The sequence below is a fragment of the Neofelis nebulosa genome, chromosome 2, assembly GCF_028018385.1.
Source record: "Neofelis nebulosa isolate mNeoNeb1 chromosome 2, mNeoNeb1.pri, whole genome shotgun sequence".
Classification (NCBI taxonomy): Eukaryota; Metazoa; Chordata; class Mammalia; order Carnivora; family Felidae; genus Neofelis; species Neofelis nebulosa.
The window spans coordinates 179,318,313-179,895,028 of NC_080783.1; the positions used below are offsets into that span (position 1 = coordinate 179,318,313).

The 576,716-nt window shown below is 42.3% G+C and overlaps 10 protein-coding genes, 1 long non-coding RNA gene, 1 other non-coding gene and 3 pseudogenes across 34 annotated transcripts; 8 read left to right on the top strand and 7 right to left on the bottom strand.

Moving 5' to 3' along the window:
- Positions 1–2,108: 2,108 nt before the first annotated feature.
- Positions 2,109–26,890, bottom strand: CPT2 (carnitine palmitoyltransferase 2). Of its 5 annotated transcripts, none has more exons than XM_058717339.1 (5): positions 26,439–26,890; positions 21,722–21,809; positions 9,965–10,045; positions 3,720–5,024; positions 2,109–2,745 (listed from the first exon to the last, which is right to left on the bottom strand). In XM_058717339.1, the coding sequence occupies exons 3-5, from the start codon at positions 9,978–9,980 to the stop codon at positions 2,414–2,416; spliced, it is 1,653 nt and encodes a 550-aa protein (XP_058573322.1). In that variant the 5' UTR covers positions 9,981–10,045; positions 21,722–21,809; positions 26,439–26,890; the 3' UTR covers positions 2,109–2,413. The 5 variants fall into 5 exon arrangements, with proteins under 5 accessions (XP_058573322.1, XP_058573320.1, XP_058573321.1 ...); XM_058717337.1 differs by lacking the exons at positions 21,722–21,809; positions 26,439–26,890 and adding exons at positions 8,359–8,465; positions 18,642–18,908; XM_058717338.1 differs by lacking the exons at positions 21,722–21,809; positions 26,439–26,890 and adding an exon at positions 18,642–18,908 and having other exon boundaries at positions 9,965–10,056.
- Positions 26,891–60,574: 33,684 nt separating this feature from the next.
- Positions 60,575–106,048, top strand: SLC1A7 (solute carrier family 1 member 7). Of its 9 annotated transcripts, none has more exons than XM_058717345.1 (12): positions 60,577–61,002; positions 65,958–66,062; positions 66,814–66,893; positions 85,632–85,847; positions 93,534–93,576; positions 95,794–96,016; positions 99,636–99,735; positions 100,443–100,676; positions 102,635–102,829; positions 103,638–103,772; positions 104,218–104,320; positions 104,866–104,972. In XM_058717345.1, the coding sequence occupies exons 1-12, from the start codon at positions 60,826–60,828 to the stop codon at positions 104,899–104,901; spliced, it is 1,647 nt and encodes a 548-aa protein (XP_058573328.1). In that variant the 5' UTR covers positions 60,577–60,825; the 3' UTR covers positions 104,902–104,972. The 9 variants fall into 9 exon arrangements, with proteins under 9 accessions (XP_058573330.1, XP_058573332.1, XP_058573328.1 ...); XM_058717341.1 differs by having other exon boundaries at positions 60,579–61,002; positions 104,885–106,048; XM_058717348.1 differs by lacking the exon at positions 104,218–104,320 and having other exon boundaries at positions 60,578–61,002; positions 104,885–104,992.
- On the bottom strand, positions 98,838–130,982 carry PODN (podocan). Of its 4 annotated transcripts, none has more exons than XM_058717333.1 (11): positions 130,681–130,982; positions 123,407–123,720; positions 122,108–122,201; positions 120,487–120,551; positions 118,800–118,909; positions 117,514–117,670; positions 117,097–117,212; positions 115,897–116,554; positions 112,493–112,641; positions 111,134–111,344; positions 98,838–107,019 (listed from the first exon to the last, which is right to left on the bottom strand). In XM_058717333.1, the coding sequence occupies exons 1-10, from the start codon at positions 130,865–130,867 to the stop codon at positions 111,161–111,163; spliced, it is 2,034 nt and encodes a 677-aa protein (XP_058573316.1). In that variant the 5' UTR covers positions 130,868–130,982; the 3' UTR covers positions 98,838–107,019; positions 111,134–111,160. The 4 variants fall into 4 exon arrangements, with proteins under 4 accessions (XP_058573316.1, XP_058573315.1, XP_058573317.1 ...); XM_058717332.1 differs by lacking the exon at positions 98,838–107,019 and adding an exon at positions 107,760–108,757 and having other exon boundaries at positions 130,681–130,979; XM_058717334.1 differs by lacking the exon at positions 98,838–107,019 and adding an exon at positions 107,760–108,757 and having other exon boundaries at positions 123,407–123,748; positions 130,681–130,786.
- Positions 129,680–146,918, top strand: LOC131504719 (uncharacterized). The gene is made up of 3 exons (XR_009258130.1): positions 129,680–129,886; positions 131,806–131,898; positions 146,714–146,918. It is a non-coding gene; the product is annotated as an uncharacterized LOC131504719 (long non-coding RNA).
- Positions 141,185–269,106, bottom strand: SCP2 (sterol carrier protein 2). Its single transcript, XM_058717355.1, is given in 16 exon segments — positions 141,185–142,206; positions 145,645–145,724; positions 157,441–157,570; positions 163,121–163,214; positions 180,006–180,159; positions 208,444–208,551; positions 218,876–219,023; positions 220,638–220,788; positions 222,404–222,490; positions 227,971–228,034; positions 240,509–240,662; positions 254,650–254,714; positions 257,393–257,524; positions 261,046–261,117; positions 261,742–261,799; positions 269,004–269,106. Coding segments are annotated over 16 exon segments (1,662 nt in total). The 5' UTR covers positions 269,073–269,106; the 3' UTR covers positions 141,185–142,110.
- LOC131505723 (U2 spliceosomal RNA) lies at positions 175,394–175,543 on the top strand (annotated as a pseudogene).
- Positions 232,473–233,767, top strand: LOC131504718 (heterogeneous nuclear ribonucleoprotein A1-like; annotated as a pseudogene).
- Positions 269,107–273,185: 4,079 nt separating the features above from the next.
- ECHDC2 (enoyl-CoA hydratase domain containing 2) lies at positions 273,186–291,406 on the top strand. Of its 7 annotated transcripts, none has more exons than XM_058717358.1 (10): positions 273,191–273,431; positions 278,793–278,860; positions 278,941–279,028; positions 281,958–282,044; positions 282,877–282,969; positions 284,408–284,467; positions 284,715–284,872; positions 288,586–288,636; positions 290,148–290,195; positions 291,072–291,406. In XM_058717358.1, the coding sequence occupies exons 1-10, from the start codon at positions 273,299–273,301 to the stop codon at positions 291,147–291,149; spliced, it is 864 nt and encodes a 287-aa protein (XP_058573341.1). In that variant the 5' UTR covers positions 273,191–273,298; the 3' UTR covers positions 291,150–291,406. The 7 variants fall into 7 exon arrangements, with proteins under 7 accessions (XP_058573344.1, XP_058573341.1, XP_058573339.1 ...); XM_058717356.1 differs by having other exon boundaries at positions 273,192–273,431; positions 284,685–284,872; XM_058717357.1 differs by having other exon boundaries at positions 273,192–273,431; positions 284,411–284,467; positions 284,685–284,872.
- Positions 291,407–293,674: 2,268 nt separating this feature from the next.
- ZYG11A (zyg-11 family member A, cell cycle regulator) lies at positions 293,675–366,037 on the bottom strand. The gene is made up of 14 exons (XM_058717364.1): positions 365,791–366,037; positions 354,382–354,547; positions 337,769–338,520; positions 324,016–324,156; positions 321,271–321,447; positions 318,848–318,912; positions 312,652–312,751; positions 312,502–312,555; positions 307,631–307,792; positions 307,511–307,555; positions 302,345–302,539; positions 298,789–298,850; positions 298,295–298,392; positions 293,675–294,373 (listed from the first exon to the last, which is right to left on the bottom strand). Exons 1-14 carry the CDS (start codon positions 365,878–365,880, stop codon positions 294,210–294,212), a joined length of 2,271 nt encoding a protein of 756 aa, XP_058573347.1. The 5' UTR covers positions 365,881–366,037; the 3' UTR covers positions 293,675–294,209.
- Positions 337,064–337,170, top strand: LOC131505808 (U6 spliceosomal RNA). Its single transcript, XR_009258580.1, has one exon. It is a non-coding gene; the product is annotated as a U6 spliceosomal RNA (small nuclear RNA).
- Positions 366,038–375,561: 9,524 nt separating the features above from the next.
- Positions 375,562–466,517, bottom strand: ZYG11B (zyg-11 family member B, cell cycle regulator). Its single transcript, XM_058717365.1, has 14 exons — positions 466,293–466,517; positions 443,816–443,981; positions 432,616–433,370; positions 423,829–423,969; positions 420,499–420,675; positions 418,347–418,411; positions 413,959–414,058; positions 413,646–413,696; positions 411,009–411,170; positions 410,856–410,903; positions 406,985–407,182; positions 406,799–406,851; positions 399,831–399,928; positions 375,562–380,296 (listed from the first exon to the last, which is right to left on the bottom strand). Exons 1-14 carry the CDS (start codon positions 466,293–466,295, stop codon positions 380,106–380,108), a joined length of 2,208 nt encoding a protein of 735 aa, XP_058573348.1. The 5' UTR covers positions 466,296–466,517; the 3' UTR covers positions 375,562–380,105.
- A 29,200-nt stretch (positions 466,518–495,717) lies between these two features.
- Positions 495,718–513,476, top strand: LOC131504723 (cytochrome c oxidase assembly factor 7). Its single transcript, XM_058717366.1, has 3 exons — positions 495,718–495,903; positions 499,322–499,462; positions 512,201–513,476. Exons 1-3 carry the CDS (start codon positions 495,798–495,800, stop codon positions 512,647–512,649), a joined length of 696 nt encoding a protein of 231 aa, XP_058573349.1. The 5' UTR covers positions 495,718–495,797; the 3' UTR covers positions 512,650–513,476.
- On the top strand, positions 503,988–505,899 carry LOC131502990 (importin subunit alpha-1-like; annotated as a pseudogene).
- A 24,843-nt stretch (positions 513,477–538,319) lies between the features above and the next one.
- Positions 538,320–554,768, bottom strand: SHISAL2A (shisa like 2A). 2 transcript variants are annotated; one of them, XM_058717367.1, is made up of 3 exons: positions 554,248–554,768; positions 548,723–548,862; positions 538,320–538,613 (listed from the first exon to the last, which is right to left on the bottom strand). In XM_058717367.1, the coding sequence occupies exons 1-3, from the start codon at positions 554,427–554,429 to the stop codon at positions 538,345–538,347; spliced, it is 591 nt and encodes a 196-aa protein (XP_058573350.1). In that variant the 5' UTR covers positions 554,430–554,768; the 3' UTR covers positions 538,320–538,344. The 2 variants fall into 2 exon arrangements, with proteins under 2 accessions (XP_058573350.1, XP_058573351.1); XM_058717368.1 differs by having other exon boundaries at positions 538,320–538,598; positions 554,248–554,759.
- Positions 554,769–567,098: 12,330 nt separating this feature from the next.
- GPX7 (glutathione peroxidase 7) lies at positions 567,099–574,444 on the bottom strand. The gene is made up of 3 exons (XM_058717370.1): positions 574,239–574,444; positions 569,294–569,555; positions 567,099–567,748 (listed from the first exon to the last, which is right to left on the bottom strand). The coding sequence occupies exons 1-3, from the start codon at positions 574,371–574,373 to the stop codon at positions 567,585–567,587; spliced, it is 561 nt and encodes a 186-aa protein (XP_058573353.1). The 5' UTR covers positions 574,374–574,444; the 3' UTR covers positions 567,099–567,584.
- Between the last annotated feature and the right edge of the window lie 2,272 nt (positions 574,445–576,716).

Consider the following 576,716-nt stretch of genomic DNA (forward strand, 5'->3'; position numbering starts at 1 on the left):
AAATAATCTCCAGAGAGGCTGGTATGGCTGTGAACCTGGAGATGAGCCACATCGTTCCAGAGTTATGAACAGAGAAAGCCACCTGGACAAAACTTGCTGACTTCCCAAAGCCTACTCCTCACACAGGAAATTCCACATGGGAGCGGCTTTAGGGTCAGGAAGAGCAGGGATTAATTTAACAAAGTTCAGCATTCTCCTGAGTCTGGAGGTCAATTAGTTTCAGATGTTGAATGAAAGAATTCAAGCATGAACCCAAGACCAGAAGGAAGGGTCGGGTAAGTTGTAAATAGGAATGCCGAACACTGTACTACCCAAGGATCCATTCACCCTGAACATATGCATGAAACAGGCATCTCAGCCCTGCAAGTTCCAATCAAAGCTTCGGTCTTAAGAGCTTATGCTGTGGGGAACTCACTATGCAAGTGACTGGAACCAACTCGCTTTGATAAGGAATGGAACAGCAGAGACCTCACAGCAGCAAGAGAACACAGATTTAGCTTCAACTATATGCCAGATGCTTTACCTCTATCATTACATCCAGTCATTACATCCAGTCCTCATTACATCCCCGTGCTATAGGAACTGTCCTCATTCTACGAAGAGAAATTCACACAGCAGACAGAAGAACTCGCCTTTGGTCACATAGTGAGGACACGGTAGAACCAGGATACCAGGAGTTCAGGTGTTTGGGGGGCGGGGGTGGGGGGGCGGTGTCACTATTTGTTTATGACAAATAGTACACATCCAGGATCTTCTCCAGTTAGAAGTTCTTTGAGACGAGGCCCTCGTTCTTGGTTAGTCGGAGAAATGGAGTCGTCTGACTCACCCACCCTGCAAATGGCCCCACAGATAGCACAGGTTTTAAACTTGCTTTTGAACTTGCCTGTCATCCTGTCAACCGTTTCTGCTGTCCGTACAGGTGCACGAACCCACCGGCGTAGTTCCGTGGTCGAAAGCAAACAGTGGCCGCCACCACGCAGAGGAAGCACCAGAGCAGAGGGCGGGCAGGGCGGGGCCGCGACAAGTGCTTCCGGGTTGGCACAGGCACGGAGAGGCTCTAGTTCAGGTTTTCTTGATAGTTCCCAAGTGAGAGCAACATCATGTTCACGTGCGCTGGCAGCCTTCAGATGGCCCTCTCTAATCAAACCACAGAATACAGGGGACCTGGTACCTGTTGGGTCATCACTAAATGATTACTGAGTGAAGGGTGGAATCGACTAAGAAGGGGTGCAGGCATGTTTATGTGAACTGTAAGAAGAATTAAGTGAGATGATGCTTTGGAAGTGCTTGGTGACTGGCCAGTCCCGGAATTCAAATCCCAGCTGTCCACTGAGTCACTGGGGGATCCACTGGGAATGCAGCTGAAATTAAACACAAACAAAAACACTTCTTTTTCAAAACACAAGATAGAACAGAACACCCTTCATATTACAGTGGTGTTATAACAATAGATTAACATAAAATTCTGTGTTCACTCAAAACCAGAGATTTCCAGTGCAAAATGTACTGAGTGATCATGTGTACATTAGGCCACAGATAGCACGCTAGATTCAACTGGTTAAAATAAATACACCACCAATTATAAATCTTGATTTGGCTGGAATAGTCAAATAGCACTCCCCAAATCCATTGGAATATCCTTCACTGCTGCAGGACTATCAGAATGAAGCACCAGCAGAACACTTACTAGAAAAATGAAGAGGACTTTCAAAGAGAAGATGTCTTTAAATCTTCCGGTGGTGCCCAGGTGGCTCAGTCGGTTGAGCTTCCAACTTCGGCTCAGGTCACGATCTCCCAGTTCATGAGTTCGAGCCCTGCATCAGGCTCTGTGCTGACAGAGTCTGGAACCTGCTTCAGATTCTGTGTCTCCCTCTCTCTCTGCCCCTTCCCTGCTCGCACTCTCTCAACAATAAATAAATGTTTAAAAAAAAAAAAAAAAATCAAAGAAGATGTCCCCAGGAGAGACAGACAAGTTCATAGGGAGGATGAAACAGTGCTTCCCACCTCACCTGAAGAGCCAGGAGCCATGGGAACTTACTGTTACCTGAACTTAATGTTCTTTGTGGGGATTAGGAAATTAGGTTAAACAACAACTCAAAGATACCATCTCCAAGCAACAATTAAATTTTATTTCTGCTTCAACAATAAATACACCTGAGAGTTATTTTTCCAAATCCCACCTTCTGATCAAATATCCTTAAAATTGAAATCTCACATTACCCTTAATTGTGATCTAGTCCCACTTGGAAATTATATGTTTAGCTTTAAAACCATGACCTTAAAGCTCAAGTCTTACAGCACTGGCTGCTTAGGCACCTCATGATTAGTTTCGTTCTTATACTAGCACCTACTGGCTATTAGGCTCCAATTTTCATGTCCAGGAAGTGATGGAAGTTTTTCACCCACTCAGAAGCTAAGTTTTGATGCATTTGCCTTCTATGGCATCAAATATGTCTTCTAAGGCCTTCTCTACACACTGGAGAAACTCCCGGGCATTGCGGCCTGGGTAGGAGGAGACGTTGCAGCCTATCCAGTTGTCATGAACAGCATACCCAATGCCAAAGCCATCAGGGACCACAGGGGCAAAGCCACCAATGTTCACTACTGGGCTGTTCAGAGTGCTCGTGGACAGGATGTTGTGGTTTATCTGCCCATATGCAGGGTCCAGGTATAGCTCAGGCAGAGCAATCCCCTTGGCTGCTGCCAGGTAACGCAGAGCAAATAAGTGTCGGTCAAAGCCCTGGCCTGTCAAAGACAAAATAGGAAACCAGAGTCTCAGAATCCCGGAATTAAGAGACCTTAGTAAAACCTCCCACCCATAGTAGGAGTCCCCTTCACGGCATCTTTGAGAGTGGAAGAAGGGTCTATCTGCCTCCACATGTGCACCTCCAACTCACTAACCTCTGCAGCAGGGCCTAAAATTAAAGTATGATTTTTTAAATTCTGAAACTGAGTTAGTTTAGTCAAACAGTCAAGAAAAGTGCATGAAGAGAGCTATGAATTCAAAAACCAAAATAAAACCCGAAGTCCAAGTCAAGTGTAAAAGACAAGATTGAGTCACTGGAATAAAATATAAAGGGTATTTGACCAGAGTTCTAATCTCAGCTTTACTGCTAATTTGTTGTGCAATGCTGAGCCAGTGGCCTCAGTTTCCTACCCCTAAAATGGAGAAGGATGAGACCAGAATGTCTTGGGAGATCCCTTTCACTTCCAGGACTTTTGGCTGCATGAAAAGGACAGGACTATATGGTCCTCCAAATTCTTTCCGGGTCTCCAATTTTACCACCAAGAGGCAAAGGAAGGAGGACACTTAGATTTGGGAAGACCTTCGGAGAAGGCCTATTGATAGGGAGCCAACACACAAGTGAGGTGAAGCAAGAGAGGCCGCAGACTCAGAAATCCTGAACTGTTAGAAGTTAGATGGCCAATAAATAATAATAAATAATAGAAAGACAATCAGCTGAAAGTGACCCTAAGTGAGGATGAAGTTAGATGCATTTCTCCATCCCTGCTTAGGAGGAAAAGAACATTCTGATCCCTAGTGCTAGTCTGGCTGTTTAGACTGCTAGGGTAGAAAATAATAATCATCTGGGAGTTGGCAGATGGATTAAACTGGGAAAGTGGTGGAAATCAGACTTGGAGTAGAAGAATATTACTGAGGCTTACCCCAGAGCTGAGGGCAACACGACCCAAGGGCATGCTCCCCAACCCCATCTCACCCATTGCTGCTTCTTTGGTCAGCTGGCTGTGGTACGTGGAGCACTCGGTCATCATCTGCTGAAGCTCTCCAGCACTGTGCTTGGAGGGCTCCCTGACAAAGGCCTGGGAACACCTCTTGGTGAAGATGGAGGCCGGGCGGATGGTCTCGGTGCGGCCGTGCTTGAATGCTGCAGTGCTACAGGACTCATAGGTGGCCACCGTCTGCCCATACTGCCGCAAGAAGGCCATCTGGAAGGCCAGCTGAGCCACCGAGTCAGGGCTCAGCTTCTGCTTCTTCAAGAACTCTTTGCCTCCTCTCTGAAACTGGATGAGGTCGACGGTGAGGGTTTTCACGGTGGCATCGAACTTTTCCTTAGCGGTGCTGATGCCAGTCTTTAAGGCATCGTTCAGCTTGAAGTTAAGCTTCTGCACGGCGACAGAAGAGTCCGTGCGGGCTGGCTGGCTCTGTGGGGTGACAGCAGGGGCCTGAGTGCTGTCTTTGAACACTTCGTTAAGAAACCTGAGCACCGCCACCCCATCGCCCCAAGCATGCTCAAAGTGGATAGCAGCAGTGCCATCCTTGGCTATAATGAGGTTAAAGGACTTATCAAACCAGCGGTTTGTGCCGTCACCATGCAGCATGTTGTGAGACAAGTGGACGAGGTCCTTAATGGGGAAGTCATCTAGGCAGAGACAGAACACAGCAGAGTCCACTTTCCTCAGGGATTCCTCATTGCCACCACTCGCCAGCTTCTGCCTGAGCTCTGCCCAGACGTCTCGGTTCTCGGTGGTCAGATATGCCAGGGGAAACTCGGGGGCAGGGCTACTGTCTGAGAGAATGTATTTCAGATGAGCCTGGATTTCAGAGGCACCCACAATGTTTCCGTCTTGATCTAGGACATCAAAAACATAGAAATGTCCTTTTCTTAGGACCAGGAGGTGCCTAGCCTTCTCATTAGTAAAGAGTTCATCCCGAATGGGTTTGGGTAAACGGGTTGAATTGAAAAGCCGAAAATACTGGGACATATCCAGGGGATAAGCATTGACCAAGTAGGCCCCATACCAGGACAGAGAAGAAGGCACAAAGCGTATGAGTCTCTTGAAGGTATCAGTGTCACTTTTCGCAGGGTTCAAGTGGAAAACCTCTGGCTCCAAAAGACCAGCCCGAAGTGTCTTCAGAAACCGGATGGCAGAAACAGTCATGTTGGTTGCCCTGGTGAGCTGGTCATTATACTCAGACTTTGGGTCAGGGATGAATGCCACAAATGGATTAAAATTCAAGACAATGGAGTCTCGAGCAGACAGGTACATATCAAACCAGGGGCCTAAAAAGTAAAAGTAAAAAAGAACAACATAAAAAGTTAATGTAGTCCCTAAAAATAAAATTTGAGAGAGAAAAACAAGCATATGCAGAAAAAAATGACATCAGCTTCCAGAGGGTGGAATTCCCTAATTATTTTTTCTATCTGCAATAATTCACGACCTGTACACCATCTTTTGCATGTGGCTTCTATCACTTACTATGTTTCTGAGGTTCAGCTATGTTGTAACGTGTATCAGTTCTTCGTTCTTTTTATTGCTGAGTAATGTTCCATTATACCACATTTTGTTTGTCCATTCATTGGTTGACTGACCTTTGATTGCTTCCGCTTTTTGGTTATTACGAGCAATGCTGGTGTGTACAAGTTTTTGTGTGGATGGATATTCTCAATTCTCCTAGGGGCAACAGCTAGGAATGAAATTGTTAGGTCACGTAGTTAAGTCTGTGTTTAATCTTTTGAGGAACTGCCAGGTTGTCTTCCAAAGTGGCTGCACCATTTTCACCATGCACGAGGGTTCCAATTTCTCCATGTCCTGGGCAACATTAATTATTGTCTGTCGTTTTGACTACAGCCATTCTGGTGGGTATATCATTGTGGTTTTGATTTGCATTTCCCTAGGTTTACTGCTTGTTCTTTCTCATTCTATTTCCTTTCTTGACTCTCAGAGAAATACAGTAACATCTCACCTGTATTCACGCTCAAACAGAACAGGTGTTAGTTCCCACCCATTTCCTTGGATTTCTCTTGTTTTATCTCCTTTCAGGGACAACATTCACACTTGGCTGTCAACCTAACATGGGGGAAAGTATTCACCATCAGTCTGGGTACACTGTACATTTGTGTACTCCCTCTTTTAAGAAATGCTCAAAAAGCATTTAGAAATAATAGTCAGTGTGTGTGGATCATCCAAACTAGCCTTCTACATTCCTGTGGATATTTCACCTGTAAAAATTCCAGAAGCAATATTTTATCAGAAAATGTGTCTACCACGGGCGCCTGGGTGGCTCAGTCGGTTAAGCGTCCATCTCTCGAAATTGGCTCAGGTCATGATCTCACGGTGAGTTCGAGCCCTATGCTGCACTCTGCATTGACAATAAGGAACCTTCTTGGGATTCTCTCTCTCTCAAAATAAATAAATAAATAAATAAACATTAAAAAAAAAAAGCCAACCTTAAGCCAGTGGCAGAGAAAGCCAAGAGATAACATGATTTACACAGCAGAACCCCCAGAATGCGTAGTATTTGGCAGACTCAAGTTTTCTTCTCTGGAGAAAGTAAAACTAGAGACAGAAGTCATAGGTGAGATCTCAAGCCTTCTTCCCTTACTCTACTCCTACAACAGTAGCAACCGGGGAACATACCATTTGGCAGTTTAATGGAAAAGCCTTTCTTGGGAGTCTAACCCAGAGACATTAGTACAAGGGCACCCCAAGGAAATGGTTTAGCCGGGTCACATTACAGTGAAGTTCTGATGGACCAGCCCCACCCTCATCCACAGAGCTTTTCAATATCTCACTCAAATCTAAGACAACAGAGAAGGATTATGAAGGATCTGAAGAAAGAAAATCGGGCAAAACAAATATAGAAAAAAGCAACTTGGAGACAGACTACGAAGGAAGATGAGAAAAAAACTTCCCCAATAAATTATTAAGCATAGAGAAAACGAAACAAAATAAAGTAGAAGACCATTATTAAGAGGAAAAAAGTTCACACAGGAACAGGAAAAACAATCTCAGTACGCTCCACGACTCAGTTGACAATAGGGTATATGTGGTCCTTAGTATAAACACTACGTATCGAACAAACCAAAATGACAAACAACCACACTGCAATAATCAGGGAATGGGACGTGTGCATGTACACTCTTATGTGTCGTGGGGACATGAGCGACTGCTTGGTTCTGGTCTTCCACAGTGAGACGTCAGCAGATAATGCCTACAACTGAAAAAGTTAAGAAGCAGTGATAACGGGCATGTGATGTGCAGAATGGCGGTAGACAGCAGAAGAATGAGCAGCTGGAAGTAAGAAGCGGGAAACTAGGGGACGGTCAGGAAATTGCCATTTTTCCAAACAAGACTGGTAGAACCATTTGATTCTGTAAACTATGTGCATGTATAACCTTATGAAAATATAAACTAAATTAAAAGAAGTTCTGTGAGAACAGAGGCAGAAAAAACAAACTCTGAAAGGAGAGGGAGGAGAACTGAAAGGTTTCCTGGAAAAATCATCCCACCTGGATGTTGTTTGTCTTTTCTCTTTAAAATTGAGATATAAATGACGTAACACACTGTGTTACTTTCAGGTGTACAACCCAACGATTCGGTATTTGTATATGTCGCACAATGATCCCCACAGTAAGTCTAATTAACACCCATCACCACACACTGTTATAAAAGCTTCTTGTCTTGTGATGACACTTCTCAAGATCTGCACTCTTATCACCTTTCAAATATACAATAGTATTAACTATAGTCACGATGCTGTACATTATATCCCATGACATATTTCTTTTATAACTGGAAGTCTGCACCTTTTGACCCCCTTTGACCATTTTGCCTGTCCCCCCGCCGCCACCCCCGGCCATCAATGGCAACCACATACTTGGGTCTTAAAGAAAGAATTCGACAGGTTAAAAAATGGTAGTGGGAACAACACTGATAAAGACACAGAAGAATGAAAGACTAAATAAACAGTGAGTTGTTGAGTTTTGTTGAGGCATGAGACTGTCATGGAGAAGAGTAAGGGATGAGGCTGGAGAGGGCAGTTAGGCCAGAGTGTGAAGGGTCTAGGCTGATATATGCAGGACACAGGACTTAATGCTGCATCCTTTTCAAACAGAACCAATGATCAGGCTCTGTCTTGGTCCTACCTACAGAGCAGGCAAGACATTGCTCCTCAGCACTGACTCCAGGTGAGATCTTAGTGGAGGAGGAATTCACTCGGCCTTCATGTTTACCTCAGAAAGAGAGGATGAGGGGCGCTTGGGTGGCTCAGTTGGTTGAGCGTCTGACTTCGGCTCAGGTCATGATCTCACGGTCTGTGAGTTCAAGCCCCGTGTCGGGCTCTGTGCTGACAGCTCAGAGCCTGGAGCCTGCTTCCGAACCCTCTTTCTCTGCCCCTCCCCCACTCTCGCTTTGTCTCACTCTGTCTCTCAAAAATAAATAAATGTAAAAAAAAATTAAAAAAAAAAAAAAAAGAAAAAGAAAGAGAAGATGAGACATTACTCTGGTGGGCTGGTCTCCCCCAAAATATTCTGAGACCAAAACAGGACAGAAGATGCCTTACTTTCCACTGTGGAGGGCTTGGGGAATAGCGTGCCCACAGCCCAGCCCACCTACCTGAAATGTAGCTCGTATGTTTATTCTGCTTGTCCTGAGCAACTAGCTGCTCATGCAGTTCTTTTCCAATCCCATTTTCAAAGCTCTTGCAAAGCTGTTCTGTCTTCCTGAAATGTTCAAGAAAAGATAGAATCAAACCATGGCAGGAAATACATGATTTCCAGACTCAGGGCCAAGAACTCTTACACAGAGCTGTGGGGCCCCTGTAGCATATCCCTAGAACCTGGGACTGAAATCAGGAAGTCCCTCTGAGCAAGAAGAATAGCCACCAATCCCAAACAGATAAATTTAGGATATCTTCTTAAAATAACTGATCAGGAAGATCAATCGACATCTCACACAACAATCTGTAATCTAGGAGGCAGCTTGGTATGGAGAAAAGGACATAAGCTTTGGAGTCAAGAAGAGCTGAGTTTTAATTCGAGCTTTGTCACTGTCAAACTATGGGACCCTGGATATGTGACTTGATCTAAGTCTTGGTCTCTTAATGTGTAAAACAGAATATACCACCTTACAAAATTAAAAAAAGTATTTTTAAAGCTAAGGATTCAGGATAGTTTTAAACCTAATACTTAGTAACTGGTAGCTATTAAATCATTACTATGTCAAGAGAAGCTTCAAGTGACTAATATGGAATATTTAAAAGCAGAGGACTAGATTATGAACAATTCATCTACATTTTCCATCACTGTTCAGTGAAGGACTCTGTGATTCTAATGCCAGTGCCAGTTATCTGCACAAAACCTTCCATTATGGAAAAGTGGGATAGAAGAACTTAATGCAACCCACTTTTGACAATATCCAATATTATTTTCCAACTCCATGCTGAACTAGTTTCCTAGGACTGCCATCACAAAATGCCACAAATTGGATGGCTTAAAACAATAGAAATGTATTCTCTTATAGTTCTTTGAAGTACAAAGTCAAGGTGTTGACAGCGTCGTATTCTCTTTCTGTTCCATGCCTTTCTCTTCGTTTCTGGTGTTACCAGCTATTCTTGGCATTCTTTGGCTTATTGGTGCATTCCAATCTGCCTTCATCATCACATGGCTGTCTCTGTGTCTCTTCTCCTCTTCTTATAAGGATGCCAGTCATACGAAATTAAAGACCCACCCTACTCCAGTATGAACTCAACTAATTACACCTGCAACAGTCCTATTCCCAAATAAAGTCACATACTAAGGTTCCCAGAAGGGAATGAACTGGGGTGGGGGGAAGGCAGCATCCTATCCAGCTCAGTACACATGCTCAACAAGCAAACTGCTGGTCTGCCATGTGCTCTCCTCAACAAACTCCCTACCAACAGCACATGCCCTCTGCCAATGACCATTACCAGCTAGCCTCCAGGTCCACCTGACAAGATACAGTATAAATTTGGCATTCTGGCTTATAAACCATTGCCTGTTGAGTCTGGTTAGACACAATGTCACTTCAGGGCTTGCTCAGCCCCTCCTGAGTGAAGATCTATTTCCTAAACTTGAAAATGTAAGGACGAGGTCCCAGATTTCTGGAGACCCAACTGGATCACAGACACTTCATGAAACTACTACTTGCCAGCCTCTCTTGAACCACCCAACCATGGTCATTCAGGGTTCTCTGCATTTACCTGAACTGGCCATCATCCAAGAGAGGCTTCTGTGCACGGAGGTATCTCTTAATGGTGTCTTCAAGTTTAGGAATAGGCAGCCTGGAAAGAAACTAAGTATAAATGTGACAATATGTGGAAGGGGTCAATTAGCTTCATAACCCAAACTAATAACTAATTACCAGATAATTAATTTCCTTCCAAAAACAAAAACCAAAACCAATAATGGGAATCCACAAACAAATCAGAATAGAAGGATTTACTAATGTAAGTATCAATAGTAACTTTTTTTTAAGGTAAAATAAGAACTTTCTAATGTCTTAATGGTGAATTTCATAGGTGAAATAAATATTCAAATAACAGACTCAAAATGGGGAAGTGGAAGCCGCCTGAAGCATTCCTGTTTCCTAGTCACAATTACAATACCTGTGTTAACCCTGTATTGGTACTGATTTTAATCCTACTCTTAATTGGAACAACTGCACTTTTCTTCCCCAAGATGAAAACAGAAAGTTCTATTTTTTAACTTTCCTTGTGCATTTTATGAGAGAAAATCATACAGAAATGAAGCACAGTCCTGTCCGAGGGCCAGCCAAATATGGGATTGACCGTCAAGCTACGCCCAGCCACCAAGAGTCCTTTGAGGAGAACCAGATCTTCCTGTGTGTGTACTTACTCATCATTCTCTACCAGCACAATCCCAATGATGGCTATGGTGATAAAGTTACTGGTCCACAGTGGAATGAAAACACATGGACAGCAGAGTGAGGTGTACTTTCTTTCATGTCAGTAATTTTATTAAATGACATATCCTATAATACCAAAACTTAATCGTGGTTTGCGAAGTTACCTCTGTCAGCTCAAAATCAGCACTAATATATTCAAAATATCTAAATATAGCAGCCATTTTGGAAAACTGTGAAGTTATCCATAAAACACAGTTTAAAAGCCTACTATATGTAAGACATACTGTGATTCTTCAGTTTATTTTTCAATGCATGTTTACCAAAAACATGATGTCAAAATTAATCTGAATTATTTACAGCCAGTATGGACTTAGCTGCACTGAGTAACCACTCATAACACTTTAATGCCATCAATTATTGTCCTTATATTCGTGGACCTACACAGAAAATCCCAAATACTACCTCAGCTACCTCATAATTATCTACTCATAGTTATCTACCTAATTTTCTCGACTTTGTTTTAATACAATAGGGACATTAACAAAAGTTCTTTTTAATTTTTTTTAAATGTTTATTTATTTTTGAGAGAGCGCGAGCAGGGGAGGGGTAGAGAGAGGGGGAGACACAGAATCCAAAGCAGGCTCTAGGCTACAAGCTGTCAGCACAGAGCCCAACGTGGGGCTCGAGCCCACAGACTGCAAGATCATGACCTGAGCTGAAGTCAGCACTTAACCAACTGAGCCACCCAGGCGCCCCCAAAAGTTCTTTTAAACAAAATTCTAAATTAGAGGCAACAGCAGTTTTAGAAAAATAGTCCTTATTAGGGGCGCCTGGGTGGCTCAGTCAGTTGAGCATTCTACTTCGGCTCGGGTCATGATCTCATGGTTCATGAGTTCGAGTCCCGCATCAGGCTCCACGCTATCACGCGGATTCTTTCTCTCTCCCTCTGCCCCTCCCTCGCACGCACACTTTCTCTAAATAAACAAACTTAAAAAAAAAAAAAAAAATCTGACTATTCTAAAACACCATTTGCTTTCAGATTTCTCTCCAAAGAAAGCCGCCCCTCAACTTCTAGGAAGGACCAGCACCCTCCTTACCCCCATCGCCTGCATTAAACAAGTCTCTTTCCTCTCAAAGCCAAGTATACCACCTTCTCCCCATCCTCAGCTGTTTGCTACTCTAAAGGGGGGTGGGTTAGTAAACCAGCTCCCGGGTGGGAAGGGGTGAAGCCCTGATTTTTAGTATTTACCAATTTCTGTAACTCTCCTACCAGGCAAATTTCAAGCTACCAACACAATGCCACTGAATGTGGAGCTGGGAAGAACTGCAGAGTTGGCTCTCGTGGTTACAGTGATGCACAGAGAGGGAAGCTTGCCACTCATCAGGATCCTTCCTTGAAACTTCTAACCTCCACCAGCACATGGGCTGCCAGAGAACAGGCACTGATTACTCCTTCCCTTCCTCCCCCAGCCCTGATTCTTCTCCATCACATTTAGTGGGCTATGTACTGTGTCCTCTCCCCCATAAGACTGCAAACTGTGAGATCCTTAAGGACATCAAAAATGGAGTTAGAAATTCTCTCCTCCCACCCTGCTAGTGTTTTTTCCATCATCTTCTTCTGAGTCTCTTTTCCCTATGTCCTCTTTCTCTAAAAGTGCATGTTTTCTCAAGACCCGGTCCTCTGCCCTCCCCTGTCTACTCTTCATTAAGCCTTTCTGCTCTGATACTTTCATGTCTGACACACAGGCTCCTCCAAGCAGGTACTGAGATGCAAAATGGAATGTATGCAAGGGAGCATGACCCTGCCGACTGCAGATTTATTCTGTCTAGGGACAGTGTGGTATGCTGGAAAAGCATAAGCATTGAAGCCAGACAAACCTTAGTTATAAACAAGTCACTTTTCAGAAGATAGACCAGTGGTTACCAGGGATGGGAGGGGGGCAGGGAGTGACTGCTAATGAGTATGGGTGTTTTTTGTGGGGGACAGAAGGGAATGAAAATGAACTGAACAGTGGTGATGGTCGCACAACTCTTGTGATACACAAAAAATCTCTGTGTACACTTTTAAAAAGTGAACAATATCTCAACAAAGCTGTTAAAAATTTTTTAAAACAAGTCCCTTTTCACCTCTGGTGATCAGTTTTGTAACTTCAGGAGTCACATTGATTCTTCCCCTTACAAGCCAGCATAGCTTCAGTGGCTAATCTGGTTTCATTATTCACAGCTATGTGACTTTGGGCACACCACTCCTGCTATACCTGATTTTCCTCATCTATAAAATGGGGATAATATTAGTACATGCCTCCTAGGGGCACCTGCGTGGCTCAGTTAAGCATCTGACTTCGGCTCAGGTCATGATCTCACAGTGAGTTTGAGCCCTACATCGGGCTCTGTGCTGTCAGTGTAGAGCCTGCTTCGGACCCTCTGTCCCCCTCACTCTCTGCCCCTCCCCCACTCATACACACTCTTGTGTCCATGCGCATGCCCGCTCTCTCAAAAATAAACATTAAAAAATTTTTTTGATATTAATATGTACCTCCTAGGGTTCTGTGCAGATTAAATGAGGCAATGCATGTCACTGACTTAGAATAGTGCCTGGCACCTAGTAAGCACTCAATTAAATACGAGGTTTTTTTTTTTTTTTTTTTAAATCTACTCGGTCCTTAAGTCCTATAGATCCAAATTCTGCCATTAGACTGTTCACATCCCTAGGGAACTAGCTCAACACCTCTTCCTCAGTGCCCAGCACAACGTTTCACCATTTCTATTGTTTTGCCTGCCTTCCATGTATTCTCTCTTCTTCTGGTAACAGCACCCCTCCTACTCGAGTCCCTCTGGTTCAGGTGGAGCTGACTCCAACCCAAATCCATGGAGTGGGCTTACAGCTTACTGGTTCAGACCCAATGAGACTCAGGGTGAACCTATAAAACTTAATTACAGGATTTTTTTTGCACAGTTAGGAGGGGCAAATCTCTACTAGCTGAGGTCACAAAAAGGTTGGGGTCTCTTAAGTGGTGGCTGCCACTTTGTCACCATAAGGAGAGAGCCTGGCTAAGAATGGAATCACACAAATGAATAGCTTCGAGTGGAAAGGCAAAAGAGTCTTGATGACATCATTTGAGCCCTTAATCCAACCTGGATTTTGCAGGTCTGTGAGTCCCTATACTTGTTTGCTTAGGCCAGTTTAGTTCGGTAACTTGCTACCACAAAGGCCAGTAAGTGTTCACTTACAGGCAACATTGACTGTCTTATCTTTAGAAATCAAGTCACAAGGTCACCCCCAGACTCTTGGCAGCTCCTTAAAGAATACCAAAAGGGGTTTCATTTGCACACCTGTAGTTTCTTGTGCTGCCTGTGATGTAATTCATCAGGTGCCTTGAAAGAGGTAGAGTTAGGGACTTGAGAGATGCCTAGCAGTTCCATCTTAACCACGTGGGTTCTCCTTCCCCACCCGCAATCTAGAGAATCCCCATCTAACATTATCTGTTATAAAAGTAAACACCAAGCAGATATATCTCACTAATTATCCCTTGTGTAAGTGACTCTGTGTAAGTGACCTGCTATCATTACCCAGCTTCCAAGCAGCAGGCACTTCACTGTTCTTCCTGCCAAGAACACAGCTAAAAAACCTTTGTAATTTTTACACAATCTAGTTATCACTGGAATAAAGCCGATCTATTTTAAGGACATGCCCCTGGGGCCTACCCAGAACCTTACTGTTTCTACCTGTTATCCTCCATACCTTGGACATTCTGGCCTCACCTCCCTCCCTGTCTGAATTCTAGAGAACCTGCCCATTCTGTCTTGAACATCAACTATCATCTAAAATGATTAGGGATTAAAAGACAAAATAATATTGACATTTATTGTGAATCAACTATACAACTTAAATGGTGACTGATATTATTTTTTTTAAAGACACAATGGGTCTCTCCCAATCCCTACCCCAATGCATGTGCGCGCGCACGTGCGCGTGCACACGCGCGCGCGCGCGCACGCACACACACACACACACACACACACACACACACACACACACCCCTAGCCCAATTCAATAACTTAGGGCCCAAATGGTGCTTCTTTACTTTGGGCTGGGCTCTCCATAAACTTCTCAACATTTCTGAACATGTCATGCATTTTCAGGCTTCTGTTCCTGGGCACTAGCTGCTCTATCCTTCCCTCACTTCTCTCACTTGGTGATCGTCAAATTCTGCAAACATCACCTTCTCTGTGAAGCTTCCCTTACTCGCCCAGGCACCATCACTCCTACCTCCACACTGACGCAATAGCTGTCGCCAAGCACATCCTATACATGCAACACATGTGTGCCTAATGCAGCTATAGTACTTATGATTATCTACTAAGTACTTACCAGATTTGTATTAAAGGAACTATATGAGGGTATTTAATTCTAACAATCCCAAGAGAAAGGTAACATTATCATCCCAAGTTTAAGGTTAGATGACTTTTGCTTATACCCGTGCAGTTAGTATGAAGTTGAGCTGGATTAAGAATAACATATGGGATGCCTGGGTGGCTCAGTCAGTTAAACATCTGACTTCTGCACCGGTCACAATCTCACGGTTCACAGGTTCGAGCCCCACCTCAGGCTCTCTGCTGTCAGCCCAGAGCCCACTTCGGACCCTCTGTCCCCTTCTCTCTCTCTGCCCTCCCCCTATTTTCATGCTCTCTTTCTCTCTCTCAAAAGAAAGAAATAAACTTAAAAAAATATTTGAAAACAATAATGAGATCTAACTCCTGCCTCATGATCTTGTGAAAAACTGACAGGACTAGAGCCATTTTAAAATGGAGTTGAAGCAGCCATTGTAGAGAAACTGCCTTACTTGCTTTTGTTTGAACTGGCCAAAACCTTCTGGACAAAATGGTAATTGTTTTTAAACAATTGTTTGAGAAGTCAACAGGAGAACAAACATCATGATCACAAGACTGATGGCTATGGACATTCCAGAAAAAAAAGAAAAGTCAGCAGTTAATATATACCCTGGAGTAGTTTGGCTTGTAAGCATGTGTAGGAAACCTTTGTTCCCCCTTTTAATTCAACTCATATAACTGCCCCCTATCTCTTCCTCATATAAACCTGTTGCTTTCACCCTACAAGTGGGAATCTTATTTGGGTATGTACTTGAATCTGTGCTCCCCACACTGCAATTCTTTATTCCCAAATAAATGCTCATCTGCCTCTCATTGCAGCTCTTTATTTTCAGGTTGACAATCTTAACCACGGTGAAATGTTGCTTCCCATTTATCACATTATATCTTAACTATCTGTCAAATCTCCCCCCCCCCGCCCCCTCCCCATATGTACACTCCTCACCATGACTGATTGGTCTCCAAATCCATACCAATGAATGTGTCTCAAATTAATAATGTGAATGAGTTGGTCAGGTTGATCTACCCTTTGTCCCCTCAGGGCTTGCAGTTTTATATTCTGAGGCTAACTGTTCAGTGTATATAAATAGAGCCCTTAAAAAATAACACCTAATTGAACTATACATCTAAAAATGGTTAAAAAGCTAAATTTTATGCAATGTATACTGACCACACTAAAGAAGAGCCAAGAAAAAAAAACCATAACACCTAAAAAACAAATGACGGTGCAAGGGTTCTTAGAGGAAAGTGAGTCCAAGGCCACTGGGTCATGAGGCGGCAGTGATATGACAGGAAGAGGGAGGGAATGGGATCCAATTGGACCACCACAAAGGGACTAGTCCTTCCCCAGGCCAATGACTTAAAATAGTTCCCTATTTTGGGCATCTTACCTCACTCTATCCTCACATTAGCTCTATGAAGTATGTGTTCCATTCCTATCTTGCAGGGAAGAACCGTGGCTCAAAGAAATTAGCGGAACTGCCTGAAGTTACAAAAGCATCGGATCTAGCATGAGGCCAAGTTCTACCACACTTCAAAGCCAGGGCTCTTCACCAAGTGGGACATCAAAATGAGTGTCACAGATAATACATTTTGCCAGCCTAGAATCTCAGAGATAAAAGGAATCTCATCTTATCTAACCACAAGTTTACAACTGAGGTAACAGAGGCCTGGGTGTCCTTCTGAAAGTTATGCATTGATGTTGATGACTCCACAGCTCATTTACAGCTCAATTCCGACAGGTTTTTCTGCTGTAGGTTGGAGGAAATGATCTGGAGTATTACTCTCAGCTTTCTAATTCTAATGGAGAAAATCCCTCTGATCTTAAACCGGGCTGGAGCCCAGGCCTGCCTGAAAGTCAGATGCAACTAGGCTTGGCAAGTGAAGGGAGCTTCTGTCATTCTTCACCTTTCCCCCACATACGGGCTCAGCTTACACAGGATTCACCTACAGGCACAAAGGCCACTTTTTCTTTCTCTCTCTCCCTTCCTCCTGCCAAACTTTAAGCACTGGGGTTGGGGCTAGATAATCTCATTTTAGTCTGCTTTAGATGTCTGCACAGTTATTTCACCTCAAATGATATTCCTGAGAGGGCGGGGGTGGGCAGCAGGGATAACAATGGGTTAAACAGCTGCTGGATGTGGAGAAAAATAGCAACCTAGTAGTTAGGGATGATACCTGTGATACAATCTATGTTCTGTTCATGGGATGGGGAAGCCTGGCCTCCAGCTCCTGGACTGGGAGATCCCCGATGGCAGTTTGGTGAGAGAGGAAGCGAGAACGGTCTTTGAGACAAATTTGGGACTTGGCACCAGGAACTAACCGGTGAGCGAGTAGAGAAGTTAAAGTCTGGTTTCAGAAGGTAAAAGAACTTCAGGAAGTCTCTAACATTGAAAAAGGAGCCCTGGCAGCTGAGATTAAGGCTGGGAGTTGAAAGGCTGGGGAAACCCAAAGTTTTTTTTTATATTAAAGAAAATACCAGGTGAGGGGCGCTTGAGTGGCTCAGTCGGTTTAGTATCCGACTCTTGGTTTTGGTTCAGGTCATGATCTCATAGTTCCTGAGATGAAGCCTTGCATAGGGTTCTGTGCCGACAGCAAGGAACCTGCTTGGGATTCTCTCTCTCTCCGTCTCTCTGCCCCTCCCTCATGCATTCTAATAAATAAATAAATAAATAAGAAAAAAGAAAAGAAAATACTGAGTAAAAAAAAATACTGGGTGAGAGAAAGGGAGAGGAAGATTTATTGGGTTTTCATAGGGAAGTGCACTCGGTGAAGCATTTTAGAAGGTGGAGAGGGTAGTTAAGGTGAGGAGGAATACAGAAGAACAGAAGAACAGAAGAATTGGGGTAGGTTCTGGATCTAAGCTGAGTAAGACTTTGAGAGGAGCACTGAGGGTGGTGTCTAGAATTCTATGAGGGGGCTGGAGTTGAAGAGGGTGATGTGGGTTAGAAAGGATATTTTAGGGGGAGAAACCTAGGGGTAGTTGAGGAAGGTCTGGAAGGGATGAAGAGTGCTGATGTTGGGGGAGGGTAAGGTGAACACTCGAGGAGTGTGCTGGGTATTGGATGAGCCGCTGTAAGAGCAGAGTACTGGAGGCACAGGGAGTGGGGCTGAGCAACAGGCTTGAGGGCAGAGTGCTGGGAAAAGTTGAGGGAGGGTAACTATTATGTATCAGGAACTGGCCTGTCCATATTCTGGGCAGGAACGCGGGGCAGTCATGAAAGTACTTCAGGGGACACCCTAGCTGGAGGGGGTAAGGGTGGTGTTGGAGATATGAAGGTTGGGCATTTTTCAGGAAGAAATATGAGGGACTCTTCGGTATCAGGATGGAATCTGGGTTACGGGAGAGAGAATTCGAGAAGGGTTCAAGATGGAGAATCCGAGCGAGCAATGGGAGGTGGGGCGGGGGGGCGGGGTGGTTCTGGTAGAGAATTTGAACGTACTAAGGTTCCTCTACCAGGAGACTCTCAAAGTGACAGGATTTCCAGATTGCGTGTCACGACAGCGTCCCAGGGAGGGGGTTCTGGTGGAAGCGGGTCCAGTAGAAGAGTCGTGAGTGACTGACGGGAGTGAAGGTTGGGGCCGGTCCTGGAGGGCAGCGGGGACCGGGAAGCCGGGCTCACCTGGGCAGGCTGTCCTGGTAGTGCATGGTGGGCACGATGCTGCGCTGCAGGTACTCGCCGGACCCCGAGCCCGCGCTAAGGGGCCGACACAGGGGCCCCGGGCCAACTGCAGGGCCCCGGGGCCAGGCGCGCAGCAGCAGGCGGGCCACCATCGTCCCGGACGGCGAGAAGGCAGGGGATGGGGACTCGAGGGGACAGAGACAAGGCCGCCACCCCGAGGTCCCCGGGTCACCGGATCAGCGCCGCCGGTCCGGCCAGCGTCGGTCCGCCGAGCTACTTCCGGCCTTCCAGCTCCGCCCACGAAAGGGCCAGCCGCCGTCCCCGCCCACGAACGGCCCCGCCCGCCAGCGGGCCCCGCCCGTGGGCGCATCATTGGCTTCAGGGTTTCGGCCCGCTGCTGGGCTGGTGGCGCCGCTGCCTCTTTGCTCAACTGGTCTCCCTGCTGTTCTCCCTGCTGTTCTCCCTGCTGTTCTCCCTGCTGCTCCGGAGGCGGCAGGAAACGGAACTCCGATGCCACTCCCTTCTGTTTTGGAGCAATACAGAAACTGGAGCGGAAGGAAAAGAAAAGCCGAAGAAAGCGCTGAGAATCTGATAAGCCATGCTCTGTCGACTACAGGAGGCTGCCTCTTCTCACAAATCACCTCCAGCTTTCCTTCCAACCCTGACTCTAAGATGATACAACTGGAACAGAGACCTGTTGTCCCTCACAAAACAAATAACTCCAACCACAGTCTAATCCCTGCTCTCAGCTGCAGCTGAAGGATTAAGTAGGCTCTGCTCCCATTTCACAAGAAAGGAAGGTATCAAAAGACATAAAACCGTGTTGGCTGGCTTGAGGGACAGAATTCCATTCTGGGAACTTGTCCTTTTCTTAGCTCCAGCTGTCAGTCACGGCCCTGTGTGTTTGAAGTAGCCAGGTACATTTGGTCTGCCCCATAGTTGTCTATAAACAGTGGCAGTGGCCGGAGCACATCAGAAAGAGCACTAGACTGGGAGTCAAAAGACCTGAGTTTTTGTCTCAGCCCTGTCTTTAATCTGGTTAGGTACCCCATACCCCTGGTTGAAAAGGAAGATCACTAACCAGCTCTAACACTCATTCATTCGGTGGTGACTACAAATCCTTAAGAACTGAACATGAAACTCAAAGATACTGAATATCTAATCCTCCTTCCCTGAAAGGAGAACAGACAGAGCTGACCCAAACCTAAAACATCACTGCCATTTGCCTACAGTGTATAGAGCCAGAGAGAGAATATAAATTCTTTTCTAAATTAGAACATTCCATCAAATCCAGACAGTTTTGAAAGCCTTGAAACCTGAAGCAAACATTAGGAGCTGTGTAGAGCTAAGGAGATCAGAGAACCCAGAAGAAACAGCAGACCCAGTAGAAGGACAGTGGCTTACTTCTAGTGACAGAGGGCTGGTGAGCCTGGGTGGCTCAGCCAGTTAAGTGTCTGACTCTGGATTTTGGCTCAGGTCATGGTCTCACAGTTCATGGGATTGAGCCCCACATCTGGCTCTGCGCTGAGAGTGCGGCACCTGTTTGAGAGAATCCCTCTCTCTCTCTGCCCCTCCCCTGCTTGCGTGTGTGTGCGTGCACTCTCTCAAAATAAACATTTTAGAGACAGAGAGCTAAGGAATAGTGCTCATCCAATATAACAGCTGAAAGAGGGGCTCAAAAGCCTTCTGTGGGTGCATGGCTGATCGGAACAAATCTAACCCCTCACACCAATAGCCAAGGCCTTCTAATTCTGGTCCCCACCTGCTTCTCCAATCCCCATAGTAGGGTCAAAGGCAGGCTGCCCCAAGATGGAGCACTCTGGCATGAAGATTATTTTGAGCTGAAGGCATTTGAGACCCTGCAGACTCAAGAGTAACTTTTACCTCTCCTTTAACTACATAAAAGAATCTAAATTGGCGGGGGGCAGGGAGGGTCCCAGAACAAGGGTTATTAGCAGAGATAAATTTTATCTGAGTGACCCATCTGTAAGGGCAAACGTCGAATTTAGCCAACATCTGTTCTTCTTCTTATCGTCCTGTGAAGTGTATTTCTTTCCTCTGAAGCCCCAGACTCCTAGGCCCCTTCTCCTTAGTTCAGGATGATGTACATACCTCATTTCGCCTGACTGCCTTTGGAATATCCATGTCTGCGTGGATTCCCCATATGTACACTACTGAATCTGATTTACTCCTGTTACTGTCTCATATCAATTTGATTCTTAGTCCAGCTAGAAGGACCTTGAAGGGGAGAAGAATTTTTGCTTCTTAACTCCATCGGGTCACCCCAAGGACCCTATGCCATAGTAACACTGAATGACTCAGCATTCCCAGAACTTGTCCTTACTCCATGGCCTTTTGTTTAACTGTGCCTCCTTCTAGAATATTCTTTCATGCATCTCTGCCTAGTACACCTCAACATCCTTCAAACGCCACTTCAAAACGCACAACCTCTATGAAGTCCTTCTCAAGCCTCATCCTTCCTCCTCCCACAAGAACACATCCCTCCCTCTATGGCCCCACAGCACTTTTCATCCTCCTTTACTGTCATCGATGTGAAACCTGACTCATTTAATTAATAGTTCATCTCTCACAGTAAACTTTTTGAGGTCCTCCAAGGCAGGGATCTTGTTTTTGTTTATGTACCCACGTGCTGAACGCAGGCATATCATGGAGATATGCTTTTCTTCAGGATGGCCTTGGTGCCTGTATCACATCAAGGGTACCCCTGAGCTGGAAGACTGGAAACACCAACTTGTGCTGTGTAGGAGTCAAGAAAGTTCCTCTACTTAGAGAAAAATCCTGAAGAATAAATTGTTTGCATTGAAGTAATCCCAGAGTTCTGCTTTGCTTCAAATTAATATGAAAAGGCAGAACTTGGCCAGGTTAAAGTAATATTCTTTTTTTTTTTAAGTAATATTCTTACTCAAAATCAAAATTCTTAAGGACAATGAATTTTAAATAAGCATCAGAAGATTTCACATTTCAATGGAAAAGAGATCTAGGTGTTGAAAGAAATGACAGGAACTAGCAACTCGAGTTGGCCTGGCGGTCCCAAGTTCTTCAGTTCTGCTGGCTCTTACCTGGACCAAATGTTGCCTGAAATAAGGAAAGTCACAGGCCAGCCCTCAAAAATTCACTCAGCGGGATTTGTCATCACGAGCTCCAAACCTTTAAAGAGAAACAGTATGTGAGAAAGTATTTAAGTACAAAAAATTGAAACCCAAGTATAAAAAATACACTCCCTGCTCCGCTGTGATGGCTAATGTTATGCACCAACTTGACTGGGCTAAGGGATGCTCAGGTAGCTTGTAAAACATTACTTCTGGTGTGTCTGTGAAGGGGTTTCTGGAAGAGATTAGCATTTGAATCAGCAGACTGAGTAAAGAAGATTGCCCTCGCCAGGGCAGGTGGGCGACATCCAATCCAATGACAGTCTGGACAGAACAAAAAGGCAGAGGGAGGGTACGTTTGTTATCCGCCTGAACTGGATTTCCATCTTCTCCTGCCCAAGAACATCGGTACCCCTGGTTCTCAGGCCTTCAGGTTTGGACTGGAGCTACATCATCAGCTTTCCTGGGCTTCCAGCCTCCATAATCTTGTGGGCCAATACCTCATAATAAATCTCTTTCTGTATATCTATATATATTCTTTTGCTTCTGTTTCTCTAGAGAACCCTGAATAATACACTCATGAAAACAAACAAAAAAAAAACTTTTTAAACTCATATGAGGGAGCACCTGGGTGGCTCAGTCGGCTAAGCATCCAACTCTTGGTTTCAGCTCAGGTCATGATCTCATGAACAGTTGGTGAGTTGGAGCCCTGCATTGGGCTCTGCGCGGACAGTATGGAACCTACTTCCGATTCTCTCTCTCCTCTCTCTGCCCCTCCCCCGCTCTCTCCTCTCTCTCTCAAAATAAATAAATAAACTTAAAAAACAAGCAAAAAGGGACTTCTGGGTGGCTCAGTTAAAGGTCTGACTTTGGCTCAGGCCATGATCTCATGGTTTGTGAATTCGAGCCCCACACTGGGCTCTCTGCTCTCTTCCCCTGCCCCCAATAATAAATATTTAAAAACAAACAAACTCATATGTGAGTACACTAGATATTTGATTAAACCAGTGAGTGAGGAATCGTGGTATGTGAAAAAAAAACCTGTTCCTTTTAACTTATAACTAACCTGACATTCACTTTTTGAAGCATTGCCCAGAACTACTGGAGGAAAAAACAGAGGGCCAGAGCGTAAAGACCTTGCAGAGTCTTCAGGTAATAGAAGGTGCACCTTTTGCAGGGTCCAGAGGACCAAGTTCATGCATCTGAGACATGGGTTCTGGTCATCTGAGCTGGCAGGCCTCCGGGTCCTTGGCTACAAGCATACAATGGAGAATGTGGCTACGAAGGGGCCAGAGTTGGGCTGGGGCGAGGTGGAGCGTTCACCCACAGCTGAGAGTACCTCCTGAGGAAGTCCTGCCCATCTCTGGACCCTGTGGCAATAGTTCCTGACTTCTGCTTCACTCCTGTGTGCACTCAGCTCTTCCAAAGTGAGGAAGATTAAGCTCGACTTCAGCATCCTCCAGCCGTGGCCATTTTCACTCATGGACTTCCCTGGTAGGAGCAGGCCTCTCCGCCCATAGCCCCAAGTCAGCACTGGGCAGAAAGAGGGAAGGTGAGTCTCAAGGCACAAAAATAATGGCTTTGTCCTATCTCCTCGATATGATGGGATTATTATAAAAGACCATTTTCCAATGGAAATCTTTGTCCTCACTGAGTCCTCAGGCCTTGTTCTCTTGTGCCCCTTTGACAATTTCAACGGACAAGAACTTTAATGGGAGTGTGTGTGTGTGCTCTGGGTTAGTAAAAACTTCACAGAATTCAACCACACAGAAACCTCAGTCAGATTTTTTTTTAAGATTATACGAGAAAAGAACAAACTGACAAAGAGCCGATGTCAAGAATTTAGCATTTTATTTTATTTTTTTTTTAATTTTTTTTCCAACGTTTTTTATTTATTTTTGGGACAGAGAGAGACAGAGCATGAACGGGGGAGGGGCAGAGAGAGAGGGAGACACAGAATCGGAAACAGGCTCCAGGCTCCGAGCCATCAGCCCAGAGCCTGATGCGGGGCTCGAACTCACGGACCGCGAGATCGTGACCTGGCTGAAGTCGGACGCTTAACCGACTGCGCCACCCAGGCGCCCCAAGAATTTAGCATTTTAAAAATCACACACAGGGGCGCCTGGGTGGCTCAGTCAGTTAAGTGTCCGACTTTGGCTCAGGTCGTTATCTCATGGTTTGTGAGTTGGAGCCCCACATCGGGCTCTGTACTGACAGCTCAGAGCCTGGAGCCTGCTTCGGATTCTGGGTCTCCCGATTTCTCTCCCCCTCCCCTGCTCACCCTCTGTCTCTCTCTCAAAAAAATAAATGTTAAAAATGTTTTTCAAATAAAAATCACACACAATTTCCAGCTCTACAGTGAGATCAGTGCTTTCTAACGGTGACCCAGAGGAAATGCAAAGATGCCTGTCCAGGATAATGAGTATCTCTAGACAGGCCAATAAAATGATGGCATTTGGAACAATTTAGATTTGAAATGAAAGAGCGGGCCAATATTCACATTCTAATTATTCATAGTTAACAGTTAACAATGTTATCTGAGAAAGGGTAAAGGGACAGACCCCTGGGTGCAGAGAGCTGTTGGGATAGGTAGGTGAATGACTGACAGGTGGAGAGAGATATGATATAGACAGATAGTAATGACACATTGAAGGTAAATGGTGGAGGCATAGGGTAGACAGATCTCCAGGTGAGTCATAGATACATTAGTCTCTGAGAAACACTGGTCTCTTCCATTGGACCAGTACCACCTACCTCATTCTAACCAGGAACGTTTGTCAATGACATTTGTACATTTGTCACTTTGTCATTTACAAAGCACATTTCAACTAGTAAAAGGAAAAAAAAACAAAAAGTATTGACTGCACCCTATGCCATGCACTGTATCTATATGTGATTCCCAACAAGTGTTCCCAGAACTCTAAGAGTTTGACCAGTGAAATCCATCCAGGATGGGCTCCCAAATGAGATTTATTTAATGTTTTTGTTTTTGAGAGAGAGAGAAAGAAGGAGGAGGAGGAGGAGGAGGAGGAGGAATGGGGGAGGGGCAGAGAGAGAGGGAGAGAGAGAATCACAAGCAGGCTCCGTGCTGTCAGCACAGAGCCCTATGTGGGGCTCGATCCCATGAACCATGAGATCATGACTTGAGCTGAAATCAAGAGTCAGACACTTAACCAACAGAGCCACCCAAGTGCCCCAAATGAGATTTATTTAAAGACAGCTGACTGAGCCAGAGCAAGCTTGTGACTGTGAAGAAAGTCACGTGATAACATATACCTTCCTGAAGGGTCACCATATTGTCTGACACGTTCTTTTTGGCCCAGAAATCCCAAGGTTCTTTGGTTCAATTTCAGAGTGCTTCTCTAAGTTAATTTGTTACCATATTTTTGAGGACCTGCCAGATGGGGTGCAGCCAAGGCCTCTCTAATGCACCTAACGTCAGATTATCAGAATTCTCATCTATTTCACATAGCTTCTTTAATCAGTTGAACACGCAAGAGGAGCAATTTTGAACCGTGATCTACAGGTCACCCATGTTGTACTTTACAGGCTCCTTGATAATAGTGTAATATGAGATAATAATAAAGCCTGACTTTATGTATACAACTTTAAAATAATGCAACTCACTGGAATTAAAAAACAAATGTTAATCAGGGGGCACCTGGGTGGCTCAGTCGGTTGAGCCTCTGACTCTTGATTTCCGCTCAGGTCATGATCCCAGAACAGTGGGATTGAGCCCTGAGTTGGGCTCCACACTGAGTGTGGAGACTGCTTGGGATTCTTTCTATCTCTCTCCCCGTCCCTCTCCCTGACTCTCTCTCTCTCTCTCTCTCTCTCTCAAAAAAAAAAAAAAAAACACAATAAATAAATTTAATTTAATTAAAAAAACTTAGGACACAATTTCAAAGCAGGCCTATATTGTGACTGGTGTTTACATTCCTGCCACACGGTGGCGCCACATTAGCCAGTAAACGGAAATCCTCGCTGGGTCCTATCAGTATTGTCTGAACCAGGCTGTGGTTTACAGAATTTCTTCCAGTAATTGTGGTGGCTTTTATTTCGTTTTTGTGCCTTCAAATCTCTTTAAATATCTTATAACAGTGTCATCCAGACATTCCATAAGCAGTAGTGCTACTGAATTGATTACAATAAAGGGGATTAGCTGTGTAACACCCAGCGATATCCTCTGCTGTTCATTAGCAGAGACCACACCATAAAATATTCGAGATAATACTGAGATATTGTAAAGCAAAAGTATTCTCCAGAGGGCTGTTGACTGATGTTTTCCTAGAATGCATTTCCCTAAGAAGCATTCTTCAGGGAAAATGAGCAGTGAGTGATGGGGGCACTTGGGATCCCTGTCCTGAATAGAAAGGGTTTATCTCACATTCTCGGCCATATGCTGGGAGATCTCTAGTAACCAGACTATGACCCAGCTGCTGGTTCATTTAGCAGTTAGGCCCATGGACCATGGAGTGAGACAACCTGGGTTCAAATCCTGTTCCCACCACTTCCCAGCAGTGTGATTTTGGGCAACTCATGAACTCTCTGCATCTTACCAGAAAAATGCACGCCCGGCAGTGCCTGGTTCACAGGGCTGCTGTCTGAGAGCTAAATGGCAGCGATCAAGTAGGGGCTTATCACAGTCCCCGGAACAGAGTAAGTGCTCGTTCAATGTTAGCCTCACTTCTCCTCCTCAGCAATGCCACGGGGCTGTGCCAGATCCCCGGGAGATGGAGACTTCCCATCACAGAGAGAATTCTTTCCTCTTCATCTCTATTCATATCTGACATGAAACTAACCATGTCTTCTCGGAAAATCAGCATGTTATTCTGTTCCTTGCCAATCTTATTTTGAAATCCATGAGAAAACTTGAATTTTCCTGAAATCGTAGGAAAGTCTCTTATAGCCCCATGAATCAAGGCTGGCAAGACATTGGCAGAGTCTTCAGGGACCTGTCCCTCTCCTTTGCCATGTCTATGTCTCCTCTGGGCTTCTCTGACCACCTCCTCACATCCCTGGACACAGCACCCCATGAGCCAGGCCCAGAGTTCACCCCACCCCTCCATCAAATCTCAGGGAGCTGCACTCCATTAGAGACTTCTCTGGAGGCTCTCTTGCCGTCTCCAGGGAACAGGATATTTTAAGGATGAGTAAAAGGGTGAGAAAGGAAATAAGGTTACAGGGACATTTCTCCCTCTCCTCAGAGCAGCATTTAAGTGGAAAGATTTAACGGAGCCAGTTTGAGGGCTGGGGGGTGGAGGTTGCTTCTGATTGGGAGACTCTGACCCGGGACCCGCTAACACAGCAGTTCAGGCCCAGAAGAGGGAGGGCAGGAGGGACTTCCTGGAGGTCTGTCTCTGCCCGCCTTCAAAACCTTTCTGTTTTTTCCCCATAGACCTAAAAGGTTTTGGCTACCAAATTGCGTTTTTATTTTTACTTATTTTTTAGAGAGAGAGTGAGTGCAGGAGCGGGGGAGAGGGGCAGAGGGAAAGAGACTCTTAAGCAGGCTCCATGCTTAACACAGATTCCAATGCAGGGCTTGATCCCACAAACCATGAGATTATGACCTGAGCCGAAATCAAGAGTCAGATGTTCAACCGATTAAGCCATCCAGACACCCCACAAACTGCATTTTTAAAAGAGTTTATTAATTTACTTTTCTCTCTCTCTCTCTCTCTCTCTCTCTCTCTCACACACACACACACACACACACGCGCGCGCGCGCACAGACCCCTGGGTATATAAACAAAAGAGGAGCCTCAGGGAGGATTGTCGGGGTGATAGAACAGCAATACGAGCCTCTCAGTGGTCTAGGATTCAGAGGTCCTGGCTTTGATGAAGCTCTAGAAAGAGCCCTGGAGACCTGGACAGTTGCCCTTAACTTAGTCACTAATTTGCTGTATGACCTTGGGCAAGTCACTTTTTGTAGCCTTATTCTGGAAAGTGAGGGGGGTCTGACAGCACGATCTCTCCAGCACCTGAGAGACACCCAGTCTTTGTCTCTTCCATAGCTCCTTGCACGGCACCCAGCACGAAGTAGATACATGGTATATTAGGTGTTCAATGAATGAATAATAAAAACAGCAGCAGTGGCTGGACATCTCCCATATGTCAAGTACCGAGCCAGGGACCTATGTGGACATTATGTATAATTCTGACAACACTTCGAGGTAGAGGTTTCTTTTCTTTTCTTTTTTTTAATTAATTTTTTCATGTTTATTTATTTTTAAGAGAGAGAGACAGAACACGAGTGGGGGAGGGGCAGAGAGCGAGGGAGACACAGAATCCGAAGCAGGCTCCAAGCTGTCAGCACAGCGCCTGATGAGGAGCTCTAACTCGTGAACCGTGAGATCATGACCTGAGGCGAAGCTGGACTGATCCACCCAGGCGCGCTGGTAGGGATTTCTTTCTTTTTTTTTTTTTTTTTCAATATATGAAGTTTATTGTCAAATTGGTTTCCATACAACAGCCAGTGCTCATCCCAAAAGGTGCCCTCCTCAATACGCATCACCCACCCTCCCCTCCCTCCCACCCCCCATCAACCCTCAGTTTGTTCTCAGTTTTTAAGAGGTAGGGATTTCTTTTTAATCTGATGCAGGAAGCTGAATCGATGGTGCCTCTCGGTGAGTAGCCCATTGTTGTCATTGGTCTGTGCGATGCTCTTTTCTGGTTTGATCCCCTAACCCCCTTCACTAATGGCCACCCCTCTTCATCTCCTCTCATAGACATCTAGTCTCACGTCTTTGATATCTCTATACATACGCAGGTATTCTTGTGAAATATGTCCTCTTGTTTTGTGCATGCTTGTGTTTTGTATTTCTCTCCATGGTATTGTGATACATATGTTCCACCTCTTACATTTTTTCCCAACACTGTTTTGAAGAGTCACGTTGCTGTATGTGTGTCTAGTCCACTGCCTCACCTGCTGTCTAAACCGCACAGTTGCTGGCCCCACAGCTTACTTGTCCATCCCTCTGGCAGGGAAAACCTTCAGTACCTCTTCTGTCCGTTACCACAGACACCGTCACGATGAATATCCTCCTAGACATCCCCTTCTGTATCTCTTGTAAGAGAACTTCCGTGGGAAATAAAGGGCGGACTTGCTGGGTCACAGGGCGCGTGCAAAGTAGAGATTATAGTCCCACTTTTAGAGCTGAAAAACCATGCTCACAATTACACAAACAGAAATTGGGGATCTAGGATTCATTTCCAGTATTTCTGCCTCCAGATCCTGGTCCAGTTCCAAGGCGCCTCTATAAATAACTAAATCTGGTCCAATCAACTCAACAAGCAGTTTCTCTGTTATGCGGATCTCAGTAATGAACTCAGATAAACTGACTGGGTTGTCTAGACATCTTGGCATTTGCTGTTAAGGGCGTGCTCGCCGTGGTGGGTACGTCGCCCTGAGACTGTGGCTTGAGGAACTCTGGCTTCTTTGAATTACTGACAATCCCTTGCACGTTACAGCAAAAAACAGTCAAAAGCATGTCCCACATGTATCGTCTTACTTCTCATAACAACCCTGTGAGGTAGGAACAGTCATCATTTCCACTTTATGGTGAAGGAAACTGAGGTTCAGCATCATTTCTCTGTAAAGTGGCAGGGCTGAGAACTAACCCCAGGCCTCTGGGCCCAAGTCTAGTGTAATTTCCACCCCCACCCCCACCTCCACCCCTCTGGAGCTGGTAGCCTAGGAAAACAAGCCTGCCCCCCACAGTCAGGCATTTGGATGAGATCACAAAAGTTCAGAACCTTGAGCAGTTGTTTGCAAATCCTGTCTGCAGATGTCTGGCATTCAGCGGGGCCAGCTCCAGCCAGGAGAGACCCCAGCTGGCACACAGAAGGGGGAGGAACCTGGCGCCAAGGAGTGTTTCTTGCCAGGGCGGTTCCCGAAGCTGCAGAATTCCACACCGTTTTGGCTGGTGGTGGCAAGGTGCGGTGACCTGAACCAATGAGGGGGCGATCTGGTTTCTCTCTCCTGGGCCTCCCCCAGCCAGTGAGAAATGTCAGTGATGGCAGAAAAGAACAACAAATGGACTCTGCTTTTGAAGTCTTTCCTGAAACATACGTCTAGTTTACTTTATTCCGTTCCATTCAGCTTGCAAAGCCGTGCACTTGGAAAGACGTACTGTAGTTCCGTTTAACAAACATTTACTAACTACCTACCGTGTCCCAGAAAGGGTGCTCAGCCCTGGGGCCTCAAATGATTAAGCTCCCGAACCACGAGCCACTGAGCAAGGAATGTAACCCCTGTGAGCGGAGGGCAATACGCCAGTACCTGCTGCACAGGGCGGTTGCTGGGCCAGCAGCGTCTCAGCACAGAGTAAGCTCAACGAGCAGTTGAGTATGAGTACTCAACGTGGGAAGTGAGGAAGGTGGTAAATACGAAATGTTAGGGAGCCCAGGAGAGAGAGAGTGGATGGTCCCTGGAGAGAGCAGTGAGGCCACAGCAGGCTCTTCTGAGCAGAGATGATACGTAACTGATACGGAGCTGTGGAACAAGTTCCCTGGGCAAGAGGCACAGGCAGCAGAGGGAAGCGTGGGTGACACTATGATGTCCCTGCCTTCTGTGAAGTGCCCGTACTCCGTGCTGCTTTGCCTCCATCTGTAGCCTGTGCGGGCCCCTCTCGGGCCCTGGCAGCCTGAGGTTGCACCTACATGCTCCCAGGCCCATCTCTCCCCCAGACTAGAGTGCCTGAGGCCTACAACTGCGTGGTCAGCTCTTAGCACAGGGTCATACACAAGGGCAGTCCTCATTAGAAATTTGTGAGGTGACTGAAAAACACAGAGGCATAAAAGAGCGTGAACCACATGAGCAGTGGTGAAGGGATCTGCCAGCTGGCGTGGGGAGAAAACATTGGGACCGGCAGGGATCAAAGCTGGAAGCCAGCAGTGTTTAGGATGTCAAGGGCCCTGTGTAACGGGCAGGGGATTTGTCTGGATGGCTTGGATTAGGGTGGTAGCAAGAGGAGAGATGAAATGCAGGAAAAAGAAAGGATCGGTTGCTAAATGGATTTGCATGGGGTGAGGGGTTTGTGGAAGGAGTTGGGGATGGCATTCTGCTGCATCCTGAACTGGCTTCCTGCTTGGATAGTTACCATGTTTGCACAAGAGTCGACAAATATTTATTCAAATGGGACTTCTGACATTCTGCTGTGGTTGATTGGTTCCTATCTTGACTTCTTAGCCTGGAAGGTACTTGTATTGGTCAGGGTTCTACAGAGAAACAGAACCAATATGTATATGTATGTGTGTGTAGGGGTCGGGGGGGGGGCGGTGTATGAAGGGAAGGGGAGAGAGAGACAGAGAGATAGATTTGTTTTAAGGAACTGACTCATATGATTATGGAGGTGCAAGTCCAAAGATCTACAGGGTAGGCCAGCAGCCAGAGACCCAGGCAAGAGTCACAGTTCAAGTCCAAAGGCCATCTGCTGATAGAATTCTTTCTTTTTCAGGGGAGATCAGTTTTTGTTCTATCTAGGCCTTCAGCTTATTAGATGAAGCTCACTCACATTATGGAGAGCAATCTGCTTTACCCAAAGTCCACCAATTTAAATGTTAATCTCATGCAAAAACACCCTCACAGAAACATCCAGGATAATATTTGATCAAATATCTGGGCACCATGGCCCAGCCAAATTGATGCATTAAATTAGCCATCACAGTACTCTAAGAAATCAGCCTCATTCCTGACATGGGCAGTCCCTCTGCAATAGAGATTTTCTCTCTCTCTCTCTCTCTCTCTCTCTCTCTCTCTCTCTCCCTCCCTCTGTTATTTTCACACTCCAACAGGGTCACTTTGGGAAAAATTTCAGGGAATGTGTCCAGCCCTGTATTGCCCACATAGGCCATGCCATCCATTGTCCTCTTATCCCAGGGCCAGGACATATTCATAGGAAGAAGTTTCTTTTGTCCTAGCTTCAAGTTCACTTATCCTTTCTTCTGCCAGCTCTAATCTGACTTTGAATTCCTCTAGTGATTTTTTTTCATTTGTTACTGCTTTTTTCAGCTCCAGAATTTCTTTTTGATTTTTAAGTTTTCTTTCTCCTTACTGCCATTTTCACTTCATACATCATTTTCTTGACTTTCTTCACATCTTCCTTTAGTTCTTTGAACATCTTTATGATGGGTGCTTTAAAGTCTTTGTCCAGCATACTTGCCGTTAGGTCTTTTTCAGGCTCACTTCTGTTGATTTATTTTTTCCCTTTGAGGGCCATACCTTCCTGTTTCTTTGTATGTCTTACGATTTTGTTGTTGTTGTTGCTGAAAACTGGACAATTGAATCTAATAATCTGGTAACTCTGGAAATCAGATTCTCCTCCTTCCCCAGGGTGTGCTGGGTTTTGTTATTGTTTTTATTTACTGTTTTTGTTGTTTTGATTGTTGTAGGCTGCCTTTGTGGTGAGGTTCAGCTAGAGGCATAAACTTCACACCTTCTCAGGTCTTTTCTGGGTCTGTGTATGCATTGTCTAATTTCCCTTGAAAGTTGTTTTTTTCAGTTGTTTTTGAACAAGCCGGTCATTAATGTCTGTCTCCCAAAAGGGAAAGAAGAGAAAAATGAACAGGGGTGGGCAGCAATGCATAAAATTCCCAGCAAATCACTTCAGCTGGAGGGGGAGGGACTTGCAACAGTGGGGGGAAGTGTAACAGCAATGGCAGCCACCTCTTTGCACCTTCTGTGATAAGAAGCAGCAGTCAGTATCAGAGCACAGATATTTGGGGGACAGGACACTTTTTGCATGATTTGGCTCTTGCAAGTTGTGTGCAGTCTCCTCCAGAAACACAGGCACAGCTGCCTGCCATGTGGCTGGGGATGGGGGGGGGGTTGGTTGGGGTGGGCAGCTGCTACTGTGCTAAGAGCTAAAATTGATTAAAATGCACTACAGTTTACTGTCCAAGTCTTCCCCTGGAATCTGCAAGCCTTGAACAGAGCCAGAGTTCCAAAATAGTTACATCAGACAGATTCTTCCAGTGCAATTGTTGTCTCAGTGGGGAGACAGATTCCTCATGCTTCTTACTGCTGCATCTTCCCAGAACCCCCTCTTTTCTGTTTAGTCTTAAAGAATTGTTTGGTTCATGGGGTGGACTGAAAGAAGAGGGTGTGCCAGGCAGTGGGAATAGCATGTGCAAAGACTGACAAGAACAGGTAGAAGCGTGCCAGGGAAATGAAGAGAATTTTAGTACACATGTGGGACAATGGGAAGAGGGAGAAGGGGAGGGAAAGTAAGGAGAGATGGTGACAAGAACATTCTCTGGATTTTATGGTAAATAAATTCTCATGTCAGAATTCCTGCTGATGTGAAAGTCAGAATTGTATTCAAGACTCAGAATATATAGTGACCAACCAAAGGCCCTGCATTCTAAACACAGCTATAAACAAAGCTAAACAGAGCTTGAAAAGGATGTTTTGAATATTTTTTAAAAAGAGTCAGAAAACTTTTTGCTGTTTTCAGAGAAATTGTCTTCTCTATGCTTTGGAAATGGTGCCTACCACCTTGCATAGTTAATAGAAGTGGAGGGTCCTGTGGCCCCAGCATCTCATGGGCACAACAGCCTCTCAGAAGTCTTTTCTGAGGCCCCTCCCTGCAGGTCCTCTGCCTTTCTCACCTCTGCTGCCTCCAACCTTAGTCCTCAGTAACAGCCTGACAGCCTATTTACCCAGAATCTAAATAACCAAGAGAATCAAGGAATGAGAATGAAAGCAGTTTGCATTCCATTCCATTGGCAATAAATAATAAAAAAACAAACTCCAGTTGGGGAGTTAGTTCAACAATAGCCCCCAATGTGGGTGTAGCCCCACAGCCAGCACCATCCAACTTCTGCCCATTCTGTGTGGCACTTGAGACTTTCACAGCACCATTTATGAAATGATAACATGACATCTGCATCTTTAAGAAGGATTAAGGTCTTTTCAATGAGGAGCATATTTAAGGGCATTTAGACTCTCTGACTGAGTCAACCAGAAAGTTCTATTAACTAAAAATTTCCATTTTCAAAGAATTCAGAATAACTGAGAGTTCATTGGAATCTCCCTAAAATGAAGTAAAATAAGTTTACTCTCTTAAACTTAATCTAAGAACGTGGAGTTGCAGCAATGCAGTTCACCTTAACTTAGAGGGCTATTCATTAACTTAATAATTTATTAGCGTCCACTATGTGCCAAGCACTGTACTGGTTTAGTGGTTAAACATTCTAGGCAATGCTCATAACCAAGGGGTAGGAACCTAAGTGCACTCAATTGAGCAGAATGGAGAGATTCCCCAATGGAAATAAACAAAGACCCAAATGAGAACAGAGGCTATCATTTTAGAGCTTACTGTACCTAAGGAGTCAGCCCCCATCATTTGCATTTGGTAGAGATTCAAAGGCAGGGACCGAGCAGGAAAGTTTTATGGTAAAATAAAAAGGAGACCTTCAAATGTGCTCCACCTGGAGGCTATTGAAGGGAAGCAGGGCATCTGCATGTGATTGGCTTGGGGATGTCTTTGGCTTTCTCTGGCTAACCTGAGTTGGAAGTAGGGGCAAAGAATAGGAAAGATGACTGTCATTGACCAAGCTTGACTGTTCTGGGCTGGTTACTGTAGAGGTTTGTGGTTTTCCTTACCAAGCTTTTTGCTGCTGGGGTTGTACGTCAGACTTCCATTGTCATTATGGTCTGGCCATTATCTGTTTATATATTCAGTCTCTCAGTACACACACATCCCCGATTTTCATTTTCATTTTCAGACTATTTGAGATGTTCATCAAACAGGACACAAGCCAGAGGCAACACTGGGTTAAGAAGTGAGGAGTGGAGTTGAACACAACGATGGACAGACAGCAGACACTGGAGTCCATGGTTCTATTACTGAGGCTGGGAGACAAGTCCAGAATATCAGACTTCTGTTATGGCTCACCCTCAATTCCTTTCTATTCATTCTGTTCACCCAACAAATATTTCTATTTGTTATTTCTGTGTGAAAAGTTGTCTTGTGTTTCCTCCATGACGCTTCCTCCAATACCCACCATCTGTTCTGATGTTTCAGCTGGCTTTCTTCCTCCAAGTTTCTGAATATTCCTTCCTCCAGTTTCTGAATCCTCTTAAATGGGTTGAATGGTACTCTCTCCCCTCCTCCCCACCAAAAAAGGTTTGTCTACATCCTAATCCCTGGAAGCTGTGACTGTGACCTTATTTGGTAAAAGGGTCGTTGCAGATATAGTTATGTTATCTTAAGATAGGATCATTCTCAATTACCTAGACAGGCCCTATATCCAATGCCAAGTGTCCTTGTAAGAGTGAGTCAGAGGGAGACCACACAGACACAGAGGAGAAAGCAATGTGAAGATGGGGGCAGATATTGGAGGCACATGGCCACAGACCAAAGAGCGCCAAGGATTGTCAGCAGTCACCAGAAGCTGGGAGGGAGGCATGGAATGGATTCTCCCACAGAGCCTCTGGAGGGAGCATGGCCCTGCTGACATCCTGATTTAGAACTTCTAGCCTCCAGAACTATAAGCTAGATTTCTGTTGTTTTAAGCCACCGTGTTTTGTGGCCATTTATTACAACAGCCACAGGAAATGAGTTCAGTCAGCCTTAGGAAGGAGTTACTTTTGTTCAGGTCAAATAATTGTGTGATTTTTGATACTGTGTTTATATAAATACTGTTAAAATCACCTAACATATTTTTTTTTTCAAAAGAAACAGACAAAATACCCATGATTCTCACCATTTTGGTTATTTCTATTTCTTCATGTTCTCTTGTGTTTGTTATACTTTTAAGTATTGTAAACCTAGTATTTGCCACGCTTCCCTTTCAGTCATTTCTACAATGGAGATATTGTCCCCTGCGGTTTCATTGTCTTCACCATGACAGTCACGGTTGTGGTTCTTAGAGTGGGATGGCAAGCTTTGATTATTTAATCGCTATTGTTAGGTAGCTAGGCTATTTTCACACTTTTTAAACTTTTTGTTACAGATAATGTTATAGTGAAAAAAATCATAGAAATAAGAACTATTTGTGGTGTGTCCATGATGCCTCATGCTCACACACTTCACTTTATAAGATTGTAGTTAAGCCTCTCAATAAAGAATTATTTGAAGCAGAAAGAGAAAAAGGAAGAAAGAAAGGAAGAAAGAAAGAAAGAAAGAAAGAGAGAAAGAAAGAAAGAAAAGAAGAAGGGAAGGAAAAGAAAACTTCTTTCATGGGGAGACAGGTATTACTGATGAAGAAAATGGGGCTTTGAGAGGTCAATCCACATGCCCCCAAATCCCATAAAGCTAAGAAATAGGAGAGTCTGGTCTGCAGTTTGACCTTTTTGCCTCCCAAACCCACACTTTGTCATTAAGCCATACTGCCTCCCAAAGTTAGTACAAATAAAAATTTTAAGTTGCATCATCTTCAAACTACATTCCCAGGAGTGAGAGGACAAAGTTGAGAGTTAAACACCTATCATGTTCTAAAAAAGTATGTTGTAACCTCCTGGACTGGGTATTTTCTATTGTGCCACCCCAGCTGCGTCCTCTCTGCATCCTTCTCTGCCCTGCTCTGTGATCTGGGAGGCTGAACCCTATAAACCCATCATCACCCAAGTGCCTTGTCCTCTGGCTTCAGATTGGGTGGGAGGAGAGAGTGGCCAGTTATTTCTTGCTCTGTCTGCAGTTTGGACAGTGGCTGTGTCCCTCCCCCTCTGACCTACTGCTGCTGACTTCAGTCCTCTCTGGTTTCAGCAATGACAGCTTCCTGCCTCTCCGCCTTCAGGCCCATGTGTGGGTGGGACTGGTTCTCCTGGTTCTGGTCCCAGAGTGCTTCACCATCCCTGGTTGGCTCCCTTAACTCTGCCTTTTCCTCCCTAGACACCCTCATGCTCTCCCTTGAGTTAATCTTCTGAGTACATGGTCTCCTTCCTGCAGAATGGTTGTACTGTTCAAAGGTTTCTCGACAGAGAATGATCCCATTGAAACCTGAAATCTGGAAGTGCAAGAAAGAGTTGCCGGGCAGGTGTGGGATCCCTTTGGATGCAGACCTTTCCAAATCTTTCTGTTATGTCCTTCAGCCGTGACTTCTACATGAGGAGTGTGGGCTCAGCTACACTGTCCTCTTTCCCCAGATAGATACCTCTTCTAGGTAGAGACATCTTCTCCCAGGAATTTGGGATTGGGACCCAGAAACCGCTCTTCCTCATGATGGTGCTGAAACTGAGAGGTCAGCTACTGCTGGGTGTGGGACAAGTGGTCCACCATGGCATGTTGGAAGACAGATACTTGATCTGTACAGAGAGAGAGAGAGAGAGAGAGAGAGAAGACTGAGGGGATGCAACAAGAGAAGAAGGTATGAGAGAGGAGATCACTCTAGAGGGATAGAGAAGGAATCTGAACTCCTGACTTTTCAGTTCTTGGTTCTAGACCCTTGTGAAGCCCAAGTGGCCTTATCTTCAGGCCCTTTAAGTGCTCTCCATTTCCCTTCTCACAAATCACCCCCTTTAGTTTCAGCTAGTTTGAGAATATTTCTGTTTAGCCAAATTTTCTCTGGCAAAGACCATTTGCCACATGACACACACTTGACCTCGTGGGGAAAGCCCCACCCAAGAATCCCATGACAGGTAAGCAGGCGTGAGGCCTTATCAGCTTCTATTACAGGAGCCCTTTGGTGCTCACCCCTAGGAGGTGCAGGGATGCCTGGACATCATGGTGTTCTCTGGCCTTGAGGGGTGGGGCCTGTGCAGCAGCCTGCTCAGGCTTAGGCTACTGCCTGGGCATAGGAGGGAGGGAGGCTGGTGGTAACAAGGGCCCAGCAGTATGTACGGAAGGCCTGAACACAGCGCACACTCTTTTATCTGAAGGTAATAATCAGTCAGGCATGCGAAGATGCTATTCATGAGTATTTCTTCCAGCACTATATATAATAGCAAAACATTAAGAAATAAACCAAATTTCCAACTATCAGGGACTAGTCAACTAAATTGCGGGACAGTGATAAGGCACTAAAAAAAAGCCTTTTGTTTTAAAAAAGGGAAAATTTTGTTATTCATAGGAAAAGATGTTCATAATATATTAAGAAGCAGTATCTACAATAGTTACAACATAGAAGCAACCCAACTGTCTACTGGCAGATGAATGGATAAGCAAAATGTGGTATATACTTACAGTGGATATTCAAGGAAAGAAGGAAATTCTGCCATATGCTACAACATGGGTGAACCTTGATGACATTACACTAAGTGAAATGAACCAGTCACAGAAAGACAAATACTGTATGGTTCCACTTGCCTGAGGTTCCTAGAGTAGTCAGATTCATAGACAGAAAGCAGCATGGTGGCTGCTGGGGGCTGGAGGAGGGGGACGGGGAGTCACTGTTTAATGGGTAAAATGTTTCAGTTTTTGCAAGATGAAAAGAGTTCTGGAGAGGAATGGTAGTGATATTTGCACAAGAAGATGAATGTACTTCATACCACTCACTGTATACTTAAAAATGATTACGAGGGAAATTTTTATAAAAAGAAATGGAAAAAAGAAAACAGCAATATGTATGTGATCCAGCAATTTCACTTCTACATATATACTCAAAAGAATTGAAAGCAGAAACTCAAACAGATACCCGCACACCCATGTTCATAGCAGTATTATTCACAACAGCCAAGAGATGGAAACAACCCAAGTGTCGGTGGATAGATGAATGGATAAGCAAAATGTGGCATAAACATGCAATGGGATATTATTCAGCCTTTCTCTATCCTTTTGCTCATATGATAAGTTGTCTCTCCCTTCCTCGCTTTCACCAGAAGACAACATCTGTTCGTCAACAAGACTAAGCTCAGCTGATACCTCCTCCAAGAAGGGGTTTGGAGCACCTGTGTTTGGAGATCCTTTTTAGTCTCCCAAGACCCCTCTACGTAGCTTATGTCACACAGATCGTGAGCCCCTTGAAGCAGTGTCAGGTCTCATCGGTGCCCAGCCCAGTGCCCAGCCAGGGTAAAAGCTTGGGTTAGCTGAGCTGAACAGAACTCATCTCTTACCTGAGGTGAAGCTGGTTTCTTGATGGAGAATACCCAGTCTTGCAGTGAGGTGTGCAGCTGAGTTTCCACCCCATTTGGAAAATGATGCCAAATTTCTATTGTCCTAAAAAAGGGAGAAGGATCCTAAGTCTAGGTGGTTTTTTTTTTTTTTTCCATCTTGTATCTTTATTTAATTATGTCATGGTTAGAGCAGAAAGGTTCTGATGGAGGCTGTGTTCTCACAGGGAAATAAAGCTGTGGTGTGGTGGAAGGCACACAACCTGAGAGTCAGATCCATGGGGGGAGGGTGGGGATAATCCTAAAAGAATGACTTCACTCCTCTGCGATTTAAGTTCCTCATTAAATTGCAGTGATAATCCCTGACCAGACTACTTCGTAGGCTTATTGTGGGAGAAAGTGAAATAATGGATAATGAAAAGACGGAAGGAAGGAAAGAAGGGAGGGCGGGAGGGAAAAGGATGAACAGATGGAAAGAGGTTGGGGCGTGAGACAGGAGGGAAGCAAAAGGAGATAAAGGTTGAGAGAGGGAAGGGACACGGACAATGCTAGGTGACTAGCTTTTTAGAGAGCCAAGTCCAGGGCATAGCAATACCAGAAAAAATGAAAACAAAAGGCTGGAAGTCTACAGTCCTTGCCTGGACTCTCCAGAAGCCCTCATAGGGGAAACACTGGTAGAAATCAGGCTGATCAAACACATTAAACTTCACTGTCTCTGCTGGATCCCAGTGAGCCTACCCTAGCAACAGAAGAATATTGTAGCAGGACATTCTATCAAATTGCATTTTGTCTTGGGTTTTCATCACACAACTTTTCCAGACTCCAGATCTTCCTGTTTCAGGCATCCAGTTTCACCACTGAAAATACAAACTCAATGAGATAATTAGCATTTGAAACTGACTTGACTCCATTTTTAGCCTTTATTGAAAATCAATTATTGTGATGGGGAAATGTAACTTTCTTGGCCAGTGACATGTCTGTGTATATCCTGTATTTGAATTTTATTTGTCAGTGTTTTTCACCTGAACTCGAGCTACTCAAGAGCAGAGAACCCATCATATGCCCATATAGTAGGTCATCATCTCTATGCCAATTAACTAACCAATTAACAGACCCCAGGGGTACTGAAAGCTGATAATGGATGATGAATGCCTCTATTGCTATATTCTTTCGATATTTCATATACTTCTGCTACATGCCAGGCATTGTTCTGGGTGATGGGGGTACAGCAGGGCACAAATATTACAAAATGTAACTCCATCTTCCCTCCCCCCACCAAAAAACCCTTACAAAATCTTACCAGAAGCTGCACCCATAGGTTTGCCTATTTGAAAAGAAAGAAGAAAGAAAGAATGAAAGAAAGAAAGAAAACAAGGAAAGACTGCACTGCCTTACAATGCAGATGAGGGCACAGAAGAGGAATAGAAAGGTTCATTTTGAGCCTTCTAGCTGTGTGACCTTGGAAAAGTCACTTGACCTCTCTCTGCCTCAATTTCTTATCTGTAAAATAGGGATAATGAAAATATCTCAAAAAATTGTTGTGAGGATTAAATTAATTAAGACATGTAAAGTGCTTAGAATAATGCGTGGCATGTGTTGAATACGCAACAAATGCTAGCTATTTACTGTTGCTGCTAATATTAACAACCCCCGGGAGGTCAGAGCGCAGGGGTGAATGGTAACATCTGCCTCAAGGGTGAAGTTCAAGTGAGAGAAGTGGAACCACTTTATAAACTGGGGGGTTTAAAGCAGGGCCCAGAAGCCTGTAGTGGCTGGCTATTCAGGGCGACACGGGGTGGTGAGGTGGAAGGAGGTGAAGAGTCACAGGAACTGTGAGCAGAAAAGAAGCCAACGCCGAGCGCCAGCGATTGCGGTCATGCAGATGTTTCCAATGAAGCCACAAATCCAGATTTTTATGTAGGATCTCTAGTTACTAAGTGTTGGCAATTAAGTCAGATCTTTGTTAAACACTTTGAGAGCCAATCAAAACAAGGGTGCAGGCTGCCAATGTGACTTATAAACTTTTACAACTCTTACTTAATAAACCAAGATAGGGGGCAGAACTATGAAAACAGCTGATGCAATAAACCAGCTGAAAAGCCAGGAAATAATTAACGTTAACTGGGTGCCAGGGTCGTGCGCATTATAGCATTTGATTCTCCCAGCCATCCCAAGAGATAGGCATAAGAATCTACAGTTGGGGAAACTGAGGGCTAGAGATGCCTAAGGTCACAGACCTGGTGAGTGGCTGGTGACATTGGATGCCATGTGTCTGTGACTTCCAAACCCAACCTCTTTTCGCGCTTTCACAGTGTGGCAAGATTGCAGCACGGTGTCACCTGAGCCCACGGGTCCCCTGGCTTCACTGCGGAACTAAAACGTCAAGGGGGAAACCTACATGGAGACTGTTAAAGTTAACTGTGTTCCAACATTCAATGCCTGAATTGGTCCTCACCTAAAAGAGGGTCTTGGGCATTAGGGTGTCCTCTCAGTGAGGCATCTGGAGCTGGACCTAGCATACCCTAAGAGAACTGAGCAGATACTTACTTCATTTACCCAACAACTATTTCTTGAGAACCTGCTCTGTGCCAGACATAATGTTAGTGTTGGAAATAGAGTGAGCAATGAAAAAGCAACACCCTTACCCTAGTCTAGTGAGGGGAGAGAGAAAAGCAAGTAAACAACATAACATCAATTTAGGTATAATGATCATTGTTAGAAAAGTAAAACAGGTTAAAAGGATAGAAAGTGATAGGTTATTTTATTGAACACATCTTAAAATAAAGACTTTGACTAAGTAATACATTCACATCTTTTAAAAAGTTGCAATGACTTTAGAAGATATACCTGGAAGAGCCTTGCTCCAGCCTCTGTCTATCCCATTTTCTGGCCCAGTGGGTCTCAAATTCCGAACTTGTGATTGGCAACCTGGGAACTTGCTAGAAGGAGTTTTGGGCTCCTTCCCAGGCCTACTGATTCAGAAGCACGGCGAGTGGGAGCCAGTACTCTGTGTTTAACAAGCCTTCCAGGTGATGCTGGTTGAGACGTTTAAGAACTGCTGCTCTAGTCTAATTACTAAACATTTCTCTCGATTTCTCATGTATCCTTCCAGCGCCTCTGTTGTAAATACTCATAACACAAATACTCATTTTTGTTTTCCCCCTTCTTACACAATGACCATTCTGCATCTTAATTTTGTTACTTAATATATGCCAGAAATCGTTCCATTCAAGTGCAAAGTTCTTTATGTTCTTATACATCCTCACCGCTCTGTTGTGTGGATGCACCACAGAATATCTAACCAGCTCCCACCTGACGACAGTACATTATTTCTATCTTTTGCTATTACTGTTTGCTATGCTGCAGTCAAATAATCCTGTGCACGTGCCATTTCACATTGGTGCCAGACAGAGGATGCATCCCTAGAGGTAAGATGTAACATGAGAGGGTAGATGAACTTGGAAATTTCATAGGTGGTGTTTGCTGCTCAGAGGTTTTTGCTGTCTCATCTGCAGTGGATGAGGATGTTTTGTGTCACCACAAATTTCCAACAAAATGTGTCTGACTGTTGCCAATCTGTCAGGTAAAACATTGTAGCCTGGTATAGTTTTAATCTGTATTTCTCCTACTTTGAATGAAATTGACCATCTTTACATATGTTTAAGGATCATCTGTGAACTACCTATTCTTACCTCTTGCCCATCTTTTTCTATTAGATTGATGGTCTTTTTCTCCTCCATTTCTAGAAGCTTTGTATATACTGGGGGGGGGGGCGGAATTCATCCTTTCTGATATGAACTGCAAATAGTTTTTCTCAGTTTGTCACTTACCTTTTGACTTTATGGAGATTTTATTGCTTGTTTGTTTTACTTTCATTTCTAATTTTAAAAATTAAACCTAACATTTAGTTTCTGAAAATCCGACTTTTGTAACTCATCCAAAATCAATTACAAAACTCACTGGGGCCTGTCAGAAGCAAGTGACCAAATCCTGATGAAGAAAAATGAGACCCAAAAAAGTTAGACTTTCATCTACCATATTTGTATATAAACATTTATGTACTATCTACTATGTGTCAAGAACAAAGTGGTTTATTTTTTTTTTGAGCTGTATATTTTTTCCTACAATATTTCATTACAAATATTTGCCACTATATATATCCAATGGATTAAATATTTTTCCATGGATGGGGCCAGGAATACAACATAGAGTGTGGGTATAACTTTTTTACTCCCCCAAAGAACAAATTATTGTAAGAACTAAGCACTGATTTACCACTGAAACTCTGGAATGCAGCCCATCCCCAGGTTCCATATAAGTGGTTTGGTACTTGTTATGTCTACAACTCAGTGGTAAGTTCTGTAAAGGCAGAGACCAACCAGGTCCCCCACAGTGTTCACTAAATACTTCTAGAACAAATTACTAATTGATTGGTTATGGAGAAGGTGGCCTTAGTGCATCTGATCTGTAAGTGCCCACACCTGTGCCCATGCTGTTCTCATGGTCTGGGGTCCTTCTATGTACCTATTCTCCAAAGCCTGGGCCTTGAAAAGCAGGGCCCTTGTCACTTCTGGGTCACAACCCCCCTGCACTGTTGGGCCTGGGAGGGACCAGTTCCTGCAGATGAGAAGCAGATGATTGGCCAGAGCCCGAGAACCAGTCTTGGAGTGCAGAGTTCCTCATGCCCCGGGCCATCCAGCCCAGCCTCTATAGCTCGGAGACCTGCTGTGACCACAAAACCCTCTGGGAGATCAAGATAACCCTTCTTTGGGGATGCCTAGTGGCTCAGGCAGTTAAGCATCTGACTCTTGGTTTCTTGGTCATGATCCTGCAGGTTTCGAGCCCTGCTCTGGGCTCTGTGCTGACAGTGCAGGGCCTGCTTGGGATTCTCTCTCCCTCTCTCTCTGCCCCTCACTTACTTTTGCTCTCTCTCTCTCTCTGTCTCAAAAATAAATAAATAAACCTTAAGAAAAAAAAAAGATAACCCCTTTCTCTCTCTCTCAAGCCTCTAGAAGGAGAAAGAGGAAGAAAAGAGAAAATAAACTAATATTTACTTTTTACATATTGGATCTTCAAAACCATCCCACGGAGGTTGGGGTATCATGAATTCACACTGGTAGCCTGAGGGAACTAAAACTCAGAAAGGTCTATGGTCACAGAATTAATAGAGAGAGACCTGGCTTAGAATAATAACAGTAAGAGTATCAGTAACAGCTAACAATTATTGAAAGTTTGCCACAGGCTCAAAACCGCCAACCTGTTCTAAGAATGTGCATGCTGTATATGGTCCAGTAAAGTCCATGTAGCCACAGCAGGAGGAAACGAGAACACGGCTTGAAAGAAAGATGTTCATTATGCTCACAGATCCCAGAGAGGGGGCCACTGCATGGCGCAGGGCAGGGCCACTGGGAAAGAACCAGTGTTGGTCGGGAGACAGGAGTGAGGGAAAAGTCTAGGCCTTTATATTGGGATTTCTTCAGGAAAGACAGGCAGGGTAAGCAGTTTGAATAATTCTAGCAGGCTCTGGGCTATAAGGGTGGTCTCTAGTTGCCTGGGACCCAGCCCCAGGATGATTTAGGGCTTGGTGTGTGAGGGTTAGATAAGGAGGTGGGTAATGGAGAATAGACTCAGGACTCACTGGTTTGCTTATAAAAGGCAAGCTTATGGGTAGGTTGACATCGTCTTTAGGAATTAGCTAGCTCTGGGACAAGCGGTGTCTTCCTACATCTGTAAAGCCCCCAAATGCTGGAGCATCAAGAATACAAGAAACTGTAGTTAATCTAGTCGGCCCTGTGATGAATGGATGCCCAATAGACAAATACAGCATCTAAGGAAACATAGAACACAGTGCTTTCGTGCACAGTGCTGTCTAATGCTCATAAGCACCCTCTGAACCAGGAACTGTTATTAATCCTACTGTTATTGTATTAACTGTAACCCTCATCTTACTGATGAGGAAACTGGGCTCCTGAGAAGTTAAGTGACTCACCCAGTGTCATCCAGCTGATAGGGGGTAGGGTGGTGGAGCAGGATTTACATCTATCTTCCCATCACTCCCAGCCCACTGTGCCACTTTGATGTCCCTTGTACCTGTACCAAGCACCTGGCTCAGAAGGAAGTAGGAGGGAAGGTGGCCACACCTCCATCCCCTCCCCAGTCTGCCCTCCTGGCTGTTCCTTGTCGATTGAAAACTCTTCTCTGCAGAAGCCAGGTGCTCTGGTTTCTCCTTCAAACAGGAAGGTAAGAAGTGCTGGGATCGAAACCCTGGCTGACTAGGGTTTGCTGACTAGGGTCAGCTTACTAGCTGACTACTCATTGGAAGGTTGATTTACACAGGTTTAAGTGTTCTCATTTGTGAAATAATGATAATAATATCTTCCTCACAGGGGTGCTGTATAGACTGGAGGAAATCATGTATGCCTAGGACACATCACAGAATGAGTGCTGAATAAGTGGGTTTTCTACTGGTGTTTTGGTTGAGACCAAGGCCTTCATCCACATTAGGAAATTTTATTTCTCTCAGAGTACAGATGTCTCCTCTCAACCCCAAGAAAGTTATTCAGCCTCCACCAGTGAGGAGAAGGAGGTGCTCTTTCCTTAGGTATGTGAGGGATGACGTCTGGGTAGGGAGAAAGCCTCACTCCCATTTGCCTGACCTGTCCGACTGCCTCAGAGTCTGTTAAATATGACGGCCCATGCCTTTCTGTTGAGTTCAGGTTGGATTGCAGGAAAAGCTGGCTGGGCCATCAGTTTCTGTGCTTTATGTTCTACATATGTGGAGATATTGTGCCATACACAAGGAATCTAGAATCTAAAATGTTTCACCTTCCTTTAGGACATATGCCTACCTCTATTGGCATACTGAAGTTTTCTAGTTCTGTCTGGCTTCAAAAGACAGAACCTTCTTTCTCTGTCATGTTTGGCTTCCTTATACCAAACAACAAATGACTTGAATGACCTTTTAAAATTGTTAGTGTTCTCTGGCATCCCAAGGGAAAGATGCTGCCTTTTCAATGAAGATGCCCCTAGATTAGTAGAAGGATGTGAGCCTGGCTGGGAGGGAGGGAGGGAGGAAAGGTGTTGTGCAGAGAAGCTAACTATGTTTTAGGCAGTATTTATTATCTCACCAGTCAAAGCTTCCAAGTGTACAGTCCCTGGACTTTCTCCCTGAAAGATACCAATATCAGACAAAATAGAATTTAAAGCAAACAAATATTGCCAGAGATAAAAAGGGTCATCAATCACCTAATGACAAAACGATCAGATTACAAGTTAATGAAAGTTAATAATACAGCCTTAAAATCTATAAATTACAATTTTTTTCATTTTATTTTAGAGAGAGAGTGTGTGTGAGCAGAGAAGAGGGGCAGAGGGAGAGAGGGAGGGAGGGAAAGAGAGAGAGAGAGAGAGAGAGAGAGAGAATCCCAAGCAGGCTCCATACCCAGTGCAGAGTCTGATGCAGGGCTCAATCCCACCACCCTGGGATCATGACTTGAGCCAAAATCAAGAGTTGGACACTCAACCAACTGAGCCAGCCAGGCACTCCTTATAAATTACAAATTGAAAGGACAAGAAGAAAAAGACAAACCTGGTATCACATCAGTAGATTTTAACATGCCTCAATCAGTAACTGATAGATCAAACAGACACAAAAAAGAAGTACAGATATAGAAGATTTGAACTAACGGATTGTCAAGTTTGATTTCGTAGATGTACATATAACACGGCACCACCATTTGCACGATAGGCATCCTTCCCAAATACATGAAAATGTGAACATGAAAATCAAACAGGTCATAAAGCACATCTCTACAAACCTCAAAGGCTTACTGTCATAACTCTCTATTCTCTGTTCACAAGAGTTATTAAAAATCAATAATAAGCTTTTCAACAAATGGTGCTGGAACAATTGGATATCTACATTCAAAAAGATGAGTTTAGACCCTTCACCACATCACACACAAAAATCAATTCAAAATGGAGCAGACAAGATTTAAGGCTAACACTATAAAGCTTTTAGAAGAAAACATAGGAGAAAATCTTCCTGACCTTGGATTAGGCAAAGAGTGCTTGGATGTAACACTAAAAGAAGATTCATAAAAGGAGGAATTGATAAATCAAACTTAATAAAATAAATGTTTATACTTTAAAAGACACTATTAAAAGGATAAAAAGATAAGCCAAGCTTGGGAGAAAATATTTGCAATTCATTATTCTGATAAAGGTCTTAGATCCAGAATATACAGAACTTAACTGAGTTCAAGAAGAAGACAACCCAATTTTTCAAATAGGCAAAGAATTTGAATACACATTTCACCAAAGAAGATATATAAATAGCTAATAAGCATGTTAAAAAGGTGGTCAACATCATTAGCCATTAGGAAAATGCAAATGAAAACCACAAGGAGATGCCATTTCAAAACCACCAGGTTGACTATAATCAAAAAGACAGGAGCACCTGGGTTGTTAAGAGTCGGTTAAGCATCAGACTTGATTTTTGGCTCAGGTCACGATCTCATGGTTTGTGATTTTAAGCCCCACATCAGGCTCTGCACTGATAGCATGGAGCCTGCTTAGCATTCTCTCTCTCTCTCTCTCTCTCTCTCTCTCTCTCTCTCTCTCTCTCAAAACAAGTAAACTTAAAAAAAAAGACAATAATAGCTGTGAGAGTGGATGTGAAGAAACTGGAACCCTCATACATTGCTGGCAGGAATTAAAAATGGTACATCCACTTTAGAAAATAGTTTAGCAGTTTCTTGAAAGTTAAACATAAATTTATTTTTAACAACCTAGTCATTTGACTCGTAGATGTCTATTAAAGATAAATGAAAACATGTGTCCACAGGGAGACTTGTACATGAGAGTTCATAGCAACATTAATTCGAAAAACAAAATGTATGCTGTCCATACAAATAATACTACTCACCACTGAGAGGAATGATCTACTGATATGAATGAACTACTACATGATAACATGCTCCAAACATGGATGAACTTCAAAAATATTACCCTAAATGAAAGAAGTCAAATGAAAAAAAGACCACCTACTGTATGATTCCACTTATATAAAATGCGCAGAAAAGGCAAATCTATGGAGACAGGAAGCACATTAGTATCTGCCTGGGGCTGGATATGGGAATGAGGATTGATGAAAGATGGCATGACGGGTGTTTTGGGGATGATGGAAATGTTCTAAAATTGGATTGTGCTGATGATTGCACAACTTAGTACATTTACTAAAAACCATTGAATTGTATGTTTAAAGGGGGTGAATCATGCAGTATGTAAATTATACCTAAGTAAGGTTTTTCAAAAAAATAACAAAAGATAAATAGGAAAACCTTATGCTGGGAAGTTAAGAAACATGCATGTAAAAAATCCAAAAACCAGAAACCCTTTTAGCAAACTAAGAATAAAAGAGAACTCCCTTAATCTGATGAAGAGGACCGATAACAATAATACTTAACACCAAAATGTTGAAAATATTTCTCTTTAAGATCAGGAACAAGACACGGATGCCTGCAAGTCATGAGTTTTCATTCAGCTTTGTACTAGAGGTCTTAACCACGGCAGTAGACAAAAAATAAAAAAATAAAAATAAAATAAAATAGATACAAAATGTATAAGGACTGAATGGAAGAAGCAAAGCTATCATTATTTGCTCATAATATGCCTGTGTACACAGAACATCTTAAAGTATAAGAGAATTTAGTAAGTCAACAGGATACAAAATCCAGGTATAAAAATCAATTTATTTCTATCCACCATAAACAGAAAACGCAATAAAACAGGAAACTATTTACAATAGTATCAAAAACTATAAAATTTATAGGACTAGATCTAAAAAACAGATATTCAACACTTATGGAGAAAAATGATAAAGACAATTGAAACAATATCTAAATAAATGCAAAGGCTCATGAATTGGAAGATTCAGTATCATGAAGATGCCAAGTTTATCAAATTGATCAATAATTTCCATGCAATTATAATAAAAATCAGAATTTCTTTTTCTGGAACTTGACAAGTTTTTGTCTAAATTTTTCATGACTTTTTTGAAGACCTATACATTCCTGAAGAGGAAGAAAAAGACAAAGAGACTTGCTTGGCAAATAATCAAGAATTATTATAAACTTACAGTAGTTAAGACAGAGTGGTATTGACAAAGGTATCACAGACTCAAATATATAAAGAACTTGATTTTTTATTACAGAGAAGGCATTTTAGTTCAAGGTGAAAGGATAGATTTTTCAATATGCAGTAATGGGATAATTTGCTACCCTAAGGAAAACATAATTTTTGACTCTTACATTAGTCTTTAACCAGGTTGGTCAGATATATATGAGAAAAGTAAAAATACATAACTCTTAGAAATTTACATTGAAAAGTAAATTTATTAGGATAGGGAAGATTTTTAAAAGACAAATCATAAAGAAAAAGGTTGATATATTAGATTATGTTAAAAATTATACCTAAAGATATAGATAAGCCATAAACAGGAAACAGATATAAATGATGGGTTAATAAATATTCAGATTGTATGAAGAACATGTGAAAAGACAAGCAACCCAATTAAAAATGGGCAAAAGAAATGAGCAGAAATTTCACTGAAGAGGAAACACAGATGGCTCACAAACGCATTAAAATATATTTAATTTCAGTAATCAGGGAAATGCAAATATACACCCTAATGTAATACTATTTCACACCTACCAGATTAGCAATAGTTAAAAATTAATCAATACCAAATGTTGGAGATCATGTATAGCAATGGGAACTTTCACACATTGTGGATGAATGCATCAATTGGTAAAAGTCATTTGGAAAACAGGTGGTATTACCCAGTAAAGTTGAACACCTGCCTAACCTATGACCTAATAATTCCATTGCTATGTATGTAACCTAGAGAGAGTCTTGCACATGTGCATATAAACATTCAAGAATGTTGATCGTGACATTGTTCATAGTAATCAAAAACTGGAAAAAACATAAATGTCCATCAACAAGTCTTGATAAACAAATAATACTCCATTCATTACACAGAATGCTTTATAGCAAATTAAAAAATAAATTACAGCTATACTCGACGGCATTGAATCTTGAGAGCATGACAACACGGGGCTCCAACTCACAAACTGCAAGATGGGCCGAAGTCAGATGCTTGATCGACTGAGTCACCCAGGCACCACAAGACCTCTGTTTTTAATTGTGGCATCCTTAGATTTTATTGATTATAGCTTGGGGCTAAGGGAAACACAACATCCCTTTGCTAGAGCAAAATTGCCCTGACTCAGAACCCTCCTAAGAGTTTGGATGCTATCAGTGGTCAGAGAGTCAAGCCAGCCTTACTCACCCCAGCAGGAGTCAATCCCTGATCTTGACCTCTTGATCATTAAGCTAATGACTAATAGCTCTTAGCACTGTTGCCCATATTGTCATCCTCAAGTGCCACATTCACCATCAATCAACCAATCAAGGCATTAACAAGCTCTGGACTTAACAATGAGATAAAACGAGATTTAATTAAAAGTCAGAGCCAGTTTACTTTTTTTTATGTTTGTTTATTTATTTTGAGAGAGATAGCATATGGGTAAGCAGGGGAGGGGCAGAGAGAGGGAGAGAGAGAATCCCAAGCAGCCTCCATGTTGTCAGCATGGAGCCTGACGTGGGACTCGAACTCACGAACTGTGAGATCATGACCTGAGCTGAAATCAAGAGTCAGATGTTTAACCAACTGAGCCACCCAGATGCCCCAAGAGCCAGTTTACTTTTAACCTTAGGTAAGTCCCTTTCCTTTGCTGGCATCTCTTCCCCCCTCTATAAAATATTACTTAGTCTAGATCAGAGTACTTGACCATTTTGAACACATACCTTCTTCAGAGGAACAGAAAAATTTCACATTTCCCAGAGATAATGATGTGAACCTTACAGGGGAATATTCTCCTCTCCCCCAACCTTGGGAATTTTCATGGCTGGTGGGGTTAGGTAGAAACAGCCTCACTAGTCAAGAACATTTTGTTGAACTCTGTTGTTCAGGTAGTAAAAAAAAGAGAGGATTTGTGTTTATTTTCCAAAAATAAAATTAGGATATTGACTATGGTTTTTTTTTCATTTATTTTGAGAGAGAGAGAGAGAGAGAGAGAGAGAGAGAAAGAGAGAGAGTGCACACTCAGGGGAGGGGCAGAGAGAAAGGGAGACAGAGAATCCTAAGCAGCCTCCCCGCTATCAGTGTAGAGTCCCACATGGCTCAAACCCACCAACTGCGAGTTCATGACCTGAGCTGAAATCAAAGAGTCCGAAGCTTAACTGACTAAGTCACCCAGGCTTCCCTTGACCATGCTTTTTAAAGCAAAACTTCCTCAGACACTCTGCCATGCCCCCCAACGGGTTGTGCTTCATCCCCTCGCTCCTAGAGGATCACTTAATCAGATGACTGGTCTGTGGTTGTGCCCAGCTCTGGAGACTGGTCTAGGTGGGTGAGGTCTGGGAGGGAAGGTTAATGGGCTGTTCTCCTGAGCTCTTCACTCCTGCCCTTGCAAAGGCCCATCTCTGGTCTGAAGATTCTCCATGATTACTGCAGATCCCTCTTTAGCCAGGCTCTGACTGAAGGGTTCTGGGCCAGCTGTCTGCACCATGTTTTCTTGTAGGATCAGCCCCCACCCTCAGCTCTGAGAAGGGGAAATCATCTGAACACAAACATTCCTGATGGTGTGGAGGGATCTGTTAATCATGGGCTTTCCTGGGGACCAGTTCTCAGCAGGATTTTTCTTAGCATTCCCCACATGAGACTTTTCAGTGGTCACTGCCCACTATGGGAGAGAGGGTCTGGAAAAGATCGTTGAGGGCCTATAGCCCAGTGCCTTCCTCCCCTCACCCTGATCCCATCAGTTGCTTGAAGCCCTTCTGCTATGTGCCCCCAAGATGTCATCTAGCTTTTGTTTGTTTTTCTCTGGGAACAAGGAGTTTACTACTTCTAGAGGGAGACCATTGCATCTTCAAACATTTATGGTTGTCAGATTCCAAAATGCTGAGGAGTTAGGCCTTAGAAACAGTGATGTGGCAGGAAGGAGGGAAGGTAGAAAAGCTTTTGAATAAATTGTTCTTTCTGCTTGGGTTTTCCTAATTGAGGTCTCTATATCTTGCAACCATTTATTGAGCAGTTACTACATACCAAGCTCATGAATTATTTTTCATGTAAGATTCTAAACTTCCCCCAAACCCTATGAGTTAGGTATAATTAATATTCTCATTTCATGGACAAGGAAGTAGAGATTCAGAGCAGTGAGGCAACATGCCTAAAAGTTGCACAGGTAGTTAATGGTGGGGCTAGGAATTAAATCCCAGTCTGTCTGACACCAAAGCCCTTGCTTTCACCATGGTGTTTGCCTGTTCTGCAGCACTTTATAGCCTCTTGAAGGAAGGAGTCATCTTTGAGTTGAAAAAGCAAAAGCTCAAGGAGGTCAAGTGACTTACTGAGAGCATTCCTCAGTGTCAGAACATGCACCCTCTGCCCAGAGCCTCCGTGCATTGCTCGCTTTTATTTTGACTTTTTTGAGAAACCAAAGCTCACTCCATTTCTTGTTCAATTCCTTAATCTGATTCCCTAACATCTGTGGTCCCATCTGCCCAAGATCATCCTTTCCCCAGTCACCGGCCACTATGGCTCCGCAGACAGCTATCCTGTGTCCCCCATCCTGCCTCTCCCATTCAGCAACTGCTAACCTCAGCACCTTCCCAAAGGACATGATCATCTGGCCGCCAGAGGCAGCAGAGAGCAAGAGCCTTGATCAGGCTGTACAGGAAGTGCTGGTAGTGGAGGCTGTTGCTCCCCAAGAGGCTCTACTCAGTTACTGCCATGCAGCCTCCTAGGTGGAGGCAATTCTGCACCATAAAGGCTGAAAAATGACAGGATTCTTTGAGAAGTGTTTCTGGGTTTACGGAGAACTGAGTAGAAAGGGGGAGACTCCAGTTCTGTTCCTGACTTGGCACCTGATTTCCAAGTAGCCCTGCCTAGTCTTCTTTCCTTCTCTGAGCACCAGAGAGTGGAGCAGAATATCTCTGGGGCTCCCTGTGGGCTTTAAGCCTGGGTTTTGAACCCTCGATCCCTGATTTTGCTGGCTGTATGGGCCCAAACAAGTGAGAAGGAGTGGGCTGGAAAGCAGTGAGAAATCACCTGGACCAGCTGTGGTCTGCAGTCTCTTCTATGCCTGCTGTGAGGCAGGATGGGTCATGCAGGGGAAGGGTAGACATCAGAGAAGGCAGAGCAATGGTGAACCTTGGGCAGCTGGTCCCAAGCTCTGGAGCAGCCTTACAGGAGAAGTTGAGCATTTTATACAAGAAAGAAAAGAAACCCAAGGTTAAGCATGATATGCCAAGAGGTGAGTGACTAGCATGATGTACTAGATATTTTGCTGTGTCTGCACAGTATATCCACTTCTCTAACTGCTCCCACACACAGCTACAGGGTTACCATAGAAATGGCGATTTTAAACAATGTGACCCTACCCCCTGCCCCTATTGGCCACAGGTGATTGGTCCAGACTGAGCCAATCAGAATCTTCCCTGGGAGTTTTGGATTTGGAGTGAAACAGAGCTGCTGGTAGCCATGTTTCCTCCACGAGGATCAGCACAGTAGCAGAAATGCTCCATCTCTCCATTAGAGAAAGAACAATCTAGCACAAATATCATCACCAAAATGTAGGCTCAATGAGAGCAGAGATTGTTGTCTATTTCTGTTTGTTGCTTTACCCCTTGAATATGTGTGGCATGTAATAGTAGTGATAATAAAAGGACCATGTATATAGTGCTTATGATCAGACAAGTGTCCTAAGTGCTTCTCCCATGTAATTCATTTAATTCACATAACAATCCTAGAAGATAGGACGTTATTATCCCCATATTCCTTGAGAAAACTGAGACACAGGGTATCTTGTCTAAAGTCACACAGATAGTTGGTCTGGGAGCCAGGATTCAAACACAAGTCATCTAGTTCCAGAGGCTGTGCTCTTAATCACTATTTTATACCACCTCTTAATAAACATGCTGATGAGGAATGAATGAATGGATCAGTCATGCAGAAAGGAGAGAGAGAATTCTGTCAACAATTGAGAACCGAGTTCATATGGTCTTTGCAGCCCAACTCTGCTCTTGCCCTTGAGTTCTGTGAAGGCCTCACCATCCAGTCTTATAAATGGGATCAGTTCCATGGGCATCTGAAGGGTCCTGTGCTTGGTTTAATGCTCTGCTGTCACCATCTCTGAATTCTTAATAATTTATCTTTGAATTTGTGTTTTATAAGCAAAGTTGGACAGGCCAGTGGAGCATGATGTGAGCAGAGAAGATGTGTGCAGTATAAATGAACCCGCCCAGTTTCTTGCCCCTCTGCTTGTGTTAGTGTATGTGGTGTCCCATGAGCTCAGAATTCTGGTAAGCTGGCCACACACGGACGTTCAGCAAGACTCAAAGCAAGTCCAAGGAAAGCATGTTATGTCTATAGCAGAGTAAGCAGGGGTGCTGTCAGCCATGAAAACCCATGCTTTCCTCAAACCAGAACTTGCTTTGAACACAGAAAGGAGACAGTGGTGTTATAAGAAAGGCAAACGGTCGGGGCACCTGGGTGGCTCAGTCAGTTGGGCGGCCGACTTCGGCTCAGGTCAGGATCTCGCGGTCCGTGAGTTCGAGCCCCGCGTCGGGCTCTGTGCTGACAGCTCAGAGCCTGGAGCCTGTTTCAGATTCTGTCTCCCTCTCTCTGACCCTCCCCTGTTCATGCTCTGTCTCTCTCTGTCTCATAAATAAATAAATGTTAAAAAAAAAAAAAAAAAAAAGGCAAATGGTCAAGGAACCTTATCATATCCCTTCTTACTGGTGTAACTTCCCTGTTCTGGCCAACCACTGATACTGAAAATGATATAGAAGAGAAAGGGATACCCATATAGTTCCTTTGCTTTTCAGTCCTTCCCCACCCGTAAGCCAAAGGTAGAGAATGTACTGACTGGTAGAATGTTTATGTGTCAAGAGACAAAGACAGTTGAATTCGTTTTGTATGGTGTTTCCACTGCTCCGGTTAAGAACAAAATATATATACATGTATGGGCTTCTAAATAAAAATTGTGCCCTTTTGGTGACTCTGCATACAAGATAAATGCTCCTCTATTTGCATTTAAGAGTGGAGCTGCAAATATAAAGGTGAACAGGAAAATTCATGTTAATTTAAATTTTTAATTTTTATTATTTCAGAATGACATTAAATAGCAAACACAACAAACAAAAAAACAAAAACAAAAAAACAAAAAATAAAAAACAAGCCAAAAAAATCTACCATAATAATTTGAGAGAGAGACTGTGGAAGAAAGAAAATGCTTCATATTTTAGTACATTTAATGCACTTTTTTCCTGCTTTTTGAACAAAAATCTCCACATGTTCCCTTTGCACTGGGCTTCACAAACCATGTCATCAGCCTGCATATAAATTTCCTTTTTACCTAAGCCAGTTTGATTTAATTTCCTGTTATTTTCTTAAAAAAATTTTTTTTAACGTTTATTTATTTTTGAGACAGAGAGAGACAGAGCATGAACAGGGGAGGGTCAGAGAGAGAGGGAGACACAGAATCCGAAGCAGGCTCCAGGCTCTGAGCTGTCAGCACAGAGCCCGACGCAGGGCTCAAATTCTTGGACCGTGAGATCACAACCTGAGCCGAAGTCAGACGCTTAACCGACTGAGCCACCCAGGTGTCCCAGTTTCCTGTTATTTTCTAACCAGAGTCCTAATTAATTTGGAATTGGAATTTGAACTTGCTGAGGGTTTTAACTTTACGCTTTGCTCCAGCTATTATATTCAAATGAATGGAAGTATAATGCAATGTATAGGTATTGGAGAGGTTTACAAATTTGGGCAAAGTCACATAGCTTCCAAGGGAATGACCTGAGATTTGAATCTGGCTCATTGTGACTCCAGAAAGTTCAAAAGAATTTTCTGTGATAATGGGGCGCCTGGGTGGCGCAGTCGGTTAAGCGTCCGACTTCAGCCAGGTCACGATCTCGCGGTCCGTGAGTTCGAGCCCCGCGTCAGGCTCTGGGCTGATGGCTCGGAGCCTGGAGCCTGTTTCCGATTCTGTGTCTCCCTCTCTCTCTGCCCCTCCCCCGTTCATGCTCTGTCTCTCTCTGTCCCAAAAATAAATAAAAAATGTTGAAAAAAAAAAAATTTAAAAAAAAAAAAAAAAAAAAAGAATTTTCTGTGATAATGCAAATGTTCTATAACTGCTCAATATGGTGGCCACTAGCCACATGTGGCTATTGAGCCCTTGAAATGTGGCTACTACAACCAAAGAACTGAATTTTAAACCATCTAATTTTCATTAATTTGAATGTATATAGTGTGATCACGCAGATCCAGAATTTGTGCCCTTACCCTGTAACCCCAATATCTGACTGATTCAGCGAGTGTTTGTAGCGGGACTGAGTTGCTCACTGGTTCCCTCTGGTTCATGGCTCTTTGATAGAACCTGGCACATAGTAGGTGCTCAACAAACAGCAGCTAAGTGGTTTCATGGGTGCTCAGGCCCAATTTCTATAGATGAACAGTCTAGAAAGGAGTGGCTGTAAAGGGAAGAAGGACAGCAACATAAGAGTCACTTTAACCCACTGTCTGAGGCAAACATGGGAAAGGACCAGCCTCAGCAGAGGTCAGGACAGCCTCTCAGTGACTAACGCTCACAGGAATCCACACCAAGATGGGCAAGTTGTCCACAGAAAACCTTCCCGGAAGGACCCAGCCTAGACTAGGCTGGGAAGGCTTCTCAGGGAGGAGATTAAGGCACCTCTGGTATGTCTCTGAAAAGCAGCCAACAAGCCCAGAGCTGTCATCACCATAACCCAGCTAGGAGCTCAGACAGCTCAACCCAAACTCATTTCGATACATGGAGGAAGGGGTGAGGCCCCAGGCCCGCTGGCCACCCCAGCACACTGCTCCCCTGCAGGTTCCAGAGCCAGCTCTTGCACCTCCCGCCTGGGCTCCTCTTTCAGAACAGGCTCTCCTCTTGTCTCCCTCTTGACCAGCACCCCCTTCCTTGGGTTAACTTGTGGTTTACTCAGGCCTCTGGCTAAATGACCCTTCTTCCAGGAAGCCTTTTCACCCCCACCACCCCGGGCTGAACTGACCCCTCTGCTGCCACTGGAGAATCATCACTCACTAACAAATAAATCCACCTTGGTGCCTGCCACCACGCCCGACGCAGAGTTGTTACAGTGGCAACGGCTTGCCTGCAAACTCCCTTCTGCGGAGCAGAGCAGCTGTACTTGAGTACGGCTCACATGGGCTGCATTTTTCTTTACGCTGCATTACACTTCCACTCAACTGGATTGGGCTCGTTTTTCACAACATTCTTTATCTTCCCTGCCCAGAGCATCTTAATCTGTGCAGCTCAAGTCTCCCAGGAAGCATCTCTCAGGCTTCTCGCTGCCCATCAGTTTCAGCTGCTCTGGAGGGCAACTCCTTGCTCCTTGGGGTGCCCCTTGAGCCCCCAGTCTAAGCCTTCAACTTTGAAGGTGAACCCTCAAGGTGTTTTCAAGTGACATGGTAACAGAAACTTCACTCCATTCTCATTTATTTCCTTGTCTGAGCCACTTAAAAGGGAACCAGGGTTCCTGCTCAGGTGGTGACGGCAGAAGGGCCTGAATAGGAGGAAAGAAGGAATGTTGTATCTGGGATAATTAGGGAAGGCTTCAAGGAAGATGGGGCATTGGACCTGCGTCTTCGGAGTCAGAGGAAAGAACACTCCAGGCGGAGGAAATAGCATGAGCACAGGGGTAGAGGCCTAAGACAAATGCAGGGCTAAGGGACTTGAAGTGGTTGGTGTTATAGAAGCTCCAGGTCTCTCGAGCAGGAGGAGGGGGTGTCCTGAAGAGGTGAACCAATGCAAGCCCCTGGGGCCCTCAAACCCTTCCGTAAGAAGCAAGGACTTCATCCGGGAGACTGGGATGTTCCGAAGTTGTGTTCCCCAAACACCAGACCCATGGACTTCTCTGCTGCAGAAGAGGGCTAAGATGCTGCATCCCTACTCAGTGACTTCCTCCAACATATATTAGTATTGTAAAACTTAATAGTGTAACTAATACTAACTGCCTGTGAGTGTCTACAAGGCAGCAGGTGATGCTCTGAGCACTTAGCATGCATCACCATATTTGACCCACATCACAACTCTATGAACTAGGCACTATTGTATGTATCATTCCTATTTTGTAGAGAAGTCAAGAAGTTTGCCCAAGATCACACAGTTAGTAAATAGACCTAAAGTTTGAACTTGAACAGTCTGACTTTGAGCTGTCCTAAAGAACTTAACTTTGTTCCATCCAGCATTTCCCAACTTGTTTTTAATTATGGAAAACATTTGCATATCTAGTAACATTGTAAGGCAATTGATTCTGTGGGCAACAGGGAGCTATTAAAGCATTCTTGGGGCACCTGGGTGGCTCAGTTAAGCGCCCAGACTCTTGATTTCAGCTTAGGTCATGATCTCAGGGTTCATGAGATCGAGCCCTGCATGGGAGGGAGCCTGCTTGGGATTCTCTCTCTCTCTCTCTCTCTCTCTCTCTCTCTCTCTCTGTCTCTCTCAAAATAAATAGATAAACTTTAAAAAAAATAAAAAATAATAAAGCGTTCTCATCCTGGACTCTGGATTTGATTTGCAAATATCCTTAGTAAGCTCATTATTAGTCACTTACACTTTAGTGTGAATTAGTTCTTTCTTAGAGTTCCCTAAATTTTCTTACAAGCTTCCTGAAGGTAAATACTGTGTCAACTCATTGCTGTGTCCCCAGTACCTAAGAGAGGTGGCATGAGACGTTGCTATAAAAACATTTGCTTGAATGAATTATAATTTCACCTATTGAAGACAGTGGGAAGAATGGAAAGAAAGGCCTAGAGTCTGGGAGGCAGGTCGTGGTACTGTCAGAATGGAGGGACAGGAAGCAGGAGCAGTTGTGAGGGCTCCAAGGGAATCAGTCTTAGAGCTGGAGTGGAGAGCACTTCACACGCTTCAGCACGCTTTATTTTTTATTTTTTTAAGTCTATTTATTTATTTTGAGAGAGAGAGAATCCTGAGCAGGCTCCCATGCAGGGCTCGATCTCACGAACCCTGAGATCAAGATTCACCTACATCAGTGGCTTGGCTACAGGCCAGGCCAGGACACTGACTGAAACACAAATCCAAATCTCTACTCCAAATATTTTCTCTTTTCAACAGTAACTGTACCGTCTGGTTAATTGGAAAATGAGACATTCATTGGAGTTGAAGGTTTATCGGGAAATTCCTGGTTTTAAGAATCACAGTTGGAGAAAAAACACCTCTCAGACTGGTAGCCACCTCACTCTCACCGCCCGAAGCTATTGGCAAAGAGAGGCCCTTCAGAAGATGTTTCTCTCCTTTTTTTTTTTTTTGAGACTTTTAATTTTTTTTTTTTAAGTAGGCTCTGTGCCCAAAGTGGGGCTCAAATTCACAACCCCTGAGATCAAGAGTCACATGCTCCACCGACTGAACCAAACAGGCACCGCACCCCTAACAGCCCTCACCCCAACCCCCCTGCCATTTCTCTCATTCTAAGGAGGGCAAGACTGAGGCCCAAAAAAGGCAAGGTCGCAGAGCTGGTTAAGTTGGGAGCAACATCCAGGGGTCCCCCTCCCGGTCGGGAGCTCTGTGCACAGCTTCAGGGCCTGCACCCCAGCCCCCTCTGCCTGGACCCCCCAGCCCTCCCTGCCATTCCTCGCCCTCTCCTCTCCATCTTCCTCCTTCCCCCCTTCGTCAGGGGAGGACCCCTTGTGCACACGCATGCTCTCCCTGCTGCCGCCTGACTGCCCCTAATGAGATTACAGACTCCTGGTGAGACAGACTAGAGTTAATTCTCTGTAGCTTTAAAGGGCAGGCCAGGCCACAAAAAAAGAGCAAAAAGAAAACTTTGCTCACAAAAATGGCTAAATGTGGACGATGATCCTAACAGCACTTTGCCCTGCTCGGCACAGTGCAGTTCACCCCTGCTTTCACAAATAATCTCTGCATGGGAAGTCACACCAGCGCTAATGATGCTATTATTATGTTTGTTTTTCAAATGGGGAAACTGAGGCACCCTGAGCTTATATGGCTTGCCCCGGGGCCACACAGCTAGTAAACGGCAGAGCTGGGAATTGAATAGGTTCCTTGGGCTGTGTCATTTTAAAAAATGATAGGCTATGAGAGCTGACAGGGTTCCCAGCTTCAGGCTTAAAGCAACCTGAGGGATACACATCACAGAGAATGGCCGGCCCCAAGTCTGAACCCAGATCCACTGGGTTCAAATCCTGTAGCCCCCATAATACGGCTGAGCACTTTTGAAGCCATCTGTCTATTCGTGTGGTGGAAATCAAACCAACATAGGCCTGAATTCCACTCTGCTACTGCTGCCTCTGTGAAAATGACCAAGGGACTCTCACTCCTGGGATCTCCATTTCAGTAAAATGAAGGTTGGAGTCTTAGGGTTGTTGGGTGATTCCGTATGATTCACATAAGTCAAGCAACTAGAACAGGCCGGCACACAACACATGTCCTTTGCCTCAGTTTCCTCATCCGTAAAATGATACGTATCAGTACTTACATCTCAGAATCGGTATTAAGATTAAATGCGCTAATGCAAGTAACGTGCTTCTAGAATAGCACCTGCTATGTGATAAATGCTTAATGTTAGTGATTGCTAGTATCCTCTTGCTTTGCCTTCAGTTCTTTCTGGAATGAAGTGGGGGTAAAAATCAAACCAACCGAGCAAGTGTCCCTCTGTTCCTCCTTCAAGTCTCTGGGCCCCTCCCTTGTTTAAGAGGTGCACTTGGCTTTGAGGTCCAAACCCCCAGGCCACGTGGCCTGCTCTAATTTCCCAGGCCCTGATCTGTTCCTGGCTCCTAATGACGCAGCCGGTAATAGGATTGTGGCTTCCCTCTGGGGCAGACACACAGGCCATGGCCGTGGGGCTGGCGACTGGTGCTTAGCAACCCTGACCACCTGCCTGCTGAGCAGCCAGTGCCCCTGGCTGGGACGCCGAGCCCCCGGCTGGCCTCACGTGCATGGAATGGTGCTGTGCCTTGTGCCAGCAGACTGGGCTCACCATGGTGCCAGGCGCTGTCCTGGCACGAGGGAGGGATGTGTGCAAGCGGAACGGACTGCTCATCCTGTCTGTGCTATCTGTCACCGTGGGCTGCCTTCTCGGCTTCTTCCTGAGGACCCGTCGCCTATCACCACAGGTCAGCCACCCAGAGCTTCACCGGGTCCCCATCGAGGTGGGGTATGTGGGCCTGAGAGATCTGGGAATCACAGTCCCACACCCCGACTCCCTGGTGACATGACAGTGGGTGAGGCACTCTGCCTCTCTGGGTCCCAGTTTTCTCATCTGTAGCACGGGTGTGATAAAACACTGCAGGACTGGAGTGAGGTCCAATAAAATGGTGCAGGAAGTGGTTACAAATGGCATCACCGGGTGAGTGAGAGGCAAGGACATCTCCTTAGAAGAACCACAGGGCCAAGAGGCATGGGAACAGGAAGAATGAGGACATGTAAGAATGCAAGGCAGGCATCAGAGAACACCTCTTACAGCAGCTCAGATGAACAGAGAGCCAGGAAGGGTACGCCAGGCAGAAGTAACAGCAGGAGTGAGACGCGGGGCCATGAAAGATTTGGGCATATATGGAGCAGGCTGTTCATGGCAGCTGGAACGTACACTATGAGGCAGGGGCTGGAGCTCAGGGGCCATCGGGCCTCTGGATCCCATCACCAAGCACAGGCCTGGGACAACTATGAGTAGTTTGGGGCAGGAGAGTGAAATGGTCAGATCTCAGCTTGGAGAGATCATTCTGGTGCTGAGTGCAAGCTGAGGCAGTGATACAGGCAGGGGACCAAATGAGAGGGTGGCTGCAGGGGTGAGACCTACAGCACGATGAACAGGGCACTTGTGAGACCTGTTTCCAAAAGAGGAGCCCTCAGGATGTGGTGGCAGATTGGATGCAGGGCAGGAAATCAGGGCAGGCCCCCAGGTTTCCGGCCTGTGTGACGGCCTGAGCAAGGGCCCCTTTCCCTCTCGGCACCCATCTCCCACGGGACAGGGAAGGACACTCATACGGCATTAAAGAAAAGATTATTCTGACACTTGTTGTAACAGTAAGGGAGACTTTATTCAGGACTATTCAGGACCATGGGAATAGGAGAGAGAGATCAGGCTTAAGTCCGAACACAACAAAGACAGCTGAGGATTTAGAGCCAATGAGCATGGTAAGGGGCCAACAGATAGAAAATTGCTAAGAGGAAACATGGAGGGTGAAGGGATTCCTGCTAAATCAACTTAGCAGGATTCTTGCTGAAGGTAAAGAGGGGGCATTCTCCCTAAACTGACTTGGCAGGATTTTTGCTATAACTGGGCTAGGCAGGCCGAAGACAAGGCTAAGGATGAGGCCTGGCCGAAAAAGGGCTTAAAGTAGCTCGTCTCGCGTTTGTGCAAGGAGTCTTTGCTAATGGGCTCTTGGAAGAGCCCCTATTTCATAAATTTCCTCTTCCTGCAGCTCACGGATACCAGGTGTCAATACACCTGGGGCTCAAGGCATCAGATTTGGTCCTCCATGAAAAGGGAAACACCCCGTCCCTGAGAACTGAGTCCCTATTACAGCAGTAACACTGTTAAGCCACTCTCGGCTATTTAGGGAGAAGCATGGACTCTGGGAGCAGTGGTGGCTCCCAGACCCCGGACTCTGACTCTACTAGCAAATGGCTGTGAGGCCCTAGGCAAAATGCTGTCTCCTTTCCGGGCTTTGTTTTCCTCATCTGGAGTGGGGGGCACTGTATGTCCACCAGGATTGTTTTGAGAATAAACAAGGATTCATACAGCATGTGGAAGAATGAATGAATTACAGTGGTGCTGAGTGGCTGGTCCTTCACTCCCCTCTCCCTTATCTACCTGTCCAAGTCCGACCTATGTCCAGGAACCATCTCATATTCCATATATTATAAAAGTTCTTCCAGACCTGCCTCACTCTGAACTAATACTCTGCTCCCACACTCATGTCACGCTCAGCCTTCTGCTGTCACCAGCTGCCAGCTGTCTTGCTTCGGAGCCCTTTGTGCAGGTGTCTATCCCTCCCATCAGAATTTAACTTGATGAATATCACATGGGCTTTCAAGAGCCAAAATGTGAGTCTAGTTCAGTGCTTGTCACAGAGACAACCCTTGACTCTTTGCCGAATTAAACTGGCAATGGCACAAACAATCTGCAATCTACTTTCTTTAATTTCCCTGAGCAACAAAAAATACATTTCCTGCAGGAAGATTATTTTGTGAAAACAAATTGGAATGCTTCTCATTAAAAGCCAAGCTCCTCCGGGGCTTCCTTTGCCAAAGCGGCCTGCCCCATCTGCTTGGAAATGCAAATGTGTTCCGGTCTGGATTAACCTGCCAGATAAATTGAAGAAAGGATGTGAAGTCTTAGAACAATTATTTGGCAGGAATTGGCTTTCTCAGCATCTTACTTTGAAATCCAGGAGTTGTTTCTGTGATCTCTGCCAGTGACTCAGAAACTAAACCCTTATTTTGTAAGCTTATGCAACAGTCAAAAGTCATAAACAATTTGCACAATGGAAGAATGTCCTACTTGTGAAAAGAACTTAGAAAATCACAGATTTTCTCTTTGGAAATAGTATCTCATTAAAAAAATACAGATTATTTTGAGAGTTCTGGTGAAACCACGGTGAATTTACAATTGCATCCATCTTCCTTTCCTTCCTGGAATCCCACTAAAATTATAGTAATGGAATTGTTTAAAGAAATAAACTCCCAGGAGAATATGAAAGGATATAGTGGAGAAAAGAAGTCGAGCGAGTACCATAAATTAGGCAAGAAGAGAAGTGGATAGAGTTGAATGATCGCACTTAGTAGGAGCACAGAAAACTAAAACCTGTGTCTGTAGAAGTAGATGCCACATCACTTTGGCTTAGAGGACTCTAGAAAGGTTCTACACTTGAAAGTGCACAGAGCTGCAGGAAGCCACGTGAAGTATGGAGGTGAAATCAGGGGCATTGGTTGGAATTTTGTTAACCAGAGCAGTTGGGCCCCTAAGTCCCCTCCAGTTCATGTAATGGGGAGACTCCTTTCCACCCATCTCTACTGTCCTGCCTGTCCCAAAGAGCCAGAGAAGCTTGATTTAGGGATATCAGGCCCACCTGTGTGTGTTGGGAGAGGGGAGGTGATGAGGCACATGCGTCCCACCAATTAGCGGGATCCCCAAAGATTGCTGTCACCTGGGCTTAGACACACCCTCATCCCCTAGTTGGAGTTAGGAAGAGGCTTCTAACTGAAGCCTCAGAGAAAACATCTCCAAATTCTGCTCTCAAGGGGATTCCTCCCCATCCCATCCTATCCCCAGTACAAAAGTCAGACTGTCACCTGGTTACCTTCCTTTGAGGAGCCATCACTTGACAAGCTTCACTCATGCACACAGAAGTTTAGTGCCTCACACTTACATATGAGCAGAAGCCAAGGTCAAAGCATCTAACAGAAAGAGACCAAACAAACAGAAAAGAGGGTCTCTATGAAGCAGAGACAATGCAGGAAATAGAAAAAAACATTTAAATCTTTTCTTAAGTTTTTTGGACATGTGAGAGAAGATATCGTGACTGTAAAACAGAACAAGATGCAAAAAGAAAGAACAATCTAAAAACACAAAAGATGTTTTGAAATTCAAGATCTATGAGCCAAGATAAAAATGTCAGTAGCTAGCATAAAGTTGCAGGGATCTCCCAGAACGTAAAACAAGAAGAGATGAAAATAAAAGAAAATATAAGGAAGTCAGAGGTGTCCAACATCCAACTCCCTAATAAGAGTTTTAGAGAGAGCTAGCAGAACATATGGAGAGAAAAATTTCACAGAGAATATAAGACATTTTCTCAGAAGCAAAAAATATGCACACCACTATGAATTTAAAAAAAAAAAAAAAAGAAGAAGAAAATCAGAAAATCTCGTCCTGTGGTACATCACCTCATGAAAATCACAGAAAACTGGAAATTGACAGATATTCCTTCAATGGATCTGAGGGAATAGAACAAGTCTCAGCTAAGGGATAGGAAGAATGGTTCCAAACATCATAAGCAACTCTAGAATCTAGAAGACAAGGTGGGGGCGCCTGGGTGGCGCAGTCGGTTGAGCATCCGACTTCAGCCAGGTCACGATCTCGCAGTCCGTGAGTTCGAGCCCCGCGTCAGGCTCTGGGCTGATGGCTCGGAGCCTGGAGCCTGTTTCCGATTCTGTGTCTCCCTCTCTCTCTGCCCCTCCCCCGTTCATGCTCTGTCTCTCTCTGTCCCAAAAATAAATAAAAAACGTTGAAAAAAACATTTTAGAAGACAAGGGGGAAGGAAATTCTTTCACACTAAGAATTTTATATTTGGCCAGACTACTATCGGACATAAGGGTACAATAAAGCATTTTTGTTCATGCTCATGGGACTCAGAAGTTTCTCTCCCATTCACCCTTATTTTTTAAAGACTTTCTGGCTCATTGGAAACCACAGTAGAACGGGACAAGGAGACTTGATTTCTGGTCCTGCACAGTCACTGCTAAGTCCCCTCCCTCTCTTGGCTCAGCTGAACTAGATCTTTAAAACCCCTTTCTCAGCACCAAAATTCTATGAGTTGGGGCTTTTCAAAGTATCAGACTATTAACCAAGTGTTATGTTTTTAAAAAAAAAATGGTTCCAAGTACAAAAATTTAACTTGGATGGTGCTTGAAAGTCCCTGTACCGGCCTCACCCACAACCTTACCCTCAGGAAGGTGGCCTCAAGCATGGTTTGCTAGAAATAGCAAAACAATTAAATTGAATTTAGAAACTTAAAAACACAACACTCAGTTAAATTTGAATTTCAAGTGAACAACAAAAATTATTTGTTGTTGGGGCGCCTGGGTGGCTCAGTTGGTTAAGGGTCTGACTTTGGCTCAGGTCATGATCTCACAGTTTGTGAGTTCCAGCCTGGAATCAGGTTCTGTGCTGACAGCTCAGAGCCCACTTTGGATCTTCTGTATCCCTCTCTCTGCCCCTCCCCCAGTAGCACACTCTCTCACTCACTCTCTTTCCCTCAAAAATAAATAAAAATTTAAAAAAATTATTTGTTGTTCATACGAAATTCATATGAAATTCAACTGGGCTTAGTGACCCCTTCTACTTCAGCTGTCAGGTTCTGGACATGTGACTCTGGAGACAGCTGACAGGCGAGGAGACCTAATCCAAGGCCCCAAGGGTAGGCTAGACCCAGCGGCCTGTGAGGAAGCCAATGTAAGAACTCTGCTCGGTAGGGTCTCTTTATACTGGATGGTGTCCCACCAACCCGATTCTCTCTCCTTTGCCAGGAGGCTGGCAAGAACCCATGATGATGCCAGGATGGGTTGGGGGTGGGGAGGCACCAGAGAATGGGCCCAATGCAGAAGAAGAAACTGACTCAAGAATGTCATGCTCTGTGGATGAGTCAGTCTCCCCATAAACTAGACTGAGAATTCTGTTGCAGGAACTGTGCCTAATTCATTCTGGGGTACCCAGCACGATGCTTGGCCATATGGGCTGAATGAACGTGTGAACAGTATATGGCCCTGTCCTCTTGCCACTTACCATCTGCTACATGAATTATACCATGAATGGGCAGATGAATGGTGCAGAGGTGGAGGAGAGCTGTCATTTACTGTGATTACTGAACATTTACTCTCATCCAGGCACTCTGCCAGGTGCTTTATGTACCTCCTCTCATTTAAGCCTCCAAATGATCCTATGAAGTAGTTGTTACCCTTGTTACAGATGAGAAAAACTCAGAGAGATCGAGTAACTAGCTTAAGGCCACACAGCTAGTTAGAGGGGGTCAAGATTAGAACCCAAGTCTGTTTGGCTCCAAAGCCAGCGCTTCCTCTGTGGACTCTGCTGTCCACGTGCTGGACAAGAGAGGGTGGGTGAATCAGGGCTTTGAACGTTGTAAAGAATGGAGCAGCTGTGAGGTTGGTACTGCCTCCTATAACCCCAGCTCTTCCTGCATTTTCAGGAAATTAGTTACTTCCAGTTTCCTGGAGAGCTCCTGATGAGGATGTTGAAGATGCTGATCCTGCCACTGGTGGTCTCCAGGTGAGGGAGGGCCAGGTGTTTGGCTGGGAGGCCAGGGCTGGGAGGGGAGAAGATTCTGTACAGATTCAGTAGGTGCCCTGCTCCTGCTGTGGGTGGCTGGCCTGAAAACTGTGATTGGGGGTCTTTACGGGCACTCGGGTGTGGCACGGGCTGCTGAAGCCGGGTCGTTCAGTGGCACCAGTTATTTCAGTCCCATTCAATGGACTTTTTGGTGACTTAAAAAAGTGACTTGGTGTCATAGGACGTGACCTGGCTCCCAGGTAGCTCAGGGCCAGGGAGTTCAGGGATTGCTTCCCAGCAGAGGGGCTCTTTATGGTGAATGCAGCAGGGTGTGGGGAAAAGACAACTTTGGAGACACTCATGAGATAATATGCTGGCTCAGCTCTGCAACCTTGGACAGTTCCCAGACTCCTCTGAGCTTCAGTTCCCTCACCTATACAATGAGAATAATAGCACCTACTCCAAAGGGTTGTTGCAAGGACTGTACGAGACTATATACTTGCATGTGCTAGATGTTTGAAGGACTGGGTCACAGAGTGTGAGGAACGGTGGTGGGAGCTGAAGTTGGGGGGAGGTCCTTGCCCCAGCATGAAGGACCTTGTACGCCAGGCTTAAGAATTCAGACTTTACTCACTGGGGGAGGACCACTGGAAACCACTGGAGATCACCTGTCTCTACCAATGGCATGCTGTGTGGCCTTGAGCAAGCCCTTGCCTCTCTCTGCGTCCCAGATTTCCCCACCTATAACAAGCTGGCTGCTCCAGGTGCTGTCTAAGAGCCCTTCACTGCTCTGAGGCTGTGGGTTTGGAATCCTCACCTCCCAGGACTTCTCTGCAGGGAGGGAGGTGCACACATCTCTGAGACCTGTATGTGTGTGTTGGAGGGGGGTAGTGGGCTCTGCCCTTTAGGGCAGGGTCATCGCTTCGCAGCCTCCCTGCTGCTGAGACCCGAGACATGAGCCAGCTCCTCTCCCCTTTCCCTCTAGTGCTGGGAGGCACTCTCTACTCCCCGCAGGGGTGCTTTGTCAAGTACAGTTCGACTTCCTGCAGGCAGCACTTAGGTCTCTCAGGACTCAGCCTCCATCCCATCCAAGACTCTGCTGAAACACAACTTCCCTCCCTCCAGAAGCTTTCCCTGATTCCCCAACCCACTCTGCTTGTCATCTCCTCTCTATGCATCTTTTGAGTCATTCACTGGGTCAGTGAATCTGTCAAGGTCACCAGTAGCTTCCATGTTGCTAAATCCAAAGGACACTCTCAGTTCCTGCTCTGTGTGACCTCTCTCTCCACAGCAGTTGCTACACTCGATAGAGCAGCTGATCCCCCCCTTTCCCTCTTGAAATCCTCCTCTTGGTGCTCCCCTCCCCCCTGCCTCTGTGGTTGCCTGCTCTCTGCCCCTTTATCCCAGCTTCTCTTCCTCTACTCCACTCTGAATGTCGTTGCTTTCGAGACTTCTCTCGTCCATTCTCATGGCTTTGAGGTACGACCCAGAAAGCCCAGCACTCCAAGTACAGATTTCCCCCCCAGACCTCTCATCTGAGCACCACACTTGAACTACCTATTTGACATCGCTCCTGGATGTTCAACAGGTGTCTCAAATTTAGTGTCACCAGCCTGAGATTTTACCCCACAAACCAGTTCCTTCTCCTGTTTTCTGCTTGTCATTACACGGCAGCTCCGTCCACCCAGCTATTCAAACCTCCTTGCTTATTCCCGTCCCATCCCCACCACCAGCCCGTCTGCCAGTGACTGCGTCTGGTTCTGCCTCCCAGTGCCAACCCAGCTTCACCCCCACCACACGGGTCCAGACTCCACAGTAACCTCACTGGCCTCCTGGCTTTGGTCCTTGTTCCCCTCCTACCCATTCTCCACCCAGTGGTCAGAGTTGCCTCCTGAAAAGCCATCTGGGCCATGCCATTCATTAACCTGAATGAACATGACATTCCATGGCATTTAGAACAAACTCTCCCGCCCTTACCCTGATCTCAGAGGCCCTGCCTGATCCTTCCCTGCCTGCACCCCACCTCATGCCAGGCCCCACTCACTCCAGTCCCACTGGCCTTTTAGACCAGACCGAACCCTCCCCCACCTCAGGGTCTCCACACATGCTGTTCCTTCTGCCTCCAACACTTCATATCTCTTCCTCTTGATCTGTTTTTTTTTTTTTTTTAATATAACCTATTGTCAAGTTGGCTAACATACAGTGTATACAGTGTGCTCTTGGTTTTGGGGGTAGATTCCCATGATTCAACGTTTACATACAGCACCCAGTGCTCATCCCAACAAGTGCCCTCCTCAAGGCCCATCACCCATTTCCCCCTCCTCTTCCTCTTCTTTAGATCTCCATGTCACCGCCACTGCCTTAGAAAGGCCTGCCCCACCCGTCCCCCCTCACTACCACCTTCACTCTGCCTCACCACACCCTATTCCTTTCCCGGCACAGCCCTTACCATCCACTGTTGTCCTGTATGTATTCACTTGTTTGCTTGTTTCTTGATCTCCCACAGGACCATAAAGTCTGTAAAGGCAGAGACAGTAGTCTGCTGAGGTTCCACTCTGGACCTAGCCAAGTGCCTGGCACATAGTAGGTACTCCTTAATACTTGTCAAGTGAATCAGTGCAGGAATTCAACAATCAGGCATTGTGCTCTCTGGGCACTTGGCCCTGTCCTGGGTGCTGCACATATAGAGATCAATGAGGGTCAGTCCCAGCAGAGCTCACAGGCTGTGAGGGAGAAAACAGATGGTTACATGACAGCTAGGTAAGTGTGTCAATGGAAGAAGCAGAAGACTCTTCTCTTTTCTCCTTTTTCCCTGGATTTATTATGATATAAGGCGCAGGAATCCTGTTAGGTGGCTTTACGGTCCTTTGCCATGACCGTCCTTTACTGCCCAGGTGTCACCACGTACTCAGAACAGAAATACCTCAAAGACAGAGGGTTTGCATGGACTTGGAGTCCCACAGACCTGGGGTCCCACCCTGGCGCTGTTGGTTTCTGGCTGTGTGATCTTGGGCAAGTCATTTGACTTTTAAAAAGGCCTGGAGTCAGTCAGAGACCTGGGACCTAGACATGCTGCTACCACAAATTATCACATGATTTTGGGTAAGGCACCTTCACTCTGGGCCTCGGTTTACCCAGCTTACCTAGCGACTAAGGGCCTGTCCAGCTCTCCAAGTCCTGTCTCTCACTAGACAGAAGTGCTTTCTCTGGGCTGGGAATGGAATGTGGTATTAACTTGAGGAAAGCCAGTGTGTGTTCACACATTTCCTTTGTTTATTATACAGTTTGGGCTCGTGCAGAGCAACCGTGTCACTGAAAAATGGAAGTGCTTTCATATTCTCCTACTAAGGGAGAATTGAACCTTCTTAAGGGGGAAAAAATAACACATTTCTAAGCCCCAAACCCTCTGTCCTTGAACTCACCTTCCTTTAGCTTCAACTGTGATCCATCCATCCATCGGTCGCCCACAGTTCCCCGAGCGCTTGCTCCTGGCCACTTCAAGGCTGTGATCCCTGTCCTCCAGGAGCAGCCACTCCCGTGTGACCACTCAGGGCAGAGCAAAATCGCCAGAGCTGCCTCGACAGTTCAGAGGTCAGGGATTTTCTGCAGAGTAACCGCTCCAGGGCAGTGGGAGGATACACATTAAGGCACATTTGCTCCCAGGTCCAATAACCTGCAATTCTGGGTGCCAGGCCACCTCTGTATCAGCAGAACCTGCCACCCCGTTCCTATGCCACGTCCCTGGGATCAGGCTGGTTATGTCAGTAGCCCTAAGTGGGCCGCATGCTTTTCTGCCTCCATACCTTTGCTCCCGTTGTTCCTCCTTCCACGAATGCCCTCTTCTCTTCCCAATTAAAGCCTCACTCTGCGTGCAAGACCTAGCTCAAGGTGCCGTGTGCAGTTCTCCCAGCTCTTTATTTATTGATAACGATTGATGATGACCGGTCTTCACCGCAGGTGCTGCTCATAACCCTGGGTGTACTCAGTATTGTTAGTTCAATGAATTCACAGTCACAGCTGGCACACCACATGATGGGGTACAGACCCCTTTTTTTGTACAGTAGTGAAACAGCATTCCTATCTGGATGAGCCACTCCTAGGCCAGAAATTCCCTCTGCCAAGGTCACCAGTTGCTGTGACCCCTCCATGGAGAAGGACCATGTGCATCACTGTGTTTTTATGTGAGATACTGGGAGGGGGTCGGGTTCAGTGTCCCCCTTGTCAATGGTGGTGGTCAGTGTAACAGATTTTTGCAGGAGACAGAAATTGAATAGACGAGCAAAGAGGGATGATGAGGTATAAAGAAATATGGGTGGTAATGGTGGGCAGGTGACACAAAGGATGATAAGATCCTATGCCTGCCTTCAGGAGTCTCACCATCTGGAAAGGGGACAGTCACAGAAACACTTTGTTTTAGAGAAAGGAGGCCCAACTCGAGCCAGCCTGGGTTGGAGCCCAGCTCAGTCAGTCTTCCCACAGCCTAGTATCTTCCAGCTCTTGGACATCTTGTCTCTAGAATCCACTCCAAACCAGCACCTGGCCTGAGCCCCCTCCTCAGACAGGCATGCCATAGTCCAGCTGAGTGCAACCTCCCCTTGGCCAGTTGTGGCTTCCTAATTTGCAATGAGGGAGGTGAGCAAACAGTACTGGTAGGTGTGGCTGAGAATCTGCAGGAGACTCCAGGGGAAGAGCACTTACTGGATGTGTGACCCTGATCAAGTCCCAGCATCTGAGCCTTAGTGACCGTCCCTGTAAAATGGGGACAACACCCACCTCTCTCACAGGGTTATTCTCAGAATGAAATAAGATCATGTACTTGGAGCACCCAGCATATCTCCTGATATATTATGAATGTAGCATGTTTTCTCTAACTTATTAAGGCTTCTCCAAGGCCCAGATGAGATGTTTCATGAACCTGTTTTGCACCCGTTTTGCTCTCAGCAGGCAACCCCTTTGGGTGACCTGTTCTTCCTTCGTTGCTTTCACTTAGCACCTGCAGCTTACGTGTCACTTTCTCTGGAAAGTCTCTCTGGACTCAGGCACACCTGGGAACACTGATACAGACCTGCATGTAGGTCTGAGTCCTGCACACCTGTGTTCATGGCAGCCTTCCCAGGCACGTGGACGAGGTGCCATGCACATCCATACGGCACACACATGTCACCTGTGCCCAGAGCCATTCCCCGTGTGATGGGTGTCGAAGTCTCCTCATCCTCCATGAACCCTAGTGCTCACTACCTCTGGCTCTGCTCTGCCCTCGCATTCCTGCAACTAGTCAGGGGACAGCCTTCGTCAGTCTCCCATGCACACACATATCCCTGCTTCAAACAGTACATAAATTTAGCAATTTTCATTGACAGTTGGGAGCAAGATCACAGGTAAGGATTACACTGAGAAGTGTAAGCCCTTCAGCCATCTCGTGGTTCTCTCTCTCTCTCTCTCTGTACATTCATTATCTATTACTATGGAACAAATTACCACAAACTTAGCCAATTAACACAACCTCCATTTATTATCTACCACTTTCTGTGGCTCAGAATCCCAGGCATGGCTTATTGGATCCTCTGCTTGGGGTCTCATGAGGCTGCAAAGTGTAAGCTGAGCTGTGTTCTCCTCTGAAGTCTTGGCTGGGGAAGAATCTATTTCCAAGCTCATTTGAGTTGGTGGCAGAAGTCATTTCCTTGTGGCTGTTTGTCCGAAGGCCCCCCTCCTTAATGGCTATCAGCTGGAGGCCACCTTTGGGTCCTAGAGGCTACCTGTGGTTCTCTGCCTGCTGGCTCTTGCCAAAGGCAATTCCCAACATAGTTTTTTGCTTCATCAAGGCCAGAAGGAGGATCCCTCACTCTCCAGTCTTCTGAGACAGTCCTTTATAGCATAATCACAGGAGTGACATCCCATCACCTTTGCCATATTCTATTAGTTAGAAGTGAGTTCCAGATCCCACCTACACTTAGGGAGGGAGAGTATACAAGGGTGTGGATCATTGGAGGGTCAATTTAGGGTGTATCCACTTCTTTCTTTCTCTCTCCCCACCTCCCTTCTCTCTACCCCTATTCCAAGACCAGCCAGAAATCCTGTCTTCCTTGTCTTTTACAAGTCATTTCCACGCATGCCCTGCTCTTGGACTGGGGCGGGGTGGGGTGCTGCTCAGCTCTTGGTCCAAGTAGCTTATCGAGGAATTTCTTCTAAACAAGGACAACTCTCTTAGTATAAAAATAATTCTGAAGAAAATAAGTTTCTCGGGGGACCTGAGTGGTGCAGTCGATTGAGCATCCAACTTCAGCTCAGGTCATGATCTCATGGTTCATGGGATCGAGCCCCCCATCAGGCTCTGTGCTGACAGCTCAAACCTAGAGCCTGCTTCGGATTCTGTGTCTCCCTCTCTCTCTGCCCTTCCCTTGCTTGTGATCGGTCTCTCAAAAATAAATAAGTGCTAAAATAATTTTTGAAAAGAAAATAAATTTCTCTATCTCTTTTACAGGAACATCCCAGGGCCTACCATAGAGTAGGTACCTAATAAATGAATATTAAATGGGTTAAGAGCAGTGGAAGGGCAGCTAAGGCAGAATTCAGGGAAGTTTCATGACCAACATTTGAACTGACGCTTGGAGGATGGTTAGGAGTTGCCTTTAAATATTTTTTTGTATTTAAAAAATTCTATAGGGGCACCTAGGTGGCTCAGTTGGTTGAACATCTGACTCTTGATTTGGGCTCAGGTCATGATTCCAGGTCGTGGGATCGAGCCCCACATCAGGCTCCATACTGAGCACGGAGTCTGCTTAATATTCTCACTATCTCTATCTCTCTCTCTCTCTCTCTCTCTCTCTCCGCCCCTCTCCCCTGCTTGTGTGCTCCTTCTCTGTGTGTCTAAAATTAAAAATGAATAAATAGGGGCGCCTGGGTGGCGCAGTCGGTTAAGCGTCCGACTTCAGCCAGGTCACGATCTCGCGGTCTGTGAGTTCGAGCCCCGCGTCAAGCTCTGGGCTGATGGCTCGGAGCCTGGAGCCTGTTTCTGATTCTGTGTCTCCCTCTCTTTCTGCCCCTCCCCGTTCATGCTCTGTCTCTGTCCCAAAAATAAATAAAAAACGTTGAAAAAAAATTAAAAAAAAATGAATAAATAAAATTTTATACTTATAGGCACTTTAGATAATTGAGGGAAAAAATCCCCCATTACCCTTCAGTCTTAATTCTGCCACTGTTATCTTTTTTCCCTATAAATGTTCGCTCTTATTCTTAGTAGTGAATCATGAAGCCCAGGGTGTAGGGTGTAGTCCTTGGCTGACTGCTTCAGAAGCTCACCCTCATCTGAGCCCCTGCGCTGGCTGGGCCAGTCCTCTGATGCTGACAAGAGGCAACCAAATAAACCAAATGCCAATTTATTCATTCACAAAGTTGTACATACGACTGGTTATACATACAACTGCTAAGGAGCACAGGTGCGCACAGTCTGGCCAGAGCGTTTCTCCCTGTAGCCTCACCACTTGGGGAACCCACTGGTTACATGTTTGCCCACAGGACAATTTGAGTTTTTAATTGTATAACCAGTGTGACTTCAGGTTTGCCACTTTAGTTATTTTCTGGGTCCCACCTGGTGGAGTCCCATCATATGTGCATTTAACTTAAGCAAAGTCAGTTACGTACGCTGTGGGAAACAGAGAAAAATCATTTAAAGGAGCAGGAGGCTGCCCCCATTCAAAGAGCTGTGCTCTTGAGGTGGGTGTACTTTGCACTAAGCCAGTCTTGGTCCCCATGTGCCTCTCAAAGTGTGAGCCTCTCCCTGCAGCAATTGTGATTCTAGGGCATAAAGAGGAGATTGGGTTTGTTTTTTTCCCCTTTACATCATGGCTTCTGAATGTACGCAGACTGCTTCAGCTGGTGTTCACCTAAAGAAACAGCAAACCCATTTCAAGTCGGGAAGAAAACTGCCTTGAGTGAACTTATATAAAACTATGCCTCCTCAACTTCATGGGCAACTTAAGGGACCTTCAAGGCAAATTTAATTATACTTGGTTTTTGCTTTATGTACTGACTTCAGAATTGAATAGGCTGAATATGGTCCTACTCCTCTGTACAGCGGGAAGCCTAGTGTCTTCCTCTTGAGGCTGTACCATTGGCCAAAGTCAGCTTATTTCCTTCTGTGAGCTTCCAGCCAAGTAGATGGAACAGAACATTGGATCTTACCTCTAGCCCTGCTGCTCTGGTTCCTTCCGCATGGTGTCGCTGTTGAACAGAGGTCCTGCATGGTCTGGTTCAAGTTGGCACACTGCAGGTGCATATTCCTGCTCTGGCTCCTAGACCCACTGAAGTGCCCAGTCGTTGTTCCTCAAGGCAGCCATGCCCTGAGCGTGGCTCCTTGGGATTGAGCTCTGGTCCCTTTTCCCCCACTGTTGCATTAGCCCTGGGGACTTTTAGTGCCAGCAGATCGTGGTCATAGGCACCCTGGTATACCCTGAACCTAACTTCAAATCACAGGGAGCAGGGGTTGGGATCTTAGTCTCTTTTCTCTCAGAAGGCTCCTGGGCCTCTCATGCAAACTGATGCACCCTTTCATAACTCTGCATGCAGCTCTTAAAGTCTCAAGGTCTTAAGATGTGTCCGTCAACCCACAAAGTCTCTCCTTTCCCCTGGACTAAGTGTGCCTTCTCACCTTATATTTGCCATTTGAAAATGTTTTCCAAAAATTAAGTCAGCTGCAAGGAGACTATAGAAGAAGCCTCAGACAAAATTTAGAAAATCCCGCCTCCCGTCACATTGGCCTAGCAGTAGTCTGATGGTTAGGACCTGCCACAGCATTGCCAAAGCCCTTGAATGAGGGCTCCCCTCCCATGGGTGGTGCTTGGGTAGGTCCTGAGGGCTTTGCAGCTCTCAGCGCTCTTCTCTGTGCCCCACTGCTGATTGGTCCCATGTGAATTACGCCTCTTCCACTAGAAAAGTCAAGGCTTTGGAGCCTTGGGGGCCTTCCTTTCCTGTTTCCTCTCAGTAATAGCACCTGTCACTACTCCGATCCCTTTTCCTTTTAATATACAGTTTATCTCAAAGAGTACTGGCAATTTTCTGTTCCTTTACATTCCTGGAGGATACCTTACTGTTACTTTCTGCAAAAAGAAATCGAGGTGCTTCTTCTTTTTTCTTTTTCACTCAATGTGATGTCATAAGAATTGTCCATGCTGTACCCTCATCTCCATAATCTTGTTTTCATCTTGCACTTGGGCTGGAACAGAGTTTGTGAAGCTCGTTTCCTTTCACTTGACACTTAGGATGCTGCTGGATATCCTTTTGGGGCATCACTGTGTCCCATGACTCCAGACTTACCTCGAGTTCTATTATTTACCACACTCTTGGCCTCGGCCATAGAATAGACACAATGCCACCTGCAAATTTACAAAACAGTTCCCAGCAGGTGCTTTCTTATTTTTGTTTTTTGGTGGCCCACCAAGGCCCCACCGTTTGCTTCTAAGCTTGGGGAGTCAACTGAGCCTTGTTTTCACACATCCCCAGACAGGCGACACCAGAAAGCAGGGGTGGGTCAGCCCAGCATCTGGATCCAGCGAGGGCCTCCAATTCTCTATTTGTTCTTTGCCAAACCCTCCTCTCCCCTCATCCTTCAACTTCTTAAACCAGGCATCATTCAAGGGAAACTGAATCCATGTGTTTGTGATTCACTGATGCTGAACATGGCAGAATGTTTTGTAGGCTTCACATCACAGCAAAGAAATCCAAGTGCGTGTGTGGGTTTGTGTGTGACTGCGTGGTGTGTGTCTTTACATGTGCATATGGTGTGCATGTATGTGTGTGCATGTGCATTCCTTTGTATTTATTGTTTTCCTTTCCATTTCTTGTAAAAATTTGAAACTGATTTTTCTTAGAATCAGGAAATCATGTTTGGCCAAAGAAACCTAACACTCCCTTCTCCCCCTTCCTGAGGAACTCTAGCTTGGCAGAAAACTCCCAAACACCCACGTTCTAACTTATTGGAGATGGTCCTGGGCCGAGCGGCTGTTGAAGTCTGGTTTGGAACCCGGTGTTCAGGGGGCAGCTGTCCGGGCTCCCCAGCACACAGCGAGTGGGAGGGAGGCTGGAGGAATGGGCAGCCTGTGTCCTGGCTCCTCCCCTCAAGCCGTGGGGCAACTTTTCTTAGCAGAGCTCAGCTGACCTCTCAGATGGGAGCTCTGGGATTCTGTCCTTGGCCCTCTTGCCCAGTCAGCTGACCGCCTTACTCATCAAGAAGGGGAACATAGCCCAGCTGTGGGCTGCGGGTGGGGTTAGACCATCAGTCTGGTGACTCCAAAAACCTCCCCAATTTTATCACCCATCGCAGACTCTCTTGTCTTTCCCCCTCATGGTAAAGAATTCCTACTCATCCTGCAAGGATCCATTCAGCAGCCACCTCCTCTGGGAAGCCTGGATTCCCAGGCTAGGCCAGATCCTGCGTCTGGCCCCTGCCAATCATAGCCATGACGCAGGGTTCTGTGTTGTCCAGATGAAGGTCTTTCCACCAACTGGATGGAGTTCCTTGAGGACCAGAAACTCACCTCATTCATTTCTGGGAACCAGAACACCCGGAGAAAGTTTTCAACATGGGGCAGGCTGGGAACACATTAGAGTCTGGGGATGTGCGGGAGGTTTTGAAAAACTCCTACTATCCTTCTTTGTGGAGAACCATCACACTGGAGGGTCTCATTTGACGTGGAGAAAGCTTCATTTGGGCTGCCCAGCCTGAGTCCTTGGTGGGTAGACACCAGGAGCCCCCCTGGTAGAGGGAGAGGAGGCAGGAGACCTATCTTCCCTTACTCTGCGGTGTGGGGTGGTTTTTCCTTCCTCTGGAGTGGGGCTCCTTACCATGGCACGGTGGCACCGGTCATAACAAGGCATCCCAAGGAAGTTGTTCCTAATGGTAGAGCAGAGTAGTCATCCTCCACGGGAGCACTCTGGCTCCCTCACACCTGATATTCTTTGCCTAGTGGAAAGAAAGGGGTAGAAGTTCAGCTCTCATGGAATCAGGAACTGGACTTGACCCTTATTACACTTGGGAATACAGCCTTCCTCAAGTGGTTGAGAATGGTCAATGGTCAGACCGTGAGCTCTGAGGGCTGCAGCTTTAGCTCCTCCAGATTTTACTTTTGATTCAGTTGAAGCTTGTTACTTGCACATTATCTGTGAGCATGTTATTTGCAAGCCCCAGTTAAGCATTGTCCTGGTGCCCAGGGGCCTGGGAAGGAGGGACCTTCAGAGGGCAGTTGGGGATGACAAGACAGCAGCATCCCACTAGACACAGACCCATGCCTGGCTCTGTGCCTGCCCCCCTCCGGTCCCTCGTCCTTTTCCCACCCCACTTCTGCACTCCAAGCTCACAGCATCTAAAATGGAACCAAAGAACTTTGGTGTGTGTAGCTCCAGAGGACAGAGCTGGGCCCAGAATGGGGAATTCTCTTCCCTGGAGGTGGATTTCATTCTGGCACCAGGAAGGACTTTCTAATAAGCATAGCTAGCCCATATGGAGGAGCTGACAGAAGGTAGTGGGTTCTCTGTCCTTGGAAATTTGCAGGCAGAGGCAGTAGAGAAATTTGTGCCCTTGGTAGGGGGTACCAGGTCCAGATGATCCCATCTTTAGCCAAGTGGGAGTCTGGGCACCCTGCCTCAGAAGGAGTTGGCTTGAGGGTGAGGGTGTGGCAGAGCCATCTGGGAAGAGTAACGTGGTGCTAACGTGGCACTTGCTGTCAGCTGCTGGGCCTGTCATCTGCTCGGAGGGGGCGGGGGAAACAGCAAGGCATGATGCTTGGAAGGGCTGAAGGGATTGTCATGGACCCCCAGATGCCTCCTTCCGGCTGCCTTTCTGATAGACTCCCTGCAGCTGCACCCTGGGGCCTGTTTGGGGGAGCCTCCATGACTGGGTCAGCTGAGGCCAGAGCCCAAGGACTTGGCCATGGGGCTTCCTGTCTCTGACATCCTAGTGCCAGGTTGTTGTGACTATGGATGTTGTCATACTAGTGGACCAGGGTTTTTGTCTACTTATTGGGTGGCCTTAGCAAGTTACTTGCACACCTCCAGTGACTGGGAGTTCACTACTTCTCAAGGTGGTCCATTCCAGGGCAGAAAGTTATTCCTAGTGCTGAGCTGAAATCTCCTTCCCTATAGCTCTCCCCCCCCCAGTCCCAGCATTCCCCCCCACAGCCCCTGCCCCCTCAGCTGCTTCCCCAGGCCTGCATCTCTGTCAATGCCACCTACCCCAGCTGTAACACACACCTCCCTCCCCTGCCCTTTTCCCAGTGGGTCTCCATGTCAGGGCAAGTCCATGACCTTCTTGACAAGCTCCCCAGGCTTCTGGCCCCACAGCCAGAGGCCCACCAGCCCTTCGGCAGCCCCGTTCCCCAGCTGTCTCAGCAAGCTAGCAGCAAACACACCCCAAAGTCCCCTCCCCGCTTGCTGCTGCTGCGGCTCAGCACCCCCCACAACCCCCACCCCCAAATCCCGCCCAGAGTTTGTGCTCTCCCAGCTGTGGAAGCCAGGTCTGGCCCAACACGCGTCCGTGCTCAGTTTCATCATGTCAGACTTGGCCCATGGTCCCAGCCTGCTGGGGTCTGCTTAGTCCCAGCTCCCTCATCCAACACATTAGCTGTCGTCTACAAATCTGATCCACATGCTGTCAGTGGCCTTGGCCAAGCCATTGATAAAAATGACCAGGAAGGAGAGGCAGAGGGAACAGCCCTGAAGCACACCTCCAGGGACCCTCTCAGATTCTCTTCACTCGGGAGAGGGCACTGCCTCAGAGAGTCACTCCCAAAAGCTCCCATCTGTTCCCAAAAGTTCTGGTGCCAACTGCCTTGACATCACACAGACACACAGTGCCAGAGGCATCCCCTAAACCTGGCAAGAGGACCAAAGCTGCGAACCCACAATGGATGCTTATGGTCATCAGACCTAAGGCGTCCTTTTAACAGTCTCGTCTAGAATTGCACCCTGGTTTGACATCACACACATCAGCAAAGCTGCACCCAGGCTAAGCCAGGTCCTGGGCTTCGAGGACCTGGAACCGAGCCAGATTCAAACCTTCCCTGGAGGAGCTCACAGTCTGCTGGGGCAGGCCGTCACTTAAGAGACAATGACATTGCAGAGCAAATGCTAATAATTGCAGTGTACTGAATATTTATTATGTACCAGGCACTGTTCTAAACCTAGATTTACCCTCACAACGAACCATCATTTACCTCCATTTTATCCTCCAGTGGAAACTGAGGCACCCAGAGGCTCAGGAACTTGACAAGGGCTCCCGGCTATTGAGGGATAAATGTGGGAGCCTACAGGAGCTGCCTAGCCTACCCAGGTGGGCTCAAGGGGCCCTTCAGAGAGGTGGTGCCCGAGTGGAGACTGGAAAGATGAGTAGCAGTAGGAGGGGACAGGAAAGGAATGCGGGAGGGGCAGGGGCAAGGGGACTGGGTTCCTCACTGCTTCTCTAGCACTCATTCCCTGCCAGCCTGTCGTATGCTGGATTGTTGGTTGGGCCCTGGAGAGTCAGAGGTGAGCATACCAGCAAAGTGTCCCGTAACAAACTGGGAAGCACGGGGTTCCCTGGCGCAGAGGGTGAGGTGACCCCTCAAGGATGTCTTCCCAGATAGAGGAAGTGACATCTAGGCTGACTGTGGAAAGGCATGTGGAAATGTATCAGGTTGGGGAAATGTGTGTGGGGTGGAAAAGGGGGCATAGAGAGTTCCAGGCTGAAGGAATAACCATGCAAAGGTGGTTCAGGGAGCAGCAGGAGGCCAGGGTGGCCAGAGCGCACAGGTGAGGAGCACGAGACTGAGTCAGGCCACACTGGACCCAAGGCGTGAAGGAGTGTGCACAGTTCTGAGGGCAGTGGGGAGCCACCAAGGACTTCAAACGGGGAGGCCCTCCCCGCCCCCCAGCAGTCCAGGTAGTCTGTCCACTGTCCACAGTGCGGGGCACGGGCAGCAGTGGGTGCCTCCTGGTGGCAAGAGGGGTCACGATACCTACCTTAGCAGTTGGCGTTACAACCAAATGAGGGTCAGTAAACAGCCTTTTGCTTCCTCAGTAAGGAGCCTGGCAGCTGCTTCCTCCCTTCCCCCACCCCTGCAAGTGAAGCAGTTACCAGATTGAAACAGGCTGGGCCCTTGAGCCCAGCCTGCTTCCCAATCAGTGTAATCTCTTGATCCACAATCCCTGGGCTCTGGGTGGTGGCCAGATGGCTCGAGAGGGAATCCCAGACCTCTCAGCTCCGTGAGGCTCTTCCCCAGGGCCTGCAGGGATCATGCTCCACGGAGTACCCAGCCAGGCTGGGAGTAGGTGAGGTAAGGTTACCTATTCTCCCCTCCCTGTAAATTACAGAGCCAAAAAGGACATTGGAGCCTCATGAGGAACCTCCCACTCAGTCTAGAAGCCTCGATCTAGCATTCAAACAGGTGGCCATCCAAGGTCCACTTGGATACTTCCAAAGATGGGAAGCTCACCACCACAAATCTACCATGGGACAAGTCGTCAACACTGAGAGTTGAACTACAGATGCATTATATGGACTGTGTCACATTAAAATCATGGTCAGCCCAAACTAGAAGACACTTTTCTTCCCCAGGAGTTAAACCAAGTCTGTCCCGTGGAGAGGCAATGAGAGTGGAGGAAGCCCCACAGCGTTCTGAATCAGAAATCCCTGTTCCATGCCTGACTCTACAGCTTACCAGCTGGGTGGCTTGGCCAATTATCTCCACCTCCCTGAGTTTTATTTCCCTTCCCTGTAACTCAAACTGTGCAGTCCAATAAGGTAGCCACTTGTCATAAGTAGTTATTGAACCCCTGAAATGCAGCTACTACAACTGAGGAACTTAACTTTTTAAAAAATTACTTTAAAAATGTTAAACCTGAAGCAGTGTAGAAATTGTTATATTGATTACACATTGAAATGGTAATATTTTGGATATACTGGGTTAAATAAAGCTAAATTATTAAAATCAATTTCACAAAAAATGAATTTCACCTTTTTTTTCAGTTTAAAAAATTTTTGGGGTGCCTGGGTGGCTCAATCACTTAAGCATCTGACTTTGGCTCAGGTCATGATCTCACAGTTCGTGAGTTCAAGCCCCGCATCGGGCTCTGTGCTGACAGCTCGGAGCCTGGAGCCTGCTTCACATTCTGTGTCTCCCTCTCTCTCTGCCCTTCCCCTGCTTGCGCTCTGTCTCTGTCTCTGTCTCTCTCAAAAACAAACACACAAACAAACCATTAAAAAAATTAAAAAATAAAAATGTGACTACTAGGAAATTTAAAATTTTAAAATTGTGGCCTACATTGTGATTCTATAGGGGAACGCTGAGTTAGAATATTTTTTAAGGATCAAGTGAGGTGGATGTTCCAGTGTTTGCAGACAGTTAAGCTCCAGACAATTTATGGTTTCTGTGGCTGCTGGCTACTCAAGGGATTGTGTTTTCCCTCACACAAGCAAGCCATGCTCATTCTGGAAAGAATAGAGAATGTGAATAAACAGTAAAACAAAATGAAAATCACCCATAATCCCACCACCCAAAGATAGCTACTATTAAACTCTCTAGAGTTTTCTTCTGTGCATATCCATGTGAGTCCTCACAAAGCCTGCATACCCCAGCCTGTAGGTTCTCAGAAAGGTCACTTTATTTATTATTTATCATTTGTTTGTTTGTTTATGGAAAAGTCACTTTAACAGCTTGAACCTCCTTTCTCGTTACCGTGAGTCCCTGCAGTGGCCATTGCCACACGCGGAGTCCGGGGCTTTCCTCACAACCTCCCGACCTTCTTGCCCTCCGCTAACCTGCGGTCACCCTGCACAGCCCGCACCAGCCTGGCTGTTCTGTCGGCTGCTGCCAGCTGTTTCCTCCCCGCGAGCTCCCCTCTCCATGGCTCACCTCTCTCTCCAGCCAGGAGAAGAACCCTTCCCAGTTTAGAGGTTCCAGAGGGGAACTGACTGGAGTCCCAGGTGTCGGAATCCTTTCCATTTTATCCATCAGCCCTCTCCTTTCCAGAGCGCCTGCGTCAGGTCCCCTCTTGCTCTATGTAGAACCCACACCCCCTCCCTTCCTACATCCTGGTCTGTCCCCGAGTTGGCACCACCCTGAGTTAGACCTCTTCTTCCTGAGGGTGGCCTTCTCAGGGGCCCTTTGCTCCTTTCTGAAATCCAGTTGTCATGTATGCCCCTGTCCTGCACAATCCTTCAAGGATGTCCGTATCTGGACTGTACATTCTTGAACGGGATCTCGGTCACAGGAGGCTCTGCGCCCTGCAGGCGCCCCTCCACTTAACATCAAGTAGGAACATCTTTCCATTGCCACCGTCACCTCTAATGGCTGCTTAGAACTCCATTGCATGGATATGCTGTAACTTTTAATCTAATTCTGCACTGATGATTTCTTGGGTTAGTCCCAGCTGTTTGCTCTTACAAATACCACTTTAGTGTCCTGCAGTCAGGATATTCTGCTGGATGAGCTGTACTGGACCCCACTTCTCCCTCCTGTGCCCCGTGGCCTGGCACTCGAGACCACCCCCACTCCTGAGCACAGCCTTATCTGTGTGTCCCCCATATCACCATGCCTCTAATGTGACCTGAGCTCTGGCCACACTAAACAGCCCAGTGTGCCCACCCTTGGCAGCCTCCATGTTGGCTTCTGCTGTCTCACTGCCCGTGATATCGGCCCCATCTTCAAATCTTCCTCTTCCTCACAAGAACCAATTCAGATGTTCCCTCCTCCAGGAAGCCCTTCCTGACTCTCCTAGCTAGAAGTGATCCCTCCCTCCTCTGAATAAAGACAGTACGTCCTTGTCCCCTTGCTTATGCTACTAATACAGCCACCCTGTCTCCTGGTTCCTTGAGTCCACTTGTGCCTGTGTCCCCGCCTGTCTCCTTCCTGACCCTACCCTGCCCCCGATACCAGGAGCAACTTGAGGTTGGGGAGCGATTCTGATTTCTTTCTGTGAACACAGGGCATGGCACAGAGTGGGCATGTGCTAAAGGTTTGAATAAATACGTGAAGGAAAGAGGACAGGCCTGGAGCTGGGGCCCGAGTTCTGGTCCAGCTGGCCGCTAGTGTTCTGTGTGACCTCGGGCAGGTCTCCCCCTCAGGGCCACGGCTTCCCTGTGGACTTGGCTGGGGGGATTCCCGTTGTGGTCAAAGGACTGCTTGGCCCTGCGCCTATGTGCTGGCTCCAGTCTAGGGATAATGGCTCCCATGGATAATAATTGCAGAACAACCTCCCGTGTCCCTTGCCCGCACAATCCCGTTACGAGCCCTTCAGGATTTATGTCCGAGACCCACCCTAAGCCCATCACTAACATACGGCATACTGGTTGACAAGGGATGAACAGAGATTGTAAACATTCATTCATTAATTCATTATTTATTCCCTCCTTCATTCAGCAAGCTGCTACCAAGCTCACTGCGGCCGGGCCCCGTGCCTGGCTCTGTGGACCCCACATTGAGTCAGACCCGGGCCCAGTGCTGGAGGCACTTTCAGTAAACAGTCAGCAACTCAGTGAGGTGGGGGCTGGGGCAGAGGCCAGCACAGGGCCTGGGGGAGCCCAGAGAAGGAGCCTTTGCTCCAGCTGGTCATCAGGGAAAGCTTCCTGGAGGAGCCTTCAACTGTAACTTAACAGAAGAATGAGCCTTTGCTACAGAGAGCAGGGAAGAGCTGGGCACTCAAGGCAGCAGCTACAGCCTGAGGTGGGGAGAGGTTCAACTTGACCCTGGATGCTGCCTGCCAGTAGTCTAAAGATAAGAGGAGTGGGATGGGGAGGGATTATCCACTCTTGTTTACATGATTGAAACCAGACAAATACGTCCTTTATCTGAAAGAATGAAAGGGCTTTGGGGAAAAATCCTTTTGGCAGCAAAGCAAAGCACAAGCATCTCCTTAACTAATCTCTCTGCCCCACCCCGCCAACTGCCCTGGATGGCAGGCAGAGAGCCCAGGGCCAGGCAGGCAGGGGTGGGGAGGAGCCGAGGGGAGACCCACAAGGGCCCTCAACACAGCCTCCCACAGTGACGAAGGGGAATCTGGGCCCAGCGGGTAACCCGGATGGCCACAGGGTGGCACATCTCGGAGAAACCATGGCCCCATTTTAGAGATGGGATCCTGAGGCCCAAAGATGTCACATAGCCGGTTGGCAGAGCCAGGGTGGGGACTCAGCCCAGGGCTCTAACTCACTCTCATTCGTGAGTTCATTCAGCAAGGCTACAGCAACCACCTGTGCCCAGAGCTCACTCTGTGCAGACACTGGGGACCCAGAGAGAAGTCAGACCTGCCCCTCTTCTCTCGTGTCCTCAGCCTGATGAGAGAGACAGGTAGACAGCGACAACCAGGGTCATGACAGAGGCCATGAGCTCCTAACTCTGGGGGAGAGGCAGGGAGTCCAAGAAGATGTCGCCAGAGACGTGACATTGAGCTTGGTCTTATCCGGTGAGTAGCACTTCAGGAAGTGGAGGAATCTGGTGATAGGACACCGGCCAAAGGAAACATGCTGGCAAGGGCCTGGAGGTGTGAAAGTCTGTGGCTGGTGACTCTAGGTGTGGGCCAGAGAGCAGAGCAGAAAACCAGGATGGAGGGGCCATAGGACTGGATGGCTAGGGGGTCCCCTATGCCTGCATGATCCCTCCAGCACTCTGAGGGTGCTAGGCAGAGCCAGGAGGGGGTGTGAGTGGGTACACCTGGGTGCCTGTCCCCCCAGCCCCCCACCCAGCCCTCAGATCCTGACCCACGTTGCTCTCGCAGCTTGATGTCTGGCCTCGCCTCCCTGGATGCCAAGACCTCCAGCCGCCTGGGCATCCTCACCGTGGCATACTACCTGTGGACCACCTTCGTGGCAGTCATCGTGGGCATCATCATGGTCTCTATCATCCACCCAGGGGGCGCGGCCCAGAAGGAGACGACAGAGCAGAGCGGGAAGCCCATCATGAGCTCGGCCGACGCCCTGCTGGACCTTATCCGGTAACTCTTGCCACCGATACCCTACTTGGGGACGCCATGCCTGGGCTGGGGTTACCGGTTCCACAAGCCTGGCCCCACACGTCTACCAGAGGCAGGCTAGGGCATGGGGAGAGGGGTGCTCAAGGTCTCCTCTTGAGGACTGTGGTAACGAGAAGCCACCACAGAGGCCACGCAAACAGTGTCTCTGTTCCCTCAGCCCCTATGCCACCCACTGGGGTCACACTGCGCTGTCTGCCTCCATGAGACTGGGAGCACCTCAAGGGCAGAACAGGGGTCAGCTACCTGGGATCCCAGTCCCAGCGGGCAGCCTGGCACGGAGCAGGCATTAGCAGGTGTTTGCTGACTGACCGAGCTTGCTTGTGTGCACCCAGCCTCCCCAGTGGCCACGCCCCCCCCTGCCTTTTCCTTATCGGTCCTCGTCTCACAGATGAGGGAGTGAGGCTCAAAGAGAGGACGTGACTTTTCCAGGGTCATCCAGCAGGCAGGTCATGGAGCCAGGATTCAATGTGGGCCTAACTCCAAGGGCAGTGATATTTGCCCCATGGTGCCCCTGCCTGAGCCACGCGGATGCTGCTCACCGTCTGTTCCAGGGACCGAGCCCTCCTCCCAGGAAAGCTCTGTAAACCCAGAGATGCATCCACATCTCATCCCCCGCCTTTCCCAAGACTCCATATGGGCCACCCCTCTCCTCTCCATCACTCATTCACTCTCTTGCCAGTGGCCACCCTGGACCGGGCACTCAAGCCTGGCCCTAGCCCCGGAGGAGGGAAAGGCCCACGAACAGACAGGGACAACATGGGGGTGGGGGCTGTGGTGAGGGAAGCACAGGCTGCGGGTGAGTGCAGAGAGCAGACTCAGAGGCGGCAAAGGTGCCCCAGGTAAAGGGTGGGATGAGAGAGAAGGCAGGGGAGCCAGGAGCCCATGACGGCTTAAGGAAACAGCTGTGCAAAGGTCCTGAGCAGAGAGGGAAAGTGCAGGGAAAAATCGTCACCTACTCAGCGTGGCTGGGGCACCAGGGGAAAGGGGAGTGGACATCAGTGTGAAGGATATTGTGACCCAGGCCGAAACTTGTGTTTTGTCCTAAAGGCCACAGGAAATGGGCTTGAAAAACAGAAGTGGCACGATCCGGAAGGCTCCCTCTGGCTGTAGAGTGGAGGTGGAGGGGGGCAGGAGGAGGAAGGGAAGACAGGCAGGGATGGGGCCAGGGTGGTGGCCATGGGCACGGGGAGACCGCAGACTGAGGATTGCTCAGACAGTAAAACCAGCAGGAGACAGGAGGGAGGCAGGAGCAGGAGGGAGGAAGGGGTGGAGGAGGTGGGCGGTGCTGATTGTGAGGGCACTGGGGCCTCTGGCCTGAACACCCAGCTAGATGGCGGTGTGCTCACCGAGTCACAGGACAATGGCAGAGCGGGTGTGGACATCCTGGGGAAGATGTCAGTGGATGGTTGGCTGCTGGATCTGAGTCTTTGGGAGAGTCCGAGTGGGAGACGGAGGTTGGGAGACTGGGCCACCGACTCTCATTTTCTCATTTCCTGCATCCAGTTTGTTGTCAAATTCTGTCAGCCCTACCTTCAAAACTCCAAACCTTGTCCCTTCTGTCCTCCTCTGCCACTGTCGCCATCTCCCAGACCACTATCACCTCTCATCAGAGTATCCAACCTCGTCACCCTGCTTTCTCTCTGCTTCCCTATGGTCTGTTCTCAGCATAGCCTTCATTACTACCTGACATTATCCTGTCTGTGTACTTTTTCTATTTCTCCTTGTGACTCCCTCACTGGAATAAAATATGTTCCACGAGGGCTAGATCTTTACAAAAATCTGTTCCCTGCTGTATCCTGGAGCCTAGAACAGCGCAGAGGAGGTGCTCAGTGTTTGCTGAATACAGACATAGGACACAGGGTCGCCAGTGGGGCTGGGGTCTAAGCCGTGAGGAGGCACACTGGTACAGGGAGGAAGGGCCAAGTGTGTGGCTCAGAGGCCCAGGGCGAGCCTTGACCCACATTAGAGGTCTGTGTAGGGCCAATAGAGCAGGAGCAAGCAGAGGGATGGGAGGGGAACCACACCAGGAGAACAGATGTCCTAGAAACCAAGGGAAGAAGAATTTCGAGAAGCTTCATTTCTAAGATCCATTATTTCTAAGATTTAGCAGCTATGATTCATCCTTTCTTGGATTCTATGATTTGAAACAGCCTTTCCTTGTGGTGGAAGGAGTTGGTGCTCGGGGAGTCCCCGCCCTCCCCACCACTGCCTCCCCTGCTCAGGGGCTGAGGGCTCTGGATTGGACACACGTGTCAGAGTCAAATGTTCCAGGAGTGGCTCCTGCTCTTGGTTGCTTTTCACGTGGTGAAAATTGATCCTTCTGGTTTTAGGCTTTCCCCCAGTTGCTCTCAACCCCAAGGCAAGTTGTTTTGCAAAGCTGAGCGGTTGGACCTCACTGGAGCCATTTCTTAGTCAGAGAGTGGGACTGCAGAGAGAGGTCACATGCTTCCTGGGACAGGAAACCAGAACCTTGGGGATGTGAGGTCTTGTCACTGTGTGGTCCTTCCAGGCCCCAGTTTCCCCATTGGTTTTCAAGATCCCTTCTCACTCAGTAGTTCTGAAACACAGAGGCCTACAAACCAGGGAGGAAGCTGCAGGGCATGAGCACAAGCTTCCGGAGGTGGGTTCTGGGAGATGGGGTTGGGAGGATGATGCAGAACCCAACCTTGAAGACCTTGAACCCAGGCTGAGGGGTTGGCTTTAGAAACAGGAAGCTGGTGAGTTTGGGAAGGATGGATTGGAGCAGGGCAGAGTGGACAGGATGTGACTGGAGACAAGGGGATGCTCTGTTTAGGGTGCAGTCACTTCCGCCCCACCTTTATGAAACACCTGCTCTGGGCGGAGACGTGGTGCTGAGAGCTGGGGAGGGGGCAAATGCAAGTCCTTGCAGCAGGCTGCCCTCCGTTTTAGGACAGACAGACAAGAACTGGAGAGCCACTCTTGGAGATCCTTCCTAGCTCTGATGTTCTGGGAGGCCGTGCAGAAATTAAGAACATCAGGAGGGAGGCTTCCAGGGGTCCCCTCACCCTTGCTCTGGCCCAGAGCAGGTGGCTATCTGGCGTTGATAACTGACCGAGAACACGGTGGCCAGGGCAAGGAACAGGGAAGTGGGGACAGGTGTGACAGATGAGAAGTCAGAAGGATGGAGGGGCCACCTGAACAGTGAAAGAAGGGCGCAGCATAACTCAGGGCTGGCAAGACATGCTTCCATCTCTCAAAGAGGATTCCAGAGGAACACAACAGGCCACATCCCCAGACGACTCACCAAGACATGAATTCATTTCCCAGGGCTCCAGAAAACTGACGTCTCCTCACAGTGCAACTTCACAGAAAACAACCCAAACAAGAGGAACACTAATCAGAGCTGGGCCCCTTCTTTTTTTTCCAATCTTATTAAAACACCAGAGAGATGAATTAATGACTTGGCTCCGTTTACAGCTCCCAGTGACCCTCTCAGGGATTGGATGAAGTTCTTAGGGGCTGTGCTTGCAAAGGAACAATCCCCACCTTGGGGCATGGGTTGGTGACATGGGGTTAAGGGCAAGTTTAGAACATCACAGTGGGGACTTAGAAAGAGTAAGTAAGGAGAAGCGCCACAGACTGTGGCCCTGCCCCAAGTGATGTGCAGGAAGGCTGGGCCCGTGTATGCTTGATGGGTGTGACTACTAATGTCTCCCAAGCACATTACGTCGGAATTTATGCCACCAGGAGCCCAGGCCTCATGGGGCAAATGGGAAGACTTCTCATGGGTATTCAAAGCCACAAGAAAATATTGTACATTTTCCTCTTCAGGAATCAAAAAGTACAATTCATTAAAGACTACAGGAAAAGTTCACTGACTACTAGTATGAGCACATGTATTAGTCAAGAGTTGCTGTCGGCTGCTGGTTAAGAGAAACCTGAAGCAGCAGAGGCTTAACTGTGGTAAAGGCTTTCGTTTTCTCCCAAATCAATAGTCCAGCGGTGGGCAGCTCATGGTCATCAGGATCCCATGCTCCCCCTACCATGTTTATCACTTGGCTTTTATCATCAGTGGGTCTCATGGTCCAAGAAGGTTGCTAAGCTCTAGGTAGTATGTCCATGTTCCAGCAGGAAGGAGACAGTTGGAGGAAAGGACCAAAGGGTCCTGGCTGAGTAGGCTCCTTTTCAAGAGTTTTCTGGAAGCACCACCCAATGACTCCTACTTCCTCTCACTGGCCACCCCTTTGGCAAGAGAGGCTGGGAGACAAGGTTTGACAGCAAAGCCCTGTTGGTCCCATAACATGCCAGGGCACCTGTCGGTAAGGAAGGAGAGAATAGAGACTGGGTAGGTAACCCTGCCACAACCCACATTTTAAATTATTCTAATTTTAAAGGAGATTGTAAAGAAATGTACATACGAGGTGTAAGTTCCATTCGGTCTCTTACAACTTTTGAAAGTTCCTAGTTTCAGACTAAAGCAGCTTTCCCTCTAGGTTTCATTAGAAAACTACCTTGTAAGTCACTCGAACCTCCTGGGGTTGTGCCCAGGAGAGATTTTCAGACTATTAACCATTGGCACAGCACAGGCATCCTCCCTTTTGGTCATGAGAACCCAGGCCCAGTGGACCGTTGCATTCTGGCAGCTGTGTGCCTGGCAAGCCCCCGGCATTAACCCTGGCTTTGGTGCTTTGGGTCTGCTTGATGTCAAAAGCCCTGTTGGCAGAAATCTGCTCATAACTTGGGGAAAAAAAAAAGCCTCATTTGAGCTTCTGAGATCCTGGTCCCTGACCCCTTCTCCTTCTCTCTCTTGTGACAAAGCTGAAATTAGTGGGAAAAGTCATGACCACTCTTTCCCAGTTTCTGCCTTGGTAGCTCCTTCTAAGGTCTCTTCCTCCTGCCATATGCTTACACGGAACCTATATTTTAACGACGGTGGGAAAAAAATGATAGTTTCTGCTTTCCAACAGTGGCTGCTGGGATGTGAGGTTAAGGAACAATGCATACTCGTGTCCTCGTATAGAATTCCATGTATGTATGAGCAGGGTCTTGAAAAAGAAGAGATTTGCCAAGAACAAGACTGGGTGGTAAGGTCAGTCCACATGGCCTATTTAAGGAGATGCAAACATGTGAACAAAAATCTTTGTTAGCATCCCCGACTTGGGAAAGATTCCTAGAGGTGGGTTGTCAAGACAAAGGTGTAATAGTTTGCAGACCCTCAGGTGGAATTGCAAGTCGCTTTACAGAAAGGTTGCTGCCAGAAACATGTGGGGGTGTCTGGGTCACCAAACCTCCTCAGCACAGAGTATTGTCATTCAAAAATCCTTTGCCAGCTTGATAGGCGAAAAGGAAGTCTAATTTATTGATGAAGTTGAGCATTTTTAAAAAGCTTTTTTGGGCTACTCGTGTTCCTTCTCTTGCAAAGTGAATTGTCTGGTCATGACTTTCGATCGTTTTTCTGTTGAGGTATTAATATTTTTGTGGTCAAATTATTTATGCAGCAAATATTTGCTGAGGGCCTGTTATGTGCCAGGCACTCTTCCAGTGGCTGGGGACACAGCAGTGAATTAAACAGAGAGACCTCTGCCTTCCAGAAAGCTGATGTTCTAGAGAGAAGAGACAGGAACAAGGAGACAAAGACAAGATTGGTAAAAGCTCTTTACAGATTTAGGACGATAACACTTGGTCACATAGTTTCCCTAGTTTGTCATTTGCTTTATAATTCTATTTCTATGTGAATCTGTCTCAGAGAATTCTCAATTTATTTAACCTTTTATTTTGGCATAATTGTAAGTTTACAGAAAACTTACAAACATACCCTTCACCCAGCTTTCCCTGAAGTCAGCAAAGTACGGAATGATGGCACAGATGTCAAAACTAAGAAATTAAATTAGTACAACACTATTAACTAAATTGTAGACCGTGTTTGGATTTCACCGATTTTCCATGAATGTCTTTTTTTTCTGCCCCAGAATCCCACCCAGGATACCATGTTGCTCTTAGGAAATTCTTAACTTATTTTCTTTAAAAAATTTTTTTTAATTAATGAATTTATTTTTTGAGAGAGTGCATGCGTGTTCACGTGCACAAGAGAGGGAGGGGCAGAGGGAGAGGGAGAGAGAGAATCCTAAGCAGGCTCCACAGTCAGCATGGAGCACACACAGGGCAAGGTCTCATGAATGATGAGGTCGTGACCTGAGCCGAAATCAAGAGCCAGATGCTTAACTGACTGAGCCACCCAGATGCCCCTAGAAATTCTTTTGTGTGTGTGTGTGTGTGTGTGTGTGTGTGTGGTGGATTTCTTTTTTTTTTTAATATGAAATTTATTGCCAAATTGGTTTTCATACAACACCCAGTGCTCATCCCAACAGGTGCCCTCCTCAGTGCCCATCCCCCACTTTCCCCTCCCTCCCACTTAATTCTTAATTTCTATGTAGTAAAATCTATTGATGTTTTTATTGTTCATTTTCTTCTTAGAGGGTCCTTCCATATTCTGAGATCTGAAAAATATTAACCTATATTTTCTTCTAGCTTTTTATGTTTTCATTTTTTTAATTTCTTATTTCTTTAACCCATATGGAATTTATTTTGGTGCAAAGTATAAATAGGGATTCTAAGTTGTTGTTTTCTTTTAATAGTTGATTGGCCACACAGTGCTCTATAATAAGTCCTTCCTTTCCTCACTGATCTGTGAAGCAACTTTTATCAAAAATGAAGTACTTAGGGGCACCTGGCTGGCTCAGTTGGAAGAGCGTGGGACTCTTAATCTTGGGGTTGTGGGTTCAAGCCCCGTGTTGGGTGTAGAGATTACTTAAAAAAAAATACACTTTATTATTTTTTTAATGAAGTATTTAGATGGTTCTGTTTCTGGGCTATAGGTTCTGTTCTATTGTTTTTCTGTTGACAGCTGTGTCAATATTGCACTTTAAGAGAGAGAGACAGTGTGAACAGGGGAGAGGCAGAGAGAGAAGGAGACAGAATCCGAAGCAGGCTTCACGCTCTGAGCGGTCAGCACAGAGCCTGACGCGGGGCTCGAACTCACGGACCGCGAGATCATGACCTGAGCTAGGGTCAGACACTTAACTGACTGAGTCACCCAGGTGCCCCAATACTGCACTTTAAAGTTAAATCTTTACAGAAGGTGTTCATATCTGATAGGACAAGCACCCTCCTCCTTTAGCTTTATGAAAACAATGTTAACAAGAATTATGATCTCATTCATGTGCCAAGTCATGTGTTGTGCAGCACAGATAAGATACGAACAACTGAGTTTTCAAGGAGGCCTAATCTGTGGGAGAGGCAGACCCCTGAGCCGCTGCCACACTGCAGCAGGCTGGAGCACAGGTGATCCACAAGGGAAGGCCCACAGAGTCGGCCAGCAATCAGAGAAGGCTTGGCCTCTGATTAATTGGAGTACGAGGTAGCCAGAGAAGCAGGAAGGACATTCTAGGCAGAAGGAACAGTGTAGACGAAGGGCCGGCTGCTGGAGAAGTGTGCAGTGTTTCTAGGGAACTGGATGCAATTGCCTTTGGAGCTTTGAGTACTGGGGGGTGGGGAAGAGATGAGACTGGAGAGGGAGGTGGGGCTAGGTCACGGAGAGCCTTGCCTGCCAAGCGGGGTGTTCAGATGACCCCACAGGCCCTCCTGTGCTGGGTTGTGGAATTCTTCAACTGCTGACTCTCTTCCCAGGAACATGTTCCCAGCCAACCTGGTGGAAGCCACTTTCAAACAGGTAAGTGGATCCCAGAGCGATGGAGCAGGGCAGGCAGGACCAGCCTGGGCCAGGCTGGGAAGGGACAGGTTTCCCCAGCAAGTCTCCCTGCCTCCTGGGGGCCGGATGCTGGAGAGGAGGGCAGGTGGGGAGACCTGGATCCTCACGGCCTCCCATGGCCACACCCCTGCCCTGGGTTCCAGCTTCTGACGAAGAGAACTTACAAGGGTGGGGGGAAGCCACTGTGCTCTAGGTTTACACCCATGCTCACACCCACTGTCTCAGTCAGTCCTCACAGTAACCCTGCCCTCAGTGTGCCAGCGCCTCTCCCGGATGAGGAAACTGAGGCACAGAAGGATTAAAAGATCTGCCCAAGGTTATACCACCAGTAAATGATGGCGCTGGTAGGAAAACCCTGGTCTGTCTGGCTTCTAAGCCTGTTTTCTCTTTCTTTTTAAAAAGAATCCTTTTGCCCCGTAATAAGAATAGTAATGATGTTCAGTGTAAAATGTTAGGAAAATAAAAAATACAAAGAAGAAAATAAAATCATCTCTTGTTCCAGCACCAAGCAACAGTGACAGTAGTTGGTACACTTTTAGTCTTAGTTCTCTGCATAAATATGTTTTAGAAAAATAAGATTAGGTTAACGGTGCATAGACAGTGTGTGTCTTGCTTTTCCCCACCCCCATTACATCATGAGCATTTTCCCTGGTTATTAAGCATTTCTTTAAAATACAATATTTGCAGTGAGACAAGAGCCCGTGATAAGGCCAGGCTATAGTTTATTACCATGCCCCCTTTTGGTAGGCTTTTAGGTTGTTTTCAAAGTTTTTCCATTTTTAGAAATTATGGTAAATATCCTTGTGCACAAATTTTTGTCTGCCCTTCTAATAACTTCTAATGCTTTTCCCCTTATAAAATGTTGGCTGATTAGTTGACAATCCAGCGAGCATTTCCTGACCCCCTTGCCTGTGCTAGGCCCTGCACTGGGGACTGGGGACTGGGGACACAAAGGAGGAGGTTGAGGGTTGGATAGGAGGCTCCAAAATAAGGAGTGGTGAAATCTTGAGCTAATCTCTGTATCTTTCCTAATCTCCTGGGTCTTTATCTACGAAATAAGCCAGATAGTGAAGGGCCCCGAATGGTAGGCCAGGGAGTTTGGGTTTTATTCCAACAGTGATGGGAAATTATTGAAGGTGTGAGAGAGAAAGAGTGAATGTTCCTTTGCTTCATACCTACCTGGAATGCCCTTTTTTCTTTTGGCAAACTCCTACCCATCCTTCAAGACCCAACTCAAATATTCCCTTCTTTGTGAAGCTGTCTGATCCTCTGAAGCAAAGTAAGTCACTCCCTCCCCAAAGCTCTCAGAGCAGAATTCACGTCTGGTTCATCTTCGTATCCCTGGCATCCAACACAGAAAGTCCAATGTTGGCATGCTGACGGTAGTGATGGCAGTAATAACAGCAGTAATGGCCACATAAGGCCAGATACGCCAGGCACTGCTGTAAACACTTTACGTGTGTTGCCTCATTTATTCAAACGAGCCAGATAGTGTTGTGACCCCCATTTTACAGATGAAGAAACTGAAGCACAGAAACTTCTGGTCCCATATATTTCCTAACTGGTTTCTCCACACCACCCTGTGCCCCAGAAGGCTTACCTTATCGATACTGTGGTGTTGGGAGGCTAGAAATTTCACTTGTTTGGACTCCTAGTGCCTGAGGAATGAGGATTCCCTGGGGCAGAGGAGGAAAGGTAGACAGCATGGAGGCTCAGGGCTTTGCAGCTGGGACGTCTTCTCCTCCAGAAGGCTTGGGGCAACCTGAGCTTTTCAAATAGAAGGCCCAAGTTTCCATCAGTGGCAGGCAGGGCTGGCTGGCTATTAGGTGGATGGAAAATGATGTTTGGAAGGGATAGATGGGTGAATAGAAAATTATCTGGGTAGAAGAGGAGATGGTTAGAGGGGATCCCAGATGGGTGTGATGATGCATAGAAGGAAGGAGAGGGTGGAAGGGACTAATAGAAGCATGGCTGGGTAGGGCGTACTTGGATGACAGAATCCCAGTTTTCTTTTTGGTAAAATCTTGATGATACTCCTGCCTACCTCACAGGATTATCGTCCATCAAATAGTTCTTGACTATATACAAATGTGCCTCCAAGATATTATTATTGTTGTTGATGATATTAATAACAATATTTGGTCCTGACTCCTTCCTGGTTGGGGTGTCACCCACTAGTACCGTACCAAGACCACCCCCGTTGTCAAATCCCCCAAGATGGCATCAGAGGAGGCGCCTCCTCGGCAGATCCTCATCTACGGGGTCCAGGAAGAGAATGGCTCTCATGTTCAGAACTTTGCCCTGGACCTGACCCCGCCACCCGAGGTTGTTTACAAGTCAGAGCCTGACACCACCGATGGCATGAACGTGCTGGGCATCGTCATCTTCTCTGCCACCATGGGTATGTGCTTCCTCCCCTCCCCGGCAGTGGTCGGGAGCCAGTCCCTTCCTGCATCTACCCTTCTCTGCAACCTGCATCCACTAATCTGAATAACCTGGAGTCTCCCATCTTCCAGGTGATTCCTTTCTTTCCTACCCAGTAGAGTGGCTCAAGTCCCTATTCCATTACCAAAGGGTGTCTCCAGCCCTCCCCCACGCCAGTCGAAGCTAGCATTCCTCACTTGGAATTCTCCACTCCTGGATGCTAGTTTCCTCTCCCTTAAAGAAGACCATGCCTCAGGCTTCCTCCCAGCAGCCTGTTCCATTTTACTGAGGTCTGGGGATACTAGGGCAGGGTGGCGGGCGGCGGGGAGGTTACAATGAAGAACAGGAAAAACCTGAAAATCTATCATCCATCACTGTCTCATTAAAGTCCTCATTTCTCCCTTCCATTTCCAACCACAGGGGCTCCCCACTGGTCAAATCTGTCCTCAGACAAGTGTGTGTCATTTCTCAGGGCCCACAGTTGGCCTCCTTGACCACACCCTCCCCTTTGCTACTCTTCTTGCCAAGACCTCCAACCATAGGCTATCACCACGAAGCTGGTGAGGCTTCACTAGCAAAGGCCTTCCTGTACCTTTTAACAACAAAACAAAACAAAACAAAACAAAACAAAACAAAACAAAAAAATATTCTTTTTCTTAAAGAGAGCCCCAAATAGTATAAGCTTCGGATCCCACAAAACCTATGGCTATGCCTCTGCCAACAGTGCCCTCACCACCATCACCAATACAGACACACACACACACACACACACACACACACACACACCTTTTCCTTCTTGGAGACAAGCCATCCAGAACAATCTAGCTGGTCAGTCCCTGTCTTGTCCTTCTAGGCTATCAAAGGTCATTGTGAGTCTTATTCTAAAATTGGCATCTACCTCCCTCTTTGCCCTGGCCAAGGTCCTGGCGAGGGCCTCTCCTCCCTCTCTGACTTGTCCACAAGGTTTTCTTCTCACTGTCCTCCTGGTTGCTCATGCAGGAAATCTAGGGGCTGTTTTCTGCCTCTGCCTCTGCCTGGCCCGCATCCAAATCTGTCAGGTCTGCTTCCGAAACTTCTCTCTGAGCCCACATTTCCCTCTGCTCACTGCCAGCATCACAGTTCGGGGCCACCACAGTTCACCTCTCACCTGGTTTCTGCAAGAGCCTCCTGAAGGGTCCCTGTCCTGGTGTGTCCTCCTCACGGGCTCACAAAGTCCTGCAGTGGCTCTCCAGTGCACTTGGAAAGGGGTCCCGAACTCTGTACACGGCCTGCAGAGCTCTGTGTGATCTGGCCCAGCCTGCCTCCTGGCTTCTCTGGTCCTGCTCTCTTCCCCCAGCCATGCTGCCTTTCGGTTCCAGGAAGGTGCCTCTCCAAAGATCTTCCCACTCCCCCAGCCTGGCTGCCCCTGCCCCTTCCTCTCCCCCTGCACCTTCCCCTCTTTGCAGGGGGACTGTGGTCTTCGCAAGCATCACGTCCTCGGGAAAGTCTTCCTAGCACCCCCAGACTGCTCAGGTGCTCCTTGTTACTCCTTAAACGTTTGACCGCATTACAGTTATCTGTTTCTGTAACTGTTTAGCGTCTACACAGAAGCTCCATGCAGGCAGTGACGGGCCTGGCTTGTTCCCCATTTATCCCCACAGCCCACCACACTGACTGGAGAGAGCAGGCACGCAGCAAAACCTGCTGGAGAGATGGGTAGATGGCTGGGAATGGACGGACCATGGTGGGTAACGGAGCTCTAATCATCTTGGCCCAAATGTCGGGCATGCAGAGGGCCTAGGGCCTCAGGGACCCGAGCATGTGACAGGACGGTGTTTGGAGGCGCTCACAGCACATCTGGCAATCAGTCCCCAATACTGGACATTCCCGCTCCTCCCCAGCCACTGCCTCTCTCTTAGGGGTGGGAACATATAAACAGGACCTCTGTTGGCAGAGCAAAAGAAACCCTGAGACCCTCTGACTCACTGTTTCCTGGATGTGTGTAACTGTCTATGTGTCAGTGTGTATATGTTCGTGTATGTGTGCCCAAGTCAGCACGTGCCTATGCCTGTGTGTGTCCACTTCCATTTGTACCTGCATCTGTGTGTGCCCACATCTGAGTGTGAGCAGACACACGTGCACAGCCGCTCCAAATGCGGCTTTCTTGGGTCCCCACGACACAACCTCCTTTCCCATCTCGTCCCTGGTGTTGGGAAGCAGCTGATACTAAGGCCCCATTGGCCGGGACTGTTGCAGGAGGCCTGCCACCAGACCCTGGGTCCCCAGCACACAGGTGCCCAGCCAGCCTGAGCCCTTATGTGTCTCCTGGTTCGGGCAGGAATAGCTTGGGAGGAGGGACAGAGCTGGCAGGGGACCTGGGTCTCAGCTCAGCCAGGTTTCCACAGGCCCTATGGGCAAGGGCTAGGTTGTATCACCTTCAACTTGGGCCTCTCCCACCCATACCAGCAGGGCCCCCATGTCGTCCCATCGCCATGTGGTAGCTGTTCTGTGGATAGTGTGAGTTCAGGGCTTCCTGGGGCAGGAAAGAGCCTCTCTCTGGAGTCACATGAGCCAGGGTTCAAATCCAGTCCCTGCTTCTCCCTGGCTGAGTCAGGTGATGAGCCCCTCCAAGCACACTGCTGATAAGCTTTCTAAGGGCAGCCACAGAGTGTGTTTTGCTCTCCATTTTTGTGTCACCAGAAGGGACAGCTGTCACTTGTCACCGTTTCAGGAGTGGCCTGATGGCGCCCAACTGCACAGAGCTCACCTGGGGAATAGTACACACACGAACACTCCCCAAGTAAGAGAATGACAGGGGCTCCGGGAAAGCCTTTATTATTCATTCATTTGTTCGTTCGTTCATTCAGTGATTATTGTTGAGCACCTACAATGTGCCAGCTAAGGAGATACAGTTCTTTCCCTCATGGAGCTAACCTTCTATTGGAGGAGACAGAAAAAAATAATAATAATAACAGACAACCGGAAAATAACACTTATAAGTTGTAATAAGTGATATAAAGGGATCAGAAAGACATGATACAGAGAAGAATAAATGGAGAGTTTGCCAAGGGGAGAGGAGGACGGGCCTCCAGGCCATGTGGGGAGCTGGGCGGCCAGGGTTTCAGGCACCAGGACCTACATGGGCGAGGGCCCTGAGGCAGTGAAAAGCTTGACGTATTCTAGAAACGTAAAGGAAGCCAGTGATGCCAGAGCATAGTGAGGAGGTGAAAAGCAGGGCCAGATGGAGGTGGGAGGTGTTGACAGGGGTCAGATCAATCGGGGCCTGAAGCAGGGGGGATCTTGGTTATGGTGGGAGTGTTCAGGAAGTCAGTGCGTGGGGGGTTGGCAGGGAACATTTTTATGGATTAGAGAGGAGGATGAGATGAGAGCCCTGGTCCAGCAGTAGAGGCCCAGGAGAAGGAGAGGAGAGGGTGCAGGGAAGCACTGTGCTTGATCCAAGGCTGCTGGGAATTCAACCAAGGCCCGAGGGCCACATGTGCGCGCATGTCTGTCCCTGCTGGGCCGCCAGCGTGTGCTGGCACATATGCCACTGTGGTGCGTGCCTGTGCCTCGGTGTGCGGCCTCTGTGACATGCTTGTGTGTCTCTGCCCCTGCAGGCATCATGCTGGGCCGCATGGGGGACAATGGGACCCCTCTAGTCAGCTTCTGCCAGTGCCTCAATGAGTCCGTCATGAAGATTGTGGCGGTGGCTGTGTGGTAAGCTTCACTGGGGGCAGAAGTGTCCTCTTCCACCTTCACCCCACCCCCTTTCAGCCCTGCCCTGGGAAGATGGAGGGATACCACGGCCCCTTCCACTGCTTTCCTGCCCTGGCGGCTCAGCCCTGGCCAAATTCTGCCCTGCATCCCCCGGCCCAGCCCTGACCAGGTCTAGTTCCAGCCTCGGGCCTGCCATTTCTGGCCCGATCAGGCCCACTGGAGGACAGTTACAAGCTAAGCGTGGCCTTGCTCTCCTGGCCCAGTTTCCCCATCCCATGGAGTCTCATCAGCTTAGCTTTTGGAGAAGGGAAACACTGGAAGTGAGAACCAGCTGCCACTCCTTGGTTCAGAGCTCAGGCCTTGGGAATCTTCTAGTCTGACCTTGTACAGTTTGGATGGGGAAACGCAGAGGCCCACCCCGGGTCACGCATGAAGTTTGTGGCACCGCTGGGCTGAAATGAGGGCCTGCTGAGGGCGGGGGCCCTCCTCAGAGACCTAGACGGGAAGGTAAGGAGGGAGGCCAGAGGTTGTACGGGTTGGACTGGTTGAGCGTCGTGGTTTTAATGAGGCCACATGTACTGGGCACGTTGGTACAGACTCCCATTCAGTCCTCACAGGATCCCCGGGAGGCCAGGGGGCAGTGATGCCGTGCCAGGACTGCCCGGGACCCTCGCCTGCCTGGCACTGAACTGGCCGCCTGCCCCCAGGTACTTCCCCTTTGGCATTGTGTTCCTCATCGCCGGCAAGATCCTGGAGATGGATGACCCCACAGCAGTCAGAAAGAAGCTGGGTTTCTACGCGGTCACCGTGGTGTGTGGACTGGTGGTCCATGGCCTCTTCATCCTGCCCCTGCTCTACTTCTTCATCACCAAAAAGAACCCCATTGTCTTTATCCGAGGCGTCCTCCAGGCCTTGCTCATTGCACTGGCCACCTCCTCCAGGTAGCCCTGGGTGACGGGCAAGGTGGAGTGATGCTGGCAGCTGAACTCCGTTCATCTGTCCAGCCATCACTTGTCCATAGCCATAGAACCATGGAAAGTTCAGTATGGCCCACTTTACAAACTTGGGGGTAGCTACGGACAGTGGTAAATGAGACCAATTTTTGAAATGTATTGCTTGAGGCCCCACTGGCCTGAATGGCAGAAAGCCCTTATTGCCTCTTAAGGCCTTCCCCTCCCCAGCTGCCTGCATCCCTAAGGTGCACTCAGTCCACATGGCGGTGGCTTCCACATATCTTGGGGTCGGGACAGCTGATGGGGGATGAATCTGCAATGGCTGTTGCCTTTTGCTGCCATACGGTGCTCCGTTGGAGTCAGACCCTGTGTTGTTTAGGGTCTTGGCCTGTCCACGGCTGCAGGGACATCCTGGCTGGATGCCCTGTCCCAGTCTCGTCAGTGTAACTCACCAGTGGGGATTTGAATCATGGTTCCATTGCCCATTGGCTGTGTGGCTGTGGGCAAGTCACTTAACCTCCCTGGGCACCAATTTCCTCATATGCAGTTTGGGGATCAGGGTGGTCTCTGCCTCTAAGGGTTGCATGGGAATTAGTGGAGATAACTCACAAGGGGCACGAAGGCTAGCCTATGAGGTGGCATCTGCTCTCAAGGATCCCGGCCCACAGTTGAGTGCAGAAGCAGAGTTGGAGGCATGCAAACCCACCCGTCTGTCTACCAAGGAGGAGAAAGTGCTCTACATACTCTGTGAAGAAAGGGTGGTTCTCCCCACAGCATATGTCCAAGCTCCACGTGGAGGACTCGCCTGAGCTCAGGCCCATGTCTCTTCAGAGCCTCGTTCTTCCTTCCAGCCTTTACTGCTTTCTCTTCTCTGGGCCTCAGCTTCCCAATCTGTCAAATGGGAGTGAGGGCCCCCACCCTTAGCAGCAGAAGTGCCTCACACAGAACTTAGGAGGATCAGGGCCCCAGTGAGGAAAAGCCCCAGAAGCCTCGTCCAGGAACCTCCACGCAGGGCAGAGCCAGGAGGTGGAAAGGAAAGGCAAAGTCCCAATGGCTGCCAGCTCCCATACCACAGGCCAAGCCCTGCTGGAGCCAGCAGCCCTTGGCCATCTCCTGCTTGGCAGAAACCACAGCCGCGGGCCCAGCACATCTGGGGAGATCATCGCAGGCTCTGGAAAATGGACGTGGGCTCCCCAGGCAGTGGCCTGTGGGAAAGGAAGGGCACTGTGGCCAAACCAACCTGAGTTTTAGTCTCAGCACGGCCACCAGGAGCTCTAGTAACAGAGACAGTAACAATGACAGTAGTGGCTACCACTGACTGCCTGTAATGTGCCAGATACTGCTCTAAGCACTTTCTTGTTGAGTCACCCTAATAGCTCTGTAATCTAGGTATTGTTTGGGATAAGGAAACTAAGGCACACACAGGTTAAGGAACCCGCCAGAGCCACTTGGCTAGTAGGAGGCTGGAATCTAAATCCAGCAAGGCCGGCCCCAGAGCCCTACTGTTAGCCACTTTATGCTTGGCACAGTGGTATGACTTTGGGTCAGCCCCTCCTCCCCTCCGGGCTTCAGTTTCTTCATCTGTAAAATGGACTCAAAACCCCTCCCTCACAGGAAGCTGTGAGGGTCAGATAAGAGCGTGTGTAAAGCACAATGCCTGGCGCGTAGTAGGTGCTCTGCTGATGGTGGCTCCTTTCCTGACCTGTGCAGCTGGTGGGGGGTCTCCGGGGCCTAGGCTTGGGCGGGTCTGGCCGGGCCACTGATCACACACTTGCCAAGAATGCCATTTGAGACCATTTTCAAAGCTCCTTCAGCCTGTCCTCCCCCGTGATGGGTGGGCTGCCTGGGGTGGGGGCGAGCTTCCCATCCCTGGCACGCAGGCAGCCCAGAGCCCCGGAGTAGCCTGGGAGACAGTGGTAGGCACGCACTGGCCCCTCTGCCCACAGCTCAGCCACACTGCCCATCACCTTCAAGTGCCTGCTGGAAAACAACCACATTGACCGGCGGATTGCCCGCTTTGTGCTGCCCGTGGGCGCCACCATCAACATGGACGGGACAGCACTCTATGAGGCTGTGGCCGCCATCTTCATTGCCCAGGTCAACAACTATGAGCTGGACTTCGGCCAGATCATCACCATCAGGTACACACCTGACACCCCATACCCAGGGTGGATTGGCCGGGGAAGAGGAGGGCACCAGAAGGACCTTCGGGATTCTTGAGCTCTCAGATCTGATGGGGTCTCTGAAGTGCAGAGGAGGCAAGGGGTTTGTTCCTAGCCACACAGAATGTTAGTGCTGGGATGTGGCCTGGCTTCTATGACTCAGGGCTCCTTCCCCAGTGTCACCCTGCAGAGGGGGAGCTCCGAGCAGGATGGGAACTAAGGTCCAGAGGAGGGCCTGCAGTCTGGGCATGCAGGGCAGGGAGGGGGCTAAAGGCAGGCAGAGGGTGAGCAGAGACCAGGGGTGGGATGAGGGGACGGGGGGGGGGGGGGGGGGTGACTGCTAGTGTGGCTGGAGGTGAAGGAAGGGTGCTGAGGTGAGGGTCAGAGGCCGTGGGGAAGGCCTTGTGTGCCAGCCTGAGGGCACAAGTCTGGCCCCAGGAACCAGGCCCAGAGGGAGGCTGGGCAGAGCCATGCAGGTGGACGACCTGAATTTCTGGTCAGCTTTTTGGAACCTGACAGAGGCAGTAGCCCCAGGCACATGCTCTTCTACAAACTCCTCAGGAGGTTCCACTGGGACCAGAGATGGAGGCCCATGGAGTCACAGGACCTTGAGCAGGGACGTGCCCCCCACCCTGAGAATTTCCTGATGTGGCATTCCTAACAACCCCTGCCCCGTATGGCTGTCCCCAGAGGCCCTGGCATTCTGGACTCCTTCTTGGAGCCAGGGCTCCAACAGCGAGGCCTGCCCCTCCTGCTCCTCCTCTTCCTCTCCCTGCCCCTCCTGCAGCATCACGGCCACAGCGGCCAGCATCGGGGCAGCTGGCATCCCCCAGGCTGGGCTCGTCACCATGGTCATCGTACTCACCTCCGTGGGACTTCCCACTGACGACATCACCCTCATCATCGCTGTCGACTGGGCTCTGTGAGTGGGTTTGCCACCTACCTGCCTCATCCCCCAGGCAGCAGGCATTGAGGGTGGGCCGGGGGAACTGCCATGGTTTGGCACAGTGGGGGTGCCCTGCTCACTGACACCAGCCTTTGCGGGGCCCAGTTTTTAAAAATGAAAATGTGCCTACCCTTGTTCAAAAATATAAAGAATTTCAAGGGGGTGAGAGCAGAGCATCAGACCAAGCCCAGGCCCTTTTGAGCATGGGCACAGTCCACATGCTCCTGAATCCAGCCGTGCACAAACTTGCTTTGGCCTTGCCTGAGGAGGGGCAGTAGGCTTGAGAGGACCGGAAAGGCACTTTGCCACAGGCTCCAACCTGGCTGCTGGCTGCAGGTGCTGCTGGGCTGGGCCCTGCCTGCTGCCAGCTCCTCTTACCAATAATAGTGCCCACCACTCACTGCCCACCTTGGCTCACCAGGGACCGTTTCCGCACCATGATTAACGTGCTGGGTGACGCGCTGGCGGCAGGGATCATGGCCCACATCTGCCGGAAGGACTTTACTCAGGACACAGGCGTGGAGGTGAGAGCAGTGCCTCCTCCCAGCCTGGCCGTTGGGAGGGTGGAGCTGGGATGGGGGTGCAGGTCTTCTCACCAGCTGGGCAGCCTTCTGCCAATCCCTCCCTGCCTCCTCATCTGGACACAGGGTGACCGATTCCTCTCGCAGCTAGCTGTTGAGCACTCGTCATCGTGGGAGGAGCAGTGGCAAACAAAGAAAGATAAACCCTGTCCTCAGGGAGCCTGTACCCTAGTGTGGGGGTGCGCTCTATCCTGCCGACAACAATGCAAACATTTGTATGTCTGCACAGGGCTTCGTGGCAATAACTATGTGTAATAGGCTGTCCCACTCCCATTGGGGTGGACAGGCAGGGGACCCACCAGTTCCCTCACTGGACTTCTCCACTAAGACAACCTCAAAAGGAAACAGGACAGATTGGAACTGGAGCCCAGAGAGGCCGCGTGTGACATATCAAGGTCCCACAGCACATCTGTAGGAAAACCAATCACGTGGTTTGCTCTTTCAGTCTTCCCTGGTGTCTAACCTCACTCCCTCCTGCTGCTACCAAGGCCTGTTTCCCCTCCCCAGAAACTGCCGCCCTGTGAGACCAAGCCAGTGAGCCTCCAGGAGATCGTGGCAACCCAGCAGAATGGCTGTGTGAAGAGCGTGGCAGAGGCCTCAGAGCTGACCCTGGGCCCTGCCTGTCCCCACCACATCCCTGTCCAGGTGGAGCAGGACGAGGAACCAGCTGCCACCTCTCTGGACCACTGCACCATTGAGATCAGTGAGCTTGAGACCAATGTGTAGCCTGCAGAGCTGCAGGGGCCAGGGGAGGCCTCCAGGTCTAGGGGCCAAGGGCAGGATCTCAACTCACTACTTTTCCGAGCACTCGACAGGAGCCAGGCTCACACACTCCTCCCACCCTTGAGAGGCCAGGATTCGCCCCACAGGCCAGACAATAGAGTCTCAGAAAGGGAAAGACTGCATGTGGGAGCCCCAGCTGGAGAATTATGACCTGGCACAGCCAAGGCCCCAGCTATGACATTTCCACTGTGTTAACCTATGAGGGTGGCAGCAGGGACTATATGGTCCCACTTTCTGGATCGCAGAGTTGAGACCCCATGAGCTGAAAACACTTGCCCCAGGTCTCAGGGCAGGTAACGTCAGGGCCAGGACTCTAACTCAAGTCTTCCAGGCCCTGGCCACTCTCTCCTGGAGGACAGGGGCCTGCAGGGCCAGATGCCAAGGGTCTCTGCCCCTCTGCAGGAGCTCAGCAGCCACCACTGCCTTCAGTTTATGAAGACACAGCGATGTTCTGGTTCTGCCCCAGCTGAGTCCCTGCCCAGGCCAGTCACCCTCCCTGCCCCATAACACGTGGCCTCAGACAAACAGCCCTCCCTGAGGACGGCCCAGCCCTAGGCCAAGGCCCGCTGCCTGCCACGTGCCACAGCCTGTCCCGTCTCCCATCAGTCTCACCAGTCGTCTCTCACAAAGCTCAGCCCATGTGGAGACAGCATGGCCTCAGAAGAGCTGCAGGGGCCCTTGGAAACATCTGGGCCAGTCTCCCACAGGACAGGTGGGCCAGCCAGGACTGGGGAGGCAGGCTTGCCTGGGATGCTTTAGTCAAGCTGCCCATGGAGCCTTGGGGTCAGCACTCTCCATGAGCCTATGTGATGAAGTGGTGTTAGATTTTCTACTCCTTTCTGTGTTTGCAAATTCAGTGATAACTAAATAAAGGTGTTTTGTTTTTCAGTCTTGTGGGCTTGGTGACCATACCCTGGCCAGCATTTTTTTTTTTAATGTTGACTTATTTTTGAGATTGGGGGGAGGGAAGAAATGCGAGCAGGGGAGGGGCAGGCAGAAAGAGAGAGAGAGAGAGAGAGAGAGAGAGAGAGACAGAAAGAGAGAGAGAAAGAATCCCAGGCAGGCTCTATGCCATCAGCCCGACACAGGGCTCGAACTCACAAACCGTGAGATCATAACCTGAGCCGAAATCAAGAGTCTGATGATGCTCAACTGATTGAGCCACCCAGGCCCCCCAGCCAGCATTTCTTTATTGGGCTCATACAGGCTGTCAGACTGGCCTGACAGGGCAGCCAGCGTTTGAACAGACCTGCCCAGGTGGCCAGAATGTACAGGCTTGTCCATGTAGCTGGAGTGTAGACAGGTCTAGCTGGCCTGTCAGTGTATGGACAGACCTGCCTGGGCAGCCAGAGTGCAAATGAGCCTGTCCCTGGAGGTTGGAATGAGGACAGGCCTGTCTGACCCGTCATATGCAGGAGGCAAAGTGTAAATCGGGGGGCCTTTGCTTTGTTTAAGGAGGGGATGTGCCCAAGGACATTTCCAGACTCTCTCCCTCATTGTCCTCAGCCCCAGGGTGCCTCCAGGAGGCTCCAGGGGACACAGAAGAGCCGTGGCCACACTGCCTGTTCTGAATGTGCTTTGGGGAGAACATCTAGCTCCAGAGTCTTGCACAGAGGAGCCCATGAAGTGTGTGTGTGTGTGAAGCTGGGGGAGGGGATGGGATTCCCAAAGTCACTCAGAGAACCAGGAGGGCACTTGCCTCCCAGCCCCTGCTCCTGAACTCCTTCCTATCCTCCTCGCACGGCCATGATCTGAGGAGTCCAAGAAGGGCCCCGATCCTAGGATCCCCGTCTCGCTGCAGGGCTGGGGGCTGTGGGGTCCACCATGGGAGCATCCTTCCTTCACTCAGGCCTAATCACCTAAGAGAGGTCAGAGGTCAAGCTATCAGTCATTCCCACAGTGGTGTGGACAGGCTTAAACGTCCCTTCCCTGTGTCACATCTCTAAGGCCCTTTTAGCAACGAAGCCTGGCCCACCACAAGGCAGGAATCTGGTCTTTATTGGGCCTGACAGGAGCACGCTTGCACACCTCCAGTAGTGGGAGGTCATGCTTCCTGGGCATCTCACCACCTGTGCTCTGAGCCAGGGGCTGCCTTCCAGTTCCAACTCTGGCACTGTTGGGGGTGGTGGGAGCACTAGGCGTGTCCGTCACTTCTTCCCCGGGCAGGCCTGCAAAGACCTGGGCCCCCAAGTAGACCCTGCTCTAGGTCTCAGGTCTGCCTCTAGTCCCCTTCCCACCCCAGCCATCCTGGGGACAAACCCCATCAGTAGTGCCCACTCAGTGCACAGGCGGCCCTCTGGGTGAGCTCAGATGCTCAGCCTCTGGAAGCGTGGAGTGAGCTCACAAGCTCCGTGTGGTGGTGCTGGCCGGACCTGCTGACCCCCACCAAGCTGACGGTCACACGTGCCTCCAGGCCTCCTCACCCGTGACTAAACCCTGCATCTCTGGACCTCTGCCTGTGTGATTACTTTGTGGGCCCAAGAACTGAACTTCGTGCCGACTCCTGCTGGTCTGGAAAGGCCCTCAGGTGCTTGTATCCTGCCCACCCCAGCCAGGCACTGGCCTGGCACCTGGCAGGAAGCACACACGGACACGGCCATAGGCTGCCAGAAAGGGGTAATGCTTTTATATTAGTTTTTCTATAACAAGAAAAATCAGTTTTGTTTTTTATCATTTTTTTTTTCTTAAAAAAGAATTTAAAAACCCAAGGCACCCAGAACATCCCACAGGCCCAAAGAATAAAAAAGGTATGTCATCAGGGCAGCTGGGCCCTTCCTCCTTGCCTGGCACTGCCCTTCCGCCTGACTTCTGCCCAAGGCCCCAGCAACCCCAGGAGACTTTCCCTCTGGCCTCAGTGGGGTTTCCCATCACAGACATGCCTGTGGCCGGCCAGGGCCTGGCAGGGAGTGGCTGCCTGGGCAGCTGGGAGTCAGGGCAGGCAGGCCAGGGCAGCAGTCCCAAAGGTTCCTGTCCCCAAAGGGAGGAAAAGGAACAAAAGTCAGCTTCTGTGAGTTCCAGAGGGTGGCAGGCACCTGGCCACAGAGAGCACCAAGATAACTCTGTCTTCTCCAGTGGATGGACGAACAGACGGATGAGCAGGTGGCAAGCTGTCCTGGCCAGTTCTGGCTGGGGCAAGATATGTCGGTGGCATAGGCCATAGAGGGCTGTTTTCATGGGACTCGTGTGTGTGTGTGTATGTGTGTGTGCGCGCGTGCGCGCGCATGCGTGCACATGCGGGTCCAAGGTGAAGGGAGCAGGCGCCCGTGAGTGCCAGGGCAGGGTCAGACCCTTCCCTGAGTCTGCAGGAGTCCAAGGGCATGATGGCAATGGAGGGCGTGGGATGGAGAGGGGAACTGTATGGTGGGCTTGCTCCGTGCAGCCAGCAGTGTGTGACTGTGTCATGTTGCCTGCACGTGTCTGGCCGTGGGGTGCTACAGGAACAAGGGGGAATGGGAGACTGTGTGTCCAGCCTGTGTTGTGGCAGTGGGGTGCAGGGTGGCTGGTGAGGGTGGCACTGGGTGTGTCTGTGAGCATGGCAGAGTGGGGCTCACAGGGCACAGGTACGTGCTGCAGAAAGGGGTCTGGCGGTCCGGTGTCCTGTAGAACACGTGGGAGAGTCAGGGAGGCCAGGGCAGAAGTGCCAGCTTTGGGGAGGTGGATTAGAGCTGGGGGCCCCCCGAGGGGACTCTGGGAGGGCCAGGCGACGGCAGGCAGGAGGCAGAGTTGCCCCTGGGAGCCCAGAACCAGCCGGCCACCCACTGAGAGGTGTTCTTGCTGATGTGACCAGGCCTGGTATTGACTAGAGGGCTTTTAGGTCCCTCTGGCCACTCCCCAGGGCCTCTCCCAAGGCCCCACTCAACAGACCCGACAGAGGCCAATGTCCTCCAGAGAGGACAGATTCTCTCCCATCCCAGGACTCCCCATCCCCCTCAATGAGGGATATAGCATCCTCACTGGACAGCTGTTCACCCCCATCATTGACCCCTGGCTCTGCCTGAGGACAATGCCTAGAGAGAAGGATCTCCACTTCATACTCCTGGGCTCTGAGAACAGAGGAAGGGGATTCCCAAGAGCCTCTTCTCCATGGTGGGATAACCGCCCCACGCACACTCTTCTGTCAGCCACACCTCCCTCTGTCATCCACCCATGGGATCCTCACCACCACCTTCAAGTCTCCACTCTGACCCAAGCCCCTGCTTTCAGTGTCCTAACAGTGACCCAAGGGCCCCGTCACATGGCCACAGCCTGACCCTGTGACCCCCAGCTCAGCTCATTCTGATATTCCCTTCTGACCACATCTCTCCTCCTGGCTACTCACCACACTATGCCCACTCTCCAACATCCCTCTCCAGAGGCCCTGCCCACCCACCCTCCTCCTGTCTGTACCTCCTTCCCTTCCCAGCCTGACCCCCGGGGTCCACGACTGCAGCCATTCTCTTGTCAACACCCTCAACGTCCTTGTTCCTTACCCTTCTGTCCCACACACCTGGCCAAAACCCCAGCCATGGATGGATCCAATGGTCCATCTTCTCCACACCCACCCCGGTCTGCTGAGCACCTCCTGTTGCACAGAGAAAACAGAAGGCTGAAGGCATCTTCATGCTCAGCCACCAAGCCACTGTCCTGTGTGTGACTGCAGCCTTCATCCCTCCTGACACAGTGGAAGGACTGAGCCTCCTGCCAAAGCCAGACCCTCCTACTGTGTCCACAGGGCTAGCTTCTCCCTGCTCTCCTCTCTTACATCTTTAACTCCCCCTCCGGGCCAGCCCCTCCCATCAACTCTGTTTCTGAAAAGGGTGCAAAGTAAACAGAGTCCCTCCTGAACTTCACACCTCTTCCCCGTGCCACCCTCTCATCTCATCCCTTTACAGCCAAACTTCTTGACAGAGTCGTCTATGCTCCCTGGGTCCACTCCTTGCCAGCTACTTTCTCCACCTCCACTGCCCTTGAGGCTGCTCCCCCACAAGGTCACGGGTAACCTTCTTGTGGATAAATCTGACAGGCCTTTGATAGTGCTCACCTCCACCTGCCTCTCAGCAGCACTGATACAGCTACTCTCTCCACCAGAGCCGTGGGGATGCACGGGTGTAGACACATGCATGCACGAGTGCGTGCAAGCATGCACACGTCCTGCACCTGTGAATGTGTCGTGGAGTACATGTATGTGTGTCTGTGTGCGCTCTGTGTCCTGAGTGTGTGTTATCCATGCACACGTATGCATGTCTGGACATGTGTGAGCACGGGTACATGTCGGTTGGTGCACTGTGTGCACATGTAGGGTGCTTGTGTTGCATATGCACATAATCTGCCTCTGTCCCACCTCCTTCCGTAGCCGCTCTGTGTCAGCCCCTTCTGCAGGCTCCCTTGCAGCTGGCTACGGCCTGTCACTCTCCTCAAGCGAGCTCCCCGAGCTTCCTGTGGCCTCATGACTATTTCCAGGCTGATAATGTCTGGACCCCCATCTCCAGCCCAGACCTCAACCCCCAGCCCCAGACCCACATACCTGGCCCACCCCTGGGCAGCTCCCGAGCACACTCCAGGCCCGTCTAACTCAACACTCCCACCACAACAAATCTGCTCCCCAAGTACTATCGTCCACCTGGAATTCAAGTTAGGCCTGGGGGTCTGTCCTCTCCCTCACCCTGGCCCAGCAGGACTACTCTGGCCTCTGGAGTCTGCCTGTCGCTCCCCCAAACCCCTTCGGGCCTTCTGCTTGTCTGCAACCTCACTGCCCACCCCCATCGCCTCTGGCCCGGATTGCCACAGTAGCCTCCTCCAGGCCCCCACATCCATGCCCTGCTTCCACCATCCCAGTGCCTGTGCCAGTCCCATCAGGGCGCTCATCGCCCTGGAGAGTTCCCCAGCCTGTGTTGGCCTCCCACAGCTTTGCCAGCCTCTCACCCAGGACCTATACCGGGGTCAGGGACAGGAAGCTGGGGGGGAGAGGTCAGTGTACCCCCCCAGACCACCTACCTATGTCAAATCCGGTTCACCCCGTCACTATCGCCTTTCCTCATCCTCCTCATCCTCATCCTCCTCGTCTTCCTCATCCTCTTCCTCCAACTGGCCCCGGTCCTTGGAAACGTCACCAAACTCAAAGTTGCCTTCTATGTCCAAGACCTGCAGGTGCTTCAGCCTCCGGAAGGCACTTTCCACCACGGAGCCCACGGCCAGCTTGTTAAACCTGTGCAGGCCACCCATTTGGGGTCAGTGTCAGAGGCCTAACCCTCAGAGTCCCCACACTTACCCAGCCTAGACGGTAAAGGGGAGGGAACGAGCTCTCCAGGAAGATGGCACAGGAAGCATAAAAGATGTGCGGGGGCTACTGAGAAGCATGGTGTGTCATAAAAAGTCCCAGCTATTCAGTGTGGCTACAGCTTGGCGGGGCAGGAGTGGACGCTGGGCCACTCATCCAAAAGGGGAAGGTCCCCGTCTGCAAATGCTCTAAAATTTAGGAGTGGCAGAAACGGGTGCCTCTTCTCAGCCTGGGATTACCTCTCTCTGGGATCAACCCCAAGGCCTGAGGCTCTGGTGCTGCCAGCCTGGGGTTACTTTGAAACCTGGTGTGGAGTGGCACACAGGCAAGGCCAGGGTTAAGCTGGGCCAGGGACACACCTGGGTTGAAGGGAGGCAGAGGCTGGGCTCTGATATCAGGCCCCCTCAATTCTTTGTGCCTTGGTCCCCATCCCCCCACACGAGCCCAGGCATAGGTCACATTCCACCCCAACCCAGCCTGGGGCCTTCTGGGCCACAACTCCCCTGGGAGGGCACATTCTGCCTCCTCAGATCTGTCCCTTCTCCCTGAGTTGAAGGGATGGTTAGGTAGGGTGTTGGGAAGAACCACCCTGACTCTACTGTACCAAAGCTCATTTCCTGGGGGAGTTGGCTCCCCCATTAGAATCATTCTAAACCCCCAGAGCTCAGCAAGGGCCTGAGCACCTGCTCTGCTGGGTCTGAGGCCCAGGGCACAGCCTGGCCAGCTGTGGGCACAGCCATCATCCGTGCTCCCTGGTTCCCTTCCTGCCACGGTAACATCAATAATGCCCACATGCACTGCTTTTAAAGTTCCTGAAGCCCTTTTACAAACTTATAAACCTTACCAGGCTTGGCCAGGACTGTCCCCTCCCTTGAGAGCTGAGGACACAGAGGCTCGGGGTGGGGGTGGGGGGGGGGGTTCTGTGATGTACCCAGGGTCACAGAGCCAGTCAGCAGTGAAGCCAGGCTTCAAACACTGACCTCTACCTGGGAGCTGTTCCCACATGCCTCAACTATCCCACTAGAGCCAGGGTTGAACCCAGAGGGGCATGTGCAGTGCCCCAGGGGACCTCCTACCTGAGAAAGATGCCTTTGAGGTTGGGCGTGGAGTCGAAGGCATTGGCAGGCACAGTGCTAATCTTGTTGTTCTGCAGGTACAGGTACTCGAGTGACTCAGGGAGCCCCTCAGGGATCTCTGTGAGCTGATTCCCAGCGATGTCCAGCAGCTATATAGATGACCAGGGGAGTCAAAACACTTAACATCTTGCAAAGATCCCACCAACCACCGGGCCTATCTAAATCTTATGATAACCCTGTGAGGTGGGGCCTTTAACTGTCCCCATTTTCCAGGAGGGGAAACAGAGGTTCACATGGGTTAAGAGATCTGTCCAAGGCCACACAGCCTGTATGAAGCTGGAACCCAAAGCACCTGACTCCAAACCCTTGTTCTAACTGTCATATGTCCTACCCAGCTCCTTCTGTCTTCCCACATGAACTCACAGCCAAGATATCTTGAGTGTCACAGTCCTTCCTCCTTAGTACACCTGTCACCCCTATCAGACTGAAGATCCCAGAAGGGCAGAGGCCCGAGGTCCTCCAGTGGTTGCATATTCCCACACTGGTCCCAGATGAAGGTGAGGGTGGGGTCCATTCAGGTGGGGTTGCTCATTTGTGGCCTTCAGAGGCCATGTGGGCAGGGGCCAAGAGCAAGGGTTCAAGGCCCACTGACCTAGGCTGGTCAGTCCTGGGATCACCACATGCCTGGAGTCCAGGAAGCAGGTGGGCAGGGAAATGGGGTGGTTTTCCCAGGAAGCAGAACAAACGCGCAGCAGGCAGGAGACCTGGACGTGCATGGGCCCAGCTCACTGCCTGCCCCTCAGGCTGTCTGCACATACTCGCTCTGACACACACCTGTGCAGGCACAGGTGGGATTCCATCATCTCTAATCTCCCTTCCTCACCCTGACAGGAGGGGGCTCAGGGTCAGGAACTGAGGGCCATGAATCTAGATTCTAGATTCAAGATTCAAGGGGAAAAACCAGCTTCACACCTTAGGGAGCCTCCCGGTCACCTCCTCTACCCAGCAGGGCTCCCTGCTCCCCACTGTATCCCCTCCCCACAGCTCTGGCACTTCCTCATTCATTCCGAACATCCTCATGCCCGCAGGTGCTGGGGAAATGGAATCCACTAGAAGCTGCCTCTGGCACTGGAGGTCAGGGTGGCGGAGGAGATGCACACAGAATCTGACAATGACAGCTGGTGGAATTGGCTGTGTTGAGGGAGCCCAGGGGAGTGGCCTCGACCCAGGCTTGGGTCAGGGGAGTACAGCAGCCAGCACAGGCAGGGGCTCTGAAGCAGTGGGGGCAGCTGCTTATAGAAAGATCTGACAGTGTAAGGAAGAATCCCCCCACCAGACACCTCATCCCTGACTGAATTCACATACCTGCCCATCACTGGGGGCTTCCTGAAGGAGATGACACCTGAACTAAGTCCTAGGCATATTATAGGCTCTAAGATGGTAATGACCCACCATCTACCTTACTCCCTGTCAGGTTCTCAGTTCTAGAGCTGTGTCTTACATGGTGGAGGCCCGGGACAGGCTATGGCATGAATGAGTGAGGTGTTCCCAGGGTGCTATGCTTCCAGCAGCAAGGCCAGTATGAGTAAAGCCCAGTGTGGCTGGGAAACCAAGGAGCTCAGCCAGGAGCAGAAGCAGGCCAGCCCTGAGAGCTGTGGCAAGGATTCTGGTCTGGGTCTAAGAGCAATGGGGAGCCACAGAAGGGTTCTGAGCAGGAGTGTAAGGTGAGTGTATGTGTTTCAAGATACCTACCGACTGCATACAGAATAAGGGAGTGAAGAGCTCCTATGGAGCCGGGGTGCAGGTGAGAAAGGGGGGTGGCTCGGGGTATGGGAAGCAGGGGTGGAGAGAAGTGAGTTGAGAGGTGCGATGGTAGAACTGGCAGAGTTTAGTAACAATGGATGTTGGGGGCACGTGGTGTGAAAAAGGGGGTGTCAAGGGCAGCTTCCAGGTTTCCTGTGGGCACCCCCTTCAGTGAGTTAGAAAATGCAGCAAAGCGGTACCTAGTGGCTCAGTGGGTTGTCTGACTTTGGCTCAGGTCATGATCTCATGCTTCATGAGTTCGAGCCCCACATCGGGCTCTGTGCTGACAGTGCAGAGCCTGCTTGGGATTCTTTCTCTCTCTCTCTCTCTCTCTCTCTCTCTCTCTCTCTCTCTCTCTCTCTCCCCCTCTGATCCTCTCTGCTCGTATTTTCTCTCTCTCTCTCTCAAAATAAATAAACTTCAATAGGAGCAAGTGTGGAGGGGAGGACGATGGGATTCGAGCTCCTTGAGAATGGGCTCCTGAGGAAAACCAAGAGGGATTGACACAGGTAACGGGATCCTGGTGTCTGGCACCCAGCAGGGCTGTCTGGGTGAGGAGAGACCCCGGCTAACAGCTGCTCCTATAAGGCCAGCTGCCTACCCCCAACTACCCCTGCCCTACCCTCGGCCCTGGGCCCCACCTCCCTGCCCCCCATTCTGTGGGCTCTCCCCTATGTTTCCCTCAGACATCCTCATCCTGACAGCTCCCCAGAAAAACATGTACTGTGAGCCTACCACACTGAGGTCCTGCGAACACGACAGACTAAAATGCCTGCCGCGGGTTCCAGCAAAAGAGCAGGCAACAAACAAGCAGATGGATGACCTAATGCCCAGGAGGGATGAGGATCAGGAAGAAAAACAAAGCAGAGGAGGGTGATAGGTGGTGAAGGAAGACCTCCCAAGGAGGTGACATTTGAAAGACAGGGAGGGGACATGTTGGGAAGGGGGCCCCGTAGGGCAGCAGAGTGGGGGGGCAGCTCCTGACCTCGCAGCACCTAGGCCCTGCCTCCCACGTTTCTCAAGTTCCCTTTCAGCCCTCACTGAGTGGGAAGTTTCATTCACAGCCGATATCCCACCTGACTCCAACTGTGGCCACAGCAACCACACCCACTGAGCAGCCCAGCACGCCTCAAGCGGGCTCCCCAGGCCCTCTGCAGACCCGGTGAGGTCAGCCTGCCTCCCAGGCCTCACCCCCTCCCCTGCCCCAAGCCCAGCCTTTCCCAGCCACCTGTACCTGAGCCTTCAGATGGGTGAGCCTGACTCTCCAGGGCCACCTGAACTGGCCCTGCCCGCCCCCTCCCCCGCCTGTCCTCCTGAACCGTGGGCCCCCTACCTGCAGCCATGACTTCTTATCCCCACAGCCCTCTGCAAGCCTGTACCTGCAGGTGCTGAGCTCAGCCTGGCCATACCAGCCCTTCACTGCTGTATCCTGGCATGCCAGCCAGCCGATTCCTTGGTCCAGCCGCCCCATCGCCACCCCCCTCACGGCCAGTCCCTCCTACCCACCCCTCACCTGGGCCCAGAAGATGGGTGGGCTCGGGGCAGCCATCCCAGTAGCACCTCACGCGGGCATGACCCAGCCGCTCTCCCCTCCCCCTTACCTGGAGGTGGGTAAGGTCGGCCCAGGAGCGGGGGCCCAGGGCGCGGCTGCGCAGCCGGTTGCCGGTGAGGTACAGCTCACGCAGCTGGGCCATGCCGGCCAGCGCTCCGCGCGCCAGGGCTGCCAGTTCATTGCGTTTGACCTTCAGCACATGCACGTTGCGCGGCAGCCCGGGTGGCAAGGTGTGCAGCCGGTTACCGGACAGGTCCAGCGAGCGCAGCAGGCGCAGCTTGCGGAAGGCATCTCGGTGCACCTGTGGGCTGGTGATGCGGTTGTAGCTGAGGTTGAGCTCTTCCAGGAAGTAGGTGGTGGCGAAGTCGTCGCGGCCAATGCCGGTGATCTGGTTGTGCAGGATCATGAGAGTGCGCACGCGCCGGGGCAGGCCGCTGGGCACGCGCTCTAGAGCGTTGTTGTACAGGTGCACCGTGTGCAGCCGCTTAAGGCCCTGGAAGGCCCGCGGGTGGATGCCGCGCGCGTGCAGCTGGTTGCTGTGCAGCAGCAGGTACTCGAGGCTGCGGATGGGCGTCAGCACGTCTGCGTCCACGCTCCGGATGGCGTTCTTCTCCAGGTGCAGGAGCACGAGGCTGCGCGGCAGCCCTGCCGGGACCCGCGACAGGTTGTTGCTGGACAGATCGAGGTACTCCAGGCTGGACAGCTTCCTGTGGCAGGAAGGAATTAGGATGGTTGGCCGAGGCCCACGGTGTTTGGTCCCACCCCTACTCCCAAGGGAGATGGTGAGGGACCTGCCTCTAACTCAACGCAGCTCTGTGACTAGCTCACTAGGGGAGCTCAGTCCTCTTGGAGCCGGTCCTTGGGTTGATTCAGTGACACGTTGGTGAAGGAAGAATCTAGCATGGTTTTTGACACACAGAAGTCAATTTGAAGACCAATTGTTTAAGGCTTTTTGTGGCTACCCTGGGCCCTAAAAAATGAAAACATATTTGCCTTCAGCAAGTATACTCCAGTTTCAACTTTGTACCAAGAAGCCAGCCTCACTGGAAGTGGGGCAGGCCTTCTCTAGACGTATCACTTGTTCTTGGGGACAGACGTGTCAACAAAGGCACAAGCCCAAAGTTCCTTCTCCAGGAACCTGGTGGGGGACAGGTAGGTGACAGGCATGTGTGAGAGGACCCGGCAGGGTGGGCCCAGGGAGCAGCTTCCCGGTTACCATGCTCACACGGAGGGCCCAGGTGGGGCTCACCAGAAGGTTTCATTGTCCAGACCCTCGTCAGTCAGGTAATTGTTCTGCAGGTACAGTTCACGCAGATTGCTCAGCTCACTGAAGGCACCTGGTGGGATCTTCTCCAGCTTGTTGTTCTGAGGGGTGGGATGGTGGGGAGTATGAGGGACAGCTGAGGGGCAGGGGCGGAGCCCTGGATGAGATGTGGAGGGGAGTCTAGGGGAACTATGCGAGGAGGCACAGGCCTGGAGCATGCTGCATGTGATATTGACAGCCAGGTACCCAGGCTTCTGCCTGGTTCTCCACAGTGGACACTGTGCCCTCCGGCATGTGCCCAAGGCCCCACAGCCTCACCACGGTTTCTGTGTGGGCCTGGGCTCTTCCCCCACTGCAGGACCCTGCTCTTTTTTCGGCCCCTCCCCATGCTCTCCCTCCCACCTTGAGGTGCAGCTTATAGAGGGCAGGTGGCAGGTGCTTGGGCACGTGGCGCAGGAAGTTGCTGGACAGAATGAGGATCTCGACGTTGCTGGAGCCGTTGAACATGTTGTCTGGCAGCCCGGCATCTGCCAGCTTGTTGTTGTGCAGGTACACGGACCTGGGGGATGAGGCACAGGTCCTCACCCACCCATGCCCACCCCTCTTCCAACCAGCTCATCTGATGAGCCTTCAGACCTTGCTCAGGTTGGGCCTGGGCCCAGGGCACCCTCCTCCCATTTGAAGGACCTCAGATCCCACCTAATCCAGTGCCTCCTAAACAACCAAGGAGACCAAGGACCCACCAGAGGCTGCCCCCTCACGTCAGTGGCAGAAACAGGATTTCCTGACCCCTAGTCTGTGCTCCTCCACACCCTTCAAGGTTCTCAGTCATTGCCTGACTGTTGCAGCCCTGGAATCCTGCGTGCCAACCCCAAGCAGCTGGCTCTGAGTTCTGCAGGACTTCCCACAGATGGGGGCTATCCCCGCTACCTCTTTGTCTCAAGTGTCCACTACAGGGCCTGACTCAGAGGAGGTGAACTCTCATTCATTCGGCAAATATATAGTGATTGTCCCTATGTGCCAGGACTGTTCTAGACTCTGAAGATATAAGCAGTGGACACAACCAACAAGACCCTGCCTTCATGGAACTAACATACTAGAAGGAGCAAAGATAAAAAATAAGAGAAGATATTCTAAACATAAAAGAACTCATTCTTGCTGTGTGGCCTCTCTTGGGCCTCAGCCTTCTCATCTGTAGGATGGGACCATGGCACAGTGACCCCATGGAGAGAATCAAGTGAGATAACAGATTCAGGGACGGAAGCAGCACCAGGGATTGTCAGTACCTGCCCCCCCCCCCGCCAACCACCCTGCCCTGCTCACACACCTGTGCTACTCTTCCCAAAGCAGCTCTTGGGAAGGGGCAGCTCTGTCTGCTGGAAGATGCTTCCTTCCCACAGGGGCTGGGGAAGGAGGGAAAGACCCTCCATCCAGCTCCCCACAGTTCCACAGACATCACTCTCTGTCCTTGCCTCTTGGACTGATTGCTTTCACTCCTCAGATCCTGTGCCCCTGCAGCCCGTGGGCGTCCCTCACCACAGCCCTGAGCAAGGGCATCATGCCTGCACTGCCCAGCATGCCCCTCCTCCAGGGCCTGTCCTTTACCTGGCTTGGGGCTGGGAGTGTCTCAGCTTCTCCCCCTTCCCCAGCCTGAGCCCAGGGCCCCCGTCTGACCTCTGACCTCTGACCTCAAGTTTGGCTTCTGGCCAAAAGTGAGCCCGTAAATCTTGGTGAGATAGTTGGCAGCGAAGTCCACGCTGATCAGGGTGTTTGGCAGGAACCGGGGTGCCAAGGTCAGCTGGAAAGGGAAGAGTTGGGGCAGAAAGACCAATGGTGGGCAGAGGCCAGCTCTGGGTCCCACTGTCTGCTGCTCATCTGGGCTCCTCTTTGCAACCAGAGCCATCTTTCTAAACTGGAAGCCCGTCCCACTCCCCTGAGTGTGCAAAAACAGAACTCCATGGCCCCCCACAGCCCTAAACATTCAAAGCCCCCTAGGCCTGTCCCCTGCCCTGCCTGTCCTCTTGGCCTCTCCCCTCATTGCTCCCTGACCCAGACCCTCTGTCCAGCTACAGTGAGCACCCACTTCTCCAGACACCCCCTCCCCCTGCCCAGTGTCTAGCCTTCATTCATTCAACAGTAGTCCCTGAGTCTGCAACACTGCAGGCATGCGTCCAGGAGCTGGACGTGTCCTGAGGAACAAGACAGAGAAGTCCCTCCACCCCCACCCCCAAAGCTTACATCTCAATGGAGAAGACAATAAACAAGGCACAAAAGTATCCAATAGTGATAGCGAGTTAAAACAGGCTGAAGACAGAATAACTGGGTTGGGTGCTCAGGGAACAGGTGACACTTAAGGCATGAAGGCACCGTTAATGCCATCTGAGGGGAGAGCACCCACGGCAGCAGGGGCAGCAAGTGTAGGCCCCACCTGGGGGTTGCCAGGTTTGGGGGCTGGAGGAGAGGGAGTGAGTGGGAATAGGAGTTGAGAGAGGCAGGCGGGCCACACACAGGCCATCTGCCATGGGGAGAAGTGTGGCTTTCATTCTGCGTGAAAAGTAAAGCCTCAGGAGCTTTGAGATGGGGAAGGCAGGTTGGAGGGGTGGAAGCACGTGTGATTTTTAAAGGTCACTCTGGCTTCTCTGTGGAGAAGGAGGAGCAAACAGGGAAGCAGGGCCGTCGTGGTGCAGGCTGGTGGACCGGGGCCGGAGGAGAGCCGAGGGCGTGCAGTGGGATTAGACGTGGGTGAGCAAAGCGCCCTGGATTTGTGGCTCAGCTGAGCGGCGCTGTAGGTGGTTGGAGATGACCTTTATGGGGGGCGGGGGAGAAGGCCGCAGGAGAATTGGGCTTTCAGGGTTGTGGGAGGCAAGCAGAGTTCTAGTTCCATTAGACATCTAGGGGAGATGTCGAGGAGGCGGGTGGATCTTTGACTCTCCTGTGGGAGGAGTGGAAAAGGCTGGGGGCTGCCACTGGACATGGCCATGATGTAGATGGGTGCTAAAGCCTGGGGAGGGGATGGGTCACCTCGAGAGACCTCAGAGAGAAGAGGCCAGGACAGAGCCCTGGGACACACCAAATATTTTGAAGTTGAGTGCCTTCGTGCCTTTTCTCATGCTCTCTTTGGCAGTGTCTCCCCCTTAGGCCCCCTGGCTGAAATCCCGTTACCCTTCATGGCCCTGCTCAAATGCCATCTCCTCCAGGAAGCCCTCCAAGTGGCTATCACCTTCCTGCACTTCTGTAAGGCCTTGGCCTCCGTTTTCATTATCTGACTACTCTGATGCCCTGCAGTGAGGTGTGAGGTCTCACCGGGACCATGTCTAAGCAGCAATGGGGACCCAGCGACCTGAGCTCAGCCTCCAACACCAGGGGGCCCCTTACCTTGTTATTGGCCAAGTACAGGTAGTTGAGGTTGGTCAGATGCTCAAACGCCTCCTCCGGGAGCCCTTCAAAGGACAGGCATCGGTCAGAGCCCTGGATGAAGGAGATGCTACAAGGGAGCACACCACCACCGACCCCCCCAGTGCCCACCCCACTTGCCAGGACCAGGAGGGCCCTCCCTGAGGCATGTTGGGTTCTGATCCCTTCCCAACCAGTCCAGCAGCCCTGTTTTCTTTCCCCTTGCTCCCAGGAGCCCCGGCTCAGAGGAGCAGGTAGACAGTGTCTACTCACAAACGACCAATTCTTCACCTGCTCGGGAGCACCCACGTGGGAATGGGTCCTCATAAGGTCAGGCCATGGGGCAGAGGACCCATCCCTACCCTTCCCCATCAGGAAGGAGTGCTTTCCTCAGGTGCAGCCCTAGAGGATCAGAGACCCTCCTCATACCTCTGCAGGGCAGAGCTGTGGCCCCTGTGCCCCCCCCACCCCCGCCACCATCTGGCCCATCCCTGTCCCAGCTGGCAGCTGTAGTGTCAGGACTCGGCTGTTGCTGGGAGCCCAGCCAAACTGGCCCTTCTCCAGTCCTGAGGCCAGCCTCTGACACTCAGTTCCGGGCTCCCAGACCCTCAGATGCTGGGACGCACCCAAGCATCTAAGGAGAGGGAACAGTTACATAAACCGTGCAGGGTCCCTCTGTGGAATACCCGGCTGCCGCTGTGTGAAATGATGGCCACTGAGAGTTTTTTGCAACATGAAAAATGCTGCTTTGCTAACTGCTAAGTGGAGCAGAGCAGTTATGACAGTTATAATATCTAAACTGTAAGCTCAGCTATAAATGAAAAAACACAAAGAAAAGAGACTAGATTGAATTGTGGTGATGGTTGTACAACTATGTAAACTTACCAAAACTCGTCAAATTGTACTTTTATGTTGGGTGAATCTTACAGTATATAAGTAAAGTAGAAAGAAACATACCCAAACGTTAGTAGTGATTAACTTCACGTGGCAGAATTATAAGTGGGTTTTTTCTTTTCCATTTTGTTTTCTACATTTCCAAATTTTCTGTTATAAATTATTTTCATCATCAGAAAAAAATAACTTTTTACAATGTGAGTGTTCTACGCATCTTTGATTCTGAAGGCCTTCTGTGAATATGAGTCTATGAGAGGGGTGCATAGGTGGCTCAATCGCTTAAGTGTCTGACTTCTGCTGAGGTCATGATCTTGCAGTTTATGAGTTCGAGCCCCGTGTCAGGCTCTGTGCTGACAGCTTGGAGCCCGGAGCCTGCTTCAGGCTCTCCCCCTCTTTCTGCCCCTCCTCCGCGCGTGCTCTCTCTCTCTCATTCAAAAATAAATAAATGTTAAAAAAATATTAATAAAAATAAAGAGTCTATGAGAAAGGTCCTGGGAATCTCAGCCTTTCCTCTGACCCAACTCCCAGGTCTCAGAAACCCACAGGGGTGACTCTCAGGCAACCTCAGGGAGCCCCTGGCCGTGAGGCCCTGCTGCCAGTCCAGCCCTGCTGTTTTTCATATCCCAGGATCTGCAGGGTGGAGCTCTTCCCATGGGCACCAGTCCCCACCCCCTCGTGTCCCTCTCCTGGGCTCTGGGTGATCCCTCACCTCGGGAAGTCAGACGGTTGTTCTGGAGGTTCAGAGTTTCCAGTCGATGCAATCTGGAGAGCTCCTGGGGGTAGATCTTCTCCAACTGGTTGTTCTGGGGAGTAAGGGCCAGGGGTGGTGAGGAGGCAGGCTCACTAGAGGCCTGCCCCCACCCTCAGTCCCAGTCCCAGGAGCCAGTCCCTCTGCTAGGCACCTCCCTTGGGATTCACCCTCATGCAGACAGGCCCTGGGTCTGGGCCAGGCCTGGGTCTCAGCGCTGGAGGCACAGCAGTGACCACAACAGGCATGCAGGTCCCACCTTCTAGGAGCCCAGATGGGAGCATCTCCAGGTGGTTCAAACTTGGAGTGCCGCCTCCCCTCTAGACCCGCTCCCTTCATGTTCCCACCCCAAGCCAGAAACTACTTTTGGCTCCCTTTCTCGGGTTGGGGGCAGGAACCTGGGTCCTCACTCCCTTTGGAATGCTTTAAAACCTTCCTCCAAAAGCCTTCCTGAATTGGACTGGGGCCAGACTAGGAACTGCTATGGGCCCCACAGCACTAGTCCTTCTGTCTCCATCTGTTGTCTTTACCTGTTTAGATCTCTGCCTCCCCCATAGGCTGTTCAAGTCCTCCCCACACGCCCAGCATCTGACACAGCACCAGACGTATCAAGCACGCACCCGGGAGACTTTTATGAATAAATGAGTGAATGAACCAACAGTAAGTGTTGTCCTTAACTTGTCCCTTTCCCTCATGGGCTACCCTGGCCGCGGGCTCCCTCCACCATCACCCTAGACCTATCAGTTTGAGTGACCATTGGGCAGATCACTTTCCTTCACTAGGCTTGATCTCTGGAAGTGGGTATAAGAGCCCCTCTCTCTCCTCCAGAGCTGCTGGGCCACACAAAGTTGGGTGCACCAGCACTCCCAGAGTCCCCCATCTGGAACACTGTGTCCCACTTCTCAAAATCTAGCCTGCACCTCAGCTGGGGAGAATACTCTATCCTCTGAGCCCCCAGAGCATCTATCAGGGTCGACTTTCTCTTGTTCTCCTGGCCTGTAATGGTGTCTGGGCACCCCGTCCATTCAGAGGATCAGCTGCCAGGCAGATCTGTGTCCTTTTTTCCCTCAGCCCAGACTCCTCCAAGCAAAACAAAGCAGTTATAATATCACGTTACTCTGTGACTGGGACATCAGAGGGGAAAATGCCCTAGCACCTTGTGTCTGGGGTTGGGGAGCCACAGGAACTGGGGGTTCTGGGACAGGAGCCACGAGTGTAGAGGGCAGCCCCTGGTGACCGCTGTTGCAATGGCAGCTTCACCTGCAGAGACAGATGGTTGGTGTGCTCAGGCAGGTCCCCCGGGAACTCACGCAGGTCAATGCCACCACAGTCCACAACACCTTCTTGGGAGCAGGCACAGTCTCGGGGGCAGTTGATGGTGGCAGGGCCAGGCCCTGGCTCCTCGGGGCTCAGGACCAACACTGGCTCCTCCATGAATTCGTTCTCTTCAGGGCTCAGGCTGTGGGCACCACCTCGGCCAAACCCCGGAGACCTCACCGTGCTCACCGGTCCCAGCTGCAGCTGTGATGGCAACAGCAACAGGAACAGCAGTGCCCTGCTCCGGGCCATGGTGCCTACAGGAGGGGATGAGTCAGACTTCACCTGTTAGGGACAGCAGGCACAGGGCTAGGGCCTATGGAAGTCATACTAGGGCCCTCCTAGGCACAAGACAGAGCCTACCCAGGGATCCTGGGCACACGTCCGATCTGCTGCCACCCTCCCTTCCCTACCCACCTCCCCCTCATCAGGGCTACCCTCTGGAGGGAGGAGGTGAAGCCCTGTCCTTAGGCAAGTCTGCAAAACTTCCAGCAGCCCTTACCAGTCCTGGCCCTGAGCAGCGGACACCCACTTCACAGAAGGGGAATCTGTGGCCCGGGAGGAACTGTGACTTGCAGGCATTGGCCAGGACTTTGTGGAGCTCTTGCTGCCCTGGCACAGGCGGGGCTGACAGGCCCTGTATCTCGTCCAGAGCCACAGGTCATGGTGGGCCAGCAGCAGCGGGGTACATCCCAGCTCTTTGGCTTGCTGTTCTAGGATGTTCAGGGCTTGACCCTGTCTCTCTTCCAGCACCCTCACCCCAGTCATACAGGTCTATCTAGAAGTTCCTCTCTCCAGGCCTTTGCACATGCTGTTCCTTCTGCCTGGAATGCCCTCTCCCTCTCTTGTGCAGTTAGGAACTTCTCTAAAAACCAACACCAGTGATGTGTCCCCTGGGAAGACTCTGAGCTGCCCCAGGGCCCTCCATCACTGTTCCCCCAGGGTATGAGTTGGGTTGGGCTGTGAATACGTGAAGGTGTCTTTCTCCCATGTAGGGCTGTGAGCCACCCTCAGTGTCTGGGTGGAGCCGGGCATAGGGCAGGCATCAGTGAATGGTGCTGCTGCCATCCCTGGGGCCTTCCAAGTCCCTTCCTGATGTTTGCACTCTCAGCTGGCCTCACTAGAGCCTGCTGTCACCTGCAAGGGACCACTCCTGAGCACTGCATAGCCCCCTAGAGCAGCAGGGGTGGGGCATTGGGGATGGCCTCAGGCCATGAGGAAGATGCAGGGTTCCATCTTTAGCAGCCCATGGACCTAGCTGGGCTCTGGGCTGGTCTCTGGAGTTCTCTTTACAGAAAGGCACTTAGCAAACATCTCTGGGATGATGTGACAGGCCATAGCTCAGGTATGCTGACTCTAGAGTCCCACAGACCCCAGTTTGAATCCCTCTCCACCACTTAGTGGCTCTGACCCCCCCCCAGGCCTATTTCCTCACCTTACAAGGCAGATAATACATCTAAACCCACAGCATCCGGGAGCAGTCAGCAAGGTGACAGATGTGAAGCACCTGGTACCTCCTGGGTGATGCGGTGCTGCTGTCACTGCTGCAGCAATTACAAATGCAGGTACATGGCAGGCGCTCAGCCCCAGGGGACCCCTGCCCCAGTCTAAGGCTCTCTCCAAGGCACTAGATCGGGGACCACACCCCACACGGCTAGAAGATGCTGGGCCTGGGTAAATTGGGAGCTGGCCACCACTGCCGATGTCCGGTTAGGAAGGCAGGCACTGGAGCCAACTAGCCAGGGCTGCGGTCGGCTCTGGCTCTCAGTTGTATGACCCTGAGCAAGTTTTGTCACCCACCAAACCTCAGCTTCCTCACCTGTCCACCCTCGTGGAGACACCATGAGAGTCAGTGAGATGCACATACTGTATACCCTAAGTGCTCAATAAATGTTAGCTCTTCCTACCACTAATATCTGATCCATGGGCACTGCCCACCCCACAACCCCCTGCGTCTTCCTCTTCTCTTGTCCAGATCCTGCTTGTGCTTTTCAGTCCAGTCCCAGGCCCACCTCCCCGCAGATTTGCAGACTCCAGCCTCCTACGAATTCCTGCTGCCCTGTGGCCATTGCAGTATTTCAGACACTGCTTTGCCTCACTCATTGACTCAGCCAGCTCTCCAAGGTGAGGTCTTGTCTGCCCTCAGCCCTGTGCTGGCACAGGGGACACAAGTGAGGTGGCAAAGTTCCCTGCTCTCAGTCTAGAGGGGGCAGCAGAGCCCAATTCAATAACTACTGCCCCTCCCTCCACCTCAGACTGGGTGAGCCCTGGTAAGCCAGAGAGAGAGAGAGAGAGAGAGAGAGAGATGTGTGAGGAGAGAGAAGAGGGGCAACAGCCAGGCTTGTCTGACTCCATATAGGTCTATGAGGTCTAAGCAGACTCAGACCCCAGCTGCTGGCCCGGCAGAAAACCAGGGAGCCTACTAGCACACACACAGCTCCCGGGCCCCAGGAGTCGGTTGGCAGCAGTAAGGATCACTTGCCGCAGCCTGGCCCTATGCCCACCCTACCACACCCCTGCTTCCCCATCCCCTGACCAAACAAGCAATGAATCTTCAGCCAGTCTACAGACCATCATCCCCATGCACACTGTAACTCCTCCCCTCCACCCCCCCCCACCCCCCACTAGCTCAAAAGCCTTCAGTCCCCGGAGCCACCAGCATTAGACCAGTGTGTGACCCCACTGTGGACCAGGGCTCTGGGAGGGGGGAGTGTGGGCACAGTCCCCAAATCAACCAGGGCAGGAGGCCAGGGAGAAGGTTCCTCCCCACATATCCTGTGCACTCACCGGACCAGCGATTTTTCCTCCCTCCCCTTCGGTGTGTATCCGTGAAGACCTATAAAACTGTATCTGTTTATATTAACAGTATGAACCATATTGAAAATGTTATCACCATCACTTTATAGATGAGGGAGCTGAGGCCCAATGGGATCGGCCAATGTAACACAGCTGTTAAATGGTGAAGCTGAGCTCCCAGCCCAGGGCCTTAACCACAATGCTATGTGGCCCCTTCACTGGGCCAAGCACAGCTGAGCACTAAGGACCCAGACAGAGCACTCGGGTTGGGCTCCCGCCCTTAAGAAGCTCACACCAGCACCGTCCAAAGTAGTGGCTGTATGTGGCTACTGAGCACTTGAAATGTGGCTAGAATGAATTGAGAGGTGCTATAAGTGTAATCCGTAGTATATACCGATTCCACAGACTAGTACAAAAGAGGATGTAGACTATCACTAATATTTAGGGTATCTCACACAACATCTCATTTATTTTTATATTAATCATGTATGTTGGATAAACTAAATAAAATAAGCTACTAAGATTAATTTTACCTGTCACATTTTATTTTTTTAACCTGGCTTCTAGAAAATTTCATATTACGTACGCAGCTTGCATTTATGGCTCACGTTATATTTCTATCAGGCAGTGCTGGCATGGATGTAATAGACATAGGTGTAAACTGAGTATTATAATCCCAGTGTCATCAGAGGTGTGATGGAGGGAAACCAGAGTCCATAGGGGCCCCGAGGAGACCTAACCTTGCCTGGGGCCAACAAGGCTTCCCAGAAGAAGTGATGCCTTATTTAGCCATAAAGGGTGAACATCAGGCAAAAGGGAGAGAGTGATATAAGCAAGGAGGTCAGCATGTACAAAGGCCCAGGTGCAAAAGAGCCCATGTGGTGACCTCCACCAAGCTGGCTAGAGCGTCTGGTGGGTGTTGGGGACAGGGAGTGATGCAGGTGGGCAGTCCAGGCCAAGAAGGGACTTGAAAGCCTAGTTAGGGAGAGGGATCCTCATCTTAGGATCTTAGGAAAGATGAGGAGCCGTTGAAGAGCAGGAGAGTGGCATGGGCAGGTTTATGGATGGACCGGTGAGGAGCTCTCTGAGGCTGTGCAACAGTACAGGCAAGGGCTAACAAGCCTGGTCTGGGCAGAGAGACGTGTTGGGATGGAGAGGATGAGCTGGATGGACAGGAGAGGGAGGAAGAACAGACAGGGCCTAGAGAGTCCCACCTCATCCTCTACAACTTGGGATCCTGGGCAGCCCCAGCTCCACCACCTGGTTTTCTGTGTGGCCTTGGCCACATCCTGGCCCATCTGAGTCTCGATTTGTTGTTGTTGTTCTTCTAAGAATGTTGAGCCAGATAAGCCCCTAAAGCCCCTTCTGTGTGCTCAGCCACATTGGAGCTGTGTGAGGGAAGAACAAAGGAGAGAGCGGCCCCTGGCCTCTTCGTGTCCTGAGTGAGGAGGCCCTGGTGAGGCACAATTTACAGCACTGGGACAGCAAATGACCAGCTAGAGGGGCAGCTCGGCCTGCAGTGAGCTATCAGGGAGCGCCTTAGCAACAGAAGGGCATGGGCTCCACTCCTGTCGGCCATGTGAGTCTGGACAAGGCCACTTCACCACCTGAGCCTCGTGATGGGCGCTCCTCGTGAGATGAGGCAATGGAGATGGGCGCTCCTCGTGAGAATTAAATGAAATGACATGTCCACCTGTTGCTGGCATCGGGCTAGTGCAATACACATGGGGTCCCTGTTACTGAGGAAGTTCCTGGGACCAGCTGCCTCTCACCGCACCTACCTCCCCTAGGGAACCAAACCTTAAGGCCCAGAAGCGCTTAAGTGGAGATTAAGGCAAAACTAGAAGAAGGAAGGGGAAGGGAGACCCAAATCAGGACACAGATCCTCAGCCCCTAGCGGCACCTTCTTCCTCCACTCAAATACAGTAAAAATTCACTAATCCCCCACTTGGTGCTAAGCCCAAGATAGCTGCATCTTATTGCCTCTAATAGAAATCCCAAAACTTAAGACATAATCTTCCTATTCTGCAGATAGGAAACTCAAGCACAAAGGGGCTCCCATAGCTGCCCATCCCCATCAAACTCCTACTCAAACGCCCCTGCTCTGGGAAGCTGTTGCTCCCCTCTGGGTGAGGAAGTTCTTTGGTGCTCCCAGAGCACCGCTGGCCCACTGAATCCTGCAAGATTCAGCTGAGCCTTTCCTGACTCCCCAGGCATGGAGTGAGTGTTCAGGAAATGTTTGCGGAATGAAGAAATGAATTTGTGAAAGGCAGAGTTGGAAAAGATTTGCAAAATTATCTAGTCTGACCCCCTCATTTCACAGATTAGTATGTTCAAGTTAAGGCCAGGACTAGAGTTTGTGTCTTCTGACTCCTTCCCAGAGCCTTGAACTGTTCTTGAGGACTGAGTAGGAGTTCTCCAGATGGACAAAGAGGAGGAAAAGCACTCCAGACAGAGGGAAGGACATGAGCAAAGGTACAGTGTGGGGATGGGAGAAGAGGGAGGTGCCTTTAAAGAAAGGAAAACAGGGGTGCCTGGGTGGCTCAGTTGGTTAAGCGGCCAACTTCGGATCAGGTCATGATCTTGCAGTTCGTGAGTTCCAGCCCCATGTAGGGCTCCGTGGGGACAGCTCAGAGCCTGGAGCCTGCTTTGGATTCTGTGTCCCTCTCTCTCTGCCCCTCCCCTGCTCGTGCTCTGTCTCTCTCTCTTTAAAATTAAATAAACATTTTTTTAAAAATAATAAAGAAGGGTAAACTGGATGGGGCAGGGGATTGAGGATGTGACCAGAGGTCCAAGTCTCCAAAGGCATCAGCCACTATGCTAAGGTGCTGGTGATAGGGAGCCATCAAGGGCACCAGGCAGGTCATGGTCAGAGGTCTTAGTATGACTCTACTAGGCCTAAAGGTGCCACCATTAGTCACCCCTTACCTAAGATTCAGATACAAAGCACAAAGTATTTTCCCACAAGGTTTTGTGAAAACAGCCATTTGAATCTAACATTTCTCTTTTTAAAAATTTTTTTAAATGTTTATTTATCTTTGAGAGGGAGAGAGAGAGCAAGAGAGAGAGAGAAAGAGAAGGAGGACAGGCAGAGAGAGAGAGGGAGACACAGAATCCCAAGCAGGCTCCAGGCTCTGAGCTGTCAGCACAGAGCCCGAAGCGGGGCTTAAACTCACAAACCCAGAGATCATGACCTGAGCTGAAGCCAGACGCTTAACCGACTGAGCCACCAAGGCTTCCTGAATCTAACATTTCTTAACTTGCACTCTAGACTAGAATAGACTGGGTCCTTAAAAGGGGACATGACCACCCGAAGGCTCTCCTGGTTCATAGCAGTGGTGCCTCTTGGAGCTGCTAAACCACTGCTTCACCTTCCCCCGCCTGCCCAAGTCCAAAAGCAGCTACTCAGGTTGCGGGGGCCTCAACAGGTCCATGATGCACTCGAGCGCCAGGCGCGCATCCCTCTATGCCTTGGGGACCCGGGACGGTCAGCGCCGCTCTCATTCTCCTGCCGCGTCTGCTCCTGTCCCTAAGTCGCGGCGGTTGCCGACTCCCACCCCCCAGACCAGGCTGATGCCAAGAGCTCGCGGCCGCCGCCACCTCCTCTTCCACCTGACGGCGCATCAGGTATTCTAACCCCCCTCCCCAGCCTGGCGGTTCCAAGACCTACAACCTGGCACTTCCGCCGCTTTCGCTGGAGGGCGCCGACCTCTCTCTCCTCGCGCTCCACGCCCCCCCCCCCGACCCCCGCTCAGTCCAGCTGTCCCAGCGGGCAGGCAGCCGCGTAGACAGACGGACACCAGGTGCCAGCTGAGAGCTCTGGCTTGGCGAGTGCGCGGCGCTGGGCTGGGGAGCCAAGCCCCGAGCGGGTCCGAGCGGCTGTCGCGCGGGCTCCGCCTCACCTGTCCGCCCTTCCTGGAAACATATCTCTGCCCCTCTCTAGGCCTCAGTTTCTCTGTCTGTGACGACGGCGAAGGGCGAACTAACTGGGGTGAGCTGATATAGTAAGACGCGCTCCTGGGCTCTAAGTACAGGGGTCTACGCCCCTCCCCAGTTCCACCTGCCCCCACATTCCCGGTCACCAGCCCGCGTCCTTCCACCCCACTCCCCTCCCATCCGCCCTCAGATTCTTTCCAGATGTGCGCAACGGGGGGGGGGGGGGGGGGGGCGAGGGCTGGGACCAGCCTGTGGCCAGAGAGGAGACAAGGCCCCTGCCCGGGTCGCGATCGCGGAGGGGTCGCACTCCCAAGGTAGAACTCTCGGCCGCGCACCGGGGAGCCCCGGTGCAGGGCTCCCACCTAGGGGACTGGATGCCGCGGCCCCGCCCGGGGGGAGCTGCGGGGACCATCCGGACCAGGCGGGAAGTCCGAGTCCGCCGCCCAGGCTCTGCACGGACCCCTTGGCCCACCCGCGCCGGGTACCTGCTGCGCCCCCGCGCCGCGCCGCGCCGCGCCCTGCCGGCCGTACGCGCTGTCCCGATTCGCCGCTGCGCTCCGCGGGCGCGGGCTCCTTCCATTCAAGTCGAGCCGTGAGCTCGGCGACGCAAGTTTTGTTGTGGGTTTTCTCCTCCCCGCCTCTCCCCCGCTCCCCCCTCCACACCGCGTGCATCTGCTGGACGCCGGCCTCCTCCGGACACAGGCGTAGGGTCCCCACAGGCGCGGGGAAGGGGAGAGGGCCTGCCCCCTCCGCTCGTGGGCTTGGCCCGGCCCCACTTCCCGGGAGGCAGAGCCCCCGCAGCGACCCCTCTCCCCCTCTCCGCCGCGGCGGGGCCGCCGTACCAGGCCACCCCCCTCCACCCAGAGCCTGGGAAGGCGGGGTGTCTAGCCCGCAACACTTCCTAGTTCCCGCCTTCCGCAGTGGAACTGGACCCCCTTTAGGCCCCAGCACCTGAAAGGAGGGCTGGGGAAAGGGCCCCTTCACCCAAGTGCCTCTGAGCCCAGTTTCTTCCTCATGACTGAGGATTTTGCAACCGCTCCAGGCACGAGTACCTTTCCGTTCACTCTCCCACCCTGGGGTCCTGGGCCGTGGCTAACAGGGCTGCCAGCCAAGACCCTGCTGGGCCCCTTCCCGGAAAAGTTCTCCGCCCTCCCCGTCTCCCCCGCCCCCACACCCACGTTGACCCTGGTGAGCCTTGAAGGACGGTAAATTGGGCTGAGAGTAGGGTGCATGCGGACCCCAGTCGCAGGGAGACAAGGCGGGTGAGGAGTGAGCCCTGGCGGCACCATATTGCTCCCAGGAGCTGAAAACGTTTCCAAGTAAAGGAGCATTAACTACTAGCAGCTGAAGCAACACTGTTTGGTGCCAGGGGCTTTGGCCGTAGAATGTGGTGGGGCTAGGTTTAGGTGGTGCTTGACATCTCCACTCCCTATACGAGCTCTCCCCATACCTGTTCTAGCCTGTGGGCAGAGCATCCACAACTACCTTACCTGGCTGCCCTCCTACTGGACAGGGAAGAAGGATAAATAACTCAAACTTGGGACCACTTGCTCAACCTAATTGCCAATGCCCCGAATGAATGAATGGCTCATGTAAAGGATCTTTCACAGGCTTCTACTACTGCGACCTGATTGGACCACATACATTACACTCTGAGCTTGACAATCCTACAGGAGAAGAGCTGCTACTGGTGCCATTCCCAGGTAAGGCCGTTGAGAAGCGCTTAACTGAGTAAAATGGCCAGCTTCACCCTTCCCCACAGCCTAGGTTCTTTCCATGATGTAAACAGGCAAGTAACTTGAGGAAGCAAATGCAGAGCCTGCATTTGAACCCAGAGCTGTTTCCATTACATCAATAACTCAAAAACTTACAAGAGGAAAAGGAAATATTTTGCCTTCTTTGACCTCAGATTTTAGTTTTCTCTGAGCTCAAACTTGAAAGCTGCTATGATTCACAGGACTGGACAGGGGCCAACTCAGAGATGCATCTCTTGTCTTAACATTGAGCATAGATTCAAGTGGAGCTAGAAGAATAAGATTCTACTAGCTTGAATACCCAGGAACTAAAGAAAATCTTCTAGAAGGACAATGAGAATCAGCACATACCGAGTACCTACTAAGTGCCAGGCACTGTGTTAAATCCTTAAATATCTTAATCATCCCAACCTTCTGGGGAAGGTATTTTCTGTTACCGGTAACTGCTGGGGCCAGCCACAGGGCACACGACATCTCCCCTACCGCCCAGAGAAACAGGCTCTTCTATGGAACGCCAAACCAGGGCTCACACATACTCTGTAGCTCTCTGGAGCCGTAGACACACACTAACTTCACCTGTCTGAAATAGAATTTTTAGCAATCACTTTGAATATCTCTGGTGGAAAATGGAGGTGACCCTGGTGCTCTAGAAAGAAATCTTCTATGGGCACCTGTGGCTCAGTAGGTTAAGGGTTCGACTTTGGCTCAGGTCATGATCTCACAGTTCGTGGGTTTGAGACCCGCGTCAGGCTCTGTGCTGACATTTCGGAGCCTGGGGCCTACTTTGGATTCTCTGTCTCCCTCTCTCTCTGCCCCTCTCCCACTTACACTCTGTCTCTCTGTCACTCTCAAAAATAAACATTTTTTAAAAATTAAAAAAAGAAAGAAAGAAAGAAATTCTCTAACTTTCGGAATAGCTATAAAGAGTTGAGGATTCCGAATCCACTTGTGTTTCTTTGGCTCCTTCAAGCCTCATTTTCTGCTCCTGTTTAATGTTACTGTAGTGCATGCTGTCAAGTACAAGCTTTGGACTTAGATTTGGATTCAAACCCCAGCTGGGTTCAAATGGAGATAAAAATAGTACCTACACCCTCACAGATTGTCTAAATTAAATGAGAAAATAGAAGCAAATGAAAAAATGGAAGTACAGAACTCTGCATGGCACCCAGCACATGGTAAGTGCTCAATAAATGGCAGCTGTTATTGTTACAAAACTGTCACCAAACATCTATAAAACATGATTAAAATAGAAATGTCAAGTGGCAAGAATTAAACAGAAATCTCTGCATTATCCAGGCTAAGTACCTTCTAATTCAAAACAATGAGAAACAAGAAAACTCAAAAGAGGGGAGTAAAGACATACATGTGACTAGAGAGAGCTAGGAGTGAAAGACAAGAGGGTTCTCATGGGGGGTTGATGAGGAAAAAGGGGAGATAAGGAACAAGATAAGGGAAGATAAGGTGTTGTCAATACTTCATCATCAGAGATGAAGAAAATTCCTCTTACTTTGAGCTGAGGGCTCCAGACCTTTCTTTATTAAGTAGCAGAGTCCCAAATATGGAGATATGGCAGCAGCTTGATTTTCTGGACATTTAGAAATCAAATCACATCGTGTTATTTTGTGTATATGGACACATAATCCTTTCATCTGAAGGCTTTTGATAAAAGACACAGCATCAAAGAACAAGCAGGGTATTATGGAAGAACTACAGGCCAAGTCAGATACAGAAAAGGTCTTCTGGGCTCCTGGAACATCCCATACAAACCCTTTTTATTATTGGACTTTTTTTGCTGTATGTTTTTCATCTCTTTCCCCCACTGGATTGTAAACCATCCAGGGCAAGAACCTCATCTCATCTTCTGTAAAGTCCCTTTCCAGCCCCAAATACCATTACTGTAGTAGGCAGAGTGAACCCCCCAAAATACCCATACCCTAATCCCTAGAGCCTGTGAAATGTTACACTATGAAGCAAAAGGGACTTTGCAAATGTAATTCAGGTTATGGATTTTGAAATAGGGAGATTATCTTGGATTATCCAGTGGGCCTAACCTAATCACATGAGTTTTTGAAAACATAGAACATTCTCTGGCTGGAGGTAGGAGAGATACAGCAGAAGGGGAGATCGGAGAGATGTGAAACATGAAGACTCAACCAGCTTTAAAGATAGAGGAAATGTAGGCAGCCTCTAAAAACTGAGAACCCTAGGGTGGCTCAGTCGGTTGAGTGTCCAACTTCAGCTCAGGTCATGACCTCATGGTTTGTGAGTTTGAGCCCCGCATTGGGCTCTGTGCTGACAGCTCAGAGCCTGAAGCCTGCTTCTGATTCTGTGTCTCCCTCTATCTCTGCCCCTCCCCCACTCATGCTCGGTCTCTCTCTCTCTCTCTGTCTCAAAAATAAATAAACACTAAAAAAAAAAAAAAAAAAAAAAAAAAAATTAAAAAAACTGAGAGCCCTAGGCTGCCAGCAAGGATATGGGGATATGCAGTTCCACAGCAGCATGGAACTGAATTCTGCCAACATCCTGAGTGATCATGGAAGCAAATTCTCCCCCAGAGCTTCCAGATAAGAGCCCAGGGCAGCCAACACCTTGACTTCAGCCTCATGAGACCTGGAGCAGGGAAACCAGCCACACACCCCCAGATTTCCCGAGTTACAGAACTGTGAGATAATATATTCATGTGGAGGTAAGCTGCTACATTTATGGTAATTTGTTATAGCAGCAATAGAAAAGTAATACAAACATTAATAACCAAAACCTGTACAGGGTACTATAGCATTTTCCCAGATGTCACTTCACTGAATCTTCAACAAGCATGATGGTATTATTGCCCCCTTATTTTAAGAAACCAATACTCAGGGAGGATAAGTAACTTGCTCAGGTGACCAGATAATGAGTACTCTAGGTAGAATTCACACTCAGGTTCCAACTTCAGTAAGAGTGGTCTCCTCCATGGCAGTTGCCATTCTGTGGCTTTAAGGCTCTACTGTCTTAAGCTAAGTAAAAATGGACTTAAGAAAAGACTAAAACAAACAACAACAACAGAAACCTCTCAGGCAGCTTTCACACTATGAAAACTGAAGAGCTTTGAATACTCATTTCTGTTTCTTCCAAAGATAGCTAGTAAGTCACAGAACAAGTCAAGTTATAAACAAGTATATATATATTTAAAAAAAATCAAATCTTCTTTCTGACACCTAGAAACAAGATTTTGATAAATGGCAAAAGGAGAAATCCTCAAAAGAGTGGCTGCCAATGAAATATTTTCTCCCACTCAAATGCTCTTCTAGCCACTGTTAAAGTACACCTTTCATAGATGCCCTGTTTTGCCAGCCTGGTTTAGGAATGTCTCTGTGTTGGAGCTTTTAGTCCACTCTTGACCAGTTTTTATTGCCAAGAAGTTCTACTGGTTTTTAGTCTGAAACTCCCCTTTTATAGTTCTCCCCATTAGTTCTAATAACTAAGCAAAATAATTCCTCCCTCTCGTTGGTGTTTCCATCTCTCAAATATCTGTGAACTGTCATCACACCCTGCCCTTGGGTATCACTTTGCCAAGCCGAAGGCTCTTTCTGCCCGCCTAGGTCAATCTTTCCCTAATACTGTTGCATCTTCACATCTGAACTTCTTTTCCATATATTTCTTTTCAAATGAGGTGTCTGATCTTGAACAGAGTGTTGTACACACGATAAAAGTGCTGTATTCTAAAAGGTGAATTACACAATAATCTATAAAGAAAAAGGAAATGTGCCACTGTTTGGTAGTTAATTAGAAAACTGTAGCACCTACTGCTTCTCTGCCTGCAATTTAAATAAGTAGCAGATTACAATGAATTTCCCCCAATTTTACATAAAAGTTTATGGCCACAAATTCAGTAACTAAAAGGTCAAACACTACATGCTGCTGAAAACAGCACTGTGAATATTTAGCTAATATTTAAATGAGTATTAATAGAAAAGATTAAGTGGAATCACATTTTGCAATACATTTTGGATATGATACATTAAAAAAATATTTCTCCAAGAAGTCTGGCTAAAATTCCATACCAGATTAAACTCCCTGCCAAATAGAATCAGACACATTTTTAAGGGCCAGAAATCTGGCCCAATATTCTCTGTTCTTACCAAGAACTAAAGAGCTGTTTGTTTGCAGTAGTCTCCAGATAGATATTAATACTGGACCCTTCCAGTAGATTTTGTAACTCTCTATTGAGAAAAACTCTTAAAATTTGGCTAGACGTGGCTGTGGTTCCTGATAGCACATAATTCTTTCAGGGCTCTTATTAGCTGTTTAGTACTATACCCCCAATTCCTAATTCACATCAGTGTGGTCTCTAAACAAAACCAGTCCCACAGAGTAATTTACCCAGTAATTTACAATCTGGATGATTACCATTTTTTTCTGGTCAACAACATCCAGCAAATTCTTTGTGTTCAGAAAGCAACTATGCCATGGGGTAGCTAGAACTGTAATCTTTGGCTGAAAATGCAGACCTTCTGAAAGTCAAACTAAATATTCTATATCCATTCACTAAGTTATAGAGATTATTAAATTTTAGTGATTCTTGAAGAAGAAAATGTAAGGATGTGGACAGTCCAAAAAAATAAGGAAACTGTCCCCAATCCTGAGGCTAGCATAATATCTGAACTCAAAAAAACTGTCATAAAATGTTCCAATGAATAAATTCCTTCCTGTTAAAAAATGTCTCATATAACATTAGGCACCATCTATTGAGTACCTGCTATGTGGCTTGACATTTTACAGCTATAATTGCTAATCCTTACAGCCAGCAAGGTGGACATTATTATTCCTTTTCCAAAAGGAGAAGCAAGCTCAGAGTCCTTACTTATTATTAGCTCAAGGTCCCAAAGTTGTTTAAGTGTCAGAGCTAGGACCAAAACCCACATCTGATGGGCCCATAGTTTCCTATACCAGGCTGCTCTAAGGTATTATTTTCTAAAGTTTCAGAAGATAAAGGTATTAATTACAGGATTTAATTTCATTACTTCTTTCTTCTAAGGTGACATATATAGGGAAAACAGAAGGGGTTTATATTTATATGTGATTGAACCTTTCAAAAGGATTTTACAACTTAAAAAGAACTTTAATGGGGCGCCTGGGTGGCTCAGTTGCTTAAGCATCTGACTTCGGCTCAGGTCATAATCTCACAGTTTGTGAATTCGAGCCCCACATCAGGCTCTGTGTTGGCAGCTCAGAGCCTGGAGCCTGTTTCAGATTCTGTGTCTCCCTCTCTCTCTGCCTCTTCCCTGCTCATGCTGTCTCTCTCTCTCTCTCTCTCTCTCTCTCTCTCTCTCTCTCTCTCTCTCTCTCTCTCAAAAATAAATAAATAAATATTAAAAAGAACTTTAATGATCATTGCCTAATACTTGAGAAACTTTATTGATGCTTACTCCGGTAGACACTGTATTAATACAAGAGACACAGAGATGAATAACTGAGAGTTTCTACCCTCAAGATGTTTACAGTCCAACGAGACTATTAAAAAAGAATTAACAGTGTCCCCCTTTTGCAGAGGAAGAAACCAAAGACTGGTGAGATTTAAGTGCCTTACCCTAACTTAGCTTCCCAGAGGCAGACAGGACCTGATCCAAGTTCTTATGATCACACTTCAGTGACTCCTCCACACTACCCCGACCTCCACATTCATCTTCCTAACTGTGCTCTCCATTGTTGTTGTTCTACATATTCAACAAGGATTGTAGAAATCTGAGAGTCTGAATTCATCTGGATAAATACAGCAACAGTGTTAATGATTTTCATGCACACAGAACCTACTAGGCCAATTTGTTTTTAAAAACGTAATAAAACCACAAACTGACTTTTCTTATTACTCGAGCTGCTTCAATCTTAAATTGAAAGACTATTCTAAGAAGCTGCAAATATTCTCAAAAAAGAGCAGGTTAAGTCAGGCTAAAGGAGAATTTTTAATGTTCTCTTTCATCATCAGGGCAACAGAAGGTCACTGTAATAGAGAATGCATTTCTGTGACAAGCTTCCTATACTCAGAAACCCCCCTGTGAATTGTTTTCAAATTGTTATTCAACTTATCTCATTCATTTACTTAATGACAGCAAGCCAAGACTCTGTGCTGGGGGGATCAAAATGGATGCATGAGATGCAGTCTCTGTTCAGGGAAACAGAAACAAATTACTACAAAGGAATGATTAACTCAACTTGGGGCAAACAGCTTCCTGAAAGCTAAGGCATGAAAAGGAATTTGCCAAGTGGATTGGGGTGGAGGCAGGGAGAAAATGGTGAGGGTGGGCACAGAGAACAGCAAGATGTTGTTGTTGCAAAATGTGTGCTATGCAAGATGACCTAACTTAGAGCTAAAAGTATTAGCTAATGTGCTTGCTCTGTATTAATCACTTGGAAACTGAGCATATCACTACCAAATGGAACTTTTCTGTTATTATTCATAGCTCTTTATGAAACCAATTCCAATCTAGCTTTTAGCCCTACTACTCCACTGAAACTAATTTTGTAAATGATCACCAGTGACTTCCATATTGCCAAATTTAATCTAAAACACACTTTCAGACATCATTTTACTTGACCTTACAGAGCAAAGCATAGATGGCCATTCCCACCCTTTGACTACATATACTCTTTTCTAGAGAAACTTCTCTTAACCTCTCTGTAAGCCCCTCTTCTTCATCCCCTTTGCCAGATAGATCCTCCTCCTCCACCTGAACTCTAAAGCTGAAGTTCCTCAAGGCTTACCCCATGCCCTCCTTTCCTCCCCAGGTGATATCAGCCATTCCTATAGCTTTAAATACCACCCAGATGCCCATGACTTCCAAATGTATATCTCTAAGCTGACCTCATCTCTAAGCTCCAGTTTTGTAAATCCAACTGCCTCTCTGATATCTTCACTTGCAAATCTCTCAGGCATCTCAAAGTTAGTAAGTTCAAAAGTGGAGCTTATTATTTCAGTGACTGTCCCTAAAATCCCTTTGTCTCCTGGTCATACCAGTCATGACCCACCATTCACCTGGAAGTCATTCTTGCCCCTACGTCCAGTCATCAAATTCTGTCAGCTCTCCCTCCACCTGCTTTTCCACATCCACATCCACATCTGCCACCAACACCCTAGTCCAGGACACCATCTTCTTGCACCTGGATACCCACTCTTTGGCCCTCTCCCCCCAGTAAAGGGGTACATTCTCCACACAACAACTACAGTGACAGTTTAAGTTCTTTCATTCCCTTGCATACAGCCGTTCTGTCTTTCATAAATATTCTAAGTCCATTCTCTCCAGGTACCTGGTAAGATTCTGAAATTAGGTGGAGCATGTGACTTTCTTTGGACAAATAAATGGGAGCAAAAGTGGTATGTATCACTTTGGGGTGGAAACTTTAAGAGCCAAAGTGTATTTTGTCTTTTTCTCTTCCTCTGCCTTGACGATCACAATGCTCCAGATAACAGCTGCTGCATTAACCTGGGTCCTAGACTTAGGGTATAATGGCAAAGTGGATAGGCAGCAGGAGTGAGAAATAAATGGATGGAAAGCCACATCTTCAAAAGATTCTAAGTGCCTTACCATAAAGAACAAATTCCAATACAATTGGTTCCTATGTATCTACCTGTCCAACCTCATCTTGGACCTATCCTTCCAGCTCACTATATTCCACTCACACTGGCCCCCTTCCCACCCTTCCATGCACTGTTCTTTGCACCTTTATATCTGTTTAAATATCACCTGCTCAGAGATGTCTCCTGTAACCACTGTCTCAATGAAGGCCCCTCACTGTGATTCTTCATCACAGCACCCTGACCATTTCCTGCATGGCACATCACTGTCTATAGCAGTCATCCATCTCTTTGGTAAACTGTCTCTCCCTCTAGACTATAAGCACCATGATGGGAAAAGTTCACCACTACCTCCAGTGCCCAGCATTGCACCTTCAATATATTACCCTATGTTTGGTAGACACCCAATAAATATTTGTTAATGAACAAACAAAAAAAGATTCCAAAAGTGGGACATAAGAAAATAATAGAGACTTCATATCACCTATCACAGAGGCAAGAGGAGGCAGTAGTTGTGAGAACAGTAAGCGAACTCACGTTTACTAAGTGACTGATGTACCTAACACTAATTTAGGTGCTTTACATATGTTCTCTCTCTAGATTCTCAATAATCCTAAGAGGCAAATATTAGTATCTTCACTTTATAGATCAGGCAACTGAGACTCAACCTGCTCAAATAGCAAAACCACTAACAGCAGCAGTTTTAACCCAGACCTGTTAACCTTTCCTCCAAACCACGATGCTTCCTTCCCTAAAAATTAAACTGCTACTAATAATATTTCATCATTATCTATTATACATATAAATTGCATACATATGAAAATATTTCTGCTCCAAGAGCTAGTTTTCTTTTGTGTTTGGTGTGATTTGTTTTTTGGTGTTTGTTTGTTTGTTTGTTTGTTTGTTTGTTTTAAGGTTCATCCTAAAGCCTATTTCAGGCATCTTTTGTTATCTGGCACAAGTAACAGCAGAATGATAAAGCAAATCCAAACTACAGATAAACAACAGGTATTCTGTTGGAACTTTTTTTCTTTGAAGTCTTTTTCTTCTCAGGGTAAGAAGCTACTATGATTAGGAAGCAGGTCTGAATTCTGTTCTGAATTCATTTTATGGAACTTGAGACCAATTTATGTTGGTTTAATATACTGTCTTTCCCCCATCACCAGATGCTTTTCTGTTGGTCACAGCACATGCATGCAAAGCTGAATGGTCAAAGGGGATCTGACCCATAATCCTGATTTGATTAGCACAGGACCCAAACATCTAGCCAATAAACCTGGCTTTTTACCTTTGACCACCTTTTGGTGAAGAGACATGTTAACAAAAGAAAGGTGGGGCCTGTATACAACCCCTAGAACACTTCTGCTGGGCTCTGTGGCCAGGATTATCAGAGCAGAAAGGACCTTAGAGACCCCCTACTTAATCCCCTCTTTGAAAAGTTTTCTAACAGGCCCAGCAGGCTGCTATTTATTTGCCTAGGAGAAACAAGACTCCTGGCTCCTAGTCCAGTGCTCTTCCCACTACAACACACTACCTCCTCTATCAAGACCTAGTGATCACATCAAAGTAATGAGCAGAGCATACCTAGATAACCAGACTGTCAATCCCCCAATGTTTCTCTTACTCTCTATCAATAAGACTTGCGCTTAACAAAAAGAACATACACAATAAAAACAAAGGAGATCAGGAAGAGTTATTTTAATTTTCTATCAAACATTCTTCCAAAAGCATTTTACCCTGTATCTTACTGAGTTATAAGAAATAACATTAGCATTAGAAAAATCAGGAAGAAAGATAAATTAAATGTGGCTAATTAGTTAAACTAAACTTATATGAAAAAGGAAAATTATAACAAAGGACTGAGAGCTTTACAAATTTAATTAAATGAGATTATACTTTGAAAACTGTGCATCTCAAAGCCAACTTTATTTGTTCAATTATTTTTAACAACAGCATTTTATGATTAATACACTGATTTTTCAAGAAGAAAACTCATCTTAAAAATATTTTTATTTTAAAAATAGGCCTGTGTTCACCTATAGATTTTTTGCCCCCAGCTCTCATCAGATTTATTTTGATTTGGGAAGAAAATACCACTTTGATAGCAGGAAATGCAAAATTTAAGTTTTTTAAAACATCCCAGTACAGAATTAAAAACTATTAATGCAAAATAGGTTAAGGACATTAACTGCACAACACTAATTACCAGCTACTGGTATTCGGTTTCTTCCCTAGTTCTCCCAAGGAAAACTTAAAGTCAATTTTCAGCAGAATGTTCTTTAAATATACTTTATAAGCAAAATGAGAGCTTTTGTTTACATAGTTTTTAGATCTCACTGTTCCTAATTTTATTCTGAAACTCAATTTTACCCCAAACCATAATTACCATATTAACTTTGTAATGCACAGTTGTATGCAATTCAGCAAAAGCAGCAGTACACCAGCAGGCTCTATTCACCCAGAGTTCAGGAAAAACAGGATTGGTCACACCCATTTAAAAACACATTATTTGCCAATGTGTGGTTTCCATCTAAGTTCTGACAATGAAATATATGGATATGTATCTATATATCTCATCTTAATTTTCAAAGATAGCCAAAGGGACTTCTTCACAGCTTAGCTTTGCCTGGCTGAAGCTGAAGATTTTGTAACTTCATAGCCAGACCCATGTTGCCCGTGATTTTCAATTTGCCTTGAAAGAATGCCTGTGAGTAAAAAGAAAGAAAATGTATTACTTGGTGTTTTTTGTTTTGAGATTGCTGATATTTCTAGACGATCCAGCCCTGAGATCATTTATTTGTCCAGGTCTCTTAAACTTTATTCAAAATATGAAACTTGGCTTTCTGGAATAGATTTAGAACTAGATTCCTTGAGGCACCTGGAGGGCTCAGTCAGTTAAGCCTCCGACTCTTGATTTTGGCTTAGGTCATGATCTCGTGGTTCACAGGTTTGAGCCCCACAGAGGGCTCTGCACTCACAGGTTGAGACTGCTTGGTATTCTGTCTCCCTCTCTCTCTCTGCCCCCTCCCACTAGCTCTCTATCTCTCAAAATAAATAAAAATGAACTTAAAAAAAAAATCTAGATTCCTCAAAAGGAAGGCTCTGTAAAAGGCATGCTCTACACACAGCAGTCACATGGCCCATCTTTCCCAAATGTCTTCTCTTAGAAATTGAGTCTACCTTTATCTGCCTTCCTCACAGAAGGTAACTTTTCCAAATAGTAAGCAAAATGGATTCATACTAGATGGATTTTGTTTTAAAATATCACACATGGATCAAGAATATGAAATGAGGGTGCCTGGCTGGCTCAGTTGGTGGAGTATGTGACTCTTCATCTCTGGGTTATAAGTTCAAGCCCCACACTGGGTATAGAGATTATTTTAAACTAAAATCTTAAAAAAAAAAAAAAGAATATGAACTAAAATTTTCAGTAGTTTGCTGGGAGAAAAAACACATGCATAACACTAAGTATCACTTAGATACTTGTAAGATTCGATACAATGTGGATGAAATGTCACCAATTTTTTTTGGTCTACATGATAAAGGATTTACCCCTACAGAGGGAGGCCAGGCAGCCTGCTGAGACGGAGGTGCTGGTGTTAGTCTTTGGCTCAAGAAGAAGAATCAAACCAACCCGGAAGTGCAGAGCCACAATTTGTTCCATTTAACAACTGCCTGGGATTAGATCACTTGATGTTTGCTGAATTTATCATGTAATAAAATCCCAGGAAAACTTAAGAGAAATAATAGCAAAATTGGGAACATAGCATGATTTTCCTGCTATGATCTCTTTTAACAAAACTGTCAAAATAAGGAAAGGCTAGATTAGATGAAAAAAGTTTCTGGTAGTCTTAGCTTTCTAAGCAAGTACATTAAGAAGTTAGGAGCTCTTCTGCCTTATCCATGAGAATGCACAGAGCTCTGCTTTTTCTACACCTTCTGGTAAGGGTGACTAATTCCTTTTTTTTTTTTTCTCCTCCTCTGTCTGGACAAACTAAATATTTCCTTTCTATATGGCACACAGCCTTCTGTCTGATGACTTAAAGGTCAAGTGTCTCAGAACACAATATATTTAACATATGTCCTTAAAAATATGGACCAGTAGTACCTAACAGAGAAACTCACCATCTTTCCTTTTTTTAAATTAAAAGAGAAAATGACTTTTTATTTACTGAGTATTATAGAGAAAACATGAATTTTCACCCTTTATAGGGAGTCCAAGCATATGGATTGCTTTAATCTGGCCCCTAGGTGTTCTTCATGTGTGCTTTACACTGGAGAGCACACTGCTTTGTTTCAACTGTAGCCAAACACTGAAATTATAATTTCCAGTGCATTTAATGGTTTCCAGTCAAATCCTCTAAGCATAACGGAAGGCCATTAGCATATTAATAGAAATACCTGCCGTTTTAATTTTTAATTCCTTTGAGTGCTAACAGGTGTTCAAAAATTAAAAAAAAAAAAAAAAAAAAGGCTGAAGGATACTTTGTTTCCCTGAATGGATGGTAAACAGATAAACTGAGAATGGAGGCAGCTGACATGTGAAGTCTGATCACCCTGCCGAGGAACTGCACGGAGTGCACAGTGGAACGAGGAGCAGTGGGTGGGAAGGACAAGGACAGCCAGCTCCTATACCGGTGGTCTCTATTTTGTCCAGATTTTTGGAGCAGGCTCCATGGGAGGAGATGTCAGTACCAACGGTGTGTAATCAGCTGAAACGTCACAGATGCGAGTCTCTCGCTTGTCAAAGCATCAACTGAAACAGGCTTAGTTGCTTAGAGAAAACATTTTAAAAAGGAATACTAGTGTGAGTCAGACTCAGTTGTTTTATCCAATCTTTTGAATTTCCAGGGGGCTGCAGGAATAAGACCTGAAACAAAGCTGGCTGAGGCAACAACAAAAAAAACATACAATGGAAAGAAGCATCAGTTTCTTTTTGTTATCTCTGTCTAATGAAAGCTTAGTGTATCAAGTCTGTTCAACACTGTGACTAAAGAGTATAAAAGGACCCTTGATGATTTGGGAACCAGGAAAATCTACACAAGGCATAAATACATTTTAGACAAATACAGTTTAATCCAGCAATTGTTTAGTGATAACCTAAAAATGTCAGGCATCACGCTAAGTTCTGGAGACATGAAGATGAATAAGGCATGGTTTGTTCCTTTGAGACACTCACGATCTAGTGGAGAAGAAATAGGCACATCATGACTAATATAATGTGACAAGTGCTAAGCTTGCTTCCAGTAGATGGCCAGGAAGAGCGACTGGCTATGGTTCCCCAACAACTTGTAAGGAGGTCTTAGGGGATAACATCTGGGCTAATTTTGAAAGGAAAGGAGTTTGTCAGGGAAGGTAGTTCAGACCAAAAGAGCATGGGGCAAAGAAAGATGCAGAATGTACGAGGTCATGCCTTTGTTCACATTGCTCCTTCCCCCTGGATTGCACCTACTCTCCCATCTATGCACGGTTGACTTTTGGTCACTCTTAAGATTCAGTTCAAGGGGCGCCTGGGTGGCGCAGTCGGTTAAGCGTCCGACTTCAGCCAGGTCACGATTTCGCGGTCCGTGAGTTCGAGCCCCGCGTCAGGCTCTGGGCTGATGGCTCGGAGCCTGGAGCCTGTTTCCGATTCTGTGTCTCCCTCTCTCTCTGCCCCTCCCCCGTTCATGCTCTGTCTCTCTCTGTCCCCCCCCCCCAAAAAAAAAAAAAAAAACACAAAACGTTGAAAAAAAAAAAAGATTCAGTTCAAGTATCGCTTCCTCTGCTGTGAGGCTTTCTGTGCTGGTCCAGGAAGACATGGCTGCGCCATCCCCCCACGTTCCCCTGTCCACAAGCTGGCCATGGCACCATGGATAGTTGGATATACTTAACTCTTTTGCAGGTCTGTCTCATACCAAATTGTGGATGCCCTGTGCATGGGAACTCTTTCTTATTCATCTGGGTATTTCCAGCACACAAGAGAGTACCTGGCACATAGCCTGCTCCACAAATGTTTGTCATTTGTTAAGTGAACATTTTAGGGAACACTGAGTTTTGTGGGTTTGACCACTTTGCACTTTATGGTATGAGGCTGAGGTGGGAGATGAAATGGAATGGGCTAAAAGACCCATCTACTAGGAGGAAATAAGCCCCATCATACTTACCGACTGAGGATTCATTTTACCAGTCATTAAAGCCAGTAAGTCGGAGTCAGCCATCGTGATTGTGCAGTCAGCCTTCTTATCTAAAACAGGTATGTAGGAAGAGAGAGGAGAAAAAGGGAGAGTATTCAGTTTCATGTGTACACTTTAGTCAAAACCCACTGACAGCAACAGATCACATCCAGTACTGGCGTAGTGTGGGCAAGAGTACTCATGTACTCTTCTGTGGCAGCCTGGTAAAAGGTGGCATAAATTACAAGCAAACTCAATATTTTACAAGAAGGAACTGATTATCATATTCATATAATGGGATACGATACAGTCATTAGATGATATGGATCTACATTTATTGACCTGAAAAAATGCTATTGTTATATTGTTCATGATACTGTTATACAAGCCAGTTGCAAAACAAACTATGAGCATGGTCTGGTTTTTGCTTCAAAACAGATATTCAGGGCACCTGGGTGGCTCAGTCAGTTAGGCGTCCGACTCTTGATCTCAGCTCAGGTCATGATCTCACATCATGGTTCCTGGGTTCAAGCCCCAAGTCAGGCTCTGCGTTGACAGCACACAGCCTGCTTGGAATTCTGTCTCTCCCTCTCTCTGCCCTTCCCCACTCACTCGCTCTCTCAAAATACATATATAAACTTAAAAAAAAAAAACAAACCCTGACATTCAATTATATATGTATAGGAAAAAACATCTATAAACTTAGATACCAATATATTAATAATAGTTATTGTGACACCCGACTCTAAGGAGTCCCCTGTGATGCCTGCCTCTTGGTGTTCATGCCTCTGTATGCCTTTGAGTGTACGCATGACCTGTGACTTGCTTCTAGCCAACAGTATGTGGCAAGGGAGATGGGATGTCATTCCTGTGGTTTTGTTATGTTATGTAAGATTGTCCTGCTAGCAGACTCACTCTCTCCTGCAGGCCTCAAATAAGCTAGCTGCTATGCTGTGAAGTGCATAAGCAAAGGGCCATGTGGCAGGGTGCTGTGCTTTAGGAGCTGAGGGCAGACTCTGGCCCATGACCAGTAAAAAACTAAAGTTCTCATTCTCCATAGCTGCAAGGAAGTGAATTCTGCCAGCAACCTGAGTAAACCTGGACACGGACCCTTCTGCAGTCAAGCCTCCAGATGAGAACCCAGCCCTGGCCAACACATTTACTGCAGCCTATAAGATCCTATGCAGAGGACCCAACTAAGCTGTCCTCAGCCAACTCACCCATGGAAACTATGAGGTAATAAATGTGTGTGTTGTTTTAAGCCACTAAGTTTGTGGTAATTTGAGATATAGTAATAAAAAATGAGTACAGTTATCTATATCAGGGGTTATCAAACTTTTTCTGTAAAAGATCAGACACTAAGTATTTTAGACTCTGCCTAAAGCCAGTAGATCTCTATCGCAACTCTGCCTCTGTAGCACAAAAGCTTCCATTGATAATACCTAAACAAAAGAGGTGTGGCTGTGTGCCAATAAAACTATTTCCAAAACAGGTAGTAGACAGAGAAGGAGAAGATATTTGCAATTCACAGATCTGACCAAAAAACTTGTATCCAGGATATATAAAAAATTCCTCTTATTCAATTAGAAAAGTTAGATAATCCAATACCAAAACAAGCAAATAATAAACAGACACTGTACAAAAGATCTCCAAATGGCCAAAAAAGCACATGAAACTATGTTCAACTTCATTAGTCATCAGGGAAACGTGAATAAAAGCATGGGTGAGATACTACTACATACCTACTAGAATGAATGGCCAAAAAGGAAAAAAAAGACAATATCCAATGCTGATTACGATGAGGAGCAAGTAAAAGGTCAATACAATGCTGGAGGGACAGTAAAATGGAACAGCCACTTTAAAAGCCAGTCTGGAAGTTTCTCAGAAGGTTAAACATACATTGCCATATGACTCAGAATCCCACTTTTAGGTGTTTACCCAAAAGAAATGAAAACGTATGTCCACACAAAAAACTTTATGTGAATGTGCCTAGTGGCTTTATTCAAATGGCCAAAACTGGGGGAAAAAAACCCAAATGTGCATCAACTAGTGAATGGATAAACTATTCAACAAAAAGAAACAACCCCTCTCTCCGAAAGCCTTGCAATGCCTCCAGCAACTCCACCTTTCACATCACCCACCTTCCACACAACTTGAAGTTCAAATGCACTCTACACGGAAGCTCATTTTATACATGAAGAGCAGTCAAAGCAAAATTACGCCTGTGTTTTTTCATTTTAATGATTCCCTAATGCATTAAAAAATTTTTAATCAACGGGGCACCTGGGTGGCTTAGTGGGTTAAGCATCCAACTCAGGCCCAGGTCTTGCAGTTCGTAGGTTCACGCCCCATGTCAGGTTCTGTGCTAAAGGCTCAAAGCCTGGAGCCTGCTTCAGATTCTGAGTTTCCCTCTCTCTCTCTGCACCTCCCCTGCCCACACTCTATCTCTCTCTCTCAAAAATAAACATTAAAAACAATTTTCTAAAATTTTTTAATCAGAGGTAGTGGATTCCTAAATGATTCTAAAGCCATCTGTAATTCTCATTGTTGTTTTGTTCTGTTTTATCCTTCATTTCCAGCTTTGGGTGCAGGGAGGGGCAGGTGACACAAAAGATTTTTTTATTGTTGTAATCTTTTCCAATGATCAGCTGAAGATGTGCACTGGAATACAACTTATATGCCTTTTGCATTTAAAAAAAAATTTTTTTTAACATTTATTCAATTTTGAAAGATGAAGAGAGGCAGAGCATGAGCAGGAGTGGGGCAGAGAGAGAGGGAGACACAGGATCCGAAGCAGGCTCTAGACTCTGAGCTATCAGCACAGAGCCTGACACAGGGCTCAAATTCACAGACTGAGAGATCATGACCTGAGCTGAAGTCAGACACTTAACCGACTGAGCCACCCAGGTGCCCCTGCGTTTTTTTTTTTTTTTAAAGTAAGCTTCGTGCCCAGCACAGAGCCCAATGCGGGGCTTGAAATCACAACCCCCAGATTAAAACCTGGGTTGAAATCAAGACCTGAGCTGAGATCAAGAGTCCAATGCGTAACAAACTGAGCCACCTAGGAGCCCCCCCTTTTGCATTTTTAAAGCCTGCTTCTTGAATTTAAGCACAGGGGTAGTGTTCAAAGAGCTGCTCAGTCTGTAACACGTTTGAAAAGATGTATCTGCACTTTGAGGTCCTTTTTGAATGCCATTTGCTAGGCCTCTCAAGTGTTTTCATTGCTGTGTTCAAGCGCCTCCCAAGTCCAAGATGCTGGATGCCATATGGCATGGAAAACACAAGACTTTGGGCAAAGTCTGTGGGCTTGCATTGGGGGAGGGAAGGGAACAGAATTTGTTTATTTGTCTGATTTAGAAATAAGGCATTTCAGAGAAGCCATTATTTTCTGTGTTTAAGTTAAACTGCATTTTTGTCTTTTGGTTGATATGAAATGTACTGTTCCAATATAAAACAGTAATTATTTGACCTTTAGGGAGAAAAATAAGGAGGAAACTACTGATGTTACATGCAACAACATGAATGAATCTTGGTGAAAGAAGCAGGCTTAAAAAACTATATGCTGGGGCACCTGGCTGGCTCAGTCAGTAGAGTGTGTAACTCTTGATCTCAAGGTTGTAAGTTCAAGTCCCACTTTGGGTGTAGAGATTACTTCAAAATGAAATCTGAAGGGGCGCCTGGGTGGCTCAGTTGGTTGAGCATCCAATTCTTGATTTCAGCTCAGGTCATGATTCTAGGGCCATGGGATCAAGCCCTGCAACGGGCCCTGTGCTCTGCCCCTGTCCCCTACTCCTGCTCTCTCTCTAAAAACAAACAAACAAACAAACAAAACCTTAAAACAAAACAAAAAACTACATAGTATATGATTCCATTTATGACATTCTGGAAAAGGGACAGAAATCAGAGTAGTGGTTGCCAAGGCCTGAGGGTGGGAGAAGGGGATTGACTACAAAGGGACATGAGAACACTTTTTGGGGTGATGGAAATATTCTATCACTTGACTTTTGGTGATGGTTACACAAATATATGCATTTGCCTAAATTGATAGAATGATACTTCTCAAAAGGGTAGATTTTATTATATTAAATTATAGCTCAATGACAGTAACCAGTACTGTCAAAAATGTGGAGCAAATAAAACTCTCATGTAATGTGGAAGGTAACGTAAAATAGCATACAAACACGCGCGCAAACGGGCTATATTGTACCTTATGACCTAGTATTTCTACTGGTTATATGCCAAGTGGAAATGAGTACATACATTCACTACAAGACCCATATGAAAATGTTCATAACAGCTTTATTCATAAGACCCCAGAATGGAAACATTGAAAAGATTTATCAACCATGGAATGAATAAATTCTGGGGCATTCACACAGTAAAAACAAACTACTGCTACATATAACAAATTAAAAAATCTTACGATGCTGAGCAAAAGAAGCCAGACCTAAAAGATAAATATTGTATGAGTCCATGTAAATAAATTTCCAAAATAAATACAATCAATCTATGGTGATAGAATTTGGAATAGTGGTTTCTTGTGGGAGAGGACAGTGATGACAGGGGGCATGAGAGAGACTTCCAGAATGCTAGCAACATTCTGCAGCTTGATCTGGGAGATACATATTCATCAGTAAACATTTATCAGGCTATACACTTCAGATGTATGCTTTTTATTACAAGACCTCAATACAAATTTTACACAAAACAAACAAAAAACAGGTGGTGGGTTGGATTTGGCCCACATCATTTGTCAACCCCTGACATAGATGGTGGGATTCCAGGAAAGTAATTTTTCCATTTTGTTTCTCTGAGTCTTCTAATTTGTGTTTACACTATGTGCATATTACTTATAATAGAAAGTTTTAAAAATATTAATTTTAATATCAAAGTACAATGAATAAAAAGACTGTATAACAAAGACTCTAATATCTCATTGCTAAATCAACCATGTCTACCTTGGACAAATAAGAATTTTCAAGTACAAAAGAAAAAATTCACCCAGAAAAATATTTGCCAGCACTCAGTGTTTTAGACAATTAATATAACAATAATCCTCTAATGGCTGGCTCCTCCTCAAAGTTGGCCTCTCCCTGAAACCAAGTCATTTTCTAGCTTATTATTCTGTTTTATTTTTCTTTGTGGTACTTATCTGAAACTACCTTATTTATTTGTTTAGGTGTTTTCTGTCTGTATTTGTCCACTAGAATAAACACTTCAAGGGACAGAGCCCTTGTCAGTTTTGTTCACTGCTATATCCCCAGGTTCTTGAAGAGTGCTTGACACATAAAGGGTAATCAATAAATACTTGCTGAATAATAAGTAGATTATGTAGAGTTCAAAAGATTGTCAAATCATGGCCCAATAGCTAATAAGATAATCTGTGCCTTAATAAGAGATTAGAGGATGCTATGGTCTGAATGTTCCCACAAAACTCCCATGTTGAACTTCTAATGCCCTATGTGATGATATTAGCAGGTGGGGAGGTCAGGAGGTGGACCCTAATGAATGGGATTAATGCCTTATAAAAGTCTCCAGGGACTGACAGTGCAGAGCCTGCTTGGGATTCTCTCTCTTCCCCTCTCTCTGCCTTTCCCCCCGCTCATGCACATGCTCTCAATCTCTCTCTCAAAATAAAATACTTAAAAATTTATTTTAAAGATTCTCCAAGGAGGCCCCCAGACCCTTCTACTATGTGAACCCACAGCAAGAAAGCACCATCTATAAAGCAGCAAGAGGGCCTTGACTAAGACTGACACGTTGACCTTGGACTTCCAGGTTCCAGACTGTGAAAAGGAAATTTCTGTCATTTATAAGCTACTCACTCTGTGGTATTTTGTTACAGCAGCCCAAATGGACTAAGATAGTGGTAAATTATTAAAATACAGCATGCCCATTAAATAGTTAACTATTATTATAAATAACTATTTAACTATTATTAAATAGTTAAAACAAGATTGAAAGTTAAAAATTTTTATTATATGTGTTAGAACTTAGGGATAGCCCCTAAAAAGACTGATATTCAATGGCTATTCCATCTTTGCTTCTGACTAAATCTTCTTATTACTGGAAAAAAAAGGTGTGAAGCTTTGAAAATGAAGGGACTTACTTACAGTCTAGAAAATCTAGTTCCCATGTAGATTTATATCACCAAAGAACAGGGAGAAAGAAAGTTAGCAAATCGAGATTGTTGGACTTGATTTATAATTGGATTTGATCCTAATATTCCAAGAAAGGACTCTTAGTCATTGAAAAGTAAGTTTATAAAGTGAAGCCCGCTGCTGCTGTAATATCAGCATTTACTGAGCTTTCACTATACTGAGCACTTCACATACATGGACTCATTTGATCTTTATAACAACCCTATAAGGATCAGAGAAGTCAAAAAAAAAAAAACAAACAAACTTGCCCATGATCACACAACTAAATAAGAGGCTGAGCTAGATCTGAAAGCAGATTTCTGCTGCTGCTAAAGCCCACACTCCCAACCGCTAAGCGCTAGGGCTTCCTATTGTTACAGGAAGGATTCAAACATTCAGTGGCTCAGTTTTAATTGGGCATTCACCAGTTCGTCAGTATCTGATGAATCTAGATACTTTCACAGTTCCCTAAGCCCTTCTGCAGTCTTAGATGAGTCCAATGTGTTCAAGCAAAACTATTATTTAATATATGTTGGGGAGGAAGCAACTGAGCACTTACTATGCTAAAGCACTTTAATGATTTATGTCATTAAATCCCCACAACAGCTCCATGGATAGAAATTATTCTCACCATTTTCTAGATGAGACAACTGGACTCAGGGAAGGTACACATCCAGTAAGTGACAGAGCTGTGGTCTGAACCCAGTTTGGGTGTCTCCAAAGGCAATGCTCTTTCTACTGTACCTTGGGGATGTGAGACTCTGAGGCCTGCTATATCGTGTGCCCCACAAAGGGGCAGGGTTGAGGACTCAAGTAGATGCTGAGAGGGCAGAATAAAGGAATGAAAGATAATGGTCAAGTTAGATTAATCAAAGTTGGCTTCCTAGAAATATGCTATGTGAGTTGTTTCAAAGGAGAGAAGGGAGGGGCAGAATTCATAGACAAAGGCACCTAGGCAGGAAGAAAAGATTATGGAAAATGCATAAAATCTAAAGGTCCTTAATATAGTCATCTGTATAATCACTCTCAAACTCTTAGAATATAAGCAAATGAAATAAGGAAATCTTACTTTGTCAACAGTAAGTAAAACTCTCAACACTGTACATGCCAAAAAAACCTAGCAATTCTCTTTAAGATGCTAGTTCAAACTAGGACAGGTTATTAATGCTTTAACATAGCTGATCTCTAACAAATGGGCACTTGTTGGCTGATGTAATAGGAGCTGGCAATTTCCAGTGGTGGCTTTTACTGGGTAAGTCCATATTTCAACGCTACTCCTAGCTGCCAACAAGTGTCAGTTTCAGCAGAAATTACCTTGCCCCAGGGTGAAATCCCTTCAGGTCTGGGATGGGGCACCTAATATGGGGAGAGTTCACTGCCAGAGTACACAGGTAGTAAGGTTTTTTGAAATTATGCAATAGCTTTCCATAAGCATATTATCTTTCATGACAAACAATGATAACAAAATACAGGAGAAATTTTTTAAATATCACCTTATCACCTGCCTGGGCATATCAAAATATAATCCTGAAATAGCTATTTTCCAAAAGTTCTTTTTATTTCTGTAAGCTTACATCTAGATGAAGCATTTAGTTTTTCTTCCTATACAACATAAGAGTGGCAGCTCATAGAATCCAAACACATCATTATTTTTCTGCCTACTCATTTTGAGGAAAAAAAGGGACTATATATAATTCAAAAACTTTCCACAATGCCACCATGCTGCCTGCACAAGATGCTCTTACTACTGCCTCAGTTCTTCCATCATGAATCTCTAGTTGATTCCTTATTCAACAGTGCTACTCTTAACATTTTCTCCTGTCTCCAAGTTCTAAACTTTATTCCAAAAGCTCTGCTAACCTCCTTTCTACCTCAAAATTCCCCTGAATATTTACCCTCTCAGAGAAGGAAGTATCCATCCCTCCTTGCTGCTTGCTAAAGCTAACCTTCCTTCCTCCTGTGCTCTTGATGTCATCTACTCCTCCAGGACCTTCCTCAATAAGGTACTAGTAAGGAAACTCTCCCATCTTTGATAGACTTCCTTCTCCTACACAGCTTCCAGGTCCCATCAATTTCACCCCAAATATCCCTGGCAACTACAACATAACATTTTTTTTTTCTCACTGTCAACACTGAGGCTCTTCTTTTTGCTCAGATGATAGCAACATCCATCCTCCCAATTGCTGTCTCTACCTCTGATTTCTCCCTTTGCAGTTTGTCAGATCTAATGCACCAGCTTCATCCTCTAAAGCACAGCCCTAACTTTCACTTTCTTACTTAAAAAGCTTTAATTGGATTGATTATATATCAAGTCACTTTCAAAGTTCACAGCATGGTATTTGAAGCTCTCCAGAAAGGTAGTCTCCATCCATCAGATTTCTTAAGTACACCAGGCTCTTTCCAACAGGAGGCGTGTAACATACAATACAACATACAAAATGTAACCTGCTGAATACATACTATGCATCATTCATTCTGCTGTTCATTTTTAAATTACATCATTCATTCTGCTGTTCATTTTTTAATTAAATTAAAACTACCTTGGTTTGTGAACATAATTCATTCCAGAAACATGCTTTTAATCCAAAGCACTTGTATATCAAAGAGAATTTCAAGAATCACTGGCTTAGTTGTAATCATGTGATGTTTGGCCTCACATACTACTTGTATTGCAAGACATTGCTTTATCAAGTTAAAATTTACTAGAAATGTTTGCTCATCTTACAGAACAGTCACAGATCAAGTTACTTGCCATCCAAGGTTTTACTATATTTATTTATCAAAGACCAACCATGTATCAGATACTCTTGTAGGCAATGAGGATGCAGCAGTGAACCTAACAGTCAAAAAGCTCTATCTTCATGCAGCTTATAATTCAAGTGGGAGAGATGGACAATAAGCAAATACGTAAAATATTATATGGTATATCAGATGGCAGTAAGTGCTATAAATAAAAATAAGGAACTGGAGAGTGTTATGCTAAGTGAAATAAGTCATACAGAGAAAGACAGATACCATATGTTTTCACTCTTGTGTGGATCCTGAAAAACTTAACAGAAGACCATGCGGGAAGGGAAGGAGGGGGGGGAAGAGAGGGAGGGAGGCAAACCATAAGAGATTCTTAAAAACTGAGAATAAACTGAGGGTTGATGGGGGGTGGGAAGAAGGGGAAAGTGGATGATGGGCACTGAGGAGGGCACCTGTTGGGATGAGCACTGGGTGTTGTATGGAAACCAAGTTGACAATAAATTTCATAAAGAAAGAAAGAACGAAAGAACGAAAGAACGAAAGAAAGAAAGAAAGGAAGGAAGGAAGGAAGGAAGGAAGGAAGGAAGGAAGGAAGAAAGAAAGAAAGAAAGAAAGAAAGAAAGAAAGAAAGAAAGAAAGAAAGAAAGAAAGAAAGAAAGAGAAAGAAAGAAAGAAAAATACAGACAGGAAAGGGCAAGAGGAAATGGTAACAGGTATGAAGTATGGTTAGGGAAGGGGCTCACTGAGAGACATCTGGGCAAAGATCCAAAGAAAATAAGGGAACAAGCCATGAGGATATCTAAGGGAAGACGAGTCCAGGCAGAGGGAACAGAGTAGAAAGCCCCTGAACTGGGAACACCCGCATGTCAACAATGGCAACGAGTATCCTTCCTGTATGACTGGAGCAAAGTGAGGGAAAGTGTAGTAGAACAGAGAAAACGGAGGCTAGATCATGTGGTGCCAGTGTAAGAACTCTGGCTTCTACTGAGTGAGCTGAAAGCCTTTGGATGGTTTTGAGCAGAGGAGGGTCACAATCTAACTCAAGTTTTTAAAGGATCACTCCAGGGTGCCTGGGTGGCTCAGTCATTTAAGCATCCAACTCTTGATTTCAACGTTTGTGAGAATGAGCCCTGAGTCAGGCTCTGCGCTCTCAGCTACCAGATAGCTGATAGCACAGGGCCTGCTTGAGATTTTCTCTCTCCCTCTCTCTCTGTTCCTCCCCTGCTCATGCTCTGTCTCTCTCAAAAATAAATATTTAAGGGGCGCCTGGGTGGCTCAGTCGGTTAAGCGGCCGACTTCAGCTCAGGCCACGATCTCGCGGTCCGCGAGTTCGAGCCCCGCGTCGGGCTCTGGGCTGATGGCTCAGAGCCTGGAGCCTGCTTCCGATTCTGTGTCTCCCTCTCTCTCTGCCCCTCCACCGTTCATGCTCTGTCTCTCTCTGTCTCAAAAATAAATAAACGTTAAAAAAATTAAAAATAAATAAATAAATATTTAAAATAGTAATAATAACAATAGCAATAAAAATAATAAATGAAATGATCACTCCAGCTGGTATGTGGAGAAGAACCTGTAGGGAGCAAGGTTAGAAACAGGGAGACCAAGCAAAACAATGATGGAAGCTTAGACCAAGAATTTGCTGATGGATCAGACTGTGGAGTGTGAGAAAAAGAGGAGCCAATGATGACTCCAAGGTTTTTGAACCGAAGAACTGCTAGGACAGAGAAGCAATTTTTACGGAGATGGGTTGATGGTGAGAGGAATAGATAATTAAAGGTGAGTAGGAGGAAATCAGGAGTTCAGCTTTTTTTTTTTTTTTTCCATTTTTTAAATGTTTATTTCGGAGAGAGAGACAGAGCATGAGAGGGGGAGGGGCAGAAAGAGAGGGAGACACAGAATCCGAAGCAGGCTCCAGGTTCTGAGCTGTCAGCACAGAGCCCCGTGCGGGGCTCAATCTTATAGACTGTGAGATCATGACCTGAGCTGAGGCTGGATGCTTAACCAACTGAGCCACCCAGGTGTCAGAAGTTCAGTTTTATACATGTTAGCTTTGAGATACCTACCAAGTATCCAAGTAAACTTGTCAGTTAGATATACACCTTGGAGTTCAGTGGATGAGTCCATGGTGAAGATATCTGGGAGTTATCAGTGTAGGGATGGTTTTAAAAGAATGAGACTAGAGATCCCCAGGGAGTGAATGGAGACAGAACTGAGCCTTGGAGCACTCTAATGTTTAGAAATTTGGAGATGAGAAAACAGGAAGAGAGGCCAGGAAGGAACAGGCAGTAGATAAGAGGAAAGCCTAGAAGTGTAATATCATGAAGACTGAGAACCACTCAATTTAGCAATATGGTGGTCACTGGTGACCTTGACAAGAGCAGCTTTGGAATAGCGATGAGGATACAAGCTGACTGGAGTGGGTTCAAGAAAGACTGGGATGAGAGGAAGTGGAGGTAGTGATTGGGTATAGACAGAACTTTCAAGGCCATGTAACCACACACTACCACATGTGCTTTATAGGATAATTAAAAGATAATTCTCTTAATCTTTGCATCAACCTTATGAAATAGGTACCATTTATTATTCCCATTTAGAGATCAGAAAACCAAGGCTCAGAAAAGTTAAATAATTTGTCCAAAACCACAATCTGTGAGTGGTAAGGCCAGGATCCCAACACTAGTTTGTCTAATTCTAAAGCCTAAGATTGTCAACTCCGTGATGGAGCCTCCCAATCTTTGGGAGGAGGCAGCTGTGACATATTCCTGTTCTCAAGGATTCACTGGTTCTTTAACAAGGTCCTATACCTCTACAACCACCCCTTTTAGGAAACACCAAAGCAGACTCCTATTTTCCCTTGTGAACTTGTCAGTGCTCCTGTAAATGAAGTCATTACTTCACTGACCTGAGTTAGGAAGCACTGATCCTTTGCCATTCTTCACATCCACCACCCAGGTGGCTTCTTTACCCCCAGGGCCATCCTTCACCTTGAAGGCAAAAATACCACCAATTTTCTTCACAAACTGTTCCCCTTCCTGTAAAGAAAAAACAAACAAACAAACAAACTTTGGGAGTTATATGAAGTTCGTTTCTCTGGATTTTTCCCCAAATTAAATGTTTAAATAGATACATGATGTGAACAGCCAGGCCTGCCGCAATCCCCAAGCTCCCTTAGGATCTTTTACCCAGAAAAATCTGAAAGGCAACAGGCAACAACTCCCTCATCTGCCAAATCCTTTGTTGACAATGGCTTTCTGGATACAACTGGTGGAAGGAAAGGGAGGATGGGGGTGGGCACAGTAGCATGTTCTACTGAAGCAGCTTTCCTATGTCATAGTTTCGGAAAGATTCACTCTGGCCTGCCTAAATACTGGACACCCCCCCCCCACACACACACACACACACCCCAGTCTCTCTCTCTTTTTTTTTTTTTTTTGCAGATAAATTCCTTTACATGTGTTTCTGGTTTTCCACACTTAGAACTTAAACATAACTGGTTCTGAAAGCAAAGTCTTTTTGGGTAGAGGGGTCAACTTATTTTCTGGGTTAGTATAGAGAATTATACAAGTACTATGTCAACCACCAATTACTTTTGGATCTTGGGGGAATGAAGCTGGAAAGTTATTTTAAGTTATTTTAAGTTACATTTAGGAGAAATTATTAACGACAATAATAATCTTTTCAGGGCTATAAAGTTTTCAAGTGCTTTCATATACATTATTTCCTTAATCTCCATAAACCCCTGTAAGTAGTTTGACAGGTATTAATATCAGCTCATTGAAAAGAAAAAAACAACTGAGATTCATAAAGGTTAAGAACACGTCAGACTATGCTCTATCTGGCTGCTGAGTAATCCACCTAATATAATTCATCTAACATTAACATAAGCCATCTAACACGTCCAAGTGGAATTTCTTAAATGTGGCTCCCCATACCCTATAGGATGAAGTCTGTCTTTACGTATCACTCAAAACTCTTCAAAATCTGAGGGATGTTTATCTGTTCTTAGCTTCAGCTACTTTCTCATTCTCCTCAGTCTTCATGTTCTAACAATACTGATCATCCTGAATTCCATAACCACATGTGCCTCCATGCCTTTGCTCATGTCCCATCCCAGCTCACTCACCTCCTCCTAGTCACATTCTCACACGAACCTCATCAAGTCCCTGCTCACTTGCTAATTCTTCTGGGAAGGCGTTTCTGTCTCTGCTGGACACTTTGATAGCCCTTTGCCCAATGCATCCATGGTTCTACTTAAAGCAGTTATTTTTTTTTCCCCTGGGAAAATTTTTCCATGTTTATCTTCCCACTAAACGCTGTTCCCTGAGGGGAAGGGACATATGGCTAGTAAATTGCACGACCAGAACTCAATCCCAGTTTGGTTTAATTCTAAATTCAAGGCTCTTGTCGTTTGACCATACTGTATTACAAAGTAGGTTACATCAATATTTCCAACTGTAACCTATGAAAGCAGTTTCTGTCTCCATAAAGGAATTTTTTAAAAGCAAGTTCAAGTCTTCTCCACATTCCTTGAGATCTTTTCTCTCTCAAGTTTCTGTGAAAACAATCTAGAAGAGGGAGTTAATAATCCTGATATAGTGGGCCACCCAAGAGCCAGGTTTCCCTTGGGGCCAACAGGTCATGAATGACTATTTCCAGGTGCATCCATGCCATCTGCTTGCATAATGCCTCAGGAATAGAGCTATGACAGACACCAACAAGTCAGAGCAGGAAAACCCCAGCAAACATTTAGGAATTCTACCTAACATACTTGGAGAGAAATTCCACCTGCCTCCTTAAAACAGATGTAGATTGATTTTGCACTTGTTGTTACTTTTAAGAATCAACTGATGCTCTGATAAAATAACATTTTTCACCGAAGAGGACGTGAGAGAGTAAGGAAATGGACAAGGAGAGAGTTAAAAGGGAGAAAATACACATTTTGTGAAACTAAAGATCATTAATACTAAGAAAGTTCTAAGTGTGTTCTTGAGTGAAGAAAAGTACTTCTTTCTGAGTAGGCAAAAGGTCAAGGAGTAGGGCCTGTCTCAAACTTAACTGGAACAAAAAGTTAAGACAGAATTCAAAGAAGGGCAACGGGGTATTGCTAACAACGACAAAAGTGGAAATAAAATCTCTTGCCAGACTTCCTTTGCTAATGCAGAAAATGCATGAATTGACAAAAGATTTCAAGACTTTCACTCTTTCTAGTCCTTACAAACATTTAGGAAACTTACAATCGTGGGAAGGAAACAAGGGGACAAAGTCCATGCAAGTGAGGTTATGGAGGGAGGAGAAAAGGATTAAAATGGGAGCAGGAGGAATACATTTGCAAAGTTAAAAGAAGATGGAATAAAAATGGAAAAACAGCACTGGTTTGTTCATCTCAATAATGAAGTATTCAGTGATTGACATATAGCCATACCAGATACTCTCTAATTATTTTTATTTGATTTTTTTGACAGAATAAAGTTGGAAAAAATGGGGTAACTTGGTAGAAGCAATTATCTGATGGATTGCTCTGCAGGCAAATATTGGTGGCAAGAAAAAAAAATTCAAGTTGAACCCTTATAGAGTCCAACTTCAGTTTAGTGGACATACAGAATGAAAGAAATTAAACAGTAATGAGAGGGGGGCCTCAGAGCTGGCTCAATCAGTAGAGCATGCAACTCTTAATCTCAGGGTCATGAGTTCGAGCCCTATGTTGGGGGAAGAAATTGCTTTAAAAAAAAAAAACAAGGGGCGCCTGGGTGGCGCAGTCGGTTAAGCATCCGACTTCAGCCAGGTCACGATCTCGCGGTCCGTGAGTTCGAGCCCCGCGTCAGGCTCTGGGCTGATGGCTCGGAGCCTGGAGCCTGTTTCCGATTCTGCGTCTCCCTCTCTCTCTGCCCCTCCCCCGTTCATGCTCTGTCTCTCTCTGTCCCAAAAATAAATAAAAAACGTTGAAAAAAAAATTTTTTAAAAAAACAAACAACAACAAACAAAAAAACAATAATAAGATATTTTTTCCTATTAGATTGGTTTTTATAAACCAGCCAACATAGCACTAGAGAAGGTGTGAAGAAAAAACAGTCACACCCACGAGCTGTTGTTTGTAAATTAGTGCCCTCTTTTTGGTCAGTGGATAGGTTGGCAATATATACCAAAATGCAAAATAGATACCCAAACCAATAATTTCCCCCTTTAATTATTTATACTAAAGTGATCATGGTGTCAAGTACTTATTTTTTTAACTTAAAAAAATGTTTATTTTTGAGAGAGAAGGACACAGAGCAGGGGAGGGGCAGAGAGAGAGGGAGACACAGTATCTGAAGCGGGTTCTACACTGACAGCAGAGAGCCCGAGCAGGGCTCGAACTCACAAACCATGAGATCATGACCTGAGCCAAAGTTGGTCTCTTAACTGACTGAGCCACCCAGGCACCCAGCATTATGTATTTAAAGATGAGTTAAAAAGGGAAATTTACTATACCACTCACTATTTTACTTGCAAAATTTAAATACAACCAATGTTCATCATAAGAGACTAGTTAAATAGATGATACATAAATTCAAAAGTGCACTAGGTGGCCATTAAAACTAATGGTAAGGATTTATATGTATGGGCATGGAACACAGTGTTAAGAGAAAAAAGCGGGTTATAAAACAGGTATTTCCCCCCACCCCCCGCCACCCCATGCAGGTATATCCCCACAAGATGGTGGCAAGACAGGTCTGTGGCTCCTGGGCTGGTGCCTGCCTGCTCAGAACTGGCAAACCTTGCTCTCTGTCTACCTCTGGAAGGTTGTTGATCATGAAAATCTTAGAAATACAGGGACCTTTGTCAAAACACCAGTCACACTGACTCTTTTCCCACCCACAATTCAATCAATCACTTTAGATGTTAATAAGTTCTTTGTGCTACAATAAGGAGGAGAAATGCACAATGTATGCCTTTCACACTGTAACATGAATGAAATACACAGTTTAACTTTCCTGAATCCTTTTATTTCAACCCACTTTGGTCACCTTAATAGATGTTTAATTAGAACTGTGTGGCTGTGGCTATAACTGTGCCTTATTGGTCTGAAACTTAATATCAGTAATGATATCCCAAGATGCCTTTAGTTTTGAAACAATGAAGTAAATATGTAATTCCATCTAAAGAGAATAGCTCTCAAAGAAAAAAGAGAGAGAGAGAGAGAGAGAGAGAGAGAGAGAATAGCTCTTTTTGAAAAAAGTTAGTTAAATTGCCTTAGTGTGATTAGTATCTATTAAGAACTAATTATTGTACATAAAAATAGATTTGTATACAGAGTATAATTTTAAAAACCCAACACATATTGTATGTTCCTAGTTATATAGCACTGTATAACATAGAGAGATGTCTGAAACAATGTCAATCACTGTTAACATTTTAGTGAACTCGAAGTAATGGAATTGCAGGGGATTTTTTTTTTTTTTAAATGTGTGTATTTTTGAGAGAGACAGAGAATTGGCTGGGGGAGGGACAGAGAGAGAGGGAGACACAGAATCAGAAGCAGGCTCCAGGCTCTGAGCTATGAGCACAGAGCCCAATGCAGGGCTCGAACTCACAAACCATGAGATCATGACCTGAGCCAAAGTCGGACACTTTACTGACTGAGCCACCCAGGCACCCCTGGAAATGCAGGGGATTTTTAATTTTTCTTTTCTATATATAGTGTGAATTTCTTTTAAATTAGCATTATTTTTATAAGAAAAACCTACTTTGAAAAAGCTCAAGCACAAAAGATTTATTTTTAAAAAGAGTTTTGTTATTAGGCACATTTAAAGATACACTTTATTATTCTTTCTGAGGCACCTGGATGGCTCAGTCAGTTAAGCATCTGACTCTTGATCTTGCTCAGATCATGATCTCACAATTGATGTGATCAAGCCCCATGTCAGACTCTGTGCTGCCAGCACAGAGCCTGCTAGGGATTCTCTCTTCTTCTTTTTAGTTCAGAAAGAAATCACACCAAAATAAATTAGAATCTCTTTACATACGAACTTTGTCCAAAATTATTATCTCCCCAAAAAAGAAAACTGAGGAGAGTGACAAGGATATTATTAGCCTTTCCTCTACAGTTCAGATTTTAACAGAATTTTACCATAGGTTCTTTATATTATTCAAGTTTGGAGATTTACACATCTCTGAAATACAGTCTTACCAGAATTAAGAAGAAACTATAATAGACACTCAGGAATCTAAAATACATGCAAGGGGTGCCTGGGTGGCTCAGGTGGTTAAGCTCCAAGTCTTGATTTGGGCTCAGGTCATGATCCCAGCATCCTGGGATCAAGCTCCACATTAGGCTCTGCAGTGAGCATGGAGCCTGCTTGAAATATTCTCTCTCTCTCTCTCTCTCTGTCTCCCCCCTTTCTGCCCCTCTCTCCCGCTTGTGCTCTGTCTCTCTCTCTCAAAATAAATAAAACGAAACAAAAAAAAAGGAAAAAAGTCTAAAATACACTCAATACTTGACAGTATCATATAAATTTTCAACTTGTACCCTTTCATGGCAACAACTGGCTCAAGGCTCTAGGCTCAAGGTCCTCCCGGTAGTATTTTATACAAATCTTACTTACCTCTTCAAGTTTCTTCTCAATCTCCTTAAAGACAAGATTTGCCTTAAATCCATCAAACGCAGAGCTAGTTGGAGCAGCCTCAATTTGATGAGTTCTAAAAGAATTGGAGAAAAGAAATCAATTTCAACCCATGGAGTCATGCAGATATTAGGTTTTTCAATAGTTAACAATAGTAATTTTCAAAAGTCCTAAGAACAGAGATGTTGTGGCTCTTACCAAAGAAAACCATAATTAAACCCATAAAATAATTAAGCTTTTCTTCCCATTTTTCTACAAATATTTAGTGTTCACTAGGTGGTAGGCACTGCCCTTAAAAATACATAGACCAAACTGGGACTGCAAGCTGGTGCAGCCACTCTGGAAAACAGTATAGAGGTTCCTCAAAAAACTAAAAATAGAACTACCCTATGACCCAGCAATTGTACTACTAGGCATTTATCCAAGGGATACAGGTGTGCTGTTTTGAAGGGACACATGCCCCCCATGTTTATAGCAGCACTATCATCAATAGCCAAAGTACGGAAAGAGCCCAAATGTCCATCAATGGAGGAATGGATAAAGAAGATGTGGTAAATATATACAATGGGGTATTACTCCGGTAATCAAAAAGAATGAAATCTTTCCATTTGCAACTGCGTGGATGGAACTGGAGGGTATTAGGCTAAGTGAAATTAGTCAGTCAGAGAAAGACAAAAATCATATGACTTCACTCACATGAGGACTTTAAGAGACAAAACAGATGAACATAAGGGAAGGGAAACAAAAATAATATAAAAACAGGGAGGGGGACAAAACAGAAGAGACTCGTAAATATGGAAAACAAACTGAGGGTTACTGGAGGGGCTGTGGGAGGGGGGATGGGCTAAATGGGTAAGGGGTATTAAGGAATCTACTCCTGAAATCATTGTTTCACTATATGCTAACTAATTTGGGTGTAAATTTTAAAAAATAAAAAATAAAATTAAAAAAAATTACATAAACCAAAGAAACCTACCCTCATGAAGCTAGTTGGGGAGAGAGAGAATGAACAAGCAAAAAAATGTGAAATATAGTTACTATAAGGAAAATAAAGCAGGTCAAGAAGATATAGATAAATAATATATGTGTGTGTTGGGTGTTCTATTTTAGATAGTCTGGTCAGATAGGCCTCTCTGAGGGGGTGATATTTAAATTAGGTTGTAAATTTTTTAAATGAGCTAGCCATGTAAAGATAAACTGGACTATTCAAGCAGCCTCCTAACCATTTTCCCCACCTCTGTTCTCGCCTCCCCCCTCCCCAATTCATTCTGCACACTGTTGTAAGAACTATCACCAAGCAACCTACAGTTGACCCTTGAACAATGTGGGAATTAGGGGTGCTGACCCCTGTGCAGTTGAAAATTCTCCAGAGCTTTTGATTCCCTAAAAACTTAACAACTACTAAGAGCCTATTGTTGATCAGAAGCCCTACCTATAACATAAAATGTCAGTTAACACATATTTTGTATGTTATATGTATTATGTACTGTATTCTTACAATAAAGTGAGCTACAGAAAAGAAGGTGACATTAAGAAAATCATAAGATGGAGCACCTGGGTGGTTTATTCGGTTAACCGTCCAACTTCGGCTCAGGTCATGATCTCACAGCTTGTGAGTTCAAGCCCCATGTCAGGCTCTGTGCTGACATGACAGCTCAGAGCCTCGATTCTGCTTTGGATTCTGTGTCGCCCTCTCGCTCTGCCTCTCCCCTGCTTACACTCTGTGTCTCTCAAAAATGAATATTTTTAAAAATTAAAAAAAAATAAAATCATGAGGAAGATGGAGCACCTGGGTGGCTCAGATGGTTAAATGTCTGACTCTTAGTTTCAGCTCAGGTCATGATCTCAGTTTTGTGAGTTCGAGGCCCACGACAGGCTCTACACTAACGGTGAGAAGTGATGGTGGTCTGAACCCCAGTGAAGGCAGTCTGCCAGTGGAAATGGAGAGAAGGAAGTGCATTCAAATACATTTTAGAGACAGAATCCATTGGCTTTGCTACCAAAGAGTAATGAGGAGGATCTAAGGGTGGGGGGAAAGGACACGAATATTCAGGTGTTCCTGAATAACTGAGGGGGCAGTGGTGCCACATACGGATAAAAGGAAGAAAGCAGTGGAAGTAGAGGGGATCGAAGTTGCATTTTAGACACATGAAGTAGGAGATGTCTGTGAGACAAAAAGGCAGTTGGATATGAGAATCTGGAGCTCAGAGGAGAGGCTGAGGCTGGATATAAAATGGGAATAACTATCAACATAATCAAAGTATTTAAATCCATGGGAACTGATAAGCTTCCCTTGAGGGAATTATAGACAAAGAAGAAAGGCCAGGACAACATCCTATGGAACTCCATTATTTAGAGAAGAGGAAGCATCAGCCAATGATACAAGAGGTGTTGCAGAAGCTGAGAAAGGAGAAAGAATTGGGGAGGGAGGAGTAAACCATGTCAAATGCTGCCAAAGGTCAATAACCCACTGGATTTGGCACCATGGAGAGTAAAGGTGACTTTGACAAAACTAATCTGAAGAAGTAGTGGAAGGCAGAAGTCAGATTATAGTGAATTAAAGAGTGAATAGGAGAGAGAAATACAGACAGTGTGCTTCTTTTGAGATATTACTTTTAGAGGAACAGTGAAAAAGAGTGGTCTCTGGAGGGGATTACGGTATCAAGGAAAATGTGCTTTTTGTTTTTCTTTTTTAAGATTAACATATCAGAGCATTTTTGCCTGCTGATGGTAGTGAACCAGGGAAAAGGAGCTAGAAGAACAAAAGATCTGAGAAGGTGAGAGAGGATGAGATCCAGGGGCCTATGATAAGAAGAAGAGGTGACTCAATGGAAGAAAGAGAATCAGATGGGTGTAATTCTAGATTAGGTCTTGGAATGGAAGATGAAGTAGTCTGGTCTAATGGCTTCTATTTTTTCAACAATGTGTAAGGCAAAGCAATCAGTTGAGAATAAGAGTGAACAAGTAGGTATGGGAAGTCTAAGAAGCCGAAAAGCAAGCCTACTAGAGGAATCATACTAATATCACTAATGAGGAATGGAACCCGCACCCCTGCCATGCTGAGATACATACAGTAAGTACTTAGAGCATGGCATGCTACCCCACACTTCCATGCCTTTGTCAGTGCTACTTCCTGTATCTAGAATACCTCTGTCTTAGCAAATTCCATTTTATCCTTCAAGATCCAGGCCAGGAAACTCCTCTTCTGTAAAACCCTACTAAATGACAGCTTCTCCAGAGCAGATACCACACTTAAAAAATAAAATAAAAAATTGTGTCTCCTGTTCCCAGCATACAATTGGTAAACAGTGACTGAATGGAAGTGAAATTACATTGAATTCTCTCCCTTACCTAAATTCTTATGTTCTCCTGTTCCATTTAGAGCAGAATTATCTATGGTACACTATCTTCCAGTCAAAAGTCTGAATGAATGACCTCAAATAAAGTGGCCACAACTAGTCCTCCACAAGCCCATTTCATTTGTCTAACTTTGCAACTTTTAATCATCACTATGCCCTTTTCTAAGCTTGTCACTTCCTAATTGTATATGATAAAATACTAACTGATACACTGATAAGTAGTACTTTTCAGTGTACAAAGTATCTTGATACTTCATGGAGCAGAGTCCAGACTACAAGCTCCCACAGGCCACAGATACAAGTACCCTCTGCTATCCAACGGTTCCCTTTACGTCACTTTGCTTTTATGAAAGACCAACATTAATCTCTGTTTTTGCTGACCAAAAACAAAACAAAACAAAACAAAAAACCCAAAGAGGATTTTAGCTGCTACAACATGGTAATTGCTTCTTCACTCTGCACCATTTCAACTTTTGAAAGGTTTCATAGGAATGCTCTATTTTCAGATAGCAGGGGAAACTTCTTTATCTTGCCTCCAGATATGATGTGCTAAGAAGGATATCATCACTTCAGTGGTATTTTTTGAAAAAAAAGGTACAATCTGAATCTAATTATGAGGAAACATCAGACAAACGCAAATTGAGAAACATTCTACTCCTAAGGAATGTACTTGTACTCTTCAAAAAAGTCAATACCAAGAATTACAAAGAAAGGCTAAGGAGTTGTTTCAGATTAAAGAAAGCTAAAGAGATATGACAACTAAATGCATTCAGGATCCTAGGTTAGAATCTAGACAAGGAGAAAAAAATGAAGTTTATAGTATATTTTATAAAGATATTATTGGAACAATTGTCAAATTTTGAATATGTTTGTTGGATTAGGTATTATTAGTATGTTATCTATATTAAATTTCCTGATTTTGAAAACTATACTGTGATTAAGAGAATGTCCTTGTTTTTAGAAACATACATTAAATTATTTAGGGATAAAGTATGGGGCGCCTGGGTGGCCCAGTCGGTTAAGCGTCCAACTCTTGGTTTGGGCTCAGGTCATGATCTTATGGCTCGTGAGTTTGAGCCCCATATTGGGCTTCACGCTGATAGTGCGGAGCCTGCTTGGGATTCTCTCTTTTCCTCTCTCTCTGCCCCTCCCTCACTTGCTCTGTCTCTCAAAATACATAAATAAAAACTTTAAAAATTTATAAAAAAAATTATTTAGGGATAAAGAGGCATAAGGTCTCCAACCTCCAACTACTTCAGAAAAAAATATGCACATATATAAATGTATGTAGAGAAAAAGAGATAAAGTAAATGGGGCAGGGGCGCCTGGGTGGCTCAGTCAGTTAAGCAGCTGACTTCGGCTCAGGTTATGATCTCACGATTCATGGGTTCGAGCCCCGCGTCAGGCTGTGGGCTGATAGCTCAGAGCCTGGACCCTGCTTAAGATTCTGTCTCCATCTCTCTCTGTCCCTTCCCCGCTTGTGCTCTCTCTCTCTGTCTCTCAAAAATAAATAAAATGTTAAAAAAAAAAAAAAGCAAATGGGGCAAAATGTAAGCACAAATAGTAAAATTGAGTACAAGGTATATAGGAGTTCCTTGTACTATTCTTATAATTCTTCCCTGTATGTTTTCAATTATGTCAAAATAAAGGATTCTAGTTAAAATAAAAATTTAGAAAATGAAAAAGCTAATCACCTATAATCCTATCACTCAAACTAGTTTCCTATACTCTATTTTCCATATTGCTTCTTCTGGTCCTTCTAGTTTACAAGCATATATACAGCTGTAATCATTACATGGATACACCTTTACTTCTAACTTTTAAATTCTTATATCACTTAGGGTTTTCACACGTTGAGTTAAACTTTCAAGCTAATTTAGATAATTTTCCATAAACAAAACAACAACAACAAAACTGGAGCAATCTAAATATGCCTCAACCATGAAAAAGGGCATCATATCATCATAATTATGGGGTCTATCCATCAAGAAGAGCTAACAATTATAAATGTTTATGCACCCAATTTGGAGGCACCCAAATATATAAATCAATTAATCATAAACATAAGCAATCTTACTGATAAGAATACGGTAATTGCAGGTGACCTGAATACTCCACTTACAACAATGGACAAATCATCTAGGCAAAAAATCAATAAAGAAACAATGGCCCTGAATGATACACTGGACCAAATGGACTCAACAGATATATTCAGAACTTTTCATCCAAAAGCAGCAGAATACACATTCTTCTTGAGTGCACATGGAACATTCTCCAAGACAGATCATATTCTGGGTCACAAAACAACCCTCAATAAACATAAAAGAACCGAGATCATACCATGCATATTTTCAGATCACAACACTATGAAGCTTGAAATCAACCACAAGAAAAAGCCTCCAAATGGACGGAGATTAAAGAACATCCTGCTAAAGAATGAATGGGTCAACCAGGCAATTAAAGAAGAAATCAAAAATAGATGAAAGCAAATGAAAATGAAAACACAACAGTCCAAATCCTTTGAAATGCAGCAAGGGCAGTCCTAAGAGGAAAATACATTGCAATCCAGGCCTATCTCAAGAAACAAGAAAAATCCCAAATACAAAATCTAATAATAGCGCACTAGAAGGAACTAGAAGCAGAACAGCAAAGAAATCCCAAGGCCAGGAGCAGAAGAGAAATAATAAAGATTACAGCAGAAATAAACAATATAGAATCAAACACACACACACACACACACACACACACACACACACAGTAGAACAGATTAATGAAACTAAGAGCTGGTTTTTTGAAAAAATAAACAAAATTAATAAACCACTAGCCAGACTTCTTAAAAAGAAAAGAGAGAGGACCCAATAAGATAAAATCATGAATGAAAGAGGAGCAATCAAAACCAACACCACGGAAATACAAACAATTATCAGAGAATACTATGAAAAATTATATGCCAACAAACTGACAACCTGGAAGAAATGGACAAATTCCTAGACACCCACAGACTACCAAAACTCAAACAGGAAGAAATAGAAAATTTGAACAGACCCATAACCAGCAAAGAAATTGAACAAAAAAATCTCCCAACAAATAAAGAGTCCTGGGCCAGATGGCTTCCCAGGGGAATTTTACCAGACATTTAAAGCAGAGTTAATACCTATCCTTCTTAAGCTGTTTCAAAAAACAGAGATGGAAGGAAAGCTTCTAGACTCATTCTATGAAGCCTTGATTCCCCAAACAGACAGAGACCCCACAAAAAAGGAGAATTACAGGCCAATATCCCTAATGAACATGGATGCAAACATTCTCAACAAGATACTAGCAAATTGAATTCAACAGCATATTAAAAGAATTATTCACCATGATCAAGTGGGATTCATTCCTGGGCTGCAGGGCTGGTTCAATATTTGCAAATCAATCAATGTGATACATCACATTAATAAAAAAAAGGATAAGAATCATATGATCCTGTCAATAGATGCAGAAAAAGCATTTGACAAAATATAGCATACTTTCTCAATAAAAACCCTCAAGAAAGTCGGGATAAAAGGAATATAGCTTAACATCATAAAAGCCATATATGAAAAGCCATATATGTATCATATATGATACATCACATTAATAAAAAAAAAGGATAAGAATCATATGATCCTGTCAATAGATGCAGAAAAAGCATTTGACAAAATATAGCATACTTTCTCAATAAAAACCCTCAAGAAAGTCGGGATAAAAGGAATATAGCTTAACATCATAAAAGCCATATATGAAAAGCCCATGGCTAATACCATCCTCAATGGGGAAAAACTGAGAGATTTCCCCCTGAGATCAGGAACATGACAGGGATGTCCATTCTCACCACTGTTGTTTAACATAGTGTTGGAAGTCCTAGCCTCAGCAGTCAGACAACAAAATGAAATAAAAGGTATTCAAATTGGCAAAGAAGAAGTCAAACTTTCACTTTTCACAGATGGCATGATACTCTACATGGAAAACCCAAAAGATTCCACCAAAAAGCTGCTAGAACTGATACATGAATTCAGCAAAGTTGCAGGATACAAAATCAATGTACAGAAATTGGTTGCATTTCTATACACCAATAATGAAGCAACAGAAAGAGAAATCAAGAAATCGATCTCATTCACAATTGCACCAAGAACCATAAAATACCTAGGAAGAAACCTAACCCAAGATGTAAAAGATCTGTGTGCTGAAAACTATAGAAAGGTTATGAAAGAAACTGAAGAAGATATAAAGAAATGGAAAAACATTCCATGCTCATGGATTGGAAGAATAAATATTGTTAAAATGTCAATACTACCCAAAGTAATCTACACATTCAATGCAATCCCAATCAAAATTGTACAGGCATTCTTCTCAAAGCTAGAACAAACAATCCTAAAATTTGTACGGAACCACAAAAGACACCAAATAGCCAAAGTTATGTTGAAAAAGAAAACCAAAGCAGGAGGCATCACAATCCCAGACTTTAGCCTCTACTACAAAGCTGTAATCATCAAGACAGTATGGTATTGGCACAAAAACAGATACATAGGCCAATGGAACAGAATAAAAAACCCAAAATTGGACCCAAAAATGTACAGCCAACTAACCCCTGACAAAGCAGGAAAGAGTATCCAATGGAAAAAAGTCTCTTTAACAAATGGTGCTGGGAGAACTGGACAGCAACATGCAGAAGAATGAAACTAGACCACTTTCTTACACCATTCACAAAAATAAACTCAAAATTGATGAAGGACCTGAATGTGAGACAGGAAACCATCAAAACCCTTGAGGAGAAAGCAGGAAAAAACATCTCTGACCTCAGCCACAGCAATTTCTTACTTGACACATCTCCAAAGGCAAGGGAATTGAAGGCAAAAATGAACTATTGGGGCCTCATCAAGATAAAAAGCTTCTGCACAGCAAAGGAAACAATCAACAAAACTAAAAGGCAACGAACAGAATGGGAGAAGATATTTGCAAATGAAATATCGGATAAAAGGTTAGTATCCAAAATCTATAAAGAACTTAACAAACTCAACACCCAAAAAACAAATAATCCAGTGAAGAAATGGGCAGAAGACATGAATAGACACTTTTCCAGAGAAGACATCCAGATGGCCAAGCGACACATGAAAAGATGCCCAACATCACTCATCATCAGGGAAATAGAAATCAAAACTACAATGAGATACCACCTCACACTGGTAAGAGTGGCTAAAATTAACAGCTCAGGAAACAACAGATGCTGGTGAGGATATGGAGAAAAGGGAACCCTCTTGCACTGCTGGTGGGAATGCAAACTGGTGCAGCCACTCTGGAAAACAGTGTAGAGATTCCTCAAAAAATTAAAAATAGAACTACCCTACAACCCAGCAATAGCACTACTAGGGATTTATCCAAAGGATACATGAGTGCTGATTCATAGGGGCACATGTACCCCAATGTTTATAGCAGCACTTTCAACAACAGCCAAATTATGAAAAGAGCCTAAATGTCCATTAGCTGATGAATGGATAAAGAAGATGTGGTTTATATATACAATGGAATACTACTTGGCAATAAGAAAGAATAAAATCCTGCCATTTGCAACAACATGGATGGAACTGGAAGGTATTATGCTAAGTGAAATAAGTCAGTCAGAGAAAGATAGATATCATATGTTTTCACTCATATGTGGAACTTGAGAAACTTAACAGAGACCATGGGGGAGGGAAGGGGAAAAAAATAGTTACAGAGAGGGAAAGAGGCAAACCATAAGAGACTCTTAAATACAGAAAACAAACTGAGGGTTGATGGGGGCGGGGGGCAGGGGAGAGGGGAAAATGGGTAATGAGCATTGAGAAGGGCACTTGTTGGGGATGAGCACTGGGTGTTGTATATAAGCAATGAATCACAGGATTCTACCCCCCAAACCAAGAGCACACTGTATACACTATGTTAGCCAACTTGACAATAAATTATATTGAAAAAAAAAGTCTTTATGTCAAATTATCAAAAATTAAAATAAAATAAAATAAAATAAAATAAAATAAAATAAAATAAAATAAAATAAAAAAGGCTCAACCAAGGAATGGATAAACAATCTGTGGTACATCCATATAATGTAATGCCTGCCACTCATCGATAAGGAACGAGTTACCAGTATGTGCAATAACATGGATGAATCTCAAATGAATTATGACCAATGAAAGAAGCCAGACTCAAAGCCTTTTTGGTTCTTTTCACATGATATTCTGGAAAGGGAAAACTGCAGGGGCACAAAACAGATCAGTGGTTGCCAGGAGCTGGAGGGGAGGGGAAAGGGTTGACTACAAAGGTGAACAAGGAATTTTGGGAAGTGATAGAACTGTTCTGTATCACGATTATAGTGGTAGTTACATGAATGTATATGTTGGACAAAACTTCCAGAACTATGCATTAAAAAGGTGACTTTTACTATATGTGCATTATACCTTAATTAAAAAAAGAAAAAACAAAAAACAAAGTTGGGTTTTAAAAATAGGTTTCATTGGGGCACCTGAGTGGCTTAGTTGGTTAAGCGTCTCTTGATCGTGGCTCAGGTCATGGTCTCATGGTTGGTGAGATCAAGCCCCTGCAAGGGGCTTTGTGCCAACAGTGCAGAGCCTGCTTGGGATTCTCTCTTTCCCTTTTTCTCTGCCCTTCCCAGCTCATGCTTTTCCCATACATACATACATAGGTTTTATTTAACAGAGTATAGAATGCAAATCTATCCTCCATCTGTATTGCAAAAGCTCTCAACTTACATAAAATGAATAGAGTGTTATAATACAAAGTCAATACTCATATTCAAAACTGGTCTAAATTAAGGAGCTTCCCTCTACTTGCTAATGGGATGCTGCCTGATTCATGAATCACTTAATAAACTCAGTTGAACTTTTGTTCTTAATAGTAGGCATGATCATTAATTGCATTTCCAGCTCCTCTCTGGAAGATGGGGAGTGGGACTGAAAGTTTCAAGCTTCTAATCAAGGTTTGGTGTTTCTGGTGACCAGTCCCCATACCAGGGTCGTGTAGGAGCCCACCCAGAGTCACCTCACTAAACAAAAGATGCTTCTGGTGAACTTGAGAATTTACAAGGGTTTCAGGAGCCCTGTGTCAGGAAACAGGGTCAAAGTCCAAATATTTATGTTTTCTGTTATCTCACACAAACCAAGACCTATTGTCCAAGGCAATGGAAGAATGACTCCAAAGGCAAGGAGATCATCAGAGCTACCCCTCCCTTCACAAACCCAGAGTGCAAGGACCTTAGGGGCAGAACAATTTAAGAAAGGAAGAGTCACCAATGCCCAGTGCCATCTCACCTCATGGGCTCTGCTCCCCCTCATTCTAACATCCCATTCCTCTGCCACCCTAGACTGGGCTCTGACAGGCTCTGGTGAAGCATATGCTGCACCCAGCAAAGCTGTAGGGTCATGACTGCCTCCTCCTAAATTTCTAGGGATGCCTCCAAGATCCTCAGGGTCCAGGCAGAGAACCACCATGGGAGTAAGGCCACCATTGAGAGTCCCCACTAGGGCAACACCCAATGGAACCTTGGGGGTGAAGCCATGTCCATGACCCCAGACCAGCGAAGTCACCCATGTGCAATTCTAGACAATCAGAGCCACAAAATGAGCTGTGTCCACCAAACCCATAGGAGCAGGGCTGCCTAGAGCCCTGGGGGCCCACACCCCACCCCAGTGTGTTTAGAAGGCAGGACCTTCATCTCAAAGTACCTAGAGGGCAGAACATGGAGACAAGGATTATTTTCAAACCTTAAGGTATAATGATGTTTTCCCTGTTGGAGTTTGGATTTGCTCAGGACTCTCTCTTTCCTATTTCTCCCTTTCAGAATGGGAGTGTCTATCTTGTTCCAGTCCCGGAATTCTACTTTGGAAGCACATATCATGTTTGATCTCCCAGGTTCACAGCTGGAGAAGAATTTGCCTTAGGATGAAACACACCTTGAGTCGCATCCATATGTGATTTAGATATTTAAATGACACTGTGGACTTAAGACTTTTGAGTTGATGACATGATAAAGACATGAATTTTGGGGGCCAAGGACAAATTTTGTTATAGCAACCTGAACAGACTGACAGCAGACCTCAATTTATGCAAGATACAGCTCAAAACCAGAATGTAATAGCAGAAAAGAAAAATACTGTTCAAAATTGATCTAACTTAAAAGACAGAAAAGTTTAACTATAAATTAAATGCAATTGGTCACCGCCCTTAAATATGACTTCTCATTTTCTCAGTTCCTACTGCAGCACTGAACATTTTTTTTAAATGTTTATTTATTTTGAGACAGAGAGAGAGGGAGGGGGGGAGAGAGAGAGGAATCCCAAGCAGACTCCCCTCTCCGTACTAAGCCCAGTGCGGGGCTCAGTCTCACAAACTGTGAGATCATGACCTGAGCCGAAATCAAGAGGCAGACACTTAACCGGCTGAACCACCCAGGTGCCCCAGCACTGACCATTTCTTATCCACCCTGCTGCAACTGCCTCCTGAGAGGATTCCTGACCTCTGGTCTCTCCACCTATCAACTCAAACTAATGCCAGACTGATCTGCTTAAGGCACAATATAATCACATGATCTTCTGTTAAAACTAATTCTGTGGGCTAAATTCCAAACTCCTGAAGGGAGCATTTGAAGGTTTCAAAACCATACCCAGTCTAGTTACAAATGTATCTTCTGTCACCTACACACTATTGACTCTGCCCATCTACCAAGGCCACACACAAAATAATCTACTCTGCACCCACACAGTACAGCTACTCATCAAACCTTGTATCTCAACTCTCTGTACCCATCTACGTACCTGCCTGGAATATCCTTTCTCTACCCTTCTGCTGGGCAATCCTAGTCATCCGGTTTAAATTTACCTTCTTCATCACTTCTCGACCTTTTGGCTAAAATCAAGTGTAGTATCTGCTCTTATCAGTTTAAATTTACCTTCTTCATAATAATTTCTTCCTCTGGGCTTCTACAGCATTTTGAAAAACCTATGTCTGCCTTCCCCACATACACAGAGGACCATTCTGGGGGCCTAACTATGTAGCAATTGCTCCATCAAAGTTATCTAAATTAGAAACTAAGTAAATCAGATCATGTACAATGGGTATCTGCAATATAATGATTTATAAGAAATATTATTTGGTCATCAGATGACTAAAATATATTTCTCAGATAGATTTGGTCTTCATCCACAGTTCCTGAAAATGCTTCAAAGTCATAAAGGTAAACTGAGTGTCTTATTATTAATGAAGGTGACTTTGGACCCCACCACACACCACTACCATATGGGAGGGGAGAGGAGCTGGAGGCTGGCCCATGGCTGTTGACTTGGTCAATTATGACTATGTACTAAAGCCTCCATAAAACCCAAGAGGACAGCTTTTGGTCCTTTTCAGAGAACTTCCACACTTAGGAAACCAGAACCCTTCCTCATACCACCAAATCAACCAGGCCCCAAGCTCCTTTGTTTGGGACCTTGCCCTATTTATCTCTTTATCTTATTGTTGATTTGTATCCTTTATCATATCCTTTAATACACTGGTAAATATAAGTAAGTGTTTTTCTGAGTTCTGTGAGCCTAGCAATTTGCTACTAATCTAGCAAATTAATCAAACCTAAGGAGGAAGTCATTGAAACCTCCAAACTGTAGCCAGTCTGAGGTTTGTGACTGGCATCTGAAGTGGTGGGTGTGGGTCAGTGTGGTACCTAACACTGAAGCTGTGGAATGTGATGCTATCTCTGGGTAGATGGTGTCAGAGGAGTTGAATTCAGACCTACTGGTGTCCAAGAATTGTTTGGTGTTTGGGGATGGGGACTGGGAGTTCCCACTCCCCATGTTGGAACTGGGTCCAGGAATCCTAAAATAGTGCCTTAAAATGACTTCATTTAAAGTGAAACCACAACCTCGCTTTAAAACTATATATTTGTGCCATCAGATTTAGAATCGTTTTCCCAACTTTGGCCTTTGTCGTGAGTTATGTTGGATCACTAAAACTATCAGTACTACCTTCAATATTTTCTTATTAGTCATTCTTTTTTTTTTACGAATATAATTTATTGTCAAATTGGCTTACATACAACACCCAGTGCTCATCCCAACAAGTGCCCTCCTCAATGCCCATCTCCCATTTTCCCCTCTCCCCCAGCCTCCATTCACCCTCAGTTTGTTCTCTTTATTTAAGAGCCTCTTGTGGTTTGCCTCCCTTCCTTTCTGTTTATAACTATTTTTTCCCCTTCCCTTCCCCTATGGTCTCTGTTAAGTTTCTCAAGTTCCACATATGAGTGAAAATATATGATATCTGTCCTTCTCTGTTATTAGTCATTAATTCTTATTAGTCATTAGTACAGGTATAGCTGCTTTTCAAACGTTCCATGTTATGCCATTTTGCTTCTACGAAAGACCTACATTAGTGCCTGTTTTGGCTAACCAAAAGAAATCCAAAGAGGATTTTGGCTTTTACCAAAGAAGAAGCAAAAAGAGACGATAGAGTTCAATGTTTGTTTTGCAACAAGCCATCACAGAGGCAGTGCATGTGTGGAGAGTGGCACTGTCCCCAAGCTCTTTCCCCAAGAACTACACTCAGCAGGGAACCACAGCTTTGAACTGTATCTGTGAACACCTGTGCTTTATCTCAATTTATTTTGTGCATCTGTTAGTAAGATGTGTCCTAAGGTATCAGAAAAGCATAAAAGAGGTTATTTGGGGGGTCTGGGAATACTCAAGAATTTTTCCATATAAAGTAATGGTAATTGCTTCTTTGCTTTATACCATTTTGGCTTAAAAAAAGTTTCATAGGAATGCTTTACTTTTGGATAGCAAGGGAAACCTGTATACCAGCTGGATTTTTTCATACTTCTGCTTTCCCAGAAATATCACTGTAATTATTTTGAACAATTCAATCTCCCAATTACTTAGTCTCCTGAAATTAAAAGAACTAGGAGAATTCCATGTTTAAAATAGAATTTATTTCCCCAAATTCATAACCTTCTAATCCGAGCAAATTAGAGAGTTACACTAATACGCTGACTCAAGTAAGTAACTTTAAAGTTTGGATTTTACTGAGAGTTTTCAACTCCAAATATGAACTGGATGGAATTCCAGAAGACAGTACAGACTAATGATCACATTTAGGAGGAAACTAAAAAATTCAACATCTTAACACCTTTTTATGTGATTCAATTCAAGAAACATTCACTCTCTATGACAGAGATTCTTAGAGGAGTGGAGTGATGTCACAGTCTTAGGCCTCAAAGATTTCATATGAGGGGAATAAAAATGTGGATATACTACAACTAAACCAAAACTAGATAAGGGTGCAGGAGGTGCAAAGTGCTGTGGATATTTAAAGGGAGACGGTACTCAAGATGGGCCTTAAAAACCATGGAATTTTCACAACAGAAATGATATTCCAGACAGAGAAAGAAAAGTGAAAGGACAGATAGAAGAGACTCAAGAGCTTATAAAACAGAAGAATATAATCGATTCTGAAAAGAAGTGTGTCACATATCCTTTGTGGAACCAAAAGTGTGAAAAAAAAAAAAAAAATAGGGATGCCCAGGTGGCTCAGCCGGTTAAGTGTCTGACTTTGGCTCAGGTCATGATCTTGCAGTTTGTGAGTTCAAGCCCTGCATCCGTGCTGACAGCTCAGAGCCTGGAGCCTACTTTGGATTCTGTAGCTCCCTCTCTCTTTGCCCCTCCCCTGCTTGTGCTCTGTCTCTCTCTCTCTCTCAAAAATAAACATTAAAAAGGGGCGCCTGGGTGGCTCAATCAGTTGAGCGTCTGACTTCGGCTCAGATCATGATCTCATGGCTTGCAGGTTCAAGCCCCATGTCAGGCTCTGTGCTGACAGCTCAAAGCCTGGAGCCTGCTTCAGATTCTGTCTGTCTCTCTCTCTGCCCCTCCCCTGCTCACGCACTATCTCTCTCTCTCTCAAATATAAATAAACATTAAAAAAAATTTTTAAATATATAAATAAAAATTTTAAAAAAATAAACATTAAAAAAAAAGAAAGAAAGATGGGGCACCTGGGTGGCTCAGTCAGTTAAGTGTCCCAACTTCAGCTCAGGTCATGATCTCATGGCTCATGAGTTTGAGCCCCATGTCGGGCTCTGTGCTGACAGCTCAGAGCCCGTAGCCTGCTTGGGATCCTGTGGTTCCCTCTCTCTTTGCTCCTCCCCTGCTCACACTCTGGCTCTTTCTCCAAAATAAATAAACATTAAAAAAAATTAGGGGTGTCTGGGTGGCTCAATTGGTTAAGCATCTGACTTCGGCTCAGGTCATGATCTCACAGTTCATGGGTTTGAGCCCAGCATCAGGCTTTGTGCTGACAGCTCAGAGCCTGGAGCCTGTTCCAGATTCTGAGTCTCCGTCTCTCTCTGCCCCCCGCCCCCTCCCCTGTTCGTGCTCTGTCTCTCTCTCTCTCAAAAACAAATAGACATTAAAAAAATTTTTTTTAATTAAAAAAAGAAAGAAAAAATAAATAATTTCAGGAGAAAAAAGGGAGCCAATTAGTGTTGACAGCTACATCAGGGTTAAAGAGAATAAGAACAAAATAAAAACAATATTTCATAATCAGATTGCTCTTGGCTTTACCTGACCTCAGGGGTGAAGTCAAAAACCAAGACAAATATTTCAGCATAGATAAACAAAAGTGTCTCATTATGAAAGAAAATAAGGCAATAAGAAAAATAAATTGTTTATCATCTGTCAGAGCTGAACATGTTTGCTAACAGACAGGAGTCAATAGAAAGGCAAAGATGAAAAGACTCTAAAGGGAGAAGGTATACTTAATATTTAGAACAAAGTTACAGAAAGTGGTTGGTAACAAAAGCATTCAAAGAGGAGAGCCTGGCCTTGGAAAGGAAGAGGGCCTTTTTGCCTATGGGAAGAAGAATGAACACTTCTCTGAGACAAGAGCAAGGAAGTTGAGGGATCCTGAAAGGCTTGGAACAGAAAGCACTTGGAGATTTGAGGAGCAGAGGAATTTGATAAGGACAGGAAGAAAATCAGCAAGAGACAAATAAAAGGAATTCTAGCAGCAGTGAGGGCTTGGCTGGATTCTGAAACATACATGTGCAGAGATCCAATCAGCGTATTTGATAACTTTCTCCAAACAACCTCAGAAGCCTGGGAGGCTATGTACAGACAGAGAAAGCAAACTCTGAAAAAGGAGACCAAAAAAGTGACTTGCCTAAATTAAAATCACTCAGGTTAGCCGGGCTAAGACAAGTATTTTTAGTTCAGCACTCTCTTTTGACTATGCTGCCCCCTCTTTTGAACAAAATTTTTTGACAAAATTTTCCTAAGGCTGTTTAAGTTTAAAAGCTAATTGCCAGTTTTAAGGTTTTAAAGCCAAGCTATCAAAGCAATGTTATGATATACTTATTGAGTACTAAAGCAATAAAATTTGAACTTTTTACATATACAACGTCATCAGCTATGAAAAATCAGGATTCATTAACAGGCAAAACCCAGAATGCCACCTACCTGGCAGCTTCAGGAAAACCCATCTTGTACAGCGTGACAACCACAGCTCCTCCAATGCCTAAATTATGCTGCAGAGCAACCTTTGCTCCAGGAACTTGCCTTTTTCCGGCTTCCCCTCTCAGCTGCCAGCAGAGTTCAGCGCACTGAGCCAGACCTAACAAATCGAACACAGAGCAATCAGATTCCATTGCGTTAGAAAGCTGCCCCAACCAGCTTTCTCAAGCTCACTTTTAAAGTCAAGAAAATGCATGCATAAATAACTTCTCTTAAAGGGCAAGAGGGTTTCTGCAGCTAGTTTTCCCCCTTCCTAAGTAATCTCCTTACTTACTTATTTTTACTTTATATAATTTATTTATTTTTTATAATTTACATCCACATTAGTTAGCACATGATGCAACAATGATTTCAGGAGTAGATTCCTTAATCTCCTTTTCCATTTAGCCCATTCCCCCTCCCACAACCCCACTAATCTCTGTATTTAGACAATACCCAGGCTTAAGAAATTCCATGAACTCTAACCTGTCATTTTTTGGCAATGTTGGAAAAGAAAACACTGAATATACAGTTCTCTAAGCCAGGTAAAATGGCATAAAAATAATTTAATTTTAGCATTTTTAATGTATCAAAAGAAAAAAAAAATCTAAATTTGGGAGTTCACTTTCCCTAAAAAATTTAGCTAGTATGGGGAATTTTCCTATGATTTCCCTCAAACAGTTCTCAACAAGAATAGATTTTCATAAGAATAGCATTTTGTCCCCTGTATAATAAAATCAAAGGTTTTTAGAACTGGAAGGAATTTAATGATGTCAGACTGAGGAACTGTAAGATTAAATAATTTGTGAATGGTCACAAAGCAGGCTAATTCCAGAGTCAACTTTAGAATCCCTGTCTCCTGATTTATATTTGTTTGTCTTTCTAACAACCAGCAATTCAAGGATCCCTGAGTTAAGAAATGTTCTCACAGGATAGACTGGCTTCACCATCCCAGAGGCAGAGTTATATAGGTCCAACTATAACGTCTGTTCATCCACCTACACCACCAATCACAACTACTGATTCCTCAGTACCTGTGACAATTTCCTACATAAAGCAGTTAAAAAAGAAAACCACAGGGGCATCTGGGTGGCTCAGTCAGTTGAGTGTCCAACTTCGGCTCAGGTCATCATCTCAGAGTTTTGTGAGTTTGGGCCCCACACTGGGCTCACTGCAGACAGTGCGGAGCCCACTTAGGATCCTCTGGCTCCCTCTCTCTCAAAAATAAATAAGCATGGAAGGAAGGAAGGAAGGAAGGAAGGAAGGAAGGAAGGAAGGAAGGAAGGAAGGAAGGAAGGAAGGAAGGAAGGAAGGAAGAAGAAAGAAAGAAAGAAAGAAAGAAAGAAAGAAAGAAAGAAAGAAAGAAAGAAAGAAAGAAAGAAAAGGAGGAAGGGAGGAAGGGAGGAGGGGAGGGAGGGAGGTAGGAAGGAAGGAAGGAGGGAAAGGAGGGAGGAATGGAGGAGGGGAGGAAGGGAGGGAGGAAGGAAGGAAGGAGGGAAAGGAGGGAGGAAGGGAGGAGGGGAGGAAGGGAGGGAGGAAGGAAGGAAGGAGGGAAAGGAGGGAGGAAGGGAGGAGGGGAGGAGGGGAGGAGGGGAGGAGGGGAGGAAGGGAGGGAGGGAGGGAGGGAGGAAGGGAGGAAGGAAGGAAGGAAGGAAGGAAGGAAGGAAGGAAGGAAGGAAGGAAGGAAGGAAATTTAAAAAATAAATTAAAAAAGAAAAAGAAAACCATAAGCCCCAAACAGTGTCATTTAGACTGAGTTCCCAAACCCTGCTTAAGTCCTAATCTAACTGTAGTTTCGACCTCCCCCAGAAATGCAGTCTTAACCAGTCAGGAATTTTTTGATCAGTGCCACCGAGTCTGCCACCTGGGCCCTCCGCACCCCCCCAAAGATGAGGTAAAGCTGCATGATAAGACCCTTCGCTTTTCTTCTTAAGGGAAAGCAGTCTTGCCTGGAACAATCCTTTTCTTTTGCTAATAACTTTTTTGCTCCAGTCTCCTATAAAAACCTTCCATTTTGTACAACTCTTCAGAGCAACCCTCTACTTGCTAGATGGGATGCTGCCCAATTCATGAATCATTTAATAAAGCCTATCAGGTCTTTAAAACTTACTCAGTTGAATTTTTGTTATTTAACAAACCCTAAGTAGGAGAAATATAACTCCTACTTCTTATATCCAAGCAGTGTGTATATATTTACAGAATATATATCTTAAGCACTGTTTTAAAATAGGTAACTCCACAACCTATTAATGACTTTTTGAACTACGAACATTCTGAATATTAATGAAGAAGATCAAAGTGAAACTTTGGGGCACTTAATTTTACTAGAAATCTGCCATATAGAAAGCTCAACCATTTAATGAATATGAAAAAGGCAAAAAATATTCACACTAGTCTTATATACACATGGGCAGGAAAATACAGCTAGTCTTCTTCACAAAATAATAAATATACATAGTTCACAATATTAGAGAAAATACTCAACCTCACCTGATTAAATAGAAAAATGCCATTTTTAACGAAATTGGTAAGGATGTTTTTTTGTTTGTTTTGTTTTGTTTTTGGTAAGGATGTTTAAAGCATAATCCATATGCTGGGGAGACTAGCAAGACAGCCACCTCCATACAGTACTGGTGAAAGTTCAAATCAGTACAACCTTTTTGGAAAGTAATATACAAAATTAAGAGCCTTGAAAATGCCTTGAAAACCGTTCTATGGAAATAAGCACAGGTAAAGTTTTACACACAAAGCAATCTCTATCACACTGTAACAGTGAAAAACTAAATAATCTAGAAGTGAAAGAACTGAGGAATAGTTATATAAATTATGAAGTATCTATATGATAAAGCACTATGTTTCTATTTTAACTGTTTAATGAAATGTCTAACAATTCAGGAAAATTACTATTATGATAGGTAATATTCATAAAAAATGCAAGGAACCAATATTTGATGGGGTTTTGGAGTGATGGTGGGGTTTGGAGCTGATGGCCAAAAAAGAATTCTTGAAGACGTCTTTGGTGCAAAAAGGTGATTTTATCAAAGCATGGGGACAGGACCCGTGGGCAGAAAAAAGCTGCACTGGAGTTGTGAAGAGTGACGATTATATACTTTCAGGTTGGGCAGGTCAGGGACAGCGTACGTCTCCAAGGAATTTTGGAAGCAAGGTTTCCAGGACCTTGAGGGGCTAGCTGGTGTTAGGAAAACCATTTGTTACTGTTTAGTATAAAAACCTCAGTCCTGAGACCCTTCAGATGTGTACCAGAGGCCATATGCTTGGAGTATAATTGCCAACATATCCTTGGGGGTTAAAGATAAAAGAGGTTTGCAAAGGAATTTTTATGTGTTTAAGGAGATTCACAGGATTCTGGGGGGTCAGGATAATGTTAAGCCAAGATTCCCTTTTGCTCCTAGCAAAGTGTCATCACCGAGGCAGCTGAGCTCCTAGAGAAAGGTCACTCTGCTTGTTTCAAGGACTTGTCAGTGGGCTGACAGTCAGTGTCAGTAAGGGAATTTAATTTTTCATTTGCCTTTGCTTCCAACATCACCATGGCAAGAACTTAAACCCCCACATCTTGATGAGGGCAATATTAGGGCTCCAGGAAACAGAGTCTAAGGTTTCTGGAGATTAGGCTATAAATAAATTTGCCTTTTTCTTATAGTTTAATCAGTTATCGTAAACTCAAGGAGACTCCTATCCTTCATGACTGTGATCTCTATCAGTCAACCATTTGCTTTCTTTCCTTTCCCCCGTTCTTGGGCAGCCAGCAGTGCATGAAGAATATCACACATATCCCACCTGGGGCAGGAGGTGCTATTAGCCTGTAGTGTGCCCTCAGCTTGCCCCATGCTCCTTCATCATTACTGATCTACCCATTCATCCAACAAATACTTTATGGCCCATTATGTGCCAGACACTGCTTAAGGCTCAGAAGACCCAGCAAAAACAAGATAGGCACAGTCTTTTCCCTCAGGAAGCAGATATTCTTGAGATATAAAGATGCAGGCATTTACAATACAGTCTACACTGGGAGTAGCATTACATTAATGCTACCGTGGGGGTGGGGACTAAGGAGGTAGGCAAAAAGAGGGAGAGAGCTGGAGAAAGAGAAAAAGGTCTTGCCATTTAATTGCTTTCAATAAAAGACGAGTGTTAGTAAGAGAGCATACTGATTATTTGAGCTTTCCAGTTGTCTACTTTCTGAACAAACTGGCGTTTCTTACATTTCTAGAATCTGGATCTATAAAGGGTAGAAGTCAAAAGTTGGCCTCAGAGGGGCACCTGGGTGGCTCAGTCAATTAAGCATCTGACTTTGGCTCAGGTCATGATCTTATGGTTGGTGAGTTCAAGCCCTGCGTCAGACTCTGTGCTCACAGCTTGGAGTCTGGGGCCTGCTTTGGATTCTGTGTGTGTGTCTCTCACTCTACCCCTCCCCGGCTTGCGCGCTCTCTCGCGCTCTCTCTCTCTCTCTCTCTCTCAAAAATAAACAGACATTAAAAAAAAAAAAAGACTAAAAACAAAAAATGTTGGTCTCAGAAATCCATTTCCCAAGAAGGCACAGCAGTTACAAAAGCATTAGCCTAGGACTCTACTACCTATAGTCTGGTTGCTACTGAAAATAAACCATTCAAACATGTACCAATCACTCCAATAAACAGCTAATAAAGATAAGTACTAAGTGCAATGGAAAACCTCAGAGTGGAAAAACTACAGGGAAAAACATCTTGAGATACTACCTGAGTTCTTTTCTTTCTCCTGCTTCCTTGAACCCATCATTATTCCTTATACCATTAAGACAGTCAAGTACAAAGAAGTCATAATTCAGCTTCAGTTCACATTAGACATCTAAAGGCCTTAGCATAAACAACATAAAAAAGCATGGTTTTCTATTATTGGAGCCTGGCTGAGAAAGAAAAGGTTTGCTGAGCTTCAAAGAGCAAAAAGCTTTAATGGACTCAGCATGCACTGAAAAATGTGTATTTATGTAAGAGCAGTTTTTCCCTTTAAAAGTAATCAATCTAGAATATAATATAAAATATAGTTCAAAAAAAGTAATATAAAGAAATTTTTAGACACACAAAGCTGAAATATTTCATTACCATACTCAACACTGATGCTGTATAAATGTTAAAGTCCTTTAGCAGAAGGAAAATGGTAACAGATAGAAAAAAAGGATCTACGTGAGGGAATGAAGAATACTCGAAGTGGTAACTACATGAGTAAATGGATAAGGTTTTCTTTTTAATTGTTTAAATCTCCTTATTTATTTATTTTTAATTTACATCCTGTTTAAATCTCTTTAAAAGATAATTGATTGTTTAAACAAAAATAATTTCCTATGGGGTTTATAATATATGTAAAAAATTTCACAACAGTATTATATGCCCTGAACAGGAGAAATGAAAATATACTATTGTAAGGTTTTTGTTTTTGTTTTTTTTTACTATATGTTAAGTAGTATAATAGACTATGATAAGATAAAAATGAAATAGAGTCATAAAAAGTAATCCAAAAGAAGGCTGGAAAAAAAGGTAAGAGAAAATAAAGATTAGCAGGGACAAAGAGAACACAAATAACAAGACAGACTCAAACCTAACCATATTAATAATCACATAAAACATAAATAGTCGAAACACCCCAATTAAAGGCAGAGATTGTCAGAAGAAAAAAAGCAAGACTCAACTAAATCAGGCTAATGCACTTTAAATATAAAGTCACTGGGGCGCCTGGGTGGCGCAGTCGGTTAAGCGTCCGACTTCAGCCAGGTCACGATCTCGCGGTCCGTGAGTTCGAGCCCCGCGTCAGGCTCTGGGCTGATGGCTCGGAGCCTGGAGCCTGTTTCCGATTCTGTGTCTCCCTCTCTCTCTGCCCCTCCCCCGTTCATGCTCTGTCTCTCTCTGTCCCAAAAATAAATAAAAAATGTTAAAAAAAAAAAAAATTAAAAAAAAATAAAAATAAAAATAAAGTCACTAAAGAAGGTATACAAATGGCAAATAAGCACTTTAAAAATGCTCAACATCATGAGCCATCAGGAAAATGTAAATTAAAACCACAAGGAGATGCCACTACACATTGGTTAGAATGACTAAATGTAAAGATTGACCACACAAAGTGCTGATGAACATGTGGAAGAACTAGAACTCTCCTACACTGCTATGGGAATATAAAATGGTATGACCACTTTGGAAGTCAGTTTGACCATTTCCTAAATGCCAAATTATGGAAAGAGCCCAAATGTCCATCCAATGATGAATGGATAAAGAAGATGTGGTATACATACAATGCAATATTATTCAGCCATAAAAAAAGAATGAAAGCTTGCCATTTGTAACAACATGGATGGAACTAGAGAGTATAATGCTTAAGTGAAATAAGTCAGTCAGAGAAAGACAAATACCATAAGATTTCACTCATGTAGAACTTAAGAAACAAAACAATTGCTCATAGGGGAAAAAAAGAGAGAGGCAAACCAAGACACAGATTCTTAACTATAGAGAAAAAACTGATGGTTACCAGAGGGGAGGGGGGTAGAGGGATGGTTTAATTAGGTGATGGGGACTAAGGAGGGCACTTGTTGTGATGAGCACCCGGCGTTATACTGAAGTGTTGAGTCACTAAATACACCCGAAACTAATATTACATGTATGGCAACTAACTGGAATTTAAATAAAAACTTTTACAAAAAAGTTAAACACGCACCTAGTATATGATCCAGTCATTCCATTCCTAGGTATTTACTCAAGAGAAACCAAATGTTCATAGAAAGATTTATACATGAATGTTCACAGTTCACAGCAGCTTTATTTGTAGTAGCCAAAAACTATAAACAACCCAAATACCCATCAACAATAAATTGTGATATATCCATACAATGAAATACTACTCAGCAATAAAATGGAATGAACTACTGATACATGCAAAAATATGGATACATCTCAGACAAAAAGAGAGTGCATACTATAGGGTTCCATTATATAAAACTACAGAAAATGCAAATTAATCTACAGTGACAGAAAGCAGATCAATGGCTGCTTTGGGATGAGGGGTGAGGAGTAATGAGAAGGAGGGATTACACACACGTATATATGAAGAAACTTTTGGTTGATGGATATATTCACTATCTTGACTGTGGTAATGGTTTCACAGAACTTATTAAATTACACATTTTAATATGTTCAGTTGATTATATGTTGATTTTACCTCAATAAAGCTGTTAAAATAATAAAATAAAATATGAGATATGTAGGCCTGATCTTCCTTCTCTCTTCTTTTTACTTAGCAAGAACAATAGAAGCCAGGGCCCGCTCCTCCTACCTATCTCTACCTGCCAATAGGTATCAAGAGAAAATGCTCTCACTTGGGTTCCATTTCTCCTGGCACTGGAGAGTATTCATTATAGTCCAACAACTAAACTTACCTCTCCTCACACCTCAGTGGCAAAAATCAAAATTCTAGGCAATGGGAATGAGGACAGGTGGCCTATAGGATATGAAGAGAGGTAAAATAGATGCTCTGGTGAAAAGCTATTTAGGCTTTATTGACTTACTGACTTTTTAGAGTATTAGATTTAGCTCTTGCCAGTCAATGTCCTAGGATGTATTTCTTTTATTGACCTCTTACAGAGTAAAAGAGGAAAGCCATAGTTTGAGTATGCTAGGTCCCCTGGCTCAAATTCCATTTACTTTCATTTCATTTTCACCTAAATCTTTAGAGCCTATGTTTATAATACCTATAAAGGTATTAAAACATGTAAAGAAAAATCACATGATAGAATAGTATGTGTACCATTAAAAACATCCAGAACAATGCAAATTCAGGAGGAGAAATAACTATATTACATTTGGGGATCCGAGCATCTTAGGATTAGAAAGGATCTAAGAGGGGTGGCTCAGTCGGTTAAGCATTCGACTTCGACTCAGGTCATGATTTCACGGTTTGTGGGTTCGAGCCCTGCATCAGGCTCTGTGCTAACAGCTCAGAGCTTTAGATCCTGTCTCTCTCTCTCTCTCTCTCTCTCTCTCTCTCTCTCTCTCTCTCTCTCTCTCTCTCTGCAACCCCCCACCCCCTGCCTGCACTCTGTCTCTCAAAAGTGAATAAATGTTAAAAAAAAAAAAAAAAAAAAGGAAGAAAGAAAGGCTCTAAGAGCTCATCGCATCTAAGGCCCTAACAAATGAGCAATCCCCCCATGACATTCCCATCACGTTGGTAACTTGTATTTTTTGTACATAGCCTAGACTGTAATTTCCTATATCGGCCCAAAGTCAAGCTTCCCATGAATTCTTCCTATTTGTTCCCAAAGGAGACAAGTTTATCCCTTCTGCCCCATATCACCTTTCAGATATTAAAAGAGCAATTAATTCAACCATCCCCTTTACATGTGCAAACTCTTGTACTGAGCACTGTTTGGGGTACAGAGACAAATAAAATATGGATTCTGCCTTTATAGGCTCTTAGTCAAAGGGAGAGATTTTTCTTTAAAAGCCATAAATAATTACCATATGTACTATATAAGTATAAATGTCAAAAAAGAAGCACTGAGAAAGTGTCATGAGTTCAGAAAAGGGAAAGATTAATCCAATCTATGGAAAGGATGAAGAAATTAGGGAAAGTTTCATAAGGTAGCTAACACTTGAAATGGACCTTGAAGATGGGCATTTCTCCTGAGGAAAAAGCATTGTAGTGAAGGTAATGGTTAAGAGCTTAGACTCTAGAAATACATTGCCTGAGTTTGAATCCTAGCTTTACCACTAGTTTAGTGACTTTGGGCAAGTTACTCTGTGCTGTTATTTTCCACTTTGATAAAATATAAAACGGACATGAGAATTAAATGAGGAATACTTAGAACAGTGCCCAGCACTTAGCACTGCGTAAATGTTTGCTGCTGTTGTTATTCAGAAAACATCAAAGACAGAGCTTGCACAGGTGAGAAGGAATTAAAGATGTCTTGGAAAAGCAAACAGTTCAGGCTAATTTAGACATTTCTTCCCATTTCTGCATCTCCACATCAAAAACCCAGCTAGATATAAATGCTAGCACAGACCCTCGCCTGTGGTAGGGAAGTAATAAATCTTCATCTTGCCATTTCTCTTTCCCTTTCTCTTCTCATAGTTCTGGTTTATTCTTTGCCTGAGTTTCTGTAGCAGGTGAATATTTACATTTCAATAATTCATCATCCCTATTCAGGCTTCCAATCAAGTCATCAACATCTGTAAGATCTATAAGTTTGCATAGTAACTATTTGCATTATCACATTATCTGCCACTTGTATACTTCAGGAGGGCAATATTTTCTTGTATATCCTAGCCCTAGATCCCAAACCCAGCTGTGCAGGAGAAGCTCTTAGCAGATCTTAAAAATATGTAAGTTGTTGGGCTCAACTAGACCTAGGAGAGAGAATTTCCAAGGGAAGGCAAGAGTATATACATTTTTAAAAGCTATAGGAGATTTTATATCAGTACCTCACATAGACACGATGTTTGAGAGTCAATTAATTACAGCACCTAATGATAAAGTCGGCACACAATAAGCATTTGTTGAACTTTCATGGACTGAAGATCAGGACCTAAAACCAGGTTGAAGCCACAATGGAAAGGCACTAAATGCTAGGCTTAATTTAGTTTGGCACAAAAGGCCAAACTAAATAACCAACCTCCAGCTTCAAAACAACAATCCCTTGTAAGGAACTCTATCTCAAATCACTTTCATGCTCTTTCAGGAGATCACAGACATTAATATGCATGTTCAAAAATTGGAAATAGCTAATAAGCTAAAATGAAATTTTACTTATTCATTTTATCTATTTTTAAAGTTTATTTATTTTGAGAAAAAGAGAGAGAGAGAAAGTGGGGGAGGGACAGAGAGAAAGGTAAAGAGAGAATCCCAAGTAGGCTTTGTGCTGATAGCCAACACGGTGCTCGAACTCACAAACCATGAGATCATGACCTGAGCTGAAATCAAGAGTCAAATGCTTAACCAACTGAGCCACCCAGGCACCCCACTTATTAATTTTAAATAGCGTTCAGTAAGGGTTAATGCAATATATGTGAAAGCACATTAAAAACTAAAATAAAATATGAGGGGCGCCTGGGTGGCTCAGTTGGTTAAGCGGCTGACTTCTGTTCAGGTCATGAACTCATGGCTTGTGGATTCAAACCCCACATCGGGTTCTGTGCTGACAGAGCCTGGACCCTGCTTCAGATTCTGTGTCTCCCTCTCTCTCTGCCCCTCTCCCGCTTGTGCTTTGTCTTTCTCTGTCTCTCAAAAATAAATAAAAATGTAAAAATGTAAAAATAAATAAATAAATAAATAAATAAATGAAATATGATCCTATTATTTAGACACTAATAATTTAAAAATCTAAGTTTTAATGTGATTTTTCTAATTGAAAATTCTGAAAGGAATTCATGATTTTAAACTGACAGTAAATAAAATACTCACTTCAAATGCTTAAATCTTTTTTTTTTTTTCTATTACAGGTCCTGTTATGGCAACTATTTTTTTTTTTTATGCAGATCTGGACAAGTTAAAATTGGAAACTATATCATGAAGCTTTAATTTTAAAACTAATTCTCCAATACTGAGTTTCCACCAAAGTAACAATATCTTACAACTAAACTAATACTATTTGTAGAAGAGAACCTTCCATCTTTCCCACTCCATCATAAGTCAGTATGTTTTGGAAGCACTTGACGATTTCCTGATTCACTTAGAATCCTATTGCAATTTGTTATCCAAGTAACCAGGGCAAAAATATTTAAACTGCTCAGGGGCGCCTGGGTGGCTCAATTGGTTAAGCGGCCGACTTCGGCTCAGGTCATGATCTCGCGGTCTGTGAGTTCGAGCCCTGCGTCGGGCTCTGTGCTGACAGCTCAGAGCCTGGAGCCTGTTTCAATTCTGTGTCTCCCTCTCTCTGACCCTCCCCGGTTCATGCTCTGTCTCTCTCTGTGTCAAAAATAAATAAACGTTAAACTGCTCAGAGCTATCATCCTGATATATTTTCCAGGAGTCTGAATTCTTTCTTGGGCTACAGCTAATAGCTCTGTATTTACTTAAGTATATCCAAATTCTCAATATGTAGCAGGTGAACATTTACACTTCAATAATTACTCATCCCTATTCAGGCTACCAATCAAGTTATCAAGATCTGTAAGTTTTTCCCCAAAAATGCTACCCCACCACTAACATTATTCCTAATGACTGATGATAACAGGAAAATTTTACCAACAGTGTAGACTAAAATATTGGAGAGGGTTTTCAAAGGATATTGTAGAAGGTATAACACTCTTTGATGTATTTAAAAATTGAGTAAATTCTATCTTCCTGAGGTATTTTAGGTTAGCTTTTTAGTGCTAGGGGAAAGAAGTAGATGACCTGTCAAGATTGACAACATTGTTTACATTTAATATTTTAAAATCCAGTGTTGCACACAAGATTATAAAAAAAGAAGTACTCTCACATTCTGCTGTTGGGACTATACATTGGTATAATCTTTTTTGAAAAAAATTTGGCAATGTCTACCAATTTTTAATGATATACTATCCTTTGACATAGTGAGGCCATTGTTTTGGATTTATCCTGAGTATACATACAAAAGTGTACAAAGACACAAAGATGCTTATTGCAGCATTGTTTATAGTAGCAAAATTGACATCACATATGTCTAGTAGGTATGCTAGGTAAATTTCTTATAATGAGAATACTGTGCAGGCATTAAAAAGAATAAAGAATATCTATAAATGATAATATAAAAAGATTTTAAGATGTAAGTAAATAAAGCTGTCTGCAATGTAGTAAATATACATATATAATACACACATAAAGAAAAGCTGTGGGGTGCCTGGGTGGCTCAGTCGGTTAAGCACCCAATTCTTGATTTTGGCTCAGGTCATGGTTCATGGGATGGAGCCCATGGGATTCTCTCTCCCCTTGCTGTCTGTCCCTCCCCCACTCATGTGCATGCACTCTCTCTCTCTCTCTCAAAATACATAAATAAACATTAAAAAAAAGAGAAAGGCTGCATACAGCCAAGATATGGAAACAATACACATGTCCACCTATAGATGAAAGGATAAAGAAGATGTGGTATGTAGATAGATAGATAGATAGATAGATAGATAGATAGATAGATAGATAGATAGATACACACACACACAGTGGAATATTACCCAGGCATAAAACAGGATGAGATCTTGCCACTTGCAATAACATGGATGGACCTAGAAGGTACTATGCTAAGTGAAATAAGTCAGAGAAAGACAAATACCGTATGATTCTACTTATGTATGGAATCTGAAAAACAAAACAGACAAATGAATAAACAAAAAGCAGAGATGGATCCATAAATACTGAGAACAAATTGATGGTGCCAGAGGAAGGGGGTAGGGAGATGGGCTAAATGGGTCAAGGGGAGTGGAAGACAGGCTTCCAGTTATGAAATGAGTAAGTCATGGGGATAAAAGATACAGCATAGGGAATATAGTCAATGGTATTGTAATAGCATTATAGGGTGACAGATGGTACCTATACTTGTGGTGAGCATAGCATAATGTGTAGACTTGTCCAACCACTATGCAGTACTCCTAAAATTAATGTAACATAATGTGTCAAGTATACTTCAATAACAAAAAAAGAAAGACTGTATAAACACACATTTAAATATGCACTTGTATAAGCATAACAATTTGAGGGAGAATATCAAAAAAACTGTAAAAGAGGTTGACTCTGAAAAATAGAACTAAGGGTAAGAAGAAAGAGAAAGACATGCTAAATGTTAAACTTTGTCATCCCATTATAATATTACAAACCATGACAACGCTTTAGAGAACTATTTGGCAGCTTCTTATAAAGTTAAACATACATCTGCCCTCTGACTGAACAATTTTACTCTGGGTTATTAACCCAAGAGAAATGCAAAAGGTGTGTCCACAAATAGACTTGTACAAAAATGTTCATAGCATCCTTATTTATAATGCCCTCAAGCAGGAAAAAACTCAAACATCCATCAACAGGAGAATGGATAAACAAACTGGTATATGGACTACAATTTAGCAATAAAAAAGAATGAACTACTGATACAGGAAAAATCTGGATCAGTCTTAGCCTGATTGAGGGGGAAGAGTTTGGAGAATGGGGAAGATGTTTGAGGGAAGTCAAGGTCCATCTATGTTGTAGCATCTGCCAATACTTAATTTGTGGCATAAGTATATTCTATTGCATGAATATAACACATTTTGTTTATTCATTCATCAAATGATGATCCACATCTAGGTTATTTTCACCTTTTTGGCTATTATAAATAATGCTGCTATAAACAATTGTGTTTTTGTGAGAACTGTGTATTTTATTATATGATAATTATACCTCAATTTTAAGATATAATATGGAGTGAAAAATCATATTGTTACTACAAAGCATGATTTCTGAGTGTTTCAGTGAATAGCAGAACAAATTAATTATAATGGCAAACAAATTAATTACAATGAAAATATGTTCCTTCAGAGGAGAAAAAAGTTATGTGTCAATAAAAACAGTTAGCCTGAGGGGCACCTGGGTAACTCAGTTGGTTAAATTCTGACTCTTGATTTCAGCCCAGGTCATGATCTCGCAGTTCATGGGTTCAAGCCCCACACTGGGCTCTATGCTGACAAGGTGGAGCCTGCTTGGGATTCTCTATCTCCCTCTGTCTCTGCTCTTCCCCCACCCAAAAAATAAATAAATATATTTTTTTTAAAAACCACACAATTAACCTGAAATTCCACATTCATCTCTGGGATGAAAAAAGTTTCAAAAAAAAGAAAAAAGAAAAAGGAGTTTTTTTTATATGAGAGTGAGGAAGCTGTCTAAAAGGAGAATTTAAATCACTGTCTCTATTGCAAACTGCTACTTTTTGTCTTTTTAAAAATTTAGTTCCAGTATAGTTAACACATAGTGTTGTATTAGTTAGAAGTATACAATATAATGATTCAACAATTCTATACATTACTCAATGCTCATCAATATTATTTTACTCTTGCCACACCTGGGTGGCTCAATCAGTTAAGCGTCTGACTCTTGATTTTGACTCAGGTCATGATCTCACAATTTGTGAGCCCCACTATCAGTGCAGACCCTGCTTCAGATTCTCTCTCTCCCTCTCTCTCTCTGCCCCTCCCCTGCTCATTGTCTCCCTCTCTCCTCTCTCTCAAAATAAACTTAAAAAAAAAAAAAAGATTACTCTTAATCCCCTTCACCTATTTTATCCCCCACCCCCACCCCACCTACCCTTTGGTAACCATCTGTTTGTTCTCTATAGTTAGAGTCTCCTTTTGGTCTTTTTCTTTGTTCATTTTCTTTTCTTAAATTCAACATGAGTGAAATTATATGGTATTTGTCTTTCTCTGACTTATTTCACTTAGCAGTATGTCCTACAGATCCATCCATGCTGTTGCAAACGGCAAGATTTCATTTTTTTTTATGTCTGAGTAATATTCCATTATATATAGTACATCTTTATCCATTCATCTATTGATGGACACTTGGGCTGCTTCCACAATTTAGCTACTGTAAAAAAAGCTGCAATTTACATAGGGATGCATTTATCTTTTCAAGTTAGCGTTTCAGTTTCTTGTAGGCAGCATGTAGATGGTCTTGCTTTCTTATCCATTCCATCACCTTATGTCTTTTCATTGGAGTGTTTAGTCCATTTACATTTAAAGTAATTTTTTTTTTAATTTTTTTTTTTTAACGTTTATTTATTTTTGAGACAGAGCATGAACAGGGGAGGAGCAGAGAGAGAGGGAGACACAGAATCTGAAACAGGCTCCAGGCTCTGAGCTGTCAGCACAGAGCCCGACGCGGGGCTCAAACTCACAGACCGTGAGATCATGACCTGAGCCGAAGTCAGACGCTTAACCGACCGAGCCACCCAGGCGCCCCTTAAAGTAATTATTTATAGGTATATACTTATTATCATTTTGTTACTTGTTTTATGTTTGTTTTTGTAGTTCTTCTCTGTTCCTTTCTTCTCTTGCTCTCTTCTCTCACGGTTTGCTGGCTTTAGTGATATACTTGGATTCTTTTCTCTTTATTTTTTGCATTATGTATTACTGGTTTTTGATTTGTGGTTACTATTAGGTTTATATGTAACATTTTATGCATACAGCAGTGCATGTTCAGTCGATAGTCACTTAAGTTTGAACCTATTATTTACTCTCCTCCCCAACCCCATATTTTAGGTATAGGGTGTCATAATTTACATCCTTTATTCTGTGAATCTCTTGACTTATTTTTATAGGTATACTTATTTTTACTGCTTTTGTGCTTCCTACTTTTCTTACTCCTACTTATGGTCTTTCCTTTCTACTCAAAGAGTCCCCTTTAACATTTCTTATAGGGCTGGTTTAGTGGTCATCAACTCCTTTAACTTGTGTTTGTCTGAAAAACACTTTATCTCTCCTATTCTGAAAGACAGCCTTGCTAGATAGAATATTCTTGGTTCCAGGTTTTCTTTTTTTTTAAGCACTCTGAATATATCATGCCATTTCCTTCTGGCCTGCAAAGTTTCAGCTAAAAAATCAGCTAACAGCCTTATGGGATTTCCCCTGTATGTAATGGTTTTCTTTTTTCTTTTTTTTTTTTTTTTAACGTTTTTATTTATTTTTGAGACAGAGAGAGACAGAGCATGAACAGGGGAGGGGCAGAGAGAGAGGGAGACACAGAATTCGAAGCAGGCTCCAGGCTTTGAGCCATCAGCCCAGAGCCGGACGCAGGGCTCGAACTCACGGACCACGAGATCGTGACCTGAGTTGAAGTCGGACGCTCAACCAACTGAGCCACCCAGGCGCCCCTGGTTTTCTTTTTTCTTGATGCTTTTAAAATTATCTCTTTCTGTATCACTACTTTTTGTGTTTTAATTACTACATGTCTTGATGTGGACCTCCTTGGGTTGATTTTGTTGGGGACTCTCTGTGCTTTCTGGGTCTGGATTTCCGTTTCCTTCCCCAGATTTGTTAAGTTTTCAGCTATTATTTCTTCAAATACATTTTCTGCCCCATTTTCTTCTCCATCTGGGATCCCTAAGAGGCAAATGTTATTATGCTTGATGGAGTCACTGAGTTCCCTATTTTCATTTAGTATTATTATTTTTTCTCTCTCCTGTTCAGCTTGATTGCTTTCCATTATTCTGTACTCCAGGTTGCTAATCCATTCTTCTGCCTCCTTTAGTCTACTGTTGATTCCATCTAGTGTATTTTTAATTTCAGTTATTGAGTTATTCATCTCTGATTGGTTCTTTTTTTTTTGTTTGTTTTCCATCTCTGTTGAGGGTCTCACTGAGGCCCTTCACTCTTTTCCCAAGTCCAGTGAGTCTTTTTATGACCATTACTTTAATTCTCTATCAGGCATACCACTTATTTATCTCTGTTTTATTTAGCTCTCTTACTATGCTTTTATCTTGTTCTTTCATTTGGGACATATTCTTTTGTCTCCTTATTTTGTCTACCCCTCTGTGAGTGTCTATGTGTTAGGAAAGTCAACTATGTCTACTGCTCTTGAAAGTAGTAGCCTTATGAAGAAGAGGTCCTGTAGTGCCCTGCAATGCAATGTCCCCTGTTCACCTGAACCTGGCACTTCAGGGGTGCCTTTTATGTGTGTTGCTTGCATCCTACTATGGTGCCTGAGCTGCTTTTGCCTTCAGTCCCATCCTCTGCAATGGCTCTCTTTGACTGTTGCAGACAGTGTTTGGTCCCTGTGTTGTTAGTGGGCCAGTTTGGGGCTGCCTTGGGCTTGAGTAAGTCAGATCAGGCATTTGCTAGAGATGCAGTAACACCAAACAGCAGAGCACTGGCACTTTTCCTGTGTTGTCCCCTGAGAAGCTTTCATTGGTGAGCAGGGACTACAGTGAGACCAGGTATATGCCCCCAGCCCACTGCTGCAACTACAGCTGGATTGGTATATGTGGGTATCTTCCCTTCTCTCCAGGGCAAGAGTCACTTTGGAGTGGTGCCAACCCCTCTTGGGGATGCTTGCACACTGCCAGGCTTGTGGCACTGCTTTGTGTTGACTCCAGCCAAAGGTATATGGGAAGAGGCTGGTCTACAGGAGAATGTGGGGGCAGGGCATGCAGTGGCAGCAAAGTCTGTGCTGGTCCACTGCAGGAGGGGACCTGCAACTGCCCGGTAAAACTCCTACAGATGCCAGCCAGGTTGCAGGGGGTGGACCCGTGGAGGCTGGACATGCTGTTAGCAAGCTAGGTGGAAAGTGTTGGCACTGTGCTGTTTCCCATATATGTCCATGTGTCTAGGCTGGGGGTAGGAGAGGGAAATGGCACCTGCTAGCTCTTTTGCTCTTGGAGAAGTCTCCCAAAGATCCCTGCCCTTCTAGCACATGTTCTGAGATGAGTATACAAATCTCCCTCCTATATACCCCAGGTTTTTTTCAGACCACTGTTTCTATGCTGTATCTCCACAGGTATGTATGTTGTGTTATTTCTATAAGGGCAGGGACTCAGTTTGCCATGACCAACCCAGTTCTCCCAGAGCGGAGCCTACTGATTTTTAAAATTCCAGCCCTGATAATTGTAAGAACTTGAAATTTTTGACCCCTCTGGTTTTCACAACCAAATGTTATGGGGATTTGTCTTCACCATGCAGGAGTCCCATGCCTGAGGTGCCTGGTACAAAGGTCTGTTTCTCTCTCCTCTCTGCACCTGCAGTGTCCCTCCCTCCTGTAGACAGTCCTGCACATCTCTTTAGCTTCCAAACACATCTGCCCACTTCCTATGCTCTTCAATGTGGCCTCTTCTCTATGTTTAGCTGTGGAGAGGGTGTTCTGTCATTCTTCAAGTCATTTTCTGGGTTATTTACACCAAGGTAGGTGTTATCTACTTGTATCCATGAGACAAAGTGAACTTAGGGTCTTTCTACTTCACCATCTTTCCCAGAAGTGCAAACTACAACTCTATGGGGCTTCAATGACCATACCACAGAAATATTTATTATCACTCAGACTTCTTTATGTCCCATTAGCAAAAAGTCAACATTGACGTATGACCTACCTCTTTGGAGGGATAAAGGAAAGAGTTTAGTCTATTTACTAAAGGCAGAAAAGTAGTTTAAAAATGTCGGTGTAGTACTGGGTAAACTAATTATATAGAGAAATTAATGCCTTGAGGCTGTCATACTAGAAGAAAAATTACTTTCTCTACAAATTAAAGAATGTTGTTCTCCTGAAATAGTTATACATTTTCCATGTTGTGATACAAACAATGACTTTATTACCAGCTACAAACAGTTACCTAGATCCAATATGGCATCCTTTTACAGAAATTGTAGGAGGAGAATACTAGCAGTTATTGTTTTTCTACCCCATTTTGGGAACTGTGCTATATACTTCACATATACATATTTCCTAATTTAATCCACAGAACAACTCTGTAAGGTAGATATAGGTTGTTTATTTATTCCCATTTTACATATTAAAAACAACAACAAAAACTAGGAGCAACAAAGCTGTATACTGAAAAGAATGAAGAGGCTAAGATCAAATCCCAAGACTTCAGTCATACAGAACACACCCCTGCAATTGAGGTACATCAACCTTTCCATTCACAGCCACTGCTCCTAAAAGTTAATCTGCACTATTGTTGCTACTTTCCCACTTCTATTTATTTCTGCATTCCCATGTGTTTCTAGCAAAACATTTCAATAAAATTGTTCCAGTACTTCCAATGGCTTGATAATAGTGAAATCCAAAGGACACTTTTCACTCTATCAATTTAACTTTTCTGGCCTGATGACTTAACTTTTGAAACATTCCTCCCTTGAATAACTGACCATATATTCTTATTATTCTTAAATGTATCTTCCTCTCCACCTATACCTTTAGTTTTTATATCTCCTAGCGTTTTATTCTTGATCTTTGTGCTGGATTTGCCAACATGGTATTCCAAATAGTATTTTCTCTGGTTAAGAAGCTCATTTAATAGCCTCAATAAATGAATACAGGGATGAACACCTACTCACAGCATTCATTGGGCTTACAATGTAGTCTATCACTCTGAAGCAGTTGATCTGATAGTATAATGTAAAAGCCTTTTGAAGACGCTATAATGGTACCAGCAGCACTTTGTAGTGCTGGAGTCACACCCTCCAAAATGTGGAACATATTTTGAATTAATGGTGCTATTTCTCTATAGTCACTACAAAAAGGATCAAAAGATGGAAAAGGGAGTAGCTCCTCTCACTGTTATCCTTAATAATCTACTAGGAAAATTTTGTCATTCCTGAAACTTTGGGTTCTGCTAGTTTAGCAGTCTTAGACACAACAATAGTTCCATTGACCTGAAAGCTAAGCTCACCACCTGGCTTCTGGTGTTGTATACATTTGACAAATGTACAATCACGTGTAGCTGCCACTGTAGTATCACACAGAACAGTCTCATGCCCTTTTCCTCTATGCTGTATACCTTCTTCCTTCCCTCTCCTCTAACACATGATCCTTCTACTACTTCCATATGTTATACATTTGGAATCATATGAGTATGTAGCCTTTTCAGATCAGCTTCTTTCACCTAAGTAATATGCACATAAGGTTCCTCCATGTCTTTTCAATACTTGATAGCTAATATTTTGTTAGCAATGACTAATATTATATTGTCTGGATGCACCATCATTTATGTATTCATTCACCTTCTGAAGGACATTTTGGTTGCTTCTAAGTTTTGGCAATTTAAATAAAGCTGCTATAAACATCCATGTGCAGATTTTTATGTGGACATAAGTTTTCAACTCATCTGGGTGAATGTCAATGAGCACAACTCCTGAATTGTATGGTGGAGGATGTTTCATTTTTTTTATTTTTAATTTTACTCCATTATAGTTAACATGCAGTGTTATATTAGTTTCAGGTGCACAGTATAGCGATTCAACAATTCTACACATTACTCAGTGCTCATGATAAGTGTAGGGAATATTTCATTTTGTAAAAACTTGCCAGCATTTGGTGTTGTCACCATTTTGGATCTGGGACATTCTAATAGGTATGTAATGGTATCCTACGGTTTTAATTTGCAATTCTCTAATGACATATGATGTTAAAGATCTTTCCACATGCTTATTTGACACTCTATATCTTCTTTGGTGAAGTGTCTGTTTGGGTCTTTTGCCCAATTTTTAATCATATTGTTCATTTTCTTATTATTTACTTTATAAGAATTCTTTGTTTCCTTTAGATAATAGTCCTTTAGCAGATATGTCTTTTGCAAATATTTTCTCTCAGTCTGGCTTATTTTCTCATTCTCTTAAAATTTTGTCTTTTTTAATCCCTCTATTTCTCCCTTATTTCCTTCTTGTGTATTAAATATGTATTTTCTAGTATACCATTTTCATTCTTTGTCATTTTACTATATATTTTTTCACTATCTTTCCTATATGTTTTTTCTTAACATTTATTTATTTTTGAGAGACAGAAAGAGAGCAAAGCAGGGGAGGGGCAGAGAGAGAGGGAGACACAGAATCCAAAGCAGGCTGCAGGCTCTGAGCTGTCAGTACAGAGTCCAATGCAGGGCTTGAACCCACGAAGGATGAAATCATAACCTAAGCTGAAGTTGGACACTTAACCAACTAAGCCACCCAGGAGGTGCTCTTTCCTATGTTTGAAAGCTATTTTTTAGTGGTTACTCTAGGAATTACAGTTAACATCTTAATTTATACCAACCTAGTTTGAATTAATACCAACATAATTTCTTTTTTTTTTAATGTTTATTTTTTTTGAGAGAGAGAGAGATAGAGAATGAATGTAGGAGAGTCAGAGAGAGAGGGAGACACAGAATCCGAAGCAGGTTCCAGGCTCTGAGCTATAAGCCCAGAGCCAGACACAGGGCTCAAACTCACGAACTGTGAGATCATGACCTGAGCCCAAGTCAGACGCTTAACTGGCTAACCCACCCAGGTGCCCCTCCAACTTAACTTCAATAGTATACAAAAATGGTCAGCTATGTTACCTCCACCCTCCTTTGTGTTGTCACTGTCATACAAATAACATTTTTATGCATTGTATGTCTATCAACTCAGATTATTGCTTCATGCAGCTGGACAGGAGGGGAGAAACATGCCAAAATAATGTACTGCTATTGTCTTTATATTTACAAATACACCTACTACTAATGCTACTACTAATGCTCTGTATTTCTTCATATGCTCTTTATTCCACTGTCTAGTGTTTTCTTTTTTTTTTTTTCTCATTTTGCTATGGGTTTATTCCTGCTGTTATTTTTTTTTTTTTAATTTATGTCCAAGTTAGTTAGCATATAGGGCGACAGTGATTTCAGGAGTAGATTCCTTAATGCCCCTTACCCATTTAGCCCATCCCCCCTCCTACAACCCCTCTAGTGACCCTCTGTTTGCTCTCCATATTTAAGAGTCTCTTATGTTTTGTCCCCCTCCCTGTTTTTATATTATTTTTGCTTCCCTTCCCTTATGTTCATCTGTTCTGTGTCTTAAAGTCCTCATATGAGTGAAGTCATATGATACTTATCTTTCTCTGACTAATTTCGCTTCACATAATACCCTCTAGTTCCTATCCACATAGTTGCAAATGGCAAGATTTCATTCTTTTTGATTGCCGAGTAATACTCTATTGTATAGATATACCACATCTTCTATATCCATTCATCCATTGATGGACATTTGGGCTCTTTCCATACTTTGGCTATTGTTGATAGTGCTGCTATAAACATTGGGGTGCATGTGTCCCTTCGAAACAGCATACCTATATCCTTTGGATAAATACTTAGTAGTTCAACTGCTGGGTTGTAGGGTAGTTCTACTTTTAATTTTTTTAAATTTTTTAGTGTTATTTATTTTTGAAGGAGAGAGAGACAGAGTGTGAGTAGGGGAGGGGCAGAGAGAGTGAGGCACAGAATCTGAAGCAGGTTCCAGGCTCTAAGCTGTCAGCACAAAGCCTGACACAGGGCTCGAACATACGAACCGCAAGACCATGACCTGAGCTGAAGTCAGTTGCATAGTCAGCGGAGCCACCCAGGCGCCCCTCTATTTTTAATTTTTTGAGGAACCTCCATACTGTGTCCCAGAGTATGGGACCAGTTTGCATTCCCACCAGCAGTGCAAAAGAGATCCTCTCTCTCCACATCCTCACCAACATCTGTTGTTGCCTGAGTTGTTAATGTTAACCATTCTGACATGTGTGAGGTGGTATCTCATTGTGGTTTTGATTTGTATTTTCCTGATGATAAGTGAAGTTGAACATTTTTTCATGTCTTGGTTGGCATCTGGATGTCTTCTTTGGAGAAGTGTCTATTCATGTCTTTTGCCCATTTCTTCACTGGATTATTTTTTGGACTTTTTGGGTGTGGAGTTTGATACGTTCTTTATAGATTTTGGATACTAACCCTTTATCCGACATGTCATTTGCAAACATCTTATCCCATTCTGTCAGCTGCCTTTTAGTTTTGCTGATTTGTTTCCTTTGCTGTGCAGAAGCTTTTTATTTTTATGAGGTCCAATAGTTCATTTTTGCTTTTGTTTCCCTTGCCTCCAGAGATATGTTGAGTAAGAAATTGCTAGGGCCAAGATCAAAGAGGTTTTGCCTGCTTTCTCCTCAAGGATTTTGATGGCTTCCTGTCTTACATTGAGGTTTTTCATCCATTTTGAGTTTATTTTTGTGTATGGTGTAAGAAAGTGGTCCAGGTTCATTTTTCTGCATGTCACTTTCCAGTTTTCCCAGCACCACTTGCTGAAGAGACTGTCTTTATTCCATTGGATATTCTTTCCTGCTTTGTCAAAGATAGTTGGCTATATGTTTGTGGGTCCGTTTCTGGGTTCTCTATTCTGTTCCATTGATCTGAGTGTCTGTTTTTGTGCCAGTACCAAACTGTCTTGATGATTACAGCTTTATAATGCAGCTTGAAATCCAGGACTGTGATGCCTCCTGCTTTGGTCTTCTTTTTCAAGATTGCTTTGATTATTCAGGGTCTTTTCTGGTTCCATACAAATTTTAGAATTGTTTGCTCTAGCTCTGTGAAGAATGCTGGTGTTATTTTGATAGGGATTACATTGACTATGTAGATTGCTTTGGGTAGTATTGACATTTTAATAATATTTGTTCTTCCTACCTAGGAGCATGGAACATTTTTCCATTTGTTTTCTATTTGTTTCTTCTTCAATTTCTTTCATAAACTTTCTATAGTTTTCAGTGTATAGATATTTCACCTCTTTGGTTAGATTTATTCCTAGGCATTTTATGGGTTTTGGTGCAATTGTAAATGGGATCGATTCCTTGATTTCTCTTTCTGTTGCTTCATTGTTGGTGTATAGGAATGCAACCAATTTCTGTGCATTGATTTTATATCCTGAAATTTTGCTGAATGCATGAATCAGTTCTAGCAGTTTTTTGGTGGAATCTTTTGGGTTTTCCATTTGGGTATCATGTCATCTGCAAAGAGTGAACGTTTGACATCCTCCTGGCCAATTTGGATGCCTTTATATCTTTGTGTTGTCTGATGGCTGAGTCTAAGACTTCTAATACTTTGTTGAATAACAGTGGCGAGAGTAGACACCCCTGTCTTGTTCCTGACCTTAGGGGGAAAGCTCTCAGTTTTCCCCATTGAGGATGATATTAGTGTTGGGTCTTTCATATATGGCTTTTATGATCTCAAGGTATGATCCTTCTATCCCTACTTTCTCGAGGGTTTTTATCAAGAAAGGATGCTGTATTTTGTCAAATGCTTTCTCTGCATCTATTGAGAGGATCACATGATTCTTGTCCTTTCTTTTATTGATGTGATGAATCACATTGATTGTTTTGCGAATATTGAACCAGTCCTGCATCCCAGGTATAAATCCCACTTGGTCGTGGTGAATAATTTTTTTAATGTATTGTTGGATCCAGTTGGCTAATATCTTGAGGATTTTTGCATCCATGTTCATCAGGGAAATTGGTCTACAGTTCTCCTTTTTAGTGGGGTCTTTGTCTGGTTTTGGAATCAAGGTAATGCTGGCTTCATAGAAAGAGTTTCGAAGTTTTCCTTCCATTTTTATTTCTTGGAACAGCTTCAAGAAAATAGGTGTTAACTCTTCCTTAAATCTTTGGTAGAATTCCCCGGGGAAAGCCATCTGGCTCTGGGCTCTTGTTTTTTGGGAGATTTTTGATTACTAATCCAATTTCTTTACTGGTTATGGGTGTGTTCAAACTTTCTATTTCTTCCTGTTTCAGTTTTGGTAGTGTATATGTTTCTAGGAATTTGTCCATTTCTTCCAGATTGCCCATTTTACTGGTGCATAATTGCTCATAGTATTTTCTTATTATTGTTTTTATTTCTGCTGTGTTGGTTGTGATTTCTCCTGTTTCATTCTTGATTTTATTTATTTGGGTCCTTTCCTTTTTCTTTTTGATCAAACTGGCTAGGGGTTTATCAATTTTGTTAATTCTTTCAAAGAACCAGCTTCTGGTTTCATTGATCTGTTCTACTGGGTTTTTTTTGTTTGTTTGTTTTGTTTGTTTGTTTTGGCTTCAATAGCATTAATTTCTGCTCTAATCTTTATTATTTCCTGTCTTCTGCTGGTTTTGGGTTTTATTTGCTCATCTTTTCCCAGCTCTTTAAGGTGTAAGGTTAGGTTGTGTATCTGAGACCTTTCTTCCTTCTTTAGGAAGGCCTGGATTGCTATATATAGTGTTCTTTCATTTCACTATCTCTTTATAAAGGATTTCTTATAGGAGAGGTCTAGTGATAAATTCTCTCAATTTTTGTTTATCTGGGAATGTCTTCATTTCTCCTTCATTTTTATTTATTTATTTTTAATATTTATAGAGACAGAGTACGTACCCACATGCACACACATGTGCATGTGCTAGTCGGGGAGGGGCAGAGAGAGACAGAGAGAGAGAATTCCAAGCAGGCTCCATGCTGTCAGCACAGAGCCTGACATGGGGCTCGATCCCATGAACCATGAGATTATGACCTAAACTGAAATTAAGAGTCCGTTGCTCAACTGACTGAGCCACCCAGTGCCCCCTCCTTCATTTTTAAAGGGTAGTTTCACTGAATACAGAATTGTTCCTTAGCACTTTCTTTCATCACACTGCTTCAATAGTTTCTGAAACAAAATCAGCTGTTAAGCCTTACTGAGGAATGCTTGTACATGATGAATCTTCTCCCTTGATGTTTTCAATATACTTTTACTTCCAACAGTTTGACTATGATGTGTCTAAGTGTAAATCTCTTTGAGATATTCCTACTTGAAGTTTGTTGAACTTCTTCAATATGCATATAAATGTTTTTTCCTCAAGTTTGGGGAGTTATCAGCCATTATTTCTTCAAATATTCTCTCTGCCCCTTTTTCTCCTCTCCTTCTGAGGTCACTACGTTTATGCTGTTAGTGTTGCTGGGGTCCCACAGGTCTCTGAGGCTCTGTTCATTTTTCTCCTTCTTCTTCTTTTTTTTTTTTTTTTCTGTTCATCAGCCTGGATAATTTCAATTGACTTACCTAAAACTTTTACCGATTTTTTCTTCTGCCTGCTCATATTTGGTATTGAGACCCTCTAGTGAATTTTTCATTCCAGTTACTATACTTCTCAATGCCAGAATATATTTGGTTCTTTTCTATAATTTCTACCTAGTAATTGATATTTTTTATTTGGTTGTGACACTTTCCTTTAGTTCTTTAGATATAGCTTCCTTTAATTCTTTGAACACACTTAAGTAGATGATTGTCTTTGTCTAGTAAATTCAAAGCTTGGCCTACCTCAGTTTCTATTGACTGTTTTTCCCCTATGTATGGGCCATACTTTCTTGTTTCTTTGCATGTCTCACATTTTTTTGTTAAAAACTGGCTATTTTATATAATACAATATGGCAACTCTAGAAATCAGATTCTTCCCCTTTCTCAGAGTTTGTTGTTGACTTTTCCAAACTGATTCTGTAAAGTCTATATTCTTTGTCACAATTGATCATTATATTTTCTTCTTGGTTACCTTAGTGGTTAGCTAATGGCTGGACAGAGATTTTCTTAAGTGTCTGGAACTAATAAGTCTCCCAGTTTTTGCTGAAGCTGCGTGTGTGTGTGTGTGTGTGTGTGTGTGTGTGTGTGTGTGTGTATTGGGGCACTCAGCCAGGCAGTTTACAACTTCACCTTAGCCTCTACTTCCCAATTGCGCAGAGCCCCAAGGTTAGCCAGAGGTAAGAGCTTAAGATCTTGTTAGGTCTTTTCTGAGCATGAAGAAAGCCTTGAACATACATACAATCTTCATGTATATACTGGGTGTTCTAGATTCTTAGGGACATGTCAGATCTTTTCAAAGACCCTTAATAGACATCTCATTCCCCGGTTTTTTCTTTTAAGGTTTTTGGTTGGGTCTTTTGTCCCAATTATCAGCACCTCAGGCAGCTATGTTGTTAAGCCAATTGTTGTTAATTATTCTTAACAAGTGATTCTGGAGAAAATACTCTGCAAGTTCTGTGTCAGGTTACATAAAGACAAGCATTTTAAGAATGGTTTACCAGGGAACTGTCAGGTCAAATAATGACAATTCTCTAAGAATGGGGCTTTGAAAGAACTCCAATTACATTTTGACTCCTCCAGTGCTGGCCAGGCTGCTGGTTTCTACCATGATTGCAGGCTACTGCTTTCAAGACTACCATGGAGCTGGGGCAAAGGGGAGTGGTATTAGAGCAAGTCAAAATGCCATTAAAGCTTAGTGTTCTTATGGAGATGCAGCAGACTGTTTTTAAAAATGTTCCCCCAGATTGTTGCAAACCTTTGGTTAATTTCCAGAGTTCTGTAAAAACTTGATCTTGACAATTTTTTTTTTTAAGTAGGCTTCACACCCAGTGCGGAGCCCAATGTGGTGCTTGAACTCACAACCTTGAGATCAAGACCTGAGCTGAGATAGAGTTGGAGGCTTAACCAACTGAGCCACCCAAGCGCCCCAGTCTTGACAATTTTTGCAAGTGTTCTTAGTACTTTTATAAAGGAGAGTATTTGTCAGATATTGTTATTCTGTCACTCCCAGTAATATCACTCTCATTCCCCTCATTTTCAGATTACTTCGAAATATGGTGGATTGTTCAGAGCAATAATAACAATAGTATACTGTGGGGTTTACAAATATTTTGGAAGTGCTTGGAAATATGCTGTTGTAAAAGTCCCTTACATTATATGTAAAATGGCATAACATTATTTGAAGGTAGACTGTGGTTAAATTAAAGATGTATGTTGCACATTCTACAGCAACCACTAAGAAATAAGAAAAAGAAATAATTCAACAGAAAAGAGAAAATAAAATTCTAAAAAACACCCAATGAACAAAAAGCACAAAAAAGAGAAAAGAACCAAAAAACAAACCAGACAAAATAAATAACAAGGTGGCACCTTATACTGCAACTATCTATGTGTGCACATCTGCCTACCTATCTCTTACTCTCTGTTTACAAGTATCTATTCACTAGATAATAAGCTTACTAAATTTAAGTGGTAAAAATAAACCAGTTAATTGCTATAATGAATACACTGTTAATTCTAACTTCTCTATTTTGGAATTTGTAATAATTTATAAAATATTTAATATATAAGACAATATGAAAAAATACAAAGCTCAGCTATCTTCATAAAAACAAATCCCAGATTTTAGTACTAAATTATTTTATAAACTTTTTTGGTATAATTTCATTTTACAATTAAGGAAACTAAGATTCAAAGTGATTAATTGACTAATTGATAACTAATCAAAATAGTCACACGGCCAATCAGCAGTAAAGTCAAAGTAAAATTCTTATTTCATAACTTCTAGTCCAATTCTCCAGAGAAAAAAATTTCCATGTAACACCAACCACATATACAACTATATACAAATAATGTGCTCATTTCAAGTTATTCTTATCCATCCAGCATGTCTAGCAAGATCTCTATTTGGAACATTTTAATTTAAATTGTACACCTATTTGAAAATAATCAAACTTAAAAAATATATGTATGTTGGGGCACCTGGGTGGCTCAGTCAGTTAGATGCCTGACTTGGGCTCGGGTTGTGATCTCATGGTTCATGGGTTCGAGCCCCACATCAGGCTCTGCACTGACAGTGTGGAGCCTGCTTAGGATTCTCTCTCTCTGAGCCCTCCCCTGCTTGCACGCTCGCTCTCTCTCTCTCTCCAAATAAATAAACATTAAAAAAATATTTAAAAAAGTATATGTATATTGAATTTAGAGTTTCACCTAATTCAAATTTTCATCAGTTAAGATTATTAAAATGCACTATACTTAAAGGAAAATTTAAAATAACATGACTAAATAATCATTTAAAGCACTGGCTACCAGGTTCAGAGAATACAATCCTTCATTCAAATCAATGGCTAAACCATTCACAATTATATAAAAAATGATAACAAAAAAATTAGGAAATGTGTGTGTAGTATTACCTGTAGCTCCCAGTGGATGTCCCTTTGAAATCAATCCACCACTAGGATTTATGACCCACTTTCCTCCATAAGTATTATCTCCCCTATCAACCAGTTTTCCACCTTGCCCTAAAGGAAAAATAATATTCACAAAGGTTAAAAACAACATTGGTCCAAATGATACGTTTTTTTTTTAATTTCAGTATAGCCAAGATCTTCTTATAGTAAACATTTCTTAACAGTTCAAACTAATATCGAACTGATATAAGCACTTCTTTTTAAAAAAATTTTTTTAATGTTTATTTATTTTTGAGAGAGAAAGAGAGTATGGGGGAGGGGCAGAGAGAGAGGGAGACACAGAATCCAAAGCAATCTCCAGGCTCTGAGCTGTCAGCACAGAGCTGACACAGGGCTTGAACCCACAAACAGTGAGATCATGACCTGAGCCGAACTTGGATGCTTAACCAACTGAGCCACCCAGGCACCCTCTGATATAAGCACTTTTAAAAGCTACATAATAAATACTGAGTAATAAAGATTTATATTTTAAGAACATTTCATACATTAAACAGAGTTCCTATTTAGAATTTCTTAAGAGCTCTCTGGCTTCCAAAATTGCTACAAATATAACAGAGATTCAAAGACCCCGAAGAATGGAAGTGGATCCAATACTATAACTAAAATAATTGCATCAGCTTTAAAAATCCATAATTGTGCCCAATGTATTCATTTTTATTTTCAATTGCACTGTTATATGATCTATAAACATTCCCAGGAAGCCGAGGGGAGAGCATGGGACATGAAATGAAGGGATGAAATGAAGTAGATGAAAATACTGTTGAGCCATAAGCATAAGCTTAAAAGAAAATGAAAATTACATGCTTGGTGGCTTCAACATTTCTATCAACTCTCTGGTCATTCTTCCAGGTGGTTAAGGAGTAAATAAAAATCCATGTAGGCTATAAAATATTCTTCCAGCTGGTATTTCTGATAATGAAGTGGAACCTCCAAAGAAAGATGGTGGTTATGGTACTGTCAGAGATGGCTAATAGCTTTTATGTACTCCCTTTGTGTCAGGCCTTGTTCTAATTATTACATATATCTACATAATTTAATCCTCAACACTATGAAGTATGTGTTATCATTCCCATTTTACAGATGAGGCAACAGTCACATAGATGTTAAGTAACTAGCCAAGGCAACAGCAGGGGACTAATCTAGGATTAGTCATCAGGCAGCCTGGCTTCATAGCCCATGTTCTTAACCAATATATTTTATTGCCTTCAAAAACCAAAGAGTTTCTCTATTGGTAAAATGAAACACACTAATCACAAAATTTTTTATGACTCACACTTTTTTTTTTATGAGTTTATTTTTAAGTAATTTCTACACCCTGTGTAGGGCTCAAACTCACAATCCTGAGATCAAAAGTCACATGCTCCACTGACTGAGCCACCCAGAAACCCCTATGACTAACACTTCTAATTTCACTTTAAATCTAGGTTGTAGATTAAAAACCATCCACTGAGGCATTCTTTTATTTTTTGGTGTTTCTGACATAGAGCCTGAAACAAGGCTCTGGTCATAACAGGTATTCTACCTGCTATTACTGCTTTTAGAACTCCTAAATATTGTTACTATACCAAGTAATAGCAGACTGAATACAAACCAACCCCAAGAATGGAATAATTCACTGCATTTTCTTTTTTATAATATATACACCTATTAAGTATTAGAAGATTCCACTGGCAATATCTTGAGCCCATCAACTAAAAGTGATCCAGAGATGAAAGTACTAAAACAACCATTCTTATGGGCCACCGATAAGAAAATAAATAGAAAGCAATTATGTGCCAAAACTGCACTGGAAGCTAGGGGATACAGCAATAATGAAGCAAATATCCCCGTTCTAATGGAATTAACTTCACTGTCAGGAGAGGTGTAAGGAAGAGACAGACAATATGTAATGAAAGTAAGATATATAACAGAGTGGTGATAAGAACCATGGGGTGGGGTAAAGGCAGGAAAGGGGGTACAGTAAGTGTTGGGACCAAAAAGACAGGGTAAGGAGTTCACATTTTAAACCAAGTTATGGGAGAAGTCTTCCACTTTGACATTTGGTCAAAGACCTTAAGGGAATAAGGGAGCAAATCATATGGATATGTGGAACAAAGAAAGGCCCTGAGCTAGAAGTAAGTCTGGAGTGTTTGAGGAAAGAGCCCAATGCAGCTGCAGCAAAGTAAAAGAGTCGGAGATGTAGAAGTCAGAAAGATGTGAGAGGGGAATAAAAGGGACCGATCACATTTGGCTTTTACTCCTGAACGAGACGATCAGAGGAATGATATTGATCTGCTGTATGCTTTTAACAGAACCATGAAAGCTTCATTATAGAAAATAAACCATAAGGAGACAAGGCAGAAGAAGGGGTGCCAGTTATGAGACTACTGCAATAATGTAAGTGAGAAATAACGGTGGTCTGGACTAGGCTGGTAGTGATAAAAAGTGGTAAGATATGGTTGTATTCTGGATATATTTAGAAGGCAGAGTCCATAGCCACCAGGACTTAGAGATGGATTCCAAGGGGGCTATGAAAGAATGAGAGGAACTGGAGCAAAAGGAGAATGGGGAAGACTGAGGAAGGAGGAAGTCTGGGTCACAGCAGAAGCTCAATTTGGACTTGGATTTGAGATGCTAATGAGACATCCAAAAAACTCTTGAAAAATAGGCAGCTGGACATATAAGTCTAGAGATCAGGGAAGTGGTGTAAGCTAGGGATAGAATTTTGAAAGTCATCATCATATATCAAAATGTATATATATTTAAAACCTTGAGATTATGTTCCAGTTCTACTAAGGCAGCATAGCATATATATTCACTATAGCCTATGTCTCCCACTGTTTACAATATAAAACACTAGATAAAATACAAAAAACAACTACTTGAAGACTCTGAAAAGTCAACAAACGCAGGGGAATCATGGAGAGTTAAAACTTGGAGAAGCCACTATACAAGGGTAAATTCCAAGTTTTCTCTTTTTAGGCTCTCTCAACAGCTTTGTTCCAAGGGTGAGCACCATCCTGGAGCATTACTGGCAGCAGGGAAGCATAGGTTGCCAAAACTCTAACAGAAACTCCATTTTTCTAACCAGAGGAATGAGGAAAAGAAACCCATACAGGTCAGAGAGTAAAAGAGAAAGTTCACAGAGGAGAGAGGCAGAGAAGAGGATCCCTTATTTCTATGTATTAGAGGTATTAGGCATTTAGTGGGTATAAACCAGGAATGCTGCTAAACTTCCTGCAATACACAACCCCCAAGACCAAGAATAATCTAATTCATCAACAACATTGAGGTTAAGAAATCCTGCAACCACTAAAACAAAAACAAAAACCAAAAAAACTGGGGGTGTTAAATGGGTGGCAGATGAGCATTAAGGAAGGCACTTCTCGGGATGAGCACTGGGTGTCATATGTAAGAGATGAATCACTGGGTTCTACTCCTTTTTTTTTTTTTTTTAATTTTTTTAACGTTTTTATTATTTTTGAGACAGAGAGAGACAGAGCATGAACGGGGGAGGGTCACAGAGAGAGGGAGACACAGAATCCGAAACAGGCTCCAGGCTCCGAGCCGTCAGCCCAGAGCCCGACGCGGGGCTCGAACCCACGGACCGTGAGATCGTGACCTGAGCCGAAGTCGGACGCTCAACCGACTGAGCCACTTGGGCGCCCCACTGGGTTCTACTCCTAAAGCCAAGACTATACTGTATGTTAACTAACTTGAAAATACAATACAATACAATACAATACAATACAATACAATACAATACAATACAATTAAATTAAATTAAAAAACAAAGAAACTGACTAAAGAGATATGGCCAAAGTCCAATACACAAAATAAAATTCATACTAAATATATTCAAATAGAGGTGCCTGGGTGGCTTAGTTGGTTAAGTATCTGACTCTTGACTTTGGCTCAGGTCATGATCTCACAATTCATGGGATCAAGCCCTGCATCCAGCTCTGCACTGACAGTGTGGAGCCTGGTTGGGATTCTCTCTCTCCCTCTCTACCTCTCCCCCACTTATACGCATGAATTCTCTCTCTCTCTCTCTCTCTCTCTCTCTCTCTCTCTCTCTCTCTATCAGAAATAAATAGGATCACCTGGGTGGTTCAGGAAGTTAAGCCTCTGACTCTTGATTTCAGCTCAGGTCAATGTCCCACAGTTTGTGAGTTTGAGCCCCACGTCAGGCTCTGTACTGACAGTGTGGAGCCTACTTGGTATTCACTCTCTCCCTCTCTCTCTGCCCCTCCCCATGTGCTCTCTCTCTCTCTCAAAATAAATAAATAAACTTTTTTTAAAAACTATCTAAGAAATAAAAATATACATTTAAAACCAAAAAATAAAAACATAAAATAAAAATATTCAAATAATCCAAAAGAAAGCAGGAGAGGGAGAACAGAACAAAAAACAGAGAGCACAACAGGTAAGAGATAAAAATGGTCAAGTTAATGATCTTAATAATCTAAGTCACACTGTCCAACAGAAATATAATGCAAATCACATATGTACTTTAAAATTTTCTAACATATATTTTGTTTAATATACATTTTATTTAACCCAATATATCCAAACTATTTCATTTTAACATGTAAGCAGTAAAAAAATTAATACTTTACATTCTATTTTTCATATTAAGTTTTCAAAATCCAATGTGTACTTCACACAACACATCTCAATTTGGAACAGCCACATTTCAAGGATTCAATAATTACATATAGTTAATGGTTACTGTATTAGAGCAGATTTAAATACTCCAGTAAAAAGGTAGAAATTGACAAAAGCTAAAAAATGATACACTACTACCTACAAGAGATATACCTTATACAGATAAACAACATAAATAGATTAAAAGCTAATGAATAGAAAATATATATCATGCAAATAGTACGCATAAAAAGGCTGGAGCAACTATGTTAGTCAGACAAAAAGAGACTTCTAAACAAAGACTATAACCAGACATAAAGCAAGATATTCATAATGAAAAAAACAGAAGATATACAACTATAAATGTGCTTGTGCTTGCAAAATAAAGCAAAAATTGATAGAACTAGAAGGGAGAGAGACCATTCCACATTTTATGTAGGAGATCTTAACACCACTCTCAGCAAATGATAACAGCAAAACAAATAAATCATTAGAGACATAGATCTGAAAAATCCTATCAATCATCTCAATTTAATTGATATGTTTAGAACATTACATCTGATAACTGCAGAATCTGCATAATTTCCAAGTGCAATGATAGATAAATTCACCAATATATACCACATGTTGAGCCATAAAGTAAAAATCATAAATTTGAAAGGATCAAAATCAAAGTGTATTCTCTTACTATAGCACAATTAATTAGAAAGCAATTAACAGTAATATATCCAGGAAAATTCTAAATACCTAGATATTAAATTTTTTTAATGTTTATTTATTTATTTTGAGGGAGGGAGGGGCAGAGAGAGAGGGAGAGAGAATCCCAAGCAGGTTCCATGGTGTCAGCACAGAGCCCAACGTGGGGCTCAATCTCACGAAATGCGAGATCATGACCTGAGCCGAAATCAAGAGTTGGACACTTAACCAACTGAGCCACCCAGGTGTCCCTCTCCTATTATTCTTTTAATGTCTATAGGATCTATAGTGATAACTTCTTTTTTATTCCTTGTATTGGAGATTGGTGTTCTTCTTTTTTCTTGATCTATCTAGGTAGAGGTTTGTCAGTTTTGTTGAGCTTTATGAAGATTCAGCTTTGGCTTTGTTAATTTCCTTTATTGTCTGTTTTTTCCATTTCATTGATTTTGGCTCTTCAATTTTAACTTTCTTTAACTTTGGTTTTACTTTGGTTTTCTTTAAGTTTCTTACAAGAGAACCTTAGGTCATTTATTTTAGATCTTTCTCCTTTTCAAATGTAAGTATTTAAAGTTGCACATTTTCCTCTAAGCAGTATTTTAGCTACCTTCTACAAAATTTGATATATTTCATAATTATTCAGTTCAAAATTTTTTTAAATGTTTAAAATGATTAAGCATCTGACTCTTGAGTTCAGCTTAGGTCATGATCTCACAGTTTGTGGGATACAGCCCCAAGTCAGGCTCTGTGCTGACAGCATGGAGCTGCTTGGGATTCTCTCTCTCTCTCTCTCTCTCTCTCTCTCTCTCTCTCTCTGCCCCTCCCCACTCATGGTTGCTTTCTCTCACACTTTCTCTCTCTAAATAAATAAACTTAAAAAAAAAGAATAATATGAGAATACTTCACACAAGTTCAGATAATAAATTTGACAAATGAAATGGGTAAATTTCTTTAAAAATACAACTTACAAAAATTGATAGACACTGGAAGACACAGAAAATCTGAAGAGCCCCATATCTGTTAAATTTTTTTATCAACAACTTTCCCAAAAAGAAAACTTAAAACTACTTGATTACATTGGTAAATTCTTTAGGTTACACAAACTTTGTCAGAAAATATAAAATGGTTACAGAAAATATAGAATGGTCAATTTGTTTTATGAGGCCAACGTAACTCTAATGCCAAAACCAAGAAAAGAAGAAAACTAGACTTTCTCTGTCTGACTTATTTTACTTAGCATAATACCCTCTACATCTATCCATGTTGTCACAAATGGCAAGATCTCATTCTTTTTTATGGCCAAGTAATATTCCATTGTAAATATATATGTATATATAGATACATATATATGTATATATATGTGTGTGTGTATGTATATGTATATATATGCATACATGTATACATATGTACGTATATGTGTGTATATGTGTGTGTGTGTGTGTGTGTGTATATACACATACACACACATACACACACACACACACACACCCCATCTTTATCCAGTCATCTACTGATGGACACTTGGGTTGCTCCCATATTGTGGCTGTGGTAAATAATGCTGCAATAAACATAGGGGTGCATATATCTTTTCAAATTAGTGTTTTTGCTTTCTTTGGGTAAATACCTAGTAGTGGGTTACTGGATTGCATGATGTTTCTATTTTTTATTTATTTATTTATTTTTGAGAGAGAGAGAGAGGGCACAAGTGAACAAGAGGCAGAGAGAGAGAGAGAGCGCGAGAGAGAATCCCAGGAGGGGCAGAGAGAGGGAGAAAGGGAAGAAAGAGAGAGAGAGAGAGAGAAGCAGGGCTCACTCAAAGCAGGGCTCCTGTTCACCCAAAGCATGGCTAGTGCTCACCCAATGCGGGGCTCAAGTTCACCCAATGTGGGACTCAAACTCATAAACTGAGATCATGACCTGAGCTGAAGTCAGATGCTTAACAACTGAAGCGCCCAGGTGCATTTTTTTAAATTTTCCGAGGAACTTCCATACTGTTCTCCACAGTGATTATAACAATTTATATTCCCATCAACTGCGCATAAGTGTTCTCTTTTCTCTACATCCTTGCCAACACTTATTTCTTGTCTTTTTGATATTCGGTATTGTGACTGATGTGAAGTGGTATCTCATTGCGGTTTTGATATGCATTTCTCTGATGACGAGTGATGTTCACAATCTTTTTCATGTGTCTGTTGGCCATCTGTATGTCTTCTCTGGAAAAATGCCTATTCAGGTCCTCTACCCACTTTTAATCAGATTATTTGGGTTTTTTCATGTTGACTTGTATAAATTCTTTATATATGTTGGACATTAACTCATTATCACATACATCATTTGCAAATATCTTCTCCCATTCAGGAAGTTGCCTTTTTGTTTTGTTGATAGCTTCCTTTGCTGTGTAAAAGCTTTTTATTTTGGTGTAGTCCCAAAAGTTTATTGTGGCTTTTGTTTCCCTTGCCTGAGGAGACATATCCATTAAAATGTTGCTAAGGTTTGGGCGCCTGGGTGGCTCAGTCGGTTAAGCGTCCAACTTCAACTCAGGACACGATCGTGGTCCGTGAGTTTGAGCCCCGCGTCAGGCTCTGGGCTGATGGCTCAGAGCCTGGAGCCTGCTTCAGATTCTGTGTCTCCCTCTCTCTCTCTGCCCCTCCCCTGTTCATGCTCTGTCTCAAAAATAAATAAATGTTAAAAAAAAAAATTTTATAAAAAAAAATAAAATGTTGCTAAGGTTAATGTGTCCAAGAGATTACCACCTATGTTTTCTTTTAAAAGTTTTATGGTTTCAGGTCTGAACTTTAGGTCTTTAATCCATTTTGAGTTTATTTTTGTGTATGGTGTAAGAAAGTGGTCTAATGTAGCTGTCCAGTTTTCCTAGCACTATTTACTGAAGAGACTGTCTTTTCCCATTGTATATTCTTGCTTCCTTAGTTGTAGATTAATTGACCATACAAGAAGTAGGTTTATTTCTGGGCTCTCCTCTTCCAGTGATCTATGTGCCTATTTTTATGCCAGTGTCATGCCGTTTTGATTACTACAGTTTTGTAGTATATCTTGAAATCAGAGATTGGGATACCTCCAGCTATTATTCTTCTTTCTCAAGATTGCTTTGGCTATTTGAGGCCCTTTATAGTTCTATACAAATTTTAGAATGATCTGTTCTAGGTACACCTTGGTGGCTCAGTTGGTTGAGCGTCTGACTTCAGCTCAGGTCATGATCTCGAGGTTCGTGAGTTCAGGCCCCACATTGGGCTTGACACTGTCAGCAAGAAGCCTGCTTTGGACCCTCTGTCCCTCTTTCTCTGTCCCTTCCCACCTTGTGCTCTCTCTCTCTCTCAAAAATAAAAATAAACATTAAAAAAAATGAAGTATGTTCTAGTTCTATGAAAGATACTATTGGTATCTTAATAGGGATTACATTGAATCTATAGATTCCTCTGGGAATATTCTTATGGATATTTTCACAATATTCATTCTTCCAATCCATAAGCATGGTATATCTCTTTATTTGTTTGTGTCATCTTCAGTTTCTTTCCTCTATGTCTTATAATTTTCAGAGTATAAAACACTTTCACCTCCTTGGTTAAATTTATTCCTAGGTGCTTTATTCTTTTTGGTATAATTGTAAATGGAATTGTTTCCCTAATTTCTCTTTCTGCTACTTCATTATTAGTGTATAGAAATGTAAGAGATCTCTGTATGCTCATTTTGTATCATGCAACTTCCTTGAGTTTACTTACTAGTTCTAATAGTTTTTTTAGTGGAGTCTTTAGAGTCTTCTATATATAGCATCATGTCATTTGCAAATAGTGACAGTTTTACTTCTTCCTTACCAATCTGGATGCCGTTTATTTCTTTTTCTTATCTGAATGCTGCAGGACATCACATACTCTTTTGAGTGGCTAAAACATTTAAAACTGACCATATCAATATTTGTGAGGATGTGAAGCAACTCAAACTCTCATACACTGCTTATGGTAATGAAAAATAATACAACCTTTTTATAAAAGAAAAGAAAAAAAATCCTCCAGATCTCACCAACTAGTTTTCGCATTTTCCTTTCTGCAAGTCTTAATTCAAACACAATATGGGGGCACGTGGGTGGCTTAGTCAGTTAAGCATCCAACTCTTGATCTCGGCTCAAGTCAGAATCTCAGAGTTTGTGGGATCAAGCCCTGCACTGGTCTCCACATTAGCATAGAGCCTGCTTGCGATTCTCTCTCTCCCTCCCTCTCTGCCCCTTCCCAGCTCTCATGCATGGGCACGCTCTCGCTCAAAATAAATAAATAAACTTAAAAAAAAAAACCAAGGGGGGGCGCCTGGGTGGCGCAGTCGGTTGAGCGTCCGACTTCAGCCAGGTCACGATCTCGCGGTCCGTGAGTTCGAGCCCCGCGTCAGGCTCTGGGCTGATGGCTCGGAGCCTGGAGCCTGTTTCCGATTCTGTGTCTCCCTCTCTCTCTGCCCCTCCCCCGTTCGTGCTCTGTCTCTCTCTGTCCCAAAAATAAATAAAAAACGTTGGAAAAAAAAAAAAAAAACCAAGGGGCACCTGGGTGGGTCAGTCAGTTGAGGTGCCCAACTCTTGATTTCGGCTGAGGTTATGATCCCAGGGTAATGGGCTCCAGCCCCATGTCCAGCTCTACACTGACCGTGTTGCCTGCTTAAGATACTCTCTCTCTCTCTCTCTCTCTCCCTCTACCCCTCTCCCCCAGCTCATGCTCCCTCTCTGGGAAAAAAAAAAATACAATATGAAATATTTGGAAGTACATATGTAATGTTTATCCTTTTTTTTTTTTTTTTTTTTTTACTTAACAGTTCATTCTAAGTTCCTCTGATACACATAATACAAATTATTTGTATAACCTATTACCTCAGTGGTGGTATTATCCAAGACTACATGCTCTAAAAAGTCCAGTATTGGGATAGCTTACATTTACTTTGCACAGTATGGCAGAGTCAACATGAAAGGAAAGGCAATTAGTGAATTCCTTTTTTTAATGGCAAAACTGAAATGTCCTCAGTGACTTTACTAAGTTAATCTGCATCTCACCAAAGATATTACCTTCTGGACAGAGTCCCAGTGCTTCATAAGTAAGGAGTTCATTGACAGAAAAGCAATCATGAAGTTCTATGACATCAATATCACTTGGTCTCAGGCCAGATTTCTCATAGCACTTTCTAGCAGCTTCTTTGCTCATATCAAAGCCAACCTAAAACCAAAACCACATATAAGTAAGTTAAGGGCATCAAAACTGGGACTTTTATATAAGATTTCTGAGAGATTAACATGTATAACCTTTACAGTTGAAAACTGACTATACAAATTAAAATCTCAGTTGAGATTAATAATCAAATCTTAGAATGATTCTCTATTACATAGAAAGCCTAAATAAAAGAATATTCAGGATGGAGAATGTACATATTAAATTGTATACTATAAAAAAACAGAATTTTAGGGGCACCTGGGTGGCTCAGTCGGTTAAGCATCCAACTCTTGATCTTGGCTCAGGACATGATCTCATGGTTTGTGAGTTCGAGCCCCACATCAGGGCTCCTCACCAAGAGCATGGAGCCTGTTTGGGATTCTGTCTCTCCCCCTCTGCCCCTCCCCTGCTCTCTCTCACTCTCTCTCTCAAAATAAATAAACTTTAAAAAATGTAAGAAAACAGAATTAAAAAAAATGTTTATTTATGTTTGAGAGAAAGAGAAACAGAGTGCAAGCAGGGGAGGGGCAGAGAGAAAGGGAGACACAGAATCCAAAGCAGGCTCCAGGCTCTAAGCTGTCAGCACAGAGCCCGACGCAGGACTCAAACTCATGAACTATGAGATCATGACCTGAGCCAAAGTTGGATGCTGTGCCACCCAGGTGCCCGAAAAAAAAACCAAACAAACAGAATTTTAAATAAATATATAAAAAGGACTTAAAATTCCTTAGGCCATATCTTGCACAGTTATAAAAACTCAGTCAAACCACAATGTGTTGTTGTGGTAAATAGTTTGAAGAGATTGAGCAATAGATCATTATGATTCAGATACACTAAAAATATAAGGAATTTCTATGTGAAAACAAACAATCTTCTTCTAAAAAATCATATAGGATAACATTTTTCCAAACCCATGTTCTTAACACCCCTTTGGTCTCAGACAATAACAAGCAAACTCTCCAAGTCATAAAATTGTGGTGTAAATGTATTACACAGAAAACCTGAGAAGTTCCACCTCAACCACATCCCAGCTTTGTGATCTTGGGCAAGTTATTGAGACATTTTCAAATTCAAAGCATTGCTGTAAAATCATTTTGTAAACTCTAATTACCTTATCATTGTTATACATTTGTGTATACGTGCACGGGTACATTTTTAAATATGTATGTGTATATCTTCAAATATTCAACTAACTCTAGGTCTGAATTGTCATTTTTTAACTTCTTCCACATTTACTCAATCTTTAATCAAGATTTTTAAAGTGCTAAGGTCAAGAAAGTTCCCTGAAAATATCCTTGTTTTTCCCTTAACTCTGTAAGAAAGGAGTTCTGGGCATATCCAGTCAACTCAAAAAAAAAAACCAAAAAAACAAAAAAAAAAAACACCAAAATAGTATATCTAGTTAATTAAAAGTGCATTTATGGCTCTATCACAAGAAGCATATGTTCTCATCAGTTATTTTCCCTTAACAGATTCTTAAGGATGGATTATAATATTAAATATTCTGGACTGATTTTTTTCAAGTAAATAACTTCCAGAGCTAATGACAACATGAGGTCACCTTGAAATTTTAAAACAGAAAGCCCTCGATTGATAAATAAAATAGAATCTCAGACATACCATTTTAATAATGCTTTTTTCTTCAAATGAGCTTGGAAAATCAGTTACCATCTCTTGTGCCACAATTTCCACAGCTTTGGATTCTAGGCCATATTTCTGTACAAATGTTTCACTAGCCAAAACTGCCGCTGCAGCACCATCTGAAGTGGGACTAAGAGGAGGTAAAAATAATCATTTACAGGGGCGCCTGGGTGGCTCAGTCGGTTAAGCGTCCGACTTCAGCCAGGTCACCATCTCGAGGTCCATGAGTTCGAGCCCCGCGTCAGGCTCTGGGCTGATGGCTCAGAGCCTGGAGCCTGTTTCGGATTCTGTGTCTCCCTCTCTCTCTGCCCCTCCCCCGTTCATGCTCTGTCTCTCTCTGTCTCAAAAATAAATAAAAAAAAAAATTAAAAAATAAATAAATAAATAAATAAATAATCATTTACACCCAGTGCACCTCTACCTTAGGATTTCAGACCAAGAGTTCTTTCTATGTGGAAAGAAAAGCTGATTATGCTTGCTGGTCATTGCACTGTCTTCTTTGTGAAATCTACAGTTAAAAATTATACATGCTTCCCACCTGAGAACTGAATCTCTATCAAGAACTTAAACACTATCAGCCACTGCTTGGTCTGTAAGGGTCTCTCCCAAAACATTCTTAATGCAAAGAATCCTGAATTTACCTTTGCAGATGCATAAGGCATCTTCTGGTGACTTCTGAGGAGTCAACAAGGTTTTTCCTATTATAGTACAATAAAAATCTACCATGGGCCTAACTAGCTCTAACATTGTTATCTCCAAATAATCAGTCTTGGAATCCTTTTGAAACTTGGAAAGGACAGAATAGGAAATACCAGAAAGTCCAAACCAGAAGGTGGGGTTTAGTTAAGAGATCTCCTCAAAATAGATTTTTTCCTTGTAGCAAAGCTGTGAAGGAAAGTGGCAAACACAAGAAGACTTCTCTGAGTTCAGCTGAACTTTATAAATGGGCAGACCTTCATATTGCAACAGATAAAAGCTGACCCCATTTGTTCAATTGCATCCTACCAGGGTCTTCCAGGTGATAAGCAGGAGCTATACAATACCAATTCAACCTTCTGGGAAACAGATATTGTCAAGCAATTTTCAAGATGCAACTATTATTATTATTAGAGCTATTTTTTTCTTGTTTTCATTTTTCCTATTTTATGTTTACTCTTAGCTACTATAACTGAGTAACATTTCCTAAGATAGAAGCATACAGTAGAGAAAACAAAATGCTCAAGGGAGAAACTCTGGACTCTACTGGCCTCCTAAGCCACATTTAAATGAATAAAATACAATTTTTAAAAAGTAGGTAGAACTCAAGAATGAAGGAAATGAAGTACATAATTTTCCAAGAGAAAAGACAGTCTGTCTCCAGATAGGAATAGGAAGTAAAGGGGCCCCTGGGTGGCTCAGTCAGTTAAGCATCTGACTCTTGATTTCAGCTCAAGTCATGATCTCATGATCGTGGGACTGAGCCCCACTTCAAGCCCCACTTTAGGCTCTATGCTGAGCTCAGGCTCAGTGCTGAACGTGGAACCTGCTTAAGATTCTCTGTTTCTCTCTCCCTCTGCTCCTACACGTGCACGTTCTCGCGCTCTCTCTCTCTCACTCTCAAAAAAAAAAAAAAAAAAGGAATAGGAAGTAAGGGCGCACCAGAGTGAGGACTCCATTAGTAGGAGCTCTATACAAGCAGATACAGTTACAGATATACCCAGATGGAGCAGTTACTTCTATTAAATATTAAAATGTGGTTTTCTTACCAACATTGTAAGACAGTCAAATAATCAAAAACTTCTCGAGATTTCATCACTTCATCTAAACTGTATTCCTTTTGGAACTGGGAATTCCTAAATACAAAATAAGTAGTTACAGAATACGAAGTAGCAGTTATAATTTTTGTTGAAAATGTTCTGATCCAGAAGTCAAAGAATAATATGTAAATATTATTTTTACAAACAAAAGATAGGCTTTTATGAAGAGTTTCAACCTTTTTTTTTCAATAAATATTAACTTTGTATTATGGTTATTATGAGTAATATAATCAGTGCTACACTAAAACTGCTAATACTATAGGCATCTTCATTTAATATATTTTGACTGTTCTATTAATATAAGATTTTCTTTTATTTTTTAATTTTTATTTATTTTTAACTTAGATCCAAGTTAGTTAACATATAGTGTAATAATACATTCAGGAATAGAATTTAATGATTCATCATTTACATGTAACACCCAGTGCTCATCCCAACAAGTGTCCTCTTTAATGCCCCTCACCCCTTTAGCCCTTCCCCCGACCCAACCCCCTGCCAGCAACCCTCAGTTTGTTCTCTGTATTTAAGAGTCTCTTATGGCTTGTCTCCCTTCTCTGTTTTTATAACATTTTTGCTTCCCTTCCCTTATGTTCATCTGTTTTGTATCTTAAATTCCACACGTGAGTGAAATCATAGGATATTTGTCTTTCTCTGACTGACTTATTTTGCTTAGCATAATACACTCTAGTTCCATCCACATTGTTACAAATGGCAAGATTTCATTCTTTTTGATCGCCAAATCCATTGTATATATATACCACATCTTTATCCATTCATCCATTGATGGACATTTGGGCTCTTTCCATACTTTGGCTATTGTTGATAGTGCTGCTATACACGTTGGGGTACATGTGCCCCTTTGGATCAGCACTCGTCTTTCCTTTGGATAAATACTTAGTAGTGCAATTGCTGGGTCATAGGGTAGTTCTATTTTTAATTTTTTGAGGAACCTTCATATTGCATTCCAGAGTGGCCGCACCAGTTTGCTTTCCCACCAGCAGTGCAAAAGAGATCCTCTTTCTCTGCATCTTCGTCAACATCTGTTGTTGCCTGAGTTGTTAATTTTTGTCATTCTGACAGGTGTGAGGTGGTATCTCATTGTGGTTTTGATTTGTATTTCCCTGATGATGAGTGATGTTGAGCATGTTTGCATGTGTCTCTTAGCCATCTGGACGTCTTCTTTGGAAAAGTGTCTATTCATGTCTTTTGCCCATTCCTTTTCTGGATTATTTGTTTTTTCGGTGTGGAGTTTGATAAGTTCTTTATAGATTTTGGATACTAACCCTTTATCTGATATGTCATTTGCAAATATCTTTTCCCATTCTGTTGGTTGCCTTTGAGTTTTGTTGATTGTTTCCTTCACTGTGCAGAAGCTTTTTATCCTGATGAGGTCCCAATAGTTCATTTTTGCTTTTGTTTCTCTTGCCTCTGGAGACATGTCAAGTAAGAAGTTGCTGTGGCTGAGGTCAAAGAGGTTGTTGCCTATTTTCCCCTCTAGGATTTTGATGACTTCCTGTCTTACGTTTAGGTCTTTCATCCATTTTGTGTTTATTTTTGTGTATGGTATAAGAAAGTGGTCCAGGTTCATTCTGCATGTCGCTGTCCACTTTTCCCAACACCATTTGCTGAAGATACTGTCTTTTTTCCATTGGGTATTCTTTCCTGCTTTGTCAAAGATAGTTGGCCATAAGTTTGTGGGTCCATTTCTGGGTCTCTATTCTGTTCCATTGATCTATGTGTCTGTTCTTGTGCCAGTACCATACTGTGTTGATGACTACAGCTTTGTAATACAGCTTGAAGTTTCAACCTTTAATAAGTAAGTTGTTTGAACTGAATTTTTTAAAAATCTGAACTCCAAAATACAATATGTTGTAAAATAAAAATGTGTTTAATCTTCATCCTGGCTTCCTAGCATGGAGCTTCTAAAACCTGTGCAATTTCCTGAGTGACAGGAGTGTCTTTGTTATGCTAATATGGTGACTTATAGTGGGCCCCCTGTTAACTGTATGGGGGGCGGGGGCTGGTCACCAGAAACACCAACTGTGTGAATATAGGGGTTAGGACATTTGAGCCAGTTTGACCCCTAAGGAGAAGGGAGGGGCAGGAGATTGAGTTCAATCTTGTGTCAATGATTTAATCAAGTACATCTGCATAAAGCCCCAGTAAACACTCTGGACACTGAAGCTTGCTGAAGCTTCCTGGTTGGTGAGTACCTTCATATACCAGGAGGGTAATGTGTCCTGACTCCATGGGGAGAAGGTACAGAAGCTCTGCTTTAGGAACCCTCTCAGACTTTGCCTTATGTGCCTCTTTATTTGGCTGTTCCTGAGCTGTATACTTTATAATAATACTGTAATCATAAGTATAGCACTTTCCTGAATTCTGTGAGGAACTCTAATGAATTATCAAACCTGAGAGGTCATGGAAACCCCTGTATTTATAGTCAGTTGGTCAGAAGTACAGGTGGCCTGGAGACCCTACTTGTGGCTGGCATCTTAAGTGAGGGCAGTCTTGCAGAGGATTAAGTTCTTAATTCCTGGGGTCTGCATCAACTCGGGTGGTTAGTGCCAGAATTGAATTGCAGTATACCCAGTTGGTGCCAGATCAGTTGGGGTTAAAATGTAATGCCACCACCACCACCACCACCACCTAGAGAATTATTAAATACTAGTTCCTTAAGAGCAAAACAAAATTACTTGCAATTCAGCCTTTTGTGGGGATGATATTATACAATTACTTTTAATGAAAGCTAATGGAGTTCTTAAGTAAATGTAGAAAACCTATAATAAATTATCTGCATACTTCAAAGCACATTTCCTTTCTGTGAAGAAGAAACTTAACCACTGCAAAGAAGAAACTTATTTTTATCCCCTTTGGCTCCTCTAACAATAAAATGAGATGATTTCAGAAACTGCTCTGGCAAAAATAGCAGAAGCAGTAGACACCACAAAGGAGAGTCTATAAGCAAACTTCAACTGGTATGGAAATGAACAGCAATTCAAATGTTTAGAAATAAAGCCCATGTAACTTAGATCTGCATACTAGTATCTGTACCTTTTCTTCTAAAGTTAACTTTGATCATCACCAACTTCCATAAAACACCTAATTTGTGCCAGATCCTGTGGTAGGCATGTGGGACATGGGCATAGTCCTTACCCTCAAGGAACTCAGTATGAATCTCTGGCAAATAAATACAATATGATAAATACCACGACAGAAATGTTATACAGAGTGCCACAAAAGGACACAGGATGAGCATCAGACCCAGATACCAGAGGGAGTTTCCCTCTGGGGTTAGCAAATAAGAGGAAGGAGGAGACAGAGAATTACTGGCAAAAGAATCAGGATACACAAAGCCTCTTGAGTTAAAGTAGCTCACTGAAGCTAGGGCATGAAGGTTGGGAGGAAATGTAGTCACAAGGTGACAAAGATGGAGCAAGAGAAATAAACAAAGATCAGATCATGAAAGGCCAGTATATGGTATTTACATTTTACACTAAAAACATTGAGGAACTACTAAAGGATATTAAGCTGGAGTGTAACAATCAGACTTGTATTTAAACAAGAAGGCTATGGTACACAAAAGGGATGGTAAAGGGCATTATCAAAAGCAACTAAACTAAGAGATGAGAGCAATAATTAAGGCAAGAAATGCTAAGGGCCTAGAGTAGGGAATTGGAAGTTAAAGACAGAAAGAAGGGATGAGTTCAAGAGACAGTAAGGATGCAGCATTCCGTTCATCCTCAACTCATCTGCAATTCATATGGGACACTGAGGAAGAAAGCAGAGTTAAGAATGACTTCTAGTTTTCTATTATTAGGTATATATTGATGTCATTCATGAAGAATACTAAAGTAAAAATAGGGTTGAGAAAAAATGATCAATTCTGTATGGCCATGTTGACTCTGAGGCACTTATGAAGCATCTAAGTAGAGACAACTAGGAGTAAGTTATAGACACAGGTCTGAGGGCTCAAGTGGCATGAACTATCCCTAATTCGACACTACTTATCACAGATTCTCACTGCCTTTAAGTATTCTTATAATTTGTGAGGAAACACTTGAGAAGAGTTTTATAATTCAACCTTCTTAGAAATATCTAACCAGGTATCTATAACAACTAGTGAGCAAACACAGGATTCTCTTTCCTTCCTAGCCAAGGAAAACCTAGTGCAAGAAGTTGGCATCTGAAATTTCTGAGCAAAACCTAGAAGGCTATTCTTGGCTGTTTCAAAGAGTTTTACATGATGAAACTGACATCCAGAAATAACATTTGCCTATTCAACATAATTGAGAACTTACAATATGAAATGGAAGGCCACTGGGGACAAGGAACTTATCTATCTTGTTCACTGCTGTATCACTAGCAGCTAAAGGTGTGTTGCACACAGTAGGCCGCTGAATACATATTTGTTGAGTGAATGAATCCCCTTTAGAAGAATGCTATAATGAGTGGATAATTGATGCCTGGTTAGGCAGGGTGTTAAGTAAGAGAAAGACTTTGATTCTCTAGAGAAAGTTAAGAGCTACTCCTTGAAGCCTCAAAGCCAAGAAACTGCAGTGTTGTCAATTCCTCAATGTACTGGTATAGTTCCTTACTACTTAGGAAATAAAAAGGATATTTGCATGGTTCTCCAAGTTCTAAGGACAAAGAATTTGCTCTAGATCATCTTCATGGGCTTAAGACTACTTATTCAAACTCTACTATACAGGTGCTTGCTTCGGCAGCACATATACCAACTCTACTATTCAGTAACAGCAAAGTTTTATTGAACATATACTATGTTCCAGTACCCTGCTAGATGCTGACGATACAAGATAAGACAGAATCTCTGCTCAAGGACCATCATGATCAAAGAAAGACTTATAAATAACTAAGTGGGATAGGGTGATGTGTTATAATAGAGGTATACAGACAGTGCAATGAAACTCATGAGAAAAAAAAAAAATTATGCCCAGGAAGCTTTAAGAAGGTGTTTAGAGAAGGAATGACATTTGGGTTGGGGCTTGATGGGTAAATAGATATTCACCAAACAAAAGAAAGACAAAAGGATATTCCAGGGAGAGTTAACAGCCTAAGTAAAAACACAGAAGTGAGTACTGTATACTACACTTGGGAAAAAACAAGTGATCTGGTGAAGCTAGAGACTATAAATAACCAGAAAGTAGTAGGAAATAAGACTGGCAAGGTAGAGTGGGCCAAATTATAACAAGCTTATTATCTCATATGAAGGAGTTTCTATTATATCATATAAACAATGAAAATTCACTAGAACTTTATCAGCAATCAGTCACATTCTTTCTTAAGCTTAAATAAATGACATTCTAAATATAAACAAACCCAAAGCTAAAACTGTAGTTAAAAGTTTACCTGGGTACAGGCCTTTTATAAGAAAAATAATAAAACATTCTAGTTAATATCTTTGAGGTCTTCCCCTTACTTTTTAAGTATAAAGTTGTATATTACATAGCAGGATAACTCAGATTTTTACAATTTCATATTTCTGAAATACTTACGGGTTATTAACTGAATGTTTATGATTTTTCCATCCAATTTTTGCAAAATGTTCAACCTTTGTTCCTGTAGAGAAAACAAGTAAGTGCTTTCATATTGCTTATTAAATGTTGCAATGGTACACAGTGTCCTGCCAAATATTTCTGCATTTTCCCTTGCACAGATTGTCAATATTGATCCTGTCAACAACTGATCCCTCACATAAATATTTAATTAAACTTGTGTATATTTAATGAATTGAATCCACTAATAAGCACATGAATATGAATATGAAAAGCACTGAATATGAAAATAGTTCAAACTGGTTAATTCTATCTAGTATAAGTAAGAGTCCAGTTTCAAAAACCAGAATATATAGCCTGGGATTCACAGTGGATACAGGGCAGGAAAGCACTGCCAGCAATTTTTTATGGAGTTTGCCAAAGTATCCCAATGCCCCTGGGCTAAGTGAATTTTACAACCCACACCCTCCAGGACCTGATCCTTCTCCTTCCTTATGAAAAGGCAGAAGAGTCTTTAGAAAAGTTATAACCTAGGGGTACCTGGGTGGCTCAGTTGGTTAAGCATATGACTCTTGGTTTTGATCTCATAGTTTGTGAGCTTGAGCCCCCCATCAGGCTCTGTGCTGACAGTTCGTAGCCTGCTTGGGATTCTGTCTCCCTCTCTCTGTTCCTTCCCCACTCATGCTCTCTCTCACTCAAAAATAAATAAATAAATATTTTTTAAAGTTAAAAAAAAAAGAAAAGTTATAGCCTAACAAGAAATATGTATGTTTTTAAATTCTTTAACAGAAAGTTTAAAGATTAGTGTCAGAAAAACGAAAGCAAGTATTAAGGAAGTTAAATACGCAAAAAATTTTTACTACTTTAAAAAAGACAAAGCAGCATAAGATAGGTTTTGAATCCAGCTTGAGAGCCAGAAAGGCCAAGGAAGGAAAAGGAACACTGATAGCAGCTGATAATGTTATGTTAATAGATGATGGCACAGGAAAATGAAGATCCCCCATTTCTGTTTCATCTCTATCATCTCTGTCAGGAGGATGATCTTCAGAGCAGAAATGACATACATATAATTGAGCAAATCTTGTCTCAATTCTAATAAAAAAGGAAGAAGGCAGAATCCACACTAGTGATCTCATACAAAGAAGAGTGATAATCAGGTGGCAGCCAATATGGGTTCAGTAGGAACAAGCCATAGAAGATTAATACCTGTTTTCATTGGTTTGACTGGTAGATCAAATGAAACATAGTATCTGATTATCAGCAAGACAATTAAATTTTTTAGGACATCTTTTGGGACAAGGTAAGGAAATACTATACTGTGGGTTTTGGTTTTTGTTTGGGGGGAGCACAATGATGTTACTTTAAAAAATGAGGATTCTCGGGGCGCCTGGGTGGCTTGGTTGGTTAAGCGTCCGACTTCGGCTCAGGTCATGATCTCACGGTCCGTGAGTTCGAGCCCCGCGTCGGGCTCTGTGCTGACAGCTCAGAGCCTGGAGCCTGTTTCAGATTCTGTGTCTCCCTCTCTCTCTGCCCCTCCCCTGTTCATGCTCTGTCTCTCTCTGTCTCAAAAATAAATAAACGTTTAAAAAAAAAAACCTTAAAAAAAAAAATGAGGATTCTGTCAAATATGTTTAGATAATACTGGGTTAAACAAAGTGAAACAGGTTTCTTTATGGCAAGACATTCAGAGCCTTTACTATTATTATAGTATCATCACTTACTATCATTACAGTATCATGACTGTCCAAAAGGGGGTTAAAGAATCTGAAGCATCTCCCAACTTATCTGACCCATGAAATAGAGAATCTTATCAGGTTACTGTCCCACAGAACACATATTGGGAAACCACCAACATTGACTAATATAGGTTAACCTGCAGAAAAGTCTCTAGTGCTAACCTCTAACCTCAGCCATGCTCTGGCTAACATGTCTACCAAAAATTGGATTAGAAAATTAAAGGCATGTTCACCAAACCTGAATGTGGGAAGGACTGCTATAATATTGAATCCAAATAGATTCAACAAAGCTTATTAATGGGATGGATCAGAATATATTCAAATTAAATGACCAATTCTATTCCTGGATCCCCAAAACAATCTGGGAAAAGGAGCAGCAACTATGAGAAATGCTCTGAGGTTCTGTTTGACTACAAGTTCAATATGATTTAATAGTGTGATGCAACTACAATAAATGCTTACATGTGATCCCAGTATCCACAATTAGACTTGTGATGATGAATTATGAAACAAGTCAAATGAGAACAGTTACACAGTTAAGTGAGAAACAGTTAAAAGGAAGTTAAGCACAAGGTCTGGCAGGTTTCAGATATTTGAAGAGCTATAGAAAGAGGCTCACCTCCTGTGAGCCTCAGAAGACAGAAACAAGACCATGGATGGAAACTATAGGGAGAGAGATTTGAGTTCAACATGGCAAAGACCACTGTAACAACTGGAATCACCCAAAAAATGGAAGGAGTGACCATTGGTGGGACTAGAGTCATGAAAATGTTCGGTGGGACTGGAGTGATGAAAATGTTCTGAAACTAGAAAGTGGTAATAGTTGCAAAACTCTGAATATATTAAAAATCACTGAATTGTATACTTTAAAAGGGTGAATTTTATGGTATGTAAATTATATCTCAATAAAGCTGTCATTAAAAAAAGAAAATGAATTAAATTCCCAACTCAAAAACTAGAAAAACAACAACCAAAGTAAACCAAAAGAAAGTACAAAGAAGATAAAAGCAGAAATTAATTGCGGAAAAAATAAAAAGAGTAGACATAATCAATCAAGATCCTGTTATTTTGAAAAATTTAACAAAATAAGGGCACCTGGGTGGCTCAGTAAGTTGAACGTCTGACTCTTGATTTCAGCGCAGGTCATGATTCCAGGGTTGCAGGATGGAGCCCTATATTGGGCGCCATGAGCATAGAGCCTGCTAAGAATCTCTCTCTCTCCCTATGCCCCTCTCCCCTGCTCATATGCAGGCTCTCTCAATCTCTCTCTCTCTCTCTCTCTCAAATTAAAAAAAAAATTTAACAAAATAGACAACTACCTAATTTAATTTTAAAAAGGAGAAAGCAACGGGGTGCCTGGATGGCTCAGTTAGTTAAGCATCTGACTTCAGCTCAGGTCATGATCTCGCGGTTTGTGAGTTCGAGCCCCACATTGGGCTCTGTGCTGGTAGCTCAGAGCCCGGAGCCTGCTTCGGATTCTGTGTCTCTCTCTTTCTCTCTACCCCTCCCCTGCTCACACTCTGTCTCTCAAAAATAAATAAACATTTAAAAAAAAAAGGACAAAGCATGAATATACAAACATAAAAAATAACAAGAGGGAAATATCATTGAAATAGAAAAAATTGGGGGCGCCTGGGTGGCGCAGTCGGTTAAGCGTCCGACTTCAGCCAGGTCACGATCTCGCGGTCTGTGAGTTCGAGCCCCGCGTCAGGCTCTGGGCTGATGGCTCGGAGCCTGGAGCCTGTTTCCAATTCTGTGTGTCTCCCTCTCTCTCTGCCCCTTCCCCGTTCATGCTCTCTCTCTGTCCCAAAAATAAATAAAAAACGTTGAAAAAAAAAAAAAAAAAAACTTAAAAAAAAAAAAAAAAAATAGAAAAAATTGTAAAATTGCAAAAGACTACTTTTCAGACTTCAATACAAAGATTTGGAAATCTAAATGAAATGAATAATTTCCTAGAGATACATAAACTACCCAAAATAACCTCAGTGAAGATAGAATATTTAAACATAAGGAAACCAAGCAACTACCAAAAAGGAAAAAAAAACAAAAAACAAAACAAAAAAAAAAAAAAACAGGCCAAGATGAGTTCACAGGGAATTCTATCAAACCTACAAAGATTAGGTAATCTCCATGCTCCATAAAGTATATCAAAGCATTAAAAGTAAGGAGAGGCTTCCTATTTCTTTTTATAAAGCAAGTATGAAATTAACATAAAATCACTTACAAATGTTGATTTGAAAGTACTATATAAAATAAAATAGTGACAGAATCTAACCCCACATTAAAAAAAAGTCAATACCTCACAACCAACTGGCATTCATTCGAGATACGCAAAGTTGGTTCAATACCAGGAATCCAGTAATAAAATATTCTAATAATAGACCTAAGTGCAATTAACAGAGGCTAGAAAAAGCCTTTAACAAAATTCAATACCCATTCCTGAAAGAAAAAAAAAAACTCAAGAAATCAACTGATGGATGCTTTATGAACACAACAAAATTATATATTATATATTATACTATATATATATAATTATAAAAAATTTTATATTACATATCTTTTATATATATAAAAGATCCTGAGGCCATCAGCCAGCATCTTACTTAATGGGATAATAACATCTGCCGTAATGGATTGTTGTGAGAATTGAATAAGATAATATAAGTATGGAAAGTCATTCATTCATTCATTCACTCATTCAACAAGTATTTATTGAGTCCTTTCTGCCCACAGACGCTGCTGAGTAAGCATCATTAAAGTCTCCCCTCGCACTGCCATCATGTCTAAGTCAGAGTCTCCCAAAGAGCCCGAACAGCTGCGGAAGCTTTTCACCGGAGGTCTGAGCTTTGAAATAACCAATGAGAGTCTGAGGAGCCATTTTGAGCAATGTGGAACGCTTACAGACTGTGTGGTAAGGAGAGATCCAAACACCAAGTGCTCCAGAGGCTTTGGGTTTGTCACCTATGCCACTGTGGAAAAGGTGGATGCAGCCATGAATGCAAGGCCACACAAAGTGAATGGAAGAGTTGTAGAACCAAAGAGGGCTGTGTCGAGAGACAATTCTCAAAGACCTGGTGCCCACTTAACTGTGAAAAAGATTTTTGTCGATGGCATTAAAGAAAATACTGAAGAACATCATCTAAGAAATTGAATAGTATGGGAAAATTGGAGGGATTGAAATCATGACTGACCGAGGCAGTGGCAAAAAGAGAGGCTTTTCTTTTGTAACATTTGACTGTCATGACTCTGTAGACAAGACTGTCATTCAGGGGCGCTTGGGTGGCTCAGTCGGTTAGGCGTCTGACTTTGGCTCAGGTCATGATATCGCGGTCCGTGAGTTCCAGCCCCGCGTCAGGCTCTGTGCTGACAGCGCAGAGCCTGGAGCCTGTTTCAGATTCTGTGTCTCCTTCTCTCTGTGACCCTCCCCCGTTCATGCTCTGTCTCTCTCTGTCTAAAAAATAAATAAATGTTAAAAATTAAAAAAAAAAAAAAAAAAAAGAGAGACTGTCATTCAAAAATACCATACTGTGAAAGGGCACAACTGTAAAGTAAGGAAAGCTTTATCTAAGCAAGAGATGGCTAGTGCTTCCTCCAGCCAAAGAGGTCGAAGTGGTTCTGGAAACTTCAGTGGTGGTCATAGAGGTGGTTTTGATGGGAATGACAAATTTGGCTGTGGAGGAAACTTCAGTGGGTGAGGTGGCTTCGGTGGCAGTCAAGGTGTTGGTAGATATGGTGTCAGTGGGTATGGCTATAATAGATTTGGTAATGATGGAAGCAACTCTGGAGGTGGTGGAAGCTATAATGATTTTGGCAATTACAACAAGCAATCTTCAAATTTTGGACCCATGAAAGGAGGAAATTTTGGACCCAGAAGCTCTGGCCCATATGGTGATGGAGGCCACTTTGCCAAACCACAAAACCAAGGTGGCTATGGCGGTTCCAGCAGCAGCAGTAGCTATGGCAGTGGCAGAAGGTTTTAATTACTGCAAGGAAACAAAGCTTGGCAGGAGAGGAGAGCCAGAGAAGTGACAGGGAACCTACAGGTTACAAAAGATTTGTGAACTCAGACACGCATAGTGGTGGCAGGACTTAGCTGCTACAAAGAAGACATGTTTTAGACAATACTCATGTGTATGGTCAAAAAACTCGAGGACTGTATTTGTGACCTGTACAACAGGTTATTTTAGTTTCTGTTCTGTGGAAAGTGTAAAGCATTCCAACAAAGGGTTTTTTTAATCATGACACTGAATAAACATGTCCTTTAAAAGAAAAAACCCACAAATATTTATTATTTACATATGGTAGGGACTGTAGAAGAGAAAGGGGAAAAAAACAACAACGTTCTTCTATCTAGATTACATGCCAAGCACTGTGCTAGGCTGGATATATTGAAAGTAAACAAAACAGACATGGATCCTGCTTTCATGGAGTTTACAAAATAATGAGGAAGACAAAAATTAAACAAGTAAAACTACACACACACAAACACACACACACGTTTATATATATATATATATGAATATAAATAGTGCTAGATGCTATGAAGGAAAGCAATTGGGGGCTATCTATGAATGAGAATAATAGGAGGGACCTGCTTCAATTTGAATGGCCAAGGACAGTCTTTCTTTGGAGAATAATTAATTATAGAATACCTGCTTTGTGCCAGGCACTGTTCTAGGTAACAAGAAATGAACAGGGAATAAAACAGAAGTGATGGCCCTATGGAACTTAGATGCTAGTTGGAGGAGACAATCAGTAAGAAAAAATATATATGCCAGGTTTTATAAGTGTTATATAAAATAATTCAAGAGGAGACACAGAGGATAGGGAGTTCCAGGAAAGAGGGTGATCAAAGAAGCAGATGACAACTTTTAAGAAAAGACCTGATGGAAATAAAGGAGCTAGCACCAATGATATCTTAGGGTAAAGCATTCCAGAAGTGGAAACAGCAAGGCCCTGCCTCAAGCAGGAATGTGTTCACTGTTTTCAAAAACAGAAAGGATAATGTGGCTGGAGTAGAGTGGTGAAAGAAAAAATGGTAACAGATGAGGTCAGAACACTAATGAGGGTGGGGGATCAGATCGTGCAGAAGTTTGTAGGCCACAATAAGACGTCTAAGCTTCAATCTGAGTATGATGAGAACATATGGAGAGTTTGAGCAGAGGAGTGAACTCATCTGGCTTATATTTTAAACACACTGCACTGAAGCAGGGTTTAGACTGTTAAGTGCTGATATAGCTGATATAGGATACAGCTGTTAAGTGCAGTGTTGTCACTCCCCCTGCTCAAAATAAAGTTGTTTCTTAACTATACCTGTTTGCTATACTCCTGTGACAGCAAGGGACACTTGGTCTCATACACGTCAATAAAATTAAATACTGATTTGAATGGCGATTCTTGAATTAAAAAACAAAAAACAAACAAACACCACAAAAACAACAACAACAACACAACAACACTGCTCTGGCTATAAAGTAAAGAACTGACTGCAGAGATACACAAGAAGAGGCAAAAAACCAAAAACAAAACAGGACTCCTATAATCCAGATGAGAAATTAGGGTGACCTGCACTACAGTAGAAGTGGTAGAAAGGGTGAGAGATGTTTACTGAGAAATGAGTGAAAAGGTTTGCCAATATACTCATACTGTCAAGTTCAAGCAGACTCACGAACAGCCCCATGGTTTTTGGCCAAATGTCCTAGAAAGATGGAGTTAGCATGTATTGAAAGGGGAAATCTTCAGGAGGAACAGAGGAAAAGGGGGGAGTTCAGAGAAAGAATTAGGACTTCAGTTTTAGACCTATTAAAGCTGAAATGCCTATTATAGACATCCAAGTGGAGATACCTTTGGAAAGTGTTGGAGATATGAGACAGGATTTTTTTAAGACCTAATGGATGAGGACAGCCAATCTTGAAAGAATGGAGTAAATAGCACTGTAGCCAAAGGGAATATGAGACTCTGAGGCAGAAAACAGTTTGGTTTACTGAAGACAATGAAAGAAGGCCAGGACAATGGGAATGAAAACAACAAGAAATTATTTTTTAAAATACAGAGTCTCATTGTTTTACAATAACAAATAATGAATACATATTTTAGTACCTAAATGCTACAGACTGTGTCCCTGACAAAAATCATATGTTGAAGCCCTAAACCCCAATGTGATCGTATTTGGAAACAGGACTACTGGGAGGTAATTAGGGTAGTGAGGTCATGAGAGTGAGGTCCCCATGACAGATTAGTGCCCTTACAATACTCTTAAGGGGCGCCTGGGTGGCTTAGTTGGTTGAGCGTCCAACTTCGGCTCAGGTCACGATCTCATGGTTTGTGAGTTTGAGCCCCGTGTCAGGCTCTGTGCTGACAGCTCAGAGCCTGAAGCCTGCTTCAGATTCTGTCTCTTTCTCTCTCTGCCCATCTCCACTTGTGCTCTGTCTCTCTGTCTCTCAAAAATAAATAAATGTAAAAAAGAAAAAGAAAAAAGAAAAACAATACTCAAGAAGAAGAGAAAGATGTTTCCTTCTCTCTCTGTCTCATTCTCTCTCTCTCTCATTCTCATTCTCTCTCTTTGCACCTGCACAAAAGAAGAGGTCAGGTGAGTACACATGGAAGGGCAGCCACCTACAAACCAAGAGAAGAGGCCTCAGAATAAAATCTATCTTATACCTTGATCTCGGACTTCCCAGCCTCCAGAACTGTGAGAAATTAATTTTTGTTGTTTGAGCCACCCAATCTACGGTATATTGTTACGGCACCCAAGCAGACTAATATACTGGAACTGAGGTTACACTAAACAAAAATGTAAAATACATGAATGGCTTTGGAACAAGGAAGTGGGTTTTAAGGAAACTGCTAGTGAAAGCCTAAATAAAGTGCCTTAAAGAAACTATTAGTAGAAGCCTCCAGATCCTGTGAGGATGCTGTTGGTGAGGGTTTACAAAATGATAAAAACCTTACTGAGGAACAGAGGAAAGGAGATCCTTGCTGCAATGCTTGCTGACACTATAGTAACACTATTATCTGCAGTTATGTGAAAATCAGATAATAACCAAAATATTGAAGGTGCCACATGATTTCTTCTTGCTATTTATAGTAAAAATCTATACTGCTATACTGAAGAAAGGGCTGTTAAACAAAAAGAATTCAGGACCTGATGACATTGAAAGTTCAAGTCTCTCAAAGAGGGAAAAGATGCTAAAATTAAGTAACAGTCTTTGAGCAAAGATCAAATCCAGGGCACTGCTTGTAAAAAATGGTACAAGGATGAAGCCCAAGGTATGACAAATCTTTTGCTATGATCTCAGAAATATCAAAAGTGATGCCTCAGAATATAGTTCAAACAGACAAAAAGCCCTCTAAAGAAAAAAAGGTTGTGCCTCACAAATCCTCTCAATCAAAGAATCAAGAAGCTTAAGAATGTTGTCCCTCAGCTGTTTCAGAAGGGACCCAAGGTAGAAGAAAACTTATCTTTATCTTTATTTATTTATTTATTTTTTCAATGTTTTTTATTTATTTAATTTTGGGACAGAGAGAGACAGAGCATGAACGGGGGAGGGGCAGAGAGAGAGGGAGACACAGAATCGGAAACAGGCTCCAGGCTCCGAGCCATCAGCCCAGAGCCTGACGCGGGGCTCGAACTCACGGACCGTGAGATCGTGACCTGGCTGAAGTCGGACGCTTAACCGACTGCACCACCCAGGCGCCCCTCTTTATCTTTTTTTAAATGTTTATTTACTTTGAGAGAGAGAGTGTGTGTGTGTGTGTGTGCAGACAGGGGAGGGGGAGAGGGAGGGGGAGAGGGAGGGGGAGAGGGAGGGGGAGAGGGAGGGGGAGAGGGAGAGAGAGAATCTCAAGCAGGATCACAGAGTCTGAAGGACTTGATTCCACAACCCTAGGATCAAGACCTGAGCCAAAATCAAGAGTCAGACATTCAGCCAACTGAATTTTAAGTTTATTTATTTATTTTTGAGAGTGGGGGGAGAGAATGAGCAGGGGAGGGACAGAGAGAGGAAAGAGAGAGAATCCCAAGCAGGCTGCACACTCAACACAGAGCCCAACTTGGCTGATTTCACAACTGTGAGATTAGGACCTGAGCCAAAATCAAGTTGCTTAAGCAACTGAGCCACCCATGCACCACCTGTATATTTATGTTTTGTGTACTTCTCTGTATTGAGTTATAATACCCATCAATGACAAATTTTTGATTTTTAAAAAATGCTGGATTCAACCCACTAAGCTGATCCCATCATTTCCTAGCAGGTCACAACCCACAGTTTGAAAAACTCTGGTCTAGGGTTAAGAGCTGTGGTAATAAAAGGAACTGGAAGGAGTCTGGAGTCTTTGTTTTAGAGTCTGCAGGTAGAAATGATAGGACATAATGGGACTGGAGGGACTGGAATAAGAAGAATAAGAAGGGAGAAGTGTCAAAGATGACTCATGTTTCTGCCTTGAACATCTGAATAAATGGAAGTGCCACTTACTGAGATGAGGAAAACTAGAGGAGGAACAAGTTTAAAATTATGGGAGAAGAGAAGAGTTTGCATTTGAACATGTTAAATTGAGATGTCTATTAAATATACAAGTAGATATCCAAGATGCCACCTGGTTATGTAAGTATAGAAGCCATCACTGACTGCCCTAAGTTTGCCTTCCTCACCCCACCCTTGTTTTTTTTCTTCACAAGACTAATAATTACCTGAAATTATCTTCATTTTTTTCATGTGTTAATATCTCTCCCATACTAGAAATTTAAGCAAAGACTTCATATTTCATCTGTTTATTTATAGCTTATGAATGAATACACTAATATACTTAATTCTTTTTCCCTCTTAAATGTCCTTTGAGGTCTGACTTTGCAGTTTCCTACAACAAAAGAAGTGGAATGTATTTCCCTATCCCTTGATTCCAAGTTTGCGATGTAACTTGCTTTGGTCAACAGCGAAGTCTCACAAGGCTTTACGTGCTGCAGATTACTCTCTTGTCCTCCTGCTGTCACCATGAAAAGGACATGCCAGGGCTGGCTCTCTGGTCCCAGGAGGAAGAAATATATATGACCCAGTCAAACAAGAGTAGAACAGAGCCTCCAGTCATCCTATAGTCATATGATTAACCCAAACAAGAAAAGCTGAGTTCAGCTTAGATGAGCTGATTCCTAGTCAATCTACTAACTTGTAAAAAATAATTATTGTTTAAAATCACTGAGTTTTGGCATGGTTTATTACAAAGCAATAGCAAACTGATATACCGATGTATCCAATGCCTAGAGCAGTGCCTAGAATATAATGACAGCCCAAATAATATTTTAAATGAATTATTTAATTGAAAAAGAAATAGATAAGGAATAGCCAAAGAGGTAAGGAAAACCAGGAGAATGGGGTGTCACAAAAGCCTAGAGAAGAGTATGTTTCAAGAAGGAAGTAGTCAAAAGGGATTAATGGTGTTAAGGTCTATTAAATTAGGATTAAAAAATATTTACTAGATATGGCAACATGGTGCTCAATAGTAGCCTTGCGAAAGGAGGGAAGCCAGAATGGAACAGACTGAGTTTTAAAATGCAGGAAATAGCATTAAGAAAGAAAATTCTCAGGGTGCCTGGGTGGCTCACTAGGTTGAGCGTCTGCCTTCGGCTCAGGTCATGATCTTGGAGTTTGTGAGTTTGAGCCCCATGTTGGGCTCTGTGCTGACAGCTCAGAGCCTGGAGCCTGCTTTGGATTCTGTGTCTCTCTTTCTCTCTACCCCTCCCCTGCTCATGCTCTGTGTCTCAGAAATGAGTTAACATTAAAAAAAAAATTTTAATAAAAATAAATAAATAAACAAACAAACAAACAAACAAAATTCTCATGGCCAAAAACTGGCAATGTTCTTCCCACCATTCTTCCTTGAAAATTTTTTTCCTTTCTAATTATTTGATTTTGGCTATCAAACAACCTGGGATATTTTTCCTGCAAAGAATAAGAAAGCTGAACTTCATGTAGGATTACTTACTTTCTTATCTCATAGTATATAGCAAGGCACCGGTTCAGGGTCATACAATTAAAAAAAAAAAAAAAAAAAAATCCTAGGGGCGCCTGGGTGGCTCAGTCGGTTAAGTGTCCGACTTCAGCTCAGGTCACGATCTCGCAGTCTGTGAGTTCAAGCCCCACGTAGGGCTCTGGGCTGATGGCTCAGAGCCTGGAGCCTGCTTCAGATTCTGTGTCTCCCTCTCTCTCTGCCCCTCCCCCGTTCATGCTCTGTCTCTCTCTGTCTCAAAAATAAAAAATAAAACGTTAAAAAATTTTTTAAAAAATCCTATCTGTACTATCCCATGCTTTAACTAACTGGCTAAGGCAAGCCAATCATTGATTATCAGTCAAAAAATTAGGATGTTTACCTACAAAATGCAAATCAACTATGAAATTTAAACCTCATAAAACATTACAAATGACCAATGATGGACTCTTGATGAATTCAAGCACTAAGAATAAAATTTGGCTATATAAACCTATTACCAAGAGCAAGCTTTAAGTCTCGTCATATTCAGAATGCATACACCTCAATTTGTAATTCATGATTATAGGGGACAAGATTTATGTTACTTTTCCTATTTCAATTTCTTGGTATGGAACATTCTAGGTACCTCCCATATGATATCCTATACATAAATACCTTCTCTACAATTAAATCCTACATGAACTATTTCTTCAATTTAATTCAAAAACCACTTTATATTTTATAGATCCTGATATTTTCCACAGTTCCTAAATAAATTCCTATTGTTTCTCTTCACATGCATATAACTATCAATAGGCCTTAAAATGTTTTTAACATACCATATTTTTCCATGTGCTCTTTTCCAGCAAACCCAAACATCTGAGGAGCAACTGGTTTGGCACACAATCCATATTTTTTTATCAGGACCTCAAGATGCTTATCAACTGGATTGGTCCTTTGTGAAGTCTAAGAGAGGGGAGAAAGAAATAAGTACTTGACATGCTAAGTGTCTCTTTCAACTATTACAGTGTTACTTAAGACATCTGCTTATTTTAAGCCATAGTAAACCAAAAATAAGCAATGTGAATAAAGTCAGTCAGGAAATACTTTGCAGGGAAACATGGAAAGGAAAAATAATCAAGTGAGGTGTTAATTTTTTCATGAAGTATTTATAAAGAATCCAGTATGTACCCATACTACTCAAGGTAGTATGCTCTGATAATCTGGCATTTACAACTGAGGCAGGGAGGGGACAAAAGGTGATGAAGATAAAACTAAATTAAAATATAAATAATAATGCTATAAAGAAGAACAAATTCAAGTAAGGGGATAAAACTGAACATAGGAAGTGCTACTTTAATTTTTTGTTTGTTTTATTTATTTTTGAGAGAGACAGAGTGTGAGCGGGGTGAGCAGGGGAGGAGCAGAGAGAGAGACACAGAATCCGAAGCAGGCTCCAGGCTCTGAGCTGTCAGCATAGACCCCAATGTGGGGCTCAAACTCACAAACAGTGAGATCGTCACCTGAGCCGAAGCCAGACACTCAACCATCTGAGCCACAAGGCACCCCTAGGAAGTGCTATTTTATACACAATAGACAAGGAAGGTCTCATTGACAAAACGGTATTTGAGCAAGAATGTGAAGCAGTAAGGAGTAAGTTATTTGGGTAACCTTGGGAAAGGAGCATTCTAGGCAGAGAGAACAGCAACCAAAAAGATCTTAAGGCAGAAGCATGCTCGGGTTTTTGAGAAAAGAAGTGAATTAGGACTAAGATAAAGAGTGTAATCACCTCAGAGAGTGTAATCACCTTTGTTTCCTAGTTCTACAGTATAAGAACATAGTTACTACCACAAATATTTCACAAAGGGAAATATTTTCTTCTCAGTTTCCCTGCTAGACGCTCAGGTCACGATCTCATGGTTCATGAACTCCCTGAAGGCAGGAATCTTTTTTCATACACCTTTGCACATACACCAATGACTAGCATATGGCCTGCCACACAGCAAACATTCTATAATTGTTGAATGAATAAATGAGGATTATTTTTTGGTCCACAAGGAGTTCCAGAGGGAATACTGTTAAGCCCTTCTCTTTGATTAAGAAAATATAGGGGTGCCTGGGTGGCTCAGTGGGTTAAGCATCTGACTTCGGCTCAGGTCATGATCTCACGGTCTGTGAGTTTGAGCCCCACATCAGGCTCCGTGCTGACATCTCAGAGCCTGAAGCCTGCTTCGAAGTTTGTGTCTCCCTCTCCCTCTCTCTCTGCCCCTCCCCTGCTCATGCTCTGTCTCTCTCTCTCTTTCAAAAATAAACATTGAGAAAAAAAAGAAAAAATATAGGCCTAAAGAAAGAAAATTATTTAGTTAGATATGATAAACACTTGACAATCCAAATGATATTTTGATAGAAATGGGTCTTGTGAATCTCTGAACATAGAAATCTTAAAAATAAGAGTTCTAAAGAAATTTTTTTTCAACGTTTTTTTTTTTTTTTTTTATTTATTTTTGGGACAGAGAGAGACAAAGCATGAACGGGGGAGGGGCAGAGAGAGAGGGAGACACAGAATCGGAAACAGGCTCCAGGCTCCGAGCCATCAGCCCAGAGCCTGACGCGGGGCTCGAACTCACGGACCGTGAGATCGTGACCTGGCTGAAGTCGGAGGCTTAACCGACTGCGCCACCCAGGCGCCCCCTAAAGAAATTTTTAAAAACAAAGAGAAGGGGCCCCTGGATGGCTCAGTCAGTTAAGCATCTGACTTCAGCTCAGGTCATGATCTCATGGTTCATGAGTTCAAGCCCCACATCAGGTTCTCTGCTGTCAGCACAGAGTCCACTTTGGATTCTCTTTCTCCCTCTCTGCTCCTCCCCTGCACCCTCTCTCTCTCTCCCTCTCAAAAATAAACATTAAGAAAAAAAAGTTTTTTGGGAATGCAAGCTGGTGCAGCCTCTCTGGAACACAGTATGAAGGTTCCTCAAAAAATTAAAAATAGAACTACCCTATGACTCAGCAATTGCACTACTAGGCATTTATGCAAGGAATACAGGTGTGCTGTTTCAAAGGGGCACATGCACCCCAATGTTTATAGCAGCACTATCAACAACAGCCAGAGTATGGAAAGAGCCCAAATGTCCATCGATGGATGAATGGATAAAGAAAATGTGGTATATATATATATATATACAATAGAGTATTACTCGGCATCAAAAAGAATGAAATCTTGCCATTTACAACTATGTGGATGGAACTAGAAGGTATTATGCTAAGTGAAATTAGTCAGAGAAAGACAAGTATTATATGACTTCACTCATATGAGGACTTTAAGACACAGAACAGATGAATATAAGGGAAGGGAAGCAAAATAATATAAAAACAGGGAGGGAGATAAAACATAAGAGACTCTTGGGGCACCTGGGTGGCTCAGTCAGTTGAGCGTCCGACTTCAGCTCAGGTCACGATCTCACGGCTCGTGAGTTCAAGCCCCGCATCAGGCTCTGGGCTGATGGCTCAGAGCCTAGAGCCTGCTTCCGATTCTGTGTCTTCCTCTCTCTCTGCCCCTCCCCCATTCATGCTCTGTCTCTCTCTGTCTCAAAAATAAATAAACATTAAAAAAAAATTTTTTTTAAAACATAAGAGACTCTTAAATATGGAGAACAAACAGAGGGTTGCTGGAGGGGTTGTGGGAGGGGGCATGGGCTAAATGGGTAAGGGGCACTAAGGAATCTACTCCTGAAATTATTGTTGCACTATGTGCTAAATAATTTGGATGTAAATTTTTAAAAATAAAAAAAAAAAATTAAAAAAAAGTTTTTTTTAAAGAGAAAATGTTCACTGCTAAGTAAAAAAGGGGTGCTAATTAAAACAATGATATATAACTTCTGCTTCTAGACAAGATGGATTACAGAAAACATATTTATCCTTCTAGCTTAATCATCTAAAAGCTTGGACAAAATATATAAAGCAACAATTTTCAATGTACAAGTATAAAGCACAGCATAGAGATCTCTAAGAGAAGGAAAACAAGTAAGATGAGCATTATGATTTTCCCCAGATTGCTACTTGGAAAGAACAGGGAGGAGTAACATGGAGTCCAGCAATCATCCTAAGTTGAAGAAACAGAGTTCAGAACTCAAAGAGACCAAGCCATCTAGAATTCACAGAGAAGAGAACTGGAGACAAAAAGAGACAGACAGAGAACACATATGTGCACATGCTCTGAAATGGATAGCAACATGCAGAAAAATGAACCTGGACCACTTTCTTATACCATACACAAAAATAAACTCAAAATGGATGAAAGACCTAAATGTAAGACAGGAAGCCATCAAAATCCTCGAGGAGAAAGCAGGCAAAAACCTCTATGATCTTGGCTGCAACAACTTCTTACTCAACACATCTCCGGAGGCAAGGGAAACAAAAGCAAAAATGAACTATAGGGGCCTCATCAGGATAAAAACCTTCTGCACAGTGAAGGAAACAATCAACAAAACTCAAAGGCAACCAACAGAATGGGAAAAGATATTTGCAAATGGCATATCAGATAAAGGGTTAGTATCCAAAATCTATAAAGAACTTATCAAACTCCACACCCAAAAAACCCAAAAAATAATCCAGTGAAGAAATGGGCAAAAGACATGAATAGACACTTTTCCAAAGAAGACACCCGGATGGCCAACTGACACATTAAAAAATGCTCAACATCACTCATCACCAGGGAAATACAAATCAAAACCACAATGAGATACCACCCCACGTCTGTCAAAATGACAAAAATTAACAACTCAGGCAACAACAGATGTTGACAAGGATACAGAGAAAGAGGATCTCTTTTGCACTACTGGTGGGAAAGCAAACTGGTACGGCCACTCTGGAACACAGTATGAAGGTTCCTCAAAAAATTAAAAATAGAACTACCCTATGACCTAGCAATTGCACTACTAGGTATTTATCCAAGAGATACAGGTATGCTGTTTCAAAGGGGCACATGAACCCCGATGTTTATAGCAGCACTATCAACAACAGCCAAAGTATGGAAAGAGCCCAAATGTCCATCGATGGATGAATGGATACAGAAGATGTGGTATATACATATATATATATATATATATATATATATATATATATATATATATACACACATACACACACACACACACACACACACACACACACACACACAATGGAGTATTACTCAGCAATCAAAAAGAAAGAAATCTTGCCATTTGCAACCACGTAGATGGAACTAGAGGGTATTATGCTAAGCAAAATGAGTCAGTCAGAGACAGACAAATATCATATGACTTCACTCATATGAGGACTTTTAGACACAACATATGAACATACGGGAAGGGACACAAAAACAATATAAAAACAAGGAGGGGGACAAAAACATAAGAGACTCTTAAATATGGAGAACAAACAGAGGGTTGCTGGAGGGGTTGTGGGAGTGGGGGATGGGCTAAATGGGTAAGGGGCATTAAGGAATCTACTCCTGAAATCATTGTTGCACTATAGCTAACTAACTTGTATGTAAATTTAAAAAATAAGGGGCGCCTGGGTGGCGCAGTCGGTTAAGCGTCCGACTTCAGCCAGGTCACGATCTCGCGGTCCGTGAGTTCGAGCCCCGCGTCAGGCTCTGGGCTGATGGCTCGGAGCCTGGAGCCTGTTTCCGATTCTGTGTCTCCCTCTCTCTCTGCCCCTCCCCCGTTCATGCTCTGTCTCTCTCTGTCCCAAAAATAAATAAAAAACATTGAAAAAAAAAAAATAATAAATAAATAAATAAATAAATAAATTAAAAAAGTGTATTCCAAGAGTTTTATGGAATAAAAAAAAATCCAACTAAAAAAAAAACTAAAGTGAAATTACACACACAAAAAAACTCAATTAGCAGAAAACAAAGAGAAAAAGGGAAAAAGAAGACATTGAACAACAACAACAACAACAACAAAAATAGCAAGATAGTAAGTAGTAGATTTAAACTAGTGCTGTCCTTGGGGCTTCTGGGTGGCTTAGTCAGGTAAGTGCCCGATTTTGGCTCAGGTCGTGATCTCACAGTTCATGAGTTTGAGCCCCACGTTGGGCCCTGTGCTGACAGCTCAGAACCTGGAGCCTGCTTCGGATTCTGTCTGTGCCTCTCTGTTTCTGCACCTCCTCTGCTTGTACTCTCTCTCAAAAATAAATAAACATTAAAAAAATTTTAAACTAATGTTGTCCAAGTAAACATTTACTAACAGGCTCATGAGGGTCAGGGAGGCATAACTGATGTATTTGCCAATTTTTGTGATGTAAATACTTCCACTACAGCCAATTTAAATCACTGAAAGCAAAGATGAGAAGAGTTGTGCACAATCACGCAAGAGTCTCGCAAGCTGGTAGAAGCCAGTAGGTATTAGTTTCAGCTATTAATTTAAACCCTATATATCAATAGCCACATTAAATAAAAAGGATACAAAAAGCCCAGTTAAAAAGAGGAGACTGATAAATTGTTAAAAAGCAAGACCCAACTATATGTTGCCTACAAAAATCTAATTCAAAAACCACACTGATATATCACCTCATACCTGTTAAAATGGCAATTATCAAAAAGACAAGAAATAATAAGTATTGGCAAGGATGTGGAGAAAAAGGGAACCTTTGTGCACTACAGGTGCAAATGTAAATTTCAGCCACTATGAAAAATAGTATAGCAGCTCCTCAAAAAATTAAAAAGAGAAATACCATATGATTCAGCAGTTCCACTTCTGGGTATTTATCAAAAGAAAACAAAAACACTAACTCCAAAAAATATATGCACCCCCATGCTTACTGCAGCATTATTTACAACAGCCAAGATATGGAAACAACCTAAGTGCTAAGTGCCCATCAACAGATGAATGCATAAAGACAATGAGGGCCATATAGACATATAGATACACACACATATATACATATATATATATATATATATATATACACACACACACACACATATACATATATACACACACATATACATACATGCACATACATATAATAGAATATTATTCATCCATAAAAAAGAATGAAATCATGGGGTACCTGGCTAGCTCAGTTGGTGGAGCATAAAACTCTTGATCTCAGGCTTGTGAGTTTGAGCCCCAAGTTGGGTATAGAGATTACTTGAAGGAGAAGGAGAAGGAGAAAGAGGAGGAGAAAGAGGAAGAGGAGGAGGAGGAGCAAGAAGAAGAATGAAATCTTGCCATCTATGACAACATGGATGGACCTTAGTGCATTATGAAAAACTAAGTGCAATAAGTCAGAGAATGACAAATACCATATGATCTCACTTACATGTGGATTCTCAAAAAACAACAACGACCGGCTCACAGATACAGAGAACAGATTGGTAGTTGTCAGAGGGTAGGCAAAAGGTACAAACTTCAGGTTATAAAATTAAAAAGTCATGGCCGAGGCAGTGGCGGGGAACCTGGCTAGCTCAGTCAGTAGAGCATACAACTCTTGATCTCAGGGTTGTCAGTTCAGACCCCATGCTGGGTGTAGGGCTTACTTAAAAATAAAATCTATTAAAAAGTCATGGAGATATAATGTACAACATGGTGACTATAGTCAATAAGACTTTACTGCATATTCAAAAGTTGCTAAGACTGTAAATCTTTAAAGTCCTTAAAAGTTCTCATCATAAGAAAAAAGTCTTGTGGGGCGCCTGGGTGGCGCAGTCGGTTAAGCGTCCGACTTCAGCCAGGTCACGATCTCGCGGTCCGTGAGTTCGAGCCCCGCGTCAGGCTCTGGGCCGATGGCTCGGAGCCTGGAGCCTGTTTCTGATTCTGTGTCTCCCTCTCTCTCTGCCCCTCCCCCGTTCATGCTCTGTCTCTCTCTGTCCCAAAAATAAATAAAAAACGTTGAAAAAAAAATTTAAAAAAAAAAAAAGAAAAAAGTCTTGTAACTAAGTTTGGTGACAAACGCTAACCAGACTTATTGTGGTGATCATTTCACAATATATGCAAATATCGGACCATTATGTTGTACACCTGAAAGTAATATAATTGTGCATCTCAATTACACCTCAATTTTAAAAAGCCTAATTCAAACAAAGACAGAAATAGGAAAAAGGATGGGAAAAGATATACTATTCTAATTCTAATCAACAGAAAGCTGAAATGCCTATGTTTATATCAGACAAAATAGATCTAAGATCAAGGAACACTACAATAAAGAGGATTATCTCACAATGATGAAGGGGTCAATTATCAAGTACCTAACAATCCTAAATGTTAGTGTACCTAATATCAGAGCTTGAATACATGAAACAAAAACTGATAGAACTGAAAGGAATAGACAAATCCACAGATTTAGCAGAAGATCTCAATACTTCCCCTCTGAATAACTGACAGAACAAGTAGACAGGAAAATCAGTAAGGATATGAAGATTTGATCAATATTAACAACCAATATGACTTAGCATTTACAGAACACTCCACCCAATAACATCAGAATACATATGAAAGTGCACAGACTATTTATCAAAATAGACCATATCCCGAGCCAAAAAGTAAGTCTCAGTAATTAAAAAGTATTCATATCATACAAAGTATATTCTCTGACCACAGAGATTTAAAATAGAAACAAATAGGGGTGTGTGGGTGGCCTGGTGCCTGGGTGGCTGGATGGTTAAGCATCAAATTTTGGCTCAGGTCATGATCTCACGGTTGGATCATGGTTCCAGCCCCGCATCAGGTTCCTGCTGTCAGCGTAAAACCTGCTTCTGATCCTCAGTCTCCATCTCTCTCTTCCCCTCCCCTGCTTGTGCTCTCACCCTCCTTCAAAAGTTTATAATAAACATTAAAAAAAATTTTTTAATAAAAACCAAGAACAGAAAGATATCTGAAAAATGCCTAAATATTTAAAAATTAAACAACATGCTTCTAACACATGGGTGAGAGAAGAAATCACAATGGAAAAATTTTTTTCAAGTTTTAATTTAGATTCCAGTTAGTTAACATACAGTGTAATATTAGTTACAGCTGCAGAATTTAGTGATTCATCACTTACATACAACATTTGTTATGCTCATCATAACATCCCCCCTCCCCACCCGCCTCCCCTCTGGTAACCATCAGTTTGTTCTCTACAGTTAAGAGTGTTTCCTGGTTTACCCCCCCCCCCTTTTTTTTTTGAAATTTAAAAATAATTTGAAATAAATGAAAATAAAAGCATGACATAAAAAAACGTATGGTATGGGGGCTCCTGGGTGGCTCAGTCGGTTAAGCATCCGACTTCAGCTCAAGTGATGATCTTGTGGTTCATGAGTTCAAGTCCCGCATTGGGCTCTGTGCTGACAGCTTGGAGCCTGGAGCCTGCTTCGGATTCTGTGTCTCCCTCTCTCTCTACCTTTTGCCCACTCTCTCTCTCTCTCAAAAATAAACATTAAAAAATTTTTTTTTTAATTTACGGTATGCTGCTTAAGCAGTGTTTTAAAAGAATGTATAGTATCAAATACCTACATTTGAAAAAAGGCCAGATTTAAAAGCAATGACCTAAGCCTCCAACTTTATAGACTATAAAAATAAAGAGCAAGTTAAACCCAATGTAAAAAAAAAAGGAAATATTAAGGATCATAGCAGATGTAACTAGAAAGTGAGCAGAATGAAATAAATAGAAATTAACAGAATGGAACAGAAAACAGAAATAATAGAGAAAAACCAATGAAAATAAAAGCTGGCACTCTGACAAGATCAATAAAATTGGTAAACACCTTTTATTTTATTCATCATGGGAAAAAGAGAGAAGACAAAGATTAACAACATCAGAGGAAGAACAAGGACACGTCTAAAAATCCTATTTTAGGGGCTCCTGGGTGGCTCAGTCGGTTAAGCGTCCAACTTCAGCTCAGGTCAGGATCTCATGGTCCATGAGTTCAAGCCCCACGTCGGGCTCTGTGCTGACAGTTCAGAGCCTGGAGCCTGCTTTGGATTCTGTGTCTCCCTCTCTCTCTGTGACCCTCCCCCATTCATGCTCTGCCTCTCTCTGTCTCAAAAAAATAAATAAACATTTAAAAATAAATAAATAAATAAAAATCCTATTTTAGATGCCTGGGTGGCTCAGTTGGTTAAGCATATGGCTTCAGCTCAGGTCATGATCTGCAGTTCATGGGTTTGAGCCCCACATCAGGCTCTATGCTGACAACTCAAAGCCTGGAGCTTGCTTTGGATTCTGTGTCTCCCTCTCTTTCTGCCCTTCCCCAGCTCTCTCAATCTCTCTCTCTCTCAAAAATAAATAAACATTAAAAATAAATAAATAAATAAAGATCTTACTTTAAAGAGATACTATGGGAATAACATGATCAACTTTTTGTCAATAAATTCAACAATGTAGATGAAATGGACAAATTCCTTAAAAGGCATTATCAAAGCTCACTCAAAAAAAAAAATAATAATGACATAAATAGTAATATATTTACTAAAGAAACTGAATTACTGGGGTGCCTGGGTGGCTCAGTTGGTTGAGCATCCAACTTCAGCTCAGGTCATGATCTCACGGTTCGTGGGTTTGAGCCCTGCATCAGGCTCTGTGCTGACCACTTGTTCAGAGCCTGGAGCTTGCTGCGGATTCTGTGTCTCCTTCTCTGCCCCTCCCCCGCTTATGCTTTGTCTCACACTGTTTCTCAAAAATAAATAAATGTAAAAACAAAATTAAAAAAAAAAAAAGAAACTGAATTACTAAACTTAAAAGGTTAAAAACTTTCCCATAAAGAAAACTCCAGACCTAGATGTGGTTTTTAATAATTTTCAAATACAAGTTACCAAGATACTTATCATTCACTACTTAAGAAAAAAAGTCAATTTTTCATGTGTCATAAATATCAGGTACTCTCATTAGGCATCACTTAATCTTATTTCATACTCTTCTCCAGTTGCCACCCTCCAATCCAGTTTTTCAAACTGTCCCCTAAACATATTATATTAATTACTTTTTTTTGTAGGCTCCATGACAATGTTGGGCTTGTAGAGTCACATGCTCTACCGACTAAGCCAGCCAAGTGCCTCTGAACATATTATATTATGTTTATTCCACCATCCATGACTTAGCTCATGATGTTTTCTCCCATACCCAGAAAGATCTCATGCTTCCCTATCTTTAATTATCTTTATTATATTATTATAATTATCCATATTTATTATATAAAAATTTCATATAATTATCTCTTATTGTCTTTAAGACCCAACCTAACATCTCCTACTTTCTTAAAATGTTCTCTAATGAAAATGGGAAATAGCTCTTGTTGATTTCAATGCCTGTGGTTACTAAGAGATACTGTCACATATATTTAACTTAATTTGAGGTAGAGGTCCTTTAATGTTTGAACAGAAAGAAATGAATCAGATTGACCTCATAAGTCTTAGATGAATAGGCTAAAAGTTATCTTCAACTCATTTTCTAACAATGATTCTAGTTTTAGGGGCGCCTGGCTGGTACAGTCGGCAGAGAATGCAACTCTTGATCTCAAGGTCATGAGTTAGATGTTGGGTGTAGAGACTACTTAAATAAAACTAAAAAAAATAATAATAAAGCAATGACTCTAGTTTTTGTTGTTTTTTTTTTTAAGTTTATTTATTTTGAAGGGGGTTAAAAGAGGCAGAGAGAGGAGAGAATCCCAAGCAGGCTCTGTGCTAACAGCACAAGCCATCCAGGCACTGGCAATTTCTAATATATATATATATATTTTTTTTTAAGGGTAATTGCTTCTTAAATTATATACATGAGGCACCTGGGTGGGCTCAGTCACTTAAGCATCTGACATTTGATTTTGGCTCAGGTCACGATCTCATGGTTCCTGAGATCGGGCCCCACGTTGGACTCCATGGTGACATCCTGAAGCCTGCTTAGGAGTCTCTCTCTCCCTCTTTCTCAGCCTCTCCCCCATTCACATATGCATGTTTGAACACGCTCACTCATTCTCTCTCAAAATAAATAAATATTTTTTTAAAAAGTAAAGGGATGGAAAAGATATTTTATTCAAATGAAAACTAAAAGAAAGCTGAGGTCACTATACTTATATCAGATAAAATAAACTTTAAGACAAAGGCTATAATAAGAGACAAAGAAGGTCATTAAACTAAAATCCACTTCTATTAATTACACATAAGATTCAAATATTCAATCTAAAGAAAAACGCTTAATCATTTTGGCTCTCCTCTACATTCACATGTTGATATACTTATTAAAGTATAATTATGTCTGGTCTTATTATTTTAAGTCAGGTTTAAAACCTCAAAACCATCTATCTAATGATAAAGGGGTCAATCTAACAAGATGACATAACATTTGTAATTTTTCATGCACCCAACATAGTAGCACCTAAATATATAAACCAAATGTCAACAGACCTAAAGGGAGGGATAGACAGCATTCAATAATTGTACATAGAACTTTAATACCCTACTTTCATCAATAGATAGATTAGTCAGACAGAAAATCAATAAGGAAACATTGGACCAGATGGACGTAACTGACATATACAGAACATTCCATCCAAAAGCAAAAGAATACACATTCTTCTGTGGTGTACATGGAACATTTTCCAGAATAAATCGTGTGGTAGGCCCTTAATAAATTTAACAAGACTGAAATCATCAAGCATCTGTTCCAACCATAATGGCATGAAACTAGAAGAAAACTAGAAAATGCACAAATATGTGGAGATTAAACAACATGCTACTGAACAACCAATGGGACAAAGAAATTAAAAAATATCTTTTTTAAGATAAATTAAAATGGAAATAAAACAACCAAAACTTATGGGATGCAGCAAAAGCAGTTCTAAGAGGGGGAAGTTCATAGTAATAAACTCCTATATGGAGAAATGAGAAATGATTAATGAGAAATGAGAAAGATTGTTTTGTTTCTCCAAAACAACCAAAAACAAAAACAAAAAAAAAAACCCGCATGACAAAACCCTAACTTTACACCTCAAAGAACAATAAAAAGAAGAACTAAGCCCAAAGTTAGTAGAAGAAGAACATAACAAAGATCAGAGTGGAAATAAATGAGACAAAGTATCAAATAGAAAACATCGATGTAACTGTGGGACCCAAGGAATTTAACAAAACTCCCTTATCCCTGGACAAGCAGAGCAAGACTAACTCCATTTTATGCTACACCCACCATCTCATGTATAACCCCCACATGACCTACTTATTGCTTAAGACACTCCCCCACCCTAGTCAAGCCGCAGAGCACACCCTTACTGGAAACCGGCTCATATAGGAATATGGAACCCCTAACCGCCAAAGAATGTAAACCCCGCCTTTGCCCGCCAAACTTGCGTGCCAATTCTGACCAGAGTGATAGGCTAGTTCAAACAGTTTACTATAGGGTAAATTGTAATTCAATTGGCCACCTGCGTGTGGACTAACATCACTATGCAACTTTCTGTGTGTTACAATCTCATTGGCCATTGGCCCCTATAAAACTGCTACCCCTCTTAACCTAGGGGTCCAAGTCCCTGCTCCTGCTCCACTGTGTCAGGTATACTTGGGCCCAAGCTCGAGCTTGCAAATCAACCCTCGTGCGTTTGCATCGGTATCGGCTCCTTGGTGGTCTCTCGGATTCGAAATCGGGGTATTATTACAAAACTAAACACTGGTTTTTGGAGAAGATAAACAAAATGCCCAAGCCTTATCTTCTCTCACCACTTCTTCTCCATTAATCCCAATTAAACATAATTATATCTTATCACACTATCATCTAAACTCTTTTTATCTTTTTTCTCTTTAGAGTGTATACTAAATAATTATTTCTAACCTAGTCCAGTTTCACTAATTCTCTTTTTAGTCATGTGTAATCTGCTATCAAACCTATCTTCTGATTTCTTACTTTTAATCATTTTATTTTTCTTTTCTATAAACTCTTTTTTTTCATGCCTATCATGTCCCTTTTTGCAGTTTCCAATATTCTTACAATATTTCCAATTATGGTGCCTTGTTTCTTTAATGCCTGGTTATTACTGCATGTCTTAGATAATTATTTGAAGAGTTCTCAAAGCCTCCAAAAGAAGATGCTTTCCTCCAAAAGAAAACTCACACTTGTGTCTGTTAAGTACCTAGGTAATTACCATTCTGGAACCAATTTAGACTGAATTCAAGGTTTGAGTTTTCTCTAACTGTCCTGTAATGAGAATTTTGGTAGCAATCTCATATGAGGAATATCAAAGAAAGATTTTTCAGTGAAAGGTTTTTCTGGTGTTTTGTTTTTGTTTTTTTCCTTCTCTTTTTTTCTCCCCTATTCCGCTCGGTACCAAGACAACTCTCACAGGAAAAAAAGACAGTTTTTCTTTAGATTTGCCCTTACCCAAAGGGTTTATCCCCGCAGGGCCCCAGTTTAATGTGCAGAGTGAGTATTAAACTTCTGATCTTGGGAGGACTACTTGCCTCTTCACTCCAGGGGACCATCAAAATTAAAGCTCACAGCTTCCTGATCAAAGGCATTCAAGGCAAAAGTGCTTCAAATACTTCAAACTCTCTGGCATTCATCTGCAATTCCTCTCTCTTTAGCACTTCTTGCCTTTAGGATTTTTTCTTTATATTCCAATACTTTAACTGTCATCTCTAGAACTGGTTTAAATAATTTGGCTTTCCATTTCCAGAATCAGAAGTCCCACACTTTATTAATCCTCTTCAATTTGTTAAGTTTTTGAATTAATGACTCTCAAATTAAATAGGTAAGTCACCTCAAATTCAGTCAGTTGACATTTCTGAACATCAGGTTTATCATTGACAAAGTAAAGAGGTTGAGCCAAATTATCTCTGATTCTTTACTGTTCTAAAATACCAGAATTTATGCATACATATACAATGTCACATTTCAGATTGTGAATATATCAGCTCATTTAATAACTATACCAAATTATGCTTTCTGTTGCTTATTAACAGGTTCTATTTATAGTAGTCAGATGGGCAAAGTTTTCTCACAGTACTATTAACAACTCCAGAGTAACAGTAAGACTCACATTTGATGAAAGGGGTCCCTTCTCCATCTTCTCAAACCCAAGAGCCAAGACACAATCTGCCATACCTTGAAAGAAAAATGTAATCATTAGGAAAAATTAAACTTCAAGACACCTAACCAAATACCATTAAATACTTTAAGTAATTTCTATAAAATTGAAAAAGATGCTATAATCTGACAAAATGTTTAATAAGTGAAAAATTAGAGTAAATTCTTATATGATTCCAGATAAGAGGAAAAATTACGTATTCAATTCTTCCTTTTATTCTAAATAATTTGTATGCTAATAAAACTTTTTATTAATATGGAAATATGGTTCAGTGAAAACAAATATAAACAACCAATTTTGGGTTTTTATTAATTATTTTTTAATGTTTATTCATTTTTTGAGACAGAGAGAGCGTGTGCACGCACACGAGACAGAGAGAGAGAGAGAGCGCTGCATGAATGGGGGCATGGCAGAGAGGGAGACACAGAATCCAAAGCAGGCTCCAGGCTCTGAGCTGTCACCACAGAGCCCTATGCAGCACTTGAACTCACGAACTGCCAGATCATGACCTGAGCCAAAGTCATACACTTAACCAACTGAGCCACCCAGGCGCCCATAAACAACTAATTTTGAATTTTAAAACAAATAAAATTTAAAAATTTTTTAAAGGATCCTGATTAAAATCTTAACAGAATTATTTTTGGAGGGAGGGGATGCCTTAAAAATGATGTTAAAGTTCAGCTGAACAGCAAAATAAGAATTACCAAAATTTTTCTTTAAAAAAAAAGAAGAAACCTAACAAAGTGAGGGGCACAGAGGACTCAAGCATTATCAAACAATAAGACATTATAAAGCTCCAACAATTAAAATAACAGTGGACGGGCACTCAGGTGGCTCAGTTGGTGGGGCATCCAACTCTTGATTTGGGCTCAGGTCATGATCCCAGGGTTGTGCAATCAAGCCCCAGGTAAGGCTCTGCATTGAGTGCCCTGAGTGCGGAGCCTGCTTAAGACTCTCTCCCTCTGCCCCTCTCTCCCACTCGAGCACTCTCTCTGTTTCTCTCTAAAAAACAAAACCAAACAGGGGTGTGCCTGGGTGGCTCAGCTGGTTAAGCATCTAACTCTTGACTTCAGCTCAGGTCATGATCTCACATTCATGGGTTCAAGCCCCACACTGGGCTCTGCACTAACACTATTAGTGCTTGGGATTCTCTCTCTCTCCCTCTCTTTCTGCCCCTCCCCTGCTCTTGCTCTCTCACTCTCTCAAAATAAATAAATAAACTCAAAATAAAAAAATAAAACAAAACAAACAAACAAAAACAATAGTGGAGTAGTAGAGCAATAATCAACAACCAACAGAACAGAATAGAGGGCCTAATAAAATACATTGGAATATTTGGAAATATAGAATATGATATATACTCAAGAGAACTAAAAACACATGGCCACTAAAAAATGTACATAAATATTTATAGAAGCATTATTCATAATTGGCAAAAAATAGAAACAATCCAATGGCCATTAATTGATAATTGGATAAACAAAATGTGGTTTATCCATATAATGGAACATTATTTGGTCATGAAATATAATGAAGTAGGGATATATGCCACAACACAGATGAACTGTAGAAACATTATGCTAAATGAAAGAAGGCACAAAAGGCTATGTATTATATGCTTCCATTCATTTAATGTTCAGAATAGGTAAATCCAGAGACATAAAGTAGCTTAGTAGTTACCAGGTGTTTAGGAGAGGGGAAAATGAAGAGTGACTGCTGATAGGTTCAGGGTTTCTTTTTGGGGTGATAAAAATGTTCTAAAACACTAGATAGTGGTGATGGTTACATGAAATCTGTGATTATACTAAAACACACTTAATTGTATAGTTTCAAAAGGTGAACTTATGGTACATAAATTAGATCTCAATAAAATTATTATTTTTTATTTTTTTAACGTTTTCTTTTTATTTTTATTTTTGAGAGAGAGAGCGTGAGCAGGGGAGGGGCAGAGACAGAGGGGGACAGAGGATCCAAAGTGGGCTCTGTGCTGATAGCAGCGAGCCCAATGAGAGGCTCAGACTCACAAACTGTGAAATCATGACCTGAGACAACGTTGGACACTCAACCGGCTGAGCCACCCAGATGCCCTTACAGCTGTTATTTTTTAAAAAGATCTACATTATAGGGGTGCCTGGGTGGCTCAGCTGGTTAAGCATCCAACCCTTGATTTCAGCTCAGGTCATAACCTCACAGTTCACAAGATCGTGCCCTGAGTTGGGCTCCGTGCTGACAGAGCAGAGCCTGCTTGAGATTCTCTCTCTCTCTGCCCCACCCCTGGCATGCATGTGCACAAGCACACTCTCTCTCTTTCTCAAAATAAATAAATAAACTTAAAAAAATAATTTAAAAAAAGATACACATTATAAAAGCAATCCCTCTGGGGCACGTGGGTGGCTCAACTCTGTTAAGCATATGACTCTTGATTTTGGCTCAGATCATGATCTCATGGTTTGTGGGTTTAAGCCCCACCTCTGGCTCTGTGCTGATGGCCCAGAGCCTGTTTGGGATTCTCTCTCTCTTTCCCTCTCTCTGCCCCTCCCTTACTTGTGCTTTCTCTCTCTCAAAATAAATAAATAAACTTTAAAAATCAATCAATCAATCAATCCCTCTGATGGTCATAGAGAGAAATGATGGAAGGGCAATAGATATTGCCCCATGTCTATTTAAGTACAGTAGACAAATAAACAATCCTCACCACCCTCTATCAGCTGCCGGGCCATAAACAAAGCAGTAGAACCAGTAGCACAGTTATTGTTGACGTTAATTATAGGAATTCCAGTCAGTCCCAAACTGTGATAGATAGACCTCTGCCCACAGGTAGACTCACCTGTACAGAAAAAGAAACAAAAACTATAATATCTACAACATGGGAATTTATGAAGCTGCAATGCAACATAATACCACAGTATGGTTGTTGTTGTTTTTTTCCAGTATTATGCCTTTGCCTAGCATACAACACAGGCAGAACAATAAATAAACCGACATCTTACTCAGAAAAAGGTTTTGCATTAAGCATCATTTACACTCCAAATATGAAAAATCCTCAAAACACAGTATGATATGTACTTTCTCTACATGTTACAATAGGAAAGTAGAGAAATGACCAAGTAATAGCGAACAATTCAATCTGGCTAGTGCTACATGATAAAGGAAGCAATGTTTCATTTATACTTCTTTACAAATCTTTAAAACTATACCATCTGATTAAAAGGCTATGACTTTCTCAGGGAGCCTGGGTGGCTCAGTTGGTTAAGCGTCTGACTCTTAATTTCAGTTCGGGTCATGATCTCAGTTTGTGAGTTCAAGCCCAGCATCGGGCTCTGCGCTGACAGTGCGTAGCCTGCTTGGGATTCTGTGTCTCCCTCTCTCTGCCCCTTCCCTGCTTGTTCTCTGTCTTTCTCTCTCAAAATAAACAAACATTAAAAAATAATAGTAATTTAAAAATGGAAATAAAAAATAAAATAAAATTTTAAAAGGCTATGATTTTTCTCTTCATATAAAGGTTCCACAACTTCAAAAAGTTTAAAAGATCCTATGAGGCAGGTCATTACAAAAAAATAGTGATCCAAGCTGAATACACATTTGACTCCCTTTGCCAAGTAACACGGCCACCAAGGCAGACATGCTAGAGCAATGTAATGGGAACATCTGAAGGTACAGACTCTTCAGAAGTCTTCAGGGAAAACAGCGAAGTTCAGGACCTCCTTTTCAATAAATACATTGTGTATCTCTCTGACCTAGTAAATGTCCCTTTGAGGATTCTCTTGGTATCTTGAAATCTCAAAAAAATAACCACAGATATGCACACAGACTCACCTACGGTTATGCTTACTATAGCCTTTTTTCAAAAACTTTTTTTAACGTTCATTTATTATTGAGAGACTGAGAGAGACAGAGCGTGAGCGGGGGAGGGGCAGAGAGAGAGAGGGAGACACAAGTTTGGGAAGCAGGCTTCAGGCTCCAAGCAGGCTTCAGGCTCTGAGCTGTCAGCACAGAGCCCAATGTGGGGCTCAAACCCCTGAACTGTGAGATCATGACCTGAGCTGAAGTCAAATACTTAACCGACTGAGCCACCCAGGCACCCCAAAGCCTTTTATGATAACTAGAAATCAGAAAAAATTTAAAATGTCCCATGAATGAATGAATGAATAAAGGAAGAAAATGTCCAAGAACAGGATATCATTACTACTACTAAATAAACTGTAGTAAATCCCAAAGACTAGAAAATCATACACTCATTAAGAAGGCTGTAGAAAGACTGGGTACATTCTAAATGTCCATTGAAAGGCAATGGATTCAATAAATTATGATATATCTATTCAATGGAATTTTATGCTATCATTAAAAATAGACCAAGGAAGCTCTTTATGATACAATTTGGAACAGTAGCCAAGAACTACTAAGTAAAAAAGAAAAAAAATTTAAGATACAAAATAGTGTGTATATTATGCTACCATGTATGTAACAAAAGGGGAAAGGGGAACTTACACACTCACACATACTTGTATATGTACAAATCACTTCTGAAAAGATACACCAGAAATTAGTGAAACTGGATGTCTAAGTGAAGGTAACCATGAGACAGGGAGACAGGAATAAGTGTGAGATTTTCCACTATATAACCATCCACCTTTGGTATTTTTGTACCATGTAAATACTTCATCAAGTCCAGAAAAAAAAAAAAAAACTTAATTGAAAAAATGCTGGGGCACCTGGGTGGCCCAGTGAGTTGAGCGTCCGACTTCGGCTCAGGTCATGATCTCGCGGTCCGTAAGTTTGAGCCCCATGTCGGGCTCTGTGCTGACAGCTCAGATCCTGGAGCCTGTTTCAGATTCTATGTCTCCCTCTCTCTCTGCCCCTCCCCCACTCTCACTTTGTCTCACTCTGTCTCTCAAAAATAAATAAATGTAAAAAAAAAATTTTTTTTTAATGTTAATGATAACATAAAGGAAGACTTAATGGAGAATACTGACAATACTAAAATGAGAAAAGTAGGTTACCAAAAAGTATGTATACTAGGACCTCATTATTTTTTTTCTTTTTTAAGTTTTATTTATTTAAATAACCTCTACACCTAATATTGGACTCAAACTCACGATCCAGAGATCAAGAGTTGCACATACTTCTGACTAAGCCAGCCAGGTGCCCTAGGACCTAATTTTCTTGAAGAGAAAGTTGTATATGCATGCATACTCGCATGCATTCATATTCACTGAAGGATAACACCAAAAATTAATGGTGATAATTTCTGAACTGGACAATGGGATTACAGGTGATTTATTTTTTCTTGTCTTTTTCTGTTTCCTTTTTTTGTTATAATTAGTGTATATTCTTTTCCTAGTTAGAAAAAGTTTGATATGGGAATGCAAGCTGGCGCAGCCACTCTGGAACACAGTATGGAGGTTCCTCAAAAATTTAAAAAGAGCACTACTCTACGACCCAGCAATTGCACTACTAGGTATTTATCCAAGGGATATAGGTATGCTGTTTCAAAGGGACACATGCACCCCAATGTTTATAGCAGCACTATCAACCATAGCCAAAGTATGGAAAGAGCCCAAACGTCCATCGATGGAGGAATGGATAAAGAAGATGTGGTATATATACACAATGGAGTATTACTTGGCAATCAAAAAGAATGAAATCTTGCCATTTGCAACTACGTGGATAAAAATAGAAGGTATTATGCTAAGTGAAATTAGTCAGTCAGAGAAAGACAAATACCATATGACTTAATTCATATGAGGACTTTAAGAGACAAAACAGATGAACATAAAGGAAGGGAAGCAAAAATAATATAAAAACAGGGAGGGGGAACAAAACCATAAGAGACTCATAAATATGGAGAACAAACAGAGGGTTACTGAAGGGGGTGTGGGAGGGGGGATGGGCTAAATGGGTAAGGGGCATTAAGAAATCTACTCCTGAAATCATTGTTGCACTATATGCTAACTAATTTGGATGTAAATTAAAAAAATAAAAAGAAAAGAAAAAAGTTTAATAAAAAATTTTATTGGATACAAAAAAGTAAATGTTTACAAATTTTAAAATAACAAAGAACAAATATTTATCTTCTGAACAGTATCTTTATATGGTAGAACTATGGGCAATTTTTTGTTTTTTAAAGATAAACAATTTTTTTTTTAATTTATCTCCTGTTTTGGCAATAAACAATGGCAAAGACATATATTAAACTAGGCTAACACATAAGGGAAATCTAGGAATGATAGGAGTAAGACTCTGAATTCTGATTTTTGAGGGTTAAAATTTACAAATGCCTCTGCACTGTTTATGAAGTTGCTGCTATATTAGGTGAAACACTTTTAGAATATATAGTTTACCACATACCATAAACGTAGCCAACACATGCCTGTTCCACTACTGAATAAGGGATCTGTGCATCAGATAAAGCCTTCTGGCCTATAAAAACAAAAGTGTTTAATCAAATAGTGCTTTGAGTATTTGCTTTAGGTGAGTAAAAATTAAGTTTAGAGTTTTCCCAGAGTAGATCTACCTCCAAATAGTCTATGTTCAATTCAAATGACAAACCTTCATCAAATCCTCTCAGACCTCTCCATTGAGAAATAACCATTTCTTCCTCTAAGCTACTACATCACTTTTTCATACCTCCTTTATGATACTTATATACTAACTATAAATATATTAAACCCCAAAATCTTAAACCCCCTTAGTGGCAAGGTCCTTGTCTTACTCATCTCTGTGACTCCACTGTACCTCTAAAGGGCAAAATTGGAAAGAATATCATTATTGGGGGGCAGGGGGGGACTCCCACAGAGCCCTTTGCTGTCACACTAAACAGTTGGATAGTACATAAAATCAAAGGCCACTGTTTGCCCTGGCTATCTAGCTAAAAATTAGCCCAAGCTCTTTTCCCTTTGTCCTTCCTAATGAATCAGTAAGCAATTATCTGTATAGGTTCTTCTCCTTGACCCAGGATTCTTTTTACGGTTGCAAGGTTGTTCCACAATCAAGATAGACTACACAGTAACATCAATGTTCAAATACCTAAATTTTCTATTTTACCTGCTTCTTTTGCCAAGTCAGGATAGTCTCTTGAATTCTCAAGTCCAGGCTTTAGGAACTAGAAATATAGAAGGAAATAATAACAGAAGCAAATATAGTTAGATTTTTCTCACAACAGAGCACTGCAGAAATTCATTCATCTATTAGCTTACACAAAAACACACTGAGCACCTAACATACTGAGCACCTATCATGTTCCTGGACTCTGACAATAAATAATATACAGTCCTTGCACTCGGGGAGCTTCCAGTCCAACATTAATCCAGCAATCCTTGGTATTTATGCAAATGAGTTGAAAACTTATGTCCACAACAAAAGCCCACACAGGCACATTTATAGCAATTTTAAATAACTGCCAAGACTTGTTAAGTAACCAAAATGTCTTTAGTAGGTGAATAGATAAATAAACTGTGGCACATGGAACACTACTCAGTACTAAAAAGATATGGACTATCAAGTCATGAAAAGACACAGAGGGTGGTGCCTGGTTGGTTCAGTCAGTTAGCATCTAAATACTGGCTTTGGCTCAGGTCATGATCTCACGGTTCATGGCACAGAGAAGAATTCCTTGTTGGACTCTGCCCTGACAGTTCAGAGCCTGCTTGGGATTTTCTCTCCCCACTCTCTCTGCCCCTCCCATTTGTGCTCTCTCACGCATACATTTTCTCTCTTTCTCTCTCTCTCTCAAAATAAACGAATAAACTTTAAAAAAACAAAGAAAAGACATGGAGGAATTTTAAATGCATGTTACTAAGTGAAGAAGTCAATCTGCAAAGCCTACAGACTGTATGATTCCAACTATATGACATCCTGGAAAAGGCAAAACTATGGAGATAGTACAGATTAGTGGTTGTCAGAGGTTGAGGGAAAAGAGGGATGAATAGGCAGAGCACAGAGGATTTTCAAGGCAATAAAACTATTCTGTATGATTTTTTTTTTAATGTTTGTTTATTTTTTGAGAGAGAGAGAGAGTGACAGCGAGGGAGGGGCAGAAAGAGAGGGAGACACAGAATCTGAAGCAGACTCCAGGCTCTGTGCTGACAGCATAGACACAGGGCTCGAACCCACAGACCATGAGATCATGACCTGAGCCAAAGTCAGATGTTTAACCAACTGAGCCACCCAGGCACCCCATATTCTGTATGGTATTACAATGGATACATGTCATTATACATTTGTGCAAACCTAGAATATACAACACCACAACGGAACCCTAATGTAAGCTATAGACTCTGAATGACAATGATGTGTCAGTTTAGGTTTACTGATTATAACAAATGCCCCATTCTGGTGCAGATTACTGATAGCGAGTGAGGCTGTGCATGTGTGGGGGCAGGGAACATATGGGAACTCTATACTTTCTGCTCAATTTTGCTGTAAACCTAAAACCGCTTTGAAAAATAAAGCCTTATCTTTTAAAAAAGAGAGAGACTGGGGTGCCTGGGTGGTGCAGTCGGTTAAGCGTCCGACTTCAGCCAGGTCACGATCTCGCGGTCCGTGAGTTCGAGCCCCGCGTCAGGCTCTGGGCTGATGGCTCGGAGCCTGGAGCCTGTTTCCGATTCTGTGTCTCCCTCTCTCTCTGCCCCTCGCCCGTTCATGCTCTGTCTCTCTCTGTCCCAAAAATAAATAAAAAACGTTGAAAAAAAAAATTTTTTTTTTAAAAATAAATAAAAAAGAGAGAGACTGGGGTGAGAAGAGCTGCATTTTAGATTATTATAGATGTAATGTGGAGAAATGAATGAAGGGAATAGGCAGGAGGCAGTGAGGACAAATGATCCTGAAACAGTCCAAGTAAGAGTTGACTAAGATAACAGCAGAAAAGATGAAAAATGTAGACAGATTTAAGAAACATAAAAGAAGAAAATCTACCAAACTAGGTGGCCAACTAAATAAAGTGGAGTGGTGGGGCGCCTGGGTGGCTCCGTCGGTTGAGCGGCCGACTTCGGCTCAGGTCACGATCTTGCTGTCCGCGAGTTCGAGCCCCGCATCCGGCTCTGTGCTGACAGCTCAGAGCCTGGAGCCTGTTTCAGATTCTGTGTCTCCCTCTCTCTGACCCTCCCCCGTTCATGCTCTGTCTCTCTCTGTCTCAAAAATGAATAAACGTTAAAAAAAAAAATAAAAAAAAAATAAATAAAGTGGAGTGGTTTGCTGGTCAGTGGAGGTGCTAACAAAAAATTGGCTTTCAAAAAATTTTGACTGCAAGCCACAAAAAATACATATTACAACAAACCCAGTAGATACATATATACATACATAATTGAAGCTAAATTTTCATGAAATACTTATCCTTGTTATACTGATAAAATATTTTCTATTCGATTTCAAGTTTTTAATGTTAGAAGCAACCTACCAAATTTACTTTTCAACCTCCCAGTGAGTCACAAAACCAGTCTTAAGTATTATATAGAGACTTGACTTAAATGCCACATTTCATTGCACAGTGCTGAAATACATCTGTTGAACTTGAACCAAAAGAAAACATTTAACATATCTTCCCATTCTGTCTCATCCAATTTCTTCATAATTCCTGCATTAGGGAATCCTTCATAATTCCCTAATTCAGTACCTAAAAATTGCCTATTCCACCCCTACTTATTCTTCAATTCACTATCCACAATCAGATCATTTACAGAGAGCACTCATATACAGAGAACAGTATGCTAGGTTCTAACTGGTTATACCAATTCATGATTAAATTATAACCCATGTAGTGAAACAACTGCACTTTCCCAGTGCTTACTGAAATCAAGGTAATTTTTAAATGACTAGCCAAGCAAATAAACACATACAACACTACTTCTTCAAAATAAAAAGCATAGTTAGGTGGAAACTACCTAATGTCCATTAACAGCAGACTGGATCAACTGTGGTATGTTCACACAGTGGACTACATGACATCAAGTAGAATGAAAAATCTATAAATACACATAAAATTATGGATGAATCTCACAAATATAATGCTGAATAAAAAAGCCAGGACTAATCTATAGCATTAAAGGTCTAAAGTCAGGATGATGGCAATCCTTGCAGGTGAGGAGTCGGTGACTGAAAAAGAGCACAAAGGAGATTCTGAGGTGCTGGTAAAGTTCTATTTTTTTTTAGTTTTTATTTGTTTCATCAAAGAAATGCAAAACAAACAAAAAGCACCATAAGGCATTAATAAAAACGGCAATTCAGTTTCACTACTCTCCACACACTAGTCTTACTTGTTCCCAAAACATCCACTTATAATTCTTTTAGACATTTCTTTTTTTTTTTTTATAAACTGCCATATTTCTAAATGTTCTTATACTATCATTTCTTTATCAATTTCAGAAATTATATCACAATCTCCAAAAAGGGCCAGTGAGGATTAGGTCTCTTTAGGCCCCCTCACATATACATTTACACTTACTCCATCCCACTTACACAATTGAATAATTTTTTATTAAATCAGTACTCATTGTTTACTTCATTAAGTAAATATTTTTTATTACTGGGCCAAGTTGTGTACTATAATTACATTTCCTATGGTACAATTTTTTTTCTAGAGTTATTTTTAAAAGTTTTAACCTTTTGGGGGCACCTGGTTGGCTCAGTCAATAGAGCATGTGACTCTGAATCTCGAAGTTGTGAGTTTGAGCCACAGGCTAGGCGTAGAGATTATTTAAAAACAAGTAAATAAACTTTTTTTTTTTTTTTTAATAAACTTTTTTTTAATAATAAAAAAGTGGCGCCTGGGTGGCTCAGTCAGTTGAGCATCCGACTTCTGCTTGGGTCATGATCTCGCGGTTTGTGAGTTCGAGGCCCATGTCGGGCTCTCTGCTGACAGCTCAGAGCCTAGAGCCAGCTTTGGATTCTGTGTGTGTCTCTCTCTCTGCCCCTCCCCTGCTCATTCCCTCTCTCATTCTCTTTCAAATAAATAAATGTTTAATAAATAAATGATAATAAAAGTTTTAGCCTTTTTAAAGATTAATTGTAAATAGCAGAGATACAGAATACCACACACAAAACATGAATTACTCTAAGGCAAACACTCTTGCAACCACTGATAAAGATTCACCAAACTCTAGCCAGGCTCCTCTGAGCCCTCTTCTCTAAGCTACCACCTTGGCTTATAAAAACCAAACATTAGCACAGTTTCTAACAGCTCAAGTCCACATCCCTAGGATGACTCTAGCCCTACTTAAAGTGCCTCAAGGCTACCAAAAAGAAGTTACTGTTTGTTCCCACAAACACAAGAAGATAGGACCTCTGTCTCCAAGTCTCTGTGGGAGAGTGGGAGCCCAAGTTTGGATGAGCACCAGTTAGCAAACCCACCCCCCTTCCTCCTTTTTGTAAGTTTTCATTTCCCTAGCACTACACTACTGGGCCCCAACTCACCACCCTCCCTATTCCCTCATTTCCTTTTAAAACACCCAGTCACCTCTGTATACATCAAAACTGAGTGCACTTCACACTGGACTTTCCCTTTCACAGTCATATGTTACTGACTGAAATATGTCCTGATGCTTTACCTAGTGTCTGCCTTTCCTTATCTTTCACACCACCACCCAGACCGATAAATTGAACTTGGCTTCCATTTTTACTCCATAAACTCCTCTAAGCACTCCATCCCAATCTCAATCTCCTCTTACTATCATTGTCTTACAGCAATCACTTCTTTGTAATATTTCATTACTTTATCATCCAAGTATGTATCGGTAGACACTACAGTTTAGTCTTGCCTTTTATCAAAATTCCATGGGTCTTTTAATTCTCTTTTAATCTACAGGTCCTCCTCCACTTTCTTTCCCTCTCAATGTATCTGTTTAAGAACCTAGAACATTTGACCTAGAGCTGCCCAGATAAGTGTTGCTTTAGCAAACTTGTTTCAGTTGCGTGTTGGGCTGGGGGGGGGGGGGGGGGGGAGAATGTAAAATGTATTTCTTCTGTAAGTCATGAAATTATCATACATTAAAGTATTAGGAAAATCAAGTGCTTATTATTTGGTCCTAACTATAAGGGCACCAGAATTTAAAAAAAAAAAAAAAAAGTGACCAGAATAACTTAGAGCGAGTTGAAGAAATAGGAGAAAATATAGTACTTGGGTACTTTGCTATAGACTGAATGTCTGTGTCCTCCCAAAAGTCATATATTGAAATCTAATCCCCAATATGGTTGAATTTGGAGGAGGGGCCTTTAGGAGGTCATGAGGATGGAGCCCTTACAAATGGGATTAGTACACTTATAAAAGAGACCCCAGAGAGCTCCCTCACCCCTTCTGCCATGTGAGGACACAGCAAGAAGATAGCTGTCTATGAACCAGAAAGCAAGACCTCACAAGATACTGAATCTGCCAGTGCCTTGATCTTGGACTTCTCGGCCTCCAGAACTGTGAGAAATGAGTATTTGTTGCTTAAGCCACCCATGCTACAGTATTGCTGTTACAGCAGTCCAAACAGATGAAGTCAGACCACTTCTTGAAATAGGCAGAAGGTAAATCTATGAAAAAAGGGCATATCAGAAGGTAAGCAGCATAAGCAAAGGGACTTGGGCTGCTATCAGCCAGGTGGTGGTTGTGATTTAGTTGTATTAAAACCTGTTGACATCCATCATAGAAATTCTAACTTATTTCCTATACTGATAATAAAATCTCATTTCGAGAACTTCAAGTTGTATGGGGAACTCAGCTATTCAAATTAAGAACCATCACAGAGGGGTGCCTCGATGGCTCAGTCCATTAAGCGTCCGACTTCAGCTCAGATCATGATCTCATAGTCCCTGAGTTCAAGCCCCATGTCAGGACTCGTGCTGACAGCCTGGAGCCTGCTTCGGATTCTGTGTCTCCCTCTCTCTCTGCCCCTCCCTGCTCACACTCCGTCTCTCTCAAAAATAAACATTTTAAAAAATTAAACAAACAAACAAAACTATGCTGGCTTCATGCTGAGAGGCTGAGCGTAATTCCAGGAAAGAAGCCTGGCAGTCCCACTCTGGCTGATGCTTCAGGTGCTCACTGCCTCTCTAACAACTCCCTGAAAAAAAAAAAAAAATGCTGAATGCTACTTTCACTTTTTGCCTTTTTCTAAAAGCGAAAATCCTCTTCGAATTTCAGCTAATGAAAATAGGCACTAACACAGGTCTCTGAAATACAGGTGAAAACGAAGTGGCACAACCTGTACTTGCCACAAGTTCAGCCGCACCGAAGCAAAGGTAAGTACGGGACTCTGCGGGAAAGTCGGGAGGATCAGAAGCTTCTTGGAGAAGCTAAGATCTGAACCAGTCTTTTAAAAGCCCAAAGTCGGGGCGCCTGGGTGGCTCAGTCGGTTAAGCGTCCGACTTCAGCTCAGGTCACGATCTCACGGTACCTGATCTCGCGGTCCGTGAGTTCGAGCCCGGAGTCAGGCTCTGGGCTGATGGCTCAAGAGCCTGGAGCCTGCTTCCGATTCTGTGTCTCCCTCTCTCTCTGCCCCTCCCCCGTTCATGCTGTGTCTCTCTCTGTCCCAAAAATAAACGTTAAAACAAATTTAAAAAAATAAAATAAAAGCCCAAAGTCAACCAAGCACAAGGAGTAAGAACAAGAGAAGGAAAGCAAGAGAAGCATAGAACAGAGTGCGGGTGAAAGTAATAAGCAGTTTGGCATTACTCGCACTTAGGAGCGGGGAGGGCCTCAAGAAATGAGGCCTGGAGCCTCTGGATTCCTGAGAACCAAGCAGAGTACCACTGCAGGGTCAGAAAGGGGGTCGGAGGATCCAGGAAACCTGCCCCTCGTGCCAAGACACTGCACGTCACTGTTTCTCCTCATCCACACTTCTAACTGTGCCTGTAAAGGAATCCTACAGGGAGTACTCCTGGGTGTGGAGAGCTGGGGACATTCCCCTTTCCGTACCTGCTTCCCTTTCCAGTGTAAGGAGGATCTTGCCTCGTCAAAGAGCCACATACCTTGGGATTCCACTCAGAATCAAAGGAGGTGTGGGTTTTCGGTTATGTTGGGGTGTCCGTCACAAAGCCTGATCCAGGGAGAACGGAAAAGGCGGAAGGGGAAAGAAATGGCCACAGGAACCACCCCCAGACAGCGCCATACCTCAGAGACAACCCTACACCGCAACCCATCCGAGTCGCCACTCTCATGCCAAGAAGCCGGAACGGACCATTGGGATGCCCAGGGCACCCTCCCGGTAGGAAGGACAAACCGCCGGCCAGCGCCAGGCCCCTGACCTTCCCGCCGTGCCCCTGTCACCTCGGGGCTCCCCGACTCCTCGGCCTCTCCGGCACAGAGCGAAGAGGTCCGCGGCTCTGTTTACCTTGGTCATCCCAACCCCCACCACGAACACCCGGTGCCGGGGCCGAGGCTTTACAGCCTTAAGGAACATGGCTCAGACTGTGCGCTTTGGAGGCCGACGCGGGCGCTCACTGACCAAAGCGGCAGCGACGCCAGCGCTCACCCAAGAGCTAGGGGCGGGGCCGGAGGCGGTGAGGGGGCGGGGGACACGTTCCGGCGGCGCGAGGTGGAGCGAAAGTAGGCGCCTGCGCGTGCGCAGAGGCGTCCGGTGGTCGCGTTCTTTTCCGGGACGGCGGCGTTCAGCAGTTCTTTGCGAAGCTCTGGACCCGGCTCACAAGCGGATGGGAGTCTGAGTCCACATCACACATCAGGAAAAAGTTTCATAACCTAGTGCAGCCATTCGGGTTTACGTTCTCTATGATAAGAGGAGTAGCTCCTGAGGGTGAGAGCAGAGGGTGGCCTGAAACCGGACTCAGAAAAGCGTAGCCTGAGGAAAGGTTTTGGGAGTGTTCTAATTGTTCTGTATCCTGTTACTGTTGGTACTCAGAAGAGTCAGTGCAAGTGCAAAAAGTCATAAGGCTGTACACCAAGACTATGGGGAGTGTTTTACTGGATGTCTAAAACAACCAGATTTCATTTCACTAGCTATGTGACCTTTCTTGTTAATCTCTGAATCTCACTCTTGCTCCCGCAAATTATGCTCAGAAACTGAGCTCTGTCTTTGCCGATGGTTTATTTAGCACAGATTTGCTGTAGGGATTCTAATTTATAATAGTAATATTTCACAAGCCAGTAGCATACGGTTAACATCTCTTAATAAGCTCATAAAGAAATAACATACTCCAAACCAAAGATACATTATAGTTCCAGGCAAAAGGGAGATGAAATAAAGTCCAAGTTTAGTTGTGATGTACTTTCTATGAGTTAGTTGGTCCTCTGTAAATCAGTCCTTCCAACTAAGCTGGGAATCAGCTGCCAGCTTAGGTTCCTTACTGCTGGGGCACACAGCTAGCTGGCACCGAGTTGACCACTACCTAGGAAGAGTAGGCTTGCCAAGGCAGAACAGAAGTCTTTGTCTTCCTGAGACCACTGTGCCTTGAATACCACTCAGGACCAAGGGTGGGGTGGCCACCCCACATGAGCAAGTGTCTCAAGACCTTCAGAGATCTGTTTTGATCAGCAAAGAGTAGCCTTGCCCAAATAGAACATTCTCAATAAGTCCTCATAAATTATTGGTATTTAAAGTTTAAATGTCCATTATATCATAGTTGCTCCTCCATATGTTCCTGTCTATAAGCACTCAGCAGCACAATTCTGCTATCATTTTCACATGGCCTCCCAAGTTCACCCTCAGATCAGAACAACTGCACGTAAGTCATAAGTGGATTTGAAATCTTCACAAACCAACACATTCTCATAAGGTGTTTTGTGAAGATGATCCTAATAAATACACAGCAAGGACCCTTACTCAGGACTCCTGTCTCCTCCTGGACATTAACCTCTCTCATATTCAATTCTGCGTCTGCTCCCTTGCTGGACAAGAGAGAATTCCAGACTCAAAGTCTGTGACACCTATGGCCATACTGTTATTACCACTTTGTCCTATGCCCATTGCTGCTTTGCTGATCTTTCTTGGAGACCTAGGAATAATAATAATGTAGAGGAAGGGGGCACTTTGTTATTTTAAAAACCAGGCACCAGATTACCTCTTAACAAAAGGAATTCTTTTATTGGTATATTAGTTTGCAAGTGCTGCTATAACAAAGGACCACGGGTTGGATGGCTTAAACAACAGAAATTTATTTCTCCACAGTTCTGGAAGCTGAAAGGCTGAGATAAAGGTGTCAGTAGGTTGATTTTGTCTGAGGTCTCTCTCCTTGGCTTACAGATGGCCATCTTCTCCCTTTGTCTTCACAGGTCTGTCCTCTATACCTATCTGTGTCCAAATTTCCTCTTCTTATAAGGACATCAGTCATTTTGGATTAATGTCTAGCCTAATGACCTCATTTTGAACTTAATTACTTTTTTGAAGACCCTATCTGCAAATACAATCATATTTTGGTGTACTAGGGAATAGGACTTCAGCATACGAATTTAGGGGGACATAATTCAGTCCACAACAGTTAGCATTAACCTCATTAAGTATGAGAAGTGGGGTCCCACAGTTGATCCCCAACCTTTCTTTCTCATGCATTCTTGTGTCTACTATTCTTTAAGGAGTGAAGGAGTTGGAGTTGTGTCCACTAATATATAGAAAAGGGACACAGAGGGATGGCCAGATGATCCATAACCTGAATTAACTCATTGGAAGCAAAGGCAAGGGATCAAAAATGACTAGGACTGATACAAACCCCAATTAATCTTTTAGGTCACACAGAGGAACTTAGGGTTTCCCATTAGACCCAGGAAGGAGATGAGAGCACATTTTTGCTTAAACCTTACTAGACATAGTGATGACCTCAGCAAACACCAATGACTTTAAAAAGAGAGAATTTTAGGGGTGTCTGGGTGGCTCAGTTGGTTAAGCATCTGACTTCAGTTCAAGTCATGATCTCATGGTAGTGAGTTCGAGCTCCGCGTCAGGCTCTGTGCTGACCGCTCAGAGCCCGTAGCCTGCTTTGGATTCTGTGTCACCATCTCTCTCTGCCCCTCCCCTGCTCATGCTCTCTCTCAAAAATAAATACACATTAATTTTTTTTTTGAAATCCATGGCTTTCAAAAAAATAAAAAGAATTTTATTTCTAGATCACCTAATAGTCCAGCCATTGATTGGAGGCATGAATTATTAGTGACTTTGGGGTCATTAACAAGTGGAAGGCGAGTGAGGTAGAGTGTTCACTGAACACTCTTTATTGATCCACCCAGAATGAACTAAACAGGGCCACTGATGACCTCTGCAAAAGCATTTTGGGTAGATAGTGGAGGCAGAGGCTAGGGATTCACATTCACAAATATTTTTGCCATCTAATTAGTGAGCATAAATTTGGAATGATTGAAGAGTAACTGGGAGGTGAGGCAGTGAAGCCCATGAATGTAGACAACGTCAGAATGAATGAATGAAATGACATTTAAAAAATGGAATAAGAAGCAAGGTTCACACACCCCCATTCAATCATCATAATACCACCATGACAGTGACAAAGATTCTCTTCTTGACCAAATTCTAGCCATGCCCCTCTGAGCCCACTTCTCTACTAGGCCTCAACCTTGGCCTACAATGACTTGAACACTAACATAGTTTCTAGCAGATCAAGGCCACATTCTTAAGATGACCCTGGCCCCCCTTAGAGTGCCTGGAGGAGAACACTTAAGCCAACTGTAGAAATTAATAAAGGAAAACCCTCACTAAAATGCAGTCAGGAGGCCAGAAAGAGGAGTTCTCATGCGATACCACTGGACATCAATTACAGGAGGAATTGTCAATTATAATAGACTCAACAGGAGAGGGTGTACATTGTATCTCCTACAAGAAATCCAGTAGGTCAGCAGCTCAGCCCATGAGAAACTGTGATCACTCTGACCTCTTGCTTTTCTCCAGTGGGTTTTGGTTTTAAAGCAACCACTCCCAACTTCTCCATAAAATATGGTTTCCTCCTCTGTTGGACTAGCCTGTTTTTTTCCCGTGGCTTGTTTATCCCAAATTGCAATTCTTGGCTATTCCCAAAGACACCTATTTTTGCTGGTAAAACAACTTTTATTTTTAAGGCCAGCACTGCCAAGAGAATTTACTGCTTGTTTCGGCCAACGCCTGAAGACAGCACCCCCACTGTCTGTCACCGCTGCCACCAACCCCAGTCTCTGTGGGAGCCTAAGGTTGGCTAGGCGCCAGTTAGCTAACCCAGATGAGTTTCACGTGGCCAAACGCCTTTCCTGATTTTTGTAATTCTGCACAAGCCCGGTTCACCCACCTCTGTCGTTCCTCTTTCTCCCTTTAAAATTCTCAGGCACCTCTGTACAAATGGAAGTTGAGTTCAGTTCACACACGACACTTCCCATTTGCAGTAGTACATTATCTGTCCTCACTACTTTAGCCTCCCCTTTATCTGTGACAGTAGTCACTATTATTATCCCCGCTTTACTGATTAAAACACTGGCACTTAAAGAGGTTGACATCCTTGTCCCAAAGCACACAGCGGAGCCGGGCTTTACCTAGCCAGGACTCCAGGGCTCTGAGAGTCAAGAGGCGAGAAAAACTGCGTTGTGCTCTCCGCCCATAGGTGGAGCAGTTTGCGAAACCTGGGGGCGCCGCTGCAAGCTTTCAGCGAGAGAGGAGGGAGCAGTGGAGGGGCCCTTGGCACCTTCCCAGCCTGCGCCCAGATGCTGCGAGCCCTGACCAGTGCCCTGCGCCTTCCACGCCCCTGGAGACCCCTTCAGACCCGCAGCTGCGCCTCCGATGGGGCGGCTGGGGACCCGGAGATCCAAGTGCGCGCCCTGGCAGGTCCAGACCAAGGTAAGTGCGCTGTCGCGGGAGCGCCCAGGGGGGAGACGCGACGGGTCCGGGCCGGGCTCCTGGCGCTGCTGCCAGGGCCGAAGCCATGGCCAGAGCGGCCCACTACACGCGGGAACACAGACCAGTAAGGGGAAGGCGGGTCGTTTAAGGATTTGATCCCGAATGTGCGGTTTCCCAGTCAAGGCTCCCCACGCCTTCCTAAGGCCGGGGAGGTGGGTGGCCCCGTCACTAGCCGCCCAGACCCTAGTTGAGGTGGAGCTTTAGGTCAGTCTAAGTCCCTTCAGTCCCCCATTCGAAGGCCTGGGGCTGTGACGGAGGGACGGAGACTCGCTCAGCGATAGACCAAGCACCGGCGACCTCCACCCCTCACCGCTTCCACCCCAGTAACTTTAAAAGGCCTGCTGTCCGGTCGGCCAAGAGTCCTGGCTAGTTTCCAGAGCGCCGAGGGGGCGGAGCCAATCTGGCTCGCCAGGCAGGGACGAAGCGGGAGGAGAGCAGAGGAGGAGCAAAGACCTGGGCAAGTCTCCAGGCGCTCTGGCCCTGCTGTGGCTGGCCTTGGCTGGCGGACTTTTACACTCTTTTGAGTCAAAGGAGAAAGTTCGTGCTGGTCACCGGCAGAGAACTCTTTTTTCCTAAGTAGGCTTCACGCGGAGCCCTTAGCTCAAAGTGGGGCTTGAACTCACTACCCTGAGATCAAGACCTGAGCTGAGATCAAGACCTGAGCTGAGATCAAGAGTGGGATGCTTAACTTACTGAGCCACCCAGGCAGCCCTCCATTTTCCACTATGGGTGTTTTGTTTTTTGCTGGGGTGCAAGGGGATGTCAAAGTGCATTCAGTGGCGTTAACAGCCCTCAGTCCTCTGTGTGTTACCATAAGGGCAAAGCCATTTTCTTGGCTTTACTTTCTCCCCAGTCCCAACTCTCTCCTTGAGTTTGATGTAGCATAGTTTGTGTTTTAATTTACAGTTTTAAAGTACATAGATGGTGTCGTACTATATAACTCGTATTTCTTCCTTTTTTCCCCTGGTTGATACTAAGTTTTGAAGAGCTGCTTTGCCGTATAAATCTAGTTTCTTGCTCCCTGCTGTTGTATACTGTTCCGTAGAGTGCATCCCGGACATGGACATGAAGGGTCTTCCTCTAGCCATTTGGGATTGTTGGTTCTTTTTTGTTTTGTTTTTTTAATGTTTATTTATTTTTGAGAGAGAGAGAGAGAGCAAGGGAGGGGCAGAAAGAGGAGACACAGAACTCAAAGCAGGCTCCATGCTCCGCACTGTCAGTACAGAGCCTGACATGGGGCTCGAACTCACAAACTGTGAGATCATGATCTGAGCTGAAGTCAGACACTTAACCGACTGAGCCACCCAGGTGCTTAGGATTGTTGGTTCTTAGAGAATACTCCTTACTCTCATGCTTAGTTCATTGCAAAACACAACAGCACTTGCTTTGAGATTGTTATAATTATTCTCCCTACTTTACAGATTAAGAAATTGAGGCAAAGGTTAGGCAGTTTGAACCAGATCTGATTTCAAAACCTGTTTTCTCAACTATTAGATCATCACTACTTCTTTACTATTGACTCAAAAGACAGACTTCTACATCAATTAAAAAAACCCAAAAACCAAAAAACTATCATATGTCAAATTAGGGCTCACTTGCAAATACAGAATGTTTTATCCACAAAATAACAAGGATTAGCAGATTAAACGGCTGCCCTTGCCAGAGGGCATATAGAAGGCAGGAGGAAGTCATTGAGGAAGGAAACCACGGAGGAAGGAAACCATGGAGAAACCACGATGGAAGAGGCAGCAGGAAGAGACTCACAAAGGAGAACACCGCCACCACCCCCTCCCTACCTCCATCCCCCCACCTTCCACCAACCTAAAGTGATTTGGGGTCATTTGATATTCATGTTAGAAGCCACAGGTTCTGCTTCCACTTGAGCTGACGACACCACAACATTGTCACATTTTTCTGTTGTCCTTGAAAATGGGATTCCCTTTTTAACCACTCTTGGCTCTTCTTATGGCTCTACCCAACTCCTTAGCTGGGCGTTCAACGTTCTCCACCACAACTTTACCTTTCCATCTTATCTCTTCAGCGCATTGGGTTCATTTCAAACTGTCCCACCTCTGTTTTGTTCACTTGGTTCTCTTTCCACTCTGCTTATGTAAGTCCTTATGGAATTACACACCCCCTCCTTCCCATTTTCCCATTACTTTCCATGTATCTAAACTTATCTCTCACATAGGTTGTTAACTCTTAGAGAGTGAGGATTGCTAGGTGGGTCCAGCTATTAGGCACATTCTCTTCTGGGCCTGAATTTCCCCTTCTATATAGTAAGGGGTTGTAAAAAGAGTGGGTCTCTAATACCTTACAGTGGTTCCTGTTGACTTTTTCTGGGGAACAAGAATTTTCTGTCCCTTTCAAGGTCGAGTTTCTAGGTAAGAGTGGGGAGGGTATAGTACACACCTATCCTTACTGTGGAGGTCCAGCAAGGGCAATGTTCCCAGAATCAGGGCTTGACTAGAAAGTCAGGGACCATGGCTGATTCCTCCCTATTTCTCCAGGACTTGACATGTGATAAGTGCAAATTAAATGAAAGCCAAACATAACCCTGTCTGGCTCCTCATAGCTCCCAGCTTGGAGTTCATTCCTTCTATTAAATCCTAGAGTTTCCCTAGCATCTATGCATTTTTCCTGCTCGCTGCTCACTCACAAACTCTGGCTAAGCACTTATGGGCATTATCTCTCTCTTTTTTTAAGATTTTATTTTTAAGTACTCTCTACGCCCAAGATTTACAAACAAATTTACAACCCCAAGATCAAGAGTTGCATTCCCTACTGACTGAGCCAGCTAGGTGCCCCAAGGCATTATCTCTTTTAATCCTCATAACAACCTTTTTATTATTAAAAAAAAATTTAATGTTTATTTGTTTTTGAGAAACAGACAGAGCGCAAGTGGGGGGTGGGGGCAGAGAAAGAGGGCGACACAGAATCGGAAGCAGGCTTCAGTCTCTGAGCTGTCAGCGCACAGCCCAACATGGGGTTCAAACCCACGAAATGTGAGATCGTGACCTGAGCCGAAGTCAGCCGCTTAAGCAACTGAGCCACCCAGGCGCCCCCCTTTTTATTATTTCTACTTATGGATTAGGAAATTGAAGACCAGAGGGTAAAGCAACTTGCCCAAGACCAGTGGAACTAGTAGTATATGACTAAGCTGTGACATGAGCCAAGCACCCCATTTGTATTCTGAAAGAAGGAGATAGAGATGGAGAGAGGGGACAAAGATGAAATATGGGAGACATTAGCCAGAAAGGCAAGACAGAATAGGAAAGTGAAGAGGAGAGAAGAACGTCTATCAATCTCAGGATATTGCCTGAGGATAACAAATTACCACAAATTTTATTGCTTAAAATAACACACATGTATTATCTTATAGTTCCTATAGATCAGAAGTCCAGGCACAATGTAGCTGGGTTCTCTACTTCAGGGTTTTACTAGGCCACAATCCAAGAATTGGCCAGGGGTATGGTCTCCTCATAGGCTTGACTAGGGAGAGATCTGCTTCCAAGCTCCTCCCATTGATAGAAGTCACCTCCTGTGGTTGTAGGACTGAAGTCCTGTTTTCTTCCTGTTGGTCTGGGGGGTGTCTCACAGCTCCTGGGGGCAGCCTATAGTTCTTTGCCACAGGACCCTCTCTATAGGTCCACTAGTTTCTCTAGTATGCCCTAGCAAGACAGAGTCTTATATACATTGTAACCTAATTATAGAACGAACATCTCATTCCCTTTGCCATATCATTAAATTTTAATCTTCGAAGTGACATTTTATGAGTTTAGCTGTATTCTGTTGGTTAGAAGCAATTCACGGGGCCCTGCCCACACTCCAGGGAAGGAGATTATTGAGGATATGAAGATGGGGCCTGTCTGCCACAAAGATGTTGGACCTCTAGACTGTTTTCCTCAATCCCTCTGATGTGGTTTCTTTGTATCTACCAGAGTTTCCCTTCCCCAGAGTTGCAGCATTTTCTTTCATGGAGCATTAGAGCTGGAGAAGACCCTGGGGACATCTGAGTTCTGTGGGACCTCCAGACCTGTTGGGCTCAAAGAACTCTTTGAAGGTTTCTGGGGAGGCTAAGGAAGCCAGCCTAGTCTGCATGTTATAGATTTCTGTCCTGAACCACAGTTCTCTAACTCCTGGCTGGAAACCCTGTCCCTTGAGTGCTCCAAAACTTTTATTGTCCCTTCTGTGTCTCAGATTAACTCACACTGAGAATGCCATCTTAATAAATACTGCTTATTTCACAGACAAGGCTCAGGACCCTGGGGAAAAATACTAAGGGGTCTTTGAAGGCCAAAGAATAGGTAAATACAGGAGGGGATACAGCCAAGAAGGTACGAGAGTATTTGAGCCCTTGCCCAGAACTGGTCTCTCTTCTCTACAAATGGCCCAGATTGTGGGGGTGAGTTGAGGCCAGAGTAGGATGCAATGGCCATATTGGGGATGGAGGGGGGGGGCATCTTTTGGGTGGTATTAAGGAATTTGGCTTAATTTTGGTGAAAAGGGAAAGGGAGGGTCATGGTTGGATTTGGGTTAGAAAGAGGACTCTGACCCAAATGAGGAATGAATGTGGAGTAGGGAGGGGGAGCAAGACCGAAGGCAGGAGGGCCAATTTTGGGTGATCCATGTAGTAAAGAACCCTTATAGGTTGCTGGCTGCAAGGAGGGATATTAGCTGAAGTATCTGAGATGTCATTTAAGAGGTTGAACTGGCATTGGAGACTGAGTAAATTCCATGGGTGAGGAAGAAGGGACTTCTGAGTTGATAGATCATTTACTCACAAAGGGAACAGGAGAAAAGATTGATCATTTTTTTGACCAGTTGGTCAAGACATCAAGTGGGCAACTGTGTATTCAGGCTTAGAGCTCCGGGGAGAGTTCTGGGCTAGTCAAATATGCAGAGCAGTTCTGGGTATACAGGAGGCAAGCACACAGGTGGCGTGGAAGGTGGAGAAGGGGCAGATGAGCATGTGAAAGCTCTCCTGACTTGCCCGTGTGTTTGTGTGTATAATAACAGCAGAAGCAGGTAGGAACCAATGCAGTGGTCATTGTTGTCCGTCTCTCCGTGTTGCTCCATGGGGGTTACAAGCCCTTTCACTTCTGTGAGGGAGAAAGAGCAATGGGTTATTCTCTCCATGTTATGGTCAGGGAAACTGAAGCCTGGGTGTCTGTGACTCGCTCTAAGTCACACTGCTCATCAAGGGTAGAGGCCACCAAGAATCCAGGCGGCTGCCTCCAGGCCCCAGCCCAGGAGTGAGCAGGCCAGCTGGCTCACCCAAGGCTGCCCTGTCACCTGCAGGAATCACGGAGATCCTGATGAACAGACCAAGTGCCCGTAATGCCCTGGGGAATGTCTTGGTCAGTGAGGTGAGAAAGGGCAGCACCAGGGTGGGTGGGGGCTGGGCTAGGGCTGGGCTGGGAGATACCTGAAAAGATCTCCTCTGCAGCTTCTGGAAGCTCTGGCCCGGCTGCGGGAGGACCAGCAAGTACGCGTTCTGCTATTCAGAAGTGGAGTGAAGGGTGTGTTCTGTGCAGGTGGGTTTCCTCCCTTGCCTCTACCCCAGGGCTAGCAGGGTTCCCACCAGCCTATAGGGGGTTGGGGGCGTAGGTCAGCTCTAGCATAGGACTTATTATTCCCATTTTATAGATGTGAACTCAAATACTCAGAGGTAAAATGCCTCGCCTAGTGTTACACAGCTAGTAAGAGGTAGAATAGAATTCAATTTTAACTTGGCCCCTCTGACCCTCAAATCCTTATTCTTTCTGCTACACCATGCTCTGTTCTGACACTTCACTGAGGAAACTAAGTGCTGTGACATTGACAAGGTCTGTGGCCAAGAAGGTACTCTGTGCCCCTTTGCCCACCCACAAGATCTCAGTTCCTGTCGCCAAAACTCTCCACTGCCCCTGGACAATTTGGTCCTCACAGTAGGGCAAGCATCACCAACTTCTGTTTCAAAGACACAAAACACTGACTCACATCCCCACAACAAGAAGCAAGTGAGTGAGAGATGCACTGAGCTGAGCTAAGAACCCACTATGGGGTGATTGGGGAAGGGATAGCGGGAGTCACTGAGGAGGTGAGAAGAGGCCATGGATGGGTAGGATGGGAAGAACATGGAATTTCAAGATGATATGGCTCAGTTTCTAGGTCTGAGCTGTCGGGATCACAGTGCCCAGTTTGGGGTCTTCCCTGGCACAAGTATGCAGAGGGGTCTGCCTGACGCAGCTGCCTCTGACGCAGCTGAGGATGAGGGCCTCACTCTACCCTGGCTTCCTCCTTCAGCTCTATGCCTGTCTGACCTTCTCTATGAAGGTCCCAGTAGCCCCACTATCCCAGCTAAGCACAGGGAAGTGGAGGGGTTGGGGGGATGGCTGCAGGAGGTCTGGGTCTGTCTCTGACTTGTTCTGGAATCCTGGGATAGTCCCTACCCTTCTTTAGCCTCAGTTTCTCCATCTGTCTTTGAGGGGCTGGGACTAATCAAAGACATGCAAGGGCTGTCAGCTCTGAATTCCCATAGTTTCAGATGTGAAGAGAATATATTCACTCCCTACTCCCACCTCAGCCCCCTGCCATCTGGCCTTTGATGACTCTGCCATGGTACTACTCTTACCAAAGTCCTTCCCAACTCCATCCCACTGTATCCTGCACTTGCTTGTCAGTTCTCTCATCTTGACTTTGTAGTCTCCTTGGACCACACTGACCCCTCCTATCAAAAAGTAATATGTTGGGGCACCTGGGTGGCTCAGTCAGTTAAGCGTCCGACTCTTGATTTTGGCTTGGGTTATGATCTCAGGGTTGTGGGATTGAGCCCCATATCGGGCTCTGGGCTGACAGCACCGAGCCTGCTTGGGATTCTCTCTCTCTCTCTCTCTCTCTCTCTCTCTCTCTCTCTCTCCCCCACCCCCGCTCTCATGCACTCTCTCTCTCTCAAAATAAATAAACCTTAAAAAATCAAGATGTCAATTATTTCTCAATAAAACTGGGAAGAAATAATACATTTTTGATGTTTAAATTTGTTTATCTATTTTGAGAGAGCGGGAGAGAGAGAAAGCATGGGGGAGGGGGGAGGAGCAGAGAGAGAAAGAGAGAGAGAGAATCCCAAGCAGGCTCCATACTATCACCGTGGAGCCTGATGTAGGGCTTGAACCTACGAACCGTGAGATCATGACCTGAATGGAAGTCAGATGCCCAACTGACTGAGCCACCCAGACGCCCCAAGAAATAATACATTTTAAATATTATCATATATATTTTAAATTGTGGTAAATAAATAAATTACACAGAGTTTACACTTTAACCATTTTTAAGTATAAAATAAAGTGGCACTGAGTACATTCACATGGCCATGCAACCATCACCACTGTCCAATTCCAGAAATCTTTTATCATCCCAAATTCTGTACCTATTAAGCAATCCCTCTCCATTCCTCCTCCCCCGACCAGCCCCTGATAATCTCTGTTGTACTTTCTATCTCTATGAATTTGCCTATTCTAGATACCTCATACAAGTGGAATCATACATTTGTTCTTTTGTATCTGGCTTTTTTTACTTAGCATAATATCCTCAAGGTTCACCCATAGTGAACATGTCAGAACATGTCAGAACTTCATTCCTTTTTATGGCTGAATCATATTCCATTGTATTTATACTACGTTTTATCTATCTTGATGTGCCCTGGGTTGTTTATACCTTTTGGGTATTGTGAATAGTGCTGCTATGAAAATTGGTATGCAAGTCTCTGTTTGAGTCTTTGCTGTTAAATCTTTTAAGAGTGAAACTGCTGGGTCATATAGTAATTCTACGAATAACTTTTTGAGGAACTGCCCACGTGTTTTCCACAGCAGCTGCATCATTTCACATTCCCACCAGCAATGCACCAGCGTTCTCCACATCCATGCCAACACTTACTTTCTATTTCTGTGGTTTTTTATAATAACCATCCTAAACGGCGTGAAGTTGGTTTCTCATTGTGGATTCAATTTGCATTTCCCTAATGACTAATGATGTTGAACATCTTTTCTTGCTTGCGTTTATTGCCCATCTGTATATGTCTTCTTTGAAGAAATGTCTATTTGAGCCCTTTGTCCTTTGTGGTTTTGGTTGTTGAGTTCTAAGAGTTCCTTAGGTATCCTAGATATTAATACCTTATCAGATATGTAATTTGCTAGTATATTCTTCATTCCATGGGGTGTCTTTTCACTCTCTTGATAGTGTCCTTCGATGCACAAAAGTTTTTAATTCTAATGAAGTCCAACTGACCTTTTTGTTGTTGCACCTGTCCTTTTTTGACACACCACCCACCCCCCACTTTCCTCCCTGGCTTCCTGGCCCATGCCTTCCTCCCTGAGATTTCGCCTTCCTCTCTGCCTCTCAAGTCACCTTTGCTGGGTCCTTTAACAACCTGGGATTCAGTAATAGGTCATTTCCCAAGGGCTGTCACCACCCCCTCACTATCTGCAGGTGCAGACCTGAAGGAGCGGGAGCAGATGAGTGAGGCGGAAGTGGGGATCTTTGTCCAGCGGCTCCGAGGCCTGATGAATGAGATTGGTGAGGGTCTTGGAGTGGGTTGGAGGAGGGCGTTCAGGGGCCCTGCTGATCCCAGCCCCACCACACCTACCATCCTCTACTGTAAAGAGAGGACAGTTTCTGTTGTGAGCTCTGTGAAGACAGATGACTCTTCCAGGAGGAATGGCACAAAGAATTCTACAAGGTGGAAAGGGACAAGAGAGTTCAGAGGGCATTTCTCCCGGAGGGGGCTCTGGTGCTCAACCTTTGTGTCCTGCTAGTTCTGACCTTCCCACCTCTCTACCCTCAGGGTTCAAGCCCAGCTATTCCAGTGGAGTCAGATTTCAGGCTGCAGGCCTTCAGGCTTTGATAATTACTGCTCTTTTTGCCTGGAATATCCCTCCTTGGCCACCTGAACTTTTTACTCATTCTTTAAAACCACCAGGAAGCCTTCCCGGACTGGTTCTCCAAGATTTCTTTATCAGAACACTGATTACCATGGGTCATCATTGTCTGTTTACAGATCTGCCTTCCCCATATCTATTCAATTCTATGTTTTCAGCACCCAGCATGGGGCTTGGCACACAGAACTTGGAGGAAGTGCAGAAAGGCTGGTCTGGGGAGGCCAGCAGGAGAGTGGGCCTGAGCACGGATCATTCAGCCCATCTCCCCACCCCAGTAGCCCAGCTAATTTCCCAACTTTCCCCAATAGAAAAACCAACTTCTAAGATAACCTGGCTGAGGTACCAGGTAAGGTTCCAAACCTGGGACCCATGAGGCCCTCTGTCCCAACCAGCTAGCCCCTTTCCAACCTTGAGTCCCTGTTCTGGTCCTGCTAGGGCCTCTCAGGCTGAGCCCTTCTTCATCTCCACAGCAGCCTTCCCGGCACCCACTATTGCGGCTATGGACGGGTTTGCCTTGGGTGGAGGCCTGGAACTTGCCCTGGCCTGTGATCTCCGAGTAGCAGGTACTGGGCAGAAGAAGAGGTGGGACAGGGTGAGAAGGGAAGAAGTAAAGCAGGGTAAGTCTGGAGATTCTGCAAAGTTAGCCACTGCTCTGAGCTTTCCAATCAACAGCAAAACTAAATGTAACGTGAGGGATACAGAGCAAGTTTGGGGGAAACTGGTTTCCCTCCTGGCCCAGCCACTGACTGCTGTAGTACCTTTTACTCTTCAGAACCAGCCTCCTTCACCTCAGGAATGCTTCTACCAACCCCACAGCAGTTGGCCAGAGGACAATCAACAAAAACGCAGGGAGGGGAGACTGAGGAAAAGATTAATTGTTCAACTTTCTGGTTCTATGCAAGCCAGATTTATTTGTCATGTTTTGCACAAAGAACCATGGGGGCAGTTTGTCACCAGCCCAGTTAATCACAAACATGCCTGGGCAGAAACACTGCCCTCTGGTTCACTGGTACCAGGCAAGTGTTGCAATACTTGTTCAGAGCGGTTGAGTTTGAAGAGTGGAGGGAGGGGATGAAAAAGATGATTGCCTTTAACCTTACAGACTTGCTGGTTAGTGTGCCCTTCTTGGCAGAAAGTCTGAGTGCTATCTGGTGCTACTCTCTTCCTTTCACTGCTTTTTCCTGCCACTCCAGGTAGAACATTTAGAAATGTGTAACTCCAGGCACAGAGGTAGCATCTACATGATGCATATCAAAGAGAAGGTATCAAATTACCAAGTCAGATCATAGCTCCAACTGTTTCTCATGTGCCCATGTTTAGGGCAACTAACTTGCAGGGTTTGGGTAGATGGCAGAGAGTGACTATAAAACCCCTCATAGGCAGGAGTATTGGCCATTCCCTGCTGCCAGACTGCATGGTTCAGATGGTCCGTGAGGGAATTCAGGAGAAGCCTGTGGGGTGGGACACACAAGGGAGCTCCTTAGAGGAAGTAGAACTCAAAGAAGTGGACTGAAACATGGGAATTTTCAGGCTGATGAAAAGCTGGGAGGAATAACTGTGGTGTGAGCGTGAGTCACGATACTATAGGCCAGGCCAGAGCTAAGGGTCCATGAGACAGAGAATCCATTAACCCACAAATAGGCACTGGGGGGGTCCCAAGAACCCTTTCCTTGTTACAAGCACCAGTACCTCGTTTGATCCTTAGCAGCTCTCTGACGATGGCAGAAGAGTAACCATATTTTTTCCACCTATGAATGAGGCTCAGAAAGGGTGAGATTTGCTTGGATGCATACCTCCACCACCAGAGGAGGCAGGATGAGGGCCTAGGCCTCCTGACTTCTATGTTAGGGCTCTTGCCAAGGCAGAGTCTGGGGAGGTCTGCTGCGGCCAGCCCATGACAGAAGTGGTTGGCTGGAGGGGTGAGCCTAGGGGCAGAGGACTCTTCTCTCTGGGGACTGGCACTGCAGGACAGCATGGGTGCTTCACTCTGTTCTGTTTAAGCAGCTTCCTCGGCTGTCATGGGGCTGATTGAGACCACCCGAGGGCTCCTCCCAGGAGCAGGTAACTGTACCCACAGCACCCATCCTTCTCTACTTACCCATTCCCACTCTATCCAAGCTACTCCCCTGCTTCCATCTTTTGCCTTATGTTCTGGGCTCTGCCCTTCCATCCTAACTCAGAATCTGTTCCTCTGAGAAGTCTTGGCTGCATCCCAGACTGGGCTCCTCTGGGCTCCCACTTCCTATGTCGATTTACCACCCGTACTCCATCCTGGCAGGAGGGACTCAGAGGCTGCCTCGATGTCTAGGGGTGGCCCTGGCAAAGGAGCTCATCTTCACAGGCCGAAGACTGAGTGGTGCACAGGCTCAAGCCCTGGGGTTGGTGAACCACACTGTTCCCCAGAATGAGGAGGGCAATGCTGCCTACCACCGGGCAAGAGCGCTGGCCCAGGAGATCCTGCCCCAGGTGAGGTAGCAGCCTAGCACAGGAGAGCCTGTGCCACGGGAGGGGGTGTGTATGTGTACACCTGTGGGGAGGCGAGGGGGTGCGTCCTGTGAGGACACACAAGATCCACTTAACTGGACTTAAATTTAATTAAAAATTTAGTTTCTCAGTTACACTTCCGCCATGTCAAATGTTAATAGCTACATGTGGTTAGTGGCTACTAGATCAGACAGTACTGCAATAAAATGTCCCCAAAACTATAAAGCAAGATTCTAAAGCAGATAAAGAACTACAAGCTTATCTTTCCCAACATAGCACAGAGAAATTCCCATGTGTCATGTAGGACATGTGTTACGACCACAGCTAGGTGTAATCCTGCTTCCAGGCCCAAAGCCTTTAGCAGGGCAGCCAGAATCTGGCTGATGGGGTCTCCAAGGACTGGAGAGCCTCTCACTGCTGGCTTCTCACTTCTCACTGCTGGGACCTGGAGGAAGGTCCCAAGTTTCCATATGAAAGCAGCTTGAAATGGAGCTAGGTTTTATAAGGACTTAGCCCATATGGAGCGCTTCCTATCCATCAGACACAATCCCAGGTATTTTAAGAGTTTCTCAATCACTAGTACAATCCAGCCGAGTTGATTATCCATGTTGTATTTGTAATACAACAGACCCAGAAAGGTTAAGTGACTTGCTCATCAAGGTCACAAAAAGTGATTGCAATACCAGAAAAAAAGACAATACTGGCATTTGGGCTTTTATTTTGTATACTACAAAATACAATATAAAAACTGGTATTCTTAAGAGTGCAGAATACATACAAAATTTTTAAAACTTAAATACTTAATGCATTTCCAACACAAAAAATTTACATTTATAAAACAGATAAGCTTATAAAACTGTTAACCATATATTATCATTTTAATATTAACAGAAAAAAGTATTTGAATTAATCACGAAAATAAGTATTTTATTTTGGAAAAAATACTTTGTCTCTCTTAAATTTAAATAATCCTCCCTCATAACTTTCAGGTGTTCTTTGAGGGCAAGGACTATAACTTTAAAAATTAATAGTGAGTTGGTTTAAAAGAAAGCATTTGTTTTGTCTTTATTTCTTTTTCTTTTCTTCATCACATACAAATGGAGCCTGATGTTACTTGGGCCATTCTAATGCTACTAGGTTTCTATTACACTTGAGCAAAAGTCTGAACTAACACAAAAAAACTCAAGGTAGTGCATGGCTCACTGCACTAGCAAGACTTGTGGACTGTAGGGTTGTCTTTTTGCATAAACTGAATAATTGGGTCTTTGAGCTTCATCTCAAGAGGATTCAGATTTCAGATTTTTGAATATACTGAAACAATGGTCTCCTACTAATTACTTGTATTTCAGTACTTAAAAATAGCTTTGTATACCAAGGCACCAGCTTACCAAAAATTAGTTTTACATTCACTAATGCCAATCTTCAACTTCTAGGCGAGTTATTGGGTGCCCAGAATGAGAGGGTTCCCAAATAGGATGAGTGTAAGGATGGTGTGATAGACTGCTGCTCTCTAGTGGATAAACCACCAAGACTAGGGAGTCAAATGGTATCCATACACTCAGGGAAAAAATTACATTTTCAACACACACACAACACACATCGTATCTATACAGTTTTTACTTTTCTTTGGTGAGAAATCAGTTTATTAGGTAGTTACCTAAATAATAATGCATATTCATGACAAGCAAATCAAATAGAAGAATAAGGGCATAAAGTAAAAAATCACAAGTAGGGTGACCCAGCTGACCTTGTCTCCATAGGGCTGTCTCAGTTAAAAGTGAAAGTCCCATATCTTGATAATCCTTCAGTCACTGGCAAACCAGGATAGGTGGTCACCCAAACAGCTCTAGATTCCCCAAGCCCTCCCCAGAGATGATCACTGTTAACAATTTACATACTCTTCCAAAAATTTTCATTGTATATATAGGAATACATTATTATACACATACACTCACATATCTAAAGAACTCTGAATTCCTTTTAGGACGGTTTGGGAGACAAGGAGCACACTTGCAGAGGCTAATACAGTTCTAACAGACATATAAAAAACATGAAATTAAAATATGAATAGTAATGAATTCAAACAATATGGAAATGTATAAAACAAAAAGTGAAGTTGTCCATTCTCCTGACCCTCTGGAGAGATCAAAGGCACGTCATGCCAACAACTTTTACACAAATGAGATTAGAATGTACATACTAGTATAGCCCTTGATTTTTTTTACCCAATATTTTGGAGTTTCCCATTTCGGCATATACTTATCAACCTCATTCTTTTAAAACAACTGCACGCTTTTTCATTCATGGTACAGATGTGCCATCATTACTCAACTAGTACTCTAATGATGAACATTTTATGTTGCTTTTTGCTACCAAAATGGCTGGAGTGCATAACTGAACATCTTTGTGTACTTCTAGAAGTGCATCTGTAAGGTGGATTCCTACATGGAATTAAAACATCAAAGCGTATGTGCATCCACCTAACATCTGGCCCTTAGAAGCATGGTACCAATTCACTCCATCAATAATGTATGCAAATACCTATTTCCTGAATCTCAGCAAACAGTGGGCATCACCAATATCTTACTACTTACCTAGTTTAGGGGAAAGGGGGCACCTCAGATTTTTAAGCTGCATTTCTTTAACAGTATAACTGAATAACCCTTGTGTTCATATTTCCTTTTCTGTGAACTACCTTTTCATACCCTTGTGAATATTCATAAAAAAATTTATACCAGCTCTTTGTAAATCAAGGACATTTGCCTGTCAGAAACATCACAAATACATCTTCCCAGTTTTTCATTTTTGCCTTTTATTCATGGTATTTCCCCCCAATATGAAGTCATTTGTGTTTATGTAGCTAGCCTTTTCACTTATGTCCTCTATGTTAACAGACTTTACAAATCTTTTTCTGATAAGTTGTACTTACAAAAACTTCAAATAATTTATATGAGCAATATAGGGAATAAATACATTTTTTGCCTAAAGTGAGGCTGGGGATGGACTGCCAGGCCTGCGGTGGCACAAGTTAATCGGAAGCAAGACCAGTGAACCACAGGTTGCTGCTCTGATACATCTGCTTCCAGTGGCTGTGTAAACTGCCCCTTGGGATTTCAACTCAGGCCTGTCAGACCCCAAAGCCCAAGTTCCTAATCTTGACCTTTTTTTCACCTTGCTGGAGTGAAACCTGTTTGCAGTAGAGGCTTGTATTTGCCGAGATGAGTAGGGGAACAGAGCAGCAGTAAGAAAGGTGACTGGGAATCAAATCCAAGCTTCACCACTCTGGACAAACAGGACCAACTGCTTCACCTCCCTGAACCTCAAAGATGGCACCACCCTTGAAGAGTGGGTGGCACCTTTAGGCAAGTCTGTAGTTGGGAAAACGCTTTGTAAACTATCGTATGTTATGCACACTGGGGGGATAGGTTAAATGGCAAGAACCCCAGATACACTTGGGAGGCTCAGGGATCAGTCAGGCTTCCTTCATTATAGATAGAGAGTATCAACTGAGAAGTAGAAAGTACTAACACTAACAAAATGTAACAGAACAGCTGGAACTTGACCCAGACCTGTCTCCCTGTCCATGACTCTTCCCCCCGCCCATGAAGATAGGTCCCTCTCTTTATTCCAACCCTCCCCCTCAACGATCAGCATTGATCCCCTCAACTAAGACTTTTTCCTTTTCTTTTCCCTAGGCACCCATTGCTGTGCGGCTGGGCAAAGTAGCCATTGACAGAGGAATGGATGTAAGCAGGTTCTGGGTCCACTGAAGTCAGTGGGATTGCTGGGAAACAGTGCTTTCATGGCTCATGCAGACTGAGAGCACAGCTAGAAACAACTCAGGAACCAGACTTTTCTAACAAACATGGAGTCTGACCTCTCTCTGTGCCTTAGTTTACCCACCCACAAAATGGAAAATTTGGCCAGATGATATTCCGAATTACATTTTATCCTCATCTCTTTCTCTTGGAGAGAAAGTAATTTGAGTAAAAGGGTAAATGACTTATCTAGGATCACAGAACAAATGTAATAAGAATGCAAGTCTGTGTGGCTCCCAGTCCATGTTCTTGGGTTTATGCTGGTGGTCAGTAAGGTGGCCTCAAGGATAGGGCTCAGGGTGGTGCCTTAGATGCTACTAATCCATCCTCAGACATCAACTTACTCATCAACTCATCCATTACACACTGAATCTAGACCTGAGCTGAGAACTGGGACACAGAGAGAAGTCAAATATGGTCACTCCCCTAAGGTAGGGAAACAGGACAGATACAGACACAATCACTAGTACAAGGTAGGGGTACCTGGCTGGCTCAGTCACTAAAGTATGCAACTCTTGATCTTAGGGTCAGGAGTTTGAGCCCCATGATGGGTGTAGAGATTACTAAAAAAAGGCAGGGGTGGGTACCAAGCAGACACAGCTACTGCTGGGTATTGCTGGGTTAGGGAATGTTTTGTAAGGTTGGGCCTTGGGTTGGATGAGGGTTCAAAAAAAAGGGAAGAGTATGAGCAAAAGCATAGACATGTATAAATAAGTAACTTGACTGAATGGGAGTAAGGGGTGAATGAGACTATACAGCACGTAAGTTAGGGGCACAGGCATTCTGATGCTGGACTGTCTGGATTCAAAGACCTGCTTCTCCATATATAGTTGTGACCTTCACCTTTCTATGCCTGATTTCTCAGCTGTATAGTAGGGATATACAAGGGATAATAACCCTTGCTGTGAAAAGTAAACGAGTTTATACACACATGGTATTTCTCTTAGAATGGTGCCCATAAGTGGTAGTAACAGTAAGCACTGGGCAGTAGAGACTAGAAAGCTGCCAGGGGCCCGGCCATAAACCCTAGGGCCTTACTCCTCAGGACAACAGAAAGCCTGTGAAGTTCACTTACCAGGAGTGACAGGAGGTGTGGAGAAGCAGCCAGATGGGAAGGAAGGAACACTGGCTATGTACAGCTTCCATACACCCTCCTCAGCTCCCCAGGCCAAGTGCAATCCTCCCCAGTTCTCACAGCCCCGCTTTGTCCCAAACATTGTTTTATCACTGCTACAAATGGTGTTCCCTCTCCAGGTAGGGAATTCCTTATCATATTCATCTCTGTTCCTATGGACTAGCATACAGTAAGCCTCAGTAATACTTTGCTGGAGGAATCCATGAACACTAGGAAATGGTGTAGGCAGTAAGGTGGGCTGGCACCCCAAGCAGACAGAGGGGAAGAAGGTCAGGCTGATCCAGGCACCACTTCTTTCTCACAGGTGGACATCGCATCAGGGATGGCCATTGAAGGGATATGCTATGCCCAGGTACGTGACCGCTGTCCGTTGGTACATACTTGCAAGCAGAGGGCAGGCCAGAGTGGGGAGACTTGTGTAATACATAACCAGTTTAGTAGGCTCCTCCCACCCTGAAGAGTTAAACTCTGTGCCACTCCCTCTCACAATTAGCGTGGGATGGTCCTAGGGAAACCACACTGGTCCCTGGTACTGTGTCCTCAGCCATCTAATGGTGGCTCATACTGCCCCACTTAGTGCACAGAGAGTCACAAAGCACACAGGTAGAGGTAACTGGCAAAGAGCCACTTCTTTTGTCTCTGTACCAGTGGCTGCTGTAGAGACCAGGATGGCCTTGCAATGTCAAGGCCTTGGTTATAGCCTGCGGGCTGTGTGTGTTCAATTGTGGAGGATTGGGGGAGGATGGTTACCTAAGGCTGACTTATTTAGCCCTTGACTCCTGGGTGAGTCAAAAATACTAATCTCTAGGTTAACAAATATCCAAAATACTCCTAAACAAGGGGTCTGGGGACTTGTAGAACCTGGTGCAAACTGGCTACACACCAGGATTCAAAGCCAGATTTCTTACTGTAAAACTTAATCATTCTCTACCAATCAGCCTCGTATTGGACTCCTGCAGACTATCAGCCCACTGGAAGCACGTAAGCAGTGTGCAAGAGGCTAATGTGACAGGTCACAGATGCTAGAGAGGTGGCCTAACTTCCCCAGGTGATCAAGAAGTCAGGCCCACACCTTTGCCTGGCCCATCACCAGAGTTCAGAAACAATGAAAAGACTTGGACTCTGACCTTGCCATGGGCTGGACAAGCTTAAGCAAGTCTTTATTGGCCTCTGGCCCTGTTGTGCCCCCCACCCCACCCCAAATTAATACTCTGTATTGTTGTTTCAGAACATCCCCACCCAGGACCGGCTAGAGGGCATGGCAGCCTTCAGGGAGAAGCGGCCCCCCAGATTTGTTGGCAAATGACTCCCATTTAAGTATGGGAGATGCAAGCCATCAAGGGCAAGACCCACAAAGACAATGACAGATATAAAACAACTGGCATGGTGTCTGATACTAAGGTACTGACCATGCCACCGACTGCTACCTTCGTTATTCCTTATCCTGGGGCTAGATGACCACTGGGGTCAAGTTAGCTTTGGAGAATATCTGTCTCTCCCTATTTGAATGGTAAACTAAGGATTAAAATAGACCACTCTGGGTCTTTATGTTATTGACTCTCAGGCCTGGCCTGACCTCTGCCACTCAATTATCGGGTGCTCACCAGAGACGGCAAAAGGTTGTAAGAACCCTCCAGTTTCTTCCTCCATACAATAGGGATAATATGGAAACCCTGGTCATGGTAGAACAGGCATCGGGAATCAGACTGCAGATCCCAGCTCTCCTAGTTATTCATTGTGTGCCTCAGCTTCTTCAGCTGCAAAATGAAACTGTTAAAAACAAAAAAGCCGGGGCGCCTGGGTGGCGCAGTCGGTTAAGCGTCCGACTTCAGCCAGGTCACGATCTCGCGGTCCGTGAGTTCGAGCCCCGCGTCAGGCTCTGGGCTGATGGCTCAGAGCCTGGAGCCTGTTTCCGATTCTGTGTCTCCCTCTCTCTCTGCCCCTCCCCCGTTCATGCTCTGTCTCTCTCTGTCCCAAAAATAAATAAAAAACGTTGAAAAAAAAAATTTTTTAAAAATAAAAAAAAAACAAAAAAGCCTATGCCTCATGTTCAATAAATGTGAGTTATTATTACTGTACAGTGCTCTTGTGAGAACCGAATGAAATCATCACTGTGAAAACTTTTTGTAAACTATAGGGTGGCAGGCAATCTTTGATGGCTGCAGTACACAGTGCTCTCAGGAGCACTGAGAAGGGAGCAGGTTAAATCTGAAGGAGAGAATGGAGGGTCAGGAAATGGTCAGGTAACACTGGAGTGAAGCCTGAACGTTCAATAGGCATTTGAGGCAAAGAAAGGAAGGGTAAGGGCAACAGCATGAGGGAAGGTGAGCAAGAGGATGACACACTTAGAAATGATGGTGGCTGATAAACACATATGCACACTAATCCTCATAGCCCTCCTCCTATACCAAGGTAGGAAAAGAGAAGGCTGCATCTTAAGCTGTGGCCTTATGATCATTCTTTAACTCATCTCAGCTTCCCCAGCTTAGGGCTGGCCTAGAGATACTAAGCCAAGGGCATGGATACGTACCAGTAACATTGTCGATTTGGTGCTAAATACAAGTGTGCCCAAGGCTGTGCTCATTTCCTGGAAGGAATAGTAACAGAGCCCAGGCCTTAGAATCAGAAAGAACCACATTAGCTGGAGCCGCACATTCCTTGTAACTACTCAGTAAAGTAACAGTGTTACTTAACCTCCTTTTTCTCATCTGTTAAATGGGGAGAATACAACTTATCTATATCAAAGGACTATCATGAATGAAACAAAGTTCAGAGGGCTGCCTCAACAGGCACTAGTTCTTACCACATCCTCCTATCAGTAAGAGTTAGTATCTGGCAACAGAATGTTCTAAAATACTAGAACCCAGGTCAGGAACTGAAGACAGCCTTTTGGAATCATGCAAAAGAGTGAATAAGAGAAAATACAGTGCAGTTTCAGAACTGTGGAAGGAAAGAGATTACAAATTCTCCTTATCTTGCTCACTGGTGAGCAAGAATTTTGAATATGATTTAGAGTAAGGATAAGCCTCATTTGATTCCAAAAGACAGTACACAGAACTCCAGTAAGAATCGGGCCAGTTCGGAGTGCTGAGCGACCAGCTTTTGATATGGGCTCGGGTCATGATCTTGTGGTTTGTGGGTTCAACCCCCATGTCAGGCTCTGCACTGACAGCAAGGAATCTGCTTGGGATTCTCTCTCCCTCTCTCAAAAAATAAAAAATAAATAATAAAAAAAAAAGTCTGGCCAGCTAAAGCACAAACATCTAGTATAAAAATATGCCACTAGTCAAAAAGGAATATACTTTTGTTCTTTGGAAAACTTAAACAGAGGAATGGCAAAACACATTTCGTTGGTTGTCAATAAGGAAGGAATTCATACTCTGTTCCACAGAGGTTTGCAAAGGACACAAACAGAAGCCTCTGATAGTTTATACTGCAGTTGAGGCTGGTTCTCAAAAGCCCATTATATTTCTTGTCTTCATGCTAGGTAAGAGCACTCTTGAAATCTATAGCGAAGTCTTTTTTCTGGCCCTTCCTCTTCTTCTCAGTTTTGGTCACAATCCCATTTAAATCAAAACTTTGAGGGATCAAGATTTACAATGCCCATATAATCATCATCTAAACCCTCTACTCACAGTCATCAAGTCCTACTATTTTCCACCAGCACATCCACTTACACAGAATGTTATGTTCAGTCTAGTGTGTAAAGTTGGAGCAAAAGAGGCCAAAAGCAGAATACCCAAAATTGTAAAAAATATATTTTTTCCTTCCCTCTACCCCACAAGTGGAAGGTACTTTGGTATTTATTTAAAAAAAAAAAAAAATTTCCCCTCTTTTTCCTCCCCTCCAGCTGAGATTCTGCCTTCTAAACAACACATTTATAAGCATGTATTTTCCAAACCTTTTTCATGTACTTCTTTTCTAGTAGCCTCACTAGGAATAACAACTCAGGATATTCTTTCAAACATGAAATTTAACATAAATACCAAGGTCTCCCTGTAGGTCTTTCGTTTCTCCTTCCTCTCTGAAACTCCCAGAGTTAAGAAGCTGGCCAGGGCTAGGAAAAGTAACTGGCATAGCTGTTCCAACATAAGCTCACAGGTCTCCCCACATAGTCCAAGGCTTGATTTTGCAAAGCTGTTGAAGGAGCGTTCCCAGAATGATTCCAACTTGATTTGGGATTATGGCTATCATTCAAAATCAGCCTTTTTGTGGCCTATAGAAAATCAACAATAAAGGCCAGTGAGGCAGCCAACTTACAAACTCCAATGATAACTTGTTTCAACACTGAACTGCTGGCAAGGCAGAAGGGCTGACACTGAGGAACAGACAGCACCTCTGAAGCCCCAGGGGCTGAGGAGGGCATTCAACACAGAGAGGGTCTCTGATAATTCATGAAATGCATTCTGAAGTCATCTAGAATGGAGGTTGCAATCTTCTGTGCTTGAGCATCTGCCTCACTGTGCTCCTGGATGTCGCACAAAAACTGCAATCCTTCTTCTTCAACTAACATTCTGCAGTATTTGCTGGCTGAAAGAAAATCAAAGAGAACTGATGGACAAACTGGCATTTTAAATATTCCCAAGTCACCACACTCACCTTTTTGAAGAAAGGGTACCAAGGTTTAAGCCCTTTGACATAGGAATTAACAGATAAAAGAAATATGTCAAAGGGCACCTGGGTGGCTCAGTCGGTTAAGCATCCGACTTCGGCTCAGATCATGATCTCGCGGTTTGTGGGTTTGAGCCGCACATTGGGCTCTATGCTGACAGGTGGGAGCCTGGAGCCTGCTTCACATTCTGTGTCTCCCTCTCTCAGCCCCTCTCACACTTAAGCTCTCTCTCTCTCTCAAAAATAAACATAAAAAAAACTTAAAAGAAAAAAAATACGTCAAAACTTAAATAATGCTTGGATTGTGTAGTGCAATTATAAATGATTTTTTAGTATGCTTATTTCCAGACAACTCTATGCCTCAAATCTCTAATCCTAGCTAAAAGGATAGAAACCTCTTTTATTATAAATGTAATACACATTTCAAGTTCAGGCGTTAAGCTGAGCTAGATAACCTGATAACACTAGATGCTGGATAAAATATAACAAAAAATTTTAAATGTATACTCATGTGTACAAAGTAAAGAACTTGTCCAGGACCCAGACACAGATTGCAGAGAGCACCTAAGCTCATGTAACTTTATCTGCAGCTATCCCGGGGAAGAAAGGGACTGTCAGTTTCAGTAATCTAGGAATTTAGGTTCCAACTTACAAAGTTAGAAGCAATCTATATATAATAAATATGTATCAGTGCATAAAGCTGACCCCTCAAAGAACTATAGGAGAGAAGGGATAAGACAATGAAAACATTTGGCCTCTAGGTGGGTATACAGGCGTGGTTGGAAGAAATCCTTCCCAAGAATTCATAACCACAGTAGTGAGTTGGTATACTCACTGCCTAAATGTTCTAGGAACCCTTGAGGTGAGAAGTTAATATGAAAATTAGTTCAATCCCAGGAAAACCTCTAGAGCACCTGAGGGAAGCAAATACAAAACTGCTGAAGGAATGTGTCCACAACGTAGTCTAAAAAGGATTCTCTTAATCATTCCAAAGGCCAACTAGACACAGGGAGAAATAATGATCTAATGACATGGAAATTGTTTTTTTAAGGATAAGATAGAATAAAGTGAGAGAAGGTATAAGATACTTCTGACAGACACCCCACAAGGAAAGTATAGGGGAGGAATAATATCTTTAAACAGCTGAGAATTTTCATCAATTTTGGAAAGTGTAACTGTGACCTGAAGTCCAGAGGCTGTGTAACAAAAGGCTGATGAAACATAATGAACAAAGTCAAGACAATAAACTGCAGAAAAAATATTTGCAAGAGTTCTTTCAAATTAAAAAGATCAACAAACAGTAGAGAAAAAGTGAATAAAGAATATCCATGGACAATTCAAGGAAACGAAAACGAGTCTTCAATAAAAGATAGTTAACGTAACTTAAATGTTAAGCAAGACCATCATTTCACCTTAAATTGGCAAAGAACAAAAAGTTCAATTAAACATTGTGTAAGAATGACAAGCTTTCATAAATTGCTGACAGGAATGAAAACTGATAATCAACTCACCAGAAAACAGTTTAGACATGCCTATCAATATCACCATGTTCCTAACATTTTGACTCAGCAATTCTAAATATTCTGCAGATTAACTGACACACTTGCAAAATGATACACTTAACAAATGATATGTACTATGCGTGAACTAATACTATGCTATGCACAAATGCTAATACTATGAGCCTAGCAATGTTTTAAATGCTTAATGAATATTAACCCACTTAATTTTTTCTATGTTTATTTATTTATTTTGAGAGACAGACAGACAGACAGACATGAGTGGGGGAGGCACAGAGAGAGAGAGTGCAACACAGAATCCAGAGCAGGCTCCAGGCTCTGAGCTGTCAGCACAGAGCCCAATGCAGGTCTCGAACTCATGGACCACAAGATCATGACCTGAGCTGAAGTCAGATACTCAATCAACTGAGCCACCCAGGCACCCCAACCCACTTAATTCTCACAGCTCTATGAAGTAGGTATTTTCATCCCCATTTTATACTTAAGGAAACTGGGGCACAGTGAAGTCAAGTAACCTGCTCAAGTTCCCACTATTAGTAACTGGCAGAAACTGGGAACAGAGCACAGGTAGTCAGTCTGGTTCTAACATCTGTCCTCTTAATTACCCACATGTGCATCTTCAATTCATAGATAGATAGAGTTACAGATATATAGTCTTTGTATATCATTTTTCATTGTACATTAATCTATATTCATGTATATAAATATGTTAATATTCAATAAAATAGTGCTTGTAATAGAAAAGACTAGAAACAATATCCATTTAAAGAAGACTGGTTAAATAATTATATCTATATAGTGAAGAAATACTAAGCAGTCTAACTAATAGTGGTAATCTGGAGCTCTGCCAGTTGCTATTTTAACTTTAGTAAGTTACTTAAGTTCTCTGTGCCTTGTTTGCTCATCTGTAATAGATGAATAATAATAATAATGCTACCCCCTTCTCGTTGTTGTGAAGATTGAGTTAACTCAGAAAGACCTTGCAATACTGCCTGGCACAGAGAAAGTACTCAACTAACTTCTAGTTGCTATAAACCAAAGTCATTTCGGAGCTATTCTGACAGATCTGCCTGTAGTTGTTTATATGCCAACACCATTCACAATACTTATTTATAATTTAAAGAGAAGTGTTAGGGCAAGCTCCTAGAAACCATTTTTCTTGGTCAGTTCTTGTTTATTCTGCCAGGTTAACTTTAGAATAATTTTCAGATCCCTCATCTCACTCGTTCATTTAAATTGCAGCATATTCATAAGTTGAAAAGATTTGACATGTGTCTCTTAAAAAGTCTTTCCATCTAGGAATCTAGTATGTCTCATAATTACTTCAGGTTTCTCAATTATTTCTCAGTTTACTGCAGAGCTCTCATTGTCTGTTAAAATTATTTTGGGAATTTTATACTTTTGTTAGTAGCTAATATTTTAATTCTAAAAGCTATTTCTTGAAACTTTTCACTATAAAATTATACTCTGTATTCTTTTATAATAAAAGCAAAAAATTTTACAATAATCCTTAGCAAAGAATGTAAGTCCCCAATTCTCCCAACAGCCAAACATGTAAAAACATTTAATCTGGCTAGGAAACAACCCCTGACTCCTGGCCCTCCTGACTCTGGCCCTCCAGCCTCCCCCAGACCATTACAAAAAGGCAGATGTATATATTACTATAGACAGAGTATTCATGATAAACTGTTGAGTGAAAAGAGCCAGCTATAGGGCAGCATGCACAGAATGAGCCCATTTTGTTTAAAAATGTCCTTATTTGGGGCGCCTGGGTGGCGCAGTCGGTTAAGCGTCCGACTTCAGCCAGGTCACGATCTCACGGTCCGTGAGTTCGAGCCCCGCGTCAGGCTCTGGGCTGACGGCTCGGAGCCTGGAGCCTGTTTCCGATTCTGTGTCTCCCTCTCTTTCTGCCCCTCCCCCGTTCATGCTCTGTCTCTCTCTGTCCCAAAAATAAATAAAAAACGTTGAAAAAAAAAATTAAAAAAAAAAAAAATGTCCTTATTTATATATAGTATATACTAACTACAGTATGTGTATAGAGAAGTATTTGGAAGGATAGTTATAATTGTCAAATTATTAATAGTACCTGCCTGTGGGGAATAGGAGTGAGAGCCAACTTTCACTTTCTATACTGCTTGACATCCACCCCCAAATAGATTATAATTCTGTGACATTTTTTAAACTAATAAAAACATTTTCCAACTTCATTTTTTAAAAAAGTTAAATTCAATACAGGTGAGCAAATTTTCAAAATTCTATCTTGGAACTTAACCTTTATACAGAAAAACAGTTGGAAAACTACTATGTTTTGAATACATACGGTTTTTACTGCAGACATGATACATTGCCCATAGTGCCCAGAGCTGAACCGCTGGTTGAGAGAAGTTGCCAAGGAGTGGGAAAAATGTCTTGAAGGATCTAAAGAGGCACAAAGAAGTTCATTTAGAACTCAGGCTAGCATCTGTGATACAATAATTATTTTTAACCTCTCCACAGGATCATTTCCTCATTGAGACAGATGTATTGTTGAGCATATATCAGAAGCTAACATTTAAGAACTTACATTCTATGTTAGACACTCTTTACATTCAGTATCTCATTTCATCCTCAATCTTGCACACAATAAGCCTCATTTTACAGAGGAGTAAAACTGAGTCTCAGAGATCTTCTAAAAGTGATTTTCCCAAAATCACAAAGTAACAGGATTTGAACATAAGGCTATCTGACTATATCTTATCACTGTACCATGGTCTCTACATAGTGAGTACAATGAGGACAAGCTTTAAGAAAAGTACTGCGCCATCACGAGATTACCTGTAGGTCACCAACGCTGTCATCTTACAACTTGAACTTGGCCAATTCTGGATGGTTGCATACTATACAAAAAGAGAAACCAGGATTCTAGTATTGTATTCCATCCTTTTTAAAAGGTCATAATAGGCTGTTTCATGCCATTTATAATTACATATATATGAAAAAACAAATCTTCAAAATATGGGAATTATCACCCAAATTAAGGTATACCTACCTGCCAAAATATGAAGTAGATAACCATTAAATATGTAGAATAGGAACAAAGTCATGTGGAAAACAGTGCAATAAGAGGGGGCTTCTGAGTAAAGATGCAGGACTTGGCATGGCATCCATTCCTTTCCTAAATCCCATGACCAGAAATAGTATAAATGGTTTAAACTAAAAGAAGGCAACCAAACAAGAACAAAGCAGAAAGAAAATGGTGAGTGATTTAGTAGATCTAGCACTGGAGAAGATTAAAAAATGAACCAGTTTGAACAGAACTCCTAGACATAAAAATCTGGCACACCAAGTACTTTAGGAAGTGAGATTAGAGGTGGGGTTAAAAACAAGAGGAATGATCGAAAGTACCGAAAAATCAAGACTCCCATATCTCCTTTCCACCACTAATAAAAATTTCTGGACTGGGCAACCTTGTGAACAATTAAGGGTTGAAGTACCATGTTAAAAACAGGGATGAAGTGAAAATCTAAATGATAAATTCTGAGAGTCCCTTGCTCTCAACTCTCTTCCTCTAGTGGGATTTCAGACCATTGGAACCAAGCTTATCATTTTCAGTCAGGAGAACAGAAGATTCTTCTTGAGGAAAATTCCAACCAGTTCAGCACAGAAGATCTAATGACAATGACAGTGACTAATACAGATCATGCTAGGTGAGGCCCACAGTTGACAAGTTCCACCCATCTGCACCTAGCTTCCAAACAACTCCACTCTTAAATGTGAGTGGACAGCTGAAGATCTCCATATACTTTAAGAAAGTCTGTAACATAAACGATAGAAATAGGGTGAAAAAGCAACTTGCAGAAAACAGAAACCTTGAAGGAAGAGGAAAATTTAAAAAAACAAAACCCAAACTAATCATTACTACCTTTAAAGAGATAATAGATACAGCAACCATGGGAAAAGAGTAAGATATTATATGGAAAAGAAGCACTCAGAGAACAAAAGAGAGTTCTTGAAAATTAAAATAGAAATATATAAATACAAATATATAACTATACATAATATATAAAAACACATTATAAGCTATAAAAATAAATAAATATACTGTGGTACCTGGGTGGCTCAGTCAGTTAAGTGTCCAGCTCTTGATTTTGGCTCAGGTCATGATCTCACAGATTGTGAGATTGAGTCCCACATTGGGCTCTGCACTGACAGTGCAGAGCCTGCTTGGGATTTCCTCTCTCTCTCTCTCTCTCTCTCTCTCTCTCTCTGCCCCTCCCCTCCTTGCGTGTGTGCACACACTCTCTCTCAAAAAAATAAATAAATAAATAAAAAATTAAGGGGCACCTGGGTGGCCCAGTTGGTTAAGCCTCTGACTTCAGCTCAGGTCATGATCTCACAGCTCGTGAGTTTGAGCCCCACGCTGGGCTCTGTGCTGACAGCTCAGAGCCTGAACCTGCCTCGGATTCTGTGTCCTCCTCTCTCTCTCTCAAAAATAAACAAACATTAAAAAAATTTAAAGTATATGTTAAACTATATGATGAACCATATAAATATATAAAATTACATTAAAATAGTTAATTATATAATAAAATATATAAAATACAAATATAAATGCAAAACCCAATAGGAGTGGAGATTTTTTATTTATTTATTTTGGAGAGAGAGAGCACAAGTGAGGAAGGGGCAGAGAGAGGTGGGGAGAGAGAGAATCCCAAGCAGGCTTCACACCACCAGTGCAGAACCCAATGCGAAGCTCGAACTCACAAACCTCAAAATCATAACCTGAGCCAAAGTCAGACACTTAACTGTCTGTGCCACCCAGATGCCCCAGCAGTGGAGATTTTTAAAGATTTTTTTTAAAAGAGGAAAACAGGGAAATAGGTAAGGAAAAATGAGTCCAGGGAGGCCAGATCCTAAGGCGGGGGGAAAAAAAAGAGGAAGAGACTAGAGAGGGAGAAAGAAATTTCCCAGAACTGAAGGAAACAAGCTTCTAGAGCAATTAGTATCCAAGATAATGATGAAAATAAACCTACATCCAGGCACACCACTGTGTGATTTTTGAGAACAAAAATCTTAAAGGTTCCGAAGGAAAATGACTTCTCACAAGTGATACTGAGAAAACAAAGAAGTAATGACTTAAAAATTCAGAAATAAAAATATTCCAAAACTAAAATTCTATACCCAGCCATGTGACTAAATATGAAGGTAAAATAATGCCCTTTTCAAACAAATAAGGTCTGAATTTTTTATTTATTTGAGAGAGAGAGAGTGTGAGAGAGAGAGAGAGAGAGAGAGTGAGAGAGAGAGAGAGAGAGAGAGAGTATGGAGGTGGGGAGGTTGGGAGGATAGAGGGAGAGAAGCTTAAGCAGGATCCATGCCCAGCACAGAGTGTGACATGAGGCTCGGATCTCGACTCTGAGATCATGTAAAGTCTGAAATTTTCTATTTCATGCATTTCTTCTGAGGAAGCTACTAGATAAGATCCAACAGAATGAGGGAGTACACCAAAAAACCAGGAAGGCATGCAATCCAGGAAACAGGGAATCCAACACCAGAGAAGTAAAGAGAATCCCCAGTAAAGGAATATCCTGGAATGACAGCAGTATAGCAGATACACAAATAAGCAGACCAGATGGAAGAAAACAGAAAGTTCTGGGAAAGAAGTCTTAAGAAGCTGAAGTAGATGGAATATATTTCAATATACTGAAAGGATATATATACTTGGGAGTATAGGAAAGGGTACGCATAGGGAAAATGAGAAAAAGAATCTTCTTTTTCCAGAGTGGGAAAATGAACGAACAGATTAATGTCTAAAACTGCAAAATGAAGTAGCAACAGAGGTTATTTAGATATGGAGAAAATATCAAAAGAAATAGCTTGAAAAAAAGCTCAAAGTGGAAAAGAGAACTGGTAAAGCCACATTCAACTGTGTATACGTGTAACTTTTATAAAAGAAAAATATCAGGAGGAATGTAACAAAGTGTTAACAGAGGTTAGAGCTTGATTGTACGGTGAGTGATTTAGAATATTTTCTTTGTACTTTTTTATTATGTTTCCCATTTTCTACAATGAATACATATTTCTAAAATTCTTGGGACGCCTGGGTAGCTCAGTTGGTTGAGTGTCCGACTTAGGCTCAGGTCGTGATCTCACAGTCTGTGGGTTCGAACCTTATGTCAGGCTCTGTGCACACAGCTCAGAGCCTGGAGCCTGCTTCGGATTCTGTGTCTCCCCCATCTCTCTGCCCCTCCTCTGCCCACACTCTGTCTCTCTCTCTTTCTGAAATATAAAATAATAATAATAAAGTAAAATTCTTAAAACTAGAAAAGTAAGTCTCCTGCAAGAAGAGATCACGACACAGTTTGTAAAGAAGAATGAATGGTCCTTGTACCAAATCCTGGAGAAGAGCACTCCTCTGAAGGTCATGGGACATCCAGGGCTGTGTGTCAGATGTCAGGTGGGCTATGATGCCTGCAGCAAAATAACTGACTTCCATTTCTTTGCTATGGAGCAAGCTGCTAATATGTTTCACCACATCTTCAGTCACCAGCTTGGAAGACAGTTCTCTAACTTCAGCTATGTTGTTCTACAGGTAAAAGAGCAGAAAATATCAGGGATAGGAAAGGGAGAGGAATCAGTGTCTGATTCTCTCTTCCTTTACTACTGCTTAGCTTAGATACTTCATCCCATCCTCCTCCCTCTCAATTTAGCCTAAAACCCACAATCCCACCCCTTGATGAGGAGGATATCAGTAATGACAAATCACTGAGTGAGCACTTACTAAGTGCCAGGCACTGTACTAGACAAACAAAAAGGTCCTTTTTTCTGCCTTATCTCATTTCATGTTTCATGTAGTTTTACCAAGAAATAAGTCACTCAGCAAGATTTAACTTGTCAGTCAGAACTTGTCAGGTTTATACTGCTAATAACCAGTTGAACTAGAATAAAATCCAGGCCTGACTCAAATACTTAAGATTGCTCAGGGCCTACTATATGTTACATTAGCTTGAAATTTAACAGTAACAATGAAAGGCAGGTAGTATTTTATTTTATATATTAGGTTTCTATGCTGTTTAACAAACTGCCACAAACTTGGTGGCTTAAAACAACATACATTTTTTCTCTCTCAGTTTTTGTGGGCCAGGAGTTCATCCATGGCTTAGGTGGCTCTTCTACTCTGAGGTCTCAAAAAGCCACAAAGTGCTGGCTGGGCTGCATTCTCATCTGGGGGCTCCACTGGAAGGAAACTTACTTCCAAGCTTACAAACTGTTGGCCACATTCATTAAGATTGAGGGTTTCGTTTTCTTGCTGGAGGCCACCCTTAGCTCCTAGAAGCTGCCCATAGTTACTTCCCACAGGGGCTTCTTTCTCCAACTACTTACTTCTTGGCAGCTTGCTTTTTCAAATACATGGAAGAGTCTCTCTAGCAAGTCTATTAGCAAGAGGGATTAACACCATAGTACCCCTAAATCAGAGGGGGATATGTTCTAAGACCCCCAATGGATATGCCTGAAACCACAAACACTATCAAATTCTATAATATACTGTTTTTCTACACAAACATACCTATGATAAAGTTCAATGTATAAATTAGGCCCAGTAAGAGATTAACAATAATAGAATAATCAAAACAATATATTGTTTACTTTTGTCTGTTTTTTTAAAGTTTATTTATTTTGAGAGAGAGAGAGCATGGGCAGGGGAGGGGCAAAAAGAGAGGGAGAGAGAGAGAATCCCAAGCAGGCTTCATGCTGTCAGCGCACAGCCCGACGAAGGGCTCAAACTCATGAACCATGAGATCATGACCTAAGCTGAGATCAAGAGTTGGGCACTTAACCAACTGAGCCACTCAGGTGCCCCTCATGTAACTTTTATTACATGCCCCTGTTATAGGGGCACCTGAGTGGCTCAGTCCGCCACTGAGTTAAGTGTCCGACTCTTGGTTTTGGCTCAGGTCATGATCTCATGGTTTGAGTTCAAGCCCAACATTGGGCTTTGCACTGGTGCAGAGCCTACTTGGGAGTCTGTCTCTTGCCCCTCACCTGCTTGTGCTCTCTCTCGCTCTCTTAAAAAAAAAAAAAAAAAAAAAAAAATTTACATGAATGTGGTCTCTTTCTCAAAATATCTTTTTAAAGCTTATTTATTTATTTTTGAGAGAGAGAGAAAACACATGAGCGGGGGGAGGGGCAGAGAGAGAATCCCAAGCAGGTTTTGCTCTGTCAGTACAGAGCCTGATGTGGGGCTCAAACTCACAAACTGTGAGATCATAACCTGAACTGAAATCAAGAGCCAGATGCTTAACCGACTGAGCCACCCAGCACCCTCTCTCAAATATCTTATTTCACTGTACTCACTCTTCTTCTGCTTGTGAGGAGATGACAAAATGCCTACATGACAAGACAAAAAAAGGTGGATGACGTAAGCGTGTGACATAGCATTAGGCTACTACTGACCTTTGGACCATTCCTCAGGAGGATCACCTGCTTCCAGACTGTGAGTAACTGAAACTATGGATAAGGGGAAGGGGTCTACTGTCTACACACCATAACATAATCACAGAACTGATATCCTATCATCTTTGCTATATTCTATTCGTTAGAAGCAAGTCACAGTTCCTGCCCACATTTGAGAGGAGGACTTTTACAAAGACGTGAACACCAAGAAGAAATCAGAATCACTAGGAATCACTTTAGGGTCTGTCTACCACACAGATGAAAACACAAAGGTTTAGAAGTGAAACACATAGTCAAATTGAACACAGCAGTTACTGTTCCTTCTGAAGTGGTTTTCAGAAAAGTATACCCTAGAGACTAGTATGTTCAAAATAGCATCATACAGCACTATGCAGAAAACTAAATTATTTTGAGATCACTTACCCCAGGTTTTTTTTTTTTTTACAAGACCAGCTATACCCTATTGATTTCAGCAGAAACTGCGCTATTGTGAGATTTCCCCCCAGTTTTCCCCAAAGCTATCTATACATACCCTCATCAATAGTAGGATTTCAGCATTAAGTCGATCAGATGGAAGCCCCAGACAAGGAGAGACAACATGACAGCATCCTTACTATAACTGAGGACACCTTAGATGAATCACAATTTCTTTATAAGCTTGGCAGAGGCTACTTTTCTAGTACCTTTTTCATTCCAATAGTCTATGAAAAAAATGTTGAGAAGGGATGGAAGCTACAGGAGAATGTGGGTCTTCTTCACTCAGAAAAAGGAAGGAAAGGAGGCATCCTCAAAAACTCTCAGCATTCTGAGAGGCTCTCAGAAAAAAGTAAAAGATCTTTTAGAAAAGGTTAGCTAATAGTAGGACACTTAGCTTTATATAGCATATATGAGGCTTCAATCCACCTTTCTGGCCTTATTTATTGCTTTTCCCAACTTCTGCCAAAATTCCAGATATTCTTTATTACAGTATCCCTTAAATGATTACATTTTCTCATCTTCCCTAGCCAAAAGAGCTTTGTCTCCTACTTCTTTTGTCCTCTATCTTCCTACTTTTTTGTACCTTCCAATATTAAGATTTCCAATATTAATCATTTAATCCCCTCTACTCTGTTCCAAGTCCTATATGTGCTAGGGATACTAAAGTAAAGACACAGTCCCTGCTTTCAAGGAGTGCATGCTCTAGAATCAAAAGCTTCCACTAGACTGTGCTTTTCTAGCACTTACCACAGTCCCTCTTAAATCAGAAAATTATTCATATACCTGTCTAACATTACCTCCCCAACACTGAAGGACCATCAGCTGGATGTATTTCATGCATGGCAAACTGCAAGGACTTAACAGTATGTCTTCATTACTTTTTGTAAATGTTCACCTTTATCTTCTGGAAACAAAGAAATTTCTCAATTATGGATATCCTGATTGAGAGGTAGTATAACAATATAATCAAAGAAATTTCTAAAGAATTGATTACCTTGATAAAAAAGTATGGTAAAGTGGTTAATATCAGAGGGTCTACAGCTAGACTGCCTGAGTTTGATATTTGATTCTGCCTCCTACTACTTAGGTAACAGGATAAATAGAACATAACACAACTTTTCCTATCTCTATGGGACTTAGCCATGTGACTTCACTGCTCCTCCCATCAAGGGGTGGCCACCTCCTTTAATGTGGGCTTAACCATGGACATATAATAAATATATATTTGGTCTTTGTTGCCAGTTCTTGAAAGAGAAGTCTTCAATCCCTTGGAATTTCCCAAGTGATAAGAGTAATCAGAGCATCTTTGTTCTTTATTTGGTAGGCAACTAAATAAATAACTTCAGGATGGGGACTGGTTGCCAAAAAAAACCAAACCTTAATTAGAAGCCTCGGACTTTCAGCCCCACCCCACAACCTCTGGAGGAGGAGAGAGGAACTGAAGATTGAATTAATGATCAGTCATGCCTATGTGATGAAACCTCCATAAAAAATCCTAAACGATGGGTTTAGAGAACTTCTGAATTGGTAAACACATTAAGGTGCTGGGAGGGTGGTGTGCCCAGACAGAGTATGAAAGCTCTGCATGCACTCATCCTTCCTTGCCCTGTATCTTTCTCCCATTTCACTGTTTCTGAGTTGTATCCTTTATAATAAACTGACAATATCAAGCAAAATGCCTTCTGGAGTCTGTGAGCCATTCTAGCAAATTATCAACCTGAGGAAGGGGTCATGGACACTCCTAATTTATAGCCAGATGGTCAGAGGTATGGGTGGCCCAAGACTTAAAACTGGCAACTGAAGTGGGGCAGTCTTATGAACCTGAGCCCTTTAACTTGGATAACTTAGGATAACTTAGGTAGGTAGTGTAAGAAAGGAATTGAACTGAATTGGAGCATACCCACTTGTTACTGAGAGTTGGAGAAGTGATTACTGGGAAACACCCCAGGCCACCTAGTGTGCTTTGCCCAATGAGACATTAGAGAACGTGACATAAGCAGAGGTTTAAGAAGCACTTGCACAGTGGGACTTGCCTTCTAGCGCTACCCTGAAACTGAAACAAGCCCAGGGTGACAGGGGTGCCTGGCTGACTCAGTCAGTAGAGCATGCAACTTTTGATTTCAGGGTCATAAGTTCAAGCCCCACATTGGGCACAGAACTCCCTGGGGGTTAGGGAGGGGGAGAGAAGAAGAAGAAGGGAAAGGGGAAGAGGAGAAGTCATCGCCCACGGAGATACAAGGCCCAACTAACAACCTGTACCAACTGTCACAGTGAGAGTTAGGCCATCTTAGCACACCTAGCCTTAGTTGAGCCACCAGATGACTACAGCAACATGAATAACTCCACTGGAATTACTGAGACCAGAAGAACTGTACGGCTACATGGAGTTCAAATTGTTGACTCACAGATTCAAAAGTAAATAAAATGGCTGTTGTTTTAAGCTGTAGTTTGTTCAGAGCAAGAGGACTGATGTGGTATTATTTTATAGGGAATCACGTGAACACTAAATGAGTTAACACACAGAAATTGCTTACAATAGTGCCTAGCATATAGTAGGTGCTACATAACTGTTAGTTTTATTATTTTTTTTTTAGAAATCAGAATTAACTGAAACAATTCACCTTACCCAAAGACCAAGTACTTTGCTTTGTATTGCTGACTCTGAAAAAGTCTGTCAAAAGAATATACAGGTTACTTTACCATGAAAAAAAGAACTTTACATATAAACTCAATCCTGTCTTCCCACCTCCAAGACTTGGATGAAGATTGCCAATCCTTGATTTTCTATAAAGTGACTGCAGGCAGCTGGAGACTCATCTGTAAGATTCCAAAGTGCTTTCAAAGTAAACAAGAGGGTGACATCATCTAAATTTTCAGTAGTCTTTTGTTTTACTATTGCTAGAAGTTCCTAAAAACCAAAGAGACAAAGGGTTAGATGCCCCAGTGACTAACTCAATTACAACATAAGAAAAGCAATAGTTGTTCTACCACTTAATAGCTCTGTGATCCATTTATTCTCTATATAATGAGTTATACCTAACTCCTAAGGTTTTTATGAAGATTAAAAGAAAAAAACAATTCAGCTTTAATGAGCACTTAATCTAGTTCTTGGTCCTTGTTAATAAGACTCATAATCAAGTACATATTAGCTATTCCATTATTCATTTATTGAGCATGGTTGGTCAACACCTCAGGTAAGAGCGACAGATTAAAAAAAAATGTTGGTTTTTCTCTCAACTAAATAAAAGAATTTTAAGTTTGGGAAAATGTTATGAACGAAATACATAAAAGCCTAAGAATTTACTTTAGAAAAGGCAGGAAAAGGAAACCTCCATGCAAAGGTAATATGTATACTGAAACAAATGAGACCAGAAGAGAAAGAAAGATAATGAGTTAAGCAAGCAGTGGAGACATAGAGGGGGAGGGAGTATGGCAGGCAGAGAAAAAGTGTGCTGTTCTTGAGCACACTTGAGCAGATCAGTATGGCTAGAGGATAACACCAGTACTACAACCATATGTCATAATAAAGAAATCATTGGCTCACTTTAACAGAGATTCCAAAACCCCGTTTCATATCAGAATAATTTTGGACACAAGTGAAGCTAGTATCCTCACTTTCCTGCAAGCATATTAGACTGTTATGAGAGAGGGAAAAGATAGCCATTTTCACTTAACCACCTAATGAAAACACATAAAGTAAAACACCACTGAACAAAGCAGAGTATGTCTGTTTTCAGGAGGAATGAGACCACCTCAAAAATTTTACCCAATCAGGAGAGAATGTATCGAGAGAATTTATCACAAAAATAAAGCTGTGAAAACCAAGAGGGAAGTGTAAGAGTGACACACAGCATTGGTAGCAATCATTCAGACACCCAATGGGGTGAATGGCCGCAAGGCAAGGGAGGGAGCAGGGGAAGTGAGGCTGACCCTGACGATAATAACGAATGTGGCCAGGCCCGTGGTTAGATGCTTTATATATTTTTACCTTAATGACATTCAAAATAACTGCAAAATATTACTCCTATGACAGATGCCTGTTTTTCAGATGATGCCAGTTTTCAGATGAAGAATCTGAGGCACAGAGAAGATAAATAAATTATCTAAGGTCTTATGACTAGTGGCTGAACATGGCTTGTTTTCACCTAAAGCCTGAATTTTTGGTAACATTTCCAAAATTGTTTCTCCGAGAACTACAGGGCTGCTCTTCCCTCTGTGTTACTTCAGGACCTGCTCTCTATCTTGCTCTATTCTGTATCTCTGTCCGTTCCTGTTAACCATTCCCAGCAACTCCATCACATCATCTTGACGAAACTGCTGCCTCAAACACCCTACTATATGCCCTAGAATCCTGAAAAAGACTGCTCGAGTCTCATCTTCAATATCTGCCAGAACACTTTGAAGAGGGCATTCAACTGTATCTGGGAATTCTACTGGATTTCTCAATGAATTTGCTCCCAAGACCACTCTTCTTTCATCATTCCCTCTCCCCTCCGACTTTACTCACCATCTTTTTACACCTCTCACTCGATCACCTCATCTAGTTTTTCACGAACTACTGCTGTTCCTCCTGACAAAATCTACCAGCCTACCTACACATATAACAACGCACCCCGCTTTCCCTTCTGCTTTAGTCTAAAGTGAACATCTTTACTCCTGTTCTATACACAATTCCTGCACACACACAAAGATTTGGCACCAAATTACTTCCCTCTTTATTGCCATTGCCATCAATTTCTCCTTTTTTTTCAGAAATGTTTTCAAGGGCGTAGAATAGATCTTGGAAAAAACCAATTGCTGGCCCCATGTAGGATCTTCCTTTCTTTTTTTCTCATTAAAGTATATCAAAAAGTTGCTTCCGTGTTGCACCTCCCATTTGCTCATCATTGTAGTCCAAACAGGCTCTGTCCCACTACTCCACTAAAATAATGTAAACAAGATGACTAATGACTTCCATCCTGCCAAATCCAACTGGCACCTCTCTGTCCATCTCACTCAACCACTCAATAGCATCTGACATGACTGCTCAATTTTTCTGGAAATAATTCTCTTGGATTCTAAGACATCACTCTTTCTTGGTTTTCTCATTTTCAACACAACTCCACTCTCCTTCCCCAGCTTGTTCTTCTTTCTAACACACTCATTTCAGTCCTTCTATTTACTCTATATGCACTCCACACTCTCCAGGTGATTATATCCCGTATCAGAACTGAGGACTCAAATTATTCTTACCCAATACTCTGAGCTGTGCCCCATATCAAAATGTCTCTGTGACATCTCAAGCATTGCAGAAATTAACATGTCTAAAGTCATTCTTGATTTTTATCCCCCAAACCTACTGACTACATATCAAATACTCGTAAGATTCTACTTGTGACAGCAATGCAAAAGGTAAAAACTTTAGGAATAAATTTAAGAAACACAGAATTATCAACATTAAGACAACACCCGTATACATCTGGGGGACATAGAAGACCAAATAAATGGAGTAACATCTCCTATTCTCAGAAGGAAAAATCAGTATCAAAGAGATGTCAATTCTTCTAAGTAAATCTGTAAATTTAACATAATCCCAAAGAAAACAAAGCTTGTTTAAAACAAGAAAAGCCAGTTCTGGTGTTCACATTAAAAAAAAAAAAAAAGAGGGACGCCTGGGTGATTCAGTCAGTTAAGTGTCTGACTCTTGATTTTGCCTCAGCTCATGATCTAACAGTTCACGGGACTGAGCCCCGTGACAGGCTCTGTGCTGACAGTTGAGAGCCTGGAGCCGGCTTCGAATTGTGTATCTCCCTCTTTCTCTCTACCCCTCTTCTGCGCCCTCTCTCTCTCAAAAACAACAATAACAATAAAAAAAAACCCACAAAAATAAAACATAAGAAAAAAAAGAAACTCAAGATCTTAACTATTAAGGAATTTATAAAACTAGTAAATAAAAAGTGTGGTATCAGCATATAAACAGACATACAAATTAACTTAACACAGCACAAAGTCCAGAAACAGATGCAAATAGAGAAGGGAATTTAATATATGATAGAGGTAGCAATGTATAACAGTGGAGAAAAGATAATTTGTTCAACAAAAGGTGCAGAGGCAGACATTGAGAAGAAACACAGACCCTTACAACATACCCCCCCCCCCAAAAAAAAAAAGGCTTTAAGTAAATCAAGAATTTACATGTTAAAAGAAAGGAAACCACAGATAAAAATCATGAGAAAATTTTAAAATATACTCTGTGGAGCACAGAAATACTTTCAAACTGTGCCATCAATGCCAGAGAAATAGAATGATAAATTTAAACCTATAAACATTTTTAAATTACTGCATGGCAAAACATGTCATAAATAAAGTACAAATAATCAAACAGCCAACTAGGGAAAATACATGCATCTCACATCAGAGTCAAAAGGCTCAATTCCTTAATATATAGCAATGTCTTATAAATCATAAGACAGCCAGCAACCCCAAAGGGAAAACAGGGGCTCCTGGGTGGCTCAGGTCATTGTCTCATGGTTCCTGAATTCAAGCCCTACATCAGACTCTCCGCTGTTAGCGAAGAGCCCACCTCGGACCTCGTCCCCCCTCTCTCTGCCTCTCCTCCACTCAAGTAGTTCTCTCAAAATAAATAAATTAATTTTTTAAAAAAAGGAAACCTATCGGGGCGCCTGGGTGGCTCAGTCGGTTAAGCATCCGACTTCAGCTCAGGTCATGATCTCGCGGTCTGTGAGTTCGAGCCCTGCATCGGGCTCTGTGCTGACCGCTCAGAGCCTGGAGCCTGTTTCAGATTCTGTGTCTCTCTCTCTCTCTCTGACCCTCCCCCGTTCATGCTCTGTCTCTCTCTGTCTCAAAAATAAATAAACATTAACAAAACAAAACAAAAAAGGAAACCTATCAAGGCTATGAAAACAGTTCACAGGAAACAAATGTTTGGAGGCGGAAGGGGGATGGTATTACTTGCTCAAAACAAATGCAAAATAAAACAATGATGTACATTTTTTAGTGAGCAGTATTAGCATAATTGTAAGGTTAATACTGATTACTGAATAAAAATTAGGATATTAATTTATTGGGAAAGGAGATAATTTATAGAGATACATGTAGGAGAGGAGCACCTGGGTGGCTCAGTTGGTTAAGTGTCCACCTCTTGATTTTGACTCAGATCATGATCTCATAGCTCGTGGGATCGAGCCCTGTGTTGAATACATGCATCTGTCCACGCAGAGTCGGCTTGGGATTCTCTCTCTCCCTCTCTCTCTCTGCGGATACCTCCCTCCATCCCTCCCTCTCTCTCTAAAATAAATTACATACATACATACATACATAAATGTAAAAAAATTCTTTAAAGACACATGTGGGAGAGCTACGTTCTTATTTACTATAGCAGCAGAATCACTAAAAAACATATAAAATTGATAAATCAAGTTAAAAGCATTTTATTTCGAGATGTGGAGGTAAATACCAAAAGAAATAGCTCTAAGAGTAGAAAGTAGTTTCTTTTGGGGAGCAGGTCTTTAGAGAGTTTTCACTTATAAGCCTTTTAGAATGATTATACTTTTAAAATTATGTTCATAGGTTTTTTTATTGGAAAAAAAACGGTTATAAAAGCGACAATCAACTTACCTTAACTGCCATGAAGAGCTCTTCCTTAAGCTGTGCAGTTTGCTCAGATGAGAGCTGTAAGCAAACAAAAAGCCGAAAGTAAAACATTGGACATCTATCAGAGCACCATCAAGACTCAGGAGAGAAATCTGGACTTTAGCAATCACATACCTGCAGGGCTAGAATAGAGGTGATGCTCACTGCCATTGTTTGCATCTTGGGGTTCTCATGCTTACAAAGCCATCTCATAACAAACTTGGCAGCATCAAACCTGAAAAACCAGTTTTTTTTCTCACAATGAAGTTTTAAACAGTACATGAGGAGAGAAGAAATCACTTAACCTCCCCAACAAACCCTGTATCTTGGATTTCTAAACCCTCAGGCATGAAAATCAAGAGCATCTGGCAAAAAGAAGAGAAGGTCAGAAGAGGAAGAGGACAGTAGGCAAATAAGAATGTAAGCAAAATGCACAGAATTCAAAGTAAGTTTAGCAGGCAGGGGCGCCTGGGTGGCTCAGTCGGTTACGCATCTGACTTTGGCTCAGGTCATGATCTCACAGCTAATGAGTTTGAGCCCTTCGCTGGGCTCTGTGCTGACAGCTCAGAGCCTGCAGCCTGCTTCAGATTGTGTCTCCCTCTCTCTCTGTCCCTCCCCTGCTCATGCTCTCTCTCCTTCAAAATAAATAAACATTAAAAAAAAATTTTTTTTTAAACAAAGTAAGATTAGCAGACCTAGGAAAAACTTACCATTCAGTTCCTACTTTCATAGGTCTGAAAAATGGGAAGAACCCACCCAACAAGTAGTAATTTGTAATATGAATTGTAGACAGTGCTAAAATGGGATAGCAAACAAAGCACATAGCTAAAGAGAATTCATACCCTTTTATAGAGGCAGATAGTAGCTCCTATTGACTACAATTGTAGGAATGAAGACTGAGATGAGAAAGATCTTCTAACTTTCAAGAGAAGACTGAAATCAATTTTTTCTTTTTAATGAGGAAGACCCTTTTAATGAGGAAGACCCTAACTTTAAAAGTCAACTCCCATTTTAAGTACGCATTTCAGTTAGATTTGAGAATGGCTTAGCCTAACACTCCACACCCACATACCACAGGCTTTGTTCATGTCAGCCTGTGCTGAATTTTTCTGTTAGCAGCAACTATTATAAATGTTTCTGAGCTCATGAATCTGGAAGACTATAAAGGCCTCAAAAAGGAGTCCCTTTGGAGTCCAGGATAATGATTTTCTCAATTATTTTCAATAAAATAGTAACAAAAAGAATGACTATACTTAGAAGAGACTTTTTTTTTTAAGGAAAGTGCAAGCTGGAGAGAGAAGCAGAGGTACGGGAGAGAGAGGGGGGAGAGAGAGAGAGAGAGAGAGAGAGAGAGAGAGAGAGAGAGAGAGAGAGATCTTAAGCAGGCTCTGAGCTCAGCACAGAGCCTGATGCAGGGCTCAGACACACAATCCTGGCATCATGACCTGAGCCGAAATCAAGAGTCAGGCACTCAACTTACTGAGTCATCACCCAGGCACCCCTAAACAGGCTCTACTTCTTAAGCTAGGCACCCTGATAAGTACTTTACAAACATTATCATGTCTAATCCTCATAAGAGTCACTATTTTACAAATGAGGAAACTTTTACAAATGAGTCAAACTTCAAGCATGTTTGACTCTCTGGAGCCCATGTTCTTGACACTTACTACCCTGAACTGGAATCACTTTGAGAGACAATATTTGCAAGCACAGTTGACCCTGGAACAACATAGGTTTGAACTATTGTGGTCCACTTAAACACAGAGTTTTTTTCAATAGACACAATGGAAAATTTTTTTGCAGATTTGCAACAATTTGAAAAAACTCACAAATAAACCTCATAGCCCAGAAATATCAAAAAAATAAGAAAAAGTTAGGGATTTATAACTATACAAAACATACATGGATACTTGTTACTGGTTTCTTTTACTATTACCATAAAATGTATACACATCTACCATAAAAGGTTAAAATTTATTGAAACTTACACAAACACTTATAGACCATACATAGCACCAGTCAACAGAAATGTAAACAAACATACAGTATTAAGTAACTATATAGTTATCTGTACTACATACTGTACTACCGTAATTATTTCACAGCCACCTCCTGTTAACATTACAATGAGTTCAAGTGTGTGTGTATATCCACTTAAAATGCCCTGCAACATTAATCACTCGACATGATCAGTTTTCCATCCAGTAAACTGCATACAGCAGTAAAAAGCAATCTCTTGCAGTACTCACATATTTTTCACTGTTTAGTAAAATATTGTAAACCCTGAATAACACCATGAGACCCATATAAAAATGCCACTAATGATGTTGGAAGTGCTCCCTAGAAACAAAGAAAAATCATGCCATTACAAGAAAAAGTTGAACTGCCTGATATCTACCACAGATTGAAGACTGCAGCTGGGGTGCCCATCATTTCATAAATGAATCCAGAATAAAGACCACAGTAAAAAAGAAAGAAAAGAAAAGAGAAATTGGTGAAGGTGTTGCTGCAGCTATACCAGCTGTCATGAAACCTTATGCTTTTTTGCAAAACACCCTTTTATCTTATTGAAAATGCAGCTTTTATGTGGGCAGGGATTGCCATAAGAAAAGCATAGTTATAGACTCTAATATGACTTGAGAAAAAGTGACCATATGACAAGTTAAAGGAAAAGGAAGGGAAAGGATCTAAAACTGCAAAAAAAAATTTAAGTTTATTTTTTGTAATTTCTACAACCAGTGGGCTCGAACTCACAACCCTGAGATCAAAAGTCATATGTTCTTCCAAGGCTCTTGGGAGGCTCAGTCTGTTGAGTATCCGACTGTTGACTTCGGCTCAGGTCGTGATCTCATGGTTTACGAGTTTGAGCCCCACATCAGGCTCTGCACTGGCTTTCTCACTACACCTTCCCTGCTGACACGTGTGCTCTCTCTCTCAAAATAAATAAATAAACTTAAAAAAAAAAAAAAAAGCCTCAGGTACTTCTGAGCCAGTCCAGGTGCCCCTAAAATTGCAAAATTTAATGCCAGCAAAGATAGTTTGCTTTTTAGAAAGAGGTTTGACTTAAGGCAGGAAAGAATAGGTTAACTCTACTGTTTTGTACAAATGCAGTCAGTTTTACGATAAGAACTGCCTTTAACCATAAAGCTGCTAACTCCAAAGACTTGAAGGGAAAAGATAAACATAGGATGCTAGTCTTTTGGTTGTACAAGAAGGCCTGGACAAGAATCCTTTTTATGGATTGGTTCCATACTTTGTCCCTGAAGTCAGGAATTACCTTGCCAATAAAGGACTGCCTTTAAAATTCTCTTCATATTGGGGTGCCTGGGTGGCTCAGTCAGTTGAGCGTCCAGTTTGGCTCAGGTCATGATCTCGTGGTTTGTGGGTTCGTGCCTCCCGTAGGACTCTGTGCTGACAGCTCAGAGCCTGGAGCCTGTTTCAGATTCTGGGTCTCCCTCTCTCTCTGCCCCTACCCCGCTTGCACTGACTCTGTCTCTCAAAAAATAAACAAACACTAAAAAAAATTTTTTTAAATTCTTTTCATATTGGATAATTCCCCTGGCCCCCAGAACCCCATGATTTCAAGCACTGAAGTGGTCTATCTGCCCCCAAACACAGGGTCTCTAATTCAGCCTCTAGATCAGGGGTGATAGGGACCTTTAAGGCTCATTACACACAGTACTCTATGGAAGGACTGTCAACATTTTGGAAGAGAATCCCAATAGAACATCATGAAAGTCTGGAAGTATTACACCATCGAAGGTGCAACTATTGTTACAGGAAAAGCCATAAAAGCCATCAAGCCTGAGACAATAAATTTCTGCTGGAGAAAACTGTATCCATTTGCTGTGTATGACTTTATAGGATTTATGACAGCCAATCAAGGAAATCATGAAAGACACTGTAGATATGGCCAAAAAAAGGTGGGGGATGAAGTTTCAAGATACAGATCTTGGAGAAATTCAAGAGTTAACAGACACCACACCAGAGGAATTAACAGATGTCAATTTGATACAGATGAGCGCTTCCAAACCAGTGCTGGACGGCAAGGAAGAAGATGTAAGAGAAGCAGTACCAGATAATAGATTGACATTAGACAGTCGGGCAGAAGGATCCCAATTATTCAAGACTGCTTTTGACTTATTTTATAACATGGACCCTTCTATAATACGGGCAATGAAACTAAAGCAAATGGTGGAAGAAAAATTGGTACTGTATAGAAATATCTCTAGAGAAATGAAAAAGCAAAGAAGTCAGACAGAAATTATGATGTAGTAAAGTTATACCAAGTGTGGCTGCCTCCCCTTCCATGTCCTCCACCTCTTTCACCCCCAAGACAGCAAGATTAACCCCTCCTCTTTCTCCTCAGCCTGGTCAACATGAAAACAATGAGGATGAAGATCTTTATGATGATCCAATTCCACTTAATGAGCAGTAAATAATCATCATGCCTACAGTTAATAAACCTCTCTGTTGTGTATGTATCTTCATATGAACATCTAATAACTGTATAGCAAGAATTGTATGAGAGGTTTCTGTGTCTTTATTAATGCCCAAGTATTCATGATGTACAACATCACATGCAAGACTTGCATGGAAGTGGACAGCCTACCCTTATAGAGCATAAGGTAAGTGATATTTAATATAAGATTAAAAACATGTTAGTTTTATCATTTTGTAATTTTGCTTTCCAAGAATTACATTACCATATAATATGCCTCTGCCGTAACTGAAGGAACTGCATTTCAGCCTATTATCAAAGGCAAGTAGTTGTTGTTTTTTTTTTTTTTACATTTATTTATTTTTGAGAGACAGAGCACAAGTAGGGGAGGGGCAGAGAGAGAATGAGACACAGAATCAGAAGCAGCCTCCAGGCCCTGAGCTGTCAGCACAGAGCCCAAGGCAGGGCTCGAACTCACAAACTGAGACCATGACCTGAGCCAAAGTCAGATGCTCAACCTACTAAGCCACCCAGGCACCCCAGTAGTTTTTTTTTTTTTTTTTTAAAGTAACAATGTTTCCAACACTGTATGATAAATATGACTGCTTTACTCTATGCCATGAAAATTTTACAGCAATTCATTCATTAGTGTAAGGCTAGGCTACCATGAAACAATTCATTGATTATACTACACTACCATAAAGCAATCATATTGCTGCTTCTTCATTATCAATGCATGAATACACTTGTAAATAAATATTTTTCACACTATCTTTCCTTCTTTCCTTCCTTCCTAAGTAAACTCGGAGCACCTGGGTGGCTCAGCTGGTTGGGTGGCTGACTTTGGCTCCAGCCATGATCTCACAGTTCTTGAGTTCAAGCCCTGCATCAGGCTCTGTGAGGACAGCTTGGAGCCTGGAGCCTGCTTCGGATTCTGTGTCTCTCTCTCTCTGCCCCTCCCCTGCTCATGCTGTCTCTCTCTCAAAAATAAATAAAACATTAAAAAAAAAAGAAAAGAAAAACCTAAGTAAACTCTACCGCCAATGTAGGGCTTGAATTCCATGACCCTGAGATCAAGTCACACACTCTGCTAAGACAGCCAGATACCCCACATTATCTTTTCATTTTTGATATCTAGCGTTAGTAATACATAAAACATCTACAGTGTTTTGTAGATGATATTGATATAGGTACTGACAGAAGATTCACCTTAGAAGTAGATAATATAAACTTTTGGTATCAATAAATACAGCACAGTACTATAAATGTATTGTTTTCTATTTATGATTTTTTCTTTTTAAAAAAATATTTATTTATTTTTGGGGAGAGCATGACTGGGGGAGGGGCAGAGGGAGAGGAGAGAATCCCAAGCAGACTGCCTGTCAGAGCACAGAGCCCAATGCGGAGCTCAATCCACAGCGAGATCAGGACCAGAGCCTAGATCAAGAGTCAGATGCTTAACTGATTGAGCCACCTAGGTGCCCCTTCTTTATGATTTTCTTAATAACATTTTCTTTTCTCTAGCTTACTTTAATGTAGAATATAATATATAATATTTAACATACAAAATACATGTTAATCAACTATTATCACTAAGGCTTTTCAGTCAATAGCAAGCTACTAGTAAAGTTCTGGTTGAGTCAAAATTATACATGCGTTTTGACGGGCGGGGGTGTAGTGTGAGTGTCCCTAATCCCTGCATTTTTTCAAGGGTCATCTGTAGGGTACTTCTAATCACCTCTGTGGAAGAGGCTCAACAGAACATTCTCCTCAAACACCTTAGCCCAGCCTTAATCAAACCCTTGCTAATAAGCTAATAACCAAAGCCAACAATGTTCAGAGTAACACTAGTCAACACCCCAAAATCAGATGACCAAGTTTTATACTTGCCTGTCAAATGGAACATCCACAAGAATCCTGGAATTGGTTAAGGAGAGAAGACAATTCTTCTGTAACTTTAAGGAAATAAAGAAAAATAATTTTGAGCAAAGGTATACCCCATTCTAAATAAAGATTCTAGGCATTTACTGAGAGCTCACTGTGTACCTGCCTCTATGTACTTCTAAGTTCATTTAATCTTACCCTGTCACATTTACCTCTGGCCTAAAGAACAATCCTCCCCCTACCTTTTTTTTTTTTTTTTTTTTTTTTTGGACAAAGTGGGATCTTTTCTCCTGAACCCCAATGGCCTGACTATGGGTCAGTCTAAATCAATTACCTGAAGCCTGGGCCATCTACAAATGTCCTTACCAGATCTCTCATAACTATGTGATAGAGTTATACCTGCTACCTAAGACCAGCAGGGATGAAACTGGGCCATTAGAGACAGGAAAGAAAGAGAAAGCTTCATGGGAAAGCTGTAGGAATAGAAAAACATACCATTTCTTTGAAAGGCCATAATAAGTAGGCCTGTATGACTGAAGCAGTTTAAGAGGCAGGGCCAGCAAGCCTGAAATGCCAACAGGAACTGGGCAGTAACAAACAAGTGAAGTGGGCTGAATGTGACAGAGCAGAGCAGTTGTAGGAATTACGGCAAACGAGAATTAATGGCCTCTTATAGGGGCAGTTCTTACTCCAACTGATGCCTTCCATGTAGGAATTAACACCAAACTGTGAAGGAGCTTCCAACTTCTCAACAGAAAGTAGAAATAGATTTTTTTTTTTTTTAATGAGGAAAAACCACCTTCCTTATTGTATTTTAAAAATTTTACATTTTGGGGCGCCTGGGTGGCGCAGTCGGTTAAGCCTCCGACTTCAGCCAGGTCACGATCTCGCGGTCCGTGAGTTCGAGCCCCGCGTCAGGCTCTGGGCTGATGCTCGGAGCCTGGAGCCTGTTTCCGATTCTGTGTCTCCCTCTCTCTCTGCCCCTCCCCCGTTCATGCTTTGTCTCTCTCTGTCCCAAAAATAAATAAAAAACGTTGAAAAAAAAATTTAAAAAAAAAAAAAAAATTTTACATTTTAAGTACATACTTCAATTAGATTTGACAAATTGATACAGCTGTGTAACCACTACCATCCACCATCACCATAGTTAAAATAAAAAATATTTCCATCACCCCAAAGAGTTGCACTGCATGACCTTCCAGTCAATCTTAACCTCACAGGCTTCAACCCCAGAAAATTACACTGTCCTAAGAGACTCATCTTTTCTCAAGTTTCACATAAATGGAATCATATGGTATCTCCTCTCTGTGTCTGGCTTATTTTGCTCAGTATATGATGTTTTTGAGATTCATCCATATTGCACATGAGTACTTTTTTCCTTTTTATTGCCAAATAGTATCTTTCTGTATGAACATACCACAATTTATCTATTCATCTGTTGCTGAGCAACTGAAAAGTTTTCAGTTTTAGGAGATATGTTACGAATAAAGATATTATGAACATTCATGTAGAAGTCTTTGTATGAATATATGATTTCATTTCTCTAGTAGTGGAATGACTAGGTAGTGTAGAAGGTATATGTCTAACTTTGCAAGCCAACGTCAAACTGGTAATTGCATCATTTTACATTCTTAACATCAATATATGAGAATCTCAGTTGCTCCACACCCCTGCCAACACTTAATTTCAACCAATCTAGTGTGTAGTAGTACTAGGTATGCAGTGGTATCTCAATGTGGTTTTAATAACTAAACACACTGAGCATCTTGTCACATACTCATGTGTCATCTGCATGTATTCTTGGGTAAAGTGCTCAAATCTTTTGCCTTTTAAAAAAAACTGGTTTATCTTGTGTTACTAAGAGATTTTTTTTATATTTTCTATAAAAGTCTTTTCTCATATATACAAAATAAACATTTTTCCCAGCCCACAGCTCACCCTTTTCAATTTGTGTATGTGTGTGATAAGCTTTAATTTTGATGAATTCTAAATTTATTATTTTTCTTTCATGATGTGTGCTTTTTGTATCCTAAGAAAACTGCCTACTTCAAGGTCACAAATATTTTCTCCTATGTTTTCGTCTACAAGTTTTAGGGTTTTACCTTTTATATTTAGATGATTCAATTCAAGTTAACTTTCACATATGATGTTAAGCTTATAACTATGTACTGAAGTGTTAACAGTACATGGGTTTCTGGGTAACTGGTTTTTGAGAAATTTTAAAAATTTGAACCCAACTGCTTATCCAAATTTGCTATTTTTTTCTATAACAAATATAAATTCCTTATTTATTCTCTCTCTCATTCTTTCAGGTAGGATGAAAAATTAAAAGAAAAGAATGCTAAAACTAATAATAACTAATACTAATAATTTTTTTCATGTATTTGCCCTGAAGTAAGAAGCACAGTCAAGTATTCAATTCAAATTACCTGCTGGTAATGGGGGAAATTTTTCAGAGCCTTGAAAAGCAGACAGGTGACCTCTGACAACAGACGAACAGGCATCCCCCTGGCCAGGCCCTGGCGTGTTAAGTTGAGGGCGCAAGCACTGGCTGTGAACTGCACTGGCAAATCCAATGGATGATTCCTCATTCCTACAGCCACAAGCTGAAGATGAACTTGTTTTTAGTGGCATATGACAACATTAGCATTCTTTAAACTGTCTTGTTTTTGTGTTAATTGGCAAAAATATCTGTTCATTGGGCCAGAAAGTAACAGATTTTCCCTATCCTCAGCATTTATTATTTTAGGACACCAGCAATACCTTCCAATACAAATGCAGCAATTAACTAGCTCTGTGACTAAAGGCAAGTCACTTCCCTTCTTTGGACTTCTGTTTCCTCAGTAATTTCATAATCCTTTATCGAACCTCACTCCATACAAAGCATTGTGATAAGCACTACAGGGGACACAAACATGAATCACTTACACCCTAATTCCTTAACATAAAGCCTTGTGAGAAAAATAAGGTATGTAAACAAAGGATACTGTGAGGGCTATCAAAACATGAAACTGGAAAAAAGAAAGTATCATAAAAGAAGTATACATAAAGTGCTGCCTAAGGTCACTGTGGAGGGAGCAATCATTTCTGGTATGGAATCAGAAGACTTCATTCAGAGAGCACATTTAAGCAGGGTTGCAGCTAAGATTTGGACAGAATAAGATGGAGGTAGGGATGAAATAAAGAGGAGATTCCCAAGGAAGAGAAAGGTGATAAGGAAATACACAAAATAAACAAAAGGATGGGATGAATCCGTTAGCGGAGGAGAAAATTTGAATTTAACAGAATTTTGAAAGCATTTGAAAAATGGTAAAGCATAACATTAGAAAGGTAACTGGAAGACAAACTGTGAAAGACCTACAACACTCATGTAAAATGGAGGTGCCATTCTAACCTTAGACCACCCCTGCTCTAACATTTAAGGACAAAGCAATCTGTTTTGTCTATCCAACAGGGATAATAATCATCCCTATCTACCTCAGAAACTAGTCTGCTGATACTTGCATGAACCATGATTTTAAGAGACCAGAGCCCCTCACTCTGACAGCTGCATGAAGTAATGGAGCCTAGAGACAGACACAGACCTGGGACACATTCTACTAGAGAAAAAAATGACTGTTGTCTATATTGCTAAACTGCTCCTAGGATTTCATTGGATTGCCATCATCTGCAAATTAAATATGCAGAAATAATAAAAGAAAAACCATGGTTATCAAAAATCATAGAATCTTTGATATGAAATGGACTTTTAGAACACCAAATTCAGTATCATTACAAATGAGAAAAGTCCAGAATTTTTTCTCTTTATACAGTGCTGCTTTTATGTTATGAACAAATCTAATCTCGCATGAGGCAGAAATATCCATATTTTTAAGGAAATGCAAAGAATTACAAATAATAAAGACAGTGACTTTAAGACTCTTCATTTCCATGTTACATTTCACTCTAAATAACTGCAGTTTTCTTTCCCAAACCACTTAATACTTCCAGTAACATTTAAAATAAATTCATTCTGTAGGGGCGCCTGGGCAGCTCAGTCAGTTAAGCGTCCAACTTTGGCTCAGGTCATGATCTCACAGATCATGAGTTTGAGCCCCACATCGGGCTCTCCACTCTTAGCACAGAGCCCGCTTCAGATCCTCTGTCTTCCTCTCTCTCTCAAAAATAATAAACATATGGGGCGCCTGGGTGGCTCAGTCGGTTGAGCGTCCGACTTCAGCTCAGGTCACGATCTCGCGGTCCGTGAGTTCAAGCCCCGCGTCGGGCTCTGGGCTGATGGCTTGGAGCCTGAAGCCTGCTTCCGATTCTGTGTCTCCCTCTCTCTCTGACCCTCCCCCGTTCATGGTCTGTCTCTGTCTCAAAAATAAATAAACATTAAAAAATAAAAAAATTTTTTAAAAAATAAACAAACATAAAAAGAAAAAGAAAATTCATTCTTTTGTAAACCAAAGCCTGGACCTACCAATACTGGTAATTTTACTTTATTCACAAAATACTTTAAATGGTAGATTTGGCCACCTTCAACTATTACATTTTGCTCTGTTCTTGGAGATACTGATGTTTTCTTTTAGAAAACCAGAGGTTAGATTTTAAAGAGTAAACAAATGGGGTGCCTGGGTGGCTCAGTCGGTTAAGTGTTTGACTTTGGCTCAAGTCATGATCTCGCAGTTCGTGAGTTTGAGCCCCGCGTTGGGCTCTGGGCTGACAGCTCAGACTTTGGAGCCTGCTTTGGATTCTGTGTCTCCCTCTGTGTCTGCCCCTCCCCCACTCGCACTCTGTCTCTGTCTCTCTCAAAAATAAGTAAACATTTAAAAAACATTTTTTAAATAAAAAACAAAGAGTAACCAAATGAATGAATGAATAAGAAACAACATTTAGGGCAAAGTGACTTTGTGTTTATAAATCATATCTCTTATTGTAGGCAAAATAGTACAGTGCTCCTATAGACCCTTCTCAGGTAAAATCAAAATGCTGGATGATTCTAATTGATTCAGATGCTCAAAATGAGAAATGGTCTAGTAGTTAAGTCTAACATTGTTTTCCTTTCTCTGTGAGGGTACTGTGGCTCACTATAGAATAAGGCATATAAATTATTGCAGTCAGTGTTTTGTGAACAGCTTTAATGAACTAAGTAAAAAGTGGTAACAAAAACTACCTTTCTGAGGTATAGTTACCTTTAAAATCGCAGGCATGGTTACCTGCATTGAAAATGTCTCTGTGAAGAGCCTGTAAAGGGCTTCCTTCATAAAACATGACCTATTCCTGTATCGACTCAATGCTTCTGAAATCTGGCTCATATTGGCTCCTCCAGCAACCTGAAAAACAAAAATATTACCAATAGGTTTCACTACTCAGGTTTTTAAGGGGTTTTGAGTGTTAGAAACAATGACAGGTATTCAATTCAGTGTTCCAGGTGCTTTACAAAGTTACTCTTATTGAATTCTAAGTCTAATAGGTAAACAGTCTCCTCATTCCCATTTTTACAGATGGGGTCAGAGAGATGAAGTATGGTGCTAATTTTAACAAACCAATTCAGTGATGGAGCTAAACTGAAATGCCATCTCCCTACAACTATATTACAGTTAAGACTTAAAAAAAAAAAAAAAAAAAAAAGACTTCAACTGAATAATGGGTGGCATATAAATTTTTAAACAATCAATAACCATGACTGCATATGTTTTCTAAGTACTCATATAGAATAAATTAGGTAATAAGAGAAAGGTAAAAGGCCACATAAAATAACTAAAATGGAAAGGAAAATGACTTTTTTTGTAGTATTACTTTTTATTTATTAAATATTAACACAATTCTTTCTTGCTACCACCTAAATAATAACTTTTAAAAATCTACATATAGACTTTGGGTCTGGAGGATAACGGTACTCCCCCCCACCATGATCCAAAACATAAAATTAGTAAGGAATGCAAATAAAACTAAGTATGACCCAATTTTCAGCATTCCTGGGTAGTGGAGAAGAAAATAAAGGGGAAAATTCAGAATCTTGTAAAATGAAAACAATCCCCTCTCCACTCTACCATGACCAGTAATATCATTATCACTGAAGAAACCTCACATCACTGATTGACATCACTAATGGACAATGCTTCTGAAGTAGGAACTATGTCCATTAAATACCAAAAAATAAAAAATTCAAACCAATTCCATATATAGCTATTTATAAGAAATTTCTAAGCAGATCTACACATTTCATCTGAGAAAAATTCTTCCTATAAACCAACAACAAATCAGAAGAAAATTTTAACACAGCACTAATCTAATTAAATATTCTCCGTAAGCATTTGGGGATGTGAAAAAATACCCTCAATGAAAAGATGAGACAATGGTTGATTAAACTCAGAAAGAAAAAGACAAAATCATATCAAATATAAAAACTAAGTTACAAGGCACCCAAGGAAGGGTGGATTTGAATAAAAATTTAGTAATGGAAAGAAATGCAAGAAAACAAAATTTTTTAAAAAGAAAGAAGTACAGGGGTTCCTGGGTGGCTCAGTTGGTTAAGGGTCCAGCTATTGACTTCGGCTCAAGTCATGTTCTCACGGTGCATGGGTTCAAGCACCACATTGTACTCTGCTGGTGGTATAGAGCCTACTTGGGAGTCTTTCTCTCCCTCTCTTCTGCCCCTCGTCCACCCTCTGCTCATGTGCTCTGTCTCTCTCTCTCTCTCTCAAAATAAATAAATAAACTTAAAACAAAAAGAAAGAAAAAAGTACAAATGGTCTAAGATTGAGTGTTGTTATGGAAAAAAGACAAAGAAGATCCAAGATGTATATATTTGAAGGTCCTTAGGGGAAAACAAACTAATATTTAAAACTATTATCTAGAAAAACTTTCCAGAAATAATTTTTAAAAAGACTTAAATCAATACATTGAAAGGATCCACCCAGTACCAGGGACAACTAACTGAGATCGTCTGAGATATATCAGAGTACAAAGATTAAATTTAAAGATAAAGAAAAAAACAATCTGCAGGGCTTCCACATAAAAAGATCAAATAAATAACACAGAGAATTAGACTGTCATGGAACTTAAAAAGCAACATACAAAGCAAGTCAACAGTGGAGAATTTTCAAGAAACCAGGAAAGAAAAGGGTAAAAAAGGAGTTTGTATCCAGCCAAGCTATACTTCAAATATCAAGGTTATAAAAATATAAAATACTGAGTAATAAGAACTCAGAGAATAGCACACAAATCTCCTTCCTGGAAAATCTGCTAGAGAGTAAGTTTCATACAGTAACCAAGAGATGACGGAGGTAACTCTAGCAAATGGACAGATGGTGAACATTTAACATATTTAATCATAGATCTGTGTCCCCACATAGTCAACAAGTACATTGGGAAATTATGTGTCTGATATGACTATGTCAGAACCCAGGAGTTTATCAAAGGCTTGCAATTTCCCAGAGAAGCCTTAGACAGGAAATTGTGATTCATTTCCATCTATTTCAGCTCTTAGCACAGTAACAGCTGTCCACCCCCACCCATCAGCCCCCAGAAATACATCCAGGGCAGCATGCACTTGGCTTGTGGGAGCCAAGAAAGAAAAAAGGATCATGACTCCCAATTATCAGGGATATGTGTTCTGATCACAGAATGCTGCTTCTGAGAACAGTGTACAGGACGCAGGTGAGAAGCCACTATTGCTGCACCTCTCCCTCCAACCAAACTGACTTCCAGGGAAATTAAAGGGCCAGTGTCCTTTATATCCCCCTTGTCTTCCTTTGACTCTTTTTCTAATTTGGGAAGCCAGACATTAAAGACTAAAACATTCAAAACAAATGCATATACAGAGAAAATTCCAAAGTGACTGCACAGACCCAAGAAAGATTCAGAGAAGACCTAAAAAGACCTTTAAGTTTATACTTCAGGTTGATATCTGGCACAGGTCAAAACAAAACAACAACAAACACAGTAACAAAACAGCCAACCCTAGGGAAAGGAGGCAATCTAATTTCTAGAGCTACCATATTATAAGTTTCAAATGTCCAGTTTTTAACAAGAAAAAAAATCACAAGGCATACAAACAATTAAGGAAGTATGGCTCATTTGAAAGAAAAAGGAATCAACAGAAACTGTCCCTATAAAAAAAAACCAGATGGCAAATCTACTAGGAAAGACTTCTAGACAATTGTCTTGCAGATGTTCAAAGAACTAAAGGAAGATATACATAAAGTCAAGGAAATGATGCATGAGCAAAAGAGAAAAAAATCAATACAGACAGAAATCATAAAAAAGAAAAAGAAGGGGTACATGGTGGCTCAGTCAGTTAAGCATCCAACATCAGCTCAGGTCATGATCTTACGGCTTGTGGGTTCAAGCCCCGCGTCAGGCTCTCTGCTGACAGATCAGAGCTTGGAGCCTGCTTTGGATTCTGTGTTTCCCTCTCTCTCTGTCCCTAACCTGCTCACACTCTCTCTCTCTCTCAAAAATAAGCAAATATTTAAAATTTTTTTTTTTAAAAAAAGGAAAGGGGCGCCTGGGTGGCTCAGTCGGTTGAGTGTCCGACTTCAGCTCAGGTCACGATCTCACGGTCCGTGAGTTCGAGCCCCGCGTCGGGCTCTGGGCTGATGGCCCAGAGCCTGGAGCCTGCTTCCGATTCTGTGTCTCCCTCTCTCTCTGCTCCTCTCCCGTTCATGCTCTGTCTCTCTCAAAAATAAATAAACGTTAAATAAATAAATAAATAAATAAATAAATAGGAAAAAGAAAAGAAATTCTTGAGCTGAAAAGTACAATAACTGAAACGAAAACTTCACTAGAGGGATTCAAAGGCAGATTTCACCAGACAGAAGAATCAACCAATTCGAAAGCAGGACAACAGAAATGACTGAGTCAGAGGAACAAAAAGCAAAAAGATGAAAAAAAAATGTGAAGAGACCCTCAGGAACCTATGAAATACCAAGGAGCAGACCAAACTACACATTGTGGGCATCCCAGAAGAAGACAGAGAGAGGGGCTGAGAGAATATCTGAAGAAAATATGACTGAAAAATTCCCAAATTTGATTAAAGACATTAATATAAATATCCTAGGAAATCTAAGTAAGATGAACTCAAGAATACTCACACCAAGACACATTATAATCAAATTTTTGAAGGCTAAAGACAAAGAAAATCTTGCAAGCAGCAAGAGAAGCAAAGCATCATACATAAGGGATCCCTGATGAGATTATCTGCAGATTTCTCATCAGAAACTTTAAAGGGCAGAAGACAGTGGGAAAACAGATATGTTTGAATTGTTAAAAGAAAAAAAAAACCTGTTAACCAAGAATCCTATATCCAGCAAAACTGTCCTTCAAATGTAAGGGAGAAATCAAGACATTCCCAGATAAAAAAAGTTGAAGAAATTCATTATCACTAAACCTGTCCTGTAAGAAATGCTCAAAGGAGTCCTGCAGAGTAAAATAAAGTAACACCAGACAGTAATAAGCCATCTGAGGTAATAAAGATCTCAACAGAGGTATATACATGAGCCATTTAAAAAACTAGTGATATATTGGGGCACCTGGGTGGCTCAGTCAGTTAAGCGTCCAACGTCGTCTCAGGTCATGATCTCTCTGGTTCGTGAGTTCGAGCCCCACATAAGGCTCTGTGCTGACAGCTCAGAATCTGGAGCCTGTTTTTGATTCTGTGTCTCCCTCCTTCTCTGTCCCTCCCCAACTCGTGTTCTGTCTCTGTCTCAAAAATAAATAAACACTAAAACAAAAACAAAAACAAAACAAAACAAAACTAGTGATATATTAACACTGGTTTGTAGGAGCACCTGGCTGGCTAAGTTGGTACAGTATGTGACTCTTGATCTCAGGGTCATGAGTTCAACCTCCATGTTGGGTGTAGAGATTACTCAAAAAAAAAACAAAACAAAAACTGGTTTGTAACTTTTTGTTTTCTACATGATTTAAGAAACGAATACATTTGCTAAAAAAAAAAATATTACTCTAAAAGCTAGTGTTATTATAACTTGAATTATCAATTTTTATACTGTGGGGCAAAAAATGCATAATGATATAATTTGGGGATGTCATTGATTAAAAGGGTTGAGAATGGAGATGTAAATGAGCAGTATTTTAGGTCACTGAAGTGAAGCTGATACTCAAATTGGAGTATTGTGACTCTAGGATATTAAATGTAATCTCCACGATAACCACAAAGAAAACTGTTACAGAAAATACACAAAAGGAAATGAGAAAGGAGTTTAAACATTTCATTATAAAAAAATCAGCTGAACAAAAGGAAAATAGTAATGCAGGAGATGAGGAACAAAAAAAGCTGCAAAACATATAGAAACCAAAGAGCAAAATGATATAAGTCCCTCCTTATCACTAATTACTTTAAATGTAGATGGATTAAATGCTACAATCAAAAGACAAAGATTGGAAGAATGAATTAAACATATGACCCAACTATACACTATCTACAAGAGACTCACTTAAGATCCAAAGACATAGCTAGATGGAAAATGAAAGGATGGAAAAAAACATTCCATGAAAATATAACCAAAAGACAGCAGGGGTGACTATACTAATGTCAGACAAAATAGACTTTAAAATCAGAAGAGGTTACAAGAGACAAAGCAAGACATTATATATCAATAAAAGGTACAGTAGAGCAAGAAGATATAATAAGTATACACACTGATGTATCTAATGACAGACTATTAAAACATATGACACATAGGGGCACCTGGATGGCTCAGTCAGTTCAGCGTCCAACTCTTGATTTCAGCTTAGGTCATGATCTCATGATCATGGTGAGATTGAGGCCTGCATCAGGCTCTGCTCCGAGCATGGAACCTGTTTAAGATTCTCTTTCTACTTCTCCCTCTGCCCCTCCCCTTAGCCAGCTCATGCTCGCTTTCTCTCTCTCTCTCTCTCAAAAAACAAAACAAACCAAAAACATGACACAAAAACTGACAGAATTAAAGGGAGAAACAGACATTTCTACAATAATGGAGACTTCAATAACCCACTCCATAATGGATAGAACCAGACAGAAGTAAGGAAACAAAGGACTTAACACAATAAACCAATTAGATCTAACAGACATATGCAAAACACTCTACCCAACAATACCAGCATCCACAAACTTTAAGGTGCACGTGGGACTTTTCCAGGATAGACCATGTGTCAGAGCAGAAATTAGGTCTCTACAGATTTTTAAAAACAGATATCATACAAAGTGTCTTTTCTGACAAGATGAAGTTAGAAATAATAGAAGTAAAACCGGAAAATTTACAAATTTATGGAAATTAGATAACACACTCTTAAATAACCAATGGATCAAATCAGAAATCACAGGGAAATTAGAAAATATTTAAAGGCAAATAAAAACAAAAACACAGAATACTAAACCTGGTAGGACCCGGGGAAAGCAGTGCTAAGAGGGAAATTTATAGCTATAAATGTTTACATTAAGAAAACAAGATGGGGTGCCTGGATGCCTCAGTCGGTTAAGCGTCAGACTACAGCTCAGGTCATAATCACACAATTCATGAGTCTGAGCCCTGCACTGGTCTCTCTGCTGTCGGCACAGAGCCTGCTTCGGATCCTTTGACTCCTCTCTCTCTGCCCTTGCCCTGCTCACTTTCTTTCTCTCTCAAAATAAATATATAAACTTAAAAAAAAAAAAAAGAAAAAAGAGAAGAAAACAAGAAGAGGCACCTGGGTGACTTAGTTAAGTGTCTGACTCTTGATTTCAGCTCAGGCCATGACCTTGCAGTTCGTGAGATCAAGTCTTGCATTGTACAGAGCCTGCTTAGAATTCTGTCTCTCCTCTGCTTGCACCTACTCTCTCTCTCTCTTTCTCTCTTCTTTACTTTTCCCTCTCTTTCAAAATAAATAAACTTAAAAAGAGAGAAGAAAAATAAAAACAAGAAAAAATCAAGTCAACAACTTATCTTTACAACTTAAGGAACAAGAAAAAGAACAAATTAAACCCAAAGCTAGCAGAATGAAGGAAATAATAATGATTATAGCAGAAATAAATGAAATACAGAATAGACAAATAGAGTAATTTAGTAAAACCAAAAGTTGGTTCTTTGAACAAATGAAATTAACAAACCACTAACTCCCAGATGGATTAAGAAAAAAAGACAGAACTCAAAATACTAAAATCTGAAATGAATGTGGGAACATTCCTACTAATCACAAAGAAATTTAAAAAAATTTTTTTCCAACGTTTTTTTTTTTTTTTTTTTATTTATTTTTGGGACAGAGAGAGACAGAGCATGAACGGGGGAGGAGCAGAGAGAGAGGGAGACACAGAATCGGAAACAGGCTCCAGGCTCCGAGCCATCAGCCCAGAGCCCGACGCGGGGCTCGAACTCACGGACCGCGAGATCGTGACCTGGCTGAAGTCGGACGCTTAACCGACTGCGCCACCCAGGCGCCCCAAAAAATTTTAAGAATACTATGAACAGTTATGCCCCAACAAATTGAATAACTTAGATGAAATAGACAAGTTTCAAGAAACACAACACTTAACAAGACTAAATCCTGAAGAAATGGAAATTTTAAGAGACCTGTAACTTAGTAAGGACATAGGATCAGTAATTAAAAGATCTCCTCACAAACAGAAGTCCTAGATCTGATGGCTTTGTTAATAAATTCTACCAAACATTTAAGAAGTGATACCTATCCTTCTCAAAGGTTAAAAATTGAAGAAAAACCTTCCTAAGTCATTCTATGAGGCTAGCATTACCCTGATACCAAAACCAGAAAAAGATACAAGAAAACTAAAGATAAATACACTTAAAGAACAGTGATTCAAAATTCAACAAAATATAAGCAAACTACATACAGCAGTGTATGAAATGGATTATATACCATGGCCAAGTGAGATTTATTCCTGGAATGCAAGGATGGCTTAACATAATGGAAATTGATTAGTATAACACACATTAACAGAATGAAGGGAAAAAACATAATTATTTCAATTAACATAGAAAAAACACTTGACAACACCCTTTCATGGCAAAAACACTCAATAAACTGGAATTCAAAGTAAATTACCTCAACTTAATAAAAGCCATGTATAAAAAACCTGCAGTGAACATCATATTCAATGGTGGAAGACTGGAAGCATTTATTCTAAAATCAAGAACAGACAAGGATACCTACTTTCATGATTTCTAGTGAACATAGTACTGGAAGTCCTAGCTAGAGTAATCAGGCAAGAAAATGAAACAAATGACATCCAAATTGCAAAGGAAAAAGTAAAATTATCTTTGTTCGCAGGTAATATAAACTTATATGCAGAAACCCCTTGGGGCGCCTGGGTGGCGCAGTCGGTTAAGCGTCCGACTTCAGCCAGGTCACGATCTCGCGGTCCGTGAGTTCGAGCCCCGCGTCAGGCTCTGGGCTGATGGCTCGGAGCCTGGAGCCTGTTTCCGATTCTGTGTCTCCCTCTCTCTCTGCCCCTCCCCCGTTCATGCTCTGTCTCTCTCTGTCTCGAAAATAAATAAACGTTAAAAAAAATAAATAAATAAAATAAAATAAAATAGAAGAAGAAAAAAGGAATGGAAATATGAACTGACATGGGGTGATTTTCAAGACATATTGTTAAGTAATAAATACAAAGTATATACTACCTATTGTGTAAGAAGAGGAAATAAGAGAACCTAAATACATCTGCTTAGTACCTTGATTAAACCCTCAGTCTGGTGGGGGGGGTGGGGGAGGAACTGCAAATAAATTTTCAATTCTTTTTAGCAGGCTTGTGTTTCACTATTCTGAAAACTCTTTTACGTGTACTGTAGGATGAAGCAAATGTGCCAATGTTTTGAGAACCAAGGTTCTCACTGTGGAAAAGAGGAAATGCAAGTAAAGAACGCAGAAAGGCAAAGGAGAATGGTGTGAGGATGGACATTTGGAAGTATTACTCTGAAACTTATTTCATATATCTCCTTAGCCCTGTTTCCCAAAAGGGACTTAAAAACAAAAATATGCAGGGGTGCCTGGGTGGCTCAGTTGGTTAAGTGTCTGACTCTTGATTTCAGCTCAGGTCATGATCTCACAGTTCTTGAGTTCAAGTCCCACATTGAGTTCTGCACTGGCAGCATAGAGCCTGCTTGGGATTCTTTCTCTCCCTCTCTCCCTCTCTCTCTGCCCCTCCCGTCCTCTCATTCTCTCTCTCTCAAAATACACATTAAACAACAACAACAACAACAACAACAAAGATACCCCAACAACTAAGAACATACCTAGTACTCAGATATTGGTTTAATAAAAGGAACCAGGGCTCCTAGTAGAAATGCCAGAAGGGCTAGGAACAGGAAAGTATATGAAGCCTAAAACATCTTCATGTGCTAGAAAGTGAGGAAGTGATCAAAATAACAACAAAGGGGCACCTGGGTGGCTTAGTTGGTTGAATGTCCAACTTGGGCTAAAGTCATGATCTCGCAGATTGTGAGTCTGAGCCCTGCATCTGATTCACTGCTGTCTGCAGAGCCTGCTTCAGATCCTCTGTCCCCCTCCCCCTCTGCTCCTCCTCTGCTCACATTCTCTTTCAAAATAAATAACATTTTAAAAAATAAAATAAAAATCTTAAAAAATAATAATAGTAACAATTATAATAATGGAGACATGTAAATAACACAGGAGCCAGTATGAAGGAGCATCCATTGGCCAATCTGTAACAAACTGGGCATCAAAATAATTAAGGACAGTACTGAATAGTAAACCACTGAAAACAATAAGAATCAGTGAGTTCACATTGAAGTTGGGTTAGACAGACAGATGCAGAAGGCAGGGCTCTTCCTTATGGTAGGAGGGCTAGATTTGAAAATCATCACTTTGCAACCATTCCAGTCAAGACTGGTTCAGGTAAGAATCATCAATGGATGCTAAATCCAGATTAGAAAGTTTGATGAGGACGAGGATATTTGCATAGTCTTCAAGTACACATCACTTATTAGTTGCAAGTGAAAAAAATACTATCCATATAGTATAGAAACAATACAGTATTATATAGATACTATTTTATCTATACTGGATATTTTATATAATATCTGGACAATACTTTGAATGTATGATGAAAAGTAACAGGACTAATGAGGCACACTGTGTGCTTCAGGATTGTATTCTTGAGACTGATACAACATGCCTCCCAAGGAATTCTGGCCAAAGATGAAGAACCTAATCATAAGGAAACATTCGACAAATCCAAAATGGAATATTCTTCCCAAAAGCCTACAAAACAAAGCTAGTCTGTATTCTTCAAAAATATCAATGTCACAAAGGACAGGAAGGACTAAGGCACTCTTCCACATTAAAAATGTAAAACAATGGATATATTCTAAAATTTTTAAAAAAGTTTTATGACCATCCAGATCTAAGAGCTGAAAAAGAAACAAAGGATTAACCACATGACCAAGCAGAAGACCAGATAACTGTTGCCTCACCCTCTCTTCTTGGCTTCCTGAAGATGCCATTATAAAACAATCTTTAGAAGGGATCCCCGCCACACCCCACCAGGGGGTTCACAAGGATTTCCTACCAAATGAAGATGTGTGTGGCTCTTAATACTAATAGTGGATGCCCTTTCTGCCTATTTTATTTTTTATTTTTATATTTTAAAATAAGCTCCATGCTCAACATGGGGCTTGAACTCATGACCCGGAGATCAAGAGTTGCACGCTATACAGACTGAGCCAGCCAAGCGCCCCCACTTTCTGCCCATTTTAAAAGAATTAAGTACATGCTGCCCATTCTAATTTGGGGTACAATAAATAACGTATTTGTTGTGTTTAAAGGTCTTTGCTTACATTTGATTTTATTCATGTTAATGCAAATTTCTGATCAACCTAAATAACAAAGATACTTAGTATACTTTGCATCTGATCTAAAACATATATATTTCCATTAAATAAAGTTTTTCTGAACCATTTAAATTTTAAATTTGCCATACCTTACACTCCACAGAAGGCTGGCTTAAGATCTTTAGAGTTTCTTAGTACTGGGAAGACTGTGGTTTCTCCTCTCCATCCCAACAATATCTAACACCGTATAGAATGCATACTTTAAAGTTTTCAAAATAAACTAAACTTACATGTATACCAGGTAAGTTTACTGAAACACAGCTTCACATTTTCTTTTGGTGTACCCACTTTGACAGTACCTTAACTACATGCATAATCCCTCTGCAGAATATTCCAGCATTTGTCCCATATTATTGCATATACCAAGAGTTTGTACTAAAAAAAATTTTTCCCCTGATAGCTGTGGTCTTTTGATCATTGTGACACTAAATGCTATTAATCTGAAACAGGCCTAAGTATACATTCCCAGTAAACAATTCTCTACATATCTAATCTGAAAGTTCTCACTATTATCTCTAATTCTAGCCTAATTGATGGCTTACACCTTCATTAGACATGCCAGAAAATTAAAAAGACTTCAAAATACAATTGCTATTTTCAAATCAAAAGAATAAAAATATGTAAACAGCTCTCTCCTTTTCTCTGTCATCATGGGGTATGCGGCTGACTATCTCCCACCATGTCTTCTCATAAGACTTTCAGGACCAAATAATTCCTGGCCAAGAAACAAAAGCAGAAGTGTTCCATTCCCTAGTCGACTCGCAAGAAAACTGGTAATAAAAATCAGGTACCAAAAAAAAAAAAAAAAAAAAGAAGGTATAGCTCCAAGAGGAGGCATTGGAGAAGAACCAAGCTGGGTCTACAATGGATTGCACATGAGATGGCACACGTATTTATGTTGCATGAAGGTAATGTGCTCATATCCTATCATTCTGTAAACATCACTTCTACCAGAACAACAGACATGTTTTATAGGTGAAATGATTTTCCTGATACTGTGCTTCTGCACCAGTAGGCTGGTTCAGTAATAAATGTAAGAGGCCTTTCGTTTGAGGAAAAAAAGAACAAAAATGTGAAAAAAAACTGGGGTGCCTGGCTGGCTCAGTCAGTGGAGCATGTGTCTCTTAGTCTCCCAGTTGTGAGTTCAATCCCATGGTGGGTGTAGGGCCTACATTAATAGATAGACAGACAGACAGATAGATGAAAAACAAGTAATGACTGCAAATCATTTTACTCTCTCAGCCTAGAAAGAATTACGTATGGTATAATTAAAAAGCATTTCAGGGGCGCCTGGGTGGCACAGTCGGTTAAGCGTCCGACTTCAGCCAGGTCACGATCTCGTGGTCCGTGAGTTCGAGCCCCGCGTCAGGCTCTGGGCTGATGGCTCGGAGCCTGGAGCCTGTTTCCGATTCTGTGTCTCCCTCTCTCTCTGCCCCTCCCCCGTTCATGCTCTGTCTCTCTCTGTCCCAAAAATAAATTAAAAACGTTGAAAAAATAAATAAATAAATAAATAAATAAAAATAAAAATAAAAAGCATTTCAAAACAATGGTTCTGAACCTTGGCCGCACATTAGAAATACCTGGGAGTTTTCAAAATTTTGATGCCCACACCAAGTCCCAGACCAATTAAATCAGAATCTCTGGGAGATAGGACACAGGCATCAGTATATTTTAAAGCTTCCCAAGTGATCACAAAGTGCAGCCGAGGTAGAAAACCACTGTTTTAAAAAAGAAATACTTTAGGGGCACCTGGGTGGTTCAATCGGTTAAGCATCAGACTTCTGATTTCAGCTCAGGTCATGATATCACGGTTCATGGGGCTGGGCCCCGCAAGGGGCTCCATGATGGCATTGTGGGAGCCTGCTTAGGATTCTCTCTCTGCCCCTCCTGCACTCTCTCTCAAAATATAAATAAATAAATGAAATATTCTGAAACAAAAATATTTAAATTTGTGGGTTTTTAAATTTTTAATGTTTATTTATTTTAAAATTTTTTAATGTTTATTTATATTTGAGATGGAGAGAGAGACAGAGACAGAATCTGAAGCAGGCTCCAGGCTCCAAGCTGTCAGCACAGAGCCCAACGTGGGGCTGAAAGTCACAAGCCATGAGATCATGACCTGAGCTGAAGTCAGATGCTCAACCGACTGAGCCACCCAGGCGCCTCTAACGTTTATTTTTGAGAGAGAGAGAGAGACAGAGAGAGACAGAGAAAAAGTGTGAGCAAAGGAGGGGCAGAGAGAGAGGGAGACACAGAATCCAAAGCAGGCTGCGGGCTCCAAGCTGTCAGCACAGAGCCCAATGCAGGGCTCGAACCCACGAGCCGTGAGATCATGACCTGAGCTGAACCCAGGCACCCCAATGTGTGTTGCTTTAAAAACAGCACCATGAGTGCTTGCTTCAGCAATAAGCTAAAACTAAAACTGAAACAATACAGAAAAGATTAGCACGGCTCCTGTGCAAGGATAACAGGCAAATTCATAAAGTGTTCCGTATTTAAAAAACAAAAAACAAAAAAACCAGCATCGTGATTGGCTATAAACTTACTCTGGCAATGTTCCAAACTTTTTTTCTTAAGACCCTTTTCAAAACTGTTTTCTCTCAAACCTTCAGCAAAAACATTGATCACTGCCTTACTAATTATATTTAGCTGTCAACAGAGGTGAACAGAGCAAGTTTTAGAGTCACAAAGACTTGGATAAAAGTCCTAGCTCTACCGTTTAATAGGTAGTTATAGGATTATGGATAAGAAGTTTAACCTAAGCTTCCACTTCCTCATCTATAAAATGGGAGGATTAAAGAGGAAAACAACATGCACAAAGTGGCATCTGGCATATAGGCGGGGATGCATAAATGGCTATACTTATCATATCAAACTAGATTAGAAGACCTGCACGCCAGGACCATATCTTGTTTTAGGTTGTAATTCCACAACCTACCACACAGTAGCTACACAATCATTTTTGTTACGCTCGCTCCATAAGGATTTTTTATCTGTCTTTGTAACCCTAATACCTAGCACAGATTCTGTTTTACAACAAAAGCCTAATAATGTTCTAAACAAATGAAAACAAACTTATTTCAGATAAAAAACAAACCCTCAAGCCTTGCTTTGCAGTAAAGAAGTCAGAATAACCAGCATCCGTAGCCAACAGTCCCACAAATTGCATCGCAGGCCGCTGCCGTATAAACAGTTCTACAGCTCCATCGGTGATACAACTGCCCCCCGATATATCCAGTGACACAACATTAGGCAGAATATCCTTTTGCTGCAGCAAATGAAAAGCCAGATCTGATTTGAGTTGCCTGTGATCAGAAATATCAAGGTGAAGCAGACATTTAAGTTCTCTAATAACTGCAAGAATCTGTGGTTTGGTCATGGTCAGACACTTTAGATAATGCATTGTGAGAGATTTGAGTCGATCTTTACAGGCGAGGAGTGCAGAGATGTTAGTGACCATAGTATTGGAGATATCCAAGCTTTCCAGTTTTGGTAACTGAGAAACGTTAGCCAGGTCTTCACTATGAAAACAAACATTGAAAACACTTAAAACGCGAAGACCGGTGAGCTGACCAAAGAACAGTAATCTGGAATCCTGAGGGATGCTCGTTGAGTCCAACAGGAGACACCGAAGGTTTTGCTGGATCCAGCTATTGCTGCAGAGTCCACTTATGATGTCTGGAATTGGGAGGTCAGTGTGCACTGCAGTAGCATCCAGTTCAATGACTTTGTGATGACAGAAGGCTTTTGTGAATGCAGCTGTTGAGATTTTGGCTTTTTGAATATTGACCAGCTTCAGTTTCATTTGGTTGCCTTGGAAAATGCTCGCTGTTCTATCAGTCAGCTTGCCTATAAGAAAACCAGAACCAGCTTGTAATAACAACTAAATTCCATGCCTTTTCCAGGAAGCATTGTGGTCAATGAACAATGACAGATGCCAATAATAATAATGACTATATTTACTGCTCACTCTGTGGCAATAATTGTTCTAACCCCGTTACTGAGATCACCTCATTTATTCTTTATAATACTATAATACTATTAATAACTATCTTATAAGATACTAGAGCTTAAAGATGTTAAGTGACTTGCTCAAAGTCAAAATATGTGGCAGAATCAGGAATCAAAACCAGTTTGACTCCAGAGCCCACAGTTTTATCCACAGCAACCGTGCTCACAAAAAATAAAATAAAAATAAAAATAAAAAATAAAATAAAATAAAAAATAAAATAAAATAGATAAATAAGTACATATGTGCAATATACAAATAACACTACCAATGATTAGTTTAACTAAATTAATAGCCTTTAACAAGTCACTTACCACTCTAGGCCTCATTTTGCTCATCTATAAAATGAATGGGTTGTACTAGATTTTATTTAGAAGAGATTTACCAAGCATCTTCTGTGTGTGACATTCTATGTTAAGTAATGGTCACACAAGGTAATTAGATACCTGTGACCACAAGGAATTCAGTCTAGGAAGGCACATCAGGTAAACAAATGATTATAATAGTGTATTACGCGCAGTAGTAAATTGCACCATGTATTAAATTAGTACTGATGAGATTAACTTTGGGAAAAGTTCTTAAGACTAAATATTAGTTTGGGGGTGGGGGCAGAGAGAATGGAAGAACTTATCAAAGACAAGGAGGCAAAGAACAGCAGATTACGTGGAAAGACCCCAAGCAGATTAGCATTACTGGAATACGGTGGTGTAAAAGGGAAGGATGGCTAGAAAGAAAAGTAGAAAGGAAGGTAAAAAGCAGATGCAGCCTGCAGACAAAGTTATGAAACCCAGACTTTTTTTTTTATCCTATGCACAATAAGGAACAATTCAATTTTGAAGCAGAAAAATGAATGGTCATTGGGGCACCTGGGTGGCTCAGTCAGTTAAGTGTCCAACTTCAGCTCAGGTCATGATCTCACAGTTCATGGGTTCAAGTCCCATATCAGGTTCTATGCTGACAGCTCAGAGCCTGGAGCCTGCTTCAGATTCTGTATCTCCCCCCACCCCCCCACCTCGCTCTTGCTCTCTCTCTGCCCCTCCCCCACTCATGTCCTATCTCTTAAAATTAAATAAAAACATTAAAAAATTTAATTAAAAAAATAGTCATAATTATATTTTTAGAAAGACCAATTATGTGACTGTAAAGGAATTAGGATGGTGTCTGATGGAAGATGGGGCAAGAGATTATTGATGCTTCTCATAATGCAAGATAAAAGTTTAAAACAGGGCTGACAGAACATGGTGGCTGAACAGAATGGGGGAAAGAACTGAGAGAAAAAGGTATATAAGCTGATTCCCACCTTTTCAGTTTGAGCTGGGCTGTGCTACCAAGACAGGAGGAAGAAAGTCCCTATACTTCAGATTTTGAGGAAGAATTTAGTACAATGATTCATACATTTATTCAACAAACACTGAATGTTCACTGTATGCAAAGTGCTATGCTTCACAGTGAATGAGACAGACATGGCTTCATATACCATCATGGAGTTTACTTACACTCTAGAATACCAGACAAGCAGAAAATATCTAACATTAAAAATGTAGTAAGTGAGGGGTGCCTGGGTGGCTGAGTTGGTTGAGCTTCTAAGTTGGGTTCAGGTTGTGATCTCATGGTTTGTGAGTTGGAGCCCCACATCAGGCTTACTGCTCTCAGCATGGAGCCCGCTTGGGATCCTGTGTCCCCCCTCTGTCTCTGCCCTCCCTGCTCGCTTGCTCTTTCTCTCTCAAAAAATAAACATTTTTTAAAAATGTATTGAGTGAATTAAAAACAGAACTATGCTACAATCCAATAATCAGACTATTTGGTATTTATCCAAAGAATACAAAAATACTAATTCAAAGGGATACATACACCCCTATGTTTAAAGAATCATTACATATTAATAGCAAAATTATGGAAACAGCCTAAGTGTCTTATCGATTGATGACTAAAGATATAGGGAGAAAAAAAAAGATGTGGTATGTATATATATAACACACAATGAAATACTACTCAGCCATAAAAAATAATGAAATCTTGGGGAGCCTGGGTGGCTCAGTCGGTTAAGCGGCCGACTTCGGCTCAGGTCATGATCTCACAGTCCGTGAGTTCGAGCCCCGCGTCGGGCTCTGTGCTAACAGCTCAGAGCCTGGAGCCTGCTTCAGATTCTGTGTCTCCCTCTCTCTCTGACCCTCCCCTGTTCATGCTCTGTCTCTCTCTATCTCAAAAATAAACATTAAAAAAATAAAAATAAAAAAAATAATGAAATCTTCCCATGTGCAACAACATGGATGGAGCAAGAGGGTATTATGCTAAGGGAAATAAGTCAGTCAGAGAAAGACAAATACCATATGATTTCACTCCTATGTGGAACTTACAAAACAAAACAAAGTGAAAAAGGGAGAGAGAGAGCCAAACCAAGAAACAGACTCTTAACTACAGAGAACAGACCGATGGTTACCAGATGGGAGGTGGGTGGGAGGATGGGTTAACATAGATGCCGGGGATTAAGAAATACACTTGTTATGAGCACTGGGTGTTGTAGGTTAAGTGCTGAATCACTATATTGTATACCTGAAAGTAATATTACACTGTATGTTAAATAACTCAAATTTAAATTAAAAAATTTTTGAAATGTAGTAAGGGGCACCTGGGTGGCTCAGTGGGTTAAGCATCTGACTCTTGATCTCAGCTCAGGTCGTGATCTTACACTTCGTGAGACTGAGTCCCATTTTGGGCACTCTGCTGACAGCAGAGCCTGCTAGGGATTCTCTCTCTCCCTCTCTCTGCCCCTCTCCTGCTCACACATGCGCTCTCTCTCCCTCAAAATAAAAAATAAATAAAATAAGATAAAATAAGATAAAATAAAATAAAATAAAATAAAATAAAATAAAATAAAATAAAATAAAATAAAATAAAATAAAATAAAATAAAACAAAACAAAATAAAATAAATGTAGTGAGAGTTCTAAAGGAAACAAACAAGAACATGATAGAGGGGTAAGGAAATGAAGAAGGAAAACAAGAATCCTGTCTCTCTGAGGAGGCTGAGGAGGTGATGTTTAAGCTAAGACCTGAAGGACATGAAAGGTGAAGGTAGTAGTTGTCATTCTAGATGGAAGGAAAAGCTGAAGCCCTGATGTGGGAAACAGGTTGGCTTTTTCTGTGAAATAAGAGCAAACCAGTATGGCTGAAGCACAGTTGATGAGGGGATACCAGCATCTGACAGGTTAGAGACAGAGGCAAAAAGAGTCAATCGTGCAGACCAGGGCAAGAAACTGACTTTTTACCCTAAGTACAAGGAGAAGCCTTTCAAGAGTGACAGAGGTAATGTCCAGATCTGATTAAACTTTAAGAGGACTGTTTGCTGTGTGGCAGAGCTTGCCAAGGGGCAAAAGTAGAAGTGAAGAGAGTGCATATGAGGTCAGAGGAAAGGAAAGAAAAGGTATCTATGATAGGAGGTAAGAGGAAAAGAATGAGATATAGATTTGAAAGTAGAAAATGTTTCAATATTACCAAGGAGAGAAGAAGAAATGAAAAATGTCACTAAACAAATAGGTAGATGGTCATTTTGGAGATGGGGAAAAATGGCAGTGTAGTAGATGCTGCAATAGGACACCTAGATCCTTTTTAGGAACAAAGGACTTACTACTAGATCTGTTGGGAGTGCCAACAGCTAACAGCCCTCATCTATGGGGACTACACTGGCTGTAATCTAATGGGACAAACAGTTGTCCCACCCAAGGTCACACCACTTCCCCATGCAGACCCATTTCCAAAACTGAGTTGGGAGGTATAAGGTCCAGCGTTCACAGCCCAGCTCAACACAGATCTGAATAGTTGAGGATTTTTGCATCTGTGTTCATGACAGAGATTTGTCAGTAGTTTTCTTTTATAACATCTGTGTGGTTTTGCTGTTAGGGTAATGCTGGCCTCAAAGAATGAGTTAGGAACTATGTCCTCTGTTTCTATTCTCTGAAAGAAATTATAGAAGAATTATGGTATAATATAATCCTCAACAAAATATTAGTAAACTGAATCCAACAATGTATAAAAAGAATTCTACACCACAACCAAACAGATCTGAGTAGTTGTTACACCTTCAGATTTCCCCAAAATATCAGTTGGCATTCTAGATTCTATAGATTTTAAACCTACAAGACTGAAGTATAAACACTTGAAATTAACTGGCACAAAGACAGTATTTAAAACTGTGGGAATGGATAACATGGGAATGTAAAAGAAGGAGCAAGACAAAGGTACCGAAAACATTTACATTTAAGGTCAGTAGAATGAGGAATAACAGTCATAATAGCAACTAACAGCTGTTGAATGTTCTAAACGTTTTAGATATATTAACTCTCCAAATCCTCATAAAACCCAATGAGGTAGGGATTATTGTTAGCCACATTTTGCAGATGAGTTGAGGCATACTAAAGTTAAGTAGCTGGCCCAAGGAAACATCTAATAGTCATGACTGTACAAACCTAAACAGTCTGGCATCAGAGCCAGATATCTTAAAACTTTAATTTGTACTGTCTTTCAAGGGGAGCTAGATAAGGAAACAGATCAGCAGCACAGCCACTGAGGAAGGAAGAAAACCAGAAAAATATGATGACTGAGCAGCCCAGAGAAGAAATGCAGTATATCCATGAGGCATCCTGGATATGCGGTTCTAGAGCTTAAAATAAAAGTACTGTGCTGGGAACTCTGGGGAATCGGAGAGTAAGTGGTAGCTAAACAACAAGAACAAAAATTTAAAAAGATTACCCACAGACCTAAAGAGTGTGTAAAGTGAGATGGGTACCCAAGATGGAACCTTAAGGAATATAAAACACTTAAGGGATATATAGAAAAACAGGAGCATACAAGGAAATTATGGCAGAGTAACCAAGGATACAAGAAAAAAACAGAAAAATGAAATACTCTGAAGTCAGAAAGGTCAAGAGTAATTAATACTAAAAGTCAAAGGTACAAGAATTCTCTGATGATTTAATGGATCTAGGCAATGACCATCTATGACCACCAAAATCACAAAACCATCCGGACAACCAGACTTAATTAATCCCCTTAAGGAAGTACAAGGTACAACACCAAAACCATCAAACCTGAATACGATCAAGCCTCTACCTCTAACTTTCAATTTATAGGGATTACAGGGATCAGAGGAATAGTCAAAATCACAGCACTGTCAAACAATGGAAAAATCCAGATTGTGGGAAAACACTACAGAAAAACTACCACAATTTCTTTAAAAAAATTAAATAACTGGGGGCGCTGGGGTGGCTCAGTCGGTTAAGTATCTGACTCTTGATTTCAGCTCAGGTGTTGATCTCATGATTCCTAAGATGGAGCCCTGCATCTAGCTCCCACACTGACGGTGGGGAGCCTGCTTGGGATTCTTTCTCTTCCTCTCTCTGCCCCTCCCCTGCTCACAAGCATGCATGCGGTCTCTCTCTCAAAATAAGTAAACATTTTAAAAAGTAAAATAAATATATAAAAATAACTAAAATCTCTAAACAAACAGAGATTAAACAATCCACTTCTAAACAAACATATGGAGGGGTGCCTGGGTGGGTCAGTCGGTTAAGCGTCTGACTTAGGCTCAGGTCATGTCTCACAGCTCATGGGTTTGAGCCCTGTGTTGGGTTCTGTGCTGACAGCTCAGAGCCTGGAACCTGCTTTGGATTCTGTGTCTTCCTCTCTCTCTCTTCCTTTCTCCCACTTGCACTCTCTCTCAAAAATAAACAAACATTGGGGCGCCTGGGTGGCGCAGTCGGTTAAGCGTCCGACTTCAGCCAGGTCACGATCTCGCGGTCCGTGAGTTCGAGCCCCGCGTCAGGCTCTGGGCTGATGGCTCGGAGCCTGGAGCCTGTTTCCGATTCTGTGTCTCCCTCTCTCTCTGCCCCTCCCCCGTTCATGCTCTGTCTCTCTCTGTCCCAAAAATAAATAAAAAACGTTGAAAAAAAATTAAAAAAAAAAAACAAAAAACAAACATTAAAAAAATATATATGGATCAAGGAAGAAATCTCAAGAGAAATTTTAAATTGTTTTTTAGGTTTTTTTTTCTATTTTATTCTTTTCCCAAGTTTTTATTTAAATTACAATTAGTTAATTACAGTGTAATATGAGAAATTTTAAATTTGGAACAATATGAAAACACAATTTATCAAAATTAGTGGGATAAAGTGAAAGCAGTGCTTAGAGGAAAAATGACAACTCTGAATACATATAAGAGAAAAGAAAGATCTAAAATCAATCATCTTGGGGCATCTGGCTGGCTCACTCCAAGGAGCATGAGACTCTTAGTCTCAGGGTTGTGAGATAAAGCCCACCTATTGGGTGTAGAGATTACTTAAAAATAAAATATTAATAAATAAATAATTTTTAAGAATAAAATAAAATCAATCATTTAAATTTCCACCTTAGGAAACTAGAAAAAGAACAAATTAGGGATGCCTACGTGGCTGAGTCGGTGGAGCATCCACTCTTGATTTCAGCTCAGGTTGTGATCTCGGTTTGTGGGTTCAAGCCCCACATCAGGCTCTACGTTCACAGTGTGCAGCCTGCTTGGGATTCTCTCTCCCTCCTTCTCTGCCCCTCCCCTGCTCACGTGTGTGCACGTTCTCTCTCCCACAAAATAAATAAACATTAAAAAAAAAAAAAAAAAGGAGAACAAATTAAATCCAAATTAAACAGAGGAAAAGAAATAGTAAGAATTAGAACAGAAATCAGTGAAATTGAAAATGTGAAATCAATATAAATCAATAGAGAAAAATCAACAAAACCAAAAGCTGGTTATTTAAAAAGTCCAGGTTAAGTTTAAAAAAAAAAAAAAAAAAAAGAGGAGACAAATTACTAGTATCAGAAATGAAAGAGAAGGGACACATGGGTGGCTCAGTCGGACTGAGCATCCGACTCTTGATTTCAGCTCTGGTCTTGACCCCAGTATCATAGGATTGAGCCCCACATCATTCTCTCTCTCTCTCCTAATAAATAAATAAACTTAAAAAAAAAAAAAATAGAAGCAGAGGACATATGGACATACTTCCTAACTAATTCTTTGAGGCAAGCATTACCCTAACAGCAAAACCACACAGATAATTACAAAAGAAAACTACTGATAAATCTCTCTTATGAACACAGATGCAAAAATTCTCAACAAAATATCAGTAAACCAAATCCTCAACAAAACACTAGCAAACCGAATCCAAAAACATATAAGAAGAAATCTGTACCACAACCAAATGGATTTATCCCAGGTATAGAAGGCTGGCTCAACATTCAAACATCAATTAATGTAACCCATCACATGCAAAAAGGAAAATCACATGATCATATCAATAAATGAAAAAAAAAAAGCATTTGACAAATCCAACATTCATTCCTAATAACAACTCTAAGTAAACTACAAATAGAGATGAATTTCCTCAACTTGAAAACTATTTACAAAAAATCTACAACTAACATACTTAATGGTGAGAAATTCAAAACTTTCTCACTAAGATAAGGTACAACACAAGGATGTCCCCTCTCACCACTCCTTTTAAACACTGTACTGGAAGTTCTTGCTAATGCAATAAGACAAGACAGAGAAAAAAGAGATTAGGAAGGAAGACATAAAGCTCTTTGTTCACGGGTGACATATTATTTATGTGGAAAATCAGAAAGAATCACAAAAAAATAAAACAAAACAAAAAAACAACGCCTGGAACTAATATTACAGCAAGATTGCACAATACAAGGTTACTATACAAAAAGTGACTAGCTTTCCTATACACCAACAATGAAAAAGGGAATTTGACATTAAATAGAATACCATTTACATCAACACCCCAAAACAATGAAATATTTAAGTATAAATCTAAAAAATTTTGTACAAGATCTATATGAGGAAAACTAGAAAACTGATAAATGAAATCAAAGAACTAAATAAGTGGGAGAGATATTCTATGTTCATGAACAGGAAGATTCAATGTTATAAAATATCAGTTTTTTGCATTATTCAGCCATAAAAAAGAAAGAAATCTTACCATTGGCAACAACATGGATGCAGCTAGAGACTATAATGCTCAGTGAAATAAGTCAGAGAAAGACAAATACCATATGATTTCACTTATATGTGGAATTTAAGAAACAGATGAGCAAAGAGGAAAAAAGAGAGGGCGAGAGAGAGAAAAATAAGCTAAGAAACAACTCTTAACTGTGGAGAACAAACACTCCTGTTACCAGACTGGAGGGAGGTAGGGGTATGGGTCAAATGGGTGATGGGGCTTAGAAGTGCACTTGTGATGAACATTGGGTGACGTATGGAACTGCTGAATCACTATATTGCACACTTGAAACTAATATAACACTGTATGTTAACTACACTGGAATTAAAAAAAATTTTTAGGGGCACCTGGGTGGCTCAGTGGGCAGAGCATCCGGCTTTGGCTCAGGTCGAACTCTCAGTTCGTGAGTTCGAGCCCATACCGGACTTGCTGTTGAAAGCCTGTCAGCACAGAGCCTGCTTCAGATCCTCTGTTCCCCTCTCTGCCCCTGCCCACTTGCACTCTCCCCCAACATAAATAAATATCCAAACAAAAAAAAATTTTTTTCAAGTTATCAGTTTTCCCCAGGTTGATATACAGATACAATGCAATCTTAATAAAAATCCTAGCAGGTTATTTTGTGAATATCAATAAACTGGTTCTAAAGTTTATATTTGCCTGGGTGGCTCAGTCAGTTGAGCTTCAGCTCAGGTCATGATCTCACGGTCCATGAATTCGAGCCCCATGTCAGGCTCTGTGCTGACAGCTCGGAGCCTGGAGCCTGCTTCAGATTCTGTGTCTCCCTCTCTCTCTGACCATCCCCCGTTCATCTCTGTCTCAAAAATAAATAAACATTAAAAATAATTTCTTTTAAAGTTTATATGGAGCATGCCTGGGTAGCTCAGTTGGTTAAGCATCTGACTTCAGCTCAGGTCATGATCTCATGGTTAGTGGGTTCGAGCCCCACGTCAGGCTCTGTGCTGACAGCTCAGAGCCTAGACCCTGCTTCGGATTCTGTGTCTCCCTCTCTCTCTGCCCCTCCCCTGCTCGTGCTCTGTCTCTCTCAAAAATAAAATAAACATTAAAAATAAATTTTAATAAATAAAGTTTATATGGAAAGGCAAAAGACCTAGAATAGCCAACATAATATTGAAAGAAAAGAACAAAGTTGGAGAGCTGACCCTACGTAACTTCAAGACTCACTATAAAGCTACAGTAATCAAGACAGTGTGGTACTGGTAAAAGAATAAAGATATTAACGGAACAGAAGAGAGAGCCCAGAAACAGACCCACATAAATATAGTCAACTGATCTTTGACTCAAAGAACCAAGACAATTCAATATAGTTTCTTCAGCAAATGATGTTGGAACAAATGGACATCCGCATGAAAAAACAGAAACAAAAAAACATGAATCTAGACACAGACCTAACTAACACATTTCACAAAAATTAACTCAAAACAGGGAGAATGGATGGCTCAGTCAGTTGAGCATCTGACTCTTGATTTCGACTCGGGTCATGATCTTAGGGTCTGTGTATTCAAGCCCCGAGTTGGGCTCTGTACTGCCAGTTTGGAGTCTGCTTGGGATTCTCTGTCCCCCTCCCCCGCTCTCCTGCTCACGGAATCAAAAAATAAACAAACATTAAAATAAAAAGCATTAAAAAAATTAATTCAAAAACAGATCACAGATTTACCTAACTGTAAACACAAAACAGATTTACCTAACTGTAAAACACAATACTATAAAACTCCTAGAATGTAACAGAAGAAAATCTATGGGTATAATGGGTATAGTAATGCCTTTTTAGATACAACACCAAAGGCACAATCCATGAAAAAAATTATTGATAAGCTGGACTTCATTAAAATTAAAATTGTGGGGCTCAGTCAATTGAGAGTCCAACTTCGGCTCAGGTCATAATGTCACAGTTCATGAGTTTGAGCCCCACATCGGACTCACTGCTTTCAGTGCAATGCCTGCTTCAGATCCTCTGGCCCCTCTCTCTGCCCCATCCTCACTCACTCTCTTTCACCCAAAAATAAACATTTAGAAGTATAATAAAACAAAATTTGATTTAGCTTAATTCAAATAAAATTAAAATCATATGTTCTGTGAAAGAGAATATCCAAATAATTAAAAGACAAGCCAGACTGGGAGAAAATAATTGCAAAAGGCATATCGGATAAATGACTTATCCAAAAACATATAAAGAACTCATGCGGCGCCTGGCTGGCTCAGTTATTTGAACATCCAACTTTGGCTCAGGTCATGATCTCATGGTTTGTGAGTTCAAGCGCCGCATGGGAGTCAGTGCGAAGCCTCTGTCTCCCTCTCTGCCCCTCCCCAACTCACATTAGTGTGTGCTCTCTCTCTCTCAAAAATAAACATTAAAAAAAAAGAACACCTAACAATAAGAAAACAAAAACAAGAAAACAAAAACAATAAGAAAATATTCCAATTAAAAAGTGGGCCAAAGGGGCGCCTGGGTGGCGCAGTCGGTTAAGCGTCCGACTTCAGCCAGGTCACGATCTCGCGGTCCGTGAGTTCGAGCCCCGCGTCAGGCTCTGGGCTGATGGCTCGGAACCTGGAGCCTGTTTCCGATTCTGTGTCTCCCTCTCTCTCTGCCCCTCCCCCGTTCATGCTCTGTCTCCCTCTGTCCCAAAAATAAATAAAAAATGTTGAAAAAAAAAAATTAAAAAAAAAAAAAAAAAAAAAAAGTGGGCCAAAGACCTGAAAAGACCTCACCAAAGATGATATATAGATGGCAAATAAGCATATGGAAAAGATGCTCCACATCACACGTCATCAGGGAAATGCAAATTAAGACAAGAGTGAGACAGCACTACACACTTATTAGAATGGCCAAAATCCAGAACACTGATAACACCAAAAGTTGGGCAGGATGTGAAGCAACAGGAGCTCTCATACACTGCTGGTGGGATGCAAAACGGTACAAAAGCCATTCTGGAAGACAGTCTGTCAGTGTCTTACAAAACTAAACATATTCTTACCATATGATCTAGCAATCACATTCCTTGTTACTTACCCAAAGGAGATGAAAACTTACGTCCACACAAAAACCTGCACAGAGATGTTTACAGCAGCTTTATTCAATAATTGCCAAAACTTGGAAGCAAGACATCCTTGGGTAGGTAAATGAATAAACAGTGGCACATCCAGACAATGGACTATTATTCAGCACTAAAAAGACATGAGCTATCAAGCTATAAAAAACATGGAGTGAAATGCATATTAGTGAAAGAAGCCAATATGAAAAGGCTACATACCACAGGATTCCAAATATGCAGAACTATGGGGACAATATAAACATCAGTGATTGCCAGGCATGGGAGGAAGGTATGAAAAGGCAGAGGACAGAGGATTTTTAGGACAGTGAAAATATTCTTTATGATATAATGATGGGTATGTCTTTATACTTTTGTCCAAACCCACAGGATACACAACACCAAGAGCGAACCCTAAACTAAAACATGGACTCTGGGTGACTATGAGGTGTCAAAGGTAGAGTCCTCCTTGGTTAAAAAAAAAAGTACTATTCTAATGAGTGACGTTGACAATAGGGGAGGCTATGCATGTGTGTACCCTCAATCTGGTTGTAAATCTAAAACTGCTCTAAAAAATAAAGTCTTACACACACACACACACACACACACACACACACACACACACACACAAAGATAGAGATATATACACATATAACATACATATTGCAAAATAATACGAGATAGCCTGTAGATCAAAAGAGGCCTAAAAACCCTATCAACCGATCACAATATATGGACCTCACCTAGATACTAATTCAAACAAAGGTTTTTAAAAGTTGTAAGACAGGGCGCCTGGGTGGCTCAGTCGGTTGAGCGGCCGACTTCGGCTCAGGTCATGATCTCACGGTCCGTGAGTTCGAGCCCCGCGTCGGGCTCTGTGCTGACAGCTCGGAGCCTGGAGCCTGTTTCAGATTGTGTCTCCCTCTCTCCGACCCTCCCCCGTTCATGCTCTGTCTCTCTCTGTCTCAAAAATAAATAAACGTTAAAAAAAAATAATAATAAAATTAAAAAAAATAAAAGTTGTAAGACAGTCAAAATGAACGCTCACTATCTGATATTAAAAAACGAATATTAAAATCTTAAGTGTTAAATTAAAATTACGGTTATGTATATACATTTTACAAGCCCCACTCCCCACCTACATTTACAGTTGAAATAACGTAATACCTGGGATTTACTTCAAAATATCTGGGGGCAGGACAAAGGTTGGTAGGTGTGGAAGATGCAAGATTGGCCATGAGTTGATAATTGTTTAGGTTGAATATACTGAGGTTTATTTACATTTTCTAGTTTTGTACATTTCAAAAAGAAAATCAACTATATTTCTGTACACTAAAAATGAACAATCCAAAAATGAAATTAAGGGGCACCTGGGAGGCTCAGCTGGTTAAGCTGGATTTGGCTCAGGTCATGATCCCAGGGTCTGCCCCTTCTTCTCTGCCCCTCTCCCTCTCTCTCTCAAAAAAATAAATAAATATAAGTAAATAAATACATAAATAACAAAAATGAAATTAAGAAAGCAATTCCACATAAAATAATATCAAAAGAATAAAATACTTAGAAATAAATTTAACAAAAGATGTGTAAACTTATATGCATGAACTAGAAAACACTGTTCAAAGAAATGAAAGTCTAGTTTAATAGAAAGTTAACCCAAACTCATGAAGATTTCAAATGGTTAAGATGGCAAAACATTAGAAAATAATTCAAAATGATCTAAATAAACAGACATCATGTTCATCATCAGAAGACTTAATGCTGTTAAGATGGCAATGCTCTCCAAATTAACGTACCTATTTGATGCAATCCTTATTCAAATCCCAGCTGGATTCTTTGTAGAAACTGACCAACTGGTTCTAAACTTCATACGGAAATATAAAGGACCCAGAAGAGCCAAAACAATCCTAAAAAGAGAATTCTCACTTTCGAATTTCAAAATTTACTACAAAGCAACAGCAATCAAGATAGGGTCATACAGACAAAAGGATAGACATATTGCTTCGCAGAACAGAAATGAAGGTAAGAAATAAACACAATGCTCTGTGGTCATCTGATTTTTTAAAAGGGTGCCAACACCATTCAATAGTGAAAGAATAAGCTTTTCAACAAATAGTGATGGGACAACTGTATAGGCACATGGAAAACATAAAGCTGGACTCTTACACTTCATGCCATATACAAAAATAAACTCAAAATGGACCAAAAACCTAAGAGTGTAGGAGTGAAAAAACCAACACTCTTAGAAGAAAATACAGGTATAATCTTTAGGACCTTGGATTTGGCAATTAATTTTTAGATATGATACCAAAAGCATAAGCCAGAAAAGAAATGGATAAATTGGACTTCATGAAAATTAAAACCATTTTTGGGGCACCTGAGTGGCTCAGTCGGTTAAGCATCCGACTTCGGCTCAGGTCATGACCTTGCAGCTTGTGAGTTTGAGCCCCGCGTTGGGCTCTGTGCTGACAGCTCAGAGCCTGGAGTCTGCTTTGGATTCTGTGTCTCCCTCTCTCTGCCTCTCCCCCGTTCGCACTCGTCTCTCTCTCAGAAATAAACATTAAAAAATTAAAACTGTTTGTAAGTCAAAACACACTATCAGCAAAGTGAAAAGAGAATTCATAGAATGGAAGAAAATAATTGCAACCATGTAACTGATAAGGGACTTGTAACAAGAAAATAAGACATGGGGATGTAATGTACAGCATAGGGAATATAGTCAGTAATATTGTAAAACCTTTGTATGGTTAACAGATGGTAACTAGATTTATCATGGTGATCATTTTTTTAAATTTCTGGGGCTCTGTGCTGACAGTGCTGAGCCTGCTTGGGATTTTCTATTTCTCCCTCTCTCTCTGCCCCTCCCTCTCTCTCTCTCAAAAATAAATAAACATTAAAAAAAAAAGTACTCGGCAATCACAAAGAATGAAATCTTCCCATTTGGAATTACGTGGATGGAACTAGAGGGTATTACGTACGCTAAAGTGAAATTAGTCAGAGAAAGACACATATCATATGATTTTACTCATATGAGGAATTTAAGATACAAAACAGATGAACATAATAAGGGAAGGGAAGCAAAAATAATATAAAAACAGGGAGAGGGACAAAACATAAGAGACTCTTAAATATAGAGAACAAACAGAGGGTTGCTGGAGGGGTTGTGGGAGGGGGTGGGCTAAATGCAGGCATTAAGGAATCTACTCCTGAAATCATTGTTGCACTATATGCTAACTAACTTGGATGTAAACTAAAAAATTAATAATTTTTTTTAAATTAAAAGAATAAGTAAAGAAAAAAAAAAAGAAAAAGAAAGAACTGGGCAAAGGATATGAATAGACATGTCTCCAAAGAAGATATAAAAGGCCACATATTATACAATTTGATTTATAGTAAATGTTCAGGAAAAAAAAACAACAACACAGAAATAAAAAGTCTATGAGTAGTTGCTTAGGATTGGGGGATGGGTAAGGAGTTTCTTTTTGAGGTGACAAAAAATGTTCTAAAATTGTGATGACAGCTGCCCAAATCACTAAAAACAAAAATAATAGTACCATTGAACAGTACACTTTAAGTAGGTGAATTATATAGTATGTGAAACACATCTCAGTAATTTGTTACCAAAAGCCTTTATATTAAGAAAAAACTGATAAACATTTAAAAAAAAAAGTGGAGATGCCTGGGTGGTTCAGTTGGTTAAGTGCCCCACCCTTGATTACAGCTCAGGTCATGATCTCATGGTTGTGAGTTCAAGCCCTACACTGGGTTCTGCACAGACTGTGCGGAGACTGCTTGAGATTCCCTCTTTCTCTGTGCATCCCCCACTTGCACTGTCTCTCTCAAAATAAATAAACTTAAAAAAAAAACCAGTAACATGATAAATTAAACACCATTTAAAATGTTCAACATCATTACTCATTAGGGAAATGCAACAAAACCACAATAAATACTTCACATCCACCAGGAAGGCTGTAATCAAAAAGTAAAATAACAACTTTTGGTGAGGTTTTGAAAGCCTCACTACAAGGGGAAGTAAATGAAAAGATTGTTAAGTCTCATGTTCACAACGAAAAGAGTAGGAGACAAGACTATAGGAAAAGCACTTCAAAAGCTAGAGAGCAAACAGATGAGTGGGAACTTGGTTTAGTTCTCCATTGTCTTCACTCTGCTAAGCTAATAGCAGGATAAACCTAGAAACAAGACAAATTTCCTGCAAGGGATCCCAGAAAGACTCTGAGATTCAAATCTCCACACAAATAAAATGGAAATTATTTCCTATTGCCCATCCATTTGTTGTGAGGAGTAAAACAGGAACTGGATATGAAAGCACTCTTCAAATAGTAAAATGCTTTAAGAGTACAATATAAAGAAACCTTATCAAAAAAAATGAAATAGGGATACCTGGGTGACTCAGTTGGTTAAGTGTCCAACTCTTGATTTTGGATCAGGTCATGATCTTACAGTTCATGGGATCGAGCCCCACACGGGCTTGGCATTCTCTCTCTCTCCCTTCTCTCTCTGCCCCTCCCCCGTGCACTCATCCAAGAGTGCTCGCGAGTGCACACACTCTCTCAAAATAAAGAAATAAACTTTAAAAGATTAAAATAAAAGAGCGTTAGTATTACCTTGCCATGTCATCACCCCAAGGAATTGATCAGCTACTTCCTGAGGGAAACTCCAATGCTCTGGAAGGCACAATGTTCCATCAGATCTTTCAGAACACAATTTCTCTAGGTTAGCAATCAGGAAGTTCAGGCAGATGTTGACCAAAGAGTAGGGAGATGCCTCCTCCTAGAAAACAAACTTTGTTAGAATACATCCAGAAAAACTCAGCACAGAAGTAGACCATGCAAAAGACATCAAACTAGTTGGTAAGGATATCTGAAGATACATTCTCCTTACCCTAGTAGTGACTTACATGATTTATATGTAACGAAACCACCTTATTCCAACTGTTAACTGAATGGAAGATTTTATCTATTTCTGTTGTATCTTAAAAAAAAAATAAGTTCTCTCAATCCTTCACTCATCACCTGTTGTGTGCCAGCCATTGAAAATACAGGGATGAGCAAAATATTATTTTAATCCTTTTGGAGCTAATAGTGGGGAACACAACCAAGAAATCTGACAATTTCAATGAAACACAAGGGGCAACTCAAACAGATATCACATGGTCATTCACTCAACAAATATTTATTACTCAGTGATTACTATGTCCCAGAGGATAAGGCCTGTCTATTCTTTTTTTTTTTTTAAGTGAATTTTTTTAAGTTTATTTATTTATTTTGAGAGAGACAGAGTGCGAGCCGGGGAGGGGCAGAGAGAGAGGAAGAGAGAATCCCAAGCAGGTTCTCCACCGGCAGCAAAGAGTCTGACGCGGGGCTCAGACTCACAAACCATGAAATCATGACCTGAACCAAAACCAAGAGTCAGACACGTAACTGACTGAGCCATGCAGGTGCCCCAGGCCTGCCTATTCTTACCCTCAAGTGTTCACAATGTAAAAGTGTGCTATACCAGGCTGCTGTAGAAGAGTAAGAACTGACAGTGAGGTGAGAGTAAAGAGGCATATGGTCTCTTTCTCCTCTAAGAGAAACTGGCATTTGTTTATCCAACAAATATTTGAAAGGCATGGCACTGTATCAGACACGAAGAGATAGACAAAGGTCAAACAGAGGTTGTTACCTTTGTCAGAGGCTTCAACATGGAATAATTCCTTGACTTCCACACCACTTTCAAATGATTAAGTTCCCTCAATGACCCAAAGTAAAAATTACTCCTTTGCAAATACCCTCAACTCCTTATTCCGTCTCCAGACAAGATTCCCTGAAAGAGTCTCAGGAGACTTCTACTTAGGTCTTAAAAGCCAGAATTGGTTTACAGGCCCATGGAAAAATGGAGATTATACTTCATGTGGGTAATTTCCACACATCTATCTCCCAGGTCTCTATCTCTTTGTTTAGTGGTATATATTTCTTCACAGTCTAATTGTATATTGTTCTTTTTTCATGACTTATTTCATCTTTTATATCTTTACTTTTAAATATACTTATAGTGTTTTAATAATCCATTTCCTTAATTTTCCTGGAATGTAATCCTGTTGTTGATTCTGTTGAATTTTACTCATGGAGATTCATGGTTCATAAATTAACATTGTGAACGCACTTTTAATGGGATTTTATTTACTGGACTCCTATGAGGCCTGGGTAGAAGACATGTCACAGGGGCGCCTGGGTAGCTCAGTTGGTTAAGCATATGACTCTTAATCTCCACTCAGGTCATGATCTCATAGTTCATGAGTTCAAACCCCACACTGGGCTCTGCACTGAAAGCGTGGAGTCTACTTGGGATTCTGTCTCTCTCTCTCTCTCTCTCTCTTGCACTCTCTCTCTCTCAAAATAAATAAGCTTAAAAGAAGAAGAAAAAAGATGTTCACATCAGAGAGATTCTGCAAAACTATGGTTACCCCAGGGGAAATACCAAGGCTCACCCTGATAATTTCTCAACTATAGATTTCCTGAACCAAGCAAGAAACCCTAAATGTGGGGCCCAGTCAGTTAAGTGTCCAACTCTCAATTTTGGTTCAGGTCATGATCTTGTGGTTCATGAGATTGAGCACCACGTTGGGCTCTGTACTGACTGTGTGGAGCCTGCTTGGGAGTCTCTCTCTGCCCTTCCCAAGCTGTGCTGTCTCTCAGAATAAACAAACAAACAAACAAAAAACCCTGAATGTGTGTGAAGACAAGCCTATGGTAGCAAATTTTTTTTTAATGTTTATTTATTTTTGAGAGAGAGAGACAGACAGTAACAGAGACACAGTGCGAGCAGGAGAGGAGCAGAGAGGGAGACAAAATCCAAAGCAGGCTCCAGGCTCCGAGCTGTCAGCAGAGAGCCTGATGTGGGGCTCGAACTAAAAACCTTGAGATCATGGCCTGAGCCAAAGTCGAACGAATTAACTGACTGTGCCACCTAGGCGCCCTGCAAATTGTTTTTTTGTTTATTTATTTTTGAAAGAGAAAGAGCACAAGTGGGGAGAGAGGTAGGGAGAGAGGGAGACACATAATCTGAAATAGGCTCCAGGCTCTGAGCTGTCAGCACAGAGTCTTATGCAGGGCTCGAACTCATCAACTGCGAGATTGTGACTTGAGCCAAAGCTGGATACCTGACTGAGCCACCCAGGCACCCCAGTAGCAAATTTTAAGCAGGTATCTTTCTACTCAAAATCCACGCCAAAACCGACAGCATTCCCCATTTCCCTTTCCCATAAGCAAATTTTTTTAGATCTACCATTTCACTAAAGTAAAGCCAGCCTTTGTTAGCCCATATTAGTTTATATTATATATATAGTTATAGTTTACAGTATCCACTCAAATTCCCTACCAGATTTTGGCAAAAGCCTAGCCTCCAATCCCAAGTTATTGATATTGGTAAATGTCAAAGATTTAGGGTCTGCTTACAGTGATGTTTTCCACTTTATCTGGATTAGGTGGGGGTGCTGGGGATTTCTCTTACTTTGCAAATGTTTGTAACATTTGATCCCAAATATTTAGTTTTAAGATTTTCTAACATTATTTGCCATATTACTACATGACAGCCTCATTTAAAAAATATAGCATAGTAGGGATGGCTGGGTGGCTCAGTCAGTTAAGCACTTAATCTGTTAAACACTTAATCTGTTAATTTAATCAGTTAAGCACTGACTCTTAATCTCAGCTCAGGTCATGATCTCACATTTTGTTGGATGGAGCACAGCATAGGGCTCTGCACTAACAGCGAGGACCCTGCTTAGGATTCTCTCTCTCCTGCTCTCTCTTCCCCTCCCCTGTGCACTTGCTCTCGCTCTTTCTCTCTCAAAATAAACATTTTTTAAAAAGAACAAAAATAAAAATATAGTATACTAAAGACTAAATCCACATAAAAGATATTTAGAAATTTATAAAACATTCAGGGGCACCTGGGTAGCTCAGTCGGTTAAGTGACCAACTTCAGCTCAGGTCATGACCTCACAGTTTGTGGGTTCGAGCCCCACGTCAGGCTCTGTGCTGACAGCTCAGAGTCTGGAGCCTGCTTCGGATTCTGTATCTTCCTCTCCCTCTGCCCCTCACCTGCTCATGCTCTGTCTCTCTGTTTCTCAAAAATAAACAAACATTAAAAAAATTATTTAAAGAAAATTTATAAAACATTTCAAATATAAAAATAAAATATAATATAAAGTATATTTTTAAAATATGCTTTTGTATTTATCCCATAGCTTAAAATGAATATACCAGTATGTTTGCAGTCCCTTTCTGATGCTATTTCCCATCCCTTCACCCAGAGGCAATCATTATCTTGTATACTATTTAGTTCTCCATGTCTGTAAACTTTATGTAAGCAGAATTGTACTACAGCACTTGCCACCTACCTCCTACCCAGACTCACTCCTTAATCTTCTCTACCCTGCTCTCTACTGGAATTAAGCAGATCTCCTGAACAGATTCCCTTGCCCTGCTGTCAGTTTGGTTCTGACAACATGAAACTCTCAAAGAAGACAGAAGGGAGATGAATGAAGTTAGAACATGTATTTGTTTCCTAGTGGGGCTAAAATTACCACAAAAAATGAGATGACTAACTCTGGAAAACAATATGGAGGTTCCTCAAAAAATAAAAAATAGAACTACCCTATGACCCGGGAATTGCACTACCAGGTATTTATCCAAGGGATACAGGTGTGCTGTTTCAAAGGGACACATGCACCCCAATGTTTATAGCGGCACTATCAACAATAGCCGAAGTATGGAAAGAGCCCAAATGCCCATCGATGGATGAATGGATAAAGAAGATTTGGTGTGTACACACGTACACACACACACACACACACACACACACACACACACTGGACTATTAGTAGGCAATCAAAAAGAATGAAATCCTGCCATTTGCAACTACGTGGATGGAACTAGAGGGTATTATGCTAAGCAAAATTAGTCAGTCAGAGAAAGACAAAAATCATATGACTTCACTCATATGAGGACTTTAAAACACACAACAGATGAACACAAGGGAAGGGAAGCAAAAATAATATAAAAACAGGGAGGGGGACAAAACAGAGGAAACTCTTAAATATGGAGAACAAACAGAGGGTTACTGGAGGGGTTGTGAGAGGGGGGATGGGCTAAATGGGTAAGAGGCATTAATCTACTCCTGAAATCATTGTTGCACTATATTACAACTAACCTGGATGTAAATCAAAAAAATAAATAAAGACTGAGAAAAAAAAATGAGATGGCTAAAAACAACAGAAATTTGTTCTCTCACAGTTCTGGAGAACAGAAGTCCAGAAAACAAGTCCCCTGAGAGCAGGGCCATTCTCCTCTGAAGGCTCAAGGGAAAAACTGTTATCAGCTTGTAGAGGCTCCTGGCTCTCCCCAACTGAGGCAGCATAAATGATCTCTGTCTTCATCTTCACATGGCCTTCCTCCCTGTGTCTCCAGGTCTCAAATCTCCCTCCATTCTCTCATAAAGATTCCACTAATCTCATCAAGATTCTTAACATTTGTTAAGACTTGTTAATGATTTGTTAAGGTTGCCTTGGGCTGGGTCCCCCAAATCACTCCTTTAAAATTAGCCCTCACTCCTTGCTATAGACTGTGTTCCTCAAAAATTCTTATGTTGAGGGGTGCCTGGGTGGCTCAGTCAGTGAAGTGTCCAACTCTTGATTTTGGCTCAGGTTATGATCTCAAGGTTTGTGAGTTTGAGCCCCACATCCAGCTCTGCACGGACAGTGCAAAGTCTGCTTGGGATTCTCTCTCTTTGCCCCTCCCCTGCTCTCTCTCTCTCAAAATAAATAAATATTAAAAAAATTTAATAAAACAAAATCTTTCCCAAAAAAGTACAATAGGGGAAAAAAATTAAGTACAACTAAAATAGCTTTCAGAAATAAAGCTGAAATAAAGATATTCTCAAACAAACAGCAGAGAGAACTTGTTGCCAGCCAATCTACACTATAAGAAAGGTTAAATGTTCTTTAAGCTGAAGAAAAAGGAAAGAAGATGAATATTTGGGATTTAAGAAAAAGGGAGTAATGGAAATGGAAACGTGGATAAAGAGAAAAACTTTTTTATTTCCTAATGTCTTTAAGAAATAACTGATCAAAGCAAAAATAAAGAAATAAATTGTGCAATTTATAACATGGAGAAGTAAGAGGTATATTATCTCACTAGCACCAAGGACAAAACAAAAGGGAAAAAAAATCAAAGAATACTGTTTTAAGGTAAACTGCTATATTTAAAAAAAATTTTTTTTTAACGTTTATTCATTTTTGAGAGACAGAGCCTGAGTGGGGAAGGGGCAAAGAGAGGGAGACACAGAATCTGAAGCAGGCTCCAGGCTTCGAGTTGTCAGCACAGATGTGGGGCTCGAATTCACAAACAGTGAGATCATGACATGAGCTGAAGTCGGATGCTTAACCAACTGAGCCACCCAGGTGCCCCTAAACTGATATATTTTAAAGTAGAATGTGATCAAGTCAAATGTGTATTTTAAAACCCAGAGCTGTGACTCTCAAACTTCTTGGTCTTAGGACCACTTTATACTCTTAAAAACTGGATTCTATCTATCAACATGTTACTACATAAGTTAAAACTGAGAAATCTTTAAAACCTGTATTAATTCATTTAGAAATAAAAGAAGCTAAAAACCCAATTCCACGCTGGGGTGTCTGGGTGGCTCAGTCAGTTGAGTGTCCAACTTTGGCTCAGGTCATGATCTCACAGTTCACGGGTTCAAGCCCTACATCGGGCTCTGTGCTGACAGCTTGCTCAGAGCCTGGAGCCTGCTTTCAGATTCTGTGTCTCCTTCTCTCTCTGCCTCTCCCCTGCTCATGCTTTGTCTCTGTCTCTCAAAAATAAATAAACGTAAAAAAAAAAAAAAAAAACTAAAAAAAAAAGAAAATGGGGCCTTAGAGACCACAGAGGTCCTTAATCCACACTTTAAAAACTGCTACCTTTGAGTGACCATTAAAGACTGACAGAAGGGGGGAGGGGGGAAAGACTGGAAGAAGGTAAAGGAGAGAAGCAGAACTAGCAAGTCAATAGGAGAGATAAAATGAAACTTGAAAAGTGTTCAAGTCAGGAAAGGAAGAAACAAAACGACAAACAGGACAAATAAAACACAAATAGCAACACAGCAGACTTTAAACCCAACAATTTTGATAATCACATTTACTCTGATTTAAAAGGCAGATTGTCAGACTGAATAAAAGACCTTTTCTACAAGAGATGTGCTTTAAACATGAACAACCATACAGGATTGTCAAATACCAATCATAAGGAAAACGGAGTTAACTATATTAATGTCAGAAAAAGACTTCAAGGTAAGACTATTACCAGAATACATAAAGATAAAAGGATCAATTCATCAGGAAGACGTAATTCCTAAATGTATATGCACTTACTAACAGCTTCAAAATTCATGAAGCAAACTCAAAGAATAAAAAGAAAAATCCAGAGTTGTAAATGAACATTCATCTTCAAACAACTGATAAAAAACAAGTAACTGGAAAAGGAGTAAGAATATAGAAAATTAACATTATCAACCAACTTCACCTGACATTAATAGATAAAACCCATATATATTGCTGTACAATATATATCTTTAAGTGCAGAGAAGTGTGCACCAAGATAAATCATATCTGAGCCATAAAACGAATCTCAATAAATGTAAATGGATTAAGGGGCACCTGAGTGGCTCAGTCTGATGAGTGTCCAGCATCAGCTCAGGTCATGATTCTCACAGTTCCTGAGTTCAAGCCTCGCCACTGTCAGTACAAAGCCCACTTTGGATCCTCTGTCTCCCCACCCCTTTTTGCCCCTCCCATGCTGGTGCTCTCTATCTCAAAAATAAATAAACATTTAAAATATATGTATACAGGGACGCCTGGGTGGCGCAGTCGGTTAAGCGTCCGACTTCAGCCAGGTCACGATCTCACGGTCTGTGAGTTCGAGCCCCGCGTCAGGCTCTGGGCTGATGGCTCGGAGCCTGGAGCCTGTTTCCGATTCTGTGTCTCCCTCTCTCTCTGCCCCTCCCCCGTTCATGCTCTGTCTCTCTCTGTCCCAAAAATAAATTAAAAAAAAAAAAAACGTTGAAAAAAAAATTTTTTTAATAAAATAAAATAAAATATATGTATACAATGGATTAAAATCATAGAGTATTGTCTCTAACAATAATTATGTTTGAAGTCAATTTACAATTTTTTTTTTAACGTTTATTTATTTTTGAGACAGAGCATGAACGGGGTAGGTTCAGAGAGAGGGAGACACAGAATCTGAAACAGGTTGATTTCAGATTCGGCCTGTTCTGAATCACAGAACAGAGCTGTCAGCACAGAGCCCAACGCGGGGCTCGAACTCACAGACCGCGAGATCATGACCTGAGCCGAAATCGGCCGTTTAACCGACTGAGCCACCCAGGCGCCCCTCGTTTGAAGTCAATTTAAAAAAAAAAAAAGATGTGTGTGGAGTGCCTGAGTGGCTCAGTTGGTTGAGCACCCAACTCTTGATTTCAGCTCAGGTCCTACAATCAATCCACACGAAGGACTCTGCACTGGGTAAGGGGCCTACTTGGGATTCTCTCTCCCTCTCCCCTCTCCCCCTTAAAAAAAAAAAAAGATATCTTAAATATCCCCAACTATTTGGTAATGAAGCAATACATTTCTAAACATCCCATGGCTCAAAGAAGAAATCATAATGGAAATTAGAAAATATTGTGAACAATATACCAGAGTTTATGGGTATTAACCAAAGCACCATTGGAGGAAATGTTTGTATCAGAAACAAGATGCAAGGGGCACCTGGGTGGCTCAGTCTGTGAAGCGTCCAACATTGGCTCAGGTCATTATCTTAAGGTTCATGAGTTCAAGCCCCGCATCAGGCTCTTTGCTGACAATTCAGAGACTTGAGCCTGCTTCAGATTGTGTGTGTGTGTGTGTGTGTGTGTGTGTGTGTGTGTGTCTGTCTGTCTGTCTCTCTGCCCCTCCCCCACTCGCGCTATGCCTCTCTAAAAAATAAATTTAAAAACATTTTAAAAAATTTAGAAACAAGTTATAAATTTAATGCCCTAAGTTTCCACCTTAAAAAGATAGAGAGTAAGTTAAACCCAAAGATAAACATAAGAAATTATAAAGATACAAGCAGAAATAAAACAGATGTGCAATGGATATAAATGAAAACCAAAAGTTAGTTCTTCAAAAAAACTAACAATTATTAAATCCCTAGATACAAAGACTAAGAGAAAGTAAAAAGAGAAAACACCAATACCAGGAACAAAAGAGGGAACATCATGACAGATCCTATAAGAATTAAAATGACAATAAAGGTATCCTATGAACAATTTTGCCAATAAATTTGGTAACTCAGATGCAATAGGCAAATTACTTAAATAACTACAAAAACTGATAATCTGTTAATAAGTGCATACATATTTAGGAATGTTATGACTCGATAAATTGATGCTTTTATAAAACATAAAATGAAGTATACGAATAGCTCTCCCAAAGAAATTAGTTTCAGTGGCTTCACTGATGAGTGCTATTAAACATCTAAGGAAGAAATAATCTCAGGGTCATGAGTTTGAGCCCCACATTGAGGGCAGAGTTTACTCAAAAGAAATAATTAAATTTTTAAAAAGGCAAAAAATAATATCTATCCTCCACAAACTCAAAAAATTGAATAGGAAAAAAAATTGAACAGGGAACAATTCCCAATTCATTTTTGAGGCCAGCATTATCGTGATACTAAAACTAGACAAAATATCTCTGGAGAGCAATCTCCCTCATAAACACGGGGCATACAAATACTTAATGAAATATCAGCAAATAAAATCCTGTGGTATATAAAAACAATACATCATGACCATGTGGGGTTTAGATGTAAATGTAAAGTTAAATTCACAATCTAGAAAGTCCACCACATTAACAGAAAAACAACAAAAACATATAATCTTAATAAATGCTGAAAAAGCACTTGACAAAATTCAACACACATTCATGATTTTAAAAATACTCCTGGCAAGGGCGCCTGGGTGGCTCAGTCAGTTGAGCGTCCGACTTCGGCTCAGGTCATGATCGCTCAGGCTGTGAGTTTGAGCCCTGCATCGGGCTCTGTGCTGACAGCTCAAAGCCTGGAGCCTGCTTCTGATTCTGTGTCTCCCTCTCTCTCCTGCCCCTCCCCCGCTCATGCTCGCTCGCGCGCGCGCTCTCTCTCTGTCAAAAATAAAAACATAAAAAAAAATTTTTTTTTTAAATATACTCCTGGCAAACTAGGAATAGAAGAAAACATCCTTAACTTGATAAAGGGCATCTATGGAAAAACCTTTAACGAGTATCATACTTAAAGGTGAAAGATCTAGAATACAAAGATGTTTACTCTCACCACTTCAACATTTTACAAAGGTTCTAGAGAAAATACAATTTAGAAAAAGGAAATAAAAAGCATAGACTTAAAAAAAAGCATAGACTAAAAGGGAATAAAGTAAAGCTGTCTTTACTTGCAGATGACATAACTGATGAAAATCTTAAGAAATCTTTAAAAAAAAGTGAATCTAGCAAGATTGTAGGATACAAGAGCAATACCAAAAAATTCTTTGCATTGTTTTTCAAAAATATTTTTACAGTATCAAAAATAGGGATGAATTTAACAAAATATGTCACAGACCTTTATTATCAAAACTACAACACATTACTAAATAAAATTAAAGATGACATAAATGGGAAAATATATATAAGCGAAAATGTGTTAATTTTCAAGATTAATTGAAAATAAAATCTTACCAAGAAAACGAATGTATGCAGTACACTATGGAACCAGGCAGAAAATGGGTTGGTTTGATTTCTAGAGAAAAATCTTGTTTCAATTCCAATTAGCGTCAACAAAAAATGTGCTTGAGATACTGTGCTATATAGTACATGCTTAAAAACCCAGCTTTTCCATTAGCTACAAACAAATTTACAAATTATATAGCAGCATTAAAAGTGAATCCAACAGAGTACAGAGAAGTACAGGACAGATCGTTGTAGGGCACAATAATCTTCCAACAAGGTATTGCACGTAAAGTACAACCTCAATGAACGTTTCCTTCCCTCCATATTTTAGGTTGAGCCTTAAGTAGATTTTGAGTTCTAAGAGTCGTGGCCCTTGGGGCGTGGTAGAATGTGCAATCTGACCCCAGAACACCTGAAGTCAAGTTCAGGTTCTTAAGCAAATCAATTAACCTTTAGAGTTCTCAACTGCCCTAGACCACAGAAAAATGGAGACTATCAATGCATACAAAAGACTAGAGATAACCGGATTACTCTAGAAACGCGATACTTAACACACAGCAGAAAATACACTCTCTTGGTTTGCATTTTTGTAGGTGTAGTTTAATAGGAATTCCGTGGAGGGAGGGCGGAAGGGGGTACACGTGAACTAAAAGAATTTCAAGTCTTGGGGTTCTAGTCCCCCCACCCCCTCGCCGGACTCACGAGCGGCTTCCAGCTAGAGTTCCGGGGCACAGGCCTCGGGTACTAGGGACTGCTGGGTCACATTCTCTGCGGAGTACCACGTCCACAATGCACGTGGCAGTACGGTCGAGGTCGGGGGCATTTGGGTTCATTATGACAATAATAAGCGCCACCGTCAACTGCCGGCCAAGCCCAGAGAGTTTACGTCCGAACTTAACACCACTCAGCAAACGGCGGCTGCCTCCACAGATGAGAATCACAGACCTGAGGAGGAGATGCCCTCTGGTCAGCCGGGGGGCGGGACTCGCCCTCGCCGCGCCTGAACGCTGCGGCTCCAGGTCAGAGCGCTCGGCCCAGAGGCTGGGACGCCCGGCACAGAAAACTCCCTTCCAGCGTGCACTTCCCCGGCGACGACAGGAGCCCAGCCTCGGCTCACTCTTCAGACTTTACCCCACGTCAGCCAAACGAAACCAGCAAGTGCCTTCGCACAGTCCCCGACGACTCCCTGGCTAGCGCGGCGTCCCGCCGAGGTTCGCGTCCCCGCCCCGGTGCTCACCTGCACCACGCAGCAACCCAGGGCATCCTTCTGAGCGTCGGGAGGGACGATATTCCTGGGCGACAGGCCCGGGTGCAAGAAGTGAACCATGGCGACCCCCGTCGGCGGGGCGGCAGGAGAGAGCGAGCGTCGAGCGCGGACCCGGATCCCGCGAGAAAAGGGGTCGAACCTCGCTGTGAGGCAGCTGAGGAGCGTCCGCTCCGGGGCAGCGCACGCAGCAATCACGCCGCTCCGTCTGGACCGCAGGGGTTTTGAAACGCCCGGCGTGACCACGCGCACGCGCCCGCCGCGGCCTCTACCCCTCCCTCGGAGGCCGGCCCGCCGCAGACCCCGCCCCCGGGGCCGGCCCGCCCCTCGCCTACCCGTGCCGACCACCACCCCACCCTATCAGGGCCCAACCGTCCTCCTTTGGGCACACCAACGCCTCAGAGAGCACTCACCCAGCTCCTACTCACGCCTCTGAGACCAAGTTGCCTTAAGCCCGCACCTCAGGGGTTGATACCTCACTCCTTTAGCCACTCTAGAGTATGCCCACAGACTAGCTCTGTGAAGTTGGAAAATAGAATATTTATTTATGTATTTTCAGTACTCTATACCCAACGCGGGGCTTCAGCTCAGGACCCAAGATTGAGAGTCCCATGGTCTACTGACGGAGTCAGGCAGGCACCCCTAGAATATATCTATCTATCTATCTATATGTAGATAGATAGATAGATATAGATAGATAGATAGATATAAATACTTTAAAAAATATATTTTTAAAGACCTTTCTCCTAAAACTGAGGTAACAACACCTCTTTTATCACTCTTCTCTGTTGATCCAACTCCTACCGACATTGAATGAATCGAGTATCAAAAACACTTCTGACTTCCTTTACTCAGCTTTCTTGTGACCTGCAAGGTACTAAGAAAATCCTTATAACCTGCTCCAAGAAAGAAACCCTGAAAGCAGTAAATCAGTACACTTCAACTAATTTAAGTAAAAATATGTCTTGAAAAGGGTAGTTCTTAAGAGTATGAGCCTTAGATTTGAACCCTGGATTGGAATGCCTGCTCAGCCATCTACTAATTTGTGAACCTTGAGCAAAGTTCTTAATTTCTCTGAAGTTCAACATCCCCATCAGTAAAATGTGATAAGACTCCACATGGTCATGATGTATTGTTTTTATATACCACAGGATTTTATTTGCTGATATTTCGTTAAGTATTTGTATGCCCCGTGTTTATGAGGGAGATTGCTGTCCAGAGATATTTTATCTAGTTTTAGTATCACGATAATGCTGGCCTCAAAAATGAATTGGGAATTGTTCCCTGTTCAATTTTTTTTCCTATTCAATTTTTTGAGTTTGTGGAGGATAGATATTATTTTTTGATAATATTATCATTTTATTCTTTTATTCTTTTATTTAATCCTCATTAAAAAAAAAAAAAAAATCCAGGGCTTCTGCATGGCTCAGTCCATTAACTGTCTGACTTCAGCTCAGGTCATGATTTCACTGCTTGTGAGCTTGAGCTCCCTGTCTGGCTCTGTGCTGACAGCTCAGAGCCTGGCGCCTGCTTTAGATTCTGTGTCTCCCTCTCTCTCTCTCTCTCTGCCCTTCCCCCCCCCCCCCCACCCCCGTCTGTCTCTTTCAAAAATAAACAATAAACATTAAAAAGTTATTTACAGTAGGTATCTCCATTTTACCCACAGAGAAACTGAACACCTGAGAGATTGAATAGACAAGTTAAATTTTACCCACGTGATGAACAGAAAACCTGGGAATCAAAATCTAGTTTTCTAACTCCCAGTCCAGTCAATGTTGGGAGTTTATTTTCAGTGGACTATTATTTCATAACTTCTCTATCCTCCAACTTCCAACACCTCCTCCTCCAAACATATTCTCAGCTTCCTGTTTTACTGAAAAAAAGAAAAGCAATAAAATAAAATTTTAAAAAAGAGCATCCTAAGTTCTCACCATCAACAACTACCCACCTCTCTGTATGGGCAAACTGTCTTTGCCTTACTGCCTATTACTATCAACTATTTTGCTCTTACCTAAGGCCAGCTCCTGTATTTGGACTTGTCCACTAGATCTTATCCCCTCTTGCTTAGTCAAAGACATCACCCGGCAACATCCTTTCTTTCTCCTGAATTATCATTTGTCCCCTTTCTTGGATCATTGACACCAGCACATAAACAAGCTTAGGGACACCTGACTGGCTCAATGGGTGCAGCATGCGACTTATGATCTTAGGGTTGTTAAGTTTGAGCCTCATGTTGGGTGCAGAGATTGCTTAAAAATAAAATATTTCAGGGACACCTGGGTGACTCAGTGGGTAAGCATTCAACCCTTGGTTTTGGCTCAGGTCATGATCTCATGGTTCATGGGCTCGAACTCCTGCTTAGGATTCTCTCTCCCTCTCTCTCTGCCCCTCCCTGGCTCTCTCTCCTTCTTTCTGAATGAATGAATGAATGAATGAATGAATAAATAAATAAATAAATAAATAAATAAATAAATAACTTCAAAAATAAAGTCTTTTAAAAAATAAAAAATAAATTAAAAAAAAAAGCCTATACTGGGGCACATGGGTGGCTCAGTGGGTTGAGCGTCTGACTTCAGCTCAAGTCATGATCTCGCGGTCTGTGAGTTCGAACTCCGCATCGGCCTCTGTGCTGATGGCTCAGAGCCTGGAGCCTGCTTCGGATTCTGTGTCTCCCTCTCTCTCTGACCCTCCCCCACTCATGCTCTGTCTCTCTCTCTCTCTGTCAAAAATAAATTTAAAAAAACATTAAAAAAAAAAAGCCTATACTCTTTCCATAATTAAAAACAAAAAAAATACTTTGACCTAATTATTCAGGTTGTAAAAGTCAAAAACAAATGGAGACCACCCTCAAAAATTCCCTGAACAGAAAAAAACAGTTAGTTGTACAAAGTTTAATTTAATTTATTTTGCAAGGCTAACTTAACCTGGGTCATTTCTTGCTTATGCTTCTGAAAATAATAAGCAAAACTTAAACTGTTTCCCAAGGTTGGTATGAGGTAACCACTGATCAATTCCTTATCATTTAAGAAAACTCTAATATTATAACCAACCACTGTGAAGAGTAATCACTGCTTTCTCACTATATAAGCTGCTTTATAACCCCTGAGCCTCATTCCATTTCTTGGTTTTGAGTGCCCTTGGTTTGCAGGGTTTTGGTGTGCACAAGAAACTTATGCTAATCACTACTTTGGTAATTCATTGGTTTTTCTACTACTTCTAAACTTTTGACAACGTACTCCCCCCCATCTCTTCTACTCTGTTTACAGTAAAACCTCTCTAAAGTGTGGTCTGTACCTGGTGTCTCTTACCATTTTCTTTCACCCTGGCCACTCCACTAAACAGTTCTTGTCAAGTTGATAAATGCACTTTTCATTCTTCATCTTATTTGACTGTTCAGCAGCATTTGACCCAAGTGATTTCTTCTTCTCTAAAATACATTCACAAAAAATAATAAATAAATAAATAAATAAATAAATAAATAAATAAATAAATAAAACAAACTTTCATTTAGCTTCCAGAATACATCTCTTCCCCCCACCCCCACCCCCCGCCCCCAACCTCTTTCTTCTTTCTTTCTCTTTTCCACCTACCTCACTGGCTGCTCCTTCTCATCCTCCTGATTCCTCATCACTCAGAATTCTACTTCTTTGTGTATGCCAGGACTCAGTGCTTGTATACCTCTCCTCTATCCATTCTTTTACTTGTGGGGATTTTATCTAGTTTCATCACTTTGCAAGCAATCTATATGCTGATGTATCCCTATTTTTTATGTCTACCCCATGCCTCACTTTCGAACTTCAGACTCATACCCAGCTGTCTATTCAACATATAGGCAACTGGTTATATAAACAGCCTTAATGTGTCCAAAAGTAAACTCTTGATATCCTCCCCCTAACTTGCTTTTCTTGCCAGTCTTTTCTATTTCAGTATATGTGGCAATTTCTTCATTTTCAGTTGCTTATGAAATCTTGGAAATCATTTTTAACTCTTTTATTCTCTCTCCTTTTTTAAGAATAGGCTCTTGGTCCAACATTAAGGCTGAACTCATGACCCCAAGGTCAAGAGTCCCATGCTCTACCAACTGAGCCAGCCAAGTGCCCCCTTGTTTTTTATTCTTATATCACCTATCCTACCTTTTAAGAAACCCTTTGTTCTATCTTCAAAATATATCTAGAGATTATCTATGTTCTACCTCTTTCCTGGGCCAACGGCTTGTCATTGCCTGCTTGGATTTTTTTTAATTTATTTTTTAATGTTTATTTATTTTTGACAGAGAGAGAGAGAGAGAGAGAGAGAGAGCGAGCATGAATGGGGGAGGGTCAGGGAGAGAGGGAGACACAGAATCCGAAGCAGGCTCCAGGCTCTGAGCTGTCAGCACAGAGCCCGACACAGGGCTCAAACCCACAGACTGCAAGATCCTGACCTGAGCCGAAGTCTGACACTCAACCAACTGAGCCACACAGGTGCCCCCGCTTGGATTTTTACAAGATCCTCTTATCTGGTTTCTCAGCTTCCACCCTTGCTCCACTGAAATCTATTCTCAAAACAGGAGCTGGGGTGATCATTTTTTAACATTTAACATTTTTTAACATTTAACATTTTTTAACGTTTATTTATTATTGAGAGGCAGAGAGACACAGAGTGTGAGCAGGGGAGGGGGCAGAGAGAGGGGGAGACACAGAATCCAAAGTAGGCTCCAGGCTCCGAGCTGTCAGCACAGAGCCCCACGCAAGGCTTGAACTCACAAACTGTGAGATCTTGACCTGAGCCAAAGTTGGTTGCCTAATCAACTGAGCCACCCAGGTGTCCCATGGGGTGATCATTTTAAACGGTCATGTCACCCTTCTAAACAAAACTCTCCTATAACCTCCCATTTCATGAAGAATAAAAAAATTCTTAAAGATGGTGCTCTAACGGGAACAAAACATAAGAGACTCTTAAATATAGAGAGCGAACAGGGCATGCACCAGTGTGAGCAGGAAAGGAGCAGAGAGAGTGGGAGAGAGAGGGAATCCCAGGCAGGTTCTGCACTGCTAGCACAGAGCCCGATGTCAGGCTCGAACTCACAAACTGTGAGATCATGAGAAGAAACCAAGTCGGAAGCTTAGCAAACTGAGCCACCCAGGTGCCCCCAGAAATGTACTTTTGCACACTTGTTGTTGTTCACTCTACACCCCCCCCCCCACCTAATTCCTATTGATCCTTTTAATCTCACTTAGATGTCAATTCCTCTAGAAAGCCTTCACTGACATACCCTACTCTCTTCCTGCCAACTCTGAAGAAAAGGTAGGGAAGGATTGTGCAGATGTAGATACACTGAGAAGTTTAAAGAAATTCAACTTCTCAGTGCACCTGGGTGGCTCAGTCAGTTTGTAATGCCCCCGATTTCGAATCCGAGAGACCACCAAAGAGCCAATACCGATGCAAACGCACCAGGGTTTATTTGCAAGCTCGAGCTTGGGCCCAAGTATACCCGACACAGCGGAGCAGGGACTTGGACCCCTAGGTTAAGAGGCGTAGCAGTATTTTTGTTTTTTTGTTTTAATTTTTTTTTCAACGTTTTTTATTTATTTTTGGGACAGAGAGAGACAGAGCATGAACGGGGGAGGGGCAGAGAGAGAAGGAGACACAGAATCCGAAGCAGGCTCCAGGCTCCGAGCCATCAGCCCAGAGCCCGACGCGGGGCTCGAACTCATGGACCGCGAGATCGTGACCTGGCTGAAGTTGGACGCTTAACCGACTGCGCCACCCAGGCGCCCCAGAGGCGTAGCAGTTTTATAGGGGCCAGTGGCCAATGAGATTGTAACACACACAGAAAGTTGCATAGTCATGTTAGTCCACACGCAGGTGGCCAATTGAATTACAATTTACCCTATAGTAACTGTTTGAACTAGCCTATCACTCTGGTCAGAATTGGCGCACAAGTTTGGCGGGCAAAAGGCGGGGTTTACACTCTTTGGCGGTTAGGGGTTCCGCGTTCCTATATGAGCCGGTTTCCAGTAAGGGTGTGCTCAGTGGCTTGACTAGGGTGGGGGAGTGTCTTAAGCAATAAGTAGGTCATGTGGGGGTTATACATGAGATGGTGGGTGTAGCACAAAATGGAGTTAGTCTTGCTCTGCTTGTCCAGGGGTAGGAGGTTTTTGTTAAATTCCTTGGGTCCCACAAGTTAAGCATCTGACTCTTGATCTCAGCTCATATCTTCATCTCAGGGTCGTGAGTTCAAGACCCATGTTGGGCTCCTTGCTAGGTGTGAATGAAGCCTACTTAAAAACAATAATAATAGGGCACCTGGGTGGCTCAGTCAGTTAAGCGTCTGACTCTTGGTTTCAGCTCAGGTCATGATCTCACAGTTCATGGGTTCAAGCCCCACATCAGACTCTGTACTGAAGTGTAGAGCCTGCTCAGGATTCTCTCTCTCTCCCTCTTTCTTCCCCTCTCTCCCTCACATGCTCTATCTCTCTCAAAATAAATAAACTTAATAAAAATATCTTTAAAAATAACAAAATAAAGAAATTAAACTTTGAAATGAAATTAGAAAACTGTAGTCAAGATCTCTTTAAATCATGGCTGACATTCTTTAAGAATTTTATAAAATCTCTTAAGCCTCATGGACCTGAAGTATAGAGGAAAGATCATGAACTTTGATGTCAAAAAAGCCTGAATTCAAATTCCACTTCACCTCTCCTTTGGGCAGTTACTTAAAAGCTAATAGAACTTCTACCCTATGTGTTATTTTTGGCTTTCAAATAGATAGGATGCTTTCTAAGGGAAAAGGTCTGTGACTTTGAGCAAGTATTTGTCTCTTTCTGGGCATTGAAGAAGCACACAAAGATGAGCTATTAACATCTGTGATTTACCCATATCTATGTCTGTTAGCTTTGGTTTATTTCTCCCATTGTGATCAGCAATAAAACCTTTGTTATGGAAACAGCCTGCCTAGGAAATAAAGAAAGGAACTGGAACCACAGAGGAGCACAAAGTGTCAGCAGCCCTAAACAGGAAAGGTTTAAATTGGATTTGAGATTGGCATTAATGGTTAAATTGGATTTTTCCTCTGTATAACACAGTGATTAAGAGCATAGATTTCAGAGCCTGACAGACCTGAGTCTTAATGTGTGACTATGACACCTAATAGTTTGTGACCCTGGCAAAGTTATTTAATACCTCACAATTTCTGTATCCATAAAATGGAATAATTGTCACCGTTGTTATAAGGTTGTTGCAAGGCTTAACTGAGAAAATACACATAAAAAGGTTTAGCATAGTGCTTACCTTGATATACTTTCCAGTTACATTGGACTTCCAAGTCAGTCATTGGAATCTATCGAGTAACTAGTAGTATTTGAAATTATAGACCCCTTCCAATAGTACTTGGCATATAGTGTTAATTGATTGACCCCAAAACCTAAATTATGGTTGATTTAGTCTCATAGGTCTTTAAAGGGGAAATCTTTAAATCCACTGCTAATATCCACTAATAATAATGTGCTTTATTTCATGAATCAGTTTCAAAGGGATTTTGATTATACCTTTGCTTTGCATTGAAAATCATTAGTACTAATTTTACAAAATAGCAAAAGTTCTACAAATAGTGGAGATACTAGTGTCAAAACAGTGTCTAGGTTTAATCTACAAGTTCCTCTATGTCTTATGATTTGAAGCAAGTCATTTGATCTCGTTAGGCTTCCCTTCATCTGTAAAGGTAGGGAATAATTATCTTTCCTTACAAGATATTTGAGAGTTAAATGCAGTACTTGGCTCATCATTCATAGTATCGGCAGTTTTGAAGGGTTTTCTTTAAGGCCAAATTGATGAGACTGAGAATTAGGTAAAAGATGTTTTTGGAAACCCTTTAATTTCCATATTCAAATATGACAATCACATTCTAGGTATGTAATTGAAAATGGTTCCTTTTATAATGTATATTAATGTGAAGTGACAGGAGAGCTAAGGTTTTTTTTGTTTTGTTTTGTCTTCCAATCCCTGTGCCCAAAGTGGTGCTGAGCCAGCCAGGCACCTGAGCTAAGAGTTTTTGTTGTTCTTCTTAGCTGTTAGTAGTCATATCCCAAGTCAAGAAGGGCTACTCATTAGAGATGGTCCTTGACTGAGTCATTGCAAGATGATTTTGAGCAGCTGTCTTACTGAAGGCATGGGAGTAAGCCATTCGTTTGCAGCATCTGGCTATTGGTGTCGTTTCCCCAAACTTGTTCTAAAGGCTTACTTCTGAAAGCTAAGAGCTCACTGTGGGTACTCCCAGCCTAGGACTTGCTCTTTCATAGGCTGGAGCCTGTGTAAAGACTAAATTTTGAGACTGCATTAGAATCTTAAATTATAAGAACAAAAATGATTCATGTGAGTGCTCATGGTTTCTACCATTCATCCCCTCCTCTCAATTCAAGGAGTTAATGGAGTTAGAACAATTCATTGGACTCTTAAAATGCAGATTAATGGGGAATAGAAGATGGAAGGATAATGGGAAGAAAGGAGGAATTCAGTCAAGAGAGATTGGGTCAACCTACATAATAAAAACTGTGACATGGGGCGCCTGGGTGGCGCAGTCGGTTAAGCGTCCGACTTCAGCCAGGTCACAATCTCACGGTCCGTGAGTTCGAGCCCCGCGTCAGGCTCTGGGCTGATGGCTCAGAGCCTGGAGCCTGTTTCCGATTCTGTGTGTCCCTCTCTCTCTGCCCCTCCCCCGTTCATGCTCTGTCTCTCTCTGTACCAAAAATAAATAAAAAGCGTTGAAAAAAAAAAAAAATTAAAAAAAAAAAAAAAACAAACTGTGACAAAGGGTGAGGGAGGGGGAAGGGTGGAGTAAGGTTTTACAATTTTTCCTTTTTGAAGTTATAAAACTTTAAAAAAAAAAACCTGTCATCCTAACACAGCTAATCTCATATTTGTATATTAGTGAAGCAATCGTATTTATTTTGACCATTCATTAACGATTCTATAGCATTCTAACACTAACGCTGCCCTAGAACATCATCCTCAGGGACAATCTCCACTTCTGTGACCATTTAGTGCATTCTTTTCTGTAACATTCACTTGATGCTTAATCACATAATGCCTAAAATCTAAGAAATCTCATGCTATTATGTAACAATATGGTGGGGAGGAGAGGCCTACTGGATTGGAAGTCTGGAAATAAGAATCGTAGCGCACATCTCACTGGCTTCCTGTGTGACAGACAAGCTCGTTTTATTTAAGACCGTTTCTTCAACTACAAAATGAGTTTCTGAAACTGAAATAAATAACTAAGGCTTCTTTCTGGCTTAAACCTTGTTTTTTGGTAATCTCCCTCATTAAATACTCTTAATATACATTATATCAGTTAATTATCTCAATAGTTGTGTGAATGAATGTCAACCCAGATATTATGTTCTCTAGGAAGTCTTCTTGGGGTTGTGTAATGGGTACCCAGTTTGGATTGTGATCTCTGTGCCTCTATAATAAGCACTGTGGACTGGCCTGTAATGCAATTTAAAATAATATTTATATGCTTAATATTTCCTCTCTACAAAACTGTAAGTTTCCTGAGGGATTTATAAATTATATAAACTCCAACACTTAAACAGTACCTAGCACAGGTATTTAATGAAATGAATGAATGGAGTTCCATCCAGTACTAGAAACTTGTGCAATAAAACCACTGGTAAGCCATTGCTACAAGTTAATAACTAAGGAATCTATATCTTGCATTAAAGCAAATAGTTTAGAAATAAAGTAGACAAGACACGCTTTACATAAAATTTATAACATTTATTTAGGCAAAAAAAAAAATTCCCAAAACAAAACTCTGTACACACATTAATACCTAAGTGATGTCCTGATTTAAAATATAGCATGATTCATGTACAGAACACTCCCATTCATCTGGCCACAGTGAGAACAGTGCCTTCAGTCCAGAGAATTTGAGAGCCTTGAAAATGTATACACATTACATTTCCCAATGAATTTTTCATATCCTTTGAAAGGAGTTAAACTCTTCCATCGAAATTTAAGCAAAAGATAGCTTTTCTCTCATAAGTCCGTGGGAATTTGACAGTGGGAATTCTACAAAAGTCAAGGATTTTAAGATTTTAAAATTTTATTCTTGCAGATTATCTCAGTATAAATCTTGACATTAACATCATCCCATTTTTAAAGAAAAAAATGCTTTCAACAATTTCTTGCTTTTATGAAAGTGTATCTCAGCTTTCATTAGCTAAGTAGCTTCTTGCTTCTAAGCTGATTAAAATAAGCTTAAAAGAACCCATTTGAACAGTTTCCCCAAAAGTAAGTTCGAAATTACGCTAATAGTATTAATGAACTAGATTTATGATTTTCCATAGAGTAATTTTGATAAATTTGGATTTTCTAAATATTCTTAATAGCCATTCTATCTAGCTCTAAAGTTTGGTTGTGCCATCCAAATGAACTTCGCTTCATCCAGAGAAATGAGAAATAGCATTGACTTTCCCATAATTTACCCAAAAATATTGGCTGAGGGGAGAAACAGAGAAAGCTCTTTCTCAGGCTAACCATCAGTTAATATAGAATGTCTTAGGTTAAGATTTGGAAACTAAAGAATGCATAATTAGGAGTGTACCGTGTCATGCAAAGTCTATCAGATACTAAAAAAGATAAAGCAATTACTCATTTAAAGCACATTGAGCAAATTCCTATCATACTGCTATTCTCATCACTGGATGAAGGTTGGATTTGCATTATTCCTAAAGTAAACAGTACATGAGTTAACACTTAAAATGAAAAATGTGTCAATACAAAGCAAATGGTAAAGATTAAACATCCAATATCCACACAATCATTTGAAACTGCTACAACGGATTCGAGAGGGAAACCGTAAGTTTGCAAACTTCTCTACAGGCTGCCTTAGAACACTACTCTGAGGCCCTATCCATATAAAGTTCCCAAATAAGTAACATACAGATAAAACTGCCCATATCAGCTGACATTATGATACTGCCTTTAATTTACACCTTCAGTTTAATAATACTGTTTATTCCAAAATAAAAGTTGCGCAATGAACAAATACTGTAAACATGGCATTAGAGAGGGCAGGAAAGGGGTGGGTTTTCCCTGCTACTCATGACCTCTTTTCAATCTCAGGTATTGGCTGCAGGTTGTTCTACGAGGGCGCCATGCATTTTAAAACACTAAGCCAAAACCATTGTTCATTAATGTATCGTAACTAAGAACATAAAATATATTTTCATTAAAACGTGCTCCAAAGGGCTAGAAGATGGCCCAATCTTATCTTGACACATGGCATAATTAAATATACAGCTAAATGAAAGTGACTAGGGAGGAAAAGGGCCAACTCAAAAGGTCTCAATAGTAAGAACAACTTCTTAGGCTTGATAGATTTGATGTTTTTAAACACGAATCTTTGAAGTTTGCAAACAAAAGAGATCATGAAATTCAATTCCTATAGCACCCTTTTATGGTGATTCACCTCCACCTTAGGTAATTAAGTTGACTAGTGCCACTAACTGGCATTTCTGTCCAGGGGTAAAGAGCAGCAATATTTAAGGTCAATTCCTAGAACTGTGGGTCTGATACGATTTTTCAAATCCTCAATTAAGATCAGTAACCACTGAGTCCTTGGCCAGAGAGTAAACTAACTCCTTATTACTACTTGATTTATGTTTCTTTTCAACTGCCAAAAGGAAAAAATGATTTTTTAGAGTGTAAAGACCACGAGCAAAACTTATTTGATGTAAAGAACAAGATGCCTGATTTCTGCTTTAATTTTAGACTGTTCTTGTTTTACTCAATGATACCAACATGCATCATTATACTCTTAAAAAGTCTAATTCCATTTCCTTTGGTAGATCTAAACCTTGCTGCTGCTTGTGGACTGATGTAGTGATATTTTACAATATCTGAGTGCACCAGTGATTTGAGCAATGAGTGGTTCAGCCCTAGTCTAAATTGTGCTTGAAACAGCACCTCTAAGCCACTGAAGAGGTAACCCTTGAAGGCACCAAGTACTGTTACATTCTACTATATGCATGTAAAAGATAGGCCTAATTAATAGATTCTAACTGTAGACACAGGCCAGTTATGCCTCATAATTTCAATATATACATCTACTATATTTTAGCCAGATTCAAGACCTTACAGACAATTCTGTGCCTTAGTTAGATACACAATTTTAAGAACCATCCCAACCACAAAGGCACTACAATTTTTATATATGGGATGTGAGCAATTATTTTGCTTTTAAGACTCAGAAATATCCCACCATTACCAATGTTCAAAGTAGTAAATTTAAAACTAATTTTCAGTATTTTTAAGTCTTAATCTATCAAGTTATTCTGAGCAATGAAGGGAGTTATTGTTTTCTGTACATTGTTAGCTTTCTGAAAACAATTTGTAAAGATAAAAACCTAAGCCTAGCCTAATAAGGAACACATACTTTTGCTTCAACAGGACAGAAGAGACACTTGAAGCCAAACTTCTCAAACAGGCTTTTCCCTAACTATGCAAGCTAAGAGGCCTGGAGATAGTCAAAGTAGCTAGCGATTTCCAAGCTAGTGCAGGCCGGCCTATTTTCTACATTTTGCCTTAGACATTAAAATCTAGGAAAAAGGGGGAAAGCTAAAAGAATCTTTCATTTCCCCTGAAATAGACAATCCGTGAACATTTATCTTGTGCCTATAAAAATTCCTTAAACCAATTAAGTCAGAAGTAATCCACAATATAATATGGTTTTTAATGGTTCTAAATAACTCTTTTCTTTTAGTTTAAGTTTTCATCCCTGCGAAGGAGTATGAAATAATTCAAGTATGACTTTTGTGATAGTGGTATGAAATATGTATGTCAAAAATGCTATCAGCACACTAATAAGCCAGCTCCTTTCTAAATAAAAATGCCTCTGAATAACCACCATAATTTAAACATACCATTTTAAATCTCTATTGAAAACAGTTTAGCCATCTATGGAAAAAAATGCAGTCATCTGAAATTGTGATTAACCTCATTCACAAACTAAAATTTTAAATGGAAATTAAACTTCTTGGTGACTTGCTGCCTCCCAGCTGCCATTATTGATATAATGATAATTGATTCTTTACTCTGCTGTAACAGGTATCTCAAAAGGAAAGGCAATTGTCTAAAAAATAACCCATCAAAAAATATTTCCTTTTACACGCTACATCTAGAACCATTGTATTTAACAACAGTCTGATGCTTCTCATTCATTTTTGGCAGTGAGGTGTGGACATCTTTCTCCAACATGAGAACATTAAGATACATGTATTTTGAAAAAAAAAAAAAAAAAAGAAAGAAAGAAAATTTAACTTCTTGTGACAAAATTTACTGTTGTTAAGTGTATTTAACTGAGCAGGTAATACCGTGTGTAGTCTCTATGTCACTGAATAAAATGACTTTTAAATAGAGGGAAAATAATGGTCGGTTTTAACAAGAGACAATTTTATAAAAATTCACATTTTCACAATAGTATGACTTATAGAGATTCAGACAATTAATCTTTAACACAGAATGTTGTAATATTTTACACTGTGATGTCCCGGGAAATATTTCTAGAGAGTAACCAGCAGTCTGTGTAGGAAGCAGCAGCCCATGCTTCCAGGAATAAATATGAAGAATAAGCTACTGCTTACTGCCTCAGAAGAGGTGGGCTCCAGGATAGCCTGTCCCAGTTTAAAAACTGTATTGTAAGAGCAGACCTTTCTCTAGTTCCTTATTTCTTTTCCCCTTAATAGTTTTCTTTCCAATATATTTTTTCTGCCATCCACCCAGGCTCCAGTTGGTGAGTAGCTTTCAAACAGGACTTGGATCTCCACTCTTTCACACTAAGAAGGACATCTTATAAAAGGTACACAGAGAAGAAAGCCATTTTATACAGAAGCAGTATAAAACTTACAACTGAAGCAGTGCCAGAAATCAGGTTAACAGCTTATCTGAAGCTGCAAATTGATTGGAAGGGACTTTAAGATCAGAAAAGTCTGGCTTAAGGGTTCGTGCAAACTTTATCATAAAACTGTAGAATTTCAAGCACAGGTAAGTTCAAACACGGAAAGATGTGGAAAATTTCCTAAAAGGCAATGATGAAGGAACAGATCCTTCTTGCCTCAGAAGTTAAAAATCACAAGACAAATTAGAGACTGTTCACATGGGCAGTACTTTACACCGTCAATCCCAAACTGATCTTATGACTCTTGTCATAGAAACCCCTAAAATATCACAGAGGGGAAGATATTCCAAATAAGCCTATCACAAAAAGGATTCCTGTGATTCAGTTATTCAATTACTTATGGCTATCAATTTAGCCTAGCCTGGGGCTGCTTTTTACAGGGAGGTGGTCTCCCATGGCGCACAATGTGTTTTTCTAAGCTGTCTAGAATGGCCACAGCAATCTGTTGGACATGGGGATCCGTCTGTTCATGTTCTTTGATGTTGTATAAATGCTGCAATCCTCCTTCCTCAATCAGCATGCTGCAATACCTTGAGGCTGAAAGAGGAGAAAGAGCTTTTCTTAAAACACTTAAAAAAAATTATTCTACACACAAAAAAGTTCTTTTTGTCACTTAAATTTGAGCTATTTTTTAATTCTTTTTTTTTGAATTTTATTTTTCATTTTTTTAAATTTACATCCAAATTAGGTAGCATATAGTGCAACAATGATTTCAGGAGTAGATTCCTGAGCGCCCCTTACCCATTTAGCCCATCCCCCCTCCCACAACCCCTTCAGTAACCCTCAGTTTGTTCTCCATATTTATGAGTCTCTTCTATTTTGTCCCCCTCCCTGTTTTTATATTATTTTTGCTTCCCTTCCCTTATGTTCATCTGTTCTGTGTCTAAAAGTCCTCATACGAGTGAAGTCATATGATTTTTGTCTTTCTCCGACTAATTTCACTTAGCATAACACCCTTCAGTTCCATCCACATAGTTGCAAATGGCAAGATTTCATTCTTTTTGATTGCCGAGTAAAACTCCATTGTGTGTATATGTGTGTGTGTGTGTGTATATATATACATATATATATACACACACACACATATATATATATACACACACACACACACACACACACACACACACCACATCTTCTTTATCCATTCATCCATCGATGGACATTTGGGCTCTTTCCATACTTTGGCTATTGTTGATAGTGCTGCTATAAACATGGGGGTGAATGTGTCCCTTCGAAACAGCACACCTGTATCTCTTGTGGTAAATGCCTAGTATTGCAATTGCTGGGTTGGAGGGTAGTTCTATTTTTAGTTTTTTGAGGAACCTCCATACTGTTTTCCAGAGTGGCTGCACCAGCTTGCATTCCCAAAATTTGAGCTATTTTTGCTACTGACTACTAATACATGCTAAACCTTGATAAATACCTCTGTAATGATGTTATGTCTACACTGCAAGGCTCCACACATAACAATGATTCTCTAATTCATATATATATACAATTCTCATATTCATATATGTATGGTTCTCTTATCAAGGCTACCAGAGCTATGGGTGGGGGGATTGGTTCCTCACATCCACAAGTCTCTATGTGGAAAGAAAGGGCAGTAGAAAACTTAGACGTTTAAACCAACCCTCTTCCTCCTTTCCTTATACTTTAACTGGGACAGATGAAATAATGGAGGCATATGGAAATTTTAAAACAGTTATATGGAAAAGCATAGACAATTACTTTAGACATGGTAAAAGAAACATTTGCATGTCCTTAAAAAAAAAAAGAAACATCTGTATGTTCTTAGACTCAAAGTTTGATTAAAGTACCTTTCCATGTGGAAGGCTGTATGTTGATTGGCTAGGTTGAATAGGTTTCTCCCATGTGTTTTATACAAAAAAAATGAAATGGATAAACCATTTTTTTACCAAAAATAAATAAATAAAAATCATAACCTTAAAGCATAGACAATCTGGAAAAGAAAACTTGTTTGATCCCAAATCATAGGTAAGATAGGTGCTATTACACTTTTATGCATTTCCTATATATTTAAAAAAAATTTAATGGCATTCATATTGTACACGTAATTTTCTTTTAAAATATTTTCTTTGCCTTGTTTTTAAGTATTTCTTCTTTTTATATATACCACTTTTAAAAGTATTTTTAGTTTTAGTCATATTTATTAAAGTATAATTTACACACAGTAAAATATACCCAATTTAATCTATAATTTGATGAGTTTTGGCAAATGTATACACTTGTATAACCACCACCACAATCAGAATATAGAATAAAAAAAAAAAAAAGGTTCCTTGTGCACCTCTGCAATCCCCTCTGCAGCCTCACCTAGGCAACCACTTCTCTAATTTCTATGATATTGACTTTTGCTTGGTCTAGAACTTCAAGTAAATAGGACCATACAGTATATATTCTTTTGAGTCTATTTTTGCTCAGCATGGCTTATTTAAAAATTTTTATTTTAATGTTTATTTTTGAGACAGAGCACGAGTCGGGGAGGGGCAGAGAAGGAGAGGGAGACACAGAATCCCAAGCAGGCTCCAGGCTCTGAGCTGTCAGCAAAGAGCCCCATGCAGGGCTGGAACTCACCCCCTCAGCCTGACTTGAGATGTGTCCATATTGCTATGTATATGTGGTAGTGTTTTTTTTGTTTTTTTTTTTTTTTAAGTATTTTTAAAATTTGAATATTAGGAGGTGCCTGGGTGGCCCAGTTAAGTGTCTGACTTCAGCTCAGGTCATAATCTCAGATTTTGTGAGTTCGAGCCCCACATCAGGCTCTCTGCTGTCAGTGCAGAGCCTGCTTCAGATCCTCTGTCTCCCTCTCTCTCTCTGCCCCTCCCCGGCTGTCTTTCTCTCTCTCAAAAACAAATAAACATTAAAAAAAAATAATAAAACAAAATAAACAGGGGTGCCTGGGTGACTTAACCAGTTAAGTGTCCAACTCTTGATTTTGGCTCAGGTCATGACCTCACTGTTGTGAGTTCAAGCCCCATGTTGGGCTCTGTGCTGGGCATGGAGCCTGCTTGAGACTCATTCATTCTCTCTCTCTCTCTCTCTCTCAAAAAAAGAAAATAATAAAAAAATAAAGTATTAAGTATTTTAAGTAAATATTCTATTGCATTGACTATACTACGTATTTTTTTTAATATATATATATTTTTTAATGTTCATTTTTTGAGAGAGAGGACATGAGCAGGGGAGGGGGAGGGAGGGAGAGGGACAGAGAGAGAGACAGAGGATCTGAAGCAGACTGTGCACTGAGATGGAAAGCCCAAAGCAGGGCTCAAACTCACAAACCATGAGATCATGACCTGAGCCGAAGTAGGATGCTTAACTGACTGAGCCACCCAGGAGCCCAACATAAGTATTTTTGTGGACTTTCTGTTTCAGTGATCTTGAGGAAATACTTAGAATGCTGGGCAAATGCTAAATGTGCACTTAACATTATAAGAAATCATCAAACTGTTTTCTAACATGGTTGCATAATTTTTTCATTGTTCTAAATGTTTATTTATTCTGACACAGAGAAAGAGAGAGAAACTGGGGGAGGGGCAAAGAGAGAGGGGGAGACAGAGAATCTCAAACAGGGTCCCCACTGTTAGCTCAAAGCCTAATGCAGGGCTCAAACTCACAAACCATGAGATCATGACTTGAGCCAAAATCAAGAGTTGATGCGTAACTGAATGAGCCACCCAGGCACCCCAAAAATGGCTGTATAATTTTTCAATCTGATCAGTAATGAATGAGAAAGCTGTTTCGCATTCTTGCCAACACTTGCCATCATCTATCTTTTTGTTTATAGGCAGCCTTTTTAGTAGGCATAAACTAGTGTCTCATTGTGGTGTTATTTAATTTGTAAATGTTTGTTTAATTTGAGAGAGCAAGAGCGAGTGGGGGAGGGGCAGAGAGAGAGGGAGAGAGAGAATCCCATACAGGCTCCACACTGACAGCACAGAGCTCAAACCCACAAACCCAGAGATCATGACCTGGGTTGAGATCAAGAGTCTGACACTTGGGGCACTTGGGTGGCTTAGGTGGTTAAACGTGACTTTGGCTCAGGTCATTGTCTCATGGTCTGTGGGTTCGAGCTCTGTGTCAGGTTCTGTGCTGACAGCTCAGAGCCTGGAGCCTGCTTTGGATTCTGTGTCTCCCTCTCCCTGCCCTTCCTCTACTCGCTCTCTGTCTCTCTTTCAAAAATACATAGACATTAAAAAAGAAAGATTAAAAAAAAAAGTCACTTAACTGACTGAACCACCCAGGCACCCCTCATTGTGGTTTTAATTTGTATTTCTCTAATGACCAATGATGTTGAGCTTCTTTTCATGTGCTTATTGGCCGTTCACATGATCTCTTTGTAGAAAGTCTAGTTAGTCCTTTGCCCATTTTTAAACTGGGTTATTTTTATCATTGAGTTGTAAGAGCTCTTTATATATTCTGAAAACATGTCCCTCTATCAGATATATAACGTGCAAATATTTTCAACCTTTCTGTAAATTGTCTTTTCACTTTGTTGATGGTGTCTTCTGTAAATTGTCTTTTCACTTCCTTGATGGTGTCCTTTGAAGCACAAAAGTCTTCATTTTTTTAATTAAATCCAATTAAACTAGCTTTTCTGTCACTTAAGCTTTTGGTGTCCTAAGAAGCTACTGCTTAATCCAAGGTTATAGTGATTTATATCTATGTTTTCCTCCTAAAAATTTTATATGCTTATGTAGATGTAGATGTAGCTCTTACATTTAGGTCTAGAATACACTTTGAGTTAGTTTTTAATGTTTTTTTTTTTTTTAATTTATTTTTTGAGAGAGTGTGTGCAAGTGGGGAAGGGGCAAAGAGAGGGGGACAGAAGATCCAAAGCGGGCTCTGCACTGACAGTAGCAAGCCCGATGTGGGGCTCAAACTCACAATCTGGGAGATCGTGACCAGAGCCGAAGTCGGGCACTCAACTCACTGATCCACCTAGGCGCCCCTTGAGTTAATTTTTATATACAGTATGGAGTAAGGAATCAGATTCTTCTTTTACATGTGCCTACTCAGTTTTCCCAGCACTGTTTGTTGAAAAAATGACTCCTTCCCCATTAAATTGTCTTAGCACCCATGTCAAATATCAATTTTGGGGGTTATTTCTGGACTCTCAATTCTAATGCATTGATATATATGTCTGTCCTAAGGATGTTGAACATCTTTTCATGTGCTTATTTGCCATCCATTAATCTTCTTTGGTAAAGGATCTGTTCAACTCTTTTGTCCATTTTCTCTTCACTTGTATTGTTTTCTTATTAAGTTTTGAGAGCTTTCTTTCTTTCTTTTTCTTTTTTTTTTTAAAGAAGATTTTATTTTTAAGAAATCTCTACACCCAACACAGGCTCAAAGTCACAACCCCAAGATCAAGAGGCGCACACTCCCCTGGCTGAGCCAGCCAGGTGCCCCGAGAACTCTTTATAAAAGTTTTGAATACCTATGCTTTATCAGACATGTGATTTGCAAATACTTTGATCCAGTATGTGTACTGGCTTTTGATTCTTTTAACAGTATCTTTCAAAGAACAGAAGTCCTTAAGTTCAATCAAGGGCAATTTAGCTATTTTTTTTCCTTTGTAGATCATGCTTTTGTGCATATTTAAGAAATCTGCAGGGTGGCTGGCTGGTTTGGTCGGTAAAGCAAGCAACTCTTGATCTCCAGGTTGTAAGTTCGAGCCCCACATTGGATTGTAGAGATTACTTAAAAAATATAATCTTAAAGAAAAAAAAAAGAAATTTGCCTAACATCAAGTCACAAAGATTTTTTGTTTTCTTCTAGAGCCTTTTTTTAAGTTTGTTTATTTATTTATTTTGAGAGAGAGACAGAGCACGCGCACATGGGGGGGGCGGGCAGAGAAAGAGGGAGAGAGAAAATCCCAAGCAAGCTCTGCACTGTCAGTGCAGACTGACAAACACGGGGCTTGAACTCAGAAACCACTGAGATCATGACCTAAGCCGAAACCAAGAGTCAGACACTTAACCCACTGAGCCACCCAGGTGCCCCTCTTCTAGAACTTCTTTTTTCTTTTTAACGTTTATTTATTTTGAGAGAGACAGAGTATGAGTGGAGAAGGGGCAGAGAGAGAGGGAGAATTCCAAGTAGGCTCCACTTAGCGCAGAGCCCGACACAGGGCTCAGACTCATGAAACCGTGAGATCATGATTTGAACCAAAATCAAGAGTTGGATGCTTAACTGACTGAGCCACCCAGGCACGTCTTCTAGTACTTTTAAATAGTTTCTTGTTTCATATGTAGGCCTATGATCAATTAAGAGTTAATTTTTGGGGGTGTTTGGCTGGGTCAGTTGGAAGATCATAAGACTCTTGACCTTGAGGTCATGAGTTCAAGCCCCACTCTGGGTGTAGAGGTCACAACCACCCAATCAATCAATCAGAGTTAATTTTTATATAGAGTCCAAGGTAGAATAAGCTCACTTTTTTTTTTTTTTTCCTAAAGTAGGCTCCATGCCTAAAGTGGGGCTTTTTTAAAAGTAGTTTTTAATTTATTTTTTATTTTTTGTAGTAATCTCTACATCCAATGTGGGGCTGCTCAAACTCACAACTCCAAGATCAATAGTTGCTCTTCCAACTGAGCCAGCCAAGCACCCCTTTTTTTTGCATCCAGAGATCCAGCGGTTGTAGCTGGATTTGTTGTAGCACCATTTGTTGAAAAGATTATCATTTCTTTATTGAATGCACTTTAAACTTACGTCAAAAATTAATCAGCCATATATGTCTAGGCCTATTTTTGTATTCTCTATTCTGGTCCACTGAACCTTTGCCTATTTCTATGCCTGGACTTGCAACTGGTGTCTGAAGTGAAGGCAGTCCTGTGGGACTAACCCTTAACCTATGGGATCTGACACTGTCTCCAGGTAAATGTCAGAATTGAATTCAATTTGTAGTATGCACAGATGCTGTCTGCTGAGAACTGGAAAACTGCTTGGTGGAGTGTGGAAAAAAACATGTGTTAGAATTGATGTCAGAAGTGGGGTTTGAGGGGTGCCTGGGTGGCCTAGTTGGTTAAGGTATCTGACTCTTTTGGCTCACGTCATGATCTTGCTGTTCATGAGTTCGAACCCTGCATTGGCTTTGGCACCATCTATGCAGAGCCTGCTTGGAATTTTCTCTCTCCCTTTCTCTGCCTCTCCCATCTCGCATGTGCTCTTTCTCTCCCTCAGAATAAAAAAAAAGAAAAGAAAAAGGAAAAAAGAAATGGGATTTGCTATAATGGCTGTGGCTCATAAAAATATGTGGTTTGGGGAGAGAAAAGATGAAAGAGGGATGAAAAACCTCTGATTCCAGAGTAGCCAGGTATTCACCATGATATGGAGTAGCAGCTGAGCTGCAATCAGTTACTAAAGGTAAAAGTTGCCAACAGAATTTAGAGATGGATCTAAACCTTACCAGCCACTGCTTGTGGCAGTGGTTAGGCAGATTAATCAAGATAAAAGGGCCAGGATTCCTTGGCATGACCCCTCACTGGGGACTCAAAGCCTTTCAGGTAAGACTGGGTGAATTGGTCAGGGAATGCAAAAGTTACCAAAATCCACTGGTGAAGCCCTAATGTGGGCTTATAATTAGATCGAGAGAAAATAAAAATGTGTGGGTTGAGGGGCACCTGTGTGGCTCAGTTAAGCGGCTGACTTCAGTTCAAGTCATAATCTCACAGTGTGTGGGTTCGAGCCCCACATTGGGCTCTGAGCCTGGAGCCTGCTTCAGATTCTGTGTCTCCCTTTCTCTCTGCCTCTCCCCCACTCACACTCTTTCGCTCTCTCGCTCTCTCTCTCAAAAAAATAAAAAATAAAAATAAATAAATATTAAACAATTTTTTTAATGTATGGGTTGATGGAATCATGAAAGGTGGAATGTTTAAACAGGTTTTACGTAAAGAAGCTGTGTTTCCTTTACCTGAATGTCTTATGGGAATGAGCATTATGTCTGGCTAGGGAACACTTCACCTACCTAGTAATATAAAGTCAAAATCTGTGGATGAAGTCCTAATGAAGGCTACAGTCAGGAATGTAATAGAATTAAACTAAAAGTTTGTAGGACAACTGGTATGGTTGAGTTGGCTTTATGTAAAGTGACTGTATTTCTTTTACTTGACTGTATTATAAGGATGGACATTTTATTTGACTAGGAAATGTTACTCCTACCTAACATTGTAAAACAGAAAGCATGTAAATCTACTCTTCAAGCAATGTTAAGTAGACATGCTAAATGGGTGCCAGAAGGTTTCTCAAGCCTGTGCAGTGTAGAATATAGGCCGAAGTGCTGGTAGGGACAAATTCTCTGTGCCTTACTTATGTGAAGAACAGACTGGGGCATTGGACTAGAGAATTTCCAACCAAGAGGCATTTACTACCTTGCTCTCTGACATTAATTGAAGCTACCTTATGACAGAAGGATTAAAAAATGATCTTAAAACCTGAAATATGCATGGTGTTCTGGGTGATGTCAGAGAAACACTCTAATGGGGATGGCAGTGCTAGGAGAGTTCCCTAGTGAAATGGAAATTGTTTATACAGGATAATGCTAACCTGGGGAATGCAAGGAGGGTATAATCATGGGCAGGAAGACTCTTTCTCCCTAGGACCCACTTTGAAACTGCACAAGGAGCTGCTACATTCTATCATCACTTGGACAGTACCTTGTAAACAGCTGTCCACTAGCCGACAAAGAGTTGCTTGGTTTGTGGACAGTAGTTCCAAGGTGAACAGACAACATCCTGTTTGAAAGGCCAGCACTCTGACTAAAAAAGGTAAAAGCAAATGAGCTCTGTGAGCTGAACTGCATGCTGTTTTCCCAGCAGTGATTAAAGAATTGAAAAGTGATAAAAGGCTCTTGTTGGGTTTTTAATGACTTGAGGGCAGTGGTCAATGGCCTGAGCATACGGATGGGCACAAGGGCAATAGGAACAGAATTGAAGGGGTGCTCATATGAGACATGGCCCTATGGAAATCACTGTGGGAATCTGAAGAGTGCATTCTAGTAGGACATTTCTATGCCCATCAGAACTCCTTGTAGGTTCAGAAGATAACTGGAATAGACCAGCAGAAGAACTTGCCTGGGGTGGCCTGGGGTGGCCACATGGGTCCATGAAATAAGTGGATATGGAGATACTACAGCAATGCAGATATGGGCTGAATGTAGACATATGGCAATCTCTGAGGCACAAATTGCCAGCAAGAACGGTTCAGCCTGCCAGCAAAGGAGACAGACACTGTAGATGGCTATGTGGCAAATTCCCTGGGGGGAAAGGCCCTGATCATAGCTAGCAAGTCAGACTAGCACTGGTAGTCCTGGGGAGATACAGATGGGTCTTGACAGAAGTAGATACTGACTCTGGACTGGGCTTTGCTCAGACAGTGATAGATATGAATGCTTAGAATGCTATAGAGCAACCAAAACATAAGACATTGAAAAAATTTGGACAGCCGACTGTCATTTCTTCTGATCAAGGAACATACTTTACAGTGTATAATGTTGATGGAGTTCAGGACACATTGCCCTAAAACATGGCTTCTTGGCATATTGACTATCCTAAGCTAAAGTTGTTTGAGAAAACAGCAGAAGCAGAAAGATTACTCTGACTTCCCTCCCTCACCCTTCTTCCCTGAAATAGGTCATAAAACGCCCATGTGAAAGGTACCCTCCTTGTACCAGGAAGAAGGAAGATATTTTATCACCAGAGACCTGGAATTGGGGGCTGAGGAATCTGTACAAACAAACTGTATTTAACTGACTCTTATTTTCCTAGCCACTTCTTCACCATTTACTACCCCTAGCCAAAACATCTTTGTCTGTCAATTTTTCACAAATTTGTTTCTTTATCTAAAAGGTATAAAAGCTTCCTGCTCTGGTCACTTCAGGGCTTCATTCTTGTTTGAAGATTCCCACATATAAAACTTTGAAGTTTTAATAAAATTTGTATGCTTTTCTTCTGTAAATCTGTCTTCATCAGTTTAATTTTCAGGCCCATCTGCTCCCTCGAGGTAGCCACCTGGGTCCATGAAATGAGTGGATCTGGGGTACTGCAGCAATGCAGACAGAGGCTGAATCTAGACATTCTTCCTGCAACCTCTGAGGCACAAATTGGCAGAGCTGAGTAACACTTTTTCCTCCCTTCCAATGTCCAACAATGGGCAGAGAGAGATCTTCCTCAGGGTAACAGTTTCAAAGAATTGGAATGGGCAATTCATATATTGGTTGTTTTAAAAAGGGGGTGGGGGGCGCCCGGGTGGCTCAGTCGGTTAAGCGTCTGACTTCGGCTCAGGTCATGATCTCACAGTCCATGAGTTCGAGCCCTGCATTGGGCTCTGTGCTGGCAGCTCAGAGCCTGAAGCCCGTTTCAGATTCTGTGTCTCCCTCTCTCTCTGCCCCTCCCCTGTTCATGCTCTGTCTCTCTCTGTCTCAAAAATAAATAAATGTTAAAAATAAAAATTAAAAATAAAAATAAAAACGGCGTGGGGTAGAGGTGAGAAACAGGTCTGAAGAGCTAGATTCCATGCCTTTGTGAGAGTATGCTCATGCTCAATATGAGTCGGGCTAAAAAGAGTGTCCCCACTAGATATTCTTCTGTTTTTCTGGTGGATCCAGAGAAGAGGGAATGGGAAAGGATGCTGGTATGGCTATGTAATTCTTGCCAAGGGAGGATACTGGTAAAATGACTATACTTTTTTTTCCCCCTTCTTCTTCTTCTTCTTCCCTGTATCAATTAAACTTAAAAAAAATGTTTTTAATGTTTATTTTTGAAAGAGAGAGAGAGAGAGAGAGCAGAGTTGGGGCGGGGGGCAGAGGGAAAGGGAGACACAGGATCTGAAGCAGGCTCCAGTATCTGAGCTGTCAGCACAGAGCCAGACTCAGGGCTCGAACCCATGAAACATGAGATCATGACCCGAGCTGAAGTCTGGCACTTAACTGACTGAGCCACCCAGGAGCTCCAATTAAACTTAAAAAAAAAAAAAAAAAAATTCCCAACCAGGGGCTTCTGGGTGGCTCAGTTCGTTAAGCATCTGACTTTGGCTCAGGTCATGATCTCATGGTTCTTGAGTTGAGCCCTGCATCAGGCTCTCTGCTCTCAACACGGAGCCCACTTCGAATCCTCTCTTCCCCTCTCTCTGCCCCTTCCCTGTTTGTGCTCTCTCTCTCAAAATAAACAAGCATTAAAAAAAAAAAAAAATTCCCAAGGGGTACTTGAGTGGCTCAGTCACTTAAGCATCCAACTTAAGCTCAGGTGATAATCTTGAGGTTTGTTAAGTTCAAGCCCTGCATCAGGCTCTGCACTGACAGTTAAAAGCCTGCTTAAGATTCTCTCTCTCTGCCTCCCTCTTTTCCCCTCCCCACCTCTGCGCACATGCACGCTTGCTCTCTCTTTCTCTCAAAATAAAATGAACTAAAAAAAAAATTAAAAATTCCCAGCCTGATGCAGTGGTCACAGATCAGGGCTGCAACTACACATGTTGGAAGCAGGGATGATTCCTAAGTAAGAAATTGTAACTGTACTTTAAAATGTTTTTGTGGTGCCTGGGTGGCTCAGTCAGTTGAGTGTCTTACTCTTGATTTAGGCTCAGGTCATGATCCTAGGGTTGTGGGATCAAGCTCCGAGTTGGGCTCTGTACTGAGCATGGAGCCTGCTTGGGATTCTCCCTCTCTCCCCCTCTCTGCTCCTCTCATACACTCTCTCCCTAAAAGAGTAAATAATAATAAAATATTTTTGTCAGAATTCCCCAGAGCCTAATGGAGAGGAGATGTTCCATCTGACAGAATTGGGATTAAAAGTGAATGCAATTATACTGCCCGGAAGTAAATACAGCCCACTAGTTCTGTACCTATGTAATCTTACCCTCTCTGAATGAGAGTTGACTCAGTGGGAGACAGGTACTAATCTAGTATTACTGCCTGCAATCCAGATCAGCACAGTGGCCAAAACTAATAATGTCCCTTCCAGAGGTAGAAAAGAACAAATGGGTCATGTTCAGAACAAATGGGTCATTTGTTCAGAAATGAACAAATGGGTCATGTCATGAGTGAAATCCAAGAGAACACTAACACCGCTAAAGAAGCTCAGAGCAAGAGATATCTCTTAGCTCAGTTGTACCAGCTGCCTGAGAGCAATATATGGCTTCACCTTAAGACCACTTCTGCTTTTGAAACTTTACAAGATCTAATGGAAGCCTGCAAATCTGAGTGGCCTTGCCCTGGCAGACATTTTCATATGATATGATTACTAATGACTGAATAGGACTCTCCTGATGTGCCAGTATCTGTTAACTGTTATGATCTTTTTGTTATAAAGGATCTGCGGTCAAAGATTGGGGTGGCTCGTGGTAGAATAAGAAATTATTTGGTCTCTGTCCCAGGTTCCTGGCAGAGCTCCTCAAATCCTTGGAATTTCCCAATAGGAGTATCTTGTCATTTATCAGGAGTCCCTTTTGAGAACATGCTAATAAGGTGACAGAGCAGAGTCCTTAGACAGCCTCAGGATGAAGCTGGTGAACAGAAAGACCAAATGATTAGAGGGTTGGACCTTTCAGCCCCATCTTTGGACTTCTAGAAAGGGTAAGTGAGGAAGGTGCAGATTAAGCTCTATAAAAACTCCTGAACAAGAAGATATGAGGAGCTTCCACGTTGGTGAATGCATCCACATGCCCTGAAGGACGGTGCACCCCAAGTTCTGTGGGGACAGAAGCTCCTGTACTCAGGATACTTCTGGGCCCCACCCTATGTACCTCTTAATCTGGCTGTTCATCAGTATCCTTTATAATATCCTTTATAATAAACTGGTAAATGTCACTAAATGTTTCCCTGAGTTCTATGAGCTGCTCTAGCAAATTAATCAAACAGAAGAGGGGCTTATAGGAACCTCTAATCTTTATAACCAGTCAGAAGCACAGGTAAAAACCTAGACTTGGGACTGGCATCTGAAGTAGGGCAGTAGTCTTATGGGACTGTAGGATCTGATGTCATCTCCAGGTTAATAGTGTCAGAATTAAACTAAATTTGTAGGACATCTAGTCAGTGTTGCTGAGAATGGGAGAATTGCCTGGTGAGTTGTGGAGAAAACACACACTGGAGCCACAAAACACTGTCTTGATTACTGTAGCTTATAGAATAGCTGGAAGTCAGGTAGTGGAAGTGCTCCAATTTTGTTCTTCATTTTCCTAAGTTATTTTAATATTCTTTGCACTTCTGTATGAATTTTAGAATCAGTCTGTCAATTTCTCTTCAAAAGCCTGCTGGGATTTTGACTGGGGCTGTATAAATCTACAACAGACTTGGGGAGAATTGGCATTTTAACATTATTAAGTCTTTCAACTCATGAATATGGTAGATCTCTCCATTTAGCTAGGCCTTCTTCAATGTCTCTCAGCAGTGCTTTGTTTTTCTGTGTACAGGTCTATACATTTTGGTCAGATACACCCATCCCTAAGTATTTCATAGTTTTTGACACAATTGTAAATGTCACTTTTCCATTTATATTGGTTGTTGTTGGTATACAGAAATGCAACTGATTATTGTGTATATCGTGTATCCTGGAACCTTGTTAAACTCAATTAGAACTAGTTGCCCTTTTGCAGATTTCATGGGATTTTTCTAGAGATAATCAGGTCATCTGTTACCTCATTCTTTCCACTCTGGATGTCTTTTGTTTCTTTCCTGATCACACTGGACAAATCCTCCATTACAATGTTCAATATGGTGAGACTGGACACCCTCTTGTTCCTGATCTTGGTAGGGCAACATTCACATTTAATTTTTCACTATTAATTTTGATGTTAGCTATAGGATTTCCTTAGACATCCTTTATCAGGACTGTGTAGTGGATTTTGTCAATTCTTTTTCTGCATCTATTTTCTGCTTTTCTTTTTTTTTTTTTTTTAATGTTTATTTTTGAGAGCGAGAGAGTGCGCGAGCAGGAAAGGGGCAGAGAGAGAGAGAGAGAGAGAGAGAGAGAGAGAGAGAGAATCTGAAGCAGGCTCCGTGCTGTCAGCACAAAGCCTAACGTGGGGCTCAAGCCCATGAACTGTGAGATCATGACCTGATCTGAAGTCAGACGTTCAACTGACTGAGCCACTCAGGTGCCCCAGATTGCTTTTCTTTCCTCTTCTGGTAATAGAAAGGAACACACTGATTTTCAAATGTAAACCAACCTTGCATTCTTGGAATAACCTTCCTGGTCCTTTTTATACACTGTTGGGTTCCATTTGTTAGAAAATTAAGAATTTCCTCATCTACATTCATGAGAGATATTGTTCAGTAATTTTCTTTTCTTACAAGGTCTTTGTCTGGTACTGATTTCAGGGTAATTCTGGTTTTCTTCCCACCCCACATACCCACCGCCCCCCCAAGCTTTATTTCTCTCTAAGCTTCAGTTTAGATAGTTTCTACTGCTATGCATTTAATTTTGCTGATCTTTTCTTCTGTTATCTACTGTTAAGTTCATTCAGATATATATTTTTTCATTTTTCGAAACTTTTTTAATGTTTATTTTTTTCTTTAATTTTAATTTAATTTTTAAAAAAATAATTTACATCCAAATTAGTTAGCATATAGTGCAACAATGATTTCAGGAGTAGATTCCTTAGTGTCCCTTACCCATTTAGCCCATCCCCCTTCCCACAACCCCTCCCGTTACCCTCAGTTTGTTCCCCATATTTATGAGTCTCTTCTGTTTTGTCCCACTCCCTGTTTTTACACTATTTTTGTTTCCCTTAATGTTTATTTACTTTTAAGAGAGAGAGAAACAGCGCGAGCAGGGGAGAGGCAGAGAGAGAGAAACACAGAATCTGAAGCAGCTCCAGGCTCTGAGCTATCTGCCAGAGCCCAATGCTGGGCTCAAACCCACAAGCTGTGAGACCATGACTTGAGTTGAAGTCAGATGGTTAACTGACTGAGCCACCCAGGCACCCCATCCAGATATTTTTCATGTCAAATATTTAAAGTTTTAGCTATAGTATTTCTATTTTATTTACTTTTTATATTTTTTCTTCTATTAATATTCATGTTTTCTTTAAAATCTTGGATCATATCTATAAAAATTTTTTTGAAGTTACTTTTCTGGTATTTGCATTATCACCATCACTTCTGGGTCTATTTCAAGTGTCTGATTTTTCTTCTGGTTATGGGTCACATTTTCCTGCTTCTTCCCTCATCTAGCAATTTTTATCAGATACTAAACATGTTGTTGAGTTAGGCTAGATTTTGTTCTTTTTTTTTTTTTTTTTTAATTTAAAAAAAGTTTTTTTTTTTAACGTTTTATTTATTTCTGAGACAGAGAGAGACAGAGCATGAACGGGGGAGGGTCAGAGAGAAAGGGAGACACAGAATCTGAAGCAGGCTCCAGGCTCTGAGCTGTCAGCACAGAGCCCGACGCGGGGCTTGAATTCACGGACTGCGAGATCATGACCTGAGCCGAAGTCGGATGCTCAACCGACTGAGCCACCCAGGCGCCCTGATTTTGTTCTTTTTTTAAAAGAGTGCTTAGTTTTTCTCCGGCAGAAAGTTAATTTATTTTCAGAGCAACTTAACCATTTCAAACTTGTTTTTAAGCTGTGTTAGTGTCACCCTAGAGAAGCCTTTATTTTAGGGCTAGTTTAATCTCTTCTAGCATCTGTACTGAATGCCCTGGGTGTTAAGTTCTTTCCAGTGTTAGGAAGTCTAGTATTTCCAAACCCTGTGTGAGCTCCAAGTGTTGTTCAGTTAGCCACTCCTTGGTATTTGTTCTTTCTCAGACTTGAAGGAGTCTCATCCTAGACATTCACAGCTCACTAACCAGACAAAAACTCAAGAAACCTTTAAGATTTCTGGAGTCTCTTCTAGATGTAGCTTTCACCTCTGCATTACTCTGCCTTATAAATTCCATACATTTTGTCCAATACCTCAATCTCACCAAACTTATCTCCTCAGGTCAATGAAATTGCTGTGCTGTACTTGGTTCTCTTTCAGGGATGGGAATCTTTGCTGCCTTTTGCCTACTGTCTAGAAAGACTTGTTCCAAATCTTTCCCATCCTGTGTTTTCTAGTATTAATGGTTAGAGGGCTAGTCTGGTACAAGTTACTCTGTCATGGCCCCCAGAGTATAAATTTCTGCTTATATAATTTTCTATCATGTCTTCTTTACTAATAACATACAAATATACCACTGTCTGGGTATTTCAACATTACTTCACATTTATCTATTGCTGGACCTCTAGGTTATTTAGACTTAATTGCTATTATAAATAACGGTCTGATGAATATCTCTCAAACAAGTGCTTGGATATAATTTAAAATTAAAAGGTAGACTACTTAAATGTTGATCAATAGGGAAGTGGCTATATGAATTACTGCTAAGTTCATTTATTAAGTATAGAGGAATGTATTAAGGGTTATGTCCCCCAAAAAGACAGGTTAAAGTCCTAATCTCCAATACTTCAGAATGTGACTTTATTTGGAAATCGAGTTGTTGCTAATATAATTAGTTAAGATGAAGTCATTAGAGTGGACCTTAATCCATTATGACTGGTGTTCTTTTATGAAAAGGGGAGATTTGGACACAGAAACATATACACAGAAAACAATGTGAAGACATGTGGACAAGATGGTCATCGGACAGGAGTGATGCGTGTAAAGCCAAGGAATGCTAAGGATTGGTAGCACACACCAGAAGCTAGAAGAAGCAAGGAAGAATTCTTCCCTAGAGCTGTCCCAGAAAGTATGGCCCTAAAGACACCTTGATTTTAGACTTCAAGCCTCCAGAATGGAAAGACAAACATTCCTGTTGTTTTAAGTCACCCACATGTAGTACTTTGTTATGGTAGTACTAGGAAACTAATATACCATACAATAAAGATTATGTGATTACTAAAAATCATGTTGTCAAAAACTTTCTAAAATACGGGAAAATACTCATTATAATGTGTGATATATAGGTACTATTATTATTCCCATTTAACAAATGTGAAACTGCAGCCCCAGGCTTACTGATTTCTTCAAGATGTCATACATAAGTGCTGGAACATGATTTGAATCCAGGTAGATTCCTGTGTGCTTTTGCTACTATGCTATACTATCTCTTAATTATTAAAAGCTGTAAGCAGCATTAGAACTTTTAATGCAAACTGAGAAGTCAATTCCATTTAAATATAAACAAAATAAGCCAGGGAAGCAGGAATATAGAAACCTAAACTACTTGAGTTGGAGATAAATATTCTAACATTCCCCAATTACAGTGTATTTTGTTTATTTTCATTTTTTAAAAAAATAATCTCTACATTCAACAGGGGGCTCGAACTCACAACCCCAAGATCAAGAGTCACATGGTCTACTGACCGAGCCAGACAGGCACCCCTACAGTGCATTTTGGAATAAATTTTTCAGGGTGATCATCCACAGAATAAACTTAAAAGAACATCAACACTTATAAGTAATAACAAAAATAAATACTTATGTGATAGGCTGTTAAGAAACTAGGGAGTTCTCAGAACCTGTAAGGACAATAAAAGGAGGAAATTTTTGGATCAGAGGCAGTTTAATATAGCTATTGAGGCAGTCTCAATTTTTTTAAGCTTATTTATTTTGAGAGACAGAGGGGGAGACAGTGTGAGCGGGGCAAAGAGAGAGGGAGAGAGAGAAAATCCCAAGCAGGCTCCTCATCATCAGCACAGAGCCTGATGTGGGGCTCAAACTCACAAATCATGAAATCATGACCTGAGTGAAAACCAGGAGTTAGAAGCTTAACCGACTGAACCACCCAGGCACCCCAGAGGAAGTGTCTATGAATGAACTGGGGAATATAGTAGGAAGGGTCAGAAAAGCTCCCAGGTAGGGGCACCTGGGTGGCTCAGTCGGTTAAGCGGCCGACTTTGGCTCAGGTCATGATCTCGTGGTCAGTGAGTTCAAGCCCCGCATCAGGCTCTGTGCTGACAGCTCAGAGCCCGGAGCCTGTTTCAGATTCTGTGTCTCCCTCTCTCTGACCCTCCCCCGTTCATGTTCTGTCTCTCTCTGTCTCAAAAATAAATGTTAAAAAAAAAAAAAATTTTTTTTAACACAAAAAAAAAAAAAAAAAAAAGAAAAGCTCCCAGGTAGAAGTTTAGCTGGGTACAAGGCAATTTTCTCTATCACATCCTATTCCCTAAACCCCTGTCCTCTGTGTATCTCACATAAAAGAGCTTTCACTGAATTGCCTTTTTGTGTTATGCACTGAGTTTTCATCAAAGAATAAGAAGGTATCTTGTAAGATGTTACTGCTATTTACTACATCACTATTGTTAAAAACAACTCTCACACTACCTGTATGAGTCCATTTATAATATCATCCCTATTGAGGTTCTGTAAAAAAAAATTTTAGGGGCGCCTGGGTGGCGCAGTCGGTTAGGCGTCCGACTTCAGCCAGGTCACGATCTCGCGGTCCGTGAGTTCGAGCCCCGCGTCAGGCTCTGGGCTGATGGCTCGGAGCCTGGAGCCTGTTTCTGATTCTGTGTCTCCCTCTCTCTCTGCCCCTCCCCCGTTCATGCTCTGTCTCTCTCTGTCCCAAAAATAAATAAAAAATGTTGAAAAAAAAAAATTAAAAAAAAAAAAAAATTTTAATTTGTAGTTAATTGCCCAGAAAAGCTTTACTTCCCTGTAAGGATATGGAATAGTATTTCCTCCTTATATGTAAAGAGAACTATATAGCTGATTATTTGCAGCCCAGCCACAAAAAGAACATGAATCACCATGTATGGTCTATATATTTATATTCTACTATTTTCCCTATAACCTTTAATTTCTTTTCCGATTATTTTTCCTTGGTCCTGATCTCTAATTTTAAATACTAAAAAAAAAAAAATGTTTTTAATGTGTATTTATTTTTGAGAGAGAGAGAGACAGAGCGTGAGTGGGGGAGGAACAGAAAGAGAGGGAGACACAGATCTGAAGCAGGCTCCAGGCTCTGAGCTCTCAGCACAGAGCCCGACGTGGGGCTCAAATCCACAAACCCCAAGATCATGACCTGAGCCAAAGTCAGACACAATCGACTGAGTCACCCAGGCACCCTTAATTTCAAATATTTTAATTTATACTCTATTAAAATGTTTCTACTATTAAAGTGTTTTTTCTGCAGTGTTTCAAATCATTTAATGGAATGAATTTTATTAATAAATAACCAACAAAGAGTTGTATCATAACCCTCAAAAAAGAATAATATGGAATCTGATCCAAATTCTTGCTTCTCCAGAGACCATGAATGCAGACAGCCATGTCTTAAACAATGAAGTTTTATGTGGATGAGGGCTGGGCACTGAAATGTACCATAATCACTGGATCACCTTAAAACTTTTGATTAGCAAATGGACTCACTATAGGCTCCTTTTTTTTTTTTTTTTAAGGCCCAGCACGGGGCTTGAACTCACAACCTGAGATCATGACTTGAGCTGAGGTCAAGTGTCAGACATTTAGCCAACTGAGCCGCCCAGGCACCCCATGTAGGAACCTAATTTTTATACTCCATGACGTCAGAACAGTGTCTCATTCATCACTATCATTCAGTATCTAGTATTACTGAGATAATTCTGAAAGAATAAATTTAGTTTATAACCTAAGATTCTCTCTTAAGTAATCTCTGCACCCAGTGTGGGTGGGGCTTGAACTCATGATCCTGAGATCAAAAGTTGCATGCTCTACCAACTGAGCCAGCCAGGCACCCCTAAAGGTTCTTATATTGTGTCTTTTAAAATCTGTGTCCTTAAAAAAAAAAAATCACTTCAATATACCATTTAAAGGGGCGCCTGGGTGGCTCAGTCGGCTAGGCGTCCGACTTTGGCTCAGGTCACTATCTCGCGATTTGTGAGTTCGAGCCCCACGTTGGACTCTGTGCTGACAGCTCGGAGCCTGCAGCCTGCTTCGGATTCTGTGTCTCCCTCTCTCTCTGCCCCTCCCCTACTTGTGCTCTGTCTCTGTCTCTCAAAAAGAAATAAATGTAAAAAAAAAATTTTTTTTTTAAATATACCATTTAGAAATGGCTTTCTTGTGTTAAGGAGAATATCATTTGAAAAAGAAAAACATAGTTCTCTTTTTGGTACATACGATTCTTGCTGCAGACATGTTGCATGGCCCAAACTGCCCATAGCTGGACTCCTGGTGTTGTGAAACAGCCAAGTAAAGGGAAAAATGGATTAAAGGACCTAAAGTTTCAAAAGAAAAAAAATAAAGTTACATCCTATACTTAGTGTCATTTCTAAAGCAATCATTCCTGAGCTTTTCATACTAGAAATTTCATCCAACTATTTTTAAACTAATATAAATGAATTATAGAGCATTTTTTCCTTGTCTTGAGACACTTGGGAAAGGATCATATTCATATAAAGTTTTGGTACAAAAGTTGGAAGGTGATCAGAACAAGGTACTGGCAGAAATATTTTTTTGGAAATATTCTTTTGGTATTGAAGATAAACATTTACGAATAACAGACCTTGTTTTGGAAACTGAGAAAAGGAGGAGTTAATTGGCAACTATCTGGTAGAAGACCACGAAAGTGAATACCAGCCTTTCAATTTCTACCAGTCCTCTGCCTTCTGCTCCAAAATAGATAGAACATAAGTTGGGGGAATCAAAAATGTTGGCACTATCAGCATTTGTGAAGTAGAGAACAAAAATAAGATGCAATAATGTTATTTATATGGCAATATGGAGTCCTGCAGGAAATTAGTAACTTAGCTCTGAAGTCACCTGTCATAAACAGTGAGGCATCCAATATGCACTTTAAGAAATTATCACAAACTGTTTCCCCAAACTAACCTGGTGCTACTTCCAGTTCTTTCAATGTGTCATCTTGTCCTGGACCTCTTTGCATTAAGACATTATCTCTTCTTCCTAAAATCTTCTGCCCCTACTTAGTTATCTCTCAAAATTCAGCTCATAATTTACTTCCTCTGGAGGCTTTTTACCATTTTCCATTGCATTTAAGTACTGTCATCTTTAATTTCATAGCATCCTATGTATATAACTAGCTTAATAGTGAATTATGTCTGATTCACATTTGGTGTCCCTCACTAGGCTGTAAGGTTCTTGTCTGTAGGCAACAGGTCTTTTTTTTTTTTTTTTTTTTCCCCAGATTAGCTTTGGATTCATCTTTTTTTTTTTTAAATATATGAAATTTATTGTCAAATTGGTTTCCATACAACACCCAGTGCTCATCCCAAAAGATGCCCTCTTCAATACCCATCTCCCACCCCCCATCAGCCCTCAGTTTGTTCTCAGTTTTTTTTTTAATTTTTTTTTTTTTTTTTTTTTTTAACATTTTTTAATTTATTTTTGGGACAGAGAGAGACAGAGCATGAACGGGGGAGGGGCAGAGAGAGAGGGAGACACAGAATCGGAAACAGGCTCCAGGCTCCGAGCCATCAGCCCAGAGCCTGATGCGGGGCTCGAACTCACGGACCGCGAGATCGTGACCTGGCTGAAGTCGGACGCTTAACCGACTGCGCCACCCAGGCGCCCCTGTTCTCAGTTTTTAAGAGTCTTTTATGCTTTGGCTCTCTCCCACTCTAACCTCTCTCTCTCTCTCTCTCTTTTTCTCCTTCCCCTCCCCCATGGGTTCCTGTTAAGTTTCTCAGGATCCACATAAGAGTGAAAACATATGGTATCTGTCTTTCTCTGTATGGCTTATTTCACTCAGCATAACACTCTCCAGTTCCATCCACGTTGCTACAAAGGGCCATATTTCATTCTTTCTCATTGCCACGTAGTACTCCATTGTGTATATAAACCACAATTTCTTTATCCATTCATCACTTGATGGACATTTAGGTTCTTTCCATAATTTGGCTATTGTTGAGAGTGCTGCTATAAACATTGGGGTACAAGTGTCCCTGTGCATCAGCACTCCTGTATCCCGTGGGTAAATTCCTAGCAGTGCTACTGCTAGGTCATAGGGTAGGTCTGTTTTTAATTTTTTGAGGAACCTCCACACTGTTTTCCAGAGCAACTGCACCAGTTTGCATTCCCACCAACAGTGCAAGAGGGTTCCTGTTTCTCCACATCCTCTCCAGCATCTATAGTCTCCTGATTTGTTCATTTTGGCCACTCTTACTGGCGTGAGGTGATATCTGAGTGTGGTTTTGATTATTTCCCTGATGAGGAGCGACGTTGAGCATCTTTTCCTGTACCTGTTGGCCATCAGATGTCTTCTTTAGAGAAATGTCTATTCATGTTTTCTGCCCATTTCTTCACTGGATTATTTGTGTTTCGGGTGTGGAGTTTGGTGAGCTCTTTATACATTTCGGATACTAGCCCTTTGTCTGATATGTCATTTGCAAATATCTTTTCCCATTCCGTTGGTTGCCTTTTAGTTTTGTTGATTGTTTCCTTTGCTGTGCAGAAGCTTTTTATCTTCATGAGGTCCCAATAGTTCATTTTTGCTTTTTTTTTTTTTTTTTTTTTTTTAAATTTTTTTTTTCAACGTTTTTTATTTATTTTTGGGACAGAGAGAGACAGAGCATGAACGGGGGAGGGGCAGAGAGAGAGGGAGACACAGAATCGGAAGCAGGCTCCAGGCTCTGAGCCATCAGCCCAGAGCCCGACGCGGGGCTCGAACTCACGGACCGCGAGATCGTGACCTGGCTGAAGTCGGACGCTTAACCGACTGCGCCACCCAGGCGCCCCTCATTTTTGCTTTTAATTCCCTTGCCTTTGGGGATGTGTCAAGTAAGAAATTGCTACGGCTGAGGTCAGAGAGGTCTTTTCCTGTTTTCTCCTCCAGGGTTTGATGGTTTCCTGTTTCATATTCAGGTTCTTTATCCATTTTGAGTTTATTTTTGTGAATGGTGTGAGAAAGTGGTCTAGTTTCAACCTTCTGCATGTTGCTGTCCAGTTCTGCCAGCACCATTTGTTAAAGAGACTGTCTTTTTTCCATTGGATATTCTTCCCTGCTTTGTCAAAGACTAGTTGGCCATACGTTTGTGGGTCTAGTTCTGGGGTTTCTATTCTATTCCATTGGTCTATGTGTCTGTTTTGTGCCAATACCATGTTGTCTTGATGATTACAGCTTTGTAGTAGAGGCTAAAGTCTGGGATTGTGATGTCTCCTGCTTTGGTCTTCTTCTTCAAAATTATTGGGGCGCCTGGGTGGCTCAGCTGGTTGAGCATCTGACTTCAGCTCAGGTCATGATCTCGCAGTTTGTGAGTTCGAGCCCCACGTCAGGCTCTGTGCTGACAGTTCGTGCTTCCGAGTCTGCGTCTCCATCTCTCTCTGCCTCTCCCCTGCTCATTCTCTGCCTCTCTCTCTGTCAAAAATAAATAAACTTAAAAAAAAAAATTACTTTGGCTATTTGGGGCCTTTTGTGGTTCCATAGGAGTTTTAGGATTGCTTGTACTGGCTTCGAGAAGAATGCTGGTGCAATTTTGATTGGGATTGCATTGAATGTGTAGATAGCTTTGGGTAGTATTGACATTTTGACAATATTTATTCTTCCAACCCATGAGCATGGAATGTTTTTCCATTTCTTTATATCTTCCTCAATTTCCTTCATAAGCTTTCTATAGTTTTCAGCACACAGATCTTTTACATCTTTGGTTAGATTTATCCCTAGGTAGTTTATGCTTCTTGGTGCAATTGTGAATGGGATCAGTTTCTTTATTTGTCTTTCTGTTGCTTTATTATTAGTGTATAAGAATGCAACTGATTTCTGTACATTGATTTTGTATCCTGCAACTTTGCTAAATTTATGTATCCGTTCTAGCAGACTTCTGGTGGAGTCTATTGGATTTTCCATGTATAATATCATGTCATCTGCAAAAAGTGAAAGCTTAACTTCATCTTTGCCAATTTTGATGCCTTCGATTTCCTTTTGTTGTCTGATTGCTGATGCTAGCACTTCCAACACTATGTTAAACAACAGCGGTGAGTGTGGACATCCCTGTCATATTCCTGATCTCAGGGGAAAAGCTCTCAGTTTTTCCCCATTGAGGATGATGTTAGCTGTGGGCTTTTCATAAATGGATTTTATGGTGTTTAAGTATGTTCTTTCTATCCCGACTTTCTCAAGGGTTTTTATTACGAAAGGATGCTGAATTTTGTCAAATGCTTTTTCTGCATCGATTGACAGGATCATATAGTTATCTTTTCTTTTATTAATGTGATGTATCACGTTGATTGATTTGCGAATGTTGAACCAGCCCTGCATCCCAGGAATGAATCCCACTTGATCATGGTGAATAATTCTTTTTATATGCTGTTGAATTCGATTTGCTAGTATCTTATTGAGAATTTTTGCATCTATACTCATCAGGGATACTGGCCTGTAGTTCTCTTTTTTTACTGGGTCTCTGTCTGGTTTAGGAATCAAAGTAATACTGGCTTCATAGAATGAGTCTGGAAGTTTTCCTTCCCTTTCTATTTTTTGGAATAGCTTGAGAAGGATAGGTATTATCTCTGCCTTGAACATCTGGTAGAACTCCCCTGGGAAGCCATCCGGTCCTGGACTCTTATTTGTTGGGAAGTTTTTGATAACTGATTCAATTTCTTTGCTGGTTATGAGTCTGTTCAAGCTTTCTATTTCCTCCTGATTGAGTTTTGGAAGTGTGTGGGTGTTTAGGAATTTGTCCATTTCTTCCAGGTTGTCCAGTTTGTTGGCATATAGTTTTTCATAGTATTCCCTGATAATTGCTTGTATTTCTGAGGGATTGGTTGTAATAATTCCATTTTCATTCATGATTTTATCTATTTGGGTCATCTCCCTTTTCTTTTTGAGAAGCCTGGCTAGAGGTTTCTCAATTTTGTTTATTTTTTCAAAAAAATAACTCTTGGTTTCGTTGATCTGCTCTACAGTTTTTTTAGATTCTATATTGTTTATTTCTGCTCTGATCTTTATTATTTCTCTTCTTCTGCTGGGTTTAGGCTGTCTTTGTTGTTCTGCTTCTATTTCCTTTAGGTGTGTTGTTAGATTTTGTATTTGGGATTTTTCTTGTTTCTTGAGATAGGCCTGGATTGCAATGTATTTTCCTCTCAGGACTGCCTTCACTGCATCCCACAGTGTTTGGATTGTTGTATTTTCATTTTTGTTTGTTTCCATATATTTTTAAATTTCTTCTCTAATTGCCTGGTTGACCCATTCATTCTTTGGTAGGGTGTTCTTTAACCTCCATGCTTTTGGAGGTTTTCCAGACTTTTTCTTGTGGTTGATTTCAAGCTTCATAGCATTGTGATCTGAAAGTGTGCATGGTATGATCTCAGTTCTTTTATACTTATGAAGGGCTGTTTTGTGACCCAGGATGTGATCTATCTTGGAGAATGTCCCATGTGCACTCGAGAAGAAAGTATATTCTGTTGCTTTGGGATGCAGAGTTCTAAATATATCTGTCAAGTCCATCTGATCCAATGTATCATTCAGGGCCCTTGTTTCTTTATTGACCATGTGTCTAGATGATCTATCCATTGCTGTAAGTGGGGTGTTAAAGTCCCCTGCAATTACTACATTCTTATCAATAAGGTTGCTTATGTTTGTGAGTAATTGTTTTATATATTTGGGGGCTCCCATATTCGGCGCATAGACATTTATAATTGTTAGCTCTTCCTGATGGATAGACCCTGTGATTATTATATAATGCCCTTCTTCATCTCTTGTTACAGCCTTTAATTTTAAAGTCTAGTTTGTCTGATGTAAGTATGGCTACTCCAGCTCTCTTTTGACTTCCAGTAGCATGATAGTTTGTCATCCCCTCACTTTCTTTTTTTTTTTTTTTTTTTTAATGTTTATTTATTTTTGAGACAGAGAGACACAGCATGAGCAGGGAAGGGGCAGAGAGAGAGGGAGACACAGAATGTGAAGCAGGCTCCAGGCTCCGAGCTGTCAGCACAGAGCCCGACGCGGGGCTCAAACTCACGGACTGTGAGATCATGACCCGAGCCGAAGTCGGACGCTTAACCGACTGAGCTACCCAGGCACCCCATCCCCTCACTTTCAATCTGAAGCTGTCCTCAGGTCTAAAATGAGTTTCTTGTAGACAGCAAATAGATGGGTCTTATTTTTTTATCCATTCTGATACCCTATGTCTTTTGGTTGGCGCATTTAGTCCATTTACATTCAGTGTTATTATAGAAAGATATGAGTTTAGAGTCATTGTGATGTCTGTAGGTTTCATGCTTGTAGCGTTGTCTCTGGTACTTTGTCTCACAGGATCCCCCTTAGGATCTCTTGTAGGGTTGGTTTAGTGGTGATGAATTCCTTCAGCTTTTGTTTGTTTGGGAAGACCTTTATCTCTCCTTCTATTCTAAATGACAGATTTGCTGGATAAAGGATTCTCAGCTGCATATTTTTTCTGTTCATCACATTGAAGATTTCCTGCCATTCCTTTCTGGCCTGCCAAGTTTCAGTAGATAGATCCATCACTAGTCTTATCGGTCTCCCTTTATATGTTAGAGCACATTTATCCCTAACTGCTTTCAGAATTTTCTCTTTATCCTTGTATTTTGCCAGTTTCACTATGATATGTCATGCAGAAGATCGATTCAAGTTACGTCTGAAGGGAGTTCTCTGTGCCTCTTGGATTTCAATGCCTTTTTCCTTCCCCAGATCAGGGAAGTTCTCAGCTACTATTTCTTCAAGTACACCTTCAGCACCTTTCCCTCCCTCTTCCTCCTCTGGAATACCAATTATGCGTAGATTATTTCTCTTTAGTGCATCACTTAGTTCTCTAATTTTCCCCTCATACTCCTGGATTTTTTTCTCTTTTTCTCAGCTTCCTCTTTTTCCATAATTTTATCTTCTAGTTCACCTATTCTCTCCTCTGCCTCTTCAATGTAGGCAACATGTCTTACTCATCTTTGAATTTCAAGAGCATAGAACAGGTCCTTGGCACTTTCTTCAATAAATGTGAAATGAAAGAAGAAATGATGAATGACAGGTAACAGAAAAAAGTGAAAATACTTCAATCCTTTTAAAACCAGTAAGAAGATAGATGCCTGAGGGAAAATACATTATACACCTGGTAGCAATAATCTCCAAGCAAGCGAAATGACTAGGTTAAGGGCTTAATATTAATTATCTTGCTAATTACCTGTATGCTACCATCTCACACTCTGGAGTTGGCCATTTCAAAATAGCTGAATGCTGCAAGACACAAGACACACAAGAAAGAATACAATATTTATTTAGCACTGCATTATTGCATTATGAAACTCTGATAGCTTAACTACAATGAATGTTTGTTTGTATGCTTCTAGAAAACACCAAATGACCTTACCAGATCATCCAGAAGAGAATTCCTCTGGCTACGGCTCAATGTCCAAGCTTGTTCACCTCTAGATATTAAATGGGCAATAATTCCAGCTGCAAAGTAACTGACTTCCACTTCAACACTATGCAGGAGGCTACTGATGTGGTCTATAAAATCTTTCCACATCAGTTCAGAATGCAATTCTTGCACTTCAGCTATATTATTCTGGAAGAAAAGAAGATATAAAAATTGAAATAATATGCATAATGGCTAAATGACCATTTGTATTCTAAGAAGGAACAGAGATTGTAACAATTTAAACACATATCTGCAGTGGCACCTGGGTTGCTCAGTTGGTTAAGTATCTGACTTTGGCTCAGGTCACGATCTCACAGTTTGTGAGTATGAGCCCTTCATCTGTCAGTGCAGAGCCCGCTTCAGATAATCTGTCTTCTTCTCTCTCTCCTCCCTGACTTGTGCCCACGCATGTTCTCTGTCCCTCTGTCTCAAAAATAAATAAACATTTAAAAAAATAAACATGTATCTGCATATACATAAAAGGTGAAGACTTTTGTTATGTTAGCACAGTGTGTTTATGGGTGATTTATTTTCTCTCCTCCCAAAACAATAAAATAATACAGAAACAGTAGTGAGTTCCTTTTTCAGGCAAAATGATGAGGTGGATAACCTAAAAAAATCCCCTGCTATAAAATATCTAGAAGTGATAGTGGGAAAACAGCTAACAACCTTTATTTGTTTGTATATTTATTTTAAAAATGTTTATTTATTTGAGAGAGCATGTGAACACAAGGGGGTCAGTGGGCAGAGAGAGAGGGAAAGAGAGAATCTAAAGCAGGCTCCGTGCTGCCAGCACAGAGGTTGGATGTGGGGCTCGATCCCATGAACTGAGACTTGATCATGAGCTGAGCCAAAATCAAGCATCAGACACTTAACTGACTGAGCCACCTAGGTGATCCAACAACCTTTAAATATGTAACCTGCTGGGATAAAAAGCAAATAGGGAACCAAACCAGAGCAGTAACAGGCCATCACTGACTTGTAGAGTCAAGAGCACTGGGTTTTAATAGCCATGCAAAGGCAGAAAGTAAGGCTAAAAACTGGAACTAAGACTTCACATATAAGACAAGGATTTTCAAAGTATCACACCTCAGAAAAAGAGTAGACTGACATAGGTGAATGAAAAAGAGGCCTATTGTAATCTGGGATCTGGCCTAAAAGGAAAAGTCTTCTCTTGCCATTTTCAATAAGGGGCTGTCCTCATGCAAGATTGTAGTTCAAATTTATACCATTTGTGTGGTCTGGAGAAACTCCAAGCTGAAAAGCAACAGTAACAGAGGTTGAAGAAAAACCAGGAAAGTTTGGTTATCAAGAAAGCAGAGAGGGGTGAGTGTATCAAGAGGACAAAGGGATTAGCAGTTCTGAATAATGTGGAGAGCATAAATAAAATGAAGGCAAAGAAGCATCCCTTTGAGCAATATAGTGATCGTTTTTTAAGATTTTTTATTTTTAAGTAATCTCTGCACCTAACATGGGGCTTGAACCTACAACCCTGATATCAAGAGTCACGTGCTCTACCAACTCAGCCAGCCAGCCACCCCTCATTATTAGTAATTTGTGTCTTAAAAATTTCACAGCCTTAGACCTCCACTGAATGCCAAAGTTTGACTGCTGGCCTATGTAAGGTAGACGTTTTATCTGGGCTTGGGATGTGATGGCTTCCTTACACAGTACATAAGGAAGACCTCTGTTCGCATGGGAAACAACTGAGGGGTTTCCAATTTAGACTATGGGTCTAAAGGATCTAAGATCCAACTTAACATACTGCTCTGAAGATTAATCCTCATTCTTAAAACTTAATTTGATCTACTATGAAACAATAATTTTCTTCCTAACATGTTGATTCCATTTCTTAGGAACCAAAACACTGAACTTTGGATTGTTAAGAGACTACTTGTTCCTTAGCTTAAGTCATTTTATAATAAATGAAAGTGAAAGGCATCATGTCCAAATGTATTCTCTGTAATGACTAACAAGTTTTCTTCTTCAACTATGAAAAAGAGGGTAGAAGAGACAAGTTTAACTATACACTACATGAATGTGTATAATCTATTTTTCCACCAGCATCAATGATTAATCATCGCTCCTCTCTAATCTCACATATTCAAATATGAAAAGGCATTTCCATTCATTTTTCTTCTTTCTTAACATTTTATTTACTGAGAGAGAGAGAGTGCATGGACCCACGTGTGCATGCACAGGGAGTAGGACAAAGAGAGAAAGAGAGAGAGAATCCAAAGCAGACTCCATACTACACACGGAACATTTACAAAGATCATATTCTGGGTCATACACAAGTCTTAATAAATTCCAAAGGACTCACATCAAAGTATGTTCTCTGACCACAAAAAATTTAGATGCAATATTTCAAAATAGGTTATTGAAAAAAAAATTCAAACACAAAGTAATGGAGAAAGATCTGGAAGAAAGCACACCAGGTTGTATTAATATTAATTACCTCATGGAAATGAAAATGATTGAAGTCTGGGGACAGAGTCTTAAGCTTTTCAAATACACTTTTGCACTGTTTCACTAGTTATAATAAGCATGTATTCTTTTTGAAATGAAAAAAAGCATTTTTAAAGCCCTATGGAAGCTCTCTTAAAGCCTTATGGAATACTTAAAATAAATTCCACCTTTCCTCTTGTGGTGATGTGAACCAACTTCTGTATCTAATAATCCCTATGAACCCTGAATAAAATAATCAAATACCTTCATTTATTTAATACTTCCCTATTTCTGGGAATTTAGGTCTTTTTACATTTTCTACTTTATATCAACCTGAAGCTACAGTGAACAGATAGGTCTTCTTTAAGTGCCAGCCCTTGGCTTTCCCCAAAATCCATCTCTCATTGCTCAGTATCTCATACTCTTGCATCTATAAAACAAACACTGATGTATATATATTTTACTCACTAATCTATGCCTCCCATGATCTAATTCCTCAAAAGCACAGATCTGCTCTAAAAAGAGCTTTTACCACACAGGCATGTTTCTAATGTTGCAGTGATTAAAGTTAACAAAACATTTGATCCTTCACCTTTATCTCAAATCCTAGAGGGCTCACTATGTTTTTTTAATTTTTTGTGTGTGTGATTTAAGCTCTTTTTTTTTAGTTTGCTTATTTTTGAGAGAGAGAGAGAGCATGAGTGAACAAGGGGCAGAGAGAGAGGTAAAAAGAGAATCCCATGAGGGGCAGAGAGAGGGAGAGAGAGAATCCCATGCAGGCTCCACACTGTCAGCTTGCAGCCTGAAGCGGGACTCAAGTTCACCTGCTGCAGGGCCTGAGCTCACCCGCTGCAGGGCTCAGAGCTCACTGGAAACAGGGCTTGAGCTCACCAGAAGCTGGCTCGAACTCACAAACTGTGAGATCATGACCTGAGCTGAAATCAAGAGTTGGGACACTTAACTGGCTGAGCCACCCATGTGCCCTTGGAATATTTAATTTGTTAAGCAGTCTTTTAAGTAGTAATTATTAATTACCAAACATAGCATGTGAGAACACTTACAATTTAGTGAGATTTTTTAATGACATTTTCCCCCCGATTATAAAAGTAAAATTGGCCCACTATAAAGCTTTGTATTATTCCAAAAAATATAGAGAAAATTATGTAATTTATATTTTTCCTTTTAATGTGGTGAAAATCCTAATATGTATACATTGTTTTATGGCCTGCTTTTTTTGCCACTTCATTATATTGTATATATTTTCTGATGTCATTAAGTGTTTACAAATAGAGAAACAACTTTCAATGTATTATCTCAGAAGAAAAATAATTAATTACAGCTTGGAATTTAGCAGGAAATATTTATATCTTACCAAAAGTCCTAGAACTTTCTGTTGAATGGATGACTCAGTTGGGAAAGACTGTAAAAAGAAAGAAAAACCTGTAACTACGTAAAGAATCAAATATAATAAATGAATATTTTAATCAATCAATGTCAAAACTATAGGCTAAATTCCCATTCTAACCTCTAGAACCCGCATGAAGAGTTCTAACCCTTGGTTTTCAATAAAATGTCTGCAAGTGGTTGGAGATTCGTCTGTGAGGTTCCAAAGTGCACTCAAAGTAAACTTCAAAGTAGTGTCCACTGAATTTTGATTGGTTTTCTGCTTCACTATTTGAAGAAGTTGCTGAAAGAAGGAAAATACAATGAATTTCTTATCACTAAGCTGTTACTACAATTGGTGGTAATAATTACAAGTCATGAGGATTGGTCTTGTGGCTTAAAACATTTCCTAGAAAGGTTTTTATAAGTACAACAACCAGCTTCTTGGATAAGATTTTTCCTTCAACAAGAAAAAAAATATAGGATCTTCAGAAATCCTTTATTATTCTCATCATCCCTAAAATCTAATACCCTGTAAATAAAATAAAACGCAAAATGATTAAAGCTTAGGACAAACTATCTTACCCAATCAGTCATAGCATATATTCATTTCAGATCCTGGGATAAAAAAAGTGGAGGGGGAGAAGGGGAAATGAAACTAACATTTATTATAAACATCAGCAAATTATATCCTATATTGTAATACTGTTATACCCATTTTTTGGGGAAAGGAAATTGTGAGAAATATTAAGTAATTTGATCATAGTCAACTTAGTATGAGAAAATAAGAACTGAGAGACCTAATTCTATATAATTCTAAGTTTTCCTTAAGAAAAAAAAAAGGACAAATTACATATAATAGTAAGAGAATTAAAATCTACATTGGCTTTGAATAACATCACAGCTTTGAAATTCCCTTTGTAAATCATTTCTACTATAGCCTTACCCTAAGAAATTTAACTTTGAAAAGTGAATGTTTTGAGACCTAGATAAGGCACCCATAACTCCATTTTTAGATAATAATTTGGCGGGGGGGAAGGGTGCTCCGCTCAAACAGATACAAGAAAACATTAACGAACACTATTACTTAACGTTACATACAATTCAGGAAAAATTTTTTAAGAAACAAAAACATCTAGGTGCAATTATGTAACTTAATAAGCATAGTGCCTAGGAGTGTGGTACTAGAATTTGCATCTGTGTAACCTTGTTTGCTAATTTAATTCTTTGATTCCTCATCTGCAAATTGTGGATGATAATTAAGAGCTTCAAAAAAAGAGAAAATAAAGCTAGTGATTACCACTACTACTGCTACTAATTTCCGCTTAAACTAAGCTTAATTTTCCCCCAAAGCATGTAAGTGGATGACTTCCTTAAAATCTTTAACTATACCTCCAGCCAAAATTACTGAAACACATACATAGCAATAAATAGCCATATTTAAAACTAAAAATATCATTCCTGAAAATAGTAAAAACTAAGTAAAAGTAGCGTCCTTTTCTACTTATCTAACATATATCGTATTTTGTGCTAAGTACTTAGCATATATTCCTTCTTAATTTTTTTTTAAAGTAAGCCCTATGCTCGATGTGGGGCTTGAGCTAATGACCCCAAGATAAGAGTCACATGCTCTATTGACAGCCGGTCAGGCACCACCCCTTCAATTAATCTTAATTTCCTTTTCATTTAATCTTCATAATAACTGTATAAGGTAGTTTATAGAAACTACAGCTAGTAAGTGATAAAATTAGGAATAAACCCAGATATGTTGACTCCAGAATTCCTACTCTTTCTATCATACCATCAACAGCATTCTCCTCTCTTTACATTACTATTTTCACTCATATTGCTATTATTATACTTGGTAGGTTATATTACAACCATGTCTACGTAACTATTTTCTCTACTACTTCTTATAGACAGACTACAGACTATTCTGTTCATAATTTCTTATGAACAGAAATTATAGATATAATTCGATGTGAATCCCTCATCTAGTAAGGTGGTAGAAATTTGCTAAGTATCCTATACATATTTATCAAAGGAATGACTTTCTCATTATATACATAACTCGTAAATCATAAAAAAAAAGGGAATCTTTCGGGGTGCCCGGCTGGCTCAGCCGGTAAAGCGTGTGACTGTTGTGGGTTGAGCCCCATGTCAGGTGTAGAGATTACTTAAAAATAAAATCTTAAAAAGGGGAAGTCTTTCATTTGCCTTTTCTATCTACCATTATTGTTCACATACATCATGACAGGATTGTAACAAGAAACTCTGAAGTGTACTGCTTTCCTCCACTCTTCCCAAGAACACTGTTTATATTTATTTTCTTTAAAGCTTTTAAACTTTTCATTGTTCACTATATCATCTCCTCAACTGAGTGTAAGCAAGCAAAATCATTTGTCAGTTATCTAAATTATCTTTTCCCCCCAAAGCATGTAGCACAATCTTATGCCTATGGCAGTGTCTACATTTTCTTCATAAATAACAAAATAACAGAATTTTAGAACTAGATAGGATCTTAAGGCTTATTTAGGTTCCAATGGTTCACATAATTTGTCTAAATTGACAAATTGAGTTTACAAGTTAGATCCTAGGTCATCGGACTCCTAGTTCAGGGCTCTTCCCACCTCTGTTAGGGAATAAAGCTACCTCTATGAAAATAAGTGAATACATCCAGTTAAAAGTAATGAAATACCAGAAGATAACACAACACTGCCTGAAAACAATGAAAATGAAAACTCTCTAATGATCTGCATAGAGGGTATAACAGACTTACCCTGACAATGAAGAGTTCAGCACCAAGCTGTGCAGTTTGTTCTGTAGAAAGCTGTAAGCAAGCAGATGACAAAGTAAATGTCCAAGAACTCACTAGTTAGTGTCAGTTTAATAACATTCACTGTAACAAACTCTAAAGGTCAGACTAAAATCTTTGATTAACATGCAGTTCTGCAATACTGAATGTAGACTGAACAAACAGACTGGCGAAGAGGTGTACTAACTTTTCTGGCATATAGATTTTGGGGGAAGTAGTAACTGTAATGGGAAATAGCTGCCTACATAAAATTATTCAATCATAGCAGTTCAGGTACCTTGGCAGCCAGGATGGAAATGATAGCAACTGCCATCCTTTGCATGTTTTGATCCTCATGGTTGCAGAGCCACTGCATGACAAGCTTGGCTGCTTCAAACCTGAAAACACACAAGAGGGTTTCATGAATGAATCCTGGAGGCTCAAGCACAGTCTTACAGCTTTAGCTGAGCTGATGCTACAGTTCAGGTAGGTGCGAAAGAAAGGGAAAATTCCTCTTAACTGATACAGAATAACAATTATACTTTGTGTTCTGGAGCCGGTGCCTCATTATTAATTCTGAAACTTTGTAAAGAAACAAGAGTTTGGAAAATATCAAAACTATCCGGCATTCATTTTCTAGATTGTAACATATTTCTATTCTGTAGTGATTTCTACACTGTATTGAGTTTTTTCTGGGTTCCTTACAGTACCTAGCACAACAGAAATAAATATTCATTCATTCATTCACAAACATTTATTGAGCCCTTTCTTTGTTCCAGATATTGTTCCTGGTGCTGGAGATCGAGTAGTGAACAAAACAGGAAAATATCTCTACTCTCATAGAGCTTACATCGCAGTATGGACACCAGATCATAAACCAAACAAGTAAAACCTATGGTATATGCTATAGAGAAAAAAGGAGTAAACAGGTAAAAAGGATAGGAAATGTTGAATTTTAGGTACGGTAACTAGGAAAAGCCTCACTGAAACTTTTAAGGAAGTAAGAGAGCTGGCCATGTGGATATCTAGGGGAAAAGCATTCCAGGCAGAGGGGAAGGTAGATACAAGGACCCTGAATAGGGAGTATGCCTGGAGGTTTTGAGAAATAGCATGGAAGCCAGTGAGGCCAGAACAGAGAGAACAACAAGAAGTGTAGTACCAAGAGATGAAGTCATTAAAAAAATAATAATAATAATTAATTAATTTTTAAAAATTTAAAAAAGAGATGAGGTCAGAGGTAACAGGGGGGGACCAGATCTTAGTCTTTGTAAAGAATTAGCTTTTATTCCAGATGAGATGGAAAGCCATAGAAAGATCCTAAGCAGAGATATGACATGAACTGACTTATATTTTTAATAGGATTATTCTATTAGCTGTGTTTAAAATGAACTTCAAGAGGGCAAAGAAAGAAGCAAAGAGAACAGTTCAGAGGCTACCACATGATTCAGGACAGAAATCACTTTTAGCCCAGTCCAAGTGGTAGAAATGGAAGTGAAGAGAAATGGTTGAATTCTAGATATATTTTGAAGATAACTGGCTTTGTCAAAGGACTGAATGTGGGGTGTGAGACAGGAGAGAAATCAGGACACCACCACAGAATATATCTGATTATCTTACCCACAATTTCATCTTTCAAGACTCAGCTCATATATCACTTCCTCTGAGAAGCTTTCCTTGACAAGTTTATCACTGCCTTCTCACTGCTCCTTAGCATTTGTTTGTAACTCTGTCAGAGAGCTGTGGTTATCTGTAGCCTCACCTGTTCCTTGGGGTAAAGGACCATATCCTATTTAGCCCTCTTTACCAAGAACTCATTATAGAGCTTTACACACAAACAGTGTTTAATACATGCTGGCTGAATTTGATATAAAGTACTCCTCTGCAAATTCCATCAAATTTACTGTTGCCTCCTTTCTATTCCCAAGGCCATCTCTGATTGTTTTATGATAGATTCCTAATGGGCCATTCTGCCTCCATTGTTTTCCCTTCAATTTGTGTCTACACATCAGTAATACATAAATCTGTCAGAAAACTTAGTTATGATGTCACTCCTGTATTCACAGTATTTTTGGACTCTAACAATGGGCCCATACTTTCACATCTTTTTTCCTGCCTACCCTATGCTTACTGCTTGTTAGTCCCCAAACGTGCCCTAGTTATGAGTTAAGATAGCTTGATAGTTAACAGCACAGATTCTGAACTTCCTTGCATTTTTGGGGTTTGAATTTTAGTTCTACCTAATGTTGCTGATATAATAAAATAAACTCTTTTTTTTAAATTTTTTTTAATCTTTATTTATTTTTGAGAGAGAGACAGCGTGTGAGCAGGGGAGGAGCAGAGAGAGAGGGAGACACAGAATCGGAAGCAGGCTCCAGGCTCTGAGCTGTCAGCACAGAGCCCGATGCAGGGCTTGAACTCATAAACCATGAGATCATGACCTGAGCTGAAGTCGGATGCTTAACCGACTGAGCCACCCAGGCGCCCCTAAAATAAACTCTTTTACCATGTGAAGCAATGCCATAAAGTCATTAAGCATATCACACACACTGAATTCAGTCTGGATTCAAGTATCATTTCTACCACTTACTAACTTTGGGGACCTAGGGCAATTTCCTTAATCGCTATGAACTTCTATTTCTTCACCTGCAAAATGATAAGATCTATTCTATAGGACTGTTGTGAGGATTAAACGATACTACACATAAAGCTTAAGATTTAGTATGGAACTTGGCACATACCAAGCTTTTGATAAAGGTAATTTTTTACAGGTATTATTATCAACTTCTTCTGTGCCTTTATTTGTGCAGTTCCCACAACATAAAATAATCAATTCAACCAGCTCTCATCTTCAAAGCAACACAGCATGGATGTAAAAAGTAGAGGTTCTGGGGGCGCCTGGGTGGCGCAGTCGGTTAAGCGTCCGACTTCAGCCAGGTCACGATCTCGCGGTCCGTGAGTTCGAGCCCCGCGTCAGGCTCTGGGCTGATGGCTCGGAGCCTGGAGCCTGCTTCCGACTCTGTGTCTCCCTCTCTCTCTGCCCCTCCCCCGTTCATGCTATGTCTCTCTCTGTCCCAAAAATAAATAAAAAACGTTGAAAAAAAATTAAAAAAAAAAAAAAAAAAGTAGAGGTTCTGGAGCCATTCTGGATTTAAATCTAAATTCTGCTACTTGCTATCTTATCACCTTAAGAAAGCTACTAAACCTCTCTATGCCTCTGTTTCTTCATCTATAAAATTAAGATTACAAAAGTAACGATTTCACAAGACTGTTTGTAAGGACTGAATAAGCATAAGTAAAACATTTAGCATAGCATCTGGCAATAGGAAGTGCTTTATACAGGTTAGTTGTTATCTTTATGATCTCAAATGCCATCACTAACATGAAATCTTTAATGATCACCAATCAGATGAAATCTTTCCCTCCTCGTTTGGGGGCCCAATGCATTCTGTCATCTTCTTCTATGAAAAATTCTGTCTTCTGTTATACTCATTTTTCATTCATTCATCCACCAAACATCCACTTAAGCACTAGAGACAAAGAGATTAACCAATCACAATCTCTGACCACAAAGAAGCTCAAATCTAGCAGAGTGCATTGGCTAGAGCAGAGGTAAGTAAACTATAGCCTACATATAGTGATTTTAGTAGCTGTGGGTCCAGCTGCCTGTTTTCTAAAGTTTTATTGAAACATAGTAAAATCCCCATTTTTTATATGTTGTCTATGACTGCTTTGGAGGTACACTGGCAGAGTTAAGTAGTTCCAACAGAGACCCTATGGCTCATAAGCCCAAAATATTATTTGCTGCCCCTTTAAAAAAATTTGCCAAATCTTCGGTTAGTTGATACTTTTCTTTTAGGAGAGTGAGTATGTCCTTCCTACATATGACTTCATGTAATCAGTACAGATGCTCAATATTTATAAAATAAAATTAGTAATCTACATGAGATAGCTGTTGTTATATTTTTCTCCAAACTATTTATTTGAAATAGTAAATGGAACACCTCATTCCTCAGCTGTGCCAGATAACAGTGTACTGTTACCTGAATAAAAGTAAATCACAGTAAAATTGCTGCTTGAGATATACACTTTTCATAAAACCATAAGATATATTTTTTCAAAATACCACCATTAAAAAATATTTAAAATATTAAGATGACAAAAAAAATCACCTTTTTAGCTCTCAAATCACAGTATCCTAGAAAACAAGGGAATCGTTTATACTTATTTGAATCCAACTATCTAACCTCCCTTAACCTCTGGTTAAGAAGTTTCTTCTATAACTCAGTATCAAATAACAGTAATAATAAGAGATATGATACAGAGAAAAGAACACTGGACCTAGAACTAGAAGACTTGAGTCTTTCTAGCCTTGTAGTCACTAGACACAAAACTCTGATCAAGACATGGAATCTAAGTGCCTCGGTTTCTTCAGCCTACAATATTGTGTGGATATTCTAAAAACCATAATATAAAAATATACATTTTTAAGCAAAGGGCTATGAAAACAGGGGCCAATCTGCTATCAGGAATGTCAAAGTACTAAATTAGAGAAAGTAGAGTTAGCATTTCATAAGTTAATGCACAATCCCATCCACATAATTAACTGTACAGCAAGGATATCCCAACTGGTAAGAAATGGCCCAAGACAGACTTTGCCCCATTTTAAGTTCTAGGGCTATCACTTGCCTGTTGAATGGAACATCTTGAAGGATCCGGTCACTGCAAAGTGAAAGGAGGCAATTCTTCTGTAACTAAAGAACCAAAGGGAGAAAAAAATTCCTGAATGAAATATTGCTTTGTTATTTTTTAACCAGGGGTAGCCTTTATAAAAAAAGGTGGCTGATGAAATACCAATGATTTCTTACAACTTTTATTCTGCCCACCTATTGTTGAAAGACTAACTTCCACTGGACCCATACAAGTTTACTTGCACATTTTTTTTTTGTCTCCATTAGACAAGATAGGATAATAAACAGAATTAATACCAGCTAATCTCCTTCCCTTCTGGTGGCCTTTGGATGGATCTTGCTTTTTCCTCTGTCCACCTGGCTTCCAGAGGCCACAAAAGCCAAAGCCTAAAGTTCATCCAATTTGGCAACTGCCCTCAATGAGGGAAGCTATCTTTAATGATTCACTCACCAATCTGGGTTGTCATTTTTACTTGGTTTTTCACCTCTGAGTATTTTTTTAACATAATTTTTTTTAATCTTTACTTATTTTTTTTAATTTTTTTTAACGTTTATTTATTTATTTATTTATTTATTTTTTATTATATTTTTTTTTTAATTTTTTTTTTTCAACGTTTTTTAATTTATTTTTGGGACAGAGAGAGACAGAGCATGAACGGGGGAGGGGCAGAGAGAGAGGGAGACACAGAATCGGAAACAGGCTCCAGGCTCCGAGCCATCAGCCCAGAGCCTGACGCGGGGCTCGAACTCACGGACCGCGAGATCGTGACCTGGCTGAAGTCGGACGCTTAACCGACTGCGCCACCCAGGCGCCCCTGTTATATTTTTTTTTAATTTTTTTTTCAACGTTTTTTATTTATTTTTGGGACAGAGAGAGACAGAGCATGAACGGGGGAGGGGCAGAGAGAGAGGGAGACACAGAATCGGAAACAGGCTCCAGGCTCCGAGCCATCAGCCCAGAGCCTGACGTGGGGCTCGAACTCACGGACCGCGAGATCATGACCTGGCTGAAGTCGGACGCTCAACCGACTGCGCCACCCAGGTGCCCCACGTTTATTTATTTTTGAGACAGAGAGAGACAGAGCATGAACGGGGGAGGGTCAGAGAGAGAGGGAGACACAGAATCTGAAGCAGGCTCCAGGCTCTGAGCTGTCAGCACAGAGCCCGACGCGGGGCTCGAACTCACGGACCGCGAGATCATGACCTGAGCCGAAGTCAGACACTTAACCGACTGAGCCACCCAAGCGCCCCAATCTTTACTTATTTTTGACAGAGATAGAGAGGTAGCATGAACAGAGGAGGGGCAGAGAGAGAGGGAGACAGAGGATCCACAATGGGCTCTGCGCTGACTGCAGTGAGCCTGATGTGGGGCTTGAACTCACGAACTGTGAGATCATGACCTGAGCCAAAGTCAGACACTCAACTGACTGAGCCACTCAGGCACCCCAACCTCTGAGTATTTTTTATTAATTTATCAACTGCCTGCTAAATTTTAATTAAAAATATAAGGGTACCTGGGTGGCTCATTTGGTTGAGCATCTGACTGTTGATTTCAGCTCGTCATGATCTCATGATTCATGACACTGAGTCCTGCGTGCTAATGGGAGTGAAGCCTGCTTATGATTCCCTCCCCTCTCACCCTGCCCTCCCCCTGCATATATGCACATATGCTCTCTCTCTCCCAAATTAAATTAAAAAAATTTTTTTAGTATAATTCAAGCAACATTTTTAGTTTTCATCCTGAGGACAGAACAGGTTATGTAGTCTACCATACTGCTAGAAACAGAATATCCACGTCTTATTCGTTTCTGTATCCCAGTACTTGATAGTGCCTGGCCCAGAACAAATAGGCTATGGCTGTTTGCTGAAATTATCACAAACTCAAGATTGAGGTGGAAGATGTGTTTTTTTATGGTTTGCACTATTTCCCTCAACATTTGGATTTAAATACTTTTAGGCAGGGAATGCACTCTTTAGTTTTCTACTTTTCTGTTGTCCTACACTCAGTCATACCATAAATTTATTACTTTACAGCCTGTAAAGGCATTTGAAATTCTAGTCTTGGTCTACTAAATTGAACTTTATGGAGATAAGGAGGAGGGTAGGGGATACTAAAAGGACTACTTGATTAGGAATTCCCACATGCTTACCTGCTGGTGATTGGGAAAATGTTCCATGGCTTTGAGCAGCAAATGGGTCACATCGGCCAGCAGTCGGACAGGCATTCCTGCAGCAAGATCTTGCTTAGTTAAGTTAAATACACAGGCGCTTGCAGCAAGTTGTACTGGCAAATTCATAGGGTGGTTTCTCATCCCAGTAACCACAAGCTGGAAAAAAAATTAGTTTTTATTTACAGTATAAATACAAAACCTCTTAACATAGCATCATTACTTTGTTATCTATGATAATTTCTATGACGTCTTATCTTTTTTATCCTCAAGTGCAAAGAGCCTAGGGCATAGTAGTCACTCATCAACATGTAGTTCCTGCCTACCTGGTTCAGGAAGGTATCAAGTTGTTCATGTTGGGGTATTTTTCTGTTGGGCTAATGAGTTTTCTCTATTCAGATAACTCATCTTTGTATTTCTCAGACATAGTACAGTGCCTATTATACACTGAGCACTAAATAAATTTTTACTGACTTTAGAGTAAACAAGTGGCAAACTTTTCATTTTCAAATCCCGACATTCAGTTCCTTGAGGACACTGCTAAAGTTACAGTACCATAAAATCCATTCACTTCCCTCTGGGCCTAGATAACCACTTCTCATCTTTTCCTCTCTCCTCAATCCTCCCAATCTTCACTATCAGCTGAAGACCTTGCTTCCAATTACACTGAGAAAATGAAAACATTCAGAGAAGACTTTCGGATTCTCACTACCACATGTATCCCCTTTACCAGTATACAAACACCCAAATGCTGCCTTCCTGCCTACTACCATAGAGGATCTTTTGGGCTCATCTCTGAAAGTAGGCCCTGCACTTATATGCTAGATCTTTCCCTTCTTGTTTACTCAAGGACATTGCTCCAGCTCTTCTTCCCTCTCCTATATCAATTTTTCATTCTGTAGTGGATCATTCATATTAGCATAGGACAAACAAGCTATTTTTCTCCCATCTTAAAAAAGAAAAAAAAACCTCCTTCTTCGGTTAACTATCATCTTTTTCCTTTGCGCTCTTTTGCAGCCAAATTCCTTAAAAGAATTGTCTATATTCTTTTAAATTTCTCTGTACCATTCCCTGAATCAATGAATAAGTATTTTAGATGAGGACTAGAGGTCCTTTGTTGCTCAGGTTCATAGTAACCAAAACCAAAAAAAGATAATTCATATACCAAGTACCAATATCCTCTGGTATATATGGAGGGGATGACAGGTGTTGGGGATAATAGCATCTCAGTGATTGAAATGTTAAGCACCCCATTCTCAAAATTTAAGATAACTGGCTGGTTAAGTCATTTTTGGCTCTGCCACTAACTTACTGTTACATTATTTAATCTCACAGACCCTCAGTTACACAATCTGTAAAATAAGAGATAAAACTTTTCTCTTGGGATTATTGTGCCCACTAAATGAGGCATCAAATATATAATACAGTCCTATATTCCCTGGCTTCAAATGTGTATAAGAATTATCTTTGGGGATTATAAAAATGCAGATTCCTGTCCTCATCCAGCCCTATTGAATCTAAATTTCTTGGAGTGGGGTTCACAAATATACTTTTATTATTTTTTTATTTAAAATTTTTGTTTTTATTTTTACAAATGTGCTTTTAAAATAAACAATATTCCAGGGGCGCCTGGGTGGCTCAGTCGGTTGAGCCTCCGACTTCGGCTCAGGTCATGATCTCACAGTTTGTGGGTTCAAGCCCCGCATCAGGCTCTGTGCTGACTGCTTGCTCAGAGCCTGGAGCCTGCTTCAGATTCTGTCTCCTTCTCTCTCTGCCCCATCCTCCGCTCATGCTTTGTCTCACTCTGTTTCTCAAAAATAAATAAAATGTAAAAAAATTAAAAAAATAAATAAATAAATAAATAAAAAATAAAATAAACAATATTCCAGACTTCTGGTGGACAAAGGACCACATTCTTTTTTTTTTTTTTTTTTTTTTTTAACATTTATTTATTATTGAGAGACAGAGAGACACAGAGCATGAGCAGGGGAGAGTTAGAGAGATGGGGAGACACAGAATCTGAAGTAGGCTCCAGGCTCTGAGCTGTCAGCACAGAGCCTGACATGGGGCTCGAACTCACAAACTGTGAGATCATGACCTAAGCCGAAGTCGGTCGCTTAACCAACTGAGCCACCCAGGCGCCCCCAAAGGACCACATTCTAACAAACACTGCCCTATGCTATCAACTAAAATTAAGAATCTTCTTTTCTTGGGGCACCTGGATGGCTCAGTCAGTTAAGCATCCAACTCTTTTTTTTTTTTTTAATGTTTATTTATTCTTTGAGAGAGAGAGAGAGAGAGAGAGAGAGAGCATGAGCAGGGAAGGGACAGAGAGGGGGAGACACAGAATGTGAAGCAGGCTCCAGGCTCCGAATTGTCAGCATACAGCCCGACGCAGGGCTCAAACTCATGAACTGTGAGATCATGACCTGAGCCGAAGTCGGACACTTAACTGACTGAGCCACCCAGGTGCCCCAAGCATACGACTCTTGATTTCAGCTCAGGTTATGATCTCCCGGTCATGGGATCAAGCCCCAAGTTTGGCTACACACTGTGCCTGGAGCCTACTTAAAAAAAAAAAATACTTTCTTGGCCTTCAAAAGCTGTCTTGTTAAGAGATTTTAATTGAGGGGGCGCCTGGGTGGCTCAGTTGGTTAAGCGGCCGACTTCAGCTCAGGTCATGATCTCACGGTCCGTGAGTTCGAGCCCCGCATCGGGCTCTGTGCTGACAGCTCGGAGCCTGGAGCCTGTTTCAGATTCTGTGTCTCCCTCTCTCTGACCCTCCCCCGTTCATGCTCTGTCTCTCTCTGTCTCAAAAATAAATAAACGTTAAAAAAAAAAAATTTTTTTAAAAATAAAAGATTTTAATTGAGGAATAACATGAATTAATTATGAAAGCACAGGTGGTTAGTAAGTGTCATGGAAAGATGCCTTATGGAATTCCAATATTGTATTTCTTTAAAAAGTCTATATGGAAGCAATACAATGCAGTATTGTAATTCTAGTGTTATAATTCAATTTTCTACTATAGATGGTGAAAAAAAATATCACACTGGTCACTGGTTTTAGGTAAATATGAGGTGGAAGGCAATGATGTTGCTTAATGAGACTACTATAATACTTCAAAAACTTTATGCAACTATTTTCTCTCTCATTTATGGCTAAAAATTAAAATCATACATCATCAATCCCATTACCCACCCCACCCCCCAAAATCCAAAGATTAAATGCAAATTTTCACCATTTTCTTCACAAAACCATCATCTATATCAAGGGAGATAATTTCAAAATGTTCATGTTCCTTATTCTTACCTTTAAAATTTCTGGCTTTGTTTTTTCCATCACATGAGTCAGGCTAAAAAGGTGAAATAGGGCTTCCCGGACAAAGAATGCCCGTTCACTGTACCGCTTCAATGCTTCTGCAATCTGAGTTTCATTGGCTTCTCCAGACACCTTTGAACATAGCCAGAAGATTAGATTTTAGGATTTTTTCAACCCTCTAACTTTCCAAACATCATTTGCATAGATGGCACCCAGGATAACTATGTAAGGCCTGAAACAAATGGGAATGATTACTTTCCAACCTACCCAGGATAGTCATCCTGTGAAGGTGGACGTATGCTAAAGAGATGTTAGATAGGCTTAGACCCCCCTATAAGCCTTTGGGTAAGATTTTCTATAGTGCACCTAAAGTAAATCCTAAGATATTTAACACTATTTATAAAGCCTTACCACGTAATTAGATTCTTATCTCTCCCTTAAGGTAACCCCTTAACTTCCCTAACTCAATGTTAAAGCTACACTGGCCTTTTTTCTCTGATCTTTTAATTTTTTTTTTAATGTTTATTCATTTTTGAGAGAGATTTAAAAAAGCATGATCTCACGGTTTGTGAGTTCGAGCCCCGCATCGGTGTCTGTGCTGACAGAGTCTGGAGCCTGCTTCAGATTCTGTGTCTCCCTTTCTTTCTGCATTCCCCATTCATACTCTCTCTCTTTCTCAAAAAATGAATAAAACATTTAAAAAATTGAAAAAACAAAGCAAGGACATATTATTCAAGTCAGGAAAGAGGTTACTTTTGTGGAGAAAGAGGGAGCAGTGATCTAGATGGGGCACACAGAACTTCAGGGTAGCTGAAAAGTTCTATTTATTAACCTGAGTAATGGCCTCAAGTGTGTTCACCTTATTTGCACCTTCTTAAGCTACACATTTGTTATTTATGGTCTTGACATCTGTCTTATTCACATTAAGGTAAAAAAAAAAAAAAAAAAAAAAAAAAAGCAAAAACAACCTCTATCTGTCATTCAAGGAGCTAATCTCTGTAAGTTGGAAGATAGACTACAGGACAGATGTGTGCCAATTGACATAAGAGCACATATTAAGCATTTATAAGACTGTAGAAATAACAAGGGAAGTTTTTTTACAAATTCTTTTTAAACTATGTAAAATATACACACATACATATTGGTCTTAATTATGTACTCACATATATAAATGGTTATTGAATAATGAAAAATTTCTAAGTGTTCAGTTCTTTTTTAATCATCCTAAACTTTTTCTTAGATTTTCTTAGATTTAGAAAGACATTAAAATATTATGTGAAATAAAAAGGATTATAAGCAGGAAAATGTAGAAAATGTATAACAATGATTTCAGTAATACTTGATTTACTCACATCTGGTTGATTCAACTACTTTTTAATATCTATATGAAATACAGCCTCAAGTTATCTTTGAATGTAAAATTAAAGAGTTTTTGTTACTGGGAATTAAATACTCTAAACAAATTTCACTGCATGTATGTTTTATTCAGTGATCAATACTTCTCTAGCCAGTGATAAACCTTCAAATCAAGTAGTCTGGCTCCTCAAACTATAAGCATCTTCAGTTAAGTCAAGTTCATATGCTAGATGACAAAAAACAAGTATCTGTATGTATTAGTTTCTCAAATAAATTAATTAATTAATTAATTTAAGGTGTGTGTTTGTATGTTTGTCAAGAGTGCAAGCCAGGGATGGGGGGGAGGGGCAGGGGGCAAAGAGAGAGGGACACCAAGAATCCCAAGCAGGCTGACAGGAGCTCAATCTCACCAACCATGAGACCATGACCTGAGCCAAAATCAAGAGTCAGACATTTAAATGACTGAGCCACCCAGGTTAAAACAGAGAAAATGTCCTCAACCACTAAATTAAGCCTTGTTAATATTTAATATACTGAGTAAAATTAAAATTTATATTCTAAGGAAAATTTTCCTTTTCTTTCCTTTTTTGTTCTTAAATGTTTATTTATTTTGAGAGAGAGAAAGCAAGCAGGGGAGAGACAGAGAGAAAGGGAGAAAGAGAATTCCAAGCAGGCTCCATGTTGTCAGCACAGAGACTGATGCGGGGCTTGATCTCACAGCCGTGAGATTATGACTTGAGTGGATTTCAAGAGTCCGGACACTTAACAGACTAAGACAACCAGGAGCCCCTAAGGAAAAATTTTCTTATAGCACTCTGTATATAACTCTATTATAGCATCTTCCACACTGAATTAAAGCTATTTTAAAATTTATCTGTATCCTCTCCACTAGAATAGAATTCCTTGAGGGCAGAGGCACTAACTCAGACATCTTTAAAAAGTACTCAGTAGGAGACTGTCTTTGAAGCTGTTCCTGAATTTACAACTGAGAGAACACGGGCAGCCCAGAATGGCAGCCCAGAACGCCAGGAGGGGAGATTGATGCTGTGGGAGAAAGGGGTTCATTATGGCAGATGACCTAAAGTGATTCCTGTATAAAAAATTACCAAGTTCAGAGAGCCTTGGTGACTCAGTGGTTAAATGTCTGACTTCAGCTCAGGTCTTGATCTCGTGTTGACATCAGGCTCTCTGCTGTCAGTACAGAGCCTGCTTTGGATCCTCTGTCTCCCTCTCTCTTTAACCCTCCTCTGTTTTCTCTCTCTGTCTAAAAAATAAATAAACATTAAAAATAAATAAATAAATAAATAAATAAATAAATAAATAAATAAATAAATAAATAACTAGGGGTGCCTGGGTGGCTCTATTAAGTGTCTGACTCCTGATATCAGCTCAGGTCATGATTGATTTCATGGCTTTGAGATAGAGCCCCTCATCTCATTTTGGGATTCTCTTTCTCCCTCTCTCTCTGCCCCTTCCCCTCTCTTTTTCTCAAAATAAATAAACTTAATTAAAAAAAAAAAAATTACATGGGGCGCCTGGGTGGCGCAGTCGGTTAAGCGTCCGACTTCAGCCAGGTCACGATCTCGCGGTCCGTGAGTTCGAGCCCCGCGTCAGGCTCTGGGCTGATGGCTCGGAGCCTGGAGCCTGTTTCTGATTCTGTGTCTCCCTCTCTCTCTGCCCCTCCCCCGTTCATGCTCTGTCTCTCTCTGTCCCAAAAATAAATAAAAAACGTTGAAAAAAAAAAAATTAAAAAAAAAAAAAAATTACCAAGTTCTGGAGCCTGGAGGTACAAGATCGAGGTGCCAGCATAGTTAGATTCTTGTGAAGGCCCTTTTCTGAGTTACAGATTACAGACTTCTGATATCTTCATATGGTAGAAGGAGGGCTAGCTAGCTCTCCAGCCTTAAATAAGGGCACTATTCCCATTTATGAGGGCTCTACCCCCATGGCCTAATTACCTCCCAAAGGCCCCACCTCCAAATACCACCGCAATGGGATTAAGGTTTCAATATATGAATTTTGGGGATGACACATTCAACCCATTACAAACATATACATACATGTGCCTGTACTTGTTATTACATAAGTTGCTTCCTGTATGCTCTATTCAAAACTGTGTGTTTTTCACTTAGCAATATACTTTTGAGATCAGTCCTTCCCAGTACATATAAAGAGCTGTTTGGGGTTTTTAATTAATAAATAAATAAATAAATAAATAAATAAAAGTACTTAGTAAACGTTTTTTGAAATGGATCAACTCTTCTGCCTAAAAACTTATACAGATCTTCACTGAATGTTGATTATTACAGTTCAATATAGGGGTCTTAGTTCAAGGGAGAAGTTTAGCATATAGATTTAAGGACCAAGAAAAGGAACACTCCAATATTTAGAGACCTGGGAGAGGAAGAAGAGTTTTTTATAAAAACAAGACAAGAGTGATACCCAGGAAGCTGAGTAAAAATAAGTATTTCAAGGAGGATAACATCAGGGGCTCCTGGGTGGCTCAGTCAGTTAAGCGTCTGACTTTGGCTCAGGTCATGATCTTGCGGTTTGTGGGTTCGAGCCCCACGTCGGGCTCTGTGCTGACAGCCCAGAGTCTGGAGCTTGCTTCGGATTCTGTGTCTCCCTCTCTCTCTCTCTCTCTCTCTCTCTCTCTGCCCCTCCCCCATTCACATTCTGTCTCTCTGTCTCTCTCTCTCTCAAAAAATAAACATTAAAAAAAAAAAGGAGCATAACATCAACTGTGACAAATACCACCTTAGATCAAATAAGATAAAGACTAAGAACTAATATTGGATTTAGCACATTTCCAGTGATTCTCAGGGACTGGAAACCACAGCATGCTAGATTACCCCAAAGTCTGGGAATGAGATGGCCAACAAATCCTAGGTGTGGAGGGGCACCTGGGTGGCTTAGTTGGTTGAGTGTCCAACTCTTGATTTCAGCTCACGTCATGATCCCACGGTTGTGAGATCAAGCCCCATGTCAGGCTCCATGCATGTGGAGTCTGCTTAAGATTCTGTCTTTCACCCTTTGTCCCTCTTCCCCATTCATGCTTTCTTTCTAAGAAGAGAAGAGAAGAGAAGAGAAGAGAAGAGAAGAGAAGAGAAGAGAAGAGAAGAGAAGAGAAGAGAAGAGAAGAGAAAAGAAAAGAAAAAAAAGAAAAGAAAAGATGGTAGTTGTGGAAAAATGGAAGATTCAGGAAGCTGATGGTGACAGGAGAGCAAATTTGGTGGGGAAATACTGACGACAGAAATTCTATGGTAAGTAGGAAAGTACTTAAGATTCTCAAATACAGACAATGAGATGTAGTGGAAAGGACACATGTCCTTTGGCATCAAATAGTCCAACACAAAGGCAGACTCTAGTATCAGTTGGTTGTAACCCTTAAAGCCATTCCCTCTCACTGAGGGCAATAATACCTCTCTCAGAGAGTCAAGAAATCCAACTAAGTAATATACATGAAAGTGTGATAAACAAACCACTTGTTCTTATAACCACCAACTCAGAGTACCACATAATGCCTTATAAGGAATACTGGAGAGTCACAGTGTTTCTATTTCTTACATTCTTTAGTGTGGCCTAAAAAACCGAGGCACGTAAAGCCAAAAAGCCAACCTCAACTAATTTAAAGCATCACACTACTAAGACAATCATTTCAGACAAGTTTTTCATCAACTTTGCTAAACTGGGCGATTTTTAAAAAAATTTAAGTCTTTTTAATTTATTTTGAGAGAGACAGAGACAGTGCAAGTAGGGGAGGGGAAGAGAAAGAGGGAGAGAGAGAATCCCAAGCAGGCTCTGCCCTGTCAGCACGGAGCCTGACACAGGGCTTGTACTCAAGAACCCGTGAGATCATGACCTGAGCCGAAACCAAGAGTTGGACGCTTAATAGACTGAGCCACCCAGGTGCGCCCCTACACTGGACTGTTTTTAAAAAAGAGATTTGGTAATCTCTGCTCTCCTTCCTTAACATGACTATTTTTCAGTTCTCAAATTAGTAAGCAAATAACTTCAAAGGAACATCAATTTTTGAATATAGTTGAATAAAGGGCAAAAGTTCCAATGATCTCTTTAAGTATGTTTCTTTTTTTAAAATAATCTCTACACCCAATGTGGGGCTAGGCCTCATGACCCTGAGATCAAGAGTTGCATGCTCTCCCAATTAACCCAGCCAGGCGCCCCCCACCCCATGATCTCCTTTTTTTAAAAAAAAAAATTATTTTAAAACGATTCTCAACTTTAGCTGTATATTGCAATCACCATGGGAGCTTTAAAAAAATACTGATGCCTGAGCCCCACTTCCCTGTGGTTCTGATTTAATTGTTAAAGCTCTACAAGTGATTTCTTTTAATCAAAAATTTTTTCCAGGGTTGCCTGGCTGTCACAGTCAGAGTAGCAAGCGACTCTTGATCTCAGGGTTGTGAGTTTGAGCCCCACATTGGGTGTAGATTACTTAAATAAACAAAACTTAAATTTTTTTTCCAGCTTTATCAAGATATAATTGATATATATCACTGTATAAGTTTAAGGTGCACAACATGATCGTTTAATACATGTATATACTGTGAAATGATTACCATGATAAGGTTGGTTAACATATCCATCACCTCACATAATTATACTCCAGATGATTTTAATTGTAGTCCAGGTTGAGAATCACTGCTTCAATGTTTACAGAGGTAGAAACTAGACAATAATAGCAAATAAAGTAGGTGCTTCATATGGCCAAGATTTCAAAGCAATAACCGTTCTGTTTGTGAAATCAAACTTGTTTTCACAGAGGCATTATGGAATACAGATGTCCTACTAGCCTCAATTTTGTGACTTCGGCTAATTCACTGAAGAGTCTGTTGGTTTTTAAAAAGAATTAGCAAAAATTTTACTGCTCTGGTATCACACCAGATCCTCTGGTAGGATTTTTGCCTTGAGAATATTATTTAGCTTAATGTACCAGGAACACATTCCTTCCATCCTTTAGGACACAGGTCAAGCTCACCTTTTCTGGGAAATTCTACCTCAATTCTCAGCACACAGGGATTTCTTCTCTTCTAATTTTTGCCATTCTTTACTATCAGGCCAATTTGCTAGGCAGCAATTTGTAACATTACAATAGTAATTTACATTTTTATATTTCCTTCATCAACAAGCCCTGTGCTAAACATCTGTCTTGTTCCATAACAAGTTGTTAAGTAAGGTCCTCACACTTCTTGTTGCCCTGAACCTGGCTTATGCGATCTTTCCAAGTCTGGCCCTGATGCCTACTTCTCCAGCCTTATCTCATTGCTTTATGACTTTCTACTGTTGCGTTCTAGCTACAGCGGCCTTCTTTAGTACCTTGGATGTACCATGCTCCTTCCTATTACATATATTTACATATATTATTCTGTCTAGAATGTCCTCTACCAACGTACTCATCCTTAAGATTTACACCTACTCGGAGTACCTGGGTGGCTCAGTCAGTTAAACATCCAATACTTGATTTTGGTTCAGGTCATGATCTCACAGTTCATGAGTTTAAGCCCCACATTGGGCTCTGTGCTGACCGTTTGGAGCTTACTTGGGATTCTCTCCTCTCGCTGCCCTTCCCCCGCTTTCTCTCTCTCTCTCTCTCTCTCTCTCTCTCTCTCCCACCCTCCCTCCCTCCTTCCCCCTCTCTCTCTCTCAAAATAAATAAACAAACTTTAGAGAAGGGGCACCTGGGTGGCTCAGTTGGTTAAGCATCTGACTTCAGCTCAGGTCTTGATCTCATAGTTCGTGGGTTCAAGCTCCATGTCAGGCTCTGTGCTGCCAGCTCAGAGCCTGGAGCCTGATTCAGATTCTTTGACTCCCTCTCTCTCTTGTCCCTCTCCTGCTTGCACTCTGTCTCTCTGTCACTCAAAAATAAACATTAAAAAAAATTTTTTTTAATTCTTTACAGAAGCCTAAATTAAATCAAGTTTGTTGAACATTCTCATACATAATACTGTGTATCTTCCAGATTCTTAGCACAATAAAGTTTAAAGCATATATATGTGTGTGTATATATAGTATATATAAAAATATATATATGTACGTGATATATATTTAAACATGTATTTAAATGTGTATGTGTGTGTATATATACTTAAAGCACACACACACTGTTGGCATATGATATTTGATTGTCTGACTCCCTCACTAAATTACAAGCTCCATGAGGGCAAGATCACATCAGTCTGGTCTCACCATCAAATCCCCATGTCCAGCACAGTGCCTAGTGCACGGAGGCACATAAACATTGAATGAATAAAATTCATTTTTTACATTCTATTTTTTAAGGTCTAAATTTACAAATAATTTAAGAACTGAGATGTTCATAAGATGCTTACAACTAACTTTTCCTTCTCCTTTTTTGAGTCAATGCTGGTTACTCAAAAAAGATACCTTGCCATTTGGGTCACAGTATCCGCTTCTAGGCCATCCCTGACTCTGCTCCAGGTGGGATCAAAAGATGCTTCTGCTTAAGTAGTGTTGGCAGTAGGGGGAAAAAATGGGGCTCTGGAATTAAACATAAATCCAGTTGTTGGTTCTAACTAACTATAAAATAATGTAATTTCTATGAGTCTGTTTCTCATCTATAAAATGGGGGTAGGGGGAGCTAATACCTATCAATGTAAAGCATTTAGAGGATACAGTGTATATGAGAAAAATATTAGTTTTTCTTAAACTTGCCATTATTCTATCCTTCAAGGTCTGACTCAGATACTATTTTTTCCATCAAGTCCCAGATTCTCCAGCTAGAAGAAATTTCTCCTACTCTTACAGCAATTACACTGATCCTTGGCTTTACAGTTGTTGAGGATTGTACCATCACCATTCCTGTCAGACTTAGCTCCTTGGAGGCAGATCCTGTATCTTTTTCATCTTTCAATCCCAAGCTGTACCAAGCAGATGAATTTAAACTATTAGGCATGAAAAACCTTAAGAAAAGCAAAATTCCACCATTTCTACAGTAAAGATCTCCTTGGAGAACTTGACTTCCCAATGGATACCAATTCAACAAAGAGTTTTTTAAAGAAACCCATTAGAAATGGTATGTTTCAGTGGTTCAAAATATCTAAACATTACCAGCATGAAAATGATCATTTATCCAGGGCCTACTAGGACTTGCACTTTACATATATGACTATTAATTTTCAGAAGAATTCTGTAAGAATATCTGCTTTACAAATAAAGAAATGGAAACCCAAAAAGTTACATCCATAGCTTGCTCTGAGTCATGAAGCAAGTAAGCTAGGATTTTTATCGCAACTCTCTCACTCTAAAGCAAGGCCTTTCCACTACACAATGCCCTCTTTCACAAACATGTTCCATATATTGTTAGACATTCATCTTAGTGGAGTTTTATGCAAACTAAGACATTGGTCAGCCTGACAAAATAATACATTTTTAAAGTCTAACCTTCAAATGTCCTTCGCCGGTGAGGAATTCAGAGTAACCTGCATCAGTGGCCAGCAAACCTACAAACTGCATGCTGGGCCGTTGTTGTATAAAGGCTTCAACAGCTTTATCTGTCACATGCTTTCTCCCAGAAACATCTAGTGAGACAAGGTTGGGTAGGATGTCCTTTTGTTCTAGTAAGCGAAGAGCTATGTCTGATGTAAACTGTTTATCATCTGAAATATCAAGATGATTCAGATGTTTCAGTTCCCGAACAACATCCAATATCTGGGTAGTTGTCATTTTTAAACATTTCAAGTGGTGCATGGTTAGAGACTTGAGTCGGTCTTTGCAGGCCAGCAAAGCTGTGATGTCTGTGATCGAGGTGTTAGAAATATCCAGGCTCTCTAATCTTGGCAACGAGGCAACTTCAGCCAGGTCTTCATTATAAAAGAGAACGTTAGTGATGCTTAATGCTCGAAGGCCAGAAAGCCGGCTGAAGCACCGCTCATAAGGATCTTCGAGGGAGAGAGTTAATGAGTTCAGCACTAGGCACTGGAGATTTTGCTGGATCCATTTGTTACTGCCAAGCCCGCTGATGATGTCTGTAATTGTGATGTCAGCATTCACACCTGTGGCATCAAGTTCCACTAACTTGTGGTGGCAGAAGGCTTTCCGGAAAGCAACGGCAGAGATCTTGGCTTTGCGAATGCAAGCTCGCTTTAAGCGCATCTGGTTGCCCCTGAAAATACCTACAGTTCCATCATTCAGTAGACCTGGAAAAAAAACAAGCAGCACTTAATTTCAAAAAATGATTAAAGAATTGCTAAAATTTCCAGCATACTTTAAATTTCCAAAGCACATCCATGTAACAGTATTTCATTTAATATATGTTAACAATTCCACAAGATAAAAATATTATCTACAACTTATAGATGAGTAAACTGGGGCTCAGAAAAGTGGCTTTCCAAGATCAGAGAGCTAGCAAGTGGCAGAATCAGGACTGTGGTAGGTATTACAGATATTCACTAAAATCTGGTTCTACTTGCCTTCTTGGACACAGAGAGAACTACATTTTCCAGCCCACCCTTAGCGTTAGATGGGGCCATGTGCCTAGTTCTGGCCAATGGGCTTTAGGCTGAAAGACCCGAGAGTCAGTGCATGATTTCCCATGTTATCTTTTCCTGCATGACAAATGAGGAATCTTCAAGTTCTAGACAGTATAGTTTTCTGAGAGTGGAGTCTCCATCAGCCTGGATCCAAGGGCAACCATGGAGAGGAACCCTCCATGTACTTGCACCATTTATGTACCATAAGTGAAGTATAAATAAATTTTGTGTTAAGCTATTCAATCTGGGGGATTAATTTGTTACCACTACATTATGAGTTTATTCTTCAATTTCACTATAACACATTATTATACATACAAACATATATATACACACATATATTTACCACATGCATGTCTATAATTCATTGAACCACTGGCTAGATCTGAAATTTTATTAAAAGTATCTAAAGGTTATAACCCCTTTCCGTCAGATGATTTCAAAGTGGATACAGCAACTTTTTAAACTCCCTTAGAGATCTACCTGATCTTAATAGTGCCAGAAGTATATGATGCTTTGGAACCACATCTATCTCAACAATATCATGAATCAATTAAACAACATTTACTGTGAAAGAAATAATGGCCATGCCAATATAAGGTGGCCTAAGAATAGTCTGAGGTAAGTGAATAGTTGGGACAAGGTAAATAAATAGCCTGGAGTCAAGGGAAAAACTCTAAGTGGTACTTCAGCAGACTCATACTAAAGATAGAACTTGGGCGGTCAGCCTGTCACCCTTAAATTAGAACGAAAGTTTTTTTGTTTTTGTTTTTTTCTTTTAAGGGAGCACTGCCTTCTAGTGGATTTTGCAGACTTATTTATGGTTAAAGAGTTAAACTCAAGGAAAACCTTTACCTGTCACAGCGGACAAAAATGACTATATATTAAGAATTACAGGGGCACCTGGGTGGCTCAGTAAGTTGAGAGTTAACCTTGATCTCAGCTCAGGTCATGATCTCACAAGTTTGTGAGATGGAGCCCTACACTGAGCTCTGCGCTGGTAGCATGGAACCTGCTTGGGATTCTCTCTCTCCCTTTCTCTCTCTCTGCCCTTCTCCCACTCTCTTTCTCAAAATAAATAAACTTAAAAAAAAAGAATTCCATTATTGTGGAATTACTGTGCTGTCCAATACAGTAGCTACTTAGCACACACAGTTATTGAGCACTTGACATGCAGATAGTCCAAACTGAGGGATGCTGTAAGTGTAAAATACACACTAGATTTTGAAGATATAGTACAAAAGATGAAAAATATCTCACTAATAATTTTCTTACTGACTATATGCTGAAATGTTATTTTGGATATATGAGATCGAATAAAAATATGAATTAGTTTCATGTTTCTACTTTTTAAACATGGTCACTTGTAAATTTAAAATTTCATGGGGTGCCTGGGTGGCTCAGTAGGTCAAGTGTCCGACTTTGGCTCATGTCATGATCTCACGGTTTGTGAGTTCGAGCCCCACATTGGCTCTGTGCTGACATCTCAGAGCCTGGAGCTTGCTTCAGATTCTGTGTCTCCCTCTCTCTCTGCCCCTCCCCTACTCTCACTCTGTCTCTCTCTGTTCTCAAAAAGGAATAAATGTTTAATTTTTTTTTTTAATTTCATATATGACTCACATTTGTGGCTTATGTTGTATTTCTTTGAGCAGTGCCATTCTAGAGACAGTCTTAAACCACCTCAATTCTATTTCAGGGGAGTTAATTTAATTAATTAATTCATGGTAAGTTTCCAGCCATTGAACAATTATTAAGCAATTATTATATGCCAAACAATTATTACATGCCAAATAATTATACACTAGGAAATGTATATACAAAGAAAAATGGGATATGTCCCTAAACTCAAAGAATTCAAAATTCCATGGAGTAGAAGTCTCAAACAATGGTAACAAACTGAAGTATATGGTATACCAGAGCTAAGTACAAAGTACCATGAAAACAAAGAAAAGGAAGCAACTCATTATGCCTGAAGACCTAGAAAGATTCAATTGAAGAGGTGATCTTTGAGTAAGTCCTTCAAAGATGAAGAAAAATTCAAGGATGCAGATAGGTGAGTGGTATTGAAAGAATAAACAGCATAAACAAAGTCTTAGCATACATATATCAAATCATGTTGTACACTTCAACTAATATGTTATATGTCACTTTTATCTCAATTAAAAAATGCCCTCCCAAAGACCTCAGAGATGTGAAAGCACAAAAATAGTTAGGAAATGGCAAGTAGTTCTACACTGCTTGAACATAAGAAAGGGTAGAGCTACGTTTCCCTAATAAAGAGGGGAAGAGGAATGAGATATGCTCAGAGATTTAAGCCTGCAAGTGGGGAAAGACAAGAAACAAGATGGTAAGGTGAGTTGGGGCTCGATCATGCTTAAAGAGAAGAAAAGCAGATCAGCTAGGGACCTTGGGACCCAACGAATGACATGATGAAGTTCCTGAAGTTTTTTTCCTTGCCCCATATATCCCTCTTAAAGTTGAAGAAGTTGGCAACCCAGAAATGCAGACAGGGACCAAAAAAAAAAAAAAAAACAACCTCCCCCCCCAAATCTGTTCATTCTAGCTAAAGAACCAGGAAGAAAGCAACCTAACAAGACAGAAAACTTTTATTTTATTTTAAAGATTTAATTTTTTTAAGTAATCTCTATACCCAGTGTGGGGCTCAAACTCACAACCCCAAGATCAAGAGTCATATGTTCCAGTGACTGAGATAGCCATGCACCCCTGGACAGAAAACGTATAGGCAGTAACTACTTTACTTTAGCCAACCACCACAGAAAAGACTGTGGTCCCACCCTCACCCATACCATCATATGCCAAGCGGGGGGCCTAGACTTTTACCCTCCTTACCTGTAACTAGTTGCCCCAATCTCCCCACAGGAAGGTGTTAGAGAAGGCTGAGTAGGGAGCCAGATCTCTCATCCTTGTTGGGTGATAAGAACCAGTTTCTCCCCTCTGATGGCAGTGGATACCATCCAGGGAGCTTGGACTTTCACATCCATCTGGCAGTAATGAGGTGCCCTTCCCCTCCCTGCTGGGATAGTCTCATACACAGCCTGATGAGGAGTCAAGTCTTCCACCAATGCCCAACAGTAATGAGGCCACCTCACCCCAAAATGTCAGTGGAAGTCAAATGGGAAGAGAAATGAGGTAGTCACATCCCTCTCTGCTAGGAAGATATCAGTAGAATCCTAGTGGGGAACCAGAACTCCATCCCTTGCATAACTGTACTGAGAAGCCCCATGTCTTGGGTGTCAACAGAAGTCAAGAGAGGAACCAGAATATATACCCCAATCTGGCAATAACAAGGTAGGCAATAAAAAGGCCTCTACCTTCCTCAATGGAATGGTGTCAGGGACACAAACTAAAACAGAAAAGTCCCATAATACTTCAAATGTCTAGATGTCAATCAAAAATCACTTATTATACCAAGGAATCACTTATCATAAGATCTCAAAATGAAAAAAGGCTATCTATAGATGTCAACACTGAGATAAAAGAAATGTTAAAATTATTTGACAGATTTTAAATCCTTTTTTAAAAAAAATGTTATTTATTTGAGAGAGAGAGAGAGCACGCAGGGGAGAGGCAGACAGAAAGGGAAAGAGACAATCCCAAGCAGTCTCCACACTGTCAGTGAAGATCTTAACGTGGGGTTCGATCTCACAAACCGTGAGATCATGACCTGAGCTGAAACCAAGAGTTGGATGCTTAACTGACTGAGCCCCCTGACATCCCTTGACAGATTTTAAAGGAGCCATCATAAAAATTCATAAGTAATTATAAGCAAGCTCAAAAGAAATGAAAAATTGCCTCAGCAAACAAACAGAAAATATAAAAAGAACTAAATGGAAATCTTAAAAATGAAAAATAATGGTTGAGCTCAACAACAGAATGTAAGGAACAACAGAATCAGTGAACTAAAAGATAAAACAACAGAAATTACCTAAATCTAAATAACCAGAAAAACATATATATATATATATACTGGGAAAAAAAGTGAATAGAGCTATTTATGTCGCTGCAGTCCCAGAAGAAGAGAAAGCGGGCAGGACTGCAAAAATACTTAAAAGAAATGACTCAAATACTATCAGAATGACTCAAACAAAAAACAGTAATAATAGCAAATGCTGGCAAGTATTTGGAGAAACTGAATTAGTCATATATTGCTGGTAGGAATATAAAATGGTAGAGCTACTCTGGAAAACAGTTTTAAACAAATTTTAGGAGCACTGGGTAGCTGATCAGGGAAATATTCAAGAATTCCTGGGCAGTGCTGAGAGACCCCATCTTTACATTACTGACGCCTCCTCATCATGCAGGTCTCAGCCAAGTTATTGCCTCCCTGGAGAAGCTTTCTCTGACCATCCAATCTAAAGTAGATGCCTTCTTTTTTTATTCTCCCTGAGAGAACCATGTTCTTTTTCCCTCAGAGAATTGATCACAAGTTGTAATTCCATATGTTGGTTTGCTTCTTAATTACAGTTAAGTAAGTTAACAAGTCCTACTGAACAATATGCTCCATGAAAGCAAGATTCCTCCTGTGTTCAATATTGTACACTCAATACCTAACATAACACCAGGTACAGAACAGGTGTTTAATAATTTTCTTCTTCTCCGGAGCTTCCTTCTTATACATTTTACTTCTACTGGGCCTCTTCTGAACCCACTAGTAACCCCCTCTACACATATGTTAAGGATCTTCTGTTGAGGACCCTTGTGCAAACCAAAAATGGAAATAGATTCTGAGTTAGGATCAATGTTTTCCTGTTTATACCACAAAATATAATTGCACATATTTTTTAATGTCAGTTTTGTCTTTTATAGATGAAACTTTAGACTCTTCAGTTAAGACTGATTTTAATCTTATAGTGACTATCACCGTGCATTACAAAATGTGCTGTCAAATTTGGTATCATATACATACATTTTGTAAAATAGTTACTCCTGGTGTCTTTGGGTCAATCTATATTAAGTAAATTTTTTTCTTTTTTTAAAAAAAATATTTATTTATTATTTAGAGAGAGGAGGGGGTAGGAGGGACAGAGAGATGGATACAGAGGATCTGTCACAGCAGAGCCTAACGTGGGGCTTGAACTCAGGATCTGTGAGATCATGACTTGAGCCAAAATCAAAAGTCGGTGGCTTAACCAACTGAGCCACCCAGGTGCTAAGTAAAGTTTTCTAATAACTAAGTTTAAGGTTCTACATTTAATAGTAATGGAATTAAAACAGCAAAGAATTTTAAAAATTTTTTTTATTATTATTTTTTTTAACAGCAAAAATTTTTTAAAAGAGCATGGTATCTGGAAATCAGTCCTGTGTTTAAGTCCTGGTTCCAACATTTATTGGCTTTTTGACACTAGACAAATTATTCCAAAAGTCTAAGATTCCCTATCTATAAAATGGGAATAATTATGTCTCCCTCACAAGGACTGCTATGAAGATTAAATAAGACAATATATATAAAAAGCATTTTGCAAACTGAAAGCACTACCTAAATGTCATTACTACATCTGAAGGAAATCTTTCTGGATTATCTTCCCCTTCTTTCAAAAATGAACATATTTAAGAATCGCCTACTTTTTTCCATGACCAATAATTGTACTTGCTACAGTATATTTAAGCTAAATCTTCCTTCACTGTCATACTATCTACTTGGGTTGTTAGTTGGCAGCCTGTCCCCTTTAGATGATCAATTCTGAGTTTGCTATGAACCAAGGGGGGCGCTTGGGCGGCTCACTCAGTTAAGCATCTGACCCTTGATTTAAGCTCAGGTCATGATCTCACAGTTCAATGGGATCAAGCCCCACATCGGGCTCTGCATTGAAAGCCTGCTTGGGATTCTCTATTTCTCTCTGTCCATCTTTGCTGCTTCCCCATTCTCTCTCAAATGAACTAACATTGAGAGAGAGAGAGAGAGAGAGAGAGATCTTTCCAAAAAAAAAAAAAAAAAAAAAAAAAAAGACCCGAGGTAACTAGAACCATGTATATTTAAGAATATGCTCTAGATTATCTACACTGATGTGGGTATTATTTAGGAGTATCTATGGGACAAAGTGACTTAGGATCCTCCTACTCTACCACAGTTCTCAGTACTCCCATTCAAGAATGTGCTCTAAATGAAGCTTCCTCAAGCGCTTCTTTCAAGAAGTGAAGTACACAAGCCTAAATGCAAGGATTTCGCCCGACAGCATTTTTTGTTTCTTTCTGGTTTAGATTATAGACAGCAAAGGTGACCAGCAATGTGAGCTCCAGATAAGTGGGGTACTACTCTGGGAGTATGAGCTCTCAGTCACCTAGAAAGTCTAGTTGACTATTCAAGGATGAAATCCATAATGTTTCAAAAGGTATTATTCTTTTCAATTTAATCTCAAAACAGAAGGCTGAACATGTCAAGGTGTATCAGTTTAGATTAGTTACAGAGGCATTACCATTAGATGACAAAATTCTTATTCTGATTTCTAATTCTTATGCACACATTCCCTTGAAAGTTTTTAGCACCATGACACAGAATAAGCAAAGATTATAGCAAGAGAATCAAAGATCCCCATAAGCAAAACTCGTTAGCATCTGGCTTATTTTATTTAAAAAAAAATTTTTTTTAACATTTATTTATTTTTGAGAGATAGAGTCAGATACAGCGTGAGCAGGGGAGGGGCAGAGAGAGAGGGAGACACAGAATCTGAAGCAGGCTCCAGGCTCTGAGCTGTCAGCACAGCGCCCAACACGGGGCTTGAACCATGAACCAAGATCATGACCTGAGCCGAAGTCATACACTTAACCAACCGAACCACCCAGGTACCCCAGTATCTGGCTTATTTTAATGAAACCTGCTACCAGTATCATTACCCCTTTGAATTGGGTAAATAAGAAAGAATTTTTGATGTAAAGAAGCTAAGTATTTTCTAAAATCATTATGCTATTAGAAAAAATGATATTATAAATTCTAAAAGTATTCATAGGACTTCTTCCATTTTATTATGAAAATTTTCAAATACACAGAAAAACTGATAAAACAATTTTATAAATTGTGACAAGAATTGGCAGTATGTTCTTTTGCATATTATCAGTAGTATCCACTTGTTTTTCAATTTTTCATATTTTAATTATCTCTTAATCTACATTTGACAAATACATAACTTGAATTTCAAACTTGTCATGTAACATATAATACAGCCTAGAAGTACTGTAAGGTTTTTTTCCCACAGATTTCTACTTTTTCTTATTTTTTTGTTTCTTTTTCCAAAGGGCTTGAATATTTTAATGGATAATTTTTTAATTTAATTTTTAAAAATTTACACCCAAATTAGGTAGCATATAGTGCAACAATGATTTCAGGAGTAGATTCCTTACTGCCCCTTACCCATTTAGCCCATCCCCCCTCCCACAACCCCTCCAGTAACCCTCAGTTTGTTCTCCATATTTGTGAGTCTCTTCTGTTTTGTCCCCCTCCCTGTATTTATATTATTTTTGTTTCCCTTCCCTTATGTTCATCTATTTTGTCTCTTAAAGTCCTCATATGAGTGAAGTCATATGATTTTTGTCTTTCTCTAATTTCACTTCGCATAATACCCTCCAGTTCCATCCACGTAGTTGCAAATGGCAAGATTTCACTCTTTTTGATTGCCAAGTAATACTCCATTGTATATATATATACCACATCTTCTTTATCCACTCATCCATCGATGGACATTTGGGCTCTTTCCATACTTTGGCTATTGTTGATAGTGCTGCTATGAACATTGGGGTACATGTGTCCTTTCAAAACAGCACACCTGTATCCCTTGGATAAATATCTAGTAGTGCAATTGCTGGGTCATAGGGTAGATTTATTTTTAGTTTTTTGAGGAATCTCCATACTGTTTTCCAGAGTGGCTGCACCAGCCTGCATTCCCACAGCTTTCTACTTTTTAAATTTTTATCTTTACTACTGAAGTATAGTTGGCATACAATGTTATATTAGTTTCAGGTGAATAGTATCCACCCTTGATTGTCTGCAAGTGGGTATAATTTTTGCAAAGAGATTAAGTAATTCAGAACATTTTTTGGTGAATAAGGCAGGTAATCACATTGGGGTAACACAATTGGAGGGCAGGTTATTTCTCTGACCCTCAGTTTCCTCATCTGAAAGCAGCTTGCAAAGGAGAGGTAGAAAACACACTGATGAAGCATATAGCCTCTCTAAGACACTACTTTGGAGTATAACTATTTAGTTACACTTAAAAATTACTTCCATAATTTTACCCATATAAAGCATTTGCCACAGTGCCTGGTATGTGATAAGTATTCAATAACTGTTAGCTGCTATTCTTACCTATCAGTGGTTATATTTCAAAAACAATCTGGCAAAGTTAAAACTTTAGTTAACATTCTTTTTTTTTTAATGTTCATTTTTTATTTTTGAGAGAAAGAGGGAGAGAGCATTTGCGTGTGGGGAAGGGTCAGAGAGAGAGGGGGACAGAGGATCCAAAGAGGGCTCTGCACTGATAGCAGTGAGCCCAATGTTGGGCTTGAACTCACAAACCGTGAGATCATGACCTAAGCTGAATTTGGACGCTTAACCGACTGAGCCACACAGGCGCCCCAACATTTATGCTTTTGATTTACAAGATTAGTTATATGTATATATATGTGAATTGAGTATGTTAAGCATAATCATTAAACTAAGACTAAGAAAGAAATGTTGGCACTGTCATAATCTCTTAAATTCTTGTGTAGCTCTGTAAGGGATCTTTAACTTTACCATATGTAGTACCTTTGAAATTTACCCTAGTTCCTTTTGGCAGGCTGGAAGAATTCAAACAGACTACAGACTTGAGCAACCAGTGCAAAAAGGAGTGCAGACGTCTTCTTTCCAAAATTATTCCAAAATGCCTCAATTACAGCCTTATTTCTCCTACCCTTCCTTGGAATGCATTATCTAGATTCAAACTTTATGTATATATAAACTATATATATAAATATATACATATTTAAGGCCACAGCAAAAATGTATAGCATTATCTGGCATCTAGGAGCAGGGATATCTCTAATGGGGATGTAGAAAGATTGTGTGGCAGTGAAAACAGCACAGATTTGGAATCAGACAGACTTACATTTAAACCAGGACTGATGCATTGTGACAAGTTACTTCTCTGAACCTAGGTTACTTTATCTGCTTATATATAAATGGGATAGTAATGGTTATTTTAGAGGGTTTTTGAGAAAATTCAAGGAAAACATAAAATGTCTGGCATGTAACAGGCAATCAATAAATGATAGTTGTTATCATCGCCACACTTTCATTCTATTTTATACTTATGGACAAGTTTTATTTTCTACTTGTAAGAGTTTATAAACCAGAAATATATAAAGACATTATCCCTTTCAACTTAAAACTTAAGCAGAAATAACAAAAACCTCAATATACGTAAACAGAATTTCAGAGAGAAGACTTTCCCAATTTATGTTCAGAATTTGTTTTTGAAAACAGAAGTACTAAATTAAGCGACGCTTTCCCAATTCAAAGGTCAACAGCAGAAGTTAGTTTCTCCCTAATTAGTATTTATTCTCCCACTGCCAAATGAAGATGTAAGGTAGGGGTGCCTGAGTGGCTCAGTCGGTTGAGTGTCTGACTCTTGATTTCAGCTCAGGTAGTGATCCCAAGGTTGTGGGATCGAGCCCTGTGTGGGGCTCTGCACTGGTCATGGAGCCTGCTTGGGATTCTCTCTCCTGCTGCTCCTCCCCTGTTCATCGTGTGTGTGTGTGTGTGTGTGTGTGTGTGTTTTCTCTCTCTCTCAAAAGAAAAAAGGAAAAATGTAAGGTATTTTATACCAGCAAATTTCTAAATGGATATTTTGAAAGTTTAAATTATTTTTGCCATGAGAAAAGCAAAGAAGAAGAAAAAGAAGAAGGAAGATAAAAAGCAATTTTCCCAGATTAGAAAAGAAAAATGCTTATTCCAAATTACACAGTAAGTGGCAGGATAGGCAAAAATAAATGAATTCCTTTTCCTGGAATCAGGCTCATCTGGCCTTTTCTAAGAAAATAATTAAATGGCCACAGCAGCATTTCAAAATCCAATGCCAATTAACAGCGCATAATTCTGGTTTCCTCTGTCTAGTTTTTACCATGAAAGGCCATGGTCTGAAGCAGTCGATCAGCCACCTCCTGTGGGAATACTCCAGGTTCCTGCAGACACAATGTTCCATCTTGTCTTGCTGAACAGAACTTCTCAAGGTGAGTAGTCAGGAAATTTAAGCAGATATCAAGTAAGGAATACGGAGATGCCTCCTCCTTGGAGTCCAGAAAAAACATAAAAGGAATACAAAAGCCAACAAGTTAGTTTCCAGGAAAGTAGAGAACAAAACATTCATTTACTCTTTAACAAGTATTTTTACTCAGTCCACCATATGTTAGATATTGTGTTAGGCAGTGGGAATACAACAGGTGACCCATGTTTTCAAGAAGCAGAAGAGATGGGGCGCCTGGGTGGCGCAGTCGGTTAAGCGTCCGACTTCAGCCAGGTCACGATCTCGCGGTCCGTGAGTTTGAGCCCCGCGTCAGGCTCTGGGCTGATGGCTCGGAGCCTGGAGCCTGTTTCCGATTCTGTGTCTCCCTCTCTCTCTGCCCCTCCCCCGTTCATGCTCTGTCTCTCTCTGTCCCAAAAATAAAAAATAAAAAACGTTGAAAAAAAAAAAACAGGCAAAGGTCTGAATAGATGTTTCTCCAAATAAGTATAAATGACCAATAATCATATGAAAAATGTTCAACACTATTAGCGATCAGGGAAATGCAAATCAAAATCATAATGAAATAAATACCTCACATCCAAGAGGGTGGCTATAATCAGGAAGTCAAATAATGAGTGTTGGTGAAGATATAGAAAAACTGGAACTCTCATACATTGCTAGTGGGAATATAAAGTGATGTGGACACTTTGGGGAAAAAAAGTCTACCATTTTACCATATAACTTAGTAATTCCAGCCCTGCATATCTACCTAAGGGAAATGAAAAACTTGTATGTGAATATTTATAGAAAACTTACCATAATAACTAAAAAGTAGGAACAACTCAAATGTCCATCAACTGATGAACAGATAAACAAAATATAGCATATCTACAGAATGGAATACTATTTAGCAAAAAAAAAAAAAAAAAAAAAAAAAAATCCTGATATATTACACAACATGGATGGACCTTGAAAATAGTACACTAAGTGGGGCACCTGGCTGGATCAGTTGGAGGAGCATGTGACTCTTCATCTCAGGGCTGTGAGTTCGAGCCCTACATTGGGTGTAGAGATTACTTACAACAAACAAATAAATGAACTTAAAAAAAATAGTATGCTAAATGAAAAAAGCCAGTCACAAAAGAACATATACCGTATGATTCTATTGATATAAAATGTCCAGAATAGGCAAATCTATACAGACAGAAAGTAGATAACTGGATGCTAGGGATGGGTGGAGGAAGAGTTGAAGGAAAATGGGAAGTGAATGCTCATGGCTATAGGGCTTTTTTTGTGGGGCGGTGATGAAAGTGTTCTAAATTCATTGTGGTTATAGCTGCACAACTCTACAAATATATTAAAAACCACTGAATTGGGATACACTTTAAATGGGTGAACTGCATAATATGTGAATTATATCTCAATAAAACTGTCGTAAAAAATAGTTTATAGGGGCACCTGGCTGGCTCAGTTGGTAGAGCATGCAACTTTTGATCTCAGGGTCATGAGTTCAAGCCCCACATTGGACATGGAGCCTACTTTTAAAAAAAAGTTTATGAAACTGTAAATAAATACAAGACTAGAAAAAAAATACATCAAAATGTCAATGGTAGTTAATTTTGGGGATGTTACCAGTTTTCTTCTCCGAAAAAAAAATCAGACTTTCTATTCAGCACAGATTTCTATAATCAAAAATTGTTATTAAAATATTTACATGTTACAGTTTACAGAGTGCTTTCACATTCACATATTTGATTTTGTACTGAGTAAGGTGAGTAACAAATATATTATTTTATACATGAGGATACAGACTTCATAAAAGCCATAAATGGCTGGCCCAGTGTGACATTGACTATTGGCTGCCAACCCTAATATCTGTCCTCTGTTTCTATGTTAATAAAACCTTTTATTTTTACCTGACCACACCACCACTTGTAACAAAGACCACACATCCCAGGTTCCTCTGCAGCTATATGTAGTAAGGACACATTAGAATAATTTCAAAGGAAATAATTCATCAAATTCAACTGCTGCCACATAGAACTGTACCTATCTTATTTCCCAAGTTTTAACTATGAATTCTTCCTGCTTTTTCTATTCTTCATTGTACCATTTTCCTAAATGTTTAAAATTCATCCCCCAGATGAAACAAGCTATATTTCCACCTCAGTTGGTAAACGTCAAAATTATTTATTTTGCAGAAGAGAAAAAAAATGAAAGTTGTGTGTCAGAGGGAAGATATCAAACTTTATGAGTACATGCTTTTTACAAGACATTTAGCAGAATAAACTCAGGAAGTAATATATGAACGTTTATAATATTAAATAATCATTCTTTAACAAGTGGTAAAATATACTCAACAAGGAGGTTTGGACCCCATAAATTTTTCCTTTTCACGGAAATTCCACTTTATCTTGTTAATTGGTAAGCCAAAGAATTTTCTAGATAGTTGCTCTCCTGTTGGGAAGTGTATCTGCCTAATATTAATTAACCTGGGCTTTGGAGCTAGAGTGCACATCCTAACTTCTTACTTGCTAACTGTGTGACATCATACACATTACCCAAACTTTTGTTCTTCAGTTTTCTCACTTATAATAGGGATAATCATAATGCCTATCTCATGAAGTTGTTGTGAGGATTAAATGAGATAAAGCAGGAACCAGAGAGAACATAGGATAATGGCAGTGTGTCTGGAAACACAGAGCTTGTAAAGGACGGAGCCAGAATTGAAACCCAGGAAATGTGGCTCCAGAGCCTACAACTTTATCCAATGGCAATATATTACCTTTTCAACTTTATATACCAATGTTGAATACAGTATCTCACCTATACTCAAAAGTAGGCCTGTGATATGAACAAGGATAATCACCCCCATTTAAGAACAGAGAGGTTATGTACCAAGCAGTGAAAGAACTAGAACTATACTTAGGTTATCTAAGCCAATATCTAAACTCCCATGATTCCCCGAATCCTAGTAATTTAAGCTAATACAGAAGTATTGAGAGACCAGTGCTTTCTACTTTATTTTTTTTAAGTTTATTTATTTATTTTGAGAGAGAGAGAGAGAGAAAGCAGGGGAGGGACAGAGAGAGAGGGAGAGAGAGAAAGAATCCCAAGCAGGCTCTGCCTGATCCGGGGCTCGAGCTCACAAACCATGAAATCGTGGCCTGGGCCAAAATCAAGAGTCGGACACTTAACCAACTGAACCACCCAGACGCCCCCTACTTTATTTTGAAACAAATAACAGTAGCACAGAAGACTAAAAAAGAAAGGATAAAGGAGAAGCTGGAATTCAGTGCCTAAAAAATGAATCTCTTGGAAATTCCTGCTCAGAGATTTTCCCCTTTACCAACTAGGTACACCCCTGGCAGAGTAAGAACAAAACTCCTACCAAAAATAGCAGAGGAGAGAGGAGGTCAAATCTGACTTCATTTGAATGTTGTTGTTTTTTTAAATTTATTTATTTGGGGGGGGGGGGATGGGAACAGAGACAGAATCCGAAGCAGCCTCCTCACGGAGCGTGACTCAAGGCTCAAACCTACTCATGATCTGAGCTGAAACCAAGAGTCAGATGCTTACCTAACTAAGCCACCCAGGTGCCCCTGACTTCATCTGGATCATAAAACAATCCACACAGTTCAAAGACTAAACAATTTCTAGAAAGGAGAGTTTGTTTTTTTTTTTGAGAGACGAGAAAGAATCTTCTTTGTGTGTGTGTGTGTGTGTGTGTGTGTGTGTGTGTGTGTATTTTGAGAGAGAGTAAGTGTGAGTGGGGGAGAGGTGTAGGGGTGTTAGGTGGGGATTGAGAGAGAGAAAATCTTAAACTGACTCCTAACCCAGCTCCGAGCCGACAATGTGGGGGCTTGATCTCAAAAACTGTGAGATCATGACCTGAGCTGAAATCAAGAGTCTGAGGTTTAATTGCTTAACCGACTGCGCCACCCAGGTACTCCAGGAAAGTTCTTTTTAATTAATTGAAATGCAATCTATTCAATCCAGCCCTACCCAGTTCTTTAATGCACAGCTCTTATCCTATTACTCTACTTCTAAAAAAAAGTTTCGAAGGTGCCATATTATCTATAACCACAGTTCTCATGCTGGGAACACATACAAGGGGTTCCCAGCAGAGGTGTACCAGGGAACTAAAGCTAGAGAATAAACTTGGCACACCACAGAACATTAAACATATCCAAAGATTATTTGAGGGGATGAAGAGTATGGGAGGATGGCAGAGAGGGAATTATGTAACCAATATGTGACTTCAAACATTTTTGTACTGAAACAAATACATGATGTAGAGGGCAAACACTGCATGAATTTTAAGACAAAACAGAAGTTATCAAGAAATTAATGTTTGTAACACCAGTTTCTAAAAATTCCCTTTCCTATCCCACAGCAAATTTAGTTTCCTCTGCTGTTAGAAGTTGGAAAAACAGGGGTGCCCAGGTGGCCCCGACAGTTAAGCATCTGACCCTTGATATTGACTCAGGTCATGATTTCACAGTTCGTGAGTTAGAGCTCCACATAGGGCCTGAGCTGACAGTGTGGAGCCTGCCTGGGATTCTCTCTCTTTGCCCTTTCCTAACTCATGCTCTCTCTCTCTCTCTCTCAAAATAAATAAATAACTTAAAAAAAAAAAGAAGTTGGAAAAACAAAGACCTTAAGAATAAAGTGTAAACACTTCAGCAAGGTATTCAAAATGTTTTACTAACAAGCTCCAGCCTTCCTTTCAACTCTCATTTTCCACTGTTCCCTTCTCCCACCAAATATGCTACCTACCAGGTACACTAAACTACGTGTAACTTAATGCAACCTACTACTTAACACTGTTCCTTAAGCACTGTGACAGGCACTTAGATACCTCTGAGTCTTTTTTTTTAGATTAGTACTTCTATGTGGTAAAATTTCACATGTCCTTCAAAATTCAGTCAAACATCACAAGTTCTGTGATGTCTTTGTTAATTTCCAAAGCAGATTTTACTCTCAGCACCTGACAAATTAAACTGCACCATAACAACAGCTATCATGTACTGAATGACAGCTGTGTGGTACCAGGCACTAACGTAACTACTTTATACATGCTTGCAATCTCAAAACAACTTTGTTTTGAACCAAGTAAGTAAGTAAACCGAGGCTCAGAAAAATTAATTTACATGTCAAAGATAAAACAGCCAGCAGATGGCAGAACAAGAATAAAAATTACCACTGCTATTTTTCATGAAACACTAAGTCTCAGGTCCTGGTTCAGAGCTCTTTTAGATACATGAGTTCTTTCAATTTCTATGAATCAAGCACCATTACAAGATGCATTTTAAAAATGAGGAAACTGAGACTTAGGTTAAATATCTTCCTCATATTTACATGGCCAACAGGTTACTCAACTGGGACTCCTAACACAAGAATGAGGTCACAGCCTACATTTTTAAGCTTTTACCCACTAAGCTATAACAGTATCATAATCATAATTATTGAGCTCATGCTATTTGTTAATATATGCTATATGCCTAAACTATGGTCAGCACTTTACATATATAATTTCATTTACTTCCCATGAGAATTCTGTAAGTTAAATTCTATCAGTATCTCCATTCTACAAAGATGAGGATGCTGAGGTTTTGAGTGGTTAAGTAATCTGCTTAAGATGATACAGCTAAGAAGTGGCAAAGCCAGGACTAGACCTCAGGCAATCTGACTGTAAAGTTAATTTGGTGCTTTAATCACTACATAACAAGCTGCCACTTATATCTGACTCCAAATCTAGGTTTCTTTTACAATGCCATGTTAACCACAGTTATTAATCACTGTGTGTCTCCCCCACCAGACCATGATGTTCTTTAAGTTCAAGGAACCTATTAACGCTTTTCTAAGATTTTAAGTAATCTCCACACCCAACATGGGGCTCAGAGTCACAATTCCAAGACCAAGAGTTGCATACTTTACCGACTGTACCAGCCAGATGCCCCTTAATGTTTGCTTTATATTCCTAGCACCCAGCACAGTCCCTGACATTTGCTGGAAGGAAGGAAGGAAGGAAGGAAGGAAGGAAGGAAGGAAGGAAGGAAGGAAGGAAGGAAGGAAGGAAGGAAGGAAGGAAGGAAGAAAAGAAAGGGAAAAGAAAGAAAGAAAAAGAAAGAAAAGGGATTCAAATTAGAACCAGTAAAGGGACTTGTCCAGTGTCACAATATTTCTAAGTAGGGCCAAGACATAAACCCAGATCTGTTGATAATGAAGTCCATACTTCTTCCACTATACCATACCATCTCTCAGAACAATTATTAGTTTGGCACTGATGCAAATTCCAAAAAACAGTTTGGGGACCCAGTGGTTGTTACGATGGCTCAGACATGAGGTGATGATGCTGTGGATTAGGGTAGAGGCAATGAAAATGGAAAAAACAATCAAAAGTAAAAAATAATTTGAGGGAAGAATTGACAACATGAAGTAAGTATTTCTGAACCCCAGTACCTACCACAATGCCTGGCACTCTACTAAACAGGCAAATGTTCTCTGAAGGACTGACCAACATTCATCATATAGCATACTTTTGACACACATTATCTCATTCAGCCCTTACAACAGTCTTGAGAACTGGTATAACAGACATTTTGTATATGATGATACCAGAGCTCAGAAATAATATGACCAAATTCATCCAGTTAGAATGTGGTAGAATTGAGTTTTGAATCAAGGTATATAATTTCAAATATTATGCCCTTTTTCTTATCTTATATAGCACCCTAAGGTAAAGAAGGGAAGTAGGAAGAAGGGAAGCTGAAATAAAAAGGAAAAAAAACAAAAACAAAAACAACTCCAAGATTTAAAGGAGTTAACCAGGAAGGAAAAAGTGTGTGTGTGTGTGTGTGTGTGTGTGTGTGTGTGTGTGTAACAAGAGGGGAGCACAATAAAGCACATGGAATAAAATGCTAACATTTTGGGCAATTTTGGTGACTGTTACATAAGAATTCTTTGTATTATTTTTGCAACTTTTTATAAGTCTTAAATTGTCAAAATAAAAAGTTAGAAAATAAAAATAAAAAACGAAATAGTGATTAATACTCACATAACCTCACTGACAAAACTGACAAGACTAGGCAAAGGATTACTTCTTCAGAGGAATTTGTTGTAGTCATGGAGTCTGTCTGCTTAGGCAAGTACAGAAAAGGAACTAATGCTTTGGTGAAAGAACTGAGCTGAATATACAGATTTAATTAGCATCCCCTAGTGGTGACAACTGAATGGTAAGAATAGATAAATTCTCAGAGGGAGTGATAGATCAGTAGAGATTAACTAAGCCCTATAATTATCACAAATATAGCAGGCAGAATGACATGGTCCCTGAACAATGGCTGAAAAAATATCCTATAGCAAATAGGAAAAACACCTATTTCCAGTATGAAAGAACAACACAGCTCTTTTAAAAATTTTTTTGGTTAATATGGTATTTTCTGCAACAGGATATAATCCTGACACAGTGAATTATTCAAATAAAGTTTGCCCAGATTGGTCTTCTCCAATACTGCTGGTCAGAGTGTAAACAGGCACAATTTTTCTGGATATGAAAGATTTAATAATAGTCTTTAAAACATACACACTCTTGATCCAGTACCTCTTCATCCAAGAATTTACCTAAAAAATAGTAAATGATCAGAGATATTAACAAAGGCATTTACACAAAGGGACTGATCACAGTTTTTCTGACAAAAAAAAAAAAAAGTTGACACATACAAATGTCTAAAATAGGGGGAGGGGTGCCTGGCTGGCACAGTCAGTAGAGCACATGACTCTTGATCTCGGGGTTGTGAGTTCGAGCCCCACGTTGGGTTTTGAGATTACTTAAAAACAAAATCTTTAAAAAAAATAGGGGGAAATGGTAAGCAAATCATAGTGTATCAACTCTGTAGAATATTACACAGCAATATGTATGTTTCTGAATAAATTTTAAAGACATGGCAAAACACTGAGAATAAAGAATTAACCTAAGTTAAATAAAAAATATATGCAGCAGGATTTTAATTAAACATCTATACAGTCATAGGAAATTATATTGCCTGAAAAGCATTTCAGAAGATTAGAAAGCTGCCTCCAAATTAAATAATATGCTGTCGTATATCTACAGAGAAGAGCAAGGGAAAGACATGAAATAAAATAGGATAGAGGATACCTCAAAGGTAGGGAAAGTGGCATAAAGGAATGGTGCACACAGGGAAAAAAATGGCAGTGGTCATGCTCTATTTCTTAACTTGGGATACTAGGTTTTTAGGTATTTGTTTACTATGTTTCATATGGTCTTCTGAATATATCAAATTATTAAAAATGGAAAAAAGACAAAAATAAAAATTAATGGAAACCAAAAAAGCTGTATTTGTTTCTGCTTTTCGAGTATTATAAAATAACAAAGAAACTGTCATTTTATCAAAGATGATATTTTTCAATATAATAGTTTCATATTCAAACTAAAACAGACATTTGATTGGACTCAGTAACAATATTTTAATTTTGAATGATAACATGTATGTGTACACACGTGCATGGGCACACATATTATTCCTGAATTGGCCATAATGTAACTTCTTACCACTGCTCTTATACCCTTTCCCAATGTAGTCTTACATTCCCCACAGGTTTTACCATCTGCTAGTGATGGACTGTTGGAAAGGGAGACTTAGGAGGGTTTTCAGAAGAAAAGCAGAGGAGCAGCTATGATGTATAAGGGAAGCAGACAGGAAATAAAAAGAGAATTTTGAGAAGCAGATCTGTGAACTCCCTTCTATTTCACAATGTTCCACAATTTACAAATAAAGACTTACACTTATTTTGAAATGACTTTTTGGCTGTGGGGGATTATGGTCCATGGATTATGATACTGTTAAGACTAGATACATAGGTCACAATTTAAACAGTTATATATAGGCGGTTAAAGAATTTCTCCTACTATTAAAGCTAGGTATATACACAAATCTTCTCTTGCACCTGCGTTTAGATATTACAGAGCAGGGCCTTGAAGGAACAAAACAGAGGAAAAGAATGACTAGAATGAAAGGATGTCAAAAGAGGTCTTGACGTGACATTACCTACAAGAGACACAAAAGGCTCTCAAATGTTGGAAATGTTGAAGGAAGGAAGGAAGTGCTATAGCTAGCACTTCAATTTATAAAACCTTTTCAAAATAATCATCATGACTCTGTAAGTTAAGGAGAATAGACATTATTTCTGTTGAGGAAACTGATGTTCAGAGAAGGAATGTTACCAGTGGTAGCCATGCCTCCCTTTCTTTATATATGCTGTTCCCTCTTCTTAGAATGCCCTTTCCTGTCTGTCCATCTATCAAATTCCTGTTCCTTCTACAAAAGCCAGTACATTATGCCCACTCCTCCATGATATTCCTCATATACCAAAACACACACAGATGTAATCACACTACAGTTTGTATATAGTTCTATTATAGTCACCTATTGTATAACTTTTTCTTAGATGGCTGTCTCCCCCTCTAGACTATGAATCCAAAGAAAGTTAGTAGCTCTCAAATTTTTTTGTTTGTGGCTCACTTAGGTGGGGCAAAAAAAATTCACAGCTTACTTGGTTCCCAAGCTCCAGGGGGAAATTAACAATTAAGTATCATTACAAGGAAATTTTATAAATATCTGTTTTAATAACAAGAAAATGAATGTTTCCTATTTGATTAACAATACATTGTCAAAGTCTGAATTGGGAAATTTTTTCAATTTTTTCAATTTTTTTTTTTTGAGAGAGAGAGCGAACACAAGCAAGGGAGGGTCAGAGAGAGGTTGAGAGACAGAATCCCAAGCAGGATCCACGCTGTCAGTGCAGAGCCAAATGCAGGACTTGATCCCAGGTCCTCATGACCTGAGTTGAAAACGAGTCAGGCACTTAACTGACTGAGCCACCCAAGTGCCCCTAAATTGGGAAACTTTTATGTGGAGAGTACTATTAATGCAAATATACATTACCACACACTAGCTTAACAAATAAAACACAACAAATGATACCAATAATAAAGTTAAATTAATGACAGTTCATAATTAAGATACAAAACTAGCAACAATAAAAAAGTACCAACTCAAGACTATTGATATACTGATTACAAAGCTCTCTTTCAAGAAATTACAGGAAATCCAACAAGCTACATTTGTACACATGTAGTAGGAGCTTTGCAACGCTTCCAAGTGTCAAACTTGTTCATTAAAGACTAGTCTTCAGTTAACTCATAATCTGGTAACTTTAGCTTATGATTACTAAATTGTAGGGTTGTTTTTTTTTTAATTTTTTTTTTTAACATTTATTTATTTTTGAGACAGAGAGAGAGAGAGAGCATGAATGGGGGAGGGTCAGAGAGAGGGAGACACAGAATCTGAAACAGGCTCCAGGCTCTGAGCTGTCAGCACAGAGCCCGACGCGGGGCTGGAACCCATGAACCGTGAGATCATGACCTGAGCCGAAGTCGGACGCTTAACCGACTGAGCCACCCAGGCGCCCCTCTATTTTTTTTTTTTTTAATTTTGTAGGGTTTTTTTTAATGTTTATTTTTGTGAGAGAGAGAGAGAGAGCGCGCGAGAGACAGCGAGCATGAGCAGGGGAGGGGCAGAGAAAGAGGGAGACACAGAATCCGAAGTAGGCTCCAGGTTCTGAGCTGTCAGCACAGAGCCCAGTATGGGGTTTGAACTCACAGACCATGAGATCACGACCTGAGCCGAAGTCGGACGTGAAACCAACTGAGCCACCCAGCCGCCCCTAAATTGCAGTAATTCTTAATTACACACTAAGTAGTTCTCTCGTATGTAGATATAAAAATGAGAAGTCTGTGGAACTGCATCACTTGCCAGCCCCTAGGAGTTAGGAAAGGATGTTTAGAACAGTTCATCATCTATCAGGAGGAGCTTTCTGTCTCACAAATTGAAAACGACTGGAGTTAAGATCATGCCTTACCCATTTTTATATCCCCTACTCTGGCACAGAGCAAATGCCTGTCTACTTGAGTCTGTGAATATGTGAACTACCTGTAAGCAGATTCCCTGCTTTTGAAACGCTGCTTCTTATAAGAACATGGCACAGTTAGGGGTGTGGGATAATGAAGCCAGGGGAAAAAAAGAATAGTTTCTCAAGACAGCTTTTTCCACTTGACTACTTTTTGTGGCAAGTACTAGTTTCTAATAGCAAGAAAATGTCTTACCGAGATATCATCTCTCTCTCTCTCGCCCCCATAAAAGACGTATGTCTTATATAGCAGTGTATCTTTTTGGATGGCTTTCCATTTCTACAGAACCTAGCTCCATACCACCTCAACAACAAGAGGATCCCTCCTTATCTATTGCTCTTTAAAACCCTAGGTCCAGTATTCCTCCTACTAGCCTCTGGAAAAGGCACTTCATTTTGTGCCTCAGCTTCCTTATCCACAAAATGACATAATATTTTTCCTTTCGCTTCATAAGGTTATTGAATCAAATGAAATAAAGGATATGAATATACTATTTTATTCTTAGACGTTGTTACTAGGGACATCCATAAAGTGTATTTTTCCTTGTAATTAACCAAAAAAGAGACCTCATTACTCAAGGGATTCTGGAAGCTACAGGGTCTGTCTTTGAGGAAGCTCATGTTGACACTCATTAGCTCTTCCTAAACCTTCTCATGGCTTTCTTTTAATCTTTTTTTTTTTTTTTTTTTTGCTTCCTTATGTTCTCTTTCCTTGAAATATTTAGTCATCTATACAACACTCAGTTAGAGGAAAGGCATTCTCAGTCCCTTTCCCATGACTTAGTTATGTATTTTGTAGGTTGGTTTGTTTTATAAATTTAAAAGCTTCATCTGTTACTATGTTGCCAGGGTCATGGCAAAGCAGCATTTCAATATTCTAAGTACTGGCCCACTCATTCCTACCAAGTGGGAAGGTGAGGGACACTGGAAACTGTCTATATATCACAATTGTAGTCTACTGTTGGAGGGCACTGTGGCTTCCACTACTGCTGGTATGACAAAAAATGAAAGAGATCAGGCATCTTTTCTTTCATTCTTGAAAGCCCCATAAAATGCATCCAATAAGTTATTTCTTGAATGAATTAGTACATTACTGGATGGTAACTTGTCTCAAAACTTATTTTATTTCTCCTAATGATACTACTTCAGGAAACATCTGATACAAAAAAGCATCAAAATTGCCTTAATTCCTTAAGACAGAACTTGTGGGCTTTCAGGATCATTGAATATTGAGGTCTCTCTTTTGATTAATTATAAGAAAAATATACTTTATGGATGATGCTGGTAACAATGGCTTACAGTAAACAAAGGAAGCTCACATTCTTTATTTCATTTGACACAATAGTCTTATGAAATGAAAGGGAAAATATTGCAAATTTTATTTTACAGATAAGGAAGCTGAGGGACAAACATGAAGTACCCTTTCCAGAGGCATTATGGTGAGTAGGAAGAATACTGACCTAGATTTGAATTCTAGTGGTGTTAAACTGTAAACTATCTAGCTTTTCTGACCCTCAGTTCTGTCCTTGGTACAATGGGGTAATATTGGTACTTACCTCATGATGCTGTTGTCAGGATGAAGTGAGAAAGTATGTTCAAAGCCCATAACACAATGCCTGACAGAGTAATTATTCAGTAAATATTCCTTTCTTACTAGCCATGATCTCACGCAAGTAATATAAATTTAGGTTTCAGACACGTAGGACAGCAGGTTGTTGGTTGTAAATTCTCAAGAGATTTTTCCCATGCAGAGTCCATGTCAAGACAAATAACCCTCTTTGTCTCCCTACACCATCAAGCAGATATTTAAAAAAAAATTTTTTTTTAATGTTTATTTATTTTTGAGAGAAAGAGAGACAGAGTGTGAGCAGGGGAGGGGCAGAGAGAGAGGGAGACACAGAATCGAAAGCAGGCTCCAGGCTCTGAGCTGTCAGCACAGAGCCCAACGCAGGGCTCAAACCCACAAACCGTGAGATCATGACCTGAGCCGAAGTCGGACGCTTAACTGACTGAGCCACCTAGGCACCCCAAACAGATATTTACTTTTTATGCTACCTTTTCACTAACGGTGTAGACATTTTAGGATCCTGGCTTTTTGTAGCTGTCTCAGTTCCAACTCATGTGAGTCAGGCTCAACATACCTGAAACGTTCCTAAACCTGACAAATCTTCCAAGAGAAGACAAATGGCTCTGATAGTGCTCCTTTTTTTTTGTATCCCTGGATGATTTTTTTTTTTCTTAAGACTGGGACAAAAACCAGGTGACTACAAAGATTACAAACTTGACAATTTTATGATTAAAAATAAAATTGTTATTGACATCTCCCTGAAGGATTGTGTAATACTGTTCTGAAAAGTGGTGGTTTGAGAGTCAGCTTGCCTAGTTTAAAGTGCCAGTTCTACCACTCACAAAACAATATAATCTTAGGCAAAGTACCTAATCTCCCCGTGCTTCAGTTTAATGATCTGCAAAATGCAGACAATAACAGTACCTATATCATAGGAGTATTGTCAGAATTAAATAAATTCTAAGTGGAAGACACTTAGAACAGTGACTGATATATTAACTGCTCAGTAAATATTACCTATTATTATAGAAGATAAACTCAATAGAACTGTTTTATTCACTGCTGCATTCCCAGAGCCTAAAGTAATGCCTATTACAGTGGGCACTAAATGTTTATTGAGTGAACAAATGAACAATCAAGCACAAATTTATTGTTAGATGTACTTAAGATAATTTTAACTCCTAGATAAAAAGACTGTATGCCCACAGAGAAATATTAAGTCCCAAGTCCAGGCCTGAAATTAAAGACTGGGAATGAAAGGCACACAAGTGTCATTTGAGTTCACAGGTATAAGAAAGTTCAGATACTGGACAATCTTTGACTCCTTATTTTAGTAGTACTCCATGGGAAATCTCTTCTTAGTTTATTGGTTTTGGGGTTTTTTGTTTGTTTGTTTGTTTTGTTTTTTTGTATTTTCTACTACTGATTCAACCAAGTCAAACTTCTAGCAATAAACATCTAAGATAACCTTAGATATGATCTAAACCTTTTACCTTCTCCTTCCCCAAACACAATCATTTTATAAATGAAGAAGGAAGGTAATACCAAGGGCACAGATATATTGTGCCTAAGGGTACAGATTTATAGAACTATTTGGCATGGACTATAGGGTCTTATTTTTCTAAATCCCTGGATGCCAAATGAAAACACAGGTAAGACAAGCTTCTTGTACGTACCACTTCAAGGCCTGGCCAGTGTGGCAAACAACTATGTGCTAAAGGGCAAGGAGCTAGAGTTCTACTTAAAAAGATCAAGGCCTAGAAAGGTAAATAAATACCCTTCTCTTCCATTTTAACTCCTGTAATAAAACAGTCTAAGAAACAAAACAAAAATTCAGGTCAGTAATCACTGAACATATGAATAGATCCTAGGAATCGCTAATTCAAACAGATACTTCAGCATTATTTTTCTCCTAACTACTAACATGAGTTTTGAAATATAATATGGTAAACAGAGAAGCCAGGTTAATAATGGAAAGAACATTGGCCTGCAGTCAGTTCTGGCTCTGCTACTTACTAGCTGTGTGATCTCAGGAAAATAAATTAACTTCTCAGTTTTATTACCTGTAAAATTGATGCTAAACTTCTATCTTGACTACTTCACAAAATGGTAATGAAGAATAAATGGGACGTATATGAAAATGCCTTTAAAATACTACAGTACTATTCAAATTTTAACATAATGGAATGAAGTGGCGCGAAAAGTTGGTAATATATTCATGGAGATTAAGAGCTCAAGTGCCCTGACCCCTTAGTACGATAGCTAACAGAATGTATCTACTATATAACAACTTACCTTTAACTGGCTAGAATCTTATCACATTTTTTAAGAGGTGGAAGGGATCACAGAGAAGATTTAACACAACTTTTCCATTTGAGAAATTTTTAAATGAAGGCATACACAGGTGAAATGATTTGCCAAAGGTTACAAGGTCTATGAAAAGGAAAAAAACCCTGACATTATATAACCAAGAACATTCAAGCTTAAAAAATGTCCTTAGAAAAGGAGAATATGACATTGAACAGGCATTAAGATGCTGGAGAGCTAAGAAAAATGTTTGTACAAGGGAGAACTAATGATAGGAAAAGAAAAACAAAAGATCTTTACACAGAGCTAACAAAATGTTTAAATAATTAACCACCCCTCTAGATTTACCAGTAACTGATTCTTTACTATCTGTGTTTAAATATGCTATTCTCTGGAAGGGCATCTCCACAAATTATAGACAAATAATTGGAAAGTATTTATACAAAAAGACATTGCTTGGCAATTCATCTCAAAATCATCTGGCTTCCTCCCCAAGTCTTCCTGTTGAACTCTTCTGGACAGAAACATTTATTCTAGGTCAAAAGCACCTCTTGGGGGCTAGTAAGAGAAAGTATCTGATCCAACATTTCTTGCCCATCAAACCTCTTTTTCCTCTCAGGGGTCCTGTGCAGAGTATTCATCTTTCTTTCCTTTTCATAACTCACATCTCAGTTAACATTACTTTAGGCAATTCTCTACAAAGTACACATACTCTTTTACTGAACAAATATTTATTTACTTACTATGTCTCAGGCATTATGCTAAATGCTTAAAACATGAAGTTGAAAAACACTACTGTCCTTGTCCTCAGAGAGCTCACAATCTGGAGAGGCAGCCACCCTCCTTAACAAACAATACAAAGTACAAGAGAGACACAAAGAAAGGAGTAACCCAAGGATGCCTGGAGGTAACTGAAGGCTTCACAAAGGAGATAGGTCTTAAGGAGACACTCAAAGTCAAAAAGTCAAGACAGCATCCTAGACAAAAGGAACAGTGTAAACAAAACTCAGAAGCACAAAAAACACATAATGTGTACTCAGTATTACTGAGCCTGCAGACTTTTCTCATAAAATGATTAGATCATTAGATTAAAAGATAATAAGGGTCCTAGTATTATATGCAAAACACATTCATTTAACAACTATTTGCTGAACCCTACTATGTGCTGGACACTGCCAAGTACCCAGGATACAGATCTTCGTAGACCCATTGCTGTCCATATTATAGCTGCCACCTGAGCTCTACAGTACAATTTGTGCAGCCCTAGCAACACTATAGGACCACTATAAACTAGCGGGACCCAAAGTGCAGACTCCTTAAGTATGGTAGAGTCCATAAATTCACATGCATAGCACGTATGCTCTGTACACAATAAAATCTTGAAAATATCTACTATTTTCAATGTTGTTAAAATTAAGAGATGGGGCGCCTGGGTGGCTCAGTTGGTTAAGCGGCCGACTTCAGCTCAGGTCATGATCTCGCGGTCCGTGAGTTGGAGCCCCGCGTCGGGCTCTGTGCTGACAGCTCAGAGCCTGGAGCCTGTTTCGGATTCTGTGTCTCCCTCTCTCTGACCCTCCCCCGTTCATGCTCTGTCTCTCTCTGTCTCAAAAATAAACAAACGTTAAAAAAAAAAAAAAATTAAGAGCGAAGTATCACTTTAAAAGTTAAAAACAGAACTACCCAACGATCAATCCCACCACTGGTTACTTCCCCAAAGAATACAAAAACACTAATTCAAAGGAATACAGGCACTCCTATGTTTATAGCAGCATTATTTACAACCCAAGACATGGAAGTAGCCCAAGTGTCAAGTGTCCATCAATTGATGAACGGATAAAGACCGTGTGAGATATCTATATCTCCAGCCATAAAAAATAATGAAAAAGAATGAAACTTTGCCATACAGCTCAAGAGTATAACACTAAGCAAAATAAGTCAGAAAAAGACAAATACCGAATGATTTCACTCATATGTGGAATTTAAGAAACAAAACCAAAAAGCAAAGGAAAAAAATGAGAGAGGGTCAAAGCAAGAAACAGACTTTTAATTTTAGGGAACAATTTGACGGTTACCAGAGGGGAGAGGGTTAAGGTTTGGGTTAAATAGGTGATGGAAATTAAGAAGTGCACCTGTGATGAGCACAGGGTGATTTACAGAACTGCTGAATTACCAAACTGTACAACTGCAAATAATATGACACTGTATGTTAACTAACTGGAATTAAAATAAAAACTTAAAAAACAAGAAATGTGGTAATAGTTATATTCAATTTGACTCTTCATTTATTGGAAATGAACTATACTTCCAATGTTTTATTTGTGGAAACAGGCTTGCAAGTAGCAGCTTAATACCATTCCTTTTATTTTGTCATTTAGAAATGAAACAGAAGAGGGGCGCCTGGGTGGCGCAGTTGGTTAAGCATCCAGTCTTGATCCCGCCTCAGGTCATGATCTCACAGTCTGTGAGTTTGGGCCGCCATCATGCTCTGCGCCATCAGTGCAAACAGAGCCCACCTGAGATTCTGTCCCTCTCTCTGCCCTTCCCCCACTTGTGTGCAATCTCTCTCTCTCAAAATAAATAAATAAAGTTAAAAAAATTCTTTTAAGTTGTTAGAAATAAAACAGAACAGCACAAAACCTTTTGATTTTTTTAAGTACAAAAATGCAAGGATTCCAAATTTAAGGTTAAAAAGTCATTTTGTATCTATTTTGATGCCACAAACATAATTTCAATCTACACTGCAATATATTCATTTTAAAATATGACAAATAGTGCTTTATCTTAATTAACGTGTCATTTGTTAAATAGGAGAAGGATGAAATTTGTTTTAATATGTTTTGTTCAATGTATTATTAAACTACATAAATAATTTAAAAATAAAGTATATTTTACTTAAAATTACTTTTTTTTAAATCTTCTATTATTTAAATAATCTCTACACCCAACATGGGGCTCGAACTCATGAGATCAAGAGTCACATGTTCCACATGCTCTGCCAACTAAGACAGCCGGGCACCCCAAAATTTCTCCTTTCTTATACCACACAAAATCCATTTAAAAAATTAAATAAGGTTGGGAAGTACTGATTCTCTTTCGGTGACCTAATATATGACATTTGGAAGACATACTCTACATAAATAAAGTCTTTGGTAGAGTAAATTTACTCTGTTTTAATATTCTCATAAATCCTTAACGGCAACATATATAAAAACTGAGGCCCAGTGAGCAAAACTGCAAAGCTGTTAGTGAGTCTGTGCTTCTACAACTCCACAGTAATGCCTCTATGGAAAATTCACGTAGCCAAAAAGTGTATGCCAGATCTTCACACTTCCTTATATTCTCCTTCCTCCAATTTAAATCACCACCACAATAAGCCTAGAGTGAAAGTTCATACACTTACATTTCACCTAGACTACTGCAATAGCTCTCCCCCCCGCCATCATGTTTCATACCGAATTAGAGTGATAACCTTCAAAATCTCTTAATTATGATACTCCTTCACACAAGAAAACCTTTCAAGGCACTCTGGGTCTTTATAGTGAAGCTAAAACTCCTGAGCTTATGACTCAAGGTCCTCCATGATCTGACCCTAGGCTCACCTAGTCTCATCTCCTGCACCCTCAATAGTAAAGCCATATATTTTCCAGAATACATCATGCCTGCTTCTGTCCTAGTTTTTAAGCTCAAGCTGGTCCCTTTGCCAAGAATGGCCTTCCTTCCCAAACTCCTACCCAACAAAATCCCACTTGTTAAAACCCCCGATTCAAACATTCCTTTCTCAACAATGCCTCTCTGATTTTATGATCATCCCCAAAGTCATTCATTCATTTAAAAAATATTTATTGAGCACTTAAAATGCACCAGGCACTATGTGAGTGTTAAAGATACAACTGTGAGCCAAACAAAACATGGTCTCTACCTTCACAGAGCTAGTACTTTTCTCATTGGGTTGCTATGATGATTAAATGAGATAAAATATATAAAGTACTTAACACATTTTCAATAAATATTAGCCTAACTAGAGTATCTAAAATAGTTGCCACACACTCATATACCTTTGACCCTTAAACAGTATGGGTCTGAACTCTGTGGGTCCGGTTATACACAGATTTTTTACAGTACGATACTATAAATGTATTTTCTCTTCCTGGGGTGTCTGGATGGTTCAGTCCATTAAGCATCTGACTCTTGGTTTTGGCTCAGGTCATGATCTCATGGTTCATGAGTCTGAGCCCCACATCAGGTTCTGCACCGTCTCTCTCTCTTTCTCTCTCTCTGCCCCTCCCCTGTTCACTCTCGTCTCTCTCAAAAATAAGTAAGCTTAGAAAAAATGTATTTTCTCTTCCTTATGATTATCTTAGTAACATTGTTTCTCTATCTTACTTTATTATAAGAATACAGTATAAAATACATACAACATACAAAATATATATTAATTGACTATGTTATCAGTAAGGCTTCCAGTCAACAATAGGCTATTATTAGTAGTTAAGTTTCTGGGGATCAAAAATTATATTGGGATTTTTGACTGCACAGGGGTCGATGCCCCCAAGGGTAATGTTCAAGGGTCAACTATACAATGTCATTTTATATTTTACCCTGATTTATTACTTTTTAGCATTTATGACTAGTTCTCATAATTACAATTGATATGTATTCTATGAAAGAGGGTTGGTTACACAATGGAGGGGTTGTGACTTAGGATTTTTCTTTGAGGAGTTAGTGGGGCAGATGAGGTTTCCCTGAGTTCCTTGAGCTGAGGACTGCAGGATATGCAGTGTTAAGGAGGCAAGAGAGAGTACCACCACAGGTCATTTACTGTGCTATTCCTTCTATGTGGTTTTCCACAACTCCTATAACTTAATCCTTTGGTTTCCTTCCTGAAAGTAAAATCCTCTGAGAAGCCAGCCCTGACTACCCCCTACCATGATCCCACAACTTTTCTTAGCACTCTTCACATTTAAGATTACTCTTTTTGCTTGATGTCTATATTGTCCACACACACAATATACAAAAAGGTAGGGTCCATATCTGTTCTGTTATTTGTAATACCCCAGTGCCAACACAGTCAATGGCACTCAAAAAAAATTAGGAAAAAAAAGAACTACACCTTAAACCAGAGGTTCTCAAAGTGTTGGTCACAAAACGGAAACATCAGCATGACATGAGTACTTGTTAGAAATGTAAACTATCAGGCCCGATTCCAATCTGATAAATCAAACTCAGGAAGTGGTGGCACAGCCTTCCAGCTGATTTTGATTTATGGTAAAATCTGAGAACCCTTGTCTTAGACAACTATTCAAAACACAACAGTGAAAAATTTGAAAAATCTAAAATACAAAGCTTTATAATGTTTAACTCTATTTACTCACTGCCTACTACATATATTGCACAAGAAAATAGAGTAGCCTCTAAAGACAATTCTTAGCTCATAAGCTATTATTTTGCATTCTCTTCACTTTTTCCAGACATACACCCTTCCCCTGTATGTGTTTAAACAAGTAAAGAAAATCAAGTCAGTTACAGGCAAAGTTGAAATTACTGTCATTCTAATATACCGTTCCAGTTACATTTCCTACTATACATCCTCATTTCCCCATCTCTCCATGCTAAACAAAGATGATCCTGCTACCTACAATATACTCTCATTACTTTCTACTCACATTCACAACAAAGCATTCTGTGCCTTCCCCAAATTATCATAATCACATTCATCTTTCAGGCCCAGCTCAAATGACACTTCTGGATCCTAAACACCCAAAAAGAGTTTAAATCTTCTCCCTCTGTTCTCATAAATTCATTTTCAGTGGGAGGGCCAACACTTCGAAAAACCTAGAAATTTGGTGTGTTAGGCAGGACAGCTCTTTGGTGTGTTATTCTAAAGTGATCATCCCATCTTACTAAATTTATTTTTTGAACCAAAAAATAAAATTCTCAAACTCACTCTTTCTATGTAGTCCCTAGTTGCCTCAAATTTCAGTTTAAAATCATACTTGTCAGATAGGAAAACGAGGCCACAAAGTGAATCATTCAACCATGTATGTGGCCTGGGGGCTGGGAATAACAGGAATAAGTAAGGCACATTGCTGCCTAGAAAAACCCACATTTCAGAGGGAGAAACAGGTTAACACACAAAGATAGTGTGATGGGTTTTATATGTGAAGGGTTGTTGCAGAGGTAGACAAAGAATAACGTAAAAATGTAGTCAGGGGAAGTTACCAGATTAAATGATTTTATAATAAACCACTTTCCTAAAACGAATGGAGGAAAAACAAAAATTGACTAACCTCCTAGGAGAACATGACTATCAGGAATGTCTTATTCCTCCCAGGGACCAAAATTTAGATTGCTATATATGATAGGGCAATGTGTTCATTAAATGTACTGCAAACCATGTGTAACCCAACTCAATGAAAAACCAAATGAAGCCTCAACTTATTTTGAAACAGGAAGGAGAAAATGTGCAAATATCAGGGTCTCCCAACTAAAGACAGAAAGAGCAAAACAAACGATGGTATCAGAAGGTATCAAAGAGATTGTCACAATCTGCCAACCTGATTTTCAGTCTTCTGATGCCCTGGTCTCTGCCTCCAAACAAACACAAACCATTTGCTCTGAGCAACAGTCAAGCCTGTAAATAAATATTTTTAAACTTCCCAAACTGTACCTCCACACTAAAAGACACACAAGATAAAAATACATTTCAAAACATGTTTAATTATTTGTCAAAAGGCTGGATATCTCAAAAGGTCATAGTACAGATGCCAGCCCTCACCCCATGCTTCACTCCAAAACACACTATCACCCAGGTTTTGCAATAACATTAGGCAATAAGGCGTCCAGGCTCTCCCCAATACTTCCCATCTCCTCCTTTCCCTTTACAAAAAAGAAAAGGAAGAAGAAAGCCTATGAATCTACCAGCCCCACTGTTCCTGGGAAGCAATCGCCCTCGAATTGTTTCTGCATAGACCCCTGAAGCCTTAGAAGGAAATGGGGACAGCTGTGAGAGCGGGGGAGAGAGGACATCCGATTAAGGGGGAGAGGAAATGTGGCTGGTAGAGGACGAAGGGGAGAAAGGATACGAAGAGGAAGGGGCAGTAGAGATAAAATGATGAAAGGGAGTAAGAAGCAAGAGCCAAGAGCAGGAGCGAAAATAGGGAGGAAAAAGAGAGTAGAGATCCCAAAACAGAGAAAAAGGCAAAATGGTAAGAGAAAAGGAAGGTCGGGTTAAAGGACGAGGAGGGGGCGGCAAAGGGGACAGAGAAAGCTGTCACTGGAGGTGATGAAAAAGGGTGTCACCGGGAAGGAGAGTGCTGGGGTGATGGGGGGGTATGTCACCCCAGCAGGTGGCCGGGGAACAGGGGGAAGGAGAAGCGAGGCGCCGAGGGGGTAGTAACAAGAGAGCGAAGTAAAGGCAGGGGGCAGAGGGGACATTAGAGCTAGGGAGGGGCAGGCCGCGGGGGCTAGGGTGGCTTGCGGCTGCAGCTTAGGCAGGCCTCGCTCCCTCACCATGGCTGCGCCGGCCTGGTCCTCGGGCGTGCAGCCTCTGTCCTGGGTTCGGCGGCGGGCTGGGCCTGAGCCCGCCCCCAGGCTGAGCCGGCGCGGAGGCTCCAGGAGGCTCCGGGGAGCGGCGGCTCCGGGCTTGGCCCAGGCCTCGGCCTCCTTCCCTCAGAAGCTGGAAGTGCAGCAGCCGCAGCCGCAGCCGCAGCCCGATCCGGAGCATAGACTCCGCCCCCGCATGGCCCGCCCCCATGGCGAGCCTGAGCTTGGCCCCGCCTCCGCTCTCACTGCGCAGACTCAGCGGAGGAGTCCCGACCGCGCGCCTGACCTCTGGGTTCTCCCCCTGCTAGGTCCTTAAAGGAGCCTCAAATCCTAGCCTTTTAAAAAAATAAGAGTTTTAAATATTACGTCATAACAGGAAATTAGAGCACTAACTCGTTTCTGTAACCTATAGACCCTGCGTTTCTGGTTCATTGTCATTTACAACCATTGTCATAATTATGGGTGATCTGTGCCCTCGTAGGTAATTCTTGCAATGCCTTCACCTCTCAGGCTCTTCTCCACTAGAGATCACCCTTGACTCAGTCTCTCATTTCCATGCTCTTACCTTAGATCTTATCATATCCAATCATTGTAACGCCTCTATAATCTCAATTTTAATTATCTGGCTCTCCCATCACAAATCCCTTCATTTCTAGCTCTCTTCCTCTAATACCCCACTCCAAAACTGCTTCAACTCGTTCTCCAAGACTCAAAATCCACTGATCCTATTATCTTTTCACCCTTCCTTACATGGCCCTTCTGTCCTCACTTTCCCTCCTTGAAAGTTCTTGAGTTTAGATTCTGTTGTCCATCATGAAAATCATTCCAGGGCAGCTGGGTGGCTCAGTCAGTTAAGCCTCCTACTCTTGATTTTGGCTCAGGTCATGATCTCACTGTTCCTGAGACTGAGCCCTATATTGGGCTCTGAGCTGACAGCACTAGTTGGCTTGGGATTCTCTCTCTCTCTCCCTCTCTCTCTGTGTTCCTCCCCTGTTCACGCTTGCATGCACACGCGTGCTGTCTTTCTCTCTCTCTCTCAATAAACAAACAAAAGCCTAGGTATTAGCCTTCATTTCTTCAATCCTTTCCTTGTACTCACCTGATGAAATCTAATCCTGAACCTGCAGCAAAACCGGGGAGAGTGGAAAAAAATCCAGAATCATACTGACTTGGCTCTCTTTAAATTTGATAATCATTATCCTCAAATAGGCCCTTAATGTTTAGCTATACTACTACATTTCTCCAACTCCACACACTGTCCCAGCCTACTAGATGACTATTTCACATCTCTTTTTAAACGTTCCTTCCTTGGGGCGCCTGGGTGGCTCAGTCGGTTAAACGGCCGACTTCGGCTCAGGTCATGATCTCACGGTCTGTGAGTTCAAGCCCCGAGTCAGGCTCTGTGCTGACAGCTCAGAGCCTGGAGCCTGTTTCAGATTCTGTGTCTCCCTCTCTCTGACCCTCCCCTGTTCATGCTCTGTCTCTCCCTGTCTCAAAAATAAATAAAAACGTTAAAAAAAAAAAAAAAAGGTTTAAACGTTCCTTCCTCATCCTCACTTAACTGATGATTTTGCTACCAATTCACTGAGAAAAAGAAGAAGAAAGAAAAGAAAAGAAAAGAAAAAGAGAACATCGACAAGTTCCCCACCAGTCACCATGACTTCTAGCCACCATGACTTCTAGTCAACCTCTGACTGCTCTGCCTGTAACTCTGCTTCTACATTCTGCCTTCCTTTCCTTAGTAGGCATGAACCGTTTGACTTTTTTTTTTTTTAATTTTTTTTTTTTCAACGTTTTTTTATTTATTTATTTTTGGGACAGAGAGAGACAGAGCATGAACGGGGGAGGGGCAGAGAGAGGGAGACACAGAATCGGAAACAGGCTCCAGGCTCCCAGCCATCGGCCCAGAGCCTGACGCGGGGCTCGAACTCACGGACCGCGAGATCGTGACCTGGCTGAAGTCGGACGCTTAACCGACTGCGCCACCCAGGCGCCCCGAACCGTTTGACTTTTAACTGAGGTCAAACCCTCCTTAGTTCTTCTCAAACTACCTATGCTGGAAGACTTTTTTTTTTTGGAGGGGGATGGGGGGCAGCGCCTGGGCGGCTCAGTCAGTTAATCATCTGACTTCCGCTCCGGTCATGAACTCAGGGCTAGTGAGTTCAAGCCCTGTGTAGGGCTCTGTGCAGACAACTCAGAGCCTGGAGCCTGCATTGGATTCTGTGTCTCCCTCTATCTCTGTTCCTCCTCCACTCACACTGTCTCTTTCTCTCTCTCTCTCAAAAATAAATAAAGATTTTTAAATATTTAAAAAATAAAATAAAGGACTTTTTTTTCCAATCTCAAACCTAATTTTAGCAAAATGCAATAAAGACTAACTACTAGAACAAATTAAATTTAAAAGCAGACATACAAAATAAGCCCAGATAATTTTTTTTTTACCATCTTCACCATTATTAAGTGTACAGTTCAATGGCACTAAGTACGTTCACATCGTTGTGCTACCACCAACCACCAGCTCCAGAGCTATTTTCATCTTGCAAAACTGAAATTCTCTACCCATTAAACAATAACCCCTTATTCTCTCCTCCTCTACCCAACTGACAACCACCATTCTACTTTCTGTCTCTATGAATTTGACAATGCTAGGTCAGACTTTTCATTATTAGATCCTACAGTCTAAATTTTTTCTATCAACTTGCAATAAAGGTTTCTAAATATTTACTCTCAGTTTCTACCATAAACTGGTAACAAGCTGTTCACAGTCCATCTCTAATCCACAGATCACACTTTGAGCAGCCTAATGCTAAGTCCCACATGTTTTCATTTCCTCAAAGACATCTGTCCAGAAATTCTTCCTCTCTTCTATATCATTGTTATTTGTCTTTTCCATTGACATACCCACATGGATTTATCTCTTCCATCTCAAAAAACAAAAGTAAAAACAAAAACACGTCTCTTGACCCAGCTTGACCGTGCAGCTCTCAGCCTGATTCTCCAGCCTGCCCCATTTCTCTACCCTTATTTACAGCAAAATGTCTCATAAAGGTGGCCTGTACTGTACTCCTTGATGTCTTGACTTCATTTTTCCCATTTTCTGTGGGACCCTGTCCTCTACCACTCCACTGAAATGCTTGTATCAAGGCCACCAGTGAGATCATTTATTAACAGTCAATTCTTACAGTTACTTGACCTGCCATGTGCACTAAACATTTCTTTCTCCTTGGCTACCATGGCATTCCACTCCCCTGGTTCTTCTTCTATATCACTGATGCTCCTGGTTTCTCCATATTTCTCTGACCTCTAAACACTGCCCCAGTCAACACTTTGACCTTTCATCCTTTCCATTTATACTTGCTCCTTGGATCTTATCCCATCACATTACTTTAAATATGATCTATGCAGAGTTAATCCCCCAAATTACACCTCCATTCCGGACCTCTGTTCTGAATTTCATATTTATATGTCCAACTACCAACCATACACCTCTCCTTGTAAGTCTAACTGATTCCTATTATTTGTAGTAGCCACCCAATAGACTTTCCCTAAAGTCCTACTGGCCATGAATAAACCAACAAATAACAAAGAGAATAAGACTACCAATATTAGCTTTGGCCAATCATGAGTTAGTCTCTATGTCTGATCTGGGAGTCACCTTAGTGACTTACCTTAGTCACCTTACCTGAGGACCTGGTGGTAGAGGAGGAAAATCACCATTAAAAAAAATTAGGGTTCTGCCATCAAGAAAGAATGGAGCCACAGTTGATCTGTAATCAATGACACAGAATAGAAAATCCAAAATGTATCCAAACATGCATTGGAATTTATATGATAAAGTTAATTTTTAGGTCACTAAAAAAAGGTAGTATTGTTTTCGGTGTTAGAATAACTGCATAGCCATCTAGAAAAATTTAACTTGGATCTACACCTCACACTATTTATCAAGATAAATTTCATACATCAAAGATTTAAATGTAAAAAAAAAATGAAACTAAAAAGTACTTGATGGAACCATGGGAGAAATTTTTATAATCTCAAAGTGAGTAAGGGCTTTTGAAATACAGAACAAGAGAGGCCTGCATGACTCAGTTGGTTAAGCATCTGACCTTTTGGTTAAGCATCTGACCTTTGATCTCAGCTCAGGTCTTGATCTCAGGATCGTGAGTTCAAGCCCTGTGTTGGGCTCCATGTTGGGTGTGGAGCCTACTTAAAAAGAAATACAGGGGAAAAAATATATATAGGGGTGCCTGGGTGGCTCAGTCAGTTCAGCTCAGGTCATGATCTCATGATTCGTGAGTTGGAGCCCCACATCAGGCTCACTGCTATCAGCACAGAGCCCACTTCAGATCCTCTGTCCACCCCCGTCCCCCACCTCTCCCCTACTCGCGCTGTCTCTCTCAAAACTGAATAAACATTAAAAAAATTACAAAACAAACTTGGATGCTATAAAAGATTGATAAATTTAACTATGTAGAAATAAAAAAAAATGTTTGTAGGGCAAAAACTACCTTAAGAAGAGTGAGATAACAAATGACAATAAGCATGTTTGCATTTCATATCATAGGAAATTGATAATTTTCATATTTATATACACAGTGAAAATCATTAAGAACAAAAATCCAGGGGCGCCTGGGTGGCGCAGTCGGTTAAGCATCCGACTTCAGCCAGGTCACGATCTCGCGGTCCGTGAGTTCGAGCCCCGCGTCAGGCTCTGGGCTGATGGCTCGGAGCCTGGAGCCTGTTTCCGATTCTGTGTCTCCCTCTCTCTCTGCCCCTCCCCCGTTCATGCTCTGTCTCTCTCTGTCCCAAAAATAAATAAAAAACGTTGAAAAAAAAAATTTAAAAAAAAAAAAAAAAAAAAAAGAACAAAAATCCAAAGGGAAAAAATGTGCAAAAATCATAAACTGATAGTTAATAGAAAAAGAAATATAGGGACACCTGGGTGGCTCAGCCGGTTAGTTAAGCGTCTGACTTGGCTCAGGTCATGATCTCATGGCTCATGAGTTTGAGCACTGTGCTGACAGCTCAGAGCCTGGAGCCTGCTTCCAATTCTGTGTCTCCCTCTCTCTATGTCCTTTCCTCACTTGTGCTCTGTCTCTCTCTCTCTCTCTCTCAAAAATAAATAAACTTAAATAAAACTTTATATAAATACGTAATATATGAAGAACATAGAAATGGCTCTTTAATGATCATTCTTACTTTTAATAAGAGAAATGTGAATTGAAATTTGCTTGAAATGCTATTTTTCATCTATCAGATTGATTAAGATCTACAAGACTGGTAAGGCACTGTAAGACCCTATAAGACACTATAGACACTATAAAACAGTATAAGACACTGGTAAGACACAAGACTGGTAAGACACAGAATGGCAGGGGCAATTTGACATGTACTCTTCTATTTTGTTGCTGGGAGTGTAAGTTGGAACAATTTCTATGGAAGACAAGTTGAGGTGTTTTTTTTTTTTTTAATGTTTATTTATTTTTGAGAGAGACACAAAGTGAGGTGGGGGAGAGGGACAGAGAGAGGGAGACACAGAATCCAAAGGAGGCTCCAGGCTCTGAGCTGTCAGCACGGAGCCCGACGCGGGGCTCGAACCCACAAACCATGAGATCATGACCTGAGCCGAAGTCTGACCCTTAACCGACTGAGCTCAGCCAGGTGCCCCTTGAGGGTTATATTTATCAAATTTTAAAAATAATTTTTAAAAAGTTATTTATTTATTTATTTAATTTATTTATTTTTGAGAGTGACAGCGCGAGTGGGAGAGGCGCAGAGAAAGGAGAGAGAGAAAAAGAATCCCAAGCAGGCTCCACACTGCCAGCGCAGAACCTGATGCAGGGCTCGAACCCACAAACCATGAGATCGTGACCTGAGCTGAAACCAAGAGTCAGACGCTTAACCAGCTGAGCCACCCAGGCACCCCTATCAAATTTTTAAATGCACATTCCCTTTTACTCAGAAATTCCATTTCTAACAAGCTTTCTTTATAATAACAAAAGATGGCAAAAAACCTAAATGTTTATTAATAAACAGCTTATCAATAAACTGGCAAAAAACAGTGTATTCCTACAATACATATTCTGCTGCCACAAAAAAGAATAAGCAAGTTCTTTAGTGGTATGGAATGATCTTCAAGATCTATTGTTAAATGAGGAGCATCTGGGGCGCCTGGGTGGCGCAGTCGGTTAAGCGTCCGACTTCAGCCAGGTCACGATCTCGCGGTCCGTGAGTTCGAGCCCCGCATCGGGCTCTGGGCCGATGGCTTGGAGCCTGGAGCCTGTTTCCGATTCTGTGTCTCCCTCTCTCTCTGTCCCTCCCCCGTTCATGCTCTGTCTCTCTCTGTCCCAAAAATAAATAAATAAACGTTGGAAAAAAAAAATTAAAAAAAAAAAAAAAATGAGGAGCATCTGATGGCTCAGTTGGTTGAATGTCCAGTTCTTGATTTCAGCTTAGGTCATGTTCCTGGGGTTGTGGGATCGAGCCCAACTCTGGCTCCATGCTGAGCATGGGGTGCCTGTTTGAGATTCTCTCTCTCTCTCTCTCTCTCTCTCTCCTTCTGCCCCTCTCCCCCACTCTCTCTCTCTCTCCAAAATTAAAAAAAAAAAAGTTGGGGGGGGGTGCCTGGGTGGCTCAGTTGGTTAAGCATTCAACTTCAGCTCAGGTCATGATTTCAGGGTTCGTGAGTTTGAATCCTGCATCAGGCTCTGTGCTGACAGCTCAGAGCTGGAGCCTGCTTCAGATTTTGTGTGTGTCTCTCTCTCTCTGCTCCTCCCCAACTTATGCTCTGTCTCTCAAAAATGAGTAAACATTTTTAAAAAAAAAATTAAAAAGAGGGGGGCTCCTGGGTGGTTTAGTCAGTTGAGCAACCAGCTCTTGATTACAGGTCAGGTCATGATCTCACAGTTTGTGAGATCAAGCCCCTTGTTGGGCTCTGTACTGAAAGTGCAGAGCCTGCTTAGGATTCTATCTCTCTCCCTCTGTCTCTGCCCCTCCCCTTCTCATGCTCTCTCTCTCTCTCAAAATAAATAAATAAACGTGAAAATTTTTTCAAAAAAGATCTATTCTTAAGTGAAAAAGCAAAGTCCTAAACAATGTGTATTGCATACAAACATTCCTGTAAGAAGTGATGGTAGTAATATATATATATATATATATACATTGCTTACATATGCAAAAATTATCCCTGGAAGAATTTAAAAGAAACTAATATCATCAATTGATTGCTGCTAGGAAGGACAACTGGATAGCAGGAGGGAGACTTTTCATAATATAGTCTTTTGTACCTTTTGATTAAAAAAAAATGTTTATTTATTTTTTTCAACTTTTTTTTTTTTTTTTTTTTTTTTTTTTGGGACAGAGAGAGACAGAGCATGAACGGGGGAGGGTCAGAGAGAGAGGGAGACACAGAATCGGAAACAGGCTCCAGGCACCGAGCCATCAGCCCAGAGCCTGACGCGGGGCTCGAACTCACGGACCGCGAGATCGTGACCTGGCTGAAGTCGGACGCTTAACCGACTGCGCCACCCAGGCGCCCCAAATGTTTATTTATTTTGAGAGAAAGAGAAAGAGCATGTGTGAGGGGGAGAGGGGCAGAGAGAGACAGAGAGTAGGAGAGAGAGAGAATCCCAAGTAGGCCCCACACTGTCAGCAGAGAGCCTGATTTGAGGCTGGATCTCACAAACCATGAGATCATGAACTGAGCTGAAATCAAGAGTCGTATGCTTAACCGACTGAGCTACCCAGGCACCCCTGTGCCTTTTGATTTTTTAGTCATGAGGATGTATTATCTGTTCTAAAAGTAATAAGATTTTAAAGATAATTTTTAAAAATATATTCAAAAGATAATCATTGGGAGGCACTTATTTATTTTACAAGTAAAATAATTTTTACGATGAGAAATGACTTTATTGATGTTGCTAATTTTAAGAGATTCTGACAGGCTTTTATTCTTGTTGACTAAATTAGAACTAGGTCAGCAGTGGGGCACCTGGGTGGCTGAGTCAGTTAAGGATCCAACTTCAGCTCAGATCATGATATCACGGTTGGTGGGTTCGAGCCCCATGTTGGGCTCTGTGCTGACAGCTCGGAGCCTGGAGCCTGCTTCAGATTCTGTGTCTCCTCTCTCTCTGCCCCTCTCCTGCTTGTGCTCTGTTTCTGTCTCTCAAAAATAAACAAACATTGAAAAAAAAATTTTTTTTTAATTTTTTTTTTCCAACGTTTTTAATTTATTTTTGGGACAGAGAGAGACAGAGCATGAACGGGGGAGGGGCAGAGAGAGAGGGAGACACAGAGTCGGAAACAGGCTCCAAGCCATCAGCCCAGAGCCTGACGCGGGGCTCGAACTCACGGACCGCGAGATCGTGACCTGGCTGAAGTCGGACGCTTAACCGACTGCGCCACCCAGGCGCCCCAAAAAAAATTTTTAAAAAAGAATTAGATCAGTCATTACTCATTGTAAGTGGTGAATATCATTGTTTGGTTTATCAACCTCTTTTGGCAAACAGTTTATAACTTTAAATGAACAAATATCATTTTCTGAAACAAACATTCTGACAAATGTAGTTTCCTATGACAATTCATAATCCCAAGGTTACAAATTGAGATTCTTTGAAGTGATTAAAATAACCTTTGATATTATTGGGAAACCCTGCTCCTTTTGATAAATATAGAAACTCAACGTTATGAGGCAAGATTAAGTGTAGCTTTAGCTTAAATTCAAAGAAAAATGGTACATAATTGTACACTATTCTTTCTTCTTACCTATGTGAACAGAAGTTAATGGTTAAATCAGTGTTTTGTCCTCTCAGAAACACTTGTACCCTTACAAAATTTTTACTTTGAGCTTGTGGCCTTTGGTCTCAATCTAACTATAATCAAGCCTGAATCTAAGGTATTCAGGGCTTGTGAAAATTTTTTTATCCAGAAAGTCAATTGTTTACAGAATGTGGAATTCCTTCATATTCTTGAATGATAGCTGTCATTATTGTAAAGAGAATATCAATTTGTTCCATTTTGCTTTAGAAGTTAGAGCTAGAGGAGCACCTGGGTGGCTCAGTCGATTAAGCATCCAATTTTGGCTCAGGTCACAATCTCAATCTCGCCATTCCCAAGTTCGAGCCGCTTGTCAGGCTCTGTACTGACAGCTCAGAGCCTGGAGCCTGTTTCAGATTCTGTTTCTCCTTTGCTCTCTCTGCCCCTCTGCCACTCATGCTCTCTCTCTCTCTCTCTCAAAAATAAACATTAAACATTTTTTTTAAAAAAAGAGAGAAGTTAGAGCTAGAGGTAAATGGGATGACAAACTACAGGAAAGATTTCAGTTCAACAATAGGAAGAACATTCGAAAAGCAAGAACTATCCCACATGGAATGGGCTACTTGTGAGGTAGTAAACTCCTGGTCACCAGAGATGTGCAAAAAGTAGCTGATCGACAGAACATTGGAGGTGGATAGACAGGAGTTCTATGATTCGTTTAGAAATGTACTGGATTGCTCAGATTCCTTCCAATTCTTTTTTTTTTTTTTTTTTTAACATTTGTTCATTTTTGAGAGTGAGAGATGCAGGGCGTGAGTGGGAGAGGGGCAGGAAGAGGGAGACATAGAATCCAAAGCAGGCTCCAGGCTGTCGGCACAGGTCCCGACGTAGGGCTCAAACCCACCGACTGCAAGATCATGACCTGAGCTGAAGATGGACGCTTAGCCAACTGAGCCACCCAGACGTCCCAGGTTCCTTCTAATTCTAAAAGTGATTCAAGAAAGCTGAAGGGGAAAAGGGAAAAACAAAGGATTAGGAATTTCAGTTCAACTCACTGATTTCAGGGCAGGATTTCCTGTTATTTTTAATATTCAGTGCCCTGAATCTCTAAGGGAGGGGACCATTCTAAAGGTCTTCTGTCTTTTGTATTACGTTGGATAATGAAAAAGGCTCCCAGTTAAAAATAAACAAGCTTCTCTTTAACAATCTGGTAAAGGGGAAACCAACTGATTGAGGATGATGGCATTTAAATTGGCTTCTCCTGAGTGTGAGGTGCCGAGCTGCATTCCAACCACTCAGAACCTAAGACTCAGGGCAGAATTTCCCAATAAGCATTACCTGTTAGGAAAGTCCACCCTGGTTGGTGGCCAGCTACTCTCTGTGTAGAGCTAAGCAGTATCAAAGGGATTTTTTCAGGGTTGAAAGTAGCAATCCATATACTAACTCTCACAATCCCTCGCTAAGTCACAGCATTTTTTAAAAAGCAGTTTATCAGGGGCGCCTGGGTGGCGCAGTCGGTTAAGCGTCCGACTTCAGCCAGGTCACGATCTCGCGGTCCGTGAGTTCGAGCCCCGCGTCAGGCTCTGGGCTGATGGCTCTGGGCTGATGGCTCTGGGCTGATGGCTCGGAGCCTGGAGCCTGTTTCCGATTCTGTGTCTCCCTCTCTCTCTGCCCCTCCCCCGTTCATGCTCTGTCTCTCTCTGTCCCAAAAATAAATAAAAAACGTTGAAAAAAAAAAAAAAAGCAGTTTATCAGCAACCCTCATTTTTTTTTTTTTTTGAGAGAGAGAGAGAGAGAGAGAGCATGTGCACAAGTTGGGGAGGGGCAGAGAGAGAGAGGGGGGCAGATCTGAAGTGGGCTCCATGCTGACAGCAGAGAGCCCCATGTGGTGCTCGAACTCACAAACCACAAGATCATGACCTGAGCCAAAGTTAGATGCTTAAACAACTGAGCCAGCCACCAGGCACCCTGCTACCCTCACATGTAATCCTTGTAACAATCCCCTGGAGCTGATAGAAGGGGCTGTTATCTATATGATAGATGGGGAAACACAGGCTCAGAGACAGGAAACCTCCCAAGTCAGCCATGAAAGAGCTAAATCTGAGCCCAGAGCTCATTCTACTACCTCACAGCTTTGGAGAGGATTGGAATTTCTCTGTAGGATAGGAAAGACCATGTGAACAGAAGGTCTGTCTAATGAGGAATTAGTTACTATAAGGTATCTTAAACTTTAGGGTCTATTAGAATCATCTGGAGCACTGGTTAAAGCAGATTGCTAGGTCCCTCCCCCAGAGTTTTTGATCCATTATGTCTGGGTTGGGGTTCAAGATTTTATATGACTAGCATATTCCTAGGAGATGCTGATGATGCTAGTCCAGGAAGACACTGGGAGAGCCACTCTTACTCTATCCTTCCTTTCCACTGTCTTCTTTCAGATTCCCAAAGGCAAATGAGGATGATTTGAGCAGAAAAACAGAAGGATTTTACACCTTCTTGCCTGCTGCTGAGATAAGTGTGCTGTCTCAGGATGAGACTGAAGAGCACTATGTCAGTAGTCAAAGGATGGAATTCAAGGCCCTAGCTGTGACACTAGGGAGGTGAGATGTAATGCCTTTAAGATCACTTAGATCCCTGAGATGCTGAGGCCTTAGGCAAATCTTTCTTCTCTCTCTCTGGAGCCCTTTGGTCAGGATTGTAAAATGTCCTGAGGGGTTGTGTGGTCAGGTGGGGTGACCTCCAAGGTCTCTGCCAGTTGTAACATTCTGACTCTATACTTATTCAGCTCGAATCTTGATTTCTCTAGGTGCCCACGCCTCCAAGGTGGACAGAGTAGCTGATATTTAACAAGCCACAGGAGCACTGAGAAATCAGAAAGTGCATGAGAAATCCTCTTCACGTGATGGCTCTGAGACCTCATGGGGGAGCTGATGAGAACTCCGGATTGTGAAATTAGAAATTATGTCTCCAGAGAAGAGAAATGTGGGTTAAAAATCAATTAAATATCTTCTTGTTCTGTCTTAATTAAAAAGAAACAACCAACAGAGGGTTTTGTACAGAAAGGAAACAAACTCTTCAGACCTATTAGTGATAGAAAACAAGCCTTTTTATATAACTAATCAGGCTAAGACAGAGGTCTCCAGTAAGAATACATTTTTACCATGTTCTGTCTTTTAATGTAAGTTGCAAGTCTTTTCTGTATTTTCCCAACTTTTAATGTAAATAGATAGGGGTAACTCCTAAAGCTTGTAAAATACATTTCAGAGAGTTGCATAAAGGCACGAAACATGTTTACTGTGAGAAAGAGCATTATGTAAAACCTTGGATTGCGAGTAACTTGTTCTGCGAGTGTTCCACAAGATGAGCAAACATTTCTAATACATTTTAACTTGATAAACGAGCAATGTCTTACAATATGAGTAGTATGTGACGCCAAATTCACATGATCACAACTGAACCAAAAGTTCTTGAAATTCACTTTGATATACAAGTGCCTTGGATTATAGGCATGTTTCTGGAACAAATTATGCTTGCAAACCAAGGTGTTACTGGTACTTTGAAAAATATGCCTGCTATTATTCACTTAATTTATTAAATTTTTTTTTAACGTTTATTTATTTTTGAGACAGAGAGAGACAGCATGAACGGGGGAGGGGCAGAGAGAGAGGGAGACACAGAATCGGAAGCAGGCTCCAGGCTCCGAGCCATCAGCCCAGAGCCCGACGCAGGGCTCGAACTCGCAGACCGTGAGATCGTGACCTGAGCTGAAGTCGGACGCTCAACCGACTGAGCCACCCAGATGCCCCTTATTCACTTAATTTATAAATGACCTCCCTAGTGTTTTCCTTTTTCTTTCTTTATTCCCCAACACATAGTGAAACCTCTGGGAGTAGAAAGCAGTTAGGCAGTTCAGGCTTCTTTTACTCCCCTGAAGTTGTTGGTTTTGGAATTAAGGTGTCTTTAGCTGTTTCTAATTCAAACATCAAGGTGAAACATATTCCATAGAACAAGGAATCAGAGCCCTAAGATGCAAAGCTTAAGGAGGGGAGAGAAGAACTTCCCAAACTTCTGCTGTGGAGGGTAGGGAGAAGTATGTGCCCAAGGTTGATATAGAAATGACCATCCGGTGAAGCATCCAAGTGCCAAGGCCACACTTAAATCAATTGTTTCAAGTTGGTGTCTCTCCTTCATTGCTCTTATCAACTAAACACACTCATGGAAGAGCTTGGCATCTGACCCAGTCTTCACTCTATTGCAGTAATTGTCAAAGGGTAGTTACCAGACTGCTTGTTAGAAATGCAAATTATCAGGCCACCAAGACAACTAAATCAGAATCTCTGGGTGTAGGGCCCAGAAATATGTGTTTTAAAAAGCTTTCTAATGGATTCTGATCCACACTAAAGTTTGAGAGCTACTGGGCTATTGCAATCCTGTAAGTTGAGTGACTTCAATATTCAGCTCAATGACCATTCAGCTCTCTAGCCTCTTGCTCCCTGACATCCTCAATTCTAATGACTCTCCCTTTCACTGCAGTCACCCATTCCCGTGGCTGCATCCTGGACCTTGACAGACTCAAAAGTCTGAGAGAGAAGGAGAGACAGAATCCCAAGCAGGCTCTGCAACATCAGTGCAGAGCCCAATGTGGGGCTTGAACTCATGAACTTTGAGATCATGACCTGAGCCTAGATCAAGAGTTGGACGCTTAACTGACTGTGCCACCCAGGTGCCCCCATATTTTTTATTATAGGCATCCTAGTAGGTGTCAAATAGTATCTTGTTATGATTTGAATTTGCATTTCCCTAATGACTAATGAGGTTGAGCATCTTTTCATGAACTTAAAACTTGTTTCCAGTCTTTTTTTAATATATAAAAATATGTGTGTGTGTGTGTGTGTGTGTGCGCGCACGCTCACGCTTTGGTGCTTGTTTTCAGAGAGAGAGTGTGAGTGGGAAAGAGGAGCAGAGGGAGAGAGAGAGAGAGAGAGAGAGAGCATCTTAAGCGACGCAGGGCTTGATCCCACAACCTTGGGATCATGACCTGAGCCAAAATTAAGAGTCAAATGCTCAATTGATTGAGCCACCCAGGCACCTCTGTCTCTAGTCTTAAATCTCTAATTCAACCCCCTTTTGCTACCAAATTATTTTTCTAAACCACATTACATTCCTGTTTGGAGGTTTTTAATGGCTCTACATCTCCTCCAGGGTAAGGGCCAACCCCCTTAATTTGACAACTGAGGCACTTTCCTACATGGCCTCTGTCCATGCCTCCAGCAACAACATGTCCATTCTGTGTCCCTGAGCTCTCTGTTTTAGCCATATTAAACTACACATAGTTCTTGGAATATATATATATATAGTGCTATTTCAAGCCCCTGTGCATTTATTTATAGCATTCTCTCTGTCAAGAAACCCTTTCTTGGTTCCTTCAAATATGTCTTCCACTTGGTCTTTGATACTAGACTTATGTATCTCTTCCCCTAGAATGCCTTTCCTGATCAAACCCTCCATAACTAAGTTAGATTTCCCTTATGAGCTTCCCTCTATAGCAAAACTATATCAGGGTCGTCTCTTTGCTGGTATCCTCAACTGGGCTGTGAGCTTAAGAGTATTGACTGGATTCAATTTACTTCTGTTTTCAGGGCCCAGAACATGGCATGACTGGAGGAATTAAGTTCATGGGATCCTCATATCCCTCAAATGCCCTCTGGCTGAAGTGCTAGGAACTTGTTCCAGTTCCTCAGGAGAAGGCAAAGTCAGCTTACCTTTAGGGCATCTTAAAATAGCCCAGACTATTCAGACACAAAACCTTCTTCCAGTTGCAGGAGTGTGTACTAGTTGAAAAACAAGACGTGTAAAACGAGTAATATTAATAACGGATTAATATTAATCTATTTGGAGCCATCTCTCAACTACAGACACTGGATTATTTTTTTATTGTCAGTATTTGTCATACACTACTAGGAGCCGGACACCTTCACTCTCACAAAATTATCTTTTTAAAGAGGCAATATAGAGTACAGAACCTATTAGAACTATAGGTTCTGGAGCAAGCCAATCTGCCTGGGTTTCACTCCTAGCTCCATAATCACTAGATGCATGATCCTGGAAAAGTTATGTGACATTTCTGTGTCTCCGTTTCTTTATCTATAAAATTTTATTGTACTTACCTGATAGAATTTTGGTGAGGGTTAAGAGGATTAATTATTATATATTATATAATTATTATATATAATAATGTGTTATATATATATATATATATATAATCTTAGAACAGGACTTGGCAGGATATAAGCATTATGTAAGTATTAACAATTGTTATAAAATCCTCCTGACAATCCTGCAAGCTAGGTATTATTATCCCTATTTTACAGATGAGGAAACTGAAGTTTACAGAGAGGTTATAGAATTAACTTGACTCCCAGGCCTGGTAACTGATCAAGATCTCATACTTTGTGTACACATTTCTTGTCTTTAACCTTTCTGCCACTCTCTGTCAGGACGAGGTGGGAGAAAGGAAGAAGTGGCAGCTAGTTTGGAACATTCACCCCAATCGGACTATTGCGGCCTTGTCTCCAGGTACCTTTCTGCAGACGGTCATCTACCCATGTTCTCCAAATCATGATATGCCATGGACAGGAGGCAGGGGGCCGTGTGCATATGACATTCCACTTCCCTAGGCACCCTTGCCTGTCATCTACTCTTCAGTGTCCTAGCTCTTTCCTAGGAGGTCATATGCATGTAAATTATTTACAGATAATTTATTCTTCAATAAATATTAAATGAGGCTTTGCAAAGCCCTTCTTAAACCTGAAAGAATTCTATGGGTGGCAAATTCCCTGACTAACAATAACTCGTTTACTCTACATTCTTTCCACTGGTTCACATGCCCAGTAAATACCTCTCCTTTGTGTCACACCATATGCTGGACACTGAGGACACAAACATAAATAAGACTCAGTCCCTGACATCAAGGTGCTCAAGTCTTGTGGGGAAAAAGACAACAGCAGAAGAATATGATCAGGACTCATATGTGTCTCACATGTGTCTACCAGAGCACAGAGGAGGCATCCAGCCCAGTTGACCTGGGTTTTGAAAGGCAAATATGAATTTCCTAAATTGAGAGGAAAGGGAACCACGTGCGTGAAGGCACTGGAGGATGAAACCACAATGATGTGTTTAGGCTCTACAAATAGTTTTGGACAAGGCACAAAGAGTATATGTATGGCAAGGGAAGAGAGAAAGCTGGAGAGGCAGGCTGGGGCAGATCACAGCAGGACTTGTGTGCAAAGGTAAGGAGTTTGTAATTCAGCTTTAACATTATGTGACATTCGGTTACAACCCTCTTCCTGCACAGCTTCTGTTTTTCCTGGCAGTCAGCATTCAGTTACACTTAGAAATCCAGATTAATTTACCCATTCATTTATTCAATTATCAACATGTACTGAGGACCTATCAGTTCTTATGTAGGGACAAGGGGCCTCAGGAATCGACTTTTGGAATCACAGATTGAAATCCTGCAAGCTTTGGAGGCACCCGGGTGGCTCAGTTGGTTAAGTGTCTGACTCTTGGTTTCGGCTCAGGTCATGATCTCACAGTTTGTGAGTTCAAGCCCTGCATAGGGCTTTGCACTGACAGTATGGAGCCTGCTTGGGATTCTCTCTCTTTTTTTCTCTCTGCCCCTACCCTGCTCACACACACTCTCTCTCTCAAAATAGATAAATAAACTTAAAAAAAAAAAAAAAAGAAATCCTGTGAGCTTTTATAGAAGGCACTAAATCTCAGCCCAGGCTTGAGATGATTTACCCTGAAACCCTATCCCTTCCCTGCTCTTGGTGTTGGGTCATTGGACTTCCCTGAACAAGCTGCAGTGAACCAGGTCCGGGACACATTATGGGAATGGCTACAACGGCAACAGCTGAACCAGTCAGTCTGGATGGTGAATAAGTGCCTACTGTGCTCAAGCACATGGATCCTCATGAGTGAGATGGAAAAAGCATATCAAGTCCTTGCTCTCTGGGAATTCACAGTTTAAAAACTCAGAAAGTCAGACCTGGAAGACATGTTACAAATCATTAGTCCCATGGGATAAACTGAGCTCTTACAAAGTGCCTGACTCCTTTGTGGCCCGAGACCCGGTTCCTATCCTTAAGGAGCTCACAATCTGGTAAAACAGGTAACATAAAAACAGGTTATGACCACAGTGCTTCAGGATGTGGAGAAGATAGCTGGCTAATCACCACCCACCGTCAACCAGTAAAGGTAAGAAGGTGTCCTAAAGAGGGGCTGGGGAGCTCGTGTCTAAGCTCTGTTATAGTCTGAGCTGAGGTTGAAGAGAAGTGGGAAGGGCAGCCCTCACAGAGAAAACAGCCTGAGGACAGAGAAGAGGAGTAGGTGAGAGTAATTGGTTTGTCTAATATAGGTGGGGAGGTATCAAGTGGAGGCTAAGAAGGGGCCAGATGACAGAGCCTTGAATGCTAAGCTAGGCAATGTGGTGGAGTCATTGGTTTCTAACATGAGGATGACATAGTTAGATTCGTCTTTTATTTTAAGTTTATTTATTTATTTTGAGACAGAGAGAAAGAGAGAGAGAGAGCTCTCATGCAAGTGAAAGAGGGGTAGAAAGAGAGGGAGAGAAAGAATCCCAAGCAGGCTCCATGCTGTCAGCTAGGAACCCAACATGGGGCTCGATCCCCAAAACCGTGAGATCATAATCTGAGCTGAAATCAAGAGTCAGACGCTTAACTGTCTGAGCCACCCAGGCGCCCCTAGATCTGCCTTTTAGAAAAAGAAGTTTCTCTGCTGGGCTCCAGCGTACTCACCTGTAAAATGTAGGAGTTAAAGCTGATCTTCAAAATCTTTTCAGGGTGTGTCCTACGAGTCTGATTTAAAGCAGTGCTTCTCAGACTTTACTGTGCATGTGAATGACTTGAAGATCTTGTTAAAATGTAGATTTTGATTTAGTAGGTCTGAGTGGGGCCCAAGAGTCTGCATTTCTACCAAATCTCAAATGCTGCCCATGCTGCAGATCACACTTTCAGTAGGAAGGACTTAGAATCATTTCCAACCTATAAATTCTAGATTACATGATTAGAAATAGTATCTTACTTACTTTTAACATTGTTTTAAGGTTTGCAAAGAGATATACTTACATTACCTCCTTTTACTGCTTTCTGCAATTCTTCCTGAAGGGTCAGATAAGGAGACAACACATTTGTGGTTGTGCAAAGTATCCTTTAAACTTAGGTATTACAACCGGTCTGTTTCCTACCAGTATCATGCTGGTGTAGGGATTATGATTCCCATTTACAAATGAGGAGACTGAGGATCTGAAAAAAAAAATGGACTTAGTCAAGGCCAATACTGTAGAAGTGGCAGAACAGGCATTAGAATTGAAGCCTCCGGACCCCTATTTCAGTGCATCCATTCATTCACTCAACACAAATTTATCATACACCAACTATATTTCAGACCTGTCACAACATGTGAATGTGGAGAAAGTTACCTTTCAACCGCTAGAAAGAGTGAAATATATAAATGTAGGGGGAGAAGAAGGCTCATTGGAGAGGGTGGCTCGTTGTTGAGCTGTCCACTCTTAAACATGGATTATATAGGAAAGCCATTCATTCAGGCACGAGAGATCTCAATATTAATCCCTGACTTTTGTACATACATTTATCCCATATTTATCAAGCCCTCATCTGCACCAAGCCTTATGTTGGATTCTAATGACACAGGCATGAGTCAGACATGTCTCAGGAAACCCACAGCTTCATCTAATATAGCATTTCATTGTTACAAGCCCTTTCCCCATCATTAAAAATAGCTGCCATTCACTGAGTGCTTAATATGTGCAGTGTTGTACTAAGCTTTATACACCAGTATCATAATTACCTTAATCCTCAAAAATCTCATTAGAATGTATACCCCATAAGGGCAGGGATTTTTGTCTGTTTGTTTACTGATGTATCCTTAGAATCTAGAAAAGTGATTGTCACATAATGGCACTCAAAATTGTGTTGAATGAATAAACAACCCTGTTATGTGACTACAACCATTAGTCCCATTTCACAGATCAGTAAACTAAGGAACAGGTAAGTAAAATGCTTTACTTAAGGCCTCCCAGATAGTAAAAGGCAGAACTAAGACACTTTTAGAAGAACTCAGAATTGTCTGACCTGAACCCAGTGGTTTTACTCATTGTATGCCAGTGGTTCTCAAACTTTAGCATGCAATCACTTGAAGAGTTTGTTAAAACACAGATTGCTGGGCCCCAAAGTTTCTGATTCAGTAGATTTGGGGTAAGGCCAGAGAATATTTATTTCTAACAAGTTCTCAGGTGATTCTGGTGCTGTTGGCTCAGGGACCACATTTGAAAACCACTGCTCTATACCAATTTCTCATTTATTCATATCAGGTAAATAGTAGAGGTTAATATCCAATAGTAGATGAGGAAAATAAGGCCAGAAAAGTAACACAATTTGTCCAAGTTCCCATAGCAAGTGTGGGATTCAAAGATAGTGTGATTCTAAAGTCCTTATCACTCTTTTTTTTTTTTTTAATGTTTATTTATTTTTGAGAGACAGAGACAGAGCATGAGCAGGGGAGGGGCAGAGAGAGAGAGAGAGGGAGACAGAGAATCCAGGCTCTGAGTTGTCAGCACAGACCCTGACACAGGACTCAAACTCACGGACCTCGAGATCATGACCTGAGCTGAAGTCCGGCACTTAACTGACTGAACGACCCAGGCGCCCCCCAAAGTCCTTATCATTCTTAATAAACCTTGTTGCCTCAGATGATGATATATAGGCAAGAAACACAGAGGAAACCAGAGGCAGAGAGGAGAGAGGATATTTGTCAGGAGGAGGAGAAGATAAGGTTACCATCCAATTTGCTTCCCAGAAGGAACATTAACTTGCTCTGTGCCCTGGGCCAAGCCCCTTCTTCTCTCTGGCTCCCAGTCCCCTTCTGTATAAAGCAGGAGCCTTTCCAGCTTGAAGCACAGCCAGGGCGCCTCAAAGACAGGAGAGAAGTAGAGGTGGCATTGAATCCTGTTCTTGCTTGCATCGCGCTGGCTCGAGGCCAGGCAGGTCAGGCGGGGACTAGGTGATGTGCAATCACCACTATTGAAACGCGAGTCTGAGCAGCGCTGGCACCTGTCATGGCGTTTCCTTGATTTCGGTGGGAAGGATTCAGGGAGGGAGTGCTGTAGGCTGTGCAGGGACGGGCTTGGGGGATTGACCGGCCACAGCAGGAAGGGCAGGGCGCCTCCACGGCTAACCCACCCAGTGCTAAGGGTCCACAGGGGACCTGCAGAGAACAGAGAACTGGTGCCCTAGATTAACCCCTGAAAGCCTAATCATCAGGAGCCTGCTGACATCCGAAGCTGTACCTGCAGCGGCGGACAGACGGCTGGTCACAAGCACCAATCCCAACTCTTCAAAGTGACCTCACAGCAAATGTGATTGGTCCGGTCATTTCTGCCCTGGGCGAATCCTGTCAGCTCTCAGATACGTAATCTTTGAGGAAGGGTTGCGGGCTGTGTGACCTTGAAGAAATCGCTTTGCTTCTCTGAACCTCATTTATGAAATGGATATATTAATATCTATCCTGAAATGACCCATAAGACTTTGAACATGTCTAGGGAAGACATCATGTCTTTAAAAATGTTTTTATTATTTTGCCTGCTTACAAAAATAATATATGATTATCATAAAAATAAAGATTGAATACAAACACTGAAAGTCCTCTGTACGCTATTCCTTTCCTCCTTTCCAGCTCATAGTTAACTATTAACAGTTTAGGGTATTTTTCCTCGTTTTTTTTCTTTTTTTCTTTTTCCCTATAAACATAAAAAGGCTATTTTTTATTAGATTTTTTTTAATTTTTAAATTTTTAAAATTTATTTTTGTGAGAGAGAGTGCAAGCGGGGGAGGGACAGAGAGAGAGGGAGACACAGAATCTGAAGCAGGCTCCAGGCTCCTAGCTGTCAGCCCAGAGCCCAACGTGGGGCTCGAACTCATGAGCTGTGAGATCATGACCTGAGCCTAAGTCAGCGCTTAACAGACTGAGCCACCCAGGTGCCCTTAGATTTTTTTTTTTTTTTTTTTTTTTTAGAGAAAGAGAGACAGCGAATCTCAATCTCAGGCTTCACACTCAGTGCAGAATCCTGGGATGATGACCTGAGCCAAAATCAAGTTGGTTTCTTAACCAACTGAACAACCCAGGCACCCCCCAAAAGGTTATTTTTTAAATAAAAAATTGTTATGCTATAGGGGCGCCTGGGCGGCTCAGTCGGTTGGGTGGTCGGCTTCAGCTTGGGTCATGATCTTGCCATCTGTGAGTTTGAGCCCCACATCAGGCTCTGTGCTGGAAGCTCGGAGCCTGGAGCCTGCTTCAGATTCTGTGTGTGTCTCTCTCTCTGCCCTTCCCCTGCTTGCTCTCTCTCTCTCTCTCAAAAATAATAAACATTAAAAAAAAATTGTTGTACCATAGAATTTTTTGTTTTTCACTTTTTTTTTTCAACTTTTTTTTTTTTTTTTTTTTTTTTTATTTTTGGGACAGAGAGACAGAGCATGAACGGGGGAGGGGCAGAGAGAGAGGGAGACACAGAATCGGAAACAGGCTCCAGGCTCCGAGCCATCAGCCCAGAGCCCGACGCGGGGCTCGAACTCACGGACCGCGAGATCGTGACCTGGCTGAAGTCGGACGCTTAACCGACTGCGCCACCCAGGCGCCCCTGTTTTTCACTTTTTAAAAATGTTTTATCTATTTTTGAGAGAGAGAGAGAGAGAACATGAGCATAGGAAGGGCAGAGAGAGAGGGAGACACAGAATCCAAAGCAGGGCTCTGAGCTGTCAGCACAAAGCCTGATGCAGGGCTTGAACCCATGAACTGTGAGATCATGACCTGAGCTGAAGTCAGACACTCAACCAACAGAGCCACCCAGGTGCCCCTGTTTTTCACTTAATGCATTTGAACATCTTTCAATGTTGGCATGAATAGACTTACTTATTGTTAATGTCTACATTGAATTCAAATCCCCTATTCTTCGATATTTATTTCTATTGTAACAACAGCCCCAGCAACGACAACAAAAAGTGCAGCAAATATTTATTTTTATGTAAGAGTTTCTGTAGGATACATTCTTGGAAGTTGAATTTCTAGGTCAAAACATAAATTTTAATGACACCAGAAGCACAGGCAACAAAAACAAAAATAAACATGTGGGATTATATCAAACTAAAAACTGTCTGCACTGGGGTGCTTGGCTGACTCAGTCAATAGAGCATGCAACTCTTGGTTTTGGAGTCATGAGTTCCACCCCCATGCTGGGCATAGAGATTACTAAAAATAAATAATATTTTTAAAAAGTGCACTGTAAAGAAAATAATCAGCAGAATGAAAAGTTTGTGGGAGGGAATGTTTGCAAACCAGATATTCGATAAGGGGTTAATCACCAGGATATATGGGAAACTCCTACAACTCAACAGCAGAAAACTGATAGCCTGATTTAAAAATGAGGTAGGGATTCAAGAGGACATTTCTCCAAAGCTGTACAAGTGGTTGATAGGTATATGAAAAGATGCTCAAAGACACTAAACATCAGGAAAATGTAAATCAGAACCATAATGAATATTGCCTTATTCTGGCCAGGATGGCTATTATCAAAAAAATAAGGGAGGGGGGGGCCTGTGTGGCTCAGTTGGTTGAGCGTCTGACTTTGGCTCAGGTTATGATCTCACTGTTAGTGAACTTGAGCCCCACGTTGGGCTCTGTGCTGACAGCTCAGAGGAACCTAGAACCTGCTTCGGATTCTGGGTCTCCCTCTCTCTCTCTGCCCCTCCCCCATTTGTGTGCATGTGCGCGTACACACTTGTGCGCACACACACTTGTGCATGTGTGCTTTCTCTCTCTCTCTCTCTCTCTCTCTCTCTCTCTCTCAAAAATAAATAAACATCAAAAAAAAAATGTAAAAAAACCACGACAACAAGAGGGGTGCTTGGGTGGCTTGGTTGTTAAGCATCTGACTTCAGCACAGGTCATAATCTCATGGTTCTTGAGTTCGAGTTCCACATTGGGTGAGCTCAGGCCCACTTCAGGTAAAAACACGAGCCCCAAGTGATCTCCACTTTTCTCTCTCTCTCTCTCTATCCCTCTCTCTCTTTCTGCCTCTCAGTCACTTGTGCCCTCTTCCTCTCTCTCTCAAAAAAAAAAAAAAAAAATGCTTAACGGGTACCTGGGTGGCTCAGGTGGTTGAGTGTCTAACTTCGGCTTAGGTCATGATCTTATGGTTTGTGAGTTTGAGCCCTGCGTTGGGCTCTGTGCTGACCGCTCAGAACAGGCTCTTGGATTCTGTGTCCCCTTCTCTCTCTCTGCCCCTCCCCTGTTCACACGCTGTCTCTCTCTCTCTCTCTCTCTCTCTCTCTCTCTCTCTCTCTAAAATAAAAAATAAACATGAAAAAAAATTTTTTTAAACAAAACAAGACAAGAAGTTTTGTTGAGGGGTGCCTGGGTGGTTCAGTCAGTTAAGCATCCAACTCTTGATCTCAGCTCAGGTCTTGATCTCAGGGGCATGAGTTCAAGCCCCACATTGGGCTCCACACTGGGTATGAAGCTTACATGCAAAAAAATAAAAGAAAAAGAAGAAGAAGAAGAAGAAGAAGAAGAAGAAGAAGAAGAAGAAGAAGAAGAAGAAGAAGAAGAAGAAGGAGAAGTATTGTCAAGGATAGGGAGAAAATGGAAGCCAAAGAGAGAGAGAGAGATAGGCAAACCAAGAAACAGACTCTTAACCATAGAGAAGAAAATGATCATTACCAAATGGGAGGGGGGAGGGAGGATGGGCTAAATAGATGATGGGGATTAAGGAGGATGCTTGTTGTGATGAGCACCTGGTGTTGTAAGGAAGTGTTGAATCACTAAATTGTACAACTGAAACTATTATTACACTGTGAGTTAACTAACTGGAATTTAAATAAAAACTTAAAAAAAAAAAGAAATTGGAACACTTGCACTCTGTTGGTAGGAAAGCAAGATGGGGCAGCCACTATGGAAAAGAATATGGAGGTTCTTCAAAAAATTAAAAATGAAATTATACTATGACCCAGCAATCTCACTTCTGGCTATTTATCCAAAAGAATTGAAATCAACATCTTGAAGAGATATTAGCATACCCATGTTCATTGCAGCACTATTCACAGTAACCAAGATGTGGAAACAACCTAAATGTCTTTGACAGGCAGACAGATAAACAAAATGTAGACAATACATACAATGAAATACTATTCAGCCTTTAAAAAGAAGGAGGGGTGCCTGGGTGGCTCAGTTGGTTACGAGTCTGACTTCAGCTCAGGTCATTATCCCATGGTTGGTGGGTTCAAATTCTGCATCAGGCTCTGTGCTGACCACTCAGAGCCTGGAGCCTGCTTGGGATTCTTGCTCTCTCTCTGCCCTTTCCCCAGCTCATCTTCTGTCTCTCTCTCAAAAATAAACAAACATTAAAAAAAAATTAAAAAGAAGGAAATTCTGCAATATACTACAACATGGATAAAACTTGAGGACATTATGCTAAGTGAAATGAGCCAGTCACAGAAAGACAAATACTGCATAATTCACTTATATGAGGGATCTAAAGCAGTCAAATTCTTAGACTCAGATTGTGGAATGGTGGTTGCCAGCAGCTGGGGAAATGGGGAATTACTAATCAAGGGCATACAGTTTCAGTTAAGAAAGATGAATAAGCTCTAGAAATCTGTTGTACAATACTATACACTGAACCTACAGCCAACAATAATATATTGTGCAATTAAAAATTTATTAAGAGCGTAGATCTCATATTAAGTGTTCTTACCACAATAAAATAAAATTTAAGCAAGCAAACAAAAACATGAAAAATGTGAAGTGGTGGAGCACCTGGGTGCTTCAGTCAGTTTAGCATCTGACTCTTGATATCAGCTCAGGTCATGATCTCATGGTTCATGGGATCGAGCTCCATGTCAGCGTGGAGCCTGCTTGGGATTTTCTCTCTCCTTCTCTCTCTGCCTCTCCCTGCTCACACATGCATGCTCTCTTTCTCTCAAAATAAATAAACTTTAGAAAATGTAAAAAAAAATTTTTAAATATAAACTGGCTACCGCATATTGCATTCCAATCAGAAATGTACATAAGAGTTCTAGTTTTTTTATATTCTCATCAATACTTGGTATTGTTTGTCTTGTTGATTATAGCCATTCTAGTAGTTGTGTAGTGATATCTCAGTGCAGATTTTTTTTTTTTTTTTTGCACTTCTCCATGCTGGGTGTCTTTCTTTCTTTTTTTTTCCCTTCTTTTTCTTTTAAGACAGACACAGCATGTGCATGAGCTGGGGAGAGGGGCAGAGGGAGAGAGAGAGAGAATCTCAAGCAGTCTCCATGCCCAGCATGGAACATGATGCAGGGCTCAATCCCACAACCCCAGGATCATGAACTGAGCTGAAATCAAGAGTCAGACACCCAAGTAACTGAGCTACCCAGACGCCCCTTTGTTGGATGTCTTTTTCGTGTGCTTGTTGCCTCTCCATATGTCTTTGGTGAAACATCTACTCAAATATTTTGTCTATAAATGTTTTCTGGGGCACATGGGTGGTCTTGGTTTCAGCTCAGGTCGTGATCTCATGGTTTTGTGAGTTCAAGCCCTGCATCGGCCTCTGCACTGGCAGCACAGAGTCTGCTTGAGCTTCTCTGTCTCCCTCTCTACTCCTCCCCCACTCACTCTGTCTCTCTCAAAATAAATAAACTTAAAAATTTTTAAATAAAATAAAATAAAATAAAATAAAATAAAATAAAATAAAATGTCTTCTTATTGTTGAGTTGTACGAATTCTCTGCATGTTTAGGATCCGAGTCCATTATGGGACAGGTGGTTTGCAATTTTTTCTCCCACCCCTAAAACATATATAAGCACATTTAAATGTTAATAAATGTTACTGAATTGCTCTCCAAAGAGAAGACATCAATTTACATTCCCACCAATAGTGTATGGGAATGCCCATTTCTCAGCATTCTAACAAACACAAGATGCCAACCTTTGTTGATCTGAGAGATGAAAATGGTATCATAATGTTCTTAGTTTGCCTTCCTTTGATCATTTGGAGGAGCATCTCATCGTATGTTTATTGACCAGTGCTTTTCCTCTTTCAAGAGTTGCATGCTCTTGTTGAAAGCTTGCATTTTTCAATTTTGCATCCCTTAAGCCCTAGCCATTTGCAAGCATCCAGGGAATGTTTGTTGAGTGAATGAAGAATAAATGAGATAATGGATCTGAAGTACTAAACTCATAATTAGTGATCAATTAATATTAGTTGAATCTAAGTCTAGAGTCAGGAGTTGAGTGCTATAATATTCTTCAATTCTTCCCTCCAGGATTTGGGATGGTTATTGTGAACTCTAGGATTCTAAGAAGACTGGTTTCTCCTTCATCGTCTCACTATGTGTTTTAGAGTAAATCGCTTAACTTCTCTGACCTTCAGCTTCAGCAACACTCTAAACGGTGTCTACAAGCTGTATCCTGCTTAACAAAAAGGGATGTTAGGTAAAAAACATGAGATTAATTTACAAGAAGCATATATTCATGTATTACTTGAATAATTACATAAGTTTAAAAAGTAAATGTGAACATTTATAAGAATAAGGAGGAATAAATCTACAGAGATAAGGAAAAGACTAAAAAGGAAACTGGCTACCTTTTTGATGACACTAAATTTCCTTTTAAAGGTGTAACTTCATACTTGGCCCAGCCTGTCTTCCATCTTTTCCCCAACTCTCTATCACCCTCTACTGCCCAGGTGGGCTCTTTTTAATGTAGTTCAGCAAATGATTAAGGGAAAAGTATCATTTGTGGCCTGTTCCTGACCTTAGCTATCTACATCATCTTCACCAAGCCTTTCTTTGTTCTTGACCCTATGACTGGCACAAGGGACAAAAAGCTCACAGTGTCATGGGGGACACGGACTTTCATGCCATTATGGGCATAACAAGAAATGTTTCTGGAACAGGAACGACTGAGCCAGGCACTCTGCTAAGCATTCTGCATACATGAACTTTTAGTCCTACCGACAGCCACAAAGGATTTTAATTTACAGAAGAGGAATCAAACTCATAAATGTGATGGGTTGAAGGTAACTACTTAGTAAATATGGGACACAGATTCTGACTAAGATCTGTCCTCAAAAAAAAAAAAAAATCTGTCCTCCAAAGTTAGTCTTTTCCCACTATATTATACGAGAATAAAAAGTGGTGTGGAACACTGGAATGGGCGCATTTAAATTTACTTTGGGGGACAAGTGGCTGTTGCACCTGGGAAGACTACAGGGAAGACTTCTCTTCTCTGATTTGGGCAGAGAAGGGGGGTTAAGGCCTTAAGAGCAGCAGTAAACAGGGACACAAACCTGGGACCTATTCAGAGATCAGAAGGTTGAGTGGGGTATGAGGAAAGAGAGGCATGATATGAAGCTAGAATCAGATTGTACCAGGGCCTTAAAGGCCAGGCTAAGGCAGGTGGGCTCAAAATCAAAGGTTAGGGTTTCCCTTCTAGGTGTATGTGTACTGAGGGGTCTCCCAAGGTGATCAGGCATATGAGAAACCACACAAAAATGTGGCATATCACTTGGAATGTCAATTTTACTGAAGGGCTCGGGAAAAGACAATCTTGTATTTTCCTATAAAAGATATATTATTATGGAACTTAATGTGAAATCATAAGAATTTTAAAAATAAGTTGGGGTTGGGGGTGCCTGAGTAGCTCAGTCAGTTAAGCGTCTGACTTCTGGCTCAGGTCATGATTCCCTGTTGGGCTGTGTGCTGACAGCTCAGAGCCTGGAACCTGCTTTGGATTCTGTATCTCCCTCTCTCTCTGCCCTCTCCCCGCCCCCCCACTTGTGCTCTCTCTCTCTCTCAAAAATAAACATTTAAAATTTTTTAAAGAACTAAACTAAAATAAAATTGGGACTTCAGAAACATTTCCCAGTTATAGGAAGCTGCTCCCCGATAAGGGAGTGGTTGGAAGTAGTCCACTCTCTGATGTCTTTCGGGATAGGTTAATAGAGGAGTCATTGGGGAAGCATTCCTGTAGGTGATGAGAAACCAAGGATTGAGTACCACTGAGGACTCTAGAATAGGGCTGTCTGGGACTTAAAGATGAACTGGATCTGACTGTCTTTGGAGAGCTTGCAGTCTAGGCTTTATGGAACTGATGATTCTGTGCAAGAGAACAAAGCAAAAGCCAGGTGAAGTTTCTCTCCTCTGCCCCATCTCCTTCATATGTTCCTCTTGTACCACATGCACTTTTATTTAAAAAAGTATTTATCATGCCACGATTCTCTCACTTCTTGTATGATCTTGGACAAGTTATTTCTCTGGAGCTCGGTTTCCTCATATGCAGAATGGGGATAATAATACCTACCCCATAGTGTCACAATGAGGGTCATAGTGAGAACTAAATGAAAACATGTATAAAATCTCTTAGAATAGAATCTGGAACAAAGTTCAACACTGTTTAAACAGTAGCTATTATAACAGAATTATTACTACAACCTCTGTAGCCACTGTGTTCCAGTAATCATCTCCCATTGCCATTCATTTCTTAGGTCATTCAGGTTGAGGGTGGAAGGTGGGGGATAGGTCTGGGAGGAACATACAGATGAACCAGACGTCATGGCACAGACTTATGAATATTGGTTTGTGCAGCTATACCTAACACACAGTAGATGCTCAAAATGCTTGCTGAACAGAATCAACAAATGTCTTCCCACTAAACTGGAAGCTCTTTTTTTTTTTTTTTTTTTTTTTTTTTAATTTTTTTTTCAACGTTTTTTATTTATTTTTGGGACAGAGAGAGACAGAGCATGAACGGGGGAGGGGCAGAAAGAGAGGGAGACACAGAATCGGAAACAGGCTCCAGGCTCCGAGCCGTCAGCCCAGAGCCCGACGCGGGGCTCGAACTCACGGACCGTGAGATCGTGACCTGGCTGAAGTCGGACGCTTAACCGACTGCGCCACCCAGGCGCCCCTAAACTGGAAGCTCTTTATTTTTTTTTAAAAACTTTTTTTTTTTCAACGTTTTTTTATTTATTTTTGGACAGAGAGAGACAGAGCATGAACGGGGGAGGGGCAGAGAGAGAGGGAGACACAGAATCGGAAGCAGGCTCCAGGCTCCGAGCCATCAGCCCAGAGCCTGACGCGGGGCTCGAACTCACGGACCGCGAGATCGTGACCTGGCTGAAGTCGGACGCTTAACCGACTGCGCCACCCAGGCGCCCTGGAAGCTCTTTAAAGGCAGGGACCATACTTCCTAGCTGTTGTATTACTGGAACCAAGCCCTGGGTGAGGCACACAGTAGGCACTTGGAGATCCTCGAACAAACGAATGAATGAATGAAGAAATAAATAACTGCAGGCAGAAAATCATCAGGGCACAAAGCCGGCTCAGAAAAAAGTGTTGCACAAAGATCGTCACCAGTTTTAGGAAAGGAGTGAACATAGCAAGAGACGTGTCAGCCAAACAGCTCGAGGCCTCAATAGCTCAAGGATTTAGGTTCACTGCGCCCCCCCTTCCGGGATACGGGTGAGCGCAGACCTCCGCTGCCCGCCCCCAGGCCCCGCCCCTCCGCTGGCTCACGTGACCGCGGGGCGGGTGTGCAGAACCACCAGGGGAGGAGCGGCCGGTTAAAGTCGGCTGAGTGAGCAGGGGCCATGGCGGGCGTGGTGGACTTCCAGGACGAGGAGCAGGTGAAGTCCTTTCTGGAAAACATGGAGGTGGAGTGCAACTACCAGTGCTACCGCGAGAAGGACCCGAACGGTGAGCGCCTCCGGCGCAGCCTGGGGACACGTGGGAACGCATGGGGGAGGGGAGGGGGCTAGACGGGTCACTAGCAACCTCTGGAAGAGGTCTGGAAGGGGTCTCCGGCCGGGGACTCGTTGGGACGCGATGGGACGATAACGACGTTGTGTGTGTTGGGGAGGAACGGGTTGGGTTTCTCAAGGACCTGCGGGGATCGCAGCGGCGGCATACTAGGAGGGACAGAGCCTGGAGGCCGGGGCGGGTACGAAGAGAAGTGCTTGGGTGCTGGGGGTAGAGCGATGGGGATACATCAATGAACAGATAAAATTACCTGTCCTTCTGGAGCTTACATTCTAGTGGAGGGAATTGGACAATAAACGTAAGGAAATACATGAAATCGTGTGGTAGAATCTAGTCATTAGTGCAATGGGAAAAAGGGCTGACGTATAGGGAGTTGAGGAGGGCAATTTTGAATTAAGGGTCAAAGGTAGTCATTGAGAAAGTTATATTTGAACTAAGCCTTGAAGGTCTGTGAGATCAATGCTAGGGAGAGGTAACATCTAGTGAAGAAAAGGCCCTGAGGCATGAATGTGCCCCTTGTGTTCTGGGAACATTGAGTTGACTTGAGTGTGTGGGTGGATATTGGTGTCCAAAAGAGGTCACCCAGAGAGCAGCCTGGTGTGGGCTCACCCACCAGGTGAGTGGTTTATAAAGGGGGAAAAAAATGACACTAGTCTTACCTTCTTTTTTTTTTTTTTTTTTTTTTTTAATATTTTTTCATGTTTATTTTTGAGAGAGAGAGAGAGACAGAGTACAAGCAGGGAAGGGGCAGAGAGAGAGGGAGACACAGAATCTGAAGCAGGCTCCAGGCTCTGAGCTGTCAGCACAGAGCCCAACGTGGAGCTCAAACTGATAAACCGCAAGATCATGACCTGAGCTGAAGTTGGATGCTTAACCGACTGAGCCATCCAGGCACCCCACTAGTCTTACCTTCTAATAGCTTGCAGTCTGGTTTCCAGAATATGATATCGCCATTTCTTGAAGCTAACCAACTAACCAGAGTTGTTCTGCAGTATGATGGCTTAATAAGAACCCAGGGTGGTTCTTGGAGGGCTCACCTGTGTCCTAAGAGGAGTTGGAGTCACTGAGGAGCAGGATTGGTGGGAAAGACTTCTGGGGGGAGGTCAGGAGGAGCAGGCAACTGTTGATAATGGAGGAGAGGGTGGGAGAAGAGAATGCTGTCTTCTGGAAGGTTGAAGTGAGACTGTAGTGTAGTTAAATAAGATTGAAGAGTGAGGTGTGTCAGGCCTTGAATGCCAGGGTAAGGCATTTAGACTATTCTTTTAGGCAATGAAGAGCCGTACATGTTTTTGAGGAGAGAGTTCATGGTAATGTACTCTGGAGAGTATACTAAGCATTGGAATGGGGAAGGGTGGGCATACAAGGACTGGCTGCAGCACTTTAGAAGTAGAGCCTGAGAGGAGGCAATAGTGACTATACCTACTGTCTTTTGAAGTCATCATGATCTCTTACCAGGATAACTAAAATAGCCTTCCAACCTCTCTGTTTGCATGCTCATTCCCTTAAAATCTGTTATCTACCTTCAAACTGATAGTAAAAATTTCATTTTGTTCTAGTAAATGCTGTCTTATTAGATTTTTAAATAACAAAACAACATGTTGGTTTTCACCATTACTGGAGTATACCCCCTCATGCATCTTGTTCTTCTATATTCATCTGGGCATGTACAAACATATACTGGGATGACATACATTTATTTATTTATTTATGTTTACTTATTTTTGAGAGAGAGACAGAGCATGAGCAGGGGGAGGGGCAGAGAGAGAGGGAGACACAGAATCGAAACAGGGCCCAAGGCTCCCAGCTGTCAGCGCCACGTCTGATGCTGGGCTTGAACTCACGAACCATGAGGTCATGACCCAAGCTAAAGTTGGATGCTTAACTGACCGAGCCACCCAGGTGCCCCCTGGAATAACCTTTTAAAAATGCAAATTGAATCATATCACTACTCTTCTTAATTTTTTTTTAATATCCATTTATTTTTGAGAGAGAGAGTGTGCACGTGCGCAAGTAGGGGAGGGGCAGAGAGTGAGGGAGACAGAATCCATAGCAGGCTCCAGGCTGTGAGCTGTCAGTACAGAGCCTGACGTGGGGCTCGAACCCATGAACTGTGAGATCGTGACCTGAGCCGAAGTTGGACATTCAACCGACTTGAGCCACCCAGGGGCCTCTATCACTACCCTTCTTAAAACCCTCCAGTGATTTGCCATTGACCTGGAATAAAATCGTAACTCCTTCCTGTGTTCCACAATGCCCTGTTATCTCGTCCCTGTCTTTCTTCATTTCCTACCCCTTTTCTCCTCGATCCAGCCACATAATACCTTATTTGTACCAAGCTTATTCCCTCTTTGGGGTCTTTTAATTTATTGTTTCTTGTGCCTGGGACTTTCTGCCCCCTTCCTGTTTTATTGTCTTTAAATCATTAGTTCATTCTTGTTATTCACATTTCAGCTCAGACATTAAAGTCCTTACTAGGTCCTCCCTGATTGCCCAGTCTTGTAACTATTCCGGCAGTTTGCACAACAAACTATCTTACCCTGTTTTATTTCAATCACATAACATTTGTTACTGTTTAAATGTGTCTTAAAAAATATAAATGCATCTTGCTCACCTATCTACTTATTTTTTTCCCTCCTCTAGAATGTAATTTTTAGGAGGGGAAGTGACTGTATTCCCACCATCTATAACAGTGTGTGGTACATGGTCGCACATAGAAGCTCAAATATTTGTTGAAGGAAAATTAATGACATGAGTGTCATTTGGAATGAAGAAGGGACGGGGGAGAGATGTTAAGAAGATACTCACTGGGATTAGAGACTGCTAAAAAGGGAGAGTCTGTTTCCAACTTCTTTAGTAGCTACCATTTCTACTCAGTCTTTGGGCTTCTCATTCTCAGCCTGGCTGAGGAATATAGTCAGGGAAAAACCACTTTCTTGCTACTACAAAGACTAGCCCACGGACCCTTTTGGTTTTCGGTGTTTTATTGCTGAACTTCCCGGGAAGTTCCAAAGGTAGCAAAGTTTCAGTCATGAAAGGCAGTGGATCTTTGGCCCTGGCTAACAGGGAGCAGGAGGGCTCCACCAGAATGGCTGGTGACTGGTGGAGCCAGAATAGTGGCCACTGTCTCCCCAGACTGTACATTGCTCAGCCTTGGCTAAGGACAGACAATGCCAATTGTAGGATGGCAGAGCACCACCTGCATTCTTTGTGGTGAGGTCACCTTGCTACACCTCAGGAGGACAGAAAGAAGCTGGTCCTCAATAAAAGACACATTCTGGCCTGCCACACCTCAGCCCTCCCCACTGCTGAGCAGCAACCCCTGACATGAAGAACAGCTCTTGCCTTCTCCTCACAGGATGCTATCGGTTGGTGGACTATTTGGAAGGGATCCAGAAGAATTTTGAGGAGGCTGCCAAGGTATTGAAGTTCAACTGTGAAGAGAACAAACACAGTGATAGCTGCTATAAACTGGGGGCTTATTATGTGACCGGAAAAGGTAAGGCGGTGCCTGCTTTCTTTGGTCATTGTCATTGATGGTAGTACTGGCATGACATCCTGAGCCTCATGCTCAGGACCTCAGGGTCCTCACCAGCCAGGCTGTGGGCAAGCACATTGTGGGAAGATTTGGAGAGAGTTCAAGGGGGAAGAACATAGCCTTTCAGGTTAGGCAGACCTTAGGGAATATTATTAGCAAGAAGTGTGACCTTGACCCATTCACTCTAACTCTGCCTCAGTTATATCACCTGTAAAATGGAGAAAAAATAGTACTTGCTATTAAGTAATATTAAGTATAATAAGATAATGCAGGTAAAGACATCAGCATGTGCCTGCCACAGAGGAGGGACCAATTATTAATTCTCTGCCATCTGTCTTTTCTCCTAATTCCCTAATTGCAGTTATCGCTATAGTAGTGAGTAGTGTTTAAATTGTCTATTGCTAAATAAGAAATTATTCCAACAAAGTTATTATTTCACATGGTTTCTATAGGTCAGGAATTTGGGATCTGCTTAGCCATATGCCTCAGGATCTCTAATGAGGTTGCAGTTAAGACATTAGCCAGGGAGCTGGGGCTAGAGTCATTTGAAAGCTTGACTGGAGCTAGAGTTTTCAGTTCTAAGATGGCTCACTCACATGGCTGTTAGGAAAGCCTTCTGTTCCTTTCTAGCTCTTATCAGGAGACCTCCATTCTTTGTGACAGGGATCTGTCTGTGGGCTGCTTAGGTGTCATTTTGACATGGCATCTTGCTTTCCTCCATAGTGAGTGATCCAAAAGAGAGTGGGATGGAATCCACGGTGTCTTTCATGACCTACCCTTGGAGGTCACATGTTTTTCATTTCTATCACATTCTGTTAGAAATGAATCAGTCCAGTCCACACTAATAGGAGAGAACTAACATCCAGGCTTTTGAAGGAAAGAATAGCAAAGAATTTATGGGCATATTTTAAAAACACCACAAATAGAGAATATGACCTTTGACAGGCAACTGTTTTTTTGAGGATTGTATGATTCATTGATCTCTTGCTCCCAGGGCCCAGCCAAGCCTGGTTAGAAAGATATTCAGTGAAAGTTTGACGAAGAGGGTGTCTTTTTAATTCTCTGGAGTTGTGTGAACTATTTCTGCTTTCACATGGGATGTGGGGCCTGTGGTAGTCACTATTTTGAAGAAAGTTTAGCATCAGCAGAAATATCAGCTTCCCTTGATGGAGCAGAGAGGCATTTTTTTGACCTAATAATTCTCCTAGTGTCCTTCCTAAGGAAATAACTGGAAATGCAAGTAAAAGTTATGTGAAAAGATATCCTAGTATTATTTATCTGGCAAAATTTTATTTTCATTAACTTACAGTTTACAGGTAATACACAATTTCATTAAAATAATGATTAAAAAAAAAACCCTAAAACCTGTGTGCCAACAGTAGCAGCTTAGTTAAATAAATAATGTTACCTCCATTGGATGGAATGTTAATTAGCCCATTAAAAAATAATGTTTCTTTTTTTAATGTTTATTTATTTTTGAGAGAGTGCAAATGGGGGAGGAACAGAGAGAGGGAGACAGAGGATCCGAAGGGGGTTCTGTGCTGACAGACTGACAGCAGCAAGCTTGATGTGGGGCTCAAACTCACGAACTGCAAGATCATGACCTGAGCTGAGGTTGGACGTTCACCCAATTTAAGTAATCTCCGCACCCAACATGAGGCTCAAACTCAAAACCCTGAGATTAAGGGTTACATGCTCTACCAACTGAGCCAGCCAGGCATTTTCCTCCACCCCCTTTAATGTTAAGTAATCTTTTTACCGTTTTTTACTATATTTTTCACAAGGACTTTGACTTTCTTATTGAATTAGAGGAAACAAAAGAGGCCCTGAAATTGTTCTCTTATTAGACAAATTGATGTGATTAATGATTGTATATTGACATTTTTTTTCTTTTAGATGTTACTTTATTGAGCACACTTTTACTGTCTTTAGTGAGAGAATGAATTAAGTATGGACCAGTAGAGGGAGGGAAGAAGGACTCTAATACCTGTTACACCTGGGAGAGCTTGAGAAGCATCTTCAGAGAGATATGTAAAATACCATAGAGGGTCAGTGCTGGGAGTGTGTGTTCAGTGTTGACACGGGGTGCTGTCGCAGAAGAGGCAGCATTCAAACTGGTCCTTGAAGGACAGAGTGTGGTTTGTTTGGTGGAGGTGGTAATAAGAGTTATCTCAGGCAAAGAGAAGGTATGTGGGTGTGAAAGAACACAGAGTGTTTAGAGATCAGTACTTAATCCTGTTAAATTTCTCTGGATGTTCAAACCAAAGTGGTCATGGAAGATCCTGTTAGCTGGTCTTTGCTACTCAAGCCATTTTGGATTGCTGTTTAGCAGACCTTGGGCCCTGCCATGTTTAAAAGCCAAAACTGTTGACTCCCCCTGCCTAGTTCTGAGCCAAAGAATTTTCCAGTCTTTTTGCTTTTGCTTTTGCTTTTTGCTTTTTGCTTTGCTTTTGCTTTTTGCTAAAAAATCACCCGTGTCCTTTCTTGACACAGACAGGTTAAGAATCCTTTTACCAAGGATAGCTTGGGGCAAGGGAAAGAGTGGGAGGCCAAAGAACCCACTTTTAGACAGTGTAGCATTTGGCAAGGCATTTTCTTTCTCTGAGTAGCAATTTCTTCGTTGACAAAATTAGAGTAAGAAGGTCCACTCATACCTTCTTCATAGGATTTTTCTGAGCATCAAATGAGAATAGATGTGACTGCTTTGTTAAATTGTAAAACGTTTTATCAACGTGAACAGGTCTGGTTGTGCTGCAGAAGTTACTCTGGATTGCACACTTAGAGTGTGCACATCCAAGGGATACGTTGGCCAAATGTTTTCATATAGGAAATCAACTTTGAACTATTCTTGTGAAACAATCCATGTGTCCTATGAAAAGAAGTAGAAGTTAACTCTGACACATATGTCTTTGAGGAAATATTATGCAGCCAATAAAACAGATATTAAGAAGGGTTTCTAATGGGGCGCGAAGAAGGTTCATGATGACAAATGTAAAAAGACCAAATTGGGGCGCCTGGCTGGCTCAGTCAGTAGAGCGTGGGACTCTTGATCTCAGGGTTGTGAGTTTGAGCCCCATGTTGGGCACAGAGATTAGTTAAAAAAAAAAAAAAAAGAGCAAACTACATAAAAAACTACATAGTGCTAGGAGGAAATACACCAAAAATTAAGTAATGATGGTCTTTAGGTGGTGGTAACAATAGATGACTTTTGTTTCCATTCTGTTTAAGAGTCTTCAATTTCCTCTTCTAAAAAGTGGGATTGCTTTAGAGGAGGACATGAAAGCTCAGATAAGTTGATGACAATTGCAAATGAATCTTTTTTATCTAAAAAATTTATTTATTTATGTATTTATGTATTTATTTATGAGAGAGCATGAGTTGGGGAGAGGGGCAGAGGAAGAGAGAGAGCAAATCTTAAGCAGGCTCCACAGTCAGTGCAGAGCCTGATGTGGGGCTCAATCCCATGACCTTGGGATCATGATCTGAGCTGAAATTGAGTCTGATGCTCAACTGACTGAGCACCCAGGCACCCCGCAAACAGATCTTTTATCTCTAATCTAGATTGCTTTTGTGAGCTTCAGACCACATGTACCTGATTTTTTATTAGACCTTTCTCCTTAGAATTATCATAGGCATGTCAAACTTAACAAATCAGGGGCACCTGGGTGGCTCAGTTGGTTAAGGGTCTGACTTGGGCTCAGGTCATGATCTCACAGCTTGTGAGTTCAAGCCCTGTGTCAGGCTCTGTGTGGATAGCTCAGAGCCTGGAGCCTGCTTCAGATTCTGTGTCTTGTTCTCTCTCTGCCTCTCCCCCGCTTGCACTCTGTCTCTCTTTTTCTCTCAAAAATAAACATTGAAAAAAAATTTTTTTAAACTTAAATCAGATACGGAATTCTTAATTGTTTTTTCTCACCCCAATTTATTATGCCCATTATCTTCCACCTTAGCAAGTGGATCTCTCTCTAGTAGTAGCTAATAGCCAGTTTATCTCCAAAATATGTCTCAAATCTGCCCTCTCTCCCTCTCCTGCATCATTCTTATCCAAGGTACCTTCCTCTCCTGCTTGAATTACAGTTAGGAGATTAATGCAGGTCTCTAATCCTCTTTCCATAAGGAACTAAAATGAACTTTAAAAAAAAAGTTTATTTTATGATAGCATGAGCAGGGGAGGAGCAGAGAAAGAGAGGGAGAGAGAGAATCCCAAACAGGCAGGCTCCACACTCAGCATGGAGCCCGAAGTGGGGCTTCATCTCACGACTGTGAGATCATGACCTGAGCCAAAATCAAGCGTATGACATTTAACCAACTGAGCCACCCAGGCACCCCTAAAATGAACTTGTAAAAATATAAACCATGGACACTGTCTTGGGCTGAGCTGTGGTGGATGTTTTTGAGGGCAGCCAACCCGTAGCCTGTGCTTTCTGTGGAAGCCTGAGTCGGCCTTTGTGGCTTTCTCCCTCTGTGTCACAACCCAGTCTTCCAATGACACTGCAGTTCACCAGCTGCCCACCTTAACAGATTCAAGAACAAGGGGAAAGACAGTATAAAAATGAGGTGGTGTCAAGTAGAAGTTAATGTGGACCTGAGGAAAGCTAAGAAGGAAGACTAGATGCTGAAAAGGAGAAACGTAAGCTAATTTCCTAATAAATCTACTTCTCCACAACAACCAGGGCAGTGTAAGTTGATCTGTTAATAGCATTGTCAAAAGCATAAATAGCAACAATTTGGAAAGCCACCTCCAGGCTACTCAAGCTGCTAAGAAACTGCTTTCTGGGGAAAAGCAGCCCCCATAGAGAACATCATCTGGCTTGGTTTCATTCCAAAATTTGTGTCCTTTTTGGACAGAATTGTTTGTAGTCCCATTCAGTTGAATCTGCTTGAGCTCTCACTAACATTGCTTCTAGAATATCAGAACAGACCAAGGCTGTGGTAGATAGAGGTGCTGTCCCAGCATTCATTTCTCCATTGACATCTTCCCATGCTCGCATCAGTGAACAAGCTGTATGAGCTCTAGGAAACATTGTACGCGATAGTTCAGTTTTCTGAGATTTGGTTTTCAAGTATGGTACATTTGACCCACTGTTGGCCCTTCTTGCAGTTTCTGATATGTAGTCTGTAGCATGTGGTTACTTAGGTAATCTTATCTGGACGCTTCCAAATTTTTGTTACAAAAAGGACCCTGTACTCCTGTAGATGCTGTTAAGCAACTTCTTTCTATTTTAGTTCTTCTCCTGCATTATGGTGATCCAGAAGTATTGGCAGATACCTGCTGGACCATCTCTTACCAGACTGGTGGTCCAAATGAGCAGATAAAAGTGGTTGTTGAAAGGGGAGTTGTGCCCCAACTTGTAATGCTTCTAAGAGCTCCTAAATTGTCAATTGTGACTTCTGTGCTAAGAGCCATAGGAAGTATTGTCACTGGGACAGATAACTGACTCATGTTGTAATAGAAGTGGGAGCACTTGCCATCTTCCCCAGCCTGGTAATGAGCCCCAAAACTAATACTCAGAAGGAAGCAGTGTGGACAGTGTGAAACATCACAACTGGTTGCCAGCACCAGACACAGCAAGTTGCGAATCGTGGGTTAATCCCATTTCTCACTGGCATTCTAAGGAGAACTTTAAAACACAAAAGGAAGCTGTATGGGCTGTGACCAACTATTCAACTGGTGGGCCAGTTGAATAGATTATAAATCTTATTCATTGTGGTATAATAGAACCACTGATGAACCTCTTAACTGTGGAAGATGCCGGGGTTATTCTGAACACTATTTCAAATATCTTTCAGGCTGCTAAGAAACTAGGTGAAACTGAGAAACTTAGCATAATGATTGACCAAAGTGGAGGTTTGGACAAAATTGAAGCTCCACAAAACCATGAGTTTTATACAAAGCTTCATTGCACTCAACTGAGAAGTATTTCTCTGTAGAAGAAGAGGGGGAAAAAATGTGCCAGAAATTACCTCCAAATGCTATACATTCTCACTTCAGGATTGCAGATCTGGAACCTTTAACTTTTAGATTGTACAGCTGAGGCAGAAAGTTGTTTGTTGTGTACTATGTTTGCTATACATTTGTTTTACTGTTTCTCTACTAAGAAGTCTTTTTATTTTTTATTTATTTTTACTTTTTATTTTATTTTAAAGAGAGAGAGTGCTCTCACATAAGTGGGGAAGAGGAAGAGAGAGAGAGAGAGGGAAAGAGAATCCCAAGCAGGCTCCATGCTCAGTGCAGAGCCTGATGCAGGGCTCAATCCCATGACCCTGGGATCACGACCTGAGCCAAATTCCAGAGCTGGCTGCTGAACTGACTGAGCCACCCAGGTGCCCCAAAAACTCTTTTTAATTTTTTAATTTTACTTTATTTTTATGTTCGAGAAAGAGAGAATACAAGCTTGGGAGAGGAGCAGAAATAGAGAGAGAGCGAGTGCCTAGGTGGCTCAGTCAGTTACGCATCCGACTTCGGCTCAAGTCATGATCTCTCAGTTTGTGGGTTCGAGCCCCACATCGGGCTCTGTGCTGGAAGCTTGGAGCCTGGAGCCTGCTTCAGATTCTGTGTCTCCCTCTCTCTCTCTGCCCTTCCCCTGCTCACACTCTGTCTCTCTCTCTCAAAAATAAATAAACATTAAAAAAATTTAAAAGAAGTAGAGAGAAAGAGAGAATCTTAAGCAGACTCCTTGCTCAGTGTGGATCCCAACATGGAGCAAGATCTCACAATCGTGAGAACATGACCTGAGCTGAAATCAACAGTCACATGTTTAACCAACTGAGCCACCCAGGTGCCCCCCAAGAGTTCTTTTTTTTTTTTTAATTTTTTAAATGTTTATTTATTTTTTAGACCGAGGGAGACAGAGCGCAAGTGGGGGAGGGGCAAAGAGAGGGAGACACAGAATCTGAAACAGGCTCCAGGCTCTGAGCTGTCAGCACAGAGCCTGATGCGGGGCTCGAACCCACGAACTGTGAGATCAAGACCTGAGCCGAAGTCGGATGCTTAACCGACTGAGCCACCCAAGTGCCCCCCCGAAGAATTCTTTTTAAGTGTGGTTTGCTATTATAGCATTTTTTACACTACAGTTATACTTGAACAGTTCCAAGTTATGTATACTGTCTGAAGCTTCTCTTCTCAATAGGTTTCTTATTTCTGTGTGGAATTTCGTATCTTGCAGTATCCTGTAAATGAAGATTAAATTCCACCTTTTTCTTTAGTTAAAAAGAAAAAAAAAGAATATAAACCATACATTGGATAAAATATATGAAAAACAGGCAGTGTAGTGCTGTGATCCTGAAGAAAAGGGAAACATAAAATGTGAGCCCTGTCCATGGTTACTTTTTCTGCCTGGAAGTTCTTTCCAGACTATCACAGAGATGGAAGCCAAAGAGAGCATGACAATTTTGCTGAACTGATGAGGCAGAAGTCAGAATTTCCGGTGAATAAAGCAGTTGGAATTTGAGGGACAGAATGCTAGAGAAGAAAGAAGCTATATTGAGAAGGTACTCCAGAAATCCATATAGGAGTACTTTTAAGTCTTTGGCCTAATGTTAAGCAGCACATGCATAGAGGGAGACTGAGAGACCTTCATTGAAAAGCTACTGGGAAGCTGTGAACTGAGAAGAGGTTCCAGAGGTTTCACAGTAATGGGAGTGGTTTGAATTCCAACCAGCCCGAGTGGAGAGACATTGAACACTACATTCAACTGAGATTGCCCTAGTAGCAAGACTGTTTTATAATCTGCTCTAACAAAACTTAAAAACAAGTGCCATAGGGATTTTGGCTACCAGAACAAAAGTTCAACAACCTTCAAAGGAATATAGCAAAATCCAGATTGAACAAAGTATCATGTACAGTGTTTAGCATAAAATAAGAAATTGCTAAACAGAAAAAAAGCAGTCAACAGAAACACCTAGATATGACAGAGATGTTGGAATTAACAGTTAAATATTTTAAAACAGGTGTAATAGGGGAACCTGGGTGGCTCAGTCGGTTAAGCGTCCAACTTCGGCTCAGGTCATGATCTCACGGTCCATGAGTTCGAGCCCCACATCGGGCTCTGTGCTGACAGCTCAGAGCCTGGAGCCTGCTTCAGATTCTGTGTCTCCCTCTCTCTCTGACCCTCCCCCGTTCATGCTCTGTCTCTGTCTCAAAAATAAATAAACATTAAAAAAAAATTTAAAACAGGTGTAACAAATATTTTTAGAAGTTAAAATAAAATATGGCATAATGAGTGAATAGATAGGAAATCACATTAGAGAAATTAACACTTGAACCAAATGAAATCCTACAGTAGAAAAACATAATATTTGAAATGAGAAGTTACTTGACAGGCTTAATAGCAAAATAGACAATTTGAAAGATTGGTAAACTTGAATATAGGATTATAGATATTACCCAAAATGAAGTGATGAGAAAAAAAAAAGAGCCTCAACCTGTAGGAGTCAGTATTCTTCAACCTAACACATGTATATCAGAGTCCCAGAAAGAAAAGAGATTGGGGCAAAATATGTATATATTTGAAGAAATAACAGCAGAAAAATTTCCAAATTTGATGAAAAGTATCAGTCTGCTGATCCATGGCATTCACTGAACCCAAGCAGGATAACCAATGAAATTATACCTAGACACATTATTACCAATTTGGTGAAAAACGAAGATAAAGAGAAAATCTTAAAAGCCATCAGAGAAGGTCACCCGGGTGGCTCAGTCAGTTGGGTGTCCAACTCTTGATTTCAGCTCAGGCCATGATGGGTCATGGGATCAAGCCACATGTTGGGAACTCTCTCTCTCTCTCTCTCTCTCTGCCCCCCTCTCTCTCTCTGCCTCTCCCCTGCTTGTCTCCCCATGTGGACTCTATCAAAAAAAAATTTTTTTTTAATTTTTAAAAATTAAAAAAAAAAAAAAAAGGCAATCAGAGAAAGACTTTGAAGGGAATACTGGTGAGAACAACTCCTGACTTTTCATCAGAAGCAACATAAGCCAGAAGACAAAACATCTTTAAGAGCTGAAAGAAAAAACTATCCAAATGAATTCTACTTTAGCAAAAATGTCTTTAAAAATGAAGATGGGGGGCGCCTGGGTGGCACAGTTGGTTAAGCGTCCGACTTCAGCCAGGTCACGATCTCGCGGTCCGTGAGTTCGAGCCCCGCGTCAGGCTCTGCGCTGATGGCTCGGAGCCTGGAGCCTGTTTCCGATTCTGTGTCTCCCTCTCTCTCTGCCCCTCCCCCGTTCATGCTCTGTCTCTCTCTGTCCCAAAAATAAGTAAAAAACGTTGAAAAAAAATTAAAAAAAAAAATGAAGATGGGGGCACCTGGTGGCTCAGCCGGTTAAGCGTCCAACTCTTGATTTCAGCTCAGGTCATAATCTCATGGTTCATGAGATCGAGCCCATGTCCGGCTCTGCACTGACATCATGGAGCCTGCTTGGGATTCTCTCTCTCCCTCTCTCTGTCTCTGCCCCTCCCCCACTCTTGCACATGTACTCTTTCTCAAAATAAATAAACATTAAAAAAAATAAAAATGAAGATGAAATAAATTCATTTTCAGATAGACAAAAGCTCATGGAATGAATCATTAGCAGACCTGCATCACAAAAAATGTTAAAGTTGTTTGGATTGAAAGCAAATGATAACAGATGGAAACTAAGATCCGTACATAAGAATAAAGCACATTAGAATATGTATGCAGATATGAGACTTTTTTCCTCATTCTTAATATCTCTAAAAGACTGTTTAAAGCAAAAATAATTGCAGTGTATTGTGAGGTTTATATATAGAAGTAAAATTAAAAAGTATACGTAGAAGTAAGACATAATAGCAATAATACAAAGGATGGAACTGTGGTAAATGAATAAAAATGTATTTTAAGATTCTTACATTATATGTGAAGTGGTATAATATTTGTGGTAGATTGTGATAAATTAATGTTATATGTTCACTAGATAAGTCACTGAAGAAGGAAGTATAACTAAAAAACCAGTGATAAGAATGACATGGATTATTAGAAATACACAATTCAAGGCTCAGCTGGCTAAGCATTCAACTTCAGCTCAGGTCATGATCTCATGGTTCATGGGTTTGAGCCCCGCATCGAACTGTGTTGATAGCTCAGAGGCTGGAGCCTGCTTCATATTCTGTGTCTCCCTCTCTCTCTGTCCTGCCCCCACTCATTCTCTCTCTCTCTCTCTCTCTCTCTCAAAAAATGAATAAACATTAAAAAAAATTCAAAGAAATACACAATTCAAGGCACCTGGCTGGCTGGGTTAGTGGAGAGTGTGACTCTTTATTTAAAAAAAAATTTTTTTTTTAACATTTATTTATTTATTTATTTATTTATTTATTTATTTATTTATTTTTGAGACAGATAGAGAGCATGAACAGGGGAGGGTCAGAGAAAGAGGGAGACACAGAATCTGAAACAGGCTCCAGGCTCTGAGCTGTCAGCACAGAGCCCGATGCGGGGCTCGAACCCACGAACTGTGAGATCATGACCTGAGCCGAAGTCGGACGCTTAACCGACTGAGCCACCCAGGCACCCCGAGTGTGACTCTTGATCTCAGGGTTATGGGTTTGAGCTCCACGTTGAATGTAAAGATTACTTAAAAGTGAAATAAAATCTTTAAAAAAAGAAATACATGATTCCAAAGAATGCAAGAAAGGAGAAAAAACAAAAAGCATTTGGGACAAATGGGAAATAAGTAAGATTATAGATTTTAACCCAGCTATAATCAACAATTGCATTAAGTGTAAGTAAACACTCCAGTAAAAGGCATAGATTGTTAGGCTGTGTATAAAAGCAAGACCTATATCCTATTTAAATATAAGGTGGCACAAATACACTCTCAGAACTGAAAGAACTCAGGGGAAATAGAATCTATGAGTTTTTCTGGAAAAATCTATTTGATAACCAATAAAGAAGTTAATCAAAAGAAACAATTCAGGAATGGAGAAGCTCTAATGAAAAGACTGGTGATGAGTTGAATCCATTTAGAATGACTATTGGGCTTATTAGGTTACTGAATAGAATGTAAATAATATAAACCTTTAGAGCATAGAAACACCACAGTGTTTCCCGGACACTTATTATGTGCCAGGCTCTTTGTAAAAACGCATTTAAGCTTCTAACATATGAAGTAGGTACTGTTTTCCTTACGTTACAGGTGAGGAAAATGGAGGCTTATAGAGGTTAAGTAACTTGCCTAAAGTCACACAGCCAGCAAGAAATGGAGCCAGGACTGGAGCCTAGGTTTTCTGGCTACAGAGTCCAGGCTTCTGTTAACCACTGTGCTATGCTGTCTTCCTAAATTAAAATAATAGAGAAGTAACAAAAAGTAGAGGGAGGGGGAGGAAAGATGGAAGGAAATGTGAGACACCAGTCTCCTCACCTATTATAGTTGTGAGTTAGTACTTCTTAGATTTAGTTAAGGGGCACCTGGGTGGCTCAATTGGTTAAGCATCCGACTCTTGATTTCAACTCAGGTCATGATCTCATGGTTCGTGTGATTGAGCCCCACATCAGGTTCTGCGCTGATAACACGAAGCCTGCTTGGGATTCTGTCTCTCTCTGCCCCTCCTCTGCTCTCACACATGTGAAATAAATAAATAAATAAATAAACAAACAAACAAACAAACAAACTTTAAAAAATAAAATTAGCATATACAATCCAGTTTTTCAAAGTACATCTATCTAGCTGTCCATTCAGCCAGCCAGCATGTAATCTGAATATATACTACAAAGCTAACTGGAATGGTATTCTCTTAATGATAATGATGGTTATTTTTAGGTGGTAGATTTGGAGTGATTTCTTTAAAAAATAATGTTAAAAGATAGTGTTTGTATTTTTTGAGAATGAGTGATAGTACATAGGGATTTGAAATTTTCCATTAAAAAGAAAAATCTAAAAACTAAAGAGAAAATTGAGCCCTGTCATCACCATTGCTTAAAATCACCCATTAGCAGTTTCCCATAATTTCTAAGATAAAGTACAGGATCCTTAATAAGGTGCGTCAGACCTGTGATCTGACCCTTACCTGTCTCTACAGCCTTTTTTCCCTAGCGATTTCTGGGTTCTAGACATATGAGTTTTTTTCCTCTTTGTATCCTCTTCCTCCTGCTTAGAACAATTCTTACTCCATTTTTTTTTCCTTCTTTTTTTCCCCATTATATTACATCTCAAATATCACTTCTTTGGGGAGACTTTCCTTGATCTTAACCTGGTCTAGGTCAGAGCCATGATACATTCTCATAGCATCCTGGACTTTTCTTCCAAATGCTTGTCACACTTAAAATCATACATTAGGTTGTGTGGTTGTTAAATATCTGTTTCATTAGATTATAAGGGTAGGGACTGTGTCTGTTTATTCCAGAACCTAGAACAGTAGTTGGCAAATAATATGTATTCAATATACATTTAATGAACATTTAACAAAGTGCTTATAAGATCACATGTTCTCCCTATAACCCCATGAGGTAGTTCTTATAGTCCCCACTTTTCACCTCCCTTAGGGGTGGTCTGCCTTATAAGATATCATTTGAACAAAAGATTCCAAGGCTGGAAGGTCTTTGTGCTATATACCAGGCCACCTTCCTTTCATGCTGCCTTAGCTCAAAATGTATGAACTTTATTCAGGAATTAGTCTCTAACTTTGGCCTGAGACATGCAGGTTCTGCCCTGGTTGGGTTTATTTTTTTCTTCCCTTTCCTTCCTCCCAGGTGGACTGACCCAGGACCTGAAAGCTGCCTCCAGCTGCTTTCTGATGGCGTGTGAGAAGCCTGGAAGGAAGTCTGTGGAGGCATGTCACAACGTTGGTCTCTTGGCACATGATGGACAGGTCAATGAAGATGGCCAGCCTGATCTGGAGAAGGCCAGAGACTACTACACAAGGGCCTGTGAGGGCAGCTATGCCTCCAGCTGCTTCAATCTCAGTGCCATGTTCCTGCAGGGTGCCCCTGGCTTTCCCAAGGACATGGGTCTGGCATGTAAATACTCAATGAAAGCCTGTGACTTGGGCCATGTCTGGGCCTGTGCCAATGCCAGCCGCATGTACAGGCTGGGGGATGGTGTAGATAAAGATGAGGCAAAGGCCGAGGTGCTAAAAAACCGGGCCCGGCAGCTGCACAAAGAACAGCAGAAAAATGTCCAGCCTTTGACATTTGGGTAGTGTGGCCCATGCTTTTAAGTAACACACAGCTTGAGGCTGGCACCTCCTATGTCTTACATAGCCCTTGAAGGTCAACCTGCTGGAGCAGGAAGACTTGGGACTTAATGTCAGTAGCTCTGGTTACATAGACCCATTACCCCAGAGTGTCACCTACTAGGTTGTAGCCTGAAATGTTTATTTCAGTCAGTATTCTTTCATCTGTTGTGTTCTGTGAAGACACACACATTTATGGGATTTTATGTCTCAGAGTCTGTGCTCTGTGAAAAACAGCAAACTAGAGAGCAGTAGAGACTGGGCGGGGGGTGGAGAGGGGAGACAAAGAGCAGGAAGACTCAGCAGCCACAGTGCCTGAAGGAATCAGACCTTATTATTATCATTATTATTATTTTAGTTGGGAGGGCTTGAAAATCAGAGTCTTGACTTACATAATAGAGGGCTTAAGGAGCTAAGAACAGTTAAATAGTCACGACTTCCACCCTCTGACTTATGTAATCATTGGTGTGGGCTTCCTTTTTGCCTTTAGAGTCAGATCTTCAATAAATTCTTAGAGATTGGGAGGGATGTGCAGCATAAAAGTTAAAGGTCATTATGCTTCAGGATTGCCAAAGAGGATGAAATATAAGCTGTGCTTTAGCGGAGGCATCCACAGTTGAAAATTAGCATCCCCAGTCCACTCACTTGGCATTGCTCATCATGCTGAAGGACAGATTATTCGCAAGGCAACTTCACCTAGGGATTTGTAAGCAAAGGTTTTGTGACACATTTTGTCCCTCAGAACTGGATCTTTTTAACTGTCTCTGTGAATAAACTATTGTGATTGATTAGTAGTTTGTGTTACTAGTTTCTCTCCAGATTCTGGGTAGGGTAGAGATGTTCTTTGTGGTGGTTGTGCTTTTTCTTTTAAGGTAAACCTTTGCCTTTTCTATTATCTTCCTAACCCGTCACTAGGGGGCACGCTTGTCATTTTCCTGCAATAACAGGACTGGTCTGTCACCACCTACTGTTTCTGAGCTTCCAGTTTTGCAGCTGTTCTACAAGGAAGGCATGCAATGTAGATGAAGGTTTGTAAGCTCGGCCTGCCAGTTTCTCAAGTTGATGGAGGAAAGGGACTTTCCCAGGAGCAGATAAGTTTTAAAAAGTGAGTTTATTTCTTTTAAAATGTGAAGTAGTTTTTGTTTGGTTTAAAATAAACTCTGTAAGCCAACAAGCATATGAAAAGATGCTCAACATCGCTAATCATTAGGGAAATTCAAATCAAAACCAGAATGAGATAATTATCCCACACTTGTCAGGACGGCTGTTCTATTAAAAAAAGGGGGGTGCTCCCTGTGTGGCTCAGTCGGTTGAGTGTCCGACTTCGGCTCAGGTCATGATCCACGGTCTGTGAGTTCTAGCCCTACGATGGGCTCTGTGCTGACAGCTCAGAACCTGGAGCCTGCTTCGGATTCTGTGTCTCCCTCTCTCTCTGCCCCTCACCCACTCATGCTCTATCTCTCTCTCTTTGTCAAAAATAAATAAACATTAAAAAATAATAATAATAAAAAAGACAAACATTTTCAAGGATATGGAGAAATTGGAACCCTTACACATTGTTGGTGGGAATGTAAAATGATATAGCCACTTCAGAAAACAATATAGTGGTGGGGAGGGGGGGAGAAAACAATATAGTGGTTCCTCAAAAAATTAAACATAGAATGGCCATATCATCTAACAGTTCCATTTCTGGGTGCACCTATTTTCATAGCAACATTTACAGTTGCCACAAAGCAGAAGCAAACTCAGATGTCTATCAGTGAGTGAGTGGATACACAAAATGTGGTGTATACATACAATGGAATATCACTCAGCCTTAAAAGGAAGGAAAATCTGACCCATGCTACATGGATGAACCTAAAAGACATGCTACATGAAATAACCATCACAAAAAGACATACTGTGTGATTTCATTTACATGAGGTATCTAGATCTACTCAGAGAGAGAGTAGAATGGTGGTTGGCACAGGCTGGGGGAAGGGGAAAATGGGAAGTTATTTAATGGTTATAGAGTTTGAATTTTGCAAGATGAAATAGTTCTGGAGATTACTTGCACAAAAATGCGAAGTAGTTAACACTACTGAACTATACATTTAAAAATGATTAAGATGGTAAATTTTAGGTGCATTTACCACAATACAAAAATGTAAACATTTAATTTTTTTTAATGCAAGGTTTGAAGTTTTCGGTTATAAAAGCGGTATGTTTTCATGAAATGCATTTTGGAACGTGGCAGAGGAAACAATTACCCATCACTATCCTTTACAACCTACTAGCATTCTTTGGCCCAATAGTGTTGTCATTTAATTACTTTTTAAAGAATTACATCTTTCCAATTAAATTATTGGTATTGTAATTTTGAAGAGTTAATTTGATTTTTGGTAGCAGATGTACTGGGTTATTTTTTTATGGACCAGTTCCTGCCTGGGACCTAAGGTGCCTGCCTTCCTTGGATCACATAGTGAGATGGGGCCGAAAGCAAGAGAGTAAGCATTAACAGTTTCAAAATGTATACTTCACAAAAGTTATTAAAATGTAAAGAGTAAGAATTTACTGCCCAGAAGGGTCCCAAGGCCATTTCATACCCAAGTTGCTCTGGGAAGGAATGGATTGATAAAAGCCAGCATGGTTGAGTTTCTCACTTTTGTGCAACGTTTGAGGCAAGGTTTGAAAATGGGTTTCCAGATTCTGTTCACAGCAAGCTACTCATTACCGTGTCCTCTGGCTAGCAGGCATTCGAATCATCATTAGCAACTATTTCTAATGTGTTTCCTCTGTGCCAGGCTTGGCCTGGATAGTCTAATGAAGAAGTTTCCTAATTGACTAGTGGTTTGTGTTTTCACTAAAATTTCATAGTGCAGTGCTCAGTGTTGTGAGAAAGGGAAGCAAGAGTCTCAGAGACAGAGGGCCTAGAGGTTTGGGTTTTATCTTGTTGGTCATGCAGAGTCACTGAAGGGTTTGAGCAGGAAATTAGATCACCCTACTGTGGAAAACGAATTGGAGAGCAATGTGGGGATAGAAGGGGGTGGAATCAAGCCTGGGGTTAAAAAAGAACCCAAATTTCTAGCCTGAGTACCTGGGTGAATGGGGGAGGGGGAGGGGTCCCCTTCATATTGATGTGGAGTGAAAGGAGGGGGACAAAAAACTTCTTAGAGCCGTTCGGTAAATTCTTTTTAATTTAGAAATAAATTGCATTTTAATTTGTTAAAGTTTTACACAATTGCCTGAAAAAATTTTGTGAGAGGCAACATGGTAGAGGGAAAATGCCTAGATTTCAGATCCTACAGATGTGGGCAACTCTGGATTAGTCAAAGGCATACTAATAAGCATGAGTAATTAGGGCACCTAACAAAGAATGAGAAGATATAAATCAATAAAATAATTTTGTATTTTTAAAAAACATCAAGGGGCGCCTGGGTGGCTCAGTCGGTTAAGCGTCCGACTTCAGCTCAGGTCACGATCTCGCGGTCCGTGAGTTCGAGCCCCGCGTCGGGCTCTGGGCTGATGGCTCAGAGCCTGGAGCCTGCTTCCGATTCTGTGTCTCCCTCTCTCTCTGCCCCTCCCCCATTCATGCTCTGTCTCCAAAAAAAAAAACAAAAAACAAAAAACGTTTAAAAAAAAAAAAACATCAAATAACCACTTGATGTGAAAAAAAGGTAAACATTTTTGGCTTTCTGATACTGATTTTGCAGTTTAGATCTTTTATTTTAAATTTATTATTAGGGTTGGGGAGGGGAAGTACCAGACTCTTTCCAGGTCTTAGGTCTAAAGGTCTTAACCTGGATTCTGATCTGGGTTTTGCCTTTATTGGCTGTGTGACCTTGGACAAGTTATCTTACCTATGGGTCTTGGTTTTGTTACCTATAACATGGGGATAAAAGATTTTTATGGGACCATATTTTATAATTAGGTAATTGTTTTCTCTCCATGTGTCAGTGTTAACTTGTGAAGGTGTCTAACTTTTAAGACAGTCTCCCTTTGCTGCCATTCTTTTAATATCCAGGGAGCTGATGGTGAGGCTTCTCTAGAGGTATTCAGGGCCTAAAACAGCTGCTCTACAGGCCTGGAGAAGGGGGTGGGGGGTGGGGCCTTCCTCCTGCCACTGCTGCCGCCGCCGCCTCCTCCTCCTCCTTCTCTGTGGCCCCAGTGGAGACAGAGTCACTGAGAAGACTTGCACCTGCTGGGGCCTGGAGTGGAAACTATTCCCAGCTGGTGCCCCTCCCCAGGCTTAAGGAATGGTGATTGTATTACAGTTTATAAATCAGGCCTCCCCACTGTCTGAAGAGGAAAGGCCAAAATTCTTTGCCTAACATATAAGTCTCCCCGCCCCCATGATACAGTCCCTCCTTGCCTCCATATTTAGCTCCATCTTCCTAACTTGGGAGCTGCTTGTAGTCTCTGCACCACTGCTAAAAAAAAAAAAAAAAAAAAAAAAAAATTAACAACAAAACACCCTGGCTGTTTCTTACTGCCATGCATTTATGATACTGGCTCCTCTCTCCGGAATGTTCCTTTATCTTTTACTTTTTTATTTTTATTTATTTTGTCACCCCTCCCAAGTCCGGATCCCCACCCCTGATTCTCTCCCCTACGCCAGCACCAGAGTGCGAGGGCCCCTGCTTCCTTCTGCCTTTTAAGTAGAATGCTCTTCATCTTTTAACACTTTGGAAGCATTCCCTTCATCACCCAGGCTGGTTAGAGGCTTTTTCTGCCCCAAATTTCATCCATCACAGCGCTGATCACACTGTATTATCATCTGTGTGTTGATGGTCTCCACTTTCCACAGGACTATGAGCTCCTGGAGAATAGGGACTTGATTGGCTTCTTCTGTATCCTTAGTGCCCAGGGTGAGGCCGGGAACATGCTAGACCATCAGTGGCTGCTTGCTGAGATGAACAGCATAGCGTGGCACCTTAGCAGCCTCCAACCACCCCAGGACAAATCAGGCCCAGACTCATATTCCTATCTAGGGACCAGTGTAAGCCACAGGGGTATATTCTTTTTGAAACTGCTCATCAAGAAAAGTTCCTGTCTAAGTCAGAGCTGACACATGATGGATCAATACTCTTTCTTGGGCTGTGTTCAGGAAGGGTCTTTTTAAAAAAGGTTTTAAGATAATGGAGGAAAAGGACCCAACAGAGTGCTACCCTGGCACCCTAAAGTACATGCTCAAAAACTTAATGCCAATAAATCAATATCCTCATGGCTAAAGAACCACAAGTCCAAGTTTGGCACTTTTTTTTTCTTGGAATACTAAGAATTAGTCATCATTATAAATTCTTGTTTTCATAGTTGTGTCCCTGATTATGAGTTTATGAGGAGTTTATGAGGCTCCACACACAGGGACTAAGAATTCTATCCTCTTTTTTCTTAATTTATTTTTTTAATGTCTTATTTATTTTTGAGAGTGTGCAAGTGAGGGGGGGACAGAGGGGTGGACCAGAAGATCCGAAGCGGGTTCCACACTGACAGTAGCAAACCCGATGCGGGGCTCGAGCCCACCAACCACAAGATCATGACCTGAGCCGAAGTCCGACACTCATCCGACTGAGCCACTAGGCTCCCCAAGAATTCTGTCCTCTTTGAAATCCTTCAAAGATGTCCCTTATAGCAATGGTGACCCCCCTACTCCTTATTCTCTTAGAGCACCTGCTTAAAATAGATTCTTGGGTCCACCTAGATGTACTAAATAAAAGTCTGGATTCTAAACAAGCAAACCCCAGGAGATTTCTCACACATACTAAAGCAGATGGCCCACTCCAGTGGTATGTAGTCCTCACTCCTTGGTTTGGCACCATGACCCTCTGCAGTCTGGGCTCCATAGCTTCAGCTTTTTATAACAGCAGTTCCACCAAAACATCTGCTCTTTTCCCCCCTTCACACAAGCCTAGCCAATTCCTAATCCTCTAAAACTCAGCCCAATGTCACCTCCTCCAGGAAGCCCTCCTTGACCCTCAGGGTCTGTGGTGCTCTGACAGTCCTTGTACTTGTCAGTTTTTTTCACCTGGTTTGGGACAGGCTGTAAGTGCCTCAAGGGCCTGTATTGTGTCTGACTCATCTCTCTTCCGAGTGCCTAGCTCAAGAGCAGTACAGATAAGATACTTAAAAACTCTTTACTGAAGGAAAGGGAAGGGACTCTGAGGCACAAATTCTGTCTTCTGGTGGATCCATTGAACATTGAAAGGGTAGCACTTTGGAGAAGGATCTGGATTTACAGCACTTCTCTGCTATGTACAAATGTGTTTATGTTACCTCTCTGAGCCTCATTTTCCTTATCACTAAAGTAGGGATAATGTTTCCTTTTCAGGACTACTGTGAAGGTTAAAGGGTTTAATGAGATAAAGTGAGATGCTTAGTTCAATGGCTGGCACATTTTCATTGTGTAATAAATCATTGGAGGACTATCTTCTGGAAGGGGAGCGAGGCTTGTTCTGTACAACTGCAGAGAGCAGAAGTAGGCCTGATGATGGAAGCTGCCGGGAGACAGACCTCAGAACTAGGCCCGATGTATGGAAGCCTTAGGAAGTGGTGAGTGTCCTATCACAGGAATATGCAAGCCAAGGGTAGATGCTCACCTGTCAGGGCTGATGCGGAGATCTCCACAATTCTATATGAGAATTGGGGTCAGAGGTCTGTGTGGTGAAAGATGGGAGCCCAGTGAGGCTTTTCTATTCAGTGCTCTCCATAATTCATCACCCATTCAACCAATACTGAGAGTGGGCTGAATCTGACAGGTTCCCTGTCATTTAGGAGCTCACATCTATGACGTGCCAGATGCTCTAATCCTCTCAGCAGCCCTGAGAGTTTCTCAACTCTCAGAAAAAGTGGCTTGTCAAGAGACAGACCCAGAGAGTAGTGCAGCTGGGATTAAAATGGAGTCCTGCCCATTTCCTGACTCCTTTTCCCACTTCCTGAGGCTGCCCATCATCCAGATGTTGAAAATTCTTTGCATTATCTGGGAGATCCCAAAACAGCATCCAGGGCTCTTCTGGGCACCAAACAGATGCTGATGAACAAGAGTTAAAAGGCTGAGGTCAGCTTCAGGAGGTTGTGGTCTCCCTTAGATGCTCTGTGCCCCAAGGTTCTCCAGTCTGGGCCATGTGGAGAGCCCGGGAGAACATGCTGAGGTCAGATCTTACTGCTCACGTATGTAGCCGAGCTGCCTGGGCCTCGACTTTCTGAGGGAACTTGAAACCCAGCTAGGTTCCATCAGCTCTAAGAATAGCAGCTGACCCTGATCTCCCTGGACTGGTGGCCTCCAGTCAGGTTCTAGGAGGCCCCAGCAGACACCAGACATCAGTGGCAGCAAACTTTGACTGTCAAGCTGCTCTGGGCTCGAGTAATTATGGCTACATTTATGAAGGGCCCTCTGTGTACAGGGCACCTTCTGGAGGAGGGGACATCCTTCCAGGGACGTCTAGGATGTTGGTGAGGAAATTGGAGCTCGGAGATACTGAGAAATTGCCCAAGGTCACAACAGTATGTAGCAGAGCAGGATTTGAACCTGAGCTGCCTATGCCAGTGACCCTACTTTTGTGAAGAAAGAAGAATGTTCTTGGGGCCTGAGAAGAATCTTGGGCAGAGGTGATAAATGACATTAACATTCAGAGTGGTATTACTTCCAGCAGGGTGGGCCCAGGCACTTAGAACCACAAAATCTGAGAACCAGTAGAGATCCTGGAGAGCAACTCCATTTGCTTGAGCCTGTTTCCTCATCTATAAAATGAGACTCACACCCACATGGCAGGTGGAAGAGCATAAACATAGACTTTGGAGCCAGGCACATGTGGATTCGAATCCTGACTGTGGCATTTTCTAACTGTAAGACCTTGGACAAGCCACATCACTGCCTCTCTGGATTGTTTTCTCATTCATTTGTTCCACAAATGGATTTTTTTTTTTTAATTTTTAATTTTTGTTTGTTTATTTATTTATTTATAAGAGAGAGAAAGAGAGCAGAATCTGTGGAGAGGAGCAGAGGGAGAGGGGGAGAAAGAGAATTCCAAGTAGGCTCTATGCTCCATGCAGAGCCTGATGCAGGGTTCAATCCCATGACCCTGGGCTCATGACCTGAGCCAAAATCAAGAGTTGGACTCTCAACCGACTGAGCCACCCGGGTGCCCCCCACAAATGGCTTTTGAACACCTACTGTGTGCCAGGCATTATTCTAGTAGTTGGGGATACATTGTAGAAAAAAAAAAAAGACAAAAATCATTACCCCTGTCAAGTTTAAATTCTAGAGTTCTGAAAAATATCTCATTAGATTGTTGTGAGGGTTAAACCAAGGAATGTACAAAGGTGTAATGCGTCTGGGAATGGTGCCTGGTAAATAAGTGCTCAATTTAATGATATCATTATGATGTGAACATGCCTGGTCAGTGCTCAGTAAAATAACATTTAATTTGATACTGAATTCAGCCATTTCATTTAATACACAAGAAAACAGACTGGAGAGGACATAAAGTGCTGTCAGTTGCCCAGCAAGATTATGATAGGTCCCCAGCACCTAATCTGGTATTTGTACTGTTATCCACTAAATCCATAGGGCTGCCTCTGACAAAGGGAGCTAGTGGGGAAGTGGGCAGATTGAATCTTACAGCCAGTAAAGTTCAAGGTAGACTTATAGCTAATTGATGGATTCCAGAGCTCAAGTGGGCTTTAACTCTTGGTGCCAAATGCTTCCTGTGTTTCTCAGGTGTGCCAGGAGCTTTCCAGGCTCAGCTTCTTGTGTGCGTGGCAGGATGGGCTGAAGGTGGGGTGGGGTGGTGAAGAGCCATAGTTAGAAGGTGCTGCTCAGGGCCAGTTTCATGAATGTGCCACCTGTGCATTTTCATAGAACCTTATGCTTGGTTTAATTCTCTACTGTCACTGCCTTAAAATTCTTAATTTCTTAACAAGGACCTCTGCATTTTCATTTTAATTTCACTGGGTCCTATAGGTTATGTGGTTTCTTTATGTAGGTGCTGTGCTCTGGGGTGGGAAGCAGCAGCCCCCAACCTGCAATTGTCCTGGGACTTGTCAGAAGCTTATCGATCCCTAATGGGCCAATGACTGAGTCATCAACAGACTGGAATGAGGCCGGACCAAGCCCCATCATGCAGTTCTGGCCTGTGAATGAAAATCTCTAAGAGACTGGAATGGGACAAGGAAGAAGACAGGCTTTCAGGAGATTCTAGGGGCATGTTCTGAGGGGGATTTCAGCTCAGTGAGAGAAAGTGTTTCCTAATATTAAGTCAAAATATAATCATAATGTTTAAAATATACCTCATTAAAGATGTAAAAAATATAATAATGGCAGCTAACATCAACTGGGTACTTACTATGTACAAGGAGTTATGCTAAGTACTTCATTGAAAATGTGAGGGATCAGGGCTCCTGCCTGGCTCAGTCAGTAGAGCATACACTCTTGATATTAGGGACGTGAGTTCAAACCCCAAACTGAGCATAGAGCTTATTGGGGAAAAAAAAAAAAAGAAGAAGAAGAAGGAGGAGGAGGAGGAGGAGGAGAGAAGGAGAAGGAGAAGGAGAAGGAGAAGAGAAGGAGAAGGAGAAGGAGAAGGAGAAGGAGAAGGAGAAGGAGAAGGAGAAGGAGAAGGAGAAGGAGAAGGAGAAGGAGAAGGAGGCTAGCAGAGTGGTCAAGAACACAGGCTCTGGAGATGTACTGCCTGGGTTCACTTCTGGCTCCACCACTGATGGGCTGTATGATCTGGGGCAAATTACTTGACCTCTTTGTGCCTTCTTTTCATCAACCGGAAAATGGGGATAAAAATGGTACCTACCTCCTGCGGTTATTTTTATTAAATGAGTTTACATGTGGAAAACACTTAGAACAGTATGGGACGTATGCTAAGCACTGTATGTGTTTATTGTTTTATTTAATGGTCAACATAATCCTGTGGTATAGGTATTGTTCAGCATTATTTTCATTTAACAGATAGATAAACTGAACCTTAGAAGAGTAGATGGCTTGCTGACTACAGAGTTGGTAAGTGGTGGAGCCAACAACTGTCAAGGAAGTTTCAGGGAGAACCCCCCCTTAGGAGTTAGGTCAGACATGGTGACCATTATGCCCAGTGCATAGACCAGAGTAGGCATCTGGTGAGTTTTTGGTAAACTAATCAAGTATTTATTATTTTTTTTCTCTCTGAGATTCTCAGGGAAATGTGCACTCTGCCTGGAGAAGGATTCAGGAACCCTACTGCTTGGGATTTCTTACCGATTGTTGGCCTTAGCATAGTTAAGTATCAAGTGTGTCTCCCTCCAAACCTTCTGAAATAATTGCTGTTTGCTTCCTCCTTTCATCCTGTGGGCACTACCCAGGCTCCAGTCTCATCATCTCTCTGGACTCTGAACCCAGTACCACTGTATACTAATCCTGGTCTCTCACACCTGCAGAGCACTTCACAGTGCACAGTGTTTTCACATTCAGCGATTCATTGGTCCGTGTGGCAAACAGCTCAGTACTCATGCCAGGCCTCTGCACAGACCCCAGCTGGGCAGGGCTACCCCCCAACAACAGGGCAGACTGCATGGGAGGCATGTACAGTCTGGACACTGAGGGAGCTTGTGAGCTGTTACTCTCTAGCTGGTGTGTGTGGGGATCCTCTAAACCAAGGAGTGGACTGAGAGGGGAAAACCCTCAGCAGGGTATGTTCACAGCCACTCACACTTACGACCTCAGACTCAGATCCAGTGCTTGGGAAGAACTATCTGAAGACGGGCAGTCTCTTAGCAACTCTAGAAGTTTAGAAGGTATGACTTCAATGAAATTGGAACTTACAGAGGGCTGGGGTCCTAACCCTCATCCCTGCCAGAGAATATCTTTCCCAAATTGCTATCAGCTTATAGCCAGGATTGCTGTAGGACATACAGTGGAGTGCCAGCATACCTATATTTAACAGCAATTAGAGCAAACACTCTGTGCCAGGTACTCTTTCAAGTGTTCTATGAATATTAACCCTTAATTCTCACAACAACCCTATGGGATAGGTACTATTTTTTTGACTTACAGAAATTCAGTTTTACTTGTGAGTGAAAAGAGACAGATGGGAAGAGAAGGACCGATAACATATTAAATATTAATTCATTCACTCAGCATATTCCCCAGAAGAGTGTGTTAGGGGAGAGGTAAATCTGCTGTTCCTTCCATTGGTATCAGCTCCTACATGCCTCATAAAATCCTTGGTGTGTGCTCATTTTGCCACACCGTATGTGATTCCAGTGTTTAAGGCAAGGCAGTCTCTTCAGATACACCACCAAAGAAACAGCAGTCTTTTCTGTTGCTAGGGGATAATTGGCTGTGCTATTGAGAGGTGGGTTCTGTACTTTACTTCTTGAATGAGTGTAAGGCTTTCCAAGGATAATTTTATTTATTTTTAATATTTATTTAATTATTTTATATATTTTATATATTATCTTATATTTATTTTATTTATATATTTTATTTATTTTTAATATTTTATTTGAGAAAGAGAAAGAAAGTGAGTGGGGGAGAGGGGCAGAGGGAAAAAGAGAATCTTAAGCAGGCTTCACGCTCAGCAGTCCCGCAATCCTGGGATCATGACCTGAGCCGAAATCGAGAGTTGGACACTCAACCGACTGAGTCACCCAGGTGCCCCCCAAGGATAATTTTAATTATACATGCTACTTTAGAATCTTACCATAGGTAATCTCTGACTGACCGATAGCTCACAAATAAGGTAATCAACCATCTCAGTTTGTCTGGGACCAAAGAGACTCATGGGGCACAAGACTTTCAGTGTTAAAACTGAGAAAGTGCCAGGCCAACTGGGATGAGTTGGTCACTCTACTACAGAACACATCTCTGGGTCTATTGTGAGGGAGCCCTGTTGAGGCCATGGTCCATTACATCATTCTTTTAGGAGGATCTCAGGAGAAACTCTTGTCTGGTCTTCATACCAAGAATAGTTGTATGTCCCCTAAAGAGTAAGTGGTTTGTTTTTATCTCATGAACACTGTGAACTGTGTAAGTGAACAGGTTTCCCTTTTTGCCTTGGCTGCTGGAAGTCTTAGAGCTAAATATGTGGGATACAAATTTAGCTGCTGTAGGTCACTATGTTCTGCACTTTTTGCATCATTCCAGGCTCCGCTTTGCCCCTACCATGTTTGTTTGGTTTTTTTTCAGTCTTATCCTATCTTAAACTTAGATCTTGTTTTATTTTAAATGTCTTTCTGGATTAAGGCAGGGTAAAATTAAGCAGTTCTTAGCTTAGAGTCCATGGATCCTGCTGAGGGTTATTGAAAATCTGAAATGATACACAAAATGATATGTATGTATACATTTTTTCCTGGGGAAGAAGGAGCCAGAGATTTTAAGAAATTTCTTAAAAGAGTTTGTGTTCTCCAAAAATTTAAGAGCCAGTGGTGTAAGTGAACCAAGAGACAAATAAATGGTTATAGTAGAAGGAAGTTGGAGGATTGAAAGTTCCAGTTGTGGTGCTGGTATTTGAAAATGTTGGAGTGCTGGTATGGAGGAATGTTGGTGGAGCAGAATGTTGGAATGGCAGAGAGAGGAATGTTGCAGGGGTGGAATGTCACCCATAGGGAATGGCAAGGTGACAGAATGTAGTGTGCTGGAACATCCGTGTGTTAGAATATTAGTATGTTCTGGAATGTTGATGTCACTGGGTCCCTAAAACACCGCCTTCTAGATGTCCTGGCATCCTTCTTGCTTAGTTTTACCTCAGTGTTGAGCCTCTGATTCAGACTCTGATTCCCATATCCCCAGCTTAGTGGCCTATAAGGGCCCAATAAAGACCTAGTTGGCTGCTAGAGCTTCTCACTTATGGGCATCTGGCTGGCTCTTGGGCTTCTGTCAGCTTCACACTGAGATGTCAGGGCCTGCACAGAGACCATGCCAGCCTGTGGCTACTGTATGTCCTTCTAGGGTAGCCTGACTGAGCTGCTGGCCAGCAAGCTGCCTGCAGATGGGGCTCTCACTACTGGAGTTCACCTTCTGGGGACATTAGACTGAAGGCAACTCAGGATCCTTGTAGTCGGTCAGGAGCAGGGGAAGCCATGTCAGAGTTAGTTGGGGGAGAGTTGAGGCTTCATTATCAAAGAAACTAGATCCAAAGGCCAAATCCAGGAGTTGGGATGGAACAGAGACTGATATCCCTCGGCCTGGAGTTTAGAGTGGGAATAGAAGAGGAACTGGGGAGAGGGCTGCATTCCTGGGTGTTCTCTCCTCCTTTTTCTCCATCCATTCATTCAGTTGGCTAACATTTGCTGACTCTTCTCTGTGGCAGACTTTTCCATACCCTGGAGTTAACAGTCTCTAATGCAGGAGACAGGGGCATATTCAATGACAACCCAGTGTGGTCACTGATGTAACTTACATAGGAAAGCTGTAGGGGCTGCAGGAGACCAGAGTAGGTTCCAACCCAGCGTGAGAATCAAAAATTTTTCCTAGGGAAATGCTATCTGAGCTGACTCTGGATGGAGTCAGGAGGGGTAGGAGGAGGGGCAACTGTGTGGAGGGAAGTCTGCCTCAAGGGCCAAGGCACATGGAAATTTCCCAGTGTCTAGGTGTGGGCCTTAGATGAAGGCGCTAATGATCACAGACTGTCCAGCTCTTTGGGCCACACAAGTTTGATCTTGTCCAGGTCTAATCTAATTGCCTTCAGATCCCTCTCTCCAACTATTCTAATAACCCACAAATTTAAGTCTGTGTCAATCAGTTCCAACCAGGATGAGATAACTGGCTCTCAATGTTTGGAGACATTTCCTGATTATGAGAGAACAGGATTTTCTGGAGGTTCAAAGCCTCCTACTTCTCAGCCATCCTGCTGCTTTTTTCTGGGCCCACACCTAAGCCTTATCCCAACAGCTGAGTGCGCCATTTAACTACCCTTCTGTCCATTTTAGTTACCTCAAGTTTAAAATGAGCTCCATAATGGTGTGAGCAAAGCTCACTAAACTGGGAGGCAAGACAACTGTATTCAAACCCTGGCTCTTGTACAGAGGCTTTATAGACAGTGCTGTGTGAGGTTGGGCAGGGCACCTCCTCTCTCTGGGCCTCAGCTTTCCCATCAATAAAAAGGGAGAAGGCTTGCAGAGTCTTGAGGCCTCTTCCTGCCTTGGCATTTGTGTCTGTATTGAATCTTGAATGTCCTGCTTTCAGCTTGCTCCTTTGAAGTAAAGGCCATGTGTTAGAGCAGACCCTGGGAACAGGAGACCTGGATATGATTTGGGCTCTGACTTGCTTTGGAAGTCACAAGTTCTGAGCTTGGAACAGTCACTAAACCTCTCTGAGGCCCTGTGTTCTCATTTTGGTAAACTGAAGTAATACCTAACTCACAGGGTTTTGTGAGGCTCCCATGAACTAAATAAATAAAGGCAATATGATGATGATGGTGATGATAATCTGTCTACACTGGAGTCCGTCTCTTGGGGTAAACTACAATTGTGAGTGTTGTTAGTGGCCAACTCCAGAATCCTAGGGAATATGAACAAGTCTTTGAAAGCCTTCCCCATGGCTGAGCAAACATTTCCCAGCAATAGCTACTACTCAGGGGGAAAAGGGAGTTAATATTTCCTGACTACCTACATCCATTCTTTTTATTCCATTCCTGCAAGGTGAGTGTTAGTGACCTGCTGGGTGACCAGTAAATAAACCCTTCAGAGACAAATTCTCTATAAAATGTAATATTACCTGATTCCAAGATTGCTAAAGGCTTGAGGCGCCTGTGTGGCTCAGTTGGTTGGGCATCCAACTTCAGCTCAGGTCATGATCTTGCGGTTTGTGGGTTCAAGCCCCACATTGGCTCTGTGCTGACAACTCAGAGCCTGAAGCCTGCTTTGGATTCCGTGTCTCCCTCTCTCCCTGCCCTTCCCCCACTCACACTCTGTCTCTCTCTCAAAAATAAACATTAAAAAATTTTTTTGAAAAAAGATTGCTAAAGGCTTTAGTGGACATTGGATGTTTTTGGCTGCCCAACATCCAGATACTTTTGTCTGTTTGGAGGAACTCCAAGCTATACAGAAGCTGAAGGGGGCAGCAACTCTTCCCCTGACCCATGTGGATCTGGACTGAGCCAAGCTGATGCCCTCACCTGAGCCTTGAGTCTGGTGGGAGTTAGGCAGAGGGGTGAGGACAGAGATTATGTCGGGAGGCTGAGGTGAGGACAAGAGCCCAGTAGTGCCATGGTGAGCAGCAAGTGGCAAGTAGCATGAGGTGAAGTCTGTCCTAAACAGTTCCTGTGGAGGACTTTGGCTATGCCCAGTTACCCCTGAATTCTATCTGGCTCTCTAGTCTCCTCATCATTTCAGTGAACCATCCAACAGCCTTCCAATAAAGCTCCTTTTTGCTTAGGTTTGCCAGGGATGGTTTCAGTTGTTTGCAACTGAGAATCCTCACTGATATAGAGTAAACCATGTAGCATGCCAGACACAATGCCCATTATATACTAAGCACTCAAAAAAACCACACACACACAAACACACACACAGAAACTAAGGTTCAGAGAAGTAAAATGATCTGCCTGAGGTCACATAGCTAGGCAGTGGTGCTGGTAAGGGGCTAACCATGAACATCTTTCTAGCACATTGTATTTAGATATCAGTTTACAGCACAGCATGTAATTCTTGAACAATTTATTGTTGATACATTTTTTCAGAAGCTTCAGAACACCCTGTGAGGACCACAGGGCCATAATACTCTCTTTAGACAAAGAGGAAGGTGCTAGCTTAATGTAACCCTATTATCAGTAGTGGCCTGGGAGCCGGATCTCACGTCTGTGGCCCAGAGCTGGTATCCTTGTGGTGTCCACATATATAAGCTCACATGTACCCATGCTGTGCACCTAGTGAAGCAGCCCCATCGGAATACATGGGAACCTGGTGCATTAGCCACCTGGGGTGAGTCAGCAGCCAGCTGCCTCTGAGGCCATCAGAGAGGAACACCATGTACCAGAACCTACAGAAAGGAATGCTCCTGTAGCTACATGCTAATGGTGTGAGGGAATAGGGGGGATGGTGCTTGGGGTATGGGGTAAGGGGGGGCTACAGGTGGAACCATCCTAGATTGGGGCCTCTTCTGCTGGGCCTACTAATTGAGGAAAGTCTTGATTCCTGCAGTGTTGGCAAAGTGGTTTAATTGGACCTAATGGAAAAATATGTGTGATGAATATGGATCATACAGGTGATGAGGCCCCAAGGAAGGTTGGCTGGAGGAAGGGTGATAAACTGAAGACAGGTCTGAGGGGAATTAGGCTGTGGTTCCGTGGGTGAGCCCAGACACTGGACAGCAAGGACAGCTGCTCCTCCCCAGGGGCCTAGAATGCTGACCTGGGTCTTCACCCTGCCTGGCTTCAGACCTTGCCTTCACACCTGCATGGAATCAGAGAATGTCAGACTCACAGGGTTCTGGGATTAGAATCAGGCTCAGGATTCTAGAATCGTAGACCTTTAGCATCACACATGTTAATCATGGAAAAGTTCAGAATCTAACAATCTGAAAGTTGGAGGCCCTTGGGAAAAAATTTAGGCGATCCTTCTTCAGCCTTCATTTAATAACAATAAATAACACATCTGGTGAGCTTAGTTTATCACATCTTCCCAAATCCTTTCACATCAGCACAGCCATCACACAGGAGGGAGTGGTATTCTTTCAGGTTGAGTAATGTGCACAAGATCAAAATGAGCAGGTTGGGACTGGAACTCAGCTTTGCAGGATGAATTCTCTTTTCCATATGCCAAGGTTTTGATACCCTTGTCTGTTAAAGTTATAGGAGCACTTAACTACTTGGCAGAATGTGTCAAAATTCTCAGGTGTTTGTTGTGTAAACTCTGCATGGTCCTGTACTGGCTTTCTTAATGCATTCTGGAAAATCGCAAGGCTCTGAGATGTGATGCTCTTTTGTTGCATCTGCATAGTCAGGGCGGGTACATTCTGCAGTAGCTTGTTGGCAGGTTTTATCATCTAGCACTATTTCAGTTCACCAAGGACTTCAACAGCTTACCCAAGAATAGATTTGAAGTCACCAATGTAAAGACTGAACTTCACGTCACTCCAGGTTTAGTCAGAACATGTTCTGAATTTCTTAGAATAGAAAGTTAAACTACCAAAAATGCGGAAAGAAGGAAAAAGGAACAACAGGACTCTCTGGATAGGAGGGGTGGTTGTGGTGAGGTCAAGGTGCGCCCCGTGCAGGAAATGAAGTGTGTTTGGGACTCTGCCACTAAAAGGCTGTGGGTAGCCTGGGGCAGGTCTCTCCCCTTCTCTGGGTCTCAGTTTTCCCCTATTTCAAACGGGGATAATAATTCCTGTCCTGGGGAAGTTCGGGCTTATCAGCCCGGAGGCGAGTTAGGGGGGAGATCTGCAGCCACAGAAGAAAGAGCTGAGAGAGATGGAGAAGGGGGAGGGGTTCAGAACAGCAGGGAGCTGTGAGGGGCTTACGGTCTCCATGGTAACGCACAGCAGCCTGGAGGGAAGGCGGGGCTTGGGAACCCTCGCTGGAGGTTTTGAAAATGAACGTTTCACAAAGGAAGCTCCCTCCGCTCCGGAGAAAGGCCGCCGAGATACACGTCTCGGCCCTGGAACTGCCCTCAGCGAGGGCTGCGCCGTGATTCTTGCCCCCTGTTGTCAGACTTGGAGAACAAGGCCCAGGGAGAGGACGAGCGTAGCCAGCTAGTCACTGGCAGGGCCCGCGTTTGAACCCAGCTGTCCTGACCTGTAATCGGTGCCCTTCTCTGTACCAGAACATTGTTTCTCTGAACCTTGGTTTTCCCGGTTGTATAATGAGACAGCTGATAGGAATAGGTCTCAGAGGGCCCTTTGAGCTCTGACAGTTTTCAATGAAACTATTAGCAAACACACCGGAGATGGTGAATGCTAAGATGAGGATCATGTGATCTGATCCCACATGGGGCCACCATGTGGCCCACACATTGTCTGATTTGTCTCTGAATCCCCCACCCCAACAAATGTGGGGTGAGCACTGGTATTTGTGGAACTGATGTAGAGAAATGTTGGGATTTGGAGCTGACGGCCAAGAAAGAATTCTTGAGATGATTTTGGTGCAAAAAGATGGTTTTGTTAAAGCACAGGGACAGGACCCATGGGCAGAAAGAGTTGCACTGGGGTCATGAGGAGTGGCTGATTATATACTTTCAAGTTGGGAGGGGGTTAGGAACAGCCCAAGCCTCAAAGGTATTTTGGAAACAAATTTTCCAGGACCCTGAGGCGGCTAGCTATTGTTAGGAAAAGGTCATTTATTATTGTTTAGTAAAACCTCAGTTATGAGACTCTTCAGATGTATATGAGCGAGTCATATGCTTGGAGTATGTTTGCCAACATGCATCTTGTGGGGTGGAGATAAAGGAAGTTTCCAAAGGAATTTCTATATGTTTCAAGTAGACTCATAGGATCCTGGGGGGTCAGCCTATGATTGCCTTTTTGCCCTTAGCAAATTGTCAAATGGAGGCAGCTGAACTTCTAGAGGACTGTCCTCTGCCTGTCTCAAGGACTTGTCAGTGGGCTGTAAGTTGTAAGGAAATTTCTTTTCTTTTGCCTTTGTTTCCTACATCAGAACGAGTATTTATGCAGATGGACACATTTATTCTTTTGTTCCACAAGGTTTAAAGAGCACCTACTCTGTGGCAGGTACTGTGATAGCTCACAGAAATGCTCACTTACTGAGGCCTGGAGTGTTCTGGAAGCCTTGTTGGAGGAGGGCTTCCCAGCCAAGTATGACTTTTCCTCATCCTGTCTCCAGAAGGATGATTTCATTTTCAAGTTTCCTACTGAGCAGTGAGGTACGCAGCTGGACTAAGACCTTTTCTTGGAAAAACTCAGGAAGTTCTGTTGAAGAAGAGGGTGAGGCAGGTGGTCCCTGTCAGCTTCTCCTGAGAGGTCCCACTTTATTTTTTTCTTTCCCAGTTGGCTTATTGGAGAGGTGTGTTGAGGCCATGCCTCTTCCTCATCCCTCACCTGGTATGGCAAAACAAACACTGAACCAAGAGTCAGAAACCTGGATTCAAATTCTGACTATCTCCAGCTCAGTGTGTGGCCTTCCGCAGGTTGTTTTCCTTCCCTGGTCGTCATTTGCTAAGATAGATAGATTGGTAGATAGATAGATAGATAGATAGATAGATAGATAGATAGATAATCTTCATAGCGGTGTAATGAGAATGAAGTAGGAAATGGCTATGAAATCCTTCCTACCTCCTCACCAGAATCCTATTTATCATTTACTGTGAGCCAAACATTTTACAAACATTATCTATAAACTGAGCAGCAATCCTGCAATGTTGGTATTTGTTATCCAAATTTAACACATAAGGAAACAGACTCTTCTGGAGAAGTGAAGAAATTTGTTGAAGATCATACATCTAGGAAGCCACGGGATCAGGATCCAGACCCTAGTCTTTCTGATCAAAGTATAACTTTAACAGCAAATTCCTTGGAATCTCCATTCCAAATGACATTCCTCCACCAAATGACATTTATTGAGTATATACTGTGAATTAAGTGGCAGCTGGGGTTAGATTAAGGAATAAGACAGTATCATTCAGGGTGTCAGAAGGAAATAGATGGCATTCTCAAACTGGGTAATCTGAAAAGGGTTTATATATATGTATGTGTGTGTGTGTGTGTGTGTGTGTGTATAATATATATATGTATTATATATATACACACTATATATATATATATATATATATATATATATATATATATATTAGAGAGAGAGAAACAGCATGAGAGGGGGAGAAGGGCAGAGGGAGAGAGAGAGAGAATCTTGAGTCGTCTCCACACTCAGTGCAGAGCCCACTGTGGAGCTGGATCTCATGAACCGTGAGATCATGACCTGAGCCGAAATCAAGAGTCAGATGGTCAACCGACTGAGTCACCCAGGAGCCCTTTGAGAAGAGTTTAATAAAGAGATTATTTAATAGAGGGACAAGGAATAGGGAAATACTCCAGGGCAAGTCGTGTTAGGGCACTGGTAACTACCCTTAGGCCTAAAGGAGCGAGGGTGGGAGTAATTACTAGAATCTGGAGACAAAGAAAGCTGTTGTAAGGGCTACCTGATTGGAATTATATCCCTTGTTACAGGAATTACATCCCTTGGTCCAGAGATGCGGCCCATGGTGAACCTTCAGGAAGGAAGCTAGGAAAATATGTATTCTGCTAGGACTTCAGTTGGCCAGACCCTACCAAATTCCAGAGAGCAACCTAGCCTCTTTGTGTAACCCTCTTAAGGTACAGAGCAAGGTGGAGAAGGGAAGAGAGTGGATCTGGAGTGGTAAACGGAAGATATTCAGCACAAAGACAGTTTTTTTCCTCTTAAGGAGGAGCTCACAGACCAATGGAGAAGACGTATACACATGTTCACAATTGTGACAAAATATGCGAAAAGACCTGTATTAGTAATCTCTTGCTATGTAACGAAGTACCCCAAAACAAATGGCTTAAAACAATAACCATTTATTTGCTCATGATTCTGTGAATTGGCACTTTGGGCTTAGCTAGTGATTCTCCCCTAGTTGATCTCACCTGGGGCCACTCATGTAGTTTCACTCATCTGGTCCCTCAACTGGGAGCTGGTTGCTCTAGGGGACCTCAGTGGAGAGCTCATATATCTTCTACATGGTCTCATCTTCCAGCTGGCTAGCCTAGGCTCCTTATGTAGTGATACTGCATTCCAAGAATGTGAAAGAGGAAGCTGCAAAGTCTCCTGAGGCCTAGACTCAAAAGTGGCACAATGTCACTTCTGCCACTTGCTATTTGTCAAAGCAAATCAATCACAAAGTTAGCGAGAAACAAAGGATGGGGAAAATACATGCCGCTGCTTGACTGAAGATGTGGGAAAGTTCCATTGCACTAATATAATACCATGTATACATACATACTAATGTAATACCGTGGTATACAATGTAATACCATGTAATACCATGTAGCAATACAGTTAGCATAACCATCTTTCAATTGATGAATGAACAAAGCACTTTCCACTATACTGTAACTGTCTATTTAAGTTATCAGTGTTCTCTAATAGCCTGAGAACTCCTTGAGGACAGGAATTTTGACTGATTCATTACCTTGTTCTTAGTGCTCAGGATGAGGCCTGGCACACAAAAGATATTAAGTTTATGTTTGTTGAATGACTATGGTTGGGGTAGGGCTGGTGAATGTTCTACCTTGTCCAAAGCCCTTGGAGCCACAAGTAGTATTCTGTGTCTCTGTCTCTGTCTCTGTCTCTCTCTCTCTCTCTTTTTTTTTTTTTTTTTGCTTTTTTTAAAGTTTATTTATTTTGAGAGAGACAGAGACAGTGTGAGTGGGGAAGGTGCAGAGAGAGAAGAGAGAAAGAGAATCCCAAGCAGGCTCCACACTGTGAGCACAGAGCCTGATGTGGTGCTCAAACTCATAAAACTGTGAGATCATGACCTGAGCTGAAAGAGTCAGATGCTTAACCGAATAACCCACCCAATTGCCCCAGTAGTATTTTCTTTAAATATAAAGTTGACATTATAGAACACTTTCTATACCTCACTGAGACCCTTCAAATATTGCCATGATCCATCAAGGTCAAACTCAACACCTACTTTCTCCATAAAGGCTTCCAGACTGCTTATTTTCTTCTATTGTAGATTCTCTGCAACTCTAATGGCTCTTAACCCACAGCTCTGCATTTGCTTTTGAATTCTCTGACTGCTCCCTTGGGGTTTTATGGGTGAAACTTACTTTTCATCCCTAGTGGTGAGTCCCCAAGGGCTGAGCTGCATCTTCTACCCTAAAGGGCTCATCACAGTGCTGAGCCCACAGGATGTCCTCAGTCAATATTCCCTGAGTGGACTGTCCACTCTGGATGGCCTTGATCCTGTGAGGTATGAAGAAGGCATGCAAGGAGCCATTCATACCCTTGTTAGTGCTCTGCACGTGAGAGCCTCCCGGGTCTCTAGCACAGAGCAAAACAATGCTCTTCTGGGCTCTGGTCTATGGCCTGGGCCTTGGTTGTACCAGGCTCTGGCCCCTAAGCTAAGTGGGCAAAGACCAGGAAGAACGGAGTCATATATGACAGTGGAATGGCCTCCTCCCCCTGATAAGAGTCCAGGGCCTGAGGCACTTCTTGTGGACATGGGAGCCATCACTGTCCTTCACACTTCTGAGGTTTCAGGAACCAAAGGGGCTGGTGTTCAATAGGTCCCCAAGGCAGAGCTCCTGGTTAACAAATTTTACTTCAGTGTCTTGAAGAATATGAAAGCAAGCTATCACATAAGGTGCCAAGTTCCTTCCCATGCTACACTCTTTGCCATCACTTCCCTTGCCCTCAGGATAAAGCCTGAGCCCCTTAATATGGCCAAGGCTTCAGGACATGGCCCACATAGCCCTCCAACTTCATCTCTCACCATCCCACCTTGATTCTAGTGTCTACTCAAAGTGAACTATTTATTGTCCCTTGAAACACCATATGCTCATTCCTAGCTCTGGACCTTTGTGTATACTGTTCCCTGTGCCTCCCTTGAATGCTGTTCCCCGTCTTGTACCACAAACCCCCTTTCACCTGTCACTGGGTCCTTCAAGACTTAATTCAGGCATCGCTTCCTCCAAGAAGCTTCCCGAAGCCCTTAACTGTGTTAGGGATCTCCTGTAGATGTCATAGCCATGAGCTCCTGAGGACAGGGACTGGGACTTCATTTAGCCCAGATCCTGGCAGAGAATTGTTGTCAGTCAATGTTGAAGGAATAAAGAAATGAGAATGTTTGAGGAGAGGCTGGAAAACCAACTGATAGGAGTATTATAAAGGCGAGTGCAAAGTTCTAGTATTTCTGAGTTCTAAGATTCAGCAGTTCCCTAATTCTTTGCTGAAGATTCAGAATTGGGCTCCCCTTCATTTAGAGCCCACTCCCCAGCTAGCCACCTTCACCCTGTGGCTTCCGAGTGTTTGTTCTCAGGCAGGCACACACGCATGTTCTGAACATAACCAGGAAAGCAATTTACAAGAGATAATTGCTGGTCGATGTGTGCTTGGGAGCAGCGGTGAGCTCAGACTATTTCTGTCTGTGCGTCAGCCCACCCAGCTTCCTTCCTCCTCAACTGCCCCGGCGGGGGGGGGGGGGGGGGGGGGGGCTCCCACTGCAGAGGGTGGGCAGTTTGTTTCTGACCTCAGACTCAAACAAGCCAACCCCAGTGAAAGCCAGCTCTGAGGATTGATTAAATTCAAAAGGGAGAACCTTAAACGTGGGAGATGGGAAGAGCTTTATGGGGCCTGGGATGTACAGGTCAGCAAAGGCAACACAGTCTGTTTTCCACCTATCCCCAACCCATCCATACAGACTCCTGCTGGGATGTTCTCCTAGACCTCAGGGCCCTGCTCAGTGTGAGGCTGGCTCTTAATCTCTCCAGCTGATTCCTCTTTGTTTTTCCTGGCCAGTCATGCTCAAAAAGGTGGACCCAGAGCAGCAGGAGCAGCATCACCTGGAACCAGTTAAAATTGTGGGGACTTATTCCAGACCTACAGATTCAGACACTCCAAGGTAGGAAAGAGGTGGGAGAGAGGCAGACCCAGCAATCTGTGCTTTAACAAGCCCTCCGTCTGATTCTGATGCAGTCTGAAGTTTGAGAACCACTGCTTAGGCCACTGATGACCACTTGAATTTTTAGAATTTACCGATTATGTCTCCCTGTCAGACCGTGAACAGCCTAAAGGCTGTATTGGATTCTCCCTTGTAACCTCCCAGAAGATCCAGCACAGAAAGTTCAGAGGAAAACTGAAATTTACTGATGGGAATACTAAGGAGAGAGACAGGATCTGTCCTGTGAAAGGTCATACAAAACGTCAGTGACTAAACCTCCCGTCTGTCACCCACTCCCACTTACACACACAAAAAAGTACCCTAAGCTCTCGCTCCAACATATGACTTGCAGTTCCTGAGATGTGCTAGGCTCTCTCTGTTTTGGTACAGGTTGTACTCTGAACATTATGTCTTCTGACCTTGTCTCACCTGGAAACTTTGACTCATCTTTGATGATTCAGCTCAGACATCACTTATTCCTCACTCAAACTGCATAAGGGGCCACCATTGGGCCCACTGCCCTTTTGTGTGCTCTCCTTGCTCTCCATGTGAGCCCCTTGAGGTCAGCAGCTGTGGCTGATTCCTTTTTGTTTCCAGTAACCTGCACAGGTCTTGGCACAGAATAGATGGATGTACATACAATAAGTGGACAAAGGTGCTGGGTTCAGAGTGCTAATAATAAAAGACACATACATACACAAAATAAAATACACATGCATGCACACATGTGCACTCACATAGACATATACGCAGGCACATGTGCATGCACACATACCTACCTATGCGTGTACACATACACACAGGACAACAAATGAAGACCAGAACCGAGGTCTCTTGACTTTCAGTCTAGGGCACTTCTGAAGGTGACTCACTCTGCCTTGCCACTCCACCATGTGCCCTTGGCTGGCTCAGGCCCCATGAACAAATATCTAAGAGTGGCTATTTCACTGTTGCCAAATCTAGCAGCAGTTCATGTCACTCTCAGAAATGTCAAGAGCTGCTTTCAGTGGCCACCGAATCTCCTTGATCCTTACCTTGTGCTCCCAAGGCAAAGCCTAAAGCCACTTGCAAAGTTAAGATAAAGAGAACAGCCAGGAGAGGGGTGGAAGTCAGCCATCCCCCCTAAGATCCCTTAACAATAAAATTAATAATAATATTAATAATAATAATAATATAATGGCAATAGCTAATACATAGTGCTTTCCATTTGCCAACACTGTTCTAAGTACTTTGTATGGACTAAGTGATTTAATCTTCCCCCAAACTCTATAAGGCAGGTCCTACTATTATACCTGCTTGCATAGATGAGAGAACTGAGGCACAAATGTCACCAAGGAAGTAAGGGCAGGGACAGGATTTGAACCAGATATTTGGTTCCAGAGTCCCTGCTCTTACTCATTATATTGAAAAACACCCAACTGTAGTTTCAAAAGTCTTTGTAGCACTTTCGTATTTATGAAGTCAGAACATAACCATCATCTTATTGAACACTCACCATAACCCTGCAAGGGAACTGAGGCTCAGGGAGAGTTAGGGACTTTATCAAGACCACATGAGGACAGGAGGTGGCTGCGTCTACACTGTGCAGCCTGTGTTCAGTCTGTTAACCATATATTCCCTCTCTTGTTTATTCACTCTTTCATCCAACTAAGAAATTAAATGATATTAAATGTGGCTGGGCCCCGTGTACTCTACACTCCCTCTCATTCTGTTCCTTGGGGCAGAGCTGCAGGAGAGGTAGAAGTCACCTGCTTCTGGGTCCCAGCCATCTTTCCAGGGCATTCTAGGTACACCTGCTCTGTGACAGGAAGACCAAGTCAGACTTCTCTTGCTCCCTAAGTTGGGTATGGGGCTCCTCTGAGCCTCCAGAGGCCTCAAGCTTCCCTCTGATTGCATGGAGTTATTACCGACCATTACTCTGGGACTAATGTCTAAACTGTCTTTGGCCCACAGTAGACCAGGCACAGCAATATAAATGGGTGCAAAGCAAGGCCTGGGTGGGATTTCTGGGGAAAGCCCTCATGTATCCCACCAGGCTCCAAGGTCCCTTTGATCATCCCCACCCCCACCTTTCATGGAAAAGAGGCTCCAGAAAAGGATGATGTAGAGACATTTATTCGATGTTTATGGGGCTGGTCCACATGGGTCTAGATTTGGGACAGGGGCCTCCTCAGGGCTGCCTGGAATGTTGCTGACAGTCACTGTGGCCATGAAGCAGTGCTGGAGAAAGCACTTGGGGTCCATAGACTGCTCCTCAATGCAGTCCAGCCGTGGGTTCAGGAAAGGGTGATTCTGCCCAAGAGCGCTCACTCCTGGCACTTCCATCAAATTGCCTGTATTCCCACCTTGGCAGTCAGGGGGCGCCTCCTCCTTGGGGTCTGGAAAACAGCAGGCTGAAGGTATGGGGTTTCCTCATGCAGACCTTCCTCCCCCACGGTCCCATACACCCTGGCTAACTTCCCTGAGTGCTTACCTGGGGTAGGACTGTGCTTATAGTCTTAAATTCATCATTTGCTTAACAAATATTTATTAACAACATACTACATCATTCACTAGGAGCTATCAGTGTTTTTTTTTTTTTTAATTTTTTTTTTAACACTTATTTATTTTTGAGACAGAGAGAGGCAGAGCATGAACAGGGGAGGGGCAGAGAGAGAGGGAGACACAGAATCCGAAGCAGGCTCCAGACTCTGGGCTGTCAGCACAGAGCCTGACGCGGGGCTCAAACTCACGGACCGTGAGATCATGACCTGAGCCGAAGTCGGACACTTAACCGACTGAGCCACCCAGGCGCCCCGAGCTATCAGTGTTTCTAATGAAGTTAAAGTCTACTCGGGGAGAAGGACAATAAACAATTGTTAGGAAAAATGAAGACTTGACCTTGACCATAAACCCATAAGATAGGTACTACTGAAAACTCATTTTATAGATGAAGATACAGGCTGACTACATAGCTAGCATGCAGAGAAGTGCTGGAAAATTTTAAAAGATACATTATTCTCTTCTTTAAGAATAGATTCACGACTCTCTTCAGCTACTGCTTTATTCTCTCCTCTTCTTATATATGAACTTGAAAGGAGGCTCGCTTGGCCTTAGTATTCCCTATTTCCCATTCATGACTTATTCTGCTGTAATTGACTTAGGTACTTCCCCCAACTTGCCTCAAAATGTTTTGTCACTAAATCCCATGGTCACTTACAAATCCTTATCTCCCTTGACTTATCAGGAGCATTTGACACAATTGAGCATTCCTGCTTTTTTGAATAAAAAGTGCATCAAGTGTTCAGGGGCACCTGGCTGGCTCAGTTGGTATGGCAGGTGGCTTTTGATCTTGGGGTTGTGGGTTCGAGCCCCATGTTGGAGGTAGAGATTACTAAAAAAAAAAAAAAAAGTGTATCAAGTATTCAAGCCAGAAATGTGAGTCCTGCAGATTCCACCAATCACCATCTTCCATATTCACCCATTTCTTTGCATCTTCAAGGCCACCACCCTCGGTCAGGCTTTCATCTTCTTCCTCCTAGACCAGTGGAACAGCTTCCAGTTAGACCCCCTCCAATCTATCCTCTAGTTTGTGGCCAGAGAGAGCTTTCTAAAGTCAAGTGAGTCCACATACTGTTTTTTCTCAAAAGCCTTCAATGTCTTCCCATTACCTGCGTCCTGGGGTGGTATTCAAGGCTCTTCATATACTGGCCCAATCCCCCTTCTCTTTAGCTTCATTACTCTCACCCTTCCCTTAAGAATTCTACACTTTGGGTTACCAAGGTTTTCATTGTTCCCTAAACAGTTTCATTCCTTAACATCTCTGGTTTTTTGCTTATGCTATTTCTTCTGCTTAGGATGACATTTTATACCTTATCTGTCTAGAAAACACCTATGGTTTAAAAGACCCATCGATGGGGGATGTCCAGGAAGAATGATGCCTTCAAAACTAAGGGAAGAGTTTGGGGCGCCTGGGTGGCGCAGTCGGTGAAGCGTCCGACTTCAGCCAGGTCACGATCTCGCGGTCCGTGAGTTCGAGCCCCGCGTCAGGCTCTGGGCCGATGGCTCGGAGCCTGGAGCCTGTTTCCGATTCTGTGTCTCCCTCTCTCTCTGCCCCTCTCCCGTTCATGCTCTGTCTCTCTCTGTCCCAAAAATAAATTTTAAAAAAAGTTGAAAAAAAAAATTAAAAAAAAAAAAAACTAAGGGAAGAGTGAGTTTCAAGAAGGAGGTTGTATTGGACATTGGAGTTGGCTACCTAACATACATCCCACCTCTTCATAGCAATTATATTTGGGTGGTATTGGCCCCATCCCAGCTCCAGTTGTGGGGCCTGGGTGGTCTGAGCCAATCGGGTAATCCCATTCCTTTGCCACATAAATTGGCAATGGGTGCATAGCATTTCCCTGGGCACAGTGATTGGTTTAGGGTTGGACACATGACCTTAATGGTCCAGTAAGAGTAGAGCTCACACCTTCCCCCTTGAAAGAAGGGATAGTTCCCTCTTTCTTCTCCTGGCTAGAAGGAAACAAAAAGCTAGTGGCCCCAGGGACTGCTGGTAGTCAACTTACTACCATAAGAAAAGTCAGCCTGAGGAGTAAGCCAACACAAAATAGAGGGTAGAGCCGAGAGAATCTTAGAGGATGGAGACACAAGCCTAAGGACATAGTGAACTTCTATTCAAACCATCCAGAAAGCCCACCTGACTTTTGGACTTCTCACCCACAGAGCCAATAGATTTCCTTTGTTTTCTTTTGACCTTTCTATTTTTTAACTAATTTAAGACTCATAAGAAGTTACAAAAATAGTAGAGAGTTGCAGTTTACCCTTCACCTAGCTTTCCCCAATGGTAAAATCTTAAATAACCACAGAATAACTTCAAAACTAGGAGACTGACATGGATACAATATGATGAACTAAACTACAAATCCTGTTCAATTTTCACCAGTTTTTATATATATATATATATTTTTTTGGTGTATGGTACTATCAAAGTTTATCACATACATAGTTATATAATCACTGCCACAGTCAGGATAAAGAACTGTTTCATTACCACAGAAAAAACTTCTTCATGCTATCTCTTTATAGTCAGACCTTCCTCCTAGACCTAACTCCTGGTAACCACCAACCTTTTCTCCATTACTATAATTTTGTCATTCCAGAAGTGTTATATAAATAGAAGTATATAGTATACCACCTTTTGAGATTGGCTTTTTTTATTCGACATAATACCCTTGAGATCCATTTAATTGTTGTGCATATCAATAGTGCATTCCTTTTTATGGCTGCATATGTGCCATTGTATAGTTGTACCATCTGCTCGTTGAAGGACATCTGGGTTGTGTCTAGTTTTCATCAATTACAAATAAAGCTGCTATGAACATTCATGTATAGGCTTTGTGCAGACATACATTTTCATTTCTCTAGGATAAACACCTAGGAGTGTGATTGCTGATTTGTATGGTATAGTGGGCTGAATGGTGGCCCCCAAAGATATCAGGTCCTAATCTCTGGAACCTGTGAATGTTACCTTATATGGTAAAGTTTTGCAGATGTGATTGAATTAAGGGTTTTGAGATGAGGATATTATCCTGAATTATCTGGGTGGGCCCTAAATGCCAACACAACTGCCTTTATAAGAGAAAGGCAGAGGAAGATGGACACATGCAGAGTGATGTGAAGAAACATGTAGAGTGTGTGATTGGAGTGATACAGCTACAAGCAAAGGAATGCTGGCAGTCACCAGAAACTGGACAAGGCAGGGAATAGATTCTCCCCTGGAGCCTTTGATTTCAATCCAGTGAAACTGATTTGGAATGTGAGATAATTAATACATTTCTGTTATGCTAAGCCACCAAGTTTGTGGTCATTTGTTACAGGGGCTGTAGGAAACTAATACATATAGTAAGTGTATGTTTAACTTTATGAAAACACCAAGCTGATGGATGATGAGAATGGCTGATTAATGATCTCCCACCAACACCTTTTAGAGGGAAAATTGAACTCTTGTCTCTCATTTCCCCCCCTTTTTTTTGTCTCTTACTAAACGTACCTAGGTTGTAATATCACCTCTACACTTACCTCATTCACCTCATCTGCAAAATAGGGTTGATAATAACCACTTGGCAGAGCAGTTGAGCTGGTTAAATGGGATAAGGTGTTTAAAGCATAGCACCTAGCACAACAGTAGGAACTCAGTCACCCTTCTGATCAAGCTAGTTCCTCACAAAGTACCAGAGTAAGAAAGTTACAGTCTTTGTTGCATCCTGAGTTTGGGTGATGGGATTGGTGTGGGTGTGATGGGATAGTACAGAATGCCTGAGCAGCAGAAAGAACCTATTTTCAGAAACTCAGGTCCATTCCCACTGTGCTCTTACTAAGGTTCTCACTCCCTACACTGCTGTGTCCCCATAGTCAGATATCATGGCCCCAAGATACAGTGCAATAATCGTAGTCTTTAGAGTCTGGGAGATTGGGCTTGATACCTCAGCAACACAAGCTCACTAGCTGTGTGGACTTGGCTAATTCACTTCCCTTGGCTAAGCCTTGGTTCCTTCTGCTGTAAAATGGGGCTGATGATCTCTCCACATGTCCTACCAGAGAGGGAGACAGAAGTGAAAAGTCTTTCTTTGTGAAGGGTAAAGCTCTGATGAATGTAAGATAGTGGACTTATAAACTGTCTCAGATGCAGATGGGGTGTCTGGGTGGCTCAGTTGGCTAAGCATCTGACTTCAGTTCAGGTCATGATCTCACGTTTCATGGGTTCAAGCCCTGTGTTGGGCTCTGTCCTGACAGCTCAAAGCCTGGAGCCTACTTTGGATTCTGTGTTTCCCTCTCTCTCTGCCCTTCTTCCACTCATGTTCTGTCTCTCTCTCAAAAATAAATAAACATTAAATTTTTTTTTTAAACTGTCTCAGATGCTGGAGAAATGAGAAGCTCCTGGTTAAACACTGTGTATTCAGAGGAAGGAGAGCATAGCACTTAATGAAGAAGGGGAGGAGCTAAGAGCTGAGTTTGGGCAAAATGCAGAGAGAGCTGAAAGCTATCACTTAATAAAAGGTCAGGAAATGCATTTTCCATCTTAAAAATAAGCAAGGGTGCATGGCTGTCTCACTCTGTTAGAGCATGTGACCCTTGATCTCAGGGTTGTGAGTTCAAGCCCCACATTGGGTATAGAGATTACTCAAAAATAAAATCTTAAAAAAAGAAGAAGAAGAAGCAAAAAGCAAGAACACAACTGCCTCAAACCCTAGGGACTGAATAATCTACCTGGTGGCTGAGCAGTGAAAAGTAGGAGGGTGGTTTTCATTCACACAGCCAAAGAATGAACTATATCTCCTTTGAGTCAGAAAGGTTTGGGGGATAAAACAAGGAGAGGTAAGAGAAGCAGGTCACAAGCAGGAACACCTCACACACCTGGCCTGGCAACACAGAAAGAGTAGGACTTGGGAGGCAGAAAGACACATGTATTTGAATTCCAGTTCTACAGTTTACAAGCTGTAAATCCTTGGGCCAGTCATCTAACCTCTCTAATACCTGGTGTTCACATCTGTAAAAGGGGTGACAATCATTAACCCATTTGGGAAAATTAGATGAGAGAGTGCACATAAAGTTTCAGTGTCTGGCACATGGTGAGGAGTTCCCTTTGATGGCACAGGGATAAGGAGAGGAAGGAGGGTGGAGGTTGAGTTGGTTCTGTCACTCACTCACTAGGTGACGCTGGGCCTCAGTCTGTAAAATCCTCATCTGTAAAATGGATAGCAATGAGATCTGTGCTCTGCCCAGTTATTTGAAGAGCAAATGAGATAGTGTATTTAGAGCTAGTTCATTCCTTTTAACTGTGATATCATATTTCATTATTCCTCTACTGATGGACATTTAGTTTATTTCTAATTATAACAAGTTATCATGGATCTATCTTTACAAGCCCCTCCTAGTGCAACTATTTCTCTAAGGCAGATAATTACAGTGGAATTATGGAGTATAGGATGTGTGTGTATATATATATATTTTTAATTTTTTTTTTTTAGTTTCAATAGATATTGCCAAGTTGCTCCACAAAGTGGTTGTCCAAGTTATTCTCTTACCAGTAGCATATGACAGGATCAATTCCTCACACCTGAACTTCTCACTATTAATATGATCCATTTTTGGACTTTTGCCAGTGTAATTGATTTTTTTAAGTTTATTTATTTATTTTTTTAGTAATCTCTACCCCCAATGTGGGGCTTGAACTCACAACCCCGAGATCAAGAGTGACATGCTCTTCTGACTGAGCCAACCAGGGGCCCCGCCAATGTAATTGTTTTTAAAAGTTACATCATGGGGCGCCTGGGTGGCTTGGTCGGTTAAGCGTCTGACTTCAGCTCAGGTCATGATCTCATGGTCCGTGAGTTCGAGCCCCGCGTCGGGCTCTGTGCTGACAGCTCAGAGCCTGGAGCCTGTTTCAGATTCTGTGTCTCCCTCTCTCTGACCCTCCCCCGTTTATGCTCTGTCTCTCTCTGTCTCAAAAATAAATAAACGTTAAAAAAAAAAAATTAAATAAAAAAAAATAAATAAAAGTTACATCATTCTTAAACTGCACTCTTCTGATTATTAGTAAGGCTGAGCATCTTTTCATGTGTATTGAGCATTTGAATTTCTTTTTTTGTAGATTATGTTTTTCTCATTTGTTTAAAGATGTGCCTGTATATTCTGGATATCAACCTCACCTCTACTTTATATATAGTTGATTTTCATAATTCACAGTAGTTATAGTCTTTTCTTAACATTTATTTTTTTAAATTTGTTTCTTTATTTTGAGAGAGACTGAGAGCACAAGCAGAGGAGGGGCAGAGAGAGAGAGAGAGAGAGAGAGTGAGAGAGAGAGAGAATCCCAAGCAGGCTCTGTACTGTCAGTGCAGATCCTGATGCGGGGCTTGGTGCCACAACCACGAGATCATGACCTGAGCCAAAATCAAGAGTCAGACACTCAACTGACTGAGCCACCCAGGCACCCAGCAGTAGTTATATTCTATAAAGTCATCACAAACACTGAATTAATGAATACTGAATCATTGCTCCTGGGGAAATGCTAGGTTAGGTTCCTGTGAGCCTCTGGTCACAACAGTTTTGTCATCTGACCAATACATGAATTTACTTTGTGTGTGTTTCTGTTTGAAGACACATTATTTAATATACATTGTTGATTCATTAACATTGAACTCATGACCAACAGCATTATAACTCCTGCCAAAACAAAGTTTAAAACACATGTGTTTTCTCCACAGGGCACAGCAGCCTTCTTATGCTTAGGAACAGTAGACAATAATACTTTGGCACTATATTTGGGGGCCATTTTAAACAGTGAAATTAACAAAAATCACAAAAATGCAAAAAACATGGCACTAAATATATACTTGTTTACAGTATGAGAGCTGAAAACAAGAAGGCAAACAAGTAGCCTTGTTTAACCTCAGCTGGGTATGTGCGTGATGGGCAACTCAAACTGTTTGCTGCTCTGCACATGTCCACATCCACACATGACCTCAAAAACACTGTAAGTATTGATTTTGAGGTTACAGATAAATTTTAGCAAGTACACAATTTCACAAATATCAAATCTGTGAATAATGAGGATTGTCTATATGTGTGTATTTATTTTTATGTTTCTAATAACTTTGCAGTCCACCACTTGTTTTGTAATGTTATTTATAATGTCTTTTGTCTTTTTAAAAACAATTTTTTTCAGTTCATTTATTTATTTTGAGAGAGACAGAGAGAGCATGAGCAGGGGAGGGGCAGAGAGAGAGGGGAAGAGACAGAATCCCAAGCAGGCTGCACGCTGCCAGTGCAGAGCCTGAAACAGGGCTTGAACTCACAAAACTGTGAGATCATGACCTGAGCCAAAACCGAGAGTTGGACGCTTAACTGACTGAGACACTCAGGCACCCCACTTTTATCTTATTTTTATTTCATGTCTATTTGGATTTGATGAAGGCAAATTTGCCAATTTTTCCCTTATTTAAGAAAATTTTTTTAAGTGTTTAATTCAAATTCCTACATTTTAATCAGTCTGTTTCTGGACTCTTTTTTAATCTAGGGTTTTTCAACATTGGCACTATTTATTTATTTATTTATTTATTTATTTTTTATTTTTTTAAATTTTTTTTTTTTTCCAACGCTTTTTATTTATCTTTGGGACAGAGAGAGACAGAGCATGAACAGGGGAGGGGCAGAGAGAGAGGGAGACACGGAATCGGAAACAGGCTCCAGGCTCTGAGCTGTCAGCACAGAGCCTGACGCGGGGCTCGAACTCACAGGCCGTGAGATCGTGACCTGGCTGAAGTCGGACGCTTAACCGACTGCGCCACCCAGGCACCCCAACATTGGCACTATTTAATTTTGGGTTGCATAACTCTTTGTTGTGGAGTGTTGTGCTCTGTATTGTAGGATGTTTAACAGCATCCCTGGTCTCTATCAAGAGATACCTTCCCCAGTTGGAACAACCAAAAATGTCTCCAGACATTGCCAAATGTCCCTGGGGGGCAAATGTACAAATTAGCACTGCATTGCTAATTCTGTCTGTCAATTGCTGTGCCAATATCAAGCAGACAATATATCTTCTTAAAATGTCTGTTATCTGATAGGGTAAGTCCCTCGTCTCTTTCTTTCCCCCCCCTTTTTTTTTTTAATTTTTTACTGTTTATTTATTTTTAAGACAGAGAGAGACAGAGTGTGAGCAGGGAAGGGGCACAGCGAGAGGGAGACACAGAATCTAAAGCAGGCTCCAGACTCCAAGCTGTTAGCACAGAGCCTAATGTGGGGCTTGAACTCACGAATCATAAGATCATGACCTGAACCAAAACCAAGAGTCGGATGCTCAACTGAATGAGCCACCCAGGTGCCCCTCTTCTTTCTTTTCCAAAATTGTTTTGTTTAGTCTCTCCCTTTACTCTTCTACATTAATTTTAGAACTAATTTGACAAATTCCATGAAACACTTTGTTGGGATTTTTATTTATAGATTAATTTTTTAAGATCTGATATGTCTATGATATTGAGCCTTCCTATCTACATACATGCTATATCTCATGAGATAGTTTCTTTCATGCCTTTCATTAACTTCTCTGATTTTTCTCTGGAAAAGTTGAAGCCTGGGCTGTCTCTGGTCTCCCTGAGCTGTCTGGATCTAGGCTCAGGGCTTTCTTCCTATTCCCTGCCACTGCCTCCCATATTCCTGACTACAAGGGGAGCCAGAAGAATCCTTCCACCATCATCCCTTCTGCTTTTCATTGCTCAGCAGCAGCAGGATTATTCATTGTCATCAGGATCGGAGAAGGGTTCTTGTGCTGTTGTTTGTTGCACAAGTTGTTAAGTTGGAAAATTAATCTTTTACAACTGAAAAAACCCTCTATCTTCTTCTGAAAGTTAGCTACTCCGCACCTTTCTACGTCCCTGATAATTGCCGCCCTTGCTTCTGCTTAGCTTAAATTCCTCAGGTCCTGCCTGGCCTTATTTCCTATGGGGCCCCGTGATAAATGAACCAGTCACTGCATAGCTCTTACTCAGAACTGCCCACACACTTTTACCCATTATTTACTCTAACCTGGAATGCCTTTCCTCCTTTTACCCAACCAACAACTTTGCTAACTCAGCACTCATTCAAATCTACTCTCGTTTGGGTGGGCAGAAGAGCGTGATTCAAGGTAGAAAAACATGAGCTGAATTTCAGCCTTACCTTTTAAAAAAATTTTTTTAATTTATTTTTTTAAAGTAGGCTGTCCACCTAACGTGGGGCTTGACCTCAGGACCCCAGTATCAAAAGTCACATGCTCTACCAAATGAGCCAGCCAGGCATCCACTCACCCTTACCATTTATTGGCTGTGACACTTTGAGTTAAGTCATCTAATCTGTCTTAGCCTCGATTCTCTCATCTCTCATCTGTAAAGTGGAGATAATAATACTCATTTTGAGTGTTGTTTGCCAAACTATACAGAAAGATCATTTGCCAGTAGGGACTTGTATCTTTCATAGTACCTTGCAGAGGTCGTAAAAATGTGTGCAATAAAGACTTATGAAAAAGCAATACTGTTTTTTGGGCAGGGGGCCTTTGAGGTTCTAGATGGCCTGTGCTAATGAAGGAAGGGGTAGTCCAAAAATTCAGATTATCGAAAAATAACTATTTAATTTCTGAACAAACTCAGTTTTTCTTATTAATTCTATTTTGGGACAATATTAAAATCAGTTTTCACTTTCTAAGGCTAGAATGAAAACATTATCTTAGCAAATCCACAAGATGGATTAATCTTTGTGTGACAAATAGAATCCTGACTATATCAAATTATTTTGATAAACATTGAGCACGTGAAGAGCTTCGGATGAAAATGTTCAGATCATGACCCTCTTAAAAAATGTGTTGCTGCTTCAGGATATTCTAGGAACACTCGTGAAGCAAATATTTTGTACGTCACTTCTAAATATCTCCCCTCTATAAAGGTGCTAGCCTGTTCAATACACGGAAATCCTGAGGCCTATTTCTTACCTGTAGGCTGTAAGCTTAAGCCTGGGTCCAACTTCGTGTGGGGCTTTGAGCTGATGAACAGGTAACAGAGCACACAGGCAGTGACAATGAAGGCCAGGAGAACCACTGCTGCTATGGACAGGCCCACAAGGGCTCCAATACTGGGGAGAGAAGACAGGAGGGAGCTGAGTGTCGGGAAGGGACTTGGGAGGCAGCCTGTTAGATGCGAAGTATTGTAGATATTATAGGAATCAACTGGCTTCAGCTTTTGTTTGTCTCTACTTGTCTTAGACTTTCTGCACCTAAGCATGAGAAAGAGCATTAGCTATACACCAAGTACTCACCATACATGTAACATGACATGCTTCAGTGCAACCACGTAGTTGGGACTCAGTATGTATTCCCCTTCTTCTGTTCGCCTTCCCTCCCTACTTTCTTCAACCTGCTTCCACCCCAGGGAGCTGGAGATGGTCTTAAAGAGCCCTCCCCACGATGCTGTTTCTTAAAAAATCAAGACAAAGAGTAAGCCTTAGTTAAAAATCAGCGGTCCTTCCAGACTCAAAGTAATTTCTGACCCACCCTCCAGTGGGTCATTGCACTGGTGTGGATTCCACATCTAGAATATCTCCTCACTGCTGTTCCTTCACCTCACCATGGCTAAATAAATTATTTAGTCAATTATTACTTTTAAGTTTATTTATTTATTTTGGGGGAGGGGAGGAGGGGCAGAGAGAGGGAGAGAGAGAGAATCCCAAGCAGGTTCTGCTCTTGAGATGCGGGGCTCGAACCCACAAGCCATGAGATCATGACCCAACGTGAAACCAAGAGTCGGACACTTAACAGACTGAGCCACCCCGGTGCCCCTGGCTAAATAACTAATTGAACACCCTGCAGTGGAATCATATAGAGCCATTAAAAACATATTTTCAAATATTACTTAAGGTCAAGAATAAATTCTGATGGGAAAATGTTAAGTGAAAAGACTAGGACACACTACTAAATATATAGCATAATGCCAACTTAAATAAACATAAACATTTACATAATTATACATCTGTAAGGTCGGATAGAAATACATCAAATTGCTAACAGGCTCTCTCTGGGTGTAGCGCAGGCTGTGGATGTCCTGTCTATGTCCCATTTGGTCTTATAATTATAGAATATTCTGGCCAGAGTTTCAAATGCCAGCATCTGCATCCTTTTGCCTGAAAGCTTTCTTGGGCCAGAACAGTCTTCGTCTGTACATCAAGCAGGTCATAAGTACAGGAAAATTAATGCCTCCCTTCTCCCATCAGCACACAACCAGTGACTGACAGAAATTGGTATATAAATACCCTGGTATACAGATTCCCTGGCATATATTCCCTATATACCGTGGTATATAAACTGGTATATAATTCCTGGTCCTCAGGTGGGATGACTCTGAGGTATAATTTCTGCAATGGCTGGCAGAGTTCAGCAGGTTGAAGCTCCTGTGACCCTCAGTGGTGACACACCATTGTTTGCTCCTACCCTTCCCCGCCTCTCTCCCCCACCGTCTACCGATGTTTTCTAGGATGCCTTTCCATATAAACTACTTGACCTCAAATTCTTGTATCTGAGTCTTTGCGGGGAATCCAAGCTAAGACACCTGATCTCCCATGATTTCTTTCCTTTTTTGTTTCTCTTGTCCCTTCCACATTTTCCACAGTGAACATGCAGTACCTTTTGGTTCTCATAAGTACTTTAATTAAACATTATTTCCTCTTTTGAGATATGCTCACTGTTTATAAGGAAGGCTTGTGCTCCAGTTGGGACCCTATACTTTCCATGGGACATCTGTGGCCACCTCTAAAAGTAGGGTCCTGGGGCGCCTGGGTGGTTCAGTCAGTTGAGTGTCCGACTTCGGCTCAGGTCATGATCTCGCGGTCTGTGAGTTCAGGCCCCGCCTCGGGCTCTGTGCGGGCAGCTCAGAGTCTGGAGCCTGCTTCAGATTCTGTGTCTCCCTCTCTCTCTGCCCCTCCTCTGCTCATGCTCTGTCTCTGTCTGTCAAAAATAAATGAACATTAAAAATATTTTATAAATAAATAAATAAATAAATAAATAAATAAAAGTAGGGCCCTTTGAAGAATGGGTGAGAGAGCTGGGGGAATACATCCTAGATTAGCAGTCAGTTAGGGAGCGGGCACTGTCCCTGATGGGCTGTCTGGGAACAGAGGAACCTGCCCCCAAGGATAGAGTCAGGAATGCCAGGGGAAGCTCTAAGGGGGAAATCTGTGCTTGGTATAAGATGAACTTCAAATGATTAGCATTGTCCCCACGTGAATGCACTGCCTCAAGAGGTGGTAAGCTCTCTATTATTGCACAGGTTTGTGAAGAACACCTGGATAAGCACACTTTTCAATGAAGTTGGAGTTTCCTGCCCTGGGTGGGAAGCTGAAGAGCTGCTAGCCTTGCAGGATTTCACAGATCTACAAGTCTGAAAGATCACACTGTGTCCTCTAGGAAAGAATTGGAGGGGTAGTCTAACATTTGGTAGGGTTTTTGAGTCGGGCAGTTCTAAGTTCACATCTGGGTTCTGTCACATGTAAACTGCAAAGTCCTGCATCTCTTGACCTTCATTTTCTTTATTTGTAAAGGTTCCTCCTTTCTCACCAGGTGTCCATAAAGATTAAATGAGGTGGTGTATATCCAGTGCCTGACACCCAGTTCTGTCCTGCTGCAAGGCTGCTGCCTTTTGGCTCACATTCTGGTTAAAAAAAAAAAAAAAAAAAAAAAAAAAAAAGGAGCTACTGATAGAAGGTGTTTGGAAAGTGGACCAGACATGTGATAGCACCAGCTGCTTCTCCACAGGGAGTCTTCACTTCCTGAGACACACTTTTAAAGACAGCAATTCTCCTTGAGCACTATACAAGGAACAGTTGTTTACCTGGAGATTTTTATGTTTTTGAGGGCCAACTTTCATGAAAAAGGCCAAATAGAGTCCAGAGCCGAACAAGGTCTCCACCCTGCTATGGTAGGGCTCTGTGGAGCACACCAGAGGGTTGTTTCAGGGGTTAGAGTACACTGATTACCTAGATGTCCTGGGGACCCTCAGTTCCTCTCCTCCACTTTGCAACTGTCTGTGATGTTTATGAACCACATTATGTCCAAGCCTAGGAAGAGTCAGCCCTGCACTCTAAACCTTTCAACTGCTCTTGAGGTCACAGAATTGGAGGGTCAGTGAGTATCTTTTCAAATGATCTGAGTAGAGCAGGTTATGAGAAAGCCAGGCTAGATTTAAACAGTTGTGCCACAGGACAGACCTGGTCGTGGGGCCAGACAGGCCTGAGTTTTCATCCCAGCTCTGCCACTTGCTCTCACTAGGGCATTCCCAGATAGGAACTCAGCTCCTTGCAAGTTTTCTCATCTGTAAACTGGAGAAAAGATGTGCCAGCGTTGTGAATGTGTGAATTCATCTAACTCTCGGTTGATCCTAGGTACTGTTCTTTAAACCTCAGTCTGCCAATACATTGCTAGATGGTCTTGGACAATTCACTTCGATACTCCAAGCTTCACTTTCCCTACCTATGAACCAGGGAAAGAAACCTCCTTTTACTGAACATCTGCAATATGTATTAGTCACTCCCACCTGCATTATTTTATTTCACTAAATCCTCACAAAAATTCAACGAGATAGGTATTCCTATTGCTATTTTGAAGATGAAAAAAGAGACTCAGAGGGTCGCCTGGCTGGCTCAGTCAGAGCAATGTGTGACTTGGGGTCATGAGTTCGAGCCCCATGTTGGATGTAGAGATTACTAATAAATAAATAAATAAATAAATAAATAAATAAATAAATAAATAAATAAACAAACTTAAAAAAAAATACCACTCAGAGGTAATTGCCCTAATTCACATAGCTATTAAGTGGCAGAGCCAAGGTTTGGACAGCCTTCTAACCATCCCCAAAGTTCTATACTGTCTCTATACCTCAAAGGGAGGTCAGCACTGCCATATTTCAGCACCCAGCTCAGTGCTAAGTACACTCAGTCTTCAGCAAATCCTCCATTGTTATACTCTAGGTGCATGACATATCTCTCTGAATGGACTATGAGCTCCTTGGGGGCAGGGAATAATTGATTTCTGTGTCACTATTGCCTAGCATTGCACCAGGCACAAAGCAAAGGCTATAAGGAATGAATGAATATATGGGGGAATAGAGAATAAATTAGTATAATTCCTCAGGTTACAGACAGCAGCCAAATGTGCAGGATCAGAAAACTTGGCCATCTGAAAATGGTTTCAGAATTATAGATTAATCGGTCTAGAAAAAGTGGTATCTGTAATTGTCAGTGGCATATGCCAAGTTGATTTCACCTCTATCTCATTTGGTCCAAGTCAGAAATTGGGGCAATCATTTATCATGCTCTTCATTTGATAGATGCAAAGACAGAGGCTCAGAATGGGTTCTGCAGCAGACTGTCCTTTCCCACCCAGAGGGTATGCAGCCTCCGGTCACATACCTGCAGGAACAGAAAAAATCACTATCTACTGAGATGGCCCACGCCATTTTTGCTGATGTCTGTTTTCCAGAGCAGGCTCAGGATCACGTCCTATTTTCTGGGTGAGGCCTTTAGAGACAGAGAGACACTGAGACCCGTTGCCCTCTCAGCACCACACTTAGGCTCCAGGAATGTCAGTGCTGTCCTACCCATCCCCTCCCCTGAACAGGCAGGGAAACTAAGGTCCTACGAGTGGGAATCCACCCAAATTCTATTAATATAGACTGAGCTGGCTTCTGCTGTAGCATTGTGCCACTGATGAACTTGGAGGCATCTCTAATCCCTTGGTCTTCTGCCTTAGCTCGGGAGTGGAGTACATCCCCAGTACCCACTCCAGGGCCTGGCACAACTAAGTGCTCAGTAAGGGGTAGCTGAAAGAATAAGTAAATATGAGGGGGAAGAAAGAGTTGAACCTGGACTGGGCTGGGATTGACTAGGGATATAGTATGAGATGAGGAGCAGGATTGGGGCTGAGGTCTGGGTGTAGGGCTGGACCATGTTTGGAGTCAGGGTTGGGAAGAAGAGCTGAGGTGGGTTGCCTGGAGGATTCAGGGGGAGGTTGGGTCTGGTGATCAGTATTGCGGAGTGGGTAAAGTCAGGGATGATGTCGAGCTGAGGTTAGGATGGGGACCCTGGTTTGCATTTGAATGAGGGTGGAGTTTGGGTTTCCAGTGATTGTGGGAGAAGAGAGTGTGGTGTCAGGAAGAGGGTTGGTATGTAATCTGGGGCTGGTTTGAGGGTGGTGGAGTATGACGTTGGGAGTAGGGATGGAGTTGGGGTGAGGTTCAAGCTTAGATCTGAATGGGGGAAGAGGTTACTGAGGGAGTTGGGTTGGTGACGGGACGAGAGCAAAGGTCAGGATTGGGCCTGAGGGGCTAAAGGGCCGGTGGGGTCCATGCTGATGTTGGGGTGGGCATTTGGGTGAGGGCTCAGGGTTTAGCCCGCGCTGGGCCGAGGGTGCGGCGAAGGGGCTAGGGCTGGAGTGGGGTTCTAGCTGGGGTTAGGGCCACGGCCGGCCGGTACCTGAGCCACCACATGTAGCTGTGCTCGTAGGGAAAGAAGCTGTGCGGGTCGTCGCAGCAGTACTTGTGGTCGCGGAAGCCGCAGCAGAAGACGGCGGCCGCCTCGCCCCCCGGCCGCGGGCAGCTGAAGCCACGCACCACCTCCTGCTCGGCGCTCACGTAGCTCGTGCAGGCGCCGCTCATCGCGCCCCGCGCCGGGCCCGCTGCCACCTCGGGCCACCAGACGGCTGGGCGAGGGACGAACGGAGACAGCACCGAGCCTGAGAAAGACAGAGACTGAGGGAGAAAGAAACGGAGAGAAGCAGCGAGACAGAGAGAGACGCGGCGAGAGGCGCGGAAACGCAGCGGTTAGAGCTCTAGACTCCCCGAGGACCCAGAGAGGCAGCCTGGTACGCGGACGGGCGCAGCGGGAGGGGGCATGGAGGAGGAAGAGGAGAGGGAGGAGGAGGGCGGAGGAGCGGTGGGAGTGGAGAGCGGCTGGAAGCGGGGCGGGACCCGGAGCCCGAGCACGAGCGCGGGGCGGGGGTTGGGGGGGGCCGGATGGGAGGGCGACCGGCGGAGCCGGGAGGTGGGAGCAGCTCGGGGGAGTCTCCTGGGCGCGGGTCTGTGCCCGCACTTCCCCTACCCGCCCTGCTGCGTTCCCAGGTTATGCACGGGGGTGCTGGGTGCTCAGACAACACAAGTCCAGGGTGGCAGGGTGGGCATGGAAACCACCGCCGTGGATTCCACCCTTGGCGCTTGGGCACCCGCCTGGTGCTGGGCACTGTGCTCGACGCCGGCAGTTTCAGGGCAGTTCCAGGCTAGTGCGCGCCTCCGCGACCCCTCAGTAGCGTCAGTATGGGATGATTCGTACACTACTTAACCGTCACACCAACCCAGAGGGCCAGAGATTTTCAAACCCATTTTATAAATGAGAGCTAAGCGCCAGAGAGGTCGTTTCCCCCAGTCCTCAAGCCCTGAGATTTTAACCTGGGTCTGTCTAGTCCCCAAGCCCTTGTTCTTTTCCAGTGCGCCTCTTTTCCAGTGGACTTAAAAAAAAAAAAAAAATCATTTTGGTTTATTCATTTTTGAGAGAGAGAGACAGAGCGAGCAGGGGAGGAGCAGAGAGAGAGGGAGACACAGAACCCAAAGCAGGCTCCAGGCCCCATACTGTCAGCACAGAACCCGACGGGGGGCTGGAACCTATGAAGCACAAGATTTATGACCTGAGCCAAAGTCCAACACTTAACTGACTGAGCCACCCAGGTGCCCTTCCAGTGGACTTTTAAATATCTTCATCCTCTGACTTCCTTGCCTGTCTCTGCCTTCCTTGAGCAGCTCATTTATGTACTGACTTGTTCACACCCTGATCAGACTCCCTGCCATACTGGCCTAGGACAGGGGAGCTACACAATGTCCCAAATTATAATTCCACCCCCCCAACCCTCCCACCCCCACCCCTGCCAGGAAGCAAAGCCAACACACCTTTCTACTCTCAGAAGTTATTTATAGATTACAAGAGCAGCATTCTCACTAGGATCAGGGGACCACAGACTGAAGGAGCCATATGTGGCCCTTAGGAATTGCCTGTCTGTCCTCTCAGGGTACACTGGGGAAACTGAGGCTCTGAGAGTTACACAGCTTTGCCCAATCACACTGATCCAGGACTAGAGACTCCTGAGCTTTAGCTGTCCCATCTTATATGCGAATCATGCCCATTCAGCTAGACACGGGGTATTGGGGTTGAAAAAGACTTGTGGGGCATGTAACCAGTTACTGAATCACAGCAAGCTTTAAAAAATAATAATAATTGAACAGAATAGAAAAAGTGCACTGCAGATAGTAAAACTAAGTGTTCTTTCATAAAATGTCTCTTTCAGTTATGTATGTATGTATGCATTATGGACCAGATCACAATGTAAAATGCATTTCTTACTTTGAATCAGGTCAAAAAGGCTTGAAAGCCACTGAATCTGACACCTCCCACTGGACAGATGGGCAGGGGCTAACTCAAGATTACAAGATCTTTAGCTCTTTTCATTTTTCACAGGAGTGGGTAGAGGAGGAAATAGTTATTGTGATGCCTTGAAACTCCTCAGTTCCGGGGCGCCTGGGTGGCGCAGTCGGTTAAGCGTCCGACTTCAGCCGGGTCACGATCTCGCGGTCCGTGAGTTCGAGCCCCGCGTCGGGCTCTGGGCTGACGGCTCGGAGCCTAGAGCCTGTTTCCGATTCTGTGTCTCCCTCTCTCTCTGCCCCTCCCCCGTTCATGCTCTGTCTCTCTCTGTCCCAAAAATAAATAAATTAAAAAAAAAAAAAAAAAAAAGAAACTCCTCAGTTCCTCCATCCCTTGCTTTGGGTATATGGGGGATATATCATGGGCATCAGGTGACCTGGGTTCAAGCCCTAGCTCTACCCCTTCCCTGGTTTTTCTGTGTTTCAGGTCACCTTTCTTCATCTAGGCCAGCTTCTAAGACGCTAATGTGTGCCATGCTTTTTAATGTTTATTTATTTTTGAGAGGGAGAGAGACAGAGGGCAAGTGGGGGAGTGCCAGAGAGAGAGGGCGACACAGAATCTGAAGCAGGTTCCAGGCTCTGAACTGTCAGCACAGAGCCCAACGCAGGGCTCAAACCCACGAACCACAAGATCATGACCTGAGCTGAAGTCGGATGCTTAACCGGCTAAGCCACCCAGGTGCCCCTGTGTGCCATGCTTTTGACCTGAACACTGGAATCCCTGAGGGGATCAGATCTGGGTCTGCCCTTGAGAAACACACAGTATGGTGGGGGAGTCACACAGATGATCATAGGACAGAGCAGTGAAAGGGGAAATGTAGGGACCATGGCCACAGAGGGGTCACCATCTGAAGGACAGAAGAATAATTTTGGAAGGGGTAGTGTCCTCAAGGGTCACTATAAGGTCAAATGTGAAAACTGGAGGGAATCATTATTATCCCCCAGAAAACATTTCCACTGAGCTATGGATCTCTGCAAACTGGGAGCTGGATGGCATACCCTAATGAAGGTGCACTTTGACCTCTTTATTTATCAGATGGAAAGTAAAGGGGGTGGAGTGGAATCCTGTTGAAAGGAGAGAGGTTTAACTGAAAGGTAAAAAGGACTGTACTCTGACTTTTGGGAAAATTGTGAAGCTGCCAACAGTTTCCAGAAAACTTTTCCAGCCAAGAATTAATTTGTTCCTCCCAACAACCCTGTGGGATGAGCCAAGCAGGGATGATTGTGCCCCTGAGAAATAACAAACCCAATGTCACACAGCAGTCAATGGCCCCGGCATTAATAAACATGATCAACGTGTCTGTTTATCCAAGGGTTCCTTTAGTGGTCTGATGAAGACTTATAGACCACCCCCCCCATTCAGAAGACTATTAAAAAAATTTTTTTTAACGTTTATTTATTTTTGAGGGAGAGAAAGAGACAGAGTGTGAGCTGGGGAGGGTCAGAGAGAGAGGGAGACACAGAATCCGAAGCAAGCTCCAGACTCTGAACTGTCAGCACAGAGCCCGACAAAGGGCTCGAACTCACAAACTGTGAGATTGTGACCTGAGTCGAAGTTGGACACCCAACCGACTGAGCCACTCAGGCGCTCCTGGAAGAATATTTTTAACTACAAAGAGTAAATTACTTAGGATAACAAGAATACTAGTTATATAGGATCATTATCAAAATATTTATTTTGTGTCTTTTTTAAACATTAAAAAGCAAGATCTAGAGATTGGTCTATTAACTATTGTAATTCTGAGGTGGTGAATGAGTGTAAATAGTATTTCAAGATATTGCTACTGCAATGCAATACAAAACTATCTAGGATTTCTATTGGTGACAAAGTCACAGGTACTGATAAATAGTACTGTGGCTTGTTCCTTACCTGCATGACAGAAAGAAATGCTAAATTCCAGTTAGAGGTTAGTGAAAACAGGATGTAATTTTTTTTCATTCCAGGTTCATAGACTACCCCCCACCCCCCCACCCCGCCCTGAACTCTAACCGCGGACCCCCTGGGCTCTGTGGACCATATGCTAAAATCCTTTAGTTTTTCTGGCCTACCTCCTACTGTAATGCTTATTCTTCTTGCAGGCACGTATTGTAGACCTACTAAGTATCAGGAAGTTTTCCATCTTGTGTGTCATACAGTCTTATTCTTCTTGCAGGCACTTATCAGGAAGTTTTCCATCTTGTATGTCATACAGTCCTTGAAAACTTCCTTTGAGATCAGTGTTATTCTTCCCATTTTGCAAAGTAAGAAACTCAGGGAGGTTAAGTGATTTACCCAAAGTCACACAGCCAGTGTGACTCCTTCCATCAATTCCTTCCTCCCCAGCTGAGGTCTGGGGACCAGAGTCTCCAATACCACAAGGGAAAGAAAATACAGGAGGGAAGGGTGAGCAGGGAGAATTCACATTTATGGAGAAAACACTGTAATCTAGAGTTTGTGTTCTGTGCTTTTCATCCTCTCTTTTAACCTTCCCAGCAACCCTGTGTACTATTACTCTCCCGATTTTAAATAACAAAATATACACATATTCATTATAAAACAACAAACTAGAAATTATAATAAGTTAAAGGAAACAATAAAAATCACCCATAATCTCATCACACAAAACAAATACTTTGGTATGGTGTCTTCCAGATACACAGATACACACACCACACCTTGGACCCAAACAGGTTAAGTAGCTTGCCCAACTATATGCAAGGAGTAAGTTCCAGTCACCTGCAGTGTGACCTTAGTTCGGTCACTTTTTGCCTGTGCATTACATTAGGGCAGTAGTTTATATTACTGGAGATGGAAGGAAGCGTGTGTCCCCTGGCACCCAGTGAGCCATAACTGGAAGCCTCTCCTGCGTGGCTCTCAAAGCAGTGCCCCTAGACCTCAGCACCCTTGCTCCAGGAACCCAGTCCCCTCAGAGAGGCTCTAGAAAGAAATGGCCCCTCGCTGGGGTGGGCCACGCAGTGCGGTGACCTCAGTCAGCAGCGGCTGAGAGCCCGTGTGCAACCTGAGGTTGAGTATTCACTGCTGGGCTCAGCCGCGTGTGGGCCCCGCGGGCAGTGTCGAGCACCCCTCTCCCCTTGCCCTGCTTCCTGCAGCTGTGCCCACCCTGAACCCATCCCCTACACACCCCCATCCTCACCTTCAGGCCCCCACCGAGCTCTGGGGTCAGCTTGCAGTTCACTGCAGCTGGAGAAGCAAAGGAAGGAGGCACAGGTGCATTATTTCCCTCTAAGTGCCAGTTCCTCTCAGGGCCTCCCCCTTGATGCCCAGTACGAATCCTTCCTTTCCTGTCCATAATGATGCTCTTGTGTCTCATCCTGAGACAAGTGACTTTACCACAGTGGAACACCTTGATGACATCCAGGGACAAATGACATCCAGGGACAAATTGGGACCTAGGCTCAGAGCTCCTGATACCAGCCAAACTCTTTCCTGACTCCAGGTGTAGAGTTTTTGTTAAGACACATTAAACAACATAAAGGATAGTATAAGGACCACCCATGTACCCTCCACTCAGCTTAAGAAATACAAACATTGATCAGTCCTGTTTGAAGCCCCCTGTGTACTCCTTCCTGCCTGCCCTGTCCTCCCCCAGATAACTGCTCTCCTGAATTTAGTGTTTATCATTCCTATGTTCTTCTTCATGCATTTATCACATAAGTATGGATCTTTGAGAAATTGTAGGGAGTTGCTTTACTTGTGATAAAACTAAATAAAAATCATACTGCATGTATTCTTCTGGAACCTGTTTTTTTTTTTTTTTTCACTCAGTTGTGTGTTTGTAAACTTTGTACTGATGTGTATGCTCAATCTGGTTCATCCAATTTTGCTGCTATGTAGTTTTCCATTTAGTGAATATGTGATGATTGATTATCCATTTTCTTCAACATTTAGGTTCCTTTCAATTCTTTTATTGCTATACGATGATGCTGCTCTTGAGGGTTTTTTTCTTTTAAAGTCAACTTTATTGAGGTGTAGGGGCACCTGGGTGACTCAGTTGGTTAAGCGACTGACTCTTGATTTCGGCTCAGGTCATGATCTCACTGCTGTGAGATGGAGCCCACGTAGCAATCCATGCTGGGCATGGATGGAGCCTGCTTAAGATTGTCTCTCTCCCTCTTCCTTTCCCCCTCCCCTGCTCATGTGCTCTCTCTCTCTCTCTCTCTCAAAAAAAAAAAAAAAGATTTTAGTTATTTAAAGTAATCTTTACACTTAACATGGGGCTAGAACTCACAACCCAGAGACAAAGAGTAGTATGCTTTACCCACCAAGCCAGCCAGGTGCCCCTCCTTTCTCATTTTCTTTTTTTTTTTATTATTATTAAAAAAAAATTTTTTTTTCAACGTTTTTTATTTATTTTGGGGACAGAGAGAGACAGAGCATAAACGGGGGAGGGTCAGAGAGAGAGGGAGACACAGAATCGGAAACAGGCTCCAGGCTCCGAGCCATCAGCCCAGAGCCTGACGCCGAGCTCGAACTCACGGACCGCGAGATGGTGACCTGGCTGAAGTCGGACGCTTAACCGACTGCGCCACCCAGGCGCCCTATCCTTTCTCATTTTCTTAAATGCATTTTTCAAAAACCAGAAATTAAAATTTTAGTCTAATTTATCACTTTTTTTCTGTTAAGATTAGTGTTTCCTGTGTTCTGTCTAAAAAAAAAAATCTTTGCCGGGGCGCCTGGGTGGCTCAGTCGGTTGAGCGTCCAGCTTCGGCTCAGGTCATGATCTCTCGATCTGTGAGTTCGAGCCCCGCTTTGGGCTCTGTGCCGACAGAATGCTTTGGATTCTGTGTCCCCCTTTCTGAATGCCCCTCCCCCACGCATGCTCTGTCTCTCTCTCTCTCTCTCTCTCTCTCTCTCTGTCTCAGAAATAAACATTAAAAAAAATTAAAAAAAAATCTTTGCCTACCTCAAGATAGCAAAAATTTTCTATGTTTTCTTCTAGAAGTTTTATGTTTATGCTTCTGAGTTAGTTTTTATGTGTAGCGTGAAGCAATGGTTGAAGTTCACTTTTACATACACATATCCAGGGGTACCTGGCTAACTCAGGAGAGTATGCGACTCTTGATCTCAAGGCTGTGAGTTCGAGTCCCATGTTGGGTGTAGAGATCATTTAAATATAATAAATAAATTTTTTACTTATAAAAAAAAATATGTGGATATCCAGTTGTTCCGAAAATCATCCCTTGAAAAGATTATCCTTTCTCCCATTGGATTAACAGATTTTCTGAAGGCTTCACTTGATCTGTTGAGTTGTCCCAGTGATTCCAGAACCTCTAAAATCTGAACACTCCCTGTCTCTTCAACTATACCTGCCTCTTCTTTCCTACAGGAAGCTTCCGATTTAACCAGTCTGACCCGGGAAAGGAACCCCCTCTCCCAAGTTTTTGCTCATGTAGTTCCCCCCCTTGTACTTATCTAAATCCTCTCCACCTTTCAAGGCCAGGCTTGAAATAACCCCTTCTGCTGGACGCCTTTCTGTGGCCAACTCTCAGGACATTGTACTTTTCTGCAGTATCTGTTGTCCTGACTGTATATGTACCATTCATTGAGCACCTTCCATGTGTCATCATCTCACTTGGCAATTACAGCTTCAGACCACAAGCTCCTCTATGACAGAGGTAGTGCCTGCTTCAGCCCTAGTTTCACTGCAGTTGGCCTAGGGTCTTCTAGAAGGCAGGACTGCTGCTTTGCACTGCCTTTGTTCCTTTGTGCATATTAGGAAAAAAGTGACCTTTCCCGTGGCCTGATGTAGCTCCATGCCAAAGGTAAGGCTGGGTAATTAGAGTTCAGGCCAGATTTTAACTCCCACCTGTCCCTTCTGTTGCATATCTTAAAACCTGCATGGCCATAAGGGTCAACTGTACCTCAAGGGAGGAATTAATAACTGAACAAGTCGTTCTGAAGTATGGGTATTTTATATATAAATATGTAGACAATATATCTATCAAGCCTCAGAGAAGTTAAACTACTCACCTGAGTAGTTTAAATCCCAACCTGGTATTTGCGCAGCTGGGATTTGTCCCAGGTCTGTTAATCCCCAAAACTCAAGGAAACACTGCCTTTGCCTACCTCCTTCTCTGGTCTCAACATGAGTCCAGCTCTTCACGTGTTAGTAAGCATTTTTCATGTTCACAATTCTTTTTCAGCCTGAGATCAGCCACTCCTGGAATTTACTCTAGGATTTCTGCACCCTGGAGTGAATGTCTTGCCTTCTTCTAGGATCATGTCTCTAATCCTAACTGCCCCTCTCTATCCTAGCTGGAGTGTCATTAGAGTCCAGGAAACAGAGACTAGGGAAAGGCAAGGACTTTGGTACCGGATCAGCCTATCAATACTTGGCAATTGACTTCCTGGGAGAATTTGGACTTCTTACTTAGCCTCATCTGTAAAATGGAAGTCAAAATACTGACCTCATAGGTATGAGATAGAGGTACATGAGCACTTGGGAAAGGTTAGTTCTCCCCTTCCTTCCACTTTGCTGAGAACAAGGATTGTGTCTCGTGTTAGGTCCACACACAAGAAAACTTCAGCATTTATTTACAGAAGATTCTTAGTGACATTTGTCAACCCTATGACTGGAACTGCCTTTTCTGTTAACCTTGGCCAAGTCTGTTCCCATCTCTGAGCCTCAATTTCCTGTTTTTTAAATGGAGACAATAAACTTAAATAACCACAAGAAGAACTATCATTTACTGAATATTTACTATGTATCAGGTACTTCAGTGGTTTGTGGGTGTATTAGCATTTATCATCATAATAGGCTTATGCATTAAATGCTATTAATATCCCCCATATCCCAGAGGGAGACACTGAGGCCCAGCAAGGTATAGTACTTTGTTCACGAGTCACCCAGCTGCTAAGCAGCAGAGCTGGGATTGTGACTCCTGCTCTGCAATACCCCAGACCAGGATTTATTAACCTATTGACATTTTGAGATAATTCTTTGTTGTGATGGACAGTTCTGTGCAGTATAGATGTTCAGCAGCATCCATGGGTTCTACCCATTAGATGCCCATAGTACCCATCCCCTAGTTGTGATAACAAAAAATGTCTCTAGACATTGTCAAATTCCAACTAAGTATTGATTAATAATTAAGGCTTGGCAAATAGCTAAACCACTAAGTGCTAAGATAAAACCTGATAAAGTATAATGCTTATAAAGAGTTAGAAGATAACTAAAGTGTAAGTAGAAAATCAAATATTAACTACTCAAGTATTAGCTGATTTACCAAGGGATTAATTTAAAACTAAGTTGTTAGCAGATACTGGTTAGTCAATGACGATTAAGGTAATAGTTGATAAGGATTTAAAGTGAGATTTTTTTTTTTCCTCTGGGACTCTTGCACATTCGAGGGGACATGGGGACAGCAGAAAGCTGATAAAGCCTAGGAATGAAGGTCTAATTGGGACTACAAAATCCTCAGCTGGACTCTAAATTTCTGGGGGAAACTGACAGCACAGAGCTGGTGCTCAAAATGTTTACCTTATAATTAAATGTAATACTAAGAGCCAGGCACTGTGCTCGGGAGAGAAGGGAGGGCAGTCACTTAAACAATAATACTATAGTGAGCAAGTGGTGTGTGAATGGAAAGGCTTTGGGGATTTGTGAAGGCTGAGTGGAAGGGAGAGAGGTGTGTCCAGGAGAGATGATGAGTTTAGTTCCGGATATGTTGAACTGAAACGTTTGTAGACATGCCCAGTAGGCAAGTGAATAATAGGTGAATAATATCTATCCAGTGTAGATGCAAGGTAGAGATTTGGGTGTCAAGAGAGCATGGGTGGTGGTCAAAACCATGAGAAACAATGAGGTGGCTGCAGAAGAGTACATGGTGTGAGAAAAAGGACCAGCCTATTACTCCAAAGACGACCAGTAGCAAAGGAGTGGGCAGGGGGAAGAGACATTAACAGATACTGAAAGGAAAAAGCACTCAAAGAGATTGGGGTGGAATCAAGAGAAGATAGTGGCATTAAAGCAGAGAATGTGTCAGGGAGAAGAGTGTAGTCATCAGTGTCAGATGTGGCTAAGAGGCTAAGCAGGATAAGCCAGAGAGACATCCACTGAAAATGTCGTTCTGGGGGCACCTGGCTGGCTCAGTCAGTAGAGTGTGCAACTCTTTAAAAAAAATTTTTTTAAGTATATTTATTTATGTTGAGAGAGAAAGCGAGTGGGGAAGGGACAGAGAGAGAGGGAGTGAGAGAGAATCCTTAGCAGGCTCCACGCCAACAGTGTGGAGCCTGATGTGGGGTTTAAACCCACGAACTGCAAGATCATGACCTGAGCTTGAAACCAACAATCAGATGAGAGCGAGCGAGCATGGGAAAGGGGCACCCAGGTGCCCCAATGTTTATTTTTGAGAGAGAGAGAGAGAGAGAGAGAGAGCGAGCGCCCATGGGGGAGGGGCAGAGAAGAGAATGTGGTTCTGAGGTGTCCATCACAAACATTTCTTTGATTGCTGCATTTCGTTGCATGTGTGTATGTGCACGGCATATGCAGACCTGGAACTTGGAGCAGGGTGTGTTGTGTAAAGGCAGGCTTGAAGGCCACGATAGAGGGACTTGTGGTCGGCTTACAGAGAGCCTTCTTTTATTCTGGGTAACTTTTTGAGAAGGACTGTTAAGGGACACTGCAAAAACTGTAAGCACAGTTCAACCCTTTCATTGTCCAGTGGCAAAATGGAAGACAGCAGAGAGGGAACAATTTTCTCAGTCTATGAGTCAGGGACACAGCCAGGACTTGAATCTGAGTCTCCCTTCTAGAAGAGTGACCTTGGGAGAAGTGGACATGAAATTCTTATTAGCCAGTGAATTACTGATCGGTGACTTTGCTCATCACCTCAGTTTTTAGCTGCCTCTTTTGATATTTATATAAAAGCGAAATACATATTTTATATACAAAATCCAAACATTACAAAAATACTTAACAAAGACAGTGAAGGACTCCTGTTATGCCCTCTTTGCCCTGACAAACTTTGCTCATTGACAACCACCATTAATAGTTTGGTCTATTTTCCTCCCTCCCTCTCTCCCTCTTACTTAACATTGAAATTTTTGATAAAAATATTATGCTTGCTTACAGTGGATTTTTTAAAAGATTTTATTTTTTAAGTAATCTCTGCACCCAATATGGGTCTTGAATTTACAATCCCGAGATTAAGAGTTGCATGCTCTACTGACTGGGCCAGCTAGGTGCCCCTCTACTGGCTTGTGTGTGTGTGTGTGTGTGTGTGTGTGTGCGCGCGCACGTGTATTCATTCTGTTTTACAACTTGCCCTTTTTTTGCTTTTCGAAAACTTATTATGGTAGTATATAGAATTCTGATTCATTCATTTTGGGGCACCTGGCTGGCTCAGTGGGTAGAGCATGTGACTCTTGATCTCAGGGTTGTAAGATTGAGCCCCACGTTGGGTGTAGAGATATCTTAAAAATATTTTAAGACAAAAATTTAATTCATTCATATTAAGAACTGTATTAGTGAACTATTTGGATTTGTACACTAATTTATTATCAGATCACATTGATGGACATAGAGGTGCATCCAATTTTCACTATTTGAACAGTAAATATACATATTATTGTACATATATATTTGCACAGTTGGGGAGACTTCTAGGATGAGAAATGATGGATCAATGGGCATGAGCATTTTGTTTTAAAAGACACTGCTGGGCACCTGGGTGGCTCAGTCAGTTGAGCATCTGTCTTCAGCTCAGGTCATGATCTCACGGCTCGTGAGTTCGAGCCCCGCGTCGGGCTCTGTGCTGACAGCTCAGAGCCTGGAACCTCCTTCAGATTCTGTGTCTCCCTCTCTCTGCCCTCTCCCAACTCGCACTCTGTCTTTCTCTCTCTCTCAAAATATAAGTAAACAGTAAAGAAAAAAAAATTAAAAGATACTGCCAAATCACCATCCAAAAACTTATGTCAGTTCATTGTCCCACCAACAGTTACTATGAATGCCCATTTCCCCACATCCTTACCAACTATGAGTATTATCATTTAAAAAATCTTTCCAATTTTAATGAGGCTGAGCATCTTTTCATATCCTTATTATCCATCTACATTATTCTGTGAATGATCTCTTCACATTTTTTGCCTATTTGTTATTGTAGTGTACTTTTGGTCAGTGTGTTCTTACTGGGCAATAATGATTGGCTTGATAAAAAAAAAATTAGGAAGTCTTTGTACCAGATTCCTAACAGTGTTTACTTACCTCCAGGGAGTGAGATATAGAAAACGAGGGAGATACTTTCATTTTTAAAAAATTTTTTAAATGTTTATTTATTTTTGAGAGAGAGAGACAAAGTGCGAGCAGGGGAGGGGCAGAGAAAGAAGGAGACACAGAATCGGAAGCAGGCTCCAGGCTGAGCTGTCAGCACAGAGCCTGATGTGGGGCTTGAACTCACGAACTATGAGACTATGACCTGAGCTGAAGTTGGACGCTTAACGGACTGAGCCACCCAGGTGCCCAGATACTTTCATTTTTATTTATTATCATCCTGTATTATTTTACAATCTATTTGGATTACTTTTTCAATTAAAAAAAATAATACAGGGGCGCCTGGGTGGCGCAGTCGGTTAAGCGTCCGACTTCAGCCAGGTCACGATCTCGCGGTCCGTGAGTTCGAGCCCCGCGTCAGGCTCTGGGCTGATGGCTCGGAGCCTGGAGCCTGTTTCCGATTCTGTGTCTCTCTCTCTCTCTGCCCCTCCCCCGTTCATGCTCTGTCTCTCTGTCCCAAAAATAAATAAATAAAAAAAAAAAGTTGAAAAAAAAAAAAAATTAAAAAAAAAAAAAAATAATACAGAGGAAAACAACTGCAACAACAAATAAATCTTTGGCCTGGATTCTCAATGGCTGGAAATTCATGTTGGGTGCAAGTTTTTATTGATTACAAGTTATTTTTTGGTTCATATGCAAAAAACATTTATTGAATGCTCCTAGTGAGCTGGCACTGCCCTAGGCACCTTTCATAGGTTGTTCATACTCATCCTCACCACAGCCCTGTGAGGTAGGAATTGGTCCCATCTTATAGAGTTCTTAATAGGCAGCAGATTATTGCTTGATATACTTCTATTTGCCACATGTTTTCATGGGCTAGAGGTGCTTATTGGCTGGTGATTCATTGGTCAAGAGCTCTCACTGGCCAGGAGTTCCTAAAGGTTGTTCTAAGACTCAAATACAAAATACCAGACTTTTCCCTCATAGGAAGGATAGGGTACATGGGATAAAAGTGGAGGAAGGAGAGTCCATAGGCCCTCCCTCCGAGCACCATTGAGCACGACTGAGTTTGCTTTGGTCACCATCCAAGGTGTAGGGTGGGGGGAATGGGACAGTGGGAGAGGAGAGAAAGTGGTTATAAGTCTTCTCGCTTCTTCAGGATGAGCTTCCTCACGAGTGCTGTGATCTGGGGCCTGATTTCCTCCACGGACACAGTTGGGTCCCAAGCCCCTACTACCTTTCCATCTGGGGCCACTAGGTACTTCCAGAAGTTCCAGGTGGGCTCCTTCCCAGAAGTCTCTAGAGAAAAAGGAAGAAGGAAAGCAAAATGTGCTTCCCTGTGTCCACTCTCCTGGAATTCCATTATCGGTGTCCATCCTTCCCTTGAAGCAGTTGTTCCATTATTTAGAATTAACTAGAGAGCTTTTTAAAATCCTGATGCCCAGGCCACACCCCAGACTACTTAAATCAGAATCTCTGGTGGTAAGTCTTAGGAATCAGTAATTTTTTTTTAAGTGTATTTATTTATTTTGAGAGAGAGTGCAAGTGGGAGAGGGGCAGAGAGAGGGAGAGAATCCCAAGCAGGCTCCATGCTGTCAGTGCAGAGCCCAATACAGGGCTCGATCCCATGAAATGTGAGATCATGACCTAAGCCCAAACCAAGAGTCAGATGCTTAACTGACTCAGCCACCCAGACGCCCCCAGGCATCAGTATTTTTTTAAAAGCTCTCTAGGAGATGCCAATATGGCCCGAAGGTTGAGAACTACTGCTTTAGGATTCTGTGAAGTACTTGATAAAGTAGTATCAGATCCTCCTTTCTTAATGATCTCAAACTACTAAATAGTCTACAGCCTATTCTCTAAGGAAATCTTAATGGTTTCCTAATGTTAGTCTGTGGACTGGTTGCATCTGAATCTTGGTGGTGGGGGTGGGGGAGGTACTTAAATAAATTCTTGGGCCCTGCTTCAGTAGGTCTCAGACTAAACCACTTTTAAGAGTTCCCAGTTGCTTCTAAAGCACAGTTAGGTTTGATCTATAACTATGGGAACTGGAAAGGTACTAATAAAAACACACAGGGGAAAAAAAGCAAATATTAGGATTGACCCATAGGGCAAAATTCAAATCTGCATTAGTAAGGGATTTTTTGTTTGCTACACTGTTTTCATTTACTCCTCCAGGTAAATGGGTGGTGGGTGGTAGTGAGGGATGTGAAGGCAATCAGATATATAGCATAGATGGCAAAAATGGAGCCCCTAAAGGAAGAGAAAGGCCCAAGGAAGGAAACAGGACCATAATGATAAGCTTGGCCCATGACCTCATTTTGTAGCTCTGAAGCTTCTGGGGATGCAGAGGGGACCTATTTCTGAAATATTAAGATCTGGAATTTTTGCTCTGAAGGTTTTCCTCCATGGTATATGGACTTTGCCCCTAACTCAGGACAGGAATAACCTGTCAGCCATCTTGGTCAGCCTTCTCCAGACATGTGGCATCCTCTGTCTGCCCTTGGTGTCTCCATCCGAAATCCGTAAGCTTGACTAATTCACAGAGACTAAATCTGAGGGCCTCAGTCTCCTTTTAAAATCCCTGTGTATGAAAACAGGACCTCAGAGAAGTCTGCTAGAGTGCCCCTGAGGGGGAACTTCAAGGCAGCAGGGGTAGAGGTATCCTCAGGCAGGAATACCTCTCTGTTCATCCTCAAAGATGAGTGCTCGAACAGACCATGAACCTATATGCAGGAGTCTGGAAGGGGCCCCAGGTCACCCAATCAGCAAGTAGTTTCTGCTGCCCAGGGAGCCATGACCTCAGCCAGCTGAGGGAAGGTAAGGGAACAGGTCAGGACTCACGGATCAGGTACTTGAAGGCAGGGTGGGCACCAGTGCCAGTAACTGCGACCTTGCTAAACATGGGGAAAGAGACACCATAGGTGCGGCGGGCGAAGCTCTCGATCTCCTTGTTGCTATCGGGCTCCTGCTGGCCAAACTGGTTGCAGGGGAACGCAAGCACATTGAAGTGATGGGGCCCCAGGTCCCGCTGCAGCTGCTGCAAGGCTCTGTAGTGCTGGTCTGTGAAGCCGCACTCGCTAGCCACGTTCACTACCAGGGACACCTGGGTGGCAAAAACAAAACCCAGATACATACACAGCCCAGTGAAGAGTCATGCACTTGCACATGCCAGACATGCCCACACAGTGACCACCCCCCAAAAATTAATGCTTTCTCATATATTCAAGACCACAATGTATACATATATAAACGTGCAATGCTCTCACAAATACACAAACACATGCACATAGGCACAAATGAAATCAAACATTCAGGGGCTTGCAGATATGTGTGCATACACATACATGAACATCCATGAGAATAAGCATACAATATACATAAATGGGGATGCATATGCCCCATGACACAAAAATATATTAGCACACATCACACATGCCCACAAACACACACAACACATTTACACAGAGAGGCACACACACTGGTGAGCTCACATCAGGAGGTAATGTGGGGGCACCTGGGTGGCTCAGTTTGTTAAGCATCTAACTCTTCATTTTGGCTTAGGTCATGATCTCATGATCGTGAGATCGAGCCCCATGTCGGGCTCTGCGCTGAGCATATGGAGCCTGCTTAAGATTCTCTCTCTCTCTCTCTCTCTCTCTCTCTCTCTCTCTCTCTCTCTCTCTTCCCCTCAGCCTTTCTCCCCTGCTGGCATGCTCTCTCTCTAAAATTAAAAAAAAAAAAAAAAAAAAAACTTAAAAAAAATAAAATTAAAACGAAAAAGGAGGTAATGTGGGGGAATGGAAAGGCAGACCTGGGTTCAATTTCTGGTTCAGTCAACTGGCACTCATCACTTTACATGAGTAATAAACCCTTCTAAGAAACCCACTGTGAACCCGTTGAAGGCAGGAGCCATGTCCTCTTCACCCCGGGCCTGACATATGGAAAAGTCTCAGAAAGTGCTAAATGAATAAATGTACACACATACACAATCACCTGCATGGATATAGAGACAGACGTAGGTTTTCTTCATAAAAGGACCCCATGGCAATCCCTTTCTGTGCCTCTCCCTCCAGCACACAAATACCACTTTCTTGAGTCACTAGACTATTCCTTAAACTTCTTATCACCTTATAATAAATGCATTTATTTATAGCCTTTAGGTGATACATACAAAGCTGGCTGATAAATACAACTGCTGACAATCCAGCAAGTAGAATTTTGGCACCAATGTTGTATACATTGTTAAAGAATTCTTAAATCTTACCCTGTGTCTGTGGAGCCCAGCCCTATCTCTTTGGCCACTTTTTTGGAAGAGCTGGGATTATACTAGCTGGCTCCATAAAGAGGGCCACCTCCCAGAGACAGCCTGGGGCACTGGACATACACTGGCACAAACTGCTCAGGCTAGACAGGCTTTTTTCAACCTCAGCACTATTGACATTTTGGGCCAGATCATTCTTTTCTTCCTTCCTTCCTTCCTTTCTTTTTTTTTTTTTTTTTTAATTTATTTATTTTGAGACAGAGCAAGAGAGCACAAAGCGGGGTCGAGGCAGAGAGAGAGAGAAAATCCCAAGCAGGCTCTCAGCTGTCAGTGCAGAGCCCCAGATGGGGCTGAATCTCATGAACCATGAGATCATGATTGAGCCAAAATCAAGAGTCGGTGCTTAATGGACTGAGCCACCCAGGCACCCCACTGGGCCAGATAATTCTATTATGCAGGGGCTTTCCTATTCATTGTAGGATGTTTAGCAGCATCCCTGGCCTCTACCTACTAGATGTCTAGCTTTAAAAAATTTTTTTTTAATGTTTATTTCTGAGAGAGAGAGAGACAGAGACAGAGCGTGAGCAGGAGAGGGGCAGAGAGAGCTGTCAGTACACAGCCCAATGCGGGGCTCGAACCCATGACCCGTGAGAGTGTGACCTGAGTTGAAGTCGGACGCTTAACCGACTGAGCCACCCAGGCGCCCTGATGTCTAGTTTTGACAATCAAAAATATCTCCAAACATTGCTGTATGTCTCCTGGGGAGCAAAATCACCCCCAGTTGAGAACTACTGGGCTGGATGATGAGAACTGTTGAGCTGTAACTCCCCTACCCTGCCTCTACCAGATGAGGAAGGACCCACTCTATGGGGCCACAGGCCATTAGAACAACCTCCCCTATCTGTGTCAGCATGTCGTATTCTGCTTGTGGTGCTGAGAAACTGGGACCCTTAATTCCCTTCCTTAATTGGGGGTCTTCCTCTTTTCTGCTGGATCCCTGGGCAGTGAAAGCATTAAAAGCTGCTTATTTTTAATCTATGTCTTGTGCGTCTGCCTACCCTTGGAAGGAGGGAAATCCTGTTTCTAGTTCCATACCGGAAACCAAAAAGTTTCTCCTTAAACTGATCAAAGCATGGATGGACAGAGACACCCAAATATACATAGTTAATTTACATATGTGCATATCAAAGCATAGATACAGACTCAGGTGTGCACATAGAAGCAAGGAAACAAAGAAACTATTTGCATGCATACTACACTCAGGCCTGCATGTACATAAGCTCACACCATAGACAAGCACATTCCCAGGTAGTCACCCATTCATCCATACTCAACACTGGTCTAAATGACTGCCTTCCAGTTAGCCACAGGGCATAAACTATACAATCTTGCTCATGGTTTTGTCTCCAGGGCTAGACTCAGTGCCAGGCATGTAGTGGGAGCCAATAAATCTCTTTCAATTCTTAAAAGACAGTGGTAAAATATACATAATGAGCCAGTAATTATTTACAGGTGAATGAATGACCAAGTGGTAGTCCTAGCTTGGATTAACTCAACAGAATCATTTACAGCTTCCCTGGACTATTTCTGGTTTCCCTCTAAACCTGGCAGCTAAGAGCTTGGGCTTTGGAGCTGGACTGCCTATGTTCAAATTCTCACTCTCTCTTAGCAGGTGTGTGACTTTGTTCTTTTCTTTTTCTTTTTTCCATTTTCTTTCTGATTGATTTCTGGCTTCTCACTCCTATGCTTTTTAGGATATACCAGTAACCAAGAGTATGAAAACACTCAGAATTCTGGGATCACTTCTCTGGGTCATTTTTCTCCAGGATTTCTGTTCTTCACATCCTGGGTGCCTTATTACTTCTGAAAATAAATAAAATTTGTTCTATTTCCATCTTAGCACTTATTACCACTGTACTAGGAATTACCTTGTTCGTTTCTGTTCCTGTTTATTGTCTCTCTCTTCTCCATTGCATATAGGCTCTATTGAAGTGGAAACTTATCTTTTTTGTTCACCACTGTGTCCCAAAGACTGGCCTAGTACTTAGTATACAGTAGGTACTCAATAATAATGAATGAATGAATGAATGAATGAGTGAGTGAATGAATGAATGAATGAATAGCAGAGCTAGTCAAGTGCTAAACCTGGAGCTCTCTGTTAAGCTGCACTAGAAGGGAGGAAAGGCCTAACTGGGAATGGGCCCTACTTTTATTGGCTCTTTGTCCTCAGTCCTGGATGAGTTTCCTGGTGGAGCCCACCAAACACAGGTACAGAGCACTCTACCAAGAGCTTCTACACTGTCATCTCATTTGAAATTCACAATACCTTGGAGGACAATCAGGACAAGGAATACTGCCCCCAGGACTACCAGCATATTTGAGCATTTTCAGGTTTAGGAAGTACTTTCTTCACTAAAGACTCGCTCCCAGGAGAAGAATGCTGATAGCCATTTTTGTGTGGTCCATCCAAATCTGGATGCTATACCTATGTGTTCATTACCAATTCCCCACCTTTCCCACATTAAGGCCCTAGGGCCATCTTGAGAAATAGGGCTCAGAGTGCTCTTCATTATACACAGTGTAACATCTAGGCCTCTGAATATACTGTTCAAGGCCCCTCTCGGTCCCTCCCTACTATCATCAGCTTCATCTTCCACCACTCAGCCTCATGCTTTATACTCCTTCAAGCAGATCTGCTTGAAGGCCACCCACTCCTCCTCCATCCTTCTTGCTGTTTGTTTGCTTTAGAGACTTGGTATGAACAGTTCTTTGCCTGGAAAGCTCTTCTTGGTCTTGCCAAAACTCACTCTTGTTTCAAAGACTCACCCAGGTACATTTCTTCTCTGAGTCCTCTCTGAGAGACTTGGTAATGAGATAGCAGTTAGCCTGGATGGCTCTTGTATCTCAGCCCCAGCTGCCATCTTAGGAGTTTGCCTAGAGAAGTCCACAGATGGATGGGTAGTTCTCTCCAGGCTCTGTGCTTTCTAGAGCTTTATGACCTTTCCTCTGGACCTTCCTGTCCTCTCTAAAGGATGATCTGTGTAAAGGTCGCCGTGCATCTTAACTAACTCCCCCAGCACCGCATATCCATATCCACGGGGTTCTCATTGGACTCAGTATCCGCAACAATCCCAGTTCCAGAGCGGAAACGGGGGATGGGAGAGACAAAGGCGGCAGGATGCTAGGGTTGCCTTTCGACCGGTGCTTGACAAAGGCCTAGCCGAGGCAAGCAGCCTCAGGGAGAGGTCGGGCTCCACTGCCCAAAGTCGCTGCGAGGGAAATCGGCGTAGGCTGGAAGAGTTTCGGGTTTCACTGCGCGCCGAGGCCGTGCCACGTAGTCGCGGGATAGGCTCAGCGCAGGATCTGGGGGCGCCACACCCCGGGGGGGGGGAATAGCTGGGGGAGTGGGAGCCAGGGCAGGGCCGCGGAACCTTCTCGGGGCCACACCCGCAGGGTCCCGGGCTGCGGGGTTCCCGCAACGGGCCCTGCCCGGGCGGCTCCGAGGCCCCGCCGGCGGACACTCACCGAACCGCGGTACTTCTCCAGCGACACCAACTTGCCCCGGATGTTGACCGCCTTGAAGTCGTAGAAGTCCTGCTCCCGCTGCGCGCAGGCCGCGGCCGATAGGAGCAGCCACGCCAACACCAGTGCACCCACCATGACTCGCTCCCGAGCTAGCGGCTCTGCGAGGGCAAAATCAGGCGGGGGGACCCAGCGTGGGGGGCGGGCGGAGGCGGCACCCGCGCCAGGGGGCCGGCGAGGCAGGACGCGCCCCCTCGCCTTCTGTCCCGCTGGCGGTGGAGCGCTGGGCTCTGGACCTCAGTCTCCCCATCTGCACCGTGGGAGCGTTGGACTGCGCGCCCGTCTCCGACCCCAGAGTCGTGGGTTCAGGCGTCTGACCACTGAGACCGTTCTGACCAGTTGCAGTGAGGCTCCGTCTTGTTTCAGGATGCAGCGACTTGGTAGGGAAAGAGGTGAAAAATTCGATTTGAGAGTTAAACTTTTAATTAGCTCAGTGGCCTTAGGCTGGTCAGGCCCCTTCTCTGGGCTTCAGCTTCTCCATTAGTTAGTTCAGTGGCGCTAGCCTCCCTTCCTGACGCACCTGGGCAATATAGAATGGAAGTAATAGAAAAAATGGAGGTGAAACTGATGGGAGAAAAAAGAAACAAATGTCAGGCTTCATGCGGCTCTCAGTCTCCAGGCAGAATTCCTGAGGCTTACAAATTGTAACACTCCCGCAGCTCTCTCAAGGACTTCCTTTATTGCTTTACCTCTGTAGCTTTGCTCTTAATAGTGTTACTTTCCCTGATAGCTGTAAACACGCCCCGAGATATATTTGCAATTACCTCCTGAGCATATGGCCCACTGATACACATCTGAAGAGTCCCCAGACTGATGTTTTACTAGGCACTAGTAAATAACCTTATCATAGCAGCAGCAGACCCCCCCCCCCCCCCGCAAGGTCCTGAAAGCTTTACTTCCAAATTCCTTGGAGATTTAAGCTATCCCTAACCCCCACTAACTAAAAAGTGTATAATCAGTGAGTCTTCACAATCCCAGTGCAGCTCTTTCTGCCCACGGGTCCTGAGTCGTGCTTTGATAAGAGCACTTTTTGCACTGAAAACGTCTCAAGAATTCTTTCTTGACCGTTTACTCCTGGCTCACATCACATCTAAACACTTTGTCTGCTGAATGGTGCCTACAAATTTTAGAGGAATGAATGTGTACGGTCCCTGAAAGAGAGGACACAGAGAAAAGGAAGAGAGGACAGAGGGTCTGTTGTAGGTTGGGTGCCAGGGAAGCAGATTCTGAGATAGAGGTTGCAGTGCAGGAATTTACGAGGGAGCCTCCCTCGGATCAACACCTGTGGAAGGGAGGGAGGGAACAGGAGTGGGCACAAGTCCAGAGCTCCATGCAGGTCCAAGGACAGTCTTGGTTGATCCCATGGGGACACTGGAGCTAGAACGGCCCATCAGAGTAGTCCCCAGATAAATGAAAATGGCCAGGCCAAGACTTTATATCCCTGCTACACCTGTCTTTGGATGTGAGGCCATCTGGGCAAGGGTGTGATAGGAGCAAAGGTGACCCTGTCCCTGGAGGGGCTGACAGTTAAAGGCTTTCCACTGACAGCACTCCCAGCAGCTGGTGTCTCAGGTCTTCACTGATGGGAAATCTGGGCAGCACATTACAATGTCTCCCACACTCAGAAAACGTGTTCTTGTTGAGGCCACTTTTAGACAAAGAGGCTTGAAGGATGGAATGTAGAAAGGGCCACAACAACCACCTGGCTGAATATAGACAGGCCCATCATGCGACCCACTTCAAAATACCCATGGGCCCTAACTGACCAATGGGCTACTTACAACTAGGCACAGTTACCAAAAAAGGGAGAATTCCATATCTGGCCATACCTCTTCATCTTTCCCCTTTAAAAACAGCCCCCACTAGGGGCACCGGGGTGGTTCAGTTGGTTAAGCGTCCAACTCTTGATCTTGGCTCAGGTCATGCTCTCACAGTTCATGAGCTCAAGCCCCATACTGAGCTCCATGCTGACAGTGTAGATAGAGCCTGTTTGGGATTCTCTCTCTCCCTCTCTCTCTGTCTGTCCCCTCCTCACAATACATAAATAAACCTTAAACAAACAAACAAAAATAACAGACCCCACCCACTGCCTGTTTGCTCTTCACCCAGTCGTTGTATTTAATAGTTGTATTTAATAAACTTCTAGCTGCTTTGTTCTGCCTCCGGTAAATTCTTTCACCGCCTGTGCCACAGGCTTCCACCCTATCGTCACCCCACATTTGGGGGTCCCATCCCATTGGACAGACACACCATTTAAACACCACATTGCTGAGCCGCACCAAATGCCAAGCATGGTGCTGGTGTGACAGTGTAGCCAGGATGCAAGGGTACAGAGCGCCAGGTTCCAAGGGTCCCAAACAGACCAAGTTTGGCCACTCGTTGCTGACAAAATCCAAAGGCAGAAAGACAAGTGGTGGTGAA

Excerpts from the sequence above, each read along its gene's own strand:
- CPT2 (XM_058717336.1), bottom strand. The coding sequence starts at position 19,014 with ATGATGCGCCCACGGGCGGGGCCCGCTGGCGGGCGGGGCCGTTCGTGG. Across the intron at positions 5,025-18,641 it reads TACCAGGACAGCCTGCCCAG|GCCCCTGGTTTGATATGTAC; the intron begins GTGAGCCCGGCT and ends TTTACTTTTTAG. Across the intron at positions 2,746-3,719 it reads GACCAAAGAAGCAGCAATGG|GCCAGGGCTTTGACCGACAC; the intron begins GTGAGATGGGGT and ends TGTCTTTGACAG.
- SLC1A7 (XM_058717341.1), top strand. The coding sequence starts at position 60,826 with ATGGAATGGTGCTGTGCCTTGTGCCAGCAGACTGGGCTCACCATGGTG. Across the intron at positions 93,577-95,793 it reads TGGAAGCCACTTTCAAACAG|TACCGTACCAAGACCACCCC; the intron begins GTAAGTGGATCC and ends GTCACCCACTAG. Across the intron at positions 100,677-102,634 it reads GCACTGGCCACCTCCTCCAG|CTCAGCCACACTGCCCATCA; the intron begins GTAGCCCTGGGT and ends CTCTGCCCACAG.
- PODN (XM_058717333.1), bottom strand. The coding sequence starts at position 130,867 with ATGCACGCGGTGTGGAGGGGGGAGCGGGGGAGAGGCGGGGAGGAGAAA. Across the intron at positions 120,552-122,107 it reads CAACCGTCTGACTTCCCGAG|GGCTCCCGGAGGAGGCGTTT; the intron begins GTGAGGGATCAC and ends TGTCCTTTGAAG. Across the intron at positions 111,345-112,492 it reads CTCAAAGGCATCTTTCTCAG|GTTTAACAAGCTGGCCGTGG; the intron begins GTAGGAGGTCCC and ends TGGCCTGCACAG.
- ECHDC2 (XM_058717356.1), top strand. The coding sequence starts at position 273,299 with ATGCTGCGAGCCCTGACCAGTGCCCTGCGCCTTCCACGCCCCTGGAGA. Across the intron at positions 273,432-278,792 it reads CCTGGCAGGTCCAGACCAAG|GAATCACGGAGATCCTGATG; the intron begins GTAAGTGCGCTG and ends TGTCACCTGCAG. Across the intron at positions 284,468-284,684 it reads AGGGCTCCTCCCAGGAGCAG|GAGGGACTCAGAGGCTGCCT; the intron begins GTAACTGTACCC and ends CCATCCTGGCAG.
- ZYG11A (XM_058717364.1), bottom strand. The coding sequence starts at position 365,880 with ATGGTTCACTTCTTGCACCCGGGCCTGTCGCCCAGGAATATCGTCCCT. Across the intron at positions 354,548-365,790 it reads TGGGTTGCTGCGTGGTGCAG|GAGGAGGCATCTCCCTACTC; the intron begins GTGAGCACCGGG and ends TTTGTTTTCTAG. Across the intron at positions 312,556-312,651 it reads CCTCTATTCTAGCCCTGCAG|CTCTCATCTGAGCAAACTGC; the intron begins GTATGTGATTGC and ends GTTTGCTTACAG.
- ZYG11B (XM_058717365.1), bottom strand. Across the intron at positions 414,059-418,346 it reads CAAGATGTTCCATTCAACAG|GTTTGAAGCAGCCAAGCTTG; the intron begins GCAAGTGATAGC and ends GTGTGTTTTCAG. Across the intron at positions 410,904-411,008 it reads TCTTCATGCGGGTTCTAGAG|TCTTTCCCAACTGAGTCATC; the intron begins GTTAGAATGGGA and ends TTCTTTTTACAG.
- LOC131504723 (XM_058717366.1), top strand. The coding sequence starts at position 495,798 with ATGGCGGGCGTGGTGGACTTCCAGGACGAGGAGCAGGTGAAGTCCTTT. Across the intron at positions 495,904-499,321 it reads CCGCGAGAAGGACCCGAACG|GATGCTATCGGTTGGTGGAC; the intron begins GTGAGCGCCTCC and ends TTCTCCTCACAG. Across the intron at positions 499,463-512,200 it reads TTATTATGTGACCGGAAAAG|GTGGACTGACCCAGGACCTG; the intron begins GTAAGGCGGTGC and ends CCTTCCTCCCAG.
- SHISAL2A (XM_058717367.1), bottom strand. The coding sequence starts at position 554,429 with ATGAGCGGCGCCTGCACGAGCTACGTGAGCGCCGAGCAGGAGGTGGTG. Across the intron at positions 548,863-554,247 it reads AGCTACATGTGGTGGCTCAG|TATTGGAGCCCTTGTGGGCC; the intron begins GTACCGGCCGGC and ends TTCTCTCCCCAG. Across the intron at positions 538,614-548,722 it reads CTTAAGCTTACAGCCTACAG|CCTGCTGTTTTCCAGACCCC; the intron begins GTAAGAAATAGG and ends CCATACCTTCAG.
- GPX7 (XM_058717370.1), bottom strand. The coding sequence starts at position 574,373 with ATGGTGGGTGCACTGGTGTTGGCGTGGCTGCTCCTATCGGCCGCGGCC. Across the intron at positions 569,556-574,238 it reads TGGAGAAGTACCGCGGTTCG|GTGTCCCTGGTAGTGAACGT; the intron begins GTGAGTGTCCGC and ends TTTGCCACCCAG. Across the intron at positions 567,749-569,293 it reads TGCCTTCAAGTACCTGATCC|AGACTTCTGGGAAGGAGCCC; the intron begins GTGAGTCCTGAC and ends CTTTTTCTCTAG.